This window comes from Dama dama, chromosome 11 (assembly GCF_033118175.1).
Source record: "Dama dama isolate Ldn47 chromosome 11, ASM3311817v1, whole genome shotgun sequence".
Classification (NCBI taxonomy): Eukaryota; Metazoa; Chordata; class Mammalia; order Artiodactyla; family Cervidae; genus Dama; species Dama dama.
In genome coordinates, this window is record NC_083691.1 from 77,595,028 (window position 1) to 78,142,212 (window position 547,185).

The following is a 547,185-nucleotide window of genomic DNA, read 5'->3' on the forward strand; positions in this document are numbered from 1 at the left end:
GGTGGCTAATTCTTCAGAATTATACTTCAGTACAATTATGGGCTACAAGTATTGTTCCAGGAACCTGACTACCATGTATTTTTTTTCGTCCAAACAACCACTAACAAACACTTTTTTCAAGCCAAGACTTTTAAGTTGTGACGAACTTTTCTTGTAAATTGAGAGTTAAATTCATTTCTAAGCTATGGCAGTATTTGACTTTAAGGACACACACAGACACAAATCTAGAATATTTAAAATAAAATTTTAGACACAGTCCAATCAACTTACCTATAAGGGGCTTATTACGAAATCATGGGAGAACGTCATGATTTATACATTTTGTATATATGTCAATAAGCACATATATATATGACAATTACAATTTGTCCAAACAGCTTCTTTTTATATGGATAGAGCAAAGCAACAAAGACAAAGCATGAGTGCAGAAGGAGGTAATAACTACCATTTTCACTAGTAGTACACTTCAGCTTTGACAATGAAAACATTAGGTATTTCTTGAAGATTATTCAAAAGATAATGCTTGAAATGGGTTTTGTAAATCATTTATTATGATTGAAAGGGAGGAAAATGATAGGAGACAAATATTACAATTAAACATGTAACATTATTCTCTTGTAACCAATCATAATAACATACTTTGAATTTTTAAATGGCTATATAAAAGTAATTTCCCAGAAAATAAAATTTTCACATCATCAGTTACAGAAAATTGATTTCTTTCCATCAAAATATTTTAACTCTGCTCTATCAAAAATAAATGCCAAGTCTAGGGTACTACCATTTAAGCTAAGCCTTCACTATTCATTTATATTAGAAGATTTTAGGGGGGGGCTTACCACATGGTGAACTAACTACTGCCTGAGAATAAAGTCCTCATACATATGTAACAGCTCTGCCAAGCCTCTGGCTCACCAACTAATGATTATTAAACGGTTTTCTGGGAACTTAGAAACTCCACCGTATCCCAGCCAAAAGGTGCCTGAGAGTCATCCCAAACTGGTAACCAGTTTATTCTCAAAAATTAATTTGCTTACACAGTGAGTGGCTGTGGCTCAAAAGATTAGGAGAACTAGTAAATAGCAATGTATTTCTATGGGTGGTTTCGACCTTTGTCATTATCAATAAAGCACAATCTTACTTGATCAGTGTATTTCTTGGCTCTGCTCTTTCTAAGGATGCTAACGTAGGATGGAACATTTTTAAAAGGCTTAGTGTGAGAACAGTACATTGCCACAGGGAGAAAGCAGCAAAAAAGAAAACAAGAAGGCTCGCCAACAAATTAATTCAGCAGCTAACTTTTTTTCCCCAACTGGTTAAAAAAAATACAATACACAAAGTGATAAATATATGTCCAAAATATAAATAAAAAATATTCTACACATAAATAAAATTAAGTATATTCCTGATTACTATTTCAATTAAACATTTTTACAATATAATTTTCATGTCTTATCACAGTTTCATTTTCATCATGAATAATAATAAGTACTTTATTTTGACACAAACTGGAATGTACTGACCATTTATGTAACCTAGGAAAGCAATAGGTTTCTAGACTCAACTAAAATTTATCTCCTTTGAAGAAGAGTTACTTTCTCTTTTCTTTAAAAAAAATATTTTGGGGAATTTATTTTCAAACTATAATTTAAAAGACTGTGTGAAGCAAAGCTTTAAAATTTCTTTGTTTTCAAAGATATTATTTAACAAAGCAAGGTCAAGATGACCCAGCACCAGTGGAATGAAATGTGGGCAATATTCCAGGGAACTTGGGTTATGTTGATAGCTAAGGAATGTCAGGAATCAATGTTTCATTTTAAGTTTTACACTCCAGTGATCTGAAAAGGTGACAGGGTATACTTTCTAAAACCACATTGGAGGTTCTGGTTACCTAGCGCCTGCTTTTTCACACAGTGATTCATAGAACTAAAAACTTACCCTTCAACACCACCCAGCAGCTGCTTCTTAAATTGTATACTCTACTTCTTTCTAAACACCATATCATTAATTAAAAGCACATTTAATTATAGTACATAATTTTGTGGCAGTGAGCATGTCCAAATAATCAACTGGTTTGCCAAATGAGAGTTTGGCAAAATTCCCTTGAATCTCCCTTTCTAAAGATTGCTAGAATATTTTTTTTAAGAGAAAAAAAGGCTTGATGTGTCTGATGGCAAAGGAAAAGGTGATGGGAAAAAATGGCAAATTCTAACCCAGCTCAGCTAAAAGAAAATCAGCATGTGGTAAAATTTGTTTAGGTTTTATGTGTGTGTGTGTTTAAGTTTTATTACAAGCATTTATTTGAATATCTATGAATCAAATGGAAGAGAGTAACTCCCATTATTTTTAAAGAATGGACTACTACTGTGTGGGTGTCATGCTGCCAGGATGTAAATGAACTTATTTGGAGCTGATGCAGCCATTGCTTAGAGGACAGGGGGAGATGTTTAGGCCCCTGAGCTTTCAGAGCAAAGTGGGGCCTTTGGTTGGTCTGCTGCTTGCCAGAAGGGGCTGGCTTCCCATCACCCTGGCTTGGAAACCCTGGGTCTGAGCTGAGAGCAGCGCTGGAGCAGAGAGGTGGTGAACCGCCTTTTGCTGGTAGAAGTTGTTTATGTAGCTGGCGATCAAAAGGGTGATTTCAAGAATCTAAAACAAGAAAAGTGGAATTGTTATCCTCTTGAGAAGTTCTCATCATTTTCAAAAGAGAGTGAAGGGTTGGCTATGAGTGGTTTCCATCTGCAAGTGCCCAGGCCACCAGAATTCCCTTTCAACCAGATCAGACAGTGGAGTACAGCTGACCCTTGAACAACACAGGGCTTAGGGACCCTGACACTCTGAGCAGTCAGAAATTTGTGTGTAACTCTGCAGTGCCCCTCTGCAGCCACGGATCCTCTGTATCCATAGTTCCACATCCATGGATTAAACTAACCATGGATCGTGTAGTAATATAGTATTTACAATTGATTCCCTCATTTAATTCTTAATTCAGAAAAAAAAAAATAAAGGAACATTATACCATTTTTTAGATGAAGAAACCAAGGCTTAAGGAGAAGTTGTAAGCCAAAATTTGGACCTATGACTGTATGATTATAAGCAGTTTGTTTTCCCATCAAGAATTTAAGTCTTTGCACAATTAATATTTTAGTGTGAGAAAAACTAGCATAAAAAAGTTAGCATAAAGGCTTCTACTCACCTTAGGTTTTGCCATAGCAAAAATCAATTTCTCTGTTGGTTTGTCCTTTGAATGTGCATTGTTAATGACCACCATAAAATCATCTTGATAACCTCCAAAGGTCATTAGACTCTTGTATACATAGCTGACTATTAACCTCTTCAAAGAGAAGAAAAAAGTAAATATGTTATACACTATTTTCAAAGAAAGATGAGAGATGATTAATAACATATATCTCCATTAAGATGCTGATACAGATGGAAAACAACTGTAGATGGAAAATATTTTTAATTCTATACAGTTTCAAAAAGCAAAACTTGAATTTGCTGTGTACCAGTAACTATTTACGTAGCATTACACTGTATTTGTCCTTAAAGTTTTTTATATATTTGTCTATCTGCCTGCCTACCTATCTGGTTGAACCATATGAACCTGATGCTTTTTTAAGCTAAAAAATGGTCAAATATTGGCAAATCCATGTAGTTCACCCTGATAAACAGATCTTGATATATGTAAACATAACCAGTATCAAGCATACTATTTCTTTTTTAACTTTCTGCTTCTTTTAACTTAACAGCATGTTATGAACATCTTTCCATGACACTGAACATACTTGCTATTGTATAAAATCATTTTAAATGATTTTATAGACATTTATTTAGATTTTATAGACACAGACATTATTTAACTAATCCATTGAAGAATATTTAAATTTTTTGTTACTATCTTACTGCAATGAATATTTTGGGACATATTTCATAATACACTTAGAATAATTATTTCTATGGTTATAAACCTCAACAGTTAAAATTGCTATCTCAAAAAAGTAACCTTTTGAAACTCAGAAACATTATACCCATTTACATTTCCAGCATTTTGCAGTCTTGATAACACAGGATACCATCGTTTGTTTGAAGCTCTGCCAATCTGGTTGGTGACAAGTAGAATCTCACTGTATTAAACTGAATTTACTTGATTGATGGTGAGATTAACATTTAAAAATACATTTACTGAATATTAGTATTTCTTCTGTGAACTGCCTTAGCCCATTTGTCTATTGCTATGTTCATCATTTCTTTACTATCTGGAAGACATCCACGTTCCTAAAGGATAACAATTCTTTGTCATACATGCAGCAAATACTTTTCCCCAATGTGTTACTAAAACAATTTTTAAAATATAATTCAAAGATGTACAGCCTAAAAGGAAAGGAATCTGTGTATTTAATGATTAGCTTGCAAGACCTGGAGCACATCATCCCATTACTGGACACCTCCCCTGTTGCAGGCCAGCAGTGTTAATCTCCTGGTCTGTACATCCATCTCTCAGAATCAACAAACTGGTTTACTTAGCCAAGGTAACTCAATACTGGTGTAAAATTTTTGTTGACTTTAAGTCACTGGCTTTATAATCTATCTTCAGATTGTTTATTCAAGAACTAAAAGGCATTCAAGAAACATGCCATGCCGCGCTAAGTCGCTTCAGTCATGTCCGACTATTTGCAACCCTATGGACTGTAGCCTGCCAGGCTCCTCTGTCCATGGGACCCTCCAGGCAAGAACACTGGAGTGGGTTGCCAATGCCCTCCTCTAGGGGATCTTTTCCACCCAGATTGAACCGATGTCTCCTGTGGTTCCTGCATTGTAGGCAAATTCTTTACCGCTGAACCATGGGGAAGCCCATTCAAGAAATATAAACACCTTCAAAAGAGTTTTCAACAGTTATAAGGAGAAACAGTAACTAAAACACTAAAGGATAGTCTCATTTCCAAGAAATTCTCAGTGATCCTGACTATAGCCACAAGTAGGAGAGCCCACTACACCTACCAGGTGAATTGAGCAATCCCTGTCCACCAGGTTAAAAAAAAATTTTTTTTTAAGTAATCTGATATATATATATAATATGATAGAAAATAAAGTGAATTTCAGATAAACAAATGAATAAATAAAAATCACAGTTTGACTTTATAATTAATCATGTAAATAACTCTAAGATACTGTATATGTTCAAGTGAATATGTAAGTGATATTATGGCAAAGTATAGAAATTGTTACAGAAGCTTCAGTGAAACTGAATTTAAAATTTTGCTAACTAAAGTTTCTACCTTAATGTTATCTTCAAGAGATATCTTAATGTTGTCTTAATGTTATACCTTAATATTATCTTCAAGAGATATGTTATCTTAATGTTATTTTACACAGGAAGCCATCTTCTGAACACTATAAATGAGTGGTCATTTTACAAATACAACCGTGACTGCAATTTAGTCATGGTATCTTAATATTTTTCTCATACATAATACATAGCCTGTCTAATCTTGTTTTAAAAGATTAAATTGTAATAATGGTTGTATCTGTAAAATGACTTCATGATATAGTATTAGGAAGGATATTTTTCTGTGTGTAAGAAAAACAAGATTAAGGTATCATTACCTTCTGTTTATGGCACACTGAGCAATGGAAATAGTTGACTCAATGCAAAACTTAAGGATTTAATCTTACCATGGAGTTGTATTCTAAGATGCTTAAACCATCCTCATGTATAGCCAGCCACATGAACGTACTTCCAAGGGATGATGGGGTTATGGGCTATGAAGAGGTGAAAATACACTATATAATAGATGCTAAGCAAAATTACAGAAATGTTTTAGTCTAAATGCAGTACGACATTTCTAAGAACCACAGCAACAACATCTTATTATTAAAAATCTCACTTGAGGAGTAGACAGTGTGGTATAATGGAAAGAATAGTGAATTAGGAGACCCAAATTTGGGTCTTGAATTTGGGTTCGAGAGCCACATCTGTCATTTATTAACATGTGTATTTGGACAGGCCACTTAATCTAACCCCTAGCAGGGTTTGCCTCTCCTTCCTCAGGGTCATGTCATCTTAACCATCAGTGGTTTCCAGACCTATTGCAACACTGGTTGTGAGTTCCTGAAAAGTGTGAGAATAACTCATCTGAAACTATGGGCTTCTGTATCCCTAGAGCTCAGCTCTGTGTTTGGCAAACAAAATTCACAATTACCAAATAATACAAATGAGTGGATGGATGAATGAATAAAGAGAAGAAAGCAGAGCTAAGCGGCTGTCTTCAGTCTACTGATTAAGCCTTCTGAGTGTAAGAAATGATTTTGGCAGGTTACACAGGAGCAGAAGGGAAAAGGCAGAGATACCAGTGGCTTTCCTGCTCTTTCCTCAGTGTCCTGTCATGGTTTTCTTTATATTGTTGGAAATTCCCTTATTTTCCTTTAAAAAGTTGAATATACTAAACCTGGGGTCATGGTTATCACTTTATATTCTACTAAACTGGATAGCCTCCCCCTACCATTTCTTACTTTTGCAAGAAACAACTTGGCACCAAAGAATGGCCACTTCCTGGCGACTGTCAAATAGATTCGCACACAGTCAGCAGCACTGTGTCCTCGGAGGGCCATCCATCTGGTTGACAGTCGCTGGCAAAGCTGCCTAAAAAATAATAAAAAATAAAAACACAAAAGAAAAACACAAACAATGTATCATCCTCCCGAGATAAAGCTCTTGTTGAGCCAATCCTAGACACCACTGGGAGACCTACTCACGGGGACGCTCCCCAGGGGAGACCTACCCAGGGGAAGCTGTGGTTTAGTGGCACCCATTCTTAGCACTGTGCACCCCTTGTCCCTTGTGTAGCATTCCTTTCACCAAATTCCCCTATCTGTTAGTGCTCTCAGTATGACCTAGGTTCCCTGCTCCCCACTCCCTTCAGGTAAAAATTTAAAATCTGATAAGCTAACATCAAACCTTTGCATAACTAGCCTAGAATCTCATGGGAATGACTTTCATTTTTAAAGAAGTACAAGAACTGGAGACTGAAGAATGACTCCCCAACGGTGGAATTTAGGTGCTACCACTCCTGGCTCGGAGAGATGCTGGGTGCAGGGGAAACTTCTTAAATAAAATCATGAAGGCAACCACTTATGCTACAGAGACAACAGACTAATCACAAATATTTCTGTTTTAAAAAACGTCATGGTGAATTGGATTTGCCTCTGTTTTTGAATCTATGCCTTTTCTTTACAAGGTTTCAAAAATCAAAACTCCAAATTAGTAGAGTGGAATTTAAAATTTTTATTAAAAAACTTGTGTAAGAAGATACTTTATTTTTATTCCAATTTGTTTATAATGTAATACCCTAAGAGGTAAAAAATTTTTGGTAAACATTTCATAAAATTAAACATATTAGCTGATTTTTCCTTTTATTTATTAGCAAGATTAATTTGGACAAGAGTGAATAAGATCAAATAAAAAGAAAATCTTAAGGCAGATACTTTTCTTATTGAAAAAGTTTAAATCTAGTTACTAAAGTTTCCAGACACATCTCAAATAAAAAGAACTATAACCTCTTGGTATTCAACAGTACTTTGAAAATCTTGAGCAAATCGTTACATATAATTTTTTTCATCTTTAAAATTTGTACAGAAAAATATCACTGAAAAACTAGTGCACATCTGCCCTTTAAACAGTTCTTTACCTTAGCTGTTCTTCAGAAGAGTCATCTCTATACCTTTTAGGATAAAATTTCTCTATGACTTGTTTTAGAGTTTGATTTGCTTTGCACTGATTAGTAACATGACCTGCTGGAGTGGAAAAAGGTCTTTCAAAATCTCCAATCTCCACCTAATTGGAAACCCAAAAAAGAGAAAATAGAGGATATTTTAAAAGAATTTTTAGAAAGAAAATTAGTTTTATTTTTTTCTAAGCACTGTAACATACAATATATAAATCTATTTGTCATGATCGTGTGATTATGGAATTTGTGATCATATATAAATACTATTATTTAAATCTAAATTCCACTTGAAGTTTAATTATGAGACAAGTCTACAATTCAAGAATTCCCTGCGGGCTTCCCTGGTGGCTCAGCTGGTAAAGAATCTGCCTGCAACGCAGGAAGTGAAGGTGAAAGTGAAGTCACTCAGTCATGTCTGCCTCTTTGTGACCCCATGGACTGTAGCCTACCAGGCTCCTCTGTCCATGGGATTTTCCAGGCAAGAGTACTGGAGTGGGTTGCCATTTAGGTTTGATTCCTGGGTTGGGAAGATCCCCTGCAGAAGGAAATGGCAACTCACTCCAGTATTCTTGCCTGGGAAATCCCATGGACAGAGGAGCCTGAAGGGCTACAGTCCACAGACTTGCAAAGAGTTGGGCACGACTGAGTGACCAACATGATACGATATAGTTTCATTTCTATATTAATCATCCTAGGTTAAAATCTGATAGTACAATATTTGCTCAAGGTCACTTTACTATTGCCTGTAACAACACTCTAATTTTTCATTTTAAAGGTACAATTTTGGTTGGTGATAATAAGGCAAAATAGAAGTTAGAAATAAAAAATAGATATAAAGCTATGAAAAATCTTTTAAAAGTATTACTTGCACTTTTTAAGGGTCTCTACTGAATATAATGGGAGCAAGTACTACATTCTCATCACTTCCTAGATTTTCTCCATAAATGTGACTGTATGCATCCCCTCAAACTATTGTTCCATTTGTTCTGGAAACAAAGCCCTTCATTACCTTTTTTCCCTGAATGAAAGAATGTTTAATCCTTATTTCTATTAACAGACTACACAGATGCCACCCCTCTACCAACCCATCAAACCATCCATCCATCCATCCTTCCCTCTCTCCATCCATTCTCCCACCCATTCACTCATCCAAACCTGTACTGAGTTCTCATTATATGTCAGGCACTGTGCTAATTTATATGAGAAAGAAAACAGTTGAGCACAATTCCTGTCCTCAAAGAGTTTACTGTCTAGTAGAGGAGACTGAAGAATAAATATATACTTGTGATAAACTGTGTTAAATGCTTTCTTTGTATATGGTACCAAAGAGGGTTCAATGAGCGAGATGGGGTGGGAGGCACATTGAACACCCACATCCTTACCTATAACACACCCCAACAAGCAGATGGAGGGTTCCATCATGACTGAGATGGTCCTACAGAAAGCACTGGTTCTCTATCTCAAAAGGGTTTCTCTGTCTCCAGGTAAGCTGTTGGCACATGCCTCTGAGATTCTGACTCCTGTGACTTCTCTTATCTAGTTCTTACTCTGACTAGCTACTGTCTAAATTCCTCAGCTAAGCTTTGCTCTTAAAATCAATTATTATAATTTTCTAGGTTCCCTGTTCTTGGTTTGGCTTTGCTGTTCAACTTTTTCACTCCCATCTCCTATCTAATCAGTTGTTGTTTAGTCGCTCAGTCCGATCCAACTCTTTGTGACCCCATGGACTGCAACACACCAGGTTTCCCTGTCATTCACCATCTTGTGAGGTATTATTCTAATTTCCTCACACCAAATAAAGTTGTCCATCTGCTCTTCAAATACACTGAAATCCTGCCCCCAGAGCAAGCTTTTCATTGTCCCCACCTATCAGCAGGCAGTACTCAGCACAGCTAACTGTGAACCCTCAGATCAGGATTTAACCTCCAAGGATATGGCAGTTGTACAAACAACAGTTACAAACATAGTAAGCTATCTAAGGCAACCCTGGCTGTTAGGGAACCCTGTAATGCAATATTCAAGTTCAAGGTCACTCTCTCTGGCCCCAGGCATACTGTGTAGCACAGAATGATCACAATAAATGTTTGGAGAATTAACTCCAAATATTTGGAGAGTCAACTTAGGTATTTCCCATACGGGGCTTCCTAGGTGGTATGAGTGGTAAAGAACCTGCCTGCCAATGCAGGAGACATAAGAGACGTGGGTTCAATCCCTGGGTCAGGAAGATTCCTTGGAGGAGGGCATGGCAACCCACTCTAGTATTCTTGCCTGGAGAATTCCATGGACAGAGGAGCCTGGCGGGCTATAGTCCATGTGTCTGTGTAAGTTGTTCAGTCGTGTCCGACTCTGTGCAACCCCATGGACTCCTCTGTCCATGGAATTCTCCAGACAAGAATACTGGAGTGGGTTGCCACTGCCTCCTCCAAAGGAGAAGTCCCTGGGGTCACACAAAGTGGGATACAACTTAGCAACTGAGCATGCGTGCTTTCCCCATATGCCTCACATCAACGTGGCACATTACCAGACACCATATACAATAATAACATCAGCTCCAAGAACTTCCTGATTAAGACAGAAGATATCAACAAGGACCTACAAATCCTCAAATTACAACAGAAATAACTTTATCTTCTACAAAGCTCAGATTTCCTTAGTATATTTCATTTACCTCTGCAAAAACTACTCTGAGGAAGTGATCAGAAGTATTATTTACTTTTCCTTTTGTAGATGGAGAAATTACACTTTTTAGTTAGTAAAGCACTCAGAATTTTCTAGATGTATCATTTTACCTTTCTACTCCTTTCAAAAATTCATCTAAAATTTTAGAAGTATGTATCTCCAAAGAATGTGATAATTTTTCCTGGAGATAATATTTTCTTTTCCCACAAAATTAAAAATTAAGAAAACGAACTTAAATTTTAGCAAAAATGAAAGTGCTTTTAACAGAGCATCTGTGACTCAATCAAAGCCTAGAACAGCACATGATAAGAAATTACTCCTAACCCTATCATCAAGACAATATGTGACTTAGTTCTTTCCTCAGCTTTTTATCATTGCAAAAAGGGAATACTTAGTGTAGCATGAATGCTTTAGAGTCTGATGACCATAAAGTTGATATGAAAGTAAACTAAATTATCAACTATTCATGCACCCAAGAACATGATGGAGAATGGACTGTGTGTAAAGCACTGTGCTAGATACAAAGATGAATAAGGAGAGCGCTTGCTTTCAGGAAGGCCACTGGGGTCAGGACAGTAATAGATACGTGCAAGGCATTGCCAAAACCTTAAGAGGAACACTTAACCCATCCAGGAAGAATTCAAGAAGGGTTTCTGGTATGAGTGATACCCAAGATAAAAATGAAAGGATCAGCTGAAGTTAACAGGTAGGCATGGGATTAGAGGTGTCTAAACAGAGGAGACAAACAAGTAAAGCATAAGAAGAAAGAATAAGTGAATCATATACAACTTAGGACCATAAAGTTCAAGGTAGAGAGCATGAAGAGATGAGGCTGGAGGGGCAAGAAGAGTTTAGCTCATGACAGTCCTTCCATGTAAACAAGGGAATGACACGGTGATTCACATTTTTCTCTGCATCTCCATTCCAGTTTACTGTATTATCAGTGCTGCCTGACAAACCACCAGGGCACAGTTTCTAGGCCCAACCTTAGGAAAATGGCAGCTTCCACATATTGTCTCTTCTGGGACACTGCTCTTGTCATCCTACCACCATTCTGTGAGGAAGCACAAGCAGACACTTGAAGAGGGGACAAGCAGGTGTTCCAATTGACGTAAGTTCCAAATAATGGCCGGCATCAGCCACCAGATGTGTGAGTGAAAAAGTTGGCTTAAGACTCAACATTCAGAAAACTAAGATCATGGCATCCGGTCCCATCACTTCATGAAAAATAGACGGGGAAACAATGGAAACAGTGAGACACTATTTTTCTGGGCTCCAAAATCACTGCAGATGGTGACTGCAGCCATGAAATTAAAAGACACTTGCTCCTTGGAAGAAAAGTTATGACCAACCTAGACAGTATATTAAAAAGCAGAGACATTACTTTGCCAACAAAGGTCCATCTAGTCAAAGCTATGGTTTTTCCAGTGGTCATGTATGGATGTGAGAGTTGGACTATAAAGAAAGCTGAGCGCCGAAGAATTGGTGCCTGTGAACTGTGGTGTTGGAGAAGACTCTTGAGAGTCCCTTGGACAGCAAGGAGATCCAACCAGTCCATCCTAAAGGAAATCAGTCCTGAATACTCACTGGAAGGACTGATGCTGAAGCTGAAACTCCAATACTTTGGCCACCTGACGTGAAGAACTGACTCGCTGGAAAAGATCCTGATGCTGGAAAAGATTGAAGGCAGGAGGAGACGGGGTCACAGAGGATGAGATGGTTGGATGGCATCACCGACTCGATGGACATGAGTTTAAGCAAGTTCCTGGTGATGGACAGGGAAGCCTGGCGTGCTGCAGTACACGGGGTAGCAAAGAGTTGGACACGACTAGGCGACTGAACTGAACTGAACTGGCAGATCGAACAGAGGCAGTGTCACAGTGAAGATGCAAATGTGAAGAAAGAAAAAGGAAGACAATTAGCTCCTGGTATGCTGAACTTAAGGAGCCCATGAAAGCAATATGAGCTGAGAGAAAAGATTTGGGAATCATGGGCATTGGTGGTAGATAAAATGAAGAGAATGACTAAGATGTCCTGAGATGGTAGAAGGAGTGAGAAGACCAAAAACACTGGGGAATCTAAGCCAACAACACACCATTTTCCCTTAATTAAAATGTGCAGGTTGGGTAGAGACTGCGCATTGCCTCTCATGACCATCTCAAAGACCATTATCTTTCTGAGTAATAAAAACTTTGTGTTTTTTAAGGCTCATTGCTGCCCAGCTGAGACCACATTTTCTAGTCTCTCTAGTAAGTTGGCAAGGTCAGGTGACTTAAGTTTGACCAAAGAAACATAAATGGAAGCGTTCTATATAACTGCTAGGAAGATTCTCAAAGGTAGGAAGGCAAGCCCTTCTTCAGTTCTTCCTCTATTCTGATGCCTGGAACACTGATGTAATGGCGGGAGCTCTGGCAGATCCCCAGGACCATGAAAATGTCGGCAGAATGGAGGAGAGGACAAAGCACATGTCCGTCTTGACTACAGACACACCAGAATGCCTATCTCCCGCTGGGGAGGGGGAGATTTCTCCCCACTAACCATCTAGAGAACTTCAACTCGGTCTAATAATTAAATTGACACCAGACAGATTATCAGGAGAAGTGAACCAGCTGAATGCACAGAGGTCTCATAGATACGCTGTATGCATGCAAAGTCATTCTAGTCATGTCTGACTCTTTGCGACCCTATGGACAGTAGACCCCTTGGCTCCTCTGTCCATGAGATTCTCCAGGCAAGAATACTGGAGTCGGTTGCTGTGTCCTCCTCCAGAGGATCTTCCCAACCCAGGGATCAAACCCATGTCTCTTGCATCTCCTGCATTGGCAGGCAGGTTCTTTACCCACTGAGCCACCAGGGAAGCCCTCTTATAGATACAAAACCCCTGAAATGACCAAAGCAAGCTATTTATATCATTTTTAGACAAAGAAACAATTACTTACCAAAATCTAACAAAACAAAGAGGTTTGTGTTTGGGGTAGAAGACTAGTGAAGTAGTAACAGTTTGCTTATACAACTTTCTTAGCCTTGAATTCCCTAACTGTTGACAAGGATGCTTTCTATCCTCCTCCTACAGGGAGGATACCTTCACATGGGAGATTTATTTTCAGCTTTTAGGGCAAAAGAGAGAGGTCAGAGTGTTTTTTAAGTATATATCATTTTTTTCCACCAGTTGTTTCTAAAGTAACTTTAATTCAAAATAATCAACATGCCACTGAGGCATATTTGGGGGCAGACTGCCCTGGGCCCCAACACTTTCTATCTGAGGGTCAAATAATACCAATATTTCTTTCTTGATTGTCACTATTAATTTGCATGTGCAGTTTATAGTCATCTTAATTTAATCTTAATTGACATAACAGGCAAATATCAATAGAAGAAAATGTTTTAGCTTTTTAAAGACTGATCTTACTTGTTTACTGAACATTTTCAGCAAGGCATCCACAACCCCACAGCTCAACACTCAAAATCCTTTATTAAATGCAAAACCTAGTGGGATATTTTCAAGACAATTAAGAAACTAGGTTCTCTTTATGGTACATTGTCTCATTCTACATCACCGCAGTTGTCAGCAATGGGAGTCAAACTGTAATTATAATGCCTGTAATTCTTAAGGTGTTAATCACAGCAAACTGAATTTGAAGAATTATGAAAAGTATATTGTTTTAGTATGTTTAATTCAGTGAAGAAATTAGCATTTTATCTTTACAAAATATTGCTCTACATAACATGGAAGTTACCTGAGCTAAAAGAGCTGCCATTTCTAATGCCAGGTCCCTGTTCAGAGGAAAAAGTCCATTTACTATTTGATCATTTGTCTGATACATTAACAGCAACTTTTCTCTCTCAGTCTCTCCTCGAACTTGCATTGAGAAATATAATCTGTAAAAAAAGAGGAAATTTTTCATTAAATGATATACTCACAAAAGAGGAAGGTAAAGAGAAATCCAGAGGACTGATAAGGGGTTGTTCTAACAATAGTTCTCTCAGTGATACAAACATTACGATCTGTTGATGAACTCCATTTCTATTCTTTATAACATTTACCAGCAAACTGAGAAAAACTGCTCTGAAGCTGAGGTTGAGGGGTGCTTCTATGATATTTTTATGCCCTGAAATACCTTAGCTGCTACTGAGGAAGGACCTGACACCAGTGGAGTGCATCAACCCAATTTTAAAAACACTCCTGACCTTTCCTACACACCTTGGACATAACAGGGAATAGGAAATGAAGGTTTCAATTAAAAATCAATATCAAATGGTCAAATGGGGGCAGTTTTCTCCAGGAATCTAAAAGATGGTACATCTATCTGAAAGTAATTGCACATTTAAATGTTTTGACTTTTTTTTTTTTTTGCCACATTCTGATAAACAGCCCTAGGATCTCAAATATAGCTTACATGCTATCATCATTACTTGTTGAAATATGATCTGGCTTTTGTTCACCTAGGTCTTCATCGATTCAGTGACCCTCTGTATTTAATCACTGTACTGTTTCTTTGTTCTTTTAAATTTTATTTATTTATTTGGCTGTGTTGGATCTTAGATGCATCATGCAGAATCTTCTTTGCACCATGCAGATCTTTCCTTGTGGCATGTGGAGTCTCTCTAGTTGCGGCGTGAGGGCTCCAGCAGTTGCAGCACACCAGCTTAGTTGCCCTGCAGCATGTGGGATCTTAGTTCCCCAACCAGGGATTGAACCCGTGTCCTCTGTATTGCAAGGAAGATTCCTAACCACTGGACCACTAGGGAATGACTGGGCCACTTCTTTATATGAGGTTTCTGAGGCTCTGACTCTAGGCTACAGAGCAGGCAGAGAGCCCTGTAAACACTGTAAATACTGTGACAGTGGGGCGGGTAAGCAGCATGGTGACATGCCTTAACATTGTCATGACAACACCGTGGCAGGAAAAGAGAGATTTAGATCCAACATTTGTCAGGTGTGTGCTCAATTAACTGTAACTGGATTTCCAGCCTTTTTTCCCCCATCCACTTGAAGAAGAGGACACACTATCATCAGTTACAAAATTTCTCATGGTAATTATCTCAAATAGCAAGAAATGAGAGGGCAGCAGGCCAGACTCTCAGGGGAAGCATGGGCGGGGGGCGGGGGTGTACTTTGAAAAGCTCTTCTTCCCCATTGTTCTGATAATTCTTTCTGTTCATGCCAGCTTAAGAGTCACTGGCCTGGGCCATCATTCAGAGTGATTTCTTGAAAAAAAATAATTATCTGTGTCTGCGTGATGACAAACTGTTAACTGGTAGAAGAACATGGTTGGGTAACAGAAATAGATTCTAAATTCAAAATGATGTCAGCAAAGGGATATAGAACAAAAAGAATAAAATTTAAGATGAAAGTCCTCCTTTTCTGGCATGTGAACATTTTTGTACTTAGCATATTTCCTTCACTTGAAGTTAAGAACTCTGTCTTATTCATCACTATCATGCACTAGGGTTTATTTAGCTAAGTGTAGCCACTGGAAGGTTCTTAGTAAAAGTCTGAATTGGTAATACAATAGGAGGGAGAAAAGAACCAAATGTTCAGATGGCTACAGACAAGAAGATCTAAAGTGCATCTTCTATCATTTCTGGCATGCCAGTGAGACTGCACCTAGGAAGGGAAGATGAAGCAGTACAGGCACAAAAGAGAAAAACAATTCCAGACACACATACAGGAACACAACTTGTAGGAATCACAGGCTCAAGCCCCTAATGGAACAGTGTGGGCTCCAACAACTATACAGGGATTTGGAGAGAATGTGGAGAGGAACTAACAAGTCCCCCAAATGATAAAGAAGTCAGAAAATCAAACCCACGGATCTTGAATAGGAAAGGCCCCACAGAACACAATCTAAGTCTGTCCCAATATGACTAGCTTCCAACTGCTCCCCAACCCTGAAGGGGTCTGAAGCAGAGAAGTGGGGCTTCTGTCACAGCAGGAGGGCACGCGTTGGCTGGCAGGGGCATTCCCAAATGTCCTCACTTGACATCGAGGAAACTGAATACTGTGTGATGGAAACCACATCACTAAGTGGACCAATATCAGCAAACACACACCACTCCAAATGGGGCAGAGCTCTCCCGGTACTGCTGGGTAGTCCTTTAGCTAGCCTCCAACCAGCTCCAGATTTCAGTCCTCAGAGCATGTGTTTCCTACTGTTGCCTTTCTCATCACCATGTAAACCTACTGAGGGAGCAGCTTGCCTTCACTCTCCCTTCGCCTTCCTTCACTCCTCTGTCCACCATGGCCTGCTGATAACACTACAAAACCTGCCATGTGACCCGTCCTCCCTTCCCTGTTCTCCCCCGGCGTCTACGGCCACCTCCTCTAGTCCTGTGCTCAGGAGTCATCTACTGCAAAGCCTTCCTCTCCGCTCCCACGACACCTTGCACCCAGACATGTTATATTCACAGTAAGAGTGAATATCATTGGGGCATCTACTGTGTAAGCAGGCCCTGATCTAACTGCTTTACATCTGCTAACATTTAGTCCTTCAGGTGACCCTAAGTAGGTACTGTTTCCATCTCCATTTCACGTTGAGGGGACCTGAGGCCCAGAGATGGTGAGTGACTTGCTCATGGCCACAGAGTGAGTGGGGGAGCCAGGATGCTAATCCAGCAGTTTCTCTCAGAGGCCATGTCCTTTACTGCTCTGCTAGAGTGTGACTGCTATGGCATTAGTCTCATTACTAAGAATTCATGTCTTACATGAGCTGTAAGATTCTACAAGGCAGGAAACATCTATTCACTTTTGAATCTCTAGGGTTTCAATAAGACCTGGCACTGGCAGACACTGGAGAGATGCTTATGGCATGAATGGATAAATGAATGGTGGTGAGAATTGAAAAATATGGAAATTATTTGCCAGAAAAACCTTGAAAAATCCTTCTGTACCCTTGGGTAAATGGTTTAACTCTCTAAAGCTTCAGTTTCCTCATCTATAAGATAGAGATGATGATAATACTTACTGAGAGGTGCTGTTAGGATTAAATGAGATGAGGCATATAAAGATCTCAGCACAGGGCCTGGTATATGGTTAAGTGCTCAATAAATACTGGTGGTGGTTATTATTACTACTACTATGATAATGATTCTTCTCTAGAGGTCTTTAGACCCACAACAGTCTCTTCATACAGGGAGCTTTTTTTTTTTTTGACATGAACACAGCTGGAAGAAATGGGATAAACGAGGTGACCTGTCAAGAGGCTTCTTGGTTTAGGATTCAATATTCATGCTCTCACAGTGCACTAAAGGTGGCAGAGATGGGAACCTTAAACTATGATCCAGAGAATAATAACAACACAGAATTATTGATAATAAACTTTTGTTTCAAAGAGGGGAGCAAGAAGAGCTGTTCTCTATAGGGAAAGACCCTTGCCAGCTTAGTTTTGTTAAAAACATTCCTTGATTTTGGAATTTCAAATAGACGGTAAGAAACCAAATTAAATAAGTGGTTTATTAATAGATATGAGTAGAATTTAAACATTACCAAATAGTTTTATTACCAGAGTTTTCCAAATGAGAATAAGTTCAAAACCTATTAATTAGACCTTTAATGTCTAATCTAAATAATTAAAATTCTATAACTTACTAAACATAAATAAAAATTCCATGATAAAGAGAGGTGGTGCTTTAGTTTTGCTTATCACAGTGCTGCTTGACAGATGAAGAATCAAGTCTATAGCTGTGTGGTAGGTCACAGCCAGTTCCCCTCGTAACTGTGTCACTGGGCATTAGGGCTCATTTCCTAAGCTATTTATACACATATGCAAAGCATGATCACATTTAGAAACAGTACTTTCTCACAGCTGTGGCTACCCAGCCATTTCAGATTTCTGTTAAAGATTAAACCTTATAGTTGAATTGCTTTTCTTCTGATGTTAAAGATACTGTCATGAAATTGCTTGTGTTTTTTTTTTTTTTTTTGCTAACAAGGCAATGTGTTATTCATGACTGCTTTTGTCCTTCCTGGTGGAATTTGCTTGAGCTGGCACATTATTCTTATGTCTCTTTCAGACCACCTTTCTCCATTTCATCCATTTAATTTTGGTTCCAACTGTGGCCATCATAGTCAAAATCAGTATGTATTCAGCATTTGTAAGATATACATTATTAGCAATAGTCTTAGACACGGACATAATTCCATTTAGTGCCAACAAGACCAAAGGAGCATTCCAGAACCTCTTCTAAATACATAAAAAAACCAAGCAGGTCAGGTCCAGGCGCTGGCTTCCTTCCACAAAAGATACAGGCAGCAACATGGACCTCTGGATCAGTGCTTCTCCAAACTTGGCATGAGTAAGAATCACCTGGAGAATTGTTAAAACACAGACTCTGGGGCCTTTTCCCCAGAGATTCTAATTCAATAGGTCTGAAGTGGGACCAAATAATGGGCATTTCAATGTGTTTCCATGTGATACTGAAGCTGCAGATCCAAGACCCACACTTTGAGAATCACTGCTCCCAGCGACCACAGAACTAAAACAATCATCTAGAAGGTCCTAACTTCTAGCTGCTGTTTTGTGCCAGTCATGAAAGGGCCAGGGTGGAAACAGATTCCTCCAGGATGAGAGCCTGTTCGATTTTTACTACCTAAGTAATCCTGCATATCTCTAGGAGCACAGGATTTTAAAATCTTAGATACCAAAGCTCAACAGTCACTGTCTCATTACCCAGAACTCTTGTGAATCACTCAGCTCATGAATCCCTGAACAGAGAGGCTCTAGTGGCTCATGAGCTAAGTCGCTTCAGTGATGCCCAACTCTCTGCGATCCTATGGACCTTAGCCAGCCAGGTTCCTCTGTCCATGGGGTTGTCTAGGCAAGAATACTGGAGTGGGTTGCCATTCCCTTCTCCAGGGGATCTTCCCGACCCAAGGATTGAACATGTTATCTCTTAGGTCTCCTGGACTGACGGGTGGGTTCCTTATTACTACCGCCACCTGGACCTTTTATTCAGATCAAAGGCGTCTGTTCAAACAGTGGTGGCCTTTTAGTGGCTGAGTGTATGAGAGGAATCCACAGTATGAATGCACAATATTTATTTAACCATTCTGCTACTAATAAACATGTGTCCCATAACACATTTATTTTTCACTGTTACAAAAATTACTGGAATACTCTTTCCCACTTATGTGGGTATTTCTCTGGGATAAATGATCAGAAAAAGAGATCCTGAACTGGATCAAAGGCTGTTACATTCTTTCTGTTATATAGTACCTTTACTTCTTACATCTCAGTATCAGAGCTAGGAACATATTTCAAAAGTAGGCCTCTAAAAATTTTAAAGTCAAGACTACAGCAATAATTCTACCAGGCTCTTACTCTGATATCTTAGATCCCTTATTTTATGAAGTGTAAGAGTCAAATAAAAGAAGCAAAATACATTTTTTGTTTTTGTTGTTGTTGTACAGTTAATGTGACATGGTCAGTGAACACTGTTTATTAAATACCACCTTCTGCTCATACATGGAAGAAAAGAAGTGGTTTTTTTTTTGTCTTGTTTTTTGTTTTTAAAAAAAGAATAAAGAAAACCCTAGTTTCTGACCATATGCTAAAGTCTATTAAAACTGTACCTGTTGTGGGCTTCTCTGGTGGTCCTGTGGTTAAGAATCCACCTGCCAATACCGGACACACAGGTATGAACCCTGGTCTGGGAAGATCCCACGTGTCAAGAGGCAACTAAGCCCAAGCACTACAACTACTGAGCGCATGTGCTCTGGAGCCCACGCTCGGCAGCAGGAGACGCCGTCACAATGGGAAACCAGTGGATCGCAACTAGAGGAAGTCCTTGCAGAGCAACAAAGACCTGGCACAGCCAAAAATCAATAAATAAATACTGAAATAAATTTTCTTTGTTGAGCAAGTCCTACCAGCTCTTTCCCAGTTCCTGAAACACTGCTCAGCCTCCCTCTACAGGCTTTGTACATCCTTTTCTACCGGTTTCAGTGCTTTCACTCTCAGCCTCCTTCTGACCTTGACATAAGCATCATTTCCTCAAAGAAACCTCCCAAAGCCTCCAGTCTAGGACAGGATTCTTGTTAAGGGCTCTCACACAGACATGCACTTTTCTTTTAGAGAAAAATTAGCAACTATCTTCCTCACTAGCCTGTAAATTCCAAAAGATCAGGGATTGTGTGTTTGTTTATTATTATTTAATCCAAAGCATCCAGCTAAGTGCTGGGCTTATAGATGAAGCTCAATAAATACAGAGGAAGAGAGAATATGAAAGAACAAGAATGAATGAATATGAACATACCACTTCTAAAAGACTTGGGTAAACAAACGATTCTTATTACAGATCTGCAATAGGATATTTGAATATTCAGTCTTATGGAAAAAATGTAATATTGGTGTTAAAGCAAATTTTGAAAGTGAAAAACTGTATCAACTGCCCTAACAGAGCAACTACTTTTTTCCTTATAGTTTTCTTCTAATCTTTGTCCAAATACAAATTTTTATAAAACACAACTATTCATGATATTACTACAATTACAGACAAAATTTTAGGTGACAGTTTCTTCCTACAGAAATAGAGCTACCATTTTAGGAAAACATGTAAATAAATGTAATTTTTAAGGCTATTAAACAGGAAACTAAATTTTAGGTGTATGATTTGAAAATAAGGGTATACTCTTTGGCTCTTGGTGATAGTATTACACACCTGTTTTTATAAGTGAGACGAACAGTTCTCGTACCTTCCCATTTCCCAGGCTGCTGTTCTTTAGAAGCCTGTTCCCATTTAGAGATAATGTCACAAATCTAGAAGGGAAGTAGAAAATGGAGATTCATAATGTTTTTCACATTGGCTATTTTTTGAAGACAAGCAGGTCTACAGACTGAAAATTTTCAATTAATACAATCAAACCAAATGGACTGAAGCTTTCTGTTTTAAGCTTCTGCAGCTCTGAGTTTAGAATTTAATTATAAATCACTCTTTGGTCCTCTTATCCTTTCGGACACACATTAACTTTGGACTATGGCCATGAATTTTTTACTCAAAAAGGAAACTTAATGAAGGATTGCATGAGACTGGAAACAAGAAGATTCCAGGAATTTTTTCATGATTTAGTCACCGAAAAGCAACTTTTCCGCCTTCTGAGTTTAAAAAGATTGGAATAACTGAAGTTATACCAAAGAAATCTGAAATATAATGTTAAGGTTCTTGGGGAAAGAACAAAAATTCTTCAGGAACAAGATAAATTTAAAAAAATCTTGTCACTTACAGAATAATAAATGAAAGTTTTTAAAATTATGGGGTAAGCAATTATTCACCAAAGCCCCTGAAATTTACTCAGCTCAAGTCAACCAAAAATACTAGCTTATCTTCTTGATCAATTATTAAAAGTATTCAAGGGATGTTTGTCTCAAAAATTTACATTTGGAATTGTTGATCTGAACAGGATATACTTGAAACTGCAAGGAAAAAGACATTCATTTATCTAGATGCCTCAAAATGCAGCTGAAGAAACAGGTGGGAGTGGGGTGGAAATCCTATCTCCTGACCAGCACTCCTAAGGAACTAAGTATGAGTTTTAACATATTGCATATTTAACCCATGGAGATCCAACAGATCATTCCGCAAATGCAGCTGGGCTTTGGGAGTTAAATGAAAGTACTGATGTTTTATATGCTCTGAACTTATGGATGCATTGCTTGCTTCACCCCAAATATTTCATCTCCAAATCAGAGAAGTACCTTTACTCCATAACAAGGTACTTATTCCCAAGAGCAATAAAGACCACGTCAAGTAAGAGGATCCAGACCTGGTTCCAGCTATTTGATTTGCCATAAGTTATTTTTCATTCTAGGCCTTGGTTTCCTCATTTGCAAAATAAGTGGGTTATTTCTCTAAGGTTCCTTATGGTTCTGTATCCTATGTTTTTAATCGTTGCCATGGCTAGATGGAAACTTCATTAAAGCTATTTTACTATGACCTAGAAAACATTTTTAAAAGAATCTTCCAATTTTCTGTCTTTGCTCATGATCTTCCCTATGTCTGGAATCACTTCTTTATTTCCACAGGTGCATTTTCTTGTGTGTGTTAGTTGCTCAGTCAGATCCGACTCCTTGCAACCCCATGGAGTGAAGCCCGCCAGGCTCTTCAGTCCATGGGATTCTCCAGGCAAGAATATTGGAGTGGGTTGCCATTTCCTTCTCCAGGGGATCTTCCCAACCCAGGGATCAAACCCACGTCTCCTGCATTGCAAGCAGTTTCTTTACCATCTGAGCCACCAAGGAAGCCTGGTGCATTTTCTACCAGTCAAAGTCCAGATGAGTTCTTCCCTAATTTCCACTGAATGTAATCTCTTCCTCTGTAGAATGCGCACCACATTCTTAAAACTATTTATCATTTTCAATTTTAAGGTTATCAGTGTATAAGGCTACTCTTCCCTAAGAAGATTAGGAGTTCACTATGCGCAGGGAATATTTCTGCTCCTTCTTTATATTCCCCAAAGGGTCTGCTCCAGCTCCTGGGACACAATGTGTATGTGTGAGTGCACAGTTGTGTCCAACTTTTGGCAACCCTGTGGACTGCAGCCTGCCAGCTTCCTCTCTCTGTGAAATTTTCCAGGCAAGAATACTAGAGTGGATTGTCACTTACTGCCCCAGAGGATCTTCCTGACCCAGAGATCAAACCTGCATCTCTTGTGTCCCCTGCATTGACAGGCAGATTCTTCACCACTGTGCTACCCAGGAAGCCCTGGGACACAATATACAGTTAAATGGATACTGCTGAGTGAATGAATAAAATGGAAAGCCATTTTATTAGAGCTTCCATACCTCCACTCTTTCTATCTTAATATTTAGGGTATTGTTACTATTATTAATCTGCTTCCTCTCTTTAACACATAGGATGTATGTGTGTGAGGGGTTTCCCTGGTGGCTCAGTGGTAAAAAAAATCTGCCTGCCAATGCAGGAGATGTGGGTTTGATCTCTGGGTCAGGAATATCCCCTGCAGTAGGAAATGGCAACCCACTCCAGTATTCTTGCCTGGAAAATCCCATGGACAGAAGAACCTGGTGGGCTACAGTCTATGGGGTCACAGAAAGTCGGACACCACTTAGCAACTAAACAACAATAACAATATATGTGTGTACAGATTTTATTCAGAATTCCTTGGCTTCAACAAAGTCCAAAAAATTATTTTTTTATTATGAAGATTAGATTGCTTATATTTTTTGAAAAGTCTTGAACTAAACTTTTTGCAAATAGCAGAATAACTTCTTTCCTGTTTGCTGGGTCTGCCTCCTTAAAAGGAGTTGGTTTTACCTTGATGTTTCCTTGAAGACAATGCTCTAAATCCCGGCCAGAAGGATCATCTGTGAACAATGCAAATCCAGACTGTGCTGGCTTCCTCATTCCTGTATCTTGGTTCAAAGTATTCAAAAACTCTTCCACTGTGGTGGATGCATCAAATCCAACTACCTAAACAGAAACAACATAGTCCTTCTCTTAATAAAAAGGTACAGACATTTCAAACCTAGATTTCAGGGGGGAAACAGGGCATACATGATGCATGATTAATAACATATATTTATCTAGGTGCTTTAACTTTTTTTCAAAGTTCCACTGGAGAAAATTAATGTCATCTTAGTCATTAGCCTGACATAAGAATTCCTGGCTTCAGTCAACAGACATGAATTCAAAATAGAAAGATCATTTGAGAGCTATAAACCTTTTGCAGAGATATTATGCTGGCCCATTAGGAACTACAGAACAGTATGTAATCTTCAAGCAAAGGGGGAAAAAAACAAAAAAGAAATACACTTAAACATATGAACACTTTTAAGCATTTAATTTTTTTTCTTTAATATGCAGTATCTGAATTCCATGATAAAAAGACTAACTGCCAGCTCTGGAATACATTTGCTAGTTAATAGGCAATCACCTAGATATGAGTTGGAAGGGCCTGGATAGTTTTCCCAGAGAATTCCTAAGATGTGGAGACTTTAAAGGGACTAAACATGTACACATCCCATGTCAGTAATCATTTCCTCACCTAGCTGGTACACTGTTGGGGGAAGCCCACAACTGAAGTAATTTTGCTTTCTCCATCAGAATTATAATGGTAATGAAAATCCTCCCTTATTTCATTCAATATGGATATTTTAGTGTGCATCGTTTTTTAGCAAAACTGTTTCAAAACTCAACTATCCTGACAGAAAATCTAATATATTTGCATGTTTATCACTGCCAGCTGCTGACAGAAGTAGGGTGACAGTCCCACCTCTCAACACCACTGAGGTTATACACAGGATTCTGGGCTAAGCACGTGTTCATTGGGTAGAAAGTCTAATCTACCTGATATATTCCATTCATGAAGTGCACAGGGATGCTGAAGGGCAAAGAATGATGATATGGGTTTCGAAGAAGGGTGGAAAGAATCTCCATTCTTGAGGGTCTTGCTTCTCGATCTCCATTCTGTTGTGTTCTTTCTACACATCTCTGGCAGTAAATGGCATATTTTCCAAATTCTGTCCTATAATACAAAACTTAAGATAAAACCTAAGAATAAATTTAATTAAGATATATGCAACCATTAAGGAAACTTTCCTTGGTGTACATTGTTACAATGTATCATGCTAATTGTTGACAGCATATTATCATTATTGAATGATAATATTAACTGCTATATTAATATACATTAATATTATATAATGTTAATTATCATAATCACAATTATATAAATTTAATATTATAGATATTGATATATATTAATATAATATTATCATTATTGAGTGATAATATTAACTGCTGTCACCTTTCTCAAATTCTAGTGTCTTTACTTTTGCCACACACTTCCCACAAATCAATCTTCATCATTATTGTATTGCTATAATCACAAAATAAATTTAAAATTACCAGACATTACATGGTCAACATATAGTGATTATATTAACAAATATAAAGAAAATAACTGTATAAAGACTAGAACAGGATAACATAAGCAGTGCATGATGAAGAGTTCTCTTTTGAAGAACACAGAAGTTAATGCCATTCCTGCTGAGCAAGATAAGAAAATATCTTCAAACAAAAATAAAAATGTATTTTCCTTGGGACTTCCCTGGCAGTCCAGTGGCTAAGAATCTGCGCTCCCAAGGCAGGGGGTCCAGGTTTGATGTGGTCAGGGGACTAGATCCTACATGTCACAGCTAAGACCTGGCCCAGCCAAATAAATAAATAAATATTCCTTCTTTACAAAACATGTACTTCTTTAAAAATGTTAAGCATTAAACAAAACTGCTGGGGTAAATAAATCCAGTAAAAGCTGAATAGAGATCTTATTTGTCCTTATTTGTTACATATAATTTTTATTTCATTTATAAAAGCAGATTGATAATGTACCTAAATATATGTGCATTCAAGTGCCGTTTAGGTGGGCTTTAAAATCTCACCTTTGTAGGGGGCGGGTGGTTCTCAGTGACTACAACTGTAATCATACGACCTTGATGACAGAGTCCCCAAAAACATATTATGAGATGGAAGATATTTTCCTACTGCTTCCAAGCTGCTTTTTCATTTCACCGTTTGTTTGAGCCCCAGAGTCTATTTAAACAACCTAATATGAACCTCTTGGACAAAATGATCCCAATCACCCTTGGCTGGACACCCTAGGCCCCACTGTAAGAAAGTCATTCTAACAGTGAATTGGAAAAGTCTTTTTCAAAGGAGTAAAAATTCTGAGGTAATTCAAATACATACAACTATAAAAGGTGGGAAGACTATCAGAGAAGTCTTCTATATAAAAGAATTAAATGTGAAGAAAATAGTAATAGAAAAAATAAGGAAACAAAATAGCTGCTTTTATTGGATGAACACCCACTAACAATAAGACATTCATACTTGAAATGTACATACTTTTAACTTAAAATATTCTTTGTCAGCTTTTCAAGCTTTTAGTGCAACCTTCCATGAGAGATGTTACGTAACAAAGGAAATATTTTTCTAGCTCTGCATAAATGATAACCAAAGGCTTCCTGTATCAACATTTGTTTCACACATTCTTCCACAAATGTACCTGGCAGGTTACTAAATACCTATGATTTATTGCAGACACAGAGGCCACGTAAATGGGACAGCTGTCTAGAACTCTGCGTACCTGGAATCTGCATTTCTCTTTAGGTGGAGCCTGAGGAGCCACAGGAAAGGATGATGGGGAAGGAAGAGCCCAACACAGAGCGCCAAGAGTTGCCAGCCCTGGGCAAAGAGAAGCATCACAGGTTAGACACCACGTGGTCATCAGAGATCTAAGTCAGGGGGAGTGTGACCGAGACAGGAAGTGAGAGCGAAGGGATGATGACAGTCTTTCTTGATCCCAAAATGTTTTTGCTTTTTTCCACATAGACATCATCTCCTTAGAGCATTTATAATACATAAAAGCATAAAAGCTTCATATTGGGTCAGAACCATAATCCATCTAATTATGTATACAGTTGTATACAACTGAGGTATCAGAGGCTATCATATGGTAATCCTGGGAAATTGTTCCCTTTTGTTCATTTATGTGTTAACTCTTTCACTGAAATATAAGTAATGGTACTAAGTAAGGGCAAATTGAAAAGTAGTAAAAAATAATTTATACAAAAAGCAAAACCGATCTACCCATACATACATACATAGCTAAACAAGGGGCAAGCACAAAAATATTAACAGAGGTATCTCTAGGTAATAGAGTTATATATGACTTTTATTATTCTCTTGCTTGTATTCTATTTTATATCTTAATTTTTTTTAATTAAGGAAGTATAACTTCAATATTTTTTTAAATGTCATACAAAAAAAGGAAAAGAGGGAAAGGCCCTGCCCTTGGAGAATTTATGACCTAGGAGAAGACATTATATATATATTTAAACAGTAATCTATAATACAGCACCATTAATACACTGTAATAATGTTTTTTAAAGTATGACCAATGGATGGAACGATTACTGATGCAGGAGTCAGGAAAGAATCTACGGGAGGGATGTTGCTTGGGTTGGACTGTGAAGTCCACAGGCAGGAAGAATGCAGAGGGATCTGGTTTCCAGGTGAAGGATAATGAAAGGCAGGGTTGTTAGAAGAATGAGGAGAGTTTATTCATTCAATGTACACTGGAAACAGGATATATAAAAATGAAGTGGAGAAAGAGGAGGCCACTGGAGCCAGATTATGAAGGGCCCCCGATAGACATGAAGCTTAAGTTTCAGAACCCCGCTCAATACAAAAAAGTCCCCTCCAAATACCTGGGACAGGCCCTATGAGCTGTCATAGTCATATGACATGCTCATTTGTTCTTTTAAAATGTGTAAAAGTAATAAATTTTGTGTTCTTTTTCTTAGTATTCATTGCACAAGTTTCAAGTCCCACAAAACCTAGGTCCACTCCCAAGAGTCTAGGGTAAGAAATTTCTATTTTATCCTGTGATTGACAGGGAGTCAGTGAGTATATATTAAAAGAAGCATTCATTGAAGAGTAAACACAAGTGACTAAAACCCTCCTGAAAATAAATCTGACTGTAATAATTAAGGAAATGTACCCAAAGTCAATAGTGAAGTACTACTTTTTACCTGAAAAGAAATTAACAGAAGAATTACACTGAATACTGTTGAAGATATGAAAAATTCTAGAAGCAGACACAATGAAATTCACTGGACTTGCACACAAAATTTAGGTTAAAGATGTCTACTGTAGTGGTATTTATCATAGGAAAAGTAATTGGAAAAATCTAAATGTATAGCAGTTGATATTAAAGCAACTAGTATTAATGTTTTGAAGACTGCTGAAAGCTATAGGGGAAATGACTATGTTTTATAGTTTTTAAAAAGTATATGCACATGGTAACGTTAGTAATGTGAAAAACTGTGAGTGCATAAATATACACATATAAACATTTATATATAGATTGTAGAAACTGAAAGAATATACATCAAAATAGTAATAATTGTTTTTCCATTTCATATTTCTTATGTTTTCCAAATGTCTATATTGAATATGTATTATACTTACAATCAGGAAAACAACATCATTCAAAATTGCATGTATATGTATCAACACATACCTGCAGTGGTCCTGGTTGATTCTGTGGCTGTCTCCATCTTGTCTGTTTAATGAGCTGACAGCAAATTTCATTCTGTAGCTCAGGATGTGTCAGACAGATTTGCAAAGCACTCTGGGCTAGAGATATGTGGTAATCAATTGCGGGAGAGTCAACTGCTGCATTTATAAAAAGTTGGCAGGTCTGAATTAAATGAAAAAAATAGATATACTCAGGGTGAGAAATGATAAGATTTATTCTGCATGAATTATATTGATTCTCTTACTAGCAAAAGTTTTTGTTTAAAAGAATGGAAAAACTGAAAAATAAATAAATAAATAAAAGGATGGAAAAGATATATATTGTGATAACATTAGTCAAAAGAAATCTGGAATGGTGACATTAATATCAGACAAAGTAGATTTCCAGGCAAGGAATTCTGCCAGAGATAAAGAGGGTCATTTTATAATGATAAAGGGGTCAGCTCATCTAGAAGGGATCACAGTTCTAAATGTTTTAATAATATAGCTTCAAAATACGTGATACAACAACTTATAGGACTGTAAGGAGAAATAGACAAAATTCACAACTAAAGTGAGAGACTGCAATACCCCCTGTCAACATCTGAGAGAACAAGTAGGTAGAAAAATCAGTATGGATTTAGAAAACCCAAACAATACTATCAATCAACCTGACCTAATTTGTAGAATAGTCCACCTCTGAGCAGAATATGCATTCTTTTTAAAGGCATATGGAACATTAATAGCCTCTAGAGTCTACTGGAATACAAACTTCATAAAGACATTTTCTTGTTTATGTTTATACTCTCTACACAGAACAGAGTTCAACCCCTCCTCATCTTTATTTTTTTTCTAGTAATATCAATTGGCATCTTTAAGAACTAGTTTACTGAGGAAAGTATTTTGGGAAATAGTAGCCTAAATAACTTAAAGTGAATGTAAATACATAGTAGTTTTCCTCCAAAGAGATTAAATTTTAGAGTAGGTTACTAGGAAAAGGTTATAGCATAATCTTTCCTAGACATTTACAAAACTAGGATATTAATACTTATCATTCTTCATTTTAACAGTTCATTGTAATAAAACTGTGAAATTTCATTTTGATCTTGACTAGAGACTACTCTTGCTTGAGGAAGTTTGGGATGGATTGCCTAAAGGCATGGGAAGCAGCTTCAATACTCATAAAATGTTCTATGAATTCTGAAAAATATATGCATGCTAATTTAACAACCCCAAATCACTGTTATAAATGTATCAAATAACTTTAGTTATGGTGTTTTACATGTACATTTGTTTCAATGAATTAAATACATTGGGCTTATTAGTGACATTGAAATTTGAGAGTAAAACAAAGTTCTAGGAGTGAAATCTTTTGTGAGAGCTATTTAAAAATGTTAGTCTTTTTTTTCTTATAAGAAATGTCAGGAAACAAAAAAGTACTGCTTGTGACAGGATATAGTTGGATCTTGCTTTTTTATACATTCTGACAATTTCTACCTTGTAGTTGGAATGTTTAGACCATTTAAATTGAATATTATTAGTATGTTGCTGTTGCTCAGTCTCCAGGTCACACCCAACTCTTTTGTGACCCCACAGACTGTAGCCCGCCAGGCTCCTCTGTCCATGGGATCTCCCAGGCAAGAATACTGGAGTAGGGTTGCCATTTCCTTCTCCAGGGGACCTTACCGACCCAGGGATCGAACCCGTGTCTCCTGCTTGGCAGGCGAATTCTTTACCACTGACCCACCTGGGAAGCCAATTATTAGTATGGTCAGGAATAAATTTCTCTTAGTCATGATTAGTATTTTTTTAATTTATTTTTAATTGAAGGATAATTGCTTTACAATATTGTGCTGATTTCTGCCAGACATCAACATGCATCAGTGATAAGCATACATATGTCTGAGGATTACTATTCTTTTAAAATGATGTTGGAGTCTGTTTACTAGTATTTGATTAGTTTTTGTATGAAATGCTCTGTTTTCTATAATATTTTCTGGGGTTTGGTATAAAAATACTACTTACTTCACAAAGAGAATTTAGTGACATGATGACTGAGAATTGCTTCAAAATAACCTAGTCTTGGGGAGCAATAGAGATGGGGAGAATAAAACAAAACTGGTCATAGGTTGACAACTGTGGAGCTAGATGGTAGCATCTTATACTTTATAATACTCTCTCTACTCTTACATATGTTTGATATATATATATAAGCTTTGAGCTTTACCTTAAACAAAGTAAAAGAAAAAAATTTTGCAAAATTTCTTTCTTTCCTATGCTTTGGGACACCTTGAACAGCACTGAAATTATCTATACTTACAAAGTTTGGTAAATTCCCCTGTTTAAATTTTTATTCACCTGTGTAATTGATTTTGGCCATTTATATATTTTGTTATATAGTCGATCACTTCATCCAGATTTTCAAATATATGTGTATAAAGTCTGTCTTACTTTGGGTATTTGTGTATTCTACAGGTGGATTTTTAAAAACACTCCATGATGGTATTTTTAAAACATGAACAAAAGTAGAGAGAATAGTATAATGTACCCATTACCTAGTGTCAACAGCTGTCAACAAGCATTTTGCCATATCTGTTTCATTCAATCCCTGTACTCACTTTTTTCTGTAGTATTTTAATGTACATCATGTTATTTGACTAATACTTCAGTAGGGCTCTCCAACTGACACAGATTTTTCCATGTAAGCATCATGTCATCATCATCCACTTCCTAAATTAACAATTCCCTAGTATTATCTAGTAAGCAAATAATTTTTTGAGATGGGAGGAATATAGGCAAGAAAAAGAGAAAGAAGAGATAAAAACTGAAGACTCTAAGAGACTAAGGGGAAAATGAAGTACCAAAGTGCCAGCACAGAGTCAAGACAAGAATCCATAGAAGACACATTATATTCTGAGACTGAAGTAATGGAGGAAGAAACAGATGAAACAGTCTCTTGGGATGAGAGATTCGAGGTGATCATTTCTGATGCCAATTTTTCCAACGAAATTAAATTTGTTCTGGGGAGCATTTTTGAGTAGGGAGTTTGAGGGGATGTGACCAAAGACAAGCAAAGAGAGACAGTTGGCCCTGAGGAATGAAGACCATAGAGTCACATAGGCTCCAGTCCACCCAGCTATTTGATGCTCTCTAGCATTACACATGCAATTAATACAGAAGCAGGCAAAACCACAGCAGGGAACTTGGCAGGAGTTTGGCTGAAGAATGCATGGGACCATAGATCCCAAGGAACTATAGTGCTCTTTCTTGATCTCAAAGAAAATAAATTACTCAAAAAAAGGTCTTAGTGAGGATGAGAAATGGAAAAGTAAGAAAGTAAGAGAGCTCATGAGCTAAGAGATTACGGTTAAAGAAAGATATATTAGGATTTAAGATTTTAGAAGTGGTGTACTTATGAGGCATGTTGGGGTCAGGGTGTGGACATGGAGAATGGAAAGGTGAAGCAGGGTAGACAGCAAGCTTACTGACATTGAGAAGGTCAGGAATATTAAGGTCATAGCATTGGTGAGCAAAGTGATAGCAAAGTCATTTAGTGTAATGGCAAAGTTTAAGGCAGAGAGAAAGAATGTGAGTTAGGAGCCAAAATCCTTAACTAAATTTGAGGAGTTACCAGAAGGTGACTGATAACAGATACAATGGAAAGTGAAAGCGAAAGTGTTACGAAAGTGAAAGTTTTAGTCACCCAGTCATGTTGGACTTTTTGCGACCCCATGGACTGTAGCCTGTCAGGCTCCACTGTCCATGGGATTCTCCAGGCAAGAATACTGGAGTGGGTTGCCATGCTCTTCTCCAGGGGATAATGGGGCAGGGGTAAAGAATGATATAACTGGCAAGTTTCAAGTGATCAGGGACTTAATAGAGGTTGAATAATAAGAATTTGAGCATATTAGCATTGGAGAAGAACAACAGTGTCGACTCCTCTCCCAATAGTGAGGTATGGTGATGTCAGAAATCTCTCCATCTGAGAAGCTGAAGAGAAAATGACTCTGATAATTAAGTCTTTCACATGGCCCAAACCATAGTTTATCATAGAAATTTCAAATTCTCACTCAGAAAGCATATTAAATTCATCTAACTTTAATTCAGTTTATTTTGTCATTGTTATCATATTTTGAATTTTCTTGAAAAGAGTGAAACTTTACAACCTAGATTTTCATTTTTTCCTATTAAAATGCTTAACAATATATGTGCTGTGCTAAGTCGCTCAGTCGCGTCTGACTCTTTGCGACCCCATGGGCTGTAGCCCGCCAGGCTCCTCTCTCCATAGGATTCTCCAGGCAAGAATACTGGAGTGGGCTGCCATGCCCTTCTCCAGGGGTTCTTCCTAACCCCAGGATCGAACCTGTGTCTCTTGCATCTCCTGCATTGGCAGGCAGGTTCTTTACCACTAGCACCATTTGGGAAGCCCTGGCAAAGGTTAACTTCAAGTTTTTTTGATATATAATGCCACATAAAGTTTTACCTTAAATAATTTAATTGCTTCTGTCTGTAGAGCTTCTGAAGGTAGTGTTGTCAGAGGGGAAATGATTCCTTCTTTGCTGTGACACAAAGTAGGGTGTCTCCATATCTGAGAGGCTAAGTACAAAATGAAATGTAAATAAGACACAGAAAGAATCACTTATTTGGGCCTCATATTAAATTAGCCCTTTAGAAATTAGCTCATTCAGGTCTGGCTCACAATTTAAGCCATACAAGTCATGAAAAACCTCTGATAACATTATTTTATTTCAGTTTCTAGGCCATTGGGATTCTCATAATTCTCTTTAGGATAAATTAAAGTTAGACAAGGTTGGTACAATATTCTAGGCCAAAACAAGTCTACCAGGACATTGGTTATATTGCTTAAATGTGCTAAAGATTGGTGATCTAGGTAGGGAGATAATTGTGTATGAAAGGGAGCTTGGGGCAAGTTGCAGAGAAGAAACTAGAGCAGGAGGAGACAGAAAGATAAAGAAGAACTTGAAGTCATTCCTAAAATCAACATTTATTGAATTCCTATGCCAGATCACAAATAAAATGTGATCTCTATTAAGTAGAGCATCTAGGCTCTCAATGGGGAAACTTCAGCCATTAAAAAAAAGAAAATTCAATGCAAAGCAACAAATGCTATAAAAGGGTTAAACGGTGAAGTGCATTGGGACATAATTTTAACATTTATTAGGCACCTGTTATGAGCCATTTGCTGAGTTGGGATGAGCTGGATGGGGGACCTCCTAAGGTACATAGGATTTCATCAGGTTGGTGGGGAATGTGAAGGAGGGAGGGCAGTCCAGCAGAGGGAGTAATGTGAGCAAAGGCAGAGAGGTGAGACAGGATACAGCATGTTGAAGAAGGACGGTGTCCCTGTAGCTGAAGAACCGCAGTGAGAATCCTAGTCCATGACAAGCAAAGCCAGTAAGAATGGGTATATAGGAATCCACAAAATGAAAACTCTACTAGGCAAAGGGGGTTAGGGTCCATTTCATAAACTATAAAGACTTATACATTATAAACTTACAAGGTTCCCCTTCTATATTTAGCAACTTGCAAACAAGTTGTTCAAATTCAGATCCAACATTCACATTGTTACTTCCAGCTGCAACAGTCAGGTGATAAAGCCAAGTGTCCTTAAAAATTAAAACATATTAATAGAGATGTTAACCAAGATACACTTTTTGATGACTTAAGGAAAAAACAACTTGAATAGACAGTAAAAAACTTTGACACTGGAAAAAAAACTCTTAATTTTAAAATAAACTAAAAGCCACTTAGGTTCATTTGAATTGTGCTGATAGTGCCTTTCTCCCATTGTTCACATTTTTATTATTTTCTTAGAAAAGCATTAGAAAACTAAGACAGTAATATGACATTAAGAGGCTAGAATAAATATAACTAATTAATAGCTTTTTAAGGAATACAACAAATTCTATCAAATTTAAAATCTGATTCCTCATACATACAAATAACACACAAAAAATACTTAAGAAGTCCAGAAAATTTAAAGAAGGAAATAAAACCCAGAAGGAACATACCTCAACACAATGAAGGTCATCTAAGAAAAATTAATAGCTAATATCATACCCAATGATGAAAAACTGAAAGCTTGTCCTGTAAGATTTATAACAAGACAAGGATGCCCACTCTTGCCACTTTTATTCACCACACCACTGGAAGCCCTAGCCAGAGCAATAGAGCAAGAAAAAGAAATAAAAGGCATCCAAATTGGAAAGGCAGAAGTAAAATTATCTCTGTTTGCAGATGACATTATCTTACTTGTTGAAAATCCTAAAGACTCCATAAAAACACTGTTAGAACTAATAAATTCAGCAAAGTTGCAGGACACAAAATCAACCTACAAAAATTAATTGTGTTCATATACACTAACAATGAATTATCTGAAAAGGAAATTAAGAAAACAATCCCAAAACAATAGCCAAAATTTTTTTAAAAAAGGAATAAAATACTTAGAAATAAACTTAACCTAGAAGGCAAAAGCTTCATACAACAAAAACAATAAAATACTAATGAAGGAAACTAAAGTTGACACAAGTAAATGGAAAGACATCCAGTCATGGGCTGGAAGAATTAATATTAAAAATGTCCATGCTACCGAAAGCAACCAATAAAGGTTCAAAGTAATCTCTATCAAAATTCCAATTTTAAAAAACAGAAACAGAAAAAACAATCTTAAAATTCATCTGAAACCACCACAAGTCCCAAATAGCCAAATCAATCTTGAGCAAGAAGAGCAAAGCTAGGGAGATCATATGTCCTAATTCAAAATATATTACCAAGCTACAGTAATCAAAATAGTATGGTGCTGCCATAAAAACAGACAGTAAGTTCACTAATGGGCTTAATGATTGCCCTATTAGGCTAATAGGACAGAATAGAGTCTAGAAATAAACTCATGCATATATGGTCAACAGATTTTTGATAAGGTTGCCAAGAATACAGTGGGCAAAGGATAGTCTCTTCAATTAACAGTGCTGGGAAAACTGGGTTTCCATATGCAAAACAAAGAAATTGGATCCTGATCTCACATAACGCACAATATCAACTCCAAAAGGAATAAAAACTTAAATATCAGACCTGAAATCACAAAACACCTGGAAGAAAACATTGAGAAAAAACTTCTGGACATAAGACTGGTCTTTCTCATGACACGAAAGCACAGGGAACAAAATAAAAAATAGATATACAGAATTATATCAAATTAGTAAACTTCTGCACAGCAAAGGAAATCATCAATAAAATGAAAAGATAACTTACTGAATGGGAGAAAATATTTGCAAATCATATTTCTTATAAGGGGTTAATATTGAAAATATACAAAAAGCTCATATAACTCAATGGCAAAAAGACAAACAATCCAATTAAAAAATGGAAAGAGTATCATTTGTCCAAAGAAGACATATAGACGGCCAACAGGTACACGAAAAGGAGCTCAACATCACTAATCATCATTAGTGATCACTAAGACCTAACACAGCCAAAAATAATAAATAAATATATTTTTTAAAAATACCATGAACTCTAACATCTGTTAAGTAAAAAAGGGTGTATATTTTCTGAGTTTGAAATATATTGAATAAAATTATTTTTAAAAGAATACTATGCCTAATAAATGTATATGTGTCTTTGATTGTACTTGCTTTGCTGTGCTATGCCACTTCAGTTGTGTCCAACTCTGTGTGAACATACGGACTGCAGCCCTCTGGGCTCCCCTGTCCATGGGAATCTCCAGGCAAGAATACTGGAGTGGGTTGCCCTGGCCTCCTCCAGGGAATCTTCCCAATCCAGAGAACGAACCTGTGTCTCTTATGTCTAACCTGCATTGGAAGGAAGGCTCTTTACCACCAGAGCCACTTGGGAAGTCCTTGATTGTACCTACTTGTGCTCATTTGAAAATTATTACCAATTCTTATTCATATTAGTCTAACTCATTCTAAATCAACCAGTTAGTCCTTACATACCTTTTCATGCTTGGATCCAATTAGTAGGTAAGTTGGACCTTGCTCTTTGGGGTGGATCACAATAGTGTAATGTGTGGATAACAGACTTCGCCCACTGGCTTCATAATCTTCATCTGAATCACAGGATCTGTCAACCTCTTCAACTTTAGCCTCCCAGAGTTTGATCTGACCTAAAGGAAACTAAAGTAAATATCAGTAATTGTAAGGAAGGAACTTTCTGAATCTTTTCCTGCTATAATTTTTCATAGTCCTTTTCATTCTTGGCTTTATAAACCATATCTGTTTTTAAATGAATGCCTGAAGGTAACTGGATTATCTACACTGTTACAAAAGTGGGGTAGCCACAGTTAACATGCCAAATGTGATATAAAACAACAATCTGAATACTAGGCATGTAGTTTTTGTGGGAAAAGCAAGAAGCCATTTCTGTACAGTGGTTCAAATTATTCAATTTAACCAAAATGATCCACTACCTAGTCAAGCAATTAGGTTATTCAGTCAAAATATTCATTTGACTTTTAATCCTCCAACAAAGTTTATTTGATTAACCTATTGGATTAAAAGGACAAGTGTAGACATAGTCCCAATACTATCAATAAAAAAGTAAAAAAGTCAGACAGCTAGTGTGAAGAAGTATGATTAACTATCACTGTAAATCCCAATAAATGAAAAGTGTTTTGAAGCTATTTTTATATATGAAGAGTGAAAACATGAAAGTCACTCAGTCATGTCCCACACTTTGTAGCCCCATGGACTATACAGTCCATATAATTCTCCAGGCAAGAATAATGGAGTGGGTTGCCATTTCCTTCTCTAGGTATCATTTCCCAACCCAGGGATCAAACCTGTGTTTCCTGCCTTGGCATGCAATTTCTTTATCACTGAGCTACCAGGGATATATGTACATGTATATATAAAATAAATCACAAAAAAATGCCATGATTTCTTCCATCTTAATGTAAGGGTAAGAAAAATATCCTAAAAATAATTTACATTAAATTTTACCTACTCTTTTACTGACAAAAACAATTATTTGCTATGTTTTAAAACTTTTGCTTTAATTAAGTACACTTATTCCAGGAACATATACAGTCTGCTTGGGATTTGTTGCTTTTAAACTATCTCACCTAGATATCTTATCTAAAATGCAATATTATCTGCCTAATACTTGATTAATAGAAAAAAATTAATTCACTTAATTACATGTGTTCTATTTTATGGGAAAAACTTCTTTCCCCATTAAATTCATAACAATTATTTTCTGAGTAGTTACTATGTGCAAAGTACTATTCTGGGTACTGAATGAAGAAAATTTACTTCTGAAAAAAATGTAAAATTAACTTATCTATATTTTCAGAAAAAGAAAGGTAGCAAAACAAAAATAACAGAGTAGCAAAGTCACATTAATAAAAAAAAGGCAAGCTTTAAAAAAATTGGATGAAGAAAACTAATTCTATTATGATAATACATGACAATACTATCCTAATTGTGTGCTCTAGGCATGTCTAATCATATGACAATCAAGGTTCCATCCACCACAATATTTAAGGATGGTTATTCCTTTTCAGAGTCCCTTGGACTGCAAGGAGATCAAACCAGTCAATCCTAAAGGAAAACAACCCTGAATATTCATTGGAAAGACTAATGCTGAAACAGAAGCTCCAATCCTTTGGCCACATTATGCAAAGAGACAACTCATTGGAAAAGACCCTGATGCTGGGAAAGATTAAAGGCAAAAGGAGAAGGGGGCGGCAGAGGATGAGATAGTGAGCTAGCATTACCAGCTCAATGGACATGAATTTGATCTAATTTCAAAGGAGAAAGTGGAGGACAGAGGAGTCTGGCGTGCTGCAGTCCATGGAGTCACAAAAGAGTCAGACATGACTCAATGAATAAACAACAACACTCCTTTCACCAAAGGATCACCGTGGCTCCATAAACAGTGAATAGACCTGGCATTTTTAAATATTTTGACTGAATTTTTAAAAAGACACTGATCGAGATAAAGACAAATTGTTTCTGAAACATGTACAGCACAAAACGAAGTTAGCCTATACCGATTCACAAGCATTATAATACTTTTCCACTAATTATCATGGATTTCTGCTCATCTATTTATATCCTTCTAACTTGCTCCTTCTATGATCAATGTTATCCATTTTTATTAAATAATAGAAATTACTATTAGTAATGGTAGTAAGAACATTTAAATTTAACTCTTGGTAAATTTTAAATTACTTTTCTATTTATAAAACACATACTTATTATAGAAACTTGGTAAAAACTGAAAGGTACCCAAAAAAGGAGAGGCTTCCCTGGTGGCTCAGATGGTAAGTCTGCTTCCAACGCAGGAGACCTGGGTTCAGTCCCTGGGTTGGGAACATCCCCTGGAGAAGGAAATGGCAACCCACTCCAGTATTCTTGCCTGGAGAATCCCATGGATAGAGGAGCCTGGCAGGCTACAGTTCATGGAGTCTCAAAGAGTAAGACACAACTGAGGGACTGACACTTTCACTTTTCACCCCAAAAAGGAAAAAAAAAAGTCATCCATAATTCTACCACCACTCAACATTTCGGTACAGTTCTTTCTGACTTTTCTGCTATGTGTGTTTTAACACAGATGTGCTAGATGGAGGATTATAAACTGAGCATCCTAACCTCCCTCTTCTAAAGTCTCCCTGTAATTGCAGAAAAGAAGCTGGGCACTATATTTGTCAGAATCTCTTTCCCTGCATAGTTCCAAATTAGAGCTTGCCTGAGAGAATTTGCATGTAATGTGGAAGGTAAGGGTGTCAGAGGAGTAACTGCAGAGACAGCTGCAGTCAGATGCCTGGGCGCTGGGGGCGTCACAGAGGCTTCGCAGTCAGCTGCTGAGGGCCAGCTGTCTCTGTGCTTTGCGTTCAGACCGCTGGTCCTGCCTTCTTGGACCTTCAGTGGCAGCTTCTTCCCCAACCTCTACCACCCTGACTTTTCTAAAAGTTATGTAAGTCCCTAATTCTAGGTCAAAATTGTTATAAATGGAATACACAGAGTGGCTGCGGTTCTCCTGATTGATAACTGAGTTAGGGTTATATTGGGATATGCAATTTTGTAATGTGCTTATTCTTGTATTATTTTAATGAGCATATTCCCACACTGCTTCAGAGATAACACTCTCAAAGATTCATTGTGTTAACTTCCATCCCATGAGCAATATTGAGAATAAGGAAATGCCTTTTAAATATGGCTAGTCAGGGGACTTCCCTGGCAGCCTAGTGGTTACGACTGTGCACTCCCAATGCAGACGATGTGGTCAGGGGACTAAGATCCCACATGCTGCATGAAGTGACCAATAAATAAATAAATACGGCTAGCCAGAACCGAGAGTGCAGGCAGCAAAAATAGAACAGAGAAATACTAACTGACCTATGTGGTCAGTGGACCAAGAAGTCTGGTCTCATTAATACAGTAATCACTCACAGGCTGCTATTCTGTGAAGCAGGTATCATTGTTTTATGCAAATACTCTTGATCCAATGATAATTAGGCATACATTTCACCTTTGGAAGACATCATCTTTTTCCTCTGAAAATGAAGGTAACTCAAGTTCTTTGGGGGAGGAGATTAATTAAAAATGAACCAATGGGACATAAATAGGTAGGTGGATGGATAGATAAGTGGTGTCTAGGAATTCAAGGGCCTGGGACAGGACTGGATTCTTTCTTCTCTCCAGCTTCTTTCCTAGCTTGATGCTCCCATCATTCAAATTTATCTATTCTGTCAGGTCTGAAAAATATGAGGAACTGATGGCTGAGAGCAGGGAAGATTTTTCTAGGTCTTAGAAGAAGCATTAATTAAAAGTTGCTAAGGCTTATAATTAAGAATCAAGATCCCTCTGGGCCTATGATTACCTTAGTAATAAATTTTATGCAAAATTTCAACATCATCAAAAATTCTAAAGTTTGGGCTAGCAATAGAACAGTAAAAGGAAAAACTTGAAGCCATAATCAACAAAAAATTTCTCTAATCAGGATATTAAAAACATATACATACCTTATCTTCTTGACTACGAAAATAATATAATGTTTTTCCTATAAGTTTACACCAGACTCTCTTGGAATAACCATGTTTTACCTGAAATCATATTTCAAAGAATTATAAATGTAGCTCAGAACTCTGACACCTTAAAGTATGGCATATACACTCTATTTGAAGCTATTTGAACTGCTATCCAGTTTGCTCAAGTTATAAGTGACATTTCAACCAGACTATCTGAATGCTATTTGCAATTTACCTGTTATACTAGTATCATGGCATGTTTGCTTCATGCTCACCACTCAACATTTAATGAATGTTTACTAGATGTCAAGTATTACACCTACAACTAAGACTTAAAAGATGCCAATTTCACAAGTATTTTTCACAGTTTCCATATTATATAGATTTCCAACAATCCTGTGGCTCTCCAGGTTAACACATGTTAGAAACAAGAAGACTGAAACCTAAGAATTCCAGTGATTTCCAAAATACAAAAGTTTCATTCATTCAAAACACTTGATGCCTTCTCCAGAAGGATACACATAAAATAATAAAAGCAACATGAAAAGCTACTGTTATATATTGAGTACTTCCTATATGTCAGGAACTATCTTTCGTGACTGGGATGGAATCTGAATCTGGTTCTTGACTGTGAGTAGTCAGGGACTGGTCCAGGCACTGGGGGGACAGATATGAACAAGACAGTTTCCTTCCTCGAGGAGCTCACTGCCTCACGAGGCAGACAGACAAGCAAACCAGCAGTGTGCTATGTATCTTCATTAGAAATACAAAGTTTGCACACTTAGATGTGTGTGTGTAAGACATTTTACACACATGTTCTACACATTTACACATAAATTTGTCCTGAATATTACAGGTTTTTCACTGGTCAGTGGATTTAGTAAGGTCCTCACTATTGGGTTTCACAGGTGGTGCGATGGTAAAGAACCTGGCTGCCAATGTAAGATACTCACTATGAGTTCCTCCCTGCCCCAGTCCTGTCCAGGTTCAGGCACTGAAGATCTCTGTCAGACAGTCCCAGCTATACCCTCAAGTCTAGAAAAACACCAAGAACCCTATTCCCTCCAGTGGATAAGATCTGTAATGGGTTCTGTTGCCCCAGACCTAGAATGTGGTATGCCTGGCTGAGCTTGCCCAATACTTCCACTACCTGGGCAGCCCCGCCAATTTTTGCCTTAAGGTTTGACCCTCTCCTTCAATAGTCAGAGTGGACTTCAACCTGGAGAGACCCACCACTGGAAAACCAAGACACTGGCTGGTAAAACCAAAGCCCAACATTCCGTTGTCATGCTTGCCCATGGTGATAAATATGAAGAAGAAAAATAAAGCAGGAAAAGAGAAGGAAGTGCTTGGAGAAGCAGGGGATGTGTTTTGCAATTTAAAATACGGGGGTCAGGAAGGCGTCATCAACACTGAAGAGTCAAGCCCTAGAGGAGGGAGGTAGCTCACTACGCAGTCACCTGAGAGAACACTCCAGGCAAGGACGCAGCAAGCACCAAGGTCCTGAGATGGCGTGTGTCCATGTGTCCGAGACTGAGCGAGTAAGGGGAGACGTCACGGGGGTGGGGGCGGCACGTCGGGTTGGGAAGCACACATATTTTGCGGGGACCTTGTAATGACAACATTTAAACAGAGAAGAATGGATTTTGTAGTGGGCAAGTCACAACAGCAGAAAGGGCCTGGGTTCTGAGGTCAAATGGACCAAGGTTTAAATCCCAGTTCTACCACACACTGGATAGACGATGCCTTCAGGCAACTGACTTGACCTCCCAACTTCTTTCCTTAACGTGGGATAACTGTACACCTCAGCAGGCTGTTGTATGACCAAAGGAGAAAATGTAAATAAAGGATACTAGTAGTTACTCAATAAACCCTTCCTTCCTCGCTATGCATAAGGAGAAGTAAAACACATGTTTCATTTAAACCCATAAATGCAGCCAGTCTTTGGGCTTTCCAAAGCATGGTTTAAGCAAACAAATAACTCCACCATCTAACAGTCTGATGGATTTAGAATGTTGCTTAAGGAGAAACAACAACAACAAAAAATGTTTCATTTGGCAAGAAATGCTTCAGTTTAATTGAATTTAGAAACATGTACTTACAGAAAAATATACTGGAAGTTTTAAATAGTTTGTGTTATACAGATTACTTTTTTCTTCTTTGAAACAAACTCCAGAAAGGAGTCTCACTAAAATTGAAGCAGAATGCATCTGGCTATAAAGAGTATACTTCGGAAATGATTTATCTTTAAATAGAGCAATGTGTGCCTTTGAGGAACTACAAATTAATGAGGACTTCTGCCAAGTCACTGTAAAAGCTGTGTTTTAAAAACATAGTCTATCTTTTTAGGTAAATCTGATTATGTTAAGATTTCTCCCAACTCTGACTTACTCTGGAAAAAAAATCATAATAAATTACACTAGAAGAATTCGCACAAAGATTTAAAGACAATTTCAAACTTCAAGGCTTTGGTGAACTAAAAACCTGAAAGAATTTTTTTTTTTACCTTGCATCCATAACAAAGGTACTTGTATCGGTTCTCTCTGAAACTTTGATGACAAACAGTGTATTGTATCCTGATTGGCCTTTATCATCACACAAAACACAAGCTCCCATGGTCTTCTCTCCTCTAATATATTTTCATGCCTGTAACCTTCTCCACTACTAATCCTGTCACCTGTCTCGCTGACTTCATCATCCAGAGGAAACTCTTTCGATAATAATAGCTAGCATTTTGGTTGTCTTTATGATGTGCCAGGCACTGTTCTAAAGCACTTTACACATTTAATTTATTTAATCTTCCCAGCACCCTGTGAGATTGGCACCAATATTATTCTCACCTTACAGAAAAGGACACTAAGGCACAGAGATGCTAAGTAACCTATCCACGGTCCCACAAGCGGCAACCTTCAGAGCCAGGATGTGCACTGGTGTGCAGTCTGGCTCCTGAACTCTTTCCCGAGGCTCTATGCTGCACTACCTCCCTACAATCTTAACTCACAGTACCTCTTGCTCTTTTCGTTTCTAAAAACCTTTGCTGTCCCTCCATTTTTGCTACTCATCCCCTTGGCCACACCCTGGTCCTTTTTCCTTCATGGGGAGCGGCGCCACTTCTGAAATTGACATTCTACGTTCTGACCTCAGCCTCCCCCCAGCTCCCTCTCTCCTTACTCATGCCACGCTCTTCTTTGACCTCAGTGCCTCTCCTGACACCACATTCCTTTCCCAGCTCCATTCTCTCTCATGTGCCAGGAAGCAGGCACAGTCCTCCAAATTCAGTACTGCTCTTACTCATCTCCCCATCACCCCTGAACACACCACAGTGCACTTCGTGCATCTGACACTGCAGATCACTCCCTCCCTGTCAAACACTCCACTCCTGGCCTCCATGACGTACTTTGCAGGGTCTCTTCATATATCTCCTTTATGTGTTCTCAAATTTGGGAAACCTAGTGTCCTATTAACAGTCCCCTGCTCTTCTCACCATACACATTTTCCTGGATGATTTCTCTCACTGTCATGGAGTTGACTATCACATGCACAATGATAATTCCCCAAATCCTTCTCTCCAACCGAGCCTTCTCCTCTGAAGGAGATTGTGTTGCCACGGCCTGCTGGACTTCTTAATGCAGGTGTCTTCACAAGCTGTAAAACTGACAAGTCCCCAAAGAACCTTTTGATCATCCTAAACAGCTCCTCTTTTCTGAAGTCTCTATCATCTGGCACCATCTTTCACCCAGCTATCCTTCTCTTTCCCACTTCCTAGTCGCTGGCCTCAGTCTAACTGAAGATTTTTACCTCCCAGCATTATTTAGATTCACCCTCTGGTCTCTCTCCCAATGACCAGTTCAGAGTCTCATCCTCTTCAGGAAAACCACCTCCACTTACTGTTCTTAGAAACTCCAGCTTGCTACCCACAAATTCATCTTCCTCTCAGCAGAGCAATCTGTTAACAACTTGAACACAGCCATGCCCCTGTTACAAACCCTGAGGGGTTCCACATCACCTTTAGGACAAAGAACAAAGTCCTTAACAAGACAAAAATAGTCCTCCACGATCAGGACCCCCTAACTCTTTCTTCAAAGGACTTGCTCTTTACATAGATGGCCACGCTTTGAGACACTGCGTCTTTTGTCCATGCTGTCTTCCAGCCTGGAATACCTCCCTTTGCCCATTTCCAAAATTAAATCCTACTTCTCCTTGGAGACTCAGTGCAGGCAAACCTCTGAGAAGTTGTTCCTGACCCCACAGTCTAAATTATTCAGCTTTTCTGTGCACCTTATGATGCATGTCAATAATAGTGCTTTATGTATTAATATATCACTATAAATATGCTTATGTTCTTTTCTTTCCCACTAGATACGAGGCTCTCTGGGGGATGGGGCAGCAGTCTAATCATCTAAATATCTCAGCTCCTTGCTTGACATGGGATAACTGTTCAATACACGTATTTTAAAATAAGTGAATTTCTATATAGGAAATGTTCTTCCAAAGCATTAAAAGTTGCAAGACTAACTATCCATAATCAAATTAGTCAAATTCTTAATATCTGCCTACATATTTCTGTACTTAATAATAACAGTGTGACAACTTGAAAAAGTCTCCTCCCCTGCAAAGTATTCAAACACTGCTCTGCCATATCTGGGATTGTAGCCTGAATGTGAGCTCAGAACAAGTCACTCGGAAAGAGTTTTTCTCATATAAGGCTTTGCAGGTGAAAATATGGGGGTGGACAACCCTTCACAAATGGTAGGAAGGAAATCTAATAAGCATCCTGTCTATAAATCCTAGTGGTTTAGTCATCTGATAATCACATCAACTTGTACTCATTTAAAATGCAGCTGTAAAATGGGAAGCAGGGAAAAGTAGAAATGTAACAGGAGTGAAAATTGACAAGACATGCCGATAATTAAAAATAAGCAAAAAAAACCAAAAACACTTGATTGTGAAAGAAATTATAAACCCTTAGCCACGAGATCATATTAAAGCCTAAGGATTTGATATACACAGTCCTTGAAACAGTAGGACAACTAGTTATTTTGAATTTGATTTAAAGAATGTGATTTAAAGTAGCACTGGGTTCATTGGAAAACATATATTAGCACAATACCAGGGAGTTCTCGAGCCCATGACTAAAAGAAAAAACATTTTAATGGTGATAGAATGATCCAGAAAAACACATAGTGCATCTCTTTGTTGAATGTATTTGTTAATTTTTTCTCTTACTTTTAGAATAGTTGGTCGGTCTTTGTAAATATTACTGAAGAGCACCCACCCATATTCCCACAGTAATATTAAGTATAATATTAAGTATTAATATTAAGTATAAATTACAGGGTGGCATAGCTCACCATAGTTAAATTTCTCTTCTCTTACATAAATAAAGCACATGAGTGATGCATGATGATGCAAAGATTACTTTCGTGTGCAGTATTTTATGTGTAAATATTTTATTGTATTGTTAAAAAATTTTAAATAATATTTGTCAGCATAAATCAATATTTACTCATTCTAAAAAAGTTAGAAAATAATTCACCTATGTATGTTTGAGGTTGACAGACTTGTAAAATCTTTTAAAAAAGAAAGCCAGACTTTATATTATAAAGTTAGAAAACAGAACTAAGCAGAAATGAAGTAAAAACCACACAGAGATATCCAGTATACCTTAGTATATTTCCTAGTCAGACATTTTTCTACAAATATGCTTACCAAAAGTGGGATAACTATGTAATGCTCTACACTTATTTTATCACCTAACAACACATCATAATCTATTTCTAAAACATTAAACATTCCTTTGCACATTTACAATGACTGCACAGTAAAGCATTACCTGATTATATAAATATTTAAAACTATCCCCTACTCCATATCTAAGATGATCTCAGTTTTTCTGTATTATAAACCATGGAGTGCAAGTAATATTTCTGCAGCAATGGAAATGTTCTATATCTTGAGAGAGTGACCGTAAATATCTACCAAAACTGATTCAATCCTGTACTTAAAACCTGCATTTCAATGCATGTTAACTATTATCTCTCTTTTTTTTTAAATCAGAAAGAGGATGCTGTGATGGACATCTTCATACTTAAATGTTTTGCAAATTAAGATAATTTCCTAAGCATAAATTTCTTAGACTGAAACTGCTGGATCAAAGTCTAAATATTTATCTTCTTAAAACATTTAATATTTATTCATTTATTTGTTCATTCAAAAATATTTACTGAGTAAAACACTTTGGCCAAGACATTGCCAAACTGCCTTCTAAAGTAAACTCAGTAGCAAATTTCTTAATTTGTGTCAATACTGTATTTCATACTTTTAAAAAAGGTCCTCCCTTGATCAGATTTTTAAAAAATTCATTACTTACTTCTTGCTTTTTAAGAAAATTATTAATGATAGTAGAACGTTTTCTTATATGTTTATTGATCATTTGTGCTTCTATCTCTACCTCTCTCATTGTGTCCTTTGTTCTTTCCCCTCACTGATATTTACCCTTTACTTACTGATTAAAAAAGCTTGTATTTAAGTTTCAAATACATTTTCAAAGCTTCTCACTGGTCTTTTAAAAATTTTGCTTAGAGAAGTTCTAATAGTAAGAACATTTACATTTTTACGCAGGATAGTCAAATTTGTCATGTTTCATCTTTATGGGTTTTGTCTTTGGTATCATACTTAAAACACTCTTTCCCACCGCAAAACAACATAAATAATATATATTCTGTGATGCCCCCTCTTCATGACTGTGGGGCTAATCCCCTCGCTGCCTGGGACACTGCTATTGTACACAGAGTTCCCACCTTGGTGAGCAATCCCTTCGCCGTTGGTTTGCCCTCAGGTTGCAGGAAAAGGGGGCTGGCAGCTTGCACTCGAAGAACGTTTTCTAACACTTTAATCCACTCCTCCAATATATTGGGGGAGTCTGCAGTCAGATAGTATGTGTGTTTTTCAGTGGTCAACTAGAATGGGATGAGAAAGAGATAGAAAAGGAAACTAGAGATTTTAGAATAATTATCATTTCCTTGTCCATTTTTCAAATATCACTACCTAATATGGAAACAAATAAGCTGCAACTTGAATCCTAGGTTCCAAATAAATGATTCTATAAATCATGTAGCATATTTTAACCACTTTGTGAGAAGGACAATTAACTTTTTGTGGAAATAGTTTTTTCACTTCCATTTACTTTAAAACTCTTCATAGTATTATGCTTTGGGGTCATGATTTTTTAATCTTGTTTTCTCATTAGATTTTCCTTTTCTCCCTTAAATGTGCTATGGATTCCTAGTTGTTGAAATGAGGAGCAGAATAGTTGCAGTTTCAGAAGCCTACAAATGATTCTCTTTTAATATAGATGTTTATATTTTTTAATTGGAGGAAAACTGCTTCAATGTTGTGCTGGTTTTTGCCGTACAACAATGCAAATCAGCCATAAATATACTGACTCTCCTTTCTACATTTTGGGGCAGTCCTCAGGTATTAGCCACTGAAAACAATGAAAGTGTACTTTTCTAATAAAATGTTGTATTTCACCCTCCAAAAGAGGAGGATAAGAAAATAACAATTATGGAAGGCATTTCAGAAATAAATAATCTGAATTTTAAGTCACCTATCCAAACTATTTCAAGAGCTTGTTTTGTTTTGTTTTTTAAACTTGGCAAAGGTTTCCCAGCTAGACTGGCATTATGTGTGCGTGAAATGGTCAGCAGCCCCCTCTGTGGTGTGACTTTGTGGGAACTAGGACAGCCCCTCTGCTCCCTAACATCCTTCCCACTTAGGTGTAAGAGCATCTGAAGTTCACAGAACTGACATTTTCTGGTTCTCTATTAAATTGCGAACACTTCTGAATTCAATAGTACATTAAAATATGGATATCTTATTGGGAATTCATTTATCAAATAACCCTCCTCTAAAATAGCTTGACAGCTTGAGAATTAAGAATGGCTGGGACAATCCCACTTCTGGGCATACACACTGAGGAAACCAGATCTGAAAGAGACACGTGCACCCCAATGTTCATCGCAGCACTGTTTATAATAGCCAGGACATGGAAGCAACCTAGATGCCCATCAGCGGATGAATGGATAAGGAAGCTGTGGTACATATACACCATGGAATATTACTCAGCCATTAAAAAGAATTCATTTGAACCAGTCCTAATGAGATGGATGAAGCTGGAGCCCCTTATACAGAGTGAAGTAAGCCAGAAAGATAAAGAACATTACAGCATACTGACACATGTATATGGAATTTAGAAAGGTGATAACGATAACCCTATATGCAGAACAGAAAAAGAGACACAGAAATACAGAACAGACTTTTGAACTTTGTGGGAGAATGTGAGGGTGGGATATTTCAAAAGAACAGCATGTATACTATCTATGGTGAAACAGATCACCAGCCCAGGTGGGATGCACGAGACAAGTGCTCCGGCCTGGTGCAATGGGAAGACCCAGAGGAATCGGGTGGAGAGGGAGGTGGGAGGGGGGATCGGGATTGGGAATACATGTAAATCCATGGCTGATTCATATCAATGTATGACAAAACCCACTGGAAAAAAAAAAAAAAAAGACTTCAAAAAAAAAAAAAAGAATGGCTGGGAGGGTTAGGAGTGGGGAATAAACAGTGTAAGTGATCAAGGGCAAAGAAAATACAGTGGAGACTTACTTAACATAAACTCAGGTTACAACATAGTTTTAACTAAGAAATCCCAGGGTTTTACCCATTTTACGGGCATCAAACTGATCACCAAATGGAATAAAAAAATACTGAATACCCAGTCTTCATTCCATTAGCTTATAAAATTGAGAACTGAGTTTCACATGATATAAAAAAAGAAAAAAAAAAATACCTGAACTGTTTGCTTGTTGTCTCCTCTTAAAATGCTGCAGGATGCACTAAGTTCAATATGGCCCTGTGGTTTTCTGATTACATCGCTCTGTATGAAGGGAAGAAAACCAATGCAAAGTGATTACCTGTAATAGTCATAAGAAATGATTTGTCTCATTAATTGAATTACATGGAAGAAAATCTGTCAGGAGTCTGATTTATAGATTGAGGAATTCAGTTCTAAATAACAAGCAATTTCCACTCACCGGAGATTTGTAGTAAAGTAATTCACCACCTTTAAGAACAAACCATCTCCGCTTCCAAGTTTTGACTTTACCACTCATTTTTAATAAGTAGCCAGATTTTTCCAGTGGTTCCTAATTAAAGAGATTTAAAAAAATATTTAGGTTCCCTCTGGAGACTCTAACAGATTCATTAATTGAAAAAAAACAAAAACCCTGACTAAGTGTTTACGTTTTTCCCATTATCACTGGAAGATGAGCAAGTTTTCAGGAGCTTCTGCTCTGGCTGTGAGTACTCCAAGTCTGTGGAGTAAGCATCTGGGGGAATAGCATAATCGCTTTCAGAGGCCACAGAAGAGAGAGACACACCTAGATGAAAAGAAAGAAATCAAGTCAATATTTAGCAATTGGATGGTCCAAATGCTGGTTGTCAGTTTTCCTAAGAAATACATCCATATCCCAAATCATCACCCTTCCTAGACTAGATGTATTCCATGCCTTTGACCATGAAGTACCTTTAAGGCAGAAAACAGAGCTAAAGGGTTAAGGACTATCCTGCAAATCTCCGAGGAAGTCAAAGAAACATAAATAATATTTTGGGATGATTGTAAGTACAGCTATTTTCACATATATAAAATGTATGTAATAGTCTAATAATGTGTTTTATTAAGAATTAAAAATACGTGTATTTACATATTGACATGTAGGCAAGACACTGAGTTGGTAAGATCCCCTGGAGGAGGAAATGGCAACCGACTCCAGTATTCTCGCCTGAAAAATCCCGTGGACAGAGGTGCCTGGCGGGCTACAGTCCACGAGGTCGCAAAGAATCGGACATGACTGAGCACCTGAGCACAGAGAGCACATGCACACGTAGGCAAACAAATGCTGAACCTTAATTTATCAAGACCTGTACGATCACACTTTAGTACACTTAATTTTTGTAATCATTTTAAAGTAACATCACATTAAAAGAACATAGGAGTCCAATACTACTAGTGTATAGATTTTGAAAATCTTGCATAAAAGAGAAGCAATAAAAAAGATATAAACAGACTATTTCATTTGCCAGCAGCTATAATGCAAAATTCAAAGGAACATTTTTCGCAATAATTCACTTGCCATTTTAGAAAACAACTTGCAAGTTGCAAGTCACATTGGAGAGTCACTACAATTGGAGATTTTGAAAATATTAAATAAAATCAAGAACTTAAGTCATTATTCATTATAGTATCTGGCAATTTTTAAAGTGTCTATTAACATTTAAGGGCCATGTTAGGATAATTTCACTATATTATTCTTCTAACTTATTTGACTAAGCCAAGTAATGGATGTGATAATAGTAGTATCGTTATTTTTCAAAGAATAACAGAAATTTCAATCTACCAAAGGCCTCAGAGATCATTCTGGTTCAGGCCCTCAATCTCTAAGGAGACTAAGGTCCACAGATTAAAGGATTTGTCCAAAGTCAAATAGCCAGGCAGAGGCAATGTTGGAATGCAAATCTCAGGCTCTTTGCCTTAAGATGCTAGGGACAGAGCAGAGAACAAAACAAATTTCTGTCCTCGTGGAACACAGATTCTAGTTGGGGGAGACAGACAAAAAACAGAGAGCAAATGCTATGGAAAAATAAACCATAGAGCCAACTAAAGAAATAAAAAGCGCTAGAAGTTGGAGAAGAGTAAAGGACTGCACTCGAATAGTGTGGTCAGGGCAGCACTCACTGAGAAGGCAGTGTCTGAGCCCAGCAATGAAGGAGAAAAGGAACCAGCCACGATGACATCTGGGGGAAGAATACCAAGTAGAGCAAAGACTCAGTGCACAGGTCCTGAAACAAAAGCGTACCTGGCATGTTCCAGGAATAGCAAAAGGGTCTGGGTGGCCAGAGCTGAGTAAGAGAGGAGAAAGGAGGAGATGAGGTCAAAGACATCAAAGAATCATGTAATACCTTAGAGTCAGTATAAGGAGTCCTTGCAATGTTTTGAGCAAAAGTGTGATATAACCTGATTCCAGCTGTCAAGGGGGCAAGGTAGTAGCAAAGAGACCAATGGAAGCCAAAATATTAAACCTATGAGAGCTGAACAGGTCCTGTTGAAGCTGAGGGGCTTGGGAGTACATAGGGGTTCCATGGAACAGTTTCAAAACCAACATAGCTTTTGTGAAATACAGATATCATTTAATATGACTGACTCTGCCTAGAATCTGTATCTATGCCGAACATTTCTTCAAAATTCACAAAAATTGTAGACCTGCCCAAAGTAAGTTTTCTTAATATCAGATTAACCACCACATTTTTAGGTGTATTCTCTGCCATTTAGCAGTGTAATGAATTTAGCTGAAATAAGTCCATCCATCCTATAAATTACTCAAAATCAAAAAGTAACTGTAAAAGAGAAACCTCATTTAACCTAAGTATTTCACTTTATTCCTATAACTAAGTGATCTCTCTTTTACAGATAAGCTTTAAAAAATAGATTATCTTGTCTGCAATCACAAAGAAAATTCAGACGAGGACTAGGACTAAAATATGTGTCTTAGTCCTCGGTGAATATTCTTTCACCATGAGCTTCCTGGTGGTGCTAGTGGTAAAAAAAAAAAAAAAAAAACAAACCTACCTGCCAAGTGCAAAAGATGTAAGAGACGCAGGTTCCATCCCTGGGTCAGGAAGATCCCATGGAGGAGGGCATGGCAACCCACTCCAGTATTCTTGCCTGGAGAATCCCATGAACAGAGGAGCTTGGTAGGCTACAGTCCATAGGGTCATAAATAGTCGGACACGACTGAAGTGACTTAGCACGTGTGAGTGGAAAGCAGTACTTAGAGATTTTTTTTTTAAGTCCTATTGTAGAGATAAAATTCCCACTAAATATCCTGAACTATTTGGAGCTGTCTTGTGTGTGTGCAACCATCCCTTACCTCGCTTCAAGGCTCTGGGGCTGCCTGGCCCACTCCGACTGCGAGAGTCTGACTCCGAGGTCCGGGAGCTGGATCTTGAACTGTCTTCTTCTTCTGACCCAGAGGAGTCATCCAGGAACGGGCTGCTGCTTATCTGGGTCGCCTTCTAAAGAGAAACAAAATAGCATCCCTATGTGTCCATCTCCAAGGTTATCTCTCTCTTTAGGTACAGAATTTTACCAGAAGTTATGGAATAAGGTTTTTTTAAGGAATAGAAGAAAGCATCTTGCTATTATCAAAGTCACACTTGTTAAATTCCAAATTCCAATCAGAAAGGCATTTGTAAATGATAAAAGATTCCTAAGACCATAAGACTGTTCATATCTGATACTTTTTTTCTGATGATACTTATTTTAATCAGGTACTTCACACAAGGGAGGGGAACCCTGGCAGTGATTTGAAGAGCTTTCTAAATTAGTTGCTTTCTTTACACCATTAACACAATTTCCTTTAAACAATTAACAGTTATGGACGGGGTAGAGGCTCACATGCAGCATAACAAAAATGGAGCATATCAGACCTCTATTACACTGATTAAAATAAGTATCTTCTCGAGATTTTTCCATTTCTTCTCTTTTAATAATGTGCTGGTGTGAACTTCTAAAACTCCTTATAAAGGGAGTTTATATAAATTTGGAGCTTGAATAAACAGTTTTTTTGACCCACCATGAAGAGACCCACGTGTTTAACAATAATGAGTTACCCCCTTCAATGTCGTATACACTGGGGTTGTCATGTTCTTGTATATCAGAGATGTATAAAGTCCTGACGTGGTGTAGGAAAGCATTACAACAGAATCTGAAACAGAAAACAAAATGATTTTTTTAAAAAATAGATCTAACTAGCACTTAGGTCTATTTCTTATGAATGTGAATTAACAAAATTTCTAATAAAAGAGACACTGATGAACACACGATATTTATTATGCAGCCTACTTTAAGAATGATGGTATCTACAGTTTAAATTATACACTCTCTTACATGGTTCATTACATACCCAAGTGTGCTAGCTCCCCAACTAGCCGATAACCTCTTTGAAAGTGAGGATCTTAGCTTTTGTTTCTTTGGTATCTCCATTCAGCTCAGGTTGGGCGGAAATGAGTACAAATACCTATTGACTGATTCAGTGAGCAGTACCCTGTGAAGATATTCTCTGATTATTCAGAGACCTATTGGTGACCTGGCGTTAAAATATCATCACTTTTAATCCTTTAGCAGGTGAACCTCAAATTGAAAGGTTAGAATATATTTCCTGAGTGGCAAAAACCAATGATAGATAGCCGAAAAGGAATAGAACATTAGTGGTTACCTTTAAGATACAGATTACAGATAGGAAAGGAAGGGGCCAGTAGAAGGAACTACAGAAAAATGTCTCTTTTTATTTCAGACAGTTCTTTGTGGTTTGGTTTTATTTTTCATAATGAGCATGTATTTTTTTCTATAATAAGTTTCTGAAGAAAGAAAGAAAGGAGGAATGTGTTTTAAACTCTGGAAAAAGAAGACATAGAGATCAATATTTTTACAATTTAAACAGCTGAAATTGCAGTGTCCAGGATTTAGCTTCTTTGGGGTAAAATCATGAGATACTTGCTACATGAGAGTTGACCATCAATGTGCCCCTATACTAACATGAATTTCAATTTTAAAATATAAATCAGCAACTTCAGAAAGCATTTTCTGAAAGTTGGCAAAGCTGTGTTTATTCAAATGACTTTGGACATTTAGGAAATTCTTGGCTAGTGAAATGGCAATACAAAATCACTTATTCTTTAAAAAAAGATTTTTATTATAGTAAAAAACACATAAGATAATATTTACCATCTTAACCACCTTTGAGTTCAGTTAGTGTTAAGCATATTCACACTGTTGTCAATCAGATCTCCAAAACATTTGTATCTTGAAAATCTGAAACTCTATACCCATTAAGCAACTGCTCCCCTTCCACAACTCTTCGTAACCCCTAGGAACCACAACTCTGCTTTCTGATTCTATGAATTTGACTACTTTGGATACCTCATGTGAGGGGACTCATACAGTGCTTGTATTTTGTGACTGCTTATTTCAATTAGCACAAAGTGCTCAAGGTTCATTCATGATGCAGCATGCAAAAGCACTTACTTTTATGAACATTCTCCATATTGAAGGCCTCAGACATTCGAATGCCTGATTTGGCTACAGCATAAATTCTGCTTTCCTAATGTAAAAGAAAGATTTAAGCTGGATATTTGAAGCAAAGAAGCAATTACTTTCAACACATATGTTTTTCATTTGTTCTTCATTTAACAGTCACCAGAGTACAGCATTATTATAAAACTGTCACCAGTGCCAACTAAAATATGCCACTGTGAACAGCACTGCAGAACTTTTTTCCATCCATTAGTCACTCCATTATCTTTGTTCCCAAATTTTTGCTAGGTATTTTAAATTATTTTGAAAACACAGGTAAAAAGTAAAAGAAAGCTTGTTCACAACCACTGACTATTCATAAACACCACCATTAATATGTCATCATTTCAGAACATGGTCCAAGAAAAAGAAGAAAACCTTGAATGGCTGTAACATAAAGCCGGAAACCATTTCTTATCTTTCACTACACACAAATATCATCTTTAACAATCTACCATTCTAGAATATGGTTAAAGAAAAAGACAAAGCCAAAACTTGAGGTCAGAAAGCACATACAAAGTAGCATTAAGTGCTATCACCTTCATATTTCAGTGAAGTTGAAGAAACACCTGAAGTCAAATAATAAGTGAATTTGAGAACTGCAATAGAATTTATACAATCTTGTTCCAAAAGCAGGTTGTTATTTTGTTTTCTCTTCTTCTGTGAGATTTCTCAAATGGGTACTGGAAGGCTATTGGCTCTGTCCCTATGAGAAAAGGGACTCCAGGTTGTTCCCCACACACAGATGTCCTGAACTCTGTAACACACCTAACCTGCACAACTGTCTGGGTCAGGACACAGCTGGCAACTCAGGCAGCCCTCTTTAGGACTATGCCAGCCAGGGGTTTGAAGCAATGTGTATGAAAACTCTAATCATCTGAGACACTTTAGATTGAAGAGTCACTGATGGAACGAATCAGAGGCAGCGTCTCTGACAGCGTGATGGTGAGAGACACACAGAGACAAATAGCAGAGTGGAGAGAACAAAAAGACACATAAAAATAAGATAGTAAGTAAGAAGCCATGAGACAGGCAAAGGTGATAGTCGGCAGTTGTGAGAGAAGCAGATAGTCACTGCAGACAGGACAGGGCAAGCGAGCCATGGGACCAGCGACAATGGGTGTCACCTGTCTCTAAGGTGCTGACCGTCAGAGGCACCGCTGAATCATCACATGACCCGCTAGAGTGAGTGCTGTACTTTTGAATGATATTCCAGTTCAATAAGGATGGGCTATGCCTTAAAACTGCCTTAAAATAAACCCCTAAAAGCCCTTAAAATAAACTTTCATAAATTGAGGTGATTAGAATATACCTCTTTAACGTGAAACTTGAAAATACCCAACAAACAGAAATAAAACCTCAAACTTGGCCAATGTGCTGGAAGGCTTCTGCAAGGCAATACTACTTTTTCAGGACTGGATAGCTTCAGAAGATAAAGTGAAGAGAGAAAGGCAAAAAAGCAGTAAGAATGGTTTGCCAAGTAAAATGAACATGAAAGCCTAGCCTAAATCGCCAACATAATCTCAACATAACAAAAGCAGCAAAATTTCAACTCCTAACTGCCTAAAGGGTAACATAACTGGAATTCCAGAGATTCACGTGCCAATAATGTCCATTTTTTATGTTATCCAGAATTTAGTAATAAACTGCAGGTGGTTTCAAGTGGACTTTGCAATGAAAGGTTCTTTTAAAAGTAAATAAAAGGAATACATCTCAAGGTCTGAATTTATAGTTGGAAAACATAATTGCCTTATTTGCTTAAAACTGCATTGGTCACTAAATAAAAAATAATAACAGAGCATGACTCTGAAAACCTCAAAATCCTGCAAACCAGATGATTCTCTTGAGGCTAAAGGTTAAACTATGTCAGTATGTGAAGGAAAATTTCAATCTAAAAAACAGATAATTTCACTTTGTGTCAAACATAGGAAGAATTTTTTAAAATTATTTTCATGAATTTATTTGGGGGGCTGTGCTGGGTCTTCATGTGGCACATGGGCTCTCTACTTGCACCTCGTGGACTTAGTTGCCTGGAGCATGTGGGATTTCAGCTCCCCAATCAAGGATTGAACTCCCATCCTTTGCATTGGAAGGTGGACTCCTAAACACTGGATCATCAGGGAGGTCGCAGGAAGAATTTTCTTAATCTAGTGATTCCCAAGAAAGTGAAAGTGTTAGTCACTTCAGTCGTGTCTGACTCCTTGTGACCCCATGGATCGTAGCCCACCAGGCTTCTCTGTCCATGGGATTCCCCAGGCAAGAATACTGGAGTGGAGTGCCCTTTCCTTCTCCAGGAGATCTTCCTGACCCAGTGATCGAACCCAAGTCTCCTGTATTGTAGGATGATTCTTTACTGTCTGAGCCATCAGGAAGCCCAAGAATCACACAATTAATAGGTTAATTATTATATTAATGGTCAATGTTTAAATGGAAGAAATTTCAAACTATTCTAGATACAGGAAGATGCTTTTGGTTAAAGCAATGGATTGATAAGCTCATGATGAGTAAAATTAAATTTCTCTTAAAGTCAATCAAGTAAATAATTAAGTTCAAAACTTGATGACCAGTAGGTATCCTGGTCCAGAATTTACCCACCATTAGAGAGAACCCTTTTTCCTCACCCTGATATTTCCACGTGGTATGCATGTGTGCTACGTTGTTTCAGTCGTGTCCGACTCTCTGCAACCCTATGGGCTGTAGCCCGCCAGGCTCTCCCACCCATGGAGTTTTCCAGGCAAGAATAGTGGAGTGGGTTGCCATGCCCTCCTCCAGGGGATCTTCCCAACCTAGGGATCAAACCCCCATCTCTTACATCTTCTGCATTGGCAGGTGGGTTCTTTACCACTAAATCCACCTGAGACGCCCCCTTCCATGTGGAAGTCACTCCAAAAATTGACCACTCCTGATCTCTAGCCAACCGTTCACTTCCTCCTCTCTAAGAAAAAGGAGTGGCTTAATGTGACAGGAATGCCTAGAAGGAGAAACTGGACATGCAGAGACCAGCGTCTTCCCCTTTCCTTTCGCTTGAGAAGTAGCTATTGCACAAAAACAACCATTTGTTCTTTCTCTAGACCATAAGCTTTAGAGAAGCCGGGCCTCACTGGAGGGAGTCTGTGGCAGTTGGTCCAACACTACCTGCGCCCGGGTGGCAAAATCCAGCAATTTCCTAGGTGCGGTATTGGCTTCTGTGCCCACTAATTCTCTAAAATCTGTTTTATCAGTAATAAAGGTAACATCTGGATGTCCCATTTGTCTTACCCTTGTGTCTTATTTCTCAACTGATTCAGGGGAAAAGAGAAGGGAAAACTGAATTCTAAAAACTGGGAATGGTCAGAACAAAGCTGGACTGGAAAAGAACCAGGAAAAGAAGTAAAGCAAAATCAGAAAATGAGTGTTGAGAAAAAACAAATGTGTGTGCACTGCACACAGCAACATAATTTACCCAGGAGGGAAACCGGTGCAGAGGTGGAGTTGGAGGTTTGCCACAGGCTGCCTTCTTTGCTGAGTCGCAGGCTTCCTGGTCCTCTGAACATGGGGATTCCAAGCAGTCATAGGAAAATAATCCATCATCACAATTAGTGTCCATGGTCTCTAAAATTTCTGTATTGTCGCCATCAACTAGATCAAGATCTGTTTCCTGAGGTCTCAGTGGGCGTATCATGCTTATAGCGTTTCTGTTTGTGCCAAACATCCTGTCGGAACTTAACTGTGGCTGGCTTAGGTGCCTTTTGGCTAGTGCGATGCTTAAGCTGAAAATATTAGGAATCCTTAATTTGGGGGGTGGCAGAGTTGAGGAAGGTCCTAGTTCTGTGCCTTTTCCAAGGAGTGGGTTAGGATGCTTTGGACTCAAAGCTGGGGTCAGAATAGGGCTTGGGGTGTTGGCTTCACTCGAGGAAGACGAATAATCCAACCTCTGAGACTGAAATTTTTTATTGAGTTCGTCTGAGGAACTATCACGCTCCTTTTTCCTTGATCCGGAATTTCCCTTTCCGAGAGGACAATTCTGAGCCTTCCACTGTGCCTCCTGTTGCCAAGAATACAGCTTCTTGTGTTCTGGTCTCTTTATGCCAAAGGTCTCTTCTTCAAATATTGAACTGCTGTCGTCAGAGGCTGTGAGATATGTCTCACTGCCCATCCTGCTACTTTGGACCCCCTCCTCTGATGTGTGGCTGGAAAGCGTAGACGTGTACCTGGACTTGGATCTTCCTTTGCTCCCATCTTCCTCATCGGAACTCCAGTCACTCCCGGGAGCCCCAGAGTTCTGGGATGCGCCACCATCCATCACAAAGCTCGTCCTTGTTTTACGAGTCTGCTCTGACATGCAAGGGCCTTGATGCAGTGTTCTCTGACCTCGGTTGTTTTCTTGAATTTGGTTATCAACAGATTTTTCTGGAATTTCCATCTCTAGAAAAGTATACAGTATATTGGCATGCTGTCTTTAATCATACAATCTTTCTGTATATTTAGCTTTATATATCTACACTGTACAGACTGGAATTTTCATTTGAATAAAGTTGATTTACATTACGCTTTTTTTAGTCCAATGTCTTTTTTAAACCCAAGTTTGAAAACTGTAAGCTTCCTATAGACTACAATGCCCTTACACTCAACAGAATAGTATCAAAATGAAACTGCTTTTTACAAAGAAACATGGAGGAAAAAACTGACAATAGACCAAGGAGCAATAATACAAGAAGCAAAATGAAAAACAGGGCCACACTGACTATCAAAGATAGCAGCCACTAGAAAAATGAACACCATTAATTCTATTTTAGAAGCAAAAAAAACTAAAACCCTACTTCTACTAAATTTCAAAATTATCATAAGTAAATTAAAACATAATAAATATAAAGCTATTGCTTAAAAAATCTTTATTCCCAAGCTTCAATACATGAAATATGCAAAACCGTAAAGAAAACATACACAGAGAAAAGCTTTACTCACTCTATTTCGGTTTAATCATAACTACAAAATGTATCTTTATAATAAAAATAACAGTCTTTAAAAATGTCTTTAGACATGGCATAACTAATAGAATGAACCACTGACTTCATAAGCAATGAACTTAAAATATAGTCTGAAGAGTACAAAAGAAAAACTTTGAAAATGTGAAAGCACAGACAGGACCTTCGTAACTAAGGCTATACAGGCTCCACAAATGGGTATCAGGCAGTTTGTTAAATCTGCAGATGAGCAAGAGCTACAGTCCAGGCAACCTCAGCTGAACTGAGCTTTACTGAACTGAAAGTGAGAAAGTTAGAAAGTGAGGAAAAAATGAAAATGATTTCTCAAAAAAAAAAAAAAAAATTCCACGTAACAGCATAGAAGCAAGTACCAAAGGAACCCTCTGAACGGAAAAAACATTATGTAGTTTTCAGAAGTTCATAACCAAGCATAGAGACAGCTCTTAGGGCTATAATTTTTCTCCTTTGGAGGAAGGAAGCAGGAGCTGAAAATAGAAAAGACGCAAGTTCAAGTCTCTCTAAAATATTTGGGAAAAGTCACACTGGTGTTGATAAAGCCAGAAACCAAACAAAGCAAAATTTAGAAGGGCTTCAAGACTAAAAGAAGGGTACAAATCTGCACACAGGTCCAGAGTTTGAACATGTGGCAAATACTTTCTTCTTTGAGGCAATAAAGGGAAATCAAAGCAGTTAACTAAATTTTCACCTGGTGTTCTTTATCTTTATCAGTTTGCTGCATCGTATTTAATTTCATATTGAATATTAGATAATTTTTTATATTTTAAATAAATAATGAATAGGAAGGTCACACTCCTAATCTGAAACTCGCATTACTCTTAACAAATGATTTTTCCTTTTTTAAAAAATGTTAAAGTAAATTCCTCTAGTCCATAAATACCTTCTATGTCTTTTCCTTCCATGAACTCAGGTTCTTTAGATGATATCTTGCTCGTTTCCTCAGATTTTACAACTTGAGGAGGACTCCTTGCTCGGGACAAAAAGCACCCAAAGGTCAGACTGCTCAGACGCTGGCCTTCTGAAAGCTTTGGTGTGGAAACAACTGACTTCTTTCCTTGAACTTCTACAAGACCATTAATCGAAATCAAGATCTGAACTTTTCATAACACTTTGTTAAACAGAGAACCAAAGCATAAATAAAAACATGGACAAATCACTCCTTAGACCAGAAAAAAGCCTAAAGTTCATCTTTATTTCTGTATAATAACTTGGAACCCTCAATGTCGAGCACCACACACCAATGTTTAATATCTGCTTATATATTTTGATGGTACAAAATATTTTTTAACTGCAAAGAGAAAACTTTCTAATCCTTTTAAAAGTAGTTAGCTCTCAAACAAGCCACAAACAAACAAAAATCCAGATATAAATATAAATAACTAGAGAGTTACAGCTTCTTACAGTGTCAAGTACTAGTAAATACCAATGAAGTATGTACTGATAAATTTGATTGCTGGGTAATGCTACTAATAGTAAGAAAGTGGGAATGAGGTCTTGGTTGTCAAGACAACCCAGGAAAATTTAGAAGATCACTGGGGCAAAAATCACATGATCACTGGAGTAACTTTTGCTTGTCATAGTTTTCAGTGTGGTTCTCATAAGAGAGCAAATAAAGGGACTTAGTCTATGACCATGATATGGAGAACCTTAATCACATAGAGGAAAAAAAGGGGAGGGGAAAGTTTCTAGACAGAGAATTCAGACCTAGTGAAAGTGAAAGTGAAAGTCGCTCAGTTGTGTCCAACTCTTTGTGATCCCATGGAATTCTCTAGGCCAGAGTACTGGAGTGGATAGCCTTTCCCGTCTCCAGAGGATCTTCCCAACCCAGGGATGGAACCCAGGTCTCCTGCATTGCAAGTGGATTCTTTACCAGCTGAGCCACAGGGCAAGCTCAAGAATACTGGAGTGGGTAGCCTATCCCTTCTCCAGGGGATCTTCCTGACCCAGGAATCAAACCAGGGTCTCCTGCATTGCAGGTGGATTCTTTACCAACTGATCTATCAGGGAAGCCTGATAGAAAGTATCTAATCATGGGCTTAATTCATCTTCTGGGACTTGTAGCACTGCTGCTTATAAGATTAAAAACATGGAGTTTTCAGCGATAGTAAGAAAAGTTTCCAAGAAATTAAATTCTCACCTCTGAAAGAGCACCAAAGGGTAAAGTTAAATAGTAACTGATAATTGAGTAGAGATACAAAAATATCTTTAAACAGTGTCCACCTTCAGATGTATCTTTTAATATTTGCATATTGACCAAAGAACTCACAGAACTAATTCATGATATTTTAATAATCACATACGCACATGAAGTGAAGTGAAGTGAAGTCACTCAGTTGTGTCCGACTCTTTGCGATCCCGTGGACGGTAGCCTACCAGGCTCCTTTGTCTGTGGGATTCTCCAGGCAAGAATACTGGAGTGGGTTGCCATTTCCTTCTCCAACATATACACACAGATATTTTGAAAGCACTATATCATATCTATATACGTCATATTTATTCTTCTCCAGTAATGCCTAGGTTCCAAGGATCAATAATCCTTAGCCTCCAAAACTAAAAGGCTACCAGTGAGGACTAGAATTGCAAGCAAAAAGTATCAGGGAAATAGCATTTTGTGATTAGGCTTAGTACATACGATCTATTTCAAAGAGGGTGAACAACACGAAGACCTAAAGCTTTACTTAAAAATATGGAATTCCAGATCAACTAAGAAGAATACCAATTTTTTTTTATTATATAGGTAGAGGAAATGTGTTACATAAGAAATATATTTTGGTCTTCATCCATGGTTCCTGGCACACAGCTCCTAAAACCCTTGGAATTTCCCAAGAGTGATAAAAATGTCTTTTGTTTTCATAACAAGCCCTTTCAAACACTTCTGAATATATATTAATGAGGTGATTTCTGGAAAGCCCTGAGATGGCCTCAGGATGGGGTTGCCAGGGGAAACCAACCAAATCATGAGAGGGTTAGAAATTTCAGCCTCACCCTCCACCCCCTATCTCTGACCTCAGGGGAGGAAGAAAGGGGCTGGAGGTTGAATTGATCACCACTGGCCAGTGATTTCATCAATCATACATCCCTACATAGTGAAACCTCCATAAAACCTCAAAAGGATAGGGTTCAGGATGCTCCAAGTTGATGAACACATGGAGATGCTGGGAGGGTTTTTACCTGGTAAGAGCCTAGGAATTCTGTGCCCCTCCTCCCATATCTTGCCCTATGCATCTCTTCTATCTGACTCTTCTTGAGTTACATCCTTTGTAATAAACCAGTAATCTAGGAAGTAAACTGAGTTCTGTGACCCTTTTTAGCAAATTATTGAACCCAAGGAAGGGATCTTGGGAAACTTGGATTTACAGTTTGTTGGACAGAAGCAAAACTATCCCTCTGTATTTGTGTGTGAGTTCAGTGCCTGATCAGAGTGGAGGTGGGTAGTTTTGTGGGGCTGAGGGATATGGTGCTATCCAAGTAGATAATGTCGGAAGTGAGTTAAATTTGTAGGACACCTAGTCGGTGTATGTTGAGAACTGGATAATTGCTTAGTGTAGGAAAAACTTGCACACATCTCATATCAGAAATATTAAGAGACAGAAAACAGGAGTCTTTTCCCTTTACAGAATGACAGCAATAGATACTAACATGCAGTAGACAAAAGGCTTTCACACATCCTATGATCAACACCCACCATGAAACTAGTTAGACACTATTACAATCGCCACTTTACTGATGCAGGAAGAAAACTGGAGGTATAACACAATTTAATAATTGTGGGGCATTAAAGTTGATTTCAAAGCCCAAGTTCTTTCTACCACACCAGTATTCTTCCAGTGCATTCTATGAAACTCCAGGGCTTTGTGGCAATGTTGCAGAGAAACAAGAAGAGGCAAGAAGTGCAAGAAGAGGCATGGGTGAGACCAGGTCTGCAGAACTCTGGACCCATAACCCAATACAATTTTTACTTAAGATTCTACAGGAAAAAATGTTTTAAAAAGGGTTCTTCTAAGACTTCCCCAGCAGTCCAGTGTTTAAGACTCTGCCTTCCAAGGCAGGGGGTGTGGGTTCAATCCCTAGTCAGGGAACTAAGATCCCACATGCCACAGGGTACAACCAAAAAATTAAAAAAATAAATTAAACTTGTTTTTTAAAAAATCACTCATTAAAAAAAAGAAAGGGGTCTGCTGCTAAATAAAAGTGTGAAAAGCACTATCCTAGGCCATTGGTCTAAGAAGCACAAGCTAAATATACCCCCTGGTGACCTACCTTCTGGTCAGCTATATGTGTACTTGCATGGCTATCACACCAGTAGCATATTAATAAGTAAATCTCTATCTTTAACTCTATTACCCATCCTTTGGCTTTGGAGTTAAAAAGAAAACAGGCCTAAGTATTGGAAAATGCAAAGAGCTTATTCACGTAAAATTTTGCGGAAAGTATTCAGGCTGTAAGAATTTCAATCACCAATGAGCACAACGCTATAAAGTGAAAATAGAAAACAACAAGACTGATTATTTTAAGTAAACATACCCCAAATTTAAATGTTCAAATTACCCTCTTTGGGTTATTCACTACTGTCTAGCTATGCTCATATGGACATGTGGCTATTTAAATTTAAATCAATTTAAATTAAGTAAAATGTAAAGTTCAGTTCCTTAAGTTGCACAAGTCATACTTCAAGTGCTCAACAGTAAAATTCTACACAGGCAGATAAATCGAATTAGGCTACCTTAGTCAAGTGCCCATACCTTGTAGCTTTGACTGTATTGTTTTTATCTCTTCAGTTTGGTTTTGGTTGATCAAACGAAGATTCTGATTCTCCAATTCCAACTAAAAGAAAATAATTTCTAAAATGTACCAGTAAATTGTAACAATGAGAAAATGTTAATACCTCATTAAACATAAACAAAATACAAAAGAAATAACTAAATATCAGATGAATTTATCAGCACAGAATATCAACCTAGGTAATTATGACTTTAATATTTATTCTTTCCAGAGCTAAAAGTTTTCAATGTTTTTCACCCCTATGCCTTTACCACTGTGAAGTTATTTTAAACCAAATTACTTCAGCATTTAGTCTGACATATAAACTAAATGTGTACCACTCAGATAATATTGAATACATTAATTTTATGAGAAATTAATATTCTCACTTATTCTTCTCTAGTTAACTATTTAGAACTAAAATCAACTAATTAGAACGAGGCTACTTAAGACTGATTATCATGATTCTATCAATCCTTTTTTAACTTTAGAATTACATAAGCCATTAAAGTGAAAGCTACCTATCTCATATTAATCAAAAGTCAGCAGCACCACCAACTGATCAAAATTTTGTTTCAGATATTCTGATGACTGATCTATTTGGAAGAAAGGAAAGGTTAAGAAAAGATAAATATGGCAATAAATACCTCATTCAACTTAACTGTTACCCATTCTTTGATCTTAGCTGCTTTCTCTTCTATTATTTTAGCTTCTTGAATCCTTATTTGTTTCTGAAATAACATTAGCAGTTTGTTTAGTTCAAACATAAGCTCACTGGCCTGGAAATAGTACAGTTACAGATATGAAAGACAAGTCTACTTAAAACTTGTTTCCAAGTTAAGATGTCTACCTTTAAATTACCAAAAGAGGATAAAATGAGAATGGCTGTCCAGCAGACAGAATAATAAAAGCATACATATATATTTCTAGTTTTAACATCTGCTAGTCTTTCTCTGAAAGGTCATATGCCAAACTCAATCCATTGAATTTATCAATAAAATAAACCATTTCTGGAAACACCAGGGTTTAGAACAGTGGAAGAGAAGTCAGCCAGCTGAGTGAGAGAATTAGAATCTCTTCTGGGGTATGGCTTGCTTCCCTCTCAAGTGCTATAGTTTTAAAAGGTTCAGAAAAAATAAAGATTGAGAAACTCTAGCTCACATCTTGGAAAAGGAAACGGCAAACCTCTTCAGTATTCTTGCCTGGAAAATTCCATGGACAGAGGAGCCTGGTGGTCTACAGTCCATAGGGTTGCAAAGAGGAGGACATGACCGAGCGACTGAGCACAGCTCACATCTGCCAACCTTTAAATCCGGCTATGGTCACAGGACTGCTGAGACTGTGACTATCATATAAATCCCAGTCGGTGGGGGCTGAAAACCACAGATCTACAGCAACAGTGACATCCAGAGAAGTGAAAAAAAATGCTAAAAATAAATGATTAATCATTGAGTAATTTCATAGTGGTTATATCTAATTGATGCTAAATGACTTTTTAGGTTAATAACCTTAATGCAATTTTTTTCTTAAAAATTAAAAAAAAAAAAATAAATACTATAAATTTGATCTCAATAGTGAAAGTGGAAGTGAGGTCGCTCAGTCGTGTCCAACTCTTTGTGACCCCGTGGACTGCAGCCCACCAGGCTCCTCCGTCCATGGGATTCTCCAGGCAAGAATACTGGAGTGGGTAGCCATTTCCTTCTCCAGGGATCTTCCCGACCCAGGAACTGAACCCGGGTCTCCCACACTGCAGGCAGTCGCTTTAACCTCTGTGCCACCAGGGAAGCCCACGATCTCAATAAAGTGATTTAAAAACAGTGGACACATTTCTAAGCAGAAGGATTAGTGTCAAACACATGTTTAAATTTTAACCTTCCATAAACATTTCTAACACCCTAACAATCTAAAGCAAAGATTTATTGGAAACATTTTACAGGCATAAATGCCTGCTGATAACCAAGTGTTTCCAACATAAAGACTCACATCCAGAAAGTGGCAAATTCTGCCTTGGAATCATTCTGGACTTAAAGATAATGTATTTAACTTGCACTTTTCACCAGTAAATGTGATGTAATCTTAGGGGTTACCAAGTGAGAGTTCTGGCCAAAATTTAGAAATTTAGGCTTTCTCTTTTTAATTTTTGCAATTATGTATAAATGAATGCACATATTTAGGACTCTTTGATGATCAGATTCTTCCTAACCTGCTCTTCAAGTTGCAGTTCCAAGTTTTGAATGATGTCTTCTTTTTCCTGTATTAGAGTTTCCAGATCTTGACACTTTTTATACAACCTTGTCTCTGATTCACTGGTTTGAATATTAGCTGCTTTTAATTTCTCTTCCATAACTTGTACCTAAATTCAGAGGAGAAAATATTAAAACTATGCATGTACTTAATTTATCATAGTATTAAATTCAGATTTTACTTTAACATTAAATAGATTCCTAAAAGATACCATCATAAAAGGAAAACGGTGAACAGTTTTAATATTTAACAATTATAAAGTTTAAAGACTAGACTATTTTCCCAAGTGATGTTATTTCTGAGGTGTATGAGGATACATAAAAGATTCTCAGGATGGGATGGGGTGGGGAGGGAGGTGGAAGCGGGGTTCAAGATGGGGAACACATGTACACCTATGGCTGATTCATGTCAATATATGGCAAAAATCACTACAATAATGTAAAGTAATAAGCCTCCAATTAAAATAAATAAATTAATTTTAAAAAAAGAGTCTCAGAATATTGCTGTCATGTAAGGAAATGTACATGTTAATTAGATCTATGATAATATGCAAACTATCATATAAGCATAGAGTCAGAAAGTTTCCAGCCCTCATTTTTTCATATTTAAAAAAAGTAAGAATATCAAGTAAAAAAGTTGAATGGTGAGATAACACTCAGATTGGAGGACCTAGTATAATAACACACCCTAGGAAAAAAAGCTGAACTTCAGGTGAAAAGGATACGTATTTTCGATGGAAAACAAAAGAACCTTAAAACCCCAATGATGAAGTCATAGAAAGTGAAAAAGCGTGACAGTCAAGATAGAGGTAGAAGAATACACTCTGTGAGGATTTACTGATTCAATACTTTAACAAATATTCAATGAACACTTTCCAAGAGCCAGGCCTAGTCCAGGTCCTTAAGAAGACATCAGTTTTAATAAAGCAGACCCCCCCCCTCCCCCACAAATCTCTACCTGCATAGAAATTACCTTCTAGTAGGTAAGAGAGATCACAAATACAATAAAGATTAAAAATCACACAGTATGTTACAGATGGCAATAAAGCTAATGGGCAAAATAAAGCAAGACAAAAGAGATTGCTATACGACTAGGGGCTGTTATGCTTCACTTTAATATCTAATATACACTGGCTCTGCTTGGATATTCTGCAAAACACATCTGGGTATACAAAATCTTTGAAGAGATACGTGTGATGTTAATATTAGTAAGAAAGAAAATAAATTACTGGGCACCATACACAATATTAAGACTTTTATTCTATATACTCCCAGTAGGTAAGAATATAATTCTAGTCATGTTTCAGATTATAGGGGACAAAAAAAAAAAGATATAAGGTCATTTTAGAAATTAAAGATGATAGTTAAGATGAAAAATCTTAAGCTATTAAAACATCTCTGAAAAATCACAATAGACTTACTTAAAGCTCAAAAATACTTGACTAATGAGGACTCCTAGAAGGAGGTGTTAAGGCTAGTTCAGTTTTGTTTTTTTAACCATGAGTACAAAGTTTCATTTGTGAGTTCACTGTATAAATGTAAATTCAACTCAACTGCCAAAACTGTCCTATTTAAATACCACTCACATGGCTGGAAACTATGAAAATAAAAGTAGATCCAAAAAAATAGGAGAAATAATGTATTCTACAATCCAAATGACAATTTTAAGTAACTTTAAGATTTAGATTTTTTAACATAATATAGCAGGCTTTCTGCAGGAACTTCAGACCAAGAGGTCAAGGACAAAGGCCTATTTCAGAGATACTGTCCTGAAAAAAGCCAGAGGCAGAGAGAGAGCTGGACAATAAATACCAAAGGTCAGTGTTAGGATCGTATTGTCAGTTTCACACCGGGTATTCTGTAGCTTTGGGAGCAAGGAAAGAAATCAGAGGCCAAGTGCAAAATGGTAGTTCTCCAAGGAGAAAGTAATAGATCATAATACTCCAGAAAAACAAAATGAACTAAATATGAATAAAATTAAATATTACCAGACCTACATCTTTCTACAGTCTCCTTTTATTAAGCTGGAGCAAGTCACCCTATGGACATTGGGCTGCCCCATAAAACTGTCCTACTATTACTTAGAAAAGATCTACAGTTCTGGAAAGCTATGACTTGGGAGGACTCTTCTTCCCTGAGAAACACATCCAACTTGAAAGGTGTTCTCATTTTGTGAATGAATGCTATAGTCAGAGCTCCTTCGCTGCATCTTTGCCTTGTACAACTGTTTCATTAGACTATGACTTTTAGATAAACAACTTTCCTGGGCAAGAAAAATATTGACAGAAGTGGCAAAATCTCCTGGGGAGAGAGATCACAAAGTTGTTACAGGCAACCTTCCTACCAAAGGGTCCTGCTGAAACCAAGTTCCATAAGATTCACCAGCTTTCCTTGGCAATTAATGTGAATAAGAAAGTCTACAGAAAAGCTAAGAAGCCTACAGATAAACAAAGCGGCCTTTAAAAATATCTTACTACAAGTATACAGAAAATAGGCCAGCTCTTCTTCCATTCACTTAACTTGAACCATATAAAAATGATTCCCTGGTGGCTCAGTGGTAAAGAATCGCCTGCCAAGGCAGGAGACACAGGAGATGTGGTTTTACCCCTGGGTCAGGAAGATCCGCTGGAGGAGGAAATGGCATCCCACTCCAGTATCCTTGCTGGAAATCCCATGGACAGAGGAGCCTGGCGGGCTACACTGCATGGGGTTGCAAAGAGTCATACATGACTGAGCACACAAGTACATATAAAAATTTTAACTACTCAGAGACCAGTCAATAATAAACACTAAAGGAATTTAAATTAGTTATTATATAAACTCTTGCAATTATCAATATATGGATATTCTCCAGTGAGGAATGCTTTGTATTTTCAGGCTACCCTTCTCTTTTACTTCAGGAGCGCCTCTGGTTACATCAACCCCCTCAGCACACTCCTCAGCCATTTCCCCAGTCTTGATGGTGAGCTTTTGTGCAGTCAAGGGCTAATTTAGCAGGCTTGGGGTACATTCCCTGTACATTCCGAAAGAAAGAACTTGCCCTTGACTGTCTTCTGGGAAAGAACCTCTGAGCCCCTCGAATTTTCTTCCTGATAAGGTTTTCTTTATATATCTGATATATTGGGTCACACCAGTTAGTTTATGCTCACAGTGTGATTTATACTGAATGTCTTTTTTATTTATGTGGGTCATGGGCCATGCTGTATCAGTTTGATCTCTGGAGGGGTTGGAGGTTGAGTAGCTAAAGTGGGTATGCATTCCATGCCTGTAAGACTGACCGGGGGAGGGGGTCCTGTAGGCATGGAATAAAAATTATGGACACCTAGGCTTGGATGACCAATCCTGGTTGGCAATGTGTCATATGTGTTGTCCTGCATCACTGATGGAAGAATCAAGAACATTCCTGTGCAACTCCACTGTGACAGGACTACTAGACGCTCATATCTGGTGTCTCCTGGACTCTGCCCTATGTGCATTTCTCCTTTGCTGAAGTTAATCTGTACTTTCACTGAAATAAACTGAAACCACTAGTATAACAGCTTTTCAGGATTCTATGACTCTTTCTGTGAATCATCAAACCTGAGGGTAGTGTTGGGGACCCTGACGCGACTCCCAATGGTATTTTCCATTTTCTTGCCTATACTGGAGAAAGCAGAAGCTGCAAATATTGTTCCCATTGTAACTATCCATATCAATATTTCCCTTTTCCCACCTCTAACCTCATCCCTTCCTCTCCCACTACAGGTACTCAACATGTGACTATATTTTTGAGTGGGGAGTGCAAGTTTCTATTCCTATATAAGTATTGCAACTATGTGACAAAGATACTTAATCATTCCAAAATACAACAAAGAAATGGCTTAGGGTAGTTTGATTCCATACTATTTTCCAGTTATACAAAATTATTGCAAATTAATCATTCTAATCCTATTTTAAACAGTTTTTTCAGCAGAGTGCTCCATAATTTATGTAGTAAGGTCAGACCCATTCTCACTGAAAGTGAAAAGGAACACTGTTAAATAGTTTTCCATATAACGAAGCAAATCATTACATGGTCCTAAATATTAGGATGACTGAGTAGTTATTTATTAAGAACCAGAAATTACTTGGATGCTAAGAACCAACTGTAAGAAAAGTAGATTAGCCCACATATTAGAAGGAAATTTTAATCTAACTCCTACCAAAACTGAATCAAACACAGGCAAGGGACTGGGTCCTAAAGACATAACTGAAAAGACAAAGTTTCTACAGGAGAAATTATCCACTCTTCTTTGGTTAGCATAAATTAGTGTATTAGATTGTACCAGGTGGCCCTAGTGGTAAAGAACCCACCTGCCAATGTAGGAGACAAGAGACACGGGTTCAATCCCTGAGTCATGAAGATCCCCTGGAAGAGGGCACGGCAACCCACTCCACTATTCCTGCCTGGAGAATCCCATGGACAGAGGAGCCTGGCTGGCCTACAGTCCGTAGAGTCACAAAGGGTCGGACACGAATAAAGGGACTTAGCACACATGCATGCGTGCATACCACTGCCTAATCAGATAGTTGAGAAGGAATCCTGTATATCAGTATCTCCCAAATGTGCTGTTTGCTTCTTTTCTGCTTCACTAGATTTCTCATAAACAGTACTGGGTTGATTTGCACATGACTGCTTTCAAAATTTACGAACAACAACAATAAAGAGGTACTACAACATTGCCAGGATTTCTCTGGAAGAATGTGTGATTCTTTTTTCTATCAGCAATTTATTTGATGGTTATGCAGGTGAAGCCCACACATTTAATACCCAAGGGAAAAAAATGTACAAAGTTAAAGTGTAGAGTTGAGCTGGTTGCAGCTGACAATTGCTTTTTATGGGGAAACATTCTTTCTAGGTTAATATAAATACAGTTTAAGTCTTAAGATATGGCTCAATGACAAAGGATAAGCTGGATTTAAGCAACATAAACAGCAGATAGGCCACAGTCCCATGGAAACTGTTGAAGAGAGCAAAAGACTCAGTTACTCTAAGTTAATAATATTTACTTAGTCTTAACAAAGTAAGACTAAAGCAAAAACAAAGGCAAAAAAAAAAGGGTAATATAATCAGTGCCTTAGAATTAACTTGCTCTCTGTTTGTATCTCCTGTTAACTTTCAGATTCATTATGAAATATTTAAGCCAAAAATTCTTCTGAAGCATAACAAAATAGGTATTGTATAAATTTAAAGTATTATGACAAAAAGCAGTATCTACTGATTGATTATATGGAAACTCTGGGAGATAACTATTGACTTTTTCATCCGGGGCGGGGGGCATTAGTAGTGTTACTTTAAGGCAGTATATCTAAAACAACCAATAATTTTCCCTAAAATTTTATAATTTTATAAAATTGTATAATTTTCCCTAAAAATGTGGCACATAGAATGAGATAATTTTATACTTGATATCCTCAAAGTGAAAGTCACTCAGTCGTGTCGGATTCTTTGTGACCCCACGGACTATATAGTCCATGGAATTCTCCAGGCCAGAATACTGGAATAGGTAGCCATTCCCTTCTCCAGGGGATCTTCCCAACCCAGGGATCGAACCCATTGCAGGTGGATTCTTTACCAGCTGAGCCACCAGGGAAGCCCAATATCCTCAAAGGACAACTTCAAATAAGAAATTTTTCTTGTTAACTTCTTAAGACCAGGAGTTGGGCACTGATGGCTACAAATTGCCATGGTTTCCTTTCTTTAAATTAGGAATAAGGATTCCTTTTTTCTTTCAAGATCCAGTGAACCAAACGGGGGGAAATTAAAACCACAAATTAAAAAAAAAAAAGATATTTAATTTACTTTAATTTTCAGAACTAAATAAATTTGCTGCATATATCAATTTAGAAAGTTAACTTAGGAAAAGGCAAAACAAAACCATCTTTAATTTCTTTCTTTTTTTCCAGGCAGTTAAAGGGGAAAAAGGGAAGGGAAGGAAAGGGAGAGGAAGGGAAAGGAAAAGTAGCAGAACAGACAGAGATGCATGGAGACAGCCATGAGTGCAGCAATCAAGAGGGATGTCACCAGGAAAGGACAAAGTCAGCGAAAGACAGTGAAGGAGACATGGAAGTCAGAGAGGCTGACAAAAGGACAAATATGTGCTGCAAGGCTTCAGGCTGAACTGCGACACACATAAAAGGCCCACTACAGAAAAAGACATTTGGTATAGAGTGACAGGGGCTTCCCAGGTGGCACTAGAGGTAAAGAAGCCAATTGCCAATGCAGAAAACATAAGAGAAATGGGATCGATCCCCGGGTCGGGAAGATCCCCCTAGAGGAGGGCACAGCAACCCACTCCAGTATTCTTGCCTGGAGAATTCCATGGACAGAGGAGCCTGGCGGGCTACAGTCATAGGGTTGCAGAGACGGACACGACTGAAACCAAGACGGACACAACTGAAGCGACTTGGCACGCATGCATAGGGTGACAGAGAATGACGTAAACACAACAATTTTTCTCTTAGAATATAAGTGGCCTTTAATGACTTTACTGTTAATTATTGGCTTTTTCTAGATATAAGTAATTACTACTTGGTCCCATCAGCTAAGGAATATAAAATACAAAACACCAAGCACAGCTTACATCCTTACCATTTACTACTAGTACTTACATCAATATCTCCATTTGAGGTTTTAAAGAATTATGGCTAACTTTTTGGTGAGGTGATGGTACCTGCAGTTATGATTTTTAAGTCTTTATTTTTAGATGGGATGCTGAAACACTTAGGTAGAATGATGTGCTATCTGGGATTTGTTTCAAAATAACCTTGAATAGGGATAGGGAGGCAAAAAGTGGGTGGGGGTATAGACTTGCTGTGAGTCAACTAATTGCTTAAGTTGCTGCTGCTGCTGAGTCGCATCAGCCGTGACCGACTCCGTGCGACCCCACAGACGGCAGCCCACCAGGCTCCCCCGTCCCTGGGATTCTCCAGGCGAGAACACTGGAGTGGGTGAAGATGATGACGGGGGTTCGTTATCTATTTTCTCTACTCTTACAGTGGTTGGGTTTTGCATAATAAAGTTTAAAGATCTTATTTTCAAGTATAATTAATTTAAGAAAATTAAGGGGGCTTCCCTGGTGGCTCAGCAGTAAAAAAAAAAAAATCTACCTGCCAATGCAGAAGACAAGAGTTGGATCTCTGATTCGGGAAGATCCCACATGCCGCAGAGCAACTAAACCCATGCACCACAACTACTGGGCCTGTCTTCCAGAGCCCAGGAGCCACAAACACTGAAGCCCGCATGCCCTAGAGCCTGTGCTCTGCGACAAGAGAAGCCACCGCAATGAGAAACCCGGGCACCCCAGCTAGAGAGCAGCCGCCGCTCGCCGCAGCCAGGGAAAAGTCTGCGAAGCAACAAAGACTCAGCACAGCCAAAAGCGAAATTAATTAATAAAATTATTTTTTAGAAAAAAGAAAACTAAAGGATTAGGTTAAATTGGGTTAAGTTAGTCAGACCACTAAAACAATCTACTGTGTAAAATTAAATCTTTTAGATGAAAATAAGATTTGGTAGTAGTCAAGTTGAAGAAACAAACATAACAAACCTAGAGCAAGTGTAAGAAATTTAATATACACTTCTGAGAAGAAACAATCTTGTACTTAAGACTTCTGAAATTCTTGACTTGACTGAATCTGACAGAGATCTTTTCATAAAATGTGAATTTATCAATGTATGCTCCTTAGGCAAATTTTAAGGCTGGCAGGCTCATCCAAACCACTCATTTCACTGTGGGCAAGGCCTAGGAAGGGCTAAGTGACTCATCAAAACTTTATTTTTTCAGAGTAAAAGTAGTACCAGAACCAAAAACTATAAAATATGAGGATGTACAAGAAGAAACCAATCATCCATAATTCCATCTATAATTATAACTCCTGTTAAATTTTGGGGTTTCCTAACAGCTTTTTTTTAACTCTTAGGTTTGACTCACCCTGCCCCCACATCTATTAACATGTTAAATACAAAAATCTGTATATATTTTCCCCAATATAACTCTAAACATCTTTTCACATTGGCTCAGTCGGTAAAGAATCTGTGCAATGCAGGAGACCTGGGTTTGATTCCTGGGTCACGAAGATCCCCTGGAGAAGGAGATGGCAATCCACCCCAGTATTCTTGCCTGGAAAATCCTATGGACAGCGAAGCCTGGCAGGCTACAGTCCACGGGGTCACAAGAGTTGGACACAACTTAGGGACTAAACCACCAGCACCAATTGTTATTTTTAATGGTTGTTTAATATTTCATGGAATAGATACAGTTCACTAATTCATTCTCCTATAATATTGCAGTCATATTATTTCAAACTCTTCATTACTATAACTAAAGCTGCCATGAACATCTTTATACATAAAATGTCATTACGGTTAGGCATAACCATAAAATTCGTATTTGAGTTTTTTTAATAAGTAAAACTTCCTAATAGAAGCATTTGTGACCTTTTGAAAATTTGTTAAGGGGCAAAACAAAGTCAGAGTCTACATTTTCTCTATGGAGCTAGCTCATAAACAGTAAAAATTACAAAATGAAGAGGACAGCCAAAAACCATTTTCAAGATTATTTTGGGCAAAACAATGCTTACATTGGTAGAGGCAAAAAAAAATTTTTTTTAACCAAAGCTATACCCTACCTGTTGAAAAGCTTTTTCTGCTTGACGCTCAGCATCAATAACTTGTCTCTCAAGCTGTTGCATCTGAAATGTGAGAAAAGACATTAAAAAATAGAAAAATTCGTATTTCCCTTTTGGAATTCTTTAAGAACACTTAAAGTACTTCAGTGGATATTAATTACATAGAATTTAGCACATTAAAGGTTCTTTCAGGGCATATGTAAAAACTGATCAAACAAAATACCAAAATTTTGATACTATTTGCAATATGTACTACATGAGTATTAATCAGTATAATTTTCTTCATTGGACTATATGTTAGAAATTACTGGTAATCATATTTTAAGAACAGTTAAAATCTAAGATAATAGTAAGACCTCAAATGTCATATTGCTTTGCTGATCAAAAAGTCCCAATGATGGGGGGAGGGATAAATTAGGAATTTGGGCTGGTGGCTCAGACGGTAAAGAATATGCCTGCAATGTGAGAGACCCAGGTTGGATCCCTGGGTTGGGAAAGTCATCTGGAGAAGGAATTGGCAACCCACGCCAGTATTTTTGCCTAGAGAATTCCATGGACAGAGGAGCCTGGCCGGCTATAGTCCATGGGGTCACAAAAAGTTGGACATGAGTGATCAACTAACATATATACATTACTATACATAAAACAGATAACCAACAAAGACATACTATATAGTACTGGGACTATACTCAATATTTTGTAATAACCTATATAGGAAAATAGTCTGAAAAAGAATATACATGTACATACATATATATGTAAACTGACGGGATGTCCCTGGTGGTCCAGAGGCTAAGACTCTGCACTCCCAAAATGCAAGGAGCTCAGGTTCAATCGCTGCTTGGGGAACTAGATCCCACATGCTGCAACTAAGACATAGTACAGCCAAATAAATAGATTTTTTGTTAAAAAACCTGAATCACTTGGCTGTATACTTGAAACTAACAACACTATAAATCAACTATACTTCAACAAAAAACAAATAATAAAAAAATTTATAAAGAACAAAAAAGGAAAAAGATGCACTGAAATGGGCTTAATATAGGGGAAAAAAGCCCCAGTGATATCAGAAAGTGGTGCATTTTCATAAGCTTCACAGGTGGTATGTATAAGTCACAACTGAGTAGCTTTAATTCTTAAAGATTGTGATAGAAAGAATATAGAAGATACTCTGATAAAATATACACGTCCACAAAAGCATACAGCACAGAGGTTGAAAAAACATTTTTTTAAAGTTCTGTGGCTAATAAAATGTTTGAAGATTTCAGAGGATGGGAAATTAAAAAAACTTTGGAGATTTTAAGTAAAATACTAAACTGAATATAAGTAAAAAAGCAAAAGTCTTAAAAAGGATCTAATACAAATTAACATAATACACGATGATGTAAAACTAAATTTTGAATTATTCTTTTCTGAGTGTTGAAGTCTGGTCGACACTGGAGCCATCTGTGGCTCCACCTATGCTCACTGCCACTTTTATTGCTGGCTGACATTCTCAGATGCCCTGAACTTCTAGAGCATCTCAAACTCACAGCATCCTGGGTGTGATACCACGGCACCCATGGCTGATACAACAGATCACCCCCTTCTCAAAACCACGGAGGAGAGGCCTCCTGCAGCAGGAAGCAAGGCTGCCAGCTCTGGACCACATGGGTGACAGGAATCCCAACTGAGGCGTGTATTGTTCTCAATGCCTGAAAGATGGTTTCCATTATGAACATATAATTTTTTAAAGCTGTACTGGTTGGGAGCATTTGCTGCATTCTGGTATCTATGTTTGGGCAAATTACCAGTCAACACAGGTAAAACTCAAGACCATGATGAGCACCATCACTTCGCCCACCTAACAGAAAAGATCTCTTAAACATTTCAGAAGTGCAGCACATGGAACTTAGTAAAAGTATCTGTATTTTCTGTATCATCCATGAAAACCCGATGGCGTCACTGGGTACTCAAAGAATCGTATACCAAACACTGTGACAAAGCAGAGCACCATAATACTAAAAACAATGGTCTAAGATAAAAAATGACACGTGGACACAGATGAGGAAAATGTACAAATATGTCTCTGGAAAGCACAGCAACAGCCACAACTGGTTCTTTCTTGCACATCCCACCATATTTGCTGTCACTGAAAACTCAAGAGTATATTCAGTTTACTAAGGATGTATCTCAGCCCTTCTGTCTGGGCCACACTGTGACATCTGGTAACCTTGATTTCATGACAGTAGAAGGAGGAGCTGCTTTAACTATGGAGGCTATGAAAAGAATTACAGACTTCTGAATAAGTCTGCATGCATGCGTGCTAAGTCACTCAGACGTGTCTGACTCTGCGACCCTGTGCACTGTAGCCCACCAGGCTCCTCTGTCCATGGGATTCTCCAGGCAAGAATACTGGAATGAGTTGCCATTTCCTTCTCCAGGGAAATAAGCCCGAAAAATATGCAAATCAAAGTGTGATTTGGAACTTATCAGAAGATAGGCAGCTTAGCAGTCTGCCTGAAATATGCAGGAGTTCCTGCAGAAAGTAGAGGATTCCAAAGGAAGAATTCTATTTAACACAAAACCAACTACACATCTTATTCAAGAGACAGTGTCTCATAACCCTGAGCAAGTAGTAGAAGGCTGCTGTTCAGATACAGCTATTACTTTTAATGGACTGACTCCCGAAAATATGATAGTAATGACATATGGTGTGTACCAGCCCAGAGCATTTGGACATTATTTTAGCAACACACTGATTTTCTTGTCTCCAGATGATTCAGAAAATCACAGAGGACTGGGGAATAATAGAACTGTGCTGTCCAAGAGCACTTGAAATGTGGTTAGTCCAAATTGAAATGTGGTAGAACTGTAAAATACACACTTCATTCAATAACACAGTATTTGAAAACCTATTACAAAAAGAATAAAAATCTCAGCAATTGTTCATATTGACTCACATTGAAATAATATTTTAATGTCACATTAAATAAAATATAATATTAAAGTTAATTTAATCTATTTCTTTTTCATATTATTAATGTTATTAGAAATTTTTAAATTACATATATTTCTCACTTTATATTTCTATTGGATAATAAAAGTGTAAAACATTCCATTGTCACCATATATGGCAATTTAACTGTCTGTCCACATAGCAGTATTTTTTTAAGGTAGTTTATTGCAAGGATCTAGATTCTGGAAGAATTTTCAAATATTTGGATACATAAATAAGTATTTCCCAAGTGCATTCTCTGGACCTCAAATCACCTTTAATTTTTGTGAAGATATTTCCAGGTGGCACTAGTGGTAAAGAATCCACCTTCCAGTACAGGAGACGCAAGAAATGCAGGTTTGATCCCTGAGTCAGGAAGATTCCCTGGAGAAGGAAATAGCAACCCACTCCAGTATTCATGCCTAGATAATCTCATGGACAGAAAAGCCTGGTGGGCTACAGTCTGTGAGGTCGCAAACAGTTGGACATGACTGAGCACATCAACATAGCACACTTCATGTTTAATAAACAAGCACTGTTGTCTAAAAGCATTTTATTGAGTCTGTTATAGACTATCATATTACATAAAGAAGTTGGACAAGCAATGTATCTCCTGTCTAGGACAGTCCTTAAACAAAAAAATTAACTGACATGCACACACTGACATCACATTCTTTCACTACTGACAATATGCTGACAACTGTCATTTCTACAACGCAACGACACTGTGTTTTCAGAGGAATTTCTACACTTGTGCAGCCTTACCCTCAATTTTGAACATTTTTGAGATTTCCAGGGAAAACAGGAAAATCCACAAATGGATTGCTGCTTTGTAAACTTTGGCTAGTGAAAATAAATGACTGATATACCTATGAGAATGGCTGAAATCCAGAGCACCGACAATACCAAGTGCTAGCAGGAATGTGGAAGAACAGGAACTCTCATTCACTGCGTGCTTTCTTATAAAATTAAACATACTCTTATCATACTATCCAGCAAGTGTGCTCCTCGGTATTTACCCAAAGGAGTTGAAAACTTACGTTCACATAAAAACTTTCACACAGATATTTATAGCAGTTTTACTCATAATTGCCAAAACTTGGAAGCCATCAAGATTTCCTTCAATAGATGACTGGATAGATAAACTGTGGTATAACCAGACAAAAAAATATTATTTACTGCTAAAAGGAAATGAGCTATCATGTAAAACATATTATTAAGTGAAAGAAGCCAAACTGAAAAGGCCACATAAAGTATGATTCCAACTACATAACATTCTGGAAAACTATGGAGACAATAGAAGGATCAGTGGTTGTGAGGGTGGGGCCAGGGGAGAGCGTGGAGAGGGATGAATAAGCAGAGCACAGAAGCTTTTTAGGACAGTGAAAGTACTCTGCTAGAGAGGGAAATGGCCACCCACCCCACTATTCTTGCCTGCAGAATTTCATGGACAGAGGCTACAGGCCATGGGGTCACAAAAAGTCAGACATGACTGAGTGACTAACACCACTACACTAAATACTCTGTATGATACCATAATGATACACACGTCACTATACACTGTCGAAACCCACGGAATGGACAACACCAAGAGTGAAACTATGAACTCTGGGTGATGATAATGTGTCAATGTAGGTGGAACAATTCGTAACATGTACCACTCTGGTGAGGAATGTTAATAATGGGGATGGCTAACTGGAGAACAGTGTGGAGATTCCTTTAAAAACTGGAAAATAGAACTGCCATACAACCCAGCAATCCCACTGCTGGGCACACACACTGAGGAAACCAGAATTGAAAGAGATGTGTATCCCCATGTTCATTGCAGCACTGTTTACAATAGGTAAGACCCGGAAGCAACCTAGATGTCCATCAGCAGATGAATGGATAAGAACGTTGTGGTACATACACACAATGGAGTATTACTCAGCTATTAAAAAGAACCCAATTGAGTCAGTTCTAATGAGGTGGATGAAACTGGAACCTATTATACAGAGTGAAGTAAGTCAGGAAGAAAAACACCAATATAGTATAGTAATGCATATATATGGAATTTAGAAAGATGATAACGATGACCCTATATGCAAGACAGCAAAAGAGACACAGATGTAAAGAACAGACTTTTCAACTCTGTGGGAAAAGGCGAGGGTGGGATGATTTGAGAGAATAGCAGTGAAACATGTATATTACCATATGTGAAATAGATGACCAGTCCAAGTTTGATGCATGAAGCAGGGCACTCAAAGCCGGTGCACTGGGACAACCCAGAGGGGTGGGATGGGGAGGGAGGTGGGAGGGGGGTTCAGGATGGGGGCTCATGTACACCCAAGGCTGATTCACTTCAATGTGTGGCAAAAACCACCACAATATTGTAAAGTAATTAGCCTCCAATTAAAATAAATAAATTTTAAAAAAGAAAAAAATAATGAGGATGGCTATACATATGTGGGGGCAGAGAATACATGAAAAATTTGTATCTTCCACCCAATTTTTCTGTAAATCCTAAGCTGCTCTAAAAAGACAAAGTCTTAATAACAGTCATTTTTTAAAAAGACTGAATAATTTCTCTAGGGGGCCACTTTGAATGTTTGCCCCCTACCCCAGCAAATTCACATCTTGGATCCTAATGCCCAATGTGATGGTGATTAAACCTTGAGGGGGAGCCCCTCATGAACTGCGTTAGTGCTTTTATAATAGAGATTCTACAGAGCTCCCAGCCCCTTCTGCCAGGTAACAGTGCAAGAAGTCAGTGACCCAGAGGAGGGCCCTAACCTGACTATGCTGGAATCCTGGTATCAGACTTCCAGCCTCCAAAACTGGGAGAAATAAGATTTCTATTGTTTGTAAGCTACATAGTCTGTTGTTATTTTGTTATAGCAATCCCCACAGACTAAGACATAGAATTGGTTCTGAGAGTGAGGTGCTGCTTAACAAATATCTAAAAATGTGGAAGCAATTTTGGAACTGGGTAATAGATAGAGACTGGAAGAATTTCAAGGTGCATGGTAGAAAAAACCTACATGACCATGAACAGACCATTAAAGCAATTCTGGTGAGAGGTCAGAAGAACAGGAAAGCTATAGAGAAAGCCTCAATCTTCCTGGAGTGCATAGCTAAGGATTGTGAACAGATTGTTGATAGAAATGATGGCTGGTAAAGGCTCTTCTGATGAGATGTCAGGTGGACATGAGGAGCATATTACTGGAAACCAGAGGAAAAGTGAGACCAGAGCCTACAATAAGCATTGGAGCATACTGAACTTCTCCCCTAGAGCTGAATGCCCTGCACAACCCTGTAAAGACCTACAGGGGAAGTGAGTGTGGGGCTGGGAATAGTGGGTATTAATGGAAAACATGTGGCCTTTAGAGCCAACTAGTTCTCTGAAACCTTCACACTTATACCCGTGTGCCCAATGTGCAGCAGCTAAGCATTTACTTCCTGTTAAAAGACTGAATGTTCTTCTCCTATAAAGTTGAATAAATTACTTGGAGGGCTCTAGTCCAACAACTGTGGCATTTATGGGCTCATGGTGTAATAAGAAGTCTCAGACCCACTCATTCTAAAGCAAATATTGATAGTCAACCAGCACTGATTTTATACACAATTGTTGGTCAACTTTTCAGATATCCCATCCTTAAACATAAATGGACCACCAAAGATCATCAGACATTTGAGAAAAGCTTGCAACCTGAAAAAGAAAAATCAAACTGAAAAGTGGAAAATAATCTCAGAGGAAAGAAAAATAATTCAAGAAAGAGAACTTAAAAAGAATTAAAATTAGAGTTCAGGAACCAGGAATTTTCAAATACATTATTTCGTAGCCATGTCATAGACAGAAATTGTTATTCCAATTAGAAATATCAGGAAATTGGTGTTTCAAATGCCCCCAGCCAGTGACATGGATGGGATGTGAGCCTTCATGTTCAGAATCCCTAGCACTCTTTTAGTTGAACCACAGCTGCTTAGGTATTTATAAACTCCACCCACAGTGTATAGTTATACAGAACCAAATGTAAATCAGTCCCAGATACATGAAACCACAAAATCCTTGGCTGGGAAGCATCTGTCTTGATTTTTATCCCTTGTATTCTATTCTTTTGGCCTAGGAATCTTTTATTAGCAACTTAAAATCATTAACATTCATAATAGGAACAATTTTAAGCTGCATGGTCTCAAGAAACCTACTGCAGAAGGAAACACACCATTTAAAAAAAAACTGTCATCAAAAATAATATCCTCAGGATTTCCCTGGTGGTTCAGTGGCTAAGACTCTGCAACTCCCAATGCAAGGTGTCCAGGTTTGATCCCTGGTCAGGAAACTAGATCCCACGTGCCACAACTAAAGGTTCTGCATGCTGCACCAAGACCTGGTGCAGCCAAATAAATAAATAAAAATGTAAAAATAGCAATGAGCCTCAATCAATAGCCCCTAAATAAAGTTATTTAAAATAACTTTAAATCAGCCTGAAAATCTCATTATTATACGTACAATTTTCCTTGTGTGTTAGTTGCTCAGCCATGTCCAACTCTTTGTGACCCCACGGCTGTAGCCCACCAGGCTCCTCTGTCCATGGGATTTTCCAGGCAAGAATACTGGAGGGGGTTACCATTGCCTTCTCCAGGGAATCTTCCTGACCCCGGATAGAACCTGGGTCTTCCAAATTGCAGGCAGATTCTTTACTATCTGAGCCACCAGGGAATGTGCTGTGAAATATTAGGTGCAAAAGAATAACAGGACATGTGTGATTTAAATAGGATAACCGTGGTGTTGACTGGACTGTTATATGAAAGCGAACACAATGCTGTCCAGGGACTCCTGATTCCTAGACAAGAATCCTAGACCACCTCAGGGAAATCACATTGACAAGAGGAAGGTCAAGTGGCAGGAACTGCCAGGCAGCAATGCTGTATCAGATAAAGGCAGCATTAGGTTATATGAGCCATGCTGATGCCTAAAGGAAAAATTCTTCATTTGTTTCACCTTTTTTTTTTTTTCACTGAAAATCTAACTAATAGGAAATAACATTCACTTCAACTGAAAAAAAAAAACTTTCCCTTTCCCTCCTTGACTCTGAAAATGAACTAGTAATACTGTAAAGTAGAAAACTACTTAAATCTCAGCTTCCCTGAAGAGTTTATGTTTGGCATACTAGAGATATTTCCAACACCATTCCTTAAATTCCTCCAAAGACCTCTCCCACTTACAGCAGGATTTGCCCAAGATTTCAATAAGGACTTTTTCTTCACAAGCTTCAATATTCAAAGTTACTTGGAAATTGTAATGGAAACATAAATAGATGAAAAAAATAGTTTAAAAAGATCCCATGTATTCTCCTAATCCTAATCTCCAAAATATACAATGTATATAAAATTGAAATCCATCTTTAATTATAGGAACATTCTGAGATCCTCTCACACATTTTTCCTAAAAAAATTCAGAAAGATGTCTATCAATCTATAATTATACTATTTTAGTTTTTAAATAATAAAAGTTATTTTTATTATTATTTAAAATAATAAAATAAAATATTCTAAATAATAAAAAATAATTATAATTTTTAGGTCATCTCCTTGTACACTTAACCAGTGTGTCCAGTCAGAAAGATACAGGAAAATAATAGTGAGTTTCTTCTATATGCCAGGCACTCTTTAGCTGCATCACAAAAAAAAGTGTGAAAGATCTAAGGTTTTATGCCAACTCTGCTATTTGTTACCTGTGTGATATTGGGCCTACTGCTCAAAGACTCTGTCTTAATGTCAACATCTTTAGATTGTGGATAATAATAGTTACCTCATAGAGTTACTCTGGGGTTTAAACTAGCTAACGGTTGTAGTCAAGGCTTAGGATCCATAGTTGGCACCTAGTGTTAGCTGTCTATAATCAGTGCCAAGAAGAAAGAACTAAGAACCAGAACTGTAGCAGAAAAGAAAAATTGGCCAGAATTTCTGGCAAAGAGCTGAGGAATCAAATTAGTATTCTCTCAAGAATCTTCAGCTTTAGGCCTGCATCCATCTGGAGGAAGGTACAGAGAACTATTAGGAAGAATCCTTGGGGCAAACTGGTTCTAACACAAAACCAAAGATCACAGATGGGAACAGACTAGCCTCTGGAACGCGATATTTGACTCAAGTTGGGTTGGCATGCAGAAGCAATGCAACAGGGTTTGCCTTGAAAAATATGTAACATTATGTAAACTGTTATTACTACATACGTACAAACATCCTAACTTACACAGACATACGCTGCCAAGCAGAGATGGATTTATATATGTTGTGTGACTGAAAAGAAGACAACAGATGAGTCAGTAAGAATATCAGAGAAAGCAAGGAATGTGGTAATAAAACTAGGTTAGAGATGTCATATAGGGTGATGACTAAGCATTCAGGCTCTAAAAATGCTGCACTTGGTTGCTCAGTCGAGTCGGACTGTTTGCTATTCCATTGACTGTAGCCAGCCAGGCTCCTCTGTCCATGGGGATTCTTAGGCAAGAATTCTGGAGGGGGTTGCCATGCCTTCCTCCAGGGGATCTTCCCAACCCAGGATTTGAACCGGGGTCTCTGGCATTGCAGGTTTTACTGGGTGAGCTACCAGGAAAGCCCCCAAAACAAAATGCCTATTTACAAATATTGGCCAAATATTGGCTCCATCATTTACATTTTAGTGTGAACTCAGCCAAGGTAGATAACTTTTATGTGCCTTAGTTTCCTCTTGTGTAAATATGAATAATATTAATATCTACCTCATAGGCTGTTATAAGGATTAAAAAATTATAAAGTACTTAGAAGATTGCCTGGTACATGGTAAGCATCAGTTTCCTAATCTGTAAAATGGGAACCATAAAACTTATTACTTCATAGGTTGTTATAATAACTAAATAAATCATATCTGTACAGTGCTTAGTACATAATAAATCAGTATTTGGTGTTTTTATTTTAATACCAGTATTTGGTATTTTTATGGGTGGGTACCAAAAATAAATTTTAATCCAGAGAAAAAATTAGCGAAAAATACAGAAAATATCATGAAAAAGTGTTATTCCTATTTTGGTGTTGAATATATTTACTGGGAAGCCATGAGTAACTTGGCATGTTTATCCCCTTTCCCCTGTATAAAACACATATGAATCACTCCATCTCTGAGATCTGTCAAAGGATTTAAGACAAATAAAATTACAGAAGACACCAAAAAAAGGAAGAAGAAGAAAAAGAAACCACACCTAAAACAGCAATTCTGAAATAATATTCCTCTCAATCTTCATTCACTGACAAAGAAAAAAGAAAACTTAGTAACTAAATTAATGACCAAAAACTATTTACAATCTTACTTACAGAGAAAATTACACTTTTAAAATTGACAAAATGGGCACTCACAAAGAAATTTCCTATGACAAGCCTACTGAAGAACAAAACAAATGTTGGCATTAAGAATTTAAAGGTCAATTAATTGGAATCCAAATAAGCATAACTTTTTATATCTTCTTATAAAGAAAGTCCATAAAGAAACCAGGGGAGTACAACAGTCAAGGGAACCAAGAAAATTTTAAGTAGGAGGCTGTGGTCAACAGTGGGCCAGCTGTTGAAGGGCTGAGGTACCTGAAACACTTGGGAAGTGTCCAGTGAGGTTGAGCAGCAAGGTTATAATTAGCGATATTGCTGAAATCATTACATGGGGGACAATCATAGTACAACCTGGGAAATGATTTTTACAGAGAGAGGAGCAAAAGACAAAGCATGAGTCACTAACTCTGAGTTAGGATAAGCTTTCCCAACTTGGAGATAATCAAACTGGGATTTTTTTTCAAGTTAAAATTTTTATTTTAATAGGGACAAATAAAGTAAATTGATAGCGGGGATTCATTTCACAAAACCTATGAACAGGTCACCCTCTAGCCCAAAGTGAATAGAGTAACTTTAGTCTTTCCTTCTAAAAGCTGTTAGTGCACAAAATTTAAGAAGATACATATGAAAGTTTAAACTGAATGGTGTTTTACTGGATTTTATTACAATTCTTCTGTGCTAAGAGATTCTTGGTTAGCAATGCAAGTAAGATTTAACACGATTTTTAGAGATGTGATATGTGTACCAGTCTCCACTCTAAAAGGATTATGCAGGCTAGAGTTTAAGAAACCACCTGTAAATTCTCCTGGTCAGTTCTGAATGATCATTAACAAAATTTATATAGCCATCCAAATACTGCCAATACAAATATAATGTGAGTTACTTATATAATTTCAAAATTTCTAGTACCCACATTTACAGTTAAAAACAGGGAAATAATTTTACTATTTTCTATTTAATCTACTGTCCAAAATATTATCATTTCAACATGTAATCAATATAAAATTATTGCACAGGTATTTCATATTCTTTTTTCAAACTAAATCTTTGAAATCCAGTGTGTATTTTACATTTCCAGCACATATCAATTTGAACTAGTCTCATTTACAGTGTTCACTAACCGCTTGTGGCTTTGCCTGCCACATTGGACATTGCAGGGCTAGAATCCAAGCTCCCTGGAAATAGCAACATGCATTGTCTTATTCACAGATTTGTAACTGTAGCATTAAGAACAGTGTCTGGCACAAACACACTGCAATGAATATTTGTTGAATAAATAAGCAAATGAATTAATCTATTGGTTTTATACACATATATTAAGAAATCCTATGACAAATGAAAATTTTAATTACATGGTTAAAACTATTAAGAGAAGCACAGAATTATATTGCTTCAATTCTATAGTTTAGTAATATAATGTTTGTCAACACAAATTCTAAATAGGTATATACTTCCATATACAATGTCTCACTGTATTTTATCTTACACAGGAAATGAACAATAATCACTTTAAAGATAATTTTTCTAAACATTTAGTAGATCAAAATGCTATCACACCACACTAAAATCAAATAAATTATAGCTGTTCTTTCTAGCATGAATTAATTCTACATTCATCAAATACACACAATTATTACATAGTCCACCAGTATTTGCAAAGAAGTGTTTTTGTCTTAATGTCCAATCCATTCTAAAACTAGCAAAAGAATATGCCCAGTAGAGCATCAGGTCGCTGAAAAAAAATTAAATAATATTCATTATTTTTTAAATGTTTACCTCCTAACGTATTGAGATTACTTAATATAAATGAAATGGGTCCCAAAGAACGGATGTTTTACTAACAAAGGTGAGGGAGAAAAGCTTACCTTCTCTGCTAAGAGCTCTCGTATCTTGCTTGCTTGAACTCTAAATTTCATGAGCTGGGACTCCAGGGCTACACAACGTTCTTTCCAATCTACTGGCCCTTCTGTCTCAGAAAGCTCTGCCATAATTTTTCTAGGAAAGAAAGCATTCAAACAGCGTACTATCAATTAGCATCCAGGATAATTCCTTAAATCATCCAATGCACACATTCTAGCCACCATCTAATGATATCTAAATGCAAGTTTTGAATCCTAAGATAAATTCCAGAACCTGGTGACTGCTCATGGAAAGAACTTAGGAGAGACGAGGCCAGGAAAGGAGGCCCAACTGGGTTATTTAAACTTTCTGTGTAACTTAACCTTTCCATGTCTCAGCAATCTAGAAAAAAGGGCGAATCCAGCAATAACGAACCATTCTTCTCACAGACAGGTAAGGCACAAATTAAATCCTGCTGTTCTGACATCGCTTGGACACTGTAATAGTATCACACAGCGTACTGTCATTATTTTAGCTCTGCTCAGCAGGTAAGATTTTTAAAAATCTGTCAGTTCACAATTTTACCACATTAAATTTACAAAATTATTAGTTTTGCTTCCATTGGTAGCATCGTACGTGCGTGGGCTAAGTCACTTCAGTTGTGTCTGACTCTTTGTGACTCCATGGACTATGGCCTGGCAGGCTCCTCTGTCCATGGGATTCTCCAGGCAAGAATACTGGAGTGGGTTGCCATTCCCTTCTCCAGGGGATCTTCCCTACCCAAGGACCGAACCAGCATCTCTTATGTCTCCTGCATAAAAATAACCTAAAGAAACTTCATATCAGTGTTTCAGTTATGACTTAGATTTGCATTATAATTATTACTTACCACTACCATAAAGTTGTCCAGGTCCAGGTTATCTTTCAAAACAAAAACACTTTGGCACAATTAACTGGGTAAAGTATTATGACCCTGTACAAGTTTAGATAATTTTTATTTGGTGTAAGAAGAGAAAACATATACATATGAAATTTGGAACCACCTACATTAAATAGATCTGGAGTCAGGGTATTCCATGATAGTAACCTTTTTTTGGAGGAGGTTAATCCCATGGAGAATCACAGTAAGGGGGAAGCCAAGAAGCAGGGGCACAGATTTTGAAATTCTAAAGTGCAAAAAACTATTGCTCGATTTTGGAAACACAATTGTTTCTAGTTCTGGTGTTGAAAATGTAGTTTTAAATGTTACTATTTCATCAAGTCATTTTCATAAATGGCTTTATAATGTATTTCTGAATTGCCCTTGTTATGAACTGACAAAATGTGCATTAGGAATGGCTCTTCTGGAGACGTCAAGCCCTAGTCATGGACTATGTGTGTGTGTGACGTCGCTTCAGTCATGGACTATACACGACAGCAAAACTCAGAATCCCAGGACAGAACTGCAGTTGAAGCATATTATTCTGTTCTTTTGTTTTTCAAAAACATGTCTGCTTCACACATTAACCAAGTTGATTTTCCCAATATTTCGTGCAATATAACCCCTTCTTAAACCTATAACAGTTTTTTAAACCTGCAAATGATTGTTTTCCTAGCATAAATACTGTTTTGTGCTTAGATTAGCTTTCATATTAATACTTATATTACCACTCAATAATTCAGAAGTAAATATAAGCAAAGTTGTTCTACAAAGGCTACAACTTCATTAAGAGTCCCCTGGTCATCTCAAAGCCTTCAGATGCTACTAAATTCTAGCCATAATGTAAGGGAATCTTCCTGTAGAGCAAGTGACCGTTCTCCTCATTTCCTCATTTTTTCTAAAAGCCCCATCCCATTGTTTTATGAGTTTTCCCTAAGGATATTAACCATGTTAATGACCTTTTTCATTATTCATAATAGCATTTACTATCAATGCACACAAACTCTTTCTCAATTCTACTGCTACTTCATTTCTTTTCTCATTAGCTTTAGACTGGACAAAGAAGAAAATGCAGATGAAATCTTAAATCTTAAATCTCCTAAGCAGACCTGAAATGAAATGCTTAAGTCTTGAACCATTCTTATCACTGCACAGAAATATAGGGAAGCTTCTATGTCTTAAGTAACAAGAAGAGTATTTCATACTGATAAATTTTTGCTATACACGTAAAATAACCTTTTTAGTTCCACTATAAAATTTCTACAGCTTTAAAAATAACAAACATTTTTCAACAAGTGAAAATCAGTGTAATGAACCATATGAACAGAATAAAAGACAAAAACCATCTGATCATTTCAACAGACACAGAGAAAAGCACTTGACAAAACTCAACATTATTGTATGATTAAAAACATTCAACAAACTATTAATAGCAATATAAGTTAACTTCCTCACCCTGATATACAAGTATCCACAAAAGCCCACAGCTAACATCACACTTAACTGTAAATGAATGATCCGCGTAAGATCAGAAACAACATAAGGGTGTTTGCTTTCGTCACTTCTAATGTTTCGTACTGGCCAGTACAAGAAAATAAATTAGGAAACACACAGATTGGAAAGGAAAAACTAAAACTATCTCTATTTTAAGATGCCATGGTCTTATATACAGAAACTTCCAAGTAATCCATTAAAAAAAGAAAGAAAGAAAAAAGCTATTAGAACTAGTTGAGACCAGAAAAGTTTCAGGAAACCAGATCACTATATGAAAATTAACTGTTTTCCTATACACTTGCAAGGAAAACTCCAGAAATGAAATCAAGACTATATTCCACTTACACCAACATCAGAAAGAATTAAATACTTAGGAGTAAATTTAACAAAAGAAGTACAAGATTTGTACTCTCAAAACTAAAAAACATCATTGAAAGAAATTAAAGAAGACCTAAAGAAATGGAAGACTTTGTATGAATGGCAATACCTGCAAATGGATATACACATTTGATACAATATCTATCAAAATTTTAACTACATTTTTTGCAGAAACTGATAAGCTGATCCTGTAATGCATACAAAAATTTAGAATACTCAAAACAATCTTAAAGACTCACACAATTTCAAAAATTACTGCGAAGCTATAGTAATTAAGACTGTGTGGTACTAGCATAAAGATAGATACATAGATGGATAGCTAGATCAACAGAATAAAATTATGAGTACAGAAATAAAGAAATAAGGATGGGGACAAGAATAGGTGAAGGGGATCAAGTGGCACAAACCTCTTATATTAGCTATATAACAAATAAGGGCTTCCCCTGTAGCTTAGCTGGTAAAGAATCCGCCTGCAATGTGGGAGACCCTGGTTTGATTCCTGGGTCGGGAAGATCCGCTGGAGAAGGGATAGGCTACCCACCCAGTGGGGTGCAGATGACACCACCCTGATGGCAGAAAATGAAGAACTAAAGAGCCTCTTGATGAAAGTGAAAGAGGAGAGTGAAAAAGTTGGCTTAAAGTTCAACATTCAGAAAACTAAGATCATGTCATCCGGTCCCATCGCTTCATGGCAAATAGATGGGGAAACAGTGGAAACAGTGGCAGACTTTATTTTGGGGGGGGCTCCAAAATCACTGCAGATGGTAACTGCAGCCATGAAATTAAGACACTTACTCCTTGGAAGGAAAGTTATGACCAACCTGCTGCTGCTGCTGCTAAGTCTAGACAGCATATTGAAAAGCAGAGACATTACTTTTCCAACAAAGTTCCATCTAGTCAAAGGCTATGGTTTTTCCAGTAGTCATGTATGGATGTGAGAGTTGGACTATAAAGAAAGCTGAGCGCCGAAGAATTGATGCTTTTGAGCTGTGGTGTTGGAGAAGACTCTTGAGAGTCCCTTGGACTGCAAGGAGATCCAATCAGTCCATCCAAAAGGAGATCAATCCTAAGTGTTCATTGGAAGGACTGATGTTGAAGCTGACACTCCAATACTTTGGCCACCTGACGCAAAGAGCTGACTCATTTGAAAAGACCCTGATACTGGGAAAGATTGAAAGCGGGAGAAGGGGATGACAGAGGATGAGATGGTTGGATGCTATCACCGACTCAATGGACATGAGTCTTGGTAAACTCCGGGAGTTGGTGATGGACAGGGAGGCCTGGTGTGCTGCAATCCATGGGGTCGCAATGAGTCGGAAATGACTGAACAACTGAACTGAACCAACTGAACCCACCCCAGTATTATTGGGCTTCCCTGGTGGCTCAGCTAGTAAAGAATCCACCTGCAATGTGGCAGACCTGTGTTTGATCTCTGGGTTGGGAAGATCCCCTGGAGAAAGGAACAGCTACCCACTCTAGTATTCGGGCCTGGAGAATTCCATGGACTGTATAGCCCATGGGGACACGACTGAGCAACTTTCACCTTACCAAATAAGTCATAGGGAGGTAATATACAGCATAAGGAATATGGTCAATGTACTAACTTTGTATGGGAATAGGTGGTTGTTAGACTTATGAGGATCATTTCATAACGTATGCAAACAAGAAATCATTATGTAGTATACCAAAATTAACATAATAATGTATATCAACTCTATTTCAATTATAAAATATATCTATAACAACCATACTTCCAAATAAGATCACATTCTGAGATACTGCGGGTTAGGACGGCAACATTTCTTTTTTGAGGGGAAGGGAGCAATTCAATCCATTTTTAAAAATACACAAATAAAAAACCCTCATGTAGAGTGAACTGATTTTTGACAAGGTGGAATGAAAAGTTCTTTTTAAATAAATGGTACTAGGCAATTGGACATCCACATGCAAAAGGATAAATTTGGTTCCCCACCTCATATCATACACAAAAATTAACCCCAAATGGATAAAAGACCTAGATGTAAGAGCTAAGGCTCTAAACTTGTAGTAGAAAAAATAGTCGTTAAGTCTTTGTGATCTTGAATAGACAATAGTTTCCTAATATAACATTTAAAGCATAAGTAATCAAAAAAAATAGATAAATTTAACCTAAAATTAAATATTTTTGTGCTTCAAAGGACACCATCAAGAAAGTGAGGGTTTCCCTAATGGTCCAGTGGTTAAGAATCCACTGTGCAATGCAGGGGACACGGGTTTGATCCTTGGTGGCATCCTGGTCATGCCACAAGGCAACTAAGCCCGTGAGCTGCAACTAGTGAGCTCAAGCCTGGAGCCTGGGTCTGCAACAAGAAACCACGGCAATGAGAAGCCCCTGCAACGAGATTGTAGCCCCCACTTGCTGCAATTAGAGAAAGACTGCAAGCAGCAAAGACGACTCAGAGAAGCCAAAAATAAATAAAAACATAATTTTTTACTAAAGAAAAAGAAAGTGAAAAGATAACCCAGATAATGGGAAGAAATATTTACTAATCACATTAGCTATAAAGGACTTGTATCCAGAAAATAGAAAGGACTCTTACAACTCAACAATAAAAAGCATAATTAAAAAGTAGCAAAGTATCTAAAGAGATATTTTTTAAAGAAGATATTCAAATTAAGAATAAGCACATAAAAAGATACTCAACACCATAAATATGAATATAAGGGAAAAAGGAAATCAAAATCACAATGACATCACACTGTATACCAAATAGAACAGTTATAATAAAAAAGACATGTAATAACATGTGTCAGTAAGGATGCAGAGAAACTGGAACTCCTATATACTGCTGTTGAGAATGTAAAAATAGTACAACTGCTTTGGAAAATAACAGTTCCTCAAAAGTTTTAACATAAAGTCACTATATGACTCAGTAATTCCAATGTTAAGTATATACTCAAGAGAACTGAATACAGAAGTCCACAAATGTTAATAGCAACATTACTCAAACAGTCAGAAAGTAGAAACAAACCAAGTGTCTACCATCAGATGAATGGATAAACAAAATGTGGTATATCCACACAATGGAATCTTACTCAGCCACAGAAGAAGGAATAAAGCACTAATACATGCTACAAGAATGGATGAACCTTAAAAACATGACCTTAAGTGCCAAGTGAAAGAAGCCAGACACAAAAAATGACATATTGTATGATTCTATTCATATAATAGGCAAATCTCAAGACACAGAATATTAGCTTAGCAGTCGCCAAGGGCTATGAAGAGAGAGCAATGGTGATCAACTAGTAATGGGTTGGGAGCTTCTTTGTGGAGTGATGAAAATATTGTAGAATCACACCGTGCTGTTGATTGCATGACCTTGTGAATACACCAAAAACCACTGCACTGTACACTTTAAAAAAGTAACTTTTATGGTTTGTGAATTACACCTCAATTATAAAGAGTATATATTTACAAATGAATAAACAAAAAGTAAGTGGATGTATATTAATAAATCTATTGTTTGTGGTTACCTCTGCCAAGAATTCCACCATTAACTCAATCCAGAGTTAATTGTTAATCTCAAATATGACAAGTATCAGACATACATTTCACCAAGAGTACTGTGCTATGAAACTGACACATCAAATAAATTCTGTTAAACACATCTATTCATTTCTTTAGTTATGTAATTACATACTTTTACAGTGAAGTAGCAAAATGTTAGGAATATTATTGGTATTTAATATCTGCATTCCTTATTAATAGGGTCATTATTTTAAAAATTCAAAACTACAGATTGGTTGGCTTATGGCCTATAGTTGGCTAATGGTCCTGAGATCTAGACACCTGATTTCCTCATTTCATCCTGTAATTTCAGTTAATATAAAGTAACTGCCGTGTTAATGCGCCAGCTTTCCTAAAGATTCTAATTTTGAACAACAGTCACCATCTTTTCCCATTACTACTGATTTTATAGAATCTAACAATATTCATAGCTTTGAGAGCCATAGAAAGAAAGAAACAAGAAAGTGAAATTGCTCAGTTGTGTCCAACTCTTTGCGACCCCATGGACTGTAGCCCACCAGGCTCCCCCATCAATGAATTTTTTAGGCAAGAGTACTGGAGTGGGTTGCCATTTCCTTCTCCAGGGAATCTTCCCGACCCGGGGATCGAACGCGGGTCTCCCGCATTGCAGGCGGACGCTTTACCGTCTGAGGCACCACGGGAATCCCCTTGAGCGCCACAACTACCTGCTAAATAAATATCATTTTTAGATTTCGAATTTAAAAGTAATCTATCTTCACAGCAGCGGACAGGAAAAAGTCTTTGTTTTCCAAATACCCCCAATGACTTTTGGAAACATTTACTGACACAAAATGAACTGTTTACAGTTGTGGAATGAATGCTCTTTTCTCTAAATCTTTGACTTCCTGTTTCTCTTACAAATCCCTAGAGGGAAAGAAAAAGAAAAGAAAGAATTCATCTACTTAGGCTTACCCTGATGAAGCTCAGGGTACCCACTCATATCCTTTAATTCTCTCCTCTTACGGGACAGATGAACTTGGCCAGGTAAGTGTGTGTGTCTGTGTGTATTGGTAGTGCTGCGGGAGCGGTGGAGGAAGGGGGCGGGGGGAGCCATTCCTAAAGCAGAAAAGATGTCTTTCTTAACCGCACTGAGGCTTGCCTTGTTTAAGGAACCTCCCGACCACCAGGCAGCCAGCACCACTTGGGCAAAGCCGGCCCTTTGGTAGCACTGCTCAGAACCCGTGCTCCTCACTCCATAGCTCCTTGGGGATACACACAGATGCGTGGTCGAGGCTTGCGACTGGCATTTTAACAAAGAAAGCAGTGACCTGTAGGTAACATAGCACTAAGGCTTTCCCAGCGTAAATGTTTCAACTTCTCTTTCCGCGGCGTTTCGCACGTCAAAAATCTATGGCTGAAACGTCCCATCTTTTAAAAAGTTGGGGAAAAACTTCAGAGACAGTGCAGTTTCAAACGGCAGGTTACCTAAGGGCATTCTGACATTTTGGCAACTCAAGGTTTAGAAAAAGGTTCTTTAAAGTTTTGAGAAGTTTCACCCCCGTGGTTGCAGTGGGGCTCCCAAGAAGCTGAGGCCGAGTCGCAGCATCTCTAACTGCGTGGGCCACTCGGCAGCGGACGCGCCGCAACCCCGTGCGCCTCCTGACCAACCGCGATGCGCCACAAACCTGGGCCCAACGTTTTCAAACAAATGTCACGGGAGACCAGGGGGCGAGGAGCCGCCGACCACCGCTCCCACACGAGAGCCCAGTTCTGGAGGCAGCAAGGGAATCAACGCGGAGTGCGGGGGCTGCGGCGGGGGGCGCGGAGTTGAGTCCGGTACCAGCTTGCTCCATCCCCTGGGTCCCGGCACGCCGGATGCGCCCGCCGCCCCCATCCTCCTTGCGACGTGCCCACCGGGGACTGCGCGCTGTAAAGAGGGCGGGGACCCCCAGGCATCCCCGGGCACCGGAATCTCTGGGGTCGCCTTTCGGCTCCCGGCCTGTCTCATGAGCCTACCTCTGCGCGGGTCCTGGCAACACCGCCCGTAATCCCGGCCACGTCTTGTGCGGGGTTCCTGGGGTTCTCAGCGTAAAACCTTCTTACACCATACTCCGAGCAGGCGGGAGAGAGGGGCGGGATGCCGCCTCCTTCAGGGACTGGCGGCCGTGTAAACCAATCAGGTGCCTCAGACGGCCTATGACGTCACTAGGAGGTGTGTCCAGGGCTTTGACCCCTCCCTGTCCCTAATCCCAGGAGAGAGTTCTGTCCAGGAGTTTCTATCCCTGGCCTTTGCCACACTCAGAGCTCAGAGTCTGTTGTAGGGCTCACCTCTTTTCCATTCGCTCTGCCCTGACTCAGCTCCTTCTTGTTTGGTCTACCTGCCTGAAGTGAGTCCTCTTACCAATCAATCCTTCACCCTTTGATCAGGTTAACTGTCCTGGTTTGATGTACACTCTGACAAAGACCTTCATTGGCTTCCTTTTGCTTAAGTTATCAAAAACAGATCCCTTAGTCTAGTGTTCATGGTCTCCATCCTACTTTTGTCAGGTTTATTCTTCACAGCTGCCCTTCACCTGCCTGAGACTGATGCTACGCACTTCCCCACCCCAAGGAAGACCATTTGGAACATTTACCTACTATTTCCTATGTCCACGTTTAAATGGTCCATCTATCCTCTAAGACCCAGCTCAAACAATCTGCGTGTAATCATGCTTGTTGCCCCACCTAGCAGTAATCTCTTCTCTTGTTTCTGCTCTCTGAGCGTTTAGGTTTTTACTCTTCTTGCTCCTTAGCTCATTCTGCCTTGTGTACAGTTCCTTGCATGTGTGTATACATGCTCAGTCGTGTCCGACTCTTTGCAACCCTGTGGATTGTAGCCCAACAAGCTCATTTTCATAGAATTTTCCAGGCAACAATACTGGAGTGGGTTGCCATTTCCTACTCCAGAGGATCTTTCTGACCCAGGGATCAAACCCACATTTCCTGCACTGGCAGGAGTATTCTTTATCACTGCACCACCTGGGAAGCCCAATCCTGATCTCTCGTTAGGCTGTGATCTTTTTGAAACCAGAGATTTGTTTCCTTTCTTTTTGTATCCTCCTTGGCACCTAGCTCAGAGCCTGAGTGAGTGATCATTTTAATGTAATTGGGTTTTACATCCCAAGATGGGGTCTGGAAAGGCCAATCTCAGGGTTAACAAAAAAAAAAAGAGAGAGAGAGAGAATTCTGAATATTGTGGGTAATTCTTCTTCAGGTTACAAAGCTAGGTCAGACACATAACTCTCATTGGTTCACAATTGGCCAATAGGAAGTGCAAGGAAGCTTTTTCCACTACAATCTTTTTTTCTTTTCCCTTCCTTCAACTTATCTCACCTTATATAGAAAAAGCACAAAACAGATAAAGATTTACAAAGCTGTATTGAGGGGAGGCAATAAAGGAGTAAGACTAAAAGGCCAGGAAGGGAGCATCAGGCTTCCATATTTCTTCCAGATGAGCACTAATTTTGGACTGGGTCCCAGACTACCCCCACACACCAAATTCCTTTTGCCTTCTGTGGGAGCTGATGAAGCACATCGTATGAAAAAATTGTCTCCAAACAGCTTTGGCAAACAAGCAGGCTGGACTGGGCTTATTTTACAGAGCACACAGGAGTTAAATAAACAAAGTTTAAGTAACTTGCAAAATTTAACACAGCAAGTCAGTGGAGACCAAAGAGCTAAGATCAGGAGAAGAAAGAATGCCAAAATAGAATCATTTCCGCTTGTGAATCAGAATACTAAATAGACTAAGAGAGCTGAGTGAATAAAGTCACTCATGAAAAGAAGCTTTCTAAACACGGCTGCCACCCTTAGAAGGCTCAGCCAACATTTACTTACTGTCACTTTTTTCTAGAAACATGACAAACTGAATTTGCTTGGCTGTAGAGAACACAGAATCCTGTTTCTGGTGTGCTAAGAAAAATACATGGAACGATGGAATATTATTTAGCGATAAAAAGAAAAGAAGTACCTTTAAATGCTACAATATGGATAAACCTTGTAAACATTATGCCAAGTGAAAGAAGCCAGTCACAAAAAAAAAAACATGTTTTGTGTGATCTCATGTACATGAAATGTGCAGAATAGGCAAATTTATAGAGACAGAATGTAGATTAGTGGTTATAAGGGGCTGGGAAGGATGGGCGTGAAGGCCAAAAGAGAGAGGGGTTTCCTTTCGGATAATGAAAACATTCTAAAACTTGTGGTAATGATTGTGCAACTCTGTGAATATACTAGAGACCATTGATGGGTACAGTTTAAATGAGTGAATTGTATGTTATGTGAATTTTATCTCAATAGAGCTGTTCTTTAAAAAATACATGCTTATGTGAAGTAATTAGCCTCCAACTAATAAAAAAAAAAAAAAGAAAGAAAAAAAAAATACATGCTGAATTTTACGTTTTCATTTTAGTAGCAGCAGTTGGAGAATAACTCTGATCAGCCCTTATGAATGTTCATGGCACTACATACCTTTGTCTCATAGTATTTACCTTAGTTGTAATATTATGTTTATTTGTGATTAGTTGATTTTCTGTTTCCCCCCGCTAGACTGCATGGAGAAGGAAATGGCAACCCACTCCAGTATTCTTGCCTAGGGAATCCCGTGGACAGAGGTGCCTGATGGGCTGCTGTCCATAGGGTCGCACAGAGTTGGGAACGACTGAAGCGACTTAGCATGCATGCATGCGTTGGAGAAGGAAATGGCAACCCACTCCAGTGTTCTTGCCTGGAGAATCCCAGGGACGGAGGAGCCTGGTGGGCTGCTGTCTATGAGGTCGCACAGGGTCAGACACAACTGAAGCGACTTAGCAGCAGCAGCAGCAGACTGCAAGTGCCATGAGAGTAGAAACTATCTGGATTCCCTCTTAAACATATACCCAGCATCTAGCATGTATGCACCAGGTACACAATAAATATTCATTAAAGGAATGAATAAAGATTGCAGAAATATATACTTCATTAAGTATTTGTAATGTTCCAGATCACCAGGAGCAAAACAGGCATGTTTTCTATCTTCATGGAATTATGTTCTAAGGGGAGAGACACATATTCATTAGGTTTTCACACAAATAAATATATAATTACAGACTGCATTAAGCGTGTTGAAGAAATAGCACAAGGTGCTATGCAACTGAAGAACAAGAGGATCTGGAAGTCAGGAAGTCTTTCTCTGAGAAAATAAAAGTTGAGTTGAGGTCTGAAGCCAAGCAAAAACAAAGAGATCATGAGAAGCGCACCCTAACTCATGGGAGCTATAGGTGCCAGGCCCTGGGGTCTGAGAAGAGGAACCTGAGATACAGGAAGGACTGAATGAAGACCAGTGAGGCAGGGGGACAGTGGGGCACAGGGAGCGAGGGGATTCGTGGAGAAGGAGGAGGCTGCAGAAAGAAAGAAGGCTAGATTGTGGGCCCTGGAATAAACAGGGCTTCTCCAAATTCAATGGGGATCTTTTTAAAATCCATGTTCAGACTAGTAAGCCTGGGCTGGGGACCAAGACTGTGCATTTCTAATAAGCTCCAGGGACATGCTTTGAGTAGTAAGGCTATAACATTATTCCAAGAGCCCTGAGAATCCACTCAAGTCTTTATTTTTTTTATTTTTTAGTTCTACCAGTTTATTGCTACCAACCCATCTCCCTCCACCCTCATGCACACGTGCTCAGTCATGTAACCCCATGGACTGCAGCCCGCCATGCTCCTCTGTCCATGGACTTTCCCAGGCAAGAATACTGGAGTGGCCACTCAAGTTTTTAAAACAAGGATGTGATAAGATCAGATGTGGCATGTTACAGAGCAGATTAGAAAAGAGCAAGAGTGGGGACTTCCCTGAAGGTCCAGTGGTTAGGACTTCACCTTCTAATGCAGAAGGCACAGGTTTGCTCCCTGGTTGGGGAGCTAAGATCCCACATGCCTCGGGGCCAACAAACCCAAAATACAAGACAGAAATAATACTGTAGCAAATTTAATAAAGGCTTTAAAAATGGTTCACATCAAAAAATCTAAAACAAGAAGAAAAGAGCAAGAGTGGATTCAATGTATTTCCGTTATCCTGGTGAGAAGTGGCGGCAGCTGGGGAGTGCTGATGACGGATAAAAGCAGTGGGTGACCCAAGCTGTACTTTAGGAACTCTATCCAGTGTCCTATAGAGAATAGGCAGAGGGAGAAATCATTCAGAAGCTAAGAGAGTAGTTCAATGAAGATCTGAAGTAGGGTGCTCACAGTGGGAGAATGAAATGGAGGCCATGGTGGGAATTAAAAATTTGGGGGAGAATAGGGGCTTCCCTGTTGGCTCAGTGGTAAAGAATCCTCCTGCAGTTCAGGAGACACGGGTTCGATTCCTGGTCAGGAAGATCCCTGGGAGGAGGGCATGGCAACTCACTCCAGTATTCTTGCCAGGAAAATCCTAAGGACAGAGGAGCCTGGTGAGCTATGGTCACAAAGAGTCCAAATGGAACTGAAGCGACTGAGCATACAGGCAGCACCATGGGTGGAACAGATAAAAATCAGTAAACAAATATGTGGCAGAGTCGGACACGACTGAGCAACTGAACTGAACTGAACAATGCATAGTGAACAATTCCAAGTGCTTTCGTGTATATAGTCTCATGACAATCCTGTAGTGTAGGTACAGTTGTTATTCCCGTCTGAGAGATGGGGCAGTTGAGGCACACGGTTTAGGTAACTGTCCCAAAGTTGTACAGACATTAAGTAGAGGGATCGGGAATTCTGGCTTCACAGTCATCTCTACTGCATCTCGATTTCTTTCAGGAAGTTGAATCTTCAAGTTCTGAAAACTGATTAGAGCTTAGGGATGTGAAGCTTTGGGAGGCTATGAGTAACTGGGAAATGATGGTCCAGAAGCAAGGAGAAGAAAGAATTAGTTTAGGGGAAGAAGAATGAGATCTGGCTTGGACGAGCCAAGTGCAACCTGAGCTGCCCTTGAAATAGCCAGGAGAGAGCCAGTAGAAAATTAGGCTGAGTTGAGGACAAAGGCTTGGGTTTAGGTTTACATTTCAAGGTAAACTGCGTAGAGAGGAGATTTTTGTAAATTGCAGAATGATTGCTGACCATAAAGCCACTTGGCATAGTAGGAGTAAGAGCAGAGAGGTTGAAGGAAGCAGGGATAAGGGAACTGGGTAAATACTAGGGAAGAGGAGTCTGGCTCTTTAATCCAACTGCACATAAAATCCAAAAGATACAAGGGGAAAGGAGATATCGATGCCACTAGAATGAGCAGGTGGCTTCTGGAACGGAGATACTGGAAACTCCATCTCAGAAAGTAGAATTCCCAGCACTTGGGGAAATATACAAAAGACAAGGAGAAGGTTGAAGGAAAAAAATAGGGCTTGTAGGATCAAGCTTATTGGCTGACTAGGATGCAATGTTGGGTGCACCCCATGTTGTTTACCTGAAATTCAAGACATCAGCAAACTCTGTGCCTCAGAGTGTCCCTAGAACCAGGGAGACAAGACAAACAACCTGGCCCTCCTAAAGGGGATAAGCAGGAAGATGGCCTGCCAGGGTGTGTTTCCAGTGCCCAGGCATAATGGCCTGTTCAGTCCTCTGGATCTGAACGAAGGCAGGATCTCTTTAATCTCACCTCACCGGGTGAGCGGGGCCCCCTCTGTCATAGATGGGTGTGAGCAGCAGTTTGTAGGTGAGGCCAGGCCAAGGCCAAGATTGGTGGAAGTGAGAGTTTCATGGGCACTGGTAAGGCCACAGAGAGGACAAGTGTGCCCAGAGGAAAAAGAGAAGAGCTGAGGCAGAGCTTTGCATGTGTGCATGCTAAGTCACTTCAGTTGTGTCGGACTGGGGCCCTCCAGGCTACTCTGTCCATGGGGATTCTCCAGGCAGGAATACTGGAGTGGGTTGCCATGCTCTCATCCAGGGGATCTTCCCAACCCAGGGATCGAACCCGCATCTCTTAGGTCTCCTGCATTGGCAGGTGGGTTCTTTTGTGGGTCACTTATTTTAAGGGCTTCTCTGGTAGCTCAACTGGTAAAGAATCTGCCTGCAATGCAGGAAACCCTGGTTTGATTCCTGGATCAGGAAGATTCTCTGGAGAAGGGATAGGCTACCCACCCCAGTATTCTTGGGCTTCCCTGGTGGCTCAGCTAGTAAAGAATCCACCTGCAATGGGGGAGACCTGGGTTTGATTCCTGGGTTGGGAAGATCCCCTGGAGAAGGGAACAGCTACCCACTCCAGTATTCTGGTCTGGAGAATTCCATGGACTGTATAGTCACAAAGAGTTGGACATTACTGAGCAACTTTCACTCTCGTTATTTTAAGGGAAGTGAAAAGAAGTGCGGATCGTGGGAGCAGATTGAGGGGTAGTCAGCAGTGACTTGGTCAGGACTCATGAAGTTCAAAAGAAAATATACTACACATAAAAGTCACACAGGAAAACAGTGACCCAAACCATATAAACAAGCATTAAATGTGAACAGAGGATTTCTTGTGTTTGGAGTCAGTACCTAGCAGGCAGAGGCAGCCATTCTGGTTCAGATTCTCCCTACAGCTAATAACTAAATGTTTCCCTCTCTAATGACATTGCCTAAAGGGACAGCTTAAATCAGAAGAAAAGGAACAAAAAACACAAGGAAATGGACCACAACATCCCCTGACACTGACAATTAAAGAAAAGACACCTTATAAGGACATTATTATGTGCCTTGGGATAACTGTAAAATCATTGCCTTCAGAACAATGGCAATTGTTTTGTTTGTTTCAGAAAACTGGCAAGGTGACTGAAGAAGTATTTGAGTGCCACTGATGAGATGGCTGGACGGCATCACTGACTCAATGGACATGAGTTTGAGTAAACTCCGGGAGTTGGTGATGGACAGGGAGGCCTGGCGTACTGCAGTCCTTGGGTTGCAAAAAGTCAGACACAACTGAGCAACTGAACTGAACTGAACTGAATAAAGTACAGTCTTAATGTTTTTGATGGGTATCAGAAGCTTGCATGAAGCATTTGTTTGAAGGATAGCAGATACACAGCAGGAAAATCTGAAGAGTTGAGGTGAGCAGGAGTGTACAGATAGAGCAAGGGAAATGTAAAAATGAGAGCAATCTTCCCTGGGCTGGGAAGATCCTCTGAAGGATGGCAGGGCAACCCACTCCAGTATTCTTGCTTGCAGAATTCCCATGGACAGAGGAGCCTGGCGGGCTGCAGTCCATGGGGTCCCAAAAAGTCAGACATGACCAAGCAACTAAGCATAGCACAGCACGTATGTAGGAACAGGAGAGAGGCAATGTCTTGTTGAAAAGGTGGGTTGAAATAATGTGTTATGACTTGGCAACAGCATTTTGAACTAACAGTTGGATAAAAATAATTACTTGCCTCCTTGTTTTCAGTAAGTCTTTTCCTTTACTTATCCAAATTCACGTGGCCCGAGATTTTGAACTTTAGTGCTTTTTACCCTGTTACATATGCAAATCAATACACAAACTTTTTTTATAGTTCCGCATAGTTGTTTTTGTCTTATATTGCTTCCTGATTATAAAAGAAATATAAATTAATTTTCATTGGAAAATATAAAAAGATATAACAAAGAAATCTAAAATTACCCACCATCCATCATCAGTCCTGTTTTCTATAATACACTCCTTTCCCTTAATGATATTCCCTTATAAAATTATGCTGAATTCATACTTTTTACCTATCACACTTAAGATTTTACTGGGAACATTTTCTCTTTTTTTGTACAATTAGTTTATTTCCCAATTCTTCACTAGTATAGAAAGAACATAACCACTTCAATACTTTCATGTCTTCCTAATAATCTTTTGGAAAACTTTTAAATAACAGCTTTATTGAGATACAATTCACATACTGTATAATTCACCTATTAAAAGTGTACAAATCAGTACACCATCACCATAATCAATTCTATAATATTTTCATCAACCCAAAAAGAAACTCAATACCCTTTAGCCATTACCTCCCTTCCCCGTACTAGGGGAACTACTAGGCAACTACTAATCTGCTTTCTGCTCCTATAGATTTGCTTATTCTGGGCATTTCATATAAATAGAACCATAAACTATGTTTTCTTTTGTGATTAGCCTTTTTCACTTAGCATAATGTTTTTAAGATTTGTCTATGCTATACAATGTATCAGCAATATATTCCTTTTACAGCTAAATCCTATTCCATTGAGGAGAATATATCACATTTTGTTTATCCATTCACCTGATGCTAGACAGTTGGGTTGCTTCCATGTTTTGGTTATTAGGAATAGTGCCGCTGTGAACATCTGTGTACAAGTTTTAGTGTAGACTTAGGTATTCAGTTCTATTGGAAGAATTAGAGCAACTCTTCGCACTGGGTCAGGAAGATCCCCTGGAGAAGGGAATGGCAACCCACTCCAGTATTCCTGCCTGGAAAATCCCATGGACAGAGGAGCCTGGCGGGCTACAGTCCATGGGGTCTCAAAGAGTCGGACACGACTGAGCAATTAACGGTTTTTCTTTCTTGGCACTGGAATTGCTGGATCATATGGTAACTTTAAGTTTAACCTTTTAAGGGACTGTTTGCAATGTGGTTGCAGGATTTTACATCCCCACCATCAGTGAATGAGAATACCACTCTGTCTGCATTCTCACCAACACTTACTATTATTTGTCTTTTTTATTATAGCCATCCTAGTGGCTGATGTAGTATCTTATTGTCTTTTTGATTTGCATTTCTCTAATGACTAATGATGTTGAACATCTTTTCATGTGCTTTTTGTTCATTTGTATAGCTTCTTTGGAGAAATATCTGTTCAAGTCTTTTGCCTATTTTTCAATTGAGTTATTTTTCTTTTTATTATTGAATTGTAAAATATATATTCTAGATACAAGTCCCTTACCAGATATAGATTTGCAAATATTTTCATAAATTCAGTGGATTGTCATCTCACTTTCTAGAAGAAAAAAAATTTAATTTAGACAATATCCAGTTTATCAGTTTTTTCTTTTGTTGTTTGGACTTTAGGCATATGAATGGGGCATGGACAGTCTCTGCCTTACCACCTACATGTATGGTAACTTGAAAATTAAAATATATATTTGCTATTCATATTCATAAATTTCAAAACATGAACACCACAATGTCAGATTTTGGTGATATCATAATATTTATAATTTGAATCATGAACACAGTGCCTATTTTTTCTAGTTTCCCTCTGGGTCAGCTTATCTATTAGGCAGAATAGACGAAAAGTTCAGTGCCCACAACACTTTTAACAGCCCATGAAGATATTTTAATTTTAAAATCCAAAGAGAAAAAAGGAAATTTGTGGTCAAAGAAATGTTCTTACATACCAGTATTAATACACTTCTTTTCATACTAGCACAGTAGTAAAATATCATTTTTAATATTGGTGGTGGTTTTTTTTCCATTGAGGAAAGAGCCCACAAAGGCAAAAGTGTCAGGTCTAGGAAAGTACTAATATGAAAACGAGAGGATTTTGGTTTTGTTCCTGAGAGAGAAAAGAAAAGAGAGGGGCCATGAGGTAAATGGCAAGATGACAGAGAGCTGGTATGGTGTAGAGTAAAGAGGCAATGAGAAATACCAAGGGATGATGTGGCCAAGGACGTTTGAAGAACAGGAAGCTTACTATGTTTTAGGTTATTTGCTCTGGGATGTATGCTGTGGCTTCTCTCAGGAGCCCAATCTTCTGTAGTGTCTGCAAGGCTTATAAATGCTTTGCATAAGTAAGAAGATGGTATCAACTTTCATGTGGAATACTTATGAAACAAAACAGAAAATCAGCAGCCCAGAGGCAAAGTGATCATAAGCCCATCAACCTGCAGAGAAATCACAAAAATCTTAGGTGTGCCTTACTTTTCCTATGGAAGAATGGGTGGAACTGGGCGGTATGGGAATTGGGCTGCAAGGAAAGGAGATTGGACAGACGGATCTACATCTCAAGAGACTGAAAGGGCCTAGTTGACATCTAGTTAAATTTAACTTTTAGTATAACTTTTAGTGGGCCTCCCAGGTGGCTCAGTGGTAAAGAATCTGCCTAACAATGCAGGAGACATGGATTCGATCCACTTCTGGATCCAACTGTAGCTGGTGGGCTACAGTCCATGGGGTCACAAAAGAGTCAGACACGACTTAGTGACTAAACAACAAAACTGAAGCCTAAGTTGATTTATTATTTTCTTTAAGTTTTTACTTAAAAACATAAGATTTGTAGGAATAAAAATAGTACAGAAAAAAACTATATGAACTTAGCTATTATCACTTTATTCATATATTTGCCTTATTTGTTTTATACCCACTTACTTTTATCTCTTTGCACCCACTTACTGAGACATCATGGTTCCTCATAGTGTGTGTCTATCTTAGCTGCAATAAGTAATAAACCCAGCTTGTTTACCTACAAGAGTGTTCCTGGTGGTCTCTGGCCGGAGGGAGGTGACAAAAGTAGCTATTCCATTGAGACTCAGAGGAAGCCCTCACCACCGTGCACCGGACCCCCAACCCAATAGTCCCGTGTGCATCTGAGAGCCCTGTCTCTCTACTTGCACGTACTAAATTAAACTCCAGTATTTCACTGAAGCCCTTCAGTGTTGGCTTTATTTTGTTTTCGGAGGAATATGCTCCCTTAAGATTTTTTTTTTTTTTGTTAAACCTAACCAGTTTTGTATTGTTCTTTGGTGAAATTATTTTCTAGCCAACGCCTGCTTCTGCTTGACAAGCATTTTGAGAGTTGTTTGTTAAAGGAAAGCCCCACAGAGAGAGGATCTAAACTTTCTTCCCTCTCCTTGCAGAGAGAACAGAATTAGCTTTTTCAAAGAACAATTTCATATTTGTAGAGAGAGGTTCATCTTGAGCAAGTCTCGAGGACTAAGGCGTTCAAAGGTCTCCACAGACCAGCTTGAAAAGTTTGAACAAACTTTTCCATGGGTTACCTTTACAGACCTTATAAGGACTCCCTCATCTTGTCTTTGTTCCCCTGAGAACTGCTGTGTTTAATTTCATCAGCAGCGAATCAGGAGACTCAGCTGAGCTCTGGTTTAGCTACAGCTGGCCTTTGGCCAAGCTCTGGAGACACGGTTAGCCAAGCACCGTCCTTACGAGCATTCCATTCTCAGGGGGGTTTCTCAGTATAAAACTGCACCTCTTCCAGGCTAAACGCCTGCTGCCTTTTTGTTTTCTTTTTACATGCAAACTTGTGCACTTGACTTTCTAACTGGCACAGTTTCACCAGGGACATTTTGGAAGGCAGTGGCCAGTCAAGGGAACTTTTGACATGAACAAGGTTTTTCATTTGAGAAGTGCCTCAGAACAAAAAAAAAGAAGAAATTTTCTTAAGGAGAGTGCTGTCTAAAAAAAAAGTTTTTCTCACCTAAGAAATAGTCCCCCCTCCTTTTTTTTTTTTTTTTGGTAATTTAGAGATTAATGATATCTAACTTCTAATTTATTCCTTGGTAAAAATTTTCAATGATTCAAGTTATGTCAAAATCAACTGCATATCACTCTTTTGTGTGTATATCATCAGATGTATTCTTCTATATCTAAATTTTCTTCCTCTCCTTGCAGAAGGAACATGATTTGCTTTTTTTAAAAAAAGATTTTTGTATTTATCTGACACCAGCTCCGTTGCATTTTTTTCTTTTCCTCTCTTTCTCCTTCCTTGGGAAACTTTAAAGATTAATCAATTTAAAAAACTGATCAGTTGTTATGTGCTCACTCTAGGGGGATAGTCGAGGCAAGCAGTCAAAAATATCTGAAGGAAAGAAAAAAGTTATTAAACTGTGTTTCTCTTTGTTAACACTAAAAAGTATATTTACATATTAGCCTGCATAACAGCTATAAGACAGGAAGAAAAACATTAAACTTTAAGATGAAAGATTTTTTGTCATGATTGAATCTTTAAAATTAGTTTACCATATAAAAAAATAATGTCAGCCAAACAGTTTGGTTCAAATAATACCATTAAATCACATTTCTTGTGATTTAAACATCCTATATTTCCTACATTGGTTTTCTGAATTAAATAAATTACCACTGTTTCTATAACTTGCTTTAAGTAAAAAATTATATATGTAAAATTGTTTTCAACTAATTGAAATGATAATGAATGTTCAAAGGGTTTAATTTTATGAAATTCTCACAATGTTGCAGATCATAAGGATTTAATGCTGCAAATCATAGGATTTAATGTGCTAACTAAATTATGATTTCCAGATCTTTAACTAACTTTAAAACCTTAGACAAATGACTAAGTTAATTAATAAATAATCTTTGGATGCAGAAACAGTTCCTAAAAAAAGAAACAGAAAAATTGGTCACTAAACAAAATTTGTTATATCATTACTTGAATTGACAATAGAGTAACAAAATTTGCAAGTACATTTAAACAATATTACACACAGCTTAGTTATTTTTGCCTCTCAAATTTGTTAGAATTATATGAAGTAAGTATTAAAGGAGAGAAACATTTTGGTTTTCAACTTTCTAGTTTTCTTTTGTGTCTGAATAAAAGAAAATCTGGTTACTCTGGTTAAATATGGCAATTAATATGAATGTTTAACTACACTAGATACAATAATATTTTAAAAATCCAAATATAAATATACAATAATAATGTATATCACTTTTTGGTTTTTATTAAGAAAGTTAGAGAATTCCCTGGCAGTCCAATGGTTAAGAATCCATGCTTTCACTGCCAAAGGCATGGGTTCAATTTTGGGCTTGGTAACGGAGATCCCGCAAGCAGTGCAGCACAGCCAAAAAATATAGAAATTTTAAAAAGGAAAAAAAAGCAAAGTTTGTTCAGATGGCAAATTTACTAAGCTATATACATTTTTTATCTACCCTATACTAAGTTAATTATATTTTAAAACTATAGTTAAAGGCTTCAAACTAATATCTACTTTTATATTTGTATGTCTGTTTATGTATGTGGTATTATATATTTGCATATCTGTTACATATATACACACATGTGAAGGCATCCCTGGTGGCTCAGATGGTAAAGAATCTGCCTGCAATGTGGGAGACCTGGGTTTGACTCCTGGGTTGGGAAGATCACCTGGAGAAGGAACTGGCAGCCCACTCCAGTATTCTTGCCTGGAGAATCCCCATGGACAGAGGAGCCTGGCGGGCTACAGTCCACGGGGTCACAAAGAGCTGGACACAAGTGAGCGACCACATAATGATGATAATTAAGGCATATCAATACGTTCTTTACTGCAAATGGTTACATGAAAACACACACAGGAATAAAAATAGAATTTGGATCCTTTTTCTATAAAATTAACAAGTTATTTTATGAACAGATCAGTGAAGGTAAGAAAATTATGTTGCTAACTTTTAGCACAGAGTCGGACACGGCTGAAGTGACTTAGCAGCAGCAGCAGCAGTGATTCTTGACATAGTTTTAAATCATTTTTCAAGAGTCTTTGCTGTTGAAAAAAGTTGAATTCCTAGCAAACATTGTTGCTTGTTGCTGTGTTTTCACAACTTTGCTGCAAGTTATTTTGTCTTTAGTTATTTATGAAAATATTTCCCTGGTGGTCCACTGGTTAAGAATCTGTCTGCCGATGCAGGCGACATGGGTTTGACCCCTGGTCTGGGAAGCCTTCACGTGCCGAGGAGCAACTAAGCCCATGTGCCACGACTGTTGAGCCTGTGTGCTAGAGCCTGGGGGCCACAACCACTGAGCCCACGTGCTGTAACCACTGAAGCCTGCGTGCCCTGGAGTCCATGCTCTGCAACAAGAGAAGACCCTGCAAGGAGAAGCCCACACACTGAGACTAGAGAGTAGCCCCTTCTCACCACAACTAGAGAAAGCCCACAGGCAGCAACGAAGACCCAACAGAGCCCAAGTGAATAAATACATAAAATTATATCAACAAAAGGACAGAGAGTTTATCTTCTTAGGCAAATTATACTTAAGTAAACTATCTTTTATAGTTTTTATGATTGAGCAGTTTTCAAGTTTCAGAAAAAACAAAACAACATGTTCACGTGTAAGAGGTAGAAAAACTGCCTATCAAAATGTGTTTCCAGGATTCTAGATTCACAATTCCTATTTTCCTTTTTGTTCATACCAAGTCTGAATAAACACTAGTGGTATTAATGCAAATATATGGTCATCTTGAGAGAAACTATTGCTCATTTGAGCATTTCACTGAGTAGTCAAAACATAGTCACCTTGTCCAAAAGTGTGACAGCAATAGTAAAATGTATAAAAACTTTTAATAATTTTGTTTTAAGGTTTTCACTAACCTCAGTACTTCCTGTGCTGTATAGACTCTTCCACTGACAGAAAATACTCATCACTTTTCAACTTGTCATCTAATCTTTATAAAGTATAGTTGTCTTTCCCCTCCCATATCACTGCAACACTAACACAGACACTTCCTCCCTTTATCTGAAAAAAGAGAACCCTGTGATTACTTAATCCCTATCAGGGAACTCTTCATATCTTTTATTGGCCTTATAAAGACTCTTGAGCAGGGGACCCCAAAGAATCTATCACCTGATGATCTGAGGTGGAGCTGATGCAATAATAATAGAAATAACATGCACAATAAGTGCAATGCACTTGAATCATCCTGAAACCATCCCCACCCTACCCCACCATTGGTCCATGGACAAATTGTCTTCCATGAAACTGGTTCTGGGTGTCAAAAATGTTGGGGACCGCTGCTCTTGAATATTCCTGATTTAATTATGCAATAGCTCGTACCTAAAAAGAAAAATGAAAAATTGCCAAGTGGGCTATTCTATCACAGACATGAATTTACCCTTGAAATTTGAGCTTCTCGTAGAAATTAAACCAGTTCAGATGGCCATATTAACTGTTCTTGCCAATGCCTGCTAATGAAAGATAAAATATTTGTACTGATAGTGGGTATTGTTTGGGTTAGTCTATGATTTCAAAAGGCTTTAGAAACAAAGGAATTTCCTGAGCATTACAAGAACCCTCACAAAATGGACTGTGAAAAAAGAATCTTGAGATGCTTTGCTAGTACCTAAAGAGATAGCCACAATAAAAGTGAAAGTTTCACGAAAACCCCTCATGACATTATTCAAAATAGCTAAGAGAAATTAACCGTGATGTAGAACTGAGATTCATATGGAAATTTTAAGAAGTACTGCTGCTGATTTTTCCAATGCATATCTTATTTGCCAAATACTTATAGTTCATTTCCTCATTTCCTTGGGACTTTGCTCAAATATAACCTTATGAATGAGGTTTACCCTAACCACCCTATATGAAATAAGAAACTTCTTCCCCATCCTGCTTTATATTTAAGAGCTTGTCTATTGTCTGTTTTCCCCAGTAGAATGTAAGCTCTATGAGGGCCTTTGTTCTTTCATTTTGTTTATTACCAGTGCCTAGAAATATCTAGCATATGATGGACACAAATAAGTATTCATTCAATAAATGAAATATGCCTTCCTAAGTCCATTGCACTTAGCAGCATTCATTTATTCATCAAACAAATAGTAAGGTTTACCTTTCAGGCAGTATGTTGAGATCTGGGGATGAACAGTGACTAACCTCTGCCTTCAAAGTGGTTATGGTCCACTCAGAGGGAAACTGACTAGTTAACTGGCAATTAGAGCAGAGTGTAGTAAATGCTGCATCAGGGGAAGTACTGGATACTACAGATCTGTACAGCAGACTCATCTAGCCCGTCTTCAGGGAATGGAGAAAGAATTCCTGACAAAGACAAAGACATGAAGGACAAGGAGTTAACCCAGGTGAAAAATTAGTAGAGTCAAGAGTGTTACACACAGAGATGGGTCTACAGAAAGACTGAATGTGAGAGAGGCTGTTGCCAGATTAAAGACTTACACCAAAGGTGCCGATTGTTTCATGTGTTCAAGTCTTGCACCATGTTGTTTCCTGTGTTGGGAAAGCCTGGAATGCCACCCTATTTATAGCTTAATCACCTTTACAGTCTGAAAAACCTTTGGCTATGTATCTTATCCTGTCTCACAAAAGCCGATGCAGCCACTTGCTTCTTTGTCCCATCATTAAAATCAGTGTTTCCTCTGTTCTAGCCTTATCAATGTTTTTCTTCAGTATTAGATGGAATTTCTTAGAGAACAGAAAATATGAAAATAATGACTATTATTAGATAGATAGATAGTTTTTATCTATTATATCTATCATCTTCTAGCTCTCGTTTGAGTAGTAAGGAGGTAAAGAACCACAAATGTGTCTTTTTCCATAAACTGGTTAATGTTTGTCTCCACTTGTCATTGTTGTTCAGTCACTCAGTTCAATGAGACTCTTTGTGACCCCATGGACTGCAGCATGCCCGGCTTCCCTGTCCTTCACTATCTCCCAGAATTTGCTCAAACTCATATCCATTAGGTTGATGATCCCATCCAACCATCTCATCCTGTCACCCCCTTCTCCTCCTGCCTTCAATCTTTCCCAGCATCAGGGTCTTCTCCAATGAGTCTGCTCTTTGCATCATCCACTTAGTTTTAGGAAAGCAAAAGCTGAGATGGAGTTTGAAATGCATACCTATTCATTTCAGTTCAGTACTCAGTCAGGTCCAACTCTTTGCAACCCCATGAACTGCAGTCCACCAGGCTTCCCTGTCCATCACCAACTCCCGCAGCTTACTCAAACTCATGTCCATTGAGTCGATGATGCCATCCAGCCATCTCATCCTCTGTCGTCCCCTTCTCTTCCCACCTTCAGTCATTCCCAGCATCAGGGTCTTTTCAAATGAGTCAGCTTTTCGCATCAGGTGACCAAAGTATTGGAGTTTCAGCTTCAACATCAGTCCTTCCAATGAACACTCAGGACTGACCTCCTTTTGGATAGACTGGTTGGATCTCCTTACAGTCCAAGGGACTCTCAAGAGTCTTCTCCAACACCACAGTTTAAAAGCATCAATTTTTCAGTGCTCAGCTTTCTTTATAGTCCAACTCTCACATCCATACATGACCACTGGAAAAACCATAGCCTTGACTAGACCTTTGTTGGCAAAGTAATGTCTCTTCTTTTCAATACGCTGTCTAGGTTGGTCGTAACTTTTCTTCCAAGGAGCAAGTGTCTTTTAATTTCATGGCTGCAGTCACCATCTGCAGTGATTTTGGAGCCCAAAAATATAAAGTCTGTCACTGTTTCCATTGTTTCCCCATCTATTTGCCATGAAGTGATGAGATCAGATGCCATGATCTTCGTTTTCTGAATGTTGAGTTTTAAGCCAGCTTTTTCACTCTCCTCTTCCACTTTCATCAAGAAGCTCTTTAGTTCTTCTTTGCTTTCTGCCATAAGTGTGGTGTCATCTGCATATCTGAGGTTATTGATATTTCTCCTGGCAATCTTGATGCCAGCTTGTGCTTCATCCAGTCCAGCATTTTGCATGATGTACTCTGCATATAAGTTAAGTAAGCAGGGTGACAATATACAGCCTTGATGTACTCCTTTCCTGATTTGGAACCAGTCTGTTGTTCTATGTCCAGTTCTAACTCATGCTTCTTTCTCAGGAGGCAGGTCAGGTGGTCTGGTATTCCCAACTCTTTCAGAATTTTTCAGTTTGTTGTGATCCACACAGTCAAAGGTTTTGGCGTAGTCAATAAAGCAGAAATAGATGTTTTTCTGGAACTCTCTTGCTTTTTCTATGATCCAACAGATGTTGGCAATTTGATCTTTGCTTCCTCTGTCTTTTCTAAAACCAGCTTGAACATCTGGAAGTTCACAGTTCACGTATTGTTGAAGCCTGGCTTGGAGAATTTTGAGCATTACTTTACTAGCGTGTGAGATGAGTGCAATCGTGCGGTAGTCTGAGCATTCTTTGGCATTGCCTTTCTTTGGGATTGGAATGAAAACGGACCTTTTCCAGTCCTGTGGCCACTGCTGAGTTTTCCAAATTTGCTGGCATATTGAGTGAAGCACTTTCACAGTATCATCTTTCAGGATTTGAAATAGCTCAACTGAAATTCCATCACATCCACTAGCTTTGTTCGTAGTGATGCTTCCTAAGGCCCACTTGACTTCGCATTCCAGGATGTCTGGCTCTAGGTGAGTGATCACACCATTGTGATTATCTGGGTCATGAAGATCTTTTTTACATAGTTCTGTGTTTTCTTGCCACCTCTTCTTAATATCTTCTGCTTCTGTTAGGTCCATACCATTTCTGTCCTTTATTGTGCCCATCTTGGCATGAAACATTCCCTTGGTATCTCTAATTTTCTTGAAGAGATCTCTAGTCTTTCCCATTCTATTGTTTTCCTCTATTTCTTTGTGTTGATCACTTAGGAAGGCTTTCCTATCTCTCCTTGCTATTCTTTGGAACTCTGCACTTAGTTTTATGAAAGCAGAAGCTGAGATGGAGCTTGACATGCATATCTATTAGGGACCAACTTCTGGTTGAAGATGGGAGGATGTAGGATTGGAGCAAGACCTGTGACATAGGCTTCCCTAAGGCTCAGGAAAGGCCAGGGGGAGCCTGAGAGGACACACACAGCCCGTGTCAGAGACGTCCCACAAAGACCGCACGTACGCTAAGGATGCCATCAGTTGATCAGTACTCAGAGGGAAGGGTGTGAGCTTGGGTGTGGCAGACAGTTTCACGAAACCTTGACGGGAATGTCAGCTGGACACTGTCCGGTCACTGAATTCCCAGAAGCCTGGGTAGTAAGTCTTTCTCTGAAGCACAGTCTTATTCCAGAAACACACAATCATGATTTCCAGTGAGGTAGGTTATATTCAAATTTGCCTAACAAAAATGTGTGTATTTAAAAAAGTGTGGAAAACACCAAAGGTGTATGATTGAAATCAGTATATTGGGAATATAATACAAATACATTTTTCTCAGAGATTTTATTGAAATCTGAACCACTGCCGTGTGGCTTCCTTTCTTCAAGTTTGATGGTAATAACTTTAAGTCAGAATTTTGGTTTACTTTGTCCCAGAAGACATCTAACATTTTCCATGTTGGATTGCAGATCACTTTTTCCTTTGAGGTACTATGAACTTCATTTTCCCATCCGTTTTCCATGACCTCAAGAGCCAACTATCCAAACAAATTTCACTTAAATTGATTCATATTGTAGCTCTGTACTTTGAAGTTCAGTGTTGATCTTTTGTATTATAAAATGATTCTTAAACTTATTTTAAAGCAATGAAGTCAAGTGATTTCTTGAAATATATTCAATGTAATAGATATCATTAAAGAAGTTTAACATTATAAAAATTACCTTTTAGTGGGGAAAAAAAACTTTTCCTCTGGATCTAAGAATATTTTCTCTTGTGCGTTTTTTCCCCCTATCCTTGTCATTCTAGATTATTCTATTCTGCTGCTCTTTCTTTCTGACTGCATTTCTTACTGGTTCTAACCAACATTTCAAATGTTTTTCCCTAGCTGCTGTCTTTCATACCTTATATGGAATTGCTATCAATAGGATCGAGAGCTAACCAATTATACATTAAGGGTTAATTCTCCACTAAAAAAACATTCGACTCTTATAGACATTTAGAAAACTGTTTGCCAGACTCTTAAACCTCAAGACTCTTGTGATTCAGTTGTGCTTCCCTGTGCACTTAAATCTCTAGCTGTCACTTGAGATGGTAGCCTTCTCCTCTTTGTTTTACTCCACCGTAACAGAACAGCATTTGGGTAAGACCAGCTCAGTTCTTTAGATGCTGTTGGAGCACTTGTTTGCAGCAGACTATAGCAAGGCTTCTCTGGTGATTCAGACGGTAAAGAATCCACCTGCAATGTTGGGAAGATCCCCTGAAGGAGGGCATGGAAACCCACTCTGGTACTCTTACCCATAGACAGAGGAACCTGGTGGGCTGCAGTGCATGGGGTCACAAAGAGTTGGACACGACTGAACGACTAAGCATAGCACAGAGCAGGGACTAGAGGAATAAAGATAATTCCAGCCCTCCAGGATTCTGCTCTCTTCTGGGGAAGACTTTAGTATAAAGCTCAGTGCTAACGAGGAGGTATACACAACGTTCAATGAGAAGACAAAGAAAAAACACATAACTCAATCCAGAGGCTTATAAAGATGAGAGCTGATTTGAGTATTAAAGGATACTTAATAAGAGTTATCCAGTCCTGTATTACTAGAGAATTGTGTAGGAGGCACAGGAGGGGACCATTGAAATAATACATGCCATGCCAATAGCATGTATTGTATTCTATAGGGCATGGAGACCACTGAAGAGTTTTAAGCAGAGAAGTGCCTTGGATTTTGGAAATATCATTCATGCTGACATGACAGAAAGGAAGCCTCGAAAGTAGTGGTTCTCCAAGTGCCCTGGACCAGCAACTTTAGCATTACCTGACAACTCAGAAATGCCGATTCTCAGGCCCCACTCCTGACCTACTGAATCAAAAACTCTGAGATTGGACCCACCAATCTGTGTTCAAATACCCTGTGACCCCACGGAGCCCACCAGGCTCCTCTGTTTGTGGGATTTTCCTGGCAAGAATACTGGCGTGGGTTGCCATGCTCTCCTTCAGGGGATCTTCCCAATTCAGGGATGGAACCTGTGCCTCCTGTGTCTCAGGCAGATTCTTTTTTTTTTTTTTAGTTCTACCACTTTATTGCTACCAACCCATTTCCCTCCACCCTCGTGCACACATGCTCAGTCATGTAATCCCATGGACTTCAGCCCGCCAGACTCCTTTGTCCATGGACTTTTCCAGGCAAGAATACTGGAGTGGGTTGCCATTTCCTTCTCCATCAGGCAGATTCTTTACATGCTGAGCCATCAAGCAACATTTGACAAAGTCTAGAGTGGGGCTGAGATTAAGAAGGAACTCAAAATTTAAGAGGGTGCTAAAATCTTCAGAACCCAAGATAAATAATATGTTAAATTAATGTAACATTTTGAAAAAATCAAAATGAATGCCAAGAATTCCCAGTGTTGTTTGTTTTAGGGCCCCGTGTTATTGTGCAATGGAAACAGTTGTTTCCAATCTGCTTGGGGTTCCCAGGGCCCACACAGCTGTCGTATTTCCCAACAGGCTGATTGGGTAACGTGGGGTTCGGGTCTGGCTTCAAGGGTATGGGAACTGTGCAGGTGAACACAGCCTCACATGCAGAGGGACCCTACAGTTAGAGAGGGCTCCCCAGTCTTTCACTGTTCTGCTGTCACTGTCTTGGAATTCTTCATAATTTAAGAACGGGCCCTGTCTTTTCATTTTGTACTGGGTTCTGCAAAGTATCTCTGGAATGGTTTTCAGTTATCTTTTTTTTCCTTCAAATTTCACATTAGCAAAGAGTAAATTCAGTTTTCTTGTTATTGTATAATTTTTTGCATTTAGTTTAAAATAGGAGAGAACATTTTGATAAGTGTACATAGGGCACACATTTTTCCTTTTGCCTCCAACATGGCCCAGCACAGGACTAGTACAGACATTAATTGTCACAACTAACGGTTCTACTGACATCTAGTGGGTAGTGACCAGGGAAGCTGCTAAATACCCTACAATACATAGGACACTTCACAACAAGAAATTATATGGTTCAGAATGTCAGTGGTGCTGGGGTGAGGAGGTTGTTAGCTGTGTCTTGAATTAGGACAGTTATTGCAAATATGGAACTATCTAGAACTTGGTGAATAGTCAGCTGGGAGGGAGTGGAGTTCAAGGGAAAGAAAGATCCTCAGAGTTTTTGCTGCTTTAGGAAACAATCTATATGGAGAATTCAGGAGAATTCTGAAGCAAGACAAAAAGAAATAGGAGTTTGAAGCAGGGCATCCAAACAGAGATGTTCATTTGAAGGCCAGCATCTTAAGCTCTGAACAGGGTTTAGCACAGTCTACAGGTACCTCTATTACAGTCCTCTGCCCATACCCAAACCTCCAGGACAATTCCACTCCTCCTGCTTCAGGGAATGGACACCATAGCTCAACCAGGGGACAAGGAAGGCAATTTTTGGCTTTTTAAGGTCCACGTGATTTTTCTGAAACTCATGGCTGAGAAATTGTTTTGTTCATTTCAAATATTTAGACCCTAAAGGGCTCAAGTACACAGTTTATTGTTATGCTATAAGTAACAGACTGGAGTAACAGGCAAGCACTTTTCTCTGAGATGAAATAAAGATTCCATAGGTGGAAGAAGAAGAGGGACAAAACAACGTAGGGGAGAGGATGACTGGGAGAACGGGATTGGGTCGGGGCACCAAGCCGACAGGAGCTGAATCAGTACCAACAGCAGCACGACCCCACTTGCAAAGGCAGCCCTCTTTTCCAGGAGCTGAGACCACTTGCAGGCCTCAGCATAGAGATAAAGGCCCATCACCTATTCTTGAGTAGGGCTGAAGGGATCCACCATCCATTACAGATGAACACCAAAGTAGTCTCCTGTAGCTTCAATTACATTTACTCGCAAGCTTCTCTAGAACAGTTCCTGGATGACTTTTATTTCTTCTTCGATTTTTTTTATCAGCAGAGAGTGAATTGATTTTTCACCCTAAATATTTCAACCTTTTAATTGCCATCAATAAAAGGCAAGGATTTTTCTTTGTTACGTTTATGGGATACAGCTTCTAACGACAAGATTATTTTCTATTTCCTGGTTTTTTCTTAAAAAACGTTTTTGCTCATTCTTTAACTCTGCATTCGTAGTTACCTTTGAAGGCAGAGACCTTGTCTTGCTCAATATCATATCACTAGACCATGGCATGGGCTTCCCGGTGGCTCAGATGGTAAAGAATCTGCCTGCAATGCAGGAGACCCAAGTTCCATCTCTGGGTTGGGAAGATCCCTTGGAGAATGGAATGGTTATCCACTCCAGTATTCTTGCCTGGAGAATTCCATGGACAGAGGAGCCTGGCGGGCTACAGTCCATGGGGTCACAAAGAGTCGAGCATGACTGTGTTACTTACATACACACACACAGACCATGGCAAAGTGCCCAGAACACAGTAGGGGCCAAGGCATTTGTCCCCTCAGTGTGGCTTGTCTCAGCTGCGACAGACAGCTCACTACCTAATCCAATAACTGCTCGATGTAGGACAGAAGCTCTGTCCCTTCCAAACAACTCTAGAGCTCCCAGTAGGATTGGCTAAGGCCTCTGTAGCAAATTCATCGCAGTTCAACACTTTCTGACTGGTTTTGTTTCCTTCAAGCCCTTGCCAGGGTTGTTCTCAAAAGTACTTCCCAGTAACTCTCCTTTACACAAATCTCTGCCTAGAATCTGTTTCCTGGGGAACTGATTGAAGACAATGTTTAATAAATATTCATTGAATAAATGGATAGAGGAGCTCTTTCACTGTAAACTATGAGGTTCTTCACACTAAGCAGAAATAATTGTGGAAACCTCTGACCTTTATTTGGAGACTTAACATTTTATCTTTGTCATTTCAGGCCCTAAAAAAAGTCAGAGCTTACACTCAAATCATTCACTCAGCTTCTAGGTCATGCATGACTTTCCTATGATGATAGTATCAATACCCAGTTGTTTCAGTTATATTGTCATTTGGCCACCAGACACTCAGAAAGCCATTCTTTCTGGCTCTAGGTCACCTACTTCAGGATTTAACATTAAACCCAAATTACCCATTTAGTACCATTTATTCCCCAAGACCTTATTATTATGGCATTGTTTCATTTTGTAGGAAAGTGTCACCGAGACAGTTGACCTCATTTGCATATAAAAAGGAGAGTTTGGAATATAATGGAAGGAGCCCTGGACTAAGTATCAGCACCACTGCACACTGGTCATTTGTTCCACTTGAATGTTTCTCCATCAGTAAAATGAGAATCCTAGCTTGGCCTGCTCTAAAGGTCTGGGTTAAGGAATACCTGAAAATGATTGGAATTGGGGGAAGGGGTCTAGCTGAAGGGACCACATGTGTTCGTCCCTAGTATAGGATGGCTCTGAGTATAGGGGGCTAGGATGTTATCCCATAGGTAGTGAGGAGCTAGTCTAAGCCAGACTCCTGGGCTGGGCAGTAATTCCTTTTCTTGTAGGACCCTCTGAGGTATGTTCCCCCTCTGAGAACAGCACAAAGGTTTATTGCGTGCTGGGGTGCAGACAGCATGGTTTATTTCTTCTGAGAATCCTCAAGTCCTGCTCACTTGGGTGGGCTACCAGACTTGGAAGAGGCAGCCGGGTTTGGACAAATATTTCACGCGGTTATGAGACGGACCCTCACTGCCTGAATTTACCCATTCCCACACCAAACTTTGAGCACAGGCAGAGGTGAGTGCCACACAAGCCAGGAAAGTTTGGGATAGGCTTAGGTCTCCCCCAGGAGAACATAGCTGTCAGCCAGACCTGGCCCCATAGGAACCACTTGAGACCGGAAGACCATGATGAAAAATATACATGTGCTTAGGAGATGTGCAGGAGATGCTTAGGAGATGCGCAGGTTGGAATGCACTGTTGGTGGGCTGGAGAAATACGACCTAGAGGGCACTGCAGCTCCACTCCACACCGGAGGGAGTTTGTTAAGAAGTACGCCCCCACCTGGCGCTGCGTGGAGGGGAGGAACTTCACTGGTCACACGGAACAGGATATCCAACACTACATCCACTTCTACCACTGGACCAAGCGGCCATTCTCCTGTTCCGATCTGGTTGAAAACGTGGATTGTGCTAGGCACCCAGGGATCTACCCGCAAACAGGGCCTGCAGCCTAAATTCCAAAGTCCAGAGACTGAAGCTTTCAGCCTTTCTAAGGGAGCACCTTGATTTTTGAACCTGTATTGTGATGTTTTGTATCGGGTCTGTCTGTACTAGTTTGCTGTGGTGAAAAAACAACTAACGAAACAACTTGCACTTGTATTCATTTTCAATTCTATACTTCTCTGCTCCATGTCTGTTCTCTCCTCAAAATCTATTCTTTCAATTAAGAAAAGGAAAAAAAGCACCACACAAAAGTCCCAGCAGTTCAGGGTTTAGTCTCCCTAGCCCTAAGGCTGTCTGAGCTAAGGGGCTGAGGGGAGAGGGCCAGGTGAGTACACTGGGGAGGGTCTGGCTTGGACACTGAAGTAAACGGAGCCTGGCATCCACCCTCTTTTGTAGTCAGGGAGTATATTAGTTTGTTATTGCTTCTATATCAAATACTACACACTTGGTAGCTTAAAACAATGCACACTCATTTTATTACAGTTCTGCAGGTCAGAAGCCTGAAATGGGTCTTATGGAGTTAAAAATCAAGGTGTCAGCATGGTTGTGTTCCTTGTCTTTCTGTTTCTTTCTTTCCACCTGCATTCCTTGGCTCGTGGCTCTTTCCTTGATCTTCAGAACACGTCATGCTAACCCCTGCTTATGTTATCACATCTTTTTCTGATTTCAATCCTCCTGCCTCCATCTCATGAGGACTCTTATGATAGAGGTCACCTGGAAATCCACAATAATCTCATCTCAAAATCCTGTATTTAATCACATTTGCAAAGTCCCTTTTACCACGTAAAATAACACATTCACAGGTCCCAGGATTACTACATGGACATCTTTGGGGAATCTTTGTTCAGCCCACCATTGGGGGTGCTGAAAATTAAGTGAGATGCAATGAGCGCAAGAGGGCTTGTGGTTGACCATCAAGTGTGAGTGGGAAAAAAATAACAGACCATTTATTGAACATGTTTTCTGTTCCAGAAACCCTGATAGGTACTTCCCATGTGCATGCAATCTCATTTACTCATCACAGCAATGTAGGAAACTAGCTATTATTAAAAGATGAGAAAACTGAGGCCGAAAGAAGCTAGTTTACTTAGTCAGTGGTAAAGCGTCACACTTGGGTCTCTGACTCAATCCTTTCTCTCAACCTCAAGAAAAGTCAGTTTTCTCATTTGCACAATGGAGACAGTAATTAGCTGATATTAATACATTTGTATAAAGATTAAGAGAGCTCTCCTCTGCGGAGGGCTGAGAAGAGGTGTGGCTTGTGTTGAGTGCCCCATTAATGCTGGCTGTTACTATTATAGACCTGATTTTCCCTGGTTTCTCCTTGCTCTAGTCCCTCCTCTCTCAGGCAGGGAGAGCATCACCATGTTCTAAGCCACTTCTGACCAAAGGTGGCAAACGCTCTGGCAATGTAACTCTAGGCAAAGTAGGCTGTAAGTGCTGACATTAGTGTGTAGCCAGAGAACTGGTACCATGAGACACTAGGGTGGAGCATTCAGTTGAAAGGAGACTATTTTGCATGATATTTTAAAATAAAGTTGAATGGCCATATTTTGTAGACTTTCTAACAGAAGTGCCCACAGAAGTGAACTGGGCTTTGCCTGAAAGGGGCAAGAGTGTTAACTATATTTCAAGTGAAGTAAAAGTTGCTCAGTCATGTCCGACTCTTTGTGACCCCATGGACTATACAGTCCATGGAATTCTTCAGGCCAGAATACTGGAGTGGGTAGCCTTTCCCTTCTCCAGGGATCTTCCCAATGCAGGAATCTAACCCAGGTCTCCCACATTGCAGGCAGATTTTTTTTACCAGCTGAGCCACAAGGGAAGCCCAAAAAGGAACTTGCTTGCTGCATGTGACTTACAGCCATCTCTACCACACAGGGCATTCTATTCCCAACCTGCAGAGTAACTCTGGTTTCCTCTCTGCCCTTTATTTATAGAACATAACTATATTTACTCATACCCCAAAATGCTCCAAGCAGCTATTCTGCAGGCTTTCAAGTCAGTCCTGCCAGAGGAATAGGACCACTCCAGCGTATTCACTTGAACCAGAATCCTAGAAATCAGCTCCAATTTTTGTCTTTCACCTACTGCTGTACTCAATCAGCCCACCCTGAGTTCTATTGACTGGGCCTCCTAGTCATTTTTTAACACCATTTAAGTTCCTTTCAAAGGTACTTCTACTATGTTCCACAAGTAGAACAGCTGAAAAAGGGTATTTGGAGTATTGAACAATATGTCTCCAAAACATTACCCCAAACTAGTCAATTTCTGTCCTCATGGCTGAAAGAACTTGTTCAAGGATTCTCATTATAGACACAGAAAATATGAATATGGAATAGTACACAGGTATATGGAAGCAGCCTACATGTCTACTGACAGATGAATACACAAAGAAGATATGGTGTATGTGTGTGTTTGTGTGTGTATTAACATATACACACACACAGTGGAATATTACTTGGCCATAAAAAGTGAAATATTGCCATTTGCAGCAACATGGATGGACCGAGAGAATATCATACTGAGTGAAGTAAGACAAAGTCAAATATTAGATAATATCACTTACATATGGAATCTAGAAAACAATACAAGCAAACTTATTTATAAAACAGGCCCACGGACAAAGAAAACAAACTTATGACTACCAAAGGGGAAGCGGGGAGGAGTAAATTAGGAATGTGGGATTAACAAATACACACTACTATATATAAAATGGATAAACAACAAGAACTTACTGTATAGCACAAGGAACTATATTCAATACTTCGTGATAACCTATATAGAAAAGAATCTGGAAAAGAATATGTATGTATAAGTGAATCAATTACTTTTCTGTACTCTTAAAATTAATATTGTAAATCAACTATAGTTAAAAAAAAACCACACAATCTTTACCTTTTCCAAGAAATTCTGTTTTACAAGCTTTGTTTTCTTCCCTCACAGGACCCAGCTGAGACCTACTCTCTTAAAATTTAAATCAAGCTTTCCATCCCTTCCTGTCCTAGAGATTTCCTCTCCAGATGTCCCAAAGAAACAGTGGTAGGTATCTACAAGTTTGCTCCTCTGAAGAGATTTTGTTGTTGTTTAGTTGCTAAGTCATGTTCGACTCTTTTGCAACGGACTCTAGCTCTCTAGGCTCCTCTATCTATGGGATATCCCAGGTAAGAATACTAGAGTGGGTTGCCATTTCCTTCTCCATGGGATCTTCCTGACCCAGGGATAAAACTCCCATCTCCTGCATTGGCAGGTGGATTCTTTACCACTGGGCCACCTAATTTTTAAATTACTCACTGAAATTTTTTAAAGCTTAAATATGTGATTTTTTTATGTAAAAAAATTATATGCACCCATATGAATTTTAAAAACATAATATTGAGCAATTTTTATAAACAAAATAATTTTCTATTTGAATGTTGTATTTCAAAATAAATATATCATTTAAACTGAGCTGACAAGCTTTTCTAACAGAATTCTGGGTAAGAAGTTAATAACCTAAAATCTATTTGTAAATACTTGTTTTATGTATCTTTCTGGATGAATTCTATCATCCACGTGAAAAAACATGCTATCATTCAAACAGTGCTGAAATAAACAACTTGGTAAGTGAATGCCCCCTGTAATTTCACCCCCAGAAAAATCACTGTTGACATATGGTGAACATTCATCCTGGCTGAACTCCTTATTGAAAGCCAAAAATAATTCTGTAGTTTGCTGCCACACAGTGGTAAAGTAAGCATCACTACACATGAACAAGGAAAAGAACTTGATGGTCTATTATCCCAAGCTAACAAGGAGATCCAACCAATCCATCCTAAAGGAGATCAGTCCTGGGTGTTCATTGGAAGGACCGATGTTGAAGCTGAAACTCCAATACTTTGGCCACCTGACGCGAAGAGCTGACACATTTGAAAAGACCCTGATGCTCAGAAAGATTGAGGGCAGGAGGAGAAGGGGACAACAGAGGGTGAGATGGTTGGATGGCATCACTGACTCTATGGTTATGAGTTTGGGTAAACTCCGGGAGTTGGTGATGGACAGGGAGGCCTGGCCTGCTGCAGTCCATGGGGTCACAAAGAGTCGGACACAACTGAGTGACTGAACTGAACTGAACTGAACAATATTTGGTGAGTTACACTGGGCACTGTACTAGTCAACAAGGACCTAAGAATGGTTCCTGTCTTGGAGAAGTTCATAAATTAGTAGGAATACTGGCAAGGATACAAATAACTAGCATGTCTCAACAAAGTGACAATGCCGAGACAAAACTACTGGTAGGAAAAAACAAGAGTTTCTCTATCACACACATGAAATTTCACTGAAGAGGTGATATGTGAGATGGATCTTCGAAGTGTGAGAAAGTTTCTTGGGTGAAAATAGACCTTCTGAGCAGACAGCATAGTACAATGCATGAAAGATCAGTGCTTTTAGGAAATATTGAGAAGGTCTCATAAATTGGAGCCTGGTGTATGGGGAAGGAAAGAAAGAGTACATAGAAGACAGTCAATATGTGCTCTTAGGTAGGGAAGGGATAAGATCAAAATCCTTACTCATAATAAACCTAGGTTTTTTTTTTTTTTAAGGGAATTTGCTTAATTATTAAAATAAATATTACACTAAGCATAGTTAATTCAGTGACTTTCTTCACATTTTTTTGAGTCACAGAAGTTGCATTTATGTTTTAAGCAGTTGAGATGGTAAAGATTCTGTCTCTACTTCATAGGAAATAATTACATTCAATGACTCCTCACAACTGCCATTGGTTTTAAAGCACTGGTTGGGTTGGCATCTGTGATGGTAGCCAAATAAATGAGATTTCCATGCAACACATGCTGGTACTGGGTGCACTTGTTTGCCATGCTTTTGTTCTGATATTCACGATAGAGCAGATCAGCTGGTCATTCTCCTTTAGGACCCATTGGATCATTTTGATTGACTTTTGCTCTGTTAGCCAGTCTGGTATGAAGGTTGCTGACATCCATGCCCCATGAATCCCTGTGCATCTGGTAAACCTAGCCTTATGATTAAATTCTGTGGCTGTCTTCTATGAAAATGTATGTCATTAAAGGCAAGTAAGTTTGTAAAAACACATGTAAGAACATTTAAGTGTTTCCATAAGGTCTACTGTGGAAATTATAATCAAACAACTCATAAATAATTTCTTAGTTGTGATCCATTAGTCAGTATATTTTAAGTATTAAGAAAAATTTGCAGATGTGTTATAGACAGTGGTAGCTAGCCTCTAAAGTGGCCCCCCAGTTACACTGGCCTTCTGGCATTTATGTTGGTGTAGTCCCCTCTCACAATGACCAGTACATGAGTAGGGCTGACCTTTGTAATCAGTACTGTGTTATTGAGATCGCATATGACTTCTGTGGCTGGGCCATATAAACCATTGAAGCTTCTACCTTGCTCTTTCTGGGGAAGGCCAGCTACTGTGTTGTGAGAATGCTCAAGTAGCCTGGGGGAGAGACCCACACAGGGAGTAACTAAGGCCTTTTATTAACAACAAACACCACTGAATTAAGTTATCTTAGAAATGGATCCTCTAGCCCAAGGGTACACCTTTGGATGACCGCAAACTCATCAGAGACCTCTGGCCAGAAGGACTGAGCCAAGTAGCTGCTGAATTTCTGACCCACAGAAACTATGAGATAAAAAGTGTTAATAGTGTTTATGGGCTTCCCTGGTGACTCAGACGGTAAAGAACCTGACTGCAATGCGGGAGACCTGGGTTCCATCCCTGGGTTGGGAAGATGCCCTGGAGGACGGCATGGCAACCCACTCCAGCATCTTGCCTGGAGAATCCCCATGGATAGAAGAGCCTGGGGGGCTACAGTCCATGGGGTCGTAAACAGTTGGACATGACTGAGTGACTAAGCACAGCACAATAGTGTTTTAGACATTAAGTTCAGGAATCATTTATTATGTATCAATAGGCAAGTAAATAATAGAAGCATCATGCTTTCTTTCATTGACTTGGGGACAAACTTACATTACCAAATAACATTTTTATTATATTAACAAAGAACAAAATATATTAACAAACAATAAATCATATTCATAGCTCTAGTATATGCTTTTGGATTTCATTTTACACATGAAACTATTAAACACGGATTATTATGAGGGATTCCTTAATTACATAAATCACCATGCATTGCTGGCAGCTTATCATAAAGTATACTTTTTTTAGGATATGGTGACTGATAGACTATTATGATTTTCGGTTATGGAAAACAACACCATATAGGAGATACCCACAACCAGAGTGAAGTTTATGAACAAATATTAAATGAATAGGCAATTGGTTTTAAAAGGTCAAATTTTAATTATTCAAATGTAAAATAAGTAAAAAAATCATTATGGATGAAAATGTATCATTAAATTAAATAAGTATAAAAATACTCCCCTAATTGAGGGAATTTCTACCTGCTTTAACAGGTACATATTTAAACTACACTTAAAACCCAGATATACTAATAACTTTTCATGATTTTATGTAGTCCACACTTTCACAATAAGATGCCACTTATGTGTTTTCTTTTATACTTTTATACATTAAGGATTACTGCGTCTTCAAAAATTCCCTTGGAATACATCTTTACTAATAAAATATATAGCCACTTAAAAAATGGTTCATAGCCCAAATTCATGCTATGTTCTGAAAAATCTCAAGCAGAGAATTTAAAATAGTCTCAAGTTGGGCTTCTCAGGTGGTGCAAACAGTAAAGAACCTGCTTGCCAAAGCAGGAGGTGCAAGAGATGTGGGTTCGAACCCTTCTGGAGTTCGAAGATCTTCTGGAGTAGTAAGTGGCAACCCAAGTATTCTTGCCTGGAAAATAGTATTCAGCCTGGTGGGCTGCAGTCCATGGGGTCACAGACATGACTGAGTGAGCACTTACAAGCTGGCAGTGCAAGGTGACTACAAAAAAAAAATTTCTTTTCCAAACATGTTACTCTTTCAGTCTTTACAACCTGAACTTTCTCTTGCCTCTATTTCCCCTAAACTTACACTCCATTTATTTGCCCCTGTGTACTAGAAGCACTGGAGTTGTCTCTGCTTGATCTCATCACTGTCAGTTCCTTTCCTCCCAGTCTCTTTTACACCCAGCCACTCCGAGCAAACTTTCGCCCCATCAGTCTATGAATGGCAACTTTATCCTTCCAGTTGCTCAGATCAGAAATCTTGGAATCATCTTTAACTCCTCTTTTCCTCATACCCTATTTTATCTTTCAGGAAATCCTGTTGGCTTACTTCCAAATCATATCCGGAATTTGTCTCTTCACTCACTGGTCTTCCCACTTCTGCTAAAGTCTAGTCTCAACAAAGTAGGTCCAGTGGCTCTTTGTAGATTAATTCTATCATTTCCTGCTCAAAATGACTCCCCACTTCACTTACAGTCCTTGTAAGACTTTACATAATGGAAACTCCCTTGTTTCATCCCCTGTAACATATACCTTTGCTCACTTGGCTCCAGCCACACCGGCCTCCTTGCGGTTCTTACACACCAACCTCCTGCCCTGATACCACTGCAGTGGCTGTTCCCTCCACACAGAATTTTTTTAAATCTTTACTCCAGGAGGCCTACACTGACCACTCTAAAATGGCAACAAATCTCCCCACAGTCCATTCTCATCTTCTATTTCCCCTGTTTTCTCAATGGCAGTTACTGCCTTTTCACATACAAGTTTGGTGTGTTTGTTTCTCTTCAAGATCATGCTCTCATTTTGTGGGGAAGAGTCGCAATGTCTGCCCCTTAATTTCAAATGGTTGGGCCAAAATTTAAAAAGGGTTGGGATTCAGATCATTAGGATGTTAATTTCAGTGACCTCGAAACATATACTGAAAAAAGGGAAACACTTAAAAAGGGTGTTAAAATACAAAACTCAACCAAGTAAATTTGAAGATCTAATTGGCTTTATTCAATGATTCATGGATCAGGCAGCATCCCACCCAGATAATAGGAAGGCACTTCATAAGTGGTACAAAATGGGAAGCTTCTATAGAAATGACACGGAACAAGGAGGTTAACAATAAAAGAAAAGAAAGGATTGTTTCAGGAAAGGTTACCTCTCTAGTGCTGTTTAGAAATTCCATTCTTGAGACAGGCTGAAACTGCAATGAAGTCTTGGTTTGCAATGAAGTTTGGGGCTAGTGGCTCCACCCTGGGCCTGTTCTTTCTTTCTTTCTTCTTTTTTTTTAAAAACCATGGTTAAGACGGTAAATTTTGTTTTGTGTATTTTACCACAACTTAAAAAAAAAGACAGAAAATATCAGAGCACATAGCTCCTGTAGAGTAATAAACAGTTCAAGAAATTTTTCTTTCAGTTACAGTGTATGAGTATTCAGGTGTAGTTGGTTCAAGGTACAATGCATTTCTTACTATCAGTCCCAATCAAAATTAGAAAAAAAACTGATGCAGAGAAAGTTCTACACACACTCATCATCTGATACATACAACAAAGTCCACAGCAGCATTGTTAGAGGAAAAGCTGGAACCTATCCAAATTTCGAGAGGAGAATAGATAAATGTGGTATATTAAACAATGGAATAGGTGGCACTAGTGGTAAAGAACCCTCCTGCCAACACAGGAGACATAAGAGACTCGGGTTCAATCCTTGGATCAGATCCCCTGGAGAAGGAAATGGCAACCCACTATAGTATTCTTGCCTGAAGAATCCCATGGACAGAGAAGCCTGGTGGGTTACAGTCCATGGGGTTGCAAAGAGCTGGACACGACTGAGGTGACTTAGCACATGAATGAAATAACTACAGGAACCTGCTTTTCTGTGGATGCCAAAAGCAATGGTGAGAGAAGCAAAGTCCTGGAGAAAACGAACCGATTCCATAAATAAAGTTCAAAATCAAACAAAATAAGATATATTTAGTAATACATAAACAGGTGATACAATTACAAAGAAGAATAAAAGAAGGTGAGATAAAATTCAGAAAAGTCATGACTGAAAAATTAAAATCATTAACCTTGCTAAAGGTGTGGGGAAATTCAACGTTTATCAATATTTCCCAAATTAATTGCACTTGAATATAGATAGATGGGAATACCAGACCACCTGACCTGCCTCTTGAGAAACCTATATGCAGGTCAGGAAGCAACAGTTAGAACTGGACATGGAACAACAGACTGGTTCCAAATAGGAAAAGAAGTACGTCAAGGCTGTATATTGTCGCCCTGCTTACTTAACTTATACGCAGAGTACATCATGAGAAACACTGGGCTGGAAGAAGCACAAGGTGGAATCAAGATTGCCGGGAAAAGTATCAATAACCTCAGATATGCAGATGACACCACCCTTATGGCAGAAAGTGAGGAGGAACTAAAAAGCCTCTTGATGAAAGTGAAAGAGGAGAGTGAAAAATTTGACTTAAAGCTCAACATTCAGAAAACTAAGATCACGGCATCCAGTCCCATCACTTCATGGCAGATAGATGGGGAAACAGTGGAAACAGTGTCAGACTTTATTTTTTTGGGCTCCAAAATCACTGCAGATGGTGATTACAGCCAAGAAATTAAAAGACAGTTACTCCTTGGAAGGAAAGTTATGACCAACCTAGATAGCATATTAAAAAGCAGAGACATTACTTTGCCAACAAAGGTCTGTCTAGTCAAGGCTATGGTTTTTCCAGTGATCATGTTGTATGCATGTGAGAGTTGGACTGTGAAGAAAGCTGAGTGCCGAAGAATTGATGCTTTTGAACTGTGGTGTTGGAGAAGACTCTTGAGAGTCCCTTGGACTGCAAGGAGATCCAACCAGTCCATCCTAAAGGAGATCAGTCCTGGGTGTTCATTGGAAGGACTGATGTTGAAGCTGAAACTCCAATACTTTGGCCACCTGATGCAAAGAGTTGACTCATTGGAAAAGACCCTGATGCTGGGAGGGATTGGGGGTAGGAGAAGAAGGGGATGACAGAGGATGAGATGGCTGGATGGCATCACTGACTCTATGGACATGAATGAGTTTGAGTAATCTCTGGGAGTTGGTGATGGACAGGGAGGCCTGGAGTGCTGCAATTCATGGAGTCACAAAGAGTCGGACACGACTGAGCGACTGAACTGAACTGAACTGATAGATAGCCTCAGTTTTTATTTCCTGATCTTATCGTCCCCCCACCCCACCCCCAGCTTCTAGAGTAGAGGTTGTTGTTGTTCTGTCGCTAAGCCGTGTCGGACTCTTTGCGACCCCAAAGACTGAAGCAAGCCAGGCTTCCCTTTCCTTCACTATCTCCTGAACTTTGCTCAAACTGATGGCAATTGAGTCCATGATGCTAGAGTAAAAGTTGGCACCTACTTATTTATGCATTTTTTTAAAAAGGTCTGAACAATCTGATAAAACGTGGTTATCGTGTTAAGTCAGTCACCTGAGACACTTTGCAACCCCAAGGACTGTAGTCCAGTCAGGCTCTTCTGTCCATGGAATTCTCCAGGCAAGAATACTGGAGAGGGCTGCCATGCCCTCCTTTCATCATCTTAGTCAAAGTTCGAACAGTAATTTCAGGGGACTGCCCGTCCCACCCCCTACCCCATCTCATAGGCTCGAAAGGCTTTAGGCTCCGGTTCTAGAGGCCCGGAGGCAGTTTTCTCCTCTCTGCGCTGAGGAGGCTTGAGTGGGAGGAAGGTAAAACGTCTGGATTAAGGTAAAAGTGCATCCAGGCACTCGGGTGTGGAGGCCACAGTGAGAGTTGCCCTAAACGGAAGGAGGCGAGCGGCGCCTGGCCCAGCCAAGGCGGTAGATGAAGCACTCCGCCGCTCTCTTTACCGTAGAGTCAAATAAAACTCACTAGCACCGGTTCCCGTGTGACATCAACACCTATCTGAACTCCTGATTGGAGGAGCTCCCTGGCTCAATTCTCGCGATGATGCTTCCTCCACGTTAATTACTTCGCTCCCGAGCCCTGACCCGGTAGTCGACTACAGACCACGCTGTGAGCTACCGAGACACCGTAGAACTAGACCAGCTTCCGGGACTCATCCTGACTGCAGCGACTCTTCTCAGACGCTCACGGGCACGAGGTTTGGCTTCCAGGCGTCTTCTTTGCCAGAGCCGCGGTAGTGCGCGACTCTCCACCGCTCGGCCACTTTACTAGGGCTGCCAGGGGATGCACATCAATTCCCGTTCTTTGGTTACGCGAGAATTTGCCGGTTTGGAAACTGATTTCCGGAAGCTTAGGTCTCCATGGAGATAGCACTTTAACCCCTCCCCCCACTTGTCATTCCCTAGACTCCACGTGGTTGGGAAGATGTCCACATAATGTTTGTGGGAGTCAGCCAGAAAGGTGTAGGTTTCACTGGAGCAGTAATCATAAGGGAAGCAGCCAGTGGGCGCAGGAGGAGTATAATTTACTGAGCACCTTCTGGCTACTTAAGGAGTGCCTTAAGGTGGGCACGAGATTTTCCACTGTTGGGAGGATAAACGTTTGGGCATCCACTGAGCACGCATAAACACCAAACCTCTTTGTGCAGCCTTGAGGGTTCCAAGATAAAATTCTGCGGCAAATTTGCTCACCATTCATCACAGAATCGTCTCCCCATTTGTTTATTTCTATCCCTTCTAAGTTGTCCAATGGACAACATTGCGTTTCTAGCAGTGTCCATTTTTATTATCATTTTCTGTTAAGTGGGTTTTCCTATTTCACTGCTGTATTAATTTCTTACTTTGCAGAGGGACCATAGGTTCCTCAGTGTCAGGACTAGCTTGTCACTTGGATATAGAATTTACTTAAGATGACAAGTAGTCCACTTTTCTGCTGTTAAAAGTACACATACTTTTTAGAACATCACTGATAAATGTTTGTTAACTCATTAGTTTATTCATCAAAACTTTTTTAAAGACTTGATATATGCCAGGTACTGTTTTGGGAATTGATGATTAAAACTGAATACAACAGATTAAACGCATCGACAAGGTAAAAATTTGAAAAGCGACATGATTGAATCAAGGGGACTAGCACTAGGGATCACTTCCTAGGTAAGTCACCAATATACACAGTTCAGGTAGTAGTAAGTGCTATAAAGAAAATAAAGCAATAGAAATGACTTATATGTGAGTAGAAGTGGTGAAATTTTAAATCGAGTGTCCATGAAAGTCTTCTTAGAGGAGGTAATGTTTGGGAAGAGACCTGAATGGTGAGGAGTTGGCCTTGCAAAGATTTGGTGGAATAAGCCTAACAGTAGAGATATCAGGACGTGCAAAGTCCCCTAGATGGTGAAGAGAAGATTGATTTGAAATGAACTGCAGAGGAAGGAAGGGCCAGGTTATTTAGGGCCTCAAAGGCCAAAGTCTCAAATTTGTATTTTATTCTAAGTATAAATGAAAGCCCTTAGAAATTTTTAAGCAAGGGAGTAGTTAAATTTGAAAAAAGTTGCTTTGATGACTGTGAAAAGAATGGACTCTTCAGAGGCAGAATGGAAGTTTGGAGACCAGTTGGGAGTTTATTGCAGTGATCCAGGTTAAAAGGGTTCATTGAATTTCTGTTCGGATATTCTCAGTGTTGGAAAGTTCTCTGAAAGGCAGCTCATTTTATAATTGAACCATAGATTTTTTTCCTTTGTATTAAGCTGTAATTGGCCTCCCTGAAGCTTGCACTGACATCACCTAATTCTATAGCCATCTAACAGAAGACATCTGGGACTTCCCTGTTGTCCATTGGTTAGGACTCAGCGCTTTCACTGCTGTGGCCCTGGGTTCAATCTCTGGTCCAGGGAACTGAGATCCTGAAAGCTGTGCAGCAATGTGACCAAAAAAAAAAAAAAAAAACCTCGGAAAACTACGGAATAAAATCTGTTCCTCTTTCTCCCAATCAGTCCTCCAACAGCAGCTCTTTTAAGGCACCCATCCTGTCCTCTTTTCTCTAGGCCAAACACCTTTGGTTTACTGAACTGTTTTCTGAAGGGTGGTGCTCTCCAGGCCCTTCAGAAGTCTGGCTGTTCCTTGGAAAGTGAAAGTGAAAGTGGCTCAGTTGTGTCTGACTCTTTGCGACCCCATGAAATGATACAGTCCATGGAATTCTCCAGGCCAGAGTACTGGAGTGGGTAGCCTTTCCCTTCTCCAGGGGATCTTCCCAACCCAGGGATCGAACCGAGGTCTCCTGCATTGCAGGCAGGTTCATTACCAGCTGAGCCACAAGGGAGACCCAAGAATACTGGAGTAGGTAGCCTATCCCTTCTAACTAACTATCCCGACCCCTAACTGGGGTCTCCTGCATTGCAGGCAGATTCTTTACCAACTGAGCTATCAGGGAAGCTTGGAAGCTCCATCATTTGCTACGGCTCCTTAAAATATGGCTACTAGCACAGCACCTAATGCTCCCTACATTCCCTGACCTGTGAAGATGACTATCCGTTGGTCTAGCTGATTTTTAATGTGGTTTTTAAGTCATGTTGTGCTATTGGATTGTGGCTCACAAACCACATGTTGAGTTGTTTTAAATCACATTTTATCTCTCTTACCTCCCCATCCTGTATTTCTGGGTATTATAAATCCTGTACTGCATTGCTCTTATCCAAAAGCAGCATTTTACATTTCTTTCTATTTCATCTTGGTAAGTTTATTCCAGTTGATTAGTCACTTTTTAAACCCTGATTCCATCATCCAACACATGCTCCTAGCTCTGTGTCTTTTCTTAATTCACTGTATTGTGTCCTCTAATGTCTACATGATAAACACCACTAAAGGTCCTCAAGAAGAGAGCCCCATGTGGCGTTTCCCTAGTGACTTGTCTTCAGACCACATGGTACTCTGAGTGTGTATCCTTTGTGTATCTTTGTTCACCCTATTGTGAATCCTGTTAGCTGAAACAAACTCTGTTTATTAGCTAAAAGCAAACTCACAGGGATAGTACATGAAAGTTTCCTTTATCAAATATTTTTCAGAAATCAAGATACAGCTTGTTAGGATACCTCCTGATCTGTCAGTCCAAGAAGTCATGGAGATTAGGTAGGCCTAGTATATTTTTGAAAAGCCGTTCTGGTTTCTTTGTTTAAAATGAAGGTTTGCTGTATTTAAATCCAAAGACTGGGTAGGTAAAAGTAACCTTAGACAGTAATAAACTCTTCTTGAGTCTAAAAAAAGTTTTTCAAGGCAGCAATCCTTAGGCCAGTAGTTTTAGCCTGTGGCAACTTTGCTCCCCAGGGGACATTTGGCAACGACTGGAGACCTTTTTCAGTTGCCCCAACTTAGAGGAAGACGGATACTACTGGCATCTATCTAGTGGGCAGAGGCCATGTCCTACAGTGCTTGGCATGATACCCTGTAGCAAAGGATTACCTGGCGCCAAATGTCAACAGCATGGAGTTCTTCAGTGCATTAGACAAGTCTCTTTAAAAAAATACTTATTTTTATTTATTTATTTGTTTGTTTGTTTAGCTGTGCTGATCTTAGTTGTGGCATGCAGGATCTTTCTTCTTCATTGCAGATCCGCACTCTTAGTTGTGGCGTGTGGGATCTAGTTCCCTGACCAAGTGTGGAACCCAGGCCCCTGCATTGGGAGCATGGAGTCTTAGCCACTGGACCACCAGGGAGGTCCTTCAGCAGTGTCTTAAAACTCTTCTTTCTTGTAGTGACTACTGTTAATTCTATTTAAAATGGGTGTAAAGAAGAAGAGAGAAACACAGGTTACTTCATTGACCGTTTGTCATCAGGACCTTGAAACTTTGAAAGGTAAGTGATTTCTGACTTAATTTGTTTATCTCTTTTCTAGGTTGCAAATGGTTTATTTATCTCTGGGACTCCATATCACAGAATGTTCAAACTCTTGGAGTTTAATTTTTCCATGTTCTTTACATTCAGTTTTGGATATAAAATGGTATTCTTAAACATCTGTCTTCAGTCTAAGTTCTCTTGGGTTTTATTTGTTTATAAATATTTAAATTTTATAGAACACGTAACAAAGATAAACTCTTATCTATATATTGTGAAGTCACTGAAGAAATTTTTGCTTTGTTTTGTTTTGTATAGCCTTGGCTGATGTGGAAGGGCAAAATCTAGCTTCTTTGCTGTTGCATTGTGTACAACTCACTGATGGAGTGTCGCAGATCTGTCATGTTAAACAGGTAAGGCTGATCTGGTGTTCATGGGTGCATCTTGGAGGTTATCATGCTATTATGGACTTCTAAAATGAACTGAGCCACCAAGGAAGTCCTAAAATTAACTGATAATTTTTGACTCCTAATTATGTTTTTAAATTTGGAGTATTATATATGCTCCACACTGTTTGTTAGTTTCTACTGTACAGCAGAATTAATCATCCTTATATATATGTGTGTTGCTGTTTAGTTGCTAAGTCCTGTGGACTCTTTTGTACCCCATACACTGTAACCTGCCAGGCTTTTCTGTCCATGGGATTTCCCAGGCAACAATACTGGATTTAGTTGCTATTGCTTTCTCCAGGCTCCTAATTATTTAATACTGAGGTATCATTAAAGAATAGGAATTTTTTTTCTATTCATTTTATGATTTTTTTTATTCAAAGTGGCAATGTAAGCCATATTGAGGCTTTACCACTGTTGGAGTTGTATATAGGTAGGATAATGAGATAATAGTGCATACCTTTTTGGTGGAGATAAATTAAAAAAATATTTCTATCGATCTGGATCTTCAAAACTTTTTAGCAGATGCATTAAAAAGTTAACGTAAAATGTAAAAATTGTCCTTACCATTGTTTTGATATTAGGATTTATCACTTGAACTTGCATAGTATTTTTTGGAAAGCAGTTGAATGTGTCATTGGTTTTCAGTAATGCTACAGAATTCCTGTACCTTAAGCCATTAAGTCAGTAATTTTCAGTGAAGGTGGATCTAGAGGGTAGAGTGAGTGTTGGGGGCATGGTTTAAAAAAGTTAATAAATATTGAAATAGGTGTTTAAAACAGTGTAGTGTGGAAAATATTACACATTAAAATTGAGACTTAAAGTATTTGAATCCATGTTACTTTGCTATACTTGATATTAGAAAAAAATTACTGTAACTTTGAATTTTTTGGTTTATAGATTGTGCCCTTACTGGAGAAGGCAAATAAAAATGGCACATGTGATCCCACTATTCGAAGTTGTTTGGATATTTTAGCGGGCATTTATCTTTCTTTGAATCTAAAAAATCCCTTGAAGAAAGTCTTGGCAAGGTAAGAAAGAAAAGAAAGCAAAGTTAGGCATTGTAAATGTTCAGTTTGACCGAAAGTAACTAGTATTTAAGGTTCCCTCTTTGGTAAAACTGAAATGAAATATATCACTTAGCAATTTCATTCTTACAGTTTTGTCTTTGTTTTGTGTTATTTGTTTATTCATTTATCATAATTCTTAAAAAATGTAAAAGGTTTCTTAGGCCACAGACCTTAAAAAAATAGGCTGTAGACTATAGTTTGCAGACTCCTGGTTTAATATATTTACATGTAATGTAATTATTGGTTGAATTTAAACCTGTCACCTACAGTTTTTTTCCTCTCTGTTCTGTCTGTTTTTGTTTAAACATTTTTAATTACGTAGGTAATATAGAAATATATGCTTAGTGTAAAAACTTAAAGCTGTATAGAAGTACACAAAATAAAAAGTGAGCTTTCCATTGCACTATTTCTGGCCTCTCTTTTTTCTTAGTAAAGGTTATCACTTAACATTTTGGTGTTTCTTTCTAGATCTTGTCTTTGGATTTAGTGTATGCATGCTTTTACATAAATGGGGTTATACTCTGGGTGTTTCTTTGTAGGTTATTCTTCACTAAAGAATATCTTAGAGATATTTTCATGTCAGTGTAGTCTTTACGTTTTTTTTTAGTTGTAGTTAAAAATCCCCCACATAACATAAAATTTACCATCCTAACCATTTTTGAGTGTACGGTTCAGTAGTGTTAAGTGTATTCACATCATTATGCTGTGGATCTCTAGCATTTTTTCATCTTCTAAAACTGAAACTGTACTCACTAAACAAGAACTCCTGTTTCCTTCTCCCCCTAGTCCCTGGCAACCACCATTATTCTTTCTGTTTCTATGGTTTTGATTACTTTAGTACCTTGTATAAGTGGAGTATTTGTACTTAGCTTTCTGTGACTGACTTGATGTCCTCAATATTCACCTGTGTTGTAACACATGACAGCATTCCTTCCTTTTAAGGCTGATTAATTGTTCTGTTTATATAGCACATTGTCCATCCATTCACCTGCTGATAGAGATTTGGGTTGCTTCTTCCTCTTGACTGTTGTGAGTAGTGCTGCTTTTTGGACGTAGGTGTGCAAATATCTCTTAGAGATCCTGCTTTCAGTTCTTTTGGATATATATGCAGAAATGGGATTGCTGAATATGGTAACTCTATTTTTAATTTACCAAGGAACTTGGAGCAATTTTCCATATGGCTGCACTATTTTCCATTTCCATCAAAAGTCCTCATTCTTTCTAACAGCTATCAGTTCAGTTCAGTCACTCAGCTGTGTCCGACTCTTTGAGGCCCCATGAACCTACAGCACGCAGGCCTCCCTGTCCATCACCAACTCCCAGAGTCCACCCAAACCCATGTCCATCGAGTCGATGATGCCATCCAACCATCTCATCCTCTGTCATCCCCTTCTTCTCCTACCCTCAATCTTTCCCGGCATCAGGGTCTTTTCCAATGAGTCAGCTCTTTGCATCAGGTGGCCAAAGTACTGCAATTTCAGCTTCAACATCAGTCCTTCCAATGAACACCCAGGACCGATCTTCTTTAGGATGGACTGGTTGGATCTCCTTGCAGTCCAAGGGACCTCAAGAGTCTTCTCCAACACCACAGTTCAAAAGCACCAATTCTTCGGCACTCAGCTTTCTTTATAGTCCAACTCTCACATCCATACATGACCACTGGAAAAACCATAGCCTTGACTAGACGTACCTTTGGCAAAGTAATGTCTCTGCTTTTTAATATGCTATCTAGGTTGGTCATAACTTTCCTTCCAAGGAGTAAGCGTCTTTTAATTTCATGGCTGCAGTCACCATCTGCAGTGATTTTGGAGCCCAAAAAAATAAAGTCTGACACTGTTTCCACTGTTTCCCCATCTATTTCCCATGAAGTGATGGGACCAGATGCCATGATCTTAGTTTTCTGAATGTTGAGCTTTAAGCCAACTTTTTCACTCTCCTCTTTCACTTTCATCAAGAGGCTCTTTAGTTCCTCTTCACTTTCTGCCATAAGGGTGGTGTCATTTGCACATCTGAGGTTATTGATATTTCTCCCAGCAATCTTGATTCCAGCTTCTGCTTTCTCCTGCCCAGCATTTCTCATGATGTACTCTGCATATAAGTTAAGTAAGCAGGGTGACAATATACAGCCTTGACATACTCCTTTTCCTATTTGGAACCAGTCTGTTCCATGTCCAGTTCTAACTGTTGCTTCCTGACCTGCATACAGGTCTCTCAAGAGGCAGGTCAGGTGGTCTGGTATGCCCATCTCTTTCAGAATTTTCCACAGTTTATTGAAATGCACGGGCTTTGGCATAGTCAATAAAGCAGAAATAGATGTTTCTCTGGAATGCTCTTGCTTTTTTGATGATCCAGCAGATGTTGGCAATTTGATCTCTGGTTCCTCTGCCTTTTCTAAAAGCAGCTTGAATATCTGGAAGTTCACGGTTCACAATTGCTGAAGCCTGGCTTGGAGAATTTTGAGCATTACTTTACTAGCATGTGAGATGAGTGCAGTTGTGCGGTAGTTTGAGCATTCTTTGGCATTGCCTTTCTTTGGGATTGGAATGAAAACAGACCTTTTCCTGTCCTGTGGCCATTGCTGAGTTTTCCAAATTTGCTGGCATATTGAGTGCAGCGCTTTCACAACATCATCTTTCAGGATTTGAAATAGCTCAACTGGAATTCCATCACATCCACTAGCTTTGTTCGTAGTGATGCTTCCTAAGGCCCACTTGACTTTACATTCCAGGATGTCTGGCTCTAGGTGAGTGATCACGCCATTGTGATTATCTGGGTCATGAAGATCTTTTTTACATAGTTCTGTGTATTCTTGCCACCTGTTCTTAATATCTTCTGCTTCTGTTAGGTCCATACCATTTCTGTCCTTTATTTTGCCCATCTTTGCATGAAATGTTCCCTTGGTAGCTCTAATTTTCTTGAAGAGATCTCTAATCTTTCCCATTCTATTGTTTTCCTCTATTTCTTTGCATTGATCACTGAGGAAGGCTTTCTTATCTCTCCTTGTTATTTTTTGGAACTCTGCATTCAAATGGATATATCTTTCCTTTTCTCCTTTGCTTTTCACTTCCCGTCTTTTCACAGCTATTTGTAAGGCCTCCTCAGACAGCCAGTTTGCTTTTTTGCATTTCTTTTTCTTGGGGATGGTCTTGATTTCTGTCTCCTGTACAATGTCATGAACCTCCGTCCATAGTTTATCAGCACTCTGTCTATCTGATCTAGTCCCTTAAATCTATTTCTCACTTCCAGTGTATAGTCATAAGGGATTTGATTTAGGTCATACCTGAATTGTCTAGTGGTTTTAACCACTTTCGTCAATTTCAGTCTGAATTTGGCAATAAGGAGTTCATGATCTGAGCCACAGTTAGCTCCCGGTCTTGTTTTTGCTGACTATATTAGAGCTTCTCCATCTTTGGCTGCAAAGAATATAATCAGTCTGATTTCGGTGTCGACCATCTGGTGATGTCCATGTGTAGAGTCTTCTCTTATGTTGTTGGAAGAGGGTGTTTGCTAACAGCTATAGATACTCCATAATATGGATGCACTGAAATTCATATGTGCCATATTACATATTATTTAATCTCTTCTCCATTGGTAGATTGCTTTCAAGTTTTCATTATTCCAGCCATGCTACAGTGATATTCTTAATTGTGTATGTAATTTAATATGTGTATTTCTCTGCAGTGAATTCCTTGAAGTGAAATTTCTTGACCAGACTTATGCCTATCAAAATTTTTGATAGGTATTGCTAAATTGTACTCAATATTCCTATTTTTCAATATTTTTTCCTTCCAGAAAAACTTTAGAATTGTTGAGTCAATATTTTAAAAAATGTTAATTTAGATTAACTGTGGTAAAATTGGCATTATATTTAATTTATCCATTCAGTAGATTTTTACTGATTATCCACTGTGTGTCAAGTATTCTTCTAGGCATTGGGGACACAGTGAATGAAACAGTCCGGAATGGAGATTATTTCTAAGAGGAAGACAGGAGATAGAAAATTAAGTAAGATATATAGGAATTAGAGGGATTGAGTGCTATGGATAAAGAAAGAAAGCAGAGAAGTAGGAAAGGGAGTACCAAGGATGGGGGAGGGCTACAGTTTAAAATACAGTAGTCTTTTCAGCTGTCTTTGTTTAGTGTCATTGATAGGGTGATCTTTGAGATTGACCTGAAAGGGATGAGGAAATGATTAATGGGAAATAATCTTTGGGATATTTGAGAGGAGAGAATTCCAGGTGGAGGAAACAACAAGTACACAGACTTTGGCATGTTGTTGGAATGGAGGAAGGCTGTGTAGCTAGAGCTAAGTGAACAAGGGTCAAGATGAACCAGAGAGATAATGGGGGGGCCATATTGTGTAAAGTCTCATAAGTCATTGTAAGCACTTTGGCTACTGCATTGAGTGAGAAGGACATTGTAGGATGGTTTTAGGCAGAGCAATAAATGGTGTTTTAGTAATATCAGTCTGGCTGCTCTGTTGAGGTTAGTCCTTGGAAAGGGAGCGAAGCAGGTTGAAAACAGGAAGACCAGAGGAGAGATGATAGACCAAGGAGTTTCAGTGATAGTGGTGTGAAGTTATTTTCTGACTGTATTTTGAAGGTATAGTTCAATATTTCTTCATTTGTAATATTCTCTTCCCTCCCAACATTTCCTTGAACATACTCTAAGGTCGTCAAATTTTTAATATTTGGTTCTTTTTCTAGCTCACTAAATGGCCTGCCTGAATTTTTTCTAAATGAGGCTACACGAAGTTTTACTTCTCGTCTTCAGGAAGAATTGAATACGAGTACTGATCTCTACTCTTACAGAAAAGTTATTGACAATATATCTTCCTGTATGGAGAACTTCGACTTGGGTAAGCTAGCTTTTTTCTAGTACTTCTTCTGGCTAACATCTGTCATTCCATCAGTGTTTTGAATGGTGTTAATTTTAGTTCTGAAACTCCTTACCAGTGTTAATTTTCTCCCCACAGGTAGATCAAGTGTTAATAATCTTCTTGAAAATGGTAAGTTCTATTTTATTTTATTCTGAGAGGTGACTGCTTGTATAAGTCATTTTGAACTGATTCTTTTAAGTTTCTTGGCAGTAGATGGAGTACTCCAGATGATGAAGGTATATTACGCTCCTTCCTTTTAAATTTCTACTTTTATGATATCATTTTAGGTAGCAATGATTTTAGTATTTTCTTGTGCTGAAGTCAGAGTTCACAGTTTTAAATTCTGATTTTTTCTTATGTCCTTTTTGTTTCAGTACTTCATTTTCTGCAGAAGAGTTTAATTGAAATCTCAGAAGAAAATAGGCAAGTGTTACATGTCTTCATGCTTGTGCATGTGCATATGGACATTTGCAGTTGTATATTATCTTTTTTTTTTTTTAATGTATATTATCTTTGTACGGGCTTCCCTGGTGGCTGAGTGGTAAAGAATCTGCTTGCAATGTGGGAGCTGCAGGAGGCGCGTGTTCTATACCTGGGTCGGGAAACCCCCCTGGAGGAGGGCATGGCAACCCACTCCAATAATCTTGCCTGGAGAATTCCATGGACAGAAGAGCCTGGTGGGCTACAGTCCATATGGTCACAAAGAGTCAGACATGACTGATGCGACTTAGCATGCACACACGCCTTGTCTTTGTAAAAAGAAATTTTTAAGAATTTTTCTTTCCATCTTTCTCCATTAATATTAGATGTAATTATTTAAATTTATTTTTTGAGATTTGATATTTAATTTGAAAAAATCAAATAAGTTGTGAGAATAAATGAGAAAGGGAAGAGTTCTTTTCTTCACCTGAGTGTTTCTTTTTCATAGCATCCTGTTATTATTTCATGGATGACATATGCTCTGTTATCTCTCTGAGGATATTAATAGTAGAGTTTTCTTTTTTTAAAGTTTTCGTATCTTTACATAGGTCTCTGTTTCTTTCAAGCTGCTTTTTTGTTTGTGGCTTTTGGTCACTATGTTTGTTGCCAGAAGCTTTCCTTGGACGTCTGGTAATCCTTGTCCGAGTGCTCATTTAAGACTGGGGCACTGAGACTTGATTTGAACGTCTGTACGTATGGATGGGGGCTTCCCTGGTGGCGTAGACAGTAAAGAAACCACCTGCAGTGCGGGAGACCTGGGTTTGATCCCTGGGTTGGGAAAATCCCCTGGAGGAGGGCATGGCAACCCACTCCAGTATTCTTTCTTGGAGAATCCCCATGGACAGAGGAGCCTGGTGGGCTGCAATCCACAGGGTTACAAAGAGTTGGAGATGACTGAACGACTAAGCACACACACACATATGGATGGGGTTGATTATAGGCTTTATTGAAGTCTGGTCTAGCTGGACTGTTTCTTTGGGGAACCCTTGATGTCAGTATCTTTAGGTCTTTTTGCATGGGTAGTGGATTTGTCAAGGAAGAACCTTTCAAACCGTTGACTTAATATTCTGGTTGCTGGGTGAGGGAATAAAGCTGAGATCTTGGCGTTTAGCATTTATTGTGCAGATATTTTCCTAATTCTCCTGCTTGCAATATGGTATCGTTGCTTTAACTTTGTGTGTTCTCTTCCTGTCCAGTCACTTGCTGTTTTACCTTCCTTAGAGGTAAAACCAAGGAATGTTTGCTAGCTGGGCGGTATGGTCCAGAGTTGGCATTCTTCTTCAACAGACTTGTAACCACTCTTCCTGTTTTCATCCCTACATTTTCCTTCATGTCAAGGAGCACCTGGTGGCAACAATTTTGTGTCCTTTAGGGGCTGCAAATCAGGTTGCTCTGGGTGTGTTCTCTGACTTAGGATTCAGAATCATTCTTGATTCTGTTAAGTCAGTTATCACTCATCCATCTGCTACTAAAGTTTTAGTATTGTCTTGTTTTCTGTTTGTTGCCCTTGTGTATTTATGTCTTTTAATGTTTTAAATCCCTTGGCTGTGGTTTAGGGAGGCTCTGAGGGGAGAGTAAAAGTAACACCTGTGTGCCATCTTTAACCCAAGATCTCTTTTGCCTTACTAGGAAGGAGCTCCTTCTCGTCCCCTTTTAGGCTTCTCTTTCTCTGCTCATCTCTTCAGTGTGAGTTCTGTCCTTTCCATTCTGTTTGTTTTGACTGCTTTGTATTGTCCACTTCTTTGGTGTCAGCTACATCCTATACTTAGAATGCCTAGATTTATGACTCCAAGTTAGATCTCTTCTCTGAGTGGTAGACTCCTATAGTGGTTGTCTTCTGGACATCTCAACTTGGATATTTTACAGGTGCCTCAGATTCGATGTATCCAAAAGAAAATTCACTGTCTTTTTATCTCTTCCCCAAACCCCTGGTAGCCTCTATTCTACTTTCTGTCTCTTTGAATTCTGGATACCTCAAATAAATGGAATACAGTATTTGTCTTTTTTTGTCTGACTTATTTATATTGTTTTAAAGGTTAATCTCTGTTGTAGCTTGTTTCAGAATTTCACTCCTTTTTATGGTGAAGTCATATTCCATTGTATGCATAGACCACATTTTGTTTATGCATTTACTTGTTGATAAACATTTGGGTTGTTTCTGCCTTTTGACTAATGTGAATAATGCTGCTGTAAACATTGATGTATAAATAACAGTTTGAGTCTGTACTTTCAGTTCTCTTGGCGTATACTTAGAAGTAGAATTGCTGGATCATATAAATATTCTCTGTGTAACTGTTTGAAGAACCCCCAAACCGTTTTCCCTGATTTTTCTTTTAAAACACTCTTGCATTCTGCTATGTTGAGAATAGGCTGTGGGTAGCAGGCATAGAAGCTGGGAGACTAGTTTGGAGACCCTGGCAGTAACAGTGAGGGGGAGATGAGAGTGGCTGGAAGTCGCAGTGGAGGTGGTCTGATAATGGATGTATTTTGAAGGTAGAACCACAGGATTTTCTTACAGATAGGATGAGTGGGAAAGGAGTCAAGGATAATTGCTTTTTCTGTAGGATAGAGATTCTAGCAGGTGGAGCGAGTGTGGAGTTGCAGATAAGTTCATGTAGCTTGAAATGTGTGTCAGACATCCAGGTGAAGATATTAAATAGAAAGCTGTACATACAAGTCTGGAATTAGGAAGAGAGGTCTGGGCTGGAAATGAAAATTGGGGAATTGTCAGCATATAGATTGTAATTTAAAGCTTATGAGCTAAATGAGCTCAGCATCAAGGGAGTGAATTAGATGGACAGAAGAGGTAAGGACTGAGTTGTGGCGAAATCTAATGTAAGGACATCAGGGAGAAGAGGCTGAACTAGCCATGTTGTCTCAGAAGCATGAAAAAAGTGAAATAAGAGAAAACATGAGAGCATTTTGGAAGTCAGTTCAAGGAAATTGTAAAGTTAGGGAGTATTCAGATTTAAAAATTGTGTCATTTATTCTTGATTTGTTATTTTTACTCTTAAAAAGAAGAAATGAAGTTCATCATTAGCTGAGAAAAAGGGAAAATTTTGAGCTAAAAGAGTGTCAAAAGTTTGCAATAAATGTTTACATAATTGAATATTTGTGGGAATGGAAAAAAGAGGCATAGATGTTGATTATAATCTAAAATTGATTTTGGCTGTTTGATGAGGAATTATTTTGGTGAAAAAGAGGTAACATTTTGACTTTTCTTTTGTCCTAATGTCTTTTTTGTTGTTGTAGAAAATTGGCTGGAAATCATATTGTTCAAACGCAGCTGATGAATGACTTGTTGGTGAGCATTAGAGTTTCCGTGATGTTAGTACAGAAAGTACAGGGCTCCCAGAGACTTCATTTGACGAATTCTCCTACCTGGCAAAGTATGTGCGGACTGCTGAGCATGTTTGCCAACTTCTTAAGTGATGGTAAGTGTAAAACGTACAAGTAATGATTATAATTGAGTGTTCATCAGTTTTCACTTCTAATGGTATATGAGATATTCAATACTTAGCTGTGATAATAGAACTTCCTTTCCCTCAGCCCCTCAAAGTGGGGAAAGAGCCTGGATGATAAGGTTTTAATGCTTTTTGTCTTTCAAAGATACCAGTTCAGCTTATCAGGATAACACTGAATGACTTTTCTAAATGTGTGTGTGTATGTATGTGCATGTGTGTATTGTATACAAAGCAGAAAATGTAACAACCTTAGTGTTGAAAAGGCACAGACTTTAAAAAGTGAAAGAAAATTCTTGAGAAATTTCCAAATTTGAAAGTAAGGTCTGGAAAGTTTAGTGTAACCCATACCTTTTTCCTTAGCAGCAGATGCTTCCTTCAAATAATGCCCGTGGTCATTGTGGGGTCATTCTTCCTCCTTATGTCTCATGTTGATTCTGTCCATATGATCTGTACCACTGGGAAACCAAGTGAATTAATGAGAGAAAATGTCCTTTTTTTTTTTTTTTAAAGTATTTCAACCAAGAAGCTGAAATGATAGAATTAAAATATCACCACTCTGTACCCAGAGAAGACAATGGCACCCCACTCCAGTACTCTTGCCTGGAAAATCCCATGGATGGAGGAGCCTGGTAGGCTGCAGTCCATGGGGTTGCTAAGAGTCGGACATGACTGAACGACATCACTTTCACTTTTCACTTTCATGCATTGGAGAAGGAAATGGCAACCCACTCCAGTGTGCTTGCCTGGAGAATCCCAGGGACGGGGAGCCTGGTGGGCTGCTGTCTGTGGGGTTGCACAGAGTCGGACACGACTGAAGCGACTTAGCAGCAGCAGCAGCAGCAGCATTCTGTAACTCCCAGTGACTTGAGATGGGCATTAAGCATCAACGGCTGTTAACATTTCAGAAGGAGACAACCAGATAACACGTGCCTCTTGCTTTGAGGTTTGATTTTACCACTTGTAGTTTTTCCCAAAGGGATTGAACTTGCGATTGATCCGTCTCTCAGTCACCCGCCAGTTTGCAGGAATTACAGAAGCCAGAAGAATGTGTTGAATTGCACTAGGGGTAAACATCCAGATTGTGGGAAACTGTACAGGTTAAAAGGCCAGAGTTCTTCAACAGAAATTATAACAAGAAGAAAAGGTCGAAGGGGGCACCTGTAGATGAAAGGCCATGTCACATTTGTTTAAATGGATGAAACATTTCTGCCTTTCTGCTTTGCTGTCTTCAGTATGTTGGCTTTCATCCACGTGTTTGTTGTTTCATGGTTACTATATGACTGCTCTATCTCCAGACCTCTTGTCTGTATTCAGGGCAGGAAACAGGACCAGTTACATCTTTACCTTTAATCTGAAAGAAAAATATTAGCCAAAAGATTTCTACTTATATTCCATTGGCCTGAATCGTCCTCTGGTACCTTCAGTTTTAAGGAAGATTGAGCAAACAGGTAGCCTGTCTTTGCCTGGGCACATGGATGTCCCAATCCAAGTCAGAGTTGTTAACAACTGTGGGATGAAGGGCAGAATGAATTTTTGGAAGTTCGTTTATAGTAGCTATTCATAATTCTTACTCCATGTTGAATAATCCACTGTATTATTTTGTATACTTTCTTACAAACCCAGAGGCTAATAGATAATGAAAAGTACGCCAGCATTGTTTGGTTACATTGGGTACAGTGCCAGTGAGAGCAGAGTTTGTAATTAGTGCTGATGTAGGCCCTTTACACAAGCCCTGAAATCACTTTCAGAAAAAGTAATGTACATGGGAGTTGAGAGGCACAGGCAGCAGTGGAAGAGGGGGCCAGGAGGTACTGCTGGGGCATGTGCTGGGAGGCAGTAGATGGAGAGGAAGAGAATGGATGTCTGGATTGAGTACTTCTGTGCTGGGCATAAAAGCCTTAATGTTCATTATCTATTTCAACCTTATAACAATTGTGTCAGATAGAGTTATTTTTTCCCCAATTTATGGAAGAGAAAACAGTCCCTGGGAAGTAAAATAACTTAACCTAGGCTTATTCACCTAGTAAGTGGTCAAGCTAGAAATTGCACCCTGTACTCTCTGGCCCCACAGCGTGTACTCTTTGTATTACACCACAGTATCTATCATCATTTAATACGTGCTTTCTGCTTTTTTGCAAATAGATGGTCTCTTACAGACAATTCAGAGTACATCTGGATTAGCTGTTATTCTTTTTATTAAAGCTATGTTTCATCCACCTGAAAAGATTCCTGATTTGGTAAGTGCATGTCCTTTTTAGAATTGTACTTTGTTGATAGTTAAACATGTTTTAAAATATTTATAAAGAAGTGAATTAAAACTTTTTTTTCATAGTCTTTCTGATTACCCTTTTCTCTTATAATGAGTGACAGTCTCGGGACTTCCCTGGTAGTCCAGTGGTTCAGAGTCTACTTTGCAATGCAGGGGACATGGGTTCAATCCCTGATTGGGGAACTAAAGATCCCATGTGCCAAGGAGCAGCCAAGCCCACACACTGCAACTGCTGAGCCTCCATGCCATAACTAGAGAGCCCATGAGCCTCAACACAAGATCCTGCATGATTCAACTAAGACCCGACACAGCCACATAAATAATAAGGAAAATAAGTGACAGTTTCAAAAATTTGGATAAAGCAGAAAGAAGGCAATAATAGTCACATGTAAATCCATCTCATGGAGATAATCATTGTCAACATTTTTGGGTGTATATCCTTGTTTTTTTCTAGTGTTGTTTTCAGTTCCATCTGTCAGTATCATAAAAGATGTTTATAACATTAAAATTAAAAGATGAAGAAGGAAATGGTAACCCACTCCATTATTCTTGCCTGAAAAAGTCCATGGACAGAGGAGCCTGGTGGGCTGCAGTCCATGGGATTATATGACTGAGCACTCATGCATGAGGAGGGTGGAGGGAAATGGGTTGGTAGCAATAAACTGGAGGAACTGGAAAAAAAAAATTATACAGAGATTGATGTATAGGTATTTGGTAATAACTTTTTGGTAAATATGTTATTTTTCTTAAGACTAACCCAGATATTACACTAGAATCAGTTAGTTGTTCAGTGAATTTGATTATATGGAAAGAATAAGTTCATAATTTGGGCCATAATTCTTGGATTTAGTACTAGCAGTATTTTTTTCTTATGGAGGAAACTTATTTTAGTTCTTTACTAAGAGCAACTTTACTTTATGCAAAATAGATGTGTACTGTTTTATGAGCTCACACAAAGTAGGAAAAAGTTTAAAAATTCTAATTTCTCAAACCAGCTCTAAAAAAAGCATTAGTAAGTACGCTCATCCACCTGCAGGTGGCAATGTGTTGTGCTCTCCCAGTACATTCAGACCAGCAAAATGGTTCATATACTTAGATTTAATTTTTTTCCTTTTGATAATTTAAACTCTTATGGCTTTTTGCCTTTAGGTTCAGCTGTTTTTCCTAGGATGTTTCAGGAGAGAGAGCATTTTGGATTTATATCTTGAAGTATCTCTGGAAAGTTTTAGAGGCTTTATGCGTATCAACTGTGTTGTATTTTTGCAGATAAGCAGTGTACTTCTCCGTTCCGTGGACCCCACCAGTGCCCCTGAGTGGCTTTTGAGCTGCTGCAAGAGCCTCTGTTGTGCTGATGTTCCCCCCTCAGCTCTCCTCTTCCTCTGTCAGGGGACACTCACTATGTTGGATTGGCAGGAGGGCAGGATGGGCCCCAGTGGGGAGGCCCTGCTCTTGAATACTGTGCATGTTTTGTTCACCTTGAGTTCACAGTGAGTTTCGTCTCATATTTTGCTTTGCTTGTCAGACGTTACTAAGATGGCAGCTAAGTTAACTTGCTTAGTAATTCAGTGAACAGTGGTCAGAGTAATCTTAAATTAAAAGGGAGACATGTGTAGAGAATGAAGTGGGTGTGAAAGTAGAACAGGAGAAGATGGGATGATGGAACAGAGAGAAATTTTAGTGGAGGTTAACTTGTGACAAATTGTCAAATTAATTTTAGCATTCAGTCTCTTATGTAAGCATTTTTAAAAACCATAAATATTTCTATATGAATAATGCTTTTGAGTTTATGAATAACTTCAACATAGGTAGTTCAGTTTGATCCTCATATGTTTGATAGATAGGATAGGAAACCCAATCTATTGAATGGGTAAAATGAAGCTTAGCAAAGTAAATGCTTACCTAACAGCATATTACCTACAAGCACCCAAGCCAGAACTGTAATGGGGTCTCTGACTTCATTGGATTGTACTTTGTGTGTTTTTTTTTTTTAATGTAAGTTATGTACATTTTAAAGTCATTATAAGAGCTTTATTGAGGTATAATTTACATTCCATACAATTCACCTACTTAAATTGTGCAATTTCAGTTATTTTTCTTCAGTATATTTATAGGGTTGTACAACTCTCACCATAATCAACTTTAGAATAATTTCATTTCCCCCCAGAGAAACCTGATTCACTCTAATATTCCCCCCTCCCTGGCCCCTGAGTATATTTTTAAACACCTGTGAAACCATCACCACAATTAAAATAATGAATCAAGTTTCTTTGGGTGATTTTTTGGATTAACTTTTTCAAAATGGAAGGATTTGAGATTTGTTTTGGCTGTATTGTATTTTTGTTGTAAATATAATGATAATTCAATTTTATGATCATTATATTTTTAAGGTCTAAATGATTATAAAATTAGACTCCTTTCATTTGTCAGTTTATACTAATGTGCCTCATTTTTCTTCAGGATCAAGGAGTCCACTCTGGAAATGTTTCTGTCTAGGATTTTGGCATCTTGGACTAATTCAGCTATACAAGTCCTTGACTCAAGTTCCCCAGGCCTAAAGGACAGCCTGAATGGGAATGCAGATGTGGTTAGGAGGCTTTTGGACTATGTCTATACCCACTGGGAACATCCACTGGATGCTTTGAGACACCAAACTAAAATCATTTTCAGAAATATTCTCCAAATGCACCAGCTCACTGTAAAAGAGTCAGGTTCAGATTTGTCTGCTGATCGTTTCATTTTTGAGCTGACTGAGAGTCTTCTGCAGTTGGAATGGCATAGTAAAGGGAAGTACTCATGCCTCGGTTGTTTAGTAGACTTCATAGGAATTGAGCATATTTTGGCATTAGCTAAAACTATTCCATCACAAATCTTAGAGGTGATGGGGGACCAGTCTTTGGTGCCTTATGCAAGCGACCTCTTGGAAACCATGTTTAAAAATCATAAGAGTCATTTGAAATCCCAGGCTGTCGACAGCACTTGGATTGACAAGTGGCATGAAACTTGGGTTTCTCCTCTCCTTTGTGTACTGTGTGAAGGAAATCTGGATCAGAAATCTTATGTAATTGATTATTACTTGCCAAAATTACTGAACTGCAACCCTGAGAGCTTAAGCTACATGGTAAAGATTCTTCAGACTTCTGCTGATGCTAAAACTGGTAAGAAAATGAATTTTTTTGTTTTAGTAATTTCTAGTTAGGCTGCTTAAATAGAGGTACCTAGGCAGACGTTGGCCATATTCAAATTTTAATATTACCATGTCTATAAATAGTAAAGGAGGATATTAAAGATAGAAATTTTGTAGTGAAATGAATGTTCCTGTATCCAGCTGAATAGGTTTTTTGGCTAACGTCATTTCTGCAAGCTAAAGATTGATTGCAGTTATGACTCCTTTATTACTAGGTTTTAATTCATTTTACCAAGTTTTTATTATTTGGTTGTCAGCCTGAAGTAGATGTTTGTGTGTTTTATATAATTTACTTATTCAGTTGGTTGAAGTAGTAATTACAGATTGATGTAGGCAAGGTTAAAGACAGGTAAATTAGCAGTAGTAAGTACTTGTCTCTAGGAAAGAGAGAAAAATTTAGAAGCATGACCTCAGGAAAAAGCTCTCTCTGGCTATTGAGAATAAGTATAAACATCCCACTGGAATTCAGTAGCTTTGTTTTTGTTTTCAAAGTTTACTTTTTATTATTAAAAAATTATCCATTTCTTTCATTTTCATAAGAAAATTTTGGTAACTTTTCCCTCATCATTAAGCACAGAGAAAGAATCCTCAGTATACTATTTTCACTATTAACTTTAATTCATTAGTAACCAAATCTTTGTTAAAGGTAGTGATGGGATTTCTAGCCTGCTAAATTAATTTATTTAGCTTCCCAAAGAATTCAGTAACTTTGAAGAAATCGCATTAAAGCATAATTTAGTAATTAGTGTATAAAACAATGATCCTGATTCATCATGTAAATCTTACATTTATTATATTCTATTTAATGTAGCAGGAATAGGTACCCTGCATCACATTTTAAAGTTATTTCCAAATAAAATTTGAGTTATTCTTTCAATCCTTCAAAGAAACCATGAGATAGCTGGAAGATTTGATTCCTGTACACAGAAAAGAGCCATTATTTATAATCTTTAACAATGATCCCTCTTGCATTTTTGAGAAACCATCTAAAGCTGAGGATCCATGAGTCTGTTCTGAAGCTAGACAGTCTTTATATTAAATCAAGGTCTCCTGTTAGCCCAGAGCTCCCTGTCCTCTTAGTAACAGCTGATGTCCTGGCCTCTGAAAGCATCAGGGTCTTTGTGATCCCCTTTTATCTTCTTTACTAAGAAGACACAGTAACTCCAAAATATACAGAGAGGTTCAGTGTTTGTTTTTAGAGAAATAATGGTGTTTAGCCACAGAAGTGTTTTTCTTATTTTTGGCTGAAAATCATTTTAGTTATTTTTATTGTTTTAAATATTTCTGATTAAATTAAACCTGATTTTTTTTTTTTTTTTTCCTGATTAACTTGCTGGTTTATTTTCTGTCAAGGAAAAGGTAAAAGGATAAGCAAAAAATTATGATTTCTTAAAGTTAACAATAAGTGGATTCAATTTACAGAAATCATTGACATAAGACCTATTAAATCCTTTTAAATAATGATTTTATAATAGGAACATTAATTAATGTTAGAGTTTAGCTAAAAATACAATTTTTACTTCATGAAATAACAATGTTGATGGGAAACATGGGGATTGTTGAAGTTGTTAATAGCACAGTGGTGGTCTTTGTTGCTGTGTTTTGAGGCAACAGTAATCTTTTCCATCCTTAGGATCTTATGACAGCAGAGGGGCTTTGGGAGCTTTGATGGCTTGTCTAAGAACAGCTCGAGCTCATGGACATCTTCAGTCTGCAACTGATGCCTGGAGGGACCTTGTGTCCAGCGCAAGAGTAAAGCAAGGCTTAATTCACCAGCACTGCCAAGTAAGTAAACAGTGTAGCTGGGAATTCATACATGCAGTAGATCCCTGATTCATTTATTCCTTTATTAATAGCAGTGCAATATGGAAGCCCCCAACATTATGCCCACACTGTTTTAAGGGCTCCATAAGAAGGATGTGAAGCGTGTAGACATTGCACTTGGGCTACTTAAAGTTTAGTTTAGGGAATAAGAAAACCTGCATAAGACAAGTGGAGAGTCTTTTAAAAGACAGCACAAGTATATCTTTACGCATAAGAACTTGGAAAGCTTAGAAGAAGAGACTCGTCTGAGTATAGGTGATGGTTGAGTAGGAAAGTGATAAATGTGATTCGAGGCAGGGAAGCCCTGGTGCCCACTCATACTGGAAGGATGCAAGTAAACCAGGACAGGAGGGTGACTAAGGGCATTGTTTGGCGAGAATGGAGTACTTTGTCCATTTTATGGATGCATCTGGTGCTAGGCTGAAGACTTCAGGTTCTATCCAGTTGGTAACTGGGAGCCAGAGTCACTGCACCTTTAGCCAGGAAAGTGGCATGAATGGAAACAGAGATGAATTTTCAGAGTGGGAGCAAAAAACCCAGTGAGAAGTTCATGGCAATAATAGAGTGAAGTGATGTGGTCCTGGGGCAGAATGGTCACTGAGGAAAAGGAATGTAGTTAAGCATTACTGTGGAATAAGAATCTTTAAGATTTTTAACTTTTATAAATACTCAGTTTATACATTTAATGAAATAATTTTATAAGAAGTAACACAGAATCTTTGGGATTATAGGACCTTTCTGAAATGCATATATGTACACTGAGATTTATCTTTCTTTTCTTTTTGATACCTTGTGTAAATAATTACATGTCAAGTGGTTTAGGATTTGCTTATGTCTTTGGGGCTTCCATAGTGGCTCAGATGATAAAAAATCTGCCTGCAATGCAGGAGACCCAGGTTTGATCCCTGAGTCGGGAAGATCCCCTAGAGAAGGAAATAGCTACCCACTCCACTATTCTCGCCTGAAAAAGTCCATGGGCAGAGGAGCCTGGCAGGCTAGAGTGCATAGGGTCTTATACAGTTGGACACAGCTGAGCAACTAACACTTACGTCATTGAAAAATGAACATCTTATTCTTTGGTGTATTTTAGGTACGGATCGATACGTTAGGCTTGCTTTGTGAAAGTAATCGAAGCACAGAAATCGTTTCCACAGAAGAAATGCAGTGGATCCAGTTCTTTATCACATACAATCTTAACAGTCAGTCTCCAGGAGTGCGACAACAGATTTGTTCTCTTCTTAAAAAGGTAAAATTTCTCTTCAGAAAGTGTAGGAAAGTGGTAAACTTTGCCCTGAAAATTATTTTTCAAAAGAGCCCAAATTTGGGGAGAGCATGGGAAGAAGGGTCAAGGAATTGGACTACCAGAGCTCTTCATGGCACTTCTGTGAATTGCTTGTTCTGTGATCCAATTGAGTTTACATTTGGGCTAAAATCCAGAGTGAAAAAAGTCCATTCGCTTTGGTGTAATAAATCAACCTTGAACTCTTTTTTTAAAAGGAAAAAAAAAAAAAATATCTAGCACTAGAGTTTTCAGTGTGTAAAGAAAAATACTTTAATTTTTTGGCTGTACCTCATGGCATTTGGGGTTTTTGTTCCCTAACCAGGGATCAAACCTGTGCCCCTTGCAGTGGAAGCATGGAGTCTTAACCATGGGGCCACCGGGAAGTCCAGGGTGTAAGATATTTTAAGAAAACTTTAGTAAGAAGAGAAACGATGTCCTTGTATTTTTATCGTTTCTATAAGTGCCTTTAGCAATGGTCTTTATTGAATCATTCAGCTTAAATTAATCACCTGAAATGTTTCTGAGGTGAAGAGTTGGTAGAGGATAGAAGTGAGTAAACCTCATCATCTTTAGGTTCACGTTGACCTAAGGGAAATAGGAGAACTGTGGTTTAATGACTGTGTATTCTGATTTGCAGTAATGCTTGAGTTTTTGGTTTTAAAAATGTCAATGTTAATTTGCTGTCAGAAAGAAACACTGTGGTAAATACTAAGAGTTTGAAAAGCAGTACTCCCCTTGCCTGAAGTTTTAGTCGGAAAAATTTAGAAAGTTCTTCCTTTGCCTTTCAAGCTGGTATTTCAGGTTAATGTGGCTCACATACACTTCATTTTTCTTTTTCTCAAAGTTGTTTTGTAGGATACAGGAAGGCTCTCAGGTACTTTATAAACTGGAGCAAAGTAAATCCAAACATGAACCAGGAAATGAGTCAACCAGACAAGACCCTTCTGTTTCTTTACGGCAGTATAAGGTAGGTGATTTCCAGACATACAGATTTTTAAGACACCTGAAACAATTTTGCATCTACATTAAAGAGAAATAACACTCGTGCTGAGTAGTATTTCTGTGCTTTTTTCCTTCAGGCTGGGTTTTACATATTCCTTCTGGTGCTTTGTTACTTCTCTTAAGATAGCCTGAGTTGTGGAACCAGTGCTGGACTTGAAGGCTTTTACAGAATAACATTAATGGGCTAACCTTGATATTTGACAACTTATGTGAGCCAGATAAATTTAGTACTTTTTGTAAAAGGTAATTGCAGCCCTGACTCCTCCACCCCCTCCCCAAGGAAGAGGACTGTTGTGTCTGGACCTGTTGCCGCTATCGTCCTAACATGAAAGTGGCTTGACGTTTGTGATTCCTGTGACCGGGGTTCCTCTCTATCCTGTTCTGAAGTGGGCTTGAAGAATAGGACTGGATTTTAGGGCACTGGAGTTAATGTCCTGGATGGAACCCCAGATATAGCAGCTGTAGTCTAGGCCAGGGTTCTGTTTGTGTCCATCAGAAGAGAATGAACTTTTCACTGGTTTCTTTCTCCAGATCTGTCCTCTCAGAAGCAGATGCATATTTTCTCCTAAGACCCAGATAGAGGGCAGAGCTCACCTGTTTTATTTCATTTAGGGAAACAGGTATAATAAATGGTAGAGTGGAACCATGACATACTCACTCATCTACTTAAGGTTAAACATTATCTAAAGAAGAATATTCCTATACAGAGGTTGAAATTAGCTTCGTCTTTGTAAAATCTGAACAACAAAAGTTAAGAAAGTCATAATGTGAACTTGATGGACATAAATTTACTTACAATTCTGTCACTGACCACTTGGCTTACCTTAATGAGTCTATAAGTGGGATGAATAATCTCTCTAAAAAGGTTGGTTTTGAGGATTAAACAGGAATGCTGTCTGTAAACTCTAAATCACTCTAAAAGACTCTGCTGGGCATCAGTAAAAGTAACTATACTGACCTTTTACTGTGTGTGTGTAGCAGTTAGTTTTTAGTCCTTCAGAAGCACATCTCTTTTGCTTCCTTTTTGCAAGGAATAAAATGATATTTGTGAAATGTCAATTAGGTACTTAGAAACACAAAACCAATTTTGTGGATGACATTCTGAATTTTTGTGTATGTGCAGTTTCTTAGTTTGTGCTTTTGAAAACCAGTCCTTCAGAGTCTTGATCTGAGTCAGTCTCCTAGTTCTGACATTTTCTCCCAATGGTAGACTCTTGTGGCTTTTGAAGGTTGCAACTTTGGAGCTGTTTTATGATCATCATTAGAATAGTGGGTGTTGTGTGCAGTGTCTGGTAGACTCTGCTAATCAACAAACTAATTGCTATGGGAGAAGAGGAGGCTATGAGTTGGAAAAGGTGTCTTCTAGTCTAGTGAAGAAGGTTATTTCATACCTAAATAATAGCTAGTGTACTTAAAAATACATTAGCTATAGCAGTGGTCCCCCAACCTTTTGGGTACATAGTCCCTGTGTTTTTGGTACCAGGGGCTGGTTTTGTGGAAGACAATTTTTCTATGGATTGGGGTGGCAGTGGGTGATGGTTTCAGGGTAATTCAAGTGTGTTACATTTATTGTGCAGTTTATTATTATTACATTGTGATGTATAATGAAATAATTGACAGCTCACAACAATGCAGAATCAGTGGGAGCCCTGAGCTTGTTTTCCTGAGCTCAGGCAGTAACGCGAGCGATGGGAGGTGGCTGTAAATGCAGGTGAAGTTTCACTCGCTTGTCCGCTACTCCACTCCTGCTGTGTAGCCCAGTTTCTAACAGGCCGCAGACTGCTGCTGGTCTGTGACCCAGTGGTTGGGGATCTCTGAGCTACAGTACTTTAAGGCATAAAATGCTTTATATCAGTGTTCTCATTTATTCTTTAATGATAAAACTGAGACAGAAATTATTATTGTCACTTACCAGTGAGATAAGTGAAGCTTGGAAAAGTTGAATAAGCAAACTATCCAAGTTTCCTTAGCCCAGAAGTGGTAGAGCCGGCCGGACTCGAATCCAGATCTGCTCTGGACAACCAAATCAGAATAATTTTCCCCTTAGTACCAGCTTGAGTGAAGGCTTGGAGGTAAGGGAGTACAGGGAATTTGGGGAATGGTGGGTTCACTAGTATGAGTGACACATAAGATACCTGAGGGATAGAGGAATTGAATAACGGGAGATGACTTGGAAAATCAAGTTGGGAATGAGTAGTAGAGAGTTCTGAATGCTAGGCCAAGGTATCCGGAAGCCTCGCCAGAAGCCTTTTCTAGTGGAAAAAGATTAGAGCATATATATTGAGCCCTTACTGTGTGTGAAGGACACTATGTGCGGGACTAAGGACACAGAAGTCCATAAACTGTCATTCCTGCCTCCATTGTGGTTACAGTCTGGTTGAGGGAAAGAAGAACTATTTCTAAAAGTATAATTGACACTGCAATTAGGATAATTCCTAAGGGATGAACTTGTTGCTCTTGAATATACTACTCATTTATAATTAAAACTAGTTTTCTGCTAAGTCGCTTCAGTCGTGTCCGACTCTGTGCGACCCCATAGACGGCAGCCCACCAGGCTCCCCCGTCCCTGGGATTCTCCAGGCAAGAACACTGGAATGGGTTGCCATTTCCTTCTCCAGTGCATGAAAGTGAAAAGTGAAAGTGAAGTCGCTCAGTCATGTCCGACTCTCCGCGACCCCATGGACTGCAGCCTACCAGGCTCCTCCATCCATGGGATTTTCCAGGCAAGAATACTGGAGTGGGGTGCCATTGCCTCCTCCGTAAAACTAGTTTATTGGATTTCAAAGGAATAAAGTAGTTAGGGCCCACAGGATAAATCCCCAAGGTTGTTTATCCTTGACCGAAGAAATAAATGCAGGGATCCTGTCTAAAGACAGGGACTGGGGCTGCTTATATGCTGATGAGTTATATGTGGTTGGAGCATAGCAATATATGAGAGTCTTGAGGATAACAGCTTTTCTTTATAAGTTTTTTCTTTGACCTCATGTAGAAGTTATAATTATTTCTTTTAATTAGAGGAAGAATATTTTATCTTGGATGAAGTATTTCCCACATTGCTTTTTTTTTTTAATTGCATAAAAGTTTTCATTTTTGATCAGTTGTATAAACAGAAAGGCACAGTAACAATCTCAAAGGGGCAGATAGAAGACAGTAAAATAGTTGGTTCTTTGTTTTGAATTGTGTCTTTATAGTCAGATATCAAGTACTTAGGTATCACATTTATCAAGTAATATATATTGGATATTTCTTTGGTCATTTTAAAACTTTAGAAAGTATACATACCTTCGATGCTTGAATGCTTCTGGTGAAGAAAATCAGTATTCATACAGTTTTAACACAAGTCAAGGCAGAATGGGTCATGTTTTCACCAAAAAAAATTTTTTTTCTTGTCTGGACTACAGTTAGAATTGTACTTTTTGTTGTTGTTTTTAACTTTAAAAAAATCAGGTATACTGATGTTTAGTTTCAGGTCTATAGTACAGTGGTTCATTATTTGTATATATTGGGACATGATTACCACACTAAGTCTAGTTAACATTTTTCACCATATAAAATTATACAAAGTTTTTTTCTTAGCAGCTTCCAAATATATGATAAAGTATTATATATTATAACTATAGTCACCATATTGTACATTACATCCCATGTAATTTTATAACTTGAAGCTTGTACCGTTTTTTCAATGCCTCCCCCCTCCACCCCTGGCATCTGTCAATCTGTTCTCTGTATTGCTTGGTTTTTGTTTTGCTTTTTAAAATTAATTTATTTTATTTTATATACGGTGAGATCATTTGTCTTTTTCTGTCTGACTTATTTATCTGTTTATCCATCCATAGATACTTACGTTGTTTCTGTATCATGGCTATTGTAAACAATGCTGCAGTGAATGTGAGAGTACACATATCTTTTTAATGAGTGTTTCCATTTTCTTCTGTACTTCTTGTTGACTCTATAAAGATAGGATTCATTGAAGTCATGAGCCCATGGTCAAGGGTGCCAATCTGAATTGTCAAGCAAAGTGAACATCTAGTATTGCTTTGAAAACCTTTTTTTCTCTAAAGCAGAAAAAAAAAAATTCACCCTTTAGAATGATACTAATGGTACTTTCAAGATAACCTGTTGTTCAGTTCAGTTCAGTCGCTCAGTCGTGTCCGACTCTTTGTGACCCCATGAATCGCAGCATGCCAGGCCTCCCGGTCCATCACCAACTCCCGGAGTTTACTCAAACTCATGTCCATTGAGTCGGTGATGCCATCCAACCGTCTCATCCTCTGTTGTCCCCTTCTTCTCCTGCCTTTAGTCTTTCCCAGCATCAGGGTCTCTTCAAATGAGTCAGCTCTTCGCATCAGGTGGCCAAAGTATTGGAGTTTCAGCTTCAGCATCAGTCCTTCCAATGAACATTCAGGACTGATCTCCTTTAGGATTGACTGGTTGGATCTCCTTGCAGTCCAAGGGACTCTCAAGAGTCTTCTCCAACACCACAGTTCAAAAGCATCAATTCTTTGGCACTCAGCTTTCTTCACAGTCCAACTCTCACATCCATACATGACCACTGGAAAAACCATAGCCTTGACCAGATGGACCTTTGTTGGCAAAGTAATGTCTCTGCTTTTTAATATGCTGTCTAGGTTGGTCATAGCTTTCCTTCCAAGGAGTTAAGAGTCTTTTAATTTCATGGCTGCAGTCACCATCTGCAGTGATTTTGGAGCCCCCAAAAATAAAGTCAGCCACTGTTTGCACTGTTTCCCCACCTACTGTGAGTTAGCACAATTATGTTTACAAATGTTATTTTTTGTTGTTTTTCTTTTTTTTTTTAGAATTTCATGTCATCCATTTGCAATAGTCTTTTTGAAGCATTGTTTCCTGGCTCTTCCTACCCAACTAGATTTTCAGCTTTAACCATTTTAGGCTCAATTGCTGAAGTTTTTCCTGTGCCAGAAGGTAAGTTTTCAGTCATGTTTGGGGAAAATGTTTTCTTGCAAAGCATACTTTGTCAACATTTTGCTTTATTTGAAGTTTCAGGTTTGTTGTCTTTTGTTTAGATTCTTATGGGAGGTATTAGTCTGTTTAAGGGGCATCCCTGGTGGCTCAGTGGTAAAGATTCTGCCTGCCAATGCAGGAGACACAGATTTGATCCCTGTGTTGAAAAGATCCCCTGGAGAAGGAACCTGCTGTAATATTCTTGCCTGGGAAATCCCAGAGGAGTCTGTTGGGTTACAGTCCACGGGGTCGCAAAAGGATCAGACACAACTTAGCAACTAAACAACAAGTCTCATTATATAATTCTTATTTGGAGATAATTCAGTTTGCCAGTAAAGGGCATATGGGAGAGAAACTTTTTAGATTGTTATTTGTAGACCTGAAACTGCAGTTTTCATGGATTATGCTTATTATGAGAAGAGTTGCTAACGTCATCCCACTAATTTATGTGTTGCTGTTTTAGGATAGTGCCCAGTCTGTTCTCTTAAGTTTAAGCAATTAAAATAATAATAGTTTCTTTTATGTATAACATTCCTCAGTGAGTCTTTGTGGTTAAAATGTGGTTCCCCTTATTTGCTATCTGTTTCATTCATCTCAATCTGGTTTCGAAAAGTCAATATAAGGATGTCATTTCCACGCATTCTGGTTTAATTGTACCCTTTGTTTCTCCTTCTGTGAAGTACTCAAGAAGATGAATATTTAATTTCCCTCTTTGAGTTGTTTCATTTTCATTTTGACAAGAAATGATTCTTTTTATCCCCATAAATGAGTGTATATGTGTTTTAATGATGATTTCTTCTTTGTGCTCAGTCTTCCTTGACTGCAGACAAACAGGAAAATGTCTTGCTCTTTTGGAGAGAATGGCCAAAGGACCAGACACTATAGATGGATTTTTTTTCTGTTTAAATTTTTAGGCAAAGGGTAATTATTTGGCAGAGAGACAGTTATTTGCTGTTAATATAGCTTGCTTCATTTGAAGAAAACCCATTTCTTGCAAGTTTTTGTTTTGAAAAAGTTGGAATTAACAGCAAAGTTTCAAGAATAGTTCAGCCATGTACTCTCTACTTAGATTAATAAGTTGCTCTTTTGTCAAATTTGCTTTACCTCACTGTTTTTTAAATTTTCTATCTATCACACAGTGATCAAATTCCAGAATTAAAATTGATATGATGCTGTTATCTAATATACAGTTCTTATTCAGATTGTACCAGTGGTCCTAAAAAGTGACTTTTTATAGGAAATTTTTTTCCCTCCACAATCCAGGAATTACTCCAAAATCACACAGTACAATTCATTATTGTGCTCTTTCAGTTTGGAAATGTCCTTATTTCATGACATTAACATTTTGAAAGAATGTATTTTGGTTTGGGCTGTTTTATTGTTTTCTTATGACTTGATTCAGGTTGTGTATTTTTGGCAGGGAAATGGATAGGTGATGTAGGCATGATAACAGGAGATGCATGATGTTGGTTTGTCCCATTATTCATGATGATAAATTTTATCACGTGATTAAGCTAAGTGTAGTAAACTGAAAAATGACCTCCAAAAGAGACCCACACCAAATCCTTAGAATTCATGAGAATCTGAACCTTACTTAGAAAACGGATTTTTGTAGATACGATTAACGATCTTAAATTGAGATAATCTTGGATTATCTGGATGGGCTTTAATGCCATTGCAAGTGGTATTGTAAGAGAGAGGCAGAGAGAAACGTGACAAAAAGAAAAGGAGTCCTGTGACAGTGGAGGTAGAGATTGGCGTGCTGAGGCTGTAAGCTGGGGAATGCTGGCAGCCACCAGAACTGGAAGAGACAAGGAATAAATTCTCCCTTAGAGCCTTGAGAGTGATCACGGCCCTACAGACACCTTGATTTCAGACTTCTGGCTTCCAGAACTGTGAGAAAATAGATTTCTGTGGCTTTAAGCCACCAAGGTCATGGTGATTTGTTACGACATCCACAGTAAATAAAGTCAGGAGTACCCATCAGTTCATGGAATTTCAGTGGTGCTACAACTGAATTTAGAAATGAAGTTTTACCTGAGAATGATTGATTATCCATTTACCAAAAAGTTTTCTGTACATCTACTGTATTTATAGTTATACCTAGGTGTATGGGAAATTTTCTTGAAGAGATCTTTAGTCTGTCCCATTCTGTTGTTTTCCTCTATTTCTTTGCATTGATCGCTGAGTAAGGCTTTCTTATCTCTCCTTGCTATTCTTTGGAACTCTGCATTCAAATGGGAATATCTTTCCTTTTCTCCTTTGCTTTTTGCTTCTCTTCTTTTCACAGCTATTTGTAAGGCCTCTTCAGACAACCATTTGCCTTTTTGCATTTCTTTTCCGTGGGGATGGTCTTGATCCCTGTCTCCTGTACAATGTCACGAACCTCAGTCCATAGTTCATCAGGCTCTCTGTCTATCAGATCTAGTCCCTTAAATCTATTTCTCACTTCCACTGTATAGTCATAAGGGATTTGATTTAGGTCATGCAAAAATGGGCTCAATAAAGGACAGAAATGGTATGGACCTAACAGAAGCAGAAGATATTAAGAACAGGTGGCAAGAATACACAGAGGAACTATACAAAAAAGACCTTCATGACCCAGATAATCACCATGGTGTGATCACTCACCTAGAGCCAGACATCCTGGAATGTGAAGTCAAGTGGGCCTTAGAAAGCATCACTACAAACAAAGCTTATGGATGTGATGGAATTCCAGTTGAGCTATTTCAAATCCTGAAAGATGATGCTGTGAAAGTGCTGCACTCAATATGCCAGCAAATTTGGAAAACTCAACAGTGGCCACAGGACTGGAAAACGTCTGTTTTCATTCCAATCCCTAAGAAAGGCAATCCCAAAGAATGCTCAAACTACCGCACGATTGCACTCATCTCACACGCTAATAAAGTAATGCTCAAAATTCTCCAAGCCAGGCTTCAGCAATACATGAACCGAGAACTTCCAGATGTTCAGCTGGTTTTAGAAAAGGCAGAGGAACCAGAGATCAAATTGCCAATATCCGCTGGATCATCGAAAAAGCAAGAGAGTTCCAAAAAAACATCTATTTCTGCTTTGTTGACTACGCCAAAACCTTTGACTGTGTGGATTACAATAAACTGTGGAAAATTCTGAAGGAGATGGGAATACCAGACCACCTGACCTGCCTCTTGAGAAACCTGTATGCAGGTCAGGAAGCAATAGTTAGAACTGGACATGGAACAACAGACTGGTTCCAAATTGGGAAAGGAGTACATCAAGGCTATATATTGTCACCTTGCTTATTTAACTTATATGCAGAGTACATCATGAGAAACGCTGGGCTGGAAGAAGCACAAGCTGGAATTAAGATTGCCGGGAGAAATGTCAATAACCTCAGATATGCAGATGACACCATCCTTATGGCAGAAAGTGAAGATGAACTAAAAAGCCTCTTGATGAAAGTGAAAGAGGAGAGTGAACAAGTTGGCTTAAAGCTCAACATTCAGAAAACTAAGATCATGGCATCCTTAGTATAATGTGAAAAAAAAAAAAGATCATGGCATCTGGTCTCAGCACTTCATGGGAAATAGATGGGGAAACAGTGGAAACAGTGGCAGACCTTATTTTCTGGGGCTCCAAAATCACATGCAGATGATGACTGCAGCCATGAAATTAAAAGACGCTTACTCCTTGGAAGGAAAGTTATGACCAACCTAGATAGCATATTAAAAAGCAGAGACATTACTTTGCCAACAAAGGTCTGTCTGGTCAAGACTATGGTTTTTCCAGTGGTCATGTATGGATGTGAGAGTTGGACTGTGAAGAAAGCTGAGTGCCGAAAAATTGATGCTTTTGAACTGTGGTGTTGGAGAAGACTCTTGAGAGTCCCTTGGACTGCAAGGAGATCCAGCCAGTGCATCCTGAAGATCAGTCCTGGGTGTTCATTGGAAGGACTGATGCTGAAGCTGAAACTCCAATACTTTGGCCACCTGATGCGAAGAGTTGACTCATTGGAAAAGACCCTGATGCTGGGAGGGATTGGGGGTAGGAGAAGAAAGGGGAAGACAGAGGATGATGAGATGGCTGGATGGCATCACTGACTCGATGGGCATGAGTTTGAGTAAACTCCGGGAGTTTGTGATGGACAGGGAGGCCTGGCGTGCTGCGATTCATGGGGTCACAAAGAGTCAGACACGACTGAGCCACTGAACTGAAGTGAACTGAACTGTATGGTAAATATCTAGGCTGAATTTATACTGCTAAATTTTCAATTGAGAGAATAGTTTAACATATTCAAATATACTTTAAAATTGAAAAGCCTGTGTCATCTTCATAATGAATGAGTCACATATAGTTAAGACAGTGACTGATGGCACAGTAATGGTGTTAAACAGCTGAGAGGTGATGCCAATAGAGCAAACAATACTGTACCCACTAACTCAAAGGAGGCTAAAGAAACATGCCTGGGGGCTTTCCTGCTGGTCCAGGGGTTAAGAGTTCACCTTCCAATGTAAAGGACAAGGGTTTGATCCCCAGTTGGAAAACTAAGATCCCACATGCCCAAGGGCAACTAAGCTTGTATACTGCAACAAAGATCCAACAGAGCCAAATAAATATTTTCGAAAAAGAAAGAAAATAAACATGACTAAAAAATACAGGATGGGAAATGTAAATTCATTCTTCATCTTTATCTCAAAAATATTAATGTAGGTTTTTGTATCATTTTGTAAAAAGATTATGATTTGATATTAGTTAAAATGGTTTTTGCCTTTCCTCAAGTATGTCCTAGTTCAAGAAGAATAAGTCACATGCACCCTTCTCATTTGAAATAAAATGTCACTGTATTGTGGTGAAAAACTGGATTCCACAATTAGATTAAAAGGGTTTGTTCAACAAATATTTATTTAGTGCCAAGGATATGCAGTGTACAAAACAGAGTTCTTCCCATTTTTGACGTTTGACTTCAGTGAATGTAGACAGACAGTAATTCAATGAATAATACATAGAATTTCAGATGGAGATAAGTAGTAGGAAAAAAATGTTTCAAGAAGAGAAGGGCAGGGAAATAGTATCTGGGAGGTTGGGAGTAACAGCTATTTCATACAGTGGTGTCAGAGAAGGCTTCCAATTTGAGCAGAGCTGTTAAACACTCAGTGAATCAAAGAAGAGATCATGAGGGAAATTAGAAATACTCTGAGAGGAAGAAAAAACACAACTTAGCAAAACTAATAGGATGAAGCAAAAGCAGTGGTAATTGGGAGATTTATAAACTGTAAATGCCTACATTAAGAAAGAAAAAAAGATCTCAAATCAATTAACTTTATACCTCAAGGTATTAGAAAAAGAAGAGCATACTTAACTCACATCTACAGAAGGAAGGAGATAATAAAGATTAGAACAGAGATAAATGAAATAGAGAATAGAAAAACAATACAGAGAATCAATGAAACCAAAAGTTGGTCTTTTTAATAAAGATCAACAAAATTGACAAAGTTTTAATTTTACTAAGAGTTAAAAAAGATGTAAATCACTAAAATCAGAAATGAAAGTAGAGACATTTCTATGACCTTAGAGAAATAAAGATTGTAAGACAATATTGCAAACAGTTATATTGTATTTCTAACAAATTAGATAACCTATATGAAATAGACAAGTTTCTAGAAACATACAAATTGGTAACTCAAGAAGTAGACAATTTGCACAGACCTGTGAAAAATAGAGATGGAGTCAAAAGCCTCTTAAAAGTAAAGAAGACTGGCTTCATTGGTGTATTCTACTAAACATTTAAAGAAGAGTTAATGCCATTCCTTCTCAAACTTTAAAAAAATTGGAGATGAGGGAAATAGTTTCCTAACTCATTCTATGAAGCCAGTATCCTCTGGTACCAGTGATACCACAAGAAAATGACAGCATCTTTTATGAATAAACATGCAAAAAGTCTAAAGAAAATGCTGGAAAACCAAATCTAAGAGCATATTAAAAATATCATATACTATGCACCTGAATATATACACCCGAAATGCAAAGGTGTTTCAATATAAGACAGTAAATGTAATATACCACATTAGAACAAAGAAAAATAAAAAACTCATGATAATCTCAGTGCAGAAAAAGCATTGACAGAATTGCACACCCTTTAGATAAACACTCAGCAAACTAGGAATAGAAGACAACTTCCTCACCATGATAAAGGACATTATGAAAACCCCATAACTAACACTGTATTCAATGGTGAAAGGCCAAAAGCTCCTCCCCTATGTTCAGGAAGAAGACACAGATACCCCTTTTCACTGCTGCTATTCACCATTATAGCAGACGTTTTAGCCAGAGGAATTAGGCAAGAAAAAAGAAATGAGATGTCTAAATTGGCAAAGAAGAGGCAGATTTGAGCAGAGGTGTGATTGAAGTGACAAAAACGTCACTTGCTTGATCTATGAATTTCACAGGCTTGGACTAACTTGTGAGTTAAGATTAAGTAAACTCACATGCTGATTTCTATTGAGCAATACATCATTCTTCTAATTAAGCATAGAAACATTTTCAATTATTTTGAGGGATTAATTTGTTAAATTAACCCCTGGGCTTCCCTTGTGGTTCAGCTGGTAAAGAATTTGCCTGCAATGCAGGAGACTTGGGTTCAATCCCTGGGTTGGGAAGATCCTCTGGAGAAAGGAAAGGCTACCCACTCCAGTATTCTGGCCAGGAGAATTCGCAGAGTTTGACACAACTGAGCGACTTCTCATTTCACTTCACTTCAATTTGTTGAATGCTCTTCACATCCTACTATGAAATCCCCCCACAGGTTTAATCTTAATCTTAAAAATTAAATGGATTTGGTGACCATCATCATTCTTTAGTGGTAGTTTTTCTTCTTATTTCTTGGTTGGCTAGAATTCATCTTTTCTTTGAGAAGAGTTTTTGGGAAAATTAGTTCTTAATTTCTTGTACCTTCAAAAATGTTTAGATTGCTGTGTACTTGATACTGGAATAGGATTTTGATGTGTAGATTTTCACCACTCCTCGTTTCCCTGAGGTTTTGGTTAGCGTTGCTACTCTATCTTCTGTCACTACACGTGCCTGTGGCAAAGAATGACGCTAGCCTGATTTTTTTCTCATTTTGTAGATGAATTGAACTTTTTACCTGAATGGCAAAAAGATTCCTTCTTTATTGTTGGTGCCCAGGAATGCTATTAAGATATGTCATTATATTGATTATTCTGTGTCTGTTCACCTGAAGCATGTTAGGACTTTGGATTCTAGGATAAGAAGGTTTATGAAGGGTTTTTTTTTAAAGATAGATTCTTAAATTATTTGTACTAGGTTGTTGAAAAATAACTTAGTTATCTTTTATATAATATATAACTTTTTGAAAGAGAATAAAATAGGTTTAAACAAGTTTAAAAAAATATCTATTTCCTTTCGTTTGTCCCTAGGTACTTTTTTGATTTCCTCTTTGATTTCCTGAGTGAGCCCTTGGTTGTTTAGTATCATATTGTTTAGCCTCCATGTATTTGAATTTTGCAGTTTTTTTCTAATAGTTGATTTCTAGCCTCATAATGTTGTGGTCAGAAAAGATGCTTGATACAATTTCAGTTTTCTTAAATTTACTGAGGCTTGCTTTATGGTCCAGCATATGATTTATCCTGGAGAATGTTCCATGTGCACTTGAAAAAAATGTGTATTCTGCTTCTTTTAGATAGAATGCTCTTTAAATATAAGTTAAGAACACCTGGTCTAATGTATCATTTAAGGCCTGGCCTGTGTTTCCTTACTGATTTTCTGTCTGGATGGTGTGCTGTTGGTGTAAGTGGGATGTTAAAGTCTTCCGCTGTTGTTGTGTTACTGTCAGTTTCTCCTTCTGTGTTAACATTTGCCTTATATATCAAGGTGCTCCAATATTGGGTGCATATATATTTATAATTGTTAAATCTCCTTCTTGAATTGACCCTTTGATCATTATATAGTGTCCTTCTTTGTCTTTTATAACAGTCTATATTTTAAAGTCTGTTTGTCTGATGTTAGTATTGCTGCTCAGGCTTTCTTTTGATTTCCATTTGATTGGAATACCTTTTCTATCCCCTCATTTTCAGTCTTTATGTGTCTCTGGATCTGTACGAGTCTCTTGTAGGCAGCATATATATGGGTTCTGTTTTTGTGTCCGTCCAGCCAGTTTATGTCTTTTGGTTGAAGCATTTAGATGAAGGTAATTATCAGTATGTATGTTTATTTTGTCATTTTGTTAATTGTTTTGGATTTGTTTTTGTAGGTCTTTTCTCCCCCTTTTGTTTTTATGATAAGACTTTCAATAAAAACGCTTCAGAAAGTAGGCAGAGAGGGAGCATGTCTCAACATAATACAGGCCACATCGACAAATGCACAGCTAACATCATACTCAGTGGTGAAATGCATAAAGCATTTCCTCTGAGATCAGAAACAAGAGAAGGATGCCCACTCTCACCACTTTTATTTAACATAGTTTTGGAAGTCCTAGCCATGGCAATCAGAAAAAGAAAAAGAAGTAAAAGGAATCCAAAAGGAAAAGAACTAAGACTGTCACTATTTGCAGATGACATGATGTTATACATAGAAAATCCTAAAGATGCTACCTGAAAACTATTAGAACTCATCAATGAATTTGGTAAACCTCCTGGGTACAAAATTAATGTAGAGAAATCTGTTGCATTTCTAGACACTAAGAATGAAATATCAGAAAGAGAAACTACAGAAACAATCCTGTATATCATTGCATCAAAAGGAGTGAAATACCTGGGAATAAACCTACCTACGTAAGCCAAAGACCTGTACCCTGAAAACTATAAGACACGATGAAAGAAACTGAAGATGTTACAACTGATGGAAAGATATACCGTGTTCTTGGATTCGAAGAATCAATATTGTTGGAATGACCATACTACCCTACAGGTTTAATGCAATCCCTGTCAAATTACCGGTGGCATTTTTCACAGTACTGGAACAAAGATTTTTAAATTTGAATGAAAACATGTAAGACCCCAAATAGCCAAAGCAATCTTGGGGAAGAAGAATAACACTCCCTGACATCAGACTACTACAAAGCTAATCACTAAAACAATATGGTACTGTCACAAAAACAGACATATAGATCAGTGGAGCAGAATGAAAAGAAGTAAACCCATGCACTTACCAGCAGTTAATTTACAACAGAGGAAGCAAGAATATATGTTGGAGAAAAGACATTCTCTTTAATAAGTGGTGCTGGGAAAATTGGGACAGCTACATGTAAACATATAAAACTAGAACATTCTTTAATGCCATATACAAAAATCAACTCAAAATGGATTAAAGACCTAAATGTAAAACTGGATATTATAAAACTTTTAGAGGAAAACAGAGGCAGAACACTGTGAAGTAAATTACAGCAATATTTTATGGCTCCATCTCTTGAGTAATGGAAATAAAAACAAATAAACAAGTGGGACCTAATTAAACTTGAAAACTTTTGCAAAGCAAGGGAAATCATAAACAAAATGAAAAGATAGCCTTTGGACTGGGAGAAAAGATCTGCAAATAATGCTACAGACAAAGGATTAATTTTCAAGATATACAAACAGCTCATACTTTATTTTTTATCTTTTGCTCATACTCTTAATATAAAAAAAAAAACTCAATAAAAAAATGGACAGAAGACTTACATAGACATTTCTTCAAAGGAGACATACAGATGGCCATCTGACATGAAAAGTTGCTCAGTATCACTAATTACTAGACAAACACGAATCAGAACTACAATGAGTGGGCATTCCCTGGCTGTCCAGTGGTTAGGACTCTGTGCTTCCATTGCAGCAGGCCTGGGTTTGATCCCGGGTTGGGGAACTAAGATTCCACAGGCTCATGGCATGTGGTGCAGCCAAAAAAACCAAAAACTACAATGAAGTATCACCTCCCTCCAGTCAGAAGGTCCATCATTGAAAAAGTCTACAGATAATGACTGCTGGAGAGAGTACGGAAGGAAAGGAACCCCCTGTATTGCTGGTGGGAATGTAAATCAGTGCAGCCACCATGGAGAACAGCATGCTGTTGCTGCTGCTTAGTCGCTCAGCCCTGTCCAACTCTTTGTGACCCCATGGACTGTAGCCCGCCAGGCTCCTCTATCCCTGGCATTCTCCAGGCAAGAATACTGGAGTGGGTTGCCATGCCCTCCTCCAGAGGATTTTCCTGACCCAGGGATTAAACCCTGGTCTCTTGCATTGCTGGGCTTCCCTCATAGCTCATTTGGTAAAGAATCCGCCTGCAATGCAGGAGAACCCAGTTTGATTCCTGGGTTGGAAAGATCCCCTGGAGAAGGGATAGGCTACCCACTCCAGTATTCTTGGGCTTCCTTTGTGGCTCAGATGGTAAAGAATATGCCCGCAGTACGGGAGACCTGGGTTCGATCCCTGGGTTGGGAAGATCCCCTGGAGAAGGGAAAGGCTACCCATTCCAGTACCCTGGCCTAGAGAATTCTAGACATGTTTAGTCCATAGGGTTGTAAAGAGTCGGACATGACTGAGTGACTTTCACTTCACTTTAACTCCTGCATTGCACGCAGATTCTTTACTGCTGAGCCACCAGAGAAGCCCAGAGAACGGTAAGAAGTTCCTTAAAAAACTAAAAACAGAGTTACCATATGATCCTGCAATCCCACTCCTGGGCATATATCTGAAAAGAAGAAAACTTTAATTCAAAGAGATACATGCATGTTCACGGCAGCACTGTTTACAGTAGTAAGATATGGAAACAGCCTAAATGCCCGTCAACAAATGAATGAATAAAAATGATGTGATGTGTATACACACACACACTCTCTCTCTCTCACACACACACAGTGGAATACTACTTGGCCATTAGAAAGAATGTCATTTGTGGCAGCATGGATGGACCTAGACGTTATCATATTAAGTGAAGTCAGGCAGAGAAAGACAACTGTATGATATGACTTGCAAATGGAATTCTTAAAAAATGACACAAATGAATCTATCTACAAAACAGAAAAAGACTCTCAGCATAGAAAACAAACTTATGGTTACCAAAGGGGCTAGTGGGGTGGGGAAGGGCGAGGTAAATTACTAGTTTGGGATTAACATATACACACTACTATATATCAAATAGATAACCAACAAGGACCTTCTATGTAGCACATATCTTTTAATAACCTGTAATGGAAAAGAGACCTGGATGAACCTAGAGAGTGTCATTCAGAGTGAAGTATGCAGACTGTAGTCTGCCAGGCTCCTCTGTTCATGGGATTTCCCAGGCAAGAATACTGGAGTGGGTTGCCATGCCCTCTTCCAGGAGATCTTCCCAACCCAGGGATTGAACCCAGGTCTCCTGCATTGCAGGCGGATTCTTTACCCTGTGAGCCAGGAGTGAAAGAGGAGAGTGAAAAAGTTGACTTAAAGCTTAACATTCAGAAAACTAAGATCATGGTATCTGGTCCCATCACTTCATGGGAAATAGACGGGGAGACAGTGGAAACAGTGTCAGACTTTATTTTTGGGGGCTCCAAAATCACTGTGGATGGTGATTGCAGCCATGAAATTAAAAGACGCTTACTCCTTGGAAGGAAAGTTATGACCAACCTAGATAGCATATTAAAAAGCAGAGACATTACTTTGCCAACAAAGGTCCATCTGGTCAAGACTATGGTTTTTCCAGTGGTCATGTATGGATGTGAGAGTTGGACTGTGAAGAAAGCTGAGCGCTGAAAAATTGATGCTTTTGAATTGTGGTGTTGGAGAAGACTCTTGAAGGGTCCCTTGGACTGCAAGGAGATCCAACCAGTCCATCCTGAAGGAGATCAGTCCTGGGTGTTAATTGGAAGGACTGATGCTGAAGCTGAAACTCCAATACTTTGGCCACCTCATGTGAAGAGTTGACTCATTGGAAAAGACCCTGATGCTGGGAGGGATTGGGGGCAGGAGGAGAAGGGGACGACAGAGGATGAGATGGCTGGATGGCATCACCAACTCGATGGGCATGAGTTTGAGTAAACTCCGGGAGTTTGTGATGGACAGGGTGCCTGACGTGCTGCGATTCATGGGGTTGCAAAGAGTCAGACACGACTGAGCGACTGAACTGAACTGAACTGAACTGAATGGAAGAGAATCTAAAACAAGTATGTATGTAACAATCACTTTGGTGCACATCTGAAACTAGCAGAACATTGTAAATGAACTATTCTTCAATTTTTAAAAATGGTTATTTAATAAATATGTCTTCTCTGTAGAATTATAATACTTATTATTTTATAATTTTTGAAAATTACTGGAAATATTTTTTATGCTGTTGTGGGTGAAGTATAAGGTGTGAATTCTTATACTAATTTTCTGTAAATTTGGCTAAAATAACTTCAGAATGTTGATTTCCTTTTCCTACTGTTCACTTAAAAAAAATTTTTTTTTTTAATTTTTAGGTAGAGTCCAAACAGTGTATCAGCTGAGTCACGATATTGATGTTGGTCGTTTCCAAACACTAATGGAATGTTTAACTGGCACTTTTGAAGAAGTGAAAATTTTAGCATTTGATCTTCTAATGAAGTTACCAAAAACATTTGTACAATTTCAGGTATTTGGACTTTTCTTCTGTAAGTGTCAACGTGATATATGCATGAAAAATTTGTGTCTTAGCAGCAGATAAAGCAATCTGTGGATTGTCCAGGGTCTCTGCTTCTGCCTTCTTGCATCTTCTGTTTCAGTTATCATTACTACCTCTCCAGTTGCAGGTGGTGGGATGGCGAAGGTAGGGATGGGTAGTGGGGCAGGAGGAAATGTTGTAAGAGAAAGAAAATCCAAATCAGTGAGCTTTGCTTTTTTAAAAACTTGTTTTGATAAAAAGAGAGGTATAGGAAGCAGTAGGTTTTATTGTTTACAAGATTATTGATAGATTTCAGTAAACTGTGGTCTACCCAGTTCCGCTGGACCTGTTAATATTCGATCAAAACACATCACTTACAGTAACTTGATTTTTTTTGAGATAATCTCTCTGCTTCGTGGACTGGGAAGTGGGTGTAAGTGAGGTAGAGAACATGTTTCTGATGTTCCAACAAGCAATAGCTAAACTGAGACTGAAACTCAGAGTACTTGAGGTTAACAACAGTTCTCTCCCTGGGTGTTCTACCCCAGCCCCCACGCTTTTCCTCATGCCTTGCACGTCCTTCCTTGGGGTGAAAATCAAAGATGGGGTCAGGAATGAAGGCACAGCTTGGGAATGGGTCTCCAGGGGACCCCATAGCCCAGGTATTTGACTCTACCCTTGAGACCTATTCTGGGGCAGTGAAGTCACCAGTAGCTGTGGGGTGCCTGGCTCTAGAGCTTTACTGTGGCTCCTGTGGGAGCTGCATAGAGGCCATGGGAGCCTTCAGGGGTAGCAGCTGAGCCATCGTCTGGGCTCCAGCTATTAGGCTCTTGTAGATGCAGTGGGATTCTGTAGGAGCATGTGTCAGAGAGTCCAAGGTGTTTCCACTGCCTCTGGAGGACATTGCAAAATCTCAGACATCTCTTCTGACTTGGCTTCAAATTTAGAGTTGCTCTCTAATGTCTGCCTATCCTGGTGGTCTTTCGGGGGCTTTGATGAGCAGAAACTTCTTCAGTGCTTAGGCTGCTCATTTTTGTACTTTATGAGTTTTTAAAGAAGATGCTTTCTCTTTCTCTATCTCCTTCTACCAACCCTTGCCTCTTACCTTTCATCACACTGTAGCTTTGTATCATACGTATAACTATGCCTCATTCTTGACTATTTTGAGAGTATCTGAAGTGGAGTGGGGACTAGCTCAGATGGTAAAGCATCTGCCTGAAATGTGGAAGACCTGGGTTCGATCCCTGGGTCAGGAAGATCCCCTGGAGAAGGAAATGGCAACCCACTCCAGTATTCTTGCCTGGAAAATTCCATAGGTGGAGGACCCTGGTAGACTACAGTCCATGGGATCGCAGAGTCGGACACAACTGAGCAACTTCACTGGAGTGGGGAAAGATAGGTATTATGGTACCTATATGAAATACCTGGTTCTCACATGAACTGTGTAACTATTTTGATAAGTATGTGCATGGTATAAGAGACACAAACTATAGAATTCACAAAACTTAGCACATATGGCTTGCTCTAGGATTCTGGTGGTTATATATTTGGTCTGGCTTGTGTATTAGTAAACTGGTCCTAGGAATAGGCATTTGAGACTTTAAAATATTAATTATGCATTATATTTTCAAAGTCTTTGAGTAGAATCTAGGTAGTATATAATTAACTTTTTAATATAGTTAACTTGAAAACATTGTTTGAATGCTGGGCTAATCTCTCTAAGGACCTGTATATTCATATTTTGATGGCATATCTTTCAAATATATGACTTTACTACTCACCTAGTCTCTTGCCCTTCTTTCTTTTGGAGCTACATATCCAAGGTCTTTTTGTTGTGTTTTGACTGTTCTGAAATGAAAGAACAAAGGTGCTGTTTTAAATTCCAAAGGCTATTTATTTTGTTTCTTACTAATTGGCTAGTTAGGCAGTTTAGGGGCTTATTGTCAGTTACAAAAATGGATTTAGATGCTTGATTGATTTCTTTCTAATGTTTGTTTAGATTTGAGCTTTTGACCAGTGTCTTTCAGTTTTTTAGGTCATAAAAAATTAAGCATGAAACAGCAAAGAATTTAAGTAAAAGTAAGCTATATTTGAATCTATTACCTGATATTTGAAGACATTATTAAATATTGATATATCTATGATCAAATTCAAAATTACATTTATAATGATTTTTTCCCTTAGATTAAAGTTATGAGATAATTTTAGTAGATTGAATATTATTGAGCAACAAAACCCTGAGTGGTGAAACAGACAACTTGTTAACCGTGGAGCTGGGACTAGGATCCGTGTCTTCTGTCCTCAGCCCCGTGCGCTTCCATGCGTGATTACAGTGAACCGCCCTTTGTTCTGTCTTCTTGAGGACAGGCTGTGTGAGTGGATATTTAGATGAGATACAGCTCTGGGAGCTGATGCAGAATTTCTGAGGTTGATCTTATCACTTTACTTTTCACACATATACGTGGAGCTTTGCCAGGAACAGCCTGATGAGTTTGTATTTCATTGTTGTTGTTCAGTTGCTAAGTTGTATCTGACTCTTTGCGACCCCATGAACTGCAGCCTGCCAAGCTTTCCTGTCTTTCCCTATCTCCCAGAGTTTGCCTAAACTCATGTCCATTGAGTCGGTGATGCCATCCAACCACCTCATCCTCTGTCACCCGCACCCCCCCCCCCACCCCCCCCGCCCTCAATCTTTCCCAGCCTCAGGGTTTTTTTCCAGTGAGTTGGCTCTTCCTATCAGGTGTTCAAAGTATTGGATCTTCAGCTCAGCATCAGTCCTTCCAATAAATATTCAAGGTTGATTTTCTTTAGGATTGACTGGTTTGATCTTCCTGCAGCCCAAGAGTCTTCTTAAGAGTCTTCTCTAGCACTACAGTTCGAAAATATCAATTCTTTGGCACTCAGCCTTCATGTGTATGTGTCTTTTTTTCCATTGAACTAGCTCTATAGGAATCAGCTGGGGAGAAGGGCGGGAGGTTGACGCCCAGTAAAATAAACCTTGCCATGTAAAAGAACTTTGGGCTTTACAGAAATAATGAGGATGATCTGCTTATGGTCATAGCAGAATTTCTACAGGAAAAACTATACTTTTGCTGAAGAAAAAGGTTTTTCTTTTTGATTTTCCCAACTGAAATTTTTAAGACCTTCATCACTAGAACTGATTAAAGTGAATTTGCTCAGTTGTGTCCGACTCTTTGCGACCCCATGAACTGTAGCCTACCAGGCTCCTCTGTCCATGGGATTTTCCAGGCGAGAATACTGGAGTGGGTTGCCATTTCCTTCTCCAGGAGATCTTCCTGACCCAAGGATTGAACCCGGGTCTCTTGCATTGTAGGCAAACGCTTTACCGTCTGAGCCGCCAGGGAAGATCTCTAGAACTGATTAATAATCATTTAATTAATAAAAACGTCAGCCTATCTTCAGGGAATTAACGTTCGTATTGAGTTACAGTTGTGTGGCAAGCTCTGTCTTTAAATATGTTTTTCCTTCAAATTAAAGAAATGTTTCAATGACAGTGACTGAGTCTCTGCTTTATCCTAGGGTTCAGTGAAACTGCAAGGCTTATTCCAAGCAGCTCTGGAGCTTAGCACCAGCACAAAACCGTATGACTGTGTAACAGCTTCCTACCTACTGAACTTCTTAATCTGGCAGAATGCTTTGCCGTCATCGCTGTCTGCTTACTTAAAAACTCAGCGGGTTGCATGTGGAGATGGAGATAAGTCTGCTGCCGTGGTGGAAAGTAACACACTAATAGGTTTGTATTGAGGAAATGACCTTTTGCTTTTCCTTATCAAAACCAGTATCTTACTCTCTTACTGTTCATATGGTTAGGATATCTAATGGTTAAACACTTACTCTGCGGTTTTTTCTTTTACTTAAGAGTTTACCAGCTTAGTAGTTTACCAGCATATAAGTATATCATGGATTTCTCTTTTGCACATAGTTTACTCAACTATATTATTTCTAAACAGAGGATTCATGTTAAACATGTACATATGAAAATGTACATTACTAGAGCTTTTATTTAAATAAGACTTTGTTTTGTTTACCAAAAATGTACTTTTTTCTCTTCAGAAATTTTACTATGGCTATAGCCAGATCAGGCGTCCCTTGTGGCTCAGTTGGTAAAGAATCCGCCTGCAATGCGGGAGACCTGGGTTTGATCCCTGGGTTGGGAAGATCCCCTAGAGAAGGGAAAGGCTACCCACTCCAATATTCTGGCCTGGAGAATTCCATGGACTGTATAGTCTATGGAGCTGCAAAGAGTCGGACATGACTAAGTGACTTTCACTTCATATAGCCAGATCATCTTTGTTAATTTTATGTAGAGCAAAGTTCCTCTGTCTGTTGGGGTTTGTGTTTTAACTGGCTAACACACTCTTCCCTTTTACTCTTCCCATATAGCCAGTTCCAAAACCTAGGATCTGAGTTGTTTTAGATCTTTAGACCTAATGATTTTAAACAAATATTTGTTGGAGGTTCGTATACTTAATTTTATCCTAGTAAGTCTTCGTTTTGGCATTGTACTAAAAATAAAGACAGATGGGAATTTTTATTAAATAAAACAGAGGTCAGTGCTCGCTTCGGCAGCACATATACTAAAATTGGAACGATACAGAGAAGATTAGCATGGCCCCTGCGCAAGGATGACACGCAAATTCGTGAAGCGTTCCATATTTAAAAAAAAAAAAAACAAAAAAACAACAAAAAAAAACAGAGGTCAGATCTAGAAAGAAAGGTGAACAGTGTTCTAAAATGGTGGAAAAAGCCATGAAAAAGAATTAATGGAGAAAATTAGAAGCCATGGATAGTTCTGGTAGAGATGTAGCCATAGAGCTTGGGACGGAGATGACAGTGCCATGGAAGGTGACATGTGCCCAACTCTAATTGTTTCAGGGCTGGGTTCCAGAGGAGACCCTGATAAGATGATAAAATGAGGTCTACAACTGGGGTGAACTGGGGTGTTCATGCTTCATGTAGAGGCTTTTAAATTCAAGGCATTTTGAAATTTCACAAAATATTTCCAACATAAAAAGTGTGAATATAGAATATATATATATATAGACTCTAAATAGTAATAGTATAAAAATTTCACAAGGCGTGTCCCAAGCTTGTGATGTCACAAGCTAGGTAAGAACTGTAGCAGCACCCATAACATTGAAACCTCTTGCTTATCCTAGTTCCCTCCTCCCACCATATAATTAGTGCCCTGTGTTTAATACTAACCTTTTGTCTTGCTTTTACCAAGATTTTACTATTTATATATTATTAAACAATATATTATTTTCTTTTATTAATACATGATTATGAATTATGTATAAATAGTACCATATGTATTATACAAATTTACTACAATGTATTAATGCATTCTCCTATTGATGGAATTCTTTTTTCTGTATAAGTAATGCCAATGTGAACATTCTTGTTATTCTTGTTATGTTATTAGATGCATAATAACTTCTAATGCATATGTCTAAGAGTTTATGATAAACAGAAAAGTAGAATAGCCTAGTCATAAAGTATATGCATCTTTAACTTTACTAGGTGCTGTCAAGTAGATTTTCAATTTACACTCCCACCCACCAATAAATGATGAGGATTGTAGTGCATCACTATAACTTGCTATTCTCAGATTTAAAAAATTTGCAGAATATCAAATGGTGTCTCATGTGGTTTCATCTTGCATTTTCCTGATTACTAATGTAATTGGGCATCTTTTTACATGTTTATAAGCCATTCACTTCTACCCCTGCTATAAATGCATTTTCATGCCATTTGTTCAGTTTTATGTGGGGTTGTTTGTCTTTCCCCAAATGATTTTTTGGAGTTCTATATATTTTCTAAATATGAATAATTTACTGGTTATACACAATTCTGAAACTTTCTCCTGAATGGTGAGGGGAGACATCCACTGTGCTAGACAACTGGATGTCCACATTCAGAAGAACAAAATTTGACCCAGTACCTCATACTATATACAAAAATTAGCTTAAAATGGATCAAAGAGCTACATGCGAGAGTTAAACAACAAAACTCTTAGAATAAAACCTAGGTGTAAATCTTTGTGATCTTGAGTAAAGTAGATAAATTGGACTTTGAAACTTTGACACACAAATTTGAAACTTTTGTGTCTCAAGGATGCCAACAAGAAGTTGAGAAGACAACCTGTAGAGTGGGAAAAATATTTGCAAATAATTTTATCTGTGGGACCTTGTATCTAGAATATATAAGGAACTTTTGCAACTCACTAATAAAAGGATATAACCAAATTAAAAAACAGACAAAGAATCTGAATAGATATTCCTCCAAAAAACATGAATATAAACAATAAGCAGATGAAAAGACGCTTAGCATCTTTAGCTGTTCAGTTCAATTCAGTTCAAGTCGCTCAATCGTGTCCGACTCTGCGACCCCATGAATCGCAGCACGCCAGGCCTCCCTGTCCATCACAAACTCCCGGAGTTTACTCAAACCTGTGTCCATTGAGTCGGTGATGCCATCCAGCCATCTCATCCTCTGTCATCCCCTTCTCCTCCTGCCCCCAATCCCTCCCAGCATCAGGGTCTTTTCCAGTGAGTCAACTCTTTGCATCAGGTGGCCAAAGTATTGGAGTTTCAGCTTCAGCATCAGTCCTTCCAATTAACACCCAGGACTGATCTCCTTCAGGATGGACTGGTTGGATCTCCTTGCAGTCCAAGGGACCCTCAAGAGTCTTCTCCAACACCACAATTCAAAAGCATCAATTCTTCGGCGCTCAGCTTTCTTCATAGTCCAACTCTCACATCCATACATGACCACTGGAAAAACCATAGTCTTGACAAGACGGACCTTTGTTGGCAAAGTAATGTCTCTGCTTTTTAATATGCTATCTAGGTTGGTCATAACTTTCCTTCCAAGGAGTAAGCGTCTTTTAATTTCATGGCTGCAGTCACCATCTGCAGTGATTTTGGAGCCCCCAAAATTAAAATCTGCCACTGTTTCCACTGTTTCCCCATCTATTTCCCATGAGGTGATGGGACCAGATGCCATGATCTTAGTTTTCTGAATGTTGAGCTTTAAGCCAACTTTTTCACTCTCCTCTTTCACTTTCATCAAGAGGCTTTTTAGTTCCTCTTCACTTTCTGCCATAAGGGTGGTGTTATCTGCATATCTGAGGTTATTAATATTTCTCCCGGCAGTCTTGATTCCAGCTTGTGCTTCTTCCAGCCCAGCATTTCTCATGATGCACTCTGCATATAAGTTAAATAAGCAGGGTGACAATGTACAGCCTTGATGTACTCCTTTTCCTATTTGGAACCAGTCTGTTGTTCCATGTCCAGTTCTAACTGTTGCTTCCTGACCTGCATACAGATTTCTCAAGAGGCAGTTAGGGAAATGCAAATCAAAATAACAATGAGGAAGTACTGCACACTCAGTAAGATGGCTATAATTAAAAAAATAGGTGATAACTAGTGTTGATGAGGATTTAGAAAAAGTGAATCTCTCCTACAAACTGTTGATGGGAATGTAAAATGGTCTGGCCCCTTTGGAAAAAGATGTCTAGTTTCTTGAAGGGCTAAACATAGAATTACCATATGACTCCACAGTTCCTGTCTTGGACATGGTCTTAGTCAGCTCAGGCTGCTTTAACAAGATACCATGAGTGGATAACTTAAACAGGCATTTATTTCTCACAGTTCTAGTGGCTGGGAAGATCAAAATTACAGGGTCAAAAGATTTGGTTCCTGGTGAGAACCCTCTTCCTGATTTGTAGATATCAGTCTTCTCAGTCAGTTCTCTCATGGAGGAGAGAGCAAGCTCTGATCTCTCTTCCTCTTATAAGGACACTAATCCCATCATGGGGGTCTGACTGTCATGACCTTGGCTAAACTTGATTACTTCCTAAAGATTCTACCTCTCAATACCATTGCAATGAGGGTGAGGGTTTCGGCATGAATTTGGGGCATGGGCGAGGAGACACAGGCATTCAGTCCATTATAGGCATTTAGTGAAGAGAAATGGAAACTGTGTCTAGACAAAAATTGTGCATGAGTGTTCATAGCAGCATAATTCATAATAGCCAAAAAGTAGAAACAGCTCACATGTCTATCGTCCGATAAATAAAATGTGGTATATCCATACAATGGGCTGTTATTCAGCTGTTTAAAGTAATGAAATATACATGCTATAACATGAAAGAAGCCATGTATTGTTTGATTAGATTTATATGGTTGTGTCCAGAATAGGCAGAAAACAGTCAAAATGATGGCCTAGGGCTGAGGGAGGTGAGGGGTACAGGGAAGGGAGTGTCTGGCAGTGGGTAAAGCTTTTCTGAGGGGAGCAGATTAAAATGTTCCAAAACTCACTGTGGTGGTGGTTTTTGCACATCGGTGTGAATATCCAAAAGACCATTGACTTGTACACTTTGAATGTATAAATTGAATGGTGTGTGAGTCATATCTCAATAAAGCCATTATTTTAAAAAATCTGTCCAAGTAGCGCATGGCATACAGGCCTGGGGTCTGCTGACTGAGATAGAGGATGTCTAGGAGGAATGATCCAGAATGAATGCTGTAAATGGATCCAGGAAGTCAGGGCAGAGACATGGTTCTGCCTTAACTGGAAATGGAGAACAGGCTGAATAAGCTTGAACAATCTCTTTTTTCATTCAGAAACCTCTAGTATAAAGTTCAGTTGAGTTGGGTGTCTTTGTGGGAACTGTTCTGCTGTGCACAAATTTGTAAATGTGTTTTTAAACTGGTGTTATTTTGGTGGGTGGTGTTGTTTTTTTGCATTTCCTAGTTATCAAATGCTTGTTGGAAAATCTTGAGGAAGAAGTATCTCGGGCTGAAAATTCTCTGCTTCAGGCAGCAGCATCATTTCCAATGTACGGGCGGGTCCACTGTATAACAGGAGCTTTGCGGAAGCTGCCTCTAAAGTAAGTATATCCCCCCCCCCCACCCCACCCCCACCCCCGTTGGCTCCTAAATTCTCACTTCTGAGCTTTAAACTCCTACTGGAATGTGTCTTGAGAAAGGAATATATTGCCTTAAAGATAATTAAAAATGAAAACATATATACATATACTTTTATGTCTTACATATTTCATAGATGGCATGATTTTGAAACCCAAATTGCTTTGATCCCTTTCATCTGTTTCCATCTTGAAAATGCGATTTTGGCTTTTCGTATAAATTCCTCTAACATCCTTGTTGCAGCAGCCTCCAGTTGGTGAGTGAGTGGAGACCCGTGGTGGAGAAGCTCCTTGTGACCTCCTATAGGCTCTCGGCCATAGTGTCTCCAGTCATTCAGAGCTCCTCCCCAGAAGGCCTCATCCCCAATGACACTGATGCAGGTCAGTAAACGGGAAAAGTTAGAATTACTGTGTTTTTTCCCTTACTCATTTCTTCAGAGAGATAGGTTACATTGGGGACAAAGACATTATTATTATGACTGGTGATATTTCTGCCTATTGGGTAATATTTTTTAACTATAAAAAATAACCTGGGTAAATAAATAGTCAGGTGGTCAGCAACGTGCTTCCTTCTCTGGGGTACATTGGATTTTATAATGTTGTCATTTCAGAATACAGCCTATCACGGTTGTGTTCTGGTTGGGACTGGGGAAGCAGGCCACATAAATTAGAGAGCAGTTGATGGGGTTCTGTCAGAGAAGGCAGCTTGTTAGGAATCTGGGATAGGCAAAGACCACTGGCCACAAAGGCCATTTAAATTAAAAAAAAAAAAAAAAATTGGAAGAGATGCTCAGAATGTCCAGAATTGGAACTCATGAAATTTCATCTTTCTTTCCCTCCCCTCTTTTATCTTTGGAAACTGTTCTACCAGAGACCTGTTTGTGCAAGTCAGGAGCTCAGGCTGCCTGACATCTCCCCTTTACTCCTTGTATCTAGCCTATCTCCACGTTCTTTCAGTGGTGCCCCTTAAATGTCTTTCACATCTCTTCTTCTTTTATCTGCATCTTCTTACCTTACCGCAGGCTTTTATCCTCTCTTGTTTCCCCACATCTACTCTCATCTCCTTCCATTTACTTTTTACTACATCCGAAGTGATCTTTTCTAGTCATGTCATTTATCATGTTACACATTATCTTTACTTAACCCTTGTGCTCTGCACATCCCCCTTCCTTTTTATTTAAAACATGTTAGTGGCTAGGTCCTATAATAATTTTGCTCCTGCTGCCTTGCCAGTCTTGTCTCAGTACTCTCCCCTTCCCATAGATTTCTCCTTTGTTGGAGTTGTTGCAGTTTAACAGGGGGTTTTTTCTATGATTTCCTCCCTTTCACCTGGCACAGTGCCTGGTGGAAGTAGATAGCCAATGAATAGTTGTCATAATGAATAAATCAGTGAATGAACAATTGCTGAAAACAATTGAACAAATTGTTCATTGCTGAAAACAAATGAACAATTGCTGAAAGCTAAATTCAGTGCCTGTGATGTCCTAGTGGCATCTGTATACAGCATTCCCCTCTTATCGAAGGGATATATGTTCCAAGACCCCCAGTGGATGCCTGACAGTGCAGATGGTACCCATACTTACGATAACATGTTTTTTCCTAAACATACATACTTATAAAATTTTACTTATAAATTAGGCACAGTAAGAGCTTAACAATGATAACCAGTAATAGTAAGCATTAGTCACTCAGTCGTGTCCAACTCTTTGCAACCCCATGGACTGTAGCCCGCTAGTAGGCTCTGCTGACCATGGCACTTCCCAGAAAGAATACTGGAGTGAGTTGCCATTCCTTTCCCTTGGGTATCTTCCCAACTCAGGGATCGAACCCAGGTCTCCTGCATTGCAGGCAGATTCTTTACCATCTGAGCCACCAGAGAAACCCCAAACCAATAATAATATAGAACAGTTATAGCAGTATACTATAGTAAATTTTAGGTGGACGTGGTCTCTTTCTCTCAAAATATCTTACTGTACTGAGCTCACCCCTTCTTCTTATGATAATGCGAGATGATAAAATGCCTGTGTGATGAGGTGAAATGAGATGAACGGCATACGCACTGTGACTCACTGTTTGTTGCTGCTAAGTCACTTCAGTCGTGGCTATCACTATTGACCACTTGGTGATACATCAGGAGGATTACCTATATCAGTGTTCCTGGATCATCAAGCCCTGACAATGTTGATGGTTGGATGTCAGCTTGCAGATGATGTTGATGATTGAGGATCCTAGGTGGAATGAAGAGGGCCAGTGTGAGATTTCATCATGCTATTCAGGACGGCATGCAGTTTAAAACTTGTGATTTCTTTATTTTTGATATTTTTCATATAATATTTTCAGCTCATGGTTGACCAAGGATAACTGAAACCTGGATAAGGGAGGGGATTACTGGACCCATACTACAACAGGCCAGAAGTGGTTGACTATTAAGGATATATACTAACAAAATATTCTTTTGAACACGTAGAAAATCATGAAGTAGATTTGTATTTCATGTTGAAATAAAGTTGGTGAGTGCATTTTGGAAAATACACTGAGTATATCATAAGCACACACTTAATTATACAATACTTTGCACTGATAATGAACTTAGAGTTGTGTGCTTGCATAGAAAATGTTATGTTTTGTTGTTTACTGAAAATGAGCTGGCAGATTGGTGATGGTTTATGATGTGTGCGTGTGTGCTCAGTCGCGTCCAACTTTTTGTGACCCCATGGACTATAGCCTGCCAGGCGCCTCTGTCCATGGGATTTCCCAGGCAAGAATATTGGAGTGGGGTGCCATTTCCTTTGTCAGGGTATCTTCCCGACCCAGGCATTGAACCCACGTCTCTTACATCTCCTGCATTGTCAGGCACGTTTTTTACCAGCTGATACACCAGAGAAGCCCCAGTTTATGATACTAAGACACAGTTATAGATTTATTTTGGCTGATAGGCTAAATACTAAAACTCGTTGGTTTAGTTTTCCTATATAAGCAGTGCATAGGAATAAAGACCATCCAGTCTGATAGCTGATATTTGGATCAGGCAAGTACTAATATATTTTGGATGAGAAATTTGGAATGTCACCAATTATGGGTAGGGCCTTCAGAGTATGCTAAAATTCTGTTTGTTATTAAAGTTTTGAAATATCTTCAACTTAAAAACTATCCATAGTTCACTGACTTTTCCTTAATTTTGCATTTTCTTTTTTCCTCTGATTGTCTCCATTTTTCTTGTATTTTTCCCATGTTACCTACTGTGCATTCTGAATTCTTTGGTAAAAGTCTCCCCTGAACACCACAAAAATGAATGAGTAGGGCTCTTAAAATTTTATTCTGGTTATCCCTCTCTTTTTTCTTAGTTTTTTTGTGGTTTGTTTTGGGGCCAGTGCTGTTTTTTTCATGGCCATCAAATTTTGGCTTGGGCAAAATTTCATGGAAGCCACGAGTGAACATAAGATGTTGGCTGAATCACTATAAGAGCAGTTTGGGTCTTTGTGTTTCCTATAATACTTAAAATATAAGTGTATGTAATAGGTATACAGTAAATACTCATTCTTTTGATTTGCTAATTAGTTTCCTGTTACCTGTTGTTATTTTCCTTAAAAAAATCTGAGCCTGGCTAGCACTTTATTACCTAGTCATCCATAAATTCCTTCAGCCCATGTTACTGAACCTCTATGAGGCAGTTTCTGTTCTAGGCATTAGCAACTCAACAGTGAACAAAGTCTTGCATTCATGGAGTTTACATTCCCTAGTCCAGTGAGTGCTTACAAAATAAAAATGAAGTTAAATATAATAGTAGGACTGTAAATCTTACTTAGAAAGCAGTATATTGCATATGCATCTCAAAGTCAGTTATGGAGTTTTTATGACATTCCTGGGCTAGAAAAGATCGTTTTTGTAGGTGATAGGGTTTCTTACCTGTTTAAAGAAAATTCACTGAAGTGTATTTCTCTTCCTTCATCTGTTTTAAGTGCTGTGTTTAAGATTCTTAGACAGCACTAAGAAAAGTCATGTCAGATGGCAGCTTTTGTCTGTGGACAGTTTCTGTTGTGTTTTTTGGTCCAATCTTCACCCTACTTAAAATATTCACTGTATTTTAAAAGTACCTTCAAGTATCATGAAGACTCTATAAAAATAATTTTTACATTATCCACCCTGTGAGTCCCTTCTTATAGTGCTAATCATCAAGAGTTAAAAGTTACAAAATTTTTGAGGGCAAATGACCCTCAAGGGATATCTGCATTTGATATGGAACTGGGGTTTTATGTAATCTTGTCTTTCTCCTTTAGAGTCAGCAAGCCGCTTGCACAGGATTCTGAATGAGATTCAGCCACGAGATACTAATGATTATTTCAGTCAAGCCAAAATATTGAAAGAATGTGGTAGCTTTGATTTAGAGGACTTGAGTGTCAGTGTACCGAATATTGATACTTCTGCAGAAATCAAAGGTATATGTAAAATCAGTACTGGAGTCAATATTTAAGTGACAAAATGTGCAAAATGCTCTTTTCCTGTAGTAAATCAGGGGCTGCAGATGTATGCAGGACTGTGGAGAAAATAAGGTCTTTTTTGAGCTTATAATGATTTATTTTGGGGAATGAGTTTATAAAACTTTTACCAGAAATCGGTGTGCTCCAGTCCAGTGCATAAGGTGCTTCAACAAAAAGCCTTTGAGTCCTGAAACCTCTCTTGACAGCCAGGTGATGTAGGAACAGTGATGTACAGTCAATTTGGGTTTGGGCAGCAGTCTGCTCCTCCCAGCAGTATGGTCTGATACTGTGAGCGTCCTTATAGTCAGTCAGGCAGCCTTTTAAAGGAAACAAATTTGTGACTTATTAAAATGTGAGCTACTCTTTTGCACCAGGACTTCAGAATTCAAATCGTTACTGTTTGTTTTCTCAGTTATTCTTTTATAATTTTCTTTAATGCTATAAAAAGTTATCAGAAGCAGTAATATCTTATTGGTTTATAACATATTCTACATTCTCCACTAGGTGGGGATATTGTCTTATAAAAATTTCTCTAATTTTTAAAAAAATTATATAAATGTATGTTTGTTGTAATTGTTTCAAATAATACAGAGGTAAATGAGAGCTAAAAACAAATTAATTTAGTTTTTTTTCATTTCCTTATTTCCTCTCCAGTCCTACTTCTTCCCTTCTTAGTGTATGTTTCAGACCTATTTGATGTATTTAAGTGTATGTATGGACACATTATCCTTTGAGTTTAGCAGACTTTTAAAAGACAAAAGGGATTATGTTAAAGAGATTATTTTGTTAACTTACCTTTTAAATTTAATAGTTTTGGATTTTTTTTTAATGTCAGTACAAAAATATTCCTAAAGCTAGAAAAAGAGAGTAAAGATTATAGCTAATCGACTATGGAATTTAAGTATATTTAGAAAGATAATTTGTATATTCCTTTGAAAAGAAAGTCATATCCTATTCTTCTACTGACATAGCAACCACCCCCACTGAAACAAATAGTAAAGTATATTTATTATAGTCATATTTTATGGATGACTGAAAGGCGGAAAGAGTTGATTCCATTAATTTCCAAAAGTTAGAGTTTGGTTTTAGAATACTGCTGTTTTTTATTTTTCAATTTACCTTGAATATAGTTATATTAAAGAAAATACTTAGAGGGTGATTCCAACCCATCGCACATGCCCGACAAGTGTTAGTTATTTTCTCCTGAATAAATATAGCATATGACAAATTGGTTTGTTCAAACAGATTCTTCTTGGGGAAATCATGAATAAGCTTGTTCTAAGAAACCTGGGATGTGAGTAATCAAGTGTCTAGTGTTGCAATAGTTTTTTTTTTTTTTAAGGTAAAGAAGGAAAAACATGTGACGTAACTGCTCAGATGGTGCTGGTGTGTTGTTGGAGAAGCATGAAGGAAGTTGCTTTACTCCTAGGCTCACTGTGCCAGCTTCTACCCATGCGGCCTATGCCAGGGTCTCCTGATGGATTGTTGACGGTGGAGCAGGTAGGGTAGACGCTGATTCCACTTGTATAATCTCTGGTCAAAGCATATATCCCAAACTTGTAATTATAACCCAACTTAAATTTTTTGGAAACATTTTTCTTGAATAAAATCTTACAGATGTCAACCGAAGAAGGTTCACTAACGTGTAGAAATTGGACCTTGCAATATATTTCCACACTTTGGCGTTTTTAGAAATGTTTTTATTTTTCTAAGTTATATAAATAATGATAGCTCTTACCTCACTTTTGACTTCAGTATTATCATTTGAATTTTTGTTTCTCCATTGAATACACACAAACTTCAAATTTAAATGAAATCGTCTGTTTAGTAAAACTCCACAAACCTCTTAAATTTTGGAAAGGAAAAAAAATATACATATATAGGTTAATTATGGATCTCATGGTTCCCTCTACATTGATGATAAAGTTATATAGTTATTTTGGTTTTTTTGGCTGACTTTTATTTTAAGACCACAAAGTTAGTTTACCATCTGGGACTGTTCAAGGAACTTGAGTGCAGTGTTTACAAGAAATTAGCTTACCACAAGCATTTCATTTGGAAATATTTTAGATTTATTAGATTTCTGTTTTTAATTGATTCCCTCTTCCTTTCCATATGGTTTCAACAAATCCATTTCCCACCATTTTCCAGCAAAGATATTTAACATGTACTTTCATTTTTAACCTTTTTCAAATAAAGATAATTTTTCCCGTAGAGTGTTACGACATCTAAGAACAAAACAAATATTGTAGTATGCTAATACTGATTATTTCTGTAATAACCATGTGACCAGTACCATGGAAATAATGCTAATATTTTTATTCTCACACTCGCTGTGGCTAATGTGCTCGCATCTGGTTAACAGCTGGGCATGTGATGTTGCGAGGCTCTGAGATGGAGAGCGGCAAAGGGGAACAGGACACTGCCGGCTTCATCATGTTCCGTATTCTCTTCCAAATCAAATAGGCGTTAGTGTCCTTGCGTTACTTGCAGTCCTTGCTGGTGACTGGCTAGAGTGCCAATGCCAACATCTTTGCTGAGGAATCCAGCTATGATTAATGATTACTTCACTGATGTTCACCATCTCACTAAGAAATAAACATGGGCTAGAGCCCCTTGACTTCTCAGCTTTTCAAGGACAAGTTAAAACATCTAGTTTTGGGGTTTGTTGGCCTGTGTTTTAAAAAAGGAAAATTAAGGGAAACACTGTTTTCCTTTTACTGTAACTGAGAAAGACCTGAAAGCTTCCTGTGAAAATTATTTTGACTTGACACCTTTTGTAGGACATCCAAGTCTTATGAAGTTATGTGGGATATCCAGGTTAAAACTGGGAATTAATTTTTAAAAATTGGAAAATAATATAAAATAGACAAGATATTTGTGACAGCAACAACAACAACAAAGAGAGGCTGTTACAAACCAAAGAACCCTTCTGATAACTGTTTTCTTGAATAAGAAATAGAATCCTATTTTTTCGTGAAATATTCATTTCCATTCTAATGAGGTCTGGTCATTTCTCCATGTTGCCATTCACATGGCGACCCCTCAAATATTTAATGACTGAGTGAGTGACCAAGAGTGTATGTGATAGCACTGTTCTGACATTGAAACCCTGCCCTCTTTGGAAAACTTGAATCTTGATCACCTTCAATTTTGCTAAAAAAATTAAAATGCTCCTATAAGTGTGGGAGCATTTAGACAATGAACTCTAAAGTCACCAAGAAATTAGCGTTATTTGTATTATAGAGGATTCCTGCTTTTAAACATAAAATTTTGTTCCATGAAATTCCTTTAAACATACTCCCATGTACTAAGTACTTTTAAGAGTTAAAAATATAAACAACAGAGAAGAATGTAGTTTGCATTGGAGTGACAGGACCAGGCCTAGGGAGTCTACCTTCCTTTGGAGGGCATAGATACCCTAGTGTCACTGGATCTTCTGGGCACATAGTGGCAAAGCTGCAGATTTAAGAATCAACAGTGTAGGTGAACGCTGCTGCAGGAGACCTGCAGAGACAAAGGTAGTGAAGTGACTTGCAGACAGAATGCTCTCTGCCTGGGGAGGAAATTGGGAATTTGGATTTCTTACTCCTGAGAATCATAAAAACCATGATCTGCTTTTTTCTCAATGGATGAGGGAAGCTGCTCTATAGATCCTGAAATATTCATGTTCAGCCTGATGCTTCTCTTGTTCCCCACTCACCCTTCACTCTTGAAAAAGTAATAGGATTCCCTTCAGTCAGTCAGTCAGTCAGTTTAGTCGCTCAGTCGTGTCTGACTCTTTGCAACCCCATGAATCGCAGCACGCCAGACCTCCCTGTCCACCACCAACTCCTGGAGTTGACTCAAACTCATGTCCATCGAGTCGGTGATGCCATCCAGCCATCTCATCCTTTGTCGTCCTCTTCTCCTCCTGCCCCCAGTCCCTCCCAGCATCAGGGTCTTTTCCAATGAGTCAATTCTTCGCATGAAGTAGTCAAATTATTGGAGTTTCAGCTTCAGCATCAGTCCTTCCAATGAACACCCAGGACTGATCTCCTTCAGGATGGACTGGTTGGATCTCCTTGCAGTCCAAGGGACTCTCAAGAGTCTTCTCCAACACCACAGTTCAGAAGCATCAATTCTTCGGCGCTCAGCTTTCTTCATAGTCCAACTGTCATATCCATACATGACCACTGGAAAAACCATAGCCTTGACTAGACCCCATTACAGCTGGGAATTTGAGGTCTCACATGTAGATGGCAGGCTGGATTTCTTTTGGAAATTCAGCTCCTTGAAGCCCATCCTGATTTGACAGCCCTTTGTTAAAGGGTGACAACTTCAGTCTCCCATGCATAAAGATACTTTTTACAGGCCAGCAGGTAGTGAAACTCCAACTTGGGGATTTTTGCTGCTATTCGAGGAGAGGACCTGGTACTTGTTTATAATTCTGAGTATATAATTCACAGACTCCTCACTGGAAGGATCACAGAGATGATATTATCCAGCTCCCTTGCACAAGGGGAGACTGAAGCCTTTGGATGTTACCTCGTTTGCCCAAGATCACAAAGCTGGTTTGTGGCAACTCTGGGATAGGAACCCAATTCTACTTCCCAGCCTGTGTTCAGACACGACACAGTGCCGCCTTTGTTCTGCATGGCTCATTTAATCTTTCTTTAAATTTAATTTTCCCAGCTTCCCATAGCCAACCAGATTTTTGCAAGTAGTGGGTAGTCAGGTAACTTGCCACTGAACTTTTTAGCAAATGAGCCTTCCCTAGATGACTGGTTATGAAGCAGTGTGTCCTCCATGACTTCAGCAAGAGGAAAATGTGTTCATTCATAGGCATGTCTGACCTTCCTCCTGTGCTGTAATCATGAAATGAAAGGTTCTTTCATAAGGTCCCTGTCCAGAGAGGCAGAGATAAAACCAGCTTTGAGGGATGTAAGTCGAGACCCTTAAAGAGTGAGCAGTGCATGCAACCTTATCTTACCACTTCCTGACTGGTTTGTGTCTGGGCTTTGAGCTGGAAGCTTTGCTTGATACATTGTTGGTCCTCTTTCCATGGGATATTGGATACCAAGTACCCACTGATTTTCTTAAACAACTTCCTCTATACCTGGGCCATCAGTTCATCTGTTTATATACTTCTCGTAATATTCCTAAAAAGAAGCTTCTGGATAGAAGTTTTTTTTTTTTTTAATATCTGCTTTCCCCTTTCTAGTAATTATTGCCCCAGAAATCACATGAATAAAAATAATTACCTGTTAGAACTATTAGAAATTGGCAATTTAAAGAACTCCTACTTTAGATGCTGTTGTAATTTTCATAATGTACGTGGCTAATAACTAGGTTTATACACTTCCTCAGTGCCTTTTGTTTCTGTTTTAGTTTTCATTAATGAACTATAAATGGGATGGATGTTTATTCGTATTCATCAGTCTTCAAGAGATTGCTTCTGTGTTTTCTTCTACCAAAATTTAGTTTTTAGAAATCAGTTCAAAGTATTTATTGAACTGTACTGAATGCCGGCCACACGGTTATGTTACTGGGATGTGAAGTTGAGCATGAAATCACATCTTTTAGTCAACTATATATTGACTGCCTTACTGCATGAGTTGTGGCAACATTAAGAAATATAATATGTGGTTCTCTGACTTCAAAGGGCTTAGAAGTGTAGTAAGAGATTCAAGACAGCATTTCATTTCAGAAAGTCAGACTGAAGGGCAACTGTTAAAGTGGTACATAGTTAAGAATTTGCCGGAAGACAAAGAATAAACGTTCTGATGGGAGGATGCCTGAATACCAGGAAACCATCATCTTTGTTATCATTATATAGGAGGACAGTGTTTGGGCTTTGAAGAAATCCCAGGTGTTAGTAAGAAATCACAATGGTAGAGAATGTCCAGTGTAAAATGTTATCTTACTATACTACAAACTTTTATGAACTATTCCATTTAACCAAAGTGGAATTAGGAACTCCTGTTGACATTCCTAAGGTTATAAGAAGTGGCTGTGTCTTAAAGTAAAGTTGAAGGTTTGAATGAATGTGTGTGTTAATCGCTCTGTCATGTCTGACTCTTTGCGACCCCAGGGACTGTAGCCCACCAGGCTCCTCGGTTTATGGGATTCTCCAAGCAAAAATACTGGAGTGGGTAGCCATTTCCTTCTTCAGAGTATCTTCCTGACCCAGGAATCGAAACCAGGTCTCCCACGTTGCAGGCAGATTGTTTACCATCTGATCCACCAGGGATACCCTAAGAATACTAGAGTGGGTGGCCATTGCCTTCTTCAGGGGATCTTCCTGACCCAGGGATCAAACTTGGGTCTCTCACCTTGCAGGCAGATTCTTTACCATCTGAGCCACCAGAGAAGGTTTAGGGAAATCAATTAAGGTTTTAGGAATTAAGTCTCACTACCTCATGACACAAAATAAAAACAGAAATTGACATTTAGCAATGTTGCTTGCTACTGTCTGGCAGGTACTCTGCTAAATGCTTATATGCATAATCTCATTTATTTCGTAGAATAATCCTGTGAAGTAGGTTCTAGTTTTATCCCCATTTCACAGATGAGGGAACTCTGTTGCATAATTAGCTTGTATTGGTAAGGAAGCTGAGTAGGGTTCCTAAACCCAGACTTCTTGTCTCCAGAATCCCAGATCTTGACCACTGCACATGCTCTTTGTAGAAATGTCCCACCTGTATATTTGAATCTGTTTTGGCTTTTCTAACTTGTAGTGAAGGGAATTAGCTTTTATTTTTCTACTATATCTCTCTCTACTATTTAGATAACAAATGAAAAATGTATTTACATCTGTCCTTTGTGGAGCTCATGCTTTACGTGAGCGTTTATGTTGCTTCTCTGTTTAGTCCATTGTTGAATTACAGGCTCCTAGAGATGTGGCATGTCCCCTGTGGAAGTTTACACCCTGTGAATCCATAAAGCATGTCAATTTGTCTATAGAAGTAGGTTTTATGGAAAGTTAGAACCAGAATATATGAAACTTTAAAAGATAGTGTTGTTCAGTCACTAAGTTGTGTCTGACTTTTTGCTACGCCATGGACTGTAGCACATCAGGCTTCCCTGTCCTTCCCTATCTCCCAGAGTTTGCTCAAACTCAAGTCCATTGAGTTAGTGATGTCATCCAGCCATCTCATGCTCTGTCATCCCCCTCTCTTCCTGCCTGCAGTCTTTCCCAGCATCAGGGTCTTTTCCAGTGAGTTGGCTGTTAGCATCAGGTGGCCAAAGTATTGAAGCTTCAGCTTCAGCATTAGTCCTCCCAATGAATATTCAGGGTTGATTTCCTTTAGGATTGACTGTTTTGACCTCCTTGCTGTCCAAGGGACCCTCAAGAGTCTTCTCCAGCACCACAGTTCAAAAGCATCAATTCTTTGGCACTCAGCCTTCTTTATGATCCAACTCTCACATCCATACATGACTATTGGAAAAACCATAGCTTTGACTATACGGACCTTTGTTGGCAAAGTGATGTCTCCTTTTTAACACACTGTCTAGGTTTGTCATAGCTTTTCTTTGGTGACCAAAACCATCCCCCAAAGAGCTAGTGACTAGAATTTAATTTTAAGACTAGAAATAAGTGGCCTTTGAAAAAATTTTTATTGATACTTTAATTCCCTTTCAAAAAGTCTGAGATATGTATTATTCATTAAGAAAATATTTTATAAAGACATCATCCATGATAAAAGAAATGTTTTGAGGCTTTCTTGGTGGCCCAGTGGTAAAGAGTCCTCTTGCACTGCAGGAGACACAGGTTTGACCCCAGTCTGGTAAGATCCCACATGCCACGGAGCAGCTAAGCCCGTGTACCATAACTATTGAGCCTGTGCTCTAAAGCCTGGGAGCCACAACTGATGAAGCCCGTGTGCCCTGGAGCCTGTACTCTGCAACAGAAGAAGCTGGTGCACTAGGTCCCGCTCCCCGCAATTAGAGGAAAGCCTGTGTAGTAATGAAGACCCAGCACAGCGCAAAAAAATAAATAAATAAAAAATAAAGAAATGTTTTTGTGAACTTTAAATAGGAGGTTAGCATCAAATAGATTAAAAGACAATTTTAATTTTCAGAGGACTGTTTCATTGTTTTAATTAAATTAAAAAATTCTTTTTCTGATTCTACTATTGTTGTAAGTTTCTGCAGAGTTAAATATGTTCCCTGTACTCTGTTCATCCAAGGGAAGGCATGGCTCCTTTTCCTTGTCCAGCTACTCATGGACCATGTTGCCAGGTTGACCCTTCCCACTCCTTGTGTGATAGGTACATCCCTACCTGGCAACCCTGTCTTCTTCCACTGTTTTCTAGCATGAAACCTCAAGGCCATTCAGCTAGGTTTGCTATCAGTCTCCTGTATAGTCTGTGTTCATTCATATAAAAAGACCCCATGAAGTATCTGGGAGGTAACAGGTACTTAATAAGTGTTTGTTCATTCATTCTTAGATCCCAGCTCTTTCTCATGTTAGTTATCTTTTTCATATTGATTCACCCAAGTATAACCTGTCTAAAGTCTAGCCTTTAATCTTCAGTTCAGTTCAGGTGCTCAGTTGTGTTCAACTCTTTGTGATCCCATGGACTGCAGCACACCAGGCTTCCTTTCCCATCAACAACTCCCAGAGCCTGCTCAAACTCATGTCCAGAGATGACATCCAACCATCTCTTCCTCTTTCTCCCGCTTCTCCTGCCTTCAGTCTTTCCCAGCATCCGGATCTTTTCCAGTGGGTCAGTTCTTCACATCAAGCCATTAATCGTACTGTAATAATTTATTTCAATGTAAAAAGAACTTTCATTTCTTAGTACAGTTAAGCTCCTGGTGGGTACCATCCAGCATATTGGTTTTCTCTGAACTGAAAGCCTTCTGAGGACAGATGTCTTGTTTTGTTCTTTGTCTACCCAACACTGAGCTTCTAAGCATTTGACAGAGTGCTAAAGAAGTCCTTACTGTCTGATTAATAGAAATATACTCTCTTTAAAGGGAAAAATTCATATTAAACCTTGATATTACCTAGGTAGGTTTGTTGGGAAATTAAGTGCAAATTGAAATAAGAAAAACTGTCTACTTCTTACATATATTTTTAGAATCTCATACTGTTTTCTAAGGCCAAGAGTACCTAGGGTTGAGAAAAGAGACCATCCACTTGTCTCATTCACTTTGAGGTCTTTGATTTATTATATGCTTTTTGGTTTAGGCCCCTTTGAAGGGAATTAAGGTAAAGGAAGCAATGAACATCTGATCTTTTTTGAGAACTAGATTGTAAATCCACAGAGAAGCACTTTCCCGGTAACATTTATTTTCCTGAAGTATGTTTTAATATCTGTAATATAAAAAAATTCAGGATATAGAGAGACCCGTCTCCATGACTTCCTGTTTTTATTTTTTGTGCCTTGAAACACCTTCTTAGAAATCTTTAGTTTCTCGAGTAATGGAAATGATGGTCATAACCAGTTAAGTAACTGATGTTTCTTTTGGTCCTATTTTGTAAGGTTATTGAGCTACAGGTCTGTCTTGGGGGTTAAATGCAGATTTAGTGCTTGATAATTCTGTTCAAAATATACTCTGAAATTACATATTGAAGGTAAAATGATAAGGCTTACCCTGACAACTAGTGAAAGTCACTCAGTGGTGTTCGACTCTTTGCGGCCCCATGGACTATACAGTCCATGGAATTCTCCAGGCCAGAATACTGGAGTGGGTAGCCTTTCCCTTCTCCAGGTGACAACTAGTAGTATGTAGCTTATCAAAAATATTAAAAATTAGGGGTATCATCAGATCTTCACCTGAAAACTTTAGCTGAAGAGCACGACATGCCATTCTTTGATGATATTAAAATGTTTTAAACTTAAATAGATTTAAAACTTCTGTTGTAGCCTGCTTCTTTGGTTCTTTCTTGACCTCATGTCTGATGCTTCTATCTCTAAATGTATCACCCATCTTTCTATAATTGTATATATTTTGAGTTTAGAATATATCTTTACCTTTTCTCTGTTTGGAAGCCCATATGGAGCTCACATTGAACTGAATGGGTTTATAAGTTAAGGGCCTATGCTGAGCTTTTAGATTTTTTAATTCACTTTAATACACAATCTATGAGGTGAGTGCTATTATTATTCCCAGTTCATAGATGAGGAGACTGAGGCAGTTGCCCATGGTCACATGTTTAACTGCTCTTTGTGCTGTTTATCATCTCTAATGTGTGCAGAACACCAGTCACTGCACTAGGGTAGAAGTTGTTTCTGGATAAACATGTTGGGTTAAGCTTACTTTACACCGTTCTGTGACCTGCTGGGAAGACCTGGATCAAGAGGTACTGAGGTTGTATACAGAATCTTGATTTTCTAAAGTGGGTCAGCTACCAAATCTTATGGTATAAAAGTACAATCAGCCCACTCATTAACAGTTCATGCTGTACAGAGCCTCATCAGCAGCTAATCATCAGTCATGTCTTCTTTAAAATCCATTGTCATATTTGTTAATTGTTTAAACTTGCATGGAGAAAGGCAGCGTGTAGGGAAGCGATTGGGTAGCATACTGGAAAGCTCCGTGATTCTGACTCAGAGTGAAGCCTGTCAATTTTTAGGAGGCCCTTTGCCCGAAATCTTGCATGGCCATTAATGTGTGTGTATGTATAAAAAGGTAATTTTTGGAAATTATAGTTTAGTAGGTTGGAGTTTTAGTTTGGGAAGATGAAAAATTCTATAGATAGATGGTGGTTGTGCAACAAAGTGAATATACTGAATAACACTGAACTGTAGACCTAAAAATGGTTAAAATGGTTAATTTTATGTATATTTTAGCCATAATAGAAAAAAATTTTTTGAAGAGGGAAAAAATAGGTAGTTATTTCACCTAGGCCTAGGTGAGTGAAGGGTGTCACTTTTTTTGGTTTGCTGTTGGTGTTGAATGATATGAGCTAACAGAGAAAACAGCAAGATCTGTGAAGCTGGCATAGGGAGGCAGGTCTGGCATAGCTGTTAAACCTTGGTCAACTCTGGAGCCAAATTGCCTAGGTTTATGCACTGTTTCTACCATCTACTTGCTGTGTGACCTTGAATAAGTTACTTGGTCTTTCTGGGCCTCATTTTTCCCCATTGTAAAGTGGAGATAATAATAGTGCTTCTTTCATGGCATTATTGTGAGAATCAATTGTGATAGTGTCAAAATGCTTAAAATATTAACTGTTGCATAGTAGGTGCTAAACAGACATCTAGACCTGAGTTCTAAGTGGTTACTGACATAAATACACCTGTCAGTGTAAACTTAAGTTGAATATTTATTTTTGATTTTGTTTTGAAGGTAAAAGAAATAGGAGATTACTTTAAACAACACCTTTTACAGTCCAGGCACAGAGGAGCATTTGAATTGGCTTACACTGGCTTTGTGAAACTCACTGAAATCCTAAACAGGTAAAACAAAGCAAGTATCCCTTTGTGTATGTTTTAAAAAGACTACATGTACAAGCCATGTGCTTGAAGTAGAATTTAGCTGTCTTTTGATGTTTAAAAGAATAAGACTTAGTTGGCTTCAAAACTCTTGGAAGAAATTGTTTTCTTAGGTTTCACCGTATGATTTACTGCAGATGATGGAGTGAAATGTCCAAACCAAGTTGCTCCCTCATTGAAAGGTGATTTGACGCAAACTCAAAGATCTTACTAAAAATAGCTTTGAAGTTTAACATTTATTTTCATTGAATGAAATCACTGTTTTGTTTGTTTGAAAATTACTTGGCTTGTGGAATAAAATAAGCCCTCCATTTTTTTTTGGATTTGTGTGCATTACAGACAGAGAAACACTTAAGGATTTGTGTTTTTATTTGTAATTTTATCTTACAGAAAAATGTAAAAGAACAGTAAATAGGCCAAAAAATATAAAAGATTTTCCCACTTACTTGGAAAAATACTCAGGTAGATTTCATATATTTAGCCAAATGTATTTTTTTTTTTTTTTATATATTATAGGTGCTGGCTGATAATTTCATTCATTCATATAATAGATTTCCTCCAAAGAGCTTGTGAGGAAACCTTAAATTACTTAATGACTAAGTGTTCATGGCAAGTGTTCTCTAAATAAAGGTAGTATTTTCCAAGAAAACATTTCCATTGCCTGGAAACTTTTTGAAATGAAGCAGAGTTCTGCCAGCCTTGTAGCCTCAGCAAACATTTTATTTTGGGCCGTTAAGACATCTACTCCTTGAATATTTTTGAAACATTTTTTCACATTCCTGGTAAAAACATTTATAAAACATTTCGACAGTTATGGGCTGCACAGAATATCTTTAAATGACACATTTTTAAATGTCCCTGACATTAAACTGCTGATCTTGAAAATATTTTGTTATCTTTATGACTCTTTCTTTCCAGCATAGAGATGACTTAAGAATATTTTTTTCTCACAGCACAATCCACTTCACTCCCTTCAGATCCATTAGTAAATGTATGTATTGAACACTAGCTGTGTGTGTAGTCCTATGCTTGGTTTGGAGGCTGAAATACTTCTTTATGAGACAAACTTCTTGCTCTTAAAGAGCTTATGGTTTAGTTGGGGAAATAAGCAGGGATGAAATTCAAAATATTTAACAAATGGTATGTCATGGGCACTGACTGGTCAGAACAGACAGTGGCTGTAAGCACCCAGCATTGCTCTCTGTATGGTTGTGTGTTAGCTGAATACAAGTCTGGAAAGTGAGACCAAGACACTTGAACAAGATGATCTAATATAATTGTCAAAATTTGGGCGAAATTTGCAAATTCTGTAGGAATAGCAGAGAGAAAGCAACAGGTATAGGTTAGTAGGGCTTAATGGAGGAGGTCGAATTTGTGCTAACACACATGAATAAGGTTTAAGTAGATAGGAGGAGAAAGGAGGAGACTTTATAAGTAAATACTGAGAGGCTGTAATCAGCATGGCAGATTGTTAGGTGAGTAAGTGAGCCAGCCTGATTATTGTGGTGGTGGTAGAGTTACTAGGCAATAACATCCCGTTGAATAGAAAAAGCCTTATTAAGAAATGCCTAGAAAGCAAGAGTCGCTATAGTAGGGATGGAAAGAGGCACTGAACATTTTTTTAATCTGAAATAGATCTCAGGAGGCATGTAGAATAGAGAAACAGCAATAGTCTATGACACAGGGTCTTAGTTCTGCTGGCAGTGAGGTGGTATAAAATTGAAACTCCTAAGCCTCTGATCTCTTTATCTATAAAGTAAGGAAGAGAATATTTGTCCTATTGACAGATCTCTCTGGTCTTTCTTATATGGATCAAGTAAAATAGATATTTATGAAGATCCTTTTACATTATAAAGTTTTCTACAAGTATAAAACATTATGAGACTGAAGATGGTTATGGTGTTGGTACATCAAAGTAGTTTTTCAGTTGGAAGTGTTAGGTTAGGTAGAGTGTAGTGACAGATAGTAGTGAGGAGAGCCTGGCATCAGCTATTAATAATCTAGAGCAGAGGTGATACAAGCTTTGATGATGGTTCTAGGAATGGAGGGAAAGAAGTGACATCTCAATTAATGTTTAGCCCCATGTAGTAACAACTCTACACGTGACATTTTGAATGCTTAGAAGGGAAGCCGTGGACATCTCTTATTTTATGATTTTATGTGTCAAGAATTAGGGCAGTGCATGCATACCTGAGTGATTCTTCTCCTTGGGGTATTTACTGAAATCAGTTGGTGGTATTCAGCTGACAGATGAACTGGTCAGGAGGGTCCAAGATAGATTTATTCATATTATGGCACCTTGGTGGGATAACTAGAAGATAGGGTCTCGTTTGGACTGCATGTGGCCTTTCAGCATGGCAGTCGTAGGGTAGCTGAAATTCTTATATGGCAGCTGGCTTTCTCTAGAGAGTGGTTTCCAAGAGAACCAGGAAGAAACTGCATGGTCCTTTCTGACCTGGCCTTGGAAGTCTCATAGCATTACTTCAGTTACATTGTTTTGGTTCTAAGAGAGTCTTAAAGCCAGTTGGATTCAAGGGGAGGGGCTTTAGACTTAAACTTTACCATTTGATGATAAAGTGGCAAGATCATATTGTAGAAATACATTTGGATGGGAGATACAGTGGTGGCCATGTTTGAAGAATGCAATCTGCCACGTGAAGCAAACAGAATGTGTGTAATGAAGGTCCCCAGGGAGTCCATGACTGTTCCTGTGGTTTAATTCTTAGTGACCAGAAAAGTGGAATTGAGATTAACAAAGGCAAGGGGACTGAAAGAGGGGATTCATTTGATAAAGATGACTAAGTTTGTTTTGTATGTGTTTAGTGTGAGATGATGGTGGCATATCCTGGTGAAAATATTTAAGTCATAACTGGGAGATAGATTAGTGTGGGTGATATTACAGAAACGGAGATATCTTCTGAGCTGTCTTCATAAATATCATAGTATGATTGCAGTCTTTAGGGAAAAACTTACAAAGAGAAAAGAACAGAAGACCAGGGACAGAGGCTTTTCAACAACTGTGTTGTGTAGTTGAAAGTACAATTGAAGGCATTCCAAATAAATGTCGTAGGAAGACAAGGCAGAGCCCAGTGCCTAGTATTGCAGCCACCCCTGATCTGCATTAAAGAACTCCTTGTGGCTGTCACTGTTGGCTTTTAACCAACCTGTTATGAGTTCCCAACTATTGCTTCCAAACCAAGTGGTTCTTGATCCCTTTGGAGACGTCTCAGATCTGCTGAACAGAATGTTTTACGGAGAACATCTTTGCAGTATGTGTGGCTTTATTTTTAAAAGAAAAATGTGTTTCTCTTGGATCCTTTGAAAGCTTTTAAGTTATGAAAAAGTTATTTAGGCATACAGCATTTTTAAAGTTTGCAGAAAGAAATCTGGACTTTCATGAAAATCCACTGAAATGGAGGCCAACTGCTGGCCACCTCTTGAACTACAGCTGTGTGAAGGAAGCAAGCACTTAAAGAGATTAATGGGTAAATAACCGAAGAGTTAAACATGAACCACATTGTTTGAATTGGTTTTTAATAAGATTATTCAGAATGTCTTCAAATGTAAACTGACTTCGCTATTAAACAATCATCTAAGAATAAATAGGAGTGGGAGACACTATTCTTTTTTCTGGGAATTTTTTGAAAGCAGCACTTGCACACACATACACACACACATACGTACTTAGTACTTAATATGTTGAGTTAATTTTCTCAGATTCTAAGAATCTGATTTGTTATATGGTGCTTTTGTTTAAAATTTGATGAAATATTCATGTACTCTTTAAAAAAAATAATCACCTTCCTATGCATAATTCTCTGCTTAAGCCTTTGATTAGTGGTTAAATGCATTAAAGTTATAACTGTAAATTCAGATTTCTAATGAAATTCATATATGCTTATTTATGTGCTATCATTTTAGTATTTCAGGTTATTCTTTCAAAGAAAATGAACAGAATCCTAAACTAGGGTGCCAAACCAGGGAATCTAGCTTTCATTTGTTCAACCAGAAATTAAAAGCTTAACTCTTAAGGGGATTAAATTGTTCTGTAGTTCTAAATCTAGAAGGAAGGTTCATGAGTACTTGATAATGTCTTGCTCTTCATTTTTTTTAAATGCTTTGCTTATTGAAATGTATCTTAATCCATGAATATTTACTGCAGTAGTTACAGTCAGTTTCACATAATTGGCCTGAAAAACCGATCTGCTGACATTTAGCAATTTTTGTCATAGAATGCTAGTGCTGACTTACAGACATCAACAATTATGGTGGACAGAGGTAATTTTTATATGTATTTCAACTTTCATGAGTTAATTATAACTACTACAATTCAAATTCAACAGAAAACTTCTTATGTACCTTTGAAATATAATAATAAAAAATAATTTCACTCTCCTGGAGACTGAAAGATCAAGTCTCTAAAGAATATGCAATTGAGCAAGAAATAAATGTAGAACATAATGTAGAGGTTTGAGGGAAAAGTCATTCAGTGCTAAATTTAAAAAATATATGTATATAATCTTCTCTCAGCCTTATTTTCATCTCCTTTGGCAAATGTGTCTAAGATACTTTTTATTTCTGAGTATCCTATGATTTTTATTTGAAATATTAATAATTAAAAAAGAACAAATTAAGTGATCTTCCACTCTTGGAAGCCATATTAATACTTTATATAGGTAAAAAAATCCTTTAATTCTCCCATTTCTATAGTAGATTAGAAGGATTTGAGGAAAACTAGAATGTCTTAATGATTTTTTTCTTTTTTCTTTATTTTTTAGAATGTTTTAATGTTTAAATCTTTGTGTCTTTGACTTGTGATACTTGAGTTTCTATTTTTAAGTCCACTCCATAGTTGGGTAAGATATTACCTTCTTTCTGGAACTTTGAATACTCATTCTTTTTAAAGTTCTCATAATAATTCTCAGTGATTTTAGACTCAGTAACAGAGGGATCTTGTTCTTAGTGAATAGCTTCTATCTCAGCTTTTTTAGTAAAATCTCAGAGTTGTTAATATTAATTTTTTCCTTCTGATCTCAGGGAATGGTTACATTAAATAAGAAAACCAACACTTTGTTACATCCATCTAACCACTTTTTTTTAAATCCACCGTATCTTGCCCTTCTCCCCATGGTTTGCTGACTGGTAATTCAATTTCTATTTGGTCGCTGTTGTCATTGCCTGTGCCTGCAGCTGAGGCTTTACAGTAGCCCCTGATGTTTTAGCCTGCAGTAAACCTCAACAATATTTGATGGTGAAGAGGGAGGTTCAGATGGCTTCTGTTGATATGTAGCTTTCTCACTGGATCTCATTTGGGCAAATCGTTTTTCAGGCTTAAAATTTCTCCATGCTTCAAGGCTGTGTTTCCTTTTTTAAATGTGTATGTACATGCCCACAGCCTTCCTGCCCATCTGTCCCTGTTTAATTTAATTGAAATAATAAACATGAACCTTGAAATAATAAACAGTACTTGACTGAAGAATGAATGGAGTGGAGAATTGGAGAATTTAGCTTATGAAATAATAGGAGCTTGGAAAAATCTCTAAGTTAGGAAAAATAACCCACTGAAAAAGTCTGAGGAAATGAAGGTAACATTTCTCAATTAACAATCATTATATAACTAATCAGAACTTGACAAAAAATAGCTCTCTGTTACTGTCCTTAGGTGGATGGATAAACCATTGGAAAGCCACTCTGTAGTCAGGGGACCTGATTTATTGGCACAAAATAGTCTAATGACCAATTAGTTGGGTATACAGCACATGTAATTTGATTTCAGTCTGGGTTTTATGCTTATCTTAGAATCCTTACCCACTACCAGTGAGATAGCTTTGTGGATAGAAATTGGACTAATCTGTTTATGGAAGAATAATTTGCTTCAGTGATCTTCTCAAGACAACACAAAGACCTAAAAGGCAGCCATGGACTGGCCTGTTCATTTCTGTTACTTCTGGTAGAGACTCATGCTATGAAAGTGTTAGCTACTCAGTCGTGTCTGACTCTGCGACTCGGGCTATGGCACTTAGCATAGAAAAACCAAACCAAATCCAGACTCTCTTGCCTCTTCCCTGTCAGCCTTTTAATTTTTTTCTTTTAATTTCTACTGTTTCTCGACTGATAAACAGGAAAATCAAAATGATCTGATTCCCTCCACATCCCCATCCTTAACCTGCACCTCCCTCAGAGTGTAGAGGAAAGAGTATTGAGGTGTGCGTTAGAGCTGAGTTCTGCCTCCCAGCTCTGTTGACACTAGCAAAGCCATGAAAACCTCTCTAGGCTGCTGTGTCGCCTTTGATAAAGGAAGAGAGTTTAGCTTTCTAAGGCCTTTTTCAGTTTCCATTCTACTCCTAGTACAATGCTGCTTGCTAGTTTCTGATTGGGAAAGTCTGGGGATTTTGGGTATGAAAGATTGAGGGATGTTGGATACATTTTTAGTAAACTTCCTTCAGAAGTGGTAAACCAATCTCTTAGGAGTCTTTTGTGGATTAATAACATTTAGTGAGACTGGTTTATGAAGAACCTTGAATCCCTTGTAAGAAAGTTACAATTTTTGTGATGTACTCAGAGATTAAAGACACTGTGTATTTTGCACTAATTTGACACTGGAGTGAAGTAAAACAAAATCAGACAAAGCGGATGCCAGCTGTTTTAGTGGAGAGGCACTTGCTAACCAAAGCAGGCTTGGAATTCCCCATGGCTGGGGCTGGTGAGCGCATGGGGCTGGCACAGACAGCCATGGACCGCTTTACTCAGGGACCTTTCCCTGGATTGTGTGATGAGGAACCAAAACAAACAAATAGAGTTTGTCGCATTGTTCTTGGGAGTCTTGCATGGTTCCATTTTTACCTCTCAGTTCCTTCATTATCATAAACAGCAGCAACTCTGGAGTTTTGAAATCACTTCCTTGTGAAGTAACCTTTCCTTGCTGGGGAGTAGACAGAAGCTTCATTGAATAGTCAAAGTCTAGGTTGGGCTGTTGTTTTTTTCTCGGCACAGTACAGTGACTTCACCATTGAGGAGCCTTATGGGTTTTTTAGCCCTCCTTTTCCACATCTAGTTTTTCAATTATCTGCCTGATTGGAAGCACAGCTAATACGGGGTAGCTGGCACCAGTACTAATTGGTCTTTATTTATTCGTTCAGCAAACGATTTCCTGAACATCTCCTGTGTGCCTGTGTAGAGACACTCTGATCATTGAGAGTGTGATGTGGTAAGCCAGAGTTTCTCTGAACCGAGAGACAATTATTAGGATCTAAATTTGAAACATTTATCACTGTAGAACTAAGAGAGGTATGTGAGGACCTGAATAAGGGACTGTAGCTTATGAGGCCATGATGAGGTGTTTTGGGGACCGTCTAATGAGGAGCTTTGGGTACTTATATAATATAGGGTCATTGTTCTCTCTCTTTGGAATAGTAATCCAGGCAATAGTGTCTCATTGAATTTCAAAGCATTTTTACAGTGATTTTATTTTCATTCTTGGGCATTGAGAAATCAAGTGATTTGTCCATAGCCACACAACTAGTTGGGCTTCCCTTGTGACTCAGCTGGTAAAGAATCCACCTCAATGTGGGAGACCTGGGTTCAATCCCTGGGTTGGGAAGATCCCCTGGAGAAGGTATTTAACCTCAGTTACATACCACATTATATAAACCTGAGCCCTCTATAGGGTTTTGAACCCTATCTTTGATTTTGTTCTTGAATATTGGGAAAAAATTCTCTCTTGGGGTAATATTTAGGTTACCAGATTTGATTTTGCTTGGGGATTTCAGTAGAAAATATCTTCATATCAGTGCTGTGACCATGGGATGTGGAGATTTCTGAATCTGTTTGAAGAAGCTAAGGAGGGGAGTCATCTGTGGCTCTAACGGGCTTCTCTTGTGATTGGAAAGCACTTTTTGTTTATACTTTGCTTCCCAGTTGCTATACCCTCTTGATGTGTCAGCCTGGCTTTTTTTACAATGGTACACTTAATGGAGTTGGTAAGTCATAAGCTGTTCATTTATTCAGCAGATATTTGAGCCAACTATTGGGGTGCCAGCCCTATTCTGTGTGTGTGGGAATAAAGAAGTGAACAGGATAAAGTTTGTCCCTGATATCATAGAGTTTGTATTTTACAGGACATCTAGACAGTAATAAACTGTCAGATAACTTTTATGTGTTTCGGTGTGATAAAGTTTAGTATAAGGAAAAGTCTGTCTTTCTCCCTACACTAAAGTAAGCCAAGGCTCAGATGACAAGAAGCAGCAGCTTCCCAAGCAATGGGAATAGTTAATACAAAAGCATTTCGAGTAAAGAGCAGAATGGTGTAAGATGAAGTTGAATGAGGCTGTTCAAATATGTAGGGCTTTGTGAGCCAGGATCTGGTGTTCCCTGGGTCTTTTAAAAAAATTATTGTTTGTAGATATTTTCATGCAGGTGATGATGGTGATGACTGATGATGCTGAGCTTGAGTCAGTACTCATCATTTACTATATATTAAGGTTAGGGACAGGCTTCCCTGATAACTCAGTTGGTAAAGAATCCGCCTGCAATGCAGGTAGGCCCCCGTTCGATTCCTGGATCGGGAAGATCCCCTGGAGAAGGGATAGGCTACTCACTCCAGTATTCTGGACTAGAGAATTCCATGAACTGTATAGTCATGGGGTCGCAAAGAGTCAGGCATGACTGAGCAACTTTCACTTTCACTTTCAAGGTTAGGGGCTCATCCTTGTTTTATTCCCAGACAGACTTATTTCTCTGCCTTATTTAAAATTATCTAAACAATTAGCAAATGAAAAATAAGGAACCATGGTAAGGTAAAAGTTTATTAACAATCAGTAAATAAATAGCTTTGTTTTTATTGATGTTTGCTTTTCTGTACCCAGTAGCTTACTTATTTGAATGAATACTTATTACTTATTTGAATGAATTTTCATTTGGAGTTGCTCTTAAACCTGACAAAATGAAAGTGTGTTTATGGGAAAGGGAAAGGATTTACTTCCTTCTTGTGCTGGGAAAAAAAAAAAAAAAACCCTTAGTGATAATAGCTTGGTAAGTTATTGTTTTAGGAAAAGAAGAATTGGTAGAGGCTTAACTTTTACTCATTTGAGGTTATACTTAACTGATTGCCTGGCAATTGAATTTTGATAATTTTCTGGGAATTTTGCTTCATATTTTGGCCTTAAGTGTATTTCATATTTAAAATGTGAAATTAGTTGCTTTTGTTTGAAGGTGAAGTAATTTGTTTAGGCGAGCGGTGAGTCATTCAGTTAATTTAAGAAAATAGTTTATTAACAGTAATGTATGTCCCCAGTTGTCTAAAGGAGTTAGAATACCTTCAAAATGAGTAAGACACAGTTTACCTCAAGTCAGTCACAAGTAGCTTATCCGCTGAATGGATTTCTTGCAGGCAATTTTGATTCTCCAGCTAGCTTTCTTTCCACATCACCAGTTGTTTCAAAACTATTTTAAGCCCTACTCTAATGGTGGATATTCAAGGATTGAAATGAATCTGAAAGATAACCTGACTAATCAAAATATGATTAAGAAGGCAATCCTTAAAAACAATATACTCTGGTAATGCATTCTAGGGCTTCCTAGTGACTCAGTGATAAAGAATCCACCTGCTAGACAGGAGACGTGGGTTCAATCCCTGGGCCTGGAAGATCCCCTGGAGAAGGAAACGGCAACCCAACTCCAGTGTTCTTGCCTGGGAAATCCTATGGAAAGAGGAGCCCGGCGGGCTACAATCCGTGGGGTTGCAGAGTCAGACACAACTGAGCAAATAAACAGCAGCAGCAGCAATGCATTCTGAATCCAAAGGGGCCTGCTTTCTAGATTGAGTGTAATTTGGAATTTGTATTCTCCTTCTCCCTTCCTAGGGCATAGCATTGTGCCAAGCAGATCTTTTTGATCTTAATAGACCTTTCTTTTTCCAAGTGAATGAATGAAACCTACTGAAGGAAATAATGAGAGAGTTGATAATATCTCTCTCATGAACCAGATTGAGCCAAATATGTGTCTGAGCATTTAGGGCAGGCACCTGGTGCTAGCTCAGGGAGGCCCCGGAGAACCTCATTGACAGCGTTGAGGAGGGGGCATTTCTGAACTAGTATTTGTTGTGCTAGTATTTCAGTGCCCTTGATAGAAAAATAAGGAAATAGGAAAATACCCCTCATTTCCTGCAGTTCCTTTTCCCCCTTGTGTTTTTCTTACTTTAGTGAATTCCTACAGGAATACTTAACCTTCGTCTGAAGCTTTATCTGTAAGCCAGTCCTACACTGCCAGTGGTCTTGTGGTGGGGAAGAAAATACGGGCCAATGAAATCCACAGAGAACCTTAGATCAAGTAGTCTTTCCTTTTTTCATCTCTGTGACCCCAGCTTTTAATCTTGGCTGGTAAGATCACAAAAAGATGTCTTTACTTTCTTTTTTCTTTCTTTTTTTTTCCTCCTCTGCTCACCCATTGTGTGTAAGTTAACCCAAATATACTTAAAAGACAATGAAGAATGAGCCAAAAAAGGCAGTAAGCCATAACTGGATCATTAGCACTTAAATTTAACAGCTCCTAGGGATTTGGGTTTCATCTTTTGACTGGGCAACTGTGTGAGGATTATACCAAGTTGGCAATGTTAGTAGTAAACTAAAGATATTTTTCTGTGAAACAGATGTTTTGATCATAATTTGTAAAAGATATTAATACAAACCCAGTTATCAGAAAGTAACTTCTGTAATGTAAGTAATGTGTGGATTATTTTTATTAGTAAAAATCCAAACATATAAATGTATTTCTTATGAAAATTTCCAAACATATAAATTATAAACATATAAAACATTAAAATTTCAAACATATATACACACATATGTGTCTGTGTATATATATATATATATATATATATATATATAGAGAGAGAGAGAGAGAGAGAGAGAGAGAGAGAGAGAAAGGATAATGTAATGAAACACCTTTATCCATCATCCAGATTTAACAGTTACCAGAGTTTTGTTTTACATGCTTCATCTATCCCTCTCATTGTCCTTGGCTAAAGTTTTACAAAGTATATCCCTAAAATGTTATTTTTACTCCTATGCACTTTAGTATGCATCTCTAAAAAATACAGACACTTTCTTCCACATTCACAGTGCCATTGGCACTTCCTATAAATAATTCCTTGGGATCATATAATATTTAATATATACATAACTATCTGTATTATTTGAAAGTATCCCTTTTTTTATTTGTTTTTTTCAAGTTGGAACCTAAACAAGGTTCCTACTTTGAGTTTGGTTGTTCTGCCTTTGAATCTCTTCTAATCTTGTGATTTAGACTGTTGATGGCTGGTTTTTGTGGCTGAGGGAGCCAAGTGGGAAGAAACAGGAATGAGGTAACGGATTTTAAGCCAGGCTAAAAGGAAAAACCTTTAAAAATCACAGAGCCTGCTGGGAATAGGGAGATTTGGTTGTAACATCTGTGGCTGAAATAATGTTTTTCAGGCCCATGTGAAACTTTAAAAAATGCCTCCTTTCAAAGCAGTTGTATTTATGTATATTTTGTTCTATGCAAGACATAACTAAATTTGAGTTGCTATTTGGAAGGTTAGAAACTGAAGTTGTCAGTCTTAAACCAAACTAAAATAACGAGAAAAAGTCCCCACCAGAGACTAACCCAACATTGTATATCACTATATTTCAATTAAAAAAAAAAAGCACACAAAAAACCACATATTTCTAAGAGCTCTAATTCTCTTTACAAATTAGAAATCAGTTACCTTTCTACAGATTGTCTTCTTCAATTCAAAAAAGAGAAGAGTATTTTTCCTTTGGACTTTATCTCTTTATTTTTGTATTAATTTTTAAAAAATCCAATTATGATCCTCCTAAGATAATTGTCTATCTACCATTAAATATGCTGTTTCTTAGGATAATGTTATATAATTGCATATTAGGGCATAGCCTGGTGGAGGAAATGGCAACCCACTCCAATATTCTTGCCTGAAGTATTCTATGGACAGAGAAGCCTGGCGGGCTAAAGTCCATGGGGTCACAAGAGTTACAAGGGGTCACATGGGGTCACAAGACTTAGTGACTAAACCACCACCACATTAGGGCATACGTTGAGAAAAAACTTGCATTCTAAAATAACAGTTAACATAGTAGAGCAGAATCTCACTAAGAGTAATGTCCAGATAACTTCACAATGTTTAAGACTCTTTCCAAACAACTTTCTTTATTAATTCTACGTAGGATCTGGATGAAAATTTAATTTGTAATAGACTACACTTGGAGAAACCAAAGAGTGATTTACTAAAATATAGTTTCAAAAATATGTTTTATTTGAATATGTATGGTTTCTATAACTGCAGACTATGAACTATAATAAACTATAAGGTTATGTTCTCCTCATTGGAAATCTTGAGTTTTGCAATATAGAACATTGGTGAGTCCTTGGCTAACCTTCAGAACATTTTGGATGTGGGTTCAAGCTTAGATATTAAAGCTCATTTGCAGATAAGACACATGCTGTGTGTGTTTTTGTAAGAAATAGAACCTGTCACAGCTTCAAACCCTAAGACCCATCATAAAAAAGAAAGTAGGTGAAAAGTAGAAAGTGAGACACTTTTAATTTCCCTCGTTCCGAATGCCAGGATTTTGTTCTTTCCTGACAGTGTTAATGTGTGTCAATAGTTTGTGCTTTTACCTTTCGGTACCTGATAATTCCAAATGTTTGCTTTACATATGCCTTTTAGGTGCCCTAATGTGAGTCTGCAAAAGCTACCGGAAGAGTGGTTATTGAATGTTTTAGAGGAAATTAAATGCTGTGATCCTTCGTCTAAACTCTGTGCTACAAGACGCAGTGCTGGAATTCCTTTCTACATACAGGTATTATGCTCACCTGCAGGATCATAGCTGGGGGTTTTGTTTGTTTTTGGTTTTTTGATAATAACCCCCCCTGACGCATGAGTGATCGTATTGCATAAGGGACATTTCTGTCTTTTCTATAGTTCATCTCACAAATACTTTATTATAATGTGTGGCTGTTGTGTTCCTATGACAGATCTCTTCTTGGAACAAACCCTCTAAGAGGTCAGTCTTATAACATGAACAGAGAGTGGTAGAGATTTCCGCCTGTGTGTGAAGTACGAAGACATCACTGTGGTGCATTCATTCCTCACTTCCAGGAAGTGCACATGCTACCTTTTTTTCAATTAGAAAAAGTATTCTTCCTCTCTTTTCAAAGACTCTGTAGGCAACCAGTGTTAAAAGTTTCTTTTGAATCCTTGCACAAAATATCCATGCATAAAATAATCCTAATCCTAATAGTAGCTTTTGTAAGTGGTTATTTCACAAATGTTATCTCATGTAATCCTTTCTCAAGCCCTACAAGATAGATCCTATTATCACTCATATATTGGGCCATAGAAAAGTTAGGTAAATGACTTGCCAGTGGCCATACGGATAGTAAAAGCAGAACTAAGACTTGAGCTGAGCCCAGGCACCCTGCCTCCTGAACACCTGTTTTTTGAGAGAGTGTGTGTACATGCATTTTCTTTTTTATCACCAATGAAAGCATACTCCACACATTGTTTTGCCTCTTGCTTTTTTTTACTTAACATTATACCTTAAAGATTGCTCCATATCAGCATGCTCAGATATTGCTAATTGATAGGAAAATATTTCCACAGTGTTGAAATTAAGAGGCCATCATCTTTATGAATCCAAAGAATAAAAACTAAGTCCTCACAATACTAAATCAGACCCGACCTGCAAGATCTTTCTTTAATATTCAGGAAGATAAAATCTAGGAATAGGTTTTAAAAAAAAGAAAATGAAAATAAGTGAAATGAAGTCTGTTTTTCAGTGCCCCGGTATTTTTTCCTTCCCTTTGTTATTCCTCCCCCAAATTCCCAGAGTCATGATTTGTTGATGACAGTGGGTACCAGTTGGAAAGGTTGGTTTGACACACAGATCACCAAGGTGGTAGATTTTAGTGATCTTCAGAAATCAACTCACTCTGACCTGGTGTGTTTTGCCTCTTATGTCTGTCTGAGAACAAGTGTTAAGGCAGCAGCAAGGTTCGGTTGCACATTTGTGCTGTGTGCTTCTTTCTTGGTTCCCAACTAATATCACATATTGGTGATAATGATACAGCGATCAGGACTGCACTTTCTTAGCTCAGCCTTGAGAAGAATGTCATAACTACACACAGCTCTTGGGGGAAAAAAAAACAACCAAAAAAGCTATGTTTCCCAGGAGACACATCAGTAATCACATATGGCTTTCTTATTTATTTTAGTTGAATAAAATCTAAATTAATAGAAAAATCTGCTCAGGAAAGTCCCCTTTTCCCTAGTGTAACTTTACCAATAAAGTGATACTCTTGTTCTAGTGGAAAGCTTTGCTCGGTGTTAGCTGTGAAGAAAAACTGCCTACTTAGTTTATGAGCTTACCTTTGGTGTAGATATATATAAAATTTTTTTCAATGGTCAAAAGCTAGTTTATGTATTTTCTGAGCATCAATATATTATGAGAAGTTTCTTTTTTAAACCTGTTTTGCCTATGTATTTTTACTTTGCTCCTTATGGGTTATAAATGCTTCAGAAGAAGCTGAAGGACTTGAAGCTTTCACTCTTGGCACCCAGTAGCTACATATATATGAAATATTCTGGCTACTCACAGTCCTACACAGCCACTAACCTATTTTCTGTCTCTGTATAAATGGAATCATATAATATGTGGTGTTTGTGTTTGTCCTCTTTCACTTAGCATCATGTTTCAAGGTTCATCCATATTGTAGCATGTGTAAGTACTTCTTTTTATTGCCTCAGGTGGTTTGATACTACTATTTTTATGTTTATCAAAATGTTAGAAAGTAAGCAACTCTTGAACATTCAAATATAGGACCTCTTTGAAGTTCGTAGTATTTCCTTTTGTCCCATGGAGTTTCCAGTGCTACAGTTTGAGAGTTCTCCAGTCTCCAGTCCTCTTATGAAGAATTGAATAACTGATATATCTCCAGGGAGTTTCCACATCCTTACAAGAAATTTAATCCAGAGGTTTTTTGTTTTTCAAGTAAAGGGAAGTTTCTTGTTGGATAATTAAAACTTTTTGTATCTGAGACCTGCCACCCAGTTATGGTCCTAGAAGAGTTGTCAACAGGAGCTGTTTGCAACCTCTTAGTATTACATAATTGACACGCCAAACCTGGCGGTAACCGTAGAGATTCTGTAATATCACCACCTGATTTTACAGGTGAAGTATCTGAGGAATGGAGAGGTTAAGCTGCTTGCTCAAGGTCACACAGCTTAATTAACTTGCTTAACACCACATTGGGGAATCCATTCTGGGGACTAGCAAGCAGGTGTATATAAAATAATAGTCCTGATAATTTCTTTCTTGTTTTTCCATAGGCATTGTTGGCATCTGAACCTAAGAAAGGCAAAACGGATTTGTTGAAAATAACAATGAAAGAGTTAATCTCTTTGGCTGGACCTACAGATGACTCACAAAGCACAGTCCCCAAGGTAATAATGGAAATACACAAACTCTGCTAGGAAGTCAGAGTCAGTGGTTTTAACTCTTTGCTGTACTTAAAGAGAAAATTTAAAAAATCTGTCAAAGATACAGAGCTCTTGAAGATAAGACAGACATTTAAAGCTTATTCGGAGAGGATTGCTTTTGGTTTGATTCTTCTAGTCCACAGAATAAGCCATTGCTTTAGTTGGTATAGATTAACCAAGATGGTCTGATTTTTAACTCTAGTGAAAACATTCGATTTAGACACGGTATTTTACAATATTACAATTGTATCTAAAAATTAAAAAATGAATGTGCTGTCACTTTCAGATATTGTGTGTGCTGCTTTGAGTTGATATATATTTTAAAATTTAGCAGTTGGGTCTTCCCCTAAAATGTAGTGTCTGGCTTTTGGTATATTCACATTTTAATTTTAGCTAATTCTTAGTCCTTTTTTGTCACTGCTAACGTTTGATTAAGTATATACTTATTTGTGTGCATGAAGTTGGTTTAAGTGTTCCTCACAGTTCCGCCCCACTCCATGGTAGTACACACCTGTCGGATACATCTTGTCTAGGCTTTCTCAGCCAATGCCTCGTAGTAGGATGTTCCTGCCCACCCGGTGGAGGCCCACGTTAGGTAGAGAAGAGACTGACAGCTGAAGTTTACGGTCATATACAATAAGGACATATGGTTTTATGTCAGAGCCTGTGGGCGGTATTAGGGAAGCCCATGGGCCAGAATGTGGACCAGTGGGAAAGGATAGAGTTTATTAACACATATCACATAGTGGCCTGTGACTGTATGATGTAAAAATTCTTTAAAAGTTTTAAATAAAAAGTTACAGATCATCTTTCAGAAATGATCTGAAATCATTTTAAGATTTTTTTTCCCCCCAAAATGTGAAAAATATAACTGGTTCCACTTTTTAGACTATCACTTAGAAAAATACTATTGTTTAATAAGAACATCTGAAAATAGTGGAATTTGATTTTCAAGAGTGCTTTGAATTATTACCTTACTCGGCTTCAAAGTCATCGATTGTCATTAGTGATCATTTTTATTAAATCAGTAAAAATTTAATATTTCATCTCTGACCAGTCTTCTAGGTGTTAGATGATTTGCTTTGCTGCTACTCTCCCATGGTTTATTTCTGAAATATTTCAGCACATAAAAGTGTATGGTGACTAAACAACATCCATAAAACCAATTCCAAGTTTAAGAAGTAAAACATTACAGATTGAATACACTCTAGGTGCCTCCATATTCTATTTCCCTTTTTTCCTTCTCAGCTATAAATCACTAAATGAAAAATTTCATGCATGTTTTTCATTCTTTAAGAACTTTTTTCTCTTTGAATATGAATTGTGTTATCTGCACGTTGTTTTAGTTTGGGATTTTTTCCAATCAACAGTTTTTAAGGTTAGTGAGCTCCAAGTTCATTTTAATTTCTGAGCAGAGTTTTACTGTATATAAATGTTTTCTTTTCTGCTTGGTATGAAATTATTGTGTTCCCCAGTTTTATTTGTATTTCTTTGATAACTGGTAGCTTTAACATCTCTCCATATATTTATTAGTCTTTTGGATAACCTCTGTGAATTGCCTTTTTGAAGACTTTGCCTACCTTTAATTAGGTTGTCTTTCTCTGGTAGGAGTTGGGTTTTTTGTTATTGTTTTAAAATTATTTTCCTGATTTTTTTTTCCTTTTTGGTTATTTGAATTACATGTCTTCTCTCAGTCTATTGCTTCTTTTCACTTTGCTTATTATTCTGTTATTGCCCAGAAGTTTTAAATTTTAATAAAATGGAATATATCAGCCTTCGTGGTTTGTGTGTTTGGATATTGTTTGAGAAAGCCTTCCATAACCAAGTCAGAAAGATATTCCATATTTTCTTTATATAATACATCCTTTTCTCTTGTACTGTTGTACTAACACCATTTTTCTCATATACTATTTCTGTCGATATATGTGTCTGTTTCTGTGCTCTATTACGTTAGTCTGTCCCTAAATCACTATTTTATTTACTGTATTTTTTAAAATAAGTTTCAATATCTGATAGAATGAATCTCCTCCCCGCCCCCCCCCCCCGCTTTGGAATTACCTTGGCAGTACTTGTCCCATTGCTCTGCCATAAAAGTTTTAGAATCAGTTTGTTAAGTTCACCCAGAAAGCCCTTTTGAATTATGGTTGGAATTTAAATTTATTATTTGGGAAAAAAGACTTCTTTTTTTGATTCAGTTCATGCACATGGCTTTATATCTCCATTTATTCAGATCTTTCTTAATGTTTTTCATTACATTAAAAAATAATTTTCCATAAAAATCTTACAGGTCTTTTGTGAAATGTTCAGTCACCTACCTAAATTGCTGTAATACAGCTAATGATTTATCTGTAAATTCCATGAATTTTCTTTATAGATAATCATATCCTTCATAAGTAATGTTAACTTTGCTTTACTTTCCTGATTCTTTAAAAAAATTTTCTTAATCTGCTGGGTGGCACTTGTAGTAATAGTTTTGTATAGAAATAGAGATAGCCAGCACTTTGTGTTGTTTCTGATATTTGCTGTAGGTTTCCTCTTTTCAAGGAAATTAGATTTTATTGAATGCTTTTAAGCATTTTTGAGATAAATGTTTTCTTCTAGAATTTGCAAGTATCATGAATTATGTTGACTTTTTAAGATAATATGACCTTTGAAATAAGACAATGAACTAACTTTGAAATGATAAATTTTTTTACATGTTGCTAGATTCACTTAAAAATTTGAAAAAAAATTTATTTCACATATTTTCACTGGATTTGAAACTGATATTAACCTGTACTTTTCCTTTTTCATGCTGTATCTGTCCTTTTTTTTTATGTGAAAGTTTTTTGTTGAATTATACTAAACATACAGAGATGTGTACAAATAGTGTTTGCCTCCACAAAGTTTCACACAGTGAACACACTTCAGCAAGAAGTGAAATATTTTAGCACTTTAAAGCCCACTCATACTGCCTTCTAGTCAACACCTTTCCCCCAAGTATAACCACTTGCTTAGTTTTAACACCTTAGGTTTACCTGTTTTTTTAAAAAATTTCTTATGAATGTAGCCATACATTCTATACTCTTTTGATAGGATTTCTTTTGACAGACATTTTGTTTATGATATCATATATGCTGTGAATTATTCATTTTCATTGGTATGTAATAGTATATAATTTGAACTTCCCTGGTGGCTCAGTTGGTAAAGAATCTGCCTGCAATGCAGGAGACCCAGGTTTGATCCCTGGGTTGAGAAGATCCCCTGGAGAAGGAAATGGCAACCCACTCCAGTATTCTTGCCTGAAGAATTCTGTGGACAGAGGAGCCTGGCAGGCTACAGTCCATGGGGTGACAAAGAATCAGACACGGCTGAGAGACTAACACTTTCACTTTTCAGTATATAATTTGTTTATCCATTCTGTTGTGAGCATTTGGATAGTTTTAAATTTGAGGTAATTAAGAACACTGCTTTTAAGAACTTTCTTTTACATGCTTAATGGTGAACATATATGTACATTTCCTTGGAGTAGATACTTAGGAGTGGTTATTGGGTATGTATATGTTGAGCCTTTAATAGATATCATTTCTCAAAGTAGTTGTCCCTACTTTTTTTTTTTTTTTTAAAGTCCATATCTTATTTTGATAGCCAGGCTGTACTGGACTGATGAAACAAACTTGGGCATTTCTCTTAATGGTTTAAGTAAGACTGGAATTATCCATTCTTTGAATATTTGGTAGAATTCATCCATAAAATCATGTGGGTCTTTTGTGTGTATGAATGTGTGTGTTGTTTTGTTGGGTTTGGTGTCTTGCTTTCGTTTTGGTCTATGCGTGAGATTTTTAACTATTGATTTTCTTTATATAATGGTAGTATCTCTATAGCTTTTCTGTTTCTCCTTGAATTTGGCTTGATTAGTTCTGCTTTCTAGGAAATTGTCCAATTTGCCCTACATTTTTCTGACTAGGAAACTAGTCAGTTTATAACTGATGTGCCTTTGTAACTCTGATGTACATTTTGTTTTTTTAACTCTGATGTACCTTTAGTCACGTCCTCCTTAGTATTCATGACATTGTTTATTTTCTTCTCTCTCTTCTTGGTTAGTCTCATGATTTGTTTCTATTTCAAAGAATCATCTTTTGGTTTTGTTAATGCTCACAGTTAAGTCATTGATTTTAAAATTCTCGAATCTTTTAAATTTTCTTTTTCTATTTTGAGTTTATTGTCCTTTCTCTGTTGTCTTAATCGGACATATTTTCCAATTTTTAAAAATGATAGCTAATCTACAATGTTTTATTAATTTCTGCTGTACAGCAAGGTGATTCAGTTTTATATGTATATATAGTTTTTTTATTTTCTTTTCTATTATGGTTTATCACAGGATATTGAATATAGTTTCCTGTGCTATGCAGTAGGACCTTGTTTTTATCCTTTCTATAAATAATAGTTTTTTTTGTTAAATAGATGCATTTAAGGTATATGTGTCTTTTAGATTCCACTTAAATGCATCACACAAGTGTCAATGTGTAGCATCTTTATTATTGTCCACCTCTAAATATTTGTTTTCTTTGACCAGTGCTTTAAAATGTGTCAGTTTTTAAAGAATGTAAGGGAACTGATTCCTAACTTAATTCCACTATGATCAGAGCATAATCTGTAGAAAATTTATTTTTTTAGTGTTTGTTGAGGCTTTATTTGTGGTAGATTTGAGATCATTTTAAAAATAAATGTTTCATGTGTGCTTGAAGAGAATGTATTGCCTCTATTTCCTAGGTATAGGATTTTACATAGGTCCATTGGATTCAGCTTTTGTATTGCATTGTTCAAATCTTGCTAACTTAAAAAATTGATTGATGAATTATTAGGTATGTTTTATTAAAAATCAATTTTATTTGTGAATTATTCATTTCTTCCTGTAATTTGATAAGTTTTTTGTTGGGAGGTTATGCTACTGGATATATACAGATCTGAAATTACCGTGGTCTTCAGCCTACAACTAATTTTGAACTTTTTATTCTAGGTTCATGCTTTAAATATCCTTAGAGCCTTGTTCAGAGATACACGTCTGGGAGAAATTATTATCCCTTATGTTGCTGATGGAACTAAGGCAGCGATTCTGGGCTTTACATCCCCAGTCTGGGCAGTAAGTGCATTTGCCATTTATTTTCATTGACTTAATCATACTTATGAGTAGATTTTAATAAACTAACCTTTCACTGAATGATAAAAAATATGTACTGCATTTTGTTAAGGAGTTACTCCAAGGGATGAATCCTTGGATCAAGCTACATTTTGACCCTTGGTATTTTACAGTTACATTCTATCTCCTCTATTGGCTGATTAGCCATGCTCTTTGTTTTATTATTTTAGTGTTTGCTTTAGAGTTTATAGTATTAATATATATCTTCAACATCATAGTCTATCCTCAAGTAATATTTTACCATTTCCTTTAAAGTTTAACTTAGCAATATGTACTCCCATTTCTCTCCTCCCAATCTTTGTGCTCTTATGATAGATTTTGCTTTTATGTATATTGTAAATTCACACTACATTGTTATTATTTTTGTTTATACTGTCAGTTGTCTTTTTTAAAAAAACTAAAACCATTTTTAACTATACATTTCAGTGGTATTACTTACATTCACAGTGTTGCTCAGTCATTACCACTCTCCATTTTCAGAGCTTTTTCATCATTCCAGACAGAAGCTCTGTATCCATTGGATAATAACTCCCCTCCAACCTCTTCCCCCCAACCCCTGGTAGTCTCTGTTCTACTTTTTGTCTCTGTGAATTTGCCTATTCTAGGTACCTTATGTAAGTAGAATCATATAATATTTGTCCTTTGTGTCTGGATTGTTTCATTTAGTATGGTGTTTTCAGGGTTCATCCATGTTGTAGCATGTATCATAATTTCATTCTTTTTTAAGGCTGAATGAAGTACCATTGTGTGGATATATGACATTTTGTTTATTCATTCACCTGTTGATGAATACTTAAACTGTTTGTCTTTGGCTGTTGTGAATAATGTTGTAGTGAGCTTGTATACTTGTATTGGCATACAAGTACCTGTTTTGAGTCCCTGCTTTCAAGTCATTTGTATATATCATATAATAATTCTGTGTCTAATTTTTTGAGGAACTGTGTTCCACAATGGCAGCACTGTTTTATGTTCCCATCAACGGTTCACAAGAGTTTCAGTTTCTTCACATCCTCATCAGCACTTGTTATTTTCTGTTTTTTTGGTAATGGACATCTTAACAAGTATGAAGTGAAATCTCGTTTGATGTTTTGATTTCCACTTGATATTGAGCTGGAAGCAGAACAATTCTTAGTATCTGAATGTGTCTTTCTTTTGGATGTTGTAGGCCTTGGGTATCAGTGTGTTGAGTGGATGCTGGAAATACACTCTATCAAAAGGTGAAAAAAACAATCACAAAAGATTAAAATGGAGGTTAAATGTTGAGTCACTTATTTTGTTTTGTTTTCTGCAATATATCCAAAAACTTTTTGATTGAGAATTATAAGATTGTTGGCAATACCTAATACAATTGTTGGATTTAAGAAAGTAAACTTTCACTTTTTTTTTTAAAATGTGCCTGGAGAAAACATGATTTTATTGTTTTCCTGCATCATTGTGCCTTGTGGAATAAAGGACACTAACCTGTGGTTTGTGGGCACTTGGCTGTGTCATTAGAAAAAGAAAAGAAAAGATTGGTAAAGGGAGAGGAGAGAAGAAGCTAGCTCTGCAGAACAAGAGAATTTACTAGAAAGGCAGACTTCCCAATCAGTGAGCTGCACAAACCAAACTCTCTGATGAGCCTCTACTTGAGACTCAGTATATTGCAATGTAGCCCAGGGCACAGACTCCCAGTGCAAAGAGGAATCCTCAAGGTTGCCAGCTGTTGCCTGGAAAACTGTACGTCTTCCTGTAAGAAAGGTAAATGTCTGAAATCCTGCCTAGGAGCATTGCCTAACTACTCCTGAGGACATGGTGTTTACCTTTTACATTTACAGGAAAACAGAGCAATACCTGTATATGGTCAGGAGAGGTAGGTAGGAATGTGGCTTGACCGTCAGGAAGAGTAGAGATCATAAAACTGATTGCCAGAAATCCCAGTATTGTTTTCTTTACTCCATTCATTCCACAAGAACAGACAAATGTTCTCTGTGAAAGGCCTTCCAGAGAGTGAAACCCAGCGACTTTTCCAACTGGCAAAACTAAATGTATTAGAAATGAATGAATCATTTTTTTGGAAAAGTCTTCTGAAAAGACCTTTTAAACAGTAACACATGTGCACTGCAGAAAGTTAGAAAATAAAAGCATAAAAGGAGAAGTCACCTGTTTACCATACAGATATAATAATTTTTAGTATTCCAATATGTTCTTTTTTTTTTATATGTCTTTTACATGTGTGTAGTACTCACATATACCCTTAATAGCCCGCACAAATATATGTAAGTGCTTATATATAGTTTTATTTGGGAGGAGTCTTCCCTTTTAACACTGGAATCTTTTTGTTTCTATTCAGTTTTTTTGTTTACCAGAAGAAATAAACATCACAGCTATAATGATCCATACTCTGACTTTAATATATTGTTATGTTTCCTTCCTTATAAGAGCCTGATCTAAGGTAACACCAGTACCGTGTGAACATACTCAATGAATGTGAAGAAGTCTTCGTTTTACAAAACAATTCACTGTAGCATTCTGTGTGAAGTTGTTTAAAGAGTGCTTTTTCCTGACGGTGTGTGAAATATGGTTTGATTTAGAGAAATCTTATTTGTACACATCTTCTCAAGAATATATCTTGTTCGTAAAGGTGACTCCATCTGTACTTTTGACTTAATTGTTTTTCCTGGTAGGTTAGATGGGGGAAAAAAAAAAGAATACGTAAAACAAGCTTAATTTTAATTTTGCAGTAAAGGAGCATTTTCTAGGAGGCATTCGTGTATGTATTTGTACAGATTCTTAATCTTTGTATTAAGACCACACAAATCTCTCCATCTTTACCACCTATTAGGCATTTTTAAAATCCAGGGGAAATGTATTATTGCAAAATGTTAAACACAAGAAATACAAGGATAAGTAAGACATAATCATAGTAATGACTGTCTCATTGACTATTGTCCTTGTGCTTGGTAGAATTTACTTTACCACAGTTAATGCTTGGAATAATCCTGCTGCTGCTGCTGCTGCTAAATCGCTTCAGTTGTGTCCGACTCTGTGTGACCCTGTAGACGGCAGCCCACCAGGCTCCGCCGTCCCTGGGATTCTCCAGGCAAGAACACTGAAATGTGTTGCCATTTCCTTCTCTAATGCATGAAAGTGAAAAGTGAAAGTGAAGTCGCTCAGTCGCTCAGTCGTGTCCGACTCTTTGCGACCCCATGGACTGCAGCCTACCAGTCTCCTCCATCCATGGGATTTTCCAGGCAAGAGTACTGGAGTGGGGTGCCATTGCCTTCTCTGATAATCCTGCTAGGTAGATTCTATTATTAGAACCCCTGTTTTACAGATAAGGAAAACAAGTTTCAGAGAGGAGAAGTAACTTTGTCCAAGAATACACAACTATTATTTGTCTGATTCCAGAATCTGTGATATTATTGGGGAACATTTTGCATATTTCAGGAAATGTAGTGAATAAGTACATCTTACTTACCTTGTAGGGTTTTGACCTGTCCCTCAGCAAACAGAGCTGAAGATATAGCCTAGGTGCTAAGTTTTCATTGGATGATACAAACCCAAAGCAGCAGGAATGTTGGGAAGTGAGGTGAGAAAAGACATTAACAAGCAGGCCTTACAGGTTAACTTGGAGGAAAACTGAGCTCGTTGTCTGGTCGTGTGGTGCTGCTTCTAGCCAGGCCATGTGAAACTACGAACTGTGGGAACAGTCCCACCCTCTGACTCTCCTAGTCAAAGTTCACAGCATGGGCAGGTGTTGGCACAATCCTTGGGCAGCTGCTAGAGAAGCCAGATCCAGTGCCACATGATGCAGAGTCTCATCTGAGTCTGCAAAGGGATGAATGAGCCGTAACCACCATCGGTGTCTGAGGTTTGATGCTTGCTGTTGAAAAATCCTGCCTCAGACAGTTTCACAGTAGGGGGATGATGGGATTTGACTGAAGGAGTGAAAAATGGAGTCTTGATTATGAGGTGAGGGGAGGTGGAAGACCACTCAGGAAGATATTGTAATAATTCTGCCAAGTGACGATGGTGGCTCAGAACAGAGAAATATGAGTGAAGGTGGTGGCAAGTGATAATCTTCAACACGTATGTTAGATGGCCCTTGTTTAGTTAAAAGTTAGGTACCAAACGTAATTTTCTAGGTATGTATACCCATGGAAACAGAATTTTCCAGGCAAGTTTTGGAATCGGGGACACTTCTGGGCATTCCCTTTTTTAGGTTCAGATGCCTGATCTTCTTTCCCTGTATCCTCATTGCTGGACAGGGAACTCATCTTTTTAGTTTGCCTGGAAGCTCCGTAGAGGAGGCCACATTAGGGTCCTTCCAAGACACACACCAGGTTTATATTTCTCTCCGGTCCATCTGACTTTGCATCTCTTGGGCCAGCTCTGGTTTACAGTATGCAGTGGGCTTCAGAGGAGAAGGAGCCTTTCAGATCTTCCCAGGAGTGCTGCATGTGCACTCTGTGCCCCTGTTGGCACTGTCGTGAGGTTGCTGCAAGGGTGCCAGGCTGAGAGCTGTGCGGTGCTGAAATCCAGCCATGCTCTGCTTATTACACTACGTGCCGTGGCGTGGAGTTTCATTCACTCACAGGAAGAGTGCTTTTTCCTTAATTCACCCACAGGTGATGTATGGGCTACCGGGCGCTCTGTCTCTTCTTTTCTCCTCTCGTGGGAAAAGTGTCTTGTTAACTTTGGAAGAAAGTCACTCCAAATTTCAGTCAGGGCTAACCCTCACCCAATCATAGGACCAGAAATCCTAGTACAGTTTTCCTAAATTGAAGATGAGGGATTTGAGACTTGAAGTTTTAGATGTTGTTTTCAAGGTCCATGGCTAAGAAGTGATGGAAGGCAAATTAGAATCAAAATCCCATTTAATTTTTTCAGAAAGCATTTCTTTTTAGGATAAGCTGGCACTGTGTGCACTAGACAAAATACTTCATAATTCCACCCTCAAGGCTATGACTGTCCATGAAGAGTGAAGATGTATGGTATGTAAATGATCAGACCACATAGTGATTGCACTTGGTAGGTTCTCCATTCATATTTTTATTTTTATTTATTTATTTTTCTTTTCTTTCTTTCTTTATTTCTTTTTTTCTTTTTTCTTTTTGTTTCTTGTTTTTTTTTTTTTGTCTTTTTTCTATTTCCATTCATATTTTAAAATATTTGTTAAGGCAGCATTCTTATTATATAAGAAATTCATGTTATGTAAGAAAGTACAAATGTATGAGAAAAATGTATAATATAGGGCTTCCCTAGTGACTCAAACAGTAAAGAATCTGCCTGCAATGCAGTAGATCCTGGTTCGATCCCTGGGTTGGGAAGATCCTCTAGAGAAGGGAATGGCTACCCACTTCAGCTACCCACTTCTTTTTTTCTTTTTTCTTTTTGTTTCTTGTTTTGTCTTTTTTCTATTTCCATTCATATTTTAAAGTATTTGTTAAGGCAGCATTCTTATTATATAAGAAATTCATGTTATGTAAGAAAGTACAAATGTATGAGAAAAATGTATAATATAGGGCTTCCCTAGTGACTCAAACAGTAAAGAATCTGCCTGCAATGCAGTAGATCCTGGTTCGATCCCTGGGTTGGGAAGATCCTCTAGAGAAGGGAATGGCTACCCCATTGTCTGGAGAATTCCATGGACAGAGGAACCTGATGGACTACAGTCCATGGGGTTGCAAAGAGTCGGACATGACTGAGTGACTAACACAGATATATATATGTGCACATGCATACATACACATACACACACTCAGAAACACACACACACACACTGCTTTGTGCAACTTTATTTTCATTTACCTCTTCTTCTTCTATATCTTACCTCTATATCTTCTTCTATATCTTACCTCTATATCTTCTATATCTTACAGAAATCTGTATGAAAACTTTTTCATACTAGAAAGGAAAGAAAAAGCATATGTACTCAGGAAAAACTTTGGTAGCAGTTGTCAGTTTGTAGCCAAATACCAAATCTCTATGAGCCGTTATGTTGGGGGTGTGATGGAGAAGGCAGTAAGGGAACAGGTTTTCTGGTATTTTGCTTGTGATGAGGATTGATTATAGCTAGAGTTATTTGGGAACCATTCTGTTCTGTCCATTTCTAACTTTATCTTGACTTACTCTTTTTTGTCATCCCTTTCCTTTAAATTTGCATTCTCCTTGGTCCTTCCTTGCTAATAAGCAGGACTGTTTTCATTGCCATTCCTGCTGTGAGTTTTTTGAAATATACTATCACTGTATATGAACTTTTTCGTTACCCATGTAAAGATTTAAGATCTGTGAATCACATTAGTATTTACTATCAGTGTTTTAGGAGTTGATGATGCAGTTTGTCAGTTAGTCACAAACTTTTTCCAATTGTACTTCTCCTTAGTTCGCCTCCTCATTAGCTATAGAGTGAACAAAGACATGCTACGCTAAAGCCTTTGACTATGTGGGTCACAACAAACTGTGGAAACTTCTTAAAGAGATGGGAGTACCACATCACTTTACCTGTCTCCTGAGAAACCTGTATGCAGGTCAAGAAGCAACAGTTAAAACTGGAAATGGAACAACTAACTTATTCAAAATTGGGAAAGGAGTATGACAAGGCTGTGTATTGTCACCCTGCTTATTTAACTTATATGCAGAGTACATCATGCAAAATGCTGGTCTGAATGAATCACAAGCTGGAATCAAGATTGCTGGGAAAAATATCAACAACCTCATATACAGATGATTCCACTCTAATGGCAGAAAGTCAAGAGGAACTAAAATTCTTGATAAAGGTGAAAGAGGAGCTTGAAAAAGCTGACTTGAAACCCAGCATTTAAAAAACTAAGATCTTGGTATCTGATCCCTTCACTTCTTGGCAAATAAAAGGGGAAAAAGTAGAAGCAGTGACAGATTTTATTTTCTTGGGCTCCAAAATCACTGTGGACCATGGCTGCAGCCATGGAATTAAAAGATGGTTGCTTCTTGGAAGGAAAACTATGACAAACCTAGACAGTGTATTAAAAAGCAGAGACATCACTTTGCTGGCAAAGGCCTGCCTAGTTAAAGCTATGGTTTTTCCCCTAGTCCTGTATGGATATGAGAGTTGTACCATAAGGAAGGCTGAGCACTGAAGAATTGATGCTTTCAAACGGTGATTCTGGAGAAGACTCTTGAGAGTCCTTTGGACTGCAAGAAGATCAAACCTGTCAATCCTAAAGGAAACCAGTCCTGAATATTCATTGGAAGAGCTCAAGCTGAAACTTAATACTTTGGCCATCTGATGTGAAAAGCCAACTCATTGGAAAAGACCCTGATGCTGGGAAAGCTTGAGGGCAAAAGGAGAGGGCAGCAGAGGATGAGATGGTTAGATAGTATCACTGACTCAATGGACAGGAATTTGATCAAACTCCAGGAGATGGTGAAGGACAGGGAAGCCTGGCGTGCTGCAGTCCATGGGGTCGCAAAGAGAGTTGGACACCACTTAGAGACCGAACAACAATGAACAGGGACAGAAAGTATGGGTGAACTATTAGAAAATAAAAAAGGGTACTTGAAACAGATATTCTTAAATTATTAATAGTATCGCACAGAAACAAGGACACTCTTCTATCTTAAGTAACATGTAGTCTTCATGCTGGCTATTTTGGTCTACATTTACAATAACTTTAAAAAATACCATGTTGAATAATGTCTACATTTTTAAAACAGTATATATACTTCAACATATGGAAATCAATTAATATATAAGCTGTATGAATAAAGAATGAAAAACCACATGATCATTTAAGTAGAGGCAAAAAGGTAGTTGACACAATCTAACACTATTTCATGTTAAAAACACTTAATAAACTAGAAATGGAAGGGAACTTTCTCAATCTGATGAAGGCTATCAACGAAAAATCCATAGTTAACAATGTACTTAATGGTAAAAGACTGAAAGCTTTTTACCCTCAGATTTTGAATAGGACGAAGACATCTACTTTTGTCACATCTATTCAACATCGTACTGGAGATTGTAGGTAGGGCGTTTGGGCAAGAAAAAGAAATAAATATCAGCCAGATTGGAAAGAAGATACAAAATTATTTCTAATTTTTGATCACACTTATATATAGAAAATCCTAAGAAGTTCACACCCACACACACACAATTAGGGCTAATAAACAAGTTTAGCAAGGTGGTAGGACACAAAATCGGTGTACAAAAATCAGATGTATTTCTGTACACTACCAATAAATAATCAAAAATGAAGTTAAGAAAACATGTCTATTTATAGTAACATAAAAATAAAATATTTAGGAATAGTGTAACAAAAGAAGTAAAAGATTTGTGCAATGAAACTTACAAACCATTGTTTAAAGAAATTAAAGAAGGCCTTGGTAAACGGGAAGATTTAGCAGCATTCAGGAATACAAGTCAAAGCCATCAGGGAAATACAAGTCAAAACCTTAGTGAACTGTCCATTTCATATCCAGTAGGATAGATATAACTTAAAAGATGGACAGTAGCAGTTGTTGGGGAAGATCTGGAGAACTGGTGGAAATGAAATCCTCTTATACTGCTGGTGAGCGTGTAAATGGCGCTGCCACTGTGGCCGTGTCTCAGAAGGTTCACATAAAGTTACCACGTAGCCCAGCAGGTTCATTTCTTGGTGTAGACCCGAGAAAAGTGAAAACACATTCACACAAAAACTTGTACACGAGTGTTCATAGCACCATTATCCATAATAGATGAAAAGTGGAAACAACCCAGTGTTCATCAAATGATGAGTAGATTTTTTTAATGTGGTATATCCATAAAATGCAATATTATTCAGTCATGAAAAGGAATGACATACTGACAAATGCTACAACAGGGGTGAACCTTGAGAATGAAACCCAGGTATAAAAGGTTGCATGAATGTGAAATGTCCAGAATAGGCAAATCTGTAGAGACAGAAAGTCTTGCCTAGTGCGGGAAGATGGGAAATGACTGTTAATGTATATAGAGTTTCATTTTGGAGTCATGAAAATGTTCTGGAATTAAGTAGTGGTGATCATTTCTACTTTGTGAATATAGTAAAAATTGAAGAGTACCCTTTAAGATGGTGAATTTTATGATATGTGAATTATATCTCAATAAAAGAATAATTAATTTTTTAAATGTCTTATAAGTTTATTGTTGGTCACCTTTGGAAATTACTGTGGCATAACTCATTATTCTGCAAAGTGATAAATTTATGGAAATAATTCTGTATTAGCTGATAACAGAATGACCAAATAGCTCGGGAAAGCTTTTTTTTTTTTTTTTTTTAAATAGTAGTTTTTCTAAAAATCGTAACTAATTAATGGTAGAACACCACTAATTTGCTGTATCTACTGGAAAGATTAAAGATAGTCATTGGCTACTAATGAGGGGACTTGATGGTGAATGGATCAGGATCGTGATTCATCTGATCCGTCTTAACATTACTCAAAGACATTGTGTGTCTCCTGCCTCCAGCCTATTGAATCAAACAAGGGAGTTTTCCTTCTGCAGGTGCTCATTCAATCTGTAAAACAGTCCTCTATAGTTTTGATAAAGTGTGCCTCCTCAGGCTTCCCCTTTCCTCTCCAGGCACTCCTGTTTTAACTTACTGCCTCTGGCAGTCTTTGTCAGAAAGTTTGGTTTAGGGCAAGATGAAGTTTGTGTATTGATTTTTCTTTTCTTTTTATGCTTTTGTGTGATTCTTCAAAAAAAAAAAAATCCAACTTTTTATTTTATATTGGCGTGTAACCTATTAACAATGTTGTGATAGTTTCAGGTGCACAACAGAGCAGCTCAGCCATACATATACAAGTAGCTATTCTCCCCCAAACTCCCTTCCCATAGAGGCTGCAGCAGAACATTGAGCAGAGTTCCCTGTGCTACACAGTAGGTCCTTGTTGGTTGTTAATTTTAAATATAGCAGTGTGTACCTGTCCATCTCAAGGTGATAGGGTCATGGATGACTTTACTAAGTCATCTTCAACCTAAGGACTCTTTGGGAACCAAGTCAATAGACTACGTGAGAGGTGAGACCTGAGCTAGGTCAGAGGGGATGTCAGTAGAGTAACAGGACAGAGTGACTTGTTTGGGGATATCAGGAATTTCATGAATGTTTGTTAACTGTGGAATGGAAGTAAGTGAACTTGTCTAGTTTTAGGGTTTCATTGCAATTAAGGTATGAATTGTGCCAATGTATCTGTGGTCCATTTCAAGAGTTACCACACATAAATTGAGTCAGTCATGTGCTTCTGGAGGAGAGGTTACACACTGGTGGCTGATACGTCAAATCTGGCCCACAACTGTGTTTTATTTGGCTCCCACAATATGGTGTTTTTTTTTTTTTTCTTTAATTTGTTGCCAACATTTCAAAATAGAATTCACATAAAACTTAGGGTTTCTGGCTTCTGTTGAAAAAGCAGAAGATCTGGCAACACTGGGCTTACATTTTCCTTAGGGCATTAGCTTCAGCTTCAGCTTAACAGTGACTGCCTTAGACCCAGTCCTCTGCCGCCTCTGTAACTCACTGCCTTTGTGGGCGTTTGAGTTTGTGATCCTTACGGCAGTAGTTTTGGGAAGCTGTTTTCTAAATCCTACATTGTTACTGTCAGCTACCTTTCTTCTTACATTGCTATTTTAATACACTGTATAACTCCTATCTAATTAGAATATGAGCTGTGTTAGCAGTTAAGTGTGTGTCTTCTATTTCTGGATATTCTCCATGGTGCTAGTATACGGCCTTACATATTTAGGGAAGTCAGTACATATTTATACATCTCTACTCAGATTTGGCAGTGTAACTGAGGAAGCCCAGTATCCCTGGTATAGGGCTTCCCTTGTGGCTCAGCTGGTAAAGAATCCGCCTGCAATGCAGGAGACCTGGATTGGATCCCTGGGTTGGGAAGATCCCCTGGAGAAGGAAAAGGCTACCCACTGCAGTATTCTAGCCTGGAGAATTTCATGGACTGTATAGCTGATGGGGTTGCAAAGAGTCAGACACGACTGAGCAACTTTCGCTTTTACTTTCAATATCCCTGGTGGCTCAGATGGTAAGGAATCCGCCTGCAGTGCAGGAGACCTGGGTTCGAAAGTCCCTTGGAGGAGGGCATGGCAACCCACTCCAGTATTCTTGTCTGGAGAATCCCTATAGTTAGGGAAGCCTGGCAGGCTGCAGTCCATGGGGTCCCAAAGAGTCAGACACTACTGAGCGACTAAGCACAGCACAATATGCCATGATATTCAAGACATTTTTATGATACAGGACACTGTCTGGACACATTGGTTTGGAAGCAGATTAGTATTTTATTGGCCATATTAATAATGTGGATCCATTGAGTTAGATCTGATAAGTATTTTCTCATAGGTAAATGATTATAGAAAATAAAAGGAAAGAGCTAAGCTCTTTCTTGGAATATTCATCAGAAATGACGTAGAAAAATGAATTTATTGGTTTTGTTTTTTTTAAGCTGTTACTTGATGATATAGGTACAAAGAGATAATGCAACAGTTGGTGGTGGTTAAGAAGTATAGGAAAAAGCTATGTTGTATGCATGTGGTTGGATTGTGGAGCTCAGTTTAAGAGGAAGTCCTTCATAGTAATGAAGTATGGAACAACAGACTGTTTCCAAATAGGAAAAGGAGTACGTCAAGGCTATATATTGTCACCCTGCTTATTTAACTTACATGTAGAGCACATCATGAGAAACGCTGGGCTAGAGGAAGCACAAGCTGGAATCAAGATTGCTGGGAGAAATATCAATAACCTCAGATATGCAGATGGCACCACCCTTATGGCAGAAAGTGAGAAAGAACTAAAGAGCCTCTTGATGAAAGTGAAAGAGGAAAGTGAAAAAGTTGACTTAAATCTCAACATTCAAAAAACTAAGATCATGGCATCTGGTCCCATCATTTCATGGCAGATAGATGGGGAAACAGTGGAAACAGTGTTAGACTTTATTTTTCTGGGCTCCAAAATCACTGCAGATGATGATTGCAGCCATGAAATTAAAAGACGCTTACTCCTTGGAAGGAAAGTTATGACCAACCTACAGCATATTAAAAAGCAGAGACATTACTTTGCCAACAAAGGTCCACCTAGTCAAGGCTATGATTTTTCCAGTAGTCATGTATGGATGTGAGAGTTGGACTATAAAGAAAGCTGAGCGCCAAAGAATTGATGCTTTTAAGCTTTGGTGTTGGAGAAGACTCTTAAGAGTTCCTTGGACAGCAAGGAGATCCAACCAGTCCATCCAAAAGGAGATCAGTCCTGGGTGTCCTGGAAGAACTGATGTTGAAGCTGAAGCTCCAGTACTTTAGCCACCTGATGCGAAGAGCTGACTCACTGGAAAAGACCCTGATGCTGGGAAAGATTGAGGGCAGGAGGAGAAGGGGGCGACAGAGGATGAGATGGTTGGATGGCATCATCGACTCAATGGACATGGGTTTGGGTGGACTTCGGGAGTTGGTGATGGACAGGGAGGCCTGGTGTGCTGCAGTCCATGGGGTTGCAAAGAGTCGGACATGACTGAGCGACTGAACTGAATTGAAATGAATTGGCATAAAGTTATTGAAATTGTCTTATTTTATGAACACAACTATATCTTCTTTAGCCACACACTAGGCAGTTGGGTAATGGTTTTGAATGTCTAGTTTGAACATTGTAAATGTTGGTTTCATGCCATGAATATTTCTTAACCTGTATTGTGTATTTTTACACAGGTGAGAAATTCATCCACACTTCTCTTCAGTACCTTGATCACAAGAATATTTGGAGTTAAAAGGGGAAAGGATGAACTTTCCAAAAAAAATAGGTAAGCTTCATCTAGTGCTAACTTTATTTTTTATAAAATATCATTTTGGCCAAAAATAATTTTTAGAATTTTGCTTACTTTTATAGATTGATCTAGAGCATAAAACTATAAAAACACTATAGTAAATGAACCTATGCTGCCAAATTCTAAGCCCCTAGGCAAAAATATCTACTGTTTAATAAGTGGACCTTTCAAAGCAACAAAAATATTGGAAGGCAGCAAGGTCTGAAATGTAGAGCTGTTTCTCAGTGCAACAGCTAAAGTTGTTTTGTTTTGTTTTGTTTTGATTTAATCTTCTTCAGGTATTCCTGAAATGTCCTAAATTGCTTTTTCTTGATATGTCATCAAGTACTAGCTTGTGTAATATCTTTGCTTTTATAGTAACTGGAAGTTTAAATGTTCATGGTATAATCATCGGGCCATGTCCCAGATTACTTCTGCATTAACCTGTAGCCAAGGGGAGTAGTTAAGATGTTGGCCACACAGAATAAACAATGCTTTTTACTCTTAGGTCTTCTGTGTTGTTTACTCTCTAAGATGTTTTTCTCAAGATTTTTTTTTTAATATCTGGAAAAAAAACTTATTGAAACACTTTGATTATGAGTAATCTTTGGATACAGTGCAGAAGTTCTGTTTGTTGGTTTTTAAAGAAGAGAAGCTCTGAATAATTGCTTATTAGCAGTTGGGAGGGTTTAATGGCAGGCTAGTGGCTTGCAGTTGTTAACACTAGATGTCACTGTTGCTGCATGTTTAATCACCTCCTGTAACTATTTAGGGTCTGATTTGGCCCAGTGGTCTTTCTCTTGATGCTCTAGAGATAAATCAAGCCCTATTCCTCTCCTGCCTAAAAAAGTTGATGATCAAACTTTTAATTCAGATTTTAAGCCCTTGTTTATTAAAATACATTTTCTTGTGGTGGAACTAAGTCTTAGGGATTAGAAAATATCATGAAATAATTGTATGATGCACCGTTAGTAATTCTAATAAAACCTATTGGTAGTTCTGAATTGTCATTTAAATTGCTGTTTATCACCCTGTGCCTGCTAAGTTGCTTCAGTTGTGTCTGACTCTGCAACCCCTATGGACTGTATCCTCTGTCCATGGGATTCTCTAGGCAAGAATACTGGAGTGGGGTGCCTCACCCTCCTCCAAGGGATCTTCCTGACCCAGGTATTGAACCCACATCTTTTGCGTTTCCTGCCTTGCCAGATCAGCTCTTTACCACTAGCGCCAACTGGGAAGCCCTATTTATCATTCCGTAAAATTCAGTGAATATTTAAATGGAAAGCAAGTGTCTATACATGTGAATTCCTTGAGTATACTAAGGAAATACTAGAGAGGTTTTTTGGGGTTTTTTTGTTTTTGTTTTTTTTTTAGCTGAGTTGTATTTTTAATAAGGATAACATTATTTTTTTGAAAGAATGATTATAATTTTTACTATTTGGCCCAGTTCCTAAATAAATTCTTCCTATCACTAGTTATTTTTCTTTTTAGCTTTGTTTTTTTGTTAATAATTCAACAAAGTGCCAAGGGTTAAAATGGTTTGGTCATATTATAAGGCCATGGTAAATAGTGTATAAATAAAATATGATATGAGGTTATCAAGCAAGTAAAATTAATGTTTAAAACTGAACTCGGAGAAATGCTCTTTTTTTTCCCTTTTACTTTTTATAAAAGTGATTCTTGGATGTGTATGCAGCTTTTACTACGTATAGGAGAAAATGATCAGACTCATTTTATGTAGGTTGCTTCTGAGGAGGGTGGAAGAATAGCACAGTGGAACCACACTGCTGTAAGCTCTTCGCCACAGCATGCTGGTGGAAACCTCTATTATAAGTTCATTCCTCTTAAATAGGAAAAGTTACAGAATATATAACTTTCCTAGAAAGAGGGAAACTGAATATTCACATAATTGTTTTGAGTAAAGCTGACAAGTGAAACGAAGGTATTAAAATATTAACTTTTTAAAATGTGATGAGTAGTTTTGGTAAGAGTTTTTATTTCAGTAATCTGAAGCTTGGTATATTTCATTACATTTTCAAGGCTTCTGTTCTCTGTTTAACCCTCCAAGAGTCTTATTTCTTTGCAGCCTTGCTAGATTTGCTCTCTAAAACCTTAGTGTCTTCAGCTTGCCATTGTTTTTAATGATTCTTCTAGTTGTTCTTTGTTTAATTATGTCATTTTGGGGTGAAATGTTTATGTACTTGTCTGCTACAATATTAAGTCCCTGAGGGCAGAACCTTTTTGCTTCTATTTTGTGTATATGTGATGGGTGCTGTAAGAATGCTAGTAATAATGATGTCTTTCTTGTTGGTTGGTTGCTCAACCATTGAATAACTAAACTCAGCCAGTAAGACCTCACAGGCTGGTGAAGTCTACTTTCACAGCTACAGACTGTTCTGCCACAGTCTTGCAAATATGTGCTCTTGATCAGAAGGGAACTGGACATAAAAACATCTGCCTTTCCCATCTAGTGGGGGAAAAAGTGTCTATCTTGGAGTCAACAGACTTGGTTTCCAAGCTTTTTGCTGCCACTGGAGATGACCTTAATAGACACCCTTATCTGCTTTGCACTTCAGTTTCTCCATCTATAGACCAGGAATGATAAAATCTGTTTTCTCTATTCATAGGGCTACAGGGAGGATAAACAAACTATTAGTTCATTTTCTTGTAAAATATTCAAAGTTAGTTAAGTCGCTCAGTTGTGTCAACTCTTTGCAACCCTGTGGACTGTAGCCCACCAGGCTCTTCCGTCCATGGGATTCTCCAGGCAAGAATGCTGGAGTGAATTGCCATTGCCTTCTCCAGGGGATCTTCCCAACTCAGGGATCAAACCCAGGTCTCCTGCCTTGCAGGCAGATGCTTTAACCTCTGAGCCACCAGGGAAGCCCAAAGTTCTATGCAATTAGAAATATAATTTGCTTTTTCTCTGTTACCACTTCTTTTATTATACTCGTTCCATTGTCTTCTGGAGTACAGGATCAGTATCTTATCCTTATTTTTATTTGCCTGGTGCTTAGCATGGTGTCTGGCATGACCAGAAATACTTGCTTAATGAATAAGCAAGTTTTTTTTACTAGATGAGAGATGAGACATCTGGTTTCTACTCCTGCCTTTGTTGTCATAGAGCCACCATAACCAAATTAGTTAACCTGTCTGGGCCTTGGTTTTCTCCTCTAAGATAAGAGATTTGGACTATCCTTGAGGTCTGTTGTTTCTATCAAATACTAAGCTAGGGTTTACATAATTGTTACTAGAATTGTGAGTTTGGTAAACTGCTGTGTTCCCAGTGCCTAGGACAGTACCTGCCTGGTAGTTCAGTTCAGTTCAGTCACTCAGTTGTGTCCGCCTCTTTGCGACCCCATGGACTGCAGCACGCCAGGCTTCCCTGTGCATCACCAACTTCCGGAGCTTGCTCAAGCTCATGTCCATTGAGTTGGTGATGCCATCCAACCATTTCATCCTCTGTCATCCCCTTCTTCTCCTGCCTTCAGTCTTTCCCAGCATCAGGATCTTTTCTAATGAGTCAGTTCTTTACATCAGGTGGCCAAAGTGTTGGAGTTTCAGCTTCACCATCAGTCCTTCCAATGAATATTTAAAGGAATATTGATTTCCTTTAGGATTGAGTGGTTTGATCTCCTTGCAGTCCAAGGGAGTCTCGAGAGTCTTCTCTAACACCACAGTTCAAAAGCACCAATTCTTTGGAGCTCAGCTTTCTTTATAGTCCAACTTTCACATCCATGCTTGACTACTGGAAAAAGCATAGCCTGGACTAGATGGAACTTTGTTGGCAAAGTAATGTCTCTGCCTGGTAGTAGGGACAAGAAGTCCCCCTTTCATGTATAAAGGAGGGAGCAGGGAATTTCTATGGTGGTCCCGTGGTTAGGAATCCGCCTTGCAGTGTGGGGGACGTCGGTTCAATCCCTGGTCCAGGAACCAAGATCCCACATGCTGTGGAGCAGCTAAGCCCATGCACCACAACTGGTGAGCTCATGTGTTGCAACGAAAGACTCCCACATGCCACATCTAAGACCAAATGCAACCAAATTAAAAATACATATATACTTTATTTTTAAGAAAAAGAAAGCAGCAGAGGTTCTGTATCCCCGTTAATAGGTATATAGAGTGTGCTCATAATGATTCAACTCTGGAGCTCATTAGCCTTGTTCTAGATGGGCCTTTTGGATTATGAAGAATGAGAAAACATGAGTTTCACTTGTTTGTTTTAAATACTGTTATTACATTTTAATTTTCTAAAGCACCTTTCCTTTCTATTTATTACCCCCCAGACTGACTTGGCCTGACAGAATGAATAATTGATCCTTTGTAGAATCAGAAACTACATGGCTCTGTGATGTGGGGAGTGTGCTGGGCTTCCCACATAGTCTCCATCTGCCTTGAATGGGCTCACCTGGGTAGTTCCTCATTCCTCACAGACAGGAGCTAAACCAATGTGATCTTTAGCTCTGGTCTTTCCCTTTAACCCCTTTGTGTATTAACTGTCAGCTATTCTATTCCTTGGTAAATGACAAATATCAACATACATGTAGTAGTCTGAAAGGCTTTATTTTATTCATTACTTTTTAAGAGCTTATTTTTGTTTTCTTTAATTTTTTAAATGTTTAATTGGAGGATAGTTGCTTTACAATGTTGTGTTGACTTCTGCAATGTGAATCAGTGATAAATATACATATATCCCCTCCCTCTTTTTTTTCTTCTTTTACTCAGCTTTATTGACGTAAAAATGACAAAATTATATATATATTTAAAGTGTGCAACATAATTTGACATACGTATACATTGTGAAATGATTACTAGATTTTGCAATTCTGTTTGGAATTTTATCTCAGTTAAGTTGAAGTTGCCCTGAAATATTTTAAACATATAACTACCTGATTTTTCAAAGATAAGCCTGAAATATTTTACCCTCAAGATGAAATATGAGGAACTCAGCCTTTAGTGCTTTTTTCTATGAAAAGCTTTATTTTAGACTTTGCCAAAGCTCCATGCAGGTGCTCAGTACAGAGTGTTCTATAGCTCTTGCTCTCTGCATGTTAAACCAGTCAGCCAATAAGAATTTATAAGCATTTGTCATTAACTCAGTGCTGACACAGCAGAGGAGTCCATGAGAAATAGAAAAGGTGGACCTTGCTCAGGGAGCTTACCTTTCAGCTCAGGAAACAAGAACTGTCATTTGTGAAACAGATACAAATAGAAGACAACCTACCAGGAATCAGGCGCACAATGTGGTCTGAGTAATGGATGCATTAGAAATTCATCAGTGGAGAGCTGAGTGGGGCATTTGGGTGGACTGTGTTTCTGATAAAGCTTTGGGGATGAGTAGATTTGGGGTACATAGAAACAAGCAGGTTGAAAAGAACAAAAGAGAAATAATCTTGTTTTCAGTGTTAAGTACAATCTTCATTCTGTCATATTAGAGAGAGCTCATATTCAAATTAATAGCTTAGGATGGTTTAGTACAATTTAAGGGGAAAATGTTTGTAAAAGGATCACTACGTCCAAGTAAAATTATTTCTAATGAGTATGTTGGGAGATGTTAAATTATTTTATTTTCCTGAGTATAAATAACAGAGACTTGCTTTAGTTATTTCCCTTAACGTCTTAGTGGTGTAGGTCTGGAAGGATCCTCTAAGGAACATCTAATCTAGTCCAGCCCCTGCTTATAGACAGATTTTGAAGCAATTTCCAGACAGACTGGCTTCTCTCCTGTTGTTCATGTTTTCTAGGAAAAGAGATTCCGCAAGTTTTTGTGGTTACCCACTCCATTGTTTCGGAAAGAACTGGGTTCCCAAAAGTAAAATTGGGAGCTGTGGGGCAACTAGGTTTTTATATTTTCAAGAATGTAATTATTAGAATTCAGAATAACTTATTTTATTTGCTTTGAACTACATAGTAGTTTGTAGCATGTGCCTATTTGGCCAAGCTGAAGATTGAAATTTTCTTTTGACTGTGGCCTGGATAATCTTAACATCCTCAGACCCAAAGGGTTCTCGTTTTTTCCCCATTCAACAAGCATTTATATTGTGTGCCCTCTGCTTTATATTATGTGATCCTCTGCTGGGCACTGGGATCCAAAGATGAATCAGACATACTCTTGGCCCTAAGGAAACTGACCATCTGATGAAGAATATGTCAGTTACCTACTACGCTAGACTCTCTGTCCCACCCATGTAAAAGGAAGGGAGAAGTAGTAAAGGAAGACGGCATATCCATTTGTGTGCTCAACATATGCCAAAGTCTTTATAAGTGTCTAATTTAGCCTTCATCACAGCCCTGCAGAGTCATTGTAATTTCATCGAGAAGTAAATTAAGGTTGGTGAGGTTGAGTTACTTGCTGGAGGTCATGCAGCCAGAAAGTGGTAGAACTTGAATCCAAATCCAGCTGCATCTGCAGAGTGCCTGTGGATTTACCCACCAGCACACACAGCCCCTTGTGAGCAGTGAGTCACTGTTGAGAGTCTGGCTTTAGATTTTGCATCCTGAGACCATGGGAAATGAGGCACTTCACCCAGAGTTTCAGTGTGGAGCCAGGACTCTCACATCTCCCTTATGGCAAGTTGATTTTAAGACCCTTTAATTACTCCCAATAGGATATCAGTGTGGCCAGTAAGTCATTTGCCTCATAAAACTCCTGTATTTGATGATGGTTGGGTGCTATAGAGAGAGGATTTGGGGGTTTTGTGATAATCTTTGTCTATGGTATGATGTCTTCCAAGGCATAACCTAATGTTTTTCCAAATCTCTGCTTATATTTTTCATTTGTTTAATATCAATTATAATAATAGCCCTCATTATATTAGTTTTTGTATTGGAGAGGACCTAAGAAGCCACCCAGACCTGTTTCTCATTTTGCAGATGTGAAAATTGAGGTGCTCAAGGTCACACGGCTAGTGCTGGAAATAAGGTTAATGGATATTTTTAGCTCACAGTTAGCTCAACTAGAACATTTAAAAAATTTAGCTGATCATTTATAAATGGAGTGTCCGTTAGCAACAGTAATACTAGTTTGGATTCAAATATTTTGAAATTAAGCTAAGAGCCCCAGTGTTTTGATATGGTCTGGAGGTGTCATTCATGCATTTTTCATAGTTGTTTATAGAACATTCAATCTAGGTCTTTAGGCAGAGTAGGTAAATGTGTACTTTTGGAGACTGAGAAGTAAAGTACAAGTCTTGAGTAACCCTTATTGAGAAGTTCTTAAAATCAGAATTCTGTCTACTCTGACACTTTGGCCTACTAGAAAGTCTCATGTTTCAAGTTTTTGTTCATTCTTAGGTTCATGGATCACAAGTAGGAAAACCACAAATAAAAATTTTAACCAAAAAGAAGCTCTTAAAAAGAAATATGTTCATGAACTTGAAGTGGGAATTAGTCACTGTGTTCTTAAATATTGACTCTTGCCGGGGCGAAGTAATCTTTGTTCCTAAGTACTGCTTCAGGCCATTGCCTTCTTTAATAACTAAGGCATTGTTGCTTTAGTTTGAGCATGTTCTATGGAATTTTGGCAATGCATGCATCCTCTTTCTGTGTCTCAGTAAAAGCATGAGTAAATATTTTTTCTTAGCTTTGGTATTTTTGTAGCTTACATTTTATATGAACCAGACTAATATAATGTAATACCAGGATTACATAATTTAGGACATCAGGATTTCTTCCAGGGCTGTGAGATAAAGTCTTCATTTATCAGGGGCTTTACAAGCAGTATTTGTTGCTCATTCAGTACCTGTAGAGAAATACCACATAGCTCTTTTCCCAATGAGAAAATGGAGTCAAAGAGGTTAAAACCAGAGGGAACAGTTTCTCTAGAACTTGGATAATACTTTTTCTTTATTCAGAATTTGGTCCTTTTAACTATTGATTTTAGTAATGTATAGTTTAGGAATTTCAGACTATTCTTATTACACACCAAGATGTCAGACTTTTAATAAAATATAATCAGTAAAAAGTTTTCATTGAATACTTATTATGTGCCTTTCTACTCTAATATCTCCTAAAGTAGTTTATGACACAGTCTTGGACTTAAAGGAGTTTATTATTTACTGATAGAGAAAACATGTGAGCTAGTTTAGGAAAAATGAATATCCAACTCTTCTGATATTGTCAGGGAATGGGGGGCAGAGGGAGTCAGAGGAGGATGAGGTCAGTCTCCATGCAGGAGTTAGGGCTTAATCTCAATTTGAAAGGATGGTCAGGATTTGAATAGGTAGAGGGGAGGATGTTGCCTATAAGGTTATATAGGCATGAACGAAGATAGCAGTGGTGGAACAGTTGTTGTATATATCTGAGAAAGTTAGAAGATAAACCAGACTAGGGCTGAAGGCATACTATAGAAATATTCATTCATTCATCCATTTTTTCCATTTATTCCTAGAGCCAAGGATTCATTGATCACCTTGTGTAGGCACTGGACGAGGTTCTGGAGCTATATCAATGAGTAAAACAGATAAGCCAAGGAGACTGGTTTGAATTTTACATGACATTATGAGTCATTTCAAAGTTTTAGTGTTGGAGTATTCCATGATACAGGCATTGTTTTAGGAAATCATTTGAGAAGTGATTGCATTTTGTGTTCCCCACTGGTAGTATTGGAAAATGTGATGCCAGACTATGGAAGAAAGTTACTTAGGAATAACTTGTACTCTCTGTAGATTGTTAAATCATGGTTCCAGCTTGATGGTCTTTTTTTTTAAAACATTTGTTCTGTTTGTTACTTCTAAATTGAGTAGTGGCTATATCATAGGGGAATATACCTTATGTTTTGAGGATCACTAGTTTCCTCAAGGTATTAAAAAGATATTTAGTGAAAAGTAAATTATTATAAAGTCAAGTAAGTTTTGAAAATACTGGATTAAATTCAAATTTCTTTATGACAGGACTTCTCAGAACCTTTCATATGCTCTAATAGGCTTTGTGAATCTTCAGTAACCCAAGATGTTTGACCATGGATCTCAGAACATCTCTTACCCTCTTGTGTTCCAGCACACATAGTTTAGGGGATACTGCCACGGGGATACTGATTGAGGCAGGTGAAAGGCATGTTTCCAATCATTAGGAGCTGTACTATACGTGACAAAGGAAGATATTCATTTCAGGTTTATCTTGGTAGCAACAGAAGGACTTCATATTAGTTGCAGTTAAATATGCTGTAAGTTATCTTGAGTTGTCAGGTAAAAATTTAAAATGGTATCCTCACATATGGTAGGTGGTCAATAAATATGAGTCAGTAAAATCTCATAGCTTTAGACCTTTTAAAATCTTACATATAAAGTGCTTCTTTGGGAGAATAAACTTTACACCAAATTAATTTCTTCTACCATTTTGTCAGATGAAGATAACGTCCCTTTTCCCCAAAGCTTTGATCATTGATAATGGGGGAAATAGGGCCTACACCATGGTTGATGAACTTAACAAGGTTAGTGCCAAGCCCATCAGAGTGTGATGTATGTATCTGTGTGTGTGTTTGTTGGGAGGGCAAATAGGGAGAGGAGAACAGAACAATAACCATATTTGTAATATAATAGGTAAGACTTTAGGACCTACTAGTATGGCTGAGTTCTATACCTTTGGTCTGTATGTCTTGCTAGCAGCATCTTCTTGTTGTCCTTCATCAAGGACACTTGGAGCTATTATAAATAGCTTCATTGTAAATATTTAAACAGAGGCTTTAAATAATTCAGATTTGAAGCAGTTAGAATGCTTTTGGCTGCAAGTAACAGAAAACCCAAATAAAAATTTAAACTATAAGGAAAAGTTACTATTTCAAATATAACCAAGAAGTTTTAAGGGGGATTGATTTATTCATCATTTATTAATTTGATGAGGTTGATAACATCATCAGAGACCCCGGTTCTTTCCATTCTTCACCATGCAATCCTGGATGTGAAGGCACTGGCCCCAAGCAAGCTTTTTTCTTGATTTCAAGATGGCTGCCATTCCTGCCATCACATCTCGATGCAGCAGATGCAATATTCAGTGGCTTGTGTATCCCTATTTCTTTTTCAGAATGACAACACCACCTCCTGTATGAGTTCCCACACTCTCAACTCCACACTCTACAGACTTCCCTTCAACATCTTTTTGGCAGTGTTAACATCTTAGTATGCCCCAGCTTATCCCGGACAAGGGAAATGGATCCACCATGATTAACTTAGACTAATTAGACTTCTCCAGTTGGATCTGGAGTTGCTGCCAGCCCTCCCTGAAGCATATGAGTATGGAGAGAAGGGTGAATACCCAACCAAAGTCAAATGCTGTTAAAGAAAGGATGGGGTGAGAGCATGGATTTTTATTAGGTGACTAATAATGTCTGCTGTTACATCCTTCTAGGCTATCTCAAAAGCTTTGAAAAGGTTTTCATTTCATTAGGAAGATAAATTATATATGTAGTGTTTTAGCCTAATAGGAAAGTGTATTTTCCCTTTATTTATGCAATTCCTTCATGTAATTTTTAAGAGATATGAAGTAGTAAAAGTGTTTGGCTTTGTGGTTCTGTATCACTCCTATAGGCAAGGCTTCATTAAAAAAATTTCACGCAGGAATGAAGTTTTGTCTTCACACATGAAAGAAGTTTTGTAGAACTTTAAAACAGAGATACTAAATAAAATACAATGAATTTCTAAGTCAGAAAACGCTACTTTGCAATATGAATTATCTCTCTGATTCATAGCTAACCTCCAACAAGCTAACAGAGCATTAACGTTGTTTTTATTATAAACTCTAACTCACTTTGGAATTTGACCCATATTACAACATTGATTTTGTTCTTGCAGGGTCAAATGGTATGAAGTCAAATCTAATTTTATAGAAATTGGTACTTAATTATTTTTATTTATAAACACAAAATCCCTATTCTATTTAAACTGAGCATAGTATTTTGATACGACTTTTGGGGCCTCTGAATTCAAATTAGACCATCTGTCTTGAACGATTTCTCTTTATCTGCCGGGTTTCTTTCTTTTCTGTCTGTCCAAACTGTTACCATTTTGTTCTGTACAAACTGCCTCTATAGAAGTGGAACTGTCTGGGTCACAGTAAACCAGCCCAGCTCAAAGGAAGTTGGGGTCAGACTGGCTACATTTGACAAGGATCAGTAAGTCTGATCCAGGTGCTAAACCTTGGTTGTCTAGAATTTTCTACGGTATAAGCACATCCTTAGAGCCATCCATTGCTCCTAAAACATCTTTGTCTTTCTTCTGTTTATCTCTATGATCACTCGTTGTGAACAACTAATTTAGATACATAAAAACGATCTTCCGTTTATAAGCACACTTCTCCCTTTAAATTCACTTGATCCCCATTTTCACCCCCTACAATCAAAGCCCTCTCTCCTAGGTCACTGGTTTCACTTTTACAATTGGTGGTCTGTTTGGATGGGTCAGTATTTTTTTTTTTTTTTCCTTCATTTGTTCAACATGTTTCCTGTTTTCAAGACACTGAGCACTGAGCAGAGCACAGACCTTTGTCAAGTGTGATCTGTGTATTTGAAGAATAGTGGAGGAGGAGAGCTAAGACTTGAACTCAACTGTCACGCAAGGTGTAAAAGCCACGAGTGCGCTGAGAGCATCTTTCCTGGCCCTCAGGGGAGAGCTTGAGTGCGCCTCTCCTTCCGCTTCCTGGCTTCCGCTTCCTGGCTTCCGCTTCCTGGCTTCCGCTTCCTGGCTTCCGCTTCCTGGCTTCCGCTTCCTGGCTTCCGCTTCCTGGCTTCCGCTTCCTGGCTTCCTTGCTGCCCCGGAAGTGAGCTGTCCGCTCACACTCTTCAAACGCTCGTCCTCTCTAAACCGTCCTTCTTCCCTTCCCAGTTCTGCTATTTAGGTGGGACTATCTCACGTGACCATTTCTTTATCTTGCCTTTGCTTTATCTGTGGGACAAGCAATGGTTCAGATCATAATCAGTAAACGAGAGGGCAGTACTAATGATATCCCTGCCCTGTCTGTATTTGGAAACACAGTTCTCTGTAGTGGAAAAAAGTGTCACTGGCCTCTGAAGGTGGTGAACGCCCACTTTTTCCCCAGAAACACACCACAAGTCATCCGCTCTGCCTCCTTTCTGCTTTTAATTAAGCCAACTTAATTTTCCTAACCTTCAACATGTTAGGGAAATAAAAGAGAACTTCTCTTTCAATGCTGTTCTCTTGCTTTGATTAGCTACTAATGCTGCATGTAATAACATAGAGTTTAACTTTTATCGTTGTTAAAATATAATGTTTCAGCGGGAAAGTAAATATATTTTCTAAGGGATACCTGCAGTGCCTCCACTTATAATATTTATGTCTTTGGAAAACGTGTTTCAATTGCCAGATGATCATTTGTAAATTGTGGCCTTTCTATAGATGGACATTTCTTTCTTAAATACTTGCTTGTTCTTTTCCTTCTTGTTTTCAACCCTGACTGCCTTCAGAATTGTACTGGCAAAGTGCTTGGTTCACCCATGAAAATTGAATTCCAGGGGATTCATGGCATTTTCTGTTTGGGTTTATTTCTCTGGAAATCTCTTCTTGCCCCCACCCTCCATTAAATTAAAATGTAATGATTTTTCTTGGTTTTGTAAATAAAACCCCTTCTAGCATTTTTCTAGCACTTTAAAATAGCATTCCTTATGATAGCAAACCATGGTTAACTTAATAATTCTCTTACTATTAAATATTTAGTTTTCCCCTAATTTAAAAAATATTTTTAATACTGTTGTGGTGAGTATCTCTATTTACAAAGTGTTTTAAAATGTAGGGTTATTTCTTACAGATAAATTCTCCTCAGTGTGATTTCTTGGCCACAGTATATAAGTAGACTTCCGATTCTTTTTACGTATTGTCAGAATTCTTGATAAATTAATCTTGAAAAATGATTTCCCCCTGTCACCTTCTTAACTCAGGAATTTTCACTAGTTCTCTGTTGCCCGTGGTCTAACATCTCTGCCCCTTTAACTGGCTTTGTCCTTTTTGTTAAATCTTTTTTTTTTTTTCCTTGTTTCAACCAACTGCCTGCCATTGAGCATTTAGTCTGTCTTCTTTTTCCATGTTATAAAAAGTGGTACAAGAAATACCTTCATAGTTTTTAGCTTTTCCTATGTTTTCTGGACTATTTCTTTGGGATGAATGATCAGAAGTTGAAATACAGAATTAAAGAATATAAACATTCCATGAAACTGATAGCCAGACTTCCTTTAAATAAGATAACAATTTACAAATTTCCCAGCATGTATAATCTTTCTAGTGGTGGGTATTATTCTTTTTTTAAAGCAAGTTATTGAGAAGATGAGAGGGGAAAATTACCATGTTGTTTCAATTTATATTGCTGTTATTAATGATAAGGTTGAACATTTGCCCACATTATTTGTTGGTTAATTGTATTTTCTTCAGTTTAGCTTTCAAGGCCCTATATAATTTGAACCTGCCCTTTTCACCTTGTCTCCTATTAGTCAAACCCACAAATATTTATCAAACTTATCCTAACTACCATTGAATTCATGTAGTCTAATCAAGCTAATCTAGCTACTGTTCCTTTCAATATTATGATTTTCCTTTTTGTTGCTTTTGTTCATGCTTTTTCTGTTCCTAAAATGCTTATCCCTTCTCTTCTGCTTACAGTATGCTGATTTTTTCCATCCTTTAGGGTTCACCCTGAATCTTTTTTCCTCTGAGAAGTTTTCCCTGACTTTAATGTGGCTTCCTTGAGAACAGGGCCTGTGTCTGATGCCTTTTCTTTTGCCCTAGTATCTTGTAAAGGCTCTGCCTTACATCGGAGGCAAAGAAGTGATCTATTGATGTTGCTAAGAAAATGCATATGGTGTTCAGCAGCTCTCAATTTAACCTTTGACTCTGACTTTGGGCAAGTTTAGTTTTCATTGAGTCTCAGTTTCTTTATCCCAGCATCATCATGGATTGGAGATGATACTTCAGTCTGCCTCCAGAGTTGCTATGAGGAGTGAGTGTGATAAAGCTCATAAAGGGCCTGGTGCAGTGGTACTTGGCATACAGGAGGCTCTCTTTAAGTGAGAATTGTTTTTAAATTAGCTGAATGAATAATGCTTGGTAATCCCAGCACTCACTGGTCTCCCTTTCCTTAGGCCTCTTCCGGGTGTACCCCAAATGATATGTGCTGTCTCTTCCTTGTGTTGGGATTGCTTCTTACGAATTAGTTTGTTGCTGTTCAGTTGCTAAGTCATGTCCGACTCGTTGCGACCCCGTGGACTGTAGCCTGCCAGGTTGCTCTGTCCTTGGGGTTTCCCAGGCAAGAATACTGGAGTGGGTTGCTTTCTGCATTGGCAGGCAGATTCTTTCCCACTGAATACCAGGGAAGCCCATGTGAACTAATTAGGTACTCTCAAATCAATTCCAAGTTACTAAGGGGAGGAATTGTGTTTTAATTCTGTTGCATGTCCTAAAGCACTGTGTATTGATTGGTTAGGTATAGTTGAGTAACTTTGGTAACAATGAAAATAAGGGCAAAGGAGTGATGAAGATCTCATTTCTGTTTTTTACGGAAATCTTTACTGGACCTTTGCTAGAAGAAATTATTGTATTTTAGGGTCTTTAACAAATGCTTAGTTTTGTTGCCTGTTCAGCCAAATGGAGTTAGTTATCCAGTAGAAAATGGTAAAAATATCCAGATAACACCACTGGATTTCACTTTTCCATATAGTGTTTCAAAGTGTTGTATTCATTAATATTTGTGAGAAACCTATGGTTAATATCACCAGAAGTCATAAACTAAACCAGATTTCCCCCCGTTTTAACTTTCACATGACTTGGATTAACAACAGTGTTACTCCCTAATTTACACCTGGGATTTAAAAACCTTTGCAAAAAGCTGAAACAATGATTCATATTTAGTCACCATATGACTGGGTTATTTTCATTTATTGAAAATATAAACAAGAAAAAATATCCTGGATAAAGAGCTCCATGTATTTTAACTAGTGACAGATGCTGTGATCAGAATTTCTACTTAAGTCAGGCATTTTTGACATACACCTCAAGCCTCGCAATTAAGCTTTATGCCTTTCCAAACATAACAGTTAACCAATAAACCAAAATATCAGCCCAGTCTGGCTTAGCTCAGCGGTCTTTTGATTTCTTCCAGTCTGTTTGATGTGGAGGCTTATTGAGATTTATCTACTGAGCTGTTCATAGTTTGTAGGGCTGGCTATATTATATAAGATTCCATTAGTGACTGGAGAGTGTAGACAGTCTCTACAGTGGAGATAATTTAGTCAGTTGTGCTGGTCATGGTTTTGTTGAAATTTTTAAGACTTCTGTCAAGATTTTTAAAAACTTATACTCAATGATTTTTATTTTCCAGTTTATACTATGAGCCTCAAAACAGATATAGTTTGATTGGTCCAATTTAGTAGAAAGTTTAACTGTCAGTAGGAATCTCTATGTAGATTGAAAAGTTTTCCATTTATTGGGACCAGTTTATCCACAAGGGAGATAAAAATAAAAAATATACAGTAAGCAATTATAAATGTTGGGTATGCTACATACTAAGTCACTTCAGTCACGTCCGACTCTCTGCGACCCCGTAGACTGTAGCCTGCCAGACTCCTCTGTCCATGGGTTTCTCCTGGTGAGAATACGAGACTGGGTTGCCGTTTCCTACTTCAGGGAATATTGGGAATGCGGTGAGTTAGATATCATTCCATTATGCTGTTTGTGATGATAATAGCATCAGTATCCTCAACTTTATAACATAAAAACTGCAAGGGACCTTCATTAACTTATGTCATGCAATCCTGGTTGGAATACTCAATAAGATAATTATTATTGTCCTCATTCTAAATGACACACTTGGAATTCATATTATTTATTTGCTACATGTCTCATATCTAATATGAAGCAGAGCTGGTGTTGAAGTTCAGATACAACTCCCAAACCAGTTGTTTTTGCATTTCGTTAAAGCTTTTTCTTCTATAATACACAATATTTCTAAAAATAACAATGTCCTGCAAAACAGCTTTCCAGTGGTTTAATCATATCCTCTTTCCTAAGAAGTAGATTAAAATGACTCATGTTTACCCTGCTGGAGATAAGAGAATAAGAGCATATTGGAGGAATAATAAAATGTATTCATTCTTTCTGCCTCAGTTGCCTCATGTATTGAATGGGAAAAGTAACTAATACTCACCTCATTGGGCTTTGAGGTGGATTAGGTGAATAAATGGGGCTTCCCTGGTGGCTCAGATGGTAAAGAATCTGCCTGCGATGCAGGAGACCATGGTTTGATCCCCGGGTTGGGAAGACCCCCTGGAGGAAGGCATGGGAACCCACTCCAGTATTCTTGCCTGGAGAATCTCCAAGGAGAGAGGAGCCTGGCAGGCTACAGTCCCTGGGGTCTCAGAGTCAGACATGACTGAGCGACTAAGCACAGCACAGCACAAGTGAATAAATAAATGCGAGGAGATTAGAAGAGTGCCTGGCATAGAGTAAATGGTAATATGTTTTGCTATTATTGCCTTCATTTACTCAGCCGGGTTTATTCATCTGTTGCTACATGCCAGGTAATGTACTAGGGGTATTGAAAGGTAAATAAGTCCAAGTCTTTGGTCTCACAATCAAGGGAAGGAGACATACAGCAGACTGTACACCATTGGCATGAATGTTCTATACAGAGGTCTGCAAGGGGAGATTTGGAAGCATGAGTGGAGATGAGTACCTGCTGTTAGACAGGCTTCCTGTAAGAATCCAGGCTGAGCTTGAAGTAAAAGTTAGCCAAGGAAACAGCAGAGGAAGAAAAAGGAGCCAGAAGGACAGATGACAGTGGTTGGTATAAACACATTTCCTCAGCTAGGATTTCTTGAAGACTTTCCCTAGTAGTCACAGTATTGTGGTTGTTCAGTCACTGTCACATCCAACTCTTTGTGACATGATGGATTGCTGTCCACCAGGCTTCCCTATCCTTCAGTACTTCCAGAATTTGCTCAAACTCATGTCCATTGAGTCAATGATGCCATCTAACCATCTCATCCTCTGAATAGTTACTTGTTTAAAATATTGACTTATGGAATCTTTCTCATGGAGAATATTATGAAGAACTATGTTTTAAGGAACACACTTTGGGAAATTAAGTAAATCTGGTGGTGAGAAATGAGTGCACGGCTGAAATGGAATAGACATGGAGAAGGGGGTATGGTTAGAGATATTAAGTCAGTTTAGCAGTATTTAATGAAAAACAAAGAGACTAAGGGAGAGGAAAGAAAGATAGTGAGGTGAGAGCAGATTTGGGGCTTAGAATAGTGTCTGGGGCTGATGGTGCAGTTTACAGAGGTGAAGATTTAGGTGAACCATTGGGAGGGTGAAATGGGGGCGATTCGGACTTCAGTTATTATACCTGTTTTGAGGTGCCTGAGGGACACCCAAGGGAACGTACTCATCACACCATTCATTGTCCTGGGTGTGGAGCATATGAGTGAGTTCTGGGCCGGATGAAGGAGTCATTCGTGAGAGATCGTATTTTATGCTAGGAAACTGGCTGAGAGAACCCAGTCGGATAAGCGTAGACTTGCTGGGGCCATCACTGTTTAAGGGACATGTGGAGAAGGAGGCTCTCTCAGCAGAGATTATTTTGACAATCTAATCTTTGGGACAGTTCTGATGTTCTTTGGGACAATCTGATATTCTTTGGCAGTTCCCCTGTGCCCTCTTTTCAAGATCTATGAGTATTTTGTTTTTTTGCGGGGCGGGGAAAGTGTCTGACTCCACCCATGCAGGAAACCTACTTTGTGGGCCACTCCTTCTCCCAGGAATCTGGGTAGTTGTAGAAAGAGGCACTTCACCCACACCCTAAGCTCTCTGCAGAGAGTGTGAGAGATACTGCCCAACCCTTCCAAGCCCAATGGGGGAAGGTGGAGCCATGGTGCACTGTACATTTTTGAGTATGAGATCCTTCAGTATAACTGGAAAAATCATGAAAGAGAAGTATTCCACTAGATTAAACAAGTTCAATGGGTTTTAATTTTCCTGATAAACTATTATTAAGAAATTGTTTTGGAGATTTACTCTCGGAGTAGGATTAGTTAACCTACATTTTTCATTTGGATAAGTGGTTCTTTAATTAGAAACCAAGATTAAGGGAATAGTTTCCCATTGCTTTATATGGTGTAGAGAAGGTATGTGCAAATGTCAAATGAAAGTTTTCCTCATGCTAGTGAGGAGCAGGGAAAACAAGAGGAAATTATAATATGTTAAGGGAAAGGATTCTGTTCATCCAGCGTGCCTGCTTTTATCTTCAATTCTGGAAGTCTCTGCCGGCATTTTTTTTTTTTTTTCTAATTCCCTATTCTTGTTGTGCCAGAAGTTGCACATTTCTGGCAAAATGTTCATTACTGGCTAAGGGTGCAGCAAGAAATCCTTTGCCAGAGAATTAAGCAAGCAGAAGTCTGTCAAAACAAATATTCTAGTTTGAAAATATAGTCCTGTGGGGGGGAAGGGGGAAGGGTGGATAGTGGAGGAGGCCAGGGCATGTTCTAAGGCTGAGTATTTATTTCATAAGAATTCTGTGTCCTAAAAGATTGTTGCTGGTAGGAGTGCTGGAAAAAACAGGATTGTGGTACATTAAATGTACCAATGAGCAAGGATGGATTTTCTGGGGATTTTTGGTTTGCTTTTGTGTTTGGTATTTAGCTCCTATAATGACAGTCTTTGCTAAGAGTGAAACATTTTGATAACAAATAGCCTTTAAATTTAATTGAAAAGGAATTTAACAAAACTTATGTTTACATGGAAAAACTCTCAGGCCTGAGGATATTAAACATGTATAAATAAACATGCACATAAACACACAGTCCACTTCATAAGCATTTATTTGACTGGGAAATGCCAGCTTTATGTAATTTCAGTCTTGGCCTATTGATTCCGAAAAAGCACAATTTTTTTTTCTTCCCAACTTTTCCTTGTACCTCTCCCTTGTTACTTTAAAAGAAAATAATTTTATAGAAGAATGATTATAGATTGGATAGATGTCAGGTTTTGGGATTTCTTTGCTGTTTAGTTGCTTGAATCTATTATAATTTTGCTCTTCAAGTTGGAGAAGCATAGACTGACATTTGTGTTACTTTCCACTGGGATTTGGGGTGGGATTAACCATATTAAGCTCCAAGGATGAAAATCATTGCACACAGAGGTGGATTTTGAATATTTCCTGACCATATATCTGCCTACAAATGATGTTATTTTTTGAAAGAATTTTAAAAACTAAAATGGGCTGCATTGTAATATTGAAGTAAGTGATCATACGTAATAGAATGTCTTCATAATAAAGAAAAGCCCTCAAAGTAGTATTAAGGAAATGCAGACTGCTTTATTCTTATCTCCTTTTAGTCAAGTTTTAGACTAGCTGCCATCTAGGCAATTCAGGGAACACATATGTGCCTTCTTCTGAAGTAGTGGGCCGAAACCTTCTTCTTGCTCTTTGATTTTCCAATTTCCAGTACTTTAGTTACTGGAAGAAACATTAATTAATATACTTAAAACAATATAGTCATTCAAAAGAATAAATTTTTTTGGAGGGGTTGAAAAGATCACGGTGCACCATTGGAATTTGCCTTTAGTAAATGTAACATTTGTTTTCTAAAGAATTATAACAACATACTTAAATTCCAGAACAGTAAGCAAAATAGCTTAAGTTCACTGACTTGAAAAAACATTCTTTTATACTGCACGGTTCTAAAATAAATACTTAAAAGAAACAGAGAGCAAGCCATTCTATCTTGGATTTCATTTTCCTTCAGATAGAACAGCTAGAACAAACATTCTTGCTAGTTAACATTGCCTGTGTTTTTATGAAGTTAATAACTGACCTGTCAATCATGTCCTATATAAATACGGTAGTTGAATGCTTTCTGCTTTAGAAGCACTTTTATTTACAAGAGCTGCCAGCCAAGATTTCCAAAGGACTCCACGGGCTGTTTGCTTTGATCTGTTTTGAGGGCTGGTCTCTTTATACCTGTTGGTTCGCTATTTATGATACCTTTGTGTAATCAGGTATGGGGAGAGCAGATGTGCAGAATAAACACGTCTTAAGGAAACCACGGCTCAAGAGAAATCATGTAATTATGCACCAACAGCTTTAAAAAGAGAGAGAGAATATTCCCTTAAATCAACCGAGTTGCTGTTATGACAAGAGAACAGATGTTGTGGTATTCACCCCAGAGAAGGAAAAGATGCTCTCTTAAATCTGAGTTTGTAATGAATGGAGGTGGTGTGTTTATCCCTACCCTTCAAACTGTTGCTCTCCTTTTAAATTTTTAAATTGCTGAGATGTTGCAGCTCCTCTCAGTTGACTTTTTACCTTTGACCTTTTTTCATTTGCTCCTTCCCTCGCAAATGTTTACCACATGTCTCTGTCCAAATAATCGTCTCTCTGTGGGAAGAGTTACCTTTGCGTTTTGAACTGAAAGACATCTTTTTATGTTTAAGGCAGGTTTCAGAAAGGGATGACTTTTTGTTGTTGTGTGTTTTTTAATTTTGATTTGGGGTCCGCCTCCTAAGGGATCCTGAAAGCCAAATTCATCTCTGTATCCCCCACCATGCTAAGCATAGTGCCTCTGATAGTGTAAGGGCTCAGTCATGAAAAAATGGCAGAAATGAAGAGAAACCCAAGTCCTTCAGTCTTGTTTCCAAATTGATCTATTGATCTTTTGGTTTCTTTCGTTTTTCAGTTAAATGTTGCCCTAATAATTCCTGTACATTTATATTTATATATTGCTTTTCTCTAGGAATCTGAATGTTTTAATATATTGGAGAGGTGCTTAACTTCTATTTTACTTTACAATTGGAAAGCTTCCCCTACTTTTTCTAAAGTAGAAAACTCCCCATCGCTTTGCAGTGCTCTACTGATTTAGAGATTTCCAAGTACTTGGTGTTCCCCTGCTACTTTGGGCAATTCTCTTTATCCTTTTCATTCATATCAATTTTACTGACATTTTTTGGTCAGCAACTTTTCCTCTTGTGACACTGGCATGAATCTTAGACTTTCTAAGGAAGGGTGCCTGAACATGTCCAAAGGTTTAGAGAGCAGATCTTTTATTAACTATTTTCTCCTTGCTGTCATTATTGCTCAGAAAAGTTGCAAAATCCAGTGCCTTGAGCTGATATGTTTGCTACTTATTTGATTCCTTATTTATAGTTTTACTTTTTTTTTGTTTTACTTTTTCTTCCAGCTTTATTGAGACATAATTGACATCCAGCACTGTATAAGTTTAAGGTGTATAGCATAATGATTTGACTTACATACATCAAGAAATGCTTACCACAGTAAGTTTAGTAAATCCATCATCTCATATAGATACAAAATTAAAGAAATAGAAAAAAAATGTTTTCCATGTGATGAGAACTCTTAGGATTTACTGTCTTAACAACTTTCATATTTAACACAGAGCACTGTTAATTATGTGTATCATGTCGTACATAATATCCCTAGTATTTATATATCTTATAACCAGAAGTTTGTCCCTTGTGACCACCTTCCTCCAGAGTGTAACCACCCCCACCTCTGGTAACCACATATCTGATCTCTTTTTCTGTGAGTTTGTTTGTTTGTGTGTTTTTGAAGTATAATTGACCTACAACACTGTTAGTTCCTGTTACACAACATAGTGATTCAGTATTTCTAAACATTTCAAAATGATTACTGTGATAAGTCCAGTTAATGCTGTGTCACCATACAGATTTTAAATGCTAGCTTCTATAAGATAATCAAAGTATAAAATATAGCATCAGATACTGTATTTTCAGCATATTCAGCAGCCTTCCGCAGATAATCACTTGCCATAGTGTAAAATCATTTTGTAAACTTCAAGGTAGATTAAAGCTTGCCTTTACATTCTGGACTCCCTCTTCACAACTTGTGGGGTCAAAAGTGGGAAAGTCCTGGGGTCACCTGGAGCCAGTGAGAGCAAGAGAGGGCAGTCATGTCACCTTTGTTGAGGTGCAAGGCTCTAAAAGGTATGAAATTGCCCAAATTACATTTGAGCATTCTCAGGCCTTGGATTACAGAACCTCTATTAAAAGCTGAGTGGCACAGGGCAGCCCAAGATCAGGTCTTGGAAGGAAGCAGGAGTAAGCTGGAGTCAGCCATGCCCCAGACACCGTGGAGGAGACTGCCTTTCCGCTTGATGTGCACAGGGACAGTTTTGACAGTCCATGGTACTGCTTAGTTGGCAGACTAGCGGAAGGAAAGTCCCCTCCAATATTTTCATTTTGCATTCGTCCAAGGCTCAAACCTATAATTAAATTTTCTGAACAAAGACCCTATTAACGCACACCATCCAGATTGATGACTAACAGCTCTTCCTTCCAGGTCCATAAGGAAATCTGTAACGCTTTATGCAAAAATAAAGACCCTAGTCAGGGGCTTTCCAGGTGGCCCAGTGGTAAAGAATCCGCCTACCAGTACAGGAGTCATGGGTTCAGTCCCTGGGTCAGAAAGATCCCCTGGAGTAGGAAATGGCAACCTGCTCGAGCATTCTTGCCTGGAAAATCCCATGGACAGAGGGGCCTGGCGGGCTACAGTCTATGGGGTCACAAAGAGTCAGATGTGACTGAGCACATACTTTTCAACAGAATAAAGGTTTATTTAAAAATTTTAAAAAAGACCCTAGTTAGGTTTGGAGAGAGGATTGAGTAAGGTGTAGTTAGGACTGGGTTTGCCTTTAAGAAGTCGTTTTTCAGTGCTGTGTAAAATGAACCTTTCAAGTGGCTGCTGCATATACTCAAGTATATGTGACTGAGTGATCTAAAACTTAGTCACAGTGATAGGATTTTATTTAAAAATCGATGAAAAATACTGGTTTTTAAATTTTTGAAACCTTGCTGAGAAAAATTCCTTCTTTTAATTCTTTCGTGTGGGCAGTATAAACTTGCCTAAAAATATTTATGACAGACCTAAACACAGTTTTTACCTCATGTGACCAAAACTTCAAGTAGCGTTCCAGTATTTGAGAAATCGGGTTGAAATTCATTAGTGTGGCATTCAGGGCCTTCCAGGGTCCAACCTGCTCTCTACCAGAGGAGCTCTAGACTTCTGCCTTGTCCCCAGGCAGGGCTTCCACGTCTCTACCTCCATGGTGTCCTTGTGAACCTCATCTCCTCCATACACTTCCTCTACTAGAAGCTCTTCATGCCTTGGGAGAGGGAAGCCCTAGCTGTCCTGCAAGGCCAGGCGTCACCTAGACTAGTTTAGGACCCCTTTTGCCTTTGCTCTGCATTTCCAAATGGGTCCACCTGCTGGTTGCCTTCCATCTGTGAAGCTGGCCTTCCCCAAGTATCCCTTTGTAGGGTCTCCTCTCTGCTTTGGCCTCCAGAGCAAGGTGATACCACTCCACTGGCTCTTACCCTGCCAGTCCTTCAACCATGCTTTGTTTTGATTTCTGCTTTATTGTTCACACTTGATTTTAAGTCTCTGAGACTTAGAATTGTATCTTCTATGTGCTGGTGTCCTCCAGAGCATTTAGCCTACTGCTGAGCACATGTTTGTCCTTTTCCTTGATTGGTGCTTGTCTAGGCCCAGGACTTGATCATTAGCAGTTTGTAAAGACAGTGAGCTGTTTTCAGAACCACTAGGTACCTTTGTACACCAGGTTTATTTTTTGGCTTGTCAGCTCAGTCGTGGAGATGTCAGGCCCAGTTCTGTCCAAAAAACCTGTTTTCCAAATCTTTGTGTGAACAGAACGGTGTTACAGTCACACTCTGGAGCAGTTTCACCAGGGCTCTGCCAAATCTTTCTTATGCTGACTAGCCGACCCATGTGGGGTGTTCCTCAGATCTCATTTCAGCCTTCTGGGGTACTTTTATTCTTAATTAAAGGAAAGCTTATTTCTAAGACCTTTTCTTGAACCAAAGGCAAGTGATTATTCATTAAATGTTTACTTTCTTGATGTTAATTCACTTCAGCGGGTGATAACTCAGGTGGGATTATGCCTTGACAGTGATCTGACAAGGTCCTTGTTCATGGTAGTTATTGACTTTTCCAGTGTGAACCTTTTCAGTGTAGCACGAAGCCAGTATCCTGGTGTCTGAACCATATAAGGAACTGGCTTTCTTTTAATTTTGTGTTTTGAGTTTGAGGAAGAGGCAGGCTGTGCCAACTTGGGACTTTCAAGACTTCAGTGCTTAATTCATTTGATCTGAAAATTACTGGCAAAATTACTACTTTAGCGAAGTATAAAATCAAGTCTTAGAATAGCAAATGCCCTGGTATGACTGACACAGCATGCTTTAAGGCTTCTGAAAGTATGGGCTGGACTCTGAGAGATTTTAATAGGCCAGTGTGAACCCAGTGCCCACAGCAGTCAATCCTTCATGTTAGTATAATGCTTTAGACACCCCTGTGTTTATTCATTCAACAAATAATTTTTGAACACCAGCTAGGAGCAAGGCATTGTTCCAGGTTCTTGGGGTACAGTGGTGAACAATTACCAAATATTTCACTTCTCTATTATTTTGAATTCTAATCTGTCTCCCCTTAAACTGGAGTGTCAACTCGTTGGAGGTCAATCTTTACCTTATTCACTGCTCTATCTCCAATACCTAGAGCAGTGCCTGACACATAGCAGAAACCCAGTCAATATTTATCAATGTAGGAGTCAGGTTCTACAATGAGGGAATGCTATAATGGCACATTGGGGATACATGTAATCTGGGCTTTGAGGAATCCAGTAAGACAACCTAGAGCAAGAAGGATAACAAAAGAATATGCAGTATTCACCTGGGAAAGAGCAGGTGACTGCTCCTGTGCAGAAGTCTGGGGGTAACAATGAGCCATCACAATACAGTAGTGCTCTTCAGAGTGCAAGGGAGGTGTGGCCTGAGATGAGGTGAGGACCTTGTCTGCCATCTTGAGGACATATGAGCAAGGTAAGTATTTTAAGCACAAGTGTAACAGGATTAGATTTGTTTTAGTTTGATTATTTTGGCCACTGTGTAGAGAACACACTGAGGCCGAGTTGGAAGTAAAAGTTGAAGACTGGGAGATCAGTTTGTTTGAGTAGTTTTGTTTGTTAAGATAACATAGGCTGATGGTACCCAGACATTTAAACTTCATGAACCAGCTGAAAAAAGGACATTAAAAAACACCTCACTTATCAGAATCATTTCCTAAAATAAAGGCCATTTTAATATACATGCCCACAAATACACATGCACCACTCACAGGAGAATCTCAAATAAATGGTAGATATTTAAATGGAACATGTTTAGCTCTACATGCATTGCCCTGGTTTTTCTCCTTTTCCTCCTGAGTGGGCACCTGTGTGGTCTGATATTTGTAGAGGTGATCCAGCTATAAGGAAGAAATGTGAGTAATCTGAATTAGATTAGTGACAATGGAAATTGAAGTGAATAGAATGGAGAGAAAGGAGATAGAATCAGCAGAAACTGATGATTTCAAAGTACTTTCAGGTCTCTTACCTCATTTGATAGTAACAGGTAAGGTAGGTAGGTTAGGTATGAAAGTGAAAGTGGCTCTGTTGTGTCTGACTCTTTGTGACCCCATGGACTATACAGTCCATGGAATTCTCCAGGCCCGAATACTGGAGTGGGTAGCCATTCCCTTTTCCGGGGGATCTTCCTAGGCCAGGTATCAAAGCCAGGTCTCCCGCATTGCGGGTGGATTCTTTACCAGCTGAGCCACAAGGGAAGCCCAAGAATACAGGAGTAGATAGCCTATCCCTTCTCCAGCAGATCTTCCCAACCCAGGAATCAAACCAGGGTCTCCTGCATTACAGGTGGATTCTTTACCAACTGAGCTATCAGGGAAGCCTGGGATTAGGTATAATTATCCCCATTTCATACACGAGGAAACTGAGACTTGGAAGTTAGGTGACTGACCTGAGTCACATATATGAGTAATAGCAGAATTGAAGTCACCATTGAAGTAGTGTAGAACTCTGGACATGTGGCTCCCTAAACCCACCCCTTTTTGTCTTTTTTTCAAGTTTCAGGGAAGAAAGGAAAAGGAATTGTGAGCTCCCTGTGAGTCATGTCTTTTAGGGCAAAACATATGATATTGTCCATCCTTAGAATAAAGCAATATTTTAGTGATGACTCTGATTCATCCTTATTTTGCAATGCACATCATCCATTACCAATCCATGAACTTGAGTAACCCTTTTTAAATTAGGCCAGAGGAGACTAAGAGGCTTCTTTGGCTATATTCTCATTTTATCCTGTTACTCTTTGTGCTTTTTATAAATAAGCCTTGGGCACCCTATTTATGAGTTTTTGTGGGGGGAGTGAGGCTTTGTGTGTATGTCAGGGTATTTATCTCCTACCACCTGGTTTGTTGTTTTTTTCCCTTTTCTTTCTCAGTGTACTTGCAGATTAGAGTTACTTGGTACTACACACAATTTTTAAAGAATGGTATAGATTTTATAATGTGCTACCCCTGTTGAAGGGTAAAGAAAGGAAGTGGAAGTAAATATAAAGAACAAAATTGGACTTAAAGGAGGAAAAAATGAAGCCATAACAATTTGAATTGGACAAAAGGAAAAAATGTACTAGAAAATAATTGTGGGCAGTTCCCTGTAAATGGCTTTATAAACAACATTTTTGGTGTGTAGTCATAAAATCCTCTGACCTATGAAACACCAATTTAATGGAATTAATTAAAAATAAGATGGAATGCCAAAATTTACATATGAAAACTATTAGTGACTGTTCCTTCAATTAGTTATTTTATTTAGTGTTTTAGCAATCATTTTTGTAAGCTCCTTGTTTTCTGGCAAATTTGGAGACTTTTTGGAAAACTATTAGAAAGACTTTATTCCCATAAAGACTCAACTGCTAGATGGTCTCTTGTAATCACAAATAATTATGAGAAATTTGATTTTCCTTTTCCAAGGATGAAATGTACTTTTATTGAAGCATCGGTACCTATTTGTATGTGTGTTCAGTTATGGAAGTGTCTGTTTTTGGGCACATCCAAAATATATACCACTTTCTTAGAATATATGAGTAGAGGAATGTGAGAACAGCATTGTGTACCATCGTTTTTATTGTCTCACACAATCCTCTGTGTGTGTGTGTGTGTGTGTGTGTGTGTGTGTGTGTAGTTTGTACTTGGACACCCTAACCATGTTTTTTTCTACCAATATAGATCCATTCATCCCACTTTATGGCTTTCTTCCTGGCCTTAGACTCTTATATTTATAATTTAGTATATGGCTACTGCAAAAGTGCAGATGTTAATATATTCCAAATGCTATGTAAAAGTTTTTGTGTCAAACCCAAATTTTACCCATATTTTCAGTGCCTGCACTTCTTGTATTTTTAAAAGCTATTTGTATGGCAAGGCTGAAAGTGACTTATGTTCTCTGGTACTCTTGGATCTTAGAATCTCAGAGTGTATTGACCTTAATTGTAATTTGTTCTAATCCCCTTTCTACTCTTTTCATCTCCTCTTTTAAAGTGGGGAGAGGAGCAAAGACAGCTGTGTCACAAGAGCCAAGGCCAGAGAACAATGCATGTATAATTGGATGAGAAGATACTCTATTAGATTTGTCTATATGTTATCTCATTTCTCACAGGAAATCCACAAAATAGGTACTGTTATTCCCATTTTATAGAAAACAAAGGGGAAAGGTACTCAGCAAGGTTTCATAAATCACCCAAGGTTAGTTACACTGCCAATAAGTAGTCCTCCTCTGGTCTGGTTGATTCTAAATCTTTGCTCTTTCTCTACGTTGTGCTTCGTCATTTCAACTCCACCACAGAATAAATTATCTATGGAACACAGTTTCAGATTTGAAGCCATGATGTAGTAGAGGCCTTTTCTAAAATAAAATGTTGTGGGTATTGTGTAAAAATATTTTGCTATTGAAAACAGGCTTAATGTCGGCAGATAAGGAATATTTGAACTGCCCTAGTTTATATCATATTTTTATCTTTGAACTCATGGCATTATTTTACTTTTAATATAATTATATAATTAAGATGGGTATTTGACTTAACAGTTGTGAGTTTTACACATCTTTAAGACTTTACTTGTAGGTATTTATATATTTCAAATATTTACTGGGAAGTATCTCTGCAACGTGGGGTGAAACATTTTACCAAGCTCCCACTTTCAATGAGTCTCTGTTGGGAAAGGTTAAATAGCACTGTAGAGTAGTCTTTTGGAATTCAGGCAATTCCTCTGCTCAAATAACAGCGAGTATAATTGACAGTCTTAGTAATAAGGTCATAAAGTCAAAAAGAGTTACCACAGTGTGGTCAGCATTTTGACCATAAGGAACAGTATGTAAAAGTTGGTTAACTGAAAGGATTTCCTGCCTCCTTAGTAACTATTGTGTCTCTGTTTCTTTAGAGTCATAGCCAAACTGGAAAGAAGGGAAAAATCTTTTATGGTAGAACATTTGGCATTTAGAATTGGTGTTCTTTAGACTCACATGATGAAAAGCTTCTACGGAGAAAAGAAAACTAGAAGCTATCCTTTGAATAAAATGCCTCTCTGCTATGTTACTTATTCAGGGTGGTCTTCATTGTGCCGTTTTTTCTTGGCCCGTTTTCTAAACCCTGTTTGACACATTATGGAGCTTCATGTTTTTAACTGATAGATTTATTCTTTGCATTGGAATGTGTGTATTTGTGCAGCAGGAAGAGAGGTACTATAATCACTCCAAGAAACCAGCTGCCACCTAAAATTTATAATCAGTATTAGAAGAATAATATTTTTTTTAAAAAAGGGATTGAATAGAAGCAGATATAACATAGTGGCCAGAAGAAAACTTAAAATGAAAAAAGGTAGATTAACATTCTCAGAGAAATGAGACAAAATAGATTACATGAAATAAAAACAGGATTGTATTTCTAAAAGAGCAATCAGAGTAAGAAAGAGCTGTAGGGAATTAGAAAATATGATAGCCCTCAAAAAGTCTACAAACAAATGCTGGAGAGGGTGCGGAGAAAAGGGAACCCTCTTACACTGTTGGTGGGAATGCAAACTAGTACAGCCACTATGGAGAACAGTGTGGAGATTCCTTAAAAAACTGGAAATAGAACTGCCATATGACCCAGCAATCCCACTGCTGGGCATACACACCGAGGAAACCAGAATTGAAAGAGACACGTCACCCCAGTGTTCATCACAGCACTGTCTACAATAATCAGGACATGGAATATTACTCAGCCATTAAAAGGAGTGCATTTGAATCAGTTCTAATGAGATGGATGAAACTGGAGCCTATTATACAGAGTGAAGTGAGTCAGACAGAAAAACACCAATACAGTATACTAACGCATATATATGGAATTTAGAAAGATGGTAACGATGACCCTATATGCGAGAACAGCAAAAGAGACATAGATGTAAAGAACAGTCTTTTGGACTCTGGGAGAAGGCAAGGGCTCACGGGATGATTTGAGAGAATAGCATTGAAACATGTATATTATCATATGTGAAATGGATCGCCAGCCCAGGTTCAATGCATGAGACAGGGTGCTCAGGGCTGGTGCACTGGGATGACCCTGAGGGATGTAGTGGAGAGGGAGGTGGGAGGGGGGTTCAGGATGGGGAACACATGTGCACCCATGGCTGATTCATGTCAGTGTATGGCAAAACCACTACAATATTATAAAGTAATTAGCCTCCAATTAAATAATTTAAATTAAAAAAAAAAGGAAAACAAAGATGGAAGACAATAAAAGAACGCTTTCAGAGGCAAAACTCAAGAGATCAAAAGAGATGGAAGGTGGGAGAGGGATTTAAAAAAAAAAATTAGAAGATTATTTCAGGCAATTCAATAGTCTGCTTACAAGACTTCTAAGGGAGAGCAGAAGGATTTCCCTGGCAGTCCAGTGGGTAAGACTCTGTACTTCCACTGCAGGGGCAGAGGTTCTATTCCTGGTCAGGGCACTAGATCCCACATGTGTATGGTACAACCAGAAAAAGTGGGGGTCGGGGGACAGACGGTTGGAGCAGAACAAAGTAAGGTCAGGAAATTGTCAAAAAAAACAGTACAGGAAATTTTCCTGGAACTTGAGGACACAAGTTCTGGTACAGTGACTGAAAAACAATTCATACCAAGACACAATACATCATTATGAAATTTCTGAAATTTTGTAGAGTTAAGAAAGACAAAAACAGTTCACATATGGGGAATTAAGGATCAACATGAGAGCAGACTTAGAAGATAGAAGAGAGATACCTTTAACATTCTGATGGAGTATGATTACCTTTTATTTTATATTCAGCTAGATTATTGATCAAATATGGAGATAAAGTAATGGATTATATTTTTATTCAAAACGTTTTTAAAAATTAGTCACAAGGGACTTCCCTGGGTGTCCTGTAGTTAAGACGTCACCTTCCAATACAGGAGGTGCAGGTTTGATCCTTGGCCAGGAAGCTAAGATCCCACATACCTCAGGGCCAAAAAACCAAAACTTAAGAGAGAAGCAACATTGTAACAAATTCAATAAAGGTCTTAAAAATAGTCCGCATCAAAAAAAAACTTAAATAAAATTAAGACAAGAAAAACTTGATATTTCTCTTTCTACTTACAGAATATAACTGATTTGTAAAGCTCCAAAATATTTTTTTAAAAGAGTTGCTGAACAATATTCAACACAAACCCTCCTGTTGACCAGTCCTCCAAAACAGCTATGTTTATTATATGTATAATTTTAATGTTTTTATACATGTATGGAAAAGGTCTTGAATGGGGCAGTGTGAAATTTCTTTTACTACTTACACATTTGTATATTGTTTGGGTTTTTTTTTTAAATGAGCACATATTAATTGTAATTAATAGAATATAGCTAAAAAGAGCGGAAAGAAGAGACATGATTTATTCCTTAATTTTTTTAAATGAAGGCAGCACTTGTTATGTCTGTCTCTTCTACTAGGTGCTGTAGGAGATACAGTTGAAGTAGCAAACACAGCCTCAGCCTTTTGAAGGATTTTGAGCCTGGCTGTTAAGGGGAAGCATGCATGACAGGGAATGGCTCCCAGCCGTAGTGAAAGTCTGCCTCTGTGTGATCTCAATGTACAGGCTGCTCTCAGGGCCAAGCATATGGCTTTCCAGGGTCTATGAAGAGGTGGTACCCTACTTCCTTGAGAGTATTTTAAAACACACACACACACACACACACACACACACACACACAGCATTTATGAGAACACCAAACACAGAACCCTGATCCTGGAATGTCTAATTTAATAAATTTCATTTGCATTTCTACAGAAACCAACATGCTTCCTGCTTCCAAACCCAGGAGCCAAAGGTTAGGATTTTAAATAATAATAATAATAATAATGAGTTATACTTATTCCAGATTAGTTTTCTGGCTCTCCAAAAAATAAATGGCTAAGATGTCCAAAATGTTTTTTTTACAACTCTGCCAAATGCTGGCTTTCCCTCTTTGTCTGGAGATCCAGCCAATCTGTTGAAAATTATCCCATCTTTTTGAGTACTTCCAGGCAGTTGTTCAGAGAGAAGACTAAATCCTGCAATCTAAGATGGATGTGGAGACTCTTAAATACTTTCATAGCAGAAGAAATCATTCTTTGATTTCTGAGTCTTATTTCCTCTAGCTATGAATTTGGGAAAACATACACTGGACATCACATCATACCTAGTTATAGACAATGTTCTGCATTAATTGGGAGTGTGACATTTGCCTGGTGACTCCTTGGTTTTTTGGTTTTGTTTTGTTTTTGTCCCTTGTAAATAAGCCTTGGCCTGAGTATAAACTTACAAAAAACATGGATTCACTAGGGAGAAGGCCTTGAGTCTGAATAAGAACAAGTAAACACACTCTCTTTTCTGGTTTGATTTGCATGAAATTTAACAGATTTTTTCCTTTATGTATTTTGTTTTTAGTTTTTTTGAGGGGAGGGTCGTGGTGGTAAGAGTGGTTAAGGGTATTGTGGTATATATACTAGGAAGATTCTCTTAATTTGAATACAGGGGAGGTGAGACTTATTAGATCAAATGGATGTTATCTGTGGTCCATTGACCTCTGAAAATGCTTTTTAAGGACAGATGGATAGATTTTTAAGGATTAGTTTAGCTGGCAGTTTGCCTGCCACATCTACTCCATTTAAAGGTGGTGGGTGGACTTGGCTCAGTGTACGGAAGTAGAAGCTTAGGTGGGGAAATCTTGGTCTAAGTTTACTAGGGCTGATTGACAGCAGGGGAGAGATGGCTATCAGATCCCATCACAATGACATGAACTCCTTTGAAAACTGGCCTCTCTGGGCCACGGTGTCCTCTCCTCATTAAGCAGATGCCTGGTACAGGATGAGTGGATTACCTGTGTAATGGAAACCCTAAAAAAGTCTAGTGGCTGGATTGGGAAACAAGAGAATCGGGTTCTAGTCCTGAATTTTCCCCCAACTTGTATTTTGGATTTGGGAAACTCAGTTCTTCTGAGCATTGGTTTCTTCAGCTGGAAGATTAAGTGATTAGAGTAGTAGACCTTCTTTGAGGGTCCTTCCTGTTCTGATGTGTTCCTTGAAGTCTGGAACTCTGTTGGCACCTTCCTCATGCTTTAGTAAATGAATTTGGCAAATTCATATTAGTCTTAGTGAAAATGTCCATAAGGTTTAGAGTAGGATCTTGAAAAAAATTAGTTGAATGAAAGCATTACAGGGATAGAAACCAAGAAACTTTTATTCTGAAATATTGGACCTTTTGTTAAATTAGTCTATTAATTGTTAATGAGTGAAAGAGAAGTTTCTAGGTGATTTCTTGCTAGAATTTTGGATGAGGATGAGACCAATTCAACACTGAACTGTTTGCATGTTTAGTGCATTTGCTTGACTATAGTTTTAATGCCTATATGATATTCTTTCAGTTCAGTTCAGTCCCTTAGTCATGTCTGACTCTTTGCGATCCATGAACCACAGTACACCAGGCCTCCCTGTCCATCACCAACTCCCGGAGTCCACCCAAACCCATGTCCATTGAGTCGATGATGCCATCCAACCATCTCAACCTCTGTCGTCCCCTTCTTTTCCTGCCCTCAATCTTTCCCAGCATTGGGGTCTTTTCAAATGAGTTAGGTCGTCACATCAGGTGGCCAAAGTATTGGAGTTTCAACTTCAGCATCAGTCCTTCCAATGAACACCCAGGACTGATCTCCTTTAGGATGAACTGCTTTGATCTCCTTGCAGTCCAAGGGACCCTCAAGAGTCTTCTCCAACACCACAGTTCAAAAGCACCAATTCTGCACTCAGCTTTGTTTATAGTCCAACTCTCATATCCATACATGATATTCTTTACAATTACCAAATAAGAGCTTTTTAATCCTATTCTTATTTTTAGAGTCAGACTCTCAGGGAATGGACACTTATGGTTGAAAAGAAGACAGCCTGTCCTTTACTGGAGCAAGATTTGTGGAGGGAATTCTGAGAAAACAGTAAGAAGGGAGCCCTGAGTGTCCTATCTACTAGCACCATTCTAGGTGTTGAGGTTAGAGAAGAAATAAGACAATTTTTAGTCTCAAGGGTCTAACTTCCTATGAGAGGAGATAGACTTGGAACATGTTTTAATAAAATAGCAGTAACTATTAATGTTACAGAAAAGATGAAATATTATCATAGGAACTTACATTCAGTGGCAGATGGAGTATGCTTTCTTAAATAGAGAGATTTGGAAAGTTGGGAATAAAAGGAAGTAAAGAGGTAAGGAGTGTGGACCGCTATCTTGAGTTTTACTGTCTTCCAAAGCCCCTCTAAACTGTGCCTCTTGGGCTCACATAGGTATATCAGAGCCTGTCCATCAGAGCCTGTGCTCGCTAAGGATAAAAGGGAGGCCAAACTGATGATCTCTCACCTCAGCCCTGCTTCCACTAGAACAGTTCTGGTTTGTTGTTGTTTTTCTAGTGTTTTAAATATTGGGATTATAGTTGAAAAAAAGTGGTCTGCTAATTTAAAGATTTGGAAAATAACTGCCTTGGAATAAACCAGTTACGTTCACTCTTGCCCTTAGTGTCTTACTTAACTCAGGTTTTCGCCGTTGTACGAGGCAAATACTGGTTCTCTCACGCCCTGCCCGCACCCCAGAGACATCAGTTCTTAGTCCCCAGAACCTGTAAATGTTACCTTGTAAGCAAAGGGGGTCTTTGTAGGATCTTTCAATGAGGTGACTATCTTGGATTATTTGGTTGGGCCCTAATGCCATCACTGGTAAGTGGAAGGCAGGGGAGATTTGAGAGACAAAAGAGGAGAAAGCAGTGTGACTGCAGAGGAGATTGGAGAGGGTGGGAATGCCAGCAACCATGCAGAAATAGAAGAGGAGAGGATTGTATTCTCCCCTAGAACCTCTGGAGGTGTACCTCTGACTCTCTCATTTTTGGACCATCGATAATGATTTCAGATTTCTGGCCTCCAGAACTGTGAGAGGATAAATATAGAAGTTAAATTGTGAGTTCCTTGTTATCCATGTCCTTTTTATTTAGTATTTTACCTTTTTCACAGAGTATAACTCAATGTCTCAAATGTTATAACTGTATTTCACTTAACCATTGCTACAAAACAAACATCCCCAAATTTAGTAGCTTAAAATAATGACAGTTTTTTTTTTTTTTTTTAATCTCTCACAATTTTGTGGGTTGTCTGGGTTCAGCTGGGTGGTTCTTCTTTACTGTGTGGTGTCACATGGGGTCACTCACATGGCGGCATTCATCTGGGGCCTCAACTGAGGCAAGGATGCCTGGGCAGGCTAGTGAGGACTCTATCGCAGAGTCGCCACATCCTCAGGACAGTGAATACAGAAGCTGCCAGGCCTTGTGAAGCCTAAGACACAACTGGCACTGCATCACTTCCACCACTTCCTGTCGATCGGAGGAGTCACAGGGCTACTAGACTAAAGGCCAGGGGAGAGGAGATAGACCCCGCTTCCTGAAGGGAAGGGGTCCTGCACATGGAGGGAGGCAGTAGGATCTGTTGTCGGCCATCTTTGGAAACAGTCTACCACAGACTACTTACACAACGATTATTGAATTAACCCAGATATACTGAGATTTTTACATGATGGGATTCAGTAAGAAACATTTCCTAAGACAAAAATTTCTGATGTTAAAAAAAAAAAAAAAAAGAAAATCCAGTAAAGGGAAGTCCCCCGGTGGTCTAGTAGCTAAGATTATATGCCCCCAATGAAGGGGGCCCAGGTTTGATCCCTGGTCGGGGAGCTAGATCCCACATGCCTCAGTTAAGAGTTTGCATGGTGTAACTAAGTATCCCACGTACTGCAATTGACACCCGGTGCAGTCAATGAAGTAAGTAAATAAAACAGTTTTAAAAATCCAGTATAAGCTGCCAGAATGGGACCTTGCACACATAAGGAATTCAAGAGATGCCTGCTTACTGACCAACTGGCTGGGTAAGGACACAAAACATATTTCCTAGCTCTCTTATGACCAGTGATTTCACAAGGAGGAGGGCAGGGCATTTCCAGAGCCAAGACCATTCACTTCCCTCCCTGGGTATTGCATAGTGATGGCTAATTTTGTGATTTGGAAGCTTCTCCACCTGGAAAGCAATTCCTGCAGGGAAGGGTTAGGAAAGCTTTTGACATGGCCAAGAACTCCGTGGCTCTCTACAGAGGTTAGGAAGGTAGATGAGACTGGCAGGAGACCTTTAACTTCCTACACAGTTTGCCTGAAATTTAATAACAGGACTTCCTGGTGGACGCATCACAGTGATTACAAGTGCCTGTCAAGTGTGAGATTCTGACCCTGGGACCCCTGACGTCCCTTTTGTCCAATCCCTTATTCTCGTTTAGTTATTACAACTATAGGGAGAAATTCTGGTGTCAGCCCCAGTCAGAGGTAGAGGGTTCTGGGAACGGAGTCAGAGATGGTTTTCTTGGTGGGATTCCAAATCCAGATTTCTTTTTATTGGTTGTTTCTGTTTTCTGAGTTTGCATTTGATCTTCCTTTGAAATGTGTGTGCGTGCGTTTTGTCTTCTTTGTAGGTTTGTTTGCATTTTGGGGTACTGTTTTTCTTAAGATGAGTTTGCTGTTTTTATCAGCAGTCACTGTGGCAAGGAGACATAGGCCCTTAGCTGACTTCTCTCCTCTGGAGTGGTTTTATAGGCCAGAAACTAGGGAGTAGCTAGGTTTTGATAGTTTATTGGGTTCCTATTTGAAATACCAACTGAAAACCCCCCAGGCTTTTGCCCTCATCATTTGTTTTCATCTAATGACCAGTTTTATGGTGTTTTCTCCATGGCCTGTGAATAAGTCCAGGCTTTTTAAGACCAGGCACACACTCTACCTTTGCTGCTATTTACTCTGCACCTCCTTGCTGCCGCAGGTTTTTGCTTGCCCTTGCTAACTTTTTCTTTTTATACCTTTGTACATTACTCTGTTGATCCTTCTTCCTGGGAGGATTGAAAGTGATAGGGAGTATATATGTAGGAACTGGGAAGTGGAGATAACCTTATTTTTACTTTCAACATGTTTCCCCAAATACTTCTTTTCTTTGCATGATAGTTTTCATCCTGTGTGAAACTCAGAAGCATGTGTGCTTCTGGCATTTCAACTAATTAGGACACAGATCTCTAAGAGAAATAGAAGCTTGCTGCATGTGAAGGTTTCTCTAGGCTGTTGGATGGCAGGGAGAGTTCACAGACTACCAGAATGACCAAAGTCCAGATGCTGTCCAACACTAGACTCTCTTGGCGTTACCAAGATTAGGTGTGGAATGTGCAGACAAAAGGGCAGTGCTGGAGTGAGGCTTTCTCCACACAGGGCTTAGTTGTCCTGGGTTGATGTCTGGATTAGTGCCCCAGCCTGTGTTCAAACATAGGAGAAGCACAGAGTGTACCCCACAGAGGCTACTACATCAAAATGGGTTCAGATCGATGTGGACCGGTGTTCTTTATACATTAAGTGTAAAAAAGCAGATTATAGAGCAGTATATCAGGAGGAGACAGGTATGAACAGACATCAAGACAGACTGGCCGCTAACTTTGGGCAGTATGATTGTGGTGATTTTTAGATTTTTCTTTGCAATGTTCTTTATTTATCTAAATTTTCCTTAATAAATAAGAAGTGTTAGAATAGATTTAAAATAGCTTTTAAAATAAAAACAAAACGGTGGCAGGCGGGCATTTTCTTTCACTCAGTAAACCTCTCTTGCTAGCCTCTTCCGTTCTCAGCCCCAGCTGGACTCAGGGGGAGTCTGTCCCGGAACATGGCGGCTAAGGGTGGCCTTGGTGGAGATGACAGCCACCCTGTGCTCTGGGCATGTTGACTTATTCAAGCAGCTTCTGTGTTTCCCCAGGAGCCTCTCACTCGTTATGCTGGCATCATTCTTACCTGGTGGGATGGGGAACAACTCACCTTTTGTAATAGTCTGACAGACCCAAGGCTAAGGCTGATTATTCTCACCCTCTATCCTGGTCTGTTTGTTTTCTCCTGTGTCTGTCTGTTTTATCCCATTCAGAGTTTTTGCTGTTCTCCTTTGTCTTTCTAGGACATTGAACTTACAGAGGTTCAGTTTTTCCTTTTTAGCATTTCTCCTGTTTCCAGTAAAGTCACTGGGCTAGTTTTTGGCCACATAGGTAAACAGGTTTGAAATGCCTGTCACTGGAGAATTTTACCCCCACTTCGGTTTAGTCGCTCAGTCATGTCCGACTCTTTGCAACCCCATGGACTGCAGCACGCCATGCCCCCCTGTCCATCACCAACTCCCAGAGTTTACTCAAACTCATGCCCATTAAGTCGGTGATGCCATCCAACCATCTCATCCTCTGTCGGCCCCTTCTTCTCCTGCCTTCAGTCTTTCCCAGCCTCAGGGTCTTTTCAAATGACTCAGCTCCTCGCATCAGGTGGCCAAAGTATTTGGAGTTTCAGCTTCAACATCAGTCCTTCCAATGAATATTCAGGGCTGATTCCCTTTAGGATGGACGGGTTTAATTTCCTTGCAGTCCAAGGGACTCTCAAGAGTCTTCTCCAACACCACAGTTCAAAAGCATCAATTCTTCGGCACTCAGCTTTCTTTATAGTCCAACTCTCACATCCATACATGACTACTGGAAAAACCATAGCCTTGACAAGACGGACCTTTGTTGGCAAAGTAATGTCTCTGCTTTTTAATGTGCTGTCTAGGTTGGTCATAACTTTCCTTCCAAGGAGTAAGCGTCTTTTAATTTTCATGGCTGCAGTCACCATCTGCAGTGATTTTGGAGCCCCCCAAAATAAAGTCAGCCACTGTTTCCACTGTCTCCCCATCTATTTGCCATGAAGCGATGGGACTGGATGACATGATTTTAGTTTTCTCAATGTTAAGCTTTAAGCCACCTTTTTCACTCTCCTCTTTCACTTTCATCAAGAGGCTCTTTAGTTCTTCTTCACTTTCAGTCATAAGGGTGGTGTCATCTGCATATCTGAGGTTATTGATATTTCTCCCAGCAGGTTTGATTCCAGCTTCCTCCAGCCCAGCGTTTCTCCTAATGTACTCTGCATATAAGTTAAATAAGCAGGGCGACAATATACAGCCTTGATGTACTCCTTTTCCTGTTTGGAACCAGTCTGTTGTTCCATGTCTAGTTCTAACTGGTGCTTCCTGACCTGCATGCAGATTTCTCAAGAGGCAGATCAGGTGGTCTGGTATTCCCATCTTTTCAGAATGTTCCACGGTTTATTGTGATCCACACAGTCAAAGGCTTTGGTGTAGTCAATAAGGCAGAAATAGATGTTTTTCTGGAATGCTCTTGCTTTTTTGATGATGCAGCAGATGTTGGCAATTTAATCTCTGGTTCCTCTGCCTTTTCTAAAACCAGCTTGAACATCTGGAAGTTCACGGTTCATGGATTGCTGAAGCCTGGCTTGGAGAATTTTGAGCATTACTTTACTAGTGTGTGAGATGAGTGCAATTGTGCGGTAGTTTGAGCATTCTTTGGCATTGCCTCTCTTTGGGATTGGAATGAAAACTGACCTTTTCCAGGGCTTGCTGTATCTGGGGAGGTAACATATTACCCTGTCGGCTTATTTGGGGGAACTGGAATCAAACCGTTTGTAAATATGTATTTGTGTTTAAGAACATTTTGAGCCCTGCCAAGATACTTAGCTTATTAATTGAGATGGTGATTCTGAATGACCTTAGATATAGCTAATGATGCACTTTAGGAAATTGTTTATTTGTTATCATCTTAAGTCATAATTCTTTTTCTCCTTGAGTTTGTCAAGGACTCTTTTCTCTAGCTTCATTCACCCAGCAGCTGTTCACCAGATATGAACTGAGCGTCATACTTAGTACCTGAGATATTATGGAGAAATAAGATACATACGGTTAGTCTCTGCCCATGGAGAATGTGTAATTGGTGTGAGAAATAAGCATGTAAATAGTAAGTTCCACGTATGGAGTGTCATAAATGCTATGATGGGGAGAGTGTAAGTTATAGTGTAAGACCAGTGTCAGGCACCTAACCCACGTTTGAAACATCAGGGATGTGTCCTGGGAGAAGTTGGCCTAAGCCCCAATTTGAAAGATTGTTTGGGGTTAGTATGGGGTGGGCGAGGGCAGAAGTGTTCCTAGCAGAAAGTCTATTTGCCAACATCTGGAGACTAGAAAGAACATGAAATGTTGATAGAACTGAAAGAAATTCTGTGTGGCTGGTTTTGAAGGTAGAGAGGCAGAAGTACCTGGACAAGTGAGTCAGAAGAAGCACAACTTTGTAAATCAGGCTGAAGAGTTTAGACTACCCAAAAAGCACTAGGGAACTATTAATCTCATAATGTAGGTTTGTATTTTAAACAGTTCTTATCACAGCAGAGTTACAGAGAGGGAAGATCTGAGGCAAAGAGGTCAGGTGAGAGGCTGATAAAGCTTCTAGACAAGAAACAGTGGCATCAGACTTGTGGTCTAAATAGGGGGAATGGTGGGAAATAGACTCAACATATACTCTGGTGGTAAAAGTGGCGAGACTTGCCTATTGATTGGTGCATTGGGAGTTTTGGGCTTGGGAAGCTGAATGAGTAGTTAAGTGTCAGATAGATACCAGTCACTGAGAGAATAAAGGCATAAAGCATAGGTTTGAAGTCAACTATATTAGAATTTTTTTTCTTCTCTGGCTACCATTATTTAATTCATTCATTGCCATAATATTTACCAGTCAACCAACATGTACGGAGTATTATGCTGTGAATCAAGAGAGATGCAGGGAAGCCTTGATGCCTATAGATATTAATGCTCTAGTTGAAGTGAAAAGGCGTGCATGTAGTGAATGTCCGTGGGGCCACAGTGTTTCTGCTCTCTCTAGTCTAGTCTGTCTGCTCTTGTCACGTCTCTCTCCTCTTCAGAAACTTTCAGTGCCTAGTAAGACGCAGGTGAGTCTGTCTAGTTTGGCATTCAAGTTTCTAAAAAACCATATGTCATCTTGTGTGTTCTGCTTTCTCCTGTCATGAAGCTCTCTCTTCAGCCAGCCAGCTTGTCCATCCATTTGATTCCTGTACCTCCCCATCCTCCCCATGCAGTCTTTTCTCCTTTTCAATCCATTCTTACCAAGTTTTCAAGACTTACCTTAGTTTTCATGTTTTCCACAAAACTTTCCCTGCCTTTCTAGTTCCCAGTGATATCTTTTCCAACTCTGTACTCTTACTGTAAACATCATTTATTTGACCCTTACACTGGTTTGCCTTATGTTCTTAGTTACAGTCTATAAATATGCCTGCCTTCCTAATCAGATTTTAGCTCCAAGAGCAGTGGCTATCTCATATTGTTAGTATCTCCCTGAGGACCTAGCATAATGCTCAACATGAAGTATACAGGTGTGTAAAAATATATATTTGCTATGTTCTTGAGAAAAACATGATCACACAGTTTTGATTAAGCAGCAAGTGAAAGGTAAAAACTTAGATGTTCTAGGATTCAAAGGAGGGAGATTCAAACATGGATTAAAATGGTTCCATGACCTTCCGTCTTTTAAAATGAGTTTAGATTACAGACCTATACAGGCAGCCCAAAACCTATAAACTGCCTCCACATAGAAGCACTGTTATAGACAGTGGTTCTCCATTCAGTATAATCATAAAATGTAGTCATTTGTTAATTGAAGGCTGGAATTAATACTTATTAGCAGCCAAAGTTCTGGATTCAAGATGCTGTAGACCTTTTGGTATAGTTGAGAATCAGAGGTGAGTGAAGTTTGAATAAGCCCCTGAGTTAATTTTGATATCCATTTATGTTTTACTTGAGGCTCTGTTTTATAATACACAAGAAGTGTTAATATTGCATATCCTTCAGGCTACACTCTATAAACATTTAGCCAACTCATTAGTAGCCCTTAGCTGATGCAGAGTTGAGTTTACGCTACCTGGAAAGTAAATCCTAGAATAGAAAGGCACCTCCTGTGTCTCAGCATACCTGAATACAAGGTCAGAATTCTTCTTTAAACATAATTTTGGTTTTTCTTAAACATTGACAGATGCACAATTGATGCTTCTGTCTCTCACCACCAATCAGGGACACAGTAATTTTAACAGAATATTTTTTGTAAAGATTTAGTCGAAACACACCAGGCTATTAAGAACAAAACAGTTAGTTATAGGATTCACCAAATAGTTAACTTTGAGTAAGGTACCTTCTTCATATAGCCTCCAAGATAGACTGGTTGGTAAATGTTTGTTAAAGTAACTGAATGAGGTAATTTGCTTTCATTCCATTAAAACAATGACTTTAGGGAATTCCCTGGTGGTCCAGTGGTTAGGACTTGGTGCTCTATTTGCCGAGGACCTGGATTCAGTCTCTGTTGGGGAACTAAGATCCCACAAGCTGTGTGGCATGGCAAAAAAAAAAAAAAAAAGACTTTAATTTTAGAATAGTAGCTCCTCAGCTCGTGTCTCTGGCAGTATTGTGGTCAGCAGGGCCAGTTATTTATCAAGGCAGTTTCTAGATGATGTTGATAACAAGCATATGGTCTGCTTAAGTGAGAATGTTTATCTTTGTTACTTCCCCAAGAGATATCAGGCTGCTGGAGATTAGTGACTGATTCCTTGAGAAGATGTGTCCTCCAGGCTTTGTTGTGTAGATGAAGATGTTCTGTATGGGCAGGTAGTACTCAGGTATCCCAGTACTGAACTCCTAGAGTTTTACCTTTAAATGACTCCACTGAAAATGGAAACTGATATTCTTAACCATTTTGCTTGGAGATGGTAAAGAATGTGACATAGCCTGTAGGGGAATTGGTTTGTCTTCCCCCTCAATAAAACGTTGACCTTGCAAAACCCAGGTTTGCATTTTTAACTAAAAATTTTATATGTGTCATCCTTTGTAAACAGCAAGACACTGGTAAGAACCAAAAGCCCTAACCATTAGGGATTAAGTCACACGTAACCATAATATGGTTTACTCTGCAGTCATTAAATGGAAAGAAATAGATCAGGGTGCCTGATATTGAATGATTTTGTAGATAAAGTTTTTTTTTTTAATGAGAAGATGCTTCTAAAGTAACTTTTTTTTTTCATTTATTTTTATTAGTTGGAGGCTAATTACTTTACAATATTGTAGTGGGTTTTGTCATACATTGACATGAATTAGCCATGGAGTTACATGTATTCCCCATCCCGATCCCCCCTCCCACCTCCACCTCCCTCTCTACCCAATCCCTCTGGGTCTTCCCAGTGCGCCAGGCCCGAGCACTTGTCTCATGCATCCAACCTGGGCCGGTGATCTGTTTCACCCTAGATAATATACATGTTTCGATGCTGTTCTCTTGAAACATCCCACCCTCGCCTTCTCCCACAGAGTCCAAAAGTCTGTTCTGCACATCTGTGTCTCCCTTTCTGTTTTGCATATAGGGTTATCATTACCATCTTTCTAAATTCCATATATATGTGTTAGTATACTGTAATGGTCTTCATCTTTCTAGCTTACTTCACTCTGTATAATGGGCTCCAGTTTCATCCATCTCATTAGAACTGATTCAAATGAATTCTTTTTAATGGCTGAGTAATATTCCATGGTGTATATGTACCACAGTTTTCTTATCCATTTATCTGCTGATGGGCATCTAGGTTGCTTCCATGTCCTGGCTATTATAAACAGTGCTGCGATGAACATTGGGGTGCAAGTGTCTCTTTCAGATCTGGTTTCCTCGGTGTGTATGCCCTAGATAAAGTTTTGATGAAAAAAAATCATGGTGCACAACAGTATATGTAATATGCATGTTTGTTGATGGAAAAAAGTCAAACGAAAAGTGTGTACTTGAATTCACTGAATTTTTTAAAGGAGAAAGCCAAGATACTTTTGCATAGTTTTCTGTGAGGAGAGGCACTGGGCAGTCTGTTTCTTTTAACATTTATTAATTTTTTTCCATAAAAATATATAAGTACAAAGAAGGAAATGAGCTTTCTTTACATAAAATGCCCAATAAATGTTCAATAAATCTATAATTTGAAATGAGTAAGGACTTCAAAAATTTTTTATTTTACTGAATATGAAATAGTTATAAAAAGAAATTTATAAAGTTGTGGTAAGGTTTACAAAGTTTGCAACAGATGTAGAAAAAAAACTTAAAGATACCAAGCGGGGAAGAAAGAAGGTGGGATGAGTTGGGAGAATGGGATTGACATATATACACTACTATGTATAAAATAGATAGCTAATAAGAACCTACTATATGGCATAGGGAACTTTACTCAGTGCTCTGTGGTGACCTAAATTGGAAGGAAATCTAAAAAAGAGGGGATCTATGTATTCTTATAACTGATTCACTGTACTGTACAGCAGAACCTAACAGAAGACTGTAAAGTAATTATACTGTGATAAAAAAAATTTTTTTTAAGTATGCAGTAAATAAAAGTAATCACTCTTCTCCAGAATCATAGGGAAGCCACACTTCATACCCATGAGAATGGCGAAAATGGAACAAAAGACAACAGGAAATATTGGAAAGGATATGGAACCACTAGAATGCTTGCTTATTGCTGTTGAGAGCATAAAATGTTATAATTATTTTGGAAAACCATCAGTTTTCTAAAATATTAAACTTCAGCTTTATTCTCAGATATTTATCTAAGAAAAAATATATGTCCACAAAAAACCTTGTGCAAGAATATTCATAGCAGCTTTATTCATGAAAGCCAATAAATGGAAACAGTCCTTATCTGTCAAGAGAAGAATGGAATAGTGTTGGAAGTTCTGGCCACAGCAATCAGAGCAGAAAAAGAAGTAAAAGGAATCCAGATAGGAAAAGAAGAAGTAAAACTCTCACTGTTTGCAGATGACATGATCCTCTACATAGAAAACCCTAAAGACTCTACCAGAAAATTACTAGAGCTAATCAATGAATATAGTAAAGTTGCAGGATATAAAATTAACACACAGAAATCCCTTGCATTCCTATATACTAACAATGAAAAAACAGAAAGAGAAATTAAGGAAACAATACCATTCACCATTGCAACAAAAAGAATAAAATACTTAGGAGTATATCTACCTAAAGAAACAAAGGACCTATACATAGAAAACTATAAAACACTGATGAAAGAAATCACAGAGGACACAAACAGATGGAGAAACATACCATGTTCATGGATTGGAAGAATTAATATTGTCAAAATGGCTATTCTACCCAAAGCAGTCTATAGATTCAATGCAATCCCTATCAAGCTACCAACGGTATTTTTCACAGAACTAGACCAAATAATTTCACAATTTGTATGGAAATACAAAAAACCTCGAATAGCCAAAGTAATCTTGAGAAAGAAGAATGGAACTGGAGGAATCAACCTGCCTGACTTCAGACTCTACTACAAAGCCACAGTCATCAAGACAGTATGGTACTGGCACAAAGACAGAAATATAGATCAATGGAACAGAATAGAAAGCCCAGAGATAAATCCACGAACCTATGGACACCTTATTTTTGACAAAGGAGGCAAGGATATACAATGGAAAAAAGACAACCTCTTTAACAAGTGGTGCTGGGAAAACTGGTCAACCACTTGTAAAAGAATGAAACTAGAACACTTTCTAACACCATACACAAAAGTAAACTCAAAAGAACAGCATGTATACTATCTATGGTGAAACAGATCACCAGCCCAGGTGGGATGCATGAGACAAGTGCTCCGGCTTGGTGCACTGGGAAGACCCAGAGGAATCGGGTGGAGAGGGAGGTGGGAGGGGGGATCGGGATGGGGAATACATGTAAATCCATGGCTGATTTATATCAATGTATGACAAAACCCACTGGAAAAAAAAAAATAATAATAAAAATAAATAAAAAAAAAAAAAGAGAAGAATGGATAAACAAACTTGTATATTCATGCAATAGAATACAAAGCAACAAAAAGAATCTACTGATACATTGAATAACATGAATGAATATCATAAGTTTTATACTGAGTGGAAAAAAGGCAGACCCAACAAGTTATGTAATGCATAATTACATTTATATGAAATTCTAGCATAGACAAAACCAAACTTGGGTGATAGAAATCAAATCATGGTTGCTTTGGGGATTCAGAGTTGACTGGAAAAGGGGTGTAAGAGAACTTTCTAGAATGATGGAAATCTCCCCAGGCTTCATAGAGGTGGATTACATGAGTGTATGCATTTATGAAAATTGACCAAATGGTATACCTAAGATTTGAGCATTTCACTGTGTGTAAAATATGCTTCAGTTTTTGAAAAATGGTATTTTGGGTCTTTATTATTAGGAGAATGCATCTAGAGTTGATAAAAGGGGCAGGTTTGGGAATATGTATGTCACCCCTTCAGAGTAGTTCCTTCATAGTTTTGGAGACACAGTATTTAACCAAGTGCCATATTTAGCTTGGGCTTTTTTGTCGATTGTACAGTTGGAGGAACTATTTCCAGAATCTTGTCAGAGTGCAGGGAGCAGCGTTGTAAAGAGGGAGAAGGTAATCCTCGAAAATTAGCACTCCAGAACCTTACACGCCATGTCTTCTGATGATCTTGCTCCTGACCAGTGGGTCTCAACTGGGAACTTTTATTTTCCTCTCAGGGTGCATTTGGCAATGTCCAAAGATATCGTTGGTTGTCAGCTGGTGTGGGGAGGGGTGTTGTGCTACTGGCATCTCATGGGTAGAAGCTATGGAGGCTGCTAAACCTTCTACACTGCACAGGATAACCCCCCACAACAAGGAGTTATCTCATCCAAAATGTCACTGATGCCAACTTGCAGAAACCTTGTTTTACATTTGTGCTTACTACTGAGGCTGAATCGGTCTCAGTCAACCAGGTGCTGATTACACTCATGGTGCAAATCAATTGTGGAAATTTGGCATTTTCATAAATTGCACATTTCTTCCCTGTCAGAATTTAATATTAAAGACCTGTAAGTATATGTAATCTTAAATTTTGAGGTAAAATTCCTTGTGTTAAGAGCATTTCCAAAATCCAAAAGAATTAAATTCTTCAAATGTTAAGTTTTGTTCTTTATTTCATTAAATATTTAAACAAATGATCTTAGTTGATGTTGTTTAAAAAAATGAATAAAAGGCTTTATCAACTCAGAGGAAATAAATGATAATAATTTATCTCCTTTTCTACCTCCACAGAATGACAGGGAGTGAATTTTTCTCTCGTTTCCCTGAACTCTATCCCTTTCTTCTCAAACAGTTGGAAACCGTGGCCAATTCTGTGGACAGGTAAGAAGAGAATAGGGTGGGCCAAAGTGGAATCAAGGATGTGAATTACTTTGAGGTTTTTCCCTCCAGGCAACAGTTTTTAATCAACTCCTTCCTTGTAACATAGATGGATTTTTTTTTAAAAAACCTGCTTCTTTATTACATCATATTTCCTGATACTCTGTTGAAGATTTGTACCTGAAAAGTTATGTAAAATCAGGTTTTTAGATTTTATTTTACATTTTTACAAATTCTACTTTTAAAGTTTTCGATGTTTTACTGGAATTAGGTTTTTAGAAGCATATTGTGATTTCTTGTAAGAATCATTTTCTTCCCCTTATATTTAGGAGCCTGAGTGTTTACACTTTGAGTTTGCTTTAACAAACACCTGTCATGTTTTTTTTAATCACTGGCCTATTGCAGCTGACTCATCTGGTCATGTATGATCAGAAATGATACTGTTCCACTTGAGTGAAGATGGCCAGCAGTCCTGGAAACACAAAATAAAGCTAATAAGAGGGCTTCCACTCTAATCAGGACAAATAAAAAAAAAGTTCACTGTTGTCCTTTACATCACAATCTGTGGCTAGTAGTGGAATTTTTTGTATGGACATCTTAGAGCATGGGCCATTTTATTCTTTGAGCAGTTTTTGCACTTGGCATGAATTTATACCAATTGTCTGTAGTGAGAAAATAAAATCACATCAATGAATTTTTACTTCTGTTTATGATACATTTCCTCACATTTTAGTAATTTGTGCAGACAGGCTTTTCTGGCCCTGCTAAGCGACTGTTCACGCTTTCTTAAGTACATTTGGATGTTGAGAGTTTCACATTTCATACTCTGGAACAGGCATCTCTCTACTGTCTGAACAGCTCAAATCAAAACAGCAAACTCTAATTATCAAATAATACGCTTTGAGAAGAGAATCGTGTGCAAAAGCCTAGTCTGCGGCTTTGCCAGTAGTTCTTCCTTATTTGCACAGTAAGAAGATACGAAGTGAGTGGAGGAAAGAAATGCAAATAAGGACAATTATCCCTGATCATAGAGTCTCACTTTATATATTGGGTTGGCCAAAAAATTCCTTCAAGTTTTCCATAAGATGATATGAAAAACCCAAACGTACTTTTTGGCCAACTCAATATGTAATTATTTAATGAGAAAAATGTTTGAAGACAGTGCCTCGCCTCAATTTTTTTTTTTTTTCGCCTCAAGTTTTAAACCTTTTATGTACAATACTTTTTTTTTTTTTCAGTGATACAGGAGAACTAAACCGTCATCCCAGCATGTTTCTCTTACTTTTGGTGTTGGGGAGGCTCTACCCTTCCCCCATGGATGGCACCTGTTCTGCTCTCAGCATGGCACCTTTTATTCCCTTCATTATGAGGTAGTATATGCTGCATGCAAATAGTGGGAGTGGCATGGGGCTATATGGGACTATTTAATCCTGTTTCTATTTCAGAAATTATAGTTTGTTTTTTTTTTAACTTTGGGAGGGTGCTCGTGAAGGCGGGGGCCTGGAATTACTGCCATTGCCTCCAACTGGCCTCCAGTTTTTTCAGATTACAGGTTTAGGAGCTCCTATCTACTGTTTAAGACGTGTTCCCTGGGAGTCCTACGTGCTAATGGACGTGTGGTGTTGATAGGAGATACCCCCTTTTGATAAATATAGCCTTATCCCTGTGTGGAGCCTGGTCAGCATGGGGTAGGCTTGGTTCTGGCATACACCCCTGTTCCTGGGCTTAAGGGGACACCTGGCTCTTCACTCTGGAGTTGGAGGGTAGTTGCGAGGGGTAGCATCTAAATGGCAATGCTGTGTAGCGTGCGTTTGCTTCCCATTCATCTCCTCTTTAAAGCTTGGAGTGTCTGAGAAAAAGCATGCATAAAGAATATGCATGGAGTCAAATGATAATAGGCATTTCTGCTTCTATAGCCTATTACCACGTCCTCTGTTTCATTTGTTTTGAGACACTTGCCAGCTGCTACTTTCCTTTTTTTTTTTTTTTAACCACATGTACTCTTTTACTGCTAAATAAACATATTTCCATTGATAAAATGTAAAAACATAAAGGTAAGTGTTTCTTGATACACACATAATATAAATTAAAAAACCCAGTCAAAATTAATATGCAGTGAGATGGAAATAACTATAGTTTACACTCAGTGTAATGACATTTGCCAGCTTCTGATCACCTTTTTCATTTTGGATCAAAGGCCTCAATAAATAGGCTTCTGAAAAGTACTGAAATTTTCTTATGAGATATTTCTGAAGTCCTGTCATCTCAGTTACCTTTTTACCTTTCTGCTTCCCTCTTGACAAAACAGCACCTTCATTTTTATATATCTGCCAAAAATTGAAATAGATTTAGAGCAGAAGGATAAAATACAACCAACTCAAGAGAGTGTGCTTGTTATTTATGTGGTGTCCTGGGTTCCACTTCCTGGTTTCACAGAGCTGACTGTTGCACTTTAATGTGAGAAACCATTAAACACGAGATTCTGGTGTGTGATTGCTGTAGCCATTTGTTTGCACCAAGCCCTGGCTGTGGCTGTGTTATCTGTGATCACAGAGATGACTCACTCAGATTGGTTTTTGTTTCCTGATACACAGAGTTACCAGCCTCCCGTATCCAGCATTTGGTGATTCATTTGAGGAATTTGGGTCATAAATTTTACTTTCAGGAGCATTTAAAAATTGTACTTTCACATATAGCTGGAAAGAGCTAAAAAATATTTCAGAAAGTTGATGGTGGGGGGAGGCCCATCTATAGAATGACAGTGTACATTAGAAACAAAGACAGGCTTTAGAACTTCATCATCCTGTGTTGAAAACATTTAGTTTGTGGAAGCTTATTATCAGTCAGTCTGACATGTGTTACATCCTAGAAACCAGAAGTGACTACTTTGAAAGTATCCTTCCTGTTATTTATTAGTTTACGTATAAACAGAATGCTTATACTACTACACCTATATTCAGAGCACTTTGAAATGTAAACATATCACTTGAGGTAGGGTCTCATAAATTGTGATTAAGTAGGCCTGGAGTGGGACCTAAGTTTCTGCATTTCCCACAGACTTCCAGGTAATACTGATGCTGCTGGCCTACAGACCACACTTTGAGAAGCAAGATTAAATTTGAGAACTTAAACATGATCAGAACCACACAGAGAGAGATGATTTTAATAAACTGTTCAGTAGTAGGGTCATACTTGGAACTTGGTTAGACTGTTTGGGAGGTTTATTAGAAGTAGCTTTTGATCCAGGAATGCAGAGAACAGCAAGAGTGTATCCTAAGCAGAGAAGTCAGTAGGGAGCAGACCCACCTTTGCTGAGCCTCCACTGTTGGCCAGGCACCGAACTGGGCATTTTTCTTCTAGAGACACCGAGAGGAAGTGTTACCCGCCTCTTTACCTGTTGAGGAAATTGAGGTTCAGAGAGCAGGGCAGCTATAGAGTTAGAAGATGAAACCCAGACTGCAGGGCTTTTTGTCAAGAGTGAAGGGTGTTCTCTTTCAATTACAGCAAAACGTCCAGCTCCCTTGTGTATATAGTAAAGAGTTGTAGCTACACTGAGTAGGCCCAAGGGCCCTGAAACTTATGCAACTAGGAGCCGTTCAGAGCCTACATCCAGTCAGTGAATCTGAGTGCAGGCTGAAGTCACAGTGTAGAAGTTGTGCCCCGATAGCAGTGTGATGTTTCTGACCTCACTCTTCCAGGGGTGGCGGTGGCTTGCTTTGGGGCAACCTTTCTCTTAGACTCACATCTCTGGGATCATTGCTTGGGGTAATGGGGCCATCTATGGCCCAGGATAAAAGAAGCCTGGCTGTTCTTTCTTGAAAAGATAGTGAGAAGATCCTAATTTTAAAGTTAGAAAACCCAGTTTGCAGTTTCATCAACCTACTGCCAGGACAGCCTTGTACTACTCTAAAATGTTCACATCCCATTGGGGAGATGAACTATAAACAGATTTTTAAAAAATAGTGAATTTGGTAAAACTGCACACATTTGATTTATTGATAAATTACTTCTGAGAAAATTATTCATGAAGAAAGTGAAAGATTGATCAGAAAACCTGCCAATCCAGGTGGTATTTGTGGTTCTAATCATGGTGAAGATTGGGCTGCATTGACTTAGGATAAGACAAAGAGGTTGCTGTATGCACACAAGTGGATGGGCAGTGTTTTATTTTTGTTGCATTGCTAATATTAATTCATGTTCTTGGAAGAGATCTTATCAGGCTCTCAGATACTCTGAGTTTAGCTGAAGAGAAATTTTTCAGCTAGTGGGAGTAGCACAAAGGTTGCTCTCACTGTGCTACAGTGAATCAGTTGTATAATGAGAAGATTAAAAGCTCAAATGACAACTTTTTATTTCCTTTTGATTTACATATACTTACCTGCCATTTCCTTCCTCTCTATGAGGTGTTTGTATTACTTGTTATCTTTGTCCCTCATTCCACATTTAGGAATCTAAGCTTTTGTCTCTGTTAACTTAAATCTTAGAAATTTCTGGTTTGGATCTTCCACAGTTATGTGTGTGTGCAGCTATGATTTGCTGCATCATCTTGGATCAGAAATGATCATGTTAATTCCAGTGTTTTGTTTACAAGGTTTTTGTTTTTGTTTTTTTAAAGAATCCAGTATATTTTATGTCCCCAGTGGTGTATGGATCCAGATCTTTTCCATGCAAAGTTGATGCCTTCAACTTAAGGCCATTCACTCTTCAGTTCAGAATCCACAAAGCAGAGTGACTCATGCTTTAAGAGGGACCCCAGCTAGCTCCCTGAATACAGTTTGCTAGAGCCCACTTGTCTGGGGCTTTCTAGAGACCAAAATATCTCGGATATACACCTTGGAATTTCACAAGCAAGTTTCAAGTTTGAATCAATGAGCAGTAGGAAACCAAATATGCCTCAAACATAGATGATAGAGCATGGGGTCCTGAAGAGAACCAAGGCCCTAGACTCAAGAGACTTTGTTCTTATTAAGCACTGCCACTGTTCACTAGCTGTGACTCTTGAACAAGGCTCTGTACCCTCCCTGGGCCAGTGTGGCACCTGTGTGTGTGAGGCAGAAAGTGCCTTCCGTTGCAGAGAACTGAGATCTCAGCATCAGACTCACTGCACTAATCCCCAGTGGGAGAAATACCTCCATTGCCTTCTATTCACTCCGGGATGCTTTCAAAATGATCTCTCACCCTCCCCCTTTTTGACTTATTTTCATGGCAAATGACTTTCAGTATATTTTTCCCCAACTTGTTTCAATCATTTTTCACTTAAGGTAAATTTTCAGTGAAATCTGCTTTTCTTTTTCTGAAAAATTTTGAGGTACAAACAACCATACAATCTTAATTAAACACGTGGCAGTGGAAATCACCCATAGCAACGTATGCAGTGGAAATTTTTTTAGTTGCGATATCGAAACATCTAGTCAACAACCAAAACAAAAATGGAAAAATATGCATTTTATGTATTTTAAAAATATTTCATGGAACCTTTTGACTGTACCAGTCTTAGAAAGGAGGGGTCGGGAGTACAAAAACTAAGATGTAGGCCTGTTAAGCCAGTGATATTGGGAAATAACAGTGACTCTTGTTTTCTTTTCCTTGAAAGTTGCATAATGCAAGGATTATTACTTTATTCCTTACCCACGTTATGAAGTTGAAAGGTCTTATTTGTATAGAGTTGGGGTTTTTGCAGTAGACCATAGTTGGCTTCCACCTTCATTTGTGATTATACTAGGAACTTTCCTCCAAGGCTATACATTTCTATCTGTTATATCTTCCCAGAATCCTTGTAGATAAGTAGAAGACAGGTTTTGCTTTATAGAGAGAGAAGTGCTGCTGAGACACTGCTGGGAAAGAAGACATATCCACCTCCCTTTCTCTCTACCCCAGCTCCTAATCCTCTCTCCCCCTGAACAGCTCTAGCATTAATTTAAACCTCTTGTTATTCATCATTACTGTATTTTATTGTAATGTATATGCTCAATGCTTATTCCCTCCAAATAAATTGTAATCTCTTTCCATGGAGAAGCAGCTGTGGATTTGGTGGGTTTGTTTTTCCTTTTTGGTACCTTTTTCTGCCTAGCCCCAGTTTTGTCTCAGAGACTGAATTATTAACCCCAGAATGAAACTGTGAAATGAGACATTTTGTGCCTTAGCAGATCTGTGTATCTGTGAAGTCCTTTAGGGGCTCCTAGTCCTACAATGCTGGAGCCATATTTCATATCCCACTGGTTACGGGTTATGTAGAAAGGAGGCTCAGCCCGTTTTTATGTTTTTCCTTACCTTTGAGGAGCCTTGTGTTCTAATGTGAGCTCTGACATTTGCTTTTGTTTTGACTTCACCTCTCTGATCCTCGGTTTCCTTTTCTGTCAACTTAAGGACATTGTGCTGTATGCTCATTCTCTTCATTCTAAGTTGTGTCTTACTCTTTGTGATGCTATGGACTGTAGCCCCTCAGGCTCCTCTGTGCATGGGATTCTCCAGGCAAGAATACTGGAGTGGGGTGCCATGCCCTCCTCCAGGGGATCTTCCTGACCCAGGGATCAAACCTGCCATGGTCTTCTTTGGCCTTGTAAGCCTGTGACCTGAGACCTTCCTGGACTCTGAACTCCTCCTCCATGACTGCTGTCCAGTCAAGAGATCTGGAGGCCCACCTTGCAGCTGCCCTGCTGTAGGCTTTAGAGCGAAATGAGAGGAGCCTGGATTGACAAGAGGACAGGGAGGTTGAAGAATTGTACGCAAACCAAAACATGTGGGGGAAAACTTCCCAGATTAACGTGGGATGAATAGGGGGCCCCTCAGTGCTTCAGGCTGTCAGTCTGTATAATGGGGACAACCCTGACTATAAAATAGCAGATAAAAGCACCTTAGTTTGCTTGTTAAGAAAAATTTTAGAGAGATGAAGGGGTTGATAATATAATGGTGATAGAAAGAGGGCAGTTTTTTTTTTTTTTTAACTCCTGCTTTAATTTTGTCTCTGCCAATAAACTGGAAGGAAGGCCCTGAAGCCAGATGTAGGTGAGGTAACAGAAAAGAATACTGTCTCTTCTGGGTAAAGGCAAATCCATGGACCTAGATAACTTATAGCATTGGGTGCAGGTTAGCCTAGAACCAAGTCAATAATTTGGGGGATGTGTGGAATGAGAATGTTATCCTCCAAGCTTGCAGAAAGATTTCAGAAGAGAGAGAAAGGCATATTTTTATCAATGACCAAACACTTGTGTTGATATTGGTTGTTTCAGACTGGATCATCTGATGTATGACTTGCAAGTACTTCATACTTTATTTGCTGAGAGCTAGTAAGGATTCCCAAAGAATTAGTCATGCCTGAGCCACTTCATTGTTTTGATGGGATTACGAGTCTGATAGATGAGGACAGTGCTGCTTTATTCAGCATTTGAATTACTTAAAATGAAGACAGACTAGACTGTGTGCTTATTAGGTTTTCATACAACAAATATAATTGGTGATGAACTCAAATTCAAAACAGTCTTTAAGCATAGGAGTGACAAATTCAGGCTCGTAGCCATTACTTTTATGAAGCTTGGAAGGAAGGGAATGAAATTAAGGAAGTATATACTATAAGTTTGTTTTGTTTGTGATGTGTTCTTAAGCTGGGTTTTGGGCAATTGGTTGTCATGTTATTCTCTAAGCTCAGTTTTTTACTGGATGTATCTTGTGTCAAAATCATAGTTGAAAAATGTGATTTCACAGTAGCCTTGGAAAACTGGTTTGATGGGCTGAGACTATTAAGATAACATTTAATAGAGATATGTTTCAGGTTCTGATTTTTTTTTTTTTTCAGTCAAAATTGCACATATATAGAATGAGAGCTGTTGGCTTCATAGCAGTTTTTATGAAAAAATCTTGGGGAATGGGTTTTCCTGGTGAGCCCTGAGGAAGCATATAACACAGTTGCTACTTCTAGGTAGTGATTGCTGTAGTCCTCCTGAACTCTTCTGGTCAGACTAAACCCACATCATTCTGCTGTTGTGTTACTGTGCTCTGGGCTTCCCATTTTAGGAGGGCCACTGATAAACTAATATTTATCCAGAGGAGGTGACCAAGATGAGAAGGAAGCTAAAACATCTGGAAATAGTTAGACTGAAAAAGACTAGTTAGAGGCAACACGGTAATGGCCTTTATGTAGCTGAGAGGCCACCATGTGGCAGAAGGTACATAATTTCTGTCTTGTGCTGACAATGGGAAAGTAGGAGACGGATTTCAGACTTTAATAGAAGGACGAATTTGTGAAAGTTTGCATTCTGCATCAAGAGAACCAGCAGATTTCCATAAGACTGAGCTGCTGGTCATTGAAAGTCATCAAGGAAAACTGATCATATGTTGTGTATATTTTGAAAGGATTTCTGCAATGCATCTGAGGTTGGGGTAGATGACCAGCAAGGCATCTTTTTGAGGTGTCTTATTTCAGAATTGCTGAACAACCCAGCCATAGATTGTAAATGTGCAGTGAAATAATAAACCTGCCTCTAAACCTGCAACACATTTTTTATTTGTACGTTTTTATCCATGGGTTCTTCCATCAGCCAGTTGGGGCGTCATTCTTGGCATGGACCACAGGTCATGGTGGTCTCCTGCATGGTGCCCTCTAGCAGTTAATCCACTTAAATTTAGCTTCTAAGTCACTTCTATAACTTTGTTCTGGATAGTTCTGAAAACATTTTTTTTGGCGTATGAGATGTTATGTCTGAAAAGGATTCCTTATTAATTTAATTATCTTTTTTGTGTGTGTAGTTGTATATTTTTCTCCATTCCAGATGCTGACTTAAGCCACATTTGTTTTCTGACAAGTACAAGGAACATCTGAGTCTTTGAGAAAAGTCAGAGATGCTTTTCTGAAGAGTGATTAAAATAGATAACTCTTTGTTGTTCAAATTTCCTGAATAATCTCCTTCAGATTGAGATGGCTGTTGAGAGAATAAGAAAGTTGCAGACTCTAGCCCGTTACTAGTAAAAATATTGAAAGTAAGGGTTTTCTGGTTCTGTTACTATAGCACTTCCTCCTGCTGGCCAGCCTAGAGGTGTGGGACTCCACCCCTCCCATGGTTACTGCTAAATTCCATGAACCTTAGGGGACGGGATTAAAGGTTAGGAGTTTTCCCTGTACCATCCTGATCTGTTAACAATGGTCTGGTAAAGAAAAAAAAAAAAAAAGGCACCTGCCATCCCATTAATCTGTAGAAACCCTGATTCTGATTTTAGTGATGTGACTCGAGGCCAGGCTTTGAGCAAGACTGTCAAGGTGCAGATGTTCATTCCACTCAGGGCTTTCTAGAGCACTCAGTGTTCCACTTTGCCTGTAAGTCAAACTTGTGCCCACTCTTTCCTTTCATACAGATGTGACTTGGTACTATTTGTTGTATTACACAGACATACATTTTGAATTAAAGTGGTGAATCTAGGTAATGGAATGTGGAGCCTTACATAAGGGAGGACCTAAAACCAGAGTTGGAAGGTGGTTTCCTGTTGCTGGTGAAATCCCAGTTTGGGCAGCTATCTACTCGGTCTCCTTTTGACCATGGTCCTGCCTAGCTAGTGCTTGATTTGGAGGGCTTTTTTTTTGTTTTTTTTTTTTTTTGCTCATGGCCTTCTGAATTTCCAGATTCTACCCAGGGGTAGCTGAGGTTCAGTGTGTGGAATGAAATCATATTTTCTGCATTGTGCAGCTCTTTTGCAAAGAGTTCTGGCCTAAAAAGATACTCTGTCATCTGTCACTGATTTTTATATCTCAGTTCCTAGAGAGGGGCCTCGCCAACTTCTGTCTCTGGTGCCAGATCTCTTTAACACCATTTTTTAAATATGTTTTTGAGCAAAAGGAATGAGGAGTTCACCTCTTGTGGAATGCATTGACAAAGCAAGCTAGAAAAACAAAACTTGTAAGGACCAGCTTTTCTGCAGCATTATCTGTTACTTCAACAGGCCAGTTCAGGTCATGTTAGAACAAGTGATTTGATCTGCAAACAGCCTCATTCTTAGGTGAAATTTCTGACAATGATGATAATCCATGGCCTATTGAGGCCATTCACTCTCAAACTTAGAACCCAATCAGTTAATAGATTAACCAGGTAGTAGTTAAACATCCATTGTGTACCTATCTAGCATGAGGTCTTGGGTAAGATGCAAAGTAAAGGAAAAAGGTCTTCATTCTTGAAGAACTTATGATCTAGCTAGTGAGATAAAACCCACACTTGTGAACCTGACCTGCCATACTGTGTGTGTGTGTGTGAGCATGTGCACCTGTGCGTGCTCAGTCATGTCTGAATCTTTGTGACCCGGTGGACTGTGGCCCACTAGGCCCCTCTGTCCATGGGAATCTCCAGGCAAGAGATTAAAGTGGTGAATGAAGTGGGCAGCCATTCCCCTCTCCAGGGGATCTTCCTGATCCAGGAGTTGAGCTCCTGTTTTCTGAGTCTCCCGCATTGGCAGGCAGATTCTTTACCACTGGGCCAGCTGGGAAGCCTATGAAACACTTAACTGTGTGGCAGGTATACTAAGGATTGAGGGCCTATAAGCAAGAGGGAAGCACCAGTGGGGTGGAGCAATTCAGGAGGCTTTGCCTAGTAGCACAAGAGGAAAAAACACAGGAATTCAATGTGCCATCGGAAGGACTTTTAGAAATCTCCCAGGCAGGTTAGTAGCTCTTACGAGAGGAGAAGAAAGTCATGCTGTCCGTTCTGTAGACAGTAGTATCTAACAAGGGGAAGACTGTGACAGAGTTTTGTGATTCATAACTTGGAATTTATCATAAAGAGCTTCGCTTTGCTTGAATCATGGGTGACTCGGGAAATTCACAAAATAAATGGTTTGGCTCTTAACAGGAGAAGCCATCTACAGTGAATCTTTGGCAGCTTTAATTATGAATAATATTTTCTCTAGATGTTCCATTTCCAGGTCTTCTGGTAATGATGAATAGTAATGGGGAAATTAATACAGATGTAGTAATATTTAAATTGTAAAACATTTTAATCACGTTTTCCCTTAAGGAACCTTTATTTCCTGAGTCTTAATTGTTGTCTCAAAAATTATAGCCAAAGTGCTCAGCAGGCATTTTTAATGCTGAATTGAAGATTTGAGAGGACCAAGCCCCAAATGCCAACTAATTGGAAGTCATCTTCTCCTACATGGTAGGGAACATTTTAGGATCAAAACTGTATGTTTTTCTCTTTAGGCAAAAAAGTCCAAATTAGGGAATAGAGTATAAGGTAAAGAGGAATTACAGTAGGCTTAAAATGAGCACAAGGAGAATGAACGACATGCCATGTTTTGATTATCTTTCTCTGATTGGAGCAGTGTTTTCCCCTCCCTCTCCTCTGGACCTTGACCCTTACCAGTCTATTTATAATTTTCTTGTTTTAATCAAGCTGCAGTAGTCATATCAGCTGCATCAGATACATTCACCCTCTCATTTCTTGACTTTCCCCTTGTGTCTTATTTTCCTCACTCACCTTGAGCATTGAGAGTCCTGCCTTCTCGTCTTGCCCCTCCTCCACGCAGCAACAAGGGCTTGCTTCTTCATCATTTATTCTTGTCTTTCACTTTCTTTTGTAAGTGCTCTTCATCTCCTGGTTGTCCAGCCATTGCATGTATTTGCTGAGGGCCTCCTTTGTGTCGTTGCCCAAACCCAAGCCCCCTACTTTCATCACCTCTTTGTTACAAGAGAAGATGGAATAGTCCATCAGGCATGGACTCTCTCCATGGAGACACCCACTGTACCTCCCACCATGGTGCTTTCTCTCGTTTTACAGCCAGGCTCTTGGAAAAGGTTGTCTGTGTTCACAGTCTCCGTTTCCTTCCCTCTTATTCATTCCTTACATCACTGCAGCCTGGATGCTTCTTTCACAGCTTCACTGAAGCTTCACTGACAAAGGTGAAATAGGAGTGACCTCTTCATTACAAAAGCCACTGGACGCTTTTCAGTCTTTATCTCTCTGGATCTTTCTCTGGTATTTGACACTCTTGTGCACTGGCTTTTCAAGATGCTCTTCCTCTGTGGCCTTCTTTGACCTTTGTTTCTTCTTCCTCTTTTAGGGCCCCTTCCTCACACTGCCTCCCAAATGCTGGTGTACCTCTTTGTCCTGTTCTTCACTCTTTTCTTTATTCACTTTACCTGTACGGTACTTCTCTGGCTGGCAACTCACATATGTTGAAGAGTCAGTCCTAGATCTAGAACGTGTATGAAATCATAGACTCAACTTTCTGTTGGACAGCTCCTTCTGTATGGCCATAGATATCTAAAAGTCAACAGTTTACCCCAAGGAGTTCCTCTGCACCCGGAGGTTTGGCCATCTCTTAGGGCCTAGCCCAGTGTCCACACATTCCCTCTGGCTAACTGGAGTCAGAAGACTTCTTTGAAAGGAAACAGAACTCAGGATATTATGGAATATCCTTCCAGTATTATTGACTGTGTTCATATGAACTCAATAACAAAGGAAAGTTGGCTTAAAAAGTCGTTGACTTTTGATATCCCGCCAGTAAGTTTGAAATGGTCAGCTTTTTTCCTTACACTGATGATCATCAGTTTGAGGTAGCAGGTGGCAGCTGTTGGTAACTTTCTTTGGAAATGAATAAGTTAAGGCCCAAAGGAGTGAGCAGAATGTGTTCACAGTCAAAAACGGATTCATTAAGGAGTCAGGGATGGATCTGTTTATTTGTTTACTCAACTGTAAGCATCGATTATGGGTCTGGCATGATAAAGGGAAGCGTCAGAAAGATAAGAATTTTGGCAAAACGGGATGTCCTTTGTGCTGTGTTACCTCTTTATCCCTATCATCTTTACTCTAATTTTTTCCATATAATTAGTGATAAGTGATAATAATTAGCAGATGTTTACTATGGGCTAAACACTGAATGTACACCAACTCATTTCATCATGACAGCACTCTGAGGTCCCTAACATTATTATTCCCATCCTATATCCTACAGAGAGGGCAAGTTGGGCAGTGGGAAGTTTAGAAATGTGCCCTAGGTCAGGGTGCCCAACCCCCAGGCCACAAACCAGTACTGTCCTGTGGCCTATTAAAAACCGGGCTGCAGGAGGTGAGTGGCAGGTGAGCCAGTGAAGCTTCATCTGTATTTACAGCCACTCTCCATTGCTCCTGTTACTGCCTCAGCTCCGCCTACTGTCAGATCAGCGGCAGCATTAGATTCTCATAAGAGCGCAAGCCCTACTGTGCTTGAATCATCCTGAAACCACCACCCCCACCCCCACCCCAGTCCATGGAAAAATGGTCTTCCACGAAACTGATCCCTGATGCCAAAAAGGCTGGCGACCGCTGCCATAGGTCATACTGCTCTGAAGTGCTAAGGCTAGTGTTTATTGGAACCAAGCAATATGGCTCCAGCACCTGTGCTCTTTGCCACTCCCTTAACTACGCTAGCACTTAATACTACAATTCACTCTTTTGCTCCTCCGTTCACAATGCTCCATCTGTGGGGTGTGGCAAGCTAGTTCTCAACATGCCAGAATTAACTTGCCATTAAAGAAACAATTGGACTCACTCTGCTTTCTTGAGAGAGCTCTCCTCTGAGCTCGTTGGGCATTGCTCTCGCAGTGTTCTCTTCTTCTAGTCTGAAATCAGTAGAAGGGAGGAAAAACTTGCTGTTAAGCCCAAGTGATTGTGACAGGTTGCTGAATAAAACTGGTTCAGCTGAATTTCTGAGATTCTTGAGAAACGCTGAGAATTTCTTACGAAAGAAATTGTCCTTATAATAGGGAATCGAGGGTCGTTGCACAGTTAGTTATAAGTGTCTTAGCAAAGAAAAAATGTGTCTTGAGGCTAAGAAGCATAAAATCTTCATGAGATTATGTTTGGGCTGCTCCTTAGGCATACTTTTTAAATAATTAGAACATCTATTTTCCATCTGACTTTACCTAAGTTTTTACTGTTAAAACTTAACATAATTTTGAAAATCTTCAGGGTTGTTGAAAGAATAAGAAAAAAAAAATATTAACAAGCATTTATATAAAGAAGTTGAAGTTTACAATATACTTTCATACACAGAACCTTACAAGATCATCCTCCTTTTACTCTCTTAGAAAATAGTATCATAAAGGTATCAATATATGTTGAAAGTTTTAAAAATTGCCAATGTTTTTTAATGTGGTAATCCTACACTTGAAAAGGAGCCTTATGTATGACAAAACCCACTGAAATGTGTGAAGTAATTAGCCTCCAACTAATAATAAAAAAAAAAAAGAAAAGGAGCCTTAAAAGGCAAGTTTGAATCAGTGAAGTGTTCAAATTCCTGAAGATGATAAAATGAAAGTTTCATTACTCCAAATGGTACGTAGTAAATTTAGGGAACCGCTTGCTGATGGGTAGGCGACTGTAGCATCTGGTTAACGTGTAAGTTGACATGCCACACCGTGAAGCCTCTGAGTCGGATTGAAATCCCCCTTTATTCATCAGTTTTGTATTTTTCATGTGCAAAGTACCACTTCCTTTCTTCACCAACCAAAAGTTCCTTGCCAGCCCTGCTGAAGGGCACGCTGAGAGTGAGATGTGTGAGACGTGCCTGGTGACTTGCGTTCTGTTTTGTTTTGCATCAGGGAAAATTTCCTGGTTTGGGATATTTATGTCCTGGCCACCAGTCCCCAAGAGATGGCCACATTTCTCCCAGTTTTCAATGAAACTCTCAGTCCCAGAGGTAAACTTCAGCTCAGCCTCAGTCTGAATAATCGCAAAATCAAAATTAGTCAGGCCCACATGAATGAGATTTTCTGTTTGGTCTATACAGTCTCCAGAGCATTAGCAACATGTCTATTTGTATGAAGGGTGATGCTATGTCAATAAGCCTGCTCCTTTTTGATAATTGCAATCATACAGGAAAAAGCCATCTGTTTTGATAGAAACTATGGAAATATATCTAGGTAGCCAAGGAAAGCTGGATTGTTACTAAAGGATGTGTCATACCAACGAGAAAATAATTTACAAAGCATTGTGTAGAAAATATTTTCAAACGCTGAACAAGTGAGTCTCTTAAACTATCCTTTTGCGTGATGGGTGAGTAGTGCTAGTTTGTTTTCTGCTTGACTGATTATTCATTTTTTTCCCCCCAGAAGAATCTCTTTTTCCAGTGAAGCCAGAGTTCAAGGCTCAGCTTCTTTTCAGCTTTGATAAAATGAAAAGTAAAACTCTTCTGTTACTAATGGTAACCTACATAAGTCTAGTGAAGAGAAACTTAAGAAATGTAATTCTTATTTTCTAGCTGAGCTTCAGTGCCTTATAATTAATATAATTCAGTCACTTCTTACCCACCCCCCCCCTTTTTTTTCTGCATGATTTAAGACATCAGAATTTAATTCATAGCCAGAATGAAAACCGGACTTAGGCAAAACTTGAAAAGACTAGAGAGGGATTTGCATTCTGTTGCATGGTTGAACACATCCCTAAAGTAGCAACTTTAGAATGTTGTGTCCTGCTAGAATTCCCCATAGAAAACTGACCAGCAGAGCAGTCTCCTAATGCCCTCCCCCTGGTCTGCACCACTGGGAACTGTTGTGAGGGCCCAGGATCCGAACCTAGGGGGCTTCACAGGATTGCGCCACAGCCTAACAGAAGGGCAGTAGTCTCACTGGGCAGTCTGTGCTCTGGTTCATCAGCCCCAGGCTGTGGGTTTTGGAGTTGGCCAGCCACCCTGGCTCAACCTTGGATAAATATTCCCAGGTTCTATGTAGGAGGGGGGAATTCAAAGCCCTGTTTTTCCCGAGTGCTTCCACAACTAATCCACAGCATGTTATGAGGTCTGAGTGGAGTGGCCGTGTTTGGAAGGATTAGGGAACATGTTCTACTCCTAGTTAATATGTACACCCATACTCACACGTAGAGCCAGATTTTAACCCACTTTATTCACCCAGACCAGCTTCACCCCCAGTGCAGTTGAAACCTGTATGGAATGATTTGAGAGCAATGCCTTTTACCCACCCAGTTTTCTAGGATGCCTCTTCCCTTTTGAGCTGAATCTTGAAGTTTTACAGGTAGTCTTTTATTCATCAAGTATATGGGTTTTGTGCTCAGTCACTCACTCATTTCCGACTCTTTGTGACCCCATGGTTTGTAGCCTCCCAGGCTCCGCTGTCCGTGGGATTTTTCAGGCAGGAATACTGGAGTGGGTTGCCATTTCCTTCTCCAGGGGATCTTCCTGATCCAGAGATCAAACCCACGTCTCCTGCATGGCAGGCAGATTCTTTACCTGCTGAGCTATTGGAGAAGCTCTGATCCCTTCTAAAATGGACATCTCATAGTGAGATATAACACTTTAAGGTATTATTGGTCATTTAAACCATAGAATGAATTATATTGTTCAAGTTTCTTTGATTTTGACAGGAAGAGACATTGGTTGGGTGCAGTGTTAGAGCTGGGATAAGGCCAGTGGTGACCATAGGGTGTAGAACCCGGGGCGAAAACAGATTGCACTTTGCCTAGGAGAGGACCACAGTGGCTTCTTCCCCATCAGAACTCGCTGCCATGCATTTCCTGAAACAGGGCATCCTATTTTCTATTTACCTCTCCTTGCTGGCAGGGAAAGACCAGGAGGTCTTTTTACAGCTTTGACTCTTCCTCACCCCTTCTAGATGTGGTTCCATTTCCATTCCAAGATGAAAGCTTGTCTCTGTCCCCTCCCAGAATAATTCCAGGCAGCAGAACACAGTGAATCCTTCCAGATAAAAGACCTGCTGATAAGATACCAGATTGTTATCAGAGAAGCAAAGTGAGGGGAGTCCCTGCCATTAATTACCTACTTACAGCTTTGTTTATATCCTGTTCATTTGGAGGCATGTTTTCCTTGGACAGTTTCTTGTCTGTATTCTGAACTGCAGGCTGATGTTTGTAAAAATCCCAAAGGTCAGGGAATAGTGAGTTCCTTATATTCTGAAAGGTTTAATGGCAAGGAAGAGAATATCAGAGTTTCTATCTTCCACCTGGAAGGAAATGGACGAAGGAATGCTTGGTTTGGGTGGTTCTTTCTTCACCTCAAGCATACAAATCATCGTGTGTTGAATGAACTCTGATTTTGTATACTTATTCAAGAGGTTACCTGGAAGTAGAATGACATCTGTCTCTGTGAATCCATGAATATTAACTAATGAATGCATGGATATCTAGATACTGAAGCCAGAGTCTAAAATGCTCTAACGTTGCTTGGTGAATGTGCTTAATGCCACTGAACTGTACACTTAACGGATGTATAAGTTTTAAACCAGCCCATATTTGAGGGTCTCTTGCCTCCTGAGATGGTCCACACTCTGTGGAATTTGTTTCTCCCAAGTCTGTTCTAACCTTTTGAGATGGACCACATTCTGTCTGTGGAATGTGTATCTCTCTAAATAAATCTATTTCTTACCTTAAAAAAAAAATTGTGTAAGTTGTATTTTATGTAGATTTGTGTTGCTTTTGTTGTTGTTTAGTCACTCAGTTGTGCCAGCTCTTTGTGACCCCATGGACTGTAGCCCACCAGGCTCCTCTGTCCATGGGATTTCCCAGGCTAGCATACTGGAGTGGGTTGCCATTTCCTTTTCCAGAGGATCTTCCTGATGCAGGGATTGAACCCATGTCTCCTGCATTGACAGGTTGTTTCCGTACCACTGAGCCGCTAAGGAGGCCCCATATGTATATTTTACCACAATGTAAATGAGTGAATGAATGAATGATACTTGCTTCCTGGGAGCTCCAGTACTTTGGACACAGATGGAAATACCATAGCTTAAGAACCGTGAGACTAAAGCACAGAGAACCTTAAAGAACACAAGATGAAGAGACAGTTTTGCTGACATCATAGGGACATATTGGCATCTCTGGAATTGGAGAAGAGCCCTTTCTTGAAAATGATTGATTATAAACCATTCTAGCCATCCTGCTTCCACAAATGTAGCAAAAGAAGGGAATGGGGTCTTTTGGTGGCCAGAATAGTAGCATCTATTGCTCAGATTCTCAAACAGTGGCATTGAAATGCCCAGTGACCAGAAGTAATGTTAGGTTGATGTCACCTGCATAGCTCCTTGAGTGGCCAAGCATGTGTTTCTTCACCAAATCAGACTCAAGCCTGACCTTATATTTTCCTGGTAGGTTCTGTTGGCCCAACTAATTTTTGCTATAAAACTGACTCTTGACCAGTGATTCAACCAGTTCTTTTAGCTTCACTGGTCATGGTGATTCTACTGGAGGACTAGACTCTTCCCTTTTAAAAATTTTTTAGTTTTATTTTTGCTAAACCAAGAAACTTCTCTAACATTGCAAACATGTTACCTGGTGATATAGCTGCAGTGTGATTTCAGCGTGGAAAAAGAAAGTATGAAAACAGCTCTATTACAAATCAGGAAACTTTTTTTGTTAAGCCTGAAAGCCCTGAACTCAGAATTCTGACTAAAAGGTGCTTCTTTTTTCCTGTGTGTGAGAGAGAGAGCGCGCTTATTCTTACAGTCATATGGAGGTAATTGTGAACATTCACCATTGTTTCAGCAATACCATTTTTTGTATTTAAATTTAGTACTTTCCTTAAAAAAGGTGAGAACCTATAGGAATTTAGGAAGAAACTAAGGTAAATTTTAAATATTAATGCTCACTTTGAATGAAACCAGTAGAAACATGCCCTGACCTTCTCATACATAAGACAAATTTGAATTCAAGAAGGAAAAAGTCTTCTTTCAGGAAATAAAGATTTTACCATAGTAACATAGATAGATAAAGCAGTATGTTGTGAAGAGTGCATCTTAAAAACCTCCACTTTAAAAAATAAGATTTCTTTACTTTCTTTTTGACTAATGATTTTGTCAGATTAATCATTTGAACAGTAAATGAAATACTTGGAAGTATGTAAGGGAGTAGAGAACTTTTCTGTGCCTTGTACAAACTGGTGATGCAGATTATAAACTAAATGATTCCAAATTTCACCAATTTACTGAGGATCCAAATACTAGCATTTGTACTCTAAGCCGTAGAAATCTACTGAGAAAATCATAAAAATGAACGGAAGTGATCTAGATTGTTTCATTTTCCTTTGAAATGTTGTTTGCCTTAAATCTTAGCACCTAGAAGTTAAACAGTATTGAATTTCACACATAGCACTGTGTTTTTAATCTTAGGTTGAAGGTTATGTCCATGGCATGATTGAAGAATGATTCATACAGTTTGTACTTTTTTTTTAATGGGCAAGGAGGGAAATTGGGGAGTAAGGTGATACTGAATTGATGTTAAATTTATTAATTGAATTCAAATGGGAATAAAGAATGTCACTTAATGATTTTATTTCTTTTTATATTCATTTGTCTACCCTTTGTAAAGATTCTCTTGAATGTTACTTATGCTTTGAATGCAGTATAAAAATATCTATCGGCCACTAAAAGTAGCAGTGGATATTAGCAGTGATTTTTCTCCTAGTCAATATATCAAGTTGTGTCACAGCCAGAGCCTTCAGTCACATGGACATATTGGAGGATATGACCAGAGTTCTTTATTAACATGGTCCCCATCTTAAAATACAATTGCCATGAAATTAATGTATTAAGCCTTAGTCACAACCTTAGTCTTAAAGAAAGGCTTAAAGGTAATGTGACTCTCCTTATAATTAGTAGGCTAATTAAATGCTGGAAGGCTTCAACCGCATTGTAGTGTACCTTGCTTCTGAACAAAGAGAACATCACCACTGAAACTGTATACTTGTAACACTAGTATTTTTTTCATTAGTGGTAGAGTATGTGGGTATGTATGTTTATTATCTATTTTGTTTCATCTTCAAATTTAGCACAGCAGTTTCCATTGTGCATTCACTGGGACTGTGTTAAATAATAGTATGCTAATTTGGCTTCTGTTTGTTCAGAATTCAGCATGATTCAAATAGGGATGAGTTGAAAATTAACCTTTTTCACTATGGAATAAACAAATTATCAAAATAAGCACATGCACAAAAAAAGATACTAGAAATCAGGTTCAGTCTACTCAAAGTGGAAGATAAATCTGTTTGACCTTAACCACATGAAAAATTCTACTGCCAATGCAGTACTTAGTAAAGCTGGCCCAGTGGATCTGGCATTGCTTGGCAGAATGGTGTGGATTGTCAAGTATATGTAAGAGTTATTATAAAATTGTATTTCTTTTAGTATTTGTTATTGTTGTTCCATCCTATGGTGGTAAAAATGTTTTATAGTTGGGGCATGCTGGTTTTTTTTAACTACTCTGGTCTCTGGAGTCAGACAAACCTGACTTTGAAGCCTGGCTTGTCCGTTCACTTCTTTTGTGGGTTTGGTCAAGTCACTTACTGTCTCTGAGCCTGTCCTAGAAGAGCACATGGAAGACGCAGAATACTGGTTCTGAAAAAAGTTTCTAATTCTTACTCAGTTCATTGTTAGGATTTAGGTATTTATTGATTTAATTCTTTAAGAGAGCACAAGGGATGGGCCATTCTGATTGTAAAAGTTCAAAGTAAATATCTGGGCTTGTTTGATATGAAGAAGAGAAGATTTGGGATGTTTTGGAGGTGTGACTGGTGGCTGAGATGGGAGAACAAGATAGGGTGTGTAACAACTTTTCTAATGTATGTGAAATGTTATCCTTAAAAAAAAAACCAGCATTTTTGAGGTATAAGGTAAACTGCACATGTTGCAAGTGTACAATTTGGTAAGTTTATACATCCATAAAATCATTCCCAGTGTCAAGATAGTAATCATATCTAGCACCCACAGAAGTTTCCTTGTGTCCTTCTGTAGCCTTCTCCAACAATCCCAGCCCCTCTCACCTGGCAACAGCTGTTCTATATCACTGTAGATTAACTTGCATTTTCTAGAATTTATATAAGTGGAGTCATATATTATGTACTTTATTTGTCTGACTTTTTCACTCAGCATAATAAATTTGAGATTAACCCATGTCATTACACATATAAGTAGTTTGTTCCTTTCTATCACAGAATAGTATCCCATTGTACAGCTATACCATGATTTACTTATATACCTGTTGAGGGACATTTTTGCTGTGTCTAGTTTTGACTATTACAAATAAAGTTGCCAGAAATATTCATATACAAGTTTTTATATGGACGTATGCTTTTGTTTTTTTTTTTAGGGTAAACATCCAGGAGTGGAATGAGTGGGTTGTGGAGAATGGTATACATTTAACCATTTAAGAAACTGCCAAATTATTTTCCAAAGTGATTGTACCATTTTACATTTCCACCAGCAGAGGATGAGAGTCCCACTGGTTCCACATGCTGGTCAACACTCTGTGTGCTTGGTCTTAATTTTAGACATCGAGCATCTTTCCATGTGTTTCTTTGCTATTCATATATCTTCTTTGCTAAAGTCTTGGTTCAAAGTTTGACCCATTTTTTTGTTGTTGTTGTTGGTTTGATTTCTTCTCATCCACACTATATTTTGGGCACAAGTCAAAAGGTTATTTGTTTAGGTATAAATTCATTTGTTTCCCTGGCATGTGGAACCAAAACAAAATTAAGTTGCGGCAAGAAAAGAGTACAATTATCCTTAAGGAAGTACTTTTTGACTGTGAAATGAATGTGGGCACTGAGGCAACGAAAGGAGGATGTAAAACTTTCCCTGAGAGTGTTTACAGATAGGGCTGGCAGTGGTCTGCTTGGGTGCTGTAGGGATGGTGATGTGTGACTCAGTTTACCTAATTTCTGTCTCCATTTGAGAGAAGAATCTTTCCAGGGGCAGATCTCTTACTAACATCTCAATATTCTTTGCTCGTTTGTGCTGTTTTTTCAGGTCAAAAAAGTACAATTTCTTGGAACGTTTTCAAAACTTTCCATGTACTTCATGGTTTTAAAAAAACTCACTCTTTCTGATTTTAGCTTAAAGTGATGCTGTGAAACCTGAGGAAAGTCATTCAGGGGTATTAATTAGCTTCAGCAAAAACAAATTGCAATCTCTGGAGAATAATCAGATTAAAAGAAACACTCAAATTTCTCTCATCTAGCAGGAGCACAAATCACTGTTTTAGTTGATCGTACTGGGAAGATTCATTCAGCTCTCCATTGAGGCAACATAATTAACTAGATTCTGGAGAAGAGGTTCTACATGATTAAAGGAATTGTAGTTGGTTTAGCCCACGGAAGGGAAGAGTAAGGGGTGACTTAATGACAGGATTCCAGTATAGCTAATGAAGGGTTTTCCTGTGTATAGAAAACACTGGTCATTTGTTTTCCAACTCCACAGAGGCTCAACCTAGAGAAAATTGGCTCCCAACTATAGAAAGATTGAGTGTGGTTTGTATTAGACATAAAACTTCTATTATCAGCATCAATATTGTTATGAGATTAAGCAATGGAGCAAGTCAAGAGAGGTCATAAAGATATTCTGAAATAAAAAAGATAGCTATCTGCCTGGAATGTTTAAATGTCCATTGAATTATAGCATTTTGTTATTGAAGGGGACCTTCAAGATCACTTACTCTAATCTTCTTTTACAGATGAGGATGTGAAAGGACATTATGTAACTGGCCTACAGCCACATTTAGATACTAATATTTTAATTTGAGGATGTTTTAAAAGTAGTCTGGCTAAAGAGGCACCAAAGGGACTGTGTAAGAGTTTCTGCTTAAAAAAAAAAGAAGGAAGTTTCTGCTGAACAGTAGGTTTCACTCCACCAAAATAGTCACTTGAAGCTGATGACTATGTTTATTATTTTTTCCTAAGCCCATGAAGATCCTGCCAGTGTGCTGACCTGTGTCTCTTGTCTTTAAAAATGTTAAAGATTTTTATTCTTGGACATTTTGAACTTGTCTCTAAATAAATGCTCCACTTCAAAAGACTGTAGCTGATTTGACCCAACTTGGCTAATATTGATAGAGGACAGCAGAGGACATTCCCACAGCCCTTGGGGAGCCCGTCCCAGTCTAATACAGGGTTCTCCAGCTACCTCTGGCTGCTGCCTGTGCTACAAAGACTACAATTTCCTGGACAGCTATTTCCTGGTGACTAATTTGCCTTCCTTAAAGATAGTGAGTTACACACCCTTAGGTTTTATTTTATTAAACACTATTTGGAGCAGTAGGAAACACATTTAGGCTGCCAGTTCATTGTGTATGGGATCTGCAAAAATGAGTTCTGACCATTGGAATTAATGGGATAAATTGCTTATACAGGATTGCACATCCATTAGCCACAACAGAAATCGGCACAGTGCACTTTATTTGCTTGTGGATACATTTCATTTGGTAACTCATCATTCTGTACATGTTCCCACTAGACCATCTAGAGCAAAAACTGACATATGTGTATATAGTATTATATTCTCATTTCAAAGGGCTTATGTGAGTACTAAAAGTGAGATAAAATATTTGGAAGTGCCTTGCACATGGCTGGTACCTGGCAGATACTCAGTAAATGTTCCCACTTTCCTTTCCCTTTCTCTTCCTTGGGTTTTAGCATGGATATTGGAATCTCTCAGAAATGTGACAGATTCTTGTCAAAAAGGAAGTTCATAAAATTGTTCACATTTATAAGTGTTTATTTAAAAATTATCAGGCTATGTTAAGCACTCATGTTAACTCACAAGATTTTAATATCTTCTCAGAAAGAGTCACCTGAAAAGTTAAGTTCCATTGGTTTGAGAAGGATGTACTTAGCACCTGTGATTTGTCCACCGAATACTGGGCTAGATTTAGGGTGCTTTGAGGGCTTCCCTGGTAGCTCAGTGGTCAAGAATCTGCCTGCAGTGCAGGAGTCGCAGGAGACGTGGGTTTGATCCCAGGGTCAGGAAGATCTCCTGGAGGAGAAAATGGCAACCCATTCCAGTGTTCTTGCGTGGAGGGTCCCGTGCACAGAGGAGCCTGGTGGGCTATAGTCCATGGGGTCACAAAGAGTTGGACATGACTGAGGGAAAAAAAATATATATATATATATATATTATCTTAAGAAGAAAGTACGTTTCCTCTGTATCTTTGTGTGGTTCCTTAAATTGACTATCCTGTCACTCAATGAATATGAAGCCGCATGCCCTAAAGGTTAATGGGTCGTGTTTCAATTGTGTCAAGTCACTTAGAGAACTCGGCCTCTGATCAGTTCAGGACTATTTTTCTCCAACCCACCACTACCTGCAAGGAACGGCGAAGACATGCGGAGAGGCCAGGGAGTCACCTCAAGCCCCTTAAAGACTCAGTGACCGCCTGAATGTGTTCATCTCTCGTCTTTAGTGGAGCTGGGCAGAAACATCGGGAGGGCTTTTGCTACTGAGAGGAACGCACAGCTCTTTCCCCCAGTCTGCACAAGCTGCAGCCATCAGCTCCTGCCCTGCACACAGCTTATCCCAGCTTGAGAGCCCCGGGGGCAGATCCAGAACGCTCTTCCAGCTGTCCTTGTGGAGGCCAGTAGACCAGAATGCAGCTTGTTGATCCAGAGTCAGAGAGGAAAACCCACAAATGGACCGGGAGGAAGACTGTGCCAAAATTTCAAACTAAGTCTAGTAGTTATTTTCATTATGTAGGAAAGTTTTATACTGTTTGTGTTAGATTTTTATTTTTATTTTTTTACTTTATAATACTCCATTTTACTTTGGGTAATGACTGAAAGTAATGATTCCCTTTTAATCTCTAGGACCTCCAAAGTCTTTGGGTTTATGTTGCCAGAAAGTCTTTACCATGTTTTTCCGAGTCAGGAAAGAATCATTGTTAAGTTATAACTGCATTTCAGTGCTCCAGAGGAGAGGGGAAAAAAAAAAAAAACAAAAAACCTTCTTTCCAGCTGTCTAGACAACTTGGTTGGAATCTGAAAAATTAAGTTTCAAATTGTATTTGTTGTTGTCTAGGCAAAAAATAATGAAAGCATAAAATGAAATTTCAGATGAAATATAATTTTCATACTCTATGTTTGGATACCAGGAAGCAACCAGGGATTAGTATTCAGAAAGCATCCTTTCATTTATTTAGAACATGTTTGTAACTGTAAATAATTAAAGAGTATTATTCAAAGATCTCTTTAAACTGAGCACCACACTGAATACCTTCCCCGCTTGGCAAGTTCTCTTGCTTTATTTCCTAACACTAAGAGGAATGATATGAATGCAACTAGCCATTGCCACTGCATCCATCACCCTGTGTCCTTGCCACATATGTGGACAAGTGTGGTGCCCAGTTCTTACAGGGACAAGCGAAGGGTGTCAGAGTGTTGGAAGCCGATTCCCAACTCCTGGCAGTTGCCATTTTCAGCCCTTTGGAATTAACAGCCTATGGCTCATTGACCTGGGGAAAGCCTTGGTAATTTAGAGGCAGAGTGGAGATGACCTTGAAAGGATGCTCTTTCTACAGCTTAGACTCTGGTTGGGATGTCCCAGAAGTACACACTGTACTTCTCAGATGTTCTGTTTTGGCTTATTGATTATTTTCAGCATTTCTTTATATAAAGTTTTGTAACGATCTTAACATGTTGATTTGAATTAATTTGTAAAGAGCAATTACAGCTTTGAGCTGCCCGGTAGCTGTTTGCACTAAACATTCTACCTGCAGAAATTATTTATATATATATACTTGTCCATGAAAGCTAGAAATGTACAATTTTTAGCTTAGCTACTGTCTACTGCTCTTATTTCTCCCTTACTACCCAAACCAAGAATTATTTTTCAAATCAGACTTCAAAAGTCCTGAACCCATTACCCTTCCAAGAAATATATTTGAATAAAGAAATCCATGAGCTGTGCAGAAGGCAAGATTACAGTAAATGCGACTTCTAAGTGCTAGCGGTTTGAGTTGCAGGAAAGGGAACGAGTAGTTCAGGCGCTGGTAGGCCCTTTGATGAACTGAAAATCAGCAGAGGAGAAGGACAAGTAGAGACTGGCAACTGTGGCAGAATTGAACTCACCTTAGAATGTGCAAAAAGGACTTCAGGAATAGCATTTGTAACAAAAACATATTTTATACTGACAGGACATGCTGAACTGTTTTTTTTTTTTTTTTTCCAGATTCGCTGGTACAACCTTATTTTTTTCAGTGGTTTCTCTCTTATGCATACACACGTACCCACACGTGTACAAATTTCCGAAGGCAAGACTGAAACTAGGAACCACAGACAATAAAAAGGAAAAAAATAAATCTTTGGTGAAATGGTGTTAGAAACAGCATTAGAATTGACAGAAAGTAGAATTTGGGGCCTGGACCTGAGGAATAAAGGCAGTGGGCCCCACATAAACAAGTCAGTTGGCCCCAAAGAAACTCAGTCTTCTCTGAGTTTCCAGCTCCTCTGGTGGGGAGGGAGAGGGACAAGCCTTTAGGAGCCCTGAAGCCTGTTGTGTATCGTAAGGCTCTATCCTCAGCCAGTTGTTGAGATAGACAACACTAGAGAGTTTGTATGTGTGGCTCAAGCTTTTAAGTATAAGATATTTTGCCTTATAAGGCATTGTGTTTTCTATGCATTATCTCAGTTAAGCTTCACAACAGTCTGTGAGATAGTTACCCTTCCTCGTTTTATAGATGGTAAAAACTTAGGAGGTTCACTGTGACCTGTATAAGGTCACCCACTAGGCAGAACTTGGACCTAAACAGGTTTTCTGGATTCTGGAACAGGTTCTTAACTCCTGTCTTATTTGCTATATTACTCAGAAACTATAAAGATCCTATTTCTGCTCTCAAGATCATTTTGGTCTAATAGAAAAGAAACTTACAGTTACCGAAGGGGAAAGGAGGTTGGGGAGGGATAAATCAGGAGTTTGAGATTAGTGGATACAAAACTACTGAACATGAAATAAACCACAAGGTCCTATTGTCTAGCACAGGGAACTATATTCAGTATCCTGTAATAAACCATAATGGAAAAGAATATGAAAAAGAATATACATGGTATATATATATTTGTAAAACTAGATCGCTTTATTGTATTCTAGAAACTAACACAACATTATAAATAAACTATACTTGAATTTAAAAAAATTTTTTTAAACATCATTTTGGTCTAGCCAACATGATACCTGAGAGAGGAATATAAGCAGGATGTGCCTCTTGCCCTGACACCTGTAAGCATGCCATTGAAGTGACAGGGTGTGTGCATGAATGCTCAGTCACTCAGTCATGTCCTACTCTTTGTGACCGCATTGACTATAGCCCTCCAGGCTTCTCTGTCCATGGGATTATCCTGGCAAGAATACTGGAGTGGGTTGCCATTTCCTCCTCCAGGGAATCTTCCCGACCCAAGGATTGACTCCATGTCTCTTACAGCTCCTGCATTGGCAGGTCAATTCTTGACCTCTGAGCTACTTGGGAAGCCCAAGTGACAGGGCACGGGAGAGCAAAGGATTGAACAGAAGTTACACCTGAGCAGAGTTACAGAGGATATGGACGAGTTCCCCAAGTATACAAGGGTGAAAAGGCCATTTAGTCCAGTGAGTGTAAACTGCGGTGTACAAAGGCACTAAAGATGAAACAATATTTGGATTGACAAAATGTGCATAGAAAGTTTTTTATTTTTGTATACATAGTATAACCTGTGGCCTCAGCCTACTTCTTCCTACCCAGCCTTCAGAGATACCTTGTGAGGTAGGGTCATCTCAGCTTTGAAGATTATCTGTAAATGAAAAAAGTGAAAGTCACTCGGTTCTGTACAGTCCATGGGATTCTCCAGGCCTGAATACTGGAGTGGGTAGCAGTTCCCTTCTCCAGGGAATCTTCCCAACCCAGGGATTGAACCAGGGTCTCCTGCATCGCAGGCATATTCTTTACCAGCTGAGCCACCAGGGAAGCCCAAGAATATGGAATGGGTAGTCATCCCTTCTCCAGTGGATCTTCCTGACCCAGGAATCAAACTGGGGTCTCCTGCATTGCAGGCAGATTCTTTACCAGCTGAGTGACCAGATGACCATTCCCTAAGAGCAGCTGGCCATGCTGTAGGAGAAACAGACCATAATGGCACGCATTCTTAAGTAAACCTAGTGAGGGATTTGAGGTTCAAACTCAGTTTAGTCCCTAAGATGCTGACACCTTGGTCAAGTAGGGGCATCTCTAGAAAGTGGATGATTATTTTCATCAGCAGCAGAGAGTCCCCTACATTCAAAGTTACCTCCCCCACATAGACAACTAATGTTCTCTCAGCCCTTCTGCCATGTAAGGATTAAATGATGTAATACGCACAGAGCTTTCAACGATAGGTCTGGCCCTCCCTAGATGCTTAGTAAATGTTAGTTACTATCATCATCATCTTTATTGTTCTGCTCCACATTCTAACAATTAGGGACTGGTTGGTTCCATAAATCATTCATACCTTAATGTGATTAGGTTGAACACGTTACTTTGGAAACACTTGGTGTTTTCAAGGCTCTGAGGATTTTGAGGCAGCTGCACTGTTCAAAGTCTTTGACTAAATTTTGCAGGTGGACAAACCCTAATTAAAATGCAGGATCTGCCACTTGCTAGTTTTATGACTTTAGTATGTTGGGAAACCTTACTTTTCTCATCTAAAAATATAGCTGATGATGCTGAGCTTATAATGAAGGTTTAATATAAAATGGTGTTTCTGAAGTACATAGCCAGTTCTGGTACACAGTAATCATTTAATAAACCTCAGTTCCCTTTTGACCGCGTGCCCTGGGGGGCAGTTTGGGTTCATGGGCAGAAAGGCATAGAGAGGGTACCACTTTCTTGTCAAACCCAAATCTTCCTTCTGTCTGACCCCACTTAGTCACAGCGGGACCCTGATGACCCAGACCACCCACCCTCCTTTCTGGGTGTCCCAGTTCAGTTCCTCTACAGCAACCTGTGTTTACTTCTCATGATCCCAGAAGGCACTGGCTGATTGGCCTGAATTTCCTACTAGATTCTAGACTCCCCACGACCTGGGCAGTGATTCTCTCTGATTCCCTCATTCCTAATAACTCAGCATATGCTTTTGCTGGGCACTCAGTGGATATCTCCATGCCTGACAGCTATGAGTGATGTCCAGCCACTTACCTGTGAAATGTTCCACCGGAATAGATTCAGAGGCTAAATATAAGAGAAACACCTGGAGAAAAAGCTTAGCCACCACACTGTGAAACTGGATGATGTCAGAAGAATGATTTTTCCCTGCTCAGAATCGTGCATTCTAAAATTTCCAGGGCCTGCCAGGGTTCCTAAAGTCTGAAGGTGTGTATCACCCTCCCTTCATCTCCTCCAGAAAACGACTCGAACTCTCCCTCTTGTTCTCTTTTCTGTGCCGCTATACACCCTTGGATGTCTCCATGGGTACTGCTGACTGGTGATCGTGAGGCTGTCTGGCTGGCTCCCCCTGAGCTGATGGTTCCCTGTGACAGCATCCTGTTCTCCATCCCCACATCTCTTAAAGCAGAGTGCTTACCTGCCAGTCATAGGCACACTGCAAAGAAGCAACTGCAGATTCTTGACCTGGATCTTGAAAACTCTGCCCCAAGGGTTTTGAGCATGAGCCATGAACCTCCTAAAACTGGTGGGAAATTGTATGTGTATGCACGTAAATCTACTGTTCTGGTGAGAGAATCCACAGTTTACATTAGATTCTAAAAGGTTTTCATGAGTCTACGAATGTTAAAAAGGAAAAAACCCACTAATTTAGAGATTTTCCACATACTTGTAAATTCAGGCCCATGTTTTCATTAGCTGGGAGATATTTTTATGGTCCTCCAATACCCAGGTGTGAGCTACAACTTGAAATAGCCCACAAGCTCCATCGCAGAGTCGTGGATGGCAGTTCTGGCCTTGGGACTGCTGCTTAACCATCATGGAGGGTTCTCTGAGCCTTTTGAGCTGCATTTTACTTTTTGTCCATTAACTGAGGTTTATAATGCCCTCATATCCTACAGGAATGCTGTATAGAGAGATAAGGGATGTACAGGCATTTATAAGCTGCCAAGGGTTGCACAATTGTGGGGTGCAGGTGTTACTATTACAAATGTGTCATCTCTCATGTTACCCAGGGCCAGGAACAGAGTAGGCAATTGATACATGTACGGTTAAAAGGAACACGGACAGGGTTTATTAAGGGAGAGAGCTAGAGATTTAAGACACCAGTGTCTGTGTGTTCTGCAGATCTTGTGAACAATTTAGTATTCAGGCCTAGAACACAGCTGGGGTACTGAGAAAATGCTTTCCAAACTATGATAATAGACGAAATAACCTTCGAGATTCAAAATCCATTTGTTTTGTTTTCCAGAGACTTAAAATGAGTAAAATTGAAACTTTAAAGAGTAGAAGCTGTCTCACTTTTTTCAGGAGGCCTCCAGAGTCGTCCTCATCACTTTATAATGAAGGCAAAAAAAATCCTCCTTGCCATCATATCATCAATTTATTGTTCTTTTCTTTTTTGAGATCAATCCTGAATATTCGTTAGAAGGACTGATGCTGAATCTGAAGCTCCAGTACTTTGGCTACCTGATGCAAAGAGCTGATTCATTGGAAAAGAGCCTGATGCTAGTAAAGATTGAAGGCAAAAGGAGAAGGGGGCGGCAGAGGATGAGGTGGTTAGATAGCAACACTGACTCCATGGAGGTGAATTTGAGCAAACTCTGGGAGATAGGGGAGGACAGAGGAGCCTGGCGTGCTGCAGTCCATGGGGTCGCAAAGAGTTGGACACGAATGAGTGACTGAATAACAACAGCAGCATTCACACCACAGTCTTCATTCTCTCGTTGGGGCCACAGGGAGGCCTGCCGTTCCTAGACTATGCTGATCCCACTATAACAGGGGCATGGCACATTATTGAAACTGTACTTTCAAAGTACCTTCCTTCTTGGAGTGTTCTCATAGACACCATCTCACTGGGGATCAATAACTGCCACTACTGTCTGCACAACAGATCCAGAGAGGTTCCTGCAACTTGTCCAAGTCACAAACCCCAGTGTCCAAAACAGGATGATGCATTCCTGAAGATCGTCTCTGCCTGATTTTGGCACCTGTGCTGAATCAAAACTAGAAAATTCTATCTATGGGAAAGATAGATTTTTAGCTTCAAATATATTCCACTTAGAGCTGAAAAGACTATTTATAGCCCCTCACACTCCAGGCCACATATACCTGAAGAAAAGCTGGATCTCATCACACCTGCTTCTTGTCCCTCAGTTCAGTTCAGTTGCTCAGTCATGTCTGACTCCGCGACCCCATGGACTGCAGCATGCCAGGCTTCCCTGTCCATCTACCACCTCCCAGAGCTTACTCAAACTCATGTCCATCAAGTCGGTGATGCAATCCAACCATCTCATTCTCTGTCATCCCCTTCTCCCCCTGCCCTCAATCTTCCCCAGCATCAGGGTCTTTTCCAGTGAGTCAGTCCTTCACATCAGGTGGCCAAAGTATTGGAGTTTCAGCTTCAGCATCAGTCCTTCCGATGAATATTCAGGACTGACTTCCTTTAGGATGGACTGGTTTGATCTCCTTGCAGTCCAAGGGACGCTTAAGAGTCTTCTCCAACACCACAGTTCAAAAGCATCAATTCTTTGGTGCTCAGCTCTCTTTATGGTCCAACTCTCACATCCATACATGACTACTGGAAAAACCATAGATTTGACTAGATGGACCTTTGTCAGCAAAGTAATGTCTCTGCTTTTTAATATGCTGTCTGGGTTGGTCATGACTTCCCTTCTAAGGAGCAGGCGTCTTTTAATTTCATGGCTGCAGTCCCCATCTGCAGTGATTTTCAAGCCCCCCAAAATTAAGTCTGTCACTGTTTCCACTGTTTCCCCATCTATTTGCCATGAGATGATGGGACCAGATGCCATGATCTTAGTTTTTTGAATGTTGAGTTTTAAGCCAGTTTTTTCACTCTCCTCTTTCAATTTCATTAAGAGGCTCTTCAGTTTCTCTCTACTTTCTGCCATAAGGGTGGTATCATCTGCATATCTGAGGTTACTGATATTTCTCCCAGCAATCTTGATCCCAGCCTGTGCTTCATCCAGTCCAGCAGTTTGCATGATGTTCTCTGCATTTAAGTTAAATAAGCAAGGTGACAATATACAGCCTTGATGTACTCCTTTCCCAATTTGGAACTGGTCCACTATTATATGTCCAGTTCTAACTGTTGCTTCTTGACCTGCAAACAGATTTCTCAGGAGGCAGGTCAGGTGGTCTGGTATTTCCATCTCTTTAAAAATGTTCCACAGTTTGTTGTGATCCACAGAGTCAAAGGCGCAGGCGTAGTCAGTAAAGCAGAAGTAGATGTTTTTCTGGAACTCTCTTGCTTTTTCGATGATCCAACAGATGTTGGCATTTTGATCTCTGGTTCTTCTGCCTCTTCTAAATCCAGCTTGAACATCTGGAAGTTCTCGGTTCACATACTCTGGAAGGTTCACGTACATCTGGAAATTTCTTGTTTCATAAGAAAGCCTTCCTCAGTGATGAATGGAAAGAAATAGAGGGAAACAATAGTATGGGAAAGACTAAAGATCTCTTCAAGAAAATTTGAGATACCAAGGAAAAGATGGGCATAATAAAGAACAGAAATGGTATGGACCTAACAGAAGCAAAAAATATTAAGACAAGGTGGCAAGAATACACAGAACTATACAAAAAAGGTCTTAATGACCCAGATAACCATGATGGTGTGATCACTCACCTAGAGTCAGACATCCTGGAATGCAAAGTCAAGTGGAACTTAGGAGGTATCACTACGAGCAAAGCTAGTAGAGGTGATGGAATTCCAGTTGAGCTATTTCAAATCCTAAAAGATGATGCTGTGGAAGTGCTGCACTCAATATGTCAGCAAATTTGAAAAACTCAGTGGCCACAGGACTGGAAAACGTCAGTTTTCATTCCAATCCCTACGAAAGGCAGTGCCAAAGAATGTTCATACTACGGCACAGTTGCACTCATCTCACACGCTACCAAAGTAATGTTCAAAATTCTCCAAACCAAGCTTCAACAGTATGTGAATCAAGAATTTCCTGTCCTTAAAGACTGACAAAACAGTATCCTGGAAATTTTTTTTTAACTTGATAGTTGTGTGTGTGTGAGTGTGTGTACTAGAATCTATCCTTCCATTTAAACAATTTGCCATGAGAGAGGAGTTCTAAATTATGTTTAGTCGTTGCTTTAGAATGAATGGTACTTAATTAAATATTACTTTAAAAATAGGCTTCTTCTCTTTTTCTATAATTGCATTACTTTTTTGAGGGGCAGTTTTGTTTTTCTCTTTAACCTGATTGTGTGCGTTTGGAAAGTACCCTAGTTCAGAGTATCAGAAAGCAGAAAATTCTGGCACTTCTCCGACTTTCCATTCTTTCTCCTGTATGGATGCCAGATTCCTTTGGGAAATCATCATTTGTAAAAGGTCAGGAGCAAAAGCAGGGGGATTCTTTAGTGTATGGTTTCTGCTAATTAGAAACTAAACATCTGTAACCATGTCAGAATTATTTGTATTTGAAAAGAAACATTTATACACAAGTGCTTTTTAAGTAACATAAAGCACACTATAACACAAAGTATTATGTGTCAGAGGGGTGGGAGGACAGACAGCCCAGGAAGCTTCCAACAGATGGCTGTACTGGGTGAGGTCATTTGCTAATTAAATCTCAGCTTTTTCAGAATATTTTCTTTTCTCCATCAATTGAAGTTTTCTCACTCACTCCCCTACTACGTGCCCCTCCCCACCCCCACCATGGGCCAAAGCAAACATTTGACTCCTTTTGCCAATTACAGATCAAATGTTTAATCATTTTAAAGGGAAGACACGTGAGAAAATGGATGAGTTGGCAAAGTCCAGTCAAAACCATTGGGAAATCTCTAGCTCTCTACTGTAGCCTTAGTCTTCAGTGTCTGCTCACATCATGTTGTAAGGTGAGCTATTCTCCATCCTGGACGTGTGTGCTGATTGGCCCATCTCTAGCCTGCTGTCTTAGGGGAAAAAACAACACAGTGTTTTGACTTATCCTGTACCTCTTTCTCTTCTTTCCCTACCTTCTCCTACCTATCCTTCTCCCCAAGACGGAATTTTGCTTAGATCGTACAGAACTTATATCTGTACTTTTACTGTCATATTAAGATAAATGTCAGTGATACCTCTGAAGTCTTACACTTTAGTCATAGGGCTTTATCTCTCTACATGCTAAGCATCAATGGCCCCATGGGCCTTATGGCCCAGATCTTGCCAGTCATTTTTTCTTGGAATATTGATTAATTTTGGAAAAAAGATAAGAGGCCATCTCTTTCCCCTGCAGAGTCTGCTGTCTTCTGGTCTTCTCCATTCTTGTCTTGGCATTTAAGACATTTATGTAAGTTGAATTTTTTTTTTTTAAATGGGATGAAAGATCTTTAAGTCTTGAGAGTTCTAGTCAAGAATTTATTTAAGCTAAGACTTAACCATATTGGGCTTTCCTTTCAATTAAGACTATGTCTGTGAAGGCGCTCAGGTGCACAGTTTCAACAAAATGGTTGTGGACTCTGAGGTTCTAAGTATTTACAAAAAAAGAGACCCGTAGATGACTTGCCTTTCTAATGACCTTTGTAGAATCTCAAAATAACCTCTTGTCCCTGACTTTCACTTACTTAGGAACTGGCTTCTCTCCAAGCTCTTTGGGTGTGAGGCAAGGACTTGGTGACTCAAGGGTCTATCTCTTGTTCTCTTGACAGTAAATTCAGAGCCTGTACTTGGCCATTTCAGACACTCCCCAGTGGGTCTGGCCTGACCCACTTCTCAGCCTGCAGTTCCACTCCTCTTCATGAACCTGATTTAGCCAGACATATTTAACTATACTGTACCTCAAGTGTTTCTACCCTTGCTTTATGTAACTGTCACTGGTGGAAACTGCCTGGTTTCTTTTGGCATACTTGAATCACACTTGCTTTCCTGATTTCCATCCTTTGCAATACGACAGCCCACAACCTACAATCTGTGGTAGAACCATAGATGTTAATGATGTTTATGAGAAGAGCAAAGTCACCTGTAGAACTAATATAAACAAAGAAACAAAAAATCATTTGAAATCAGGGAAGTATAAAAACATCATTTGGAATAGGAAGCAACTCCTTCCCCCATCCCTGCCGTGGGATGTCTTAGCCAGAGCTAGATAGAGCATCAGCATGTACAAAGGTGTGGATGTAGATATGTGTATTGAATGGTCTTGTGTTTTTGTCTCTTCTCAGATGCGGTCATTCACCTGTCTACCGCTCCCGTGAAATGGCAGCTCGTGCCTTGGTCCCATTTGTCATGATGGACGAAATCCCTAATACCATCCAAACTCTTTTGGCCAAACTCCCTGACTGCACTGACCAGTGTTTCCGGCAAAACCATATTCATGGGACACTTCTCCAAGTAAGTAAAGTCAGTCTTTATGACTTTTGTTGAATACTGCTAGATGAACTTTGGTGCTGTTAGCAGGTGACGATTTGATATACGGACTTTTCACTTTATGCATAGAACTGTTCTCTACTGCTGAAAGAACAAATATTTCCTAGGTGTGCTTTTTTTCATCATAAACTTGAATGCAATGTCACAGTGTGATTCAGTCAGAACATCTTTTGCATTAAAATCTAGGTTTTCTGTGGCCTGCTTTTCCATCTGGCTTTCCTCTCTGAAGAAGTTGTGTCTTTTCCATCAAGTATGCCTGAAGAACATTCTGGGCCACTCTCTGTTCACAGTGAAGTTGTGAGCATTCCTTAATACATATCAGGCAGCTTAGTACATTGAATATCAAACCCTACTTTCCTATTTTCTCTGTGCTACAAGGGAGACTTCTCTTTTGAATAAATAAGCAAAATGACTTACTGCTTTTAACTTAGCATTTCTTCTAGGCAAGACTCAAGTACAATAAATGATTGAGGAATAGGCTTCTTATTGAAACAGTCCTTTTTAAATCCTGGCTGTAAACGTGGGGACAGGTTGGTATTAGTGGGGTCTGCTATTCATGTGGCTGCTGTGGAGTGGGGCTGGGATGGGATTTAAATATCAGGTCGTGCTTCTGATTTGTGAGCAGATTTGAGAGATGGCCTTGAGATCCAAATATATGTTCTAAGCCTGCAATCCACACTGCTGACATGGCAGGCAGTGTGTAGAGTGATTAAAGCCTGCAACTCTGGATCCGGTCTTGTGTGGGTGTCGATTTCAGATCCACTACTCAATACCTATACATCTGTGTCTTCTCTTTTGAACCAAGGATAATAATAGTAGTATATACCTCTTAGGGATTTCTGTGAAGAATAAATGAATTAATGCATATAAGGTGCTTAGAATAGTATTTGGTCCATAGAAAGATACATAAATATTATTATCATTATTATTATTCATAGTTTTAATAAATCTGTGCTATAATGAAAACTGATGTTTTTAGTAACTCATTCTGTCTAGTTGAGAATGTAAAATAAACCTGGTTTTTGCTTTCCTTCCTTGTTTGCTGTATATATTCAGCAAGTATTTACTTGTTGAGTGACTTCTTTATACTACCGTGTCAAAGTCAAAGTAGAGACCAAGTTCTTGTGTTGACGGAATTGAGGACAATAAACAAGAGGACTTCCCTGGTGGTCCAGTGGTTAAGAATATGCTTGCCAGTGCAGGGGACACGAGTTCGATCCCTGGTCTAGGAAGATCCCACATGCCCTGGGGCAGCTAGACCCATGCGCCTTAGAGCCTGTGCTCCACAGCAAGAGAAGCCACCACAGTCGGAAACCTGCTCACCGCAACAAAGAGAAAGCCCTTGTGCAGCCACAAAGACCCAATGCAGCCAAAACTAAATAAATAAATTTATTAAAAGAAGAAGACCAGAAAGTGAGTGTGCTTGGCACTAGGGCAACACAGACAGTGCCACTGGATTGGTCCTGGGGATGTCAGGAAAGCCTTCCCAGAGAAAATGACATCTAAGAAGAGAGTGGAAAGTAGCCGAGGGAAGGGGAGAAGGATGCCCACCCTGCAGGGGGAGCAGCATATAGAAAGACTCAGACTGGCTGTGAGTCAGCCCCCCTGGGAACTGCAGGGTTGGGTGGGACAAGACTTCTAGGGTGGCGGGTCTCAAACTGTCTCAAGATCTCCTCACCCTCTTGAATAGTTTCTGAGGATCCCAAGTGGCTTTTGTCTATCAAAATTTAATTAGAAACTAAAACAGAAATTAAAACACAGGAACTCATGAGCACACATTCCATTAGTCATTAGAGGGGTGACATCATCACACACCTTGTAGCCTCTGGCAAACTCCACTGTACACTTGGGAGAGAATGAGAATGAAAGAGGAAAGTAATGTCTCAGTGTCATTTTGAAAATAGTTTAATCTTGCAGATCTCCTGAAAAGATGGTGCAACTCCCAAGCGTCCCAGACCAGATGCTCTGGCCTCTGTTATGTGCGTTATGGATCACTGGTGGTTTCTTTAGTACAAACTCCTAAGCACTCATCTCCCTTGGTCCTCACTTTATCCCTGTGATGAAGAAGGGTAGGGGTCATTATCTTGGTTATAAAGATGGGACCCTGAGGCCCACACAGTTCTGTCAGACTCCGCTGTTTCTTTGAAGGGAGGCTTCAGTAATGAGTCATGCAGAACAGGCTTTTCAGAGATGCATAGGGGATGCAGCTGAGTTAGAAGGAAGGTTCGGATTGTTGGGGGGCATCTGATTGTCTTTATTGAAGAGCCACTCTTGGCCAAACTTAGAAGCAGTGAGGTTGACATTGTTGCTTTGGCTCTTCCACCAGCGGTACAAAGGGCCTCCCAGCCTCATTCCGCTACTTACCTCTAAAAGGTCTGGCTTACGTTCTACCAGTCTGCCCAGCAACAACAGATAGTCTTTTATTCTGTCTCTGGGCGGCCTTTGATATTCTCCAAGTTACTTCTTCTGCTACATAATATGTGAAACAGTGTGGGAAAGTCAAAACCCTCTAACGCTGGGGTGCTTGTGGCTGTTGCCCTTCTTCCTGAGTGTTGGCAAAAACAACAACTACATGGGTGTTGGGTGCCGGTATTGTGTTTGTGTTTGTCAAACGGATTCCTGTCTTTACCAAGATTGGTTTATACCCTGGTTGAAAAAAAGGAAGTCAAAGGCATGTGAAAATCTTTTTGTCATGTCTATTCGGGTGTCTCATCTGTGTTGCAATAGTTCTGTTTCACTCTGTTATTCTTTGTGGGGAAAGCAGGAGGGGTTAAGATGGGGAGGGCTCTCTTTCTCATTCCCTTCTGTAGCATATACATTCCTTCTCTGCATAAAGCTACCTTTGAAATCAGTAAAAGACCTGCACCTGAGAAAGCGATATTAGGGCTTGAAAGGAAAAGTCATCTCCATGGGACTTTCAGAACCAGCTAAGTAAATAGAAAATTGTTATGTTTTTCAAAAGCAGGAAATCATTTTGTATCAGAAAACAAATTCTTTCACAGAACAGTTTCTTGAATTATAAATTTTGACATCTTTGAAAAATGTTTACATAAATATATTAAACCTCAGAGTTATCTCTGTAGTATACCTTGCAAACAAGAAATATGCTGAGCTCTGAATTTTGGGGAACCGTGGAAGAAAGGCTCAAATTATAGGACATGGAAAAAAAGAAAGAACATGTGGGATTTGTTCCTTAATCATTTTAAAAACCAGAGGCTCATAATTGCCATATTGAAATGGATGTAAGTAACGCATGTCAGAAAAGGTGAGATTATCCTGCAGGTTCACTAGAGCCAGTGGTAAATGACATTAAATCTCAATAAAGACTAGATAAGAGCCATGGACATTACCTCATTTGGGAACAACACTGGCAGGGCTGCCCTGTCTTTTAAGTAGAATTAAACGTCTGTTCTTGTTGCCAGAATTCTTCACGTTGGGGACTTGACATTATTGCTAGGTTGCTTATCACTCCCAAGAAATCGTGTTGGAGTTCACAAAGTTCTCTTGTATGGAGGAAGAGTTTGGCCGACAATCATGAGGAAAGATTTATTCTGGTTCTTGGGTATTTAACTCACCTTTGGGTGTTTCATAAGGAAATATATACTATTTGAAGTCAAAGATTGAGTTCTAAAGTTTTTCATTTCCTGCCCATTTCAGTTATTTTTCCTATGGTATAGACATATAAAAGGTGATCCTTGCTCTTTCTTTAATTAAGCTCTTTCATTTGGGCAAGCTGAAGTGGGCAGTTGAGGAAATTCAGCTGCTATTAAAGCAGAAAAACCACTTCTGCATTTATATGTATGTTCTAGGCAAAGATATTCTTTTTTCTTCAGTTAATCCAAATAATCTCCACAGTTCTACATGTCCCTTTCCTGGTATTATGTTGCCTCCATCTTTACCAGGAGAATCTGTTGAACACTTTAATTCTTTTATTCCAGCTCCCTAAATTTGGAGCCTTGATTTCTGCACTTTGAGAATTCTGGGTTTAAAAGATTCTACTTTTCTAGTTGCAGAGCTGAGTAGGATTGCTGTATCCTTGGGTTGACATGATATATTAACCAGGGATGGGCTTCAGATAGCCTAGGCCCACACACTGTCACACACACGCACACACACACACACACACGTGCGTGCACACACACACACACCATTCTCTGTGTTTCTGATGAGGAAATTGAGGTGAGCCTGGGAGAGTGACTTGAAATAAAGTCACAGAGATAATCAGGGTACAGAGAAGACATTAAAGCCTGCGCTTCTCTTGTGTTTAGAACTTGCTGCCTCCCTGATAGTTATGTGAATAATGACTTTTTATGCCTAGGGAAACGAAATCAAGAATCTATCTTTGCTCTGTTTTTAATCCCTTGTCACTCAATTAGTCTGCTTAAGTCTAATTTGATATACCACAACACTGGAAACAAAGAAGTCCATCCATATTATATAGAGGGACAAAGGATGCCAGTGAAATCCTGCAAAGCTACAACTGGTAAAAAACCTTTGAAAGTACTTATTGTACCTTCCTTCCCTCTGCTCATCTTTCTCAGCATTTCTCTTTGGTCTCCCATTTAATACTGCTAACCTGGAAATACAGAATCCTCAGGACCTAGGTTATAGCCAAACTCACAGTTGCACACCTTCTGTCTTCCTTAAGGGTGTAACAAAGCCTCTCAAACTTGGGCAACCATATAGGTCCTAGGCCTGGGAGCTGCTGGGACCATGTAAAAGTAGTCAAGATTGAATTCAGTTCACACTGTGGAATGCCTGCCCTGTTCTAGGCTCAGTGAAATCATGAGTTTGCCTTTAAGGCTTTTACCTCCCAGTGTGGGAGCTGTGGGCTAGAAGCCAGGTGAGCCAGTTAAACCCTCAGGGACCAGGGGGTGTATGAATAACAGAAACCAAGAAACGGCAAAAGATGAAGGCATCAGTCTTAAAAGGAGACTGAAGCTAAGGCATTTCTGCTTTAGTCTGTTACACCCTGATACACTCTGTGTTAGGGCCAGAGTTAAGATCTTTATGGGGGTGGGTGTAGGGCTGCTGGGCTGGGAGAGACAGCACCAAGACAAAAACAGAGCTAGATCTTGGTGTTACCCTTGTGGAAAAAAAAGCAGAATACCAAGAAAGAAAGAATGATGGGCCACTTTGGTCAGCTAGTTGTCTGGAAGAATCACTGTTCAGGAAAGAGGAATAAGACCAACCACCCTTTATTCTCTGCTGTAAAGAGAAGCAATGGAAACAAATAAAAAGTCAGTAGTGGAGAGGTGGCCTTAAGTATAAATTCTGTTGGAGTTTTCTGAATAAGGAAATGAATGTTTTTAGGAAAAAAAAATTTTTTTTACTAATATTGTTGCACCAAAACCTATGAGTAAGTAGAATGGAAGAATGATCAATTCCATCCTTTCAAAATGTGACCGTATAATACAGCACCTTATGCTTGACGAATTTTAACATCTTTCTCATATTTCTTAAAAGTGCAAAATTGTGAAACATAAAGTAGAAATTCTCTCGAGCTGTCCAGAGATGATACATTCCTTGACAGATTCCACTTGGTGACCTAAGCTTGGCCTGTCTCCGTTGTTTATTTTCTACACAGAAAATAGAATTTCAGAATGGAAAATCAAAAACAAAAGATGAAATTATGCTGATGTTGTAAGTTATAAATGGACAGCTGGTCAGTGTGCTTTTTTTTTCTGGAATGAGTCATGAAGAAAGGCTCGCTCTTGTCACTAGCGGCCAGATTTACTCATTTTTTCTGAGTACTTGTGTTCCTGCGAAAGGAGAAAAATCTAAATTGCTAGGTCCCCAGTCCAAGAAACACTAAGGCAGAGCTCACATGGCTGTATGTGTGTTAAGTCTTTATTGACTCCTTCAGCACCCAGGGAGTCTGAGTGAGGCCTCGAGGGGCTGGAGGCTCCAGGCAGTCACCTGCAGCGCCTCTATCCCCAAGTGCCAAAGAAAGGTTATATTCTGCAAGTGCCTTGATGTGAAAAGGATTGGGAAGCCCTGGGCCCTTAAGTTCAAACAAACAAACAAACTAGACCTTGTTAAATCTTACCTTTTATTTCTGTCTGGATATAAGCCCAGAAAAGTCATTTTTAATTAAAATGCTTCTCTTGAAGATGACTTAATCCCTTCCTTATAAAAATCGAGAGGCTTTTATGTGATGTGTGTTGTTTAGGGAGCCTGTTCTGGGTGTGGGAGACAGCTTTTAGCTGCCAGCTTTGGAACATTGACGGTAGTACACTGTGACCATCACTCGCCAGTGTCCTGCCGCTGTTTTCCAGTGCTCTGTACTGACAATGGCGCCCCACTCCAGTACTCTCGCCTGGAAAATCCCATGGACGGAGGAGCCTGGTGGGCTGCAGTCCATGGGGTCGTGAAGAGTCGGACATGGCTGAACGACTTCACTTTCACTTTTCACTTTTATGCTTTGGAGAAGGAAATGGCAACCCACTCCAGTGTCCTTGCCTGGAGAATCCCAGGGATGGGATCGCACAGAGTCGGACATGACTGAAGTGACTTAGCAGCAGTAGCAGTACTGACAGTATATCAGCCAGGGGTGTGTAGAGTTAAGACATTTTTCAGTTGCTGTATCCCCTGGCTTTTGTACTCTTTGGCTTTAGAGTTGGGGAAGTAATGGTAGAAAAGAGTATGCGTACGTAAGTATGTATGTAGATACAACACACACACACACATACATATACACACGTATAGAGATGCCAGTTATTGAGAGTGTGTGTGTGTTTATATATTTTGGGGGGGGCGGTGTATGTATTGAGGATCTGTGGCGGCTCTTCTGAATGAAGGATATTAATCCCATCACACTGATGGGAAAACTGAGAGCAACAGAGGTTATGAGTTTGACTAGTTATGCAAGGATAAATGGTCAAAATGTAGCTGGGAGTTAAAGCAACTTCTCTGGAAGAGGGAAAAAACATTTTTGGGCTAGAGTGACTCTCTCCAGGGCTTTCAAGGTGTGGGGTAAAGTGGAAGCTGACACCATCTATTTGTTCATTCATTCAGCTGTTGATTGAGCACTGCTCGAGGTGCTTAGAATACTTCAGAGAACAAAAGAGACAGACCTTGGCTTCAGGGATCACAGCTCTCAAAGAGTGTACATTCTAGAGGCAGGGAGACAGGCAATAATAAATGGTATTATAACAAAACTTACTCTAACTTATTGTACGAAGTATAATGAATATGTGTGTCATTTATTAAGAAGTAATCACTGCTATAGACCGAAGGAGCAAGTAGGATGAGGAGAATCGGGAATTGGTAAGCAAGGAGGGCAGACAGCAATATTTACTGCATCAGAATAGTCGTTTTGAAAAGGTAAATCTTGAGCAAATCCCACGAAGAGACAAAGGAAAATGTTATTATTTTTTAAAATAAAGAATAAATGTCTTTTCTCCAGAAATTGGGTTGGTTACACATGTCTGTATGTTCAAGACTGAAGATCCCCTGAAGAAGGGAAAGGCTGCCCACTCCAGTATTCTGGCCTGGAGAATTCCATGGACTATAGTCCATGGGATTGCAAAGAGTCGGACATGACTGAATGACTTGCACTTCACTTCACCTGTAATCACGGGACGTGCCTGTAGAGTGGGCGCTGGTGAATACACAGGCCAGAGCGATGTTGTTACATAGAAGCTTGCATGCTTTGTAAGGTCTCCATGCTGTATGTGCAGTTTACGGGGGACTGTGCGAAGTCCTTTCCCTACAGAATCACAGTCTGTCTTGGTCCCTGTGAGCTTAGGCAAATCTGAAAGTATCACATTGCCTCCTCGCTCTCTAGAATGATCCTTACCCTAACTGTCTGTGGCTGGGCCTTAGAGATAGGGAGTAAACGTGGAGAGAGTTTGTTTATTCTCTTATTTAGCAGATAGCTATTGCGTAGGGATTTTTGTTTGTTTTGGTTTGGGGAAAGATTTGTTTGTTTTTGTTTTGGCCATGCAGCATGGCGTGCAGGATCTTAGTTCCCTGACCAGAGATTGAACCCATGCCCCCCTGCAGTGGAAGTAGAGTCTTAACCACTGGACCTCCAGGGAAGTCCTATTGTGTGGTTATTAAGTGCATAACATTCAGCTAGGTTCTCTGGAGAATACAAAGAAAAGTTAATCTATGACATGTTTTCTGCCCTCAAGAGGCTTGTGAGCTGCCATGGAAAACAAGCCATCCACACCGCAAACACTACAAGAGACACGCTGTTCTAGGCAGGTGGTCAAGAACGCCTGTCTGAGAGGAGCACTCAAACAGGCTTGGGAAGAACTTTCAGTCAGTTTTCTGTGGTGGAGACAAGGGGCTTGGTGCGAGCCAAGGCACGGAGGAGGGCAATGCAGAAGCTTTTTGCAGAGGAAGTGAGGAGACGAGTCAGGTCCCAGAGTGCGCTGGGGAGCCATGGTATGCCCAGCCTTCAAAGCGTGGTGTGTAAGGCAGTAAGGTGTGTGCAGGAGCATGTTAGTATGTTGTTTCTTGTCTGTCTGCTTTTTAACTACTATTTATATCAGGTTATCACATACACAATGTATTAATGAGGCCCTATATAGTTTCTGAATAAGTCTGCAGAAGCCGGGAGCATGTGCTCAAAGAGGGCATTCTGTGCGGTGAGGAAGAGCAGAGGCTTCGGGCCAGCTTGTCTCCGACTGGGTCCCTGCTCCGCTGCTTGCTAGCTGCGCTGTTTCCAGCGAGCTGATTTCTGTGCCTCTACATCTTCCTCTGTAAATGGGCAGATAAAACTACCTCCCAGTTTGGCTGTGAGGAGTAAATGAACGAACTAATACATGGGTCATGCATTCCAAGGTCTCCAGCACATAGTAAGTGGTCAGTGTCTGCTGGTTATTATTACTTTTTGGTGCTGCGGCTGCCACCACTATGACCACCACTGGATTAAGGGTTTATGATCCAAAAAATGTGAGGACCACTGATGCAGATGGCAAGTAAAGGATTTTGAGCTACAGAAAACTGCTTTAGAAAAATTAATGTGTGTCAAAATAGTAATGTAATAATCTCTATTGATACTTGAGTGTGTGCGTAAGAGAGAAATAAGTCTATTTTCAGCAATTTTGACTTTCTGTGTTAGCACGCTTCACGAAGACGTTCATCAGCTCAGTCAGCATTCTGTACCTTCCTGTAGATCACACTGAAGATGATAAGAGCTGAAATTAGTTCTGATTTTTTTCAAGGGCTGAGTTCCTGCCCATCAGGTTGTTTTTCCTTGCACCTGTTTTGTTTTGAATTACACCTCCTCCCCCAGGCCCCATCAGAAACCCAAGGAAAGGAACATTGTCACACTGTGTCAGACAAAGGAGTCTTCTACCATTTGAAGGGGGAAATTTGACGTTCATAAAGGGAAAGGGAAATGCAGGATCCTCCTAGCTAGATTAATCTAGCACTTTTCCGAGTTCGTGTTTCATCTTGGAAGACACACTTTCCATCCCCTTATTGTTTGAGGCTTTTTATGACAGAAGATAATTCTGAATGTACTTTAAGAGCAGAGCACAATGAAACATCGCTCTGTGGGCACACTAGCACGCTTCTGTCATTTCCCAGAACTTCTATAAATATCAGATGGTGTGTGGTCCCACTAGGTGATTCAGTTCATTTGGTGGGCCTCCATCCCGTGAAAACAGTCTTATTTGTTGTTTGTTTTTGGTTCTGCCAATCTAACAGGCAAAAGGAACGCCTCATTGTTTCTATGAGGGAAGCATTTTTGAGCTTGCAGAGCACGTGTACTTGTTGCATAGCCCTGGAGTTTATTTAGAGCACCTAGTGCATTTTAGTTATGGAGGACTCAGCTGGCTCTTCAGAAGAACTGTGGTTGAGAATAGCCAGACAGTGTGACAGCTGTCTTAGAGAGCTACAGTAAAATCAGTCCTGCGCCTAAGAGAAAGTTTAAATAAGCAATAAAAATCTTTCTATTTTAAACCATGTTACTGTTTGTGACATTCTTATATTTCTCTGTACAGTTGACTCTTGAACAACAATGGGTGTTGGGGTGCTGACAGCATTCAGTGGGAAACATACATAACCTTAAAAAAAATTAATTTATTTTAGGATTGCTGGGTCTTCATTGCTCGTGAGGTTTTTTCCCTAGTTGCGGTGAGTGGGGGCTACTCTTCATTGCGGTGCTCGGGCTTCTCATTGCGGTGGCTTCTCTTGTTGCAGAGCACAGGCTCTAGGGCATGCGGGCTTCAGTAGCTGCAGCACATGGGCTCAGGAGTCGCAACTCCACTCCCAGGCTCTAGAGCACAGACTCAGTAGTTGTGGCACATGGGCTTAGTTGCCTGGTGGCATGTGGGATCTTCCTGGACCAGGGATTGAACCCGTGTCTCCTGCATTGGCAGGCGGATTCTGAACCACTCAACTACCAGGGAAGCCCCACAAATAGCTTTTGACTCTACTTAATAGCCTGCTGTTGACTGGAAGCCTTAATGATAATACAGACAGTCAAGTGACATATTTATGGATGTATTATATACTATATTCCTATGATTAGTAAGCTAGAAGAAAGAAAAAATTATTAAGAAATCATAAGGAGGAGAAAATATACATTTGTAATTACTGTACTTTATTTGTCAATACCATTAAGTTTGCATAGTCTGTTTACAAAATGAATCTTCTATCAATACCTACATCAATATTATATGATACAAAACACACTAGGCATCAAAAATGAAAAGATAATGTGAAAAAGAAATTCACATTTAGTTACAGGTATAATGATTCATGCGTTGATAACACAGAAACAACAATGTGAGTGTTTTGTGGTAGCCTAGCCTATATATTATGAATAGAATTGTTATGACCTATAGCATTAAAGTCATGTTCATAATACAATGTCAAAAACATTACATTTTTTTTAAAAACTGCTTACCAGTGATAATAGGTTGATACTCTTGTTTCTCTAATTACTAAAGAGAAAGGTATACCATATGATAATGTAATTCTTTGAAAGCAGAGTTATAAAATGGTAAGAAAACTAACACATTATTAATTTTATCTAACCATCTCATCCTCTGCTGCCCCCTTCTCCTTTTGCCGTCAATCTTTCCCAGCATCAGGCTCTTTTCCAGTGAGTCAGCTCTTCGCATCAGGTGGCCAAAGTATTGGAGCTTCAGCTTCAGTGGCAGTCCTTCTAATGAATATCTAGAGTAGATTTCCTTTAGGATTGACTGGTTTGATCTCCTTCCTGTCCAAGGGACTCTCAAGAGTCTTCTCCAGCACCACACTTTGAAAGCATCAATTCTTTGTTGCTCAGCCTTTTTATGGTCCAACTCTCACATCCATATGTGGCTACTGGAAAAATCATAGCTTTGACTATACGGACCTGTGTCAGCAAATTGATGTCGCTGCTTTTTAATACACTGTCTAGTTTTGTCATAGCTTTCCTTCCAAGGAGCAAGTGTCTTTTAATTTCATGACTAAAGTCACCATCCACAGTTATTTTGAAGCCTAAGAAAATAAAATCTGTCACTGCTTTCACTTCTTCCCCATCTATTTGCAATGAAGTGATGGGACTGGATACCATGATCTTACTTTTTTGAATGTTGAGTTTCAAGCCAGCCTTTTCTCTCTCCTCTTTCACTCTCATCAAGAGATTCTTTAGTTCCTCTTTACTTTCTGCCATTAGAGTGGTATCATCTACCTATCTGAGGGTGTTGATGTTTTTTCTGGAACCTTGATTCCAGCTTGTGATTCATCCAGCCCAGTGACCAAAGGACTGGAAAAAGTCAGTTTTTATTCTAATCCCAAAGGAAGGCAATGCCAAAGAATGTCCCAACTACCATGCATTTGTGCTCATTTTACATGCTAGCAAGGTAATGCTCAAAATCCTTCAAGCTAGGCTTCAGCAGTACATGAACTGAGAACTTCCAGATGTACAAGCTGGGTTTTGAAGAGCATTTCACATGATGTACTCTGCATACAAGTTAAATAAGCAGGGTGACAATATCCAACCTTGTTATACTCTTTTCCCAATTTTGAACTAGTCAGTTGTTCCATGTCTGGTTTTAACTGTTGCTTCTTGACCTGCACACAGGTTTCTCAAGAGATAGGTAAGGTGATCTGGTACTCCAGTCTGTTTTCCACAGTGTGTTGTTATCCTTACAGACACAGGCTTTAACATAGTCAATGAAGCAGAAATAGATGTTTTTATGAAACTCCCTTGCTTTCTCCATGATCCAACAGATGTTGGCAATTTGATCTCTGGTTCCTTTGCCTCTTCGAAACCCAGCTTGTGTATCTGCAAGTTCTCAGTTCATGTACTGCTGAAACCTTGCTTGAAGGATTTAGAGCATAACCTTGCTAATATGTAAAATGAGCACAATTGCGTGATAGTTGGAACATTCTTTGGCATTGCCTTTCTTTGGGATTGGAATAAAAACTGACTTTTTCCAGTCCTGTGGTCACTGCTGAGTTTCCCAAGTTTGCTGACATATTGAGGCAGCAATTTAACACCATCATCTTTTAGGATTTTAAATAGTTCTGCTGGAATTCCATCACCTCCATTAGCTTTGTTCGTCGTAATATTTCCTAAGGCTCGCTTGACTTCACACTCCAGGATGTCCAGCTCTAGGTGAGTGGCGATGCCATCATGGTTATCTGGGTCATTAAGACTTTTCTTGTATATTTCTTCTTTGTATTCTTGTCACCTCTCCTTAATCTCTTCTGCTTCTGTTAGGTCCTTATGAGATATCTTTCCATTTATCTGTGTCTTTAATTTTTTTTTTGCCAGTGTTTTAGAGTTTTCAGTGTATAGGTCTTTCATCTCCTTGGTCAAATCTATTCTGAGTATTTTGGTTTTCATGTGACTGTAAATGAGATTGTTTATTTCTTTTTCAGATAATTTATTGTTAGTGGATAAAAGTGCAACTCATTTTGTATGTTGATTTTGTATCTTCCAACTTGACTGAGTACATTTATTGGCTCTAACAGGTTCTCTTTTGGTGGAGTTCTGAATTTTCTATATGTAAGACCGTGTCATGTGCAGAGATAATTTTACTTCTTTTTAAATTCAGATGCCTTTTATTTCCTTTTCTTGCCTGCTTTCTTTGGCTTGGACTTGTAGTATAAGATCTATATCATTAGCTTCATCTTTGCTTTTGCACATCCTATGTTGAATAAGAGCGCTGAGAGTAGGCACTCTTGGCCCTGATCTTAGAGGAAAAGCTTTCAGCCTTCCATTATTGAGTATGATGTAGGCTTGTTGTTCTGGGGCTTTATTTATGTTGAGGTTCATTCCTTTGTATACCCAATCTGTTGAGAGTTTTTATTGTGAACGGATGTTGAATTTTGCCAAAGTGTTTTCTATATCTGGAAGATGATCCTATGATTTTTATATTCTATTCACATTTATATATATGTCACATTTATTATATTGCATATTGTTGACCCATCCTTGTATCTCAGAGATGAATTCTTCTTGATTATTGTATATGATTTTTCAGTGTGCTGTTGAATTTGGTTTACTAGTATTTTTGCATCCGTATTGATCAGGGATATTGGCCTGTAGTTTTTTTGTTTTTGTTTTGTTTTCTTGTATTCTTATCTGGCTTTGGTATCAGGGTAAGCTGATCTTGTAAAATGAATTTGGGAGTGTTCCTTCCTCTTCAAATTTTTGGGAAGAGTTTGTGTACAATTGATTTAAGTCTTTAAATGTTTCGTAAAATTCACCAGTGTTGGGAGGTTTTTTTTTTTTTTTTTAATTGTTTATTCAGTTTCCTTATTCTTTATTGGTCTGTTCAGGTTTTTTTTTTTTTTTTTTCTGATTCAATCTTGGTAGGTTCTTATACATGTTTTTAGGGATTTACCCCGTTGACCAATTTGTTGGCGTACAATTGTTGATACAAATGTCTTTCTTCTTTGCCTTCTTTATTCTTATGTTCCATTAGACCCTCAGATAATAATGCATTTATTCAATAGAATGATTTATGCATCTAGCTCCTAGAGCAGTGCTGACCATTCTGACACGCCTGACCACCCTGGAATCCCTCCTCCCACCCCATATCTCATACTTTATTTAACCTTTACTCTCAGATCATTGGGTTTCATCTTTGCCCTTGTGCGTCATCTGTGTTGCTTCTCCCAGTTAATAGTTCTGTCTCAGTGTCACAGTAGTCGAGAGGGGCAGGAAGCCCCTGGAGTGAGGCTGTCAGGGTTCACATGCCAGCTCCACTGCCGACTTAGAGTCCTCAGCCTTCATTCCTGATTCTGTAAAATGGAGAAACAGATAGTGTTCTGGGGATAGCTGTGAAGAAATGAGATAAAGCAAAGTGACTCTTATGGTCAGATCACTGACTCTAATGGTCTCCAGAAGAGGGCTGGGGAGGGGGAATGGATGTTCTTCAGGGCAATAAGGGGCGCTTTTGAAACTATTCTAAAGCTGCATTGGTTGTGACCTCCTCTGTGTGCGATGAGTTTCATGATCACTCTTGAGTGCAGGATGCTGTTGGGGATTCCTAGCAAGTCTCAATCTCCACATTCCAGATGGTCTCTCTTTTCTTTCTTTCTTTCTTTTTTTTTTTTTTTTTTACTAAATGAAGGTAGACTATTTCCTTCCTGCTTCATCCTCCACTTTCTTTTCTTATTAATAAAGGGAATGTGTGTTACATACTTGAATTAGTGGCACTCTGGGGCAGTTGTTAGGTATGTACAGGTGTCATATGTTTTAATATTTGCCCTATATTCATGTTGAAAAGGTAGGCCTCTTTTCACTAGGATCTTGATCATTCTCCTACTTGGGATGCCTTTTTATTCTTAGCAAAGAGAAATTTCAGGTGAAGGGGAAGTTTTTCATTAACTACCTGAGAACCATATTTCCCAAAAGGGAACTAAAATTATTTGGAGTTATTTTTTATGTAAAATGAGTTTAACATGTTTTTTTTTTAATTGTGACTTTGAAGAGTTTATAAGTACCAGAAAATTCCATCACCTTTGTTACACTTCAAAGAGATCAGTATAATTAACATCTTAAATGTGCTATTTGACATTTTTACCCCTTATTCACTATTTAAGCCTTTAAAAAGTATCTTTATTTCATGTAGATGGTAAGACAGGTTTTACTTACAAGTTTAAGTCAGTTTATAGCAAAGGGACATTATGCCTTTCGTTTCTTCTTGGATTACAGGACATGTTTCTAAAATGCAGTTGTAGTTTCATGTTTTATAATTGTTTTTTCTAAGTATGTGAGACATTTACTAGTCCAATTAACAAACTACTTTTTTTATTTTGAAAAGTGGTATTCATTGATCAGCCTGAGAGACAATTTAGTCATCAGGTTTGATTTTCAAATGTTTGTTTAGAGCACAGAGTTATAGGGCAGTTGTTTATATGAAAATTTATGATTGAGCATATACTCTTGTATGTATGTATGCATTTAGAATTAAAGTGCTGGAAATTTGAGTCCATATTCTCAAAATGAGATGGAGATACAGTACAATCTATAACCCACCAACTCAAAATGAGGTGATAGATTTCTTTTCTTTTTTTTGAGGTGGTAGATTTCTAAAGATCAATATCAGTGTCCTTCAGCCTGTAACCTCTAAGCGGTAGCAGGGCTGCTGCTCTTGTAGCCCACTCCTCCCCAGGACCTCCTCAGTCTCACTGAAGAAGGAGGGGAACTTCCCTGGCAGTCCAGTGGTTCAGACTCCACACTTCCATTGCAGGGTGCATGGGTTCAATCCCTGGTCAAGGAACTAAGATCCCACATGCAGGATGGCACAGCCAAAAAGAAGGAGGCGGACCATATTGTTTTGCATTGATGTCTTCAAGGTCATTACTCCATCTATTCTGCATCAATGTATAATTTACTTTGGTAATCTTCCTTTGTCCTTACATTTCCTTCTTTGTTGTTTTCATTCTTTCTCCCTCCTGAAGGAGAGTACAGAGTGAATGGAGATACACAATTCCCAGCTGTCTCCCCATTCCAGAAGTTAAATCTTAGATATCAGCACCACCTCAGTCACAATGAGTTTGGTCAGTGGAGGTAGCCTGTGTGTATGTTAGAGGCTGGGCCAGGAGTGGCGGTGGTGGTGCGCCTAAAGCCATCTACAGATTAATTTAAAACAAAAGCAACACCAAAAAGTTGACCTCTGAGTTTATATTCCAGAGACTAGATCTGAGGATTGAAAACATTTCCCTTTTGCTTCCTCTCTTGGCCTTTCAGAGATGGGGTGGGTCACCGTGGAGCAGAATAAGCACTCATTCCCAAAAGGGTCGGGCACCATCTCGAGAGCCTTGTCACTCAGAGTGTAGGGCCAGGCCGGAAGCGTCAACACTGCCTGGGGCTGATCCAAAATGCACAATCCTGGGCCGCCCCAGACCTCCTAAATCCACATCTGCATTTTCCCAAGATCCCGTTAGACGTGTATGCGCATTACAGTTAGAAGTGCTAGTCCAAATAAGCCTTTTCCAGGATGTTGCAGTGGGCTTGTAACCTACTGCCTACCCATACTGATGTAAATAAATAAATAATTGAACAAATAGATAAATGATAAAGAAGAGATACAGAAGGATTCCAAATAATTTATGTAGTTACCTGGCAATGCCTCCTTCAGAAGGTGAAGCTTACCTTCCCTCCCCTCATCCCTGGAGTGTGGACTGCATGCAGTGACTTGCTTTTACAGAGCATGCAGAGAGACAGAGAGGAGAATAACTACACGGTGGAGAAAGCTGGCCAACACTACCTCCCCATTATGTGATCTAGCCTAATATCAACAGTGTTAAGTCATGTTGCTACTGTGTGATAGCATGTACCCTTGTTATATGATGAGAATGGCATGTCATCTGTGTGGTCTTCCTCCCAAAACCCATAATGCTAGTCCAATTTAAAAAAAAAATCAGACAAACCCAAATCAAGGGGCTTTTTACAAAATGTCTGACCAGTACTCCTTAAAACTGTCGTCATCAAAAACAGCTGTGACAAACCGGAAGAGCCTGGATAGTATACCCTAGTACCTGGACAGGAAACAGAAAGAGGACAATAGGTAAAAACTAGTGAAATCTGAATAAAGTGTGTAAAGTTAACATAATGTGCCAATTGTTTTCTTAGTTGTGAGGATGAATCACAGTGTGGAAGGTGTAGCAATGGGGAAACTGGGTGAGGGATATACAGAAACTTTGTTTGCTGTTTTTGCAACTTTTGATTTCCTCTAAAACTTATTCTAGTACATCTACTTTCTCATCCTCTCACTTAGAAGACCAGATTTTCTTTCTCATAGAGCAGTGATGGGTAGAGGTAAGCATGCTGTGTGTATTCAGATTGCCAGAGCCTCTGAAAGGCTCTTCTGAATGTCAGTGATTACTGACACCTGACTTCATCCAAGTGCTGCATTTGGGCCTCGTTCTGGAAAGTAGCAAGAGTCCTCACTGTTGACCCCAAGCAGGTGTTTGTTATTTTGCTTCTAAGTGGAGTAGAATTAGTCTTCATCCATTTAACAAGTGGCCTTCAGTAACTGAGGCTGAGTGTTTAGAATATAGCTCTTTATCATTGTCTGGGGACATCCCGGTAAATCCCTAACACTAGATTCATTTCAGGGGGAGGGATGTTTGTCCTGTGTACTTTCAGCTTTATAATCAAGAGAACTTTGAAAATGAATTGAACCAAATGGAGGCCATGTTTGGAGAGAAGGTGCTTTTCATTAAAAATAAATGCCAGCTCATTTGTCTCAGCTGCTGGTAGGGAAAAAAAAAAAAAATCATCCAAAGGGTCTTTTAAAGAAGAAGAGGATCTTTCTTCAGGAGCGTTAGCAACAGTGTCTTTGTACCGGACAGTCTAAACAGAAGGCTTGCACTTTCTGAACTATATCTTAATACACACCAAATAAAGTAGAAGACAGTACTGCTGGTTATGTGTAGAATTCTTGGAAAGGACAGACATGGAGAAGGGCTGTTCTGTTTTCTACAAGTACAATGTTAACCATGCCGTGGCTCTGGGAGTTTCTCAGTGTTGATCTGACTTCAGGGGCCCCCTTTAGTCTGAAATGGTTTGCACTTGGGTGGTGTTTTTTGTGTTGAGTTGTGAACACTGACACCAGTTTCACAGAATTCTCTTGCTTGCTTGTGCGTTGCTTTACTCCTGCTCTTGCAGACTGTGCTGGCGCAGGCCCTGTGCCGACTTTCCTCTGCCGTCTTACCACCATCAGCAGTTCTGTAACGGGATTAAAGGGATACCTCCATTTCCAAAAATAGAAGTTCAAGAGGCTTATTGCCCAGCAGAGGGAAATCAAAATAACCCGTGTTTTATTCTTCGGGCATACAGATTTTCGGTTTCCCACATTGGGACCTTGTATGTAGAAAATGAAAAGTTACCACATTTTCCTCAGTGTCAAGTTGTGTTGAACCTCACTGTAGCTTCACTTTAACTCTTTTCTTTATTGGAAAGAATTTGGTATAAGGTGGATTGACCTTGACTATTATTCAGTTGCTGAAATGCCAGGCTCTCCTGACAGAGTGGAAATAAGACCCCAGCATTACCATTTATAAACTAAAAAAGCATAAAGAGAAGATACTATGTTTTATTGTAGTCACTTCATTCCTACTTGATATGCACAATTTATAATCTTGCACTTTTTTCTTTTTTATTGATTTACAATGTTGTATTAATTTCTGCTATACAGCAAAGTGATTCAATTATACATTTATACATGTATATATGTAATCTAATTCTGTCTTCTATTTTTTTCCATTATAGTATAAGAAATTGAATAATGTCCTGCAGTTTTAATTGCTTCATGCTTAGAGTATCTTTGAAACCTGTGTTATTTTATGGGTGGAGGATGGTATATGGAAAGAGGTTTGGCATCTAGGCTTGATGTACTCTTTTTCTACTTTGAGGGTATTTGACTTGGGGTAAATCACTTAAATTCTAAAATGAAGCTTAGACATCTATAAACTAATGATAACACATAATTTGAAAGGTTGATATAAGGAGTAAAGATGTATGTACAACTTCCCAATATAGTGGCTATCATGCTATAATTTTTTAATAAGTGATGACTGTCATTATTTTTATTATAAATTTAAAAATACTATTATGAAGATTATTGAACCTTATCAATAGGAATTAAAAAATAAATTAATGGACAGCTATTGCATTATTTTTTTGGTCCCAAATTCATTAATTGAAAAGTACATTTTATCACTCCTGACAGAAATGCTATCTTTCTATCATACACTAAATTTCAGTATTCAGATGCTCTTATTTTCTAGGTTTTTAGTCTGCTACATTGAGTGGTTTGTCTGTTTATACAACAGTTGCTCACAAGAACTTTGTAATATGTTCTACAATTTGGTAGACTAATTCCCCTCATTACTTTTCTTTTTCAGTACCCTGTGAACTTGAAATCAATTGTTTGGTTTTCCTATCTTCCATTCTATTGATATTTTTATTGGAATTGCATTAACTTTATGTGTTAAATTATTAACTATACATAACATCTTTTTTTATGCTGTTGACCTTCTCAAGAACATGGTATGCCTTTCCATTCATTGCTCTTCTCCATTCCTCAATGGCATTGTATATTAAAGCTGTCTTCATGTAGATTATATATTTCTCTTTTTATATTTCTTACTACTGTTGTCATGAATCCTTTTCTCATGCTTTATCTTTTGACTTGCTTTTACTCTTGAAGGTGATTGGTTTCTATATATATTCACTTTGTAATTATACTGTGAGTCATCACATTATACTTACTTTGTGTCAAGCACCACTTTATGCACTTAAATATATTTATTCATTGAATCTTCATTACAGTCCTAGAAAGTGAGCACTGTTTTGTACTATATGAAACCCCAAAGCTCAGAGAAGTTAACTTACCCAAGGTCGCACTGCTAGAAAGTGGCAGAGCCAGGGTTTCAGGGCCTATGCTCCTAAGTTATATACTACCCCATGCTCAGTCACCTAACTCTCGTTTGTAATAATATCATTTGTAAAAATCCTATGTAATATGTCTTCCACTGATTCTCTTGGGTTTTCCCCAAGGATATTGCATATTATAGAGATGTCAGTTTTCTCCAGATTTAAACATGGGCTTAGGGGATTGCCTGGCGGTTCATTGAGTAGGACTCAGCACTCCTGCCAGGGCCCCAGGTTTGATCCCTGGTTGGGGAACTAAGGTCCCACAAGCTCCATGGTATGGCCAAACAAAAGAAACCATGGGTTTAATACAATGCAAATAAAAACTTTAATTAAAAATATTTTTTCACACGACAATAAGTTCATATGAAGGAGTAAGTAGTAAGATAATAGACAAGATTGGTATTGCATTGAAATTTTAGAGTAATTTGGGGGAGAATTGACATTTTTAAAGTGTAATTTTCATTAAGGTAAAATCATCAGTTTCAGGCAAATCTAGAATGACATGTTTAAAAGATATTACTTAATTGATAAAAGGGGACCAGTTAGATGTTATGATCAGCTCAAAGAGCATCTGAAAAAAACTAGGGCAGTTTAATACAATGTTAGAATAAGGTTGCTGGATTAGATATTTTTTTAGTTGCTAAGTTGTGACTCTTTTGCGATTCCATGGACTGTGGCCTGCCAAACTTCTCTGTCCATTTTCCAAGCAAGAATATTGGAGTGGATTGGCATTTCCTTGTCCAGAGGATCTTGCCAACCCAGGGATCGAACTTGTGTCTCCTGCTTGGCAGGTGGATTCTTTACCATTGGGCTAATAGGGAAGCCCAAATTAGATATTAGACACTTCAATGTCCAATAGGTCATAAATATTTGGAGTATCTGTTCTACTGGACAGAAATTATTAATATTAGCATCTCTACCCAACAAAGTCCTGCAAATTCATAAATAACTTTACTAAGTCTTAGACCTGGGGTTATTCCTCTAGACCAGGGGTTGGCAAACTATAATCTACAGGCCAAATTGATCCTGCCTGCTGTTTTGTAAATAAAGTTTTATTGGAACACAGCCATGCCCACTTGTTAACTTATTTTCTATGGCTGCCATTACAATATAATGCTGGAGTTGAGTAGTTAACAGCAGAGACTGTATGACCCAGATAGTCATTTTTACTCTGGCACTTAACAGAAAAAAATAATTACTGAATACAGACCTACATAGTCCTTGTATAATGAATCCTGCACGTATTCTGTAGATTCATCCAAAGATGTTTTAGTTCTATTAAAAATAATAATGTTTTTAAGTTAAAAATTCCAAGTGTTCACTGCTAGTTTTTAGGGAATATAGTTAATTTTCATGTATTGACCTCATATTCCAAGACCTTGCCAGTAAACTTATTAATTCTTGTATCTTTAAAAAAATAGATGTTTTAGGGTTTTCCTGCATAAATAGATAATAATGCCATCTACAAATAAGATAGTTTCTTTCTTTCCAATCAGCCTTTTTTATTTCCCTACCATGTCTTACTGCACTAGTTCACCTTCCAGTATAAGGTGAAATAGGAGTACTGAGAATGGACATTCTTAGGTTTCCCAACCATAAGGGGAAAGCGTTCAGTCTCATCAATACATATATTAGCTGTAGGTTTTTTCTAGATGTACTTCATCAAGTTGATGAATTTTTCCTCTATTTCTAATTTATTGAGTTTTTAATCATGAACAGATGTTGAATTTTGTCAAATGCTTTTACTGCATCTGTTGAGATAATCAGATGTTTTTTTTTTTATGTCTTCAACTCATGAATTACATTGGTTTTTGAATATTGAACCAACTTTGCATTGCCAAGATAAACCCCATTTCTTCTTGATGTGTTATCCTCTCTAGTAATTACTGGATTTAATTTGCTAAACTTTTATTAAAGACTTTGTGTCTAGAAAAATGTTTTTAAAAAAGTCAAGAATTGTAGAGCTTGCCATATCAAATCCTAAAATATAAAGGTATGTTAATATTTATAATCATACATTAATTTAAAAGTATAGTACTAACTCATCATTAGAAAGGAAGATCAGAGGACAAAGTGGAGAAACCAGAAATGCATCCCAGTATGTGCGTGCATGCGTGCTAAGTTACTTTAGTCATCTCCACTTTGTGCGACCCTATGGACTGTAGCCTGCCAGGCTCTTCTATCCGTGGAGTTCTCCAGGCAAGAATATTGGAGTGGGTTGCCATGCCCTCCTCCAGGGAATCTTTCCAACCCAGGGAGGATGCAAACATCCTAGTATATATGAAAGTTAATATATTATAAGGCTTCCCACGTGGCGCTAGTGGCAAAGATCCCACCTGCCAATACAGGTGACATAAGAGACGGGTTCAGTTCCTGGGTTGGGAAAATCCTCTGGAGGAGGGCATGGCACTCCAGTATTCCTGCCAGAAGAATCCCATGTGCAGAGGACCCTGGCAGGCTACAGGCCATAGGGTTGCAGAGAGGCAGACACAACTAGAGTGACTTAGCAGCAGCAATATAAAGGTACTATTAGTCCTGTAAAACTCACAGTTTCCATAGGGATACTGAAAATGTTGGACTTTTTGTTTTAATCTTTGAATCACGATTTATAATTTAAGCTATATATTGTATATTGTACTTTAAGTAGCCATGTGAACATGTCACAGTTATTTTATATACTCCCATAGCATTTGACCGTAAACCCTCAACAGACGTTTGTTGAATGAATGAACTAGATTAATGCCGTTTTTAATAATCAAAAGGGTTTGAAATAGTGTTTTCTTCTTTTTCTCTGTGTTTTCCTATTGGTAGCATTAGAAACAAGTGCTTCTGGAATAATCTAATTTTAAATTAGAAATTTATAAAATTTTTAAAATCTGATTTTAAATATATACTAGACTGATTATCTGCTATGTCATGTTGGAGATGGACCTTTCTGCCACTTTGAGATACAGTCTGGATGGCTCATTTCCTTCCGGTGACATGAAACATAGGAATGCGACATAGTCGAACAAGAAAACTCCCGTTGTAGAAAACATCCCTTCATCAGCTGTGTTGATTTGGTGGCAATTTGAAGACCTTCACACCCTGCAGTGCAAAGTTCTCAGCGTGGTTAGAAACTCCTACTTAGAATACCAGGTTTACTGGCCACTTCAACTCTTACTTTGTTCATTAAAGAGAATGAGATTTTTCTAGATTAAAGAGGAAATCTCATTACCTTGAATTTTACCATTTTAGAGTTTTGTTTTTGTAATTCTCACTAAGACTGCACACAAATTTTCCTTCCTCCCTGAATGTTCACTGCCAATGAAGCTTCTGAATTTATTCAGAATCAGCTTAATAGAAATACGACTTGACAGTCATTTGTTTGTTTTAGTGTGGTTCATGTTACTGACCACATTTTTAAAATAGACCAGCAGTTCTTTAGAAATTATTTCTGTTTAAAAAAATTTCTTGTGCATTCAAATTGGTCTTTTCCCAATTATTTTGTATCTAGGAAGTATTGCTGTTTCTTAGATATTTGCCACTGATATGTACACATTTATCTAGCTAAACACATCATCATCATGGCCTACTAAGGAAGAAGTTTATAAGGAGGTGACAACAGGCAGTTAAAAGATGGAGGAGTGTGTTTGGATGAGTGGTGACAAAAACCTAACACCTACCAATGAGTTATCTCAACCATCAGAGAAGTCCAGGATGAATTGTATATCCTCAGCCTGGGTTATGTAATCCATCACAGGCTTGGGTGGTAGACATTTAAACAATGGGAAAAGTTAGCACATAAACATAGCAGCTAAAATGACAAGTGATTTCTTAACGAACCAGAAAAGGGAAACGATAGTGGACCTTCTTAGCAAATAAGTGGCCGAATTATTTATAGAGATTTGGGAAACAGCCTGAAGCAATTTGGTCCGTAGACACTATAACAGTTTCAGTTAGAAAAATCGTAAAGATTTAATTCATTTTGTTTACTGAGGAGTCGATGTATTCAAGAGTTGAGTTACCAAAAGAACCACAGAGTTTGAAAACCAGAATCAATAATCTTTTCCCTCGTAGCAGAAGATGTACATTTCAGTTTTTCTTCTGTCTTCATTTTTACAAGAGCATTTTCTTACTGAATATTTTTAATATAATCTAAAGAGGCAAAGTATTTACTCCTGAAGATTTGTCTCTCCTCCAGCAAAAAGTGAGGGCTGCTCTTTGTTGTATTATGAATACTCAATATCTACTGTTAACATTTAAGTCAATGTAGGAGGTGAGAACAGTTAGAACTGGATATGAAACAACAGATTGGTTCCAAATCGGGAGAGAAGTATGTCAAGGCTGTATATGGTCACCCTGCTTATTTAACTTATATGCAGAGTACCTCATCAGAAATGCTAAACTGGATGAAGCACAAGATGGGATCAAGATTGCCGGGAGAAATATCAATAACCTCAGATGTGCAGATGACACAACCCTTATGGCAGAAAGTGAAGAACTAAAGAGCCTCTTGATGAAAGTGAAAGAGGAGAGTGAAAAAGTTGGCTTAAAACTCAACATTCTGAAAACTAAGATCATGGCATCTGGTCCCATCACTTCATGACAAATAGATGGGAAAACAATAGAAGCAGTGACAGGCTTAATTTTGGGGGGCTTGAAAATCACTGCAGATGGTGACTACAGCCATGAAATTAAAAGACGCTTGCTCCTTGGAAGAAAAGTTACGACCAACCTAGACAGCATATTAAAAAGCAGAGACATTACTTTGCCAACAAAGGTCCATCTAGTCAAATCTATGGTTTTTTCAGTCATGTATGGATGTGAGAGTTGGGACTATAAAGAAAGCTGAGTGCCAAAGAATTGATGCTTTTGAACTGTGGTGTTGGAGAAGACTCTTGAAAGTCCCTTGGACAGCAAGGAGATCCAACCAGTCCATCCTAAAGGAGATCAGTCCTGGGTGTTCATTGGAAGGACTGATGATGAAGCTGAAACTCCCAATACTTTGGCCACCTGATGCAGAGAACGGACTCATTTGAAAAGACCCTGATGCTGGGGAAGATTGAAGGTGGGAGAAGAGGACAACAGAGGATGAGATGATTGGATGGTGTCACTGACTTAATGGACATGAGTTTTGAGTAAGCTCTGGGAGGTGGTGATGGACAGGGAAGCCTGGAGTGCTGCAGCCCATGGGGTCTCAAAGAGTCAGACACAACTGAACAATTGAACTGAACTGAACTGAGGAGGTGAGAATTCTACCATTTAACCAGCAGTGCACAAGAATGTTATAATGTATTTTCTAGAACAAACGTGATGACTTATAAATAAGCTTAGGTAATGGACTCATTTGTTGAGTTATATTATTTTAAATTATTTTTTTAAAAAAACAATATAATTAGGCATATATAAAAACTCATCAAGCTGTACACTTTGGATTTGACACTTGAACTTGGATTTCAATTTAAAGTTCTCCAAGAAATGAAGCTTGTGGTTAATTAAAAACATGAAGAATATTTTTAAACTCTGTACCTTCAAATCAAGTATTTGGTACAATTGAAGTCCAAGGGCTAAAAGAGAGTATGTTATGGACTTGATTTTTAGCATTCACTTCAAAGCAGAAATGTAATATTCATTAATCTTGTTCTTTGATTGTGATGTTAGCTCTTTTGTTACTGTTGAGTTTACCTTGGCCCGAGTGCTGGCAATTAAATGGCACAGTGAAGCTTACTGGGAAACATTAACTTGTTATTGTTAGTTGACATCATTCTAAGGTTGATGGGAATTAGGGTTTATAAATAGACTGTTCTAGGCATTCAGTTAGAAATCTGCTCAGTTTCAGAGATAAATCTCATCATATGGACCACTCATTGTTTATATTTGAGGCTTTTTAGTTAACACAGAGTGGGTTCATCTCTTTGAAAAATGTACTATTGAGCATAGCTTTGGTATACCCCCACTGAAACTTTTGTTTTCAATATTAACTTCTTGAATAAATTGGCTTCTTATTTTTTGCTCAGCTTTATTTTTCTGGATGTTATGTAAGTGATAATTTTTTACTTTTTAGAAAGGGTCCTACCTTCTTTTCTACTTAATATAATTCATTTCTATTTTACTCCATCTTCATGCTTTGAAAATATATTTTAAAATAATCATCCTTGAACATGTACAGTGTTCAACATGAAACTTCTCTCCATTTCTGAGAGGCATTCCTATGTATCCTTGCCTGAAAGCAGCCTGCTGCTTGAATTTTTATCATGCGCTGTCAGATGCAAATCATTAACTCAGAGCTCTCCCCAGCATGACGGTGGAGAGAACACAGGGTCAAAGTAGTAATCCTTGAGGGATAAAGGAAGTTGACTCTATTATGAGAAATCTAGGCAGTCAGACAAGGCCTCACAATAGTTTCTAGAAATCTGGCCAAGTCACTGAATAATTGCCTTCTTTTAGGCCAAGGGACAAACCCTAAATTATCATTTTCTCATTCTCATTAACCTGATGGCTGATGAAGGAGGGGTTCAGTGCTACTAAGGTAGACTTTAAGGGATGAAATTTTAGGGGTTTTGTTTTTTATTTTTGTTGTTTGGGGTTTTTTGTTTGCTTTTTGTTTTTGTTTCTTGAGTTGGGTGGTGCCTTTGCCAACCATTCAGCAAGGTTTCAATTGTTTCAATTAAATGTTCAATACTGTCCTCCTTAGGCACTAGGTATATATAAAAGTGAAAGTGAAGTCACTCAGTCATGTCCAACTCTTTGTGACCCCATGGACTGTAGCCTACCAGGCTCCTCCGTCTGTGGGATTCTCCAGGCAAGAATACTGGAGTGGGTTGCCATTTCCTTCTCCAGGAGATCTTCCCAACCCAAGGATCGAACCTGAGTCTCCTGCATTACAGGCAGACACTTTACCATCTGAGCCACCAGGGAAGCTCTAGGTGTATATAAAACAGTATAAATTCATCACCAGAATCTTTCAATATGTCTGCAACAGAAAAACTAACGTGCAGAATCACAGAGTATTAATTATTAAGTTAAATCATCAGCGTGGATGGAATAGGTAGAATCTTCATGACTAAAGCCTGTGTATTTCAGGCCATCTGGCTATATGTCTTCAAGTCTCTGGTTGTTAGGAAACTGCCAAAAGGTTTAATAGTCTGTCAGATATTCCCCAAACTTACTTGACACAAGAGATACATGAGGCGTTGTTTAAAATACAGGTTCCCAAGTCTTTGTCCTAAAGATTTTGATTGTGTGGATCTGGAATAGGACTTCAGAATCTGCCTCTTTCATGTGTAACACAGGTGATTCTTATGACCAGACAAGTTTGGAAAACATTGGGTTAAGAGTAGAAGAGAGGGATTAATATATAAAAGTGAATTAATATAAGAAACAAATGATTCTTATGTCATGTCCAGGGGATAACAGAGGAGATTTATCCCCCAAGTGGTGGATATTATATATCACTAGGTAATTTGCCACTGAAGTTAAGGGACAATGGGAGCAATAATAAAATCTTGACATTTTTAAACTCAAATATTTGAAGGGCAAAAAGTGTTCTGGATTTCATTTCATCACTCAGTTTCTCTCTAAACCTGTTCCACTCCAGGAAGGGTGCTCCTGCTCATTCATGTGGAGAGCAATTGGGCAGACGTGAGTCCAGAGGAAGCATTTGAAACAGCAGCTTGGCAGATGCAAGGAGAGACTCTTCCAAGTTTAAATAGCAGCAGGCAAGGCTGCCCAAAGGCAGGAGTGGAGGAAGCAGGAAGCTGAGGGAGCTGTCTAGTAGCACAATGTTTTGTGGTCAAGATCAAGGGGCATGAAGTAAGAGTTGTGGGAAACCAAGGCAGAGATAAAAATGTGCATGACCCATCTTATAAGGATCAAGGAGGTCAGCAGTACATGTAAACTCTTAGTCCTCATCTGGAGCAATAGAGGGGAGATTGGTTATATCATTTCAGTTTTACAGCTGGAGACCTAGAGGTAATGGGAGAGGTGTTTTTTGCTACAGATAGTGAACTTGAGAAGGTAGTAAGAGAATTAGAACCAGTAGGTTTTCTGACCTGTGGTGTTGGGTTGGATAATTGTTGGGAGGATGGAGAAGAGCAGAAAAGGATTATCTTGATGTTGAATTGGTGAGTTGATGAAATTTTGGATTTCAGGTTAGGTAAATGGAAAAAAAAACCCTATCAACAGGTTAAAAAAGTAGTGTGGAATGGGCTTAATGAAAAGGGGTGATAATGTTGAGAGATTTTTAGCTGTGAGCAAAGAGAAAGTAGATATTGTGTGGGAAGCAGGTTTGGCACAGGGGTATGATACAAAGCACTTTTGTACCTCCTTAGGATGACTTTTAGATGTTGATCATATTAATAGTCTCAACCACATCTTCTCTAATGAGCATTATACTTTTTAAAATAGTCTGTAACAGAGAAGCTTTAAAGAATTAAATTCTGTCTAAGAATTTAACCTATGGTGGTTGTTTTTTCCTCCATCATAGTAGAGAGACTGGAAAAGCAGTGGACACTAGAAAAGCAATAAAACAGGTCTTCACAGTGAACTGTAGTCAATGTCTTGAAATAACCTATAACAGAAAAGAATATATATATATATATATATATATATATAAAACTGAATCATTTTGCTGTTACCTGAATCTATGTAAATCAACTGTACATCAATAAAACACACAAAAATTGGGTCTTTACTGTTTGCTTACATGTTCCTCACTGTCACTTGAGGATTATTCCTTTTTCTACAGTTAGTACAATCTTATGGCTTGCCTCTAATGACAGACTTGGCTATTTTTAATTAGCATCTGATGCTAATTTTTGAGGTTCTCAGAGCATCTGATTAATGCAGGCTCACAATATCATTTGGTCCACTAAAGTAAGTGTGTAGTTCACCCACAAGGCTTTTTAATAGATGAGGGACTGTATAATCAGAGATTTTAAAACATGTCCCAGAAATGATACTGAATATAATGTCTTTTGAATTAAAAAAATTTTTAATTGTGATAAACTATATGTGTAATTTATCATCTTAATGATTTTTAAGTGTTCAGTTCAGTAGTGTTAAATATATTCGCATGTTGTTGACCAATCTCCAGAACTTTTTCATCTTACAGGATTGAAATTTTATGCCCATTAAACAACTCCCTATTTTTCCCTTCCTTCTCAGCCCCTGGCAACCACCATTCTACTTTCTAGTTCTATGAATTTGACTACTCTTGATACCTAATATAAGTGAAATTATACAATATTTGTGTTTTTATGATTGGCTTATTTCTCGTTGCATAATCTCCCCAAGGTTTACCATGTGTTAGAGTGTCCCTCTTTTTTGTGGCTGAATATCATTCCATTGTATGTGTATACCACATGTGTTTATCCATTCATCCATCAGTGGATACTGGTTTGCTTCCACCTTTTGGCTATTGTGAATAATGTTGCTATGAAATAGGCATACAAATATCTCTTTATGACCCTCCTTTTGATTTTTTTTAAATATATACTCAGAAGTAAAACTCCTGGATCTTATGGTAATTCTATTTTTAAATTTTTGATGAACTGCATTACTTCTTTTTTTTTCTTTTTAAAGGAATGTAGGAAATCTTAATTTTTTGCTATAGTTTGATAGTAACTTCATTGGTTACCTTAATGGTTTGTTTCTTGGCTTCACTGTCCTCCAGTATGAAGAAGTATTGTATATAAATAAACTTATGTTTTTTCATTCATAGTCCTCCTGTGTTGTGGATACCTCCCCCTCTGCCTACCATCATACCCCATTCCTGTTGAAACCATTAAACTTCTTAGTTTTTCATTGAAGTTGTTTATAGAGGTCTGAGGAATAAGACCCAAGTGGTCATGGAGGATAACTACCAATAGTATGTATGCGATTCCAAATCCTCTCTGGTCTCTCTGTCTGTAGCTTCTTCCTAATTAAAATGCCACATTCTTCAGAAAGTGAGCCTTTCGTTTATCCCACTTTCCTTAGATCTTTCATTAACTGAATGTATTTGTATATAATTTGCTTGATAGTAAATCTCGTTTGTTGGTATTTCACGTCTTAAGTGATTTTATTTTTTATTTAGGAGAATTATACAGAACTCATTTAGCTTGCTAAATATATGTAAAGTTAGAGAATAAAAGAGAAAAACTATTTACAAATCGCCTGCTGAGTTGCATTGCCTTTTCTCCCAGTGAACATGTGCCCCAGAGTGAACAGTGAGCTGTGAGTTGGACATATACTGTCTCTTTTACAGTCTGTGGCTGTGCTGACTGTGATTGAAGGTCATTTTCCCTGGATACAGTGTTCACCCCAGTCATTGACTTTAGATCTTACTCCCACAGAGGATGTGACCATATTGTACTTGTATGCTGTCTCTTGAAATAAACCATAAACCTCTAGGAAATAGAGATTATAAGATGATGTTTTCCCATCTGAGCAAATACACACTCTTCACTCCACAACCTGGCTGGGCCACAGACATGGCCCTCCATCAAGCTTTACATTCTCAGTAAATGGCACTATCGTTTACCCAATTTCTCAAGAAACCTGGGGCTCAGGTTTTCTTTAGCTTGGTATCTAATCCACCAGTATCATCTGCTTCTCTACTGTCATTCTCTACACCACTACCCTTGGTCAGGCCAGTCTCCTCTTCTGCTTAGACAACTACATCCACCTCTCTGCTTATACTCACGCCCCCTTCATTCTACTCTCTATGTCGGACAGAAGGACCTTTTTAAAACACAGCTGAAATTTTCTTAATCCCTGCTTAAAGCTCTTTAGTCGTGTTCCATCATGCCTTTTTTTTTTTCCCATCACGCTTAAAATAAATCCAAACTTCTTACAGTAGTTTATAAGCACCATAGTGATCTGAGCAGCCTGTCTCTCCAACTTCATCTCATACTGCTTTCCTCCTGTTATTCGACTCTTACCCCTTGAACCTCCCTCTAATACCCAGGCCTTGTCCTGCCCCAGGGCCCCTGTACATGCTATTCACTCTTCCTAGAAGAGACATATCAACAGTATAATATTTGCTGAATGAATGAATGAGTCAAGGACTTCCCTGGTGGTCCAGCAGCTGAGACTCCATGCTCCCAGTGCAGGGGGCCTTTGTTCGATCCATGGTGAGGGAACTAGATTCCACAAGCTGCAACTAAGACTTCACATACTATAGCTAAAAATCCCACATACTACATCTAAAACCCTGCAGAGCCAAATAAATAGATAATTTTTAAAAAATGAATGAATCAGGATCTTCTTAAGAAGGTAGACCATACTAAGTATTTGCTTTCCCAAAGTAGCTATAATACGTGGTATCAGTGTATAGATTTGAATTCCTAGTGCAGTGATTCTCAACTGGGAGCATTTCCCCCCAGAGAGGACATTTTGCAGTGTCTGAAGATATTTTTGGCTGTTGTAACTGATGGTGTGCCATCAGCATCCATCAGGTAGAGGCCAAGGATGCAGATAAACATCCCATAATGCAGAGGATGGGACCCACAACAAAGAACTTCTGGTCCCAAATGTCAGTAGTGCTGGGGTTGAAAAACCTTGCTTTAAACTAATACATTTGCGTTAGGAGAAGTCAGCTCTCGTTGCTCTACTGGGCCTTTGAGTCTGTCACATTACACAAAAAGCCTATTTAAGTAATACTAGGAAAGTGAATCCTTTTGATTAAAAACTACTGTCCTATCCTCAGGGGGTTGGTTGTGTGTTATTTCCATCAGAGTCAGTGCCCCTCGTTCACAACTTAGGAACCAAGATTCCCCTGGTGGTGAGTATCTTGCTTACTTCCTCATAATGGTAAGATGAACCCTGTGTTTCCATTTATTTTTCCAACAGTGAAATGACCAGTAATTGCCAAAGCTGGAGGCATCTCTCTGGACCAGAATGAGACCCTCTTCTTCCTCCACCACTTGACTCAACTCCTTTTTCATGATAGCTAAGATTCTGCCAGTTATGGAGACATAGTTCATTCTCCTGAAGTTCACCATTAATTTCAAGAGGATTGGGAGTATATTGCCTATTTGTGAAAATCAAGAATCTGTGGAATTTTCAACACACACACACACACACACACACATTAACACAACTTTTATACAAGACTACAAGACCATAAGGCCTTCCTTGCTATATAAAATATCCAGATATCCATTTTATGAGACTAATATATACCTGGAAGATGCTTTGATTCCTTAAAAACAAAACAAAAAAAACCCCTGAAAGTGAAATGGTCAGATTCACCCAGGAAATGACCTGAGTGGAAGGTCAAGTATTTGTTACCTGATTTGGGACATTTAGGAAATACTTAGAAAAATAAGAAAATATGCTTCCTTAGCTTATTTTTTAAAGCATTTGCCTCTCTGCAGCAGGAAAATGGAGCTGGAGAGGTGTACCTTTGGATATGTGAGTTTATGGATCATGGTCTGTTAGAGTATCAAGGATTAAACTCTTGAGGGTCATAACTTAGAGACCTAATATCTTTAAGGGTAACCAATTATTCTTCTAACAACACTGACTGGACAACTTAGCCTTCTATGTAAATCTAGTGTTTAAATTTACATTTGATGCAGAAAGCTTAACTTGCAACAAAAAGGGCAAACTTGGTAACAAGTACTGTACTTATACTCCTCAAAGCACCTGAGGGATAATTAGTTTATCCTTGCCATACACTTTGTTACTGTTAAGCTGTAGTGAGATGATTAGTCAGAGAGCACAGTTATTGGGAAAATTGAGAGACCACTAAGAAAGCATTGCTAAGGAGCAATACCACAACAGGCGGAAGTCCAGTGGCCAAGTGAAAACAATTGCCAAAAAAAAGAACATAAGTAGGTACCACAGAGGATTAAAGAAAATTACCGAATAGCACAGAATCAGGGGAACATAGACCTCAGATGGATGAAGAGGGATATCCACGTTATGGAAATAACACACAATCCCTGAGGATGGAAGAATAGTCTTTAATCAAGGGGATTCGCTTTCCTAGTGTTATTTAGTCTCCTTTTTATCTCAAGAGATGTTTCAAATGCACAGCCAAATTAAAATCACACATGGTCATGTATTCATTAATAAGGATGACTAATTTTTTCAAGAGTAATTACAAAGGTCTTTCATATCCGTTATCTTTTAGACCTCACTGTACCCTCATGAGATGAGCTATATTATTAGCTCCATTGGGTAGATGAGGAAATTAATTAAGGCTCAGAGAGGTTAAATAATTTTCCAAAGGTCCCCAGCTAGGTCTTGACTGCAGAGCTCATGCTATTACAGTAGGCCAGGGCTTCTCAACCTTAGCACCCTTGACCTTCTGGGCTGGATAATTCTTTGTTCAGAGGAGTCGTTCTGTGCATCATAGAATATTTAGCTTAGTAGCCTCTCTGGCCTCTCCCTACCAGATGCCAGTAGCTCCCCCCTTACAGTTGTGACAACCAACAATGTTTCTAGCCATTGCTAAAGGTCTGTTGGAGGTAAAATCACCCTGGATTTAGAGCCACTAGTCTAAAGACTAAAATCTAGTAAGTACCTAGAGGAGCGTCCCATTGTCCTGTTGTAGTCAGCCCCAATGTTTGACAGGGAGGGCTTGTTTATGGGGGAAATTTTGTAACAACTTTTCTTAGAACTTCCCTAAACCTGATCCTCATAGCCTTCCAGCAGTGTAGTGAAAGGGGACAGGCCAAAATGGATCACGGATGGTTACCCAGAAAGTCATTGTTTTATTCAGCCACTCATTCAACAAAGAAATCTAACAGTTCAAAGAATAGTTTCATAGAGGCACCAGTGTTTGAGCTGAAGTAGGTTTAGAGGGTAGATTATGAGTTTCCTTAAGATGAGGTTGGAGGGGTGATGAGTTCATGTACATAACATGACATGTTAGTGGGCTCAGCCTAGCAGGCTGATGGCCCAGGCCACAAACATGTTCCAGGCTCAAGGACTTGCATTCATTGGTCATCTTACTTTGTAAGCCAACCCATTCGCAAGCAGTCTTGGTGTTTACTTTCACTATTGAGTTAACTATTGCCTTGGAAGTACTGTTTATCTCAGCCCACATGGTAATTGCCTTAAATTTAAAATCAAATCAACAAACTTTTGCATTCCAGTAAGGCTCTGTAGGAGATAAAAAGACATGGTTTACATAAAAAGATAAATAGCAATCAAGGCAACATATCTTAGGTGCCAAATGAGTGGTTCAGATAATAAATACTGTGGGATGAGAGGATGGAAAGATTGCCACAACCTAAAATTGTCAGGAAGAACTTCATAGAGGGACTTGATGAGCTGAGCCTGAATGGATTAAGTAGAAATAATATGAAATCTTTGTAACAGACCAGGGATCACACCTTGATTAATGCCCATGGCACCCCATGTTTTAAAAAGTACCTTTTAGATGATTATTGTAATCCCATCTAGTTTCATTGTTTTGGAATATATCTCATAGCCTATAAAATCCTTTTAGAAACTCATCCATAATGTTTGTCCAGAGTTCATTATCAGCTAAGCCCAGAAAACTCATGAGTGAAAAGGGTGTTTTTGATCACTCTCAGGGATCAGAGGAGGTTCATAAAGATTGGTTTCACTGACCCTTGGCTTCCGTTAGACCTCCCGGAATCACCCTTCCCTGAACTGAGGCGCTTAGAGGAAACAGGGCTCGAGAATGGGAGAGACCTTCCTGCAGCTGGGCTTTGTGACTCCGGGCCTTGGGAGCTCTCAGTAGGGTAGTAGAAGGCACAGTTAGCAAGAGGTGCCTCAGAGGCTTTTGCTTCTTGAGACACTGCCTGGTTTATTTCACACATCCCAGCCATCCAGTCGACTTTTATAATTCCACTAAAATGGACGCAGCAGATGTTCCTCGACTTTGCTGCTGGAGGTGTCGAATGCCGAAGGAACAAACAGACTGAGGGATGGGGAGAACTGCCCAAATATCCATTCCTGGGGGCTTAGAGGAGTCATGTTTTTTTTTCTTCCCTCCATGTGAAAATATAAACAGTTGCTTTATAAACAGTTGTCACTTTTTGACTTATAAAGAGTCACAGTCTTTTCCTTTTGTTTACTTTGATGACCTTTGAAATAAGCTACAAACTACAGAGTCAAAAAAAAAAAAAAAAACCACTTTTTTTCCATCTTCATTTTTCAGAAGGAGGCATCTCTGTGAGCAGTGTGCTAGAAGCCAGCAGTCTCTGGCCCAGGCCCAGGTTTGTGGGGCTTTTGCCCCAAACCCCTTCACTGGGCAGCTGGAGTTACAAGCCTAAAGTCCAGATGCTGAAAGCCAGGCACTTCTGTGGGTCAAACCCTTTTTATAAGGCACATTTTACAGCTTCTCTAAAGTCTGAGAAATACAAATTAGTATCATAACTCTGCGTTTCCTCTGGCTTTGTTTGCTGGAGATAACCCTGGAGATAGATACTCCTGCCGCGCTCTCTCCAGCTGGCCCTTCCCCGCCTCCCCAGCCTTCTCCACCCTCAATGGGTCTCTTCCCCCAACTGGCTGCTCCTCACTTTGTTTGGGCACAGATCTGAACAGTCAGAGGGGGAGACCAGGGGGAGCCTTGGAAAAGTCGGAACACCTTCTCTTTGATGTGTTGAAAGTTCCTTTTCTTTGATTTCTGTGGTCAAGAATGCCACGCAGCCACCCGTCCCAATAATTATTAGTATGTGAATTTTCATACTGAGTTTAAGTTGGGAAATATATGATAAAAAGAATGTTATTTTGTTTTATTATTTCTGACACCAAAGATAATGCTCTTCTTCCTTTGTGGTGATGAGACAGTTTGTATCTTGATTTCGGTGGTGGCTACACAAATCCAGGCATGGGCTAAAACTGTCCACCTGCCCCAACACACACACAAAGAAATACATGTAAAACATGATGACGACTGAATGAGATATGTAGTCTAGTTAACAGAAATGTGATTGTCAGTTTTCTGCTTTGGTTTTAGTGCTACAGTTCCATCAGGTGTCACAGTTAAAGGATGCTAACTGAAAGGAAGAACTCTATTTTTGCAACTTGTTATGATGAGGCTCTGCAGCTCACCCTTGAACAATGTGGGGCTTAATCCACAGATAACTCACAGTCAGCCCCCCATTGCCACGGTTTCTCTGCATCCTTGGATTCAACCAATCACAGGTTGTGGTACTGTAGTATTTACTGCTGAGAAATACCCAGGTGTAAATGTACCCTCGCAATTCAAACCTGTGTTGTTCAAGGGTCAGCTGTAATCATTTCAAAATAAGAAGTTTTAAAACGTAATACATTCTTACTGTGAAACTTTCTAAACTACAGAACTGTGCAGTGTCGAATGTAAAAGTCCAGCCCCCATGATGTTAATAATTTGGCATCAGGTAAAATGGGATCATACTATTTTTGCAGCTTGTTTTTTCACTTACCAGTGTGTCTTAGGGATATTTTCATGTTGATACATATAAATCTACAACATTATTTTAAATGAAGATACCGCTTGGCTAGATATGATGGAATACTTGTAGGAATATCCCATCATTTTTTCAACTGGTCCTGTGTTGACTTTCTAAATTTTCCTCTTAAAGTAAGTGCTTCTTGAGATCATCCTTGGGCCTCTGTTTCTGTGCCCATACCTGTGAATGTTTCTGTGAGATAAATTTCTAGAAGTAGGTATTTCAAGATTAAAGAAAGTTCATGTTTTCCATTTTGATAGCAACAGTGAAACCTCCAAATTGCTGCTTTGTCTAACAAACAGATGAGACCATCTATATAGCATACATTGTATGTGCAGCAATGTGGCCCTGCTCCTTACCTCCCGAAAAGGTTGAAACAATTTCTCCTCCCACCGTGAATGAGAATGTCTGTTTCCTTATCCCAATATTGATGGGTCCTACCCTTTAGAGAAAATTCTCTGCTTATTAATGTTTTTTTCCTTTAAAAATTCATTGTTTGAATTGCCCTTCCTTAAACGTTAATGAAACTAAACATGTGTTTTCATGTCCTCATGTGTTTATTGGCTATTTGCATTTCATCTGTGAATTGCTTGTTTATATTCTCGGCTAAACAAATTTGCAGTTCCCAAAGTGTGTGCCAAAGTGTTGTGGGATATTTTCACTTTGGGGGAGAGAAGGACAATGACACTTGCCATCTGTGAGATATTATGTGAACTACTCGCTTGAAGTCATTTACAGTTATCACCATTAGCTCACACTGCATTCCTTTTGATGATTCTGTATGTCTTTGCAAAGTTGAGTGTTTGATAGTTGCTGTAATAAAGAGCTAGTCCCATGAGAAAATCCATGTGGACCAGAAATGAGGGTGGTGGAATCCCGAGACTTCCAGAGCTTGCAGAGTTATAAAGTATCCAGCAGGCACACACATCCCATTAGTAAGTAATTGTGGTTATCAAAGAATGAAATAAAAATATTTTTGCTTTCAACTTATGCGTCTTAATTTTTCAAACAGTTCCTAAGTTGTAGGGCATAAATACTTATTAGGTTGTTTGGACCTAACTACTTAATAAATGGAACTGTTAGGAATTTCCTTTGGCCTAGAGGCACCATGAAAAGATTATTGAGGTGCTGAGGGTGCTATGAATGAGGAAGTGTATAACTCCCTGCCACATTTCACTCAGTTACTTTCATTTTTGTTATTAATTTGCAAGAGCTTTGTTCCTTAGGGGAATTAGCAAATAGTTTACCCCTGGCTTACCTATACTTTTGAATATTCCTGGTAGTTTTCACTACACAAAAGATTTCAGTTTTTATGTTGTAAACAATCGTTTTTCTGCTTCTTATTTTTTTATTCATGGCTTTGTGTTCATTCTTAGTCTGTTCTTGCCTGAAGATTGTAAAATATTTTCCTGTTTTCTTCTGCCATTTTTATGGTTTCTTTTTTCTTAATATTTGATTATTTTCTCCATCTTAAGTTTATTTAGTACAAGTATTTGGATACAGACCCAACTATGTTATTTCCCAAAGAACTAGTTGTTTGTCTATCTTAAGTAACTAGTTGGTTGTCTATCTTGAGTAAGTCAATATTTTCACTATTGTTTGTGTCACTTTTATCATCTTTTTTCAGTTATTTCTGGACCTTCTGTTCTCTCTCTCTCTTACAACACTTACTATTTTCTACCTTGAATCTTATTTATGTACACATCTTATTTCCTGCACAAGATCATAAGATCTTTTTATATTGATTTCATCTCTATGTCCTATAGCTGTTTTTTTTCCTTTCCCTTCTCTCCCTCTGTAAATATTTTTTATAAACATTTTAAATATACACAAATGTAGACAGAATAATATAATGAATCCCTTATGCCCAACACTCAGCTTCAGTTTGTTTTTTTTTTTTTTTCCTGGCCATGACACACAGCTTACAAGATCTTAGTTCCCTGACCAGGGATTGAACCAGGGCCACGGCAGTGAAAGTGCTGAATCCTAACCACTGACAGGCAGGCTAAGTCGCTTCAGTTTTGTCCATCTCTTTGCGACCTTGTGGACCGTAGCCTGCCAGGCTCCTCTGTCCATGGGATTCTCCAGGCAAGAATACTGGAGTGGGTTGTCATGCCCTCCTCCAGGGGATCTTCCTGGCCCAGGGATCAAACCCGAGTCTCCTATGTTACAGGCAGATTCTTTACCCGTCTGAGCCACTAGGGAAGCCCATTAACCACTGGACCACCAGGGAATTCCCTGTATTGCTTTCAATTAACTGTCTTGACTAAACAAATTTTATTTTTCCTTAGTGAGGTTTACTGCATTAGAGAGTTACTTGTTGGTCTCAGTATTGTCTTTAAGGAAACTCAATAGTTTGAGGATCCAGATATTAGAAAAAATAAATTATCATGTATAATAAAGCTGTTCCTAAAGAATTTAAACTGGGATTTATTTTACAAAGAAATAATTTGTAATTTGAAAAATGTTGTTATGTAGCTTTTCAGAAATATGTCTGTGTTATAAAGCCAGAAACTCTTAAGTTCGAACAGATATTGTATCAGTGTTTTATAAATTGTCCGTTCTTTCTAAGCAAGCCTTTCTCTTAGTTAGGTGAAGACTAACTAACTCTAAACCTCATCCTAACCCAACTCCTTGGCACCCTTGACACTTCTTCTGGGTGATGGAACTTCTCACTGCAGGCTAGAGACGATCGAAGACAGATGTATACTCATTCCTTATTGTTTTGTTGTTTTAATCGCCAAGTCATGTCGGACTCTTTGCAACCCCATGAACTGTAGCCCACCAGGCTCCTCTGTCCTTGGGATTTCCCAGGCAAGAATCCTGGAGTGTTCTTATACTCTCTTATTAATACTGTGTGTTTCCTCCAACCCCATTGTGTGGGGAGAGTTTAGAGAGTTGGCTCTTAGCATTCCAACTGCTGCTGCAAATAGAGGTTCTGCTCCTGCCGCCCTGACAAGGGGGCAGGGTGGTACTCTAGATGGATACATGTGCTATTGATTGAGTCTCTTTCTGCCAGATAAAGCTGTATATCCCTGGAGTCCAGAGGCTATGAAGAACAAGACACAGTCCTTTCCTTCAGTGAGCCATGCTCCAGGAAAGGGAAATTGTGGATTGATAACCATGATGACAGGGTTTAAAAAGTCAAAAGAAGAAATCAAATGAAATGAGTCATTGGGCGCTGAGTAGGAAAGTCTTAGGGTGGGGATAGGAGGTGGTTGATAAAAGCTGAGCAAGGCTCTATGGAGGAGGTAGTATAGAAGCTGGGTCTTAGAGTATGAATGGATTTCAATGGCAGAGCTGGAGAGGCTGTGGGGAGAAATGGAAGGGAGTTCCTAGATGGAAAAGCATTGTCAGGAGTGGGAAATCATCGCTCATAGCCACAGAATAGGTCATGAAGTGGAGAAAGTTGGAGGGGAAACTAGACAGACAGGTTGAGCCTTCAGTGCCCGGAAGATTATTTTAGGACAGTGGAAATCATTGAAGGATTTTGAATTTGGGAGTGATGCGATCAGGGCTTGGCTTTTAAGAATTCTCTGCAGCCATGTGTAAAATGAATTTTGGAGGCAGAGACCAGTCGTTTAAGTTGTTTGCATCATCTAGGTGTAAGATCTTTTGGTTCCTGAACTGAAACAGTAGGAGTGTTGCTAGAGGAGAAGACATGCATTAGAGACACAAAGTGAATTTCTAGGTCCCCACAGACTTTGTTTTTGTACATTTTAATCCTTAGAGGTATTCATGGCCTGCTTCCCAAGCCAGAGTCAGCTAGGAAGTAATGACGCTTTGTAATTAGCATCCTTTTCCTGGCAGCAACAACACAACACAGCCAAGTGTCACCTTTTGGGAATTCACCCAGACCTTTCTAAGGATCTGTCCTCATCTGATAAACAGGTTGCGGTTTGGGGGAGTAACCACTTGAAATGCTTCCTGGACCTGTCCTCCAGCCTAAGGTTAGATCAGTAAGTAGCCGTGGCTGGCACATGCCCACTAAGCCTGTTCTGGACGACCAGCATCCGAGGGTCACACCTCCAGTCCACCCAGTGACCCTCCAGGGCGGGTGAGAAAGAAGAGTATGTGGAGCTGTCTGTACGGATGACACGGGCGGGTACATGTACCCAGCGAGCACTGTGCTCTGCGCCGTGGGAGCCGGAAGCCTGTGGGCTAGTTGAGAGTAAGATTAATATGCTTAAAGCAGAAAATTAAGTCCTCAAACACATTGTAATGATTGGAAACGGCATAGAAGTTAGAGAACTCTTCTTTGTCTCACTTTCCCAACTTCACCTCCCCCTCCCAAACACACACATGCATACAAATAAACACAATCTGCCTTTTAAATAATTTTTGCTGTATCCGTTTCCCAGCAGTTCTATGATTAGGCATGTTTCTGTGAATTAGAAAGTTTAGATTCCTTCTTCAGCCATCCCCCTTCTCACCCCACCTCCTTTCAGTCTGACTTAAAGCCATAAAATACTTCTGCCTGCCTGCCTTTCGTTCTGTTTGTATGAATTAAGTCGACAGGATAAATATTCACATTCCCAGCTACAGGCTGAAACAATGTTTGCCTGTTCTGCCCAGTGAGTCGAAAAGAAAAGGGGGCCTGACATCACCCTATACTGTACATTCCCGGCATAGATCATTTATTTAAGTCCTTGAAAAAATACAGATGTTTTACCAGCCGAAATAAAATCCTGTGTAAACACTGAGCTTGGAAAAATGTGGCTCTGACTTTGCTGTGGGGGTTGGGGCAGCCTGGGGAGAAGGCCAGGAGCAGAGTAGCAGATACGGAAATTTTATACTTGGGGCTGGATGTGATAGGGGCAGAAGTGTTCGCCCCCAGTCTGCATGCTGCCCCAGAAGACCAGGCTTTTGTTTTTAAGGAAATAAAAATACATTTGCAAAGGGGGATAGATGTGTGGGTCTTCAGCAGGATTGTTCCTGATAAGGATACCTTCACCTCATTTATATCTGACCTCTGAAATGAACATCCCTTTTCTCTTCTGAGTTGTCCCTTTTCACGGCCTGCCTAAACCTGGTCATGTTATTGCTGAATCCTGCTGGTTTCTGAAACTCAGCTGCTGTTGATCTTATAAGGGGGAAAATTGCCTAGAAGCCATGCTTGGTGGAGAGGAAAAGCCATCTCAGCGTTGCATTCCCAAACAGCCATATATCATCTTGATCTTGTCTAACACAAGTCACTATTTTAGTCCAATAGCATAAACCAGACGTATTTCACTGGTGCAATGCAAGTTCTTTCAGGGATCTGACTCATGACTCTCTTTAGGCCTGTGGCATTTATTCAAAGGGCGTTACATTTGCTCTGTGGAGTCGCTTTTGAGATTCAAAGCTGCCAAAATGGACCCCGTGCTTTACCAAGATGTTTGGGGGCTCCCCTCAATCTCTCTGTGTTTAGCATGGGGATGAGGGTGGGCAGAGGCTGACTGTTCTCCAAACTCTTCTCAGATTCTCCCAGAGTTTCGTTAAGGCTTGCATCTTAGGGGCAAGAAGTCTTAGGTCCCTCTAGCTGCTTCCTGACCACCCCCTCCTCAGAGCAGGTGTGACCATCTCATCTCTGGGCAGTCCCAGGCCTGTGAGAGTCAGGGGTGATGATGCTAGTTTGCACTTGGTTGTTTTCTGTATGCATTTGTCTCCTTCTGACAACTATCTTAAGTCAATAAGATAGTTTTTGGAGTTTCTCCTGTTTTTGTTTTTGGGTTTTGTGTGTGTGTGTGTGTGTGTGTGTGTGTGTGTGTGTGTGTGTGTGTGCTGGAGACATCCCTAAGTCCACTCTAACCTTTCTCCAAGGGGTCTGCCATGGCTGGAGGTCACCAACTGTCTCAGTCTGTCCCAGTATGATTTAATAAAAGAGCTCTTTTTCACTCTCAAAAGAATTCCTGGTTTGCAAGATAAATTATCCTAACAAGCATCACATGGATATTCCTGACCAACTCATTAACTCCCCCTCCCTCATCCCCAGTCCTGCCACCTATTCTCATGATCCTGGTCTTGAAGCCTGGCCCTCCATCCCCAGCTCCCCTGGGGGAAGGTCTCTTTCCTGACCTTCAATGCCGGGTCTTCAGCAACTGCCAGGTCCTGCTTCTGCCTCCAAAACGCCTCTCAGCTGCATCCTTCCCTCTGCATTCCGCTGCTACCATCATTTAGATTGGCATGAAGTGGGGGTGTCACAAAATTAAATTGTCGGGTCTTCTCATTTTTCCAAAGAGTTTCGACATCAGGTTGATTTTGATGTGAAATCTCCCAGTTCACAAATGGCCATTTCAAAATACCATGTAGGCCAAATAAAACATCTGCAGCCACTTTTGGTCCACAGTCTGTTCTTGGTTTACAGGCTCTGGTTTCAAGCCCCACCACCTTTTGTCTAGACTGGCAACAGTCTCACTCACCCGACCCCTTCTGACCCAGCCTCCTCACTGTCCCTGGCCTTTCCTTTTCGAATTAGAGATCTGATCTCTGAAGAAGTCTGTGCTGTCTCCAGAACAGAGCACACATCCCTTGATGCTGTCTTTGAGATCCTTCCCTGTCTAACCTGACCCCTCTCTTCAGCTGTGTCTCCCACCACCCTGCACACATCCTAGCTCCACTCTTGTTACATGCAACTATTTGCTGTCCCCTGAGCGGTCCCAATATTTTTCTTTTACTGAATGGGGTTTTTTTAGAATAATTTTGGATTTTCAGAAAACATGAGTACAGATAGTTCCCATGTTGTTCCTCTCTTCCCCACTCCCTCTCCCCAGTTTTCTCCTGTTATTACTATCATGCATTAGAGTGGTATGTTTATTGCAATTAATGAACCCATATTGATACATCATTGTTAATAAAATTATATTTATTTTTCATTTATTTTATTATTTTGCACTATATATTTATTATTTTATATTTATTTATTTTAAATTAAATTAAAAATTAATTAAAGCCCATAGTTTATCTTAATGCTCACTTTTTTGTTGGTAATACCAATATTTTAATACTCTTTAACACTTTTTAATAATTCAGTTTCCTCTGCTTGTATATTCTTCCTCCTGGCAAGATTCTTTTCAAGGCCACGTATGGCTATCACTCTTCCTGAAAAGCCTTCTCTGTTTACTTTTGGAATGAGGGCTGGAAGGGAGGGAAGAGATGGAAAAAGAGAACTAGTGTTTTGATCAGGTGCCTAGCATGTGCCAAGTACTATCTATCTATCTATATATATATATGTTCTTTGAAATCTTTCTATAGTTCTACCAGATATATATTGTTATACTCTTTATATTACAGATAATATTATACTCATTATATTATAGATAATATTATACTCTTTACTGTGGAGTAAACAAGTGACCCAAAGCCCTACAGCTAGAAACTAGGTTTCCACCAAAGTCCATTTGGCTCCGAAGTCTCTTCTCCCCTCACCCCCTTCAACAGGGTTGCATTCTGATCATTGATCCAGCCTCTCTGCTTTCCCCACTGGGTTAGCAATCCACTAGGTTAGGAATCCATGGAGTAGGGAGTGCATATTATCCAGCTCTGTGACTCTGCTCCTGACTTGGGGTTGGCACCACCAGCAGCTCACCAAACCCATGGGCGTGTGTCCTAAAGGCAGAGGTAATAGAGGAAGAGGCACCAAATACCAGCATCAGTTCAGCAAATGCTTCTTGAGCCCTGCTTTGCCCTGGACGTGGTGGAGGCCGGGGCCACGTGGAAGAGCAGAGGGATGGCGATGCCATCGTGCAGGTTAGAAGTCCCAACCAGGCAGAGTCTGGGAAACGACTGATATTTTTGTTTACCCTCGACTGGAATGTGAGCTGCAGGAAAGCAGGGATTCTGTGTGTGCTCGGCTGCAGCCCCGAGGATAGCGCCTGGTAATAATAGTTGTTTAATAAATATTTTTGGGCTGAATGTTGGAATCCTGTTGCCAACTTGGGACACCTAAAGTGACACTGAACTTCTCAGGACTCTCCTGTGGGTCCAGTTAGTCGTCATCCTCAGGTCTGGCAGCTTGGGTTTCTCTCTGGTTTAGTGCAGTTTCCTAATTATCCCAGGCCTGGGCTTGGCCACGCTGTTTGCCCAGAAGTTCCTCTGGACCAGAATGTCAGGAAGGGAGCTGGGGGGAGGAGCTGCCTCCCCCCTGCCATTCTTGCAGAGCTGATGAACAAATGATCCTTCCTGGAGCTGCCTGAAACTACCAGACCTGTCCTTGGACCAGAGCTCCAGAAGTCTGGCCTCACTTCTGGACTTCATGCAAAGGATGGCACTCTTTTTTTGGCTATGCCACACATAGTGTGGGATCTTAGTTCCCTGACCAGGGATTGAACCCTCAGCCCCTGCATTGGAGGCATGGAATCTCAACCATTGGACCAACAGGGAAGTCTCAGACCCAGCACTCTTCATGTGATAGGAGAGTAGTCATATATTCAAACATTTTCATTAATTATCTTTAAAGAAAACTTTGTCTCACACACAGTAACCTGTTTCAGACATGTGCTTACAAGCCTTTTTTTTCCCTTTCGCCGCCCTCTGTCTTCTCTCCCCCTCCTCCCTGCCCCCATTTTCCTTGTCTCCTCTGACCCTATCTTTCACTTATATTACTCTGTTTCTCCTGCATGTTTATTTCCACCAAGGTTCTTCTAAGTATACTTCCCCCACCATCGGTCCCATGTAAACAGACCACACTCCGTTCCTGGTGAATAACCAGGATCACAATTGTTGTCTGGTTTGTGCCCAAGGTGACAGAATTGATGGGCTCATAGGCCGGTTTTCATAAACCAGAGCTACCAAGCGTTTCAAAAACAACCTTGTTTTTGCCAAGTAAGGTGAGCAAATATAGGACGAAGTTTAAACATCCATCAGGAGTTATTTTTGAAGTGATTGCTTTTAAATGAGAGGCGTTTGAAAAATCTCACAGCTTTCTTTATAAGTAAATTCCAAAGTCATGTATTTTGCTGGTGTCTGCTGATTAATTACAGTCCTGTGACACCATGAAAAGCCCCGGTGGTTGGTTCTGTGCAGCTGTGGAGAAAAGGAAAGCAAGGCCCAGTGGCTTTGCCAGCTCTCTCAGGATGGTGGGGATTCGGGCAGAGGGAGGTGATTTCTTTCACTCTGGCAGTCACCACATAAGAACAGAAGCCCCAGCCAGAACCACTGCTCCAGACTTCACGACGGGCGGTATGGGTCCCTATGGGGGTGCGGTGAAGTAGTGATATTTGATCTGTTGCTTCTGAAATAACAGATCCATTATTAGAGAAAGTATTTTCAGGCTCCACATTGGGACTTGTGTGCCTTCTCCAATTTAGGGGAAAAATTTTTTTTTAAATAGCAGTTCCATACAATAAAATAATCAAAACTGACTCTCTAAACCAGAGGTGCTCGCACAGCATATATTTGTTGTTGGAAATTGCAGATCTCTGACCCAGGAAAACCTGCCTGCTCAGACCCCACTTAGGGTCTGATGGCTCTGGATGTCTTATCTTGACCTTTTGCTTTTTCTCATTACTTCCTTTCCATATTTGACTCTCAAAGTTACGTCCTCCATTGACAGGAGAGAAAGAGAAGAAAAAGTAGAATCTTGCTGTTTAGAAAGAATCATCTGCAGCCCCGGTAAAGGATACAACAGAAAGAGAACACTCCGATTATTAAAATAGGCCTCCCCCAAAAAGATAAAAATAAAAGAGGCTTCCCAAGTTCTTGATGTGCTTATCTGTGCTTGCTTTGCCCCACCCCTCTCCTCCCCTTGAGAAAGGAGCGGAGGGATTTCTCTGACATGTCTTTTCCCTTGACACTCGCTCAGGCCAGTGATCTCGTTTATGCCCTCATCCTCTTTTGTTCTCTGCTGCAGGTTAGTACTTCTCACTGAGGAGGCCTTGTTAGTGTCATCACTAAATGAACCCAAGGCACACATATGGACACAAACCAGTACACACACACACACGTGGGCTGTGCCATGGCCTTGCTGGGATTGTGGCCTTCGTTCTAAATATAGGCAGCTGGAGAGAGACAACGGGATTTGTCTTCTCTGCCTAATTCTAACGTATAAAGTCATGGAAGAGTAAGAGCAGGGTTCTGCACTGCTGCCTCAGCTCCTGACATCTTAGAAAAGATCTAAAAAATCTCAGTAGTGTACAGACATCACTATCCAGTATTTGCAAAGGCAAGCGTCATTACAGCCTGCTTCTTCAGCCAAGCCCATTCTGATAAACCCCGAACCAGATTAGACCCACAGACAGTTGATTTTTTCCTGTGTAGTAAGATTTTGACTTTAAAAAATACTGCTTGAGGGGCTTCCCGGGTGGCCCAGGAGATAAGAACCTGCCTGCCAATGCAGGAGACACGGGTTCGATCCCTGATCTAGGAGGATCCGTGGAGCAACCACGCTTGTGTGCCACAACTGTTGCGCCTGTGCTCTAGAGGCAGGGAGCCACAACTACTGAGCCCAGGCACCCTAAAGCCTGTGCTCTGCAACAAGAGAAGCGACCGCAACAGGAAGCCCATGCACTGGAACTAGAGAGTAACCCCCACCCTCTGCAACTAGGGAAAAAGCCTGTGTGAAGTCGTGAAGGCCTAGCACAGCCACAAATAAATAAATGCAGAAATGATTTTTTAAAAGTACTTTTTTTTCCATGAGACTGCTAAGATAAAGATGTTTGTATTTCTTTGCTAAAATAAATTTTTAGGCTGTTTATAAGTAATAAACTCTTGCATCTAATGACTGGTCACAGAATAGTCATCTTTTTCTAGACTTGGTGAGGAACGCAGAGCACAGGTAGAGATGAAAGACATAAGGTTTTTCACCACTTACTGCGTCCTTCCAAAATCAACATGCTTTTCCTGCAAGGAGACCAGAGCCACATTTTGCAGGTGTCTGTTTTCTTTGAGGGGAATATTTTGAGGAAACCTAAAAGGGAAGAACTGGACATTTAGGAAAAATATATTTTCACAGCAGGATGTTGCTTTTTCTCTCTCTTTTTTGGTTTAGGTTTTTCATTTGTTACAAGCCTTCTCAGACTCCAAATACAGAATGAATACATACTTTCAGCAGGAACTGGCTGACGTCGCTGTTTGTACCAAAGCCAAGCTTTGGCTGGCCAAGAGGTATGTTAAAGCCCCACATGAGCACGGAATTATCGGGGGTTAGAAATACACTGGAGAAATGCTGTTCCTGGTTGTGGGAGTTTTAAAAGTCACTGGCATGAGCTTTCTAAACTTACTGGAGTTATATATCTTTTTCAAACTTTGGGTTGTGGTAAAGAAAGAAAAATATTTTCTTGACAATTTTTCTAAAACTGCTGGGTGACTGGGGGGGCATGTACTATGACTTTTTATCTGTCCACCAGTTTGGTTTTTTGAATATCTGCTATGTGCCCAGTCCTGTGTTGGATAACCTAACAATGCAAGGCAGTAATTGACTGAATCATGTGGTACAAACTACCGGACACCGTGGCAACTCAAAGATGAGAGACTGGTGTAAGACTTAGGCAGGTGCAGAGGGGCCCAGTGGGGCTGAATAAGAAAAAGATATAAGTTGCCATTTTAGGTATATAGTGGAGGAGCTTGATTAAGCCAGGCAAAGGAGGCTAGATATGTATTTTTTTTTCATCCTTGCCATCATTAGTTTATTCTGAAACTTAAAGCATTTTCTGTGTGAAAGATGGAGTAAGAAGAATTTCTCAATTTTCTCGAATACACAGGAAGGGCTCTGTGTAACACAGTGTTCGGTATCTGTGTCTCAGAACGTTATGTTGGTAGGACAGTGTTTCTGTGAGGATCTGCCACCCCCATTTGCACCCTCTGTGATTCCAGGAGAAAGGAGTCCAGCAGAGGCCCACAGCCTACCACATTCCATGCTGTAGTATGTTGCCTTTGATTAATGATTAGTATCTTGGTTGTCTAACATAGCAGCCTCTTTTTTATTTTTCAAAAAATGTTCTTTTGTTCACTTTCCTTGGGCTCCCCACCTTATGTGGTGGGGCAAACAATGGCTAATGTGAGACCCACAAATCAGTGGAATTCAGCAAAGTCTCGTTGGGCATAGACTACACAATAACCTCTGTGTTAGGAGCTATAGGGATACAAAGATATAGAAGGAAGTAGTCTTGGCTTCAAGGAGCCCCGTCCAGGAGGTGAGAAAGATGTGTAAATAAATTATTTTCATTGAATATAGAAAGCGTGGTAACAAAAGTATATAGTAGGTACCGGAGTAGCCTAGGGGGTGGTGGGCAGGATGCCTTCAAGAGTTAAGAACTTTGCCAAGTGGTCACGACAGATGAGGGGTATTCCAAGCTCAGGGGATGTCATAGGCACAGACATAGCAATGTGGAATGCCTTGGTAAGTGTCGAGAACTGCACAGAAGTTAGCTCTTCTGAAACCTAAAGTGTAAGGGATGTGTGGCAGAGAATGGGACTGAGGAAATACATGGAAGCCACACAGTGAAAAGTCCTAAAGGAGACCTTTAGGTGAAAGGGACCCAGGGACTTCCCTGGTGGTCCAGTGGCTAAGACTCCACACTCCCAATGCAGGGGACTAGATCCCACAGGCCACAGTGAAGATTGAAGACCCTGAGTGCTGCAACTAAGACCCAGTGCAGCCAAATACATGAATAATATATTTAAAAAGGAAAGAAAGAAAGGAATCTAATGAAGAATTTCTCAATGAGTGGAGACTTGTTTTCTATGTTTTCTAAGCAACTATAGCTTTGACCAGGGTTATTGATGGGAAATTCGCTGGTATCTGAAATGCCAATAAAGGGATGGTTAATGGTGAGCCTCTCAATTTTAGTCCAATTTTTGTTTCCTCTCCAAAAACTGCTCCCTTAAGCCTAATATCATTTGCCTCTGTGTGGCTTTTAGACAAGGTCCCAAGATGCTTTTTCTGAGAGAACAGGAATTGTGATCATATTCATGTTCTCCTCTGTTTACCAATTAGTGGGCCTGGTCCTCTTAGCTGTTATTTCTGGGGATCAGGAAATCAGGGAAATCATCCTATAGAAACCTCTGCTTCCAACAAGGACTGCCCCAAGACAAAATCTGAATCTCCTATTCTTCAAGTACTGTACGGAAGGACATTCTGCCCCCTTAGTTTGCTGCTGCTTGATGAATCTCATAGAAATTCATCATCTTTTTGATGTCTGATACTTGCCTTAATACAGCTTGAGGGAGGAGAGAGGATTAAGAAGAGTAGACATACTTTGATAATTGTTTAAGTCTGGTCATGGGTCTATGTGGCTTCATCATTTTATTCTCTCCACTTTAGTATATTCTTTAAAACTTCCATAATAAAAGGTTGAAAACAAACAAACAAACAAAAAGGTTGAAAACAGAAAAAAAAAAAAAGAAAGAGAGAAATTCATCATCTGCTGGCCTCTCCTGAGTCAGTTCCTTCTTGGAAGGAGGAGATGGAGTAACAGGCCAGCCATCTGAATGAACCTTCATGTTGTGCAGTGCCTGAAGATGGATGACAGAGCTGCCACCAGCCTCCCCTTCAGCTAGAAAAATCCTCTCGGACTTCCCTGTGGTCCCTATTGCAGTTTCCTAGTCAGTCTTTTCATTATCCTCTGCCTCCATCCTTCCTCCCTCCCCTTCTCTGATTTTCCTCCATGATTTTTCCAGCCTAGAAAACAAAGACATGAATCACTGAAATTCACTGGGTTTCCAACTTCCTTGCCCGGAGTCTAGGAAAGCCACTTTTATGTTTCCAGTACAGTCAACTCTTTATTATCCAAGTGTGAACTTTACACTCTGTGGGTGGTCTATAACACCAGCCTTCCTCTTACTCCACAGCACACTTTTACCATATTAATCAGGATGTGTTCAGAGCCTAGAATAGAGTTTGAGAGGAAAACACATGACCAGAACACAATATATCCCAAACCCATGTGTCAGTTTTTCTGGATTATCCATGTTACTGGCAGGATAGCTTTGAATTTCCTAAATAGGAAAGTATAGCATCGGGTATAAGTGATGAAGCCTCAGCCTGCCGCATGCCTGCCCTGTCCTTGAGGTCCTCTGAGAGTGTTGTCCTAAGAGCTGTTTGTCTGCACTGGGAGTCCCATGCTTAGAGGAGCCACTTCTGGGTCCAGGCAGGCCCTTCTTAAAGCCAACCCCTGACATATTCTCATATGCTTTTCCCCAAAAGGTGTTATAATACAAAGTATTCCAAATGTCACTGCTGAAGAGGCTCTTTTATGTCCCCAGCAATTTACAAAAGAAAGAGGAATAGTAAATGTTCCTTTGTGCCTACTAAGGATTTTCTGTTTCTTTTGAGTTTGGCTTGAAACATCATTGTTACTGCAAAGAAAAAAAAAAGTCGGTTCAAAATTTAACACCAACAGCTTTTTCCTTCTTCAGTTTATTTGATCATTTAGCTTGAGTTTATTCAGTCTAATAGATACTAAAACATTAGTGAGGAGGTCATTTATTTATTCCCCAAAAGGAGGTTTAAAAAATTCATTGGAACCGTTGGATGATCAGTTCCATTTTTTAACATTTTGACCCCAAAATTGAGGGTACATAAAGACTTTTGTTCTGTATTTGTATTTTGACTTTGCAAGATTAATAGAGATTTATATGAGGTGATTAAGCAACAGCCATGGATTTGTTGGGGAATTTTTGGTGATAAATGGCCAGCTGGCAACATGGCCGGAGTAGAGGACTGGGCTTCTGCTCTTACAGGCCACTTTTCATTCCAAGATGTCAAAGCCTTCAGCTCGTTCATCCTTCGAGTCCCTTCCTTCCCCTTTCCCCGCCATCCCTCTCTCCTCAGTCCAGTTTACTATCTCTCTCCTGGTGCAAAGACGGTTTACCAACTACTGAAAGAAATCTGCTGACCCAGGCCAAAAACCAAGTGGGAATAGGGGTCAGCTGCTGGCCTGGTGAGGCCGGCTGTGGGGGCCACGGAGAGGAAGTCAGCGCAGCCCTGCCTGCTGGCCCTGCTCTCTGCAGATTCCAGCTCTGCCGTCCCAGCTGGACCACAGGTCCTGCCTGGATAGGAAGGACTTTTCAAAAGCCCTGTTAAGTAAGAGAAAGAGGAGAAAAGATTTATTGACTTGGATTGAGAGTTGAAATGACTGTTATTTGGGGCTTTAAGTTTTTTCAGAAATCAGTCTGGTTATCTGTCATCTTTGGTTATAAAAGGAAAAACGTGTGTGTGTGTGTTTGTGTGTGTGTGTGTGTTTGTGTGTGTGTGTGTGTATGCGCGCGTGCCCTTTGAACAAATGTGGTAAACTAAATGGACTATCAGACTCCATGCGATGGATGATGTGATGCCCAAGAAGAAAAGTGTGTCCTACTAAATTTTTTTCACTTTGTTTCTTGACTACCAGTGTAGTTTGTGCTTATCATAGAGAATTAGGGAAGAAAATATAAGTCTATCTCACCAACATCCAGTGGAACCCACTGTTATTGGTTAACAGTTTTATATACATAGTTACTTCATCTTTCTTCCTGTGTTTTTTTAAATGTAGTTGAAATTAAGCTGTATGTATGTATCACTTTTTCCATTTAACAGTATATGAATGCATTTGTTGAAGAGTCTTTTTTTTTTTTTTTTTTTTGATGGGCTTTTTTTTTTTTTTTTAATTTCTGGCTGCCCTGGGTCTTTGTTGCTTTCTCTGTTGTGGTGAGCAGGTCTGCTATTTGTGGTGAGCAGGCTTGTGTGTGTGTGTGTGTGTGTGTGTGTGTGTGTGTGTGTGTGTGTGTGTGAAAACTCTTTATGGTGTAGCTGCTATGGAAAATAGTAGGGGGTTTCCTCAAAAAACTAAAAATAGAATTACCATATGATCTAGGAATTACACTTCTGGTTATAGACCCAAATGAATTGAAAGCAGAGTCATGAAGAGAGATTTGTATGTGTTATAGTTGTATTATTCACAATAGGCAAGAAGTAGAAGTAACCCAAGTATCCATTGATAGATGAATGGATAAACAAATATGGTATGTGTGAACAAGAGAACATTATTTAGGCTTAAAAATGAAGAAAATTCTAACAGTACCATGTGGATGAACCTTGAGCACGTTATGCAAAATGAAATAAACCCATCACAGAAAGACAAATACTATATGATTCCACTTACGTGAGGTTCCTGGAGTAGTCAAATTCAGAGAGACAAAGTAGAATGGTGGTTGCCAGGGGCTAGCAGGAAAGCAAGTATCTAGAGTTCTACTCAGAGAGTTTTCATTTTTCAGGATGAAAAGAGTTCTGGAGATTGCTGGTACAACCACGTGTGTGTGCTTAACACTCCTGAACTGTTCACTTAAAATGGTTAAGATGGTAAATTGTATATTATGTTTATTTTATCACAATTTAAAAAAATTTTAATGACAAATATTAAAAAACTCTTTTTGTATTTTATCATTCCTCTAAAGGTTATCATCCAGACTTCTTATGATAATTATTTTCTTGCTTTTCTGTCTAGTTTTTACTGTCTATGCATCACTAAAAGTAAAATGCTTTTTTGCCGGTTTTTGTATTAAAAAAATCTTTGAAAACATCATTTGTTAAAGATAGCATATTTTTGTCACTGGAAAAGTCAGTCATTAGGTTGACCTTACCATTGTTCCATTACTGGCCATTCAGTGTGTTTCCCATTCATTCAACAAATATTTATTAAGCCCTGCTGTATGCCAGGATGTATTAAACATAGAAACTACTTATTAAAGCCCCTACTTTAGTATGGAGAAGGCAGCCAAACAGTCTTGTCAAATAGAGTCGTAGACCTAGAACTTTAGAACCGGAAGGAATCATAAAGTTTGTTGTAGTTCACTCTCATCCCCATGCATGTGGGAAAGCGCAACCCAGAGAGATGAGGGATTCGCCTGTGTTCAAACAGCTGACCAGGCTGTAACAACTACCTCACAACAGCTAACCTTTTTGGAGGGCCTAACTCCCTGCTCCTTGTCAGGCTCTTTCTACTGGACTATGTTGCGTCTATCTATCCAGTGTTTTTAAGTCAGGGCTCTGAATGGTGGTAACTGAATATTTTCTATAACAGTGCTTCTCAGACCTTAACGTACACATGAATCACCTTGTGGGGCCCTTAGAATGAAGAGTCTCCTTCAGTAGGCCTGGGGTGGAGCCAGAGATTCTGCTTTTCTGACAAGCTCCAAGGTGATTCCGATGCTGCTTTCTGAGACAGGGCCCATTTGAGGGCCAAGGGTCAGAGAGTCAGCCACTGTGGATCACCCCACCCTTTGAAATACTCCCACCTTCACCCCCTCATTCTCAGGGCTTGTGTCTGGAGCTTGGAGCCATAGGAGAGGGTGAGGCTACTGAAGGGCTCAGCACAGAATTCTTTGGTGTGACCTGCAGCAAGGGGGACCAGATGCCTCTGGGGAGTCCACACTCCCTTGTCCGGGCAGCCATCCCAGTAGACTCAGTGTCTGGGGTAGATTCAGGCTTCATTGGCATGCAGTGAATATTCATCGTTTTGAAAAATAATAATAGTCTGAATCCCTTGTGGCTCAGTTGGTAAAGAATCCACCTGCAATGTGGAAGACCTGGGTTTGATCCGTGGGTTGGGAGGATCCCCTGGAGAAGGGAAAGGCTACCCACTCCAGTATTCTGACCTGGAGAAGTCCATGGGGTCACAAAGAGTCGGACACAACTGAGCAACTTTCACTTTACTGGTGAGAAAAACAGGCTCTCAGGAATACAAGAACAGGTCCCAAGGTTATTAGGAAAACAACCTTGGGAAATAAATTTTTGAATAATCAGTGCTGATGGAGGGAAGAGATGATGGAAGGAGTTTGTGTTTGTTGAAGACCTCTTTGTCCTAGACCCAACCATTTGTTTCCCCAAGTTAATTCTTATTTGCAGAATGTGTTAGCTGCGTGACCCGTTCACTTCCCCTATACAACTTCCCATCAGTGCTCCTGACACCACCCAGCCCCTCCTCCACGTCCTAGACTCCCTTCCCTATCCATCTGCCTAGCCATACTCTCATGTGCTCTCCCCATTTTCTCTCCTTCTTACTGGCCCCCTCTAAGCTGAGGTGGTATGCTCATGGAAGGCCTGGGATCTAAATACATAAGAAAAATATGCTTATAGAGACAAAGCTAAGGCTGGCTTTTGTGTGGCAATCCCATTTCTGCCCCAGGGGGGTCTGTGGCCAGCTGCAGAAGTCCTGGTTTAGGGTTCTGTTTTGCTTTACAGCTGAAGACAGCAGTTATTTTCTAACCACCAGATTTATTCACACAAGAGACTATACTTCCCAGGCAGAAATCCTGGGATTTAGGTCAGATTCCATTGTCCCAATGTCCCTTTGCCCTCCCCTTATCCCCCGCATCTTCTGGACCAGCCCCCCTCCCCAAAGAAAAGGTCCTTCTTTCACAACTCCTGCGAGGGGCCTTAGCCCTTCGCCACAGCTGCAGGTTGCATTTCACTCCCATGCTGCTGAAATGAATCCAGTGGAGATGGGTTGTTAAAATATTCAGATGATCATGTGGCATTCTAAGGCTGTCATTTGTGGTCCCTGCCAAAACTGTAAGGGAAGCAAGTCTTAACAGGGATGGTTACTTACATAGCAAGTTTCCAGGCATTACTGGGGGTTGGGTTTGCTTTGGGTTTGTTTCTTCTAGGCTCTTTTTCTTTTTCTCAAAAGTTTTCCCAGTACTCCGCCACCCCCTCCCCTTTTTAATTGCTTTTCTTTCAACCCCCAGATTTTACCAGGGAGGGAGAATCTCATCAGGACCCCTCTCTAATCCCCCAGCTCAGCCTATTCAAAGTCTCTCTGAGCCTGGTGCATACTTGAATGATGAGAGAAATGAAGCTGGTGTATTTTAGACCCAAGCTTGTTGACATTTGTTCACTTCCCTTTCAGACTTCTCAGGAATGTTCAAGGTCATGATATCTCGGGATGAGATCCTGTTTGTATTTTTAAAAACAGAGAGAAACGTTAAGTTAGCACATTTCAACCCAAAGCAGTGAACAAGGCACAAAACCTTTTCTTCATTAGATATTCCTTTTAAAATTATGTCAAGTTTTAAAGGAATAAGCTGTTTAAGAAGTGAAGCTTGAGACTACATGAGGTATTTCTTGTTGACAGGCTGAGCTTATGGAAACTAGTCAGGTAAAAGCACTCAGAAGTGATCAATATATTAAACTGAGCCTTTGAACAAGTTGCCCAAGATCAAAGCTTCCTCCTTACTGCAGCAAGAAATAAAAATAGTTTGTTTATGCAACTGCACATCAAGAATTCAACCCCCAACTTTCTACCTTTTAAATATAGAAATCTTCAAACCTAGTCTGGAGGTGGTAATTTATTTGATAAAGGGCTCAGAAAGATCTGTCTTGCTCTACTTGTAGCTGTTGGCTTCTTGGGGTATTGCTGTTGGAAGATTTAGGCAGTGTTGTCATTGCCCAGCTTGCAAGGGATGCAGGCTTTAAATGGCCTCAACACATTTTCATAATATTATGTAAAACTGTAATATAGTGGGTTATTTTTTTTTTCCTTAGCATGTGACATGTTTCATCCTCTGAGTAAATTAACACCTTGGTTACCTTCATTGAGCCATTACCAATGAATCCAAGCCAATTCAGATGGCACAGTGGAGAATGTAGAGATGAATGATATTGTCCCTATTTCAAAAACCAAGTGAGTAAGATGGGTATGGATTTAATTAACTGTAAACATGTAAGATTTTGGTAAATGCTAGAATGAGGTCAGAGTGTATTATAGAAGCCAGCTATTGGGGGTGGGATGTCAAGGACATCTTTGAAGAGAAGGGAGAAGTCTTTAAAGGCTTAGTGAGATTTAATTGTTAGATAAGGTTAATTCTCAGAGATTGGAGAATGAGTGAAGTTACACTGATATAGAGCCTGTGATGTTAAATAAGCTGTGAAGGTCTCATTGTCCATGTACAAAGAAAGGAATTTTAGTAGTGCCCAGCCTTGTGGGGACTGCTTTTGTAAACGCATGCATACTCAACCACTCAGTTGTGTCCGACTCTTTGCAACCCCATGGACTGTATCTCGCCAGGCTCCTCTATCCATGGAATTATCCTGGCAAAAATACTGGAGTAGGTTGCCATTTCCTCCTCCAGGGAATCTTCCTGACTCAGGGATCGAACCCTAGTCTCCTGCAGCTCCTGCATTGGCAGGTGGATTCTTTACCACTGAGCCACCTGAGAAGCAGAGACCACTTTAGATATATATAATTAAGCCTCTATTGTCAAGGTTTAGTTATGATCCAGTCTAGTTGAAAAGAGCTTATCCATGTGAAAAAAACCAACAGTGACATTCATATAGAATTCTTAATTCCGTAGTATATATATCAAGTATAAGAATTCAGAAAAGAATGTAGATTGGGATAGCCAGGGAAGGTTTCCTAGGGGAGTTAGGTAATTGAGCTGGGTTTTAATGGGCGTGATTTGGAAACACCGTTAGTGGTGAGAAAAGAGCATATCAAGATGGGGGACAGCATGGTCAGTGACGCACTAGTGAAGAAAGTGCTTGCATTTAGGCCAGTGGGGGTGTAGAGCCAAAGAAGACATGGTGTGTTTGGAGAGCTGTACAAGATTTGATAAGAGACCAGTTGTGGCAGGCCTTAAATGTCAGCCAGAGGAATTTGAATCTGATCCAAGAGGGAAGAGGAAGTCAGTAAGCTCAGACTTACACTAGTAAATAGGCTGCTGTCTCCATGCTGATGAAACACACTGAGGAGTGTGTTACATCTTTCCAGCCTCTCTCAGTGACTGAAAAAATCTCCAGCCCCTGCTGGAGGTTCACAGAAGCTCCTTAGTAGCAACCCACCAACTCTGTCTGGCACTTGGAAACTCCTTTGCATGCCTGGGCAGTTAGTGATGGGAATAGAGATACTGCCCATGCGCATTTTAGATTTCATGGTTATTGTCTGCTCAACATTGCTAAGAGGACCGTAGAACCACAGAGTTTATAACAGGAAAGGGAATTTAGAGATCATCTAATCCAGTGGAATCCTTTCTTCAAACAGAAGCTTAAGTGGAAGTTCAAGATGTTTGAGATAATAGAGATGGCAAACATGGTGCAAGTTGAGATGGGGGCCTGGAGGCCCACCCACATAGCTTCTCAACCATTGGAGCCCCCAAAGGGACTACAAAGAGCACCCTGACTCCCTCTTTCAAAAAAGTGAAAAAAGTGAAAGTGGTTAGTTGCTCAGTCGTATCCTATTTTTTATGACCCCATGGACGGTAGCCCCGCCAGGCTCCTCTGCCCATGGGATTCTCCAGGCAAGAATACTTGAGTAAATAGCCATTTCCTTCTCCAGGGGATCTTCCTGACCCAGGGATTGAACCTGGGTCTCCTGCATTACAGGCAGACTCTTCACTGTCTGAGCCACCAGGAAAGCCCCCTGATTATTTCAAAGCAGGAATCTAATCCAAACCAGTGTCTATAGACAGGAAAATAGACACAAGGGACAGGTGACTTCTTCCTACTTGACAGATGTGTCTGGCTCTAAAGATAGTCCAAATGTGGGACTTAAAGAGCAAATTGGTTTTCTGCCTCTTGGCCCTCTTGCTTCCTTTGCTGCAGCTGGATCATCCTCATAGGAAACACTGCCACCCCCAGCCTCTGGGCTGCCCAAGGCCTTATCTCAGAAGCTGCCCTCCTTGGTCAGGACCCCATCACTAGACCTTCTTGCCAACACAACTCAGCTTCTCTAGATCCCCTTTCCCCAGAAATCCACTCTCAGCTGACTAACTGCTGCTTGACATGACCCACACATCATGCTTACATGATACTAAGCACTAGTATGTAAATAATTCTTCTGAGTCTATAGCTGTTTTTCACTGTTGATCTGGAGACATTGCTTTTAACTGAAGTCAGTAACTTGAGGGCAGGCTTTCTGGCAACACACAGACCTAGCAGGCACACTCCCTGAGGCCTCACTTGGCTTCTCTGTCCTCATACTGAGCTGACTTAGCGCTGGTGACTTGTCCTAATTGACCGGGCTTTGGGCTGACCCTCCGAAGGCTTGTGGGGCAGGTGGGCAGGCCTTGTGTGAGTAAGTCAAGGGAGCAGGTGTGAGAGAGACCCTCCAAAGCCTCACTTTCCTCCTCGCTGATGTGATGCCCAGGCTTCCTCAGTGATTGGAGTGGCCTGCGGGTCTCTGGAAATAGCTTCCCCTCACAATCAGGAACTTATTCCCGCTTGGGCTGGAAGGGACCCTTACCAGCCTGAAGGCCCTGTGTTCCTGGGTACCCACAGGGGGTCACTTTGAGAGGCCCTGGGTGAGTGGAACAGACTCTAGCTGTGAGCACACCTCCCTGAGGTTGAGGCGGGGCAGGATATACTCGCTGGTAGCATGTCTGTGTCTGGCCCCCTGCTCAGCTGCTAACCAGTGACGGGTGGCCTCTAACTTTCTTGGGCCTCTTTTGTTTTGTTTTGTTTTGATGTTTATTTACTTATTTGGCTGCACAGGGGTCTTAGTTGTGGCATGTGGAATCTAGTTCCCTCACCAGGGATTGAACCTCGGGCCCCCTGCATTGGAAGCACAGAGTCTTAGCCACTGGACCACCAGGAAGTCCCGGGTGTCAGTTTTTATCTGTTAAGTTGGAAGATCCAAAATGGGAGGTAGGTGAAGGTGGAAAAGGACATAGTGAGTAATGCGTATGCAAGTACAAAAGAGCTAAGCAAATAGGGAATATTTATTGTCAGATAATGAAGTCTTTAGCAGTCTTGGCCATGTTGAAAACAGGCCTTTCTGATGGCCCTAACAGAAACAGCTGTACTTAGAACCTCACTCTTCTCCAGGCTGGCCACCAGGACACACCACCAGAGCGTGTGGCTGCAAACCAACATACTCTAATTGTTCGGCCCCGCCTCTCCCTTTTCATCTCTGTGTTTGGGACACACAGATACAATTTGTCTAGAAAACCTTGATTCTATTCTTGGTTTCTGCCCTGATCTTGGACAGGTCACTTGAGCTATGTGAGCTACTTTGTTGACTTATAAAAATGGGAATAATAATGCCTATTTTTCTCCTGTCAAGAATCTTTTAAAGATAAAATGTTTTTTGAAGATAAAACTTTTAATAAAATGCAGTTGATATTATTTTAGTGGCCAGGGCTAATTTCCAAGTGTGTGCTTCGCCAAGATTTTATGAACAAAGTTCAGACTATACTGTTAGAAATCCTCACCTGTGATCTACATTCAGACTTCTCACGCAGCTACTAGAAGTTTTCATTCACCTCACTTATATATTCTATTTTTTTAAATAATTCTAGGAAGAAAGTAAAGTTTGAAAAGAAAGGGGATTTCTGTTAGCATTTTATGTAATAACTGAACTATATATCCTCCAAGCCCCAAACTGTACAATAAAAGTTTTCTTGGATACTACCTTTCTCCCATAATCCCTAGCACATTGCTTATTAAGTTATTAACCAGCAATTTCTCTGGCAGCATATTAAACTTTACTTTTAAACAAGTCACAGAGGGGGGGAAACATGCATCTCTCATAAAAGGAATAAAAAACATACACCCTCTAAAATGGTTTCTTCAGGCTTTGAACAAATCCCAACCCCCACACAAGGTCTCTTTTCCCTCATTCTCTCCACATAACTTGAGTGTTAGTACATTAATGAGAAAAAGATGCCTAATAGAAAGATGGAAAAATATAAGGGCCACTGGGAGGGGTGGGTGTCTCCCTGGGGGTCCTCTGAAAAGGCAGGTGAGCTTTCCTGGAGGGAAATACAAAGCCTTGGCATTGAGCTTGTGGGCTTCCTCTCATATAGCATCACTCCCCTGAGAAGCAGAGGCGGCTGTGACTTTGACCTTGACCTAAGCAGAGCCCCAGGGCCTTATGCAGACTGCCTGGGTCTTTGCCAAGTGCCTACACAGAACCTTGGTAGAGTAGTTGGGGCCCTCTTTTCACAGATTCTGTCTCCCCAGGGGCAGAGGAGGGTTTCCCTGTTGGCTCAGCTGGTAAAGAATCCTCCTGCAATGTGAGAGACCTGGGTTCGATCCCTGGGTTGGGAAGATTCCCTGGAGGAGGGCATGGCAACCCACTCCAGTATTCTGGCCTGGAGAATTCCATGGAGTGTATAGTCCACGGGGCTGCACAGAGTCGGACACGGGGCAGCCTTTCCAGGGGCAGCCCCTGTGCCCTAGGGCATATGGCTTGGACATATGGTCCCTTTCTGGACAGACTCACAGCTCATAGTCTCCTGCCTCATGCCTGACAGCTTGGTAAGAATTCCTTACAAATTGGTCAGTACCCAGAGCAGGGCATGAAGATGGCTTCACTTTAAAAGGAGAATCCCAGGAGGAGGGCTGTGGGGCAGCTCATGTGTGTGGGTGTGAGTATAAACACTCGCAGAGCTCCAGACCAAGAAAGGCTGGATGGAAGCTGGAACATACCATAAAAATGGAGTTCTGCCACCACCCGCCTCCCCTCCCCCGGGGGAGCTCAAGGTAAACGAGTAGGGCCGAGAGGGGGTGTCAGCCAGCCAGGGGGTGGCTAACAGGGGGTGTTGGCCCTGCGTGCTGCTGCCAGCTGGCCCTGCATGCCGATCTGAATTCTGGATGTTACACGGCGGGGGGAAGAACTTGTTTAAAAATATATATTCTGCAGTTGCTGACCGTCTGGCATCTTGGTTTAAACAAATACCCTGTTGTTTCTCCAGAAATGTCATAGGATGATTGCTTGGCTGGGGGCCGTGGTAAAAATGGAAATCAGAAGGGAGAGCGGGGTCTTTTTTATTTAATTTACACTTCCACATTTATATGACTTCATGCGGCCCACATCAGAGAAGTACCTCCTGGCTCCTCACCACGGCAGCTCTTCCTCTTATAACCAAACGTAAGGCGAGATGGCATCTGGTCTGTGGACAGCTACCATTGCAGAGTCTCAGACTGCAGAGGACTGCAAAGATGGCCATGGGGATCTCTGGGAGATCAGAGGAAGTCCAGAGAGATGTCCGCCGTTCACGCTGTCCTCCGAGGCCAGTCTCTGGTCGTTGGTCGGGGCGGTCTCCTAGAGGACAGGCTTTGACGTGAGTCTTAAGTGCAGGCCGTGGTGCGGCCCGACGTGGGTCCGGTGAGGCGACTGTGGCAGGGTGTGGGGACCCGTTAGAGACCATCTCCACCCTCCCTTCTCTGCCTTTTTCCACACCGCATTCTTCTTCTCCTCCCACCTGTGGCCCAGCTTCTCACCTGCCTGCTTTCTGCCTTCCTCTTCACCTCCTTTCCCTCTTTTTTTTTTTTTTTTCTGGCTTTCTTCTTTCCAGCCTATTTCAGTCCTGGTGGTGGTCCCCAGAATACTGCTTCATTAAGCCCAGTGCTGGCTCCACGACAAGAGGCTTTGTAGTCACTGTGGTGCAGACCAGACATGACCTCAATGGGAGTGAGTTCATGGAGGAGCCCAGATCAGGGGGAGAGATCGCCATGGACCATGATGGGCCCCTGCCAGGACTCACGCCCCAGAGTCATTCTAAGCCATGAAACTGGCCAGCTGCACCTGTTTGATTTTCTGGTCTTCCTTCTTCCCAGCAAGCGGCAAGCTTGCTCCCATCTTTGGATCTTTGCGAAATGAACTCTCTTGTCTGAAATTGCTGCTTTCCATTCACTTGTGGAGTCTTTCCACGTCTCCAGCCCCTTCCTCCATGATATTCTCTCACGTTGTTTTATGTGTGTTTTGTTTTTCTCCACATATACCCTCTACCACCACACACACACACACACACACACACACTCGACCGAAAGCTCTTCAAGGCCAGAACCTGTCCCCTTCTCTACTCCTGTTCCAAGTAGGATACACCCCATGGTACTTAGTAAAGGTTTCTAGATTAATAAAGTTAAATCATGAGTCTAATCAGGATTCTGGGGGAGAGTAATTCCCTGGGGTCTGGAGTGACCTTCGACCTTGACTGTGTTGAAGTCCAGATAGACTTCTCAGGACTTAGACCTTAACAGACATTAGCAGCCCAAAGCCAGAACAGTTGTTCTCAGCCCTCTGAGGATGGCAGTGAATTCTTCTGTAAAATTCATCCAAAGTGACAAGGAAAAATATGTCCTAAATGAACTGTCTGTTTCTTGCCGGGAACCCTCCAAGGCTGCAGGGTAATGGATCCCAGGGGCCCCAGCCGTCCAGTGGACCAGTGGGGTCCCACCTGGGCTTGAGCCATTCGGAGCTTTTGGAGCTCTGAAAGGTCACTCCTAAGCACTTCCATTTGGGGCATGTCATCATCCTGCGTCATTTCCTGCTGTCCCATCCATTCCACATCCCCTTTGTACTTCTTATTTTTCAAACATGTAATATGCCGTCATCTTCAGACATGCTGCTTCCTCTGCTGGAGTCATTCTGCCCATGGTCCATCTCTTAGACTCCTCCTGCAAAGGCACTTCTGGATTTACTGAGGCATTCCGCACACCCCCCCCCAACGAATCCTTAATTTTTACTCTGTCAACCCTCCTTTGAGCATCCATCATACCACATGATTGGTTGTGTGTTTCTCTCACTAAACCACAGCCTTTCAAGGTTTTTTGACAGCCAATCACGACCAGAAATAGATTTTACAGATGACTTAGTATGTATCTTTGTACCCCATGTGTATATCTGTGTGGATATATACACAAACATACCTGTGAAATCTTACATAGTGTGAAATTTTACTGTCTACGTAAGATATGAACAGTTTGTAGAAAAATACAACAGAGAATTTACTCAAGATTTAGAAGATTTAGTTTCAGGAATGTTATCCACCATCATTTTGGATATCAAGAATACCCCACTGATACCATTTGATATAATAGATGGTAGCTTATTACCTGAAAAAGAAAAGGACATTAGGCTAAACCAGTCAATATTTTTACTCACAATTATCACATTTTATAAATTATATCAAAGGTAATTTATTAAAAATTCTTTATGGGCAAAAATTTTCTCGAAATCCTATATATAACAATTTAAGGGAACGATGCTTACCCTTACTGCTTTGATGCAATGTGATTATCTTTTACTGCTCCCTTTTCCCCTGGCTAGCTCTCCTCCCTCCTCCATCCCTGCTTCCTCTTCCTTCCTTTCTTTCTCTTAGGCTTTCTCTTAACACTTGTAGGTGGTCATCTAAACCTACTAGTTTATTTCCAACAAAATGGGTCATAACCTACAGTTTGAAAAACACAATTCAGGACTCTAAGTTTCTTGAGGGCAGTGACGAGGGTCACTGAATCATTTCGTCTTCATATATCCATACCCTGGCATTATTTTTGGCTCTCAGTTTCCTCTTAGTAAATGTTTTCTGAATGAATGGGCTTCAGTTAAAAAGCTCTGCAGCCACTGGGATTCCGGAAGGGACAGAAGTGAATAATTTATCACAGGCTTCCCAAGAGCTTCTGGTGTCCTCCAGACACTAGGGCCATTGTGAACACGTCTGGGAAGCCTTGCTCTCTCTTCTCTGCCTTCTGCCTCCCCCAACTTCCAGGAGAGAGGGCAGGAGGTTTAATGAAGTTCAGAAATCAAGTTCTCGGGTGGATATATATATGTCAAGGGACCAGTGATAAAAAGACTGGAAGAAAGTTTTAACAAGGCCTGCATTTCACTTTATTTATGTAAACTTAGTCCTCATAGTACCTGATTCCTGTTACTCCTTCTAAAACCTCTATTATGCTGTTTTTCAGCCCATTTGTTAGACCCCGACCACTCCTGAGTTTTTTTTGAACACTCTCAATCTTTATTATACCATGCCCTGTGCCAGGATTTTTCCATCTAGGGGCAGGGAAAAAAAAACCCAAACCCACCAAAACCCTGTGGCTTGGTTTCCTGTCCAGCTGGCTTGCTTTTTCCCAGGATTTTATTCCCATCATCAAAGTGGCTTGACAGACCAAGAACAAACCTCTGGCTCACCCTGAACTCACAGTGTACCGTTTCCAAGTCAGAACAAACACCAAGTAACAGGGAGAGAAAAAGAAAGAGGGAAAAAAAAAATTATTTTCCTGACTTAGAAGCCAATTCAGAGTGAAGCCCAACTCTGATTCCAGACAGCGATGTTGTGAGGCTGTAGCTATCCTCAAGGGTGGAGCCTTGAACAGTGGGCTCTGGGCCAGAATTTCCCTCTGAGTCAGTCTTGAAGAAGAAGCCATGGATGGACTCCTTTGTAGCCCCAGATCCTCTCTGTTTCCTGGAATCGAAAGCAGCAGAATTTGAGGGAGCCTCCCACGATCTCGTTGACTACCTCAGACTTGGCATAGAACTTCAGTTCTGGGAGCAGTCAGAGTGGTCCCTGCCGGGTCCCAGGCTGCCAGGAAGGTCGGCAGCCTGTGCCAGGCCAAGAGAAGGTGCAGAACACTTCAGCCTGGCAGGGGGACGTAAAGATTGCCAAGATTTCCTGTATTCATTTAGAACTGTTCTAAAATATATTAATTTAGCTAAAAATATCATGGAAACTAGGTTCCTCACTGAACTTGAAAGTCAAACCAATTTCCCAAAAACTTCCCTTTATGGTTCTATGTGGCTCCACTAGCAGGAAGATATCTGAGGTGAGAAGCTATGACCCTGTAGGTCAAATGGAGCAGGTGGCACATTTTTATACCAAGGAGCACCAGTTAGCATGGAGTACCCCATCTTCCATGGGTCCCCAGACAAGCAGGACTCCTTTCTCCCCGCCTCTATTGCCCCCTCTCAAAATCCCCTTCTTTGTCAGCTTTGTCTATCTAAATTCCTTCCGTTGTTTACAGTTGGACTTAGGTCTTCATACATCTCTTCCATGTTTCTAGTCCACCCTATTATGTTCTTTCCCATAACTCCTTACATCCTGTCCCAAGTTTTGTCTTTATTTTTGTCTCCAAAACAAGACAGAACTCTCTGAGGCCAGAAATCATCTCTTGTGCATCTTTTTCCAACACCTAGCTCACAGCTGGATGCTCAGGAGGCATTCGTCCTGCTGTTTGCAGGCCGTTTATTATTCAGCCCTCTGCTTCATGTCTGATAATTCATTAACCCTTTGCATTAGGTTTTCTTGCTTTCTTTCCCGAGTGATTTTCCACTGGGAGGAGGGAAGATATTCCACGTTTTAAACAGTGGAAGTGCCAGAACAGGGAATGATACCGTTGAAGTAATTTTCATAGACTATGGACTTTTCAACTTCACAAGTCAAATTTGACTGACCTGAGGAAAACTGAGTAGAGACAAAACATAAAGGCAAGATTTGGGGAGAGTAAATTCCAAATAGATCAAAGTGTTAACAAGAACAAGAAATGAAACTGTAAGGTTTCCCTGGTGGTTCAGTGGTTGAGAATCTGCCCGCCAGTGTAGGGGCCCTGAGTCCGATCCCTGCTCCAGGAAGACCCCACATGCCATGGGCAACTAGACACGTGCCCCAGAACTACTGAGCCAGCCCTCTGCAAGTACTGCAGCCTGTGCTCCCTGCAGCCTGTGCTCCCTGCAGCCTGTGCTCCCTGCAGCCTGTGCTCCGCAAGGGGCAGCTCGCTCACAGCAACTGGAGAAAGCCCCCGTGCAGTGTTGAAGATGCAGCACAGCCGTAAAGAAAGGAATAAATAAATGGAACTGCAAAGTGCTAGAAGAAAAAGTACTAAAGAAAAATGTATAAATATAAACCTATATTGGAGAAAGGTGAGACTTTGGTAGCATGACATAAAATCCAGAAGACAAAAATAATATACTTGACTGCATTAAACCAGTTTTGAATTCCAAAAAAGTATTATAAATAAAGTTTAAAGTCAGATGATAAACTGCAAAAAAATATTTGCAACACATAGGACAAAGGACAGATTTCCTTAATATACAAAGAGCTCCTACAAATCAATAAGGAAAATACCAATAACATAATAGATCAGAGATTTGATCACAGTTCACAGAAAAGGAAATTAGGATATCATTTTTGAAAAGCTTATGAAGGGATGGGCAACTTCATTTAAAATAATTAGGACTTAAAATGATGAGGTACTGTTTTTCCACTTATCACCTTGGCAAAGGTCAAAAGGTTTAATCCCAGTGTGAGTCAGATTGTTGGGGTTGGAGGGGAGTCTTAAACACTGTTGGTGAAAGCATAAGTAGTCCCAGTCTCTTTGGAGGGCATCTTATCTAAATGAAGCAAAATTTTAAATGTATGAATATCTTGATCCAGCACTTAAGCTTCTAGGGGTTTCTCTTTTGAATATTCATTCATATGCATAAACTAACATACATATATATTTATTACATCATTGTTTTCAGCAAAATATCCTAAACAACCTGAATTATTTCATTAGGGGATAGGTACATCCATGAAATGGAGCAGTTCACAACCATTTAAGAAATGAGGCAAATCTGTGTTTTTTAATAGAATGTTATCTAAAATGTATTAGTGAAGAAAAGGTAATGCTCAGAACTCAATGAGTAGTAAACCACTGCTTATATAAAAATAAACAAGTGGGTAGCTATAGATAGATGCTTGTAAAATGTGCCTGGAAGGATATGCTCTAGAAAGCAGTAATAGTGGTTGCCTCAGGGGAACAGAACATGTGGGTAGAGGGTGGGGGCATGGAAAAGGAACTTCATTTTTACTGTATACCCTTCTGTACTGTTTGAGTTATTTTTATACCATGTGCATGTGTTACCTGTTTTTTAAAATTAATTTTTTAAAAGTAACTGGGCATAGGCATGAAACTAGGCCAAATGTGAAGTGTACATATAAACCAGTTGTCATGGCAGAATCGGAATCAGGGAGCAAGCAGATACTGTAGGTGAAGTAAGTCAGGGAACAGAAATGAGGCAGGTCAGCAACAGGGAAATCTTGAAACAAGACCGTTTTGTTTTAATTGAAAAGTATCTGGTTTGCTTCTCGTGCAGATATTGCATGCCCCTAGGATCTGGGCAGTTCAGGATAGCGTGAGAATAAACTTTAGAGAAATGGTAAAACTGTTAACTTATAGGAAGTGAGAAGGATGCATTGAGGGATCAAGTCAGATGGAGATACATTAGCTGGAACTCATGTCATTCCCCCATCCTAGGTTGGAGGCAGAGGAGCAGAGCAGGGAACGTGCCGAATCAAATGCTCACAGTGACTCTCGGTGAGGTGATTACAGTGTCCATTGTACAAGTCAGGAATCTGACTCAGGTCACAGAGATGCTAAATGGCAAAAAGCCAGGATTCAAACCCAGGTCTGTCCATATTGTTTTTACCACTTGTGTGCATGTGCTCAGTCACATCTGACTCTTTGCAACCCAGTGGCTCTTCTGTCCATGGAATCTTCCAGGCAAGAATACTGAAATGGGTTGCCATTTCCTTCTCCAGGGGATCTTCCTGACCTAAGGATCGAACCTGTGTCTCTTGCGTCTCCTGCATTGGAAGGCGGATTCTTTCCTACTGAGCCACCTGGGAAGCCGTTTTTACTGTTTATACTGAATTATTAGTACCCTAGGGAGGTTTGGGCCCTTTTCATGATCAGTATGAACTGAGGCTCAGAGTCAGGGAGCTTCAGTGCTATTCTCAAAAAAGAAAGTCTTCATTCTTCCATTTTTATCTAGACCCCCTCAAGCCAAGCCCACTTACTTTTTCCAGCGTGTGGTTCAAAGAGTAAAAAGACCTCCATTTATTAAAAGAAGAAAAAAAAAAATCTCATTTATTAGAAAAACAGTGTCTGTCACAGTGTTTGTTAATACTTTCATGTTTGTTTTTTCAGCTGCTTTTTTAAGTCTGTAAATACAGTTTATCATTTGTGAGTGCAGTTCTCCTCCAAAATGCTAAATCACTGATATTCATAACCAATGATTTTTCCCCTAAATTTGTCCAGTTCAGAAGAAGATAATAGAATATGGTGTCATATTCCCACTTCCCTCTTGTTTTCAAATAACTGGAATAGGGTATTGGTTTTTGTTTGTTTTAAGTTAATTTTCTTTGGCGCCAGAGCGTAGAATTTTCTGTTTTGTACAAACACAGTCCCAACCTCCACCATAAATGCTAGGATTTTATTTTCATTTTCTTTTTTTTTTTTCTATTTTCATTTTCTTTTCGTGAGAAATGAAAATTTCACCATTGTCACCATTGGTGACTGTCCATCATCTTGTTACAGCATTTGTTACAACTCTCTGGAGCTCCCCAGGTGGCACTAGTGGTAAAGAAGCTGCCTGCCAATGCAGGAGACATAAGAGGCATAGGTTCAATCCCTGGGTCGGGAAGATCCCCTGGAGGAGGGCATGGCAACCCATTCCAGGGTTCTTGCCTGGAGAATCCCCATGGACAGAGGAGCATGGTGGGCTACAAGTCCGTAGGGTCACAGAGAGTTGGACACAACTGAAGCAACTTAACACGCACACGCAACTCTCTAAGCCTTATGATATGCCTGGTAGAAAATACCCATTTTCTCTTTTCTGTGGCCCAGGCCTCAGAGAGAAAAAATACCAATTTATTTTCTGTTCTTTACCTTTCTAGGCAAAATCCATGTTTGGTGACCAGGGCTGTGTATATTGATATCCTCTTCCTGTTGACTTGCTGCCTTGACAAACTCTCAAAAGGCAACCAGCCAGGTATGATTCACAGTAATATTATATTTTGGAGTGATTACAGGTCTTTGAAATGTAGGTGGGGTTTTGAGTGGCTCTACCACGCACTCCCCCACTTCTGCTTTTGCAAGACTAAACCACATATCAAAATTACACTTAGTGTCATACGCTTCCTTCATAAAAGCTTCCCAAGGAAACTTGTCCTTGTTGAGTTGCAAGTTTGTTTTCTATTTGGTCATTCCGGGAAGAGTCTGGACTCGACTCTTGTCATTTTCAGTAACTCAAGAGTTCACTCTGTTCCATTTTGCGGCGATAACCGAGTAGACTCATTTGTTGCTGGAGCCTAGATATTTGAGACTCAGTCTCAAATCTACCATGTACTACCTTAAGCTCTGACTTTGTACATGTTCCTTGGTGTCACGTATGTTTCCTGGTATGGGCCCCAGATCCACATGCAGTTGTTCTATTTTCATCATGATTCACAAAGTGGTTTTCTTAAAATGGAGAGGGGCAGCTCCAAATAAAAAAAAAAATGTTTTGATGTGTTTATATAAGAGGCCGCAGGAAGTGCTGTACATGAGTTCCAGGCCACAGACTGAAACTGATTTTCATCAACACAAACTGGAATGCAGGGTAATGAGCCTGCAACTGGTTAAAATCAGCCTCTTCTAATTGATTAGGCCTGTCTAAAGGAGGCTACAATTACAAAGTCAGATTCTGAGTACAAGCAGGCCGGGCCTTTCCTCTGTTACATTTAGTCTGTCAATGATTTGTTGTCTTCAGTAAATATATTCAGGCTGTCAGAGTCCAGCTCTGTCCATATGGAATCCTGTTCCCAAATTCAAACCAATTTAAAATGCTCTGGGGGGAGATGCAAAGCTGCCTCACTCAGGTCAGTGTATATTAGCCCACAAGGCCCCTGTGGCCACGCAGAGGTAATAAGAACACGCCTGGACTTTGATCAGCTCCACATCCCTGCATAGGAGTAGCTGTTGCATCCGTTTGGTAGAAGAGGATCGTATAGTTTTATGGCTGTGAAACGGTTCTAGTTTATACCTCTTATCCCAGCGTAATTATTAATAGTGCCCCTTTTACTCTTGAAAGTGTCCAGGTTTGCACAATAAATCACAGGTCACTCTGGCTGTAAGGGACCTGAGGGTTGTGTCCACTTTATTTTACACTTGAGTTAATTGAGGTCCAGAGAGTATAAAGAGATTAAGAATCATCCGTTACCATGTAAATCGTTTGCACCATTTTTAGTACCAAAAAATAGTTTCTACCATTTTTGTATCTCAGTTCTAAATTTCATGTAGCTTAGTAGTACTTCTCTGCTTGATGTTTTAAAGAGCCTCGTTCATGAAAGAGTTGCTCACTACTTACAAGTCCATTCACTGGGTTCGTATCATAGTTGTGTGATCGACTCTAATCTTTCATTTGTTGAACTAAGTTTTTCCTGGTGTATTAGTACCATTATTTTTTGTCTGAAAGGGTTAACCCTTGAATATTGTAAAATACCCTTCTCTCTTCTTCAATTGCCTGTCCTTCACTAATGAATCATGAAGATGACTTTGGCCTTTTGGAATCATCCTTTCCACAAATTCTGACGTTATTTAGTGTTTACACCCCCAATTAAGTGTGCTCACAAGCTGTTATCACTCAACAGCATTTCATTTCAATCAGTGTATTATACCTCTTAAGAGTCATTACTTTGCAGAGTAAGATGTGTAGGGGATGGGTCACTGTTACTTTTTTTTTTTTTTGGTATGACAGCCATAGCTCTAAATATTTCATCCTGCCTTCTCTAGTATGGCAGTCACTAGCCACATGTGGCTCTTGAACTGTTGAGATGTGGTTGATCCAAGTTGGACTGTTCTGTAAGAATAAAATACACACTGAATTTCAAAGACTCGATATTTAAAAAAAAGGTTTAATTTCTCAATAATGTTTATATTGATTACATATTGGAATGATAATATTTTTGATATATTAGTTTAAATAAAAAGTGTTATGGAAGTTAATTTCATCTGTTTCTTTTTACTTTTCTTTGTTGTTGTTCAGTCGTTAAGTCATGTCTGACTCTTTGTGACCCTATGGACTGCAGCACACCAGGCTTCTCTGTCCTTCACTATCTCCTGGAGTTTGCTCAAACTCATGTCCATTGAGTCAGTGATGCCGTTCTTTTTAGAATATAACTATTAAAAAATCGAAATGTACATGTATGGCTCATATATTGCTGTTGGACAAGTACTGACTTTTTTGGGAATTGCCCTCATAAAACACAGAATATATACGTATGTGTCTTTCTATATGAATGTATATAACTGTATACTACATCCACACAAATAGCAGTAGCAAATTTTCCTCCCTTGAGTATGAATTAGATTTTTAGAATTAACCAAGTATTAGATAATGGTGTACCTGGTGGTTCAGTGGTAAAGAATCCACCTGCCAATGTGGAAGACTCTGATTTGATCTCTAGCCCTGGAAGATCCCCTGGAGAAAGAAATGACAACCCACTCCAGTATTTTTGCCTGGAGAACCCGATGGACAGAGGAGCCTGGTGTGCCACAGTCCGTGAGGTCGTAAAGAACAGGACACGACTTAGCGACTACATACCAAGAATAATAAATCTCAAATAAAATGGTGGCCAAGGTAGGCAGCACTGTTTAGAATAAAAATAAACTGTGAGCTTAAAATAATTAAATCAATTCTTAGTGTGTAATTAATTATTTCCAAAGGCAGTTTAAACAGTAGCTACACCAAGCAAGGTGAGCACTCACCTGGATGTGTAGATTTCAGTGTGATTTCAAAGTATCATTGTGACAAGTTTCCATCGCAAATGCCTTGAAAGAATAGATCATCTAAGATTCTATGTCCCCCAGCTAAGCAAGTAGTAGTGTGTATTAAATGGATTTTTTAAAATTAATTTATTTATTTGGCTGTGTCTGGTCTTAGCTGTGCCACACGGGGTTTTAGTTCATCATTGTGGCACACAGACTCTCTAGTTGTGGCCGGCAGGCTTAGTTGCTCCGTGGCATGTGAGACCTTAGTTTCCCCAACCAGGAAGTGAACCCACATCCCCTGCATTGCAAGGTAGATTCTTAACCACTGGACCACCAGGGAAGTCCCCGAATGTCTTTGTTACTAATTGATTAATTGAAATAAAAAATTTTCAGTTTCTATAATAGTAACAGTTATCATCAAGATACAAATCTTAGGACTCCCCTGGTGGTCCATTGAGTAAAAATCTGCTAGCCAATGCAGGAGACAAGGGTTCAATCCCTGGTCCGGGTAGAGTGCACATGCTGCAGTTCAACTAAGTCCAAGAGCTGCCACTCCTGAGCCCCCGGGCCGCAGCTACTGAAGCCTGCGCACTCTGGAGCCCGTGCTCCGCAACAAGAGAAGCCAACGAAGTGAGAAGCCTGCACACCGCAGCTGGAAAGTAGCCCCTTCTCACCACAACAAGAGAAAGCCCCCGCCCAACAACGAAGACCCAGTGCAGCCAAAAATAAATTAAAAAAAGAGAAAAAGGTACAAATCTTATTTAAACTCGTGCCTTAGTCAGATGTAAATTCATTTTCCAAATTCAAATCAAATGTTTATATCATATGCATGTGTTTGTAAATATACATCTGTCTACGTCCAAAGCTCATCAAACTCAGAGTAGGGAGTGTACCCCAAGGGCTGTAAAGCTTGATCCCTAGGTCTGAATCCCAGGTCTGCCATTTCCTAGTTTTTGTGACCTTAGGTAAGCCATTTAACCTCCTTGAGACACTTTTTTCTCAATTGTAAATGGGGATGTAATAGAGTCTATATCTTAGAATGTCCTTGGCATGGCACAGAATAAGCACTCAATAAATAATTCGCTACTGTTAATATTATTATCATCATTATCATTGGCTGGAAACCATGCAGTTAATCCAGTTCTTTGCAGCCTGGCAGAGTTATGGTCAACTCCTCACATTTACAGTTCTACTCATGTTTTTAAACATTTTCAAGAAAGAAGAAATGCCTGCTTTCCTAGGAAAACACTGAAGCATACCTGGCATAGAATGTCAGGAATCCACTTTGGAATCCACTGGATTAGGCGTGCTCCTGCCCCTCTTACTGATCCAGAAAATGGCCATCATGTTGTTCGTTGATTTTTTCATTTATCAGACATGACATGCTAACATCAGACAAACAACTACATCTGGAGAGGCACATGGTATGTTTGAGGCTTGTAAATAGGCACAAAACGGGATTGAGATGCTATAAATGAAGTGTATATGGGATACATGTGAGGCACTAAAGAATAAAAGGTCGTTTCTACTTGGTATAACAGGAAAGGCTTCATAGAGGGGGAGGTGGCTCATAGGGGAGGAGCAGAGTTTTGAGGATATGTAGAAATTCACCAGGTGGTCAAAGTGTAGGTGGGTGTTAGAGACAGAGGAAGGAACATGTCTGAAGCCACCACGAGGCTCATGTCAAAGAGCTAGCTGTCAAAGAACTAGGACAGTGTGATTGAAGTGTTGGGTTCAAGGATAGGGAGATGTGACTAGAAGTGAGACTGGAAGGCAGGATCTCAGTCAAGGAGAGCTTCATGGGCCAAAGTCTGCATGCGTGCTTAGTTGTTTCAGTCATGTCTGACTTTTTGTGACCCTATGGACTGTAGCCCACCAGGCTCCTCTGTCCATGGGATTCTTCTTGGAGTCGGTTGCCATGCCCTCCTCCAGGGGTTCTTCCCAACCCAGGGATCAAGGCTGTGTCTCTTATATCCCCTGCATTAGAGGCAGGTTCTTTACCCCTGGCACTACCAGGGAAGCCTAAGGAGCTTGAATTTGACCCTGTAGACAAAGGAGATTATTGGAGGATATAAGACAGAGAATAAGGTCACATGGTTTTTAAGATAAAGTGGTCTTTTGTGCCCACAGCCTTATGGGATATTTAGATTCCTTATGGAGCAAAGTGCCTTTGTCATGGAAAAAGAATATAACTGAAAATGCTTTCATGGAGTGTTGGGGCATTGTGATAGGCACTATTGAAGGTTTGGGAGAAAGGGGATCAGAAGTGGAGGACTAGAATTAATGGCAACACTATGCTAAAAATAGTGCAATTTAAGGGAATTTCTTCCTCTTATTTTCCATTTTACTAATTTTACATAATTCTATTTTACTCTTATGTGTGTATGTATACATGTGTTTCAGCAGTAACTATTTGTAGATATGAATCTTAAAGGATGTTAATTATTCCAAAAGAAATGAAGCAACACCAGTTTCTGGGAAACTTTTTTGGATGGAGGAGGATCTGCCCATCTCCTCTCAAACACTATTCTGTAAGTGACCTTGGCAGGCTATTTCTACCTCTGAAATGTCTTAGAACTACATTGAAGGGCTGGGGGCATAAACAATGAGAAAACCAGTGAAGGGGAAAGGCAGAGAAGATGATTAGAACAGCTTAAGATAATGATGTGTTTTGTGTAATTCAAACTTTTATCTTAGTACTTCCCAATCATTTGAGGTTTCCTTAGCCATTAACTAGGTTTTAAAAATTCCAAATCTGGGGGTTTTGTTTTGAGTTTTAAAGTGATTTAAACCCACAAGGACTCTCTGTCCCCTGTATTCTTTTTCCTCTTCTGAATCCAGCTGTCATCATTAGTATATATCAGTTTCCTGCTAGAAAGAAAATTATAGTCTCCAGTTGGAGTTGGGGGGATAAGGAAGAAAGAGCCAAACTGCTGCAAGAACTCAGAGGCTGGGTTACAGGCCTGGGCAGGGACAGGGAAATGGAGAGCTTTCATTCTCATTTTAAACCCATCTTAAATTATTTGCTCTCAGGTTGGAAATTTTCCATCGAAATATCTATTTACTGAAGTACTATCTGAGAGTTGACTAAATATTTACCCCCTTTATTCTGAGAGGTGGATTTTCTATTTCTCTCTTATGCCCACACCCCTTAAATTTATGTTTTTCACAGCTACTGAATTGAACATTTTCTTTTACCAGTGTTTGAACAAATATCTTACCTATTTGCACTGACTCTCAGTTTAAGCTCTCTTGGTGGGTTTATGTGTGGGCTTTTCCTTTCTTAGTCTCCATTTTACTAATTTTATATAACCTGGTATTTCTTTTGTAATTATCTGTATGTGCCACATACTAAAATATGAATCTTGAAGAGGATTAGTTAATCCCAAAGAAATAAAGAAATGACATCATAACAGTGTCCAAAAAATATTTTATGTGTGAGGAGGTTTTGTCCATCTGGCCCACATCATGTAAGTGATCTTACGAGGCTGTTTTCCTACCCCTGAAATGTATACAGGATTCCCATTATATTCTCATTTTCAGGAAACATTATTTGCAGTATCATCTCCCTTGTAGGGGTCATAATAATTATGGTCAACCTGTATGGAGCACTTAACTCTGTGCCAAACACTGTGCCAAGCATTTTGTCTGCATTAATAAGAGGTGCTAGTGGTCCTTCATTTTATATTAATTTTTTATGGTTATTTTTTAAATGTTTATTTATTTATTTTTGGCTGTGCAGTCTTTTCTCTAGTTTGGCGAGTGGGGTCTATCTCTAGTTCCAGTATGAGGGCTTCTCGTTGCAGCAGCGTCTCTCGTTGCAGAGCACAGACTCTAGGGTGCACGGGCTTTGGTAGTTGCCGCAGTCGGGCTCAGTAGTTGCCGTTCCCGGGCTCTGGAGCGCTGGCTCAGTGGTTGTGGCACACAAGCTTAGTTGCCCCACAGGATGTGGGATCTTCCCAGATCAGGGGTCGAACCTGTGTCACCTGCATTGGCAGGCAGATTTCTTTACCACTAAGCCATGAGGGAAGCTGACCCTTCATTTTAGACTTGAGGAAACTGAGGTGCAGAGAGAGCCGCCCGATGTCACGCGTATGGAGGAGCACGGCTGAGCTCTCCAGCCACGCCCCTTCCCGGCCCCACAGCACACTCCAGCCTGAGTCAGGAAAACCGCTCCCTGTCTCGGGAAGAGGTGCTTTAGAGCTTCTGTCGATTCAGCTTCCCAGGAGCCTGCCCCTCCTGCAGGACCCCCAGGCCTCAGAGAGGGATCCCCTTTCCAGTAGCTTCCAAATCAAATGCTTTTATGGGGACTTTCTTGTCTGTGTTGCTGTCCCCCATCTCCAGGGTGTGTGGAATAATACAAGAGCGTACCCAGGACTAGTCACTAGAAACAGAAAGCTTGACACTCCTGGGAAGCCACCTGCCCTTTTTCCCTTTGTAAGTCAGGATCCCTAAACAGCCTGAATGCCAAGTTAGTGTGCTTTGTAGATCAGTATAAGATTAGAAGGGCTTCCCTCATAGCTCAGTTGGTAAATCATCTGCCTGCAATGCCGGACACCCAGGTTCGATTCCTGGGTCGGGAAGATCCCCTGGAGAAGGAAATGGCAACCCACTCCAGTACTCTTGCCTGGAGAATCCCATGGACAGAGGAGCCTGACAGGCTATAGTCCATGGGATTGCAAGAGTCGGACACAACTTAGCGACTGAACCGCCACCTCCATAAGGCGATTAGAAGACAGACTGTCATTTTTTACTGCTTGTATTTATATCATGGAAGTTCAGTAATATAAGCTCTCCCAAAAGCCAACTTAGATGTTGATGGTGTTTAAATGGTAAAATCTGTGAGAAATATTCAGCAATGCCTTGTATTCGTACTGCCTTGAAGATGAATAATATATGTGTGACAAGAATATATATATATATATAAGGTCAGTGCTTTTTACAACATTATTAACTTCCTTTACCTAAGTTCCTGGGAAATATAGCCAAACAATTATAGAGAATAAAAACATTGGCAACTTACAAACACCTGCTTTGATTATTTGGTCTAATTAGGTTAAATTTAACCAATCCCATCTGAACAAATTGAAAACAACTCTTATCTGTTCTCGTGGTCATGCACTTTCATCAGTGTTGGATGCAGATGTGTTTAATATGACACAGTTGGTGCTATTCTCTCAGCTCTGGGTGGGAGATAAAAGGTAATTGAGAACATATTTTTAGTCTTCTGGGGACTTTGTGGATCTGCAGCTATGAAAGTTCAAAAAAAAAAATGCTTTGTTGTCAATAAATTAGCTGCTTTTCTCCAAAACATTGGGACTATCATCTGAACAGTTGCTTTTGCCAAAAGTCTCTTTCCCAGGGAACAGTGAGCTACTCAAATGAGCAGATGATTCCTAGCTACCTTTCGGAAATCGCAATAATACAGGATATGTTAGTAGACTGCTAGTTTCATGTGTTGTTGGCCGTTTGTTAATTCCAAGCCTGGTGCTGAGTATGCTGGCCCACAATTCTTAGAATTTTTAGAGTTTAGAGATCATCAGTAGGTAGAGTGGAAACTGTAGCAATTAAGTGACTTGCCCAAGGTCACATAGCTGGTTAGTGAAAAAGTCAAGCTTTCCTGTATCCGGGCTCACTGCCATTTCTGTGACGAAAGTCAGTGGTATTGAGAGTTGGACGATGTGTCTGGATCATGACAGAACCACGTTATGAAACCTGTGTACTCACATTTCCACCCCAGAAGTAAAATACCATTCCAGTGGGCAGCTGGGGTCCCAGAACATCTGTGATTTCAGTTTTCTCTGTGTTCCTGTCTTGCCCCACTCTAGCCCGCCTCCTCATGGATAATCTGGAACTAGTTTTCAACCCCATGGACTGTAGCCTGCTAGGCTCCTCTGTCCGTGGGATTTCCCAGGCAAGACTACTGGAGTAGGTAGCCGTTACCTTCTCCAGGGGATCTTCCTGACCCAGGGACTGAAGCCAGGTCTCCTGCATTGCAGGCGGATTCTTTACCATCAGAGCCACCAGGGAAGTCCAGCTACCCATGTCAATTAATTTAGTTAAGCAAGATGTTTTTGTAAGTTTATCCTAGGTATTTCATGTAAGTGGAATCAAACAACATAATCCAACTTTTGTGTCTGGATTCTTTCACTTAAAGTTTTCAAGGTTCACCCATGTTGTAGCATGAATCTTTTTTTTAATGACTGAACGATATTCCATTGTTAGATACACCATGTTTTGTTTCATCAGTTGATGGACTTTTCAACTATTTACACTTTTTGGCTGTTAATGAATAAGGCTGCTGTGAAGATTCGTGGACAAGTTTTTGTAGGTACATATGCTCTCAGAAATGCAAAAAAGCAAAACGGCTGTGTGAGGAGGCCTTACAAATAACTGTGAGAAGAAGAGAAGCAAAAAACAAAGGAGAAAAGGAAAGATATACCCATTTAAATGCAGAGTTCCAAAGAATAGCAAGGAGAGATAAGAAAGCCTTCCTCAACAATCAATGCAAAGAAATAGAGGAAAACAATAGAATGGGAAAGACTAGAGACCTCTTCAAGAAAATTAGAGATACCAAGGGAACATTTCATGCAAAGATGGGCTCAATAAAGGACAGAAATGGTATGGACCTAACAGAAGCAGAAGATATTAAGAAGAGGTGGCAAGAATACACAGAAGAACTGTACAGAAAAGATCTTCATGACCCAGATAATCACCATGGTGTGATCACTCACCTAGAGCCAGACATCCTGGAATGTGAAGTCAAGTGGGCCTTAGGAAGCATCACTACGAACAAAGCTAGTGGAGGTGATGGAATTCCAGTTGAGCTATTTCAAATCCTAAAAGATGATGCTGTGAAAGTGCTGCACTCAATATGTCAGCAAATTTGGAAAACTAAGCAGTGGCCATGGGACTGGAAAAGGTCAAACACCTACTTCTGCTTCATTGACTATGCCAAAGCCTTTGACTATGTGGATCACACTAAACTGTGGAAAATTCTGAAAGAGATGGGAATACCAGACCACCTGACCTGCCTCCTGAGAAACTTGTATGCAGGTCAGGAAGCAACAGTTAGAACTGGACATGAAACAACAGACTGGTTCCAAATAAGAAAAGGAGTACGTCAAGGCTATATATTGTCACCATGTTTATTTAACTTATATGCAGAGTACATCATGAGAAATGCTGGGCTGAAGCAAGCACAAGCTGGAATCAAGATTGCTGGGAGAAATATCAATAACCTCAGATATGCAGATGACACCACCCTTATGGCAGAAAGTGAAGAAGAACTAAAGAGCCTCTTGATGAAAGTGAAAGAGGAGAGTGAAAAAGTTGGCTTAAAGCTCAACATTCAAAAAACTAAGATCATGGCATCTGGTCCCATCACTTCATGGCAAATAGATGGGGAAACAGTGGCTGACTTTATTTCTTTAGGCTCCAATTCACTGCAGATGGTGACTGCAGCCATGAAATTAAAAGACGCTTACTCCTTGGAAGGAAAATTATGACCAACCTAGACAGCATAAAAAGCAGAGACATTGTCAACAAAGGTCTGTCTAGTCAAGGCTGTGGTTTTTCCAGTAGTCATGTATGGATGTGAGAGTTGGACTGTAAAGAAAGCTGAGCACAGAAGAATTGATGCTTTTGAACTGTGGTGTTGGAGAAGACTCTTGAGAGTCCCTTGGACTGCAAGGAGATCCAACTAGTCCATCCTAAAGGAGATCAGTCCTGACTGTTCATTGGAAGGACTGATGTTGAAGCTGAGACTCCAATACTTTGGCCACCTGATGCGAAGAGCTGACTCATTGGAAAAGACCCTGATGCTGGGAAAGATTGAGGGCAGGAGGAGAAGGGGACAACAGAAGATGAGATGGTTGGATGGCATCACTGACCCAATGGACATGGGCCTGGGTGGACTCTGGGTGTTGGTGATGGACAGGGAGGCCTGTGTGCTGTGGTTCATGGGGTCACAAAGAGTTGGACACGACTGAGTGACTGAACTGAACTGAACTGATGCTCTCAATTCTTTTGGATATTTCCTAAGCACTGCTGTGTACAGCACAACTGCTGAGCCCATGTGTTGCAACTACTCAAGGCTGAGCACTGCAAAAAGAGTAGCCTCTGCTCACCACAACTGCAGAAAACTGACAGGCAGCAACGAAGACCCAGCACAGCTAGAGAAAAAAGCAGCTCTGGACATAAAAGTATTGGTGTGGCCATATGTTTTTATCTCTCTTAAGTAAAACCTGGGAAAGGGATTACTATATTATGTAATAAGGATTGTTTAAGTAATAAGAAACTGCCAAACTGTTTACCACTTTGCATTCCCACCAGCAATGGATGAGAGAGGTCTAGTTGTTCTGCATTCTCGTCTAGACTTGATATTGTCCCTCTTGTTAGTTTTAGCCATCTGGTAGATGTGTAATGGTGTCTCATTATGATTTTAATTTGCATGTCCCTAATGACCAGTTGGGCTTCCCTGATAGCTCAGTGAAGAACCCATCTGCCAGTGCAGGAGACGTGGGTTTGATCCTTGGATCAGGATGATCTCCTGGAAAAGGAAATGGCCACCCCCTCCAGTATTCTTGCCTGGGAAATCCCATGGACAGAGGAACCTGGCAGCCTCACACAGAGTAGGCAGGGTCACAAAGAGTAGGACATGAATTAGTGGCTAAACAACAGCAACAGTGACCAGTTTTACTGAGCATCTTTTCATGTACCTTACTTGCCATGCATTTATCTTTTTTGGTAAAGTCTGTGTTCAAATGTCTCGTGCGTGTCTTTTTTTACTCGTGTTTTTCTTATTATTAAGTTGGTTCTTTGTTCTGAATATATGTACTTTATACAGATAAATATTTGTTAAAGACCTTCTATCTGTTGCTTGTCCTTTTACTTAACAATGTGTTTTGAAAAATGACTCTTTTTAATTTTGATGAAGTCAGATTTCTCCATGTTTTCTCTGTGTTTTATGGATTTTGTGCCCTAGTCAAAAAGTTTTTGCCTCTCCAAGGTCACAGCAATGTTCCCTCAGGTTTTCTTTTAAAGTTTGATATTTAAGGTTTTACATTTAGATCCATGATCCACTTTGAGCTAATTTTCGTATATGTCATGAGCTAAGATCGAAGTTCTCTTTTTTATTTTTTCATGTGACTATCCAGCTGTTTTAGCTCAGCGGGATCTCTGGGCTCTGGGTTCCCGTCTCTGTGCTGGGGTTGTCTCTAGGTAGTAGTCCAGGGCAACTGTAAGGCTTACTTTGTTTGTTTCCTTCTCTCAGGGAAATACACTACTCATGTCTGATGCTTAAGAACAACAATTTCATACATACATTTGTCTACTTTTCTAGTTGTTTATGGCAAAGGGCAATTTCTGTAGCCGTTACACTTCCATAGGCTAAAGCAGAAATCACTTTAATTACTTTGTTTTGGAACCTCTTAGTTCCTCAGTTGTAAAATAGGGATAATACCCTCAGAGGATTGAAGTGAAGGTCACATGAAAAAAATTGTTAGAACTCCATGAAAAGGAAAAGTTCAACACTGGAAGAAAAAGAGCTGTGAGGAAGTAAAATTGATGGCAGGAACAAAGAAATGAAGGGTCATCTCATCCATAATAGAAGACAGAGCTTCTGCTGGCCCCATGGCCAGGTGTGCTTACTCCAGACTCACCTCTACTGCCCATCCGGCAGAATTTACATAATTGCTCCCTTTACCTTATTTAATTGCCACACTTCACCTTAAATTGAATTCCCAGTCCAACCAGACTGTTGGATTTGCCAGCTGTCAACTGTACCTTGCAGCATCATTCCCAGAGGAGCTGATGTAACCCATTGGTGCCAGGAACCTCTTCAACCTTAGAGTCTGTTTCTCCTAGAACGGTAAAGTGTAGTGTTGGCAAGGGACTGACTCATGGTCCTAGTCTTTCATTACAGGTGAGACAGCAGAGGTAAGCCCCAGTTATTTAAGGGAATCTTCTCAGACAGCTACCAAGCCTCTTAAGTTGGTTTGGCACTGTACCTCATTGCCTAAGGGTAGAAGAGAACCCTGAGGTCCTTTGTGGGGGAAAAGGTTAAATTAAATGGGGGTGCTGTAGTCCATGGGGTCACAAAGAGTCGGACACGATGGAGCGACTGAACTCAACTCAAGGTGTGATAAGGAAGTTTCTGATTTCCCAATCTTGTCCTTAGGAGCAATTCGCTGACAAAGAACCCAAAGCAGTGTAGGCTTAGAGGTAATTTTATGTTTGTATCTTTGGGTTGTCATGTGTTTATCCGCAAGTATTTCCTGACTTCCTCCCAGTGTTGGGCAGAGCCAGGGATGGGATGGTGGGTGGAGACACGAAGTAAAAACTGCTGGTCCCACCCAGTGCCTGATGAGCTCATTTTTAGCCGACCCAAATTCCTTCAGAGCTCTTCTGACTCCCTGTCTCCCAAACCACAGGGACTCTTCTTATTTTGTGGGTTGACTGAGAGTCTTCAAATAGTATTCTCAGAAGCACATCCTCCTTCCTCAACAGCAGATAAGGAATTCTTAAAATATGGTTCTAGAATATGCTGGGACAGGGAAGTGGGGAATGTTTTCAAAGGGGTGTGTCAGTCGGTCAGTTCGGTCACTCAGTTGTGTCTGACCCCATGAACTGCAGCACCCCAAGCTTCCCTGTCCTTCACCAACTCCCGGAGCTTGCTCATACTCATGTCCATCGAGTCAGTGATGCCATTCAATCCTTCTTAAAGAAGTAAGAAGGGAGGAAGTACAAAGTAAGGAAATATCTTGTGCCGGGGGCCACACTTAATGCCCGTCAGGCTTGAGGGGTTCAGAGACCTGGAAACAAAAGTAGGCAAGAAAGAAACAACTAGTACTGTTTCCCTAGACAAAGTTAGTCCCCAGACCCTTCCACCAGGTCGTTCTCCATGTTTGTAACTGGAAGGGCCCCTCAGGTCAGAATTGCTGTTTACTGGGAGCGGCAAAGGATTAAATAGAATGGAATTTCCCTTTGATAAGAAGCAGCCAAGATTTATTAAATCAGTTGGTTTTTTGTTGTTGAACTGTTGTTGTTGTAGTTCCTATGGTTTCCTTCTCTCTCCAAATATAATTTTTTTTTAACTGAGAAGTTTCGTAACAGGACATTAGCATTCACAGAGTGTACAACTTATCATCTGTGATTATTTTTAGAACCCATTTATCAACTGTTCCAGATAAGAACTTTTGTTGGATCTGATTACAGATCTCTCGGACCAGAGCTACAGTTCTTTGAAACAGAAAAAGCTGGCCATCTCACGATGCCTTATAAGTAAAATCTGCTTTGTATTTCCTCGCTCTTTACTTCTTTAAGGAGGGTGGAGATTCTGGGGGCAGGGGGAATAGGGGAAATTTCTACAAACTTTTTTTGACCAAATGGTATCAGAGCATTCAAAACTGTTACAGTATATGAAAGAGAAACTCATTCATTTGTTCACTCATTCATTCATTCAAGGCAGAGGGAACAGCATGTGAAAGGTCAGGCAGAATGAAGAACCTTCTTCTGCAGCTCAGTGGCAAGTGACCAGCATAGTGTCACAATCAATATCATTGTCATTTATGTGGTATCCCCAATAAGTGACTTACTTCCCCCTTTATGTATTCTGACTGCTGCTTATTAGTAGAACTTTGCTGTGATTACTGGGGCTTTAGCTTCTCCTATAACCCTCTCAGTGGGAGCCAAGAAAACTGTCACTTTGGACCCTTACCCTTACTCCCTCTGGCCCTTTTGATTTTGGCCAGCTCAGCACAAAGCAATGAGGCTATCTTAGTTTGGGACAGTAACATTGAAAGCCAGGAACTGTATAATATTCAGGAACTCTTAGGTTAAGCACTAGATGAAGGGGTTGGCATATGATTAGCGGCCATGGTGTACAAAAACAAATACCATTAAACACTGGAATTATACACGTTCGGCACAGCAAGATGTTTATGCTGTGAGAAGCACGGATGATCTCAGATGGTCTGAAGTAGTGGTTCTTAAAGTGTGGTCCCTGCATCATCAGCAGTAGCAGCAGAATTTGTTAGATTGTGATTGGGGGATGCGGGGGTGGGGGGATGGGCTATCCCAGACCTACTAATCAGGAGCTCTGGAGGTGAGTGCCCCAAAGTTTGAGACTCACTGGTCTGAGGTAACATCACAACCACCCTTCTGGGGGTGTGCTCAGTGACTGGAATGTCAAATGAAACTGCCCTCTCTTTTAATTGTTATTTTTCAATCTCTCTCTTTCTCTCTGTTTGCTGAGTACTTAAGAGTTAAATTTACCTAAATTAAATGCTCTTAGGTGAAACTCCACTGTGTCCATAATTATGTGGTAATGATATCACCCACATTGTTTTTCAGAATGTTCTTATTAAAGCTGTTTAGATTAGCATGAATCTTTTCAGATTACGTTGATTTTTTTTTTTTAAACAAACCTGTACCAGTAGCTCAGAAAATCAGAAATAAATGACCAGCAGGCCTGCCCTTTCAGGCTGTGCTACTCCTCTAGGGAGGAGATGAAAGTGAAAGTGAAGTCGCTTAGTCCTGTCCGACTCTTTGCGACCCCGTGGACTGTAGCCTACCAGGCTCCTCCGTCCATGGTATTCTCCAGGCAAGAATACTGGAGTGGGTTACCATTTCCTTCTCCACTAGAGAGGAGATAGACTTCCCTAAATAATAGGACAGGATTTGGGAAATAGGATGCTGACCTTACTCTAGGTTGTTGTTATTCAGTCGCTAAGTTGTGTCCCATTCTTTGTGCTACATGAACTGCAGCACGCCAGGCTTCCCTGTCCTACACTATCTCCCTGAGTTTGCTCAAACTCATGTCCATTGAGTCAGTGATGCCATCCGACCATCTCATCCTCTGTTATCCCCTTCTCCTCTTGCCCTCAATCTTTCCCAGCATCAGGATCTTTTCCTGTGAGTCAGCTCTTTGCATCAGGTGGCCAAAATATTGGAGCTTCAGCTTCAGCACCAGTCCTTCCAGTGAATATTCAGAGTTGATTTCCTTGAGAATTGACTAGTTTCATCTCCTTGCTGTCCAAGGAACTCTCAAGAGTCTTCTCCAACACCACAATTAGAAAGCATCAATTCTACATCATTCAGCCTTCTTTATGGTCCAACTCTCACATCCATACATGACTACTGGAAAAACCATAGCTTTGACTAGATAGACCTTTGTCAGCAAAGTGATGTCTCTGCTTTTTAATACATTGTCTAGATTTGTCATAGCTTTTCTTCCAAGGAGTCTTTTAATTTCATGGCTGCAGTCACCACCTGCAGTGATTTTGGAGCCCAAGAAAATAAAATCTGTCACTGTTTCATTGTTTCCCCATCTATTTGCCATGAAGTGATGGGACCGGATGCCATGGTCTTTGTTTTTTGAATGCTAAGCTTTAAGGCAGCTTTTTCACTCTCCTCTTTCACTTTCATCAACAGGCTCTTTAGTTCCTCTTCACTTTATGCCACTGGAGCGGTATCATCTGTGTATCTGAAGTTGTTGGTATTTCTCGTGGCAATCTTGATTCCAGCTTGTGAGACATCCAGTCTGGCATTTCATGTGATGTCCCTGATAGCTCAGTTGGTAAAAAATCTGCCTGCAATGCAGGAAACCCCGGTTCGATTTCTGGGTTGGGAAGATCCACTGGAGAAGGGATAGGCTACCCACTCCAGTATTCTTGGGCTTCCCTTGTGGCTCAGCTGGTAAAGGATTCACCTGCAATGGCGGAGACCTGGGTTTGATCTCTAGGTTGGGAAGATTCCCTAGGGAAGGGAACTACCCACTCCAGTATTCTGGACTGGAGAATTCCATGGACTGTATAGTGGGTCAAAAGAGTCAAACACGACTGAGCAACTTTCACTTCACTTCACTCACTCTGCATACAAGTTCAATAAGCAGGGTGACAATATTCAGCCTTGACGTACTCCTTTCCCAATTTTGAACCAATCGGTTGTTCCATGTCTGGTTCTAACTGTTGCTTCTTGACCTTTACACAGGTTTCTCAGGAAACAGGTAAGGCGGTCTGGTATTCTCATCTCTTGAAAAATCTTCTGCAGTTTGTTGTGATCCGCACAGTCAGAGGCTTTAGTATAGTCAATGAAGCAGAAGTAAATGGTTTTTTTAATTCCCTTGCTTTTTCTACGATCCAGTGGATGCTGGCAATTTGATCTCTGGTTCTAGTTCTGCTCTAGGTAGTGCTGCTTTTAAATCCTCTATTCACAGCCTGGATTGATGTCAGCGCCCTGCCTTGGTTGGTTAGGGAATGGCAGCTTTGAAATCCAGCTAATTTAGCAATCAAGTTTCAGACATAACGCTGAAATCTACAATTTCCCAAAGAACCAAAACTGCTAAAATAGCACATCTGAGACTCCCAGAGGGAATTGTGTGAATGAAGGACTGTGCCTCTTCTCATGGACACTCTGCTTGCCATCCTGAGGGATCGGCAGAGGCCCCCTATTCCTCTCTAAGAATCCTCTGTTTAGGTTGGGCTTGCTCTCCAGATGGATCAACCTCAGGAAACTTCCACCACCTTCTCCAAGGCTGCAGTTCCCTAATGCTGCTCCCTGGTGATATTTTCACCATAAAACTACAGCAGAATGACAAACTAAGCAAATATTTCGTAAAACCACATTTCTCTCAAGTGTCCTTTATGATGACCCTGGAAGTCTGTGACTTTTTTGTTGTTCAGATAGCCTTTTTTTTCATGGAATAATGACAGCTAGTAGATTTTTTAACATCCTTTCTTTACCAAATAAAATGTTGGCAACTTATACCAGCTTGTCACATTGTTTTGATTTTTGATTGGTTCTTGAATTCCAAACTTGGGGATTATTTCTCCATTGAACCAGGACATAGCACAGCAGGAAGGATTGTCTTTCCAAGTGAATCCAGCCATTCAGCCATTCCTGTGAAGGTTAGGAATATACTTGGTCTAAAGAAGAAAAAAAAGAAGTTCTTTTCAAAACTGAAATTATATTGAATGTTTAGAATCAATCACACATACTTGGGTGACTAAAATGACTACACTATTGGGAAAATCCAGCTGTTCCAAATGAGTAGGGATGGGAAAAAAAACTCCAATTAACAAGAGTTTACAAAAATCATCTAATTAATGAAAAATCAGATGGGGCCATTAAAGGGGAGGCACTTAATTCTTCCATTGGAACACTTGGCTTTCCAAGAAAGATAGAAAGGAGACACGCCAAAGCCAGCAAAATTGAAATTGCAAGTAGAAAATTTGTCTTCTAGAAAAGAGGGTTGTCAGACCTCAGACTGAAGAACTAAGTGCCATCGAAGTACTAAGTTGAGTTTTTTTCTGTCCATGAAGCAGTAACGGTGACCCCAGGTGCACAGCGGCATCACTTGGGTCACCTTGAAACCATGCTCGCCCTAGAGATGCGGTCAAGTGTCCCCTAACATGAGTGTTTTTCTAAAACTCTGCAGATAAATGTAATGTACTTCCCAGGCTGAGAAACCACAGCTCTGGAGAGGAAAGCAACATTCCCGCTTGTATTTCTAATCCCAACCTCCTGTTCCACCCAGAGGCCCCCTCATTCTGACACCGGCAGAGAGGATGTTCCCATTTAAAGGGGAGCTCCAGGAGAGCTGAGTCTGGTCTTTCTAATTTCCTGCTGCACCCTAGAGGCTTCCCAGGTGCAGCAGGAAAGTGGTAAAGAATCCGCCTGCCAATGCAGGAAAGGCAAGACATACATTCCATCCCTGGGTCGGGAAGATCCCCTGGAGGAGGAAATAGCAACCTGCTCCAGTATTCTTGCCTGGAGAATTCCATGGACAGAAGAGTCTGGTGGACCAGGACCTGGAACAGAACATGTATATAATGAGCCAGTGTTGAAAGCCTGCCTGTGAGGGACCTTTCTAGAGCTTTATTCATTCTTTTGAATTCTTGGGGACTTCCCCTCCTTTGATGTTTTTATTGATAACAGAAAATGCGGACGGTGAATTTTCTAGTTCTTCACTATGGTGAAGTACTGGGTTGGAATCAGCTGTGCTCTTTGGAACTGTAGCGCATATCTACCCACCCCCCCCCCCCAAACCCTGTGAACCCCTGTGAAAGTCATAGCTTAAGAGTGTGGTCCTCTGCTGGGGGACAGAGCAGAATTACCTGTTGGCTAATTCCAAACCAACCAAATTGGAGTCTACAAAGATGGGATCAGGGCCGTCCGAATCTGAGTCTACAAAGATGGGATTGGGGCATGTGTGTGGTTTTAATAACTTCTGGTTAAGAGCCATCACCTGAAGGCAGTGGTTTTCGGAGTACCTGGCAGCAGCAGCAGCATCACCTGGGAACTTGTTGGAAATGCAGATTCCTGGTACCCCCGCAACCATCCTGGATCAGAAACTGGGGGTGAGGCCCAAGCAGTGCTCTGTGGTTTAACAAGCCCTCCGGGTGGGTCTGATGCTCACTCTGTTTGAGAAACTCTGCTTTAGGACCCCTCATTGGGTCTTTCTGCAGAACAAAGTATTTCCAACCAGCAGTTTGGAGAAAGCACCTACATGAATGTCATCTAATAGTTTCCTAGCTTGTGACTCTGACAGAACGTCCCCGGCTGCTCCTCTGTTGACAGGTTAATTCAGTGAAGCATCTGCCTGCCTCTCTTTATCTACTCTGCCGGCTCTCCCACCCCAGCAACTGCCCTTTCCTCTTCCAGGCAGGCACCTCTGGGCAGCCTCAGTACCCATCTTAAATTCTGTTCCCTCCTGAAGGCTCCCCCACCGCCTTTTTTTTTTTTTTTTTTACTTCTTCTAATAGAAAGTAAGTGTACGTTGCATTCCTTTTGGTTGTTCTGTGGCTTTCGTATTTCCTTTACCTACTATTTCCTGTGTGACCGTGGGCAAGTAACCTAACCTCTGTTTCCTCATCTGTAAAATACTAAGGAATCATAATAGTGCCTATTTCATTAAATGAGTTAGTACTTATTAAAGTGCTTAGACTAATACTCAACGAGTGTCAACTCTAAGAAGACAAAGATTCAGTTGTGTCCAACTCTGTGACCCCACAGACTATAGCCCATCAGGCTCCTCTGTCCTTGGAATTCTCCAGGAAAGAATACTCTAGCAGGTTGCCATTTCCTTCTCCAGGGGATCTTCCCGACCCACAATTGAACCTGGGTCTCCCACATTCCAGGCAGATTCTTTACCATCTGAGGAACCAATTCTAAATGTAATTATTATTCATAGCATTAAAAAATGGGTATGTGATATTTTATAGTGCCTGGCACATTAATACAACAGTTACCAGCCCTTCCCTAATGATTTTAGGGCACTAAGCATTTTGCTGTTTCATTCGTTGCTTTTATCCTTCCATCAGTTTTGAAGCTCTTTGGCAGCAGGTAAAGTACATCTTCTCCCTTTTTCTTCCTTACTTCACCCTTTTTCTCCTCCACTACTGCAGCAATTGTTCAGCTGGTCTCTTTGCTTCTAATATTGCCCTTTCAGCAATAAAAACAGTTCAGTGAACATGTTTTCTTGACCTTGTTGCTTAAAATAACCCCTCAGTGGCATCCTCTGGCTGCAGAAGAATGGGTAAGTTCCTTCACGTGGCCTAGGAGGTTCTCTCCATCCTGGCCACATTGCTTCTCTAGTCGCTGTGTTCCCCACCTTGAATTCTGTGCTGAGATCAAACTGCCTATGGTTCCCCACATGGTCCATTCCATGTTATGCCTTTGAACCTTTGGCGGTTCCGATGCATTTTCCTCTCTCTTCCTCTTTAAGACTTCCACTATTATATTGGAATCACCAAGTCATTCATTTCTCTTTCTCCAACAAAAATGCTAAACTAAACTCCCTAAAGGCAGTGTTCTTATTTTACTTAGCACCCAGCACATGGTAAACAGATAGTATTTGTGATCAGAACTGAGGCTACAAAAAGATCTCGGCAATCTAAAAGGCAGATCACAAAATTTAACAGGGAGATAAAATTTAACAGGTATCTATTTGGGTTTAAAGCAAATAAACAAAAGAAGTCTTGATCTGAGTCCTGAGTACAGGTGGTAGATGGGTGACCCACCACCGTCAGCAGACCATGTGAAAAGGAAAGGCCTGCAGTTTCAGTTGACCCCATGCTCCACACGAGTCACTGGCGTCATACAACTGCAGCAACCTCGTGTCAGAATAGGGGCAGCAGCAGTCCTACTGCTCAGACCACGAGGGAGCCATGTTCCCTTCTCTGTGGCCTGCCTGAAGAGGGGGTGAGGCATGTCCAAAGGAAGGGGGGCTCAGAACAGTGAGAGAGGGTGGACCCCATCATCTGGGAACTAGTTGAAGGCAGTAGGACTGTTTCATATGGGAAACACAGGCGGGATACAGTAACTATTCAAATGCCTAAAGAGTTCAATGGGGACCTGATAATGCAGAATCGGGCCACTCAGTGGAAACTCCAAAACGAACTTTGTGACAATTAGATCTACTGAACAGTGAAACAGTCTGTCTCGTGAGCTCCAAGTTGCTGTTGGGTTCCACCAAGAGCCTCTGAGAAAAGGTGCTGTAGAAGGGATCTAGCTCTTCAGGGAGCTTGGACTAGATGTCCTTTTATCCTGCTCAGCTTTGAGACTTGGTGATGCAAGAGGTCACTGAGTTTGCATGTATTGGATGTTAGGGAAAGGTACCAGGGACACATTTTCTGATACGAATGCCTTCTGTGACCCTGGGGTGGCGAGGAGGGAATTATTTTACCTGAATAGGAAGTACTTCAGGGCCAGAATTCTGAATCTTAGTGGCCTCATCACTTCTTACATGGTTTATATGAAATCTACTCAGGAAGGAGGTCTGGTAGTTCTGCCCAGGGTATCCAGAGCCTTGCATATTCTCCCATGTCCTTTGTGGACCCCTGAATAAAGTGATCATCTCTTTTAATTTGCCTTTCTGTTTTTTTTAGTTCTGGAGCATCTTGGCTTCTGGGAGGAAGTCAGAAGGATCATCTCAGGATCAGAGCTGATAACAGGGTTCCCCTATACCTACACGGTGCCAGGCCTACCCCAGTATCTCCAGAGCCTCACCAAACTGGCCATCGCTGCAGTGTGGGCAGTAGCGGCCCAGGCTGGAGAGCAGAACAGGGATGTTCCCATCTCCTTCTCTCAGCTGTTAGAGTCTTCCTTCCCTGAAGTGCGCCTGCTCACGCTGGATGCCCTGCTGGAAAGGTTCTCAACAGCAGCCTCTGCTCTGGGAGAGAAGGGACTGCCGCCCTTACTGTGGAATATGGGAGGGACATTCTTGACATTGGTGCTGAAGGAAAATCACCCAGAATGCCTCTGCAAGGTAAAGTCTCATGACTGACGGGTACACTTTCCTCTCCCCACACTCTCTGGCGAGCCCCACTCGAGTGGTAAGGTCATGAGGCAGGACTGGGTGTGGCATCTCCAGGATAGGAAGGAGATTCAGCATCCAAAGGGCAAGGACTCTTTGCACAATGCTTGGCATGGCTTCATGCCTAAAAGGGCACTAAGAAAAGTGTCTGATGATAATGGTATTGCCAACAGAGTTTAAGCAAAGACAGAGATTGAGAGAGTAGGCCACTCAGTGCCCAAGGAGACAGAGCATTGAAAATTGGCTGTAGAATGTGCTAAAGGGTAAGTCTCTGCTGACATGGCTCTTGAGGGGCAGATGGTTACCTGGAAAGCACAATCAAAAGGAAGGGGAACTGGGACTTCCCTGGTGGTCCAGTGGTCAAGACTCCATGCTTCCATGCAGAGGGTGTGGGTTCGATCCCTGGCTGGGAGCTAAGATTTCATATGCCTAGTGGTATGGTCAGAAATTAAAAAAAAAATTTTTTTTTTTTTAAAGGAAAGGGCACTGACCTAGGAATATGGCATCTAGCCTCTGATCTCAGTATGCCACTGCTCCCAACTGTCTTGTTCTCTCAAAGCTGTTAAGCGGGGTGGGGGGGCAGCGGGAAAGAAGACAGTGGGAGCTTTTGAAAGCTAGACTTCCTTATCCATACAAGTGATTATTTTATTTAGATTCTGAAGATTCTTTTCTGAGGTTTTTGTATGTTTGTTTGTTTTCCATGGGTCTGGCTCACACAGATACTGAAAATTCTCCATTGCTTGGACCCCAGTGAGTGGCTCCCTCAGACGGAACACTGTGTCCATCTCAGCTCAAAGGAGTTCCTGATCTGGACGATGGATATTGCTTCCCATGAAAGGTTTGCCCCCAGTGTTCCTTGTGCAAACTCGGTACAACACATGGTCCTGTCAGTTATTTATGCAATGAACTTGAGCACAGCCCTGGCCTAAGGACTCAGGTCCTGTATTTCTTTCTAAGTCTCAGGCTATGTTCTCAGCCCAAGCAATAGAATGATGTCAGAGTTTCCCATTAATTACCAAAAGGTAATTACTTCCAGAAGCATTTGTGTAGCCACGAGATAGAGATTGCCAGTCTTCACAGCCACATGGAGTACAGACTGTCTGCAAAAACCATATATATATATATATATATGTATGTATGTATGTGTATATATATATAAAATGATTGATTTTACTTATTTTCATAATTGTATATTTATTGAAGTGTAATTGCCTTACAGTGCTATATTAATTTTAGGGTGGTTTTTTGTTTGGTATGTCTTCTGGCTCACCTTTCTAGGTCTGAAATTCAAAGTGAAGCTCTGAGACTCACCTCCAAAGTGATTGCCTACCACATGCAGATGTGTGACGAGGTAAGGCTGATTCCCCTGTTCTAGGGTCTAGATTTCTGTTCTCTGATTTCCCTGGAAGGTATCAGTAAAAGTAAATCATCCCACGGGCAGAATCTGTGGCACGGGTGTGTAGCTTCTACAAGAACATTGTTCATGTTGATTTTTCACTTTGGTTATAACTTGAGAATTCTGTGAGCACCATGTTTAGCATCTCTCTTCTTTTGTTCTAGGCAGTTTTGATTGGAGTCCATGAGGATGACTCTATAATCCATTCATGTTATTTTTTAAGATTTCACATATAAGTGATATCATATGATATTTGTCTTTCTCTGTCTGACTTACTTCATTAATATAATAATTTCTAACCATCCATGATGCTACAAATGGCATTATTTTGTTCTTTTTCTGGGCTGAGTAACATTCCATTGTGTATATACACCACATCTTCATCATGGATAATAAAGTTGGTGGGTGCTTAGGTTGCTTCCATGTCCTGCCTAATGTAAATAGTGCTGCTATGCACACTGGGGTGCATGTATCTTTTTGAATTAGAGTTTTCTTCTAATATATGTCTAGGAGTGGAATTGTAGGATCAATGGCCGCTCTAGTTTTAGTTTTTTAAGGAACCTCCACACTGTTCTGCATAGTGGCCTTACCAATTTACATTCCCACCAACAGTATAGGAGGGTTCCCTTTTTTCCACACCCCATTCAGCATTTAATATTTGTAGACTTTTTAATGATAGCCATTCTAATTGGTATGAGGTGATACCTCACTGTAGTTTCAATTTGCATTTCAAGAGTTGACTCACTGGAAAAGACCCTGATGCTGGGAGGGATTGGGGGCAGGAGGAGAAGGGGACAACAGAGGATGAGATGGCTGGATGGCATCACCGACTCGATGGACATGAGTTTGAGTAAATTCTGGGAGTTGGTGATGGACAGGGAGGCCTGGCATGCTGCGATTCATGGGATTGCAAAGAGTCAGACACGACTGAGCGACTGAACTGAACTGAATAGTGGTATTGAGCATCTTTTTGGGTGCCTGTTGGCCGTCCGTATGATTCAATTTATATGAAATGTCCAGAACAGACAAATCCATAAAGACAGAAAATAGACTAATGGTTTAGGGTTGGGGGGAGGGGGAGCTGACAGGATGGGGATGATAACTAAAGGATACAGGGTTTCTCTTTTTGCTGATTAAAATGTTCTAAAATTGATTCTGGTGGTGGTGGTACACACATATCTGTGAATGTACTAAAAATCACTGAAGTATATATTTAAAAGGGTGAATTATATGGTATGTATATCTCGATATAGCTGTTATTATAAAGAAACAACAATAGGGTTTTGTTTAAACAATAATGTTGGTTAGGATGCTGCTTTAAATGTAACAGAGGGAAAAAAATATAACAGAAACTCAGAAATACAGTGGCTTAAACCAGAAAGAAGCAGTCCAAAACATAGTGATTCGACAATATTGGCCCCCAGACCCTTCTACCTTGTTGTTCTGCTGTCCTTAGCATAGCTTCCATTCTAAGGTCCCAGATAGTTGCAGCAGCTCCCATCACCTTGTCTTCACTCAACTAGCAGGAAGGAGAAACCCAGGATGTGAGGTTCACACCTGTTTCCTTACATATGACCTGAAATTGCACAGATACCACTTTTAATGGCACCCTATTAGTCAGAACTTAAACACATGTTATGCCCCAACACAAGGGAACCTGGGAAATGTAGTCTTCAGCTGAGCACCCACATGCCCAGGCAAAACTCTGGGGTTCTATTGCTAAAGATAGGGAATCTGGTTTGGGGGACAACAGGTATTGACTGCCAGTCTTCCCCCAAAAGTTTTGTCTTTACCAAAGCTATCAAATACATCAGTGTTCTGATAATCTGATTTGCATCCGAAAAGACTCCTGGAACTTGTTCTGTCATTACAGCGCCTCCATATTACTGAAGGATCACATTTCCTTCCCTGGAGTTGTTTTTTTCTCCCTAGTTGGGATGGAAAAGCAGCTAATAAACCTTTCTTCCTTCCTCCTTTGCTGAGAGCTAACTTGCAGATCCAGTGTGGTGTACGCTATGTACTTATCCCTAATTCCGTGTCTGCTCATGTTGCCCCTTCTGAATTGGTGTGTGTACACTTTGTACTTTCAGACCAGAGACTTGGTGGCCCCCAACCTGCAGCAGTGGGTTCAGTTGGTTGTCTCTTCCTGTGGAGATCATCTTCCCACAGAGTCCAGGCTGGCTGCTGCTGAAGTTCTTGCCAGCACTGCACCATTTTTCCTCACCAACCCCCAGCCCATTCTCGGTAAGTGCAGTGAGCTGCTGTCTGGCGGGAGTTGGGGAGGGATGGGGCATCCAGTGTACCGAATGCACTAGAAAAATGTGAATAGATGCTCTAGGTTACAAAAGAAGGGAGGATGAAAGATGAAAGATGACAGCATGCACCATACCTTTATATCTTTGAACGATATTCCCATCCTCTCAGTTCCTACTCTAATTACTTTTCACCAACAGCTTCCTAACTGGCCTCTTTTCTTTTAGTCTTGTCCCCCAAGCCATTCTCCTTATGCTTCCAAAAGCCCTCTGTGGTCTTTCTGAAATACAGATCTGAGCATTTCCCTCCACTGCTTGAAGCCTTTGAGTGGGTGCCCATTGCCTTCAGGATGAAACCTAAATACTCTTTAGCCTGGCTCAGAAGGCCCTTCCTCTTCCATACCCTGGCCGCTTCTCCTTCCTCACCGGCCCCTAGGCCCCACGTGTCATCAGCAGGGAACAGTTCTCTAAACAAACTGCTGCTTGACTGACTTCTCTTTGTCTTTCAAGGCAGCCTAACTATCACCTCTCTCAGGAAGCCTGTTGCAGTGATCTGGATGAGAAATGAATGGGTCAGAGTGAAGAGTAGCCTTGAGGAAGAGAAAAGGCCAGGCTTGAAGGCATTTAGGAAGTAGACTCAGCAGGACTTGGTGTTGAGGTTACTATAAAGGAAACAGTCAAGGCTTCTGGCTTAAGAGACTGGAAAGACTGCTAGTTCATTTCACTGAAAGTAGTTTTAAGTTTAAAGCATCTTTGGAATTCCTGGCGGTCCAATGGTTAAGACTCCATGCTTCCACTACAGGAGGCATGGATTCTATCCCCGGTGATGGAAGTTTCTACATTCTGCACAGCATGGCCAAAATATAAAATAAAAAGATTTAAGGCATCTTTGGGAAAGAAAGGTAGAGATGTTTTAAAATCAGATGGATGTACAGCTCCAACTATATTGACCACGTTCATGTCTCTTTCCTCACTGTTATCCCCTATCATTCAAGAGTAATAATTAGGAAAGAGCATCGTATCAGTGGTGGTTGGGAAAACCAAGCTTTAGGAAATCCAAAGGAATTGAAAAAGCATAGGGGTTTTTGTTTTCACTTAAAGATATTTTTTCAGATTGTAGTGTTTTGTTTTTTCTTTTTTTTTTCCTAGGGTATAGCTGATTAAGAAACAATGTTGTGATAGTTTCAGGTGAACAAGAAGGGATTCAACCATTTTGTTTTGTTTTAAGCATAGGGTTTTATAAAAGGAAAACTCAGGACCCAGAGCCATGTCTCAGTACTGACCCTGCCCCTCTCCTGCCATCTTATACTCACATTAACCACACTGGGATTCTCTTCCATCCGTTACTGGAATTCTGTTTTTGTACTCCTCCTCCATGCCCAACCCTGGAGAATAAATCATGGTCCCTGCATCCAGGGAGCTTTCAGTATAGTTGTGGAGAAAAGATTTTCAGAATAAAAAAGAGAATTGCTTTTTCAGATGGTGAGTTTCAAATTTTAAGTGTTATCGGAGTTCAGACTAATCAAGTGTCTCATGTCCCTGGATCTCTCTGAGGAACAGTTGTCTTTGGTATCTTCTTAAATCTTTCTTCTAAGTGACTTTTAGGCCATTTTTTTCACACCCACAGGGGGACTTAAAGGGGGGCTGCTACCATTTTTGTTTAATCATTGGACCCAGAAGAATAAGAGCCAAGGTTTATATACTGCAGTGACACTTCTCCAGGGAGGATAATATCATTTTGCAGCACATTTTCTGGGTAACTTTGGCTGTTCTAACCCAAGTTCATATCAGGAAACTGTATATGGAATAATGTGGAATTCCTGAGTGAAATTGAGTCCTGGGCAAAAGCCATTAGTTCATCATGAATTGCTGGAGCTGGTTAGAGCATTACAGGCAATGAGGAATTAGGTCGGTGGCAGCTGATGGCCTGCCATAACATAAAAAACAGGTACAGAACTGAGAGGCAAAAGACATAAAAGTGCGTGGGGACAAGTGAAGGACAGACCAAAGTTGTTTAAGGAGAAAGAAAAATTGAAATGGACTAAAGAGGAAAGATTGAGGACTTTGGGGGTATAAGAAAATATTAAGAAAGGAAAATTTGAAACCCTAGAGGACAAATGGAATGGATAGATTCTTGAGAGAGTAGCATTGACATATATACAGTGTGTGTGTGCATGCTAAGTTGCTTCAGTTACTCCCAACTCTTTGAGCCCCTATGGACTGTAGCCCACCAGGCTCCTCTGTCCATGGGATTCTCCAGGCAAGAATACTGGAGTGGGTTGTCATCCCCTCCTCCAGGGGATCGTCACAACCCAGGGACTGAACCAGCATCTCTTAAGTCTCTTGCATTGGCAGGCAGGTTCTTTACCACTATCACCATCTGGGAAGCCCCATATATATATACTACCATGTGCAAAACAGATAGCTTGGGGGAAGCTGCTATATAATACAGGGAGTTGAGCTCAATGCTCTGTGACAACCTAGAGTAGTGGGATGTAGGGGAGGCTCAAGAGGGAGGGGATATATGTGTCCTTAAGCTGATTCACACTGTGGTACAGCAGAAACACAGTATTATTATAAAGCAATTATCCTCCAGTTAAAAAATAAAAATAATAAATAAAAAGAAAAAAAATGAATGAAGTCATATTCAACTCCAAAAAAAAAAAAAAGGAAAAACTGAGTAAAATGTAAAGCCAGATTTATAACAGACCAGAGAGCACATACCCCAGAGGAGCCATTGCTATTCTCAGAATGACTGAAGCGTTGGTGGCAGTGCAGCCGGGTGCTCTGTGGACGGATGTGGGAGAAGGTGGGATAAGGAGGGTTCTCGGGGCAGAGCTGGTTCCCCGCTAAAAAGGCAAGGGATGGTGAGTGGTGGTCTCCTGTGGTGACCCAACCAACCTGCACAGCAGTGTCCTTCCTCTGAGGCCCCACCCCCTTCCCTCCCTCATGCAGCCCAGCTCCTTTGTACCAGCCCCCTGGGACCTTTCCTCTGGAGCGTGTCACAGCCACGCATGCCCAGCCCTGCCTTCTCCTTACCGCGTGTTCTCCACTTGATGTCCATTTCGGTCGCTCAGGGACAGGCGCTCTCTGCTCCTTCTCTGTGGCCCCAGCAGCACCAGGCACGTGGACTTGATGGGGTCCCTGCCCAGGGGGCAGTGGCGGTGGTCAGGACATTGCCCAGCCTATATTGTGGCTCTTGGCTTTTTTTTTTTTTCGGTTCTTGCCCACCCTCCCCCCCAACCAAAGCATAATCTTGATTGAAACTTTGCTTTCGGAATTTATAAGCTCAAACAGTCACTCAGATCAACACTTGGCTAGTTTCCCCAAAGCACTCTTGAGGCATAAAGTTTCATTCCTGAGAAATATGAGTCATTGTGGACAGCTAGGCCTGAGTCAGCCAGGCCATATCTTCTCGTGGGGGCCTTGCCTGGGGCCGGTTGCCTCCAAAAGCCTTTCCTATTCCAAAGGACATTTCCAAACCTGTCCCCTTATGGTCCTCGCTATTCCTGTTTTATCTGATGCTCAGGTCTCCCTTCCTTGCAATACCCACAAAAAAAGGAATACCTCATTCAGTACTGGATTTGAAGCAGTTATTTGTGCCAGCCTGTAGATTTCGTCCTAGGTAATCTGAATTCTTTTTGGCCTTCTTAGGACTGCAGGATACGCTTGCTCTCTGGAAGTGTGTCCTCACCCTCCTGCAGAGTGAGGAGCAAGTCGTCCGAGATGCAGCCACGGAAACTGTGATGACCGCCATGTCACAGGAAAACACTTGCCAGTCAACAGGTACCTTGTTCTTATCTCTCTTCAATGCCTACAGAGCTCTTAGACAGGAGTTGACGCATTTTCTGTGAAGGGCCAGAGAGTGAATCTTTTAGGCCATTCAGTCTCTGTCTCAACTCTGCCATTTTAGTGGGAAAGCAGCCTAAGCAATAGGCAAACAAGTGAACATGACTGTGTTCCAATAAAGCTTTATTTACAAAAGCAGGTGGCTGCCCAGATTTGATTTGCTAGCCACAATTTGCTGCCACCTTCTCTAGGACATTATAGAGAAAAACTGCTTTCAAAGATAAATATCTATCAGTACCTTCTCTTGGTCACATGGTCATCCTTTTTAAATAAGGCCAAGTCTGGATTTTCTGTGTGGTTACATAATCCAGGAATTACAGATCCATCATTTGGTTCCTCCATGCATTTCAAGTTGATCCTCCTCATGTCTTGGCTCTTCATTTGGTGGTGACAGGAGGCCGGAGGGGAGTGGAAAGAGGAGCAGCCTAGATGAGTAGTTCTGAGTTCATAACCACTCATAATATGAGCATTTTTAGAGTTCTTGGCCCTGGTCACCTGTATGTGAGGGCAAGTGCTGTGGAAGCAAACGGGAACTCCAGGCTAAAGACAGAAAATGGACTGCTGGGTAGAAGGGACAGGGCTAAGTGGAATAGAAGCAAGGTCACACCTCTGAGCAAATGGCCATATGGGAAGGTGACTGCTCTGGTAGACTTGGATTCCCTGCATTTGGGGCTAGATGTCAGGAAAGATCTCTGGGCCAGCCATCCCAAAGGGGAGAAGAATACCATTTTGAGATAGATAGTCACAAGCTGAGCAAGGAAGTTTACATTAATGGATAGCAGAATGGGAGGGGAAGCAGCCATACAGTGTTGGTACCTGATTCGGGGTCCCTCATTCCCCTGGGTCACCTGATTTGGCCACCTGATGCAAAGAGCTGACTCATTTGAAAAGACCCTGATGCTGGGAAAGATTGAGGGCAGGAGGAGAAAGGGAGAAGGATGAGATGGTTGGATGGAATCACCGACTCAATGGACATGGGTTTGGGTGGACTCCGGGAGTTGGTGATGGACAGGGAGGCATGGCGTGCTGTGGTTCATGGGGTTGCAAAGAGTCGGACGCGACTGAGGGACTGAACTGAACTGAACTGAATTCCCCTGGGAGCTTCTTCTGGAATGTGTGAACTTCCCTATACCTGAGTCCTCTCTTATAATGGTCTGGTCACTTTTCTCTGCATATGTAGAGGAAGCTAGTGTGTTAGTAATCTCCCATGATACTACTGAAGTTTAGCCAGGATCAGCTTGGCCTCTCAGTGGGAAAACCTTCAGTTTGGCCCTGCGAGCATTGTGCAAGCAGCCTTCTCCCATCCCTGTCCCAAGCTTTCAGAGTTCCTCATACCCAAAATTCTGCCGTTGATGATTTATTCCTTTTTCCAACTGTACATGTTCCTTAGAAGGATACATGGAGCACCCAGCGAGTGCTCAGTGAGCATTTGGTAGAATGTAATACTCATTAGATTACTGCAGGACCGACCCTCTCACCAAAGATGGGAAATATCATTTCATGCTGTAATTCATAAGTGGACTTCTTCTCTCCTAATCTTTAAAGTATTTGCCCTACTACTTTGATTTCTTTCCTAATTTTTCCATGTTCATTACCATGTTCTCCCTCCTTTTGGTTTTTCTCAAGAAATAGAAATCAGTAATTATATATTCAGTGTCTTGCATGTACAGTTCCATGTGTGAAAGCCTTGAGGGGTAAGTAATGTAAAAGGCTACTTGTCTTTGTATTCCCCATCTTGATCTATAAAAGATGATTTGAGGTGTGAAAAAAGACAAGAATCTAAAATGATTAAATGTAATATGTTACCCTGGACCAGATCCTGTACTGGAGGGGTGAAAAGCCATACAGAAAATGATTAGAGTAGCTGGCAACATTGAAATATTGTCTGTAGATTAAAATCAATATTAAATTTCCTGAATCTGATAACCGTACTATAGTTTTGTAAGAGTATTTTTATTCTTAGGAAATGCACATCTGAAATATTAAAGTGGAGAAGGGCACAGTGACTGCCACTTACTCTCAAATGGCTCAGAAAAAATAAAACTGTGTGTGTAAGTGTTAAACACAAGTAGTTGCTATACTTGCATCTTTTCTGTATGTTTAACATTATTTCAAAATAAAATGTTTTTTTAAAAATCCAATTCCACAACTAGAAAAGACTAATACAGTATATATATTGATAGATCATCTGCCTGGTTATCGAGTATTCCGCCCCCCAGTGTAACTACTTCCACGTAAATTATGTGAAAACATCCTGCCCCACCTCCATCTTTTTTAAAAACTCATTTTGAGTGAATTTTGCATCCAAAAACTCAAACCCAAGCCAGATTCCTCACATTCAGAGATCCCAGCAGCATGACATCACTGTGTGAGGATATCGTGCACCGTGTCCCCGTGTGTTCCCTGTTCTGCCTGATAGCATTGCTTAGACAGAACTCCATAATGCAGCGTGGTTTTCTTAAAAAAAAAAAAAATGCACATCTTTCTGCTTTAGATGGAAAGTAACTGAGGACTGGGCACCACCACCCTGATTTTTCACTCTAGTCAATATTTAGCCAGCTGATTCACGAGAACAGTATTGTCTTATTTTGACATCTCTCAAGGATACCAAGCAGCTGATGGTTAAGTTTTCACATTCCTTCAGCATACAGGGGTTTTCTAGCATACTCAGCTACTGGCTTGCTCTTTGGTGTTCCAAGTTAGTTGCTACTGCTGAGTCTTAAGTACATTGAAAAGGGTGGTGGTGGTTTAGTCGCTAAGTTGTGTCCGACTTTCGTGGTCCCAGGGATTGTAGCCCACCAGGCTCCTCTTTCCATGGTATTTCCTAGGCAAGAATCCTGGAGTGGGTTGGTTGCCATTTCCTTCTCCTTACTGACCTTGAAAATGTGCTGTGTGTGTTGTGCTTAGTCACTCAGTTTTGTCTGACTCTTTGCAACTCCAGCCAAGCTCCTCTGTCCATAGGGATTCTCCAGGCAAGAACACTGGAGTGGGTTGCCTTGCCCTCCTCCAGGGGATCTTCTCAACCCAGGGATCGAACCCAGGTCTCCTGCATTGCAGGCAGATTCATTACCATCTGAGCCACCAGGGAATTTAAAAATACACGTACATAATTTTGTCCTCAAATCAGTGGTTTAAAAAGTGCCACAGTAAAATAATCATATTAAATGAGGCTAATATTTAATGGCTTCTTTGAGAAGGCTAAGTGTTAATTCTTCTCCTCCTAAGAAAGAAAGAAACCATGAGGAGTCCTTGCCACTGAGATCTCATCCTGTAAGTGATGGTTGGATAGGGACAGAAGGAGCTCTGTGCTCATACTGACAGCCTGTTGGGGATGTGGAGAAGTTGGGGTGCATTTTTTTTTTCATTTATTTTTATTAGTTGGAGGCTAATTTCTTTACAATATTGTAGTGGTTTTTGTCATACATTGACATGAATTAGCCATGGATTTACATGTATTCCCCATCCCGATCCCCCCTCCCACCTTGGGGTGCATTTTGATTGTGGGGCCTGGGGAGGTTCCTCAGAGTGGAGCTGCCCAAAGCAAGGGATAAGCTGCACACAAATGAGAGCATCTCAACATGGAAGAAAAAGCCGGAGCCAGACTTGAAGTTGAGGGCAACTTGAGAGCTTTCTAAGGAGCAGCTGGTGGATGTGTGTGGCCAGAACACAGGCTGAGGCCAGGGGAGTGGAGCAGAAATCAAAGCTAGAAAGGCAGGGGCGGCCACCACATTTGGATGGCTTTGAATGCCAAGCCGAGGACCTCTTCCTATAGGTGAAGGGAGACTGGCGAGGGCTCAGAGGAGTAATGCTGCCAGGAATGTGGACCTGAGGAGCTCTTTCTGGAAGCCTCGTGTGAGATGGATCAGGGCTGGAGACACGTCAGTGGGGGTGAGACAGATCAGCTGGGAGCTGGTATCAAGCATCCTCGGGCTTCCCTAGTGGTTCAGACGGTAAAGAATCTGCCTGTGATGCCCAGGTTCGATCCCTGGGTTGGGAAGATCACCTGGAGAAGGGAATAGCAACCCACTCCAGTATACTTGCCTGGAGAATCCCATGGACAGAGGAGCCTGGTGGGCTAATGTCCTCATGAGCTGCCTTCAGCAGTGATGGGATGGAGAGAGTGTGGGGTAGACTCAAGAGGGTTTGGGGCTGTGCTCGTGGGCGGTGGTAGAGAAGGGAAAGCGGAGATGACTTCAAGGCTTCAAACCTGGGAGGTGTCCAAGGGAGGTACCTGAACACGCCTCTGGCACTGTCAGAGCACTGGGACTGTAGCGTTCCAGGAAGTGAAACTACCCGGGAATCAGGAAAGGCATGTAGAGGCCACAGTCACCGTGATCTGGGACAGAGTATTCCTTAGGCCTTGGAGCATCGGCAATGGAAAAGGAGAGGGCAGAGGGGGATCTTTATCTGCTGGAGGAACAGCGCGCACTGTTGGCTCTGTCCTTCCCTCTCCAATACGCAGCGCAGTGCCCCTGGGAGGCCCAGCACTCCCTCACAGAGCAGCTGCTGGAACTGGTGGCTCTGGCTAGAAACCATGGAAGAGGCCTGCGTGAAACCAGTCACTGTGCACACAGCTGCCTTGAGGTGGAAGTTTGTGGTGTGAATGGGTTAGTGATTCTGCAAGGCCTGGAGGACATAACTTGGTGTTCAGATAGCCCTCATGAGGGTGGATTTGTTGTTTACCTTGTTGCCTGCTGAGTTCCACTGTGTTCCAGCCCGTGCTCCACCCCACATGGTCACCTGGAAAGTGGAACTCCTCGGCTGTTAATAACACTCTGAGCACCCCTGAAGCTCCCTCAGCTTTGGACGTGAGGAAGCCCCATCAGCGGGACCTGCCCCACCGATCGCCCCCCCTCCCCTCTCCACCAGTCACAGCATGCTAAGAGGAACAGAAGAAATGGCGCGCGTGGTGTTTCTTGAGTGCGTGCATGCTAAGTCGCTTCAGTCATATCCCACTCTGTGACACCATGGGCTGTAGCCCAACAGGCTTCTCTATCCATGGGATTCTCTAGGCAAGAATACTGGAGTGGGTTGCCATGCCCTCCTCCCGGGAATCGAACCTGCGTCTCTTACATCTCCTGTGTTAGCAGGTGGGTTCTTTACCACTAGCACCACCTGGGAAGCCCTGGGACTCAAGAGGAGGAGATTGAAAGTCTCAGGAGGGAAGAGACAGTGTTCGGGCAGGACTGCAGGTGGGGCTGCACCTCACTCCTGCCCCTGCTCTGACTTGACATCAAGCCCTGAAATGCTCTGGAAAGTGCTCTCATGGCAGATGCAGGAGACACTAAAGGCCATTGTCTGGCTGCTCCCACTTCCTGGGCTCTCCGCTTCCACCCGAGCAGCTCACTCACTTCTGTCTTACGGATTCATACCCCAGGATTTCACATCTGAGCTCATTTGAACAAGCGCTTCCATATGAGGCAAAAAACCCCAGCCTGGACACTATTTAAATTGGAATCACTAGATTTGTGTGATTCTGCATGAGGCAGAGCTCTAGGTAGAAGCAGCAGAGGAGGCACTTGTGAAGATACAAACTTCAACAGCCTGTTGAGGAGGAGAGGATGAAAGGCACCTTCAAAAAACAACACACCCAGAGGTGTAGAAGATGGCCAAAATTCAGCAATTTGAGGTTATTCCTTAGCCTTTTTAAAAAAATTCTATTGAAGTGTAGTTAATTTATAGTGTATTAATTTCTTCCATACAGCAAAGTGATTCAGTTATACATACATATATTCTTGTCATCTTCTTTTCCATTGTGGTTTATCACAGGATACTCTGCTATATAGTAGAACCTTGATGTTTATCCATCCTGTGTATGATAGTTTGCATTTGCATAGCCTTTCTTTTTTTGTAGAATCCTTTGTCTCTGATACATGGTCTCTGCTGAGTCTCACTTGATACAGTAGTGTCAGACTTGAAAACTCTAGGATAAGAGGACGGAGGGTCTGACCTGAGGGGTGCTGCCGAGATGCCTGAATCTAGAGGCCTGAGGGGGAGCCCTGCATGCGCACCTTGCAGAGGAGGTGCTCACTGTGAGCCGGAGGAGATGCAGGGGCAGGGGGTGGGCTGTGGTGCTCGAGCAGGCAGGGGGCTGGCCTCCTCACCTTCTCTGGCTCAGGATCTCCCTCTATCCCTCCTCTTCCAGCTTCAGCCAGGGAATGCCACCTGACTCAGAAGCCCTCCTTCCTTTCCTTGTTTCTGTTTATGAGATTCAAAAAAGCTTCTGATACCCAACAGTCTCTTTGGTTGATGCAGGAAAAGAAAGAGGCCAGTTAACAAGGAGGTCCAGACCTCAGACCACTGTCAGTGTTTAGGTTCAAGAATGATGACTGCAAAAAAAAAAAAAAAAAAAGAATGATGACTTCTTGGTAGAAACTTTTTTTTTGTTTTTGTTTTTTTAGATATAATTGACATAAAAGGCAGAAACTTTCTTATGAAGAGAGTGTTATAAAAGAATAGAGGACTTTTGGGAGAGAGAGACAGAGACAGAAAGGGAGAGAGAAGTGAGCACACGTTTCCTTGTGGACATGAGCGATGGGTGGTTCTTTTCCTTGGAGTACTGGCTCCAAGGAGTTCTCATCCCTCCCTTCCACCACGTCCCCACCCACAAAACAGTCATAGAATGCCTGCTCATTCTGCCAAATAGAAATGTTTAGGGGTGACACCCTAAATCCCACCTTCTCTGCAATGCCCCCCACCTTCCAAGATCTCCCCTTTTTCTGAACTCCTGCAGCAGTTTGGTTATAAACAGCCCTTGATTTTCTACTCTTTTATCATTTGCTCTTTCATACACTTTAGTTCTGTCTTCCCAACTCGCCCACGAGTTTAGAGACTGTCTTCTGTTAGGTACACAGTAGGTACTCCGTTGGTGTTGATGGCTGATCTTCCACAGTAGGCCGCCTACCAGTCGATAGTTGTGTCAGCAGTCGTGAGTACCCTGAGGATATTACAGTGCCCTTTGAAGCAACGAAGCTCCAGAACAGGCAGACTGACCCTCCCTGCTGGGACTGGCCCACGGGGCCATGCGTGGTGATGTTCATTGCTTCGAACAATCTGGAGAGGCCGTCTTTGCGCATGACTCACCGTCTGGGGCTCATGGGGTAAGAGTTGGCAGCCCCGCCGGACTGTTTGGTCCTTCCTTACTCACACCTCTTGTGTCTGAGTCTCAGACTGAAGGGCCAGGGAGCCAGCCTGGGGACTGTGGGCTGTGGCCCTGGGATAACCAAGAAACAGTGCCGGCGCCTCCATGCTCTGCATGAGGGCCAAAGAAATCCTAGAACACTGATGGAGCTCAGCAGGGAGGCGGAAGAGTATAGACAGGAGCAGGATGTAGAAAACTTGAGACTCAGAGGTGAGAGAACTAGGCAGGAGGCAGGTGGCCATAGTCTATTTGTTGGGCTAATTGGAAACAGTTACACAGCCAGGGCAAGGTGAGGAAGAAGAGAGGAAGGTGAGGAAGAAGAGAGCCGACGCCTGGTCAGTTTCCCCCCAAACATGTTCCTCCCCCGACCACACACACCCCACCCCTCACACATAGACACGCACACGCTGTCATCACCACACAGAGCCCAAGGGACCGCATGAGAAGTGTGAACATGGCTCACACGCTCCAGCCCTTGAGCAAGCCGGGAGGGAGCCTGGGTCACTGTGACATTGCAAAACAGCCCTGCGGTGACCGCTCCATCAGCAAAGCCTGAGGCCCACGGGCTTCGTGCTGAGTCACAGACAGTTCCATCCTGGAACGTCCGGAGCCGCCCCCGGCCGTGTGCCCAGCGGAAGGTCCTGCTCTTTTCCCGTTCCTGCAGGTTTATAGGGTCCGGTCCTCTGGGTCTGGCCTCCCTCCTGCCTCGGCCTTCCAATAGCTTCTTTCCTCTTCTACTCAGATACGCTGTCTCCAAAGTGTCTCTTCTGTTCGGAGGCCCCGGAGACTGGCCCCAGCCTCCATTTTAGATGACCTTTAAGCCCCCAGGAGTGTCATCTCACATGCAGGTACCAAGTCCCTGTTTCTCGAGAACAGTGACCACCACCCTAGAATTCCCCTCATAGCTGCCTCCAAGCCTGACCTAAATGCCCCTGGGGACAAGCTGAACTTACTTGCCTCTCTCATTCCTTGTGCGTATTTTTAAGTTCTGAATTGTTTTCTCACTCCTCCTCTTACTCCTACATAGATAAACCACAGGTTTTTCTTTTACTATTTAAGTATGAGGCCAGAAGTGATGCCATCACGCATATTCATCCAACAAATATTTGCAAAGTGCCTGTCCACAAGGTCTGTTTCACGTGCCAGTTCAAGCCACCAGGATCTCTCACCTGGACACCAGCGAAAACGTCCAGCCTGGCCTTCCTGCCTCTGTTCTCATCTGCCTGCAGTCCACAGTCCCTGACATTGTTGAAGGGCCCTTCTCAGGAAACAGATCAGAGGATGTTGCCCCCTCCTCAGACCTTCCCTTCCTTCTCAGAATAAAACCCCACTCCTGAAGTAACAGACAAAGCCCTCCCCAACCTCACCCCTGCCTCTCTCTCCAGCCTCATCCCCTGTTAGGCCCCCTCCCTCTCTCTCAGCTCCAGCACCCTGGCCTCCTCTGGGGGTCCTATGGCTCACCAAGCCTCAGGGCCTTTGCACTAGTTGGGCCCACTGCTTGGAATGGTCTCCTCTGGTCCCACACGGCTGACTCCTTGTCTTGTCAATCTCAGCTTCAGTGTCCTGTCTGCAGAGATGCCTTGACCACCCCACCCAGTTTACAGTTTCCACTCAATCATTTGCTGATACTTCACCCTGCTGATTTTATTCTCTGCATGGTTCTTGGACCGTCTTATTATTTTACTGTCTACTTACCTTGTTATTTGTCTCTCTCCACCAGAATAAAGGGCTTCCCAGGTGGCGCTAGTGGTAAAGAACCCACCTGCCGACGTAAGAGATGGGAGTTTGATCCCTGGGTCGGGAAGATCCCCTGAAGGAGGACAGGGCAACCCACTCCAGTATTTTTGCCTGGAGAATCCCATGGACAGAGGAGCCTGGTGGGCTACAGTCCATAGGATCTCAAAGAGTGGGACATGACTGAAGCGACTTAGCATGCATGTACCAGAATAAAAATTCCAGGGATTTAGGATTTTTGCTTGCTTTGCTTGTTACTGTATTCCCAGAACCGGGTACATAATAGATGCTCAACAAAAATCACTCTTGATGATCAATGGAGTGGAGGGATGTACAATCACAGTAGTTAAACCCAATAGAGGTTAGTATTTTTAGAAACGACTTAAGGTAGAAGAGGTGGAGCTGTGTGGATGCTGGGCTGTGAAGTTGCCCTGAGATGGCGGGTCCTTGTTAGGGTGGGTTAACTCAGCCATAGTTAGACCCACCTCTTCTGCAGTGGCAGGTCCTGGATTAATTCCCCCTCTCCCTCCCATCCCATCCTGCCCTTTACTTGAGCAAGGGTTTCATCTGTGGGGGTCCCTGGGTCAAGCTTGGGGCTGGCCCTGGGAAGTGCCCAGCCAGGGAATGCCTTTCAGTTGATCATCAGGCTCTGGTCAGTGGGCTGGGACCTGTGCCAAATGAATCCATCTGGAAGGCAAACATTGGTGGCTGCAGCTCTGAGAATGATGGCCCTTTCTTCCTGGGGCCCTTGTCTGGCTGTGTAGGCCAGGGCAGGGTGGGCCAGCAGGGGAGGAGAACATTTCCCTCTGGAGGCTTCTGCTTCATTTTACCTTTTGTGATCTTCACAGCCACTCTGTGAAATAGTTTGCTCTCTTCTCCATTTTACTATCTTCTGAATTTCTCTGAAATTCAGAGAATTGAGGTAGTGGACCCTGGGTCTTGTGGGAGATAAGTTTCAAGTTGGAATTGGCTAAGTTTCAAGTTGGAGCTCAGGTTCCTGTGGTGACAAAGGCTTTGCACTCAACACTTCTAAGACAGGAAAAGGAGTCTAAGCCGAGCCTCTAGGTTTGGAACCTAGGAGTTAATAGAAAGCGGGCATTGGGAGTCTTCTAAACTCACTGCTGTGTTTAAAAAAGAAGACACTGGAATCATTACCCAGGAAAATGGATTGGAGACCCTAGACTTCAGATAAACAAAATCTGTCCTAGAAAAGGGAATAGAAGTTGTGGCGGCTGGGGCAGTTGCAGCCAGATGTGGCAGGAGGTCCTTGGTGAACGCTGAGTGTGTCCCCATTTTCCTGTCCTTCCTAGAGAAAAGGAATCACACAATCTGAGGGTTTTAGAGCCTCTACTTAACAGTTGGGGAAACTGAAGCCCAGGTAAATAAATGATTTCCCCAGTGTCACATAATTAGTAAGGAAATGAGGCCTAAAACACAGACCCCCGAGACGCAGAAAAGCGCTTCTCTCCACTGCTCCCCAAGCCATTATTAATTTATAGAGACAAAGTGACAGAAATGTCATGTGCCCACTGAGAATAATCCAGACTTCTGGGTTGGAGAGAACTCATCGAGGGTAAGATTGATGCTGTTGCATGAGGCAGAGGCAATGGAAGGTTCCCTGGAAGAGAGAGCTTGGAGGAACTCCAGCATCACAGGGGTGGGAAGAACAGAGTGTTCTGTGAAACCAGGCATCTCCCAGCAATAAAACCACACCCTGCCGTCAGCCCTGAGATTCCACGGCCTTGCTCCCTCCCGGGCCTTCTCCCAGGACCATCTGGATGTCCATCTATATTGTCAGTAGGTTCCAGGGAAGGAATCACAACAAGTTAGCAATTGCAGTGCTAACTCCCAAGCAGACCGCTGGCATTGCCTGGGCAGAGGGCGAGGGGAAATGGCTGTTGAAGCAAAGTAGCTGAGCAGGAATTAGTTCTGTATTTTCTCATTTATTCCTTCAAAACTAGCATGCTTGATCAAGGCAGGAGCCCCACACACCCACCCCAGGTTCAGTGGACTAACCTAGCAGAGCCCCAGTTAGCACGTACCAAATGCCCTTCCCATTGTTGCTGTCCCAGGAAGCCTGGGCTCCTGACGTTCACCTGCGTCTCAGTGAGTGCGTCACTGGCAGCCGCCCCACCTGATGTGCAGAAGCAAACGCAGACTAATGCTCCGGTCTTAAATCGGAGCAGGTTACCACCGCCACGTGGTACCCTGCCTCCACCTGGTTGCTAGGGTGATGGGATTGTTTCCATGGCCTCCCAGTGACTAAGCCTCAGAGGGACAACAACCGGCTCCTCTAAAGGAAATGACAGTCATTTTTGCATCATTTTGCCTCCCCTGTTGCTGCTCGTGGAAGCCAGCTCCTAGGGCACAAGGTGACGGCCCCATGGGTAATGATGAACCCACAGTCTGGGGCTCAGGCCATATGGTGCTGGTGTGGGTTTCATCTTCCCTCTTTGTCAGGGCGAGCCCAATGTCCTGTGAGCCTCATTCTCCTGCTTGTGGCCTCAACTCTCCTCTTCTGTGCTTTCGTTCCCGACCTCAGGAGCCTCCACGTTCCCCCGAGAGGCCATGTCAGGATATAAGGGTCCTGTGTGCACCTGTGTGTGCAGTCTTCCGTTTTGAAACCTGGGCCAGTTTCATGAGTTGGGGTCCCTTCTCTGTCAGGGATGACCAGAGATGGCCTGCATCTCCATTTACTCCTGGACTGCTTAGGATGACTGAGGCCAGCAGCACCCCTAGCTTCCACCTCAGCTTTGGGCCTGACTTCCACTCTGAGAGTACCGAGCCCCACCGAGTACTCTCACCGACAGACTTGCCAGAGGACATCTTCTTCTGGTCCCAGCAACCAAAGGATTGTCTAACGCAAACTGTTACAACATAGCTACTGCCTGAAAAGTCACGTCTGGCCACCATGCTAGCCCCTCGTTCCTCAGCATCCTGTCAGAGACTTGTAAGGCCCTCATCCTGCCTATGAAACCCTCGAGCCATGTTCTCAAGTCTCTCAGAGCGATAGCCTGGTCTTCCTTGACTCTGCTGCTCTTTTTTGACTTCAGGAATCCATGTAGCAGGAGCTGGTGTAGACAGAACAGAAGGGGAGGTGGCTCTGGTAGTGGTAGGGCATCTCCAGGAGTGTTTTTACCTGTGTGCACAGGAAAGGTGTGTGTGTGTGCCTTTAGATCATGTATGGGTTGGTGTGTTATAAATCCGTATGCCCCTCAGGGTGGCTCTTTGTAGACCCTACACAGAAGCAGTTAGGAGATAAGTGTATCGAGAGGAGTTCTGAGGAGAGTGGGATTCTAGGAGATTATGGTCTGGCCAGTTTTCTGATGTATCAGGATTGAGGAAGGAGGAAGTGTTCCCACCATCATCTAAATGAGGAACTCCTCACTGTATGGCAGTAATTCAGCTTTTCCAAAGTGGTTTCTCGTGAGGCTTATCCACAGGAGTGAGGGTGAAAGCATCAGGTGAGAATCAGAGACAGAGGCTGGCCTTGCCGGCAGCTCACCTCCTCTGTTTTTTCCTCTCTCTCTTCATTTCCTTCTCTACCCTCCCCCCACCTTCAGCTGAAGTGCCCCAGTGACAGGAGCACAGTTAAAGATCTTAGTTTGGGGCCCATCTTAAAACGGACTTTCTAAAGTGTTTTCTTGGAGTTTCAGACTGGAGAAAGCTGACGTATTGGCCAGGGTCTAGATTTGGCACCTGTAATAGACCCAAGTGAAAAGCAGCCTAAATGAGTGAGTGATGTGTCTCTCCCTTCTCACAGAAAGGCTAGTGGACGGCTGTGAGGCTCCACCATCATCAGGGACCCACACCCCCTTTCTTGGTGCCCCGCCAGTGTCGGCCTCAACTGTCCCTCTCCTGGTCCAAGACAGCAGTTCTGGCTCCCACTGCCACATCCGCCATCCAGTGAGCAGGAGAGAGGGAGTCACAGACACCACTTCCAGTGGCACTCCATCAGCCAGGACTTGGTCGTGTACTACACGGCTCAGCATAAGAGGCTCGGAAATATGTCGCCTGTGCAGCTGGAAAGTCTGTTCCTATGTACGGAGGGGATGTTGATTTGGGGAGATGGGACCATCACGTCTCACCATTTCCCATCTTCTTGTTTTCATATAGATACTAATTACTGAGTTCCTGGAAAGTTCTGGCCACTTGCTAATCGCCAGGGACACAGACATAATTAAGATAGAGCCTCTGGCCTTAAGCTATTGGGAGTTTACCCTCTCAGGTGTTATTTACTTAAAATCAACAGGGTTTCCCTGTATTTGCATCCAAATTATTTTTTTTAGCAGCTCATATGGCCAATTTTGTGAGAAAAGGAGGTTAATCAATAATCCACAATAAGAATTTTAATCTACAATTTCTCACTGCCTTGATAAGTTTAATTGCTTATCTCTGTTACGTTTCTTAGGAACACACATCACCCAAATTGCGAACAAACTTTATTAGGAGGCAAGATTACAACCCTTGCAATGGCAATACCCGTAGCCAGAATTCCCTGGAAAAGTATCTCTTTAATGGGGAAACCACATTTAGAAGAGACCCAAGAATGGGGAGTGGGGGAGAGAGTCCCAGGGTCATCTCTTTACATACATCTTGCCAATTCCCTCTGTGCTTTGGCCCATATTGGTGTTGTGCCTGGTATGTCCTCATTTTGTTGTTGTTTAATTGCCAAGTCGCGTCTGACTCTTTGCGACCCATGGACTATAGCCCTCTAGGCTCCTCTGTCCATGGGATTCCCCAGGCAAGAATACCAGACTGTGTTGTATGCCCTTATCTACCAACATAAATGGATGATTCTATAAGGCCCAGCTCCAGGTCCTTCTTTCCCACAAAACCTTCCAGGCATTTGTATTCTCTTTCCTTTTGTCAGACTCACACTGCTAAGGTGTTCCATTGTTTCTTGGTTATGATCCCACCCACACCATAAACTTCTTAAGGTCAGGAGCCTTCATCAGAGCAAAAATGGGTAAACTTCTCGAGTCACTTGTGTCAGGCTGACATATCGTCCTAAAGCATGTTTTAGTTTTTTGGGGTTTTTTTTTTTTGAGAGAAATGAGGACACCAGATTTGAGGTGGGCAGCTCCCCGTGGGTCAGAGTCCCCTTCCCAGCCTCATGACAAGTCCAAGGGTTCCCAGTGATCCAAACAAGGCTCGGTCTTTAGATTAGGATGGATTGGCAGGGGCTCCTCAACCCCATCCTGTCCCATTACACTAGAAAATGAAATTTTCCTGATCTTTTTCAAAGCCAGTCATAGAACATAGTGGTTCTGCTTTAAAGTCACCAGTGTGTTACTTTTTTTTCAAAAGCAAAAGAAAAAAAAGTCAGATTCTTACCCTCTCCTCCTCCTTAATCCGTTCCAAATGAAAGCTTCGAGGAGGAAAACTCCCAGAACCTACTGTGTTCAGCAAATTGGTTTCTGCTGTGAAGCGGGGCTGGGCTGGGGAATGGAGTTAGGAAAATACATGGAACGTGACGTAAAAGATTCGCTTTGTGTTTGGAAAAGGATTCAGGTTGTTTTCAGGTTTTGAGTTACAGCTCCGGTGAGTTTGAAGAAGCAGCATTGAGCGGCACCTTTGCGGGCTTTTCATTCGACTTTTCCTACCTTGGCCATCCCGGTTCAAGATGCCTGGCTTCGCAGGCTGGCTGGGGAACCTTCCTTCATAAATAACTCCCCGGGAAGACAGGAGTGATAACAGACTTTAAGTGGGAGCTGAACTGCCTTAAGCACTTAGGAAAGGCCATGCAGAAGTCTGGTCCAGGAACTTTTCTTGCAAAGGCACGTGAGTGCTCTTCAAGTTTTCAGTTGGGTTACTCTAATTTTATTATTCCTCTAACCTCTCTAACCAGCAGGGTGATTGAGGCTCTGATTGTGAGCCCTGTTTTTATTTTTCACACTCTATTTTTATACTTTGAAGCTGTGGTTATAAAATAGACACTCAGAAATGTTGGCTCTGCACCCACAAGAGCCAGGAGGCTCTCCAGATGCATGGTGACAGAGTTGCTCCCAGCAGGGCTCCTCCCCCAGCCCTGGCCTTTCAGGGAGGAACAGGGGACAGCAGTTGCTGGTAAGAGACTGGTTCTACCACGAGCAGAATTCTGACCAAGAATGTTACATTTGACTCTGAGAAATTGGCAGGTATGTTTTTCTAGTGGCTCCCCAAATGCCCTTGGACAGCAAGAAAATCAAACCAGTCTATCCTAAAGGAAATCAACCCTGAGTATTCACTGGAAGGATGGATGCTGAAGCTGAAGCTGCAGTACTTTGGCCACCTGATGAGAAGATCTGACTCACTGGAAAAGACCCTGATGCTGGGAAAGCTTGAAGGCCAAAGTAGAAGAGGAAGCACAGGATGAGAGGGTTGAATTGCATCACCGATTCAATGGACATGAGTTTTAGCAAACTCTGAGAAATAGTGCAGGACAGGGAAGCCTGGCATGCTGCTGTCCATGGGATCACAAAGAGTCGGACACGACTGAGTGACTGAACAAAATGCACAACAGTGGGGCAGAACTCTTAAAAGCAGAAGTTCCAGTTTCAGACAAAAGATTCATTTATCTTAATGTGGACAATTTTTCTGGCCCCCATCTTCCTCACCATCCATGCAGGAGGTGTGAGCCTCAGAACACTTAGGTAAAGACAATAACAAAAAACAGCTTCATTTATGTATCACTGCCATTAGCCAGAAATGGTTGTCAGTTCGTGTCACTCTAGAACTCAGAGACTGGGCACAAGAAATCATCCCAAGTGCCAACCATCTTGTGTTCTCCTCTGCCAGTTCCAACCCCTCCCTCCATCCTCTTGCCATCTTTTTCCCCAAGCTCCTCCCTACCCTGTCCTTCCTCCAACCAGAAAACATCTAGGAATCTCCTGACATTGTTTCCACCTTGGCTGCAAGCAACGCTGGGTCTTTTTGAACAGACTTGTCCATAAATCTTAGATTGTTTTTCATCTTTGAAAAAGCCGCTTCTATCAGCAAGTCATTATTCACATGTCAGGAGCAGGGAAAAGTTCACTGAATTTCAAACTTTAATTTCTTTTCACTCCAGTTTACATCTACTCCCCAGAAACCACAGAATTTTTTTTTTTTAATCAGTCCCAATAGCCAAGGTACCCCATGACACAGCCTGCTAGAACCAAGGCCAGCCACCTGGGTGTGGAGGAGGGCAGGGTATGGAAGAGCAAGCTTAGGTTTGCCTAAATGAGAGTGGGCTGGCTCTAACCCATGGGGAAAAATAATTTTGGCTTCTCAGAGAACAAAAAACCCACTGGTCTCACTTTAGAGTGATGGTTTGGAGAATCAGGTAACATAATGAAAAGCTCAACTTAGCTGTGACTATAAATTACAAATAGGCGATCCAGTATAATATAGCTAATGAGCTAGAATATACTTCACTTCCATGTTATAACAGCTAAAGGATAGGTGAAGGGAGAGTGAATTTGGAGCCAATAGAGAAAAGAGGAAAGGAGGAAGAGAGAAAAGAGGAACGGGGCAAAGAAACCAACTCCCACACCAGAATCCAGCTCTTCCTGTCTTTCTGCTTTGTGATCCTCAGCAGGTTGACATTTGACCTCTTGCTGGTTGTCATGGTTACAGTATGATGTTTGAATCTCCAGATAGCTGCTCAACATTCTAGGTAGGAAGGAAGGAGCAAGAACATACAGTTTGCTTATCCCAAGGTTCTTTATCAGGAAGAAAAAAATGCTCCCAACCGCCTACCCCTAGTAGATCTCTCTGCATGTCTCCCTGACTAGATCTGGGAACATGGCCATCTGAGCTAGCCAGGTAGGCCAAGAGAGGAAGAATCATGCAAAGGAGAATGAGATGGGGCCACATACATCACCTACAGCTGCATGCATCACCTTCCATAACAGAATTGAATCTCTGTTAGCAAGGAAGAAGGGCGGTGGCTATTAGGTGGCTCCAGATGAGAACTCTGTATGTCCCCAAGGAGTGCCATGACACATTAGGGGACTGTAAGTGGTCCAGCATGAAAGTATGAGTAGGATGGGAGAGGAAGGACCAAAACTGGAGAGGTGAGGGCGAGATCTTCAAAGGCCAGGAATGCCCTGCTGATGAGTTGACTCTCTTAAAAGAGTCTTCCCAGGGTCTAAGTAGGAAATTGAGACAATAATGAACATTATCCAGAAGAGCGGAGGAGGCACCAGTGCCCTCTAAAGCAGTGGTTTTCACACTTAACTGTGTACACAGATGACCTCTGAGGATCTTGTGAAAATTAGCTTTTGATACAGTAGGTCTAGGATTCCACATTTTTTCATAGATTCATGGAGGGTGTTGATGTGGCTCAAGAGACCATACTCAGAGCTGTAAAACCTGAAAAGGTTTTTCTTGAAAACCTGTCCAGATGTGATTGTTAAGTGTTTTTAACATAACTGCTAATATAACTGAAATAAGAATTAAGACTCAAATCTTTAAAGAAAAAAAGACAGTTACTCTTAGATTGAGTTTTCCTCCCCACCAAAAAGGTAGCATCTGATGTAATTTTTAGAAATCTGATATCTCCATGTAACAGAAAAACCAAACCGACCATAATTTGAACACAGTGGAAGTTCCTGCCTCTCTTGAGTTAAAGGGGTCCCCAGGGCATTGTCCAGGCTGATTGGCAGCTCCCAGTCACGAGGGACCCCCTTTGACTTCCTCTGTCTTCCTGCTTCCCTCTCCTGACATGTGGCTTCCATCCTCAAGGTCACATCTTGGTCCCAGGTAGCTGCTGGAAGCCTCAGCCGCCCCATCCTCATTTCAAATGAGGAGAAAGGAAAGAACGAAGAGCAGTAAAGCACTCGCGCCCTGTCCCTCTTCAGGAGCCCTCCCAGAGCCCCTTAGAACACTCCTGTGGACCTCTCACTGGCATTGATACTGTGGCCATATTTAGCTGCACTGTGTGCAGAGAAGTGTTTTCTTTTGGCCTAGATGTATTACCTAGAGTTCTCTTACTGAGGAAGAAGGGAGTACCTCTAGCTGTGTCACTTTGACACAAGAGATACACCAAAAATGCCTTGGAATGGTTGAAAATAAAGGGATGGACAGAATTATTCCAGGCAACCAAACAAAAGCAGAGGTGGCAATAGAAATAGTAGGCAAACTAAAGTTTCGACAAAAAGTAGGAAGATGGTCGGGCTTCCCAGGTGGCTCAGTGGTTAAAAAAAAAGAATTCAACTGCCAGTGCAGGAGCCACGTGTTTGATTCCTGGGTCAGGAAGATGCCCTGGAGAAGAAAAGGACAACCCACTCCAGTGTTCTTGCCTGGGAAATCCCATGGACAGAAGAACCTGGTGGGCTATAGTCCATGGGGTTGCAAAGAGCCGGACACGACATAGCAACTGAACAACAGGAAAGTTGTCAGAAAGGGATGCCCTGGATAGTGATAAAACATGTAATGTACAAAGAAGATGTAACATGTATAAACTTTTGTGTATCAGGCAAAATAACATCAAAATATATATCCCCTTCAAAAAAGACAGGCTATAAGAAATATTAGGGAAAAAATTGTTAAAATGACAACCAAAGTAAGATACTTTAACTTTCCTTCCTCAGAATTTATAAAGTCAAGCAGATTAAATGTGAGTAAGATTATAAAAGATTTGAATGCCATATTTAAAAGCTGGGTTATGTCGAATTTAGTAATCTGAGGACAGAAAATAAGCATCCATTTCAAATCGCTACATAACATTTATAAAAGTTGATTATATTTTGAGTCATCAAGAAAATTTCAGTTCCATAAAGTAGGAACCTTTGCAGGCCGCATTCTGACCAAGTTGCAAGCAAACTATAAATTTAAAATAAAAATACAACAGTAAAATACCACTTGCATATTTATACACCGTCTTGTAAATAAGTTATGCCAATGACATAAAAAAAATTAAAAACTCCTCTGAGGCAGAAACACTATTTGCCTTAGTTTATTTTTTAAATTTTTTGGCCTCGCCTTGCAGTATGTGGGACCCTAATTCCCTGACCAGGGATCAAACCCACGTCCCCTGCAATGGAAGCACAGTCTTAACCACTGGACCACCAGGGAAGTCCAACTTTGCATTATTTTAGACAGTTTAATTTTTATCCATAGCCTACAAAGAATTCTTTGAAAATCAATAAATGAAGATAATAGAAAAAGAGGCAAACAATTTAAACCGAGCACTTTGTGGAAGGAAAAAAAGTAGCCATGAACAGTACACATATGGGAAAAATGGTCATCCTGACATAATAAAGACATGCCAACTAGAACAACAGTGCCCTGGCATTTTCCCCATATGTTACTGGCAAAGGATAAAAAGATGGCTTTTAACCCAGGATGGCTAAGGTTATGAAGGAACAGGCATGATCATAGCCGGTGAAGACTAAATTGGTACATTTTTAGAGGAAATTCAATATTATCTTCAGAAATTTTAATGTATATATGTATGTGTGTGTGTGTATGTCTATATATATGTGTATATAGCAATTGATCCAGTGATTCCACTTCTAGGAATTTATCCTGTAGAAACTATATGCACAAGTGCGAAGATTTATGTACAAACTTAATCCTTTCACTCCTGTTTAAGAGAAAAGCAGGAAACAAAGGAACAACCTAAACATCCATCAGGATTATTGTTGTTGTTCAGTCACTTAGTCATGTCCAACTCTTTGTGACCCTGTGGACTGCAGCACGCCAGGCTTCCCTGTCCTTCACTATCTCCCGGAGTTTGATCAAATTCTTGTCTGTTGAGTCGTTGATGCAATTCAACCATCTCATCCTGTGCTTCCCTCTTCTCCTTTGGCCTTCAATCTTTCCCAGCATCAGGGTCTTTTCCAATGAGTCAGTGAATCTCATTGGCTGACTCCAGTGAGTCAGCTCTTTGCATCAGGTAGCCAAAGTATTGGAGCTTCAGCTTCAGCATCCATTCTTCCATTGAATACTTAGGGTTGCTTTCCTTTAGGATAGACTGGTTTGATCTTTCAGGGGACTCTCAAGAGTCTTCTCCAGCACCACAGTTCAGAAGCATCAATTCTTTAGCGCTCAGCCTTTTTTAATGGTTCAACTCTCACATTCATACATGACTACTGAAAAAAACCATAGCTTTGACTATGGGGACTTTTGTCAGCAAAGTGATGTTTCTGCTTTTAATATGCTGTCTAGGTTGGTCATAGCTTTACTTTTAAGGAGCAAGTGTCTTTTAATTTCATGGCTGCAGTCACTGTCCACAGTGATTTTGGAGCCCAAGAAAATAAAATCTGTCACTGCTTCCACTTTTTCCCCATCTACTTGCCATGAAGTGACTAGGACCAGATACCATGATCTTTGTTTTTTGAATGTTGAGTTTTAAGCCAGCTTTTTCACTCTCCTCTTTCACCCTCGTCAAGAGGCCCTTTAGTTCCTCTTCACTTTCTGCCATTAGGATTACTTAAATAAACTTGGATGTATCTCCATACCACAAGACAATTAAAAATAATGAAATAATGTAGTAAATCTATAGGAACTGCTATACAAAGGTATTCATGATATATCATTACCTGAAAAAAGCACATGATGTAAGAGAATTTATAGAATGATCCCACTTACAAACAATAGTAGTTGTATATAAATACATAATTTTTTAATATCTAGAAGGCCATGTAGTGGCGGTTTAGTCACTCAGTAGTGTCCAACTCTTTGCAACCCCATGGACTGTAACCCACCAGGCTCTTCTGTCCATGGGATTCGCTTCATTACCCCTCCACTGAGCATGGTGGCCTGGGCTCAGTCATGTCCCTCGGAAAATGACAGTGATTAAAATTGAGGTTAATGTTTCTTAGCACCCTGGATTATATACTGTGTTTTATTTTGGCTCTACTTGTCCCTCAGTGTTCCGCAAGCTCGCTCTCCACCTCAGAGATTTCAGAATCTCACGGAAGCCCCTCACAGGCCAGGTCACCCACAATCCCTGTGTACCTCTGTGTACAGTTTTTAGCCTTTCTGACTCTTGGCAGGGAGAGGGGGCCACTGACACAGTCTCAGCAGGATATAGTTCAAGAAGGAGACAACTTGAGAATTGACACTTTGAATTGCTGGCTACCATCCTGCCTGGCAAATCTCTGTGCTGCCTCACTCCTCATTTCCAAAAGTGACCTTCCACTTGATTTTTTCCCCCGACCCTCAGTGTACATATTGGCCAGGTCTTTTGAGTTCTGGTCCAAAGAATAGTTTGACCTCCAGTGTACGATTGCCAAATTTAGCAAGTAAAAATACAGGACACTCAGTTAAATTTGACTTTCAAATAAACCACAAATAACTTTTTGTGTAAGGTGCCCCGTGTAATATTTGGGACATATGTACACTGGAAAGATGTTCACTGTTTACCTCAAATTCAAATTCAACTGGACGTCCTCTGTTTAATTAAATAAGTTTTCTCCCATGGACTCTTGTGGCTTCCCCCATCCCAGGAGGGGGACCTGAGTATAAAGGGTAGAAATCAGTAGGAGTTGGAGGTGATAGTTACCCATGGACAAGCATTGCCCAGAGTCACTTGTCACTTCACTCCCAGACCCTACTCAGCACTGTCCTTTCTCTGCCTCCTGCCTCCTCCCTCCTCTCGCTTGCTTCCCTGCTTCTGAGCTTGGGCCTCACTTCCTGCCCCTGGGCTTTCTCCCCTTTAGTTTGTGGCTTTCCCCTACCCTCACCTCTCCTCCTTTTCCCTCATTTTACTCTCACTGGTCCAGAACATGTAATTAAAGTTTACATATTTGAGTGTCGGTTGTACTTAACTAAATAAGGATTTATGTCCCTTGCTGTAATTTAAATAGCAAGGGGAATTGAACTTTGTGTGTGTTTCATTTTCCTTTTATTGATAGGTGGCCTTAAGTTTATTTTTAGCTACGTGAATCACTGACCTTCACCTTGAGTGGGAAGAAAGGTCTCCCATTTCCGGAATGAGCTCATCTGCATCTTCTGAAGGCATCTGCCAACAGGAAAGAGGAGAGGGGAATAGATAGAAGTCGGGGGACAAAAGGGGGGCCCTGATATATGGACCCATGCAGGGAAGGAAACTCAGAAGCTTCCTGTCCTGCCCCACAGTGGACCTTTTGGAATTGGACCCAGCTGCCCAGGGCAGGGGACAGCTCTCTCCTCTTTGTGATGGATCACCTGACTCCTTCCCAGGGAGCAGCAGCCACTAACAGACAGTGAAGAGCACGCTGGGACTCATTATTAGGGTCCCCCTGGCATTCTGCTTCTACACTCTGCCTCTCGCAATGGAAGCTGACACTTGAAGAAAGTGCCCCCCCGCCAAGCTCCCTTCCCCTAGCCCCCAACACAGGTGAAGTCTGGGCAGATCTCTGAGCTCCCTCTGTGTTAGACCCTCTGATTTCTAGCTGCTTACCTGGGGGAGCTTGACTTCTGTTTTCTCCCTCATTCTCTCCCTCCCTTTGTTTCTCTGTTCCTATTCTCCACCCACCAGCAGAGGGCTTTCCCATCTGGGAAAGACACCTTTGAAGGGCATTGCCAACTTGTGAGAGAACAGTGATCTGAGAATCAGTCACCGCTGTCCTGAACTAGTTGGCACTATTATCGTGGCCTCAGTTTTGTCTTCTGTACAATGGGGGTGATCACATATCTCATAGCTATATTAAAATAGGAAGAAAAACAAATGTCAAAAAGTGAATATTTCTGTCCTCAATCCAAACGCTAAATGATATTTCTTTAATACTGGAAAACTAGAAATTTTGTTTGTTACAGGATCCTTTTCATGCACTCAATCAGAGAGCCTTACCACTGTATTTTGGAAGCGTCTTTTCATTCCTTCTTTCCTATAGAATTATGAACATCTGGGGGTTCTTTCCCATGTCTCTTTTCAGGCAGGGGAGAATTTAAAAAAGCATGAAAGAATAGGTCTATCCCCCTTGACATTCCATCTGTGTTTCACTAGAGAGCAGTTTGGCTCTTTCAAAAGTTTGACTGTTTAACAGTTTGTAACTAAGTGGAGGTATCTTCACTTTGTCAAGAAGGCAGCTGCCTGAGTTTGGGGTTCACACTTGCCAAACAGCTGGAGCTATCCAAAGATTTTGGGGGCAGGTCTCTCAGCTTTGATGGGAATAATTAACAAAGCCTCCCCTAACTGGAAGCCTGGTCCTGAGGGAGGCCTGAGAGCCTGGACTTGCCAGAGCATGGGGGAAATGGAAGATTGGAGGCCACCGCATTCCGACACCGTACTTGGACAGAGTTTGTCTGTTCCCTTGGTTACAGCTGTGCGGGGCTTCAGTCAGAGCCCACCTCACCAGGTACCCCGCTCACCTAGCAGCGCCGTTCAGTCCTTACCTTCGAAGCAGGTCCCCCCACCGCCGGGGACCAACAATGGAAGTCAGCCATACCCATGGAAATTCATGTGGGGGAGAGAAGGCAGATCAAAGCCTCTGTAACCCAAGAATTCCTCAGCAGCTTGGAGTCCCTTAATAATTATGGTTTGGAGATTTGCCAGAAAGCAAAACCACTTAGCATGCTGGGTTTAACAATGAACGTTTTCTGTGTTTGCAGTAGCCTCTGTGCAGAGCAAATAGGCACCTTGAACAAAGGGTAGGATATTTGTATGTGTATATAAAATAACCTGCGCTGCCTTCCCCTAGAGTGCGTCTGCATGGAAGAATGCAGCACTCCGCTCTGTGCTGGTACCTGTTTTATGAGTAAAGTGGAGAAAGGCTACACGTCCTGCCCCCATCTCTACCTCTGTGTGTTAGAAACAAAAACCTTTGTTTAACTCAGAATTTTCCAGACTTATTGAATAAGCCAGATCTTTTTTTCTCCCCACTTGGGTCAGTTTTAGATTTTGGAGTTTTCTGTTTTGAGTATCTACGAACCTTCTAAAAAACCAATGCACATCCCAAGGGAAACTGGGAAATGATGGCCAAAGAGGGTAGGATTCAGGGATTTAGACCAGTGGGAAGATGGAAAAAACAAGTCCCAAGCCCTGAGGGGGTGACGAACAGGATTGCTGGAACTCGGGTCTGGACAGGAGTCTGGTGAACCCCCTCCTTGGACCCTGTGTCATTGTTTGTCCAGTTAGTCATTTATTCGACAAACATTTGTTATTGGGGGAAACTGGAGAAGAATGGCTTCTTGGATGAAAGTCTGTTAGAGCTGAAGTTTTATAATTTGAGTGAGAGGAAATGGAAAAGATGGGAAACATTCCAGAAAGAGAGAGATGGCCAAGTGTGAGGCACATTCAGGAAAAGGAATAAATTAGTATACAAGCCTTCATATTCGAGTAGGGGAGTAGGGCAGGGCAGCGGAGGATGTTTGGATTAAGCAAGACTCTTGTACATGCAGAGGACAGAAAGTCTGATCCAACCCGCTCCAGCCCAGGGTGGAGTACACTGGGTCGTGTAACTGAGAGTTCCGGGGGGAGGCAGCTGGCTTCAGACGCAGCATAGTCCAAGGGCTCAGACAGTGTCCCAGGGACCTGGTTTCTCATCAGAAGAAAAACTTCTCTGCTCTTAGGTTGTTTCTGTTTTCAGATGAGCTCTCACTTCCCTTGGAGTTCTAAGATGGCTGCAGCAGCGCTAGCCTTTGCATCTTCATTTATTCAAGGCCTGTATCAGTAATGTCTCTTTACTTTTAAATGCTTTCTTTTTATTTGGCTGTGGCATGAGGCGTGCAGGATCTTAGTCCTCGACTAGGGATTGAACCTGCACCCCTAGCAGGGCAAGTGCAGCCTTAGCCACTGGACCACCAAGGGAGTCCCTGAATGCTTTTTAATAGCTGTAGTTGGGTTCCAGGCCCATCCTGGAACGAATCTCTGAGGCCCAGAACATGATGCCCCGAATGACTTAGACCTGGGGTAGGTGCCCATTCCTGGAACAGGAGCAGGTGGTGTCAGCGATGCCCAGACCATGTGGACTAAAGACATGGAAGGGCTGACTCTCCAGGGAGGATCAGGTACAGCTATCCAGAGAAGGTGAATGTCAGCCAGGCCACAAAACAGCACATGTCCACTGAAACCCGGTGTGCCAGGGCAAAGGATCTGGATATCATTTACACCAGAGAACCAGTAAAAATTTTTGAACAAGTAAGTAACATGACCGGAGCTATACATTAAAGTTAATTCAGCTACAGTTTAATAGCTGCCATGTGCTTGGCACATGGTAAGGGCTCAATAATTTATATTTGGAAAGAGAGAAATAAATGGATGAATGGGGGTGGGGAGAGAGAAATGAAAGTTGGGAGCATCCATCAGAGGCCATTGTAATGGTGTGGGAGGGGAGCCAGCAAAGGAAGTTAACGAAAACCCATCAAGAAAACCAAGAAGTTCTGTCATTAGGAAACCCACATAAGGAAAAACTCAAGAGGGCGAGGTTAGTCAGCTGTGCCAGTCACCATCAAAAGGTCAGGTCAAGGGGTATAAGGACTGAGGAAATGTCGTAAGTGAGTGTTGAGAGAGAAGGTCCATTGGTGGGAAGGTCAGAAGCTAGCTTCAAGGAGTTTAAAAGTACACTGTGTAATGGGCTTGCCAGGTGGCTCAGTGGTAAAGAATCTGCCTGCAGCGCAAGCAGACCTGGGTACAATCCCTGTGTTGGGACGATCCCCTGGAGCAGGAAATGGCAACCCACTCCAGTATTCTTGCCTGGAGAATCCTATGGACAGAAGAGCCTGGTGGGTTACAGTCCCTGGGGTCACAAAGAGTTAGACACGCAGGCGCACACTCTCTAACATTATCTATCTTCCTTCCAACTCAAAAACAACAACAAAAAGTGCTCCTTAACCTCTGCTCGTTCTTCATGCAGCACCTTATGCCAGCCCTGTGACCTGTCTCCAGCCACAGTGCCCTTTTCTCCTCTGCGTCTTTCTGTTCTCCTTCTCCCTCTCTAGGCTGTCTGTCATGTAAATATTGACATAACTCCCTTGTCCTAAAACCACATTTCCTAGACCTGGCTCTGCCTTCAAGCTAACATTTCAAAAGAATCATTAGAGAAATTTTGAAGTTGGGGTGGACAGAAGTTTGAGCTTATGTTGAATGTCTTCTGTAGAAGACAAGATTATCTATAAGAATGAGTGGTTAGGGAGTAGGATATAGGGACAGGGAGATAGTTGAAACAGTTTATATAGAAGTTCAGTCAGAAATCACCAAAAAATGAGTGAAAGAATAGTCAGGGGTGAGAGGACAGCTGAGATTAAAAAGCATCAATGGGGACTTCCCTGGTGGTCCAGTACTTAGACTCTGAGCTTCTCCTGTTGGGGGTATAGGTTCCATTCATGGTCAGGGAGCTAAGATCCTGCATGTTACACGGCCAAAAAATACAGCATGAATGCATAGAGAGCCTAAAGAGCATCCTGCCTCTCTCCAGTGCAAATCAGTGGCTCACAGTGGAACAGTAAATGGGTTTGGGAAGAGACTGTTGAGCCTGGAACAAGATCAAGTTGATAAGGGAGATGGGTCAAGGAAGAGCATCCCAAACCCAGAGAGCCCAGGATATACATAGAGAAACAAGTGATGGCCTGAGAGAAGGGCAGGGTTAAGACATGGTCAGGATTAGGGTGAAAAGGTAGTTCCAGTGGAAGAAGTGGAAGGTTAAACCATTGTTTTAGGGATATCAGAGAGGCCATACAGTGTAGGAGCCCCAGTGGATAGATGATGGTATTTAAAACCCATATCCTCACCTGTGTCTCTGCTTACGTCATTCCTAAAATGGGGCTCATAAAACCTTCAAAAGATCATTGTAATGAATACAGATGTGATTAATTTATATGAAGCACTTATGATAGTGCTTATACATAATGAGTGCTTCATAAATGTTAGTGATGTTGATATTCATTTAAAAGTGACAAAAAAGGTTAGAATTTAAGATCTTGAAGTCAAAACCATTCTAAGCAACAGCAAAGCCTCAGATGCTATCATGGTTGTTGGGAGTTCAGTGAAATGGGAAATGGAGAGTATTGGAATTAAAAAGGATCAAGAATGGCAAAACCAAATACTGGGAGGGATATCTTTATGGCTGTTGATGTCACCAGTGGAGTGGCAGTGACTGTGTCATTGAGAAAGGTCAGGTCTCTACTTACAAGGTTCACGAGAACAGGGAGGTGGTTAGTATGGACCTCAAAAGAAGTGAGGTTGTTGAGTGAGAAGGAGGCAAGGCTTGTCTAGAAGTGACAGAAGGCGTGGACTGATCTGTCCACATCAGAGACAGGAAATGAAGAGCCTCTTCTGAAAAGTTAGGAGCATGGCACCTTCTGCCAGGAGGAGAAAGAAGCAAGCGAAGAGTTCTAAATGTGGAGAATTTGCTCACTGTAGAGCAGGTTTGTTTTTTTGTTTTGTTTTGTTTTGTTTTGTTTTGTTTGGTAGAGCAGGTTTTGATTGAGAAGAGCTTCAAAAGGGCTTTTAAGGAAAAGCATTCCCCGAGTCTGGGGGCATGTCTGGAAAGTTAGGGGCATGGCACCTTCTGCCAGGGGGAGAAAGAAGCAAGAGAAGGGTGAGAAATGTGGAGAATTTGCTCAGAGTAGAGCAGGTTTTGATTGAGAAGAGCTTCAAAAGGGCTTTTAAGAAAAACCATTCCCCGAGTCTGGGGGCATGTCTGAATCAGGCATGATTTGGGGGGGGGGGCGGTGCAGAGAAGTTGAAAGGAGGTTCTGGCTGAAATTCCTGGGAAAGCCTGGAGAAGGAGGCTCAATTCCTCGCCTTGACTGTGAGATGTGTGACCTTAGGCAGGGTGGCTCAGGAGTGCGTGCCGGGCCCCAGAGCCGGACCCCACTCCGTGATGGCCCCCCCACATCCCTGGGGGGGTCCCCAGTTCTGCATGCACTTCCCAGCTGGGCCCTCTGACAGAGGGACCGGGAGAGCTGGGATTGGGGGGCTTGTGTCTTTAGAGAGAGGACAAATGGCTTTTAAAGAGAAGGAAACAGGACACCAGCAAGCTTCGTGGCTGTGTTCTCTTCCAAGAGCGCTGCTCTGTAATGTAATTGTATTCAGACATTTTTTTTACATGACATCAGGGAATAGCCTCCCTTAAAAGCTTTCATGAAAAAGCATGACTATAAAACAGACTCAGGCAATGAAATGGAAGCCAGACGAATGGGTCTGTGTAATTCGGGTAAAGAGACTGCTCCTTACAGCTTTGTGACCTGATCTCTGCTCTGTGCATAAAACTCTATTTCACGGGCTCCACTTACATATGACTCTTACCTGGCAGGTGCTTCTAGATGTGAAATGTCTTGCTTTATTACAAAACATGATGAGGTGTAGGAAAACAAGGCTTCCCTCCTCAGTGGCCACTCAGACCACCCTCCTGGGCTTGCTTGCAGCCTTTCTAGTCCTCTAAGCCCTAAACCTCTGTCCCTGTGTGGGCCGGTATCCTCAGCGGGGAGGGAGAGCTGGCCTCTCTTCCTTCTTTGCCCTTTTAACCCCTGTGTACACCCTCATCTGTCCATCTACCCCTCATGCCCTGAGCGGTAGGACACATTCTTTGGGAAATGTGTCCTGGGAAGCAGTACTCATTGAAGAGCCCCATTCTCACCCATTCCTTTTATTTAAAGCCACAGAGGTACGGAAGTCGATTACCCACCATCCTCTGTCCTTGGCACACCCTCTGGCTCCATCCACAAAGAGTCTTTGCTGTTTTGGATTTTTTTTTTTTTTAATTAAAGTGAAATTCACATAACATACAATTAACCATTTTAAAGAATACTGTTCAGTGGCATTGTGTAATTCATAATATTGTGCAACCATCTCCACCCTCTGGTTTCAGAACATTGTCATCACTCCCCCCTAAAATCCCATATCCATTAAGCAGTCACTCCCTGTTGTAACCTCCCCTCCCAGCTCCTTGCAACCACTAATCTGCTTTCTGTGTCTATGAATTTTCCTATGCTGGATATTTCATATAAATGGAATCATATATGACCCTTTATGCCTGCCCTTTTCCCTAGGCATAATGTTCCCTGGAGGCTTCCCTGGTGGCTCAGATGGTAAAGAATCTGCCTGCAGTGCAGGAGACCTGGGTTTGATCCCTGGGTTGGGAAGATCCCAAATTTTTAATCTGAATTATACCAACATTCCCTGAATATTTATTGGATGGACTGATGCTGAAGCTGAAGCTCCAATACTTCAGCCACCTGATGCAAAGAGCCAACTCATTGCAAAAAACCCTGATGCTGGGAATGATTGAAGGCAAGAGGAAAAGCAGGGTGACAGAGGATGAGATGGTTGGATGGCATCACTGACTCAATGGACATGAGTTTGAGCAAACTCAGGGAGATAGTAAAGGACAGGGAAGCCTGGCGTGCTGCAGTCCATGGGGTCACAAAGAGTCAGACAGGACTTAGTGACTGAACAACAACAATACCAACATTACTAAATTTTCATCAAGAAATTATTTTCCAGTGTAACTCCATCAAGCCAGTTTAATATCTTCACTAATTTTCTGTATAGAGCAGTTAAAATTTTCTAATGTTCTCCCTTATTTTCTTGAGTATCAACTCTTTAACCTATGTATTTGGCAATGAAGGTTTGCTTTTTCAGTCAAAAATTTTAGTAAGAGCTTTACCATACCTGGTTTTGTTTGTTTCCACCAAGTCACATTTTCCCCCATAGTTGTTGTTATCATTGTTTGCCGTTTGCAACGTCACAAACAAAATGACTTCTTTGGCCCGTTATTATGAATTTTATCTTGTGCTATTTAGCCATTGTCAGTTTAGTTTTATGTTGATTGTTTTTACCAGTAACATTCATAGCAAGATCAAAACATCCTCAAGGTCAAAAACAACCTGCTTCTTCCCAGAGTACCTCCTCCTCTTAATCCCTCCTCCCACCCTCCCCATGGAAGAGCTGATACTGAAAACAAAGGAGCTGTTCTAAGCAGTGGCCTCTAGGGTCTCAAAACCCTTAAGACCCAGACGCTCTTCTTAGCAGTTCATTTAAATCCATCCTACCAACAGTTTGATCTTTTCTCCTTTTTAGTTGCTCAAAACCCAGAGCTTGTAGTCTCTTAAATGATCATCGCTTCCTTGGCTTGTTCTTAAAAAGAGAGGTTTTTCTGTGGCCTCTCCCTTCCCTTCCCTCCCCCTCACCCTCCCCAGGCTTCTCCAGCCTCAGCCTCACCTCCCCCAGCCCAGGGTCTTGGCAGCAGGCAGTTCGAGATGCCTTTGAGAGCTGGACAGTACTCCAGGGAGGGTGTTGGGGTATGTTGGTCACAGATAGGAAAGGCCTTGGGTAACCTGGGAGTGAACTCAATTTCAAGACACAAAATCCCCAGGAACTTTGAAATCACAGGCACTTATATTTTGAGCAGTGTTTATAAATCTTAAAATCACTTTGTGAGTTTAGGAGTCATTTATTCGTTGTTTTGTAAAGAATCCTCCTGCAATGGAGGAGACCTGGGTTTGATCCCTGGGTCGGGAAGATCCCCTGCAGAAGGGAATGGCAGCCCACTCCAGTATTCTTGCCTGGAGAATTCCATGGACAGAGGAGCCTGACGGACTACAGTCCATGGGGTCACAAAGAGTCAGACACAACTGAATGACTAACACTTTCACTTTTCACTTTTGCTCATTGCATTACCAAGGACTCTCTTTGTTCTGTTTAGAGCCATAAAAGCCTGAGAATGAGGAGTGGGCATCTAAAGAGTAGCTTTCTGGATTTGGGAGAAGGCAGGAGGTGATAGTGGGAAGGTTCTCAGGAGAGAAAAATGACCATCCTGGATGTTTCTTTTTCTTCTTCTTCTTTTTTTAAATGTAGCTATTTGTTTGTTTGACTGCACTGGGTCTCAGTTGTGGGATCTTTGATCTTCGTCATGGCATGTGGGATCTAGTTCCCTAGGGTCAAACCCAGGCCCTCTGCATTGGGAGCTCAGAGCCTTAGCCTCTAGACCACCAGGGAAGTTCCACCATCCTGGATGTTTCTGATTTCAAATTTCTAGTCTTTAGATACACACCCAGACCATCCTCATCTTCCACCTTCCATATCCCACCAGTGTCTTAGGGAAGCTGGGCAGCCCCCCATCTGAGGGCCAGAGAAGCTTCACAAAGAACTCGGAAGGAGCTAGTCAGTCCTGAGCACTCAGGCTGAGAAGAAATTCCCTGTAAGAGAAAGAAATTCCAACAGTGAGATAAAGCAGAGAAAACTAGAGTGACTTCAGGGAAAGGGAAAGGGAAATGGCAAGATCCAAGCTGGTGAGTGAGTCATGTGGAATGTTCCTGCAGAGCCACTGAACTCTGCCCAGGCAGAGAAAGAGGAGGCTGGTGGAAGAAGGAATCTCAGGTTGCCCAACCTCTCCCCACCCCTCAAAAGGACTTCCCAATCTGTAGACATCCTCATTGTACCCCTGCTTCCATCAAAGTCTCTCCTGCCTGCCCTCACTGGCTCCCTAGGCAGGGAGAGAGGGAGATGGGTATCAGATTGCCTCTTCTGGGAGGAGAGCTTTGGGATTGATAGTGTAGAGGGGATAAAACACACAAGGCACTCACTTTCCACGAAGAGGTGGAGGTGACTGCCCACTTTGGGAGGCTCCGCAGAGTGAAACCAACAAGGAGCAGGCCGAGTGCAGGGGATGCCGGAGAGGGCCTGGTTCACCTGGGGACCAGAGACTGACTTAGCACATTTCACAGGAGGGGCCTGACATGATTTGTCCTCACTGAATGGAGGAATGCCAAGTGTGGGCCCAGTGCTATCATGCAGAGCCTCTCTGGTCTGGATCCAACTCACTCCTCTCCCTGTGGCCCTGTCACCCACCAGGGCCCCAGGAACACGCCTTGGTTATCCTGCTCTGGAGGAGCCACGGACAAAGCCCATGTGTGACTTACTCTTCCTGCTGACCATGAGAAACAGGACTGAGTATCACACACAGAACTGCAGCCCAGGAAAGGAGAGGCAGTGGGGGCTGCGCCCCTCTCCTCAAGATGCAAGCTTCTAGGAGGACCAGGTCTTGTCCACAGCGTTGCTGCCTGAGGGTGATATTTGTTTGAATCCATTCTTATTCTTTGGTGTGGTTGCTGCTGCTGCTAAGTTGCTTCAGTCGTGTCCGACTCTGTGCGACCCCAGAGACAGCAGCCCACCAGGCTCCCCCGTCCCTGGGATTCTCCAGGCAAGAACACTGCAGTGGGTTGCCATTTCCTTCTCCAGTGCATGAAAGTGAAAAGTGAAAGTGAAGTCACTCAGTCGTGTCCGACTCTTAAGCGATCCCATGGACTGCAGCCTACCAGGCTCCTCCGTCCATGGGATTTCCCATGCAAGAGTACCGGTGTGGTTAGAAGTGAACAAATGCGAGTATTTTTATAAGCTTTGAGCCAAGGACACTGTTAACCAGCTGTAATTTATCAACCCCTTTTTGGTAAAGTGTAGCCCTACTGAATAAGTGCACACTTCTAGGAAATGCTTATTTGTTTTCATTCATGTTGACTATATCCATTTTTTAAATGGGGGTGAGGGGAGGAAAACACATCTATATGGGCTTCCCAGGTGGCGCTAGTGGTAAAGAACCCACCTGCCAATGCAGGAGACATAAGAGATGCTGTTCGATCCCTGGGTCAGGAAGATCCCCTGGAGGAGGGCATGGCAACCCACTCCAGTATTCTTGCCTGGGGAATCCCCAAGGACAGAGGAGCCTGGTGGACTACAGTCCATAGGGTCACAAAGAGTTGGACAAGACTGAAACGACTTAGCATGCAGGCATGCAGACAGACAGACATATATATAGATATATATATATATATATATATAGATATATATATTTACCCAGTGATTTGAGGTGGACCCATGTTTTCTAAATTGTAGTTTTTTAACTTTAAAAATAAATGTTTTTAAATATATATCTTTTTTTTTTTAATGGAAGCAAAAAATTTGCTGCAGTATTTCTGGTTTCACGATAGGTCACCAGGAAATGTGTGTATCAGGCACATGACTGTATCTGTGGGGATCTCCATCTTTGGGAACTGGGTCCTTAGGAACCTCTGGGAACCCAGGCCCTCTGTTCCATATGAAAATAGCTAGAAAATTAAGAAAAAGCAAATTACTAATATTTGAAAAAAATTTTTCCCAGGACTATTTTTAGAACTTCAAACGATGGTATTTTTATCCTTTCCCTTCAGAACTGGAAAATGTTTCCCTTCCATATAGAAAGGGCTCTGTAGCAGGCTGTTCATCTCACATGACTGAGTTCCATGTGCTGCCCCATCTCTGCCCAGAGAGCTGGGAGTGGAGGGTGGGCCTAAGGATTGCTTTCCAGAAAAGGGAGATGAGGAGGTGAGGTCCTCCTTGTCTCCCCCAAATAGAGAGTCAGGCCTCTGGTTCCTGATGAACACTGAGAGTTCCACCCCTCCCTCCCTCCCTCCATTACTTGCAGAGACTTCACGGAAGGGACTCTGCAGTTGTGCAGGGTTGTGGGGAAGGTTAAAGCAGGGTTTCTCAGCCTCGGCACAGTCAACATTTCAGAGAGGGGACTGTCCTGGCATTGTGGGATGTTTAGCAGCATTCTTGGCCTCTACCAAGCACATGCCAATAGCACCACCTCCTTTGAATTGTGACAATGAAGAATGAGTTGCGTCCTGAGGCCCAAGAAGGCCTGGCTAAGTCAAGACGAGGAACATCTGTCAGACAGGGAATGATGAGGAAACAAAGCCAGAGAGGTGGAGGGAGAGAGACGTGGGACTGATGTGAGGAGAGGCCTTTGGTCGTGGGTCTCGTCTGTAAGATAAGGGGCTGGCTGGAGGCCTGCTGCCCTCGTGGGTACCCTAGTGTCAGCATCACAAGCTCACATGCCTGCAGGGGTGAGGTGGGAGGCAGTATGGTGGTCCCAGAGAGGACACACAGGTGCCTCCTGTAGTGTGTGGCCACTACTCTGCTCCAGGCAGCACATTAAACTACAGACCTAGAGATAAAAGTTTTAATTTTCTGAATTTTCAAAAGATGCTGGACATTTGGATTTTTATGAAAAATCTCCCTGGTTTTTAAAAAACCTTATGAGCTGTTCCAAACCTGTGTGAAGACCCAGTAGTCCATCTGCACCCCTGCCGGGTACTTCTGCTGGGTCCCTTGGGGCCTGGGAACCCCTGAGCTGTGTGCCTTTGATTGGGTTCTGCCTCCATGTGTCCTGTCTTTTAAACAGTGGTTTTCAGGGCTTAAGAAACCAAAAGAAAAAGAAGTAGGAGGAGGGAGAGGGGTCTACCTGGGCCAGCTGAAGTCGGAGTTCCCGGGCAGACTTAGTACCATGGGCAGGTTGGGAGTGAGGGGAGGGGCTGGCTGTCATCCAGGGCACGACGTCCAGCAGTGGATGCGTGGGCTGTGGTCTGTTTCCGCTGGGGCTGCCCGTGGGAGCATCGACCGGCACATGGGCTTCTTCTTCGTTGATGAAATTTTCAAAATATTCAGACAAAGAACAGAGACTAATACCATAGATACCATGTTCCCCGACCTAGATTTCCTGCTGCCTTCATCAGAGCCACCCAAGGGGCCAACCTGTCTCTGTTCCTTAGGACAGAACCTTCCTCTGGGTCATTTGTCTGAGGTTGGGGGCATGTGGGAGCTCTGTTATGTGGTAAAGTCTGAGATGATGACCTCTGATGGTTTAGGAAGTTCTCTCACTGACTGAGGTGCCTGGAAATCCCACCTCTGAGCCCTGGCTACTGGAGAGCGGAGAACCGGGGCTCTAGGGGTCAAGGGTCAACCGAGGCAGGGGCCAGTGAGGCTCCTGGAGCCCCTGCAAGAGTTGAATGGCAGAGTCAGCAGCTGAGCCAGGCTTTGGTCCCACGGTTGTTTCTCATGACTAGTTACAATACTGGCTCTTGACCTCCTGAGGGGATGTGAAGAAATCCACGGAGAAGACTGGAAATGAGGAAGCTGGTCTGGAAACAGCCTGATGAAGCCTTAAAATATTTTTACTCAGAAAAAAGAGAGCACAGTTGTACTCACTCAGCTCTGCCCAGCCCCTCTCCCCCACCACCAAACCTGCCCTAGGCTGTCTGCCCCTCCATCTTCACCTCCAGCTCCCCCAAACCTCCCTCCTCAACAGGCCAGTCTAATCTCCCTACTCCTCTTCATCCCAGCTCTGCTTGTCCTCTGACCCTCATCTGCGCAAGTGTCTCCTCTCTGAAGCTCCCCCCTTCTCCCACCCCGCGCTCTTTCTTTTTTCCCTTTTCCGTCCTTTCATTATGGCTAGTAATGGTATAATCAGTCTGCATCGTGCACCATCTTGGACTATTTCCTGACACTTCATATGTGTCAGCTTGCCTCTGACTAAAGTGTTTGCTCTCTGAGAGAAGGGCCTGGAATTTTTCTCATGTTTCTCACAGCTTCCCCGCTCCCCTCCTCATCCCCACAACAAAAACCCCTATCTGGTGATCAACAAGTACTTGTGGGGAGATAAAAGCTTGAATTGATGGGTAAATGGGTGGTGAGGGGAGTTGGGTGGATGACAGGGTTGAGAGGTTTTCCACAAATGCCTGACAGGATTCTCTAGAGCTGGTGGGAGCGCGAGAATCCAACTCCTCACCATTTGCTCAGCATTTCCTCGGCTGACTTCACCTATGTTGGAAAGGACTGGGAAAGAGGCTTGACCAATGGCCTTAGTCTCGAAGGCATCTCCCTCATAATACTTTATCATCAGACAGTAGGTTTCTAATCCATGGTCTGAATTGGTTTTCATAGTTGGCAACACAGAAAAAAATCCATGTCAGCATTTTCATTTTAATCAGTACAGTTGAAAATGACCCCAAACCTGCCTAGAAACGAAAGATCACTTGTCTTAGTTGGGACATTAACTAAGCTACGATCTTGAATGATCCGGCACACTGGGTGAAGCCTGGGTTTTCAGCTCCCAGCCCCAAGGTGGGCCTCTTCGTGGAGGTGGGAAGGAAGGCAGCAGGGGATCAAGTCAGATGACTTCTGATCCCCAGGTGGCTGCCTTGGCAGGACACCTTGACATGCCAGGGCACTAGCGAGAAGAGGTCTGTGCGGCGGCAGCCCTGCAGCCTCTTGTCCGCTGTCCTCCCCTGCGATCCAAGTGAGTTATCCATTCTTGAGGATGGAAAGCATAGGATTAACCAGTTCTAAATGCCCGTTTGTTGGGCTTCCGACTTGCTTCCAAATGACTGAGTGTTAATCCAGTCTGCCTTGCATAGGCGCCCCCAGACACATATGTACCAGCACCCCTTCCCCACTTGAAGCACCCCCAGAGGGGTCCCAGAGGGGTCTTCCTTAGCTATGCAGCCAGTGCGGGGAGAGTCTTGGAGATGATTTATTCTCCCAGGCTGACCTCTCCCCTTCCTTGGCTTCTGCGGCTCTTGGGATTCAGACCACTGCATTGATTCCTCACTGTTGCCCGAGTGTTTGCCTGACCTTCCCACCTAGACCACCAGCTTCCTGCGGACAGGATAGGACGTGTCAGTCTCTTGCTTTGTTTTCTACAGTACTTAGCATATCACTGGCTCAAAGCGGACCATTAGCTCCTATTTCCTGATTGTCCGGTGAAGGGCCAGGCAGAGTCCCACCTCCTCCAGAATCCTTCTTCAGCCTTCTTTCCACCTTCTGACCAACCATTCACCTCTGCAGAGCCCTCCAGCACCTGAGAACTAGGCCCCACAAGCATGTATGAGGCTCTAGACGTTTGTCCCGTCTCCTCAGTAGACTGGTCCTTTCCAGACAGACTCTGTGGTCAGGCTTCCTCCGAGCAACTGGACCCAACTTGGGCACATAGCAGATTTTTTTTTTTTTAACATCCTAGTCTTACTGAGATGTATCATACATTTACCATACAAGTCACCCATTTCAAGAGTACAGTGCAGTGTTTTTTAACATACTCATGGAGTAATGCAATCATCAGCACAATTTTAACATATTTTCATCACTCCAGAGAGAAATACCACAACCTATCCTTTGTTCCTCCATATGAGCTGACTGTGGCTACTGTAACAAATGACCACAAACTTGGTGGTTTAAAACAACACTGATTTATTGTCTCACAGTTCTGGAGACCAGAAGTCAGAAAATAAGGTGTCAGCGGGCCACACTCCTTCTGCAGGTGCTAGGGAAGAACCCAGTCCTTGCCTCTTCCAGTTTCTGGAGGCTGTCAGCATTTCCTTGCTGGGATCACTTTAGCCTCTGCCTCTGTCTTCACATAACCTTCTCCTTTCTCTGTGCGTGTTATGTGTATGTTAGTCACTTAGTTGTGTCTGACTCTTGGCGACCCCATGGACTGCAGCCCACCAGGCTTCTCTGTCCATGGAATTCTCCAGACAAAAATACTGGAGAGGGTTGCCATTCCTTCTTCAGGAGATCTTCCTGACCCAGGGATTGAACCCAGGTCTCCTGCATTGCAGGCAGATTCTTTACCGTCCGAGCCACCAGGGAAGCCCTTCTTTCTGTGTGTGTCTAGTGTCAAGTCCCCCTCCCCCTTATTAGGACAATGGTGATGACATCTAGGGGCCACCCAGATCATTCAGGATTATCTCCTCATCTAAGTATCATCAACCAAATCACATCTATAGAGACCGTTTTTACAAGTAAATTAACATCAACAAGGTCCAGGGACTTTACATAGGTATCTTTTGGGAGGCCATTTTTCAGCCTTCCACAGTCTCCATACCCACCCACCCCCCACATAAAATACATCATATAGCAAAAGACATGTAAAATTTAAGCGTACATGTGTACAAATTTTAGTATATTCATAAAGTTGTACAACCATCAACACTACCTGATTCCAGAACATCTGCATCAGCTTAAAAAGAAACACTGTATCTATCAGCAGCCATTCCTCATTTTCCCTATTCTCCAACCCCTGGCAACCATTAATTTACTTTTTTGCCCGTATGATTTGCCTGTTACGGACATTTTATATGAGTGGAATTATACAATATGTGCTCTTCTGCCTGGCTTCTTCTCCTAGCATGATGTTTTCAAGGTTCATCTGCATTGTAGCATGTATCCTGCATTCCTTTTTATAGCTGAATAGTATTCCATTGTTTGGATGTACCACATTTATTTATCCCTTCATTGGTTCATGAACATTTTGGTTGTTTCCACTTATTTGCTTTTATGAATAATTGTCTTATGGACATTCATGTAAATGTTTCTGTGTGGATATATGTTTTTAGGTATATGTATATGTCTGAGAGCTGGAGAGACTTTCCAACAGTCAGTTTTCCAATGTGGCTGGCACCATTTTACATTCCTGCTAGCCATGTATGAAAGTTTTAATTTTTTCACATCTTTTACCAAACTTAGTATATGTCTGGATTAAAGTTACACTAGTAAGTATGAAGTGGTTTCTCATTGTGGTTTTGATTTGTATTTCCCTGATGATTAATGATGCTCAGCATCTCTGCATGTGCTTTTTGATCATTTGTATATCTTTTCTAGAGAAATGTCTATTCAGACCCTTGGCACATGTTTTAACTGGATTATTTGTCTTTTTATGCTTGGGTTTTAAGAGCTTCCCTGATAGCTCAGTTGGTAAAGAATCCACCTGCAATGCAGGAGACCCCGGTTTGGTTCCTGGGTTGGGAAGATCTGCTGGAGAACAGATAGGCTACCCACTTCAGTATTGCTGGACTTCCCTTGTAGCTCAGCTGGTAAAGAATCTGCCTGCAGTGTGGGAGACCTGGGTCCGATCCCTGGGTTGGGAAGATCCTCTGGAGAAGGTAAAAGCTACCCACTCTAGGATTCTGGCCTGGAGAATTCCATGGACTACACAGTCCATGGGGTCACAAAGAGTCGGACACGACTGAGTAACTTTCACTTTCACTTTCTCTGTATGTATTTTAAATACAGACCCATTGTATGTTCTCCAGTTTTGTGAATTTTCTTTTCACTTTCTTTTTTTTTTTATTCTTTTCACTTTCTTAATAATGTCCTTTGAAGTATCAAAGTTTTCAATTTTGATGAAGCCTAACTTTTCTTTTGTTGCTGGTGCTTTTGACGTCATGTTTAAAAAAGCATTTCCTACTCCTATATTTCTCTGAGTTTTATAGTTTATTTTGAGTTAATTTTCATGTGTGTTGTGAGGCAGGGGCCTGGTTTCATTATTTTGCATGTGAACATTCAGTTATCTTTGCTCCCTTGGTTTGGAAGACTGTTCCTCCCCCCAGCCAGTTATTTTGACACCCTTGTCAAAAATCAGTTGACTGTAATTGTGAGAACTTATTTCTGGACACTCAGTTCTATTCCACTTGATCTATATTATGTCTATCCTTATGCCAGTTTCGAAATCAGGAAGTGTGAGTCCTCCAGTTCTGTTGTATTTTTCCAGATTGTTTTGGCTGTTCCAGACACACAACAGATTCCTCCGACACGCTTGTTGTCTGGTCACTTGCTTCCTTGCTTCCTTGAGGGACCAGCAAGCCTGTGAGAGCCTGGCTGGTCTGCAGAGTTAGGTTGAAAATCCCTTTCCCTACCCTTCAGCCTCCCTTTCAGAAGGCATTTGGCCAGTAGAGACTGGGCTGTTCTGGCTGAGCTGTCTTAGTCCAGGGCAAGGTAATAAAAGAAGGAACTTGGCGAGGTGCATCTGGCCCCTCAAGCAGGTGGTCTAAGTCCATCTAATCCTCCCCTCACCCCCGTCCCAGCTCCCCTTCCTCGTCTCTCACCTGGTGGGGTCGGCGTTTGGATGGTTGTAATTCTAGTAGATTTGCTTCCAGACAACACACCAGCTCTCCTCTAGAGCTTCAGTCATTCCCAGGACTCCCCTGGCACTTCCTAGGTGTGATGCCCAGCCCCATGGTGCAGGACGGGGGACACTGGTCCTCAGGTGGGGCAGGTGCAACAGTCCGGCCTTCCTGGTGGCATCTCCGATCACTTCCGAGTGGTCTTCATGGACCCATTGGGAGTGCTGCACGAGCTGCAGGCACTGGTTTTGCTGGTGGATGAAATTATGTTCTTCCCTATAGGGCTGTCAGCCCTTGCTTTAAGGAGACAAAAAGAAGAGTCGGGGCAGGGAGGGATAAGTGGTGAATCAGAGGGAAGATTTTTCTGGAAGGCTTCAAGAGAAGCTGAGCTGATGCTGGTGCCACAGTATGAAGGACTCACAGCTTTGACCCTTTCTTCAAAATACGGCCCCAGCTGGGAGCTCTTTTTAATGCATGAAAAGTGAGAGTCTCTCAGTCATGTCCGACTCTTTGCAATCCTATGGACTATGCAGTCCATGGAATTCTCTAGGCCAGAATACTGGAGTGGGTAGCCTTTCCCTTCTCCGGGGGATCTTCCCAACCCAGGGATTGAACCCAGGTCTCCCAAATTACAGGCGGATTCTTTACCAACTGAGCTATCAGGGAAGCCCCACTTTTAATGCATAAAAATAAGAAAACTGAGTCTGACTTCATCTCCATGGGGTACTGGGAGTGTTTCTCCAAGGCTTCCCTGCAGGATGGGCGTGGCCTGTGACTGATGCTTATTAGCTCAGTGCCACCACTGCTAACTGTGAGATTCTGGACCCGTTACCCAACCTCTGTGAGCACAGCTTCCTCGTTTATTAAATAAGGATACCTCCCTTCTGGTGGTGGGAGAAGCAAGGGTTCAAATAAAAGGAAAGTCTCTGTTATTATCAACTTATTGTTTGCTTTCTTTGTGGCTGTCCCTGTGTTACAATTTAAACCAAATCAATTGGGGTAAAGGAAGTTTCATAATCTCCAAAGTCATAAACTGGAATGTTCTGAGCATCTGCTGTGTGTTTCATTGTATGCTAGTCTGCATGTATATTTTCAGTCTTTGGGGCTTGAAAGATGCCAATTAATGCTGTTCTCTTCCCCTTACAGACTCTAAAGTAGTTGAGAACTACACAGGGAAGTCAGCAGAGATAAAAATAGAGATTGTATCATAGGCAAAGCCTAGACCAACACATGGCTCAGTCCTGCAGCCAAAAAGGCACCTTCACACCTCCCCTCAACTTTTTCTGTTTCCCAATTTGAAGCCTGATGCCAAGCTGCAGAGCCTAAGGGGCAGGTGTCCTGGGGGATTGATTTCGGGCTCTGAAGATGGTAACATTGCTCCTTTGGCTGCTTCTGTGAGCCCAGGCTCCACTTCATGGGCTCAATGTAGTGCTGGCCCCGATGGAGGGTCATCAGCTCTGTTCCTCTTACCATGAAGAACTACATCCCAGGAATGCTGGTACTAGTTCTCCAAATCTGCACTCTACATACACCATGAAACTTGCTGTCAATTCCAGTTTCTTTATAGCCATTTAAAGCTCTCTGACTGTATGCAAGTGAGATAACCTAACTGTGCCTGGATTCCTCATCCGTGAATTAGGAAAGGTAATACCCAGCCCAGAGGATGTTGAAGGACTGGAGAGAAAGGACTTGGTTAGGTGACTGGCACTTAATAGGTCCCCAGAGGCTGGTTCAACACCCTAGGGAACTCAGCCTTCTATTCCAGACTCTGAGGCTTCTCCCTGTGTGTTGAGCAAGACTCTTTGGGGGCCAAATGGTCAAGGACAAAGTCTGTGGGCTGCAGTGAAGATGTGGATTAGAGAAAGATGAGGTCTCAGTAGAAGTGGGTCATTGAAAGACAAGCATTGGTGTATGGATGGGTCTGTAGACATGTATTGTCTGTGTGGCAAGATTTCAGTCCCACGTTTCAGGCCTGCTCTAGGTTGGTGGTGGAAGGCGCAGGGTTGTTAATGGGAGTGTCAATGCCCAGAGCCTCCCTGCAAACCCATATTTAGGGCTGTCTAAAAATCCTAAAAGATAATGCTGTGAAAGTGTTGCACTCAATATGCCAGCAAATTTGGAAAACTCAGCAGTGGCCACAGGACTGGAATAGGCAGTTTTCATTCCAACCCCAAAAAAAAGCAATGCCAAAGAATGCTCAAACTACTGCACAATTGCACTCATCTCACATGCTAGCAAAGTAATGCCCAAAATTCTCCAAGCCAGGCTTCAACAGTACATGAACCATGAACTTCTAGATGTTCAAGCTGGATTTAGAAAAGGCAGACGAATCAGAGATCAAGTTGCCAACATCCGTTGGATCATCAAAAAAGCAAGAGAGTTCCAGAGAAACATCTACTTCTGCTTTATTGACTATGCCAAAGCATTTGACTATGTGGATCACAACAAACTGTGGAAAATTCTGAAAGAGATGGGAATACCAGACCACCTGACCTGCCTCCTGAGAAATCTGTATGCCGGTCAAGAAGCAACAGTTAGAACTGGACATGGAACAACAGACTGGTTCCAAATCGGGAAAGGAGTACGTCAAGGCTGTATACTGTCACCCTGCTTATTTAACTTATATGCAGAAAACATCATGAGAAATGCTGGACTGGATGAAGCACAAGCTGGAATCAAGATTGCCGGGAGAAATATCAAAACCTCAGATATGCAGATGACACCACCCTTATAGCAGAAAGCAAAGAACTAAAGAGCCTCTTGATGAAAGTGAAAGAGGAGAGTGAAAAAGTTGGCTGAAAACTCAACATTCAGAAAACTAAGATCATGGCATCCAGTCCCATCACTTCATGGCAAATAGATGGGAAACAGTGGAAACAGTGACAGACTTTATTTTGGGGGGCTCCAGAATCACTGCAGATGGTGACTGCAGCCATGAAATTAAAAGATGCTCCTTGGAAGAAAAGTTATGACCAAGCTAGACAGCATATTAAAAAGTAGAGACATTACTTTGCCAGCAAAGGTCCATCTAGTCAAAGCTATGGTTTCTCCAATAGTCATGTATAGATGTGAGAGTTGGACTATAAAGAAAGCTGAGCACAGAAGAATTGATGCTTTTGAACTGTGGTGTTGGAAAAGACTCTTGAGAGTCCCTTGGACTGCAAGGAGATCCAGCTAGTCCATCCTACAGGAGATTAGTCCTGGATGTTCAATGGAAGGACTGATGCTGAAGCTGAAACTCCAGTACTTTGGCCACCTGATGCAAAGAGCTGACTCATTGGAAAAGACCCTGATGCTGGGAAAGATTGAGGGCAGGAGGAGAAGGGGACGACAGAGGATGAGATGGTTGGATGACAACACCAGCTCAGCAGACATGAGTTTGAGTAACAAGGCAAAATGGTGAAGTAAGCAATGGTTTCCCCAAGTCAGTTCAGTTCAGTTCAGTCACTCAGTGGTGTCCGACTCTTTGCAACCCCATGAACCACAGCACGCCAGGCCTCCCTGTCCATCACCAACTCTCGGAGTCTACCCAAACCCATGTCCATTAAGTCGATGATGCCATCCAACCATCTCATCCTCTGTTGTCCCCTCCTCCTCCTGCCCTCAATCTTTCCCAGCATCAGGGTCTTTTCAAATGAGTCAGCTCTTCGCCAAAGTATTGGAGTTTCAGCCTCAACATCAGTCCTTCCAATGAACACCCAGGACTGATCTCCTTTAGGATGGACTGGTTGGATCTCTGCAGTCCAAGGGAACTCTCAAAAGTCTTCTCTAACACCACAGTTCAAAAGCATCAATTCTTTGGCACTCAGCTTTCTTCATAGTCCAGCTCATCTCATACATAACCACTGGAAAAACCATAGCCTTGACCAGATGGACCTTTGTTGGCAAAGTAATGTCTCTGCTTTTTAATCTGCTGTCTAGGTTGGTCATAATTTTCCTTCCAAGGAGTAAGCATCTTTTAATTTCATTGCTGTAATCACCATCTGCAGTGATTTTGGAGCCCAGAAAAAGAAAGTCAGCCACTGTTTCCCCATCTATTTGCCATGAAGTGATGGGACTGGATGCTATGATCTTAGTTTTCTGAATGTTGAGCTTTAAGCCAACTTTTTCACTCTCCTCTTTCACTTTCATCAAGAGACTCTAGTTCTCCTTTACTTTCTGCCATAAGGGTGGTGTCATCTGAATATCTGAGGTTATTGATATTTCTCCCGACAATCTTGATTCCAGCTTGTGCTTCCTCCAGCCCAGAGTTTCTTATGATGTACTCTGCATATAAGTTAAATAAGCAGGGTGACAGTATACAGCCTTGACATACTCCTTTTCCTATTTGGAACCAGTCTGTTATTCCATGTCCAGTTCTAACTGTTGCTTCTTGACTGGCATATAGGTCTCTCAAGAGGCAGGTCAGGTGGTCTGGTATGCCCATCTCTTTCAGAATTTTCCACAGGTCACCCACTTCCTTTTTCTGTGCCCCATTCTACTCTTTCACCGCCCTTCCTCCAGTCAGCTAAGATGAGTGTCTGAAAAATGAGTTCAGTCTAACACAGAGGGCAGTGGACTATGAGCTAATTCCAGTTCCCCACCTGTCATTGGGGAGCTTCCCAGGTGGCTCAGTAGTAAAGGATCTGCCTGCTAAGCGGGAGACACGGGTTCAAGCCCTGGGTCAGAAAGATCCCCTGGAAAAGGAGATGGCAACCCACTCCAATATTCTTGCCTGGGACATCCCACGGGCAGAGGTGCCTGGTGGGCTACAGTCTGTGGGGTTGCAAAGAGTCCAAAATGACTTAGCAATTAAACAACAACTTGTCATTGTACAGCCTGTGAACTGCTATTGGCTTTACATTTTTTTATTGGTTAGAAAAAATAAAAAGAAGAATATTATTTGTTGATACCTAAAAATCACATGAAAGTCCACTTTTATTGGACCATAAATAAAGATTTATTGGAACCTAGTAGCCACAACCATTTGTTTACATATTGTCTGTGGCTGCTTTCCGCAGAGTTAATTGTGACAGAGACCATAAGACTTGCAAAGTTGGGACATCCCTGGTGGTCCAGTGGCTAAGACTGCCAGTGCAGAAGGCCCAGGTTTGATCCCTGGTCAGGGAACTAGAGCCCACATACTGCCAATGAGACCCGGCATAGCCAAACAAATATTAAAAAGACTCCTAAAGTCTAAAATATTTACCTTCTGGCTCTTCAAGAAAAAGTTCGCTAATGCCCTGCTCGGAGAAGTTAGAGATTTAATGTGTCATGTGCTCAGTGGGATTTGCTTTAGAGGAAGGGGCAGAGTGATGGAGATCAGCAAGCCTGCAGAGGAGATGCTGGGTGGGATGCTTTCCTGATATCCTTCCAATTGGCTTGAGGGGACAGAAACATCTAGTCCTGTAGATGGGGCAGCTTCGATCCACACTGGGATAGGGGGCATGGCAATGGTGGAGTTCAGGCCTACGACTCATTCTAGTGTATAGACAGCAAATAACCCTTAGTGAGCTTGTCCCACCAGCTTCCCTGCCAGGCGGTGGCAGTGATTTTACCGGGGACTTTGACTGTCCCCGAATTCTGCACAGACCCCCGGCTGGCACTCAGCAGCACATTCACGGCTCACCTCTCTCGTCTGCAGAATTCGCCTTCTGTCAGGTGGATGCCTCCAGCGCCCTGGACCTGGCTCTGGCTGTCCTCTGTGACCTGCTCCAGCAGTGGAATCAGCTGAGCCCCGGACTCCCAGTCCTGCTGGGATGGCTGCTGGGGGAGGGTGAGGACCTCGTGGCCTGTGAGGAGAGTGCACATCAGGTAATCCCCGGGGGCTCAGGCAGCGGAGGTGTGTGCGAGTGTCCTACCTATGCCCACTGGAGGCAGCACTTACAGGCTTTCGTGGGCTTGATGTAGCTTGAAAGTGTGCTTCCAGATGCTCAGATACAGAGCAGTAACTGATTAACAAAATCTCCACATGACCCCAGCCGGCTGGGTGCTCCTCGGGCAGCTCTCCTGCTGATTTAGGGGTTCCAGTGGTAAGCCTTCCCATCACTGTGGGGGAGGGGACTTCGAAAGAGGTCCTTTGGAAGTTGAGAGTTTAATTATGGAGAATGCTTATTCATCAACATTAGAGTAACCAGGGGCTCCCCACAGTTAGGTCTGAAGCTGAAACACTTCCAGAGAATCAGGGTCCTTCCAGGGTCTCGGCTGCTAGAAGAAAACTATTAAACCCTTCCAGTTTAATAAACTGCTGTTTTATTAAAATTAAAGTTATTTTTATTAACTATTAACTATTATTATTAATATTAATATATTATATCATATTATATATGATATGTAATATAATATTATTATACATTAATATTATATAAATATATTATTATATATAATAAATTATTAATATTAATAATAACTATTACTAACTATTAACTATAAAACTATTAAACCACTCCAAGGGGAGCAGTCAACAGATAGGGAAACTGCTGCTGCTGCTGCTGCTAAGTCACTTCAGTCGTGTCCAACTCTGCGACCCCATAGACGGCAGCCCACCAGGCTCCCCCGTCCCTGGGATTCTCCAGGCAAGGACACTGGAGTGGGCTGCCATTTCCTTCTCCAATGCGTGAAAGTGAAGTCGCTCAGTCGTGTCCGACTCTTCGCGACCTCATGGACTGCAGCCTACTAGGCTCCTCCGTCCATGGGATTTTCCAGGCAAGAGTACTGGAGTGGGGCGCCATTGCCTTCTCCGATAGGGAAACTGAGGACCCAGATAAGCAGCAAAAGCATCCTGAGAACTGAAATGCCTCTTCCCTAGTGTCTGACTCAGCTGGCCTTCTTGGCATCACCAGCAGGCCAAGAGTTCAAAAAGCAGTCTGTTTATGGGAAATGTGGAGACAAGATAAAGTGTCTACAGTAAAAATGACCTTGAAAGTCCCCAGCATTATAGAACTGGGCTTCGTCCTCAGAGAGCAGTGTCTCGCGTTTGGCAGTGCTTCGCTCTTTGTTCTGCTGCTCACATCTCCCTCCCCGCCCTCTCTGATTTCTAGATGCACCTTCAGGTCTAGGGCCCCCTCCTTTGTTGAGGTCCCCTTTTCAGCACCAGTCCCCCAAGGTATCTTGGCTGAGAACCACAAACACATCTTTATCAAAGGTCATGTTAAGTCTGCGGGGGGAGGAATTCCTCTCCGGTGGAGAAGTACGATGAGTGAACATCGAAGGTGACCTTCAAGGCTGCACGCGGTGTGCGTACAGGGGTGTTGACAGGCGGAAGTGCGCCTGCTGTCAGGTGGGGGAGGGGACACACTGCTTCTGCATCTGCCAGGACTCCGCTCTGGACTGGGGCTGGGTCAGCATCCCCCGTAAGGCTGGGTTATGGCTTTTTCATCTGATTCAGGTGGAAGAAGACTACCCGTTTGAAAAAACGGAAATCAACTTTTGGGCCGAGACCCTGATCTTCGTGAAATACCTCTACAAGCACCTCTTCCGCCTCCTCTGTGAGTCCAGAGGGTGTCCCCTCAGCCCGGAGATGCTCCGTCATTTTCAAAGGACTGCATCGGAGCAACGTCACCTCCTTTCCCAGCTCTTCAGAGTGCTGCCTCCCACTGCTGAGTTTTTGAAGACGGCGGAGTTCACGAGACTGCGCATTTGGGAGGAAAGGACTTTGGCTTGCCTGAGGCTGCTGGCCATTCTGGAAGGGGAGGACACCCTAGTTCTCAGGGCTTTGGATTCTTCTGCAGCAGCGAATCAGTTAACGCTTCCAAGAACAGAAACAGCTTGTTGAAGGATTTGTGGGATTGGGATGGGGTGGGTTATTCCTCCACTCAATCAATAGGAAAATGTTCAACAGAAACTCCAGCATCTTCTCCCCCTTCACACCGCGCCCCCTCCCCCCACCTCCCTTCTGTGAGTCGTTTTCTGTCCCACAGAGGATTTCTTCTTCGGTTCAGTCATTCAAGGCAGCCTCGTTTATTGCAGCTACTGTAGGAAGTGAGGCTACCACAGTGAATATTGACTCTGTTCCCAGGTGCAGGCCACCTGCAGGCCTGAATTAACCTTTCTCATCCCCCAGGACCTCCAATGTCCAACCAGAGCCAGCCTGCATTTTCCTCTGAATTGACTACACAGAATTGGGTTTTAAGACATGATTCCCCACCCCACCCCCCATTTTTGGCTGGTTGTAAGAGTTGGATTAGTTAGCAAACAGCCCACTTGGTCTGAATTTCAAATTTTATTCCATTTTAGTGAAGTAAGAAATATGTTCCAAATGTTGGATCCTGGGAGAATTAAGCATTAACTTCATACAAATAATTTTGTTTTTAGTGTCTGCATGTTTAAGCCTTCAGTGACCTGCACATGCCATCCTAATTATTAAAAGAGCCATTACAAGCTCCTACCCCCGACCCCCAATAAAAAGTATTTGTGCTATTGTTAAGAAATCATATTTTACCACCCACTGAAACCATAGCCTCTTGGCTGTTAGAAGGAACCTGGGAGGAGTCAGAATAAATGACTTATTTGATGTCTACGCTGTTTACTATCATTTTCTTGGTTGCAAAAAGATTCTTACTTAGGATCACAGAAAATATTTATGCATTTTAGTGATTTAATATACAAACCTTAGGATTTTCTGCTTTTCTAAATCCAGCCCTCCCCACTTCCTCAGACACCCAGCAGGTGTCGCTATTGCATACGTTTTGCTGCTGATTTTGTTTTTCACTGGCTTACCGTTTTTAATTTGTAATTTCAAAGCGTCACCCAAAGACAATTATCTTGAAACTCATAGCTTGGATAGGTCATAACCTCATCCACGTTCACTTCATCCTAGTTATCTGAAGAAACCATTTCAGTAAGTGTATGTACACTTGTTTCAGCTTTTAGAGTCTAAATATTTTTAAATACTTCACAGGTGAGCAACCAGTTAGAATTATTTTATTGATGTTTGAGGGTTTGATCAAGCAGTTTAGCGGGGAGAGGGTTTGGTATGATCATTTCCTACTGCAGAAAGATTTATATTTCAAATATAATTTGTTTCTTTTTGAAAGAAAACCACCTAACACTAAAAAATAGAGCCTACTAGTAAAGAGCTGTAGGAAGAGGCATGCAAAAAAGTTAATTTAGTGTCCAAAGTTTTGTCCTAAAGAGAACAGAAATTCCCTGGTGGTTTTGCACTATTCAGCTCAAAATGTGTTGTGATCCTGAATTAATTACCTGGTTAGGCATCTGTGTAGCCCACACTTGATGGAAAGTTGCCAGCTTAACATTTCTTTTTGTTCTGAGAAGACATGGCTGGTGAGAAGTCAGGTAATTGTTGGTACAACATAATGATAACCATGGTAGAATAATTATGAAACTGGCTCTAATAAAGCTCAGCTCACTGGAAAAGGCCAGCATTCCTTTTTTCTCCATTTAAAATGAAATAAAAGCAGTTATATGATAATAAAAATATTTCTACCAGCAGGTATTCTGTACCAAAGCATGTACCATAGCATGTTTACATGCAAGCTCCAAAGTCTTCTACCCAGCTCACAAAGTGGGTGTTCTCATAGGTGTTGACTGGGAATTACCCGATTTTGATCTTGGCTGGTTGTAGCCAGCTTGGGAGTACAGGAGAGACAGATGTTTCCACTGGTTTTTGTATCTGAAATGTTGTCACTGACCTTCAGTAGCAGAGGTGGTGGCCTGGGAAATGGCTGTTTCACACTTTCCTGATGCATTCCCAGGGGCAATTCAGAATACCCCACTGTCAGAGCCACCCTCAAACTCTTGGGTTCATTTCAACAAAGAACAAAACAGGGTCAGGGTTCTTGGGTGTTCCAGGCTACAAGTCTCCGCCAGGATTGCCCAGCCTTGTCTAACGATCAGTGTAGGCTGGGTGGTGAGACTAAAGCAGTCACTTCTTCTGAGGTCACTGCCCTTGGCTCCAAGCTGGAGGGTCCAAGATTTGGTGCCCTCTCAGCTCTGCATTCACCATTCTTTGGACCTTCACCCATCCAGCCATGCTCCAGAGGTCTGACTTGCTCCATTTTTTTGCTTTGTCAATTTGTTTTAATAAATAAAATGGAATATACTTGTTTATCTTTTAAACACCATAACTGGTAACTCATTTGCATTGGCACCTTGACAAAAGGTGTAGATTAGTAAAGCAGGAATTATGTTAGTTTTACAAGGAAACCCAGGTGCCCAAGTGATTATGTGATTTGTCTAAAACCATGTGGTTTATAAGGGAAGGAGGCTGAACTCCAGCCTTATGATTCTGATCCTGAAGTACTTGCAGCCCTGCCTTGGCTCAAGCACCCTGGATGGGTGGAGAGTCCAGCAGTTGGCTCTGCATGCAAGCTGAACTTGAAGGAGTTGGTTTCCTGAGAGACAGGCCTAGTTCATTCCTTCCCAGGGTACTGAGAGGAGTGAGTGCAGCGGAATGTAAATAAGCACAAGGAAACACAGCCAGAAATAAGATCAACTGGGCAAGGGGGGTGGGTCGCGGGAGCTTCTTTCCCTGGCAGGTACTGGACCTTCCAACTTAGGCCCAGTAACAGCCTAGGCTGCCAGGTGTGCGAAATCATGGGCCGGACTCCAGCCTTTCAGAGGCAGCGTCTGCGTAGACGGGAAGTGTCCTGGACCGGACCCCAGATCTGACAGCGGCTTAAGCCTCACTGGGTGCTGGGGCAGGGTGGTGTCTGCCTCAAACCCGGAGGGCACCGGTTGGCAAAATCTTATACCAATGCACGCTTCTGGGGTGTGGGACTGGCAAGAGAAGGTAAGGCGAGCCCACTAGGCGAATCTTCGGTGCCCAGCCTTGCCTGGCTGCGGGTCGGCCTCAGCGGGAGCCCGCAACCCAGGACGAGCTAAGGCAGGGTGCAGCGCCCTAAATGGCCAGGGAGGGTCTAGGAGGGCGCGCCAGGCCAAGGTTGCGGCGGACGGGAGCCTCGGCTCGCAGCTGTACCTCGACCCCCAGGAGGACTGGGGAAAGCCGGACAGACCAGCAGACGGACAACGCGGCGGGAAGTGGCCTCCCTGCCTGCGCGGCTCTCCTGGCCTTTCCTCCCGTCCTCCCAGCCGGCTCTCCCGCCCGGGACGCCCCGCGCCACTCTGCGCCTTTGGCCCTGGCTCAAGGTCTTGTGATGTGATTAGCCAAGCCAGCGCCTTGTCCTCAGACACTCAGCCCTGCCCGGCAGGCCTCGGCATTCAAGCCCTGTTTACTGCAGTCTGGGCGGGAAGAGGGGCGGAGAAACGCGCCCAGGCTCCTCCGGGAGAGACTGCCCAGGCGGCCGCCCGCGTGGCCGCTCCCGCCCCCACCCCCACCGCATCTCCACGTGCAGTCGGGACGCAGCCACCACCCGTCAGACTCGGGCCCAGAGTCCCCGCCCCCCGGCCAGAGAGCCCTTTGCAAAGCCGCCGGGCCGCGCGGACGGTTGCAATATTCTTGCACTTTGCAATTCCCGCGCCCAGTATAAAACTGAGAGTGGGAGATAAAAGCTCCGCAATTTCGCCAAGCAGGATCGGGCGGGGAAAGACACGTTCAGGGCTGCAGAAACCCGGCCACGTTAGGCGTGCTGGGGATTTCCGACAGAACAGCCCCAGAGGAGGCGAGCCGTATCTTCCCGCCACCAACCAGCAGCACCTCTCTCGGCCGAGATCTCCAGGCCGCCCCGGGCGCCCAGGCGGCCAGCCCCGCCCCGAGGCCTCTCCGTCCCCTCCCCCAGAGGAAAAAAATTGGCGGCGGCCAATGGGAGGCCAGGAAGGCTCCTGACGTCCGCCAGCGGGCGGGCAGCGTTGCCTGGAGACCCCGGCGGGGTCAGCGTTCTGTCCCCTCCCCTGGTACGCCCGCCCCGGGGCGGCCGCGCTCCGGGGGCTCTATATAGGGCGCGCGCTCGCGGGCCGCTGAGTTCCACCAGTCCGCGAGCTGCCGTCGGCTCCGCGCGGGGGGGCGGGCCGGGCACCCCGGGGCGCGGAGGAGCGCTCTAGCTTCACTCTTCTTTCCCCCCAACTCCGCACTCCCGGGCACCCTCAAACCAGTCCACGCTGCTGCCCACGCTCCCTCTTTTCTCGCCCCCCAGCAAACTTTCGGTCCCTCCCTCGCCCCTCGCCCGTTACTCGTCGTGGCTCGGGCCCGGCCGCGCCGCCCCGAGGGCTCCTCCGGATCTCCCAGTCTGCAGCTCCGACCATTAGAGGATCCAGAAACATGTCGACCACACTTCTGTCCGCCTTCTACGATATCGACTTCTTGTGCAAGGTACGCGGGTGAGCAGGGAGCCCATCAAGTTTTCAGGCTTGGCCTTCTGTCCTCGGCTTTGGGGGTTCTCTTCCCGCTCTGACTTTTTTAGATTCGGGAAAAATCCCAGAGTTTGCACTGCTGCTCGAGCCTTGTGGGCGGGGAGAAGGAGCAGTTGGGAGGAAAGGCAGAAGGGAGTCGCTGTAGCTGTTAGTTTCTCCGCAGCCGACCACAGCCACGCTGCCCGGGGCTTCCCGGACGGGGTTTGCGCCGCCCAGGCCTGCGGCCCACGGCTGAGGATCACATGTCGCGACGCAGCGCGGCCTAGGGTGGGAGAGTCCGGCTCCTCCCAATGCTAACTTGATTCTTGTGCGTGTTTAAGGGTGGAGGTTGGGCCGAATCGAGATCCGAAAAAAGGAAAAAGAATCGGAGGGCTGGTAGTGGCTACTCGGCAACTCGTCCCAGCTCTTCCCTCCTCCCTTTTCATCCCTTCCCCGCTCCCCTCCTCTTGGCAGACGGAGAAATCCCTGGCCAATCTCAATCTGAACAACATGCTGGACAAGAAGGCGGTGGGGACACCCGTGGCCACCGCCCCCAGCTCGGGCTTCACGCCGGGCTTCCTCCGACGGCACTCGGCCAGCAACCTGCACGCACTCGCCCACCCCGCGCCTAGCCCCGGCAGCTGCTCGCCCAAGTTCCCGGGCGCGGCTAACGGTAGCGCGGCGGCCGGCGGCTCGGCCTCCTACGGCACCCTCAAGGAGCCGTCGGGGGGCGGTGGCACCGCCCTGCTGAACAAGGAGAACAAATTCCGGGACCGCTCGTTCAGCGAGAATGGGGAGCGCAGCCAGCACCTCCTGCACCTGCAGCAACAGCAGAAGGGGGGCGGCGGCTCCCAGATCAATTCGACGCGCTACAAAACTGAGCTGTGCCGACCCTTCGAGGAGAGTGGCACCTGCAAGTACGGCGAGAAGTGCCAGTTCGCTCACGGCTTCCACGAGCTGCGCAGCCTGACGCGACACCCCAAGTACAAGACCGAGCTGTGCCGCACCTTCCACACCATCGGCTTCTGCCCCTACGGGCCGCGCTGCCACTTCATCCACAACGCTGATGAGCGGCGACCCGCGCCGTCCGGGGGCGCCTCCGGGGACTTGCGCACCTTCAGCGCCCGCGACGCGCTGCACCTAGGCTTCCCGCGGGAACCGCGGCCCAAGCTGCACCATAGCCTCAGCTTCTCAGGCTTCCCATCGGGCCACCACCAGCCCCCTGGGGGCCTAGAGTCGCCCCTGCTCCTAGACAGCCCCACGTCGCGCACGCCGCCGCCGCCCTCCTGCTCCTCGGCCTCGTCTTGTTCGTCGTCCGCTTCGTCCTGCTCCTCGGCCTCGGCAGCCTCCACGCCCTCCGGCGCCCCGACGTGCTGCGCCTCTGCTGCGGCTGCGGCCGCGGCCGCGCTGCTGTACGGCACCGGGGGCGCGGAGGACCTGCTCGCCCCCGGCGCGCCCTGCGCCACCTGCTCGTCGGCCTCGTGCGCCAACAACGCCTTCGCCTTCGGCCCGGAGCTGAGCAGCCTCATCACACCGCTCGCCATCCAGACCCACAACTTCGCCGCCGTGGCTGCTGCCGCCTACTATCGCAGCCAGCAGCAGCAGCAGCAGGGCCTGGTGCCCCCCGCGCAGCCCCCGGCGCCGCCCAGCGCGCCCCTCCCTGCCAGCGCCGCCGCGCCGCCCTCGCCGCCCTTCAGCTTCCAGCTGCCACGCCGCCTGTCCGAGTCGCCGGTGTTCGACGCGCCCCCCAGCCCCCCAGACTCGCTGTCGGACCGCGACAGCTACTTGAGCGGCTCCCTAAGCTCGGGCAGCCTCAGCGGCTCTGAGTCCCCCGGCCTTGACCCGGGTCGCCGCCTGCCCATCTTCAGCCGCCTCTCCATCTCCGACGACTGAGGCAAGAGGGCGCCAGTGAGGAGGAGGAAGGGAAGGCCGTTCTGGGGGTGTTGGAGGGCGCCCCTGCTTAAGGGCAGGGGGGCGCAGGAGTGTGGGGGGTAACATCGGCCACAAGTAGACTGCAGGCTGTGCCGAGCACTTGGACTCGAACTTGAGTGCCGGGAGGGGCCCCCACCCCTCCCCTTTCGGTTCCCTCTTCGTTTTTTGTTTTTTTTATTATTATTATTATTTTTATTATTATTACGAAGTTTCATTCTTGTTGAGCGGGAAAAAAGCCAACGAACTTTTTGTATTGATGAACAAAAGACTCACAACAGAGCAGTTGTGATGCGAATAGAACAAAAAACCAAACAACAAACTTTGTTAGGTCTCCGATGAGTTTGGGATTTTAGGAAAAATCAACCCAGCACCAGCAGCTATCAACCACCATTCCATATCTTCACTTGAAAAGCATTAGTTACAGTCCAGATGTCGGGACTCTTATCTTGAGAGAAGTTCCTAATTGTTTGTCCCAGACCAGTGTAAACAAACCAGCCAACCACCGCCTTGCTAAACCTATAAGCTTTTAGAATCCAATATTCTGCCAAGAATATGCCTTGATAGTAGACCTCAGCTCCATAGGTGTTTTGTTTTTTAACAAAGTTATATATGTCTGGAAAAAAAAAAAACCCTTGCATTCCAAAGTTTCATACTGGTTACTGGTTTCATTGCTACCACTTAGGGGATGTTTAATTTAGAACCATTTTGTCTGCTCTTTCTGGAAGCCTTGGGCAGAGCTTAGTTCGTAATTGTTGGGGAATAACTGCTGAATTTTTAGCTGTTTTGAGTTGATTCGCACCACTGCACCACAACTCAATATGAAAAAAACTATTTAACTTATTTATTATCTTGTGAAAAGTATACATTGAAAATTTTGTTCATACTGTATTTATCAAGTATGATGAAAAGCAATAGATATATATTCTTTTATTATGTTAAGTTATGATTGCCATTATTAATCGGCAAAATGTGGAGTGTATGTTCTTTTCACAGTAATATATGCCTTTTGTAACTTCACATGGTTATTTTATTGTAAATGAGTAAAAAAAAATCTTAATTTAAGAGATTGTATGTAATATTTATTTCATTAATTTCTTTCCTTGTTTACGTAAATTTTGAAAGATTGCATGATTTCTTTACAGAAATCTATCTTGATGCTGTGGAAGTAGTTTGAGGAATATCTTATGAGTTTTTCTTAGAATGTATAATGGTTGTAGCCCATCCAACTTTAAAAGAAAAAAATGACCACATTGCAATCAGGCTTACATGTGGCATGCTTTTCTCATTCCAACTTCATAAATTAGCAAAAGATGTTTTTTGTTTGCTTATTCCACCAGTTCTACTGTGACATACTCTGCATATAAAGACATGTAGCAATAATGGGGGGGGGGGGGGTAATCTCACAGTGCCTTTGGAAGGGCCAGAACTTGCCTTAAATTTTCTTCAACCAAATAAGTATTTTGTCTATTAGTGCTTGAGAGAATCTGAATGTAGGATGGGTTCAACTGCACAAAAGGAGAAGATTTTTACCACTTTTTTTTATATAGATATAAAGTGAAGAGGCCACCTCTTAGTGCTAAAATGGTATGTAGTACATGAATATGCCTTGTTTAATTACAGAAAATTCCAAAACTTGTACTATTTTTTTTCCCCGTGTGGAAAGGCAGGAATGCTTTTCTGGACAGCAGCTGAATGAGCAGTAGCTTTAGTTTGTACGTAGGTACAGTTGGAGCACTATGTATGTATGTATTGTGGACTACTTTGACAGAAGTAGGTATTTTGAATGTAACAAGGTTAAGTCAACTTGAGTTGTAATATATTTGGGGAATCAGTTCACTACAAATTGTGACTGTAAACATTGTACTGTAAATGTTTTTGTAGTTTTCCCCCAATAAAACTTCTGGGAAAAAAAAAAGGTATTAATGTGTAAGATAGCTTCCTTTCTTATAATGGGGATACCTACAGAGCTTTCTAGCTTCCCACCACTGTCAGGCATTGCCCAGGTCTTAGAGAATTGGGTGCTAGGGTTTAGAGGGCTGGCAGAGCCCGAGTTCAGAAGAGCTTGTCTCCCTATGTGTTTTAATAGCAAGTTCTTTCAGCTGAAAGAAAGTAATTTAGACTGTCAAGGGCATTAGTTTAGCTAGCTGTTCCCTTTGCTAATAAGATGCATCCCCGAGTTGGCTGACTGGTAGCAGGTCCTGGCTGGGAGGCCTGAGGGGTGTGGCCCGCCTGTGAGTCACCAAGCGATCACGTGTCCGCTGTGGCAGCTGAAGGTCTGGATTTTTTTTTTTTTTTTTTTCCAATGGGACACCCGGGAAACAACTGCTTGGGTGAGGAGGGTCTTGCCAGCCCCTGGCTGAATTGGGGGTAGGAAGTTAAAGCCCAGCCTTTCTGGGCCAGAGAACCAGGGTTTGGCCTGGACTTTGGAAAGCCTGGTTGTGCTGAGGACGGAAAGAGAAGGAAGATTAAACAAGTTAAACTTATATCTGGGTAGTGTTTGTTTATGTGGACGGCTTCCTCTGGGAGTGAGCACACACGTTATTTATGCAAAAGGATTAGTGTTTGTGCTTGAGACTACTATAAGCGGCCAGAAAGCAAATTCAACCCAGGTCTGGAAAAAAGGAAGGATGAAAAAAAAGCTTTCAATCTCTCTGCTGATTCTCACACAACTGAACAAAACCTGAGTATGGTTCTTTCCTACAGTTGCTTTAAAGCTTAAAAATGTGCTTCATAAAACAATTCCTGTTTTTCCTTCTCTACCCCTCACCCACCCCTAACACACACACAGTTCACTTTTTCCAAAGTAAATAAGAGCTTTAACAAAAGTTTGTTTCCTCATCTGCAGCAACTGGGTTCTATCACTCTACTCCCATCCCCTTGACCCAGTGTTCACTGGGGTCTCCTGAGTCTCACAGCTGAGTCTGGTTGGGTGGGGGTGATCAGTGGAGCCCGCCAGGCCTTGAGCAGCTGCTTCACGCTAACAGTGATTGCGCTGGTGTTAAACTGGAGCATTTTGGTGCTGGGCGCACGCTGCCAAAGGGGATCGGGAACAATTTCAAAGTTCCAAATGCCTGGCCCCTGGCTGAAAGCTTCAGCGGTGGGGGAAGGGAAGCTTGTGGCCCTGGAGGACTGGACGGGTGAAGACCTGCGGGCTCAGAGTCCTCTTTACCATAAAGAATGTGCAATGGCAAGGAAAAGTCTAAAATGTGGTGCTATGTAGGGCCAAACTGCATTTCAAAGGCCTTGTTTCCACTTCATTCCAAAACTGATTTTCCTAAACAAGTACTTTTTGATCAACTGGAACGTTCGACTTCTTTTTGGGGTAAGCCACATTCATTTTTAAAAATCGGTTTGTTTGAAAGCCCAACTGCTAGGAGCTGATGTTTTGTATTTTAGACCCAGTGGAGCGTGCAAAGCTGCGGGGGGTGTGGGGGGGGGGGGTCATTCAGAAATTTCCTCTTGCTGCAGATCAGTGGAGGGTATGGGGTCATTGTCTTTCTGCAGCGGCTAGAATTAACAGCAAACAAAAAACGCTCTACTATTGCTGGATCACCCTTAGACAAGTTTCCTTGTAAATTAAGGGAACTTGAAGTAAAAACTGCAAGTAAGAACAAGCCAGGATTCCTATCACAGGATGGGGAGTGGAACTAAAACTAACTCCTGTCTTATACCCAAGATAAAATTCTTTTGTAGTTAGTAGTGAAAATGAGCCCAGAGCATGATGGTGTTGAGAATGGCTCAATAGTAGCATTTCTACTAGCTGTTAAAAAACTAAAACTAAAAAAAAAACTAAAAAACTAAAACTATTTTTTAAGCAGCCCAATTAGTGTACATCACTTTCTAAATTATTTCTGAGACAGGCTGCGTGCATGTAGATACTTCCCACCCCTCACTGTCTGAACCTACTGCTGAGTGTATGAAACGGGGGCGGAGGGGGCACACAAAAATACTATTGAGAAGGCCAAAGCTTTGCACCCGCCCTTGGGAATAGATGGAGGATTGTGAGCCCTGCCATGGTTCAGGAACCCACATGAAAGGACCAGGCCTGGAGGGCCCAAGGTGGGAAGGACAAACAGGCATAGCTCTTGGCTGCAGATCTGGCCCAGTACCAGGATGCTTGGTGGTGAAATTGGCCTGGGGGGTCTCAGAAACTTCCAGGCTAAATGTATGCAGAGAGTAAGCCCAAGAGAGAGCATTTGAACCTGGAAGGGAACTGTCTCCAGGCATTTGATCATCATTGTGCTCTAAGTGACAAGAGTGAGGGCAGATATGGCCTCAAGAGTGTGGCAAACTCTGGCCACATCTTCTTGAAAGCAGAAGTTGGGTCCCTGCATCTTCCCTGGCCTTTGAGTTCATGGGAGCTTACATGGCCCTTGGTAAGCAGCCAGGCTTACCTTCTATCAAGAGCCTATAACTATTCTCCATTGTTGTTACATCATTGAACTGTTTATTCTTGTTCGCTTTCTGGGGGATGTGCAAATTTGTGGCCATCCAGGGCAGTTCCAGTTTGTGCTGCTGGCAAGGCCAGGAGGAAGGGAGAAAAAAGAGGGAGGGTCAGGGGGGAGCCAGAGCCTGGCAGCTGAACATGCCTGCCCCTGGAGGAACCCTGTGGGAAGGCGGCCCCCCACCCCAGGGCAGTAAGAAGCCATAGCACCTCCAGGTCCACTGCTGCCTAGGGGGGTTCTCCCAACCTCTCCTGACAGTACTTGCTGGACCTGGAAAGTGTATGAGTGTGGATGTGTGTCTAAGGGTATATCTGTGTGTGTGGAGGGAAGTCTTTTGAGAGGGTATCCACAGGGAGGGTGTTTCTGGGTCCTTGTCTCTCTGGCTGGGCGTATACACGGGCATGCATTGCTCTATGTCAGGGGTCTGTGTCTGTGGGGGGTTGCTGTAGAATCCTGGTAAATGTGGCTGCAACTGTGGGGTGAATGGATCTGTTACATTTGTGATATTTGTGAGGTATGTATGTCTGCAGGGTGTGGGAGTTGGTGAGTGGGTATGGAACTCTGTGAGTGTGGGTGTGGGTCTGGGTGTGTCTGTTGCCCTGTGTATGTGTGCCTGAATGTGGGTATAGGTCTGAACGTGTCTTGCTGTGTGTGTGTAGGTATGTGTGTGTATCTGTGTGAGTGTAGGTTTCAGCGTGTCTGTTGCTCTGTGTGTGTGAATGTGGGTATGGATTTCAGTGTGTCTGTTGCTGTGTGTGTGTTCTGTTGCTTTGTGTATGTATCTGAATGTGAGTGTGGGTGGGTTTGGGTGCGCCTGTTGCTGTGAGTGGGTGTGTCTGTGTAGCTGTTTCTGTATGGGTAGGTGTGTGGGTCTGTGGGGTGTGGGGAAGGATCTTTGGGTGTTGCTGTATGTTTGGATCTGGATGTGTCCGTGTGATGGAGGGGGGGTGTCTCTGTTGGGGAGTGTTAACAACACCTTCCGAGGAACAGCAGTCCTTTTTCACAGGCTCTTTCAAGTTGAAAACTGTTTTCAAAACCCGGAAATGGCAGCCAGGCTGTCACCCGCTTCCTGCAGGGCAGTGGGCAGAACAAGGCTGAGTGGAAGGGTGGCAGACAGGCCTTCAGCCTGCAGGGACCCCAGACCCACTTTATGGCCGCTCACACCTGCCAGGCACAGGCCTCCTGGGCCTGACTGCAGGGACGTATTTAGAAACAATTAATTCTCTGGTTGGCCGGGGGGAGGGGCCCTTTTATTTTCATCTGTTGCAGAAATAGCTCTTGTCAGATAGAAGTTCTTGTGCCCTCTGGGGTGAGAGGCAGCACTGAAATAGAAGTAAAGATATTAAGGATTTTAGACAGACAAGAAAACTCCTGAGCTCGGCTGAAACAGAGTTTAAAATATTTCTCTAAAAATAAGCTTTGTTTTCCTTGTGGATTCCTCTGGCAGTCAGGCCCTCCTGTCAGGGTGTTTAGCTGGCCTGGGAAGCCAGGCGGAATTTTTTTAAAAAGCAAGTGTTTCCCAGCTGTGGCCTTGGAAAGTTCTCTGTTTTCCACTTATTAAACTCCTAGTTTCCGGCTAATTAAAATTATTTGCAAATACAACTCCATGGCCCCCACAATATTTGATGAAATGCAGAATTCCCAGTGACCCCTCTGCAGGAGGCCGGACCAAGCTGTGGGGTGGCCTGTGACCTCTCTACTGGGCCTGGTGCCAGTTTTATGAGGAGAGGAGACCCTTTGAAATGTAGGCCCAGGGCCTCGTCTTATCAAGTCCCACCGCCTCTGGAGTGGCTGGAGGCAGAGGCTGCTCGCACACAGCCTCTGAGCCCTGCACCACTGGAGAAGGGGCTGTAGGCCCTTGGCGACCTGCCATTTGTTCTCCTGCATCCCTGAGTGCAGAAGGGGTACACCCCAGAGGAGAGGAACTTGGCTAAGGTACCTGGATAGGTAGGTGACCCTGGTTATTTCTCCCTGGCCTGGCTACTGCTGAAGCTACAGGCCAACGTATCCACAGGATGTCTGGACTCTCAAGGTGATGCGTTGTGAAGATGGAAATCCCAGGTGCCACAGGGAAGAAGGCATATATTGCTGAGGGCCTGGGCTGGTGTGAGTCAGACAGGCTGCCAGGCTCCCTTCCACTGCCTTGGGATGCTGACCGGGACCTTTCATTCATCCCATGGATCCTTCTTGATCGTCTGGTACCTGTCGGCATTGCAGGAACAGAGGTGAGCTGACATATGCCATTCCTGCCTTCACGGACTGTGCTTGTTTTCAAGGTTCATTTTTGTTGAATTAGCCTTCATTCTTTCGTACGACAAGGTAATATTCCATCCTAGGAATAAAAGCCTTTTGTTTTTCATTCATCAGTTGATAGACACTGGAGTTGTTTTCCACCTTTTGGCTATTGTTGAATTATACTGCTGTGAACATTGATATACAAATTTTTGTGTGAACATATTTTCAGTTCTTTTTGATATATAGCCAGAAGTAGAATTGCTGGATCATATGGTAACTCCCATTTAACTTTTTGAGGAACTGTTAACTCTATTTTCCAAAGTGATACATTGGTTTTTCTTTCTTTCTGTGTTTGTGTGTTTTTTGTTTTTTTGTTTTTTTTTAGTTTGGCCATGCCACACAGCATGTGAGATCTTAATTCCCCAACCAGGGATAAAATCCATGTCCCCTCCATTGGAAGTGCAGAATCTTAACCATTGGACTGCCAAGGAAGTCCCTACATTGGCTTTTATAACTCTTTTATTGTCTGTTTCCCCTACATAATGATGCATGCTGCGTGGATGACCACATAAAAATACTTGTGCACTCATTCCCAAGAGTCAAGACTGAAGCCCTGTTACTGTCCCCATTTCAAAGACAAGGAAGCTGAGCTCAGGGGAGTTGTCATAGGCCTGAGGCCACGCAGCTAGTTTCCTAGCTGCAGCAGAATTCAAAGGAAGCTAAGCAGTGGCTCTTCACATCATCCCAGGGTACCTCTCAGACTCCTGCTTTACTCCCACACTATCTACAAATAGAAATTTCCAGGAGGCCTTCCAGAATTTCCTTCCAGGGTAGACCCTGTCCTGCCTCATCTCTACTTCTAAAACACGATGAGTTTGAGTCACCTTTGAGCTCAAAATCCTCACTCAGAGTAAAATCTAAAAATCTTACCAAGGCCTTCCAAGGTTCTTGTCTACCCCTCCCTGTCCACCCGTTAGCCCTTTCCCTTCGGACCTTGACTCTCCCTCCCCTCATCCTGCTCCTGCCACTCAGGCTCCTTGCTGGTTCATGATCATGCTGGACCTACTCTGTCTCAGGACCTTCGCATATGCTGTTCCCTCTGTTATGCTCCTCACACTTCTTCAGTTTCCTGTAGTCACCTTTTCAGGGGGCCACCCAGACCACCCTGTCAACCCAACAGCCCCATCTGGCACCTCTCATCCTGCTTTATTTTTTTCCCTAGCATTTTTCATCCTCTGGTGTATTATAAATGCATTTGTTTATGTCTATATGGTCCTTCCTTCTTAGACTCTAAGCTTTACGAGGGCAGGCACTGTCCCCAGGAAGAAGCCATTGAAGTGTTTTAAGCTGGGGAGTAAGACAGCCCCAGTCACATGTTAAAATGATGTCAGTTGTGTGGCAAGTAGACTAGAAAAAAAAAAAAAAAGATTCCTTACAAAAACAACTTTTTAAAAAAAATTTATTTGGTTCTGCTGGGTCTTAGCTGTGACACACGGGATCTTTGATCTTCATTGTAGCATATAGGATCTTTAATTGTGGCATGTGGGATCTAGTTCTATGACCAGGGATTGAACCCAGGCCCCCTGCATTGGGAGCACAGAGTCTTAGCCAATGGACCACAAAGGAAATCTCTAAAAACAATTTTAATGCTAAAAAAAACGTTTAAAAAACCATGCCCTAGTGTAGCCCTTTCATTCCACAGATAAGAAGAGTAAGGGTAGGAGGACCCTTCTGGAGATTTCCCAATTTCTGGGTGTCTACATAACTCCTGGGAAAAGAGACCACCCAGGACACTGTCCTCCCTAGGTAGAGCTGTTGGTATTGACTCTTACCAATGCAGACCTAAAACCCTGTGGGCCGAGAGGCTCAGATCATCAGGTCTGGATATTCTGTTCATCTGGCTCCTCAGGGAGGCCCTGGAGGGTTTACAGGGTGGACATACCAGGAGTTTACTCAGCACAGCCCTGGGAACTCAAAGTTCTGCAGGGCCTGGAGTGTGAGAGGGCTCCTGGGAGGTATCACTACCCCTCTATGCGGGGTCCCAGTCTTCAGGGGTTACCGGCCAGGGCTCCCACAGACCTGGGTTCAAATCTCACCTCACAGCAACCCCCTACCTGTATAATCCTGAGCCAACTCTGAGCCTCAGTTTCCTCATCTCTGAAATGGGGATGATCATGCAGCTTCTGTTACACAAAGCCCCCAGGAGGGTCAAAATATGTAATCATGGGTGAAGTGCTTAGGAGAGGGCCCAACTCAGGGTGTCACGATGACACTGTGGGCAGGCAAGTGGAGTGGGTAGCAGAGAAGCCATCAGGTTCAAAGCCTAGCTTCGCTACTGCCTATTGTGAGATCATGACCAGTGGCTTGTCGTCCCCATCTATAAAATGTCGCACCTATCACCCAGGGCTTTCATGAAGTTCAGATGAGTCAGTCAACCCAAGCAGTAAGGACAGAAGGTAGGAAGTAGGATGTAACAGTTCGTTACTGCACTCTTGGTGTCTTGTTTTTTTTCCATACTCCATCAAATAGACACCAGTCTGAGGGGATTCAGGAAGTCTGTCTCACCTGCCACCAGCAAACCCACCCAGCCACTTGGGCCTTAAGATGAGAGTAACCACTGCCTTCCTAGATAGACCTGTGCTGCCCCATAGGCAGGCACTAGCCACATGTGGGTATGGACATTTAACTTGAAATTTAAAACTTACTTCATAAGTCGCACCAGCCACATAGCAAGTGCTCAGCTGTCACTGGGGGCTATTGCACAGATCATTTCCATCATTGCAGAAAGTCCTGTTGGACAACACTGCTCTTCTGGAATATTCTAGTAAAAGGCAAACAAGGATGGAAACTTCTATCATCTAACCCTTGAAGGGTTAGTCCTTTCCCAAAGCAATTCCTGGGATACACCCATGGTGCCCTTGATGGATATCCCTCCCTCCACAAGCCAAGAGACTCCAAAATATTCCTAAATTGCCCCTCTGTCCCATAGACTGTAAATGCCAGTGGAGGAGAGATGAAGGGACTGCTCACCCCTGGTGCCACCTCACAGCCCCACCCAGCAGCCTGGGACCCACCCCCAGAAGCACAGACCCTCATTCCCACCCCTCCTGTTGTCCCTGTCTCCACAGCTGTGACCCCATATCCATCCAGTCACCCATGCCAGAACCTGGGGTCCTCCTTGGAGTCTTCGTCTCGCTTCCCTCCACCCCTTCCCTCAGGCTGCCTGACTGGAGGACTGTGCTTTCTAACCAGGCGTCTGTTCTACAGCCTCAGCAACTCAGGTGCCTCCTCATCTGGCCAGTGGGGAATCCAGCCCCCAGCTGCTCCTCCTTTCAGCCACCACCACCCGTGCCTACTTCTGAAACATCAAGGTGGGCCCCTCCTGCCCTGTGACCCTGACAGGTGCCCTCACCCCCAGCTCAAATCCAAGCTTCCAAACATGCTCTTGGAGGCTCTGCCTCAGGCCTGACGGCTCCTCACCTGGCCGGGAGCATGGATGGCCGATGATGCCTACTGCTCTTCACCACCCTGGTCTCTGCTCCCCCAGGACATCCCCCCATGTTCCCCGACTTCCTCTGCCTCAGCTGAAAATCAACCTCAGATCTAACCTCTCTCTCACTGCGTCCCCAGGGCCCCGTGCAGGCCTTTGTAGGAGCACTGAGCTCATGATCTGACACCAGCTGCTGACGGCTCTGTCTTCCTCTCTGGCCTGGAAGTTCCTTCAGAGCAAGAATGTCATGTCCCTCCTTGCACGCCCCAGCCTGGCCCCTAGAAGGGCCTCAGTGACTGTTTGTGCAACAAAACTAGCTCCTCCTGACCCATGAGAGTGGTACCATCCACTCTCATTTGACAGTTGAAGAAAATGGAGCTCAAGGGAAATGAAGACAGTTGCTCACCGCCCCAGCCCATGAATGGTGGGGCCACAGTGCCCTCCCCACCCCCTTCGAGGCCCTTCAGAATGGAGGAGGGTGGGGAATAAACTGTTCCTTGGTACGCATGACCTCCCCTTGAGTTTGTCCTCTTATTCCAAACTCATGCATGCTTGTTCTGAGTATCCAGTGTGTCCACATGGAAGCATTCCTCCAGAGCGTCCTCTTCAGCCCCACTCGGCACAGCTGACCACACAGTAGCTGCTTTGGGTGAGGCCTTCCAGAGACTTGATTGTGTGACTATATCTCTACAAACTCGCACACACTTCAGTTCACAGAGCGGGGTCACACTTACCACCCTGGCCATGGACCCACCCTCCTCAGTCAGTCCACCAACATCTTCTCTCATGGAAGCGTGGTACCCACCCACGGTAGGAGGGAGGGCTTGGTGGCGGCCACCAAGGCCCTGCACTTTTTCACTTTTTCATGAGCAATGCAGCACAAACATGCTTACCCACAGACTTTTGGGTGAGTCTTTGCCTCAGATGAATTCGTGGAGGCAGCATTGCTGAGTTGCAGGCTAGCCCATGTGTGGAGCAGAGGTTCCCAAACATTTTGGCACCAGAGACTGGTTTCATGGAAGATAGTTTTTCCACAGATCCGGGAGGGCAATGGTTTTGGGATGATTCCCGCGCATTACTTTTATTGTGCACTTTATTCCTGTTATTATTATGTCAGCTCCATGTCAGATCATCAGGCATTAGATCTCAGGGTTGGGGACCCCTGCAGAAGGCAATGTGCATTTAAAAGCTTGAAACCGGCCATCATAGAAACTCCCCCAACATGTCGCACTACATCCCTCCCCCCCAAACCCGCCACCCCAACTCTGAGCCTCCAAGGCCATTCCCATCCCTGTTTGTTCCCTCTGTGCCTGTACTGAGGTTTTTTGGAGTCCAGGTAACAGGGGCTGTCCCCTGGGGTCTGGTCTTTCTGTCTCCCTGTCCTGTTCTCAGTTCTTCCCATGTTGAGCCCCAACTCCCCACACCCCCAGGCTCTTGGAGAGCAGCTCAACTTTGTCCACCCCCATCCCCTGTTGAGCTGGAGCCAAAGACTGAGGCTGTCACCCAGGAGCCCCTGGCAGGCCTGGGTCAGTCCCGCTGGCTCAGGGCACCTGGGACTTGAGGGCCAGGAGGTGGGAAGACTCTCCCCCTGAACCCAGGGGGGAGGCCTCATCCGTGTGACTGTGGTTGGTGGCGGGGAGCCCGTAAAAATCCTCCCAAGACAAGAGCGTTTGCCCACTGAGGATGTGAGACTGTGGAGGAGCATCTCAGCAAGAGCATGTGGGTGAGTGTGTACGTGTGCAGAAGCGTGTGTCAGTGTGTGTGTGTGTCTCAGGGGCCGTTGTGTCAGGGGTTATGTAAGGGAGGCACTCCCTGGGGCCAACAAACCGCAGTGGTATAACCGCCGGCCAGCAGGGCCACCAGGAGGAAAGGAGGGAAAACATGAACAGCATGCTGGGCCTGTCCCTCACCCGCCACAAGCGGGCCCTGGACAGCACAGCCCTTCCGGCCCTCCATTCCCACCACCTCAAGCCCTGTGGGCTGGCCTGTGAAGGGGTGATCATGGAGGCCAAGGAGTCCAAGGCTGGGGGTCACAGGAGCCCTACAGGAGTGGACATCCCCAGCTCTTGATCTGGGCCCAGAGGACAGACCAAAGGGTCTCCCTGGGCTCCTCCTGGCCCTGCTGTAAGGCCATGCACCCCCTACAAATAAAGTATGCTACCTTCCTTACCACCAAAGCTGCTCTCTTCTTAAAGCCTTTGGGGATGTGGGGTTTCTGTGTCCCAGAGGCCTCTGTCTGGCATGGAGCCAATCCCTCTGCCCTGAGCCAGCGTGGACTCACAGTTCACCTGCTCATATCCTTGGGGTGGCCTGAAGGCCAGCTGTCTCTGCCGCTCTCTCACAGATGAACAAAGGTGCACCAGTTCCCTGCCCCCACCCCCCACCTCATCCCAAGCCCAGACGCCTGCCTTCCAGTCAACTCCCAGCCTCAGCCCTTAGCACCACACCTGAGGCCCTCTCTTCCAGGAAGCCTCCCCTGACTGCTCCAGCCTAGAGTCCCCCTCTCTGCTCTGAGCTCCTGAGGTGCTTCTGGACACACAACCTGACATCTGGCCATGCAGAGATGTTCCTTCTTCTCCAGGTCATCTTAATGATAACGGCCAACACTCATGCAGCATATTCTCCACCAAACCCAGTCCCTTGAAGTTGCACTAGCCCTAGAAGGTGGCTTTCTAACTGCCATTACGTGGTGGGGAGCACATGATGGAAGCTAGAGGTGTCACAGTACACGTGTGGGTAGACTGCTCAGCCCCAGGAAAGTCAGGCTCTGACCCAGAGGACCTGCAGCCAAGACTCACCCCGGTGGCTCCAGTGGGCTGAGAGGTTCAGGGGTCCCTCGACCTTGAGGTTCTCCCCTGAGAGTCCTTTGGAGTTGCCACTGAGCTGGCTGTGTGTTCTTGTGAGTATAAAGGAGAGAGTGAGAGACAGAGAATTCTTACCAAGGTGGAAACTCAAACTACGGAGACAGGTGAGTAAAAACCAGAAAGCTAGAAAGCAAAGATGACTCAGGAGACAGCTGTGGGTCTGGCCAAAGTCAGAGACAGGGCAGGACAGCAGGAAGGAAGGGGGACCCTGGGGAGAGGGAGCGGTGGCCTAGGGCTGGCTCTCTGGCTCCCCATCCCCCTCTGGAGGAAGCATCCTGCCCGCTCGCCCTGGTCTGTGAGGTCCCAAAAACCCAGGAGAATATCTCCTTCCCTCTGTTCCCCTGTGTCAGTGGGCCCAGGGCAGTCACCCACCCTCAGAGGGTAGGAGCTGGTCAGGAACTGGAATGGCTAACCTCCCCCAGCAGGAAAGTTGTCTGCTGGGCAAGGATTAAATGAGGTAAAATATACCACACCTGGCACACAATAACACTAGAAAATGTTAGGGCCCAGCTTTCTTTCCCACCCTTGCACCATCCATGCAAACCTTCCTCTGGTCACTTGTAGAAAAGTTGGGAGTCTACAAAGGGCCTCCCTGGTGCTAGGTTCCAGGGAGGAGGGACGCAGAGAGGTGGCAACTCCCCTCTCACTCCCCTTGGGTGAGCACTGGATGAGAAGGTGCCTCTGCCTCCTTTAGCCCCTATTCATCCCCAGCCCCTTCTCCACCTAGCTTACTCCAGCCCCCGGACATTCCATAACGTCATGCCTTCCAGCAGCCTTCGTGGTCCATCTGATTTCCCAGGGCACAGATTCTGGAGCCAGCCTGACTGGTTCCCTCCCAGTTTTCCCACTTATCAGCTGTGTGAGCTTGGGCAAGTTCCTCAACTTCTCTGTGCCTCTGTTTCCTCATCTGATTGCCCTGTCCCCTGGAGGTCCAAGGGGAAGTTTTGTTTCATCAAATGAGCTTCAAGTTTCATAAAGGTAAAGGAAGCCTGCTCATTAGACCACACTGTCCTTTAAAAATCTCTCCCTCCACTTTCAGAGGGGATGATCCCATACTACAGAGACAGAAACTGAGGTTCAGAGAAAGTTCATGCCTTGCCCAAGGCCACCAGGCAAACCTGCCTCCAGTAGCTCCCTCTGCTTGCCTTGGGTTAATTGCACATCTGATTTCTAGGCTCTGAGACGGTTCCAAGAGATTCTGGCCCAAGAATGACTGGGGGTGATTAGGAAAGAGGTGAGTAAGCATTTAAAGTGCTCTAACAGACTGCACGTCACAAAGAGACCTGTTTGCGGGGGCCCAGCTCAGCTCCAACAGCATGTCTGTGAGATGGTAGAATCCACATGGCCCAAAAATTGCCTGAGTCTGCATGTGCTGGCCAGAGAGATCTCTAAGTTATGAGTTACGAGAGCAAGGGAAGATCTCTGTTACAGCACTGCTTCTTTTCCTGTGCCTTCTGTTTAATGGGTACACATGCATGCATTTATATGCTTATATCAGCCTAACATTTTTTTCTGGCAGGTAACACAAGAAACTGTTACCTGGTTACCCTCAGATAGAGGTTGGAAAAATTGAAGGCAAGGTGGGGGAGAGTTGTTTTATTTTAAATCTTTCTCTTTTGTTTGATTTTCCTCCCATGTCCATATATTATTACAGGCATACCTCAAAGATATTGTGGGTTCAGTTCCAGACCACTGCAATGAAATAAATGTCACAATAAAGCAAGTCACACAAATTTGTTTGTTTGGTTTCCCAGTGCACATAAAAGTTATGTTTACACTATGCTGTGTTCAGTGTGTAGTAGCATTATGTCTAAAAAAGTAACATATATACCTTAATTTAAAAATACTTCATTTGCTTAAAAAAATGCTAGCTGTCACCTGACAATGCAGACTTGCCACAAACACTCAAATTTGTAAAACATGCAATATTGTGAAGTGCAATAAAGAAAAACACAATAAAACAAGGTATGCTTTCATTTTTTAAATGCCAACAGGTGTTATCTGAGTGCTCAGGAATAAAAGCCATTCTGCTCTTTTTCTGTAGTGCCAAAAAAAAAAAAGAGGTGAAATGTAAATGAGTAGGAGGTGTGCATGGTCTTCTTGGGTCGCGTTGCTGGAGGCAGGGCCTAGCTGGGAACAAGAAGCTAAAGGGCCCAGAGACCTCCGGAAGGGGGTGGGGGAGGGGCGCTGTCTGTTGATTCTTCTTCCCCCACAATTGGCTCAGGAGGACTTTGAGAGGCCTCAGCCAGCCCTCAAAGCTTTGAGGCCCTCTCTCCCATTTGAGCTAAACCTTCCAGAACCCAGAACACAGGCTCCTTTCTTTTTTTAAAATATTTATTTATTTATGTATGAATTTGGTTGCACCAGGTCTTAGTTATGGCGTGCGGGATCTGTAGTTGTGACATGTTAGATCTAGTTCCCTGATCAGGGATCAAACCTCGGCCCCCTGCACTGGAGAGCACGGAGTCTTAGCCATTGGACCACCAGGGAAGAACCCTCTAGGTTCCTTCCTAATGAAGACAAGAACCAGGACCTCTATCTGTTTGCCTGAGGTTTGCCTGCAATTTGCATGACCTACCATTGGCTATCCTGCTTTATGAATCTCTGGTCTCAGGCTTCCCTGGGGGAGCGCCCTCTGTGGACAGGTTGCCACACCCTGCTGGCCAGTCCTGGAGGACCTGGGGATCTGCTGGGGGGTTCAGTGACCCCCTGACTCTCTCATCAGCCCTGGCCTGTGGGGCTCCTCATTTTGCAGTCACTCCTGGCCGAGTACCATGTGAGAAAGCCTGTGGCTGCGGGCTTCACTTGCCGCTGGCCACCATACCAAGCCATGACCATATCCTAGTGAGGAGAGACACTTTATAGGCTAAGAAACTGAGTCCAGGTTGGTAATTGACTTGCCAAGGCCAATGGTGAGCCAGTGACTGAACAGTGCCTAAGATTCGGGCATTTCTCCATCCTGGGTACTTGACCCTCAAGAGTGGACTGATAAGAAATGAAGTTAATATGATCCTAACATTATTTGAAAAAAAAAAAAAAAACCTGCCTTAAAATTGACCCAGATGATCAGCATATGCCATTATGAAATTATGAATTAAAACAACAAGATACCACTACATACCTGTTAGAATGGCCAAAATCTGGAACACTGATAACACCAAATGCTGGCAAGGATGTGGAACATCAAGAACTATCACTATCACTAGTGAGAATGCAAAATGGCAGAGCACTTAGGAAGGCAGTTTGGCAGGGCTTTTTTTGCTTTTTTTATTTTTACAGAACTAAACATACTATATCTTGCAATCATGCTCCTTGATATTTACCAAATGAGCTGAAAACTATGTGCACACAACTTTCTGCCCACAGATGCTTGTAGCAGCTTTATTCATAATTGCCATAACCTGGAAGTAACCAAAGTTTCCTTCAGTAGGTGAATGGATAAATAAACTCTGGTAACTCCAGACAGTGGAATATTATTCAGTGCTAAATGAAATGAATAATAAGCTAGGAAAAGACATGGAGGAACCTGAAATGTGTATTTCTAAGTGAAAGAAGCCAATCTGAAAAGGCTCTATACTATATGATTCCAACTTGATGACATTCTGGAAAAGGCAGAACTCTGGAGACAGTAAAAAGACCAGGGAGCGTTAAAGAGGAGAGAACGATGAATAAGCAGAACACAACTACTCTGTCTGATACTATAGTAGTGGATACATGTCATGACACATTTGTCCAAACCCACAGAATGTACAACACCAAGAGTGAATCCTAATGTAAACTATGGGCTTTAATGATAATGTGGTGTCATGTAGGTTCATCAGTTGGAACAAACATACTACGCTGGTGGAAGATGTTGATAATGGGGGAGGCTCTGCATGTGTAGGGGCCGGGGTGGGGGGTTTGGGAGGGGGGTAGTGTATGAGAACTCTCTTGTACTCGCTATCCAATTTTGCTGTGAATCTAAAATTGTTTAAAAAAATAAAATCAATGAAAACACAAAAGTCACCCAGGAGCGAGGGTTCTAAAAGACCCTCTTTCCCACAACGTCTCCCATAAGAGGACAGTGTTTCCCCAGGGCATGCTTGGGTCCCTGCCATCCAGGAGGTGGGTTGGGGGTGCTCAATGCCTGTGGTGGGCTTCTAGCATGGGGACTGCAGGGTGAGCAGCCCTGACTTTGCCCCTGCCACCTCCCCACATGTTTCCTGAAGGAGACTCAGAGATCCCCAGCCGTTAGCCCCCTTCTCCCCAGCTTCCTGTTTGGGCTCCAGAGAGACGTTGGGCCGTTTCTGCAGCTGAACTGGGAGCCAGTTGGGCTGGTGGGAGGGAGGACTTGCTTTGTGGGCGAGCAGGTCAGGGGGCTTTGAATCAGTTGGGGCCTCAGCTTGGATACTCAAATCCTGACCTGGAGGCCCTTGAAAGGTCAGCAAGTTCAGCCCCCTGCCCTCAGAGCAGGACATATTTGGGTCCTGCTCTGAGGTCCTAAACACCACGTAGCCCCAAACAGCAGGCAGACCTTCTTTCTGGCCAGTGTGCCTTGAGGAGTCACTTTACCTGGATGAGCCCAGGCTCATCACCTGTGACCACCTACTCTGTAGAACACAGTATGACACATAGCAGCTCTTATCCCTGTGGCAGACACAGGGACCCACACTCCACACATGTCTGAAGGGAAGAAACCCTGACTTGTCCCCCCTCACACCTGTCCCAGCCTCACTGCCCTGGAACACCTGAGAGTGTCGTCCCAGCTGCAGAGCTGCCGGGGTCATGGAGAACAGATGGGACAGCCTGGCCCTCAGGAAGCCCCGGGCTGATCAGGCCAGAGCCACACACAGACAAGTGTTTTCTGAGGGAGCAGCCTGGGAAAGGCCAGGGAGACACCAAAGTGACCCTGAGGTTGCTTCAGGAAAGGTTTCCTTAGGAAAGAGCTTCTCAAGGCAGACGTTTGGTGATGAGTGGAGTTAGCCTGGGACAGACAGGGTCCATTAGCAGAGGCCCAGTGGCTGGAGAAGCCCCATGGACAGAGGAGCCTGGCGGACTGCAGTCCACGGGGACACAGAGTCAGACATGACTGAAGAGACAGCACAGAGGCAGGCAGTCAAGTATGTGACGCAGGCAAGACTGTGGTTAAAGAAGGTGCTGGGAGGGGAAGCCAGAGGTGGTTGCAACAGCCCAGCTGGCTGATCCCACTTCCCCTCCTCCAGGCATGGGGGATCTAGGACTGGAACGTGGCCCTCATTGCCCTGGGGTCTCAGCAGGCTAGCAGCCCTGCAGCTCCACCTCTGCATCCACGACCATCAGGCTCTGCCTGCTCTGGCAGAGGCTCAGGCCACTGCCCCCACCCCACTTCGTGGCTCGAGTGGGCGTGGGGCCCTGGGGAGGCCAGACCACACACCCTCAGGGCCTGGGAGCAGGGAGAAGGGAGGATGGCTGACCCAGGCTCCTGAAGGAAAGGAAACTGCAGTCAGGGGCGCCTGTCCTTGATGAGACCAATTGCTAGCCGGAAAGGCATTGCCTCAGGCCCCCGCAGGGGTATGTTGGTAGACAGGGTTCTCTTTGGAGATGCTCCAAGAGGTGCTTTTGGAGTTGAGAGCTCTGCAAGGTGAGGACTGAGTGTGGGGCGGTCTCCAGCTTCTGTTTCTCCAGGCTCAGAAGCAGCCCACATCCCACATGAAAGTGGGATTCACTTTCACCCCTCCCTGCCACAATGTGCCCTCATAAGATGAGGACCTTCCTGGGCCAGGAGCTTGACTTCTCCATCAGACCAACAGAAGTCAGCTTTCCTTCTAAGACAGTCAGGGTCTGTGCCCCTTCTGTTCTCCATGTTCCCTGGCAGTTCCTGAGCCATTCTCCCCAGGTGGCACTGAGGATGTACAGAAGATCTGTGCTTCTGTCCTATGGGCAGGGAGTTCTGACCATGTGAGGCCAGACCTTCTCCCTGGGTCAGTGAGGGCCCCACAGTGAGGTGAGGCTCAGGAGGGCCTGACGGGAGGAGAGGAAGCTGGGACATAATTTGGGGAGACCACCAGGACAAAAATGAATTGGGGCACCTTATTCAAAAATTTAAACTCCAGGATGCCATCAACAAGAGTAGTAAACCAAGGAAGAAGGTCCTTCCAATCCACAGGGACTTGCATAACTGCACAATAAAGCCAGAAGTGGGGGCACTCTGTGGAAAGAGGAAAGGAGGCTGGAACAAGGAGCAAGGGGCAGGGAGGCCTTGGGCCTCCTGGACTGCTGACACCAGGGGAAGATGGGGCTAAGTTTGTTGGACCAGATCCAGAAAGACCCTAAACACTCAAATTTGAACTTGATCCTGAAGGTAAACACGAATGTTTCCTGAGCCCCCAGGGAACCAGGAGAGGCTGGACCAAGCTGGAACAGGAGGGGGCCGATGGGAATCAATTGCCCCGTAGATGATTTCCTGGAGAAGAAATGAAGGCCCAGAGAGGGACAGACTTGCCTAAGGTCACCCAGCCAGGGGTACAGAGCCAGGTCAGAGCTCCAGCTGCCTGCAATCTCCTCTCAGCTTCTGTGGGGAATAGACTGAGAACGGGTGTGCAGCGTGGGAGGCCAGGTAGCGCTGGACCTCTGACGTCTGGTCTACCTAACGAGCAGGAGCACCCCTCCCCCAGAATGCTCGGTCTCCGTGAGTTCCACCCCCGACTCCCCCTCACGGCGCCTGCCTGTCCTCTTCTGGCCCTGCCTCTGTGTCTCTTGTGCTCCCCTCGTGCCAGGCCCATCCTCAGGCTTCTCCATTACCTTCCCTACCTTCCCCCAACAAAGTTGTGCCCCTCCACGCACCTGAACCTTTGACTCACCACCGCCCCCCAACCCCTACCCCCTGGCCTGCAGTGGTGTGCAAGCGAGTCGGTGCCCAGAACAGGGGTCTCTGCCCTTGGAAGGCAGACAAGGCTCAAAAGCTTCTTCCAGGCCCCGCCCAGAATCTACTGTTTCCCCTCCCCGCATTCAACTTGGTGCTCTGCCCCCTCTCTACCCGCTCCTGCACTCCAGAACCCAGATCCTGAGACCCACTCTAGGCGTTCGGAAACCTCGCTGAGGCCTCGGTGCCCCCTGGGGCCCCAAAATCCGTTACTTCTCTGTGTTCTTTGGGAAAATGGAGAGCTTCCAAATCTGCCATGCAAATAGATGCAAAATAGATGCAAATGAAAGGTTGAGAGTCGTCTATTTAAAACCAGTCTCGGCCTTGGGCGGTAGCTTCCCTCCTTCCTGCCGTACTGGATTCACCTAAATTTGTGAGTGTTTGTCAGTGACTGTGTGTGTGTGTGTGTGAGAGAGAAAAAGTCAGAGGCAGAAACGCAGAGCCCAAGGAACAGCAGGGTGGAGATGGGCCTCTGAACCTGGGTGAAGGGGCGGGGCCTGGATGAAGGGGCGGGCCTTGGTGAAGAGGCGGGGCCTTGGCGGCACTTCCCTGCCCACAGGGTGGCCCTTGTCAAAGGGTGTATGTGGGGGGCGGTGGGAGATGGGAATATTGCATGTGGCTAAGTTTCTTGGGGTTCCTCAGGGTCACTGTCAAGGGTGGGGGAAGGCCGAGTCTCGAGGTGGGGCAGCGGCCTGCGGGGAGAGCTGGGGCAGAGGGGATCCGGATGAGGCTGCCAGGGTGAGCTGGGGGGAGGGGTTCTGCTTTGAGCCTCATCTAGAGGCTGTAACTCCCAAAGGAAACCTGCCCAGGCCTGGAGGCCCCCATTAGTGCCAGGCCGAGGCCATCGTACCCTCAGTGCCACTGCCACCCTGAAGAACTCATGTGGAAGGTGAGGTCCTTGACCTCTGGGGGCCTCGATTTCCTCATTTGTAAACACAAGTGATGGTGTGAGGAAACCGCTGTGCAATGCTGATTCGAAGCAGTCTGGGTCTGGTAAGATGATTTACAACCTGCAGAAAAAAGGAAGGTGGTAAGTCCTTCTAGAAGTCTCTATGAGAACCTTAGCAAATTTAGGAGGGACTTGGAAATAAATCCTCATCTGAAGTTCCTGAGTCTCCGTGTGGCGTCTTCTTGGGTCACATCCTCAGATCATAGGAAACAAGGGGCATATTTGCTGGGAAGAGTCCCACACGGGGAGACTCTTCAGGACTGAGTACAAGTATCAATATGGGTGAGAGTTAAAAGAAAGAAAGACATGGTCAGTAACTGGTTTGAAGAACTAGATTTGGGGTTCCCTGCTAGGTTCTTTTAAAATTTTGTATGACTTTTGGGTCAGGCAAGCCAACCTCTTGCCACTTTCTAGCTGTTTAACCTCACCCAGCCTCAGTTTTCCCATCTGTAAAATGGGGATGATCATGTCTGTCCCCAGGCTTGCAGTGGGAATGCAGTTCTGCAGGATACATAGAGAGGGTAGTCCAAGGCCAAGTGGGTATTCAGCAGGGAAACCGGGGCTTCCCCCTGAGCAGAAACTGAGAGCTTTTCAGTACCATTATTACTTGAATAGAGAATTCAGTTTTTTCTAGAAAAAGACTGAGTGAGCCCTGTGTCATCCTGTCTGTGGTTCCTGCCGTGGAGAGGCTGACCACGGGCTTGGGTGTGATACAGCTGTCCCCGCCCTCTGCCTTTGGAGGACCACATGGGCTGCACGGTTGAACTTCAAAGGACGGTTCCAACAGATGCAGCCAGCTTCCTGCAGCTGTAGGCAACAGCCCACGCCAGCCTGAATCAGCCAGGGCTGAGGGAAGCTGGGAGAGCAAGGTCCAGGACGGCCTAGAGCTAGGTCAGTCTCAGAGACTTCCTGGAGGGGGCTGACCCCCAGATCCTCCCTGGGGAAAAGAAGAGCTTGATTGGGGAGGGTGCCTCTCTTTTGTGATTTCTTTAGTGAAATAAATCCTTGTAGCCTGGGGTGTTGGGGTCTGGGAAGCATAGGTTCAGAGAGGTCTCTAGGTGGAGGAAGGACTTGGGCAAGGAGATAAGAACGCTGATAAACCAGATCACACTTGGGAATGCAACCTTCTGACCCTCCAGTCTCCAGAAACACAGAGCAGTTAGCTTCAGGCAAGTCCTCCTTTTCCAGTAAGCCCACCAAGACTGCTTTCAGCAGTGTGGCGTGCATCTGTCAAGCTACAGGAAAACCTCTTGGGTCTGTGCTGTGGGTATGGGAGAGCGCTTGGATGAGAAGAAGCTGGATTAGGGACGGGGCCAGGGTGGCTGCATGGGAAGTGATGGGGTGGGCTTGGTGAGAAGAAGCTGGGTTAGGGACGGGGCCAGGGTGGCTGCATGGGGAAGTGATGGCCAGAACAAGGGGCTTATAGGCCCTGTGCAAGGCTGGCCCACAACAGGTGGGAGGTATTTTTAGGTAGGCTCAGGTGCAGACAGAGACATTACGCCACGGCCCAACAGGTGGTTAATATTTAATCCCTTCCTTAATCATTAACTCCGTGGCTGGCTGGAGAGGAACAGGACTGTTGTCAAATCAGTAACCACAGGCTGGGAACAATGTCCGCTGAGCTCGCGGCCCCTCCTGCAGCTGGGAGTGCTGGCTGGGTTGGGTTGTCCCTGGCCATGGAGGCCCTGGTTCATCTCCTTCCAGCAGTGACCTCAGGACACAGAGAAGTTACAGGAGGTCAGGAAGAACCCCCTCCAAGCTGGGGATTGCCCTCTGACTCCAGGCACTTACTGGTAGGGAGGGGCTGGGGGTGGGGGGGGGTTGTCCATTCAGGTGTGAGGTTTCTAGACCCTGCTTCCAGACTGAGTGACCTTGGATGAGTCATGAAGCGGCCCCTCTGAGCTTCAGTTTCATCATCTGCTCACTGTGGATAAGTATTCTTATCTTAAAGGATGGTCATGAGATTTGAATGAGATATGGGTGTACAAGGAAGTACTCTGTAAGCTGAACATTGAGACAGCAAATAAGTTAGAGAAAGGGTGGATGGAAAGATACAGTCAAAGAGTTCAGAGCTGAAAGAGGAAAGCTAGTGGGCTGTAGTTTCCAGTCACCTAAATGCGTTTCCTTTCAATACAGTTGGGTTTAATTCAGGTCAGGAGTGTGTACTGGGCAAGGTATTGTCCCCTGTCCCAAGCTGGACTTTGGGGTAACTTGAAAGGAGTCAGCCTCGCCCCCAGGGAGCAAGGGTGACCAAGCTCCGAGCCTGAACCAGAGCAAGATGAACAGTGTTGGTAATGTAGGTCAGCAGGTCAGGGCTGCAGGGTCAGCAAGGAGGGGCAGCGAGAGGACAGTGGGAGCTGGAGGGTCAGAACAGGCTTCAGGGGTGAGGTGGGCCGGGGCACACCCTCAGGGATGAGTGGGAGTTGGGTGTGTAGGGGAGGGAGGGCTCCTGAGTACTTGCTCGCCTGTACCCAGAGCATTCACGCATTTAAGCAGACTGTGCAAGGACATACATGACTCACACTTGCACACTCACATATACAAATTTATTCACAGTCACCCATGGCATGTACACACATACACACACACTCACAGAGGCACACCCCCTCGGGCACGCATGCACCTCCCCTCCCTGCCTCAGCCCTGAGACCTTCCAGCTAGTTGAGCACATCTGAGCCTGGCTGACACCCACCAGAGAACTGAAGCCTTCAGGGTACATCTGAAAGCATGCTGTAAACTACCCATAAAGCAGTGTAATTTTTCATCTGTTCCCTCTTTCAGCTGAATTTTTAAGACTGAATTTCATCATTTATCTAAAGAGAAAATATGCAAAATAACTGGTCTTAAGAGTGCAATATTATATTTTTATATAGAAATAAAAATTAAATTGGGATTATTCAGCATGAAACGTAATATCGTATATTATTTAATTAATATAATATTGTGGGCTTCCCTGGTGGTCTAGTGGTGAAGAATCTGCCTTGCAATGCAGGGGACACTGGTTCGATCCCTGGCCTGGGAAGATCCCGCATACCATGGGGCAACTGAGCCCATTTCCCACAACTACTGAAGCCTATGTACCCTGAAGCCAGTGCTCTGCAACAAGTCCTACCACCACAGCTAGAGCATAGTCCCTGCTTGCCGCAGCTAGAGAAAGCTCGTGCACAACAACGAAGACCCAGAGCAGTCAAGAATAAATTAAAAAATATATATATACACATATACAATATTGTATGTAGTTGTATGCTAAGTCGCTTCAGTTGTGTCCGACTCTTTGTGACCCTATGGACCGTAGCCTGCCAGGCTCCTCTGTCCATTGGATTCTCCAGGCAAGAATACTTGAGTGGGTTGCCATGCCCTACTCCAGGGGATCTTCCCAACCCAAGGATCAAACCTGCCTCTCTTACATCTCCTGCATTGGCAGGCAGGTTCTTATTGTATATTAATATACAATATGCATATTGTAGCAAATATTTCTATAAATTATCACAAGCTCTGTTATTGTCACTGCCTCTTGAAATTGGGAATCAAGTTCATAAAAAAAAAAAATTTTTTTTTCTGGTCATACCACATGACTTGTGGGATCTTAGTTCCCTAACCAGGGTTCATCCCAGGCCCTCTGCAATGAAAACCTGGAGTCCTAACCACTGGACTGCCAAGGAAGTCCCATAGAAAAAAATTGTTTTAAAAAAGAGGTACAGCTAGAGTCTCATGTGGATATGGGGGAGCTGCAAAGCAGAAAGCCTAGAGTCGACATGGGCATCTGGACACATCCACCAGCTGGGACAGGAGACCAGCAGGAGAAGGACAAAGGGACTAACTAGACAGTGGCAGGTCTAAGGGAAGCAGATACAGCTTCTTAGAGGAGGTGGGTATGGACTGGCCTTTAGGAAAGAAGGACTGGAGGGGCAGAGAGAGGTCCTGGGGGCTACTGGGACCCCCCAGGAGCCTCATTGTCAGCCCCGCTCTGGCTGTGCCATCTACATCCCATGCTCAGGCTGGGACCAGGCCCCCATAGCCAAAAAGAAGTCAGGCAGAGACTCCTTGGAATTGGCCGTAGGGATAATAGGAATAGAATTCTGTCCTTCCCTCCAGGACTGTGTAGGAGTCTGGGGTAAAGGTCCTTCACTGAGCTCTCTAAGCGCATCCTAAGACTCCTGTGGGAAGCCAGTCCTGCATGTTCTCTGCCCCCAAGGTGCTTCTATAGTGCAGTGTAGCCAAGGAGGGGGCCCTAATGGCCAGGGTCGGGCCACTGGTGGTTTACAGCTCAGGCTCTGGATCCAAACAACCGGAACCTAAATTCTGCCTCTGTCCCTTTCCAGCTGTGTGACCTTGGGCCTGCTACCTGACTTCTCTATGCTTCAGTTTCTTGTCCACAACATGGGGATGATAATAGTAAAGTACTTGATACTCATGGTTGTTGTGAGGGTTAAATGAGACACAGGGCCTTACCTGTGCCTGGGGCATGGTAAGTGCTAAATCCGTTTAAAGGAGAATTAGTTTCTGAGTCGCATATTCAGGAAAGCTTCCTGGAGGAGTAAACATTCCAGCTGGTCTTTTAGGGACCAGCAGGGTTGCCATAGATATAGGTGAGGGAAAGGTGTTGCTTTCCTAAGGAGGGGCTGGAGTAAGCAGAAGCCAAAAAGGACATGGCATGTTTGGGGACCATGAGGAATTTTGTGTGGCCATATCCACTGCCTGGAGGATGGACATGGGAGTGGTGGGTGGGGTTGGGAGTGGTCAGGGAAGGTTTGGAATGTCCAGCTATCCTGGAGCAATGGGAACTCAAGAAGGCCGGTAAGTGAGATCCTGACAACACTTAAGGCTGAGTTCTGGCAGCAAAGATCAGGTTTTGTTGCCAGGGAAAAACCCAGGCAGGAGGACTTCTGGGGGCAGGAGCCCTGAAGGAGGCGGGTCTCAAGGCCCTGGGCTTGGGTGACTTGGGAGGATGGCCTGAGACCTCTGGGGACGTGGGGGTGCTGAATCTTCATCTGTGTGTCTTTCACTCTGCTTAGACTCAAAGTATAAGTTTGAGTCCATGGAACTCCATCGCAGAAGCCTTTGGGCACGTTCTCTGAAGCTCTTACAGTCCCTGCATTCTATAGGTCTGGCCCAGATACCTTGGGCAAGTCACAGCATTTGTCTTGCTTCCATTTTCCCATCTGTCATGTGAGTATAGGTATTCCCATCCACCCTGGGATATAGAAGCCCCAGGGGGATGCTTTGCTGCTTTTCTGGCCAAGGTCAGGCAGGCAAGAAGGTTCAGGGCAGTGTAAGACCCAGGCCACAGCTTCCCCTCTGTCTTGCTGGGGTGGCCCCTCAGCTTATCTGCGTCAGGGCAGATGGACGAGGAGGAGATACTCCTTCAGGCAGCCAGATAGTGTGAGGGAGTGATAAAGGGCACAGGCCCAGAAACCGACTTAGAGAGGGTGGGACAGTGAGACTGTCGCTTCCCTGACCCCTTGCCCACCCCCATGCACCCTCCAGGTCAGCTGGGTACAGCCCAGTCTTCCACCATGCCCCCCCCCCTCCCATCCCCACCAAGGGGCAGGAGGAGGGAGAAGAGGCCATAGGAACTGACTTTGAAGGTTGTTGGTAGCCTTTGGACACTGTCTCAGGGGACCAATGGGGGCAGAGGTCAGACTATGAGGGAAAGAGAGGGTGACCACCCTGTCCTTCCCAGTTTTAACGCTGAAAGCCCATCCTCAGAAAGCCCTCAGTCCTGAGCAAATCAAGATGGTTTGCCTGGGACTGTCCAACTTTTTAAACTGAAAGTCTCCCCAGTCCCAGGGAAACCAAGACAGTTGGTCACCCTAGTAGAAGAGAGTAAGTCTTAGCAAGAGTGACTAGAATGCGAAGCAGACAGCTCTTTTCTGAGTTTCCATAGCCCTGATTCTTTTTTTTTCTTCCAATTTTAATTGAGGTAACATTGGTTTCTAACATTACATTTCATATACTTCTGTATATATTACGGTGTGCTCACCACCAAAAATTTCATTTCCATCTGTCACCATACACTTGATCCCCTTTTCCAGTCTCCACTCCTTTCCCTATGGGAACCACTGTTGGGTTCTCTGTATCTATGTGTTTATTTCTCTTTGATTTGTTCATATACTTTGCTTATTTGTTTGTTTTTTATATTCCACATATGAACGAAATCATATGGTGTTTGTCTTTCTCTGCATGACTTATTTCACTTAGCATAATAAGTGAAAGGTCCATCCATGGTCCATCTCAAGGTCCATCCATGTTATCACAGGCAGCAAGATTTCACTGTTTATGGCTGAGTAGTATTCCACTCTGTGTGTGTGTGTGTGTGTGTGTATCTTCTTTATCCATTCATTTGTTGATGGGCACTGAGGTTGCCTTCATATCTTGGCTATGTAAATAATGGTGCAATGAACATAGGGGTGCATATATCTTTTTGAATTAGTGTTTTCGTATTCTTTGGTTATATGCCCAGAAGTAGGATAGCTGGATCATATGATAGTTCTATTCTTAATTCTTTGAGGAATCTCCCTCATGTTTTCCATAGTGGCTGCACCAATTTATATTCCCACCAACAATACAGGAGTGTATTTACATTCTCCACATCCTCACCAACACTATTTCTTTCTGTAGCCCCACTTAGTAACCGTGTCTACCTGTCCTCGGTACACGCCCTGGGTGAGGGAACCACTCAGGCTGTATTTCCAGTGGAGGGATCTGGAAGTTTGGAGCTGCTTCATTAGAGGGCTTCTTTGCCAGGCTGAGGCTAGGAGGGAGGGGTGGACACTTCATGTGAGAATCTTTGATGTTGGCTGCTCTGCCCACCAGGAGCCTTCAGAGATAGAGAAGGGGCTTGGGATGGGTTGCGTTTGGCGCTCTGATGAGTGAGATGTTACAATACTGCAGAGGGAACCAGCAGCCAGATCTCTGGGATCAGAAATTGCTGAAAATCAAAGTTAGGGTGCCTGCCTGGCTTTGGGGGTCCAGTCACAATGCTCTGCTCAGAGCCTCTCATCCTGCCTATCTCTCAGGCTCTCTCACTTGGCCCGGTCCTGTGTGGGCCTCTGAGATTCAGGCAGGTTCTGGAGACAGGCCAGGAAAACTGTTGGGGGCATGGGAGGACAGTCAGAATCTCCTCCCAAGAGAGGACTCGGAACCGGACAGGGGTGTCAGAAGGGCGGTTTTCTGCTGCCTTCAGTTCAGGTTGCGGCCTCTCTGCCTCCGGGCTTGGTTTTATCTCATACTCACCTGCAATGCGGGAGATGCAGGTTTGATCCCTGGGTTGGGAAGATCCCCTGGAGGAGGACATGGCAACCCACTCCAGTATTCTTGCCTGGAGAATCCCATGGACAGAGAAGTCTGGCGGGCTATGGTCCATGGGATCTCAAAGAGTCAGACATGACTGAGAGACCAATACTTTCACTTCACTGTCAGGCTGGAAAAAGGATAGACTTTCCATTTTCCAACTTGGGACTTAGAGATCCCAGAGACCCTTGTCCCCAGCACCTCTGTCCTCAGAGCAACACTGGCTGGTCAACATGTGGCTAAAGCCTGATGGGGCTGATGAGAGCAGGGCCTGGGAGACACAACAGGGCACCTGAAGAGAAAGGCCTAGGACTATCTGTGGGGAGATGGGCGAAAGGGATGGGAGAGGAAAATGGCGCCCAAGGAATCCCGTAAGACATCTCCCTGTCTACTGGCTCAGCTAGAGAAGATTCTGAGACACTTCATGGGCCCTGGGGAAGTGTCTGAACGAGATACCCACAGAACAACTATTTCTAGACTTGATGGAAAATCTACACCACTTCCCCTTCTGAGGATCCCTGAGTTGGTTGGGTGGGTGAGGTCTGTTAGTGAAGTCAGCTGTGGTCTTCCTTTTAACATCAAGGTTGGCAAATGGGCCAAACTGAGCTGACTGTGTCCTAACTCTAGGCTTGCTTGCTTCCAGAAAGTTGTCTTCCCTGCCTCTCTGCTCCCTCAGCCCCACCAGAGGTGAGGGCCTTCTCAGAGCTCAGCTCATTTTACCCGTATCAGGCCCTATTGCTTTCACTATATTCACTTATCCAGCACCTTTCTGAGTTGTGGTCCTGTCTGGTCCCCTCTGAGCCCCTAGCGGCTCCCAGAAAGTATCTCAGCACATGTCTGGAAGCTTAATGTGTAGTGGGCCACGGGAGCCCCCCAACAGTGACCATGAAATTCCAGACAGGCGAGGGGCCTGGGGAGAGGAGCTGGTAAGGGAGCTGGAGGAAGGGTCCAGAGACCAGGCTAGGTTTCCTGGCGGGGGAGAGAGATGGCGGAAGTCTCAGGGTGGGCCTGTTCTGGGGCCCTTTGTGTCTCAGACTCAGCCTTCTCCGCCTCCCACACCGACTCAGCCACGAGGCCAAACTGTGTGAACAAATGGTACCAATGGTCCAGGGGCCAGGACGGAATCCCCCCAGACAGGCTGGCCAAAGGGTCCCTAGGCTGACTTCCTTGGTCCGCAGGGAGCCCCAGGGAAGGGGGCCGAGGGGGTGAAGGGAGAGGCTGGGGGCAGGGCTACCATGGGGGGTGGGGCCGAGGGGAGAGGTGCTGAGGGCAGGGGAGCCAGGCCTGGTTGGCCTTTGAAGGGTAGGCCTTCCTGAGGTGGACACTTTAATCGCCCCCAATTAAACCATTGCCGGAAGCTTTTAACAGCCCCATACGGCCTTTCAAGGACTGCCCTTTTGTTAGACGGCCAAGCTGTTATGTAAAAGGAGAGCAGGCTGGGGGCCTCTGACCACTCACCCCAGGCCCCAAGGCCAGCCAGCCCCAAACTCAGGCCAGCCTCTGTTGGGTCTGCTTCTTTGCGAATAAAAGGCTGAGGAACCTGCTTTGATCTGGGGGAAACCCAGCCCTTCCCTGGCTCCCCAGAGTCAGTTCCCTCACTGAGGGTGTGGATCCTTCAAGGAAGGCTTCACCTACACAGTTTCCAGGTCTGGGGCCAGCCAGGCTGATCCCTGGGGTCCTGGGAGTCTGCCCCTCGCTTCAAGAAGCAGGTCCACTGAGGTGGTGAAAAATTTCACTGCTCCTACTGCCTGCCTCGGGCAAGGAAACCCTCACCCCACCTTCTCCAGCTGCTCTAGGGTCTTCTAGCCCTGGTGACAGGGTATAGTCATCAAATGAGTGTCCTCTGGGACCCTGTCAGAAATGCAGACTTTCAGGCCCCACTCCTTTCAGACCTACTGGATCAGAATCTGCTTTTAAACAACTCCCCCAGGTGAAGTTTGAGAAATCCTGCTCTAGTATTTCATCCCCTCTCTGCATTTCCTCTCCCACTCCCCCCACCTCTGCCCCCAAAAGCAAGATTAAGTGTAGAAATGATACTAGCCATGATAAGTTATGGACAATATAGCCCTCCGCTTTGCAGACTCTACAACATATACTTTCTAGAAAGTCAACAACAAAGCCCTTCTTGTCAATAGCAGTTTCTGGAGGACCCCAGATGGCAGGCTTCCGTTTGGTCATTTTGGTTAACATCGAAACCCTCCATCCTGACTTCCACACCTGCTCCTTCATTTCATTCTCAGAACTACCCAAGGAAAAGAAGACAAGCACCCCCGTTATACAGAAGAGGAAACTGAAGCTCATGAAGATTTGTGAATAGACTGGAGGTACTGGTAAAGTTGAGGGGGTGGGTAACCTAGAAAACCCTCCTCGGGGTCTCCCTGCTGTTAGGTCCAGCAGGGCTGCCATCCACAGCTATGTGGTGTGTGCAGGAGCTAAGGTCCATTTCCCACTTCACTCCCCAAAAGTGTCCTGGGGGTGGGCAGGGCCCCCTGTGTGGGAGGAAGCCAAGCCTCTTTCTGTTACAGAAAAGCCTGCTACAGGCAAGGAAAAGCCTGGAGCTTCCAGAATTCCCCAATTCCTACCTCTTCCCCTTCCTCCTCACAAAAGCTGCTGGTCATCCAGCATCTATGACATGCAGGCCAGTGTTCAGGCTTAGCGCTTTCTCTTTCACCATCCCACTTAGTCCCCGGGACAAATCTCCACTGCATTCTTCTGGATAAGACTCAATTCTTCTGCTTCTTTCCTTGAAGTTGATTCCTTGAAAACCAAACAAGGCCAGAATAATCAGATCCTGTCGGGACAAAGGTCTCCCACTGCCCACCCTGGATGAACGGCCTGGCTCAGCCTGGGGAATGACAGCAGGGGCTGGTTTAGAAGAATTTCTTCAACATTCTCAGATGCTGAAACTTCAGTCCCACCTGGGGCAAGTCTTGAGTACCTAGGGATACAAAGAGGCTAAAATTCACCTCGTTTTCCCACCAAGATTCTACAGCAAGCACAGCACTTAGAGAAGGACGGCAATCTGTAGAGGCAGATGGTGTGTTTAGAATTCCATGGGTTTGAGCGTCATCAACAGGAGGCAGCCTGGTGGTGTCTTTTGGAGCTAACTTCTGTGAAGGATCAAAAAGTAAAAATTTTAGGCTGTTCTCCATCACAAGTCTGCCATTGTAGTGTGAAAATAACTGTCGACAACGTCTAAACAAATGGGTGTTCCTGAGCTCCAATGAAATTTTATTAATGGACACTGAAATGTTAATTTCATGTGCCAAAATGTTATTCTTCTTTGGATTTTTTTTCCCCCTAATCATGTAAAAATCATTCTTAGCTCTTAATTTGCACAAAAGGAGACAGTGGGCAGAGTGTGGCCTTCAGGGTCATAGTTTGCTGGCTCCTGGTTTAGAGCAAAGGTTTTGAGGTCAGTCATCAGTCTTGGATTCAAGTCCTGGTTATTTCACTAACCGACTGTGTAACTTGGGAAAAGTCACTGAACCTCGCTGAGCATGCTTCCTCCCTGTCAAAGGGAGATGGCGGAGCCTGTCTTTCAGGGAGAGCACCTACTGACCTCAATGACTGACATGTGGCAGGCACACCCTCAATGTGAGCGATGAACACTGCAGCAGACTGGTTGGAGGTCAGTGGCAGGGGGCTCTGCGGTTGGAGAGCGCAGGGGGCCCTTCTGGGAGGGAGGAGGTTTGGGGTAAACTGGGCTGGAAATGATTTGAGAGGTGTGGTGACAGCGGAGGGGATGGTTGAGAGGTCAAGCCAAAGAAACTGACTTCAACATTATTAAAAAGTCTACAAATAACAAATGCTGGAGAGGGTGTGGAGAATAAGGAACCCTCCCAAACTGTTGGGAACATAAACTGGTGGTAGACATTATGGAGGACAGTATAGAGGTTCCTTAAAAAACTCAAAATAGAGTTGCCACGTGATTCAGCAGTCCTACTCCTGGGTATATATTCAGAGAAAAGTAAAAGTTTAAGATAATGCACCCCCAATGTTCATAGCAGCACTATTCACAATACCGAAGACTTGGAAGCAATCTGAATGTCCACTGACAGAGAAATGGCTAAAGAAGATGTGGTATATATACACAATGGAATACTACTCAGCTGTTAAAAATGAAATAATGCTATTTGCAGCAACATGGATGGACCTAGAGATTATCATATTAAGTGAAGTGAGTCAGAAGGAGAAAGGCATATACCATGTGATATCACTTATATGTAGAATCTAAAATATGAACTTATTTGCAGAACAGACTCACAGACATAGAAAACCGACTTACGGACCAAGGAGGAAAGAGGGTGGGGAAGAATAAGCTAGGAGTTTGGGATTAGCAGATACAAACTTCTATATATAAAATAGATAAACAAAGCCCTACTGTATAGCACAGGGAACTATATTGAATATCCTGTAGTAAATCATAATGAAAAAGAATATGTAAAAAAGAAAAAAAAAAGGAATTGGCTTCAATCCTAGGGTCTGGGATGGCCACTGAAGGCCCTGGAAAGGGAATCCTTCAAAATAGGGTCAAGGGACTTCCCTGGTGGCTAAGACGCTGAGCTCAGGAGTGGGCCTGGGTTTGATCCCTGGTCAGGGAACTAGATCCCACATGCTGTAACTAAGACCTGGCGCAGCCAAATAAATAAATATTAGAAGAAAAAAAAAAGTGGGGCCAAGGGGAGGCCCATCTGCAGGGATTGCTCTGGCCTAGGGCAGGGGGTGGTGTGTGTGTGGGGTGGGGGAAGGGTAAAGAAAGGAGGAAGCCTGTAAGGGAAACACCAGGGACGTGTGATAAGGTTACTACTGAGTCCAGGTGAGTGGGAGCTGTGGGGTGGAGGGGAGGGGGTTATTAAGGGAGTGTCAAGGATCAATTGGTGGTAACATAGCCAGGTGTTGTGTTTCATTTTTAGTTACCTGCGGGTACTAATTAGCCCCCTTTCTTGACTGCAAGCTCATCTCCAGGTTAATAATTTGGACTGCCTTTTGTTTTTGCTGACCTGGCAGTCTTCCTTCCCCTCCCCCACCCCACCCCCACGTGACATTGTAGATGCCAGTCCCTTTGTTCCTCCACCCTGAGCCACTGAGCAGGGGAGGAGGAGGTACCCGAACAACGTGGAACCGTGGCGAGTCCTTCCCTGAGATTCTGTTCCTTTGGGATCAGAATATAAGTCCCCCTCTGGTGGAGGGAGCATCGGGACATGAAATGCAGACGGGGTCAGCAGCTGCACGCCCCTTCACAGGAAAGACGCTGAACCCAACAGGAAGCAGAGCGAGAGGAGAGGCAAGGTCCTTGGAGGGACTCGGTTCTGCCCTTTGTGCCGTGGCTTTAGTGATTCAGTTCTTCCCCTGATTGTAGGAGATATCCTGAATCCTTTGAAGAAACTCTTTTTCTGAAACTAGTTTGAGATTCTATCACTTGCAAATGAAGGGAATTACCAACCAAATCCATCCTCGAAGCTTTCCTACTCAGAGTTTGTTGTGCTTCTGTGTGCAGGCGCCTGGTAAAGTGCCTTATATCCATTACTTAATATAATCCTCAGTTATGCTGTGAGCCATTGGGTATTATTACCTCCACTTTAGAGATGATAAAACTGGGGCTCCTCCGTTTCACTTGACATTTAAATGGGGTGCACCTCAGGTCTTTGGCCTGGTCCTCTGACTGTCATAGATTACTCTCTCCCAGGCAGTCTTATCCATTCCTATGCTGATTCCATTTCTACAATTTCCAATTCTCAATCTAGACCTCTCTTTTAAACTCAAGTCTGAAATATCCAGCTTCTACTTGATATAGGTATTTCAAACAAAGATCTCTAAAACTAGACTTCTGTTATCCCCCCTGCCATGCAATCTGCCCCTGCTCTGGGGCTTCTTTTCTCAGTAACTAGTCCTACCCTTCGCCGAGTTTCCCAGGTCAGACCCTGAGCATTATACTCGACAGCATCTCCTTTGACCTTCATAGTCACCCTATTACCAATCCCTATTGTACCCACTCCCTAAGCATGTCGTGACTCTGCCCACATCTCTGTTAGCCCAACCACAACCCCCTCTCCCTTGAAAGATAGTCTGCTCCTTGGTCTCTCTGATTCCATTCCAAGCCATTATCCATTGACCTGCTGGACACATTTTTGAAAGCACTCTAACTGTATCCCCCACTCCTTAAAACTACCCAATGGTTCTAGTCCAAAGTCTTTTCCAAGGTCTATGTGGTCCCACCAGATCTAGATCTTTCTATTCTTCAACCTCATCTTGAACCTCTCTTTGGCTCATTCACTATAGGCTCCCTTCAGTAGGAGAACCAAAGTCTTCTGATCTCAGGGCCTTTGCACTTGTTATTTCTGCCATCTGTACAGTGTTCTTTCCCTCTTCCTTCCCAGCTCTTATTTTTCATTCCTCAATATCCTCCAGGTCCTGGCTCAAGCCTCAGAAATACAGTCTCTTGAGCCCTCCATGAAATACCATTCCACAGCACCTACACTCTCTGTCAGTCAGTCAGTGAAGTTGCTTAGTCATGTCCGACTCTTTGCAATCCAAGGGACTGTAGCCCACCAGGCTCCTCCGTCCATGGAATTTTCCAGGCAAGAGTACTGGAGTGGGTTGCCATTTCCTTCTCCAGGGGATCTTCCTGACCCGGGGATCAAACCCAGGTCTCCTGCACTGCAGGCAGATGCCTTACCATCTGAGCTACCAGGGAAGCTCTCTGTAGCACTCCATAATTATGTTACTGTATATACATTTAACATTTGTCTTCCTTGACAGACTATGATTCTCTGATCTCAGGGATTGGATCTGTCTTTTTCATTGTACCTGCAGCACCCTGTACAGTGTCAGGCACAGAAATATTTGCTGAATGAATGAGTGATAGAGGCTTGTGACTCGGGACTCACTGCTAGTAATGGAGGAGACTGGATGTCAACACCAAGTCTCCAGTGCTGCTGAATTGGACTCAACTTCTTTCCCCCACTGGGGAAACCAGGAGGGAAACGGTTCAGAAGCCCGCCTAGGTCCTTGGATTCATTACAAAGGATGCAGGAAGCAGGGGTGGGGAGGGGTATCAATCTACTGCCAAATGGAGTCCGGCTGGAGGTAAGGAGATTCTCTGGTCTCGGGTGAGGACAGGGGTGGGGGTGGGCTAGAGGACACCCATCGATGGAGTCCTGCCCCCGGCAGCCTCACACTAACAGCTTTGTCTGTGTTGCCTCATTTAATCCCCTGCCAGCCCTGCAAGGCAGGATTATTACCTCTTGTCACAGACAAGGAAAAGAAGCTTTAGAGAGAGAGAGAGAGAGTAATTAACATGCCCAGAGTCTCTCAGCTAGTGAGGTCAGAATCAAGATTTGAATTTGGTACTTGAGCCTAAGAAATCAGGCTGTTTGGGAAATTCAGTCCAGAAAAGAAAACGGAGGGACAGGTACCCCCAGTGGACTTCAGGGAAAGTTTGCTGCACCCCCCCCCCACCCCCACCCCCTGCCCTGCTCGGCCCCGCTCCCTCACTCCACCCCAGCGGGCTGTCCATTCCTGGGGATTCTTTTTGAAATTCTAAAAGCTCTTGCAAACCCTCTCCTTGCAGCCCCTCAGGTGGCCAGACCCTCCCAAGGCTGGCGCCTACCTCCCTTGAGGATTTCCCCTGCACAACTTCCATTTGAAAAGGAGCTTGGGACCCCAGTGCCTACCTGCTGGGGCCCATCAATGCCCTTTGTTCAGGGATGCAAAGTAAAGAAGCTTGGCCCACTGAGGGGGGAATGAGTGGGAGATGGTGGGGATAAGGGACTGGGAAATGCCCTCAGAGCCTGGATTAGGGTGTTCATTATTATAGACCTTCCCCTACCCTCATTTAATACCACTTATATAGAGCTCTTTTAAAAAAAAAAATACAGTATTTATATAATCCATTTGGGCTTCCCTGGTGGCTCAGTGGTAAAGAATCCGTCTGCCAATGCAGGAGAGGAAGGTTCAATCCCTGGGTCTGGAAGATTCCCTGGAGAAGGAAATAGCAACCCACTCTGGTATTGTTGTCTGTGAAATTCCATGGACAGAGGAGCCTGAAAGGCTACAGTCCATGGGGTCACAACAGAGTCAGACATGACTAAACAATAACGACATATAACTCAGTTTAAATATGGACTCATCAATGCTCAGACAACTCTGAAGTAGGTACTGGTATCCCAATATTTTGTAGACCGGGGAGGTCGAAGCAGATAGGGTTGGTGACTTGCCCAAGGCCACCCACAGTAAGTGGCAGGCAGAGCTGGGATTTGAATGTGGGCACCAGTCTCTGGATGCTACCATCTGAAATCCCTCCCCTTTGCAGAGGAACCTGTCAGGGGAGAGGAATCTCTCTGGTCTCCAGAGATAACAGCCCCTTCTCTTCTCACATGTCCAGAGACAAGTGTGTTTACTTCGGGTTAGCAAGTGGCTGCCTCAGACAAAGGGGATGCAGGCAGAGATAGATAACCCAATCATCCCAGGCCTGCCTGGGCCGTTGGGAGGGCAGGGATTGAACCCAGCCTGCTTTGAGGCTGGACTTCGAGAAACTGCCAGGGTCTGGCCGCCTGTTTGTTGCAAAACAATGAGTCAGCCTGGCAGGGACGGGAGTGGGAGGATGGGGGGATGGGGGTAGAGGGGCCCCTAGCCCTGCCTCTGGCCTTTAGCAGGGTAAAGTCTGCCCACCCCCACCCTTCTAGCCCTTAGAAGGTTCACCAGTTTCCTTTTTTCTTGTTTGGCTGAGTTAGGAAAAGTATTGAAAAAATAGAAAGTGCCCTAGACAGGAAAACACTCTGAAAGCTGAAACCTGCCTGCTAAGGCCAACACCCCACTGGAGAGTGATCAGCCAGCCAGGAGTCCATCCCTGGCCTCCTTCCCAGGCAGTGACCCATGGCACCTTAAGCCCTGGGCAGGAGAGAAGAGAACTTGGAAGTCCAGGGATGAGTGGTGACCAGTTCAAGGTCACAGCTGTGCTGATGGCTGGGAGGGAGGGTGGGCAGATCCTGTGGGGGGCTCTTGTGGGCCAGGTTACTGGACGGGAAGAGCCTGAAAACAGAGACCTCTTTTTTTTCAGTTGGCCTTGCCAAGGGACCCTGCTCTTCCATCCTCATGTGGGGAGAGCCCTTCACCGGGGGCACATCAGGGTATGGGGCAACTCCCTACTCTAGCTGTCACTGGTCAAGCCAGCATGGTTGCCCCTGGGGGATCCCATCTAGCCACAAGCTCTTTCATTCCTCTCCTGGCCCTGCCCCTTCCACCTTGGGGCTCCTCCCTCCTACTTATCCAAGAAACACAGTGCTTTCCCCTTGTTAGAATGGGACAGAGGGGTTTTGCTCAAGGTCACAGAATAAATCCATCAATTTATTCATCAAAACATTGGGCTGCTGTTGAGCCAGACTTGGCAGGGGGTGAGATGGGGCATGGTCTCTTGGAAGCCAGTTGCCTAAACCAAGAACTATTCTATAACAGTGTGTTGATCAGGATGTATCTACTGTGCTTGCAGCAGGGACACAGAGGGGCCTGACTCAACGTGAGAACCAGGGAAGGCTTCCTGGAGGAGGCGAGACAGAGCAGGTCTTAAAAGATGGAGCAGGAGTGTGCTAGGGCCAGGGATGGCAGAGGAGGGTGTTCTGGGCTAGGGAGAAATCAAATCTGCCAGCTCTGGGCCCGCTTTCTAAGCTCTACACCCTGGCCTACAAGTATTACTGAACTCCTACAATGGAACAACAATAGCTAGGACCTAGGGAAGATATAGAACAATGGTATCTGCCTTTAAGAACTTTCCTGAGTCAGTGGGAAGACAAAGAGTCCTCCTGGGAATGCTGAGGAATGCCAGCAAGTGTTGGGGGCTCCACTGTGTATCTCTATGTAGGATATATCTCATTTAACCCTCACCCAACCCCTACGAGTGGATACTGTTGGCGTCCCCACCTTACAAAGAGGAAACAGAAGCTTGGGAAGTATCAGTATCGGTAACTTGTCCTGGGTCACCACTTGGTAAAGGGGGTAGAGCCAGAATCTAAACCCAGGGGCCTGACTGTGGAGCCTGAGCCCCCAACCACTGTGCTCACTGCAGCTTGGGGGAGAGAGGCAGCTGTCATAGACTCTGTTTGGTGGGCAAGTGCAGGTGGCAAAGGCTTTGGAGGTCAGGAAGGCATGACACAACTGTGTTTTGGCACCATAGCTCCAGAGGCCACTTGGAGGATGTATTAAAGGCACTGAGAAGAGCGAACACTTACAGAGGTAGAAAGTCTGGCCTTAGCCCTGCCCTGGCCTCACCCTCAGGAAAGTCATCTTTGCTTGACCTCCTCTGACTCCCCAATGCCAGTGAAGCCCAAACAGTGGCTGTTTGTCCAACAGACACAAACTGAACACCTGCCAAATGCAGGCCTTGTCAGCTCTGGGAAACAAAAGGGAGCCCAGAATCCTGTGGTGCAATAATTCCCAAAAAGTTAGCAGTGTCACCTGTGTTCTTCCTCCTACCCTTACACATCTTCAAGAGGAGCTGAGTTTCCATTTACACACTTCTCTAATGGTTTAGGCACAATTCTCTCCCTACCACCATCTCTCCCAGGTCTCCAGGAGATCCTGAGACTCATCTGTCCTTACACTTTCCACAGGACCAAGTACCATATGGAGTACAATACTAAGTACTCCTTTAGAATTTGCTGAGACTAGTTAGTCTCAGTGAGGAAAAGCTCTTCTCCAACTATCCTCTGACCTTGAAACTAGATCACAACTCCTTAATCTATCCAAACAATTTTCAAAAGGCGCTTTTGGTCCCAGAGTTGCTGTCAAAGAGTGAAGCTGACTGATGGGCCAATTCTGTGAGATCAAGTCCCTCAATGAGGATGACACTGCTGAGCCTTTAAGGCCACCTTGTATGCAGAGGGCAGACCTCTGAAGCTGTCAGTCACCCCAGATGAGCCAATCAGCACAAGATATCTGGAACTGCAAGCTGAACTAGGGGATGAATGGGAGGGCTCAGGCTAGGGTAAGGATAGGTGTCCTACAGTATCATGAACTGAAGGCTACTCCAGACTTTGATTGTTGTGGCCACTAAGGTACAGGCAAGTTGACTATAGAAGAATGGAACCCTGTGAGGTATCACTGCTCTATGAAGACTTCAGTGAAGGCAGCTCAGAAGAGAGAAATGGGGCAGGGCCTGGGAGCCCTGAGTGGGAAGTGGCCATGGGAGGTGGCCAGTGCTGGTTTGTATTTTAGGGAGGGGGTGTTTTTATTTCCTTTTTGCCCTTCTTTAGGATTTACTAAAGCCCTCTGGGACGTTTCAATGGCCTCAGCTGTGTCAGTGTGTGTGATCTTGGGTGGTGAGATGACCAGTGGAGAAAGGGTTGGATAAGGACCAGGAGGTGGGGGTGCTTGCTGAAGCTTGGGTTTTTGAGAGGGCTACTCTCTCTTCCCCTCCTACACCTTGTCCGGGTAGCTGGCCTAAGGCTGGACTGGAACTATTTCTTCCTTTTATTTCTGGCAAAAGCTACAGAAGGGAGTTCCCCTTCTCTGTTTGTTTTGATTCTGTTGTTTTCTTAAAGAGAGGAAGGAAAACCATCATCACTTTTTCGGTTTTGTGAACAAAGGCAGGCAGAGAGGATGTTCGCTGGGGCAGGGGATGTGGGGGCTGGGCCTCAGCTTCCCCCTCTCACTCCCCCTCCCCTTCCTTCTGGCAGCTTCCACGCTACCCCCACCCCCCAGAACCTAGATCAGGCCCCACAGTGCGGTGTCAAGTTTAGGTGCTGGCTCTGCCTTTTAAAAGCTTTTCACCTCAAAAAAATAAATAAAATAAAAGCTTTTCACCTCTCAGAGGTACATCTGTCAAAATGGGAGCTATGGGATCTGCTTTATAGGATTGTTGAGGTTAAAAACAAAAGAAAATCCTAACCTGTAAAAACAGACTGCTCCAGAAATGTCTTTCCTTTGCTTCCTTCCTTTGGGGAAAAGGGGGTGGTCTATCCCTTTGGCCCGGTAGTGTGGAGTAGGGGTAATTTCCCCATTGATAGCCCCCTCCCATCTTCCTTCTAGTCACACAAATGAAGGACCTACAATGCCGGCCTTAGGAAAAGGCTCCTAGAAGAAACAACAGGTAAGGCTGGTACTCTTGGGTCCTAGAATTGTCCCCACCCTCTGGGAGACAGTGAAGCCCCCGAATTTCTCCTAGCCCCTTTGTCCCTCAAGCTCCAAGCCCCACTGGGTTGTATTCCCCAGAGTCTACCCCTGAAACCCTAAGCAGGCTCCCTTCTGCGATGAGTTCTTGGGGGCTGCCCTGACCAGATAGAAAGGGAGCCCCGCCCCACTTCTAGTACCCTCTCTGGGTCCCCTGTTTGGTCTGAAACTTGGCCAGGAAGTGCTACCTCTCAGGGCATGGGTGTCTTAGTCTGTAAAGTGGTTTCTGAACCTTTTTTTTTTTTTTAAATAAACACTCTTAGAGAATTGAAACATTTTGCAGACGGGCTCCCTGCTTCACGTGATAGCAGTCATACTTTAAAAAATCCTTTGATTGAGAAAAAATACAAATGATCATAAACAAATATGCATTCATTAACACTTCTAAATGAGTATGGGTTTTATTCAACAGTTTCTACATACATTTGAAAATATGTCTCCTTATGGGAAGATGTCAACTTGTAGATGGTGCCAATACCTAAGGGATCTTGAAGCTCCCATGGTACCCCCTAGTCTCTGAGGGCACCGGGAGCCTGGGGAATGACTGGTTCCTCCTTGGCCCTCCTGGGGCTGACCCAGGGACTCAGGGACACCCTAACAGTCAATCTCAGGCCCAGATGATACAAAAGCTCAGGAGTGACTGACAAAAATGCAAATAGTGTGGTGGCTTTTCTCCAACACATGGTTGCTGCCTGGGCTTGGACACTGCTTGGGCTTGAATCCTTGCTCTGCTACCAATAAGCTGTGACCTGGGTGCATGGTACTTAACCTCTGTGGGCCCCAGTTTTATCATCTGTAAAAATGAGAGTCATGGTCATGTTGACTTTTCTTGAGGATTCAATGAGATAATAAATTCATGGACTTGGCACAAGGCCGAGTCAATGCTTAATAAATACTTCATTTTAAAACAAAAACAAATCCACAAGTACCCCTGCCTGCCTTCTTGCAATGGCTGCCGGCCATCACGTGGGCTGGTGCTGACCCCTTTAAGAATGGTCTCCTGGGCTTCCCCCACCTGTCCCCCTGGGGACAGAGCTGGCAGCGTGCCCTTCCTGCACTGTTCCCTGCCTGGCCCTTATCTACCTGAGGCGGGATTCCAGTCTCCCCTCCACCCCAGGCCTGGCCTCTACTCTGGGGGCCAGCGCCTCGGTTTCCGACCACTTGAAGGGAAGGCACACGAAAAAGCCATAAACTCAAAAGGCTGAGAGGGATGTTTGTCAAAGCAGGACAGAGCTGTGGCCAGGGACGGGGAGGGGGCGTGCCGGGCCTTGAGCGGAAGCAGGCGTTTGGGGGAGAGGGGATGAGCACCCGGGGAGCTGGCTTGGGCAGGGCAGGAAGGAGGCCCATTAACACTTCGGCCGGACCGCGCTTCCTCCGGCACCTCGGCCAGGGCGGACACAGGCGCGTTTGTCCCGCTTTCACTGTGGCGCTGTGTTCGCAGCAGCGCCTGCCCCCCAGCCCCAGGTGGGCGGTGTTGCCCGGGCACAAACGTCCTTTATGGATGGGCAGTTGGAGGAAGGCAACACCTCCGTGAACAGGGACCACCCCCCAGAATTCCGAATTGACCCTGGAGCCTCCTCCCCTGGCAAGGCCGGCATGCAGGGAGCCTGGTCAGCGGGGGCGGAGGGGCGTGGCTTTGCCAGGGTTTGGGGGGCAATCATGGGGTGCGTCCTAGGAGAGGAGAGGGCAGCCACAGCCCCTTCCTTCCAGGTCCTGTACTGGGGGACAGTCCTCTCACCCTGACTGCTGCCACCTCCTGCGGCTGAGGTGGGGGACCTTCATCTCCTTGAGGGGTCCTTGGGGAGGGCCGTGCCTTGGTGAGACCTGAGGAAGAGGGAGGAGAGGGGGAGAGAGAGAGGCGAAGAGAGAGAAGAGATCTGAGGAGAGGGAAAGCAGGCAGACTCCAACTATTCCACATCCCCCTCTCTCCCAAATCCCGTGAGGAATTTTTTAAATAGATTTCACACCTCCCCAGTCCCCCCTCCCCGTGACATCTAGCAGCATGCAGGATCTTAGTTCCCCGACTAGGGATCAAACCTTCGTCCCCTTAATCGCTGGACTGCCATGGAAGCCCCAGCAGTGGGGTCTTAATCAAGCATCCAGGGACAACCTGACCATCCCCTCCACGGGGCGCAGTCCTTGAGAGCCTGGGACTGAATTCGGAGGGCCTACCCCCCCTCCCTCCTCCCCGCTTCCTACGACCAACGGGCGACAGAAATCACACATCTCCCAGACAAACCCTCCCGTCAGGCCCCACTGAACTTCCGTCCCCGATTCACACAGATCTTCAAGCCCCTCTCCCCGTCCCAGGCCTTTTGCTCATTTAATCCATCGACAGGTGCAGGCCTAAGCCGGCTGCCTGGCAGCGCCCCCTAGAGTTTGCCCATGGACCTGCAGCCCCTGCCCCCAAAGGGAAGGTCTGACTGAACCGTTTCTCTGGAGTCCAGCAGGAGGTGGCGAAGGGAGCGCGGTTCTCTGTGCATGTGACTTCAGGCTCAGCCAGGTGCGGGTAACCCCTACCTGCAGGATTCCTTGGCTTCCTTTTATACATGGAAAGACTGAGGAGAAGAGGCCCAGCATTCCGGGGTTTGCAGTCTGGCTGGGAGCAGGGTCTGGTGGGGGGCTCACAGTGGGGGATAGACCCATGTGCTGGTGGAGGGGCACCCTCCCTGTGGTGCCTGAAGGGAGAATTGCCTGGCAGTGGTGTTGGTGCCCTGTGTTCTCTCTGCTGGACTCTGCAGGGTGGGGGACCCCTGGGGATAGGGAGAGCAAGGCCCTGCCTTCCTTTCCGTGTCTCCTGAAGACCCCTGTGAATGTGACACTGCTCTGACCATGGCCACCAGGGCTGACTTGGTTTATCTCTGACCCTCTGTCCAGGCCGAGGGAGATGTGAATGGGGGCAGCACCACTGGCCTTGATCACAAACCCACTATTTCACATCCTGCAGAGTCAGAGGCTGGGCTGGCGGCCCCGACACAGACACTCCCAACGCCTGCATGAACACGGACAGAAAGGTTTTCTCCACCCGGCACCCACCTCCTCCATGACTCAGATATCCGTGCAGACACTTCTCAGGCACTCACAGCATGCCTCTAGGGTGTGTGTGTGCATGCTCAGCCACTTGGTCGCGTCACTCTTTGCCACCCTGCAGACTGTAGCTTGCCAAACTCCTCTGTCTATGGGGTTTCCCAGGCAAGAATACTGGAGTGGGTTGCCATTTCCTTCTTCAGGGGATCTTCCCAACCCAGGGATCGAACTCCTGCCTCCTACGTTGTAGGCAGGTTCTTTACTGCTGAAGCACCTGGGAATAGACACACAACACATACTCCTATGCCTATCCCAGCAGTGATGAGGGCACAGCACCCCCCCCCCCAACCCTGCACCCATAGAAACTTTGGACCACAACCTCACAGACCCTTGTATATGCTCCCTTCACAGATGTCCCCTCCTGATCTCAGTCATACAAATGAACTCACACAGAGACCCAGTGCATCAGAGACTCTAGAACACCTGTGGGCACACACACACAGACACATCCACGCAGATGCACATATGCTTCAGCTCTCTGAGCCGTGCTTCTCCCCTCACCCAGTGCTGGATGGAGGTGTTTATGCTGATAACCATTCATTTACAGTTTATGGATTCTGAAAGGTGGTTGCATGCGTGCGGTTGTGTTTGTGGGTGTATGTGCGTGAGTGTGAGAAAGAGAATCTGTAAGGTGTCGGGCAAGCAGAGTGGAGAGGAAGAGAAGGAAGGAAAAGCCCTGTGACTCACTTCCAGCTGAACAATGCCACATTTCAGCCTCCGTGGCTGGGGGAGGGCATGTGTGTCAACACAGCCAGGGCCTGGCTGTGAGATGGTCAGGGAGGTGGGGACCCCATCCAAAGAGACTGGCCCTTCCCCTCTCTGCACCCAGGGGTGTGAATGCAGCATCTCACATCCCCCAACACCTGTCTTGTCTATAGTACAGTACATGAGCACATAGTCTTATGAAGAGCAAAGACAAAGTCAGTGATGCCTCAGCATGTGCCCTGTGCTCAGTCATGTCTGACTCTTTGAGACCCCATGGACTGCAACCACCAGACTCCTCTGTCAATGGGATTTTCCAGGCAACATTATTGGAGTAGGTCGCCATTTCCTCCTCCAGGGGATCATCCCCACCCAGGGATCAAACCTGAGTCTCCTGTGTCTCCTGCATTGCAAACAGATTCCTTACCGGCTGAGCCATCAGGGAAGCCCCTCTCTTGTCTGTGAGGCACCTATCTCCAGGTGCTTTGGCTGTACTCCTCATCTCTGACCAAAGAAAACTCCAGAGCTGTCTATGTAGCCTCACCACAATCCCTGAGGTCAGACGACCCCACCACTCACAGCCTTTACTCCTACTGCTCCTGTCTCTACAGTCCCTCATTTGCCACCTGACTGCTCCCCACCAGCTGCTCCAGGCCTTTCTTGCAGCCATGCCCACTGCTTGCTCCCCCACACTCATCCTGTCCATCTTCCAGGCTCCGGCTCTGTCCCTGAGCTCTTCCTCCCCCAAACCATGGCTTCTCTTCCTTGTCTTCTGCATAGTCAGCCTCCCCCCTCTCTCCTCCCAGTTCATACTAGTTGCTGTAAAGGGCAGGCTCTAGAATGTCTTCCTCTGCTTCCAGAATCTTCTCTCCTTTCCTCCCAGCAGGGCCCTGGAAACCAGCTAGTTTCCAGCAGGGTTTTGAGAGGTGAGAAGAGTAAGGGATGAGAAGGAAAGAAAAGGCAAGGGGATCTCTACTTGGGCCTCTACTCACTAGGTAACTGGTTTCCCTCTGGACTTGATTCTCCTGGACAGGCCCCTCCCCATTCTGCAGCTCACACAGTCTGGGGCAGCTAGGGAGGGAGGGAGGGCTTCTCACCAAGCTCCACCCATGCCAGGGCCCAGAGAGCAGGGGCAGGAGCAGGGCAGGGCCTGGACTATTGCATACCACCAGAGACTGGGCCTGCATTAGCTTTGCTTGTGAGCTCACTTACCCCCCAGTAGCCTTTTGATGGGGGTCGCTCATTGGCCTCAGTTTACAATTGAGGAAGCTGAGGCTTCAAGAGGCTGGATAATTGCCCAAGTGATCCAGCTGGTAAGCGGCACAGCCCCGGATTCTTGCTCCCCACATGACACCATTCGGCTCCTCAACAGCTTTGCCTCTTGTTCCCAGTTTGTCCTGGCTCTCATGGGTCTCTGACTTTGAACGTTTATTCTGCTTCATCTGCTGAAACTCTGCTTGTTTCTGCCCCATACTCACCTCTTGGCCTGACTGTGCCTCCTTTAACTGGCTCCTGGAGCAGAATGAAGTCTGCCTGTGGTTGAGGGTAACTCTTAACTGCTACTTCTTATAGGGAGCCAGGCTTAGCACACACATTTGGATGTGGAAGGCTTTTAAAAAATCTGGGTTAGAAGCTTGATGGAGAGACCTGTGCTTCCTTCTCCTGGGCACCAGCTGGGCTCGACTGACTAGACGCTCCTCATCAGCCCGTAACCTCCTTTCTGGCTCACTGTCTTACACACTCACACAAATACATGCACATAGCAGACTTGCCCTCAGAGCCTGCACAATCCCCATTGCAAACAATGATGGAAAAAACAGGTAATGGACTCTGGGAAATGCATAGGGCAGACTCTCCTTGTGGTACAAACTTGTGTGTGATCCCAGCCTGCAGATAGCATGTAATTATTTGGTAATAAATCGCATTCCAACCCCAATGGTTGGAATCACATTCTTTCCCATGCTCCTTGCCAGACCCACAATGTCTTCTTGGTGTTGGATATGAAATATGGTTGTGATTTTTCATGTCTAACCAAGTAAAGGCTGATTCCTCGATGAGTGCAGTTTCGCTGAAAGATAAAGACTGACCCAGATTTTTGTGCATTCATGTTATGAAAGAGAAGAGGTTCCCAGGGGAGGAGAGAGATGGGTACCCTTTAGATAAGGGAGAGGTAGAGTCTCTGCCAAGGGGAATTTGGGTAGCCCAGTTGGGAGTGGCTGTTAGCACAACTAGGAATGGTCCTGACCCACCTTGTGTGGCTTTCATGACATAGAGTTAGGAACACAGGCCTGGCAGGATGGAACTTCATCACCCCCTTGAAGTGAGTGTAGCAGAGTGACGCTCTAGACAGTGAAATGTGATTGATACATGCCACGTCCAGATAGTAACAACAAGAACTAAGGTATGAATCCTCAAATCCCCTTCTGGCTGTCATGGTGATTGTGACCAATGATGTTGATGGAAGCTTCCTTTGGCCTGGGTCCCTGAGTGAGAACAACGTAGCTCAGAACCCTCCTGGTGACCTACAATGCTCCTTTGGCATGAAGGAGAAGTGAATCCTTTTTAAAATTTTATTTTTTAAATTTATTTTTGGCTGTGCTGGATCTTTGCTGCTGCACCAGCTTTTCTCTAGCTATGATCAGGGGCGGCTACTCTCTGATTGCAACCCATGGGTTTCTCATTGTGATGACTTCTCTTGTTACAGAGCACATGCTCTAGAGCACACGGGCCTCAGTGGTCGTGGCATATGCGCTTAGTAGTTGCGGTTCCCGGGCTCTAAAACACAGGCTCAGTGGTTGTGGCCCAGGGGCTAAGTTGCTCCATGGCATGTGGGATCTTCCCGGATCAGGGATCGAACCTATGTCTCCTGTATTGGCAGGCAGATTCTTTACCACTGAGCCACCAGGGAAGCCCGAGAGATGAATCTTTAAACCACTGAAATGTTGGGATGTTTGTTACTGCAGCATAAACTAGCCCATCCTGCCTGATCTGCCTATCTTACAGGGTAGATGAGAGGATTCATAATGTAATATGTATGAAGAACTTAGCTAAGTGCCCCTCAATATGCTACTTCCTCTTCCTCCTTCTCTTCCTCCTCTTCTTCTGATGTTATTTCACTTTGTATTCATTTTTGAGCCAAGTCACAGAAATTGACCCAGGCCCGTTAAATGTCTGGGACAGGAACGCAAAGATGAGGGGGAGGGCAGCTAGAGATGTGAGGGCAGCTAGCATGACGTGCTAATGCTACATTACCCGTATGAGCCAGAGCAAGGTGAGCCCAAGGCGAGGAGTGATAAATCTATTGGGGTCCTCAGAAGTGAAGTCTGAACTAGATTTTTGAGGGGCTGGTTTGATTTCTTCAGACAAAGAAAGGGAATTGTTTTTGTTTAGTCAGTCAGTTATGTTCAACTCTTTTCGACCCCATGAACATCAGCATGCAGAGGGAATGGCATGGTCTAATTGTGAGGGCAGCTGCCATGCAGCTGTCTGCTACCTGCCAGATCCTGAATCCGGCACTTCAGCCAATTCTCCCCAGTTGTCAGAGCGATGACAAGATCTATGCTGTGTGCTATTGTTATGCCCATTTTCTAGATGAGAAAACCGAGGCCAGCGAGGGCAGCTGGTAAATGGCAGGCAGCACGCGTGCATGTATACAGAGGTGTGGCAACTCCTGACCGGCCTTCAGTCTCGAGCCTGTCAAAGGGCCGCGTGTTACAACAACTCCAGGGAGACCGATCTAAGGGCGTGATCACACTCCACTCTATGACCTGGAGACATTTCCAAAACACGGGCTCTGGGAAAGTCACATTGCTGCTCACTAACCCGCTTCAGCTCCGCACTGTGTTCTCCCCACGAGGTCTGGCAGTCTGGCCAACTCCTTTGAGCTCCGCCGGAAAATTTCCAGCATTGTCTGTAGATACAGCCATTCACGTTCCCAGGCTTCTCAGCTGTGCCTGAACATTTCCTGCCATTTCTGCCTCCTGGGTTTTGCTCAAGCATTCGTTTGGAATGCCCTCTCCCTATCGGTTCACCTGCCTGAGGCCTACCATTCCAGCAGAGCTCAGCATGACCTCTGCCTTCTCTCTCTTGCCCAGGCGTCCCTGCTGGAATTGAGCCTCAGGGAGTGTCAGTGGGTTTGATTTGATCTGGTTTGAATGATGGGATGAGAAAAGTTGGCTCATTGGGGTGTAGATATTTGCTAATATTTAATATGCTGTCTTCCAGTAGTGCAGGTGTGTGATTAGTGGATATGTATAAAAATATTAAAGGTGTGTGCTGAGAGCTATTTTTCACTGATAAGAGCACTCAATCAAGCAAGTCTGGAGACCACTGCAATGTAAGACTACCATCTGAGGGAGAGATTTGCCATTTACTGGCTGTGTGACTTAGGAAAGTTACCTCTCTGAACTCAAGTTTTCCTGTCTGTAAAATGGGAATTATCTCGGTTCCTACCCATGGGGCTACTGTGAGCTCAATGAAATAAAGCTATAAAGTAAATGAGGCTCCAAAATGTGTCTAGAGAACCAGTCTAGGGAAGTCTAGGCTGCCGGGGGGATCCTGATGGGAGAGATGGAAGAAGGAGGGGCAGGTGGCGTTCCTGTCGATGAGGACTCTGTGGCTTGGCAGCCTGGGCTGAGACAATCCCAGTGGTGTTTGATGAAAGGCGGGAGCTCTTCTCTGTCAAGTAAATATTATAAGAAAAGTCCGTCTCCAGGGAACAGCTCCCTCCCTCGAGGGTCAAAGTCCCCAGGGGCCAGTCTGGAGGCTCCTTTTATGTGACTGTAAAGTAATCCCGGGCCTGGCAGGGTCGAGGCTGGGCGGGCACTGACGCGCAGGGCGGCATTGATGCAGTCAATGATTACCTTTTATGCCTAGCCATAAAGGCAACCGCCCAGTCCCCTGGACAATGCCCCCTCCAGACAATGCCCCAGAGGGTGGGTACACATGCGATCGCGCGCGCACACACACACACACACACACACAAAAGCATGGCTGCTGGGCTGGGGCCCATCCCTGCCTGAGTCTCTGAGGACATCCTCAAAAGGCAAAAGGCATCTCTGTCTCCCCTGGGTGGCTCCTGGAGACCTGGCTCACGAGCTAAGGGGGTTGGGGGTGGTAGTAAGTGGGATTCAGTGAGGTTCAAGACACAAAAGCGCTCCATCCAGGCCCCCGGATCCTGCTCCAGGTGGTTCTATGCAGGAGGGCCCTGTGGTCACTCAGACTCAGGTACCATATCTCACTGGGAAGGTGGTTCTTCTGGGACAAGCCAAGGACCATTCCGGGTTTACAAGTGATGCAGTTGAGGTGTGGGTTCACAGTGACTTGCCCCGGGACCTGAGAGGGAGACAGTGGCCAAGCTGGGAGTAGGACCCTGGTCTTCTGACATCATTAGACCAAGGGGGTCCAGGTAGAAATGTCAGTCAGGTGTCAGGAAAGGACTGGGTTACTTTTCAGAGAAGCCATCTCACCTGAGCTCAGAGGGGAGCTGGGAAGGACCTGAGGGCCTGGCCTGGAGGCTAATATTGGGGAGAAAGCAAGAAGGACCCCCTCGAATGCCCATGGGCCACATGCAGGGCCTGCCTTGCTTACACAGGCCCCTTCCATGGCCTTCGTACCCTGTCTGATGGGTACACACCCCGCCTACCTGGAGTGGGGTGGCTGGCTGTGAGGGGGCAGGGCTGGGGCATAGATGGCCAGATTAATACTCCACCTCTTGGGCTGATAAGGCCCTGGCAACCTTGGTTCTGGCAAGAGAGCTTGGAGGAGCAGGCTGGGGCTGCAGTCCCTGGTAGGGGCTTCTAGCAGTTTGGTTGCCTGGGGCCTCACTGCTGGGGGCCTGAGATTACAGGTCAGGGGGCCTGGTACCAGCTTCCTCTCCTGGCTGAGGGCAGAGTGCTGTACTATCATACTGGTGGGCATGGTGGGGGCTCCATAGTGATCTCTGGGACAAGCCGTGCTGATATCTTGAGGAAAGAGGGCTGTTATTCACAGCGGTTATAAATGCTTCGTGGAATCAGAGTGAAGTTGCTTTGAGCCTCAGCCAGAATCCTCCAATCAACCTTTGGCTCTGATAAAGATAAGCGGACCCAAGGTGATAACACACAAACCAGAAACTGTCAACAGGTGCTAATTAGGGCACTGGGTACTGAGCCACACCCACTACACCTGACCCGGGGAGAAATCTCAGGTGGGGAACCAGGGCTCGATCTGGGTGGGGGAAGATATGGGCTTACTGCTGTATTCAGCCTTATCGCTTTCTTGTCACCTCCTCCTTCCAAGGCTTTCCCCACCCCGATCCTAACCCCCACCCCTGCCTACCTGGCACTACAAAACACGAAAGAACAAAATATATTCCAACATTGTGTAATAAAACATGATGACTGTGATGTAACATGGTGGAAAGAGACCTGGGCTGGGAGCCAAGAGACCCGACTTGCGTCTTGCTCTGTGTAACCTCGAGCCAGTCATTTCTTTTGGAACTCCACTCACCAGCACTCCCACCCCGCCCTCTGCAAAATGGGGGGTAGAAATGGGGCAGTTGTGGAGTAATCCCATGCTGGGGTCCTGGCCATGTCTAAAGTTCATGCTTTTCTGCTGCAAGATGCTGCAATCGGTGAAGCCCGAAAAACATGTCGCTGTTGCCACCCAGCCACATTGGGGTGTGTGTGACACTTGACAGAGTCACAGATCCGTTTGCAAGAGAGGGGGCCGTGCGGAGTGCACGGAGGCGTAGACAGTTCTCAGGGCCCCTGGAATCCCTCTCTATCTGAGCCAGAGGTCAGCGTGACTGCTTTCTGCTCTTGGGGCACTCGGGGGCTATTTTTAACTCAGTGCCACTTAAATAAATGTGGCATTGCGCTGCTGGCTCATTTCCCTGCCTGCCCCCAGTTTGTACACACACACACTGAAGTGGCTGCCCAGAGGTGACCCAGGGTGCGTAGCTGGGGCTCCCAGACTTCAGGTCCACGCTGGGCCGGCTTGAGCTGGGGTGCTTGACCAACACCCAGCCCAGATTCTACTTCCCGGCAGCGAGGCCCAACCTGAGAGCTTGGCAGGAGCTCGCCACTTTCCCCTGGAATCTCGTAGGAAAGGTGGGGACAGAGCTGGACTGGGATAGATGTAGAGAGGAGGAGGAGAGGGGGGAAGTGACCGGGGAATGGGACGAGGGCCCTGACCGTCCTTTCTCTGGCCAACATCTCCAGGCAGCAAAGAGTTACCTGCCCAGCCAGCTTGCCAGGCTCAGTGCTGGGCAGTGGGGCAGGCGATGACTCAGACCCAGGCCTGCCCACAGCTCTCACAGGGCCCTCCGCTCAGGACAAGGGCAAACATCAGTGCCTAGGGGCTGAAGTAACAGCCTCAACAGAAATCACTGGGGGTGGGGCGGGAGGGCAGTGGCTCTAGGCTGGGGGCAGTGAGAGGAGAAGGGAGGGCCCCAGGAAGGTGGGGCCCAAAGTGAATCTTGAAAGATGGGTGGAAATAAATGCATCACTCCTTAACCTCCCTCAGCTACAGTTTCCTCATCTGAACAATGGGTACAATTAATGGGACTTTCCTCCTGGGCTTCTTGTGAGGATTGCATGAATGAAAATATGTCAAGCTCTTAGAACAGGGTCCAGTTAATGGTCAGTGCTCATGTGCTGACAGCGGACTTTATATCCGGAAGACAAGTAGGCAGGGCATGTTGAGCAGAGCCAATGGCAGGTCCATGGGGGTGAAAACAAAAGAAAATGGAATGCCTTGTCCCCGGCGGTCCAGCACGTCCTGGGAAATAGCATGGAGCCACATCATGTGGCCCTGTGTGCTGGAGCAGGAGCTGGCTCGGCCAAGGTGTGCGGATGGTCATGAAGCCATCCATTGCCAAGTCCAGACTGGGGAATGGGGTGGGGGTGGGGGGGAGCCCAGCAAGGCAGAGCCAGGGAGGGGAATCCCTTGAGACTGGGGACTCATTGGGGCCTGACCTCAGTTTTTGAGGGTTGAGTCAAGGGCCAAGGCTTTGTGGAACGTGGATACTTTGTCCCAGAGGCTAGAGTAGTAGGGAGGAGACCTTGAGGATTTGCAGAGGAATCTAGCTCTGTGTGTGTGTGTGTGTGTGTGTGTGAATGAGACAGAGGGCGGGGCTGCAGGGCTGGGGCACAAGCAGAGGCGCTGGCCCCGGAGGCAGCCAGGATTTGCGCCTATTCCAGGGGTGGGGGGGATACCCAGGCCTATACCTGGGCTTCCCTGGTGGCTCAGATGGTAAAGAATCTGCCTGCAGTGCAGAAGAGGCAGGAGACCTAAGTTTGATCCCTGGGTTAGGAAGATCCCCTGGAAAAGGAAATGGCAACCATTCCAGTATTCTTGCCTGGAGAATTCCATGGACAGAGGAGCCTGGCCCCAGTCCTTGGGGTTGCAAAGAGTTGAAAATAACTGAGCAACTAACATGGAAGGAACCAGAGGCACAGGCTCTTTCCCAGGCCCCTGGCTCTGCTGTCCTGTACTAGAGGGTGCTGGGGCCTCACACAAGAGGCCAGGAGGCTGTGCCCCACACAGGCTGTTCTGGTTCAGTCCAGCACCTCCACTGTTTCACCTCTGGTCAGAGTGTGGCCGGGTGTGAATGAGTGTGTGTGTGTGTGTGTGTGTACACATGTGGCATTTCTAGATCAAGGAATGCTCAGAAGGTCCTGCTAAAGGTCAGGCCAGTGCGGAGTGAGGGCCTGGCCCATCTCCTCAGGCCCTGGCACCAGGACAGCACCTTTCCACCCAGATCTGCGGACGGGCCTCTGAGTCAGGCTGAGCAAGGAGGAGGGGCCCGAGTGGCAGGCCGAGGAGTGGGTTAGTTATCTGCCCAGCAGCAGGGGTAGAGGGTGGGGCAGTGTTGCTGGGGCTTTCTGACAACAGCAGCGGAGCCAGGGGTCAGCACTCAGACTTGGATGGCTCTCCTGAGCAGCCCGGGGAGGTCCCAGAGGTGTATCCAGGGCCACTCCCTGAGCACAGTCCGGGTAGACCTTTGGGGATGTGCTGCCACCCCAGGTCACCAACAGCCCATGGGAAGGTTGCACGGGCCGTCCATGCGACCCGGTGAGCTGTCAGGGCAGGTCCGCAGCACCCAGCACAGGGCTGGGTGCTCAAGAGCACGCTCGTGGGACTGAGCGAAACTGGCGAAGAAGAGTGCTGGCGGCCTGGACTCCGCTGAGTGGCCAGAAGCAGCCCCAGAAGACACACTGGGATGGGGAGGTGCACTTCGTGGGTTTCACAACTGCCCAGGCCTCTGCCACGGAGAAGAGGAAACACCCTGAGGCCCTGGGGCCGTGCCACGCCTTCTGACCCCAAGATGGAGCCGCCACGGGATTCTGGGTGGGAACCTTCTAGGCTTATCCCAATTTCAGCTGCAGACAAAAAATCTCCTCTGAGAGGAGCTGCCTTTGAACTTTCCAGGAATGCTGGCCTGGGGGTGGAGCCAGGCTGGCAGTGGAGGGGAGAGGTGTAGGGTGGAATGTTCCAGAACAGACTTGGACCCAAACCCAAGGGCACCGTGTTCCCATAGACCTGATGCCTGACCGTGGAGGAACCAGGAGATCATGGATGTGCCTGGCAGCACCAGGATGAAGCACTGTGTGTGTGTGTGACAGAGACACATCCACACACACAGGACTGGGAACGACCTGGAATATCGTGAGGTCATACCCCTAGGCCAAAGGCAGCCTGGATCAAGTAATCTCAATTTTACTCTAAAAAAAATTTAAAAGAGACATAGCATAGTCATTAAAAGTTTGGACTTTGGAACCAGACAGCCTGGGTCTGAATCTGGATGCCTCTATACATTCCCAGCTGCTGTGACTTTAGGTAAGTTGGTTCATCCAGCTCAAGTTCTCAGTTTCCACAGTGGTAAAATGAGCATCAGAATAGCATCTGCCCTATAGGGTCACTGCAAAGATCATAAATAAAGTACTTAGAAACGGGTGACTCAGAGTGAACACAGTACAGGTGTGATTGGTCCTGGCTGAGGGAATGAAATGCCATGTCATTCAGTCCATCCATCAATCAGTCAATCAATGCCAGGCCCAGGCCCAGGCCCAGGCCAGGGTGAGCCATGGCCAACTGAGCCCCAGTGAGGTGTGGAAGGGCTGCCAACGTCAGCACATCTGAAGTCCCTAGACCTGTTGAGTTGGCAGAGTTCCGGCCCTGACATTCTCCAGCCCTGAATAAAGCCCTAGAAAAGTGCCTAGACTCCCCAAAGTGTCGGAAGGTGGAGGGAACAGGGGATTGGGAAACCCCAGCCTTAGCTTGAAGTCTCCTTCTGTGGCCTGCTAACCTCCTCTGCTCTTGTTGTAGAGCTGGGCCTGGCTGACTGGTCAGTTGTGCATCTTTTCTATGGCAAGTGGAAGGTCAAGGGTGCAGGACTCACTCCGTGGAGACTGTAGTGATGAGCGTGTGCTTCTACGGGTTCAGAGTCCCCAGCCCATGAATGCTCCGCACTCTGACTAGCCCATCCCAGTCTTTTCAGCACTAATTCTTAGCTGACTTATATTTCTAATGACTTCATCAAGCTGGTCAGTTGGTCAGTCAATCAACAAACACTTATCAAGGCCCTACTGTGTGTCACATTATTAAACCTTAGGTATACAGAGATCTGTCTTGAATGAGAGGACAAGCATGTGGGGTCCAGGAGTGAGATGGGAAAGAGGTTCCTGGTTGCAGGAATAATGTGGATCGGAGCATGTGGGAAGGAGAGAACCCACCCAAAATGTGAGATGTTGCCAGAGAGAGGGCAAATGTGAGGAGGTAAGGCAGGAGGCAGGGTTGGAGAGTGAATCAGGAAGAGCTCTGTGGGCCCAGCTTTTTCTGGAAGGAGTCACGGAAGACAAGACTTCAGATAACAGGAGGGTGAGGTGGTGATCTGGACAGCCAACCAGGTTGGTCCAGAAGCTGTTCAATGTACAGGTTTAATGACAGTGTAGCATTGGGGCATATCTGAGGGTCCAGGTGGCCCCATACATTGTAGCCCACACGATCAGCTCATTCTGTTGCTCTGCGTTTTGGTGGCGGTGGCATTTGGGGGCCTGGTGTTTGGGTTGTCAGCGACTGGGTCTCCACCTGTGCATGCATCAGCATTTGTGGGGCTGATTTAGCCGGTGTGTGTGTGTGTGTGTGTGTGTGTGTGTGTGTGTGTGCCATGAGTGGGGCACTCCCTAGCTGCTGGGGGGTGATTTTCAGAGATATTAGCCCATAGATTTGGCCCCTACCCCATCCCCACCGGCTCAGGTGAGAACACCTGGAGGTGGTTCCTTATCTGGACTTGTACTTGGCTGGAAGTGCATCTCCAGGCATCAGGCCAAGCAGGTGATGGCCTCCCTGGGAGGGTGGTCTGGGGAGGAGTTAGGGAGTGGGGCTTGAGAGGTGGTTTGGTGGGAAGAGCTGACTCTTCCGGCCTTGTGGGGCTTCAGAGTGTGGTTAAGGAGATGTACAGTGGCCATGCACTCATTTCTGAGTGGACCACTTGTCCATTCATCCTTCTGTGTCTTTCAGACCATCTGCTAGTCTATCCATTTGTCCATGCATTGGTCACCTCTCTGTCCCTGGTCCTCCCCTCCATCCGCTTGCCCCTCTCAGGCACCTTTTCCTCCAGTCTTCCAATGCAGGCTGTGAATACAAGCCCCACCTGACCCTCAGTAGCTCCTGGGATCATGATATACCTTCCTCACCCATGGTGCTCAGTCCACCCATCGGCCTCCACTTCGCCCCACGGATATCTGAGCACAGACATGGTGCTCCTTCGTCAGCCCCAAAGTCAAAGGAACTCAGACGCCCCTTCCAGCCCTCTTCCCAGGAGGGTGCTCCTGTCTCTCACTGTACAAGGGCCTCTCCTCCAGGGAGTCCTCCCTGAGCACCCTGCTCTGCTCCCACGTCTCCTGGCCTCACTCCGTCACAGTGGTGTGCAGGCTGTGGGAAGCCCAGCCCAAGCCCTAGGGGAGCAAGCCGAGGGTTCCTAGATGGGGAGGTGTCACCTAAAACAGGGGGCTCCCTCAGATGACGGGGCCAGGGAGGGCCGTGGAGCTGGTCACATGTTCCCCCTCTTCCTAGGATGTGGCCCAGCCAGACCTCCACAATCCAGAACTCCAGCACACTGCTGTGGCTCCCCCGGGCAGGTTTTTCCTGTAGAAAACAAGGATTCTCACATATTCCCAGACAGGGATTCGAAGCTGTCGATCTCTGGGATGCCCTCCCCACCCCCCACCCAAGCCTTCACCCTGGCTTGGACTCTGGCTGTGGGGGATTGGCCAGGCCAGAAAAGGACAAGCCTCCTGGTGTTGCCCTCTCCAGGGCTTGTAGCACCTGAACACAGGGGCAGGGATGGAGCGAGGGTGAGGGTAACTAGTTATAGAATGTGTGTATGTGTGTGTGAGTGGAGGTGTGCACACATTCATTTATAAAGCAAACGACTTCCCTGGTGGTCCAGTGGCTAGGACTTTGGGCTTCCAGTGGATTCCATTCAATCCCTGGTCAGGAAACTAGATCCCACATACCACAACTAAGAGATCACATGCCACAATTAAGACCTAGCACAGCCAAATGAATGAATAAATAAAAACACATATTTTAGGGACTTCCCTGGTGGTCCAGTGATAAAGGGTCTAGGCTTCCACTGCAGGAGGCACAGGTTCAATCCCTGGTCAGAGAACTAAGATCCCACATGCCGTGTGGTTGTAGCCAAAGAATAAAGAATAAAAAATACAGTGCAAACATTTCCTGAGCACCCAATGTATGTCAGGTACTGTTACAGACATTGAAGAAACAGCCGTGGGCAAATTCAACAGGGTGCTACCCTGGAGAAGCTGGTGTTCTAGCTGGGACGGCCTCGGGTTTGTGTGTGTCGGTGTGTGTTGGGGAGTATGAGTGCATTGAGGTTGTATGTGGACCAGGGACCTATATATAAACAGGATCAGGCCTGAGCAAGGTTGTGTGCATGCAGACTTGGTGCATGTGTCTTGGGGGTGTCCGTGGGTTCCTGGGATCTGCACAGGCAGCTGATGAGATGTCTGTGCAGGTCCAGAACTGCATATCAGCCAGGTTGGGAGGCTGTGTGGCAGCCACACCCGGCTGACTCCTGGGCTGTGGAGCTGTATTTTTAGGAGTGACAGCCTGTAGATCCCCCTAAATACTTCCTCAGGTTCCCAGCCACTGGGGAGAGGGCACAGCTGGTCTGTGGGTGGGAGCGAACCTGTCTCAGCCAGCACCCCCGCCTCTCTGCCAGATGGACCCATGTTTCAGAAGAAGCAGCCTCTGGTCAAGCAAGTGGGCTGTGCCTAAGGGCCCAATGGATGATCGATGGGGAATCTCAGCGCCCATGTCCCACACCTGCAGCTCTACCTCTTATGACCCAGTAACACCCTGCTCCACCCCTCTTTGCAGGAGACCCACCTCTGGAACCCTCTGGGAGGCTGCTGACCCACCATACCCAGCTCAGTCACCCTGAGTGGGGGACCAGGCTGGGCTGGAGGTGGAGGAGAGGAGGGGGAGGTGGGTCAGGGATGACCTCCTCTCTTACTAGACAGTCAGGTCCCTCCATCACAGCGTCCTTCCAAGGGGCTGCTTTTCTGGCTGTAGGTGGATTGTCCAGAGACACAGAGCAGCCGGGCGGCCTGTGTGTCACTCTTTTCTGCCCCTGACCCCTCCTCCTTTTCTCCCCTTTGTGTTCCATCCCTCGCCCACTCTGTCCCTTGTCCTCTGAGTTAATGACACTGTGCGCTGAACTCCAACTGTATGGCAGGCATGGAGCCAAGTGCTGTACACACATCTCATTTAACCATCACAGTGACCCTGTGAGGTCTCTGTGATTGTCCCGCTTTACAGGGAGACGGCTGAGGCCCAGAGGGACCCAAATCACCCAATGAAGAGGGCTCAGAGTAGGGGTTCAAGCCCAGGCTCAGGCACACCATTGGTAATGCTTGTCCTTGGGCTCACTCTGCTCTTCTTCTCCCAGACTTAATCTTGGTGGGAGCAGGATTGTGGCCCAGGACCCTGTCCCTGGGCTGTGGGAGGGGTGCACAGAAGGGAGAGTGACAAACACCATTAGGGTCCAGCTAGCGGCTGTGGATCCAAGGCTCGGGCCCCTCCCTTGCTGCAGAACCTTCCATGGCTCCCTATAGGCATTTGGGGGCCAAGCTCAAAGTCCTCGCTGGCTGGCAAGCAGGCTTTCTTGCTCTACCACCATCTCCTCCTCCCTGACGACACACTCTTAACCAGGTAAACACTTGCTTTCCCTCCAGGGCTGCTTAAGTGTAAGAATAAAAAAAAAGCCCCACCCAGGGTTAAATGCCTTGCTGACTTCATTTCATTTCATCTGCATCATGTCCCTGCAAATGAAGTCTTTTGGTGCCCTTTGTGTGAATGAGGTAACTGAGCTCAGACATGGGCAGTACCTCAGCAGAGGAGGGTGTCACAACAGCGGCAGAGAGCAGGAGTGGGATTCAAAACCACTCATCTGACTCCACTGTGCCCTTCAACTCGATTGGATTTCATGGACAGTGAGTGTAACAGTGCTAAATCCTGTCCCAGAGGCTGGCGATAGACACAGTGTTGGGGAGGGGGCACATGTACACACACACACACATGCAGGCATGCATGCTTGCATGCATGCAAGACATACTCAGATGGTTCTAGTGCCACTTCCCGCAGGTCCTCTCTGCCCTTTTTCCTCCAGGTTTCAGAAGGGGACAGGAGGCAGACAGGGAGGAGGAAGAGGTGCTGAATTGGTCACCTCCCTGTCTTAAAACCTTCACACTTGCAACTTAGCCCCCCAGATGGTCCCTTTCAAGGACAGAGCTCTATTTCCCTTTAAAGGAGGGCGAGAATAGGGAAGAGCAAGACACATTTTGCTCTGATGTCTCAAGACATCATTTGGGAACAATTTGTCTCTTTTCCTCCCTATCTCTGTCCACCCACCCCTATTCTCCACCCCCACCCCAGACTGGTCCTGAGACCACAGACAACATCACCTCCACCCCATCCTTCCCCACATGGCTCCATTACCCCATGGAGCTTTCCAGAATCCCAATGTTCAATGCTGAGTCACTGGGCTGGGGGTGGGTGTGACACAGGAGACAGTTTTTTCTCTGTGGCAGTCGGGGATTAGGAGAGAAACCAGGGGTCCTTGGCTTGCCCAATACTCAGCTGCAATCCACTTCACTGCCTCTCCTACATCTGTTGAGAAGGCAGCTTGTTCTTGGGTCAGAAACTCCATAAGACTGAGACCTTGTCTGTCTGATTCAGAGGGTTATAGACTTTTTAAAATAAAACCACCATTGGTCCTTGACACACTTACTTTTGGAGGCCCCACCCAAATCACATGAAACATATTAAAATGCACTCTGATTCCACATTGAATGTCATTTTTTAAAAGGGTTTTCGATTCATTATGATTGTGAAATTATTCAATGCATTTAATTTAATGTGTTTAAATTAAAATGGACTCTAATTTCTTGAAAAGCATTGTGGATACTTGGAAATTTTTTTAAATGAGAACATCTAAACCAACAAATTGCTTTTATATGTAATGAAGTGTTCACGAGTTTCAGTTTTCAGTTAATGAACTTTTTTCATATGGTTTCATTTCGTAAACATTAAGTTACATCATCTTAGGTTCAGTTTTCTGGTCTTTAAAAAATATTTTCAAGCCAATACATTCCCCACCCTGCTAGGTCTCAAACTTATGTTGTAGGACCTTGAAAGCTCCACAAGTCCCACACATGTTGCCTATGTGGCTATGAAAATGAACAGCCTGGTGTACAGTGACTCCTTAAACACTACTGAGGAGAGGTAAAGGAAAGAGAAATACAATGATATGGAGACAGGAAAAAAATGCAAATGCCTCATAATTAAAGTGAAAGTGGCTCAGTTGTGTCCGACTCTTTGCGACCCCATGGACTATACAGTCCATGAATTCTCTAGGCCAGAATACCGGAGTAGGTAGCCTTTCCCTTCTCCAGGGGATCTTCCCAACCCAGGGATTGAACCCAGGTCTCCTGCACTGCAGGTGGATTCTTTACCATGAGCCACCAGGGAAGCCCAAGAGTACTGGAGTGGGTAGCCTATCCCTTCTCCAGTGGATCTTCCGGACCCAGAAATCGAACTGGGGTCTCCTGCATTGCAGGTGGATTCTTTACCAGCTGAAATACCAGGGAAGTCCCTCATAATTAAAAGTGTAAATTAAAATGAGATACTATTTTTCAGATTGGCAAAGACCAAAAAGTGGCTTTTTGTACAATCTGGTATAATGTTTTTAGAGGACTGTTAGATGATATCTATCAAAATGCAAAGTACATGTCACCTTTACCCCAGAAATTACTCTTCAAGGAATCTGCGGCTGCTAAGTCACTTCAGTCGTGCCCGACTCTATGTGACCCCACAGACGGCAGCCCACCAGGCTCCGCCGTCCCTGGGATTCTCCAGGCAAGAACAATGGAGTGGGTTGCCATTTCCTTCTCCAATGCATAAAAGTGGAAAGTGAAAATGAAGTCGCTCAGTCGTATCCGACTCTTCGCGACCCCATGGACTGTAGCCCACCAGGCTCCTCCATCCATGGGATTTTCCAGGCAAGAGTACTTGAGTGGAGTGCCATTGCCTTCTCCGGGTCAAGGAATCTAGGCTTCTATAAATGTACAAAGATCTGGTAACAGACTATATGTCGACCAATTAGGACTGACGTAAATGGCAGGACATTCCCACACTGGAATAATACACAGCTGTGTAGGAGTGTGCTGATATGGAACAAATACCTCACTACAGTGTTAGGTGAATAAAAAAAAATCTGGGTGCAGAACAATGCATAATACATTACTGCTTTTGTGAAAAAAGAAAAACAATACACATGCATGTGCATGCATGCATGTTAAGTCACTTCAGCTGTGTCCAACTCTTTGCAATGCTAAAGAGTGCTCACCAGGCTCCAATGACCATGGGATTCTCTAGGCAAGAATACTGGAATGGGTTGCCATGCCCGCCTCCAGGAGATCTTCCCAACCCAGGTACTAACTTTCATCTCTTATGTCTGCTGCATTGGCAGGCAGTTTCATGTATTTACATTTATACACTAGGAAATACCTGGAAAGAACTGGAAGGAGACTTAGAAACTGGGAGGGATGGTTGTCCCTGAGAGTGAAACTGGGAGGGTGGAGGAGAATTACTTGTTGCTTTTGCTACTTTTTTTGTTTTTTTAACCATCGGTACACGTCTCTCTTTTTTTTTTTTTTTTCATGAAAAAAATGTAATTAACAGTCAAATGTCTGTGGAATAAAAGAAGTAAATGAATGAATGGATCGTAGGTGCCACATGGAGGAAGGAATTGCTACAAGGGGCTCCCGCCTCCCCATGGAGAAGATCCGCAGGAAATACAGAGTTCAAATGTTTATTTGACTGAGGGAGGAGGGGAGGAGAGGATTCCAGAGGCTTCTTCCAGGAGGACCTGAAGGAGGCAGAAGGCTGGGCAGGGGGAAAGGAGTGGTGGGGGAAGGTTGGTGGGCTTTCGTTGTGGGAAGGCTCTCCATCCATGTCCCTACCCCCTGCTCCTCCCTAGAGTGTGTATTCTATTTCAAGCCTGGAAAGTCCCAGCTCCTAGCATGATGCCTGGCATATAATCTGTGGCAATAAATAGTGGTTGACTGAATGGATGGAATCAGTCACTGGTTAATCCAGGCTACAGTGTTAGTCACTCCTGTCCCTTCTCTAAACAGCTCCCCTCTGCCACACAGCAACAACAAATGACTCTCTCAGGGCTGCCGTGTACAGCTGTGTATTGGGTTCACTGCACAACGGCAAGAGGTGCCATTTTAATAGACGGGCATGTAAGTGATGCCTCCTGAAGTTGTGGGACGTGGTGCACCTGTGAAACAGTTTCTTCTTCTTTCAGGCTTAGAAGAACCCTAGCCACACTAAGGGTGAGAGAGTTCAAGGAAGGGACCCTCCTAATCCAGGCACAGCAGGCCCACCCCCCGCCCTTTTCCTTTCTAATTCCTAAGGCCCCTTTCTTTGTTCCTCTCTACCTTGGGTTTGAGGTGGCTTAGCCACATCTGACCAATGACTCTGTTCCTGGACTACAGAGTTTAGGACTGACAGTATGATCTTGAGTAAGTCCCAGAACCTCTTTGGGTCTCTGTTTCCCCATCTAAGAAGTGAATAGATATGCAGGAAGCACTTCTTTTTTAAAATTGTTGAAGTATAGTTGATTTACAGTACTGTGCTAGTTTCAGGTACATGGCAAAGTGATTCCGCTGTGTGTGTTGTGCTGGTCTTCGCTGTGGCACTTGGGCTTTTTGCAGCACACAGGCTTCTGTCATGGAGCATGGGTTCTAGAGCACACGGGCTCAGTAACTCTGGGTGTGAACTTTCCTAGTTGTGGCTCACAGGCTCTCTAATTGTGGCATAACGACTTAGTTGCCCTGAGGCATGTGGGATCTTAGTTCCTCAACCAGGAATCTAACTCACATCTGCTTGTATTGGAAAGTGGGTTCTTAACCACACTGGACCACCAGGGAGGTCCCTACATATATTTTTTCAGATTCTTTTCCGTTATAGGTTATTACAAAACACTGGATATGGTTCCCTATGCTATACAGTAAGTCCTTGTTGATAATCTATTTTACTATAGTAGGGGAGCAATTCTTGATGACCCTCCTTGGCTTGATGGGACCTTATAGGGATAAAAGGTTGAAGGAATGCATCTTTGCAGGATGTGGCATTCTTTTTTTTTTTTTTTTTTTTTTTGCTGGGCAAGGATGTGGCATTCTTGTAGGGGACGAATCTCCCAATTCTGCCCAGTTCTGCCTGGCCATGCATGCCCTCTGGCCCTGAACTGAGTTCAGGGGGCAGCATCCTGAAACTCAAGGAACCTGTGTGGGGAAAAGGAGCCCAGGTTGAGTCATAACTCTGATGGTAACTGCTGTGTGCTACTGACAAGCCACAGCCCTGCCTGGGCCTCAGTTCCTGCCTCTGTAGAATGGGTTCTTAGGCCAGATCAGTGTCAAATGCTACACCGAGCCTGTCATGGACTTTTATTTTTCTTTTGAATTTCTATAATTTTCATTTTTTTCTTTCTGATTGCAAACATCACGTATGTTCATAAAAATTCAGACAGTGCCAAGGTTATGTACCAAGTGAAACCCATCCTTATTGAGAATCACTGCTAACTCACTGCTTTTTTGGGTAGTAAGGGAGTAACCTTTAATTCTGATATAATTTCAAATTTACAAAAAAAGTGGCAAGAATACTACAAAGACTCTGGAATAGATTTTATGCAGATTTATCTCTTATTTACACTTTGTCCCTTTTGCTTTATTTTTCCTCAGTGTATGTGTGTATAATTTCTTCCCAAACTACTTGAGACTGAGTTGAGACAGGTGCCCTTTTACCTCTAAATGCTACAGGGTGTATTTCCTAAGAACAAGGACATTCTCTTACCATGTAAGACTTACAAAACCCCTGCAGTTAACAAAATCAGGAAACAGCATTGATAAATACCATTATGTAGTCCACAGTCTATATTCAATGTCACTTGTGTCTTTGAATGCCCTTTACACAGGCTTCCAGTGAAAGCAGAAAAATCCAGTTGATACCCTGAGGTTTTCTTAAAGCTAACATATATTTAATTTTAAGGATTGTGCTTATTCTAAAATTGCACTCTCCACTCTCCTGTTTTTTGGTTGTTTGCTGTTGTGCTGTTTAAGATGTCCCCACTTTTATAAAATGACGGTGAGGGTAGAAGTGGTGTATTTATTTGCTTTTAAAATTCTTGGCAAGATAAAAAGTGGGTGATCATATGTTAGTCTTCAAACTTCTTTTGCAGGAATTCCCAAGGTGTGGTTCCCCAGTGCCACTGTTCTCTGATTCCAGGTAACTCACACCTCCATACTTTCCTGAAGCCTGTTTAAGAGTATTTTCCTAATGCTGGGAGTGGGAGATGGGACAGGCAGCCACAGGCCCTGCCCTTCTGGATAGCAAATGGTCTCTCACTCAGCAGAGCGCACCTTTATCCTTCCCGTGGCTCTCCAGCATCTGTTCGGAGCATTCCCTGCCTTTCGAGTCTCCCTGGGAGGCAGGCCCCTCCTCCTCCTCCCCTGGAAACCAGACCTCACCTTCCCAGCCTCCTTTGCGGTTGTAGAGCAGGCACGTGACACAGCTCGGCCAATCGGATGCAACCACCTAAGGCCTCTTCTCTTAAGCAGGTCATACAAAGGAGCAGAAATGGAATGTGTCTGACAAAACTGGCGGTAGCAGCAGCAAGAAGAATTTTCAGAGTCAGTGGAGCCTCAGGGCCAGTTGCGCTGTTGTCTTGCCTGGTCTCTCACCCTGTGGTGTGCTTTAGGCTGGGGTTCTGTCTGTGGTCTGGTGCTCCTTGGTTTCTGAGCCAGCTCAAGGAGTCTGTGAGCCTTCTGTGCTTGCAAAAGAACCAATAAATACAGAGAAGTGAGTATTATGGGAACAGAGAGGAGCTGAGGCCCGAAGTACGGGCACATAGGGAGTTGGTAAGCAGAGATTCTGTAGAGTGGAGGCCACCAAGGAATCCAGTTTCCTCATCTGGAAGGTCATCTTGTCTAGGTGCTAGGTAGGGTGGCCCACACAGGAAGTGGTGGGGGTAAGGGGCAGGAGGGATATGAGAGGAGAAAGCCTGGAGCCTGAGGATGAGGCTGGGAGGAGGGAGAACTCAAAAGGAAGGAGTGTGTGTGTGTGTGGGTGTGCATGTGCACACGCGTGCATGTGTGGTTAGGGGGTGTGGGGGACGACTTTGTAGTAAGAGACAGTCTGGCTCACACGGTTCTACCCAATATTTTCTGACCCTTTTCTATATCCAGGCAGTGTCTTGGTTAATAAAACAGTCTGAGGAATGAGTATTGTTATCCGTATCTTATACATCAAGGAAGAGTGATACAGAGGCATGACACAACTTCTGTAAGATCAGAAAAGTAGAAAGGGACTGGGCCCAAATTCAAACCTGGCTCTACCTTCTACACTGAAGATCTTAAGAACCTCAACAAATGCTCAGATGAGGGAACACAGTCTCTGCCTCAGTCCCTGAGTTTTTATATACTTCCAATGAGTACTTTAGGTAAAATATACTCCCTTTAAGTACCTGAAGCAATACAGTTGATTAACAGGATCTGGGAGCCTGGCTCACTTTTTTTTTTTTTTTTTGGCTCACTTTGTAAATACCAATTCTTTCCTCCTCTTTCCCTACCTGTAAGAAAGCAGGGCCCAATCAAATGAGCTGCAGCACACACAATTGGTTACCTACCCAGTGGCCCTCCCACTTCCCCCCCACCAGGACCCACTGAGCCTAGGTTGGTTTTTGGTGCCTATGCTTCTCCTTCTGTGCTCAGGTTAGTACTATGGCATTAATAGTGGCATTTTCTCCTTTGTTTGGGATAGATTCAGGCATGGAATGTGACTCCCTTTTGACCAATGAGCAGGAAGAACAGCTTTCTGGGGCCTTCTGAGAAAAATTTTCCTTGATTTTATAATGGCACACAGGGAAGTCCCTGTGGTTAGGTCCAATGGTTAGGACTCTGCTTTCACTGCAGCAGCCTGTGTTCAATCCCTGTTCAGGGAACTAAGATTCCACAAGTAGCATGATATGGCCCTCCCCGCAAAAAAGAGGGACACAAGAATGAGATGTTTCCTGGGGTTTTGTTTTGCTGCCGTGGACATTGAAGGGCAATGTGATGTCTTCAGTTCAGTTCAGTCACTCAGTCGTGTCTGATTCTTTGTGACCCCATGGACTGTAGCACGCCAGGCCTCCTGTCCATCACCAACTTCTGGAGTTTACTCAAACTCATGTCCAGTGATGCCATCCAACCATCTCATCCTCTGTCGTCCCCTTCTCCTCCCACCTTCAATCTTTCCCAGCATCAGGGTCTTTTCAAATGTGATGTCTTGGGTGGGAGCAATCATCTTGTGACTATGAGGCAAGCTAGCCAAGGACAAAGCAACTTGCTGAGAATGGTAGAGGGGAAGGAAAAGAAATGATCTGGATCAATGATGATGTTGAGTTGCAGGATTAACCTCTTCTGAAGTTACTGTTCTCTGGACTTCTTGTTCAATGAGAGAATACACATTTGTTATTTTCTAAGCTAATGGAATAGAAGTTCTGTTTCTGGCCACTGAAAATATCTTTACTGATGGATGAGCCATGGGATCAAAAGAATAAAACACCCAACAGACTAATTTGATATACTAATAGCTGACAGCTGGGACAACAGCTTTGGTTAAATGAGGAAAACCTGATTCTTTGACCAAGTGAGGCCCCCAAGAACTCCTTTCTCTGCTGGTGCAGAGGGGAAAGAGTGTGGCGGCCTGAGGCCCTACACTCTGCATCTTGTCTGGGCGTATGGAAGGCCTCCTATCAGAGACGTCCACTCCTGGCCAGCTGAACTTCTGACTCCCATTTCCTGTAGGGTCAGCAGAGGAAAGCAGCTTTATTTACTGAGTCAGGATGGAAAACAGATGTCTAAGCACCCCGCTGGGCCCAGGGTCACCCTGGACAGAGGCAGGGCCTGTTCTCAGCCCTGACCTGCCCACTAACCCCTTGAGTCCAGATGTGGCCACTTCCAAGCTCTAATAATAATTTTGATTTGTTGCAACTAAGTAATTTACACCCCCTCTAGCTCAACCCTCAATTCTCCAAGGAGAGTAGGAGTAACACTATGAAATATTTGAAGGAAGCTCTGATAGGGCAGAGAACGTGGACTTGAGAAGCAGGGCAGTGTGGGTTCAACCACAGCCTGATCTCATATTAACTGTGATTTCAGCCATTGTATCAGTCATCAACTGCTGTGTAACAAGCCACCACAAACCTCAGTGGCTCAGAAACAGCAAGGGTCTGTTTGTTCATGGGTCTGGAGTTTGGGCAGGACTTGGTGGGACAGCTCACGTATTCTCCACGATGTGTAGCACTTGGCAAGGGAAGTCTGATGGGATGATGGAGCATGCATGTAAGCAGAGGAATCAGTGTAATCTGTGTGACCACCTGGCTCCTTGCTTCCTTAACCCGCATAGATCATTCCTTTTCCCCTTGTCCTTCCTTCCTCATCAGCATGCTGAAATCAGAGAGCATTGCAGGATGTGTGCATATTAAGAAGAGAAGCTCTTCCCACAAGTGGACTGAAATCATCTCAGAAAATGGTTCGTTGTTCACTTGATCCAGAAAACCCCACAAGATCATGCAAATGAAGAGGTTCAAATCTTCTTGCTCACTTTACGAACATCCATGAAACTGCCCAGGCCATCGAGGATCTGAAGGATGTCACTTCCTAGAAGCAGTGCATGCCACCCAGTCATCACAACAGTAAGGCTATAGGTCTGTTCCAGCCAAACAGCAGGCCTGGACGCAGTGGCCCAAAGAGAGTGCTGAATTTTTGCTGCCCCTGCTTGAAAATGGAGAGAGTACTGTGGAGTAAATACTGAAGGGTTTAGATGTAGATTCTTGGGTCATTGAGCATATCTAGGTAAACAAAGTCCCCAAGATGCACAACCAAACTTGCAGAGTTCCTGGTCTGATGAACCCCTACACAAACTCACCCATGAGCTCACATAGAGATGACTGTTATTGCAAATGAGCAGACTGTTCCTAAAACAGAGGAAGAGGTGGAACAGAAGAATAATCTATCCCAGAAGAAACGGAAGAAACAGAAGAAACAAAACATATGGCCTGGGAATAAATTCAGCATAAAATAAATGCAAGTAAAAGCGAAATCAGAAAAAAGGAGAAATAGAACTTAGTTTTGTGCAGTATTTTGTGCAGTGTTTCCAGTGTTCTGGTAAGAATGAAATACATATGCATAATATGAGCTATGAAATAAGAACTGCATCATTTTGGTGGTTCCACACGGCAGTTAGATGCTCTCATATTTGCATTTAAAACTGGCATTGAAAAATATAAAGTTGAACAGTAAAATTCATGCTAATATTTAAATTTTTTCTTAGAACAGCATTAAGTAGCAAAAAATGATAAGAGAAACTATGGAAGGAGAGCTTTATATTTTAGTACCAATAAGGATGATTTTGTCTTGTTTTTTGAACAAGGGGACCCATACTCATCTACTTTGAACCCTGCAAATTATGTAACTGGCCAAGGGGCCAGTTCTCTTAAGACCTTGACCAAAACTGACACAGCATCACTTTTGCTGGTTCTGCTGGTCGAAACAAATCACAAGACCAACCTGGAGTCAGAGAGGAGGGGAAACAGACTCCAAGTCTTGAAGTGAGGAGCCGTGTTCAGTGCTGAGATGGGAGGGATTATTGGTGACCATCTTTGAGGTCATAGGTCATCACCTTTCTGATTCCAGTCTTCTCATTTGTAAAATGGGAATAATTCTATTTACTTCCCAGGGTTGTTTGAGAATAAAGGAATATGTATTGTGGTTGCATGTCCTGGAACACAGTGATGCCTCACTCAGCTCACTCAGGGTCCATCCCTCCTGTTGTTTAATCTTGCTTTATAGATAATTGCTCTCTCATTCATTCATTCACTCATTTAATATTGAGTCCTATGACCCAAGTACTGCTCTAGGAGTGGGCATCAAAGCAGAGAATAAAACAGAAAGATGCCCCTGTACTGTAAACAGACAAAAGGTATAATCAAATAAGTGGTAGGTTCAGTGGGGAGAGATGCTAAGAACAAAAAAGCAGGGTAGGGCTATAGAGAGCACTGAGCTGGGGGCTGCAGTGTTAGCTGATGTGGTTCGGAAGGCCTCAGTGAGAGAATGTCATCTGAGTAAACCTTGAAGGCGGAGTCCTGAGGATACTCCAGGCAGAGGGAACCACTAGTGAAAAGGCTCTAAGAGGGGATTTCTGGGTGTGTGCGGAATAGCCAAGGCCCAGGGTGGCTGGAGTTGAGAGTGAAATGGAACAGAGGGGAGAACAGGTCCGCATGGGTCACTGTAAGGACTTTGCCTTTTACTGTGGATGAGATGAAAAGCATTCTGGCTGGTTTGGAGGGGAGAGTGAGGGGCAGCCAGGGAGGCAGGGAGGCCAGTGGATGGTGGCCTGGTTAAGGTGATCTCCTGGACATGGGAGAAGTGTCAGACTAAGAACAGGTTCTTGGAGGTAGACTAGGCAGGGTTTACCCATCGGCTCACAGTTGACTAACTTGCCATAGAAAGCAGGTGTCAGTGCACTCTTGTTTCACAGAAGAGAAAAATCAAGCCTTGGCGAGGTCGAGTGACTTCACAAAGTCACATAGTGGCTGAGTGGTGTCTCTCGCAAGCAGGAAGGGTGACTAGGATGTGGGCACAGGTGCCATCTGCATGTGGGTGTGGCTATGACGCACCTTTCTCTGCCTCCATATCTATCACCCCATCTCCACCAGTCCCCCCACCACTTTCCATCCTCCTTTCTCCTTCCACTTTGCAGACACATCTTCTCCCAGGCCCGTTTCCAAGGGGCCTGTGTGCTTCTGGTGCCCAGGGCACCCTATCTCTGTCGATGAGAGTGTGTCACTGTGGTCCTGCTGGCCCGCCTTACACGAGTGTGTGTCTGAGTGTTACTTTGGCTGTGTGTGAGGAGTATGTGGATATCTCTGGAGGTGAGAACCTATGCGTCTTGGGGAGTGGGTCCTTAAGGGACTGAGTGCATGTGTGTGAAAGTACAGACGTGTCCTGTCTCCTCTCCCACCCATTCAGATTTGCTGTCATCCTTAAAGGCCCAGGTCAAGCCTCCTCCCTTTATGCTAGTTCCTGACCTCCCACTGCCCCGTCTGTCAGCATCACACCTTGGCTAGCCCTGCTTTCTTTGGTGGTGGTCTGCCTGATTTAGAGGGGATCTGTCTTCTGGAATGTCAGTTCTCACAATCTTTAGGCAGGAGGGGCTGCATGCACATCCTCGTCCCCTGGTCAACCATCAGCCTCCATCTCCTGAGACCAACTGCCCCTCCTTCCTCCTCCCAGTGGGGTGCTTGAATGGGAGAGGGACACTGACCTTGGAAGGGTCTGGCAGCCCCAGGAGGCAGATGGGTGGTGTCAGGCTCCTTTCTCCCTGTGGATGGCCAGCTGACCCCAGTCCCCACCCCAGAAGCAGGATGAAACCCCACACTGCACTCTCTGAGTGAACTCCCAGGGCAGAGTTATAGGGGCCCTGGGACCCCTGAGACTTCTCCCCACTCTATAAGCCTCCTGCCTAGGGCCTTCTCCCTGAGCTCAGCCGTAGGCTCTTTCTAGTCTAAATCCCCTTTTCCTCTCTGTCCACTACTTCCCAAGACATTGGTTCCTTAGAGAGCCCTTGGCCTTTTCTGTAGGTACCACAGGGCTCTTTTTCTTTAACCCGTGGACAATCAGGCCCTCGCTTTGAGCAAGGTGAGCAGATGCCAGGAGGAGTGGAGCCACGTCAGTCCATGCTCAGGCCAGCTTGTCCTTCCCTCAGTCCTGACCAGACACGCTTCTACCCCAGGGCCTTTGTTCTGACTGCTTCCTCGGTCTGGAGTATTTCCTCCCAGACCCTACTTGGCTTCCTCCTCCCCATGCTTTTTTTTTTTTTTTTTCTCTTTCCAAGCTTTTGTTAAATGTCAGCTTCTCAGTGGGGCCTACGCAGACCATCCAGCTTATCAATAATTCTGTGACCTGTGTGCATATGGACACATACAAATGCCCTCAGAACACCCTTCTTCACATACACAGCCCGGTACACACACCCCCTCTTACCTACCTGGCATTCTTCATCTCCCCTTTTTCCCCATGGCTCCCACTAACTACTTACATACATTATTTTATATATCCCATCTACTGAGTCTCCCGAGCAAGCACGAGGGTGGGAGCACGTTGGCCCCATGAGGGTGGGGATCTTGGCTTTGCTCACGATGTTTCCTGAGTGCTGGGACCTGTGTTAGGCATTATAGCTGCTCCACAGACATTTGCACCATTGTTGTTGGGCCTGTGGCTCAGAGAAGGGCACCTGTGGGAGACAGGGTTAGTCCTCTGTGGGGCTGGGGGGGCTGCTGGACCACAGGACCTGTGGTCAGAGGGGGTGGACTCCATGCCCTGCTTCCCAGGGGGGCAGTACCCTTCTGTCCTGCCTGCCTTCCTCCCTGGAACCACACCCCTCAGGCCAGCCCTGCACACACAAGGGGCACACCCCCACACCCTGCATCCATGGCTCCACCTCCCCCCAGCCCTGGTGCACACACCACTGACATGGTGGCTGTGGTTTCTGGGCCCGAGGTGCAGACTGGAGTTGAGGCATCCTGTTCTCTGCGGCTGCAGTAGCAGGTGGGGGTGGGGGACAGGTTCCCCTGCAAACAGGCGCATGCAGAGGCCCCCCTCTCCTTGCATTTTTATACACACACACACACATGCGTGCACACGCCCATGTGCACACAGACAGGTGGACAGCCAGATGGCCCCAGCAGGCTGGCTGCTCTTAGACCCCAGGCACAGGAACTGTGCACCCGTCTGAAACAGGGCCACTTGGGTGAGGAGAGCGGGGCAGAGGAAGCAGCTACAGGTTCCCTTCCCGGTGCCTAAGCTCCCACCACTACTGCTCGTGCCCAACACAGGGCTGGCCGACCTTGTCATCAGACCTTTCCTTTGGAGGAAGCATTGTGCTGTCTTGTCATGTCAAAACCACAAAAGCCAGTGAGAGGGGTCCCACATTCAGCCTCGGTGAGGTTGTTTGTCTGCAGTTGTGCGCACACGGCCAGTCCTGGGAGCATACTGGTCCCTTGCTCAGAACACTGCCATGACTCCCTGGTGCCCACCAGGTCCAGCTACACCCCTGATCCCAGGTCTTCCCTGTTCCAGGAAACCCCAATTCAAGGGGAGGTGAGTATGGCCTCTGCCTAGATTGAATGCCAACTCTGTGTGACCTTAGGCGAGTCACTTAACCTCCGTGTGCCCCAGTTTCCTCCCTTGCAGAGCTGTTGTGAGAATTCTGTAGATTCATATAAGTGAAGTGCTTAGTGCAGCATCTGTTGTGCAACAAAGTTGTCTATAAGTGTTAACTGTCTCCATTATTGTTTCCTTGCAGGAGGGACCTGAGCTATGACCTCAGTTGGGGCTTGCAGCCCAGCTCCGGCCTTCCAGACTGAGCCAGAGGCTTCCAGGCCACCTGGGAGCTTATTGGAGGCTCAGAGTGTCAGGCCCCCCTGGGGATCCTAAAGCAGCAGGTGGGTGGCAGGAGGGGCCTGCACACCATGGCCCGCAGTCATCTGTGGGACAGGAGTCTGTCACACCCCCCGCCCCAGCCTCAGACCAGTTCACCACCTGCGCTGTCCCTCATCTTCCTGCCTCTCCAAGTCCCCTTTGCCTTGCAAGGCTCCTCTTGGGACATCTAACCCTGCAGCCTCAGTTTCCTCAAGTAAGAATGAGGATAAAAATGCCCACAAGTGGGATTCACATCCAGAGAGGTCATGGATAAACAATGCATAGCTGAGGCAGACAGTCAGGGCTGACCCTTCTTACTGCCAGCACCCCATGTCTGGTGGGTCTGTGCTGGGGTTCTTTCAGGGATGCAGGAAAGACCTCTTCATGGTATGGGGGGGGGTGCTGGGATGAACCCTAGGAGCTGAGAGGGAGCACAATGACTGGAGCTTACTCACAGCAGCCTGATGAGGGAGGAAGGAAGGGAGGGCAAGCCGAGCACACCCTGGGCCCCAGAGGAAGTTGAAAGCCGGGCCGTGGTGTGACAGTTCAAGGGCCCACATCACAGCACCCCACCCGACTCCTACCTGCTGACGTCAGTGGACTCCAGCACGGAGCCCTCCCCCAGGCTCAGGGTCTGTGAGGCAGAGCCCTGGCCTGGGGGGGCTCCCTCAGCTGTTCTCTGTACACATGAGCAGCTGGCAGAGCCTTGAGTCTTTAGGGCAGCGTTACCCTCTCTGGGCTCTCTTAATGAAAGGCAACCATTTGTGGCCCCTCTTTACAATGCCCCATCACCTCCCCTCTCCCAGGTGTGGCCCTAGAGTCTAATAAGCACCTCCTGTATACCTGGTGGTGACATATCCACTAGCTCATTTAATCCTTCACAATACCCTGAGGAAGGCATTTTACAGATAAGAAAACAGGCTCAGAGAGACTAAGTAACCTGCCTGAGGTCACACAGCTTGGAAGTGGTCAAGCTGGCCTTCCAACTCAGGCCCTGTCATGGAGTTCCTCAGGCCCCCAGGTGGGTGGATTCCTGCTGGAGGAGCCCTCAGAGAAGCAGGGCAACTAGGCCTCTTGTTTGTCAAGGAGGAAATGGACACCCCGCGCTGGAAGTGAGTGCCCCAGGCCATGCCACAGGCTCCTGGCAGAACAGGCAGGATTAGAGAACTTTCTTTTGGCATTGGATGCCTGGTGGGAGGGGCTCTGCCGGGAAAGTTCCTTCTTTTACTGACCCCAGGTCTCCACTCTTCTCAGGGAGAAGACTTTCTGGACAGTCTTGGCAGAAGCAGAGCCCTGTCACCGTCCATCTCCAGGCCTGGCTTTATTTTTCTTCTTGGCGCTCACTGTCACTTGCAATTTTATGTGTCAGATTATTTATTATCTCCCTCTTCCTAGAATGTGAGCTCCGTGACTCGGGGAGGGCCTGTCTTGTTCCTTTGCCTAGAAGAGGAGGTGGTACAAGCTCAACAATTTTTTGTGCTATGAATGCATGAATGAATGAATGAATGAAAGGATTCAGGTGGTAAAGGGAGATGTTTACCCTCACAGGGGAAAGTTGGGTGTGAAGACAAGCTCCTTATGGGCAAGCTAAATAGATCATTCTAGGTGGAGCAGGGGAATTACAAGTAATTTAGCAAAGGGATGGGGCCATGTAGAGCCATGTGGTCTAGCACATAGACTATAAAGCGAACGGTACCCCCACCAGTTGTACAATTCTCAACCTGAACAACAGTACATGGTGCTCCTGGGGAGGGGAAGAACCCAACAGTTTGGGCCCCCTCAGCAGGGCTGAGTGGAGGCAGCTCTACAGCTGTGGGGACAGGCTGTACCCTCCGGGAGGACGCCACGTGGTCATGGTTAGCAGCGTGCCATCCGGTGGTGCTGTAGCCGCAGACGGTCATCCAACCAGGGCAAGCAGCTGTTCTGCTGTTAGTGATCTCTGGTGCCTGGAGTGCCCGGCGGGACCTGGTTGGGGAAATCACCCTGACACACCCCACAAACACACACCGAACGCGGTGGACAAAGATAATCACACACAGTGGGAGGGAGGGCTGTTTCCTGACCCAGCTGTGAGCTCTGGAGGCGTAGGACACTGTGTTCTGAGACCACATCTCCACGGAGTGGAGGGCTCGGCCAGGAGCCTAGCCAGGCCCCCTCCTCCTCCCGGGCCCCACTGGCTGGGCACAACAACCACCAGCCCGCGATGGTGGGGCTCTGTCTGCGATGAGTCACCTTGCCCACAGCGAGACTTGCTGGGCGATGTTATCAGCTCCTCTGCTTACTTAATCCCTTGGTTGACATCACCACCACCTCCGACCTCTCTTCTCGGCACTGCTGCCTGCAGCTTGGTGTGTCCTGGAAGGAGAGGTGCTGGAGGGCCCTTGCCAGAAGCTAGCGGGGCAGGTAAATCAGGACCCTCAGCTCTTTGATCTTTAGCCTTGGGCACTTGGCCGAGTTCCTTGCTGCATAGGAACCTTGGTTTACCTCCCAGGAAATGCCGTCTGGAGTCAGGTCTAAGAGACCCCTTTTCCCCCCTGCCCGAAGCTTATTCCCTCTCTCCTCGTTCACATACGGGCTGAGCCCCGAGCCCCTGTGTGTCCTGCTGGATCCTGGGGGTGCAGCCCTGGAATCCAGCCCTCTGCTGCCTCAAGCATGAGCTCTCAGCTCTGTCTTATTCAGGCACAGCTGCCCCTGGGCCTTTGAGATGGGCCTCTGAGTTCCCAGGCCCAGGCTGTGCTGCCTTGCTGTCCAGTCACCCTGCCCCAGGGACTAGCTCCCTCAGACCACCCCTCACCCACCCCACCCCGCTCCAGGCAGCCTGCGGGGAACCGAAGCCCGTCCTTTTCATCCATAGCCCAGGATCCTCTCCTCCCCTCACCTTGTCAGTGTCCCTGAGCTGACCCAGCATGGTCAGTGGCACATGGAGGGTGCCATGGGGTCAGTAGAGTGGTGACAGGGGTGACCAGAGACATGTGCTGTTTCATTTCAGCCTCCCCCTGGTTTCCCCTCCAAGGCCAGATGGGATGAGAAGGGGGGGGTTCTGTTCCTGCCCCCCCCCACTGTCCTACTCTGCCCCTCCCCACCTTCAGAAATGGACAGCAGGGCAGTGAGGCCGAGAGGCCGCCAAGAGAGGCTCAGGGTCCAGTCTCTGATGGAAGGCTGCCCAAGCCTGTCCTGCCAGGGAGGCGGTGAGGGAAGGTTGCAGGGGGGTGGGGGGGGGGGTAGGGAAAGGAGCCAGCCCTTTGAACTGCCCCAATCCCATCCTCTGTGGCCCCAGGAGACAGCTCCTCAAATGTCACTGCCTGGGGCCAGGGAAGGGGGATGGGGAGGCTTCTCAACACCCGCCACTTTTACTCCAGTTGTGAGACCAAAATGAATTGTTCTTAGAAGGAAAAAGAAAAAAAAACAAACAAACAAAAAGACCAAAAAAACCCACTGCTGAGGTCACTCCTGTTGCCCCAGCAGCTGATGAAAAGATCCTGAGAGCAGATAACACACCTGGGCAGGGTCTGCTCCCCTCCCCCACCCCCACTCTCCCTGTCTGCCCACTCTGCACCCCAACACCAGCTGCTGCCTTGGCTTTCTGGAACAGGGCAGAATGCTGCTCCAAGTAAGGAGGGGATGGGCCCTGAAAGAGACATGGAGAAGCACGCCTAGGCTCAACCACACCCAGCCCAGTCTTGCTGGGTCTCTGTCCCCCAACTGCCCCGCCAAGTGGGGGACACCACTGAGGAACCAAGGACATAATAAATGTGAAAAAGTGCTTGGCAGTGATCACTAACCAGCCAATAGGCTGGGGTCCTGTAGAGAAGGAAAAAGGGAGTTAGGGAGGGTTTCAGAGAAGAGGTCACTCCTCAACGATTTAAGAACATTAAGTCAGTTGATTCCCTTTTGAGTTCTTATTAATGCTCTTCAGCAACGTGCACACCTTGAGAATGACGATACCATTGTTGAACTCAGCTTGTGGTCTGCTCAGACCCCTGGATCCTTTTCAAGTTTGAGATCACAGGGTCATCAGCTTAGTCTAGTGGGTGTTCTGCTGTAGTATTCTCCTCCTTGGCTGCAGATTAAGCTCAAATGCTAGTCAACCAGACTGCTTTCCTCAGTTAGAGAGTATAGCTTGATTTCAGCTGCAGTGTGAGCTCTTATTCCTTTTAACCCTGAGCCTGAAGCTCCCCTACACTCTCATAGCCCACAGACACCTCTCCTCGTTGGCTCAGCCGTAAAGAATGTCTGCAATGCAGGAGCCACAGGAGACTTGGGTTCAATTCTTGGGTCAAAAAGATCCCGTGGAGCAGGGCATGGCAACCCACTCCAGTATTCTAGCCTGGAGAATCCCATTGACACAAGACTGCCCATAGAGTCGCAAAGAATTGGACACGACTAACGTGACTTAGCATGCACACACTTACTTGTCATCTTTCTCTCACCAGCCCCTTCCGTCACTTGTGTGCTAAGATGTTGGTTCATGGTAAGACTCCCTACCATCTAAGCCGAAGGCTGAGTCATCCTTAACCATGGCCTCTGTCCACCACATCTGATTAGCCATCTCATCTAGTGGATTCTAACACCAGTATCTCGAGTCTTCCTCCCTTCTTCCCCATTCCCCACAACCCCCAGTGTTTGTAACAGTTTAGATCTTTTCTTAAGATCTCATCTCTTTTCTTAAGCGTGGCCAGTGGAACCAATGAGACCTCCTGGGCCATCCTCCACCCAGCTGATGTGACGGCACCCTCCCCTCCTGGTGGCTCCTGCCTGCCTCTCTGCCCTCCTGTCCCAGCACCGCAGGACAGGCACAGCCCACGAGCATGCTATGCTGGAAACAGCTGGGCCAGACTGCTTCCTTATGTTTGTTCAGGCCGCTGAATAGATTTCTGGGCCACTCCTTCCTCAGTGCCCCACTTTGCCCTGTCCACTCTGCTGAGCGGCTGAGAGTACATAGCCCTATTCTGCTCCCCCAGCCACAGACTCAGCCCTGACCCCAGACACAGAAGGGCCTTCAACCTCTCTCTCCCTAGACCCTGATACCACCAAGAGTGTGGGGGTACACACCAGGGAAACCTGGGTGGGATCTTGTTTTTGCCCCTTTCCCACTGGGGACCTCAGACAAGTTATTTTATCTCTGAGCATTCTTTTCCTCATCTCTCAAATGGGGTAAAATCACTACCTGTCTCCCAGGAGGGGTAATCGAGTCTGTCAAGTGCTTGGCACAGAGCCTGGCACACCATGAGAGGGTAGCCAATAGCTTTCATGTTTTCCACTCTTGTTATTAATCACTAGGACCTGGGAGAAAGTGCAGATAACTCAGAGTGGCTGACGCCTCAGCCCTTGCCTCCCCTCCCCAGACTCTCCAGCACATCCTTCATCCCCTCTGCACTTGTTCAGAGCCTCCTGTTCATCTCCTTTCTGACCGTCTGCTCTCATTCCCTAAACAGCAGCTTAGGCAAGGCCACCTCGTCCCCTTCTGCCAGCCCTTCCTCCCAGGACCCAGTGCTGTCCCCACGGGGCTGCGATCCCAGCATCAGAATTGAACTCAGCCTTGGGGTGGTGTGGGCTGCCATGTTCATCTTTTTATTACGACGGCAGTGGGCTTGCTCAGTAAGGCCTCAAAGTCTGACCCCAACCACACAGGAAGTGAGATGCTGAACTGGCATGCTGGCAACCCAGGTCTTCTGGCTCCGAAGCCAAGACTCTCTCCATTCTGCCCTGCTACTGTCCCTTCCAGTCTTTTTTGCCTCTGTATGACTCAGTCTCCTCATCTGCACAGTGGGCATATAAATTCCTTCTCCTCCTTCTTGATTCAGAGGAGGGAAGAATGGGGTTGGGATGGAAAGCTGGGAGGAGGTGGAGGCCATGCTGTGTGCCAGGCAGGCAAGCCTGGCTGGGGTGAGGACTGTAAGAGGGTAAACAGGAGGTGAGGGAGGCCAGACCAGTCTCCACCCTTCCAGCAGCACAAGAACTGTGTCTGAGTCCACAGCGCCCCCTGCTGGCAGGTCACCCAGAAGCTCCCTGCGGGCAGCACCAGCCCCAAGCTTCACATTTCCCTTTGGTGACCGCTGGGAAGGTGTCACCCTTCCCCTCAGGGAGCCCAGTCTGAGGGTGGACGTGTATCCAAGGCTCAGGAAGCCCAGACTGGGGGGTGGGAGCCAGTGTTTCTGTCTGAGAAGGGAGCTCCCTAGGCCAAGGGGCTCAACATTCTCTTCCGGAGAGCCCTTTGAAATCTCTGCCAGAAAGACCTGCAGACCGGCAGGAAGCCAGCTGGTCTGCTCCATGCCCAGCAGCTACCCATGGTTAGAGCGCCTCCCACTCCCCCACCCCTATCCCACACGGACGACGGGGGAGACGGGTGAGGGCAGACGCTGAGAAACCAGGGCCCTTGCTTGCCCTCCACCATCTACAAATGGTCCTTTTAGCCCTCCAGAGCCCAGGCCCACCTTCCTCCTTGTCAGGACTCTTCCCTACATCGGCAGTAGTTTCATCATCTCTGCATTTCCTTAGCCTGATTCCGTGTTAGGTGCTAGGGACTCAGAGCAACAAACCCCTAACAAGCCCATCAGGACCTCCAACATGGCAGTATTCTCCCCATCTTCTCCCTTCCCACTAACCCCCTGGATGTTCCATGCTCTGGGCTCTAGGACCTGTTCTGCAGGGCAGTCTTAACACACCCTAGATTAAAATCCAGCAAGTTGTGGTCACCCTCCTGCCCCCTCCCTGGAAAGTCACCACTCAACACCTCCAACTTTGGGCTCTCCTCACTGCCTTTGAGACTTTTCCATCAACCTGCACCCTTCCTGGACTGTTTACATAAGGACCAGATTGCGATCCTCCTCTTCCAGGAAGTCTTTCTGGAGGAAGTCCAGTGATTTCCCTGAATTCAGCCTTTTCCAGGATCTCCTGGCACCCCCACACTGCTGTGTCCTGGGTACATCTGTTATCCTATCTGTCCCACAGAAGCTCTGAGCCTCAGGAGGGAATACCTCTGTCACCTCCTTCCCTGGTAAGACTTGGGACATCCATACATGAGCCTTTAAGTCCACTTAGATCAGTGGTTCTCAGCTGGACACAGTTTTGCCCCAGGGGACATTCAGCAACCTCAGAGACGTTTTTGATTGTTAGAATTGGGAGGTGGTGCTGCTGGCGGCCACTGGGTAGAGATCAGAGACACTGCCCACCATCCTACAGGGCACAGAACAGCCCCTACAACTAAGATATGCCCAGCCCCAAATGTCAATATTGTCAAGGCTGAGAAACCCTGGTCTACATAAATCCACAGATTGAAACCTTCTAGGTGGTGCAATGGTAAAGAATCTGCCTGCCAATGCAGGATAGGTAGGAGATCTAGATTTGATCCCTGGGTTGGGAAGATCCCCTGGAGAAGGAAATGGCAACCCACTCAAGTATTTCCACTTGCCTGGAAAATCCCAGGGACAGAGGAGGCTGGCAGTCCATGCGGTCGCAAAGAGCCAGACATGGCTGAGCACCTATGCACATGCACAAACTGAGGAATAAAAGGGTGGCCAAAAAAGGGGCAATAGCTCACGCCGGGGAAGGGCCAGAGCAGATGTCTCCAAATAGACACAGGCTTCCCTTCTGTGTGGGCTTTATCCTCCCATGTGCCTCCCGCACCTCTCTGTGGGCCAGTCCTGTCTTGCGTAAGTGGAGGTGAGCTGATCCAGAGGAGAAGCCAGGGCCTGCCTAGAGTCCGTGGGGAAGTGGGCTCTGTGTGGGGAACCCTTTGGGGGCAGAGGGTGCTTTGGCCTCAGTTTAGTCATCTGTAAAATGGGGTGGGTGTTCCCATCCAGTCCAAATGGTCCTCAATGGTATCTCCCTGATGGGCGCAGTCACTTCCCACCCTGCTGATGAGCAGGAGCCCTCCCACAGGGCTGAGGGTGGAGTACCTGCCACCAGCCCCTTAAACAGATGTGAGGGTTTATTGTTGTTCCAATTGCCCTCCCAGGAAACAGCTGTTAAGAACAAGGCTTCTTTGAAAGACTTCATCAAAGCTGCTTCCATGTTCCCTGGAGACTGAGTAGGGAGTGGGGGTGGGGCAGAAAGAGCCTCCATCTGAGAACAGCTAGTGGCCAAGCCCCAGCACAGAGCTGGAGGCTGTGAAGGGCGCCTTCTTCTTTGGTTGGGGTTAAGAACGTCCCTGAGGCAGGTAACCCTGACACAGCCCTTTTGGGGGGCTCTTCAGGGAACTTCTCTGCTTCCTCCCTGGGTGGACTTGGGGGACCAGCGCTCTTGGCAGCTGAGAGCTCTTTCACTGTGGTTCCCATTCCCCAGAGCAGGGGGTGAATAAGGAAGATAGAGGGAAGCCTGCTTTCTCAGTTGCCTTCACCCCGGAAGGTCCCTGGGACTCTGGTCAGGGAGGAGACCCTGATGACATCTCTCCCCAGAGCTCCCAGGGCTGCCTCACGCAGGGACTAAGCCTGTCCAGGAAAAGGACTGGTCTCTGAGGAGAACCAGCAGGAGGAAGAACTAGCTTAAATCCTCTCTGCCAGTCAGCGCCCCTCCAGCACTTTCCATGATGAAAATGTTGCCCAAGAGCTCCTGCTGCAGGGTGGGGTGTGGGCATGTCCACCTGTGTACACGTGTGTGTGTGTGTGCGTGTGTGTACACACACTGTCTGGAGACTGAACTGGAACAGTCACAAATCTTGGGGTTAAGGGTGTATTTTGGAGTTAGCCCCAGGCCAGAGGCTGGAATCTCTACCAAGACATTCATTTAGTTCCTCAGTTTTCTCATCTGTTAATGGTCCTAGTGCTGTTCATGGGGTTCTCAAAGCAAGAATACTGAAAGTGGTTTGCCATTCCGTTCTCCAGTGGACCACATTTTGTCAGAACTCTCCACCATGACCTATCCGTCATGGGTGGCCCTACATGGCATGGCTCATAGTTTCATTGAGTTAAATAAGGCTGTGGTCCATGTGATTAGATTGGTTAGTTTTCTGTGATTGTGGTTTTCAGTCTGTGAAATGGCAACCCACTCCAGTACTCTTGCCTGGAAAATCCCATGGATGGAGGAGCCTGGTAGGTTTCAGTCCAAGGGGTTGATAAGAGACAGACTGAGTGACTTCGCTTGGCTCGCCCTCTGATGGAGAAGGATAATAGGCTTATGGAAGCTTCCTGATGGGATAACCTGACTGAGGGGGAAACTGGGTCTTGTTCTGATGGGAAGGGCCATGCTCAGTAAATCTTTAATCCAATTTTCTGTTGATGGGTGGAACTGTGTTCCCTCCCTGCTATTTACCTGGGGCCAAACTATGGTGGCTGCTCAGCGCTGGAGCAGCAAGTGGCAACTGCGCAGATCTGGAGTGGCAAACCGTGGAAAGGAGATACCCCACAGCCAAGCTCAGTGGCGGCGGCCGTGAGGAGATACTCCATGTTCAAGGTAAGGAGCAACGGCTGCACTTTGCTGGAGCAGCTGTGAAGAGATACTCCACGTCCAAGGTAAGAGAAACCCTAGTAAGACAGTAGGGGCTGAGAGAGGGCATCAGAGGGCAGACAGACTGAAACCACAGTCACAGAAAACTAGCCAATCTGATCACATGGACCACAGCCTTGTCTAACGCAATGAAACTAAGCCATGCTGTGTAGGGCCACCCAAGACAGACAGATCATGGTGGAGAGTTCTGACAAAATGTGGTCCACTGGAGAAGGGAGTGGCAAACCACTTCAATATTCTTGCCTTGAGAACCCCATGAACAGTATGAAAATGCAAAAAGATAGGACACTGAAAGATGAACTTCCAAGGTCAGTAGGTGCCCAATATGCTCCTGGAGATCAGTGGAGAAATAACTCCAGAAAGAATGAACAGAGCCAAAGCAAAAACAACACCCAGTTGTGGATGTGACTGGTGATAGAAGCAAGGTTCAATGCTGTAAAGAGCAATATTGCATAGGAACCTGGAATGTTAGGTCCATAATCAAGGCAAAATGGAAGTGGTCAAACAGGAGATGGCAAGAGTGAATGTCGACATTCTAGGAATCAGTGAACTAAAATGGACTGGAATGGGTGAATTTAACTCAGATGACCATTATATCTACTATCATGGGCAGGAAGGCCTTAGAAGAAATGGAGTAGCCATCATAGTCAACAAAAGGGTCTGAAATGCACTACTTGGATGCAATCTCAAAAACGATAGAATGATCTCTGTTTGTTTCCAAGGCAAACCATTCAATATCATGGTAATCCAAGTCTATGCCCCGACCACTAATGCTGAAGAAGCTTAAGTTGAATGGTTCTATAAAGACCTACAAGATCTTTTAGAACTAACACCAAAATAAGATGTCCTTTTCATTATAGGGGACTGGAATGCAAAAGTAGGAAGTCAAGAAACACCTGGAGTAACAGGCAAATTTGGCCTTGGAGTACAGAATGAAACGGGGCAAAGGCCCTAAGAAGCATCACTGAGAACAAAGCTAGTGGAGGTGATGGAATTCCAATAAGCTATTTCAAATCCTAAAAGATGATGCTGTGAAAGTGCTGCACTCTATATGCCAGCAAATTTGGAAAACTCAGCAGTGGCCACGGGACTGGAAAAGGTGAGTTTTCATTCCAATCCCAAACAAAGGCA

General features: G+C 41.9%; 4 protein-coding genes, 2 long non-coding RNA genes and 1 other non-coding gene across 10 annotated transcripts; 5 read left to right on the top strand and 2 right to left on the bottom strand.

The window, feature by feature from the left end:
- Nucleotides 1-529: 529 nt before the first annotated feature.
- Nucleotides 530-95,843, bottom strand: PLEKHH2 (pleckstrin homology, MyTH4 and FERM domain containing H2). Its single transcript, XM_061155512.1, has 30 exons — nucleotides 95,742-95,843; nucleotides 87,453-87,582; nucleotides 75,273-75,335; nucleotides 66,587-66,736; nucleotides 65,031-65,114; nucleotides 64,365-64,446; nucleotides 60,503-60,685; nucleotides 58,083-59,044; nucleotides 54,593-54,668; nucleotides 53,179-53,273; nucleotides 52,437-52,581; nucleotides 49,753-49,889; nucleotides 49,545-49,655; nucleotides 49,301-49,387; nucleotides 47,250-47,408; nucleotides 40,444-40,524; nucleotides 36,413-36,592; nucleotides 33,955-34,063; nucleotides 32,920-33,032; nucleotides 28,441-28,620; nucleotides 26,503-26,600; nucleotides 24,705-24,882; nucleotides 23,673-23,828; nucleotides 21,063-21,160; nucleotides 14,141-14,282; nucleotides 7,686-7,831; nucleotides 6,511-6,640; nucleotides 5,674-5,760; nucleotides 3,194-3,331; nucleotides 530-2,646 (listed from the first exon to the last, which is right to left on the bottom strand). Exons 2-30 carry the CDS (start codon nucleotides 87,573-87,575, stop codon nucleotides 2,464-2,466), a joined length of 4,476 nt encoding a protein of 1,491 aa, XP_061011495.1. The 5' UTR covers nucleotides 87,576-87,582; nucleotides 95,742-95,843; the 3' UTR covers nucleotides 530-2,463.
- Nucleotides 77,004-78,090, top strand: C1GALT1C1L (C1GALT1 specific chaperone 1 like; the record flags this gene model as incomplete). Its single annotated transcript, XM_061154043.1, is given in 7 exon segments — nucleotides 77,004-77,209; nucleotides 77,211-77,287; nucleotides 77,290-77,417; nucleotides 77,419-77,574; nucleotides 77,705-77,758; nucleotides 77,760-77,800; nucleotides 77,802-78,090. Coding segments are annotated over 7 exon segments (951 nt in total), but the record flags the coding sequence as incomplete, so codon positions are not given.
- Nucleotides 95,844-131,152: 35,309 nt separating the features above from the next.
- Nucleotides 131,153-458,829, top strand: THADA (THADA armadillo repeat containing). Of its 3 annotated transcripts, XM_061155510.1 has the most exons (39): nucleotides 131,154-131,371; nucleotides 134,231-134,294; nucleotides 134,918-135,017; nucleotides 135,315-135,409; nucleotides 136,346-136,476; nucleotides 141,222-141,373; nucleotides 141,491-141,523; nucleotides 141,769-141,817; nucleotides 145,127-145,308; nucleotides 147,481-147,575; nucleotides 148,874-149,094; nucleotides 150,065-150,762; nucleotides 152,425-152,576; nucleotides 153,706-153,861; nucleotides 154,742-154,864; nucleotides 159,717-159,840; nucleotides 172,289-172,440; nucleotides 175,990-176,203; nucleotides 181,231-181,366; nucleotides 181,647-181,783; nucleotides 185,680-185,838; nucleotides 187,223-187,380; nucleotides 197,164-197,273; nucleotides 210,031-210,163; nucleotides 212,692-212,805; nucleotides 217,841-217,963; nucleotides 230,706-230,797; nucleotides 277,288-277,377; nucleotides 278,613-278,744; nucleotides 312,396-312,564; nucleotides 359,795-359,910; nucleotides 381,157-381,251; nucleotides 402,901-403,280; nucleotides 404,048-404,166; nucleotides 404,607-404,679; nucleotides 406,815-406,968; nucleotides 410,631-410,762; nucleotides 455,870-456,039; nucleotides 457,613-458,829. In XM_061155510.1, the coding sequence occupies exons 3-39, from the start codon at nucleotides 134,942-134,944 to the stop codon at nucleotides 457,997-457,999; spliced, it is 5,832 nt and encodes a 1,943-aa protein (XP_061011493.1). In that variant the 5' UTR covers nucleotides 131,154-131,371; nucleotides 134,231-134,294; nucleotides 134,918-134,941; the 3' UTR covers nucleotides 458,000-458,829. The 3 variants fall into 3 exon arrangements, with proteins under 3 accessions (XP_061011494.1, XP_061011493.1, XP_061011492.1); XM_061155511.1 differs by lacking the exon at nucleotides 134,231-134,294 and having other exon boundaries at nucleotides 131,153-131,371; nucleotides 181,650-181,783; XM_061155509.1 differs by lacking the exon at nucleotides 134,231-134,294.
- Nucleotides 177,024-177,130, top strand: LOC133065651 (U6 spliceosomal RNA). The gene has a single exon (XR_009694923.1). It is a non-coding gene; the product is annotated as a U6 spliceosomal RNA (small nuclear RNA).
- Nucleotides 458,830-462,105: 3,276 nt separating the features above from the next.
- On the top strand, nucleotides 462,106-466,322 carry ZFP36L2 (ZFP36 ring finger protein like 2). Its single transcript, XM_061155513.1, has 2 exons — nucleotides 462,106-462,451; nucleotides 462,946-466,322. Exons 1-2 carry the CDS (start codon nucleotides 462,401-462,403, stop codon nucleotides 464,362-464,364), a joined length of 1,470 nt encoding a protein of 489 aa, XP_061011496.1. The 5' UTR covers nucleotides 462,106-462,400; the 3' UTR covers nucleotides 464,365-466,322.
- Nucleotides 466,323-484,650: 18,328 nt separating this feature from the next.
- Nucleotides 484,651-499,293, top strand: LOC133064955 (uncharacterized). 2 transcript variants are annotated; one of them, XR_009694780.1, is made up of 3 exons: nucleotides 484,651-484,690; nucleotides 494,800-494,883; nucleotides 495,310-499,293. It is a non-coding gene; the product is annotated as an uncharacterized LOC133064955 (long non-coding RNA). The 2 variants fall into 2 exon arrangements; XR_009694781.1 differs by lacking the exon at nucleotides 484,651-484,690 and adding an exon at nucleotides 486,722-487,059.
- Nucleotides 499,294-504,587: 5,294 nt separating this feature from the next.
- LOC133064956 (uncharacterized) lies at nucleotides 504,588-509,580 on the bottom strand. Its single transcript, XR_009694783.1, has 3 exons — nucleotides 509,506-509,580; nucleotides 507,761-508,025; nucleotides 504,588-506,548 (listed from the first exon to the last, which is right to left on the bottom strand). It is a non-coding gene; the product is annotated as an uncharacterized LOC133064956 (long non-coding RNA).
- Between the last annotated feature and the right edge of the window lie 37,605 nt (nucleotides 509,581-547,185).

What these genes read in the sequence shown, in the direction of transcription:
- PLEKHH2 (XM_061155512.1), bottom strand. Translation starts at nt 87,575, where the DNA reads ATGGCAGAGCTTTCTGAGACAGAAGGGCCAGTAGATTGGAAAGAACGT. An exon ending in CCAAGTTGTTTCTTGCAAAA is followed by an intron (nt 5,761 to 6,510) that starts GTAAGAAATGGT and finishes ACCTCTTCATAG; the next exon opens with CCCATAACCCCATCATCCCT. An exon ending in TCTTAGAATACAACTCCATG is followed by an intron (nt 3,332 to 5,673) that starts GTAAGATTAAAT and finishes TTCTCTTTGAAG; the next exon opens with AGGTTAATAGTCAGCTATGT.
- THADA (XM_061155510.1), top strand. Translation starts at nt 134,942, where the DNA reads ATGGGTGTAAAGAAGAAGAGAGAAACACAGGTTACTTCATTGACCGTT. An exon ending in CACAAAGCACAGTCCCCAAG is followed by an intron (nt 212,806 to 217,840) that starts GTAATAATGGAA and finishes TTTTTATTCTAG; the next exon opens with GTTCATGCTTTAAATATCCT. An exon ending in CTCAAAAGGCAACCAGCCAG is followed by an intron (nt 381,252 to 402,900) that starts GTATGATTCACA and finishes TGTTTTTTTTAG; the next exon opens with TTCTGGAGCATCTTGGCTTC.
- ZFP36L2 (XM_061155513.1), top strand. Translation starts at nt 462,401, where the DNA reads ATGTCGACCACACTTCTGTCCGCCTTCTACGATATCGACTTCTTGTGC. An exon ending in ATATCGACTTCTTGTGCAAG is followed by an intron (nt 462,452 to 462,945) that starts GTACGCGGGTGA and finishes TCCTCTTGGCAG; the next exon opens with ACGGAGAAATCCCTGGCCAA.